Source organism: Homo sapiens, chromosome 11, assembly GCF_000001405.40.
Source record: "Homo sapiens chromosome 11, GRCh38.p14 Primary Assembly".
NCBI classification, from domain to species: domain Eukaryota; kingdom Metazoa; phylum Chordata; class Mammalia; order Primates; family Hominidae; genus Homo; species Homo sapiens.
The window spans coordinates 123,277,820-123,830,300 of NC_000011.10; the positions used below are offsets into that span (position 1 = coordinate 123,277,820).

Here is a 552,481-nt window from a genome sequence, read left to right on the forward strand (position 1 = left end):
TATGACACTGGCATCTGCTCAGCTTCTGGTGAGGGCTTCAGGGAGCTTCCACTCATGGTGGAAGGCGAAGGGGAGCAGGCATCACTTGGCAAGAGAGAAGGAAACAGAGGGGAGAAAGGCGCCAGGCTCATTTCAACATCAGTTCTCAAGAAAACTAATTGAGAGAGAACTCACAGATTATCACAAGGACAGCACCAAGACATTCATGAGGGATCCACTCCCATGACCCAAACACTTCCCACCAGACCCCACCTCTGATATTGGACATCAAATGTCAACATGAGGTTTGGAAGGGACAAACATCCAAACCACATCATCTCCCTTCCCCGTTCTCTCCAGCTACTGGCAACTACCGTTCTACTTTCTGTGTTTGTGAATTGAAGTACTTTAGATACCTCATATAAGTGGAATCATACAGTATTTGTTCTTCCATGACTGGCTTATTTCACTTAGCCTAATGTCTTCAAGGTTTATCCATGTTGCAGCATATGACATGAAATCATTTTCCAAGTGTCTTTCCAGCTTGGAGTTGGTAACTGGAAACCTCTAGATGATGGAGAAGTGAAAGAGATGGAAACAGACAACACAGCATCAGAACCCAGCATCTGAGATGGATCCAAAGAGTTTGCTTTCCTCTTGGGAGCAGAGCCCCTCACCTTAATGACCATGTGCTTGTGATCTGATGACAACTGCATTGTTAGACAATGAATCATTTTTTAATGGTTTCTCAGATTTATCTGGGCAAGTTGGCAAGGAAAATGTAGAACTACAGATATTTTTTAAATTAAAAAATTATTTTTATTTTTATTTTGGTAGGGATAGGGTCTTGTTATATTGTCCAGCCTGGTCTCAAACTCCTAGCCTCCAGTGATCCTCTCACCTCAGCCTCCCAAAGTATTGGGATTATAGGCATCAGCCGCTACACCAAGCCAGAACTATAGGGTATAAATTTGATATAAATATAAAAATAGTTCTACTGACATTTAAATTATTCTCAATCTCCTATTAGGCTAGAGAAGGCTGTTGTCAAATTCAGAAAATTTCAAATGAGCATGGAGTCCCATGGCAGTACTTGAAATAATCATAAACCTTCAAATCATAATTTGCTTGAAATGTTTTGGTCAATCCCTCTTACGTAAAGTTTTCCTTGATCCCTGCCTTCACAGAGATCTGTCCTCAGATGCCTTGTCTTAGTAAACTTTTAATTAGTGTGTCTGTTGTTTTCCTAAATGGATTGAAAGGGCAGGAAGCATATATTATACTTATTTTATCTTTCTCCATGTATTTTGTTGAATGAATGAATGAATAATGAATTCAGATTGTGAAATGCCTTAACATTACAGTTGTATAATACTGCTCTGCTAATAGAATAGAAATGCTCCATTTTGATGATTTGGAATTTTCCTTGAGGTCATTGTTCATAAACTTACTAATAAATGTTAGAATCCCAGAAAGCTTACTTAAGAGGGACCTATTGAAGGTAATGGAAAATGCCATCATTCAAGAAGAAGGAAATAGGAACATAAATCTCATTTATTTATTTATTTTATTTTATTTTTATTTTATTTATTTATTTAATTTATTTATTTATTTATTTATTTATTTATTTATTTATTTATTTATTTATCTGAGACCGAGTCTCGCTCTGTCGCCCAGGCTCGGGTGCAGAGGGGTGATCTTGGCTCACTGCAAGCTCTGCCTCCCGGGTTCACAACATTCTTCTGCCTCAGCCTCCCGAGTAGCTGGGACTATAGGCGCCCGCCACCACACCCGGCTAATTTTTTTTTTTTTTTTTGTATTTTTAGTAAAGACGGGATTTCACCATGTTAGCCAGGATGGTCTCGATCTCCTGACCTCATGATCCATCCGCCTTGGTGTCCCAGTGTAGGGAAAAGAAAGAGAGATCAGACTGTTACTGTGTCTATGTAGAAAGGGAAGACATAAGAGACTCCATTTTGAAAAAGGCCTGTACTTTTAAACAATTGCTTTGCTGAGATGTTGTTAATTCGTAGCTTTGTCCCAGCCACTTTGACCCAACCTGGAGCTCACAAAAACATGTGTTGTATGAAATCAAGGTTTAAGAGATCTAGGGCTGTGCAGGACGTGCCTTGTTAACAAAAGCAGTATACTTGGTAAAAATCTTCGCCATTCTCTAGTCTCAATAAACCAGGGGCACGATGCACCGCGGAAATCCGCAGGGACCTCTGCCCTTGAAAACTGGGTATTGTCCAAGGTTTCTCCCCATATGATAGCCTGAAATATGGCCTCGTGGGATGAGAAAGACCTGACCGTCCCCCGGCCCGACACCCATAAAGGGTCTGTGCTGAGGTGGCTTAGTAAAAGAGGAAAGCCTCTTGCAGTTGAGATAAACACAGGCCACTGTCTCCTGCCTGTCCCTGGGAACTGAATGTCTCGGTTTAAAACCCGATTGTACATTTGTTCAATTCTGAGATGAGAGAAAAACCGCCCTGTGGTGGGAGGCGAGACATGTTTGCAGCAATGCTGCCTTGTTATTCTTTACTCCACTGAGGTGTTTGGGTGGAGAGAAACATAAATCTGGCTTACGTGCACGTCCAGTCGTAGTACCTTCCCTCGAACTTCATTATGACATAGATTCTGTTGCTCACATGTTTGTTGCTGACCTTCTCCTTATTATCACCCTGCTCTCCTACTACATTCCTTTTTGCTGAAATAATGAAGATAATAATCAATAAAAACTGAGAGAACTCAGAGACCGGTGCCAGTGCAGGTCCTTGGTATGCTGAGCGCCGTTCCCCTGGGCCCACTATTGTTTCTCTATACTTTGTCTCTGTGTCTTATTTCTTTTCTCAGTCTCTCGTCCCACCCGACTAGAAATACCCACATGTATGGAGGGGCAGGCCGCCCCTTCACCCAAAGTGCTGGGATTACAGGTATGAGCCACCGCGCCTGGCCAAATCTCATTTATTTTTATAATAATCTGTTCATCCATACGTTTTCTCACAGCATCATTTACTCAACCAATATTTACATAGCACCTATTATTATGCCATTGTGCCCTAGCATATAATAGGGTTGCAGAGATGAATGGGACATTAACTGTTAAAGTCTACAATCTCAGCCTTCTAGGAGATCAGACATGATAACAATTGATATGATACAATGAACATAAAAATACAGGTGGCATAAGAAAGATGTAAATATTTTCTCTAAGTGCAGAGGAAGAAAAGTTGACTCCCAACAGTGGGCATTGTGGTAGGGGGATCAGAAAAGCTTTATGAAAGAGCTGGCGTGAGTTAGAATGGCTATTATTAAAAAGTCAGGAAACAACAGATGCTGGCGAGGCTGTGGAGAAATAGGAACACTTTTACACTGTTGGTGGGAGTGTAAGTTAGTTCAACCATTGTTGAAGACTTCCTCAAGGATCTAGAACCAGAAATACCATTTGACCAGCAATCCCATTACTGGGTATATATCCAAAAGATTATAAATCATTCTACTATACAGACACATGCACATGTATGTTTACTGCAGCACTATTTACAATAGCAAAGACTTGGAACCAACCCAAATGCCCATCAATGATAGACTGGATAAAGAAAATGTGGCACGTATACACAATGGAATACTATACAGCCATAAAAAAGAATGAGTTCATGTCCTTTGCAGGGACATGGATGAAGCTGGAAGGCATCATTCTCAGAAAACTAACACAGGAACAGAAAACCAAACACAGCATCTTCTCACTCATAAGTGGGAGTTGAACCATGAGAACACATGGACACAGGGAGGGGAACATTAAACATCAGGGCCTGTCGGGGGGTAGGGGACAAGGGGAGGGAGAGCATTAGGACAAACACCTGATGCATGCAGGGCTTAAAACCTAGATGACGGGCTGATAGGGGCAGCAAACCACCACGGTACGTGTATACCTATATAACAAACCTGCACATTCTCCACATGTATCCCAAAACTTAAAGTTAAAAAAAGAAAGAAAAAAAAAGAAAGAGCTGGCATGGAAGAGGGCTTCTAGGCTGACACGTGGGTGAGCAGTACGTGGTAAGGGCTCCAGCCAAAGGAACGTTGTTCTCTAACAAAGCTCTAGCCAAAGTCCATGGGCTGAGACTGGAGTACGGTAGGTTTCCTGTTCCCTGAAGAAAACCTGAACATTGTGAAAAGACAAAGGGGCAGTAAATGCCACTGTGTGAGCAAAACTACACATGCCCTCTGCAGTGACATTTGAAAGGTGTCTTAAGAGGTCAGAACTATTGTGAATAACAAGAAGAACAACAACAAAAAAACCCAAACACAAAACAGTAAGAGACCTTTATAAGTCTAGCGCATTTTCCAATCTAAAGAATCTGAATGGCCCCAGGGATAGTCCCTGTGTTTATATCACTCAGCGCATCCTTACCAAGGGCCTCCAGCTGGGCAGGCACCATTGTAGAGGCTGCCCTACCGAGAGCAGGCACAGAGACCACCACAACCACACTGCTACCACCCCAGCAAGGCAAGGACAATCGACTTCATGAAGCTCGCTTTTGGCTTCTAGGATAGAGTTGGGGTCTTGGCAGAGAAGACAGACAGATGGTCAAGACAGAGAAGAATGTAGGGGCATAAAGAAGAGAAATAGAGAAAAGAATAGAGAAGGGAAGGACTTCCAGACATTCATCCATGTCGGACTTACTCCAGTTTGTCGAAAAGTAAACCACCAAGAAAAGGTCAGGAATCTTTAACAGAGGACTCGGGAGGCTACACAGGTTTCTGACTGTCTAATGGCAAGATGGCTTATTTTTTAGAATTGACACCTAAATCCTTTCCCAAATGTTGCAGGTAGACCGAGGAGACTCCACGTGAAAAGCACTAAGAGAGGATTCAGAGGAGTGTGGATGTCTGTGCAGAGTCTTGAAGAATGAGTTGAGGGCACGGGCTCATTCCAGGAAGCAAAGCTTCATAGCATGAGCAGTAATTGTGATTTAGTGATATGGTTCAAAGATTCTCTACAACAAATAACCCCATGCGGGAAAAAGCCTCATCTCCCAGCAACAACCAACCTTTGCAACTTAAGGGCAGTGCAGAGCCAAGCTGTAGCAGCACTATTTCATAATTCTTCCCCTTACTAGTAAGTAACGTTTATTTATCGCTCCCTCTCTCTTCAAACATTGTAGTCTTTCCCTTCCTGCCTGCAAATCTACAACTCCCCCTCCAAGGGAAGAATGGTGCTGTGGGATGGAGGAAAGAACTTCGGTTTTAAAATCAGACCGAAGTGTGTTTGCTGCTGGCCTTGCCTCCTATTCACTTGTAATCTTTCTCCCCAACCCCCCCCCCCCCACAAAAATGGAGTCTTGCTCTGTTGCCCAGGCTGGAGAGCTATGGCGTGATCTCGGCTCACCACAACCTCCAGCTCCTGGGTTCAAGCAATTCTCCTGCCCCAGACTCCCAAGTAGCTGGGATTACAGGCTTGCACCACCACGCCTGGCTAATTTTTGTATTTTTAGTAGAGACAGGGTTTCAGCATGTTGGCCAGGCTGGTCTCAAACTCCTGAACTTGTGATCCGCCCACCTTGGCGTCCCAAAATGCTGGGATTATAGATGTGAACCACCGTGCCTGGCCTTCACTTGTAATCTTAAGCAAGCTATTTCACTTCTGTGGGTCTCCGTTTTCTTACCTGTGAATTGGGACTAATACAACTCCTTGGATTGCTGTAATAATAAAATGAGGTGGCGCATGAAAAAAAACAGCTCTTAAAAAAGGCATGCAATACATGTTAGTTTCTGAAGAGGATCAGGATATGCCACCCCCAAATATGCCACTTTTGGAGGGTTATTTTGAGCCAAAGGCAATTGAGGATCAACAGATGTAGCAAGAGTTTCCTGCCCTTCACTTATCCATCTAAAAGCAGGGCGTAAATTTATCTTTGAGAAGGTGGCATAAATTTCCCTAATGATGGTGTCCCCTTCTCCTGGCACCAGGAAGAGGAGAGTGACTCTTATCAGAGAGATGGAGAGTCGGCACTGAGAGAAGTCTGCATACAAAAACTTTACTAAAATAACTCTAATCTTCCATTAGTTCTCCCACATATTCTTAGTCACTTACTCCTGCTTTCACATCCCTTGAAACTCAAACTTCCTTTTCTTCGTTTAAAATGGTATGTAAGCCCCAGAATCTAACCACTCTTTCCCTCCCTCCCGCTTTCCTTTCTTTCTCTCTCTCCCTCTTTCTTTCCTTCTTTCTTTCTTTCTCTTTCTTTCTTTCTTTCTCTTTCTTTCTTTCCTTCCTTCCTTCCTTCTTACTTACTTTCTTTCTTTATCTTTCTCTCTCTCTTTCTCCTTCCTTCCTTCCTTCCTTCCTTCCTTCCTTCCTTCCTTCCTTCCTTCCTTCCTTCCTTCTCTCTCTCTCTCTTTCCTTTCCTCCTGGACTTGAACTCCTGGATTCAAGAGATCCTTCCACTTCAACCTACAAAGTAGCTGGGACTACAGGCACAAGCCATAGCGCCTGGCTTCTAACTACTTCTTTGAGCTTCATTTCTTTTCTAGTAACTCCCATTCATGTAAATATTAGTAAACATTGCGTGCTTTTTCTCCTGTTAATCTGTTGTTCAATTTGCAGGCCTCTAGTTACTGAACATAAGGGTAGAGGAAAAGTTTTTTCTCCCTGATGTTTCCATCCCTCCCACATTCCTGAAAAGAAATAAAAAGCAACCTGGGGCAAAAGGGAGCTATCTTTTGCAGTCTATCACAGAGAGATGCATCACAGTTACAGTTATTCTCCAGTGTCTTGGGGCTGGGGATGTTTCCTGATTGTGAAGGAAGGTTAAAAAAAAAAAAAAAAAGCCTGGAGCTCATTAGAGTAGGTTATCTTCTACACACACACAGAGGAAATACAGAGGAAATACAGGCATGACCCACTTCGAGCAATCCTACTAATGCAAGACTGAAATTTGCCAGAAACAAATTAACCAGCCATTAGTTTATCTTTTTAGCATTTCCTCACTTTTCTAAAAAGGATTAACAGGAATAGAAAGGCAACTCTTTGTCAGTATTTATACGTAGGTACTGAAGTTGAATGGTGACAGACACTTGGGGCTGAAGTAGAATTAAACTTCAATTAGAAATGAAGATGAGGCCGGGCGCGGTGGCTCACGCCTGTAATCCCAGCACTTTGGGAGGCCGAGGCGGGCGGATCACGAGGTCAGGAGATCGAGACCATCCCGGCTAAAACGGTGAAACCCCGTCTCTACTAAAAATACAAAAAATTAGCCGGGCGTAGTGGCGGGCGCCTGTAGTCCCAGCTACTTGGGAGGCTGAGGCAGGAGAATGGCGTGAACCCGGGAGGCGGAGCTTGCAGTGAGCCGAGATCCCGCCACTGCACTCCAGCCTGGGCGACAGAGCGAGACTCCGTCTCAAAAAAAAAAAAAGAAATGAAGATGAAACTGCTCTGAAATGATCAGTTGTCATTGGACTCCCAATCTGAAGTGTGAAAAATGCCATTCTGTTTACAGACATTGAATCAGCTTGCCTGCCTCCAACCCTACACACTCCTGCCGATCCCTCTTCCTCCCATGCCACCCTCTTCCTCTCCAGCTGAAAAATGCTCTTTTCAGATGGGATGTACTCCCCTCTCTCATCACAGCTAATCTAACAATATGGCAAATTACCAGTTTCCCAATTTAGCTCACACCACTCCTGCCAAAAACCTTCCTTCCTTTTCTCCATTTATCTATCATCAAAACCCTGGGTTCAACTTGCTCTTCCAGCCTCTGAATGGTATTTCCAGCAGGTGGTATCCCAAGTGAACTCCTTACTCAAATCCTTTAGAAGTGATTTCTTTCATGTTTGGGTTTGTACCTGATTTCCCCAACTAAATAATCAATTTCTAAAATTTAGAAATTTTGTCTATTATGGGCATGCACTTGCATCTTCAGTGAATTGCACGTTGTGTGTATAAAAGCATATTGTTGGCCAGGAGCAGAGGCTTATGCCTGTTATTTCAGCACTTTGGGAGGCCAAGGTGGAAGGACTGCTTGAGGCCAGGAGTTTGAGACCAGCCCTTGCAACACAGTGAGACCGCGTCTCTACAAAAACTAGAAAAATTAGCTGGGTGTGGCGGTGCACACCTGTAGTCCAGGTTCTTGGGAGGATCGCTTGAGCCCAGGAAGTTGAGGCTGCAGTGAGCTATGATAACACCACTGCACTCCAGCCTGGGTGACAGAGCGAGACCATGTTTCAGAGAAAAAAAAAAAAACTGTATCATTGATAATAAAAAGTAGATTTATGTGCAACTTTATAAGGATTTCATCTATTGTAAAAATAAAGGCTCATATGCACTGACATTTAATTCACCTGAAAACAGAAGAGAAAGGCCAGGATAAGAATATAATTGTGATGAAAATTTGAAGCTAAGAATCTGATCAGTGAGCAGGGGTTTTTTGAGGATCTATTACTACCATGTGCTTGTCAGTATTCTTTACCAGTAGCATAATATGTAGCGACCTCATAGCAACACTGCTTTAAATATAATCTTTTTCTGCAAAGGCTATACTTCCAGCCAGGGTGCTTGGCAAGATGTTTGCTGCCTGCTTTGCTGGCTAACCTAGGAACGAATTCTCTCTCTAACCTGAGTACCCTTCATTCCGTATCTTAGATTTTGGCTGACATCAGCATTATCTTTCTTGTCATCCTGATAGGGATGGGGAGAATTACATTTTTCTCTCTTTTGCAAGAAGAGTTGTTTCGTGTTTGGCATACCTGCTGAAAAATTTTGGCTTATTATTATCCCCTCTGCTTGCCACCCCCTCCTTTTCTAGTTTAGATATTTTTTAATCCCCGCAAGCTCAGCATTAAATCCAATATCCTGACAGCAGTAGGTCAGAGCTATAGCTGCTTTAAATGGGCTACCACGGCACAACCTCATAAGTACAGAACTAAGGTACACATGGGAAACTCAGAATAATACAAAATAAAGGCAAATAAGTGCTAAATTCTATGAAATAGACTCTGAAGTAAGAAAGGGGAAATGAGATTCATGACAGCCTCGGCAATAGGAAAAAATTCAAAAAGGAGTGTACGTAAGAACCTATTCTGAAGATAGACTGGGAAAACCATGAAAAGACAAATGCATTGCAGCACTATTTGCAATGCTAAAGCCTAGGATTGCACAACACCAATAGGGGATTGGTTGGATAATCTGTGGCTCATCCACAGAATGGAATACTAAGCAGCTGTTGAAAGGAATGCAGACCATCTCTATATTTTGCTTGGAAATGATTTCCAGTAAATATTATTAATTGAAAACTGCAAGTCTCAGAAGAGCGAACATAAGATACTCTTTTCTCTAAGAAAGGGTGGATAATAGAAATATTTACATATTTGTTTATATTTAAAGTAAAAATCAGGGGAAGGACAAACTTGCAAGTAAAAAATTGGTTACCTTTGGGGGGATGGAGGAGGCAGGAACATAGGCTAGACTTGTCTGAATGTACTTGTATTTGTTAACTATTGCCACAAAATAGATTAGTCAAAAAATTTAGTGGCTTAGAATAACAATAGTAGCATCTCACACAAATTTTGAGGGTCAGGACTCCAGGAGCTGCTTAGCTGGGTGGTTTTGTCTCAGGGCATTTCATGAGATTGTGGTCAGGACATTGGTCTGAGTCTCAGTCATCTAAAGGTTTGACTGGGGCTAAAGAACCCACTTGCATAGTGGGTCACTCAACTGAGTTGCTTCCTTGTTGGCAGGAGGCCTCAGTTCCTCACCACATGGACCTCTCAGACCCCATAGAGCTGCTTGAGCATCCTCATGACATGGCAGATGGCTGCTTCTATAACAAGTTATCCAAAAAAAGCAGGGAAAGCTGAAACGCCTTTTATGACCTAGTCTTGGAAGTCACATACTGTCACTTGCATCTTATTTGTTAGAAGCAAGATACTGAACATGGGGTGGTTGTAATTCCGGCACTGTGGGAGGCTGAGGCAGGAGGATTGCGTGAGCCCAGGAGTTCAAGACCAGCTTGGGCAACATGGCAAGACCTTGCCTCTATTTAAAAAAGAAAACAAAACCAAAAAGATACTGAGTCCAGCCCACACTCAAAGGGAGGGGAATCAGGCTTTGCCTTTTTAAGGGTGTATTAAATAATTTGTGGACATATTTTACACCCCTATAAAACCTACTTTTATATATTGAGTTTGGAACCATACTAATGATTTATATAATTATAAAAGCAAGTTAAATAAAATTGAACAAGAAACTGCAGTCCCTAAACAGTGAAAACAAAACGAAAGCAATAAACCTAAGCATATATCAGGTTGATTGTTTAAATATAGAGAAATAAATACTTTCAATGACTTTATTTTCATTTATTTTATTATGGTAAGAATTCTTAACATGAGATCTGCATGCTGAACAAATTTTTAATGTGTAACACATCATTGCTGGTTGTATGTACAATGCTGTACACAGCAGCTCTCTGGAGTTTATTCATTTTGCTTGACTGAAACTTCATGCCAGTTGATTAGTTAACCCCCATTTTCCCCTTTCCTCAGCCTCTAGTGGCCACAATTCCATTCTTGGATTCTATGAATTTCACTGTTTTAGATATCTTATGTAAGTGGAATCATGCAGTATGTGTCCTTCTGTGACCGGCTTACTTCATTCAGCATAGTGTTCTCAAGGATCATTAGTGTTGTCACCCATTGCAGGATTTCCTTCCGTTGTTTTTTGTTTTTTGCTTTGGTTTTGTTTTTTTGAGATGGAGTCTCCCTCTGTTGTCCAGGCTGGAGTGCAGTGGGGTGATCTCTGCTCACTGCATCCTCCGCCTCCCAGGTTCAAACGATCCTTGTGCCTCAGCCTCCCGAGTAGTTGAGACTACAGGCGTGCACCACCACACCCAGCTAATTTTTGTATTTTTAGTAGATGCGTGGTTTCACCATGTTGCCCAGGCCTCCCAAAGTGCTGGGATTACAGGCGTGAGCCACCGCACCCGGCCCTGGGTTTCCTTCTTTCTTAAGGCTGAATATTATTTCATTGCATGTATAGACCACATTTTGGCTTCCCATTCATCTGTCAATGGATATTTAGGTTGTTTCCACATCTTGGCTATTGTGAATAGTGTTGCAATGAACATGGAAGTGCTGATATCTCTTCGAGATCCTGATTTCATTTTTTTTGAGAAATATCCAGAAGTGAGATTGCTGAATGATAAGGTAGTTCTATTTTTAATTGTTTGAGAAACCTCCACACTGTTTTCCATAGAGACTGCACCACTTTGCACTCCCTAAATTCCCACAAGCACTATGCAAGGATCCTGATTTCTACGTATCCTGCCAACACTTGCGTTTGTTTTTTTTTTAATGGTAGCCATCTTGACAGGAATGAGGTGAACTTTAATTGCTTTAAAACAGAGGAATTGGACTGTACAATCTTAGAGGAATTTATCCAAAGGATAAATAGGATTGTAAATAAATCTTAAACTGTTTTCAGTAGTTATAATATTACTAATAATATTAGTATTATTATTCTGAAACTATTAAGTATATTTCTCTTAGCCCATTTTGAGTTGCTGTAAAGGAATACCTGAGGCTGGATAATTTATGAAGAAAAAAAGTTTTATTTGGCTGACAATTCTTATGGTTGAAAATCTCATGACTTGGCAGCTGCATGAGGTGAGGGCCTCAGGCTGCTTCCAGTCATGGCGGAAGGTGAAGGGGAGTTGGCGTGGCCTCAGGCTGCTGCCAGTCATGGCAGAAGGTGAAGGGGAGTTGGCCTGGCTTCAAGCTGCTTCCAGTCATGGCGGAAGGTGAAGGGGAGTTGGCGTGTGCAGAGTTCACATGCAAGGCAGGAGGAAGCAAGGGGTGGGGGAGGTACCAGGCTCTTTTTATTTATTTTTATTTTTTAATTTTTTTGAGACAGAATCTCATTCTGTCTCCCCAGCTGGAGTGCAGTGGCACAATCTCAGCTCACTGCAACCTCCATCTCCTGGGTTCAAGCCATTCTCCTGCCTCAGCCTCCCGAGTAGCTGGGATTACAGGTGCATGCCACCACGCCCTGCTAATTTTTGTGTTTTTAGTGGAGGTGAGGTTTCACCATGTTGGCCAGGCTGGTCTCGAACTCCCGACCTCAGGTGATCTGCCTGCCTCAGCCTCCCAAAGTCCTGGTATTACAGGTGTGAGCCCTGGCACCCAGCAAGGCTCTTTTTAACAATCAGCTCTTAGTAGAACTAATAGAGAGAGAACTCACTCATCCCTGAGGGAAGGCATTAATCTATTCATGAGGGGCCCACCTCCATGACCCACACACCTCCCACCAGGCCCCACCTCCAACATTCCCACATTGGAATCAAATTTCAGCATGAGATTTGGTGGGGACAAACAAACTATATCGAAACCATAGCATGTATATATGTTTCAGAATATATATATATTGTGTTCTATACAGTAATACTATATTAGTACTACAGTACACATATTACATATGTGTATTAATATATATTACTATATTGGTATTATTCTGAAACTAAGTACATATATACATATGTATATATACATACACACATATACATGTGTATATGTACCTCAAATAAATAATTATGGTAACATATTTAGGAACCAAGTCTTTCAGTAGAAGAGGAGAGATATAAATATAAAATTGAATGAGTCAAGTGGAAAATCCTGTAATCTTAAATTGGATTTAAAAAATTAATAAGTACTTAGGATGTATTTTCTTTAAAAATAAACATATTTCCTTGCTCTGCTCACTGAAAACGCCTGCAAGCCATGACTAACCCCAAAATAATAACCTTATCCTCAGATTGTGTTCTCTAAATAGAATTTCTAACTCAAGAAAGCCATGCCTCCTTGGATAAATGATTATTTCAAGGCTGGGACAGGAAACATTGAAGGGGGCCTGGAACATTCTATTGTACTGGAAAGCATGGAGCTATCACTGACCACAAGCATTGCCATCAAAAAGATCCAGGTGCCCACTTCAGTGTTCTCCCACTGGTCAAAGATGGGACAATTTTAACATAATGGCAACAATAATGATAATAGTAATAACTGCGATGCCACACCAAATATATTAAAATCTACAAGTTCATAATGCTAAAAAATGTGCAAATAAATACAACTAAATGAACACCTTTGTAAAATGCTAAGGAACCCACGCATTGTGAAAACTGGTAAAGAAGAAAACTGAAGGCAAAGAAGTAAGTATTCGTTTTGCTTTTCCTGTTTGGACTGTAACTCAGAAATGTCAGCTAATTAATGCAAAAGGAATATGACAACTAGAATATTACCATTTTGCAACCCGTAATAAAAAAACATCCAATTTCAGGCTAGAGCTTGAAGTCTACAGGGCAGGCAGCTGGAACGGGGGGATGGATGTAAATTGTGGAGAGCAAAACAAGCAGGAATTCATGAATTTGGACTGAGAGCTATGTCAGTTCTCTGATGTTGATGGTCTGGGTGTCCTGCAGAAGCCAGGGCTCTTTGTCCTGGGCTAAGCACACACACTAGCCCAAGTTGGGGAGAAGCTGAAGGAGTATGCAGGGGAAGGTGAGGGAGCTGCAGGCCAGCTGTGCCTCATGCCCACCAGAGGGGCCAGCAGATGTGCCCCGCATGTGTGACCTACCAAATGGCTACTGCCTCACTTCCATCTTCCAAAGCTCCCAAGAATCCCCCCACAGCTCATCTTAGCCAGAAACATATGGGAAAAGGGAACTCTGGGAAATACGGTCTGATCTAGCCAGGTAGACGTGTTAAAAAAAACCCACCATAGTCGTGGATGGCTGCTAAAGCCATTAGGCAAGAGGCTGCGGGGAGTTCTACATGTAAAGGATTTCACTGGCACATTCTGAATCCACTGATGGAAGTCATGTCACACAAATAGAAATGGCTTGTGTCTTATATCTCCGCCTGTGAAGTGACAGGAAGTACTCAACTACTCCGCAAAATAGCCTCACCAAAAAATCCAACTTGAATGGGATCTAGCCTCAGACTCCAACTGCAGTTCATAGGAAATACAGGGGAAGGAGAAAAATATTAAAGAACAGCACAGGCATATAGTCAGCACACTCTGAAATGTGATAGATTATACAGAACCCTTAGCGTCAACTTCTTCAACAAATAAGCTGCAAGAAAACAATAGAGATACAGATGACATAAATAAAAAGATATTAGAGGCCAGTCGCAGTGGCTCACGCCTGTAATCCCAGCACTTTGGGAGGCCAAGGCGGGCGGGTCACTTGAGGCCAAGAGTTCGAGACTAGCCCTGCCAATATGGTGAGACTCTCTCTTTACTAAAAATATAAAAATTAGCCAGGCAGGGTGGTGCATGCCTGTAGTTCCAGCTACTCAGGAGGCTGAGGTATAAGAATCGCTTGACCCTGGGAGGCAGAATTGCGGTGAGCCAAGATCCTACCACTGCACTCCAGCCTAGGCAACAAAGTGAGACTTCGTCTTAAAAAAAAAAAAAGTGAAAGAAAGAAAAGATACTAGAAAGACATATCCACCAAAAACAATGGTTGAAACTTGTTTGACTCAATTCATATAAACCAACTTAAATATATAAATACACACAACATATATATATATATGCAGTATAAAGATATACACACATATGTGTTTATATATATGTATAGGTATACACACATATATAATGAATAAAAGTCATGCATGGCTTAACAACAGGGATACGTTCTGAGAAGTACATGGTTAGGCGATTTTGTCCTTGTGTGAATGTCATAGTGTGTACTTACACAAACCTAGATCTCACAACCTCCTACATACCTAGGCTATATGATATAGCTTATTGCTCCTGGGCTATCAACCTGTAGAGCATGTTACCGTACTGAACATTGTATGCAATTCTAACACGATGGTAAGCATTTGTATATCTAAACACAAATATGTATCTAAATTGTGTACCTGTTAATATTAATAAACACAAAAGGTATAGTAAAAATAAGGTATAGAAGATTTTTAATAAGGAACACCTGTATAGCTCCACCTGATTGGAGCTTGCAGAACTGGAAGTTGCTCTGGGTGAGTCAGTGAGCAGGTGATGAATGAATGTGAAGGCCTGGGACATTACCACACACCATCATAGACTTGATGAACGATGTCCACATAGACCACACTAAATTTATGTTTAAAAAACCACTTTTTTTGCTTTAATAATAAATCAGCCTTAGCTTACTGTAACTTTTTTTTTTTTTGAAACAGGATCTCACTCTGTCATCCATGCTGGAGTGCAGGGGCACAATCATGGTTCACTACAGTCTCAACATCCCAGGCTCAAGCAATTCTTTTATCTCAGCCTCCCAAGTAGCTAGGACTACAGGTGCACACCACCATGCCCAGCTAACTTTTTTTTTTTTGGTAGAGATGGAGTCTCACGGTGTTGCCCAGGCTGGTCTCCAACTTCAAGCCTCAAGCAATTCTCCCACCTCAGTCTCTCAAAGTGTTGGGATTACAGGTGTGAGCCAGTATGCCAGTCCATTACTGTAACATTTTTACTTTTTAATTTTTACTGTAATCTCAGCTACTTGGGAGGCTGAGGCAGGAGAATTGCTTGAACCTGGGAGGCAGAGGTTGCGGTGAGCCGAGATTGCGCCACTGCACTCCAGCCTGGGCGACAAGAGCGAAACTCTGTCTCAAAAAAAAAAAAAAAAAGGAAACTTAAAAAACATTTCAACTCTTTTATAAGACTAGTTTAAATTACAAACCTATTGTACAACTGTACAAAAATATTTTTCTCTATGTCTTTATTCTATAAGCTTTTTTCAATTCAAATTTTTTTCTTTTTAAACTCTTTTGTTAAAAACTAAGACGCAAACACACACATTAGCCTAGGCCTACTCAGAGCCTAGATCATCAATATCGCTGTCTTCCACTTCCACGTCGCGTCCCACTGGAAGGTCTTTAGGGGCAATAACATGCATGGAGCTGTCCTGTCCTAGGATGACAATGCCTTCTTTTGGAAACCTCCTCAAGGCCCTGCCTGAGGCTGTTTCATAGTTAACTTTTTTTTTTTTTAAGTAGAAGTAGTGTACTCTAAAATAATGAAAAAAGTATAGCATAGTAAATACATAAACTAGTAACACAGTCATTTATTATCATTTTCAAGTATTATGTACTGTGCATAATTGCATGGCTATACTTTTATACGACTGGCAGTACAGTAGGTCTACACCAGCAGCACCACGAACACGTGAGGACTGCGTTGTGCTATGATGTTATGATGGCTGTGATGCCACTACGCAATAGAACATTTTCAGTTTCACTATAATCTTAGGGGACCACCTTTGTTTGTTTATGTGGTCCATCATTTTATGCGGCACATGACTCTGTGTGCGTGTGTGTGTGTGTGATATCAAGAGACTAAATTTGATTTTTTTTTCTTTGAGACAGTGTCTCGCTCTGTCGCCCAGGCTGGAGTGCAATGGCGTGATCTCGGCTCACAGCAACCTCCGCCTCCTGGATTCAGGCAATTCTCCTGCTTCAGCCTCCCAAGTAGCTGGGATTACAGGCACCCGCCACTACGCACGGCTAAATTTTTGCATTTTTAATAGAGACAGGGTTTTGCCATGTTGGCCAGGCTGGTCTTGAACTCCTGACCTCAGGTGATCCACCCTCCTTGGCCTCCCAAAGTGCTGGGATTACAGGTGTGAGCCACCGCGCCCGGCAAATAAACTTGATTTCTGATCAGTTATTTGATATTGAGTCACTGTTTATTTTTAAAGGCATGCTATACTATTGCGGTCATTATTTACTTTTTTATTTTAAATATTTTGAAGAATTTTTAAAAATCTAGGAATTAGGGTTTTCTTCCAAATAATCAGGGGGCAAGTGGGAGTATAAATGAAAAGGGTTGTCCACATGTTGATAATCACTGAAGCTGGGTGATGGGTATCTGGACGTTCATTATGCTACTCTCTCTGCTTTTGTATGTGTTTCACTTTGCTGGGCATGGTGGTTCACGCCTGTAATCCCAGCACTTTGGGAGGCTGAGGCGGGTGGATCACCTGAGGTCAGGAGTTCAAGACCAGCCTGAACAACATGGTGAAACCTTGTCTTTACTAAAAATACAAAAATTAGCCGGGTGTGGTGGTGGGTGCCTGTAGTCCCAGCTACTCAGGAGGCTGAGGCAGGGGAATTGCTTGAGCCTGGGAGGCGGAGTTTGCAGTGAGCCGAGATCGAGCCATTGCACTCCAGCCTGGGTGACTGGACGAGACTCTGTCTCAAAAGAAAAGAAAACAAGTAGGGATTGACAGTAATCATTGAAAGATAAATTGGACCTGGTTGACCAGGAAAACGAGGAAACTCATTTTGGAGATCAGAAATGGAGCACTGACCATTCATACAAAACTTCATATTTCTCAGAACAGTTTCCCATTCCACAGCTTTATCATTGTGTTCTCTTGTTGCCTGTGAGTTAGGCATGTCAGGCATGAAGCTGTGAATGAGAAAACTGAAGTTATGAGACCGAATGATCTGTCACAGGTACTAAGAGGCCACGCTGGTGTTAGAACTCATGTCTATCCTTAGGCCACAGAGGCAGGAGCAAGGGCCTTAGGGAGACTGTCCTGGCTACAGACCGGGGTCCATGCTGGAGGAGTTGGAAATATGGTTGCTTACATAGTGGCATCAAATTAGGAAAAAGCTCAGAAGTCACAAAGAAAAGGTTAGACTAGTGTCAAAGGTAGATTATTTTTCTTTCCACACTATTGCCCCTTGCCCCACACTTCACCCTTCCCACATACGAAGAAATATAGAAACAATTTTTTTTCTTTAGGCAGTGCAAAATGTTCAACTCTACTGCTTTTAAAATTAAGAAATGAGATTTTACAATCTTTTTTTTTTTTTGAGATGGAGTTTCACTCTTGTTGCCCAGGCTGGAGTGCAGTGGCGTGATTTCGGCTCACCGAAACCTCTATCACCCAGGTTCAAGCGATTCTCCTGCCTCAGCCTCCTGAGTAGCTGAGATTACAGGTGCCCATCACCATGCCCGGCTAATTTTTTGTATTTTTGGTAGAGATGAGGTTTCATCATGTTGTCCAGGCTGGTCTAGAACCCTTGACCTCAGGTGATCCACCCGCCTCAGCCTCCCCAAGTGCTGGGCTTGCAGGCATGAGTCACCATGCCCAGCCAGATTTTACAATCTTATTCAAAAAAATGTATTAACACAAAAACCATTTCAATTATGTATTTTAGTCAAGGAGGATAAGAGGAGCAGGAAAAATGAAGGCAGGGGAGAGAGGTGGAAAGGGAGAAGATGAGCAGGGGAGACAGGAAGAAATATTTTGAGCAGAAGATTAGTGATGATAAACTATCCTTATTCTACTGCTGCTATTCACTTGCGCCCCAGGCTTCGAAATGGATTTTTGCCTATTATGTCTGTCCTTTGAAAATCAGGATAGCTGATTGTATCGTTAGCCTTTAGGAACCCAGACTTCTAGTGTGAAGGAAGAAAGTGTACATGTGCCGCTGGCCAAGGGCAGAGCACACACAGAGCCTTAAATGAAAACCAAGAAGAGCCAGGATTATTTTCTGCAAAATACAATGTTGAGCAGAGTCCACCTCCCACAGGACGCAATGCCCTGCGGGTGACTTGACCACTGGGAAAGAAGGGCAGTGGCCAGGGTCCCCACACTCTTCATCCGGGGCCTGATATCATGAGGTCTGACTCAGTCTTCACTAGAAAACCCATAATCTCCTTGAGTCCCAAGTCTTCCTTGACCAAGAGCTGTGAATCACTAAATTCTAGACGAGAAACAACCATTCCATTGCATATCTGTTTTTCCGTCCTAATTCCTAAATTTTAAAAATAATGTCTTCTCTGTATTAAAACCACACACATGCAGTCAATCACTAGCCAGAATAATGGTGCAACTTTATCAATAGCACTTTTAGGAGCTATCAAATACTTAGACGCTATCTCACTATTCTCAGGAGTTTGGTGCGACAAGATGCTTCTTCCTGTGTTGTGAAACACAGACTGACATGATGGAACTGAAAACGTATTTTTCAATGCCTAGAAGCGTCTATGCTTTATTACTTTCCTTCAGATAGAAAAGGTGAGAAACAGTGACATATACCTTGCTTCATGGAATTACAATCCCTGGCAGTGATCACGTACACCTTCCTCAAAACATTCTTTTGAGGCTGGAAGGGAGGAGAGGCGATTCTCTTATTTGACAAAACGGAGAACAAAGCAATCGAGTTGTTAGTCAAAGTTCCCAAAGTATGTTAATGATGATATTAAAATAATTTTACACTTTAACTGTATTGATCTGCAGACCAGAACTCTTTCCATTCATCCAAAAGACACATATTGATTTATTAATTTTTAGTGATTATTAGGAACTATTCTACCATCTGGGGGTGCAAAGATGGATATGAAAGACACAGCTCTTAGGAGAGGCAGAGAAGTAAACAAAAGGTTCAAAGGCTCCTTCCGTGAGGGTTTTGTTCCACTTCTCTCAGTCTCTGTGTTAGTGGAAGGTAAGGATGGGGGGAACTGAAAGGCTAAAAACAGGGTTGAGAGCAGATGCCTGGGCTGCCTTGTGTAGCAGTCAGCACCTAGGGCAGCATGGGCCCTGGGAGATGTGGTTAGGAAAAGGCCATTTTCCTGATAGAGTAACCTGCTTTTTCTGAGACAGGGTCTCTCTTTCTGTTGCCCAGGCTGGAGTGCGGTGGTACAATCAGAGCTCACTGCAGCCTTGAATTCCTGGGCTCAAGTAATCTTTCTACCAGAGCCTCCCAAGTAGCTAGGTGTACAGGTGTGTGCCACCACACCTGGCACATTTGTGTGTGCCTGTGTGTGTGTGTTTGTGTGTGTATAGACAGAGTGTTGCTATGTTGTCCAGGCTGGTCTTGAACTCCTGGTCTCAAGGGGCCCTCCTGCCTTGGCCTCCCTAAGTGGTTTATAGGCATCCACTGGGATTACCCAGTGGGGTTATCCACAGGCATGTGCCACTGTGCCCAGCCCTGAAGTCAGCCCAGAATAGATGAGAATGAGCTATCTACTGATGAAACTACCTTGAGAGGTAGTTGTGAGTATAATCCTGAGGAGTGGAGAGCAGGAGAACTACAACCAAGGGGACCAGAGAACCTTGAGGCTAAAGCTCAAACCAGACGACCTGCATTGCAGCCTGTCTGAAATCATGCAAGGAGGCAGGAAGGGAGTGTGCGTCCAGTCGTGTGACCCAGCCCTGACCCAGGCAGAGGGTGTCCTGAGCCCTTCCCTTACAGGAGCCCTCCATGTGCCAGCATTCTGACCCATTTCAGGTGAGTTTCCTGTGCTGAAAATGAGCAGACATCTGTGATATAACCTTTTAACATGCTCCAATACCCTCATCCAATGCACCTTGCTTTGATCCCATCCCACCAAGCCACTGAAATTGGTTTATCCTATAGATTTTCATAGGAAAGAGGAGGTGCTGTCTCACAAATATGACCAATAACCACTCAGCAGTAATAAATCTGACTGTTACTTGACATGTCATCCCTGGTTAATATATTTTCTTGTGAACCTGATAGGTATGCATCAGATAACCAGGAAGGGAACTAGTAAAATCCAATTTTCAGGCCTGCAAAGCTGAAGACCAGAAATGGGACTTTCCAAGGTAGTTGTAATTTTCTTGGCCACCCTAGTTCTATTATCTGGAGTGCTGTCTAACATTTAGTTAGGTGCTCAATAAATGTTACCATTATTACTACAAAAATATTCCTATTTGTTTGTTAGTTTATTTTTACGGGCCAGGCACGGTGGCTCATGCCTGTAATCCTAGTGATGGCAGCAGTGGCCCGTCTGGAGCAGCTGCTGCAAAGACACCTACTGCAAAGTGGGAGGCACAGCCGGAACTGCGCCCTCCATGGAGCAGGTGGAGCTGGGAACAGGTGGGAGGGAGCCCTGCCTCCTTCCGAGTTGGCAGGGTGGGAACCCCTCCCTCTGTGGCTGCAGACCCAGGGATCGCTGCGCTCTCAGGGACCTGGGAAGCCCCCCTTCCCCCGCAGGCTCAGAAGTACCTGCTCTGGCTGTCTGGTCTCTGCCCACTTTCAGGGCCTGCTCTGGGGTGGAGCAAAGTTGTGGCTGAGCCCAGGCGCTGCTGTGACCTGTCTGGGTGTGTGCACACTCAGGGTGGCACTGACACACCAGCCCCCAGCTGCCTCAGCCCCCTCCAGACTTTGGGCACTGATGAGCACAGGAGGGAGGCCAAGAAGGGGCCGAGGGTGGCTCAGCACAGGCCTGCAAGCACCCCTTGGCATGAACAACCTGGGTGCTGCGGATGACATGTAGACAGCAGCAGGAGGCAGACAGGCTCCTGGGCGGAAAGGGGCCGGCCCCCAGTGAAGACCCACCCTCAAGCCCCAGATGGCCTGAAGCCTGGGGGTGGGAGTGTCAGGTCTGGGTGGAGTCCATGGCACAGAGTGAGAATTTATGGTGCTTTTTCTGGCCCGCCCATGGCTGTTCTTGGACCAATCAGCAGGCACTTCCTCCCTTCTGAAGCCCATAAAAACCCCCAGACTCAGCCAGACTCACAGAGACATCGGGACTACCAGCTGTAGGAAGGAGCTACCAACTTAAGTTCTCCTGGACTGGTCAGGATGACCTGCCTGTGGAAAGGAGCTACCCACTTCAGGTCTTCTGAGAGCTGTTCTGTCGCTCAGTGAAGCTCCTCTCCACCTTGCTCACCCTCTAGTTGTATGTTTCTCATTCTTCCTGGATGCAAGACAAGAACTCAGGACGCTTCAGGACTGAAAGAGCTGTAACACAAAGAGGGCCGAAACACACTCCTCCTTCTCCCCCACCCCAGTTAACCACGTTGCAGGTGATGAGAAGGAGAGAAGAGCTGCCATTCTTTGGGGAGCCTGGACCTAGGGGCTCCCTGAGCAAAGGCTATGACACCATCTTTGGGGCTTCGTGGTTCCTGGCATCTCCAAGCTTCTGGGTGCCACCATGTTCCCTGGTACCCACAGTGGAAGCTGCTTGTGGTACGCCTGGTCCAGCTGCAGCCTTGTGTGGAGCTGGTGCCTGTGCTGGCTCCTGGAGCTGTTCACCCTGCTGCAGCTGGCATGCCTGGCTGTGCGCAGTGGCCAGACCCTGTGCTTGCTCACACACCCCTTGCTGTTCTGCACCTGACTTGCCCTTGGCAGGCATGGGATCCAAGCTGGTAATGTGATCCAAGCACAGCTTGCAGGGCTGAGTGGCTGAAACGAGCCCAGTGGGCCCAAGCAAAACTCGGGCTAAGATGCCCCCGGCCACAGAGGTTTCCGGTTGGAAAAGCGACACCCTAAGGATCCTGTGACACCAGTACTTTGGGAGGCTGAGGCAGGCGGATCACTTGAGGCCAGGAGTTCGAGACCAGCCTGGCCAACGTGGTGAAACCCTGTCCACTAAAAATACAAAAATTCACTGTGTGTGGTTGTATGTGCCTCTAATCCCAGCTACTTGGGAGACTGAGGCACAAGAACTGCTTGATCTTGGGAAGCAGAGGTTGCAGTCAGCCAAGACTGCACCACTGAATTCCAGCCTGGGTGACGGAGTAAGACTCTGTCTAAAAATATATATATATATTTATGGCCAAGGGAATTTTAAACACAGAAATACCACGTATGTTTAAGCCATTCATCTCTACATACCTGCAAAGTAGCATGTCCCTTGAAGGCAGGGACCTGACCCAATGCCCTGCACATACAGGTGCTCCCACTGGGTGCTGTTAATAAACAGCCTATCTGGTGCTCAAAGCTGCTAAATTATGAAAGAGGAGACCAAGTCTGTCTTCTGTTCCTATCTCTCCTCTTCAGCATTTTCCTGCTTCTATTTGGATCCATTGTCTTCCCCTCTTAATACCCAAGTAGGCAGTTCGAGTTAAATTCCTACCTTCCTGAGAGTCCCTAAATCTGTGCCGCTCGAGCAGCACCCACACCGTATGTTTAACACTTCCCTGCCTGCCCCATCACAGCCTGCACCATAATGTCCTATATCGTCATTGAAAAGGATGGAGAGGGAACAGCTAGGCAACTGTTACAGTAGGATAATAATTGGAAAGGAAGCCTAAATGCTAGCTTTCAGGAATGATGCCAGCAATTTTAAGGCAGTATAAGAAGTTTCAGTCTGATATGAGGGAGAGGGAGTTGTCTTGATTTGGAGAGATTTCTCCTCTCCCTTCTTCTTCACTCTAAAACCACAAGTCAATCTAGAAAAGTTGGTGGTGTGTAGTTTGGTAAATAAGTTCAGCCTTTGACATGAAGATTAACCTGGTTTGACATTGATTGATTGATTTGACATGCAGATGACCTGAGATTGGTGCTCCTGTCAGTCTTAAAAACAAACAAACAAAAATCCCTAAGCTTTGAACTTGACCTAGTTGTTTACCACATGTGTGATTCCAGGCTAGCTTCCTGTCTGTAAAATAAGGGTAATTGTAATGCTTCCCTTTCCTATTGCACAGAAATGTGACGATAACGTAAGCCATTCTACATTCTAACTATGTGTGTGTTGGGGAGGGAGGGGGGAGGGATCATGTCTGTTTTGCTTCCTTTATTTCCATATTGTTTGGAAGATGCTCATTAATACTTGACTTAATGAACTGTCAGGTGGGATAACCCTTCCCTGTTCCTCCGTTTGGAGGGCAGATAGAACATGATGACTGGAGATGCATGAAATGTGACTAATGTCTCTGTGTAATCAGGACTTGCAACACCCTGATTGCTCCTATCTGATTCTTTCTGAACAAAACAAAACAAAAGAAAAACTTGACTTAATGAATAAATGGTGGAGTTGGGTGATTTCCACATCATTGATGTCCAAGCTTTAGCGTGCATCAGGATCACCCGAGGGTCTTGTTCAGACTCGACTGCCAAGACCCACCTAGAGAGTTTTTGGTTCAGGAAGCCTGGGGTGAGGCCCAAGAACCTGCATCTAACGACTTCCCGGTGTGCTGTGGCGCAGCGGGCAGGGACGGAGGCGCCCAGGGGCAGGCGGCAGCACGGGAAGAGGCCAGCAGGTGGCGCGGTCGCCCAACCCGGCCGCCCCCCGGGCGCCGAGGGAAGCGGGTCAGGGGCGTCCCCACCTGCCCAAGCGCCGGCTCTCCCAGGCAGCAGGGGCGGCGGCGGCCTGGCTGGCTGCGCTGCAGAGCGGAGAGCAGGAGCGGCGTGGGAGGAATTCGGAGCACTTTCGCCGCCTGCCTCCTTTTACTGCTGGTTGCCCTCAAAGGAGCCCTCTCCCTCCACACGCCTTTGGGCCTTACCAGCCGCCGGAAGCGGCGGCATCCATCCCAGCAAAGCGTGCATTCCATCCTCTGGAAAAAAAGTCTTTGAGCTTCCTTTACAGTGACCTTACTTTGGGGACTGAACCGTTGCGACTAAGAAAACCCCTCCTCAAGTTTAATGGAACGATCACATGACACGTGGTTGACGAAGCCATTCCCTCCTTGCTACTTGCCTTGTGTGATACACTGTCACGGCCCGGGCTTCTGGCTTGGTGGAGGGGACACCACCGCGGCTCCGGCTGCGGACTTCGGGCTCCTCCCCTGAGCCAGGCGGAGAGCGCTGCCCGCTTTAGAGAACTGTTAGGCGGCTGCCGGGCGACAACGCGGGAAAAGTGCCTTACACAGCGTAAGGGCTCAATCCACATTAAGGAATTAGGCAGGAAAAAGTGTCAGTGAATAGCCAGTGACAGTCCCTTAGGGAAGAAATGAATTTGGGTTTAGCTGTCCAGTAGAACTCTGCTGTCTACACTATCCAGCACAGTGGTCCCTAGCCATAGGTGACCATTGAGCACGTGAAATATGGCAAGGGTGATCAGAGAATTGAATTTTAAATTGTATTTAATTTTCATTAAATTTAAAGTATTAAACCGCACAGGTTTAGCAAAACGCCTTGCTGAATTGTGAAAAGATGTCCCTTAAGCCTTAGGGCATGGCTGGCAACGGATAAGAGGTAGTTAAATCTCTCTGCCTAAAAAGATATAGGAATTTTAGGGGATGGGGCAATCTGACTAGCAAGGAATGGAAGAGAGGTTGGGGGGAAAGGGCCAGAGGCATTGCGAGGAGTTAGTGACTAAGCCAATCAGAAAGGAAGTCAGTAAAACCCCTCTGGTGGCAGAAATGACTCAAGGGGAATTTAAAAACTGGAATGCGTAATATTCAGTCTGAAGTCGTTTACTGAGCAGCAGAATGATGTTACTTCTGTCTGTTGCCCGTCCCTTCAGAAATGTCTGCTTAACACAGAGCCTGGAGGTGGCAGCAATTAGGGAGTGACGAGATGACAAGATGTGGGGGTGTCCAGTGGGGGTGATTCGTTCACGAAAGGTGAGAGCAAATTCTGGAGGGAACAGGAGAGAGAGAAAGAATTCAGCACAGGTAGGATCTAGGGACTGAGAGACTGCGGTGATATTGTCAGGAGGACGCCTTTTCCGCTGCAGAGGGGATAGAGATTTTTGAACCACTTTTAATTAAATCTTAAAGGTAACAGCAGCTCCAGCAAGTGGGAGGACTTGAACATCCAGGTCTTTGCTTCAAAGCATTTCTTCAGATTAATGCTTCCTGACTTAAATAACCTCACAGAGCAGGCATCTCTTGAAGGGCCTCACTGCAGACTGCAGGTGTGAGTGAGAAAGGAGGCCAGGAGGGCTTGGGCAATGCTGCAGCAGGCAGACAGGAAGCAGAGGCACCGGTGTCTTGCTAAATTTATAAAGCGTAGCATCATTTTTTCTGGACTTTTGTCTCTCTCTGTGGTGTCTAGCAATAATGAACCACTGTCCACCTGCTCCCAATTTCTGTAGGGGTGTGTGTGTGTGTGTGTGTGTGTGTGTGTGTGTGTATGCAAAGCGAGGTGCAGCTTCGGTGCCAGGCATACTTCATGTGCTGCGACACAGCACCTCCTAGTCATTATCTCTGCTGCTGTCTTAGAAGATAACTCCTGAGGGTGATAATGTGGCATCAAGCTCCTCTTGCAAGTGATTCCATGACAAAACTCTCAGATCATGCCCTGTCCACCACCCCTTCCCTGCCTGGAACCTAGAGGTAGATCAAACATCACCTCTTAGTAGCCACCTGTGACTCGTAGCCCCAACAGCTGCCTCTCTGACCAGGAAGCCTTTGCATAGAGAACCGGGAAGGGAGAGAGTGTAGGCTTTCCAAGAGAAGGGACTTGTGTTTTCCCTGGTTCCTCTGTTGTATCCAAGTAAAGCTAGTTCTCTAGCTACTGCACGTGATAATTTATTTGATCCTGTTTTTGCCCACAGGATCTCCCAACCACTCCTTACTGTACCCTCTACCTTCTAACCCTGTTCTGCGGTAACCTCCTTGAAGAAACGTCACCTAGTGGAACCTCCTGGTGTCACTCTTGCGAGCACCCTCATGTACATCAGCATGGTTGCTCTGGGCAACTCCCAGTGGAGATGAAGCAAGTGGATAATCCCCAGTGGGGTTCGAGAGTATCACATGTTTTTCCAAAAAGCTCCCATTAAAATAAATATATTACCTGGCAGGGAGAGGAGAATCGCAGCATTCAGCTGGCAGACTGGCAAGGAATATTCCATCAGATTGAATAGAAGTCACTGGTCTAGGAAGGGAAGCTTCAGGGAAGAGAGTTTTTTGTTGTTGTTGTTTTTTGTTTTTTTTTTTTTTGAGATGGAGCCTTACTCTGTCACCCAGGCTGGAGTGCACTGGCACGATCCCGGCTCACTTCAACCTCTGCCTCCTGGGTTCAAGCCATTGAAGAGAGTATTTTTTAATGAGGGCAAGATGAGGGATGGAGGAGAAGGATGGAGAGGGATGAGAGGGAAATGGGAAACTAAAGGGTGCCACTCTCTGAAAGGGGCTATGCAAGAAGAATGATATTTTGCATGAGATACGGAGGAGAATGAATCTTGAGATTTTTAAAGTGAGATTAACATGGATTCAAATTGTGGCTCAGCCATCATCTGTGTGACCCCCTTGGGGGCCCATCTCAGGAGGTTTATTTTCCTCATGGGTACAGGAGGTCATTAGGATCTCATGAGATTATTTGTGTAAAGGTCACACCTTAGAAGGCCCATGCATACATCACGTTTGCTTAAGATTGACCACTTTTCCTGCCACAGGAAGGAAAAACAACAGCCACAGCAAAGGCCAGGAGAAATCATAGTGTGCATTTGTGTAGTTGTTATACCTCTCAGAGCACTTTCCTATAGGTCATTACGATTGCCCAAGTTCTAACAAGCTCAAGAGGTAGAGAGTCTCCAGCAGCGCCCCTGCTTGTAGAAAGCGGCATTAAGATCCCATTCAGCTTGGTGGTGAACTAGAGCAGAACTTTCGGGTCTTTTCAGCCCTGAACCTGGTCTGGTTCTCAAACGCTTTTTGATAACCCATGCCCTACCTTTAACCCTGGCATGTTTAGTGCAGTTAATTAGTTGGGCAGAGCATAACGTATGCACTTTTGAGAGACATTGATTGTGTGTGGTTAATTGGGAACTTGTCTGAGTGTGTGGTGTCTGTCTGCTGTGCACTGTGAAAGGCAGAGTCTGCCGCCTTTGCAGGAAATAGGCAGTTGACACTGCTGTTTTCCTGCTGTGCCAAGCCAGCCAGAAGGAACTTTGCCAGGTTCTTAAGGGCTTCTGGGCCCAGCTTTGCTGATAAAGATACAGTAACCTGAAGTGCTTTGATGAGGCTGTGTGCAGATTAATTCAGGTTCAAGACTAAGTTGGCATGAACTGAGCTTTGAGTGATGGGTACGAAAAAGAGTACCAGGTACTCACAAGGCAGGGACAAAAAAGCAAAGTGTGTCCCAGTAAGGGAGCAACATCACTGACTACCACTCTTTTAGTACAATGAACACACCGTCTATGGAACAATTACTATGTGTCAGGCACCGTGCTGGGTGTTTTTCTTATATGATCTCTTTGAATCGTCACAGCAACCCTATAAGAAACCATTTATGTCACTCGGAATTGCAGATGAGGAAGCAAAAGCTCTCTTAGCAAGGTTGAATAACTCGTCTAAGGTATGTAATAGAAAATACGGAGGCATCATTTGAATCTCAGGATTTCTATCTTCAGATCATTTGCTTCTTACACCTGCACTACATTGTCTGTCACCAAACTGATCTGACAAATGACCCAGATCACAATATGGATTGGCAAGAGAGGGGGAAATATCTTATGGTGCGGGTATTTTGTTGGACAGGGTTGGCCTATCTCCACAAAAAAGGCCAGGTCAGTTCTACTGCACCAAGACAGGATTGCAAGGGCTGGGGTCACACTGTGCCCTCCTTTTTAAATCCCTGGAAAAATTCACAAGATCCCCAGTGGGGTTTGAGAGTATCACATGTTTTTCTAAAAAGCCCCCATTAAAATAATTACATTATCTGGGTGGAGAGAGGAGAATGGCAGCACTTCAGCTGGCAGGCTGGCAGCCTGGCAAAGAATATTCCACCAGATTAAGTAGAAGTCCTGGTCTAGGAAGGGAAGCTTCAAGAAAGAGAGTATTTTATTTTTATTTATTTATTTATTTTTGAGACGGAGTCTTACTCTCTCACCCAGGCTGGAGTGCATTGGCACGATCCCGGCTCACAGCAACCTCTGCCTCCCAGGTTCAAGCGATTGAAGAGAGTATTTTTTGATGAGGGATGGAGGAGAAGGATGGAAAGGGATGAGAGGGAAATGGAAAACTAAAGGGTGGCACTCTTTGAAAGGGGGTTTGCTAGATTACTTTGTCCGGGGTCCTCAAAGGAGCGGGCTGAGCGTTGGGACGGGGTCCTGGTAAAGAAGGAGGATGCGCCCAGGATAATCATATTATTATGAGTTACCAGTTGCTGAGCACTTATCATGAACCAGGCATTATGCTAAGTGCTGCCTATGTCTCACATAATCCTCATCATAACATCATGAAGTGGGAACAGTTATATCCGTTTATCTATGCAAAAACTGAGACTTAGTTTGAGTAACCTGCCTGGAGTCTGTCCGGAAATGCTGCCGCTGTGATTCAAACCCAATTTAAAGCTAAGCCTCTCAACCTCGATGCTCTGCTACCCACCATTCTAGGCAACCAATAAATGTGGCTGAATTGATTTGGAGATTAATTATCACCACCACCACGCTTTCCCTAATAATAATAGGGCCTTGTGAATGTGTGGGCTCCCAGTCACCAGAATGGCTCACTTAGAGCCTGAGAGATCACACCCTGGGGGAGGTTGGACAAAACCATCTCAGCAGCCCCACCAGATCTATCAGATCTTTTGATCCAGTCAACTTTCAGGGTAAACAGGGTCATTTCAGACCATCTGGAGAAGCATAATGGCAATTCTTAGAAAATCTTTGGTAGCTCTCTGAACTCTAAGAAGCACTTCTTAAGCAAACCTCTAAGCTGTCTCTACCATCTTATGGCCTTTTTCTCTGAGACCAAGTCGAAAGGAGCTGGGAGCCAGGCCGGTGCATTCCTCCCCAGGCCCTTTCTTCACCATTCACTTCTGAGCACTCTATGCTCACCGTTCCATAAAGAAGTCTCTCTCTTCCTGGTTGATCTTGCCTCAGCTCAGTCTTTCCCTCAATATTAAGCTGAAAACAGGGAAATTCAATCAAAGTGAAGGCTTCCTTTACCCCAGCAGGTCCTACAAGCATTTAATAAGTTGCGTGGAGATGTAAAAATAGATCATGAAGCGGTTGATAAGAATAACATTTCTTGCCAAGAGAGCCCTTATGCAGGAGGACTAGCAAAAAAAAAAAAAAAAAAAAAAAAAAAAAGCGAGAGAGAGAAGCTCAGGAGCATTGACAGTACAAGAAATAAGATTTGCTTTTGGAGAAAAGAGAACAGAGAAGTTTTGAGATGAGAGCATGCTGGATACCAACAGAAAAAACAGTGAGTTCTGAAAGTGGGGAGGGGGATTGCAGGCGTAGAAGTAGCAACAGAGTTCCATCAGGCCAGGAGATGAATGCCTGTAATCCCAGCACTCTGGGAGGCCAAGGGGAGGATCCCTGGAGCCCAGGAGTTTGAGACTGGCCTGAGCAACATGCAAGACCCAGTCTCTACAATAAAAAATTTTTAAAATTAGCTAGAATCACTCCTTGACTCCCCAGCTCCTTGGGAGGCTGAGGTAGGAGAATCCCTTGAAGCCCGGGAAGTCACTGCAGTGAGCTATGATCAGGCTGCTTCACTCCAGCCTGTGTGACAGAGTGAGACCCTATCTCAAAAAAAAAACAAACAAAAAACAAACAAACAAAAAAAAACAACCAAACAAACAGAAACCTCTATCTCATGGCAGCCTTGGAAATAATTACAGTGCATAGAAAAATCAATCGGCAAGCTTTTACTGAGCACTGGAACACGATGGCAATGTGAAACCAAAAGACCAGGCCCCTTTGCAAGGAGAGTGCAGAGTACTGGGGAGATAAAAATAGCACACTTGAAACAATTAGAGAGCAATTAATGCCAACTGTCTGGTTCTGACTCAAGTACAACGGGACTCCAGAGAGTGGAGGAAGCCTGGCGAGCTGGAATAATCTGCCAGGCAGGGGTAGGAAAAACTCACAGGGACCCCAAGGTCTTGGGTGTCACATGCTTTGAGGAAAAGAGTCTATTCCTATGGAATGCTCTGCTTGCGTAATACACACAACTCAAACTAACCACAGTCTTGCCCTTCCAGAAGTTTCCAATTAAAAAGCAGAACATAGCGCTTGACCTACGACAGCTTTGCTAAATAAATGGATGAAAGAACAAGTGATTGGAGTCCTAGGACTTCTTAGGGATAACTGAGGAAGCAAGGGAGTGGGAATGGCATGGTTGTAGAAATATTCCTTGGTCTACTGGCTCCTTTCTGAGGGCAGGGACTTTGTCTTTCTTCCATATTTATTAAGCCCTCACCATACAAAAAAATATTGTGCTGGCCCTGAAAATGAGAGGTCTGGAGATGCAACAGACATAGTCTATGAGCTTCCAAATGTCTCATACAAGAGCTTCCTTTGAAACCTGGAGCTTAATTCTGTACATCATGCCTTAGATGACTGAATATCCTTTCCCTAAATACACATCTACTAAGTCAATCATAAATTCTGTAAATAGTTTGCACCTACTATGTGCTAGATAATGTGATAGGTGGTCAAGATAAGCATGAAAAACAGTGTTTTCTTCTAAAAAGAGCTTATTGTTGGCTGGGTGCAGTGGCTCACACATGTAATCCCAGCACTTTGGGAGGCCGAGGCAGGAGGATCACCTAAGGTCAGGAGTTCGAGACTAGCCTGGTCAACAGGGTGAAACCCTATCTCTACTAAAAATACAAAAATTAGCTGGGCATGGTGGCTGGCACCTGTAATCCCAACTACTGGGGAGGCCGAGGCAGGTTCGAGAATCGCTTGAACCCAGGAGGTGGAGGTTGCAGTGAGCCGAGATCCCGCCATTGCACTCCAGCTGGGGCGACAAGAGCAAAACTCTCTCTCAAAAATAAATAAATAAAATCAAAAGAGCTTACTGTCAAGTGGTAGAGAAATAGTCATATATTTAGTGCAGTATATACTTGTTCTCATGGCATGTCGTGCAATGTGTGGGCAGAGCTCAAGAAAAAGATCACCTAAGCTGTCCAGAGGAGTGAAGGCCGAGCCCACAGAGGAAGAAGCATTTGAGTGGATTCTGTCAGGGGCAAGGTGTGGTAAGTGGGAATAACATGTAGGCAGGTGGACTGGAATGTGCAAAATCTGGATGCATGAGAGGACTTAGTAACATGTTCTGAGAGCTGGGAATAACTGAGTACTACCAGGGCATAACATTCTGAAGGGGGAGTAGGAGAAGATGCCATTAGACAGAGCAGCCATTATCTGTCTAACATCAGATTATCTTTCCCCAACTATCTGTCCCTAATTTTGATGGACTGTGGATGCCATGCCAATAGAACAGATTGCATCATGATGAAGACTGAGGGGCCATCAAGGAATGCTGAGTGGTGGAATGATGGGATCAGGTTTGTGGATGAAAAAGAACCTTCTATCAGCTGCATGGAGGAAGGTGGGAGTAGGGTGGAGGCAGCCTGGGGAAGGATAACTGAGGCAGGAGACAGAGGCCAAACAAGATGTCTTTGCAGTGCTTCACATAGGAGACCATGGGAGCTTTCAGGCACGGGCAGTGGGGAAAGGACAGGAAGAGCCTAGAAAGCTACTTACTTTGATTTCAAAGTCAACAGGGCTTGGTTGCCAATTGGATGTGGAGCAAGGGAGGGGAGATGAGGATGATTGTGAAGGTGGCAGTGGCAAGGGTCGCAAGCACCACCAAGCAGTACTCTTGTCTTCATTCTCCCTGGGCTGCCTCTTCCCTAACTCATTCTTTGTCTCCTGCAGGACCTCTGAAACACTACACCAGAGTAAATAAATGCCCTTGCATCCTCCAGTTCTTCCTGGAATCCCGCACCCTCTTCCTGATTTGAATGGAAACTCACTCTTACACAAGGGCATCCTGGAATCCCGCACCCTCTTCCTGATTTGAATGGAAACTCACTCTTACACAAGGGCATCCTGGAATCCCGCACCCTCTTCCTGATTTGAATGGAAACTCACTCTTACACAAGGGCATCCTGGAATCCCGCACTCTCTTCCTGATTTGAATGGAAACTCACTCTTACATGAGGGCACGGCTTCACCTGCTTTGTCTCTTCTGAGGGATGCTCATTCTCCCATCCCCAGTGCCAGCCAAAGAAGTAGCCCCGACAAACAACTTTAAAGTTTCCCAGTTCTGCTTCCAAGCCGTACACTGTTCCAGTCCTAATATAAACATTGCTCCTTTGAAACCCACATTCTCCTGCCATATTCTTTCTTATAAGTGTCATTTTCCTGGCTCATGGAAGAGTTTAGGGCCTGGCTCCAGGTCCTCCCCTTCACCCCAAGACCTACCGTCATCCTGACTTCTGTGTCTATGAGGATGACGTGTCCAACAGTCAAGCTTCAGAGTGACACTCACAGCCATTCTACTTCAGCTACTCACACCTATGGCCACACCCTGATTTTGTCCTCATCTGAAATGGTTTCATCTCCAGAACCTTTAACTCAATATGCACGCTCTGACCACAGTGTCTTATCCTTCCATGTCTCCAACCTCTTTGCTTTTACTGTGCCTATTCCCTAATTTTAATAAGATCTCTGGCCATGTTGCCTCTCCATTTGTAGTCATCTCTCAATCTACTTCTTTCTCAATTTCCTTCTCCAATCAGTCTAGAAAACAAAATATATTACTTCATCATTATATTAAAAAAATTTTTTTTAAATATTATTTGCAGAGATGAGGTCTCACTATGCTGCCCAGGCTGGTCTCGAACTCCTGGGCTCAAGCGATCCTGCCACCTCAGCTTCTCAAAGTGCTGAGATTACAGGTGTGAGCCACCACGCCGGCCATCATTATTGTTTGATTATCTTTGTTTCTCATTCACCCTCATCTTTTGCTCTTCTTCAGCAAAACCCCAATCCCTAGACCAATCCAGCCATCTCCTGCCTTCCTTTATACCTGGCTCAGGCCCAAATTCTGACGTTCCCTCTCGACTCTTGCTGTTTCCTCTTGACCCCAAACAGTCACCGTGCCCTACCAATTCTCATTCTCCTTCCCAAATACCTCTCCAGCAGGTTCCCTCCTCTCTATCCCTACTGCCCCTCTCTTAGTTCAGGGTCTCAATAGTTTTCATCTATATTAATTCCACTTAGTTGATCTGACTACTACAGTTTTGGAACTGAAATTCAAGACTGTTTTCTGAACTATACTCTCATCATATCTCGATATCATATCATATGATCTGATCATATCACTGTATCCGGAGTGATCTTAAAAATACAAATGTCAGGCTGTGTGCGGTGGCTCATGCCTGTAATCCCAGCACTTTGGGAGGCTGAGGTGGGGGGATCACCTGAGGTCAGGAGTTCGAGAACCTGGCCAACTTGGTGAAATCCATCTCTACTGAAAATACAAAAATTAGCTGGCTGTGGTGACACATGCCTGTAATCCTAGCTACTTGGGAGGCTGAGGCAGGAAAATTGCTTGAATCTGAGAGGTGGAGGCTGCAGTGAGCTGAGATGGCACCAATGCACTCCAGCCTGGGCAACAGAGTGAGACTCTGTTTCAAAAAAAAAATAAAAATGTCATCATGTCACTCTCTTATTAAAATATTTTAATGGCTCTCCAGGCTCTTCAGCATCACATATAAGATACATTGTGATTGGACCCCTGTCCACCTCTCCAGCCCCCACACTCCCTATTGTATTCTAAACTTTACCTCCTTTGTTCCTTCATTCTATCCTAAGCTTTATTAAACTTGACTGGGCACAGTGGCTCACACCTGTAATCCCAGCACTTTGGGAGGCTAGGCAGGAGGATCACTTGAGCCTAGGAGTTTGAGACTAGCTTGGGCAACATAGAGAGACCTCTGTCTCTACAAAAAATTAAAAAATTAGCCAGGCATGGTGGCACGCACCTGTGGTCCCAGCTACTCATGAAGCTGAGGCGGCAGGATTGCTTGAGCCCAGTAGTTCGCGGCTGCAGTGAGCAGTGATCATGCCACTGCACTCCAGCCTGGGTGACAGAGCAAGATCCTGCCTCAAAAAAAAAAAAAAAAAAAAGAAAGAAAAAAAATATATAAGCCACTTGTGGATTCCACAGTATGTCACGTTCTTTTCCTTTGCTGCAGATACTATTTCCTCTGCCTGAAACATTTACCTCTTCATTTTCTAGCTACTCACTCTTCAAAACACAATTGATGTCCAGCCCAGAATATGGCATCTTAATACATGCTCAGTACATAGGATCTTTACAAAAAGGTCCCTGATATTTCTTCTATCTCCTGAGTGTTGTTGCTCCTATGTGATCCTTGAGAATCTCTATTGTTATGCCTTTCCCATTCTGTAAATGTTTTCTGTTTACTTTTCCATCTTCTACACTAGACTGTGACCTTGAGAGTAGCAACGTTACCTCCTTCACCTTGGCATGCCCAGCACCCAACATAAGGCATGGTACACAGCAAGCATTCAATGTGCACTTGCAAATGAATGAAAATGGGCAGAGATCTAAGCCTCCTCTCCTGCGCCAGACCATCTTGTTCTCCCAGCCTATCCTGAGGGAGGTCCTGGACTGTTGCTCTCTTTTGAGGCCTTCTCAAGTATTAGATGCAACCCCTTCTGTATGCCCTGGAAATGCTGGTGTCTCAGCCAACAAGTCTGTTTCTAAAGCACTTGTACTAACAAAGCCATCCTGGCCTTTCAGTGCAGTGGGAATGAAGGTTGATGGGTCTTGCTCTTCCCCCGGCAGGTTTCCTCATCAGGGACCTTGGAGGAAGGTCAGGAAAGATGGGCATGTACTGTGAGCTCTTTGAAGGACCAGACCTAGTGGATTCCTTGAAATACCTCCTTTACTGCCTACTAAAACGGCCCTGCAGATTCCAAAGGCAGTCTTACTGTAACATGAGTTGGAAGAACCTCACTTTTTGCCTTCATTCTCTCCCTGCTGCATCCTCTACACTGTCGTCAGATGTAATACCCTGAAATATTCATGTGATCAGGTTACTTGCCTCCTTACCTCCATACCTTGGCTTCCTTTGCCCCAGCCAACATCCAACATGAATGCTCTTCCCAGACCTTTCCACCAGCTAACCCTACAGAGCCGCACCTGGCTCTCCTCCTCTGTAGAAGGCCCCGGGCTTTTTTTACTCCTTCCCTGATTCCAGCAGAAAGAATCACTCTTCCTCTGTTCTCTGCCAGAGTTTTGTTCTTGCTACACAAAGAGCCTTTATCATTCAAACATTATACTTAGCCGCTCACATGTCTGTCTCCCTGGGATGGATTAATTCCTCGGTGAGGACTGCCGTTGTGCAGCTGCAATATTAGTGGTTGTGGTGGGGGGGTATATTGAACCTTATAATTTATGTAATAATAAGATAGATGTTGCAGGGGTTTTATTGCTTTAGGTTATAGAGGAAAGACCATTGGCATTGGAGTCAGACAGACAGCAGACCATCCTTTGCTGTTTGACTTGCGTCTCTCGGCCTGTTTCCTTATCTGTGAAGTGGGAATGATAATAACAACCTCAGAGGGTTGCAATGGGGATTGAATGCAATAACAAATGTAAACTCTGCAGTCTGGTATTTGGCATATGGTAAGGTATACCAAAAAACGAGTTAGTTTTGGCCCCCTTTCCAGCTTGTAGCTCTTCAATGTCTATACTTGAAAAGCTATTTAATAATATTATTTCATCCAGGATCTACCCTCACCCAACCTTTTCTTCTGATTTTCAAATACTTAGTATGGTTTTGATCACTGCCCTCCTTGAGACACCCTTCAACCTCTGCACTTCCTTTTCAAAGCATTGTGATCCTTTATAGGTAGAGGCTTTTAAAATGGTAGTAGTAGGTTGGGCACGGTGGTTCACGCCTGTGATCCTAGCACTTTGGGAGGCCAAGGTGGGTGGATCATTTGATGTTAGGAGTTTAAGACCAGCCCAGCCAACATGGTGAAATGCGGCCTCTACTAACAATACAAAAATAAGCTGGGCGTGGTAGCTCATGCCTATAACCCCAGCTACTCACGCGGCTGAGGCAGGAGAATCACTTGAACCCAGAAGGCAGAGGCTGCAGTGAGCAGAGATCATCCCACTGCGCTCCAGCCTGGGTAACAGAGCGAGAGTTCATCTCAAAAAAAAAAGAAAAAAGTAGTAGTAGTAGTAATAATAATAATACATTATAATGAGTAACACTTACTGAACACTTACAAAGAGCCAGGCTCAGTGCTACACTGTTGATATGCAGTAGACTTGCTACTTCTATGACTAAGACATCATCTCCATTTCACGAATGGGGAGGTTGAAACTTAGATTGTTAAGGTAACTTGCTAGTAGCCAGATAGCTAGAAAGTGGTAGAGCCCAGTGCACAGGCAGAATCCATGACCGGTCTAAAATCCTTGCCCTCAACGGCATCATTCTGACACTCCATGGGGTCTTCCCATGGCCATTTGGCTTGCCATAGAGAGGTCAGAGGCAGTACTCAGGGTCCCTCATGGGCTGTGAGTTGGGCTGTCTTTGATGACTTCTTGGTGCGTGTGTTTGGGCATTGTGACATCACAGAACAAGGGGCAACCCTACTAGCCCCAGACACAATGCACTCTGAGAGGCATTCAGGCCTCCTTCTCCCTCCTTTTTGAAACACAATCACCTATATTCACGCACACTCTTGTGTTAGGGCTCGAATGCTAGCAGCAGATGTGTGATCAGGTGATTGGTCTCAGAAATAAAGCAATCTGAATGAGGACAGGACTTCCCAAGAGCGAGTGACAGTGTCGTTCAGGGACGAGCTGTGCCATGCTGTAGATTTCCGGCGAGGCTTCTTTTGACTGTGGCCAACAATGGAGAACATTCAGTACCCAGAACCCCTGCCAAATTTCACACTTGGGGTTTAGCCCAGTTTCACGGACGTCCTTCTCCGGGGCCCCACGGACACTCTTGTTTCTTGCTGCTGTCCCCAGCACTGCGCTGCAGCAGCCCCTTTGGCTTCTGCTGTCTCTTCTCCATGATCCCTGGCTTGTTTGGAGTTCCTGCCATTCCCCTCCCTCCTCCCCTCCCTCCTTTCAGCCCCTCAGCCCCTCCAAGGCTTTCCTGTCCCGGGAATTATGTGCCTGGGGTTTGCTCTGTGTGGAGTTTTCTTCCCCAGACCTTGTGTGAGTGCCTCCAGGTCTTAACTCCGATGTTCCTCCTCCAAGAGGCTTCCCCTGGCCACACCATCTGGGCAGCCCCTCACCCTATCCACAACTACATTACCCTATTTTATTTTCTCAGGTACTTCCAGTTTCTAAAATTATTTTCATTTCTTCACTTGCATGTTTGTTGTGCCTCTTGCCCCAGTAGAATGTTAGATCCTAAAGGTATAGCTCTTTCTTGTCTAGTGCTGTATTACTAGTTCCTAAAACAGTGGCAGGCATGTGGCGGGGGCTCTCTGTCCATACCTGCTAACTAACCAAATGGCTGATGGAATGACTGACAGGCCAGAGGTCCAGACATGTGGACAAAGAAAGACAGTGATAATGAGAGCTAGCATTTTTTGAGGTAAGGGTTTATAAGCATCATGCTGAGGGTTTTACATGCACTATCTCATTTAATCAGCCCAAAATCCTTATTATTATTCCCATTTAGCAAATGAGAAAACTGAAGATTAGAATTCTTTTTTAATATGCCCCCTAAAATATAGCTGCCTTAATATCCCGCATGGCGAAGCTGACCAAATCTCAGGACTCTACCATCAAAATCAAATGCGTTTACTTTGTTCAAAGAATCAGAAACTGCATGAAAATACCCAGTGGCAGGAGACTGAAGAAATACCAGAGTAGGACCATAAGGAGGGTTGCGGTAAATGTGAAGAAACTGAAACCCCTATGCACAGCTGGGAAATGTAAAATGACTCAGATTCCTTGGTAAGCGGTTTGGGAATTCCTGAAAAAGTTAAACATACCATATGACCCGGCGATTCCATTCCTAATTATAATAGCCAAGACGGCTGAAACACTTGTACACAAATGTGCATAGCAACATTGTTCATAACAGCCCCAAACTAGAAACAACCCAAATGTCCATCAAGTGATGAATGGATAAACAAAGTGTGGTCTATCCACACAATGGAATATTATTCAGCCATAAAAAGAAACAAAGTACTGATTCAAGCTACAACATGCACTACCTTAAAAACATTATGCTCAGTGAAAGAAGCCAGAAAACCCGGACAAATATTGTATGATTCCATTTGTATGAAGTGTCTAGAATAGGCACAAATCTATAGTGACAGAAAGTAGAATGATGATTGTCAGGGGCTGAGGGAGGAGAAATGGAGAGTGACTACTCCTGGATATGGGGTTTCTTTTTGGGGTGATGGAAACATTCTGGAATTAGATAATGGTATTGGTTGCACAGCCTCAAAAATATGCTAAAAGCCATTGAACTATATACTTTACAATGGTTAAAGTGATGAATTTTATTTATGTGAATCATATCTGAAAGAAAGAAAGAAAAAAGGAAGGAAAAAAGAAAGGAAGGAAGGAAGGGAGGAAGGGGGGAAGGGAGGGAGAGGGGAAGGGAGGGAGGGAGGAAGCAGGGAGGAAGGCGGGGAGAGGGAGGGGAGGGAGGGAGGGGGAGTCAGATCATCAGCTTGTTGATAGAGCGCTCTGGGGAACACAGGTGTTGCAAGTGGTCAGGTAAGTAGTGAACTGAGAGGCTGCCGGGAGCAGAGGCCCAGCTCTGAGGGAGAGCTGTCTTAAGCGGCCATGCTCGTTTAAAATGGGGAAAGGAACTGGAAATTGCAAGGCAGGGCCCAACCCATATACCAGAACTGGGCATTAGATAGGCTTCCTAAACTAGAGCTAGGAGGAGGTGTCAAAGCAGAGGCTTAGTCATATCAACAGAGTGAATTGTGGGGGGAATCTGGGTAAGGAAGGTGAGGCCTGGAGCTGCATTTACAGGACAGAGGAGCCACACCAGGGACAAGTGGGTGCAGGCACAAGGGAGCTCAGGGCCCGCAGGGACTCACTGAGGCCAGTATTACACTAAGGCTGAGCATTCTAGGACTTGGCCTCCATGGACTGGTATAGCTGAGCCTGCTCCAGCACATTCTTACTCAGAGTTGGTCAAGATTTTTGGAGCTGAGCATATAGGAAATGAAACTAATGCCTCAGCTGGGGCTAGGGGTTGAGGATATGGGGAGGGTAGCAGGCTGAGACCTCCAATTTTTCCCACTGTAAAGCTTTGTAATCTATTACAATGCAAATGCCACTGAAAAGTTAAGTAACAGGCCCCAAATCACACAGGTAGAGAATGAAACAGCAGCCGGACACGATGGTCTATGCTTGTAATCCCGGTTCTTTGGAGGCCAAGGTGGGCGAATCACTTGAGCCCAGGAGTTCAAGACCAGCCTGGGTAACATGATGAAACCCTATCTCAAAAAACAAAAAACAAAAAATTAGCTAGACATGGTGGTGCACATCTGTACTTCCAGCTACTCGGGAGACGGGAGGATCACTTGAGCCTGGGAGGCGGAGGTTGCAGTGAGCTGAGATTGTGCCACTGCACTCCAGCCTGGGTGACAGAGCAAGACTTTGTCTCAAAAAATAAATAAATAAAAGAAAAGGGGGAAAAAAAAAGAAGAAGAAGAAGGACCAGCCTGACCAATATGGCAAAACCCCTTCTCTACTAAAAATACAAAAATTAGCTGGACGTGGTGGTGGGTGCCTGTAGTCCTAGCTATTCGGGAGGCTGAGGCAGGACAATAGCATGAACCCACGAGGTGAAGCTTGCAGTGAGCTGAGATCGTGCCATTTGCACTCCAGCCTGGGTGACAGAGTGAGACTCCGTCAAAGAAGAAGAACAGAAGAAGAAGAGGAAGAAGAAGAAGAAGAAGAAGAAGAAGAAGAAGAAGAAGAAGAAGAAGAAGAAGAAGAAGAGGAGGAGGAGGAGGAAGAAGAGGAAGAAGAGGAAGAAGAAGAAGAAGAAGAAGAAGAAGAAGAAGAAGAAGAAGTAGAAGAAGAAGAAGAAGAAGAGGAAGAGGAAGAGGAAGAAGAGAAGAAGAAGAAGAAGAGGAAGGGGAAGAGGAAGAGGAAGAGGGAAAATGGAAAAGCCTTTTTCAATTCTATGGGTGAGAGACAGTCTCATATGATGGGTAAGAGCACAGGCTGTGAAACAAGACCACCTGAGTTCAAATCCTACCTTTGTGTTACCTTGAACAAGTTACTTAGCTCCTCTGTGCCCCAGCTCTGTCCTCTAAAATGTCAATGGCATTGACTTTGCCTGTCTCATAGGTGGTGGTGAGGATTAAATAATGCTGTACATCTGAAGCCTTTAGAATAATGCTCAGGACCCTGTAAGAGCTAATAATTACTAGTAGTAGGCTCTACCACAGTCAGAGAGACCAAGCATTCCCACACAAGTGTAGCCGATGACACAGTTTTGTGTAGTACCATCTCTTGTCTCTGTTTTTCCACATCATATCCTGGAAAGACTTGTCCTTGTTTATGTGTCTCTCCAGGGGTCAAATTAAATTGATAAAATCTCAGAGAGTGCCAGACATCTGGCTGCTCAGTAAGAACAGAAATAATCATCAGTGAGTCCTAAACGTGAGCCAGCCCTTCCCTAGCTAATCCTCCCCTGTTGATGGCTAGAATAATTTCTCCCATAAACTGATTATGCTGGTAAATCAAGACCTTCTTGGGCAATGAAGAAAAAACCTTAGATATATTCAGTTCTCAGGAGTAATATCATTGGTGAGACAAGCACAATTGTTATGTAGTTGAATGTATTGGAATTATCTGCTATCCAGAGACAGTACTTGATATTCACAGAGCCTCTTGTAAAAGGCTTCAGAGGACTTTCTGCCCATTAACTAGTTAGCCTTCACCATGTTTCTTGGAAAAAGGTCCTTGTGACTGTCCCTCTTGGCTGCCCATAAAGTCTTCTTATCTATCCTTTAGAACCCATCTCAGTTACCAACAAGCCTCTTCCTTCCTTTCCAAATTGAAATTAACTACTTCTCCTCTATACTCTGTACTCTGCATCACACTTTTTTCTCTATTCCAGCAAATTTCCTTGTGTAGTTGTAGCTCCATGTCTTTCTGACATCATAGGGACAATTATTTGATGTCATGAAGTGTCTATTCATCTCTATGTCATTTTCTGCCTGCCTCTCACACACACCCAACATGTGCTCATCATGTTGGTTGCGGGTTTATTCGTATTCTGAATAAGATCCCCCTTGAAATTTTGATATATCCCTCTATAGTAGGCATCATCTGAAAGAGATGACTACTTTTTTTTTTTTTTTTTTTTTTTGAGACAGAGTCTCGCTCTTTTGCCCAGGCTGGAGTGCAGTGGTGGGATCTTGGCTCACTGCAACCTCTGCCTCCTGAGTTCAAGTGATTCTCATGTCTCAGCCTCCCAAGTAGCTGGGCATGCACCACCATATCCAGCTAATTTTTGTATTTTTAGTAGAGAGGAGGTTTCGCCATGTTGGCCAGCATGGTCTCGATCTCCTGACCTCATGATCTGCCCACCTCAGCCTCCCAAAGTGCTGGGATTACATGCGTGAGCCACCACGCCTGGCAGTTGAGAAGCATTCTTCTAACACATACCTTGCATTTAGTAGGCATTCTACAACTGTATGTGAAAATAAATAAAAGAAACCCCACATTAGAGAACTTTGGCGATTTCACCAAGCCCATAAAACCAAGATAAAACTTGGAAACCTGCCTGCTGAATTTCAGCTATTATGTAAAATGAATATTGGTGCTGTGTGAATATGTTGCTATGTGGTTTTCTAAAATGTGAGGCTGGGGCCTTATTGTTTTCCTTCTTTCTTTTCCTTTGTTTTTTCCCTTACTTCCTTCCACACATGCTTACTGAGCAACTATTATGTGCCAGGCATCTTGCTGGGCATTGGCGATTCAATGATGGGCAAAAGCAAACAAGGCATCTTATGGAGCTTACAGTCTGTCCAGTGCAGGGAATTGTCATAAATCCAATAGTCAGTCCACACGTAAGGAATGTGTGCTGGCCAGCTGAGGGCAGGGTCCTAAAGGAAAGGAACACTGATCCACGAGCGCTTATTGCAGAGAGGACTGATCTAGCCTAGGAAGGGTGTGGGGAGAGGTCAAGAAGGATTTTACTGAAGAAATGACAGTTGTTAAAATAAAAACTTTGGACAAATTAAATTTAACAGGGTTTAATCGAGCAAAGGACAAATCGTGAATCGGGCAGGTCTCAGAACCAGAAGAGGTTTAGAGAGCTCTTCACTCTGCAGCAGGGGCAGGCAACCTTTACGGACAGGACAGTTCCATTGGTTACACCTTGGTGTTTGCCTCATTTGAATGTGATCAGATCAGTTGACCACCTGTGATTGACTGAAGCTCATTTGCTGTGATTGGCTGAAACTCAATTATTTGTTAGAAAATTATACTCCTAATTTAGGATTTTAGTTAGTTTATATACTAAGTTGGGTTGCAGTTGATGATGTAAGGAGGCATCCTGGGGCCAAATTTAGTTTAATTGAACAGTGTTAGCCAGGTGCGGTGGCTCACGCCTGTATTCCCAACACTTGGGGAGGCCAAGGCAGGTGGATCACCCGAAGTCAGGAGTTTAAGACCAGCCTGGCCAACATGGTGAAACCCAGTCTCTACTAAAAATACAAAACAATTAGCTGAATGTGGTGACGCACACCTGTAATCCCAGCTACTCAAGAGGCTGAGGCATGAGAATCCCTTGAACCCGGATGGTGGAGGTTGCAGTGAGCCAAAATCATGCCACTGCACTCCAGCCTGGGTGACAGAGTGAGACCCTGTCTTGATAAACAAACAAACAAATAAAAACAAAACAGTAATGAGAACTGAAGGAGAAGTGAGAATTAAACAGGTAGAGAGGGTGGAGATTGCGGGGGGGCCAGCACACACCAAGGTTTGTGATGGGAACACCAGTGCATTCCAGAAACCAAGGACCTACAACATCTGGCCGGAGCCCAGAGAAGATGCAGGAGGTGTTTCTCTCTGAGGCTTGAATGTTTATGCAGGAGCCAGACCATCCAAGGGCCAAGTAGGCCAACATAAAAGGTTTTGTCTTTATCCTTCTACAGTGGGAAATCACTCAAGGTTTTGAGCCAAGGTGTAATGTAAGCATACAAATAGTCTGGAAAAATAGTCTGGCTTGTCTGTGGGGAATGGACTAGAATGTGGGGAGCATGCAAGAGAGAAAGGAGGAGACCAGTTAGCAGGCTGCTGAGTGGAGTCAGGTGCCAGATGATGGTGACTTTAATCAGGGCGGTGGCAATGAAGATGAAGAAGGTTGAAGCCATCCCATATGTAAAAAATCAACAGGACTTGGTGAGGGCATGGACTAAAGCTTAGGGCTCAGAAGAAATGTGACTGTGAAGGTGATTGATCCAGCAGGCACTCCCCAACGTATCCTGAATACTAAGTAACTACAGCAGCTGGGAGGCTGAACAAATCATTCTGCAAAATGAGCTGCCTCCTATCAAAGGGGGAAAGACAAGAGAGGATCCAAAACTGCCTCAAAGCTTCATCCGGGGGCTGCTGTTTTTAGGGAGTATTGAAGTGTGCTGATGATTTCCCAAGATGAGTCAGAACTCCCTACATCATCATCTCATTCCCCTGAGAACTTGGAGACCGTCTTAGCTGACAGCCTACCTCTTCCTCCACTTCTTCCCTCTCCTTCCACAAATCTGGATCAGACCCAAGGATGTGGAGTACTGTTTGATTTTTAAGAATGATATCCTGTCCTCTGCTATTTGTTTTTGTTTTTGTTTTTCTTTGAGACATTCTCGCTGTCACCCAGACTGGAGTGCAGTGGCACAATCTCTGCTCACTGCAACCTCCGCCTCCCAGGTTCAAGCGATTCTCTTGCCCCAGCCTCCTGAGTAGCTGAGATTACAGGCGCCGCCACCACTCCTGGCTAATTTTTGTATTTTTGGTAGAGACAGGATTTTGTCATGTTGGCCAGGCTGGTCTTGAATTCCTCACCTCAGGTGATCTGTCTGCCTCGGTCTACTAAAGTGCTGGGATCACAGGCGTGAGCCACTGTGCCCAGATTCTCCTCTGCTATTTGATTTCTGCTCTGCTTAATCGTTTGTTCAATCCAGGCCAATGAATCAATCAACAAACATTTCTTAAGCACTTTTCACTTATTCAACAAATATTTATTGAATGTCTACTATGTTCCAGGCACAGCTCCAGGGGTGGGCAATATACCAGTGAACAAAATAAAGTGAACTGTAAGTTGTGGCACATGCTTCCTTAGGAGCGTGATATCTACACATATAGATTAGAGTGAATAATACAAGACAAGTGACCAAGATGTTTTTGTTCTCATGGGATGTAAAAATGCTCAGTTAGCTTCTAAAGACTAAAAACATTGGAAAAAATAGGAGATAATTATAGACTGCAATAACATGGGAGGGCTCCAAAGGGAGGAGGTGTTTAAGTCAGGTTCTTAGAAGATAAAAGGAATTGCCGGGCGTGGTGGCTCATGCCTGTAATCCCAGCACTTTGGGAGGCCGAGGCAGGCAGATCATGAGGTCAGAATATCAAGACCATCCTGGCTAACACGGTGAAACTCCTTCTCTAATAAAAAATACAAAAAATTAGCCGGGTGTGGTGGCAGGTGCCTGTAGTCCCAGCTACTCGGGAGGCTGAGGTGGGAGAATGGCGTGAACCCGGGAGGTGGAGCTTGCAGTGAGCCGAGATCGCGCCATTGCACTCCAGCCTGGGCGACAGAGCGAGACTCCGTCTCAAAAAAAAAAATAAATAAATAAATAAATAAAAAGAAGATAAAAGGAATTAAGGTGGGCAAGGGGAAGAGCATTTCAGAAAGGAGAACAGCATAATGGCATGCACAGAATTGGTGATCCATGGGCATATGTTTGAGATATATTGGTAAAACCAGACTGACTCAGTGATGAGTGTACATTAGAGTGGAATATAAAATGAGGTTGAATGAATCCAGTAGGAAAAGATGAGAAAAAGTCCTAAAATCAAGCAAGGGTACTTAGATGTGATTCAGTAACAGAGAGGAAGACATTGAATGCACAGGAGATGTTGTGGAGAGCACAGATATTAGCTATAGTTTTAAGTCATTCAAGCTTGAGAGTCTGTGTTTCTCAACTCACATTCAAATCCTCAAATCAGAAATAGGAAGAACCATATCAGGACTGTACTGGGCTCTCCCCACAAGGTGGATGCTCTGAGTGTAGGGATATCAGGTTCATAATGAAAATAGAGCCCTTGTTCTCGCTAATGAAGTGTGTTTGGGATTTTGTTTTATTGTTTTTTTGATAGGGACCAATTTTTTTTTATAGCCAATGAGAGAAAAGTAAGGAAGAAAGGAAACTTATAATGTGGTTCTAAGTGGTTTTACCACATATTTGATTAGGTCCCTAGGGGAAAGATAAACGTTTAATTGAATAATTTAAGAAGGTGAACACGCAGAAAGGAGACTCCTTAACTACTGATTAGAAAGCATATCTGAGCTGGAAAGTATCCTCTTTGACTTAAGTGGTGTGATAAGTGCCATTATTATGGGAAAATTCACACTATTTCAGAGTCTACAACTGTAATACGACTGTGGCTTGCCTAACACTTCTCATTTTCAAAGACATTAAATTCTTGAGTGCCTATTACCAAATGTGTAATATCTCCACACTGCCATTCCCATACCAGCCAAAACACAATGCAGCAGAAGGACTCACTGTGTAGAAAAGTTGTCAAGAAGCCACTCTGGGTGAACAACGCCTACCAATATCTCCCACTTTTTCACCATCCACTTGTTTCTTAACTCTCTGCAGCTGGACTAAAATTCCCTTCTCAAAGGTTACCAATTACTTTCTAATCGCTAAATCCAGCAACTTTTCCATTTGTCTGATCTCAGTAGCATTCTATAGCACCATCTTCTTAAAACCGCATGTTTATTTGGCTCTGGGGTTGTTTCATGCTTCTGAAGTTCCCACTACTTCTCTTCTCTACACGTTGTAAAGACGAAACTACTACATCCCACCATTATCCCCTGTTCTTTATTCAGCTCTTTATTCAGCTCAGATCTCATTCACTGTGTACGTCAGCCAACACACCTGTGTAGATGATTCCTGAGTTAACGAGTGTCTTCTTTGTTTCTGGCCCCTTTGCATCCTAATGCATACCTCATATATAGTTGGTGCCAAAAGACGTAATGAATTCCCATGTCCACATACGCAACATGAATTTCTCTTTATTTCAGACCTCCAACTCTCATTGCTCATTTGAACCTGGATCTTTCCAACCCCCAAATTTCTATACTCAAATGAATCACATTTAATACATTTAACTGTCTTGTAGTTACTTTCCAGCAAGGAGAAAAATCATGTGTCTCCTTTTCTGACTTGCTTATTTCTTTTATCCATACTCGGAGCCTTAATTCATGTTTGACTAACTTGACACTACCCCAGTCCCACCCCTGGCACCTATAGCCAATGTCCTAGGTCTATAGATTTTCCTCTAACTCCTTTTCCTTCTTTTCTATTCTTCCCTTGCTGTTTATCACTGCCCTAATTCAAGACTTTATCAGGCTGGAATGATAATTACTAGTTTTCTAAGAGGTATTCTACTTAGAAGCATAATTAAATGAAGAAGAGTTTCTCCTGAGCTTCACTCTATCCTGCTTGCCATTGCCAGATTAATATTCCTAAAACACTTTTTTTGGTCATTTATCAGTCCAAATTCCCTAAGATTTTTAATGGTTCACATTGCCAGCAGAACCCAGTGCAAACACCTTGGCTAGTATTCTGAGCAACCAGTGTCTAGCTTTCAGTTTACTTCCCATTACACATTTCTGGACCTCCCCTCAAGCCAGGGCTATCTTGTCATCACCCCCCTTCAATACTTTGGACATATCATTGTTCTTCCTGTCCCCTGTCTTTGAAATACTTTCTTTTATCCTAGTATCCCTGTAGTTCCAGTGTCCCTACCCTAGAATACCTTTCTAGTTATCTAGTATCCTAGAATCTAGTATCTAGTATTCTAGTCTTTCCACTCCTGGGAAGGCTTTTCAACTAACAACAATGTCTCTTTCAGACGATCTCTTGAAATATTAACATACTTTGCCTTGCTTTGTCTTTTTAAAAAATTTCGTGTGAATACTGTTTTCTTGAGTTATAAACTCTTTCTAGGCAGGGATTAAGACTTTTAAATCTTTGAGTCACCCCAAAAAGATTAGCATGTTACCCTGCAAATACACTAGATGAAAACAGTTATCCATTTTCTCGAGTATTACTAGTCGGCAGGTTCTAATTCCAAAAGCCAGGAGATTATGTCCTGACTTGCCAGGTTATTGATGTGAGATTGGAAGACCCACTGGACTGGAAAAAGTGGTGAGATCACAGCATGATACTCTGAAAAATTTCCAGAGTGTCACGCTTCAGTGATCTTTCTTTGTTGGGTCTTAAAGTCAAAGGTATAATATCCCTTAGGACAAGTTATTGAGTTTCTGTCCTACCATGCCACTGAAATTGATGTCACTGAGGTCACTGTTGACTTCCTAATTGCTAAACCCAATGGATTGGTTCTAGTTTTTGTCTTATTGGACTTTTTTTTTTTTTTAATCACTACTGTCCACTACTTCCTTCTCAGAACTTTTCTTTTGGTTTTGCTCTTCTTACTTGCTTCCTACTTTTCTGATCTCTCTTCTGTTTCCTTTGCCATTGTTATTTCCCAAAATATGATTCTGCTGCTCTTCTCCATTTATCACACTCTCTCCGTGGTCACAAATATCTCCTTGATTTGACTAGCTTCTGCATGTGTATGATTACATTTCTCTACTCCAGACCCCTCTGGTGGACTCCAATTTCCTGAAAGACATCTTGACTCAGATGTTTCACAGGAGTCTCAAAATTGGCAGCACTAGCATGGAACTCCATATGTCACCTACCCCTGCACTGGAGCAAATCTGCTCCTTTTGATCCTGCTTGGTTGGCTTTTTTAAATCAGCAGCAGGTCAACATTTTTGCACTCACAAAATAATTTGGAAAAACTATATACCTCTTTCACATTTTTTTTTTTTTGAGATGGAGTCTCACTCTGTCGCCCAGGCTGGAGTGCAGTGGTGCAATCTCGGCTCACTGCAAGCTCTGACTCCTGGATTCATGCCATTCGCCTGCCTCAGCCTCCCGAGTAGCTGGGACTATAGGCGCCCGCCACCATGCCTGGCTAATTTTTTGTATTTTTAGTAGAGACGGGGTTTCCCCGTGTTAGCCAGGACGGTCTCTAGCTCCTGACCTTGCGATCCACCTGCCTCGGCCTCCCAAAGTGCTGGGATTACAGGCATGAGCCACTGCACCAGGCCCTCTTTCACATTTTTAAGTTTTCTGTTATCTATTTCAAAAGGTGTAGTTAACATATTTTAAATATTAACAATTCAAAAATAAAACTATTATAGAATTTTTAAACAGTATCCAGATAAATTTTTATTATTAATTTCATACTCAAAATCATTCATTTAAAAATACCTTAAGCTCTTTTATATTATTGTATAAATTTTAAGGTGTATAACATGCTATTTTGATATACACTTCGATATTGAAGTGATTACTATAGTCAAAGAAATCATCTTATGTAGTTATCTTTCTTTCTTTTTTGGTTTATGGTAAGAGTACCTAAAACATGTTCTCCTGGCAAATTTCTAGTATGCGATACAATATTACTAACTATAACCCTCCTGCTGTACCTTAGATCTCTAGCAAGCTCTTTGTTAAGGGTTAAAAAGTTTATATATTTTTGGCTGGGCCCCGGTGCCTCATGCCTGTAATCCCAGCACTTTGGGAGGCTGAGGCGGGCAGATCACCTGAGGTCAGAAGTTCGAGACCAGCCTGACCAACGTGGAGAAACCCTGTCTCTACTAAAAATACAAAATTAGCCGGGCATGGTGGTGCATGCCTGTAATCCCAGCTACTCGGGAGGCTGAGGCAAGAGAATCACTTGAACTCAGGAGGTGGAGGTTGTGGTGGGCCGAGATCGTACCATTTCACTCCAGCCTGGTCAAGAAAAGCAAAACTCTGTCTCAAAAAAAAAAAAAAAAAAGTTTATACATTTTTTTCCTTGAACTTATTATTTCCACTTAACTTTCACCAATTTAGTGGTTGGAAGGATTTTATTGATCACCCTGTATACTTCTTTGCAACAAAAATATAAATTAAGGTAGAAAAATATTTATTTTGGTGGCATAAATACATGCATCCAAAATAAGCTATTATGAGAATTACTATCAGTACACAAGCAATTAAAACATAAATAATTGACTGTTTATGATTTTGAACATAAGAAGTAAATTTTACTGGAAATGTATCACTTAATAAGATAGATGGGACTTTAATTTTTTCCCAATCAGTTTATGTATCTGTAGTTGATATAACATATTATTAGAATAAAACAGGATTCAGCACTAATTTTATTCCATTTTATTTTTCTAATTTATAAGTCAAAAATAACTTTGTGACCTGGTTTTTTTTTTTTTTTGAGATGGGATCTCACTCTGTTGCTCAGGCTGGAGCCCAATGGCTCAGTCTTTACTTCCTGGGCTCAAGCGATCCTCCCACCTTAGCCTCCCAAGTAGCTGGGGCTACAGGTGTGTGCCACCATACCTGGCTAATTTTTCAATTTTTTTAGAGAAATGGGGTCTCACTATGTTGCCCGGGATGGTCTTGAGCTCCTGGGCTCAAGCAATTCTCCCACCTAGGTCTCCCAAAGTGTTGGGATTATAGTTGTGAGCCATTGCACCCAACTTGATCTATCATTTTAAAAGTAGATTTACTGATTTATCAGATGACAACTCCATTAGAGCTTCTTTGAATTTAAAGAATTGGGAACCATCTTATATGCAAAAGTATTTGTTACCTAGTCATTATACTAATGTACTTTCTCAACGTTGATCATAATATTTTAAATATCCCCCCTGTTTTTGGCACATCAAAAAATTTTATCCCGAGGCAACATGCTATAGGAATATTTAGGCTGGGTGAGAAGCATGCTTTGCTTTTGTGAAGTGGGAGAAGGATGATTTGGAAGGGAAAGCTGGAGAGGAGCTACTCGGGCAGATAAGGTTTAGGAAAGATAAACATGGAAATTCATTCCCTTAAATTATCCATGCCTACAGCTTGGTGACAACCGTGTATGCTGTTTGTTGCCCGTTTGCCATCAACTCCTCACTTCCTCTTTCCTAATAAAGCTTTAATTTAGTTCAGGTATTAAACGTTACATTACCACACAAGGCAACAAAAGACTTCCCCAGCCCAGATCCAGAGGAGACTCCTGACCCATCCAAGCCAATCAACACAGGGTTCCATGGCTACAGTTATTTACTCATGTTGCCCAAGTGAGCTAAGCAGACTGAAGTCAAGACAAATGGTACTCCTGTTTGTGGGGAGAGCCTCCTCTCTCTGATGGAATGTGACTAAAAAACATGTGGCTTTCTAACTGTCACTGTTAGCCATCCTGGGTTTGTCTACATTAGGATAACAGAAGACTGTAAAACAGAGAGGTGGAAAGAGACCAAGACTGTGAATAAACCACCGGTCAACCAGTCCTGGGGCCTGCTCTACCGCTGCTCTTTCTGTTATGTGAGATAATAAGTGTTTTTATTTAATGAAACAATGATCTGTGCCCACATGCATGCATGAATGAGCAAATAAACATGGAGTTTCAGAAGTTCTTACGTTCTCTGACTTGGGTTTTTGTAAATTTCTTTTTTTCTTTTTTTAAATTTTACCCTAATCCTGTGAGACACTGGAATTGTAATAATTTTGTAACTGATCCTCCTGTTTTTAATCTCTTCTTTGTTCCATTTATTCTACACACTGCTCCCCAGACTGATTTTTCTAAAGCATCTGCTTAAAAATCCTCCAGTGAGTTTCACAATCTGTAGAATAAAATTTAACCTCCTTGGCTTTAGTATTCCAAGTTCTGCAAACTCTGACCCTTACCTACATTTCCAGTCTTCTTCTGACATTCCCCGTTTCATGAGTAGCAGTGTGGCACATTAAGTAAAAACATACACTTTCAAGTTACAAGGACTTCAGCTGAAAACCACACTTCTCTGTATACCAGCTATGTGTTCTTAAGCAAGTTACTTGACTTCTTTGAGCCTTAGTTTTCTTACTTATAATCTTTAGGTAATGCTACCTACCTCGAAGGGTCATTATACAGATTATAAGTATGGGTTAAAAATGTGGAGCTTAGAAGTCATTTAAAAGATAGCGGTAGTTGTCATTGTTATATCTTAGGTATCAGCCACTTCTAGGCCACTTGGATTTGTGTAAACATGCAAATCCATCACAACTGCCTGGAAGGCACTGATTTCTACTTTTTTTTTTTCTCTTATCTCTCCTGTCTGGAGAACTACTTTTAATTCAAAACTATCCAAATGTCACCTTGACGCTCTAGCCTTCCTAGGGAATTCTCCCTGTGTTCTTCCACAGCACTTTGTATCCACAGAAGCATTTTAGATTGTAATTATTTATATACCTGCTACTAGTGTGGGAATTCTTGATTATCTGAATTTTATCTCATTCATTTTTGAAGCTCCCTCACATGGAATGGTGCCCAATACACAACAGATACCTGATAAAGACGAGTGAACATTGAATGAATGAGAGCCAAGGGCATAGATTATGGAATGTGGACTCTAGGAAGTTTCTTGGAGAAGCATTGTGTCTAACAACAACAACACCTGACATTTATATGCTTTGTTTCCATCTGTGAGGCACTCTACATATTTTATCTCATATAATTCTTAAAACATCCCTGCAAGGTGGTTTTGTCCTTATCCCTACTGTACAGATGATTACACTGAGGTTTGAAAAGATAAGGGATCCACACTCAAGAAGTGTCACAGTCGGAACCCGAAGCCAAGATTTCTCAAAAGAACTCTGTGACGATCTGGGCACTGAGCCAATGTTCCAGAGACAATGGAATTCAAAGTGGATTTTATCTGTGGATTATCAAGAAAATATCTCCAATCTTCCGTATTACCACCATATTGAGTGGTTCAGTTGAAAGAACTCAAATTAAAGTTGAGATATCTGGGTTATAGACTTTTATCTGCTAACAGAAATTTTGGATAATTGGGGGCCAGTTATTTAACTTTCCTGGGCCTTGAACAGCTTTTCAAAGTGATCTTCAAGGCACTTTCCAGCTTTAAAAATCTTTAACCAGAGGGCAGCTATGGTATGACTGGCTTAGGGGAACTAAATCTATTGTAATGATTTCTGTTAGCAATAGCCTTCAGTAACTTTAGGCTGAGACTAATAAAAGGCAAAAAGTATGATTTTAAGGAAGGGAGGAAATGGCTGGAAAGGAGGGAGGAAACACATTCCAGCCCTACAGACAATGCTGTTCATTGTCATTGGCCTAAATCTGCCTGCGGAGTTTTTCTGAGAAATAAAAACATCCCTGTTCTTTTAATGATGAGATTAAACGTTGATGACTCTTCTTTTTCCATTAATTCCTTTAGAAACAGAATAAATTGATTTGCTAAGATTGATCAAAGAGGCTGTATCCTTTCCCTCCCACAGACCTCTTAACTTCCAGGTTCAAAGAGGAAATAAGTGAAAAATAGGTTTTGAAATTTGCTTTTCAGAGTGGCCTATATTGCGTTTTAATTTAATTTGCTAGAATTTCACCTTTTGCCTTTGGTGGACTGATTAAATGAAATAAAATTATATCTGGGGTATCTACGTTACAACAATTGCTTAATCCTTCCATCAGAAGATGAACTGTCAAGGCCATAGACTGTCCTCGGGTAACTTCTCAGATTGCCTCCTCTAGTGACAGCTTCTGAGTTTGTGTGTCTCTGATATATAAATAGACCCAGAGCTTTCTTAATAGCAGAGCTGGACTGCCTGCTGGGCTCATTCTGAACTGTGCATATTGAGCAAAGTGGGAACTGGTCTGTTCATTCTCATAATTTTCAGCTGGTCATTGGCATCATAAAATTGTCCAAACCATGAAACCTAGTGCAGAGCCTGGCACACAACAGGTCTCAACAAATGTTTGTTGACTAAGCTGACCTAGTACAGGCTCCTCCCTAATGCAGGAATCCCTTCTGCAGGACCTTTGAATGGCTATTCGGTTTCTGATCAAATATTGACAAGGAACGTCATGAGATAGCGTGCTTGTTCTTCCATGGGTCTAATAGTTTCCTCCCTGTCCCCATTAATCTCAGGTTTGGAATCAGAGAACAGTAGCAATTGACAGAATTGCTCCTGTTGGCAAACTGTAAGCTCTAATGGACACTGGTTGTTTATAATCTGTCAGTCTCCCTTCTCCCTTCTGTCTATAACAATAGCTAGCCCCCTTGGGAAAACTGACTCCTCCTCCCAAGTCCTGTTTCTGTCTATTGCAGGGCCCAGGAAGAGAGTTAAAATGGAGACCCCATACCATATACGTAAATATTTTAAAGTTATGTTTGGCAAACAAATTGTTATGTGAAATATGCTCTAGGCTTTTACTTTCAGAATCTCAAAATTGAAAAATATGTGTAAATCTATGGTTTTTATATGACCAAAAGTCAGCAAAAATAACAGATATTGTACAATTTAATTACTTGTACACATGTCTAAGTGTGTTGTTGATGGACTGGCAGTGTTTTGCTGCACAATAAAATACATATTTTATAAATTATTATCTATCCATTCCACAAAATACTTGTCTCCTTTTCTTTCTAGCACAATAATTAATGTTATTAAAATTCACATTTTCATATAATTTGGGTTCTTTTGACAGTACTCTAAAACAGAGGCCAGCAAACTTTTTATTTTTCTTTTTTGAAATTTTCATCTTTATTTTGGATTCCAGAGGTACATGTGTAGGTTTTTTTTTTCTCTTTTTCTTTTTGAGACAGTCTTGCTCTGTTGCCCAGGCTGGAGTACAGTGGTGCGATCTCAGCTCACTGTAACCTCTGCCTCCTGGGTTCAAGCAATTCTCCTGCCTCAGCTTCCCGAGTAGCTGGGCTTACAGGCGCCCACCACCACGTCTGGTTAATTTTTGTATTTTTAGTAGAGATGGGGTTTCACCATGTTGGCCAGGCTGGTCTCAAACTCCTGACCTCAAGTGATCTGTCCAACTCGGCCTCCCAAAGTGCTGGGATTACAGGCATGAGCCACCGTGCCCGGCCACACTTGCAGGTTTGTTACAAGAGTATATTGCATAGTGCTGAGGTTTGGGCTTCGATCACTCTCATCACCCTATACCGTGAACACAGTATCTAATAGGAAGTTTTTCAGCCCTTGCCCTGCTTCCTCTCTCCCTCCCTCTCTCCCTTCTTTTGGAATTACCAGTGTCTGTATGCCCAAGTGAACTCAAGATTTAGCTCCCACTTACAAGTGAGAACATGCAATATTTGGTTTTCTGTTCTTGCATTAGTTAGCTTAGAATAACAGTTGCCAGTCACATCCATGTTGCTGCAAAAGACATGATTTCATTCTTTTTCATGGCTGCATAATACTCCACGGTGTATATGTACTGCATTTTCTTTATTCAGTCCACACTTGATGGGCACCTGGATTGATTCCATATCTTTGCTATTGTGAATAGTGCTGTGATGAACATGTAAATGCATGTGTCTTTTCAGCAGAACAATTTATTTTCCTTTGGGTATATACCCAGTAATGCAATTGCTGGGTCAAATGGTAGTTCCATTTTTAGTTCATTGAGAAATCTCCAAACTGCTTTCCACAGGGGCTGAACTAATTTGTATTCCCACCAACAATGTATAAATGTCCCTTTTTCTCCATAAACTCACCAACATGTTATTTTTTGACTTTTTTTTTTGAGACAGAGTCTCACTCTGTCACCCAGGCTGGAGTGCAGTGGCACCATCTTGGCTCACTGCAACCCCTGCCTCCCAGGTTCAAGCGATTCTCCTGCTCAGCCTCCCTAGTAGCTGGGATTACAGGTGTGTACCACCATGCCCAGCTAATTTTTTTGTATTGTTAGTAGAGATGGGGTTTCACCATGTTGGCAGACTGGTCTTGAACTTCTGACCTCAAATGATCCACCTGCCTCGGCCTCCCAAAATGCTGGGATTACAGGCATGAACCACTGTGCCCAGCCTATTTTTTGACTTTTTAATATTAGCCGACTGGTGTGAGATGATATCTCATGGTTTCGATTTGCATCTCTCTGATGATAGTGATGTTGAATGTTTTTTCATATGTTTATTGGCCACCTGTGTTTTCTTTTGAGAAGTGTCTGTTCATGTCCTTTGCCCACTTTTAAATGGGGTTGAGCAAACTTTCTCCTAAAGGACAAGATAGAAAATATTTTAGCATTGCCTTCGGTCTCTGCCCCAGCTACTGTATTCTGCTATTGTAGTGTGACAACAGCTTTAGACAATACATAAATGATGGGCATGGCTATATGCCAATAAAACTTTATTTAAAAAACAGGCAGCCAGCCTGTAGGCTGTAGTTTGCATAATTTGCCAACTTCCTGATCTAAAGGAATTAAAAATAAAATATAATTGCAATAAAGTGATAAAGTTTATTTGTATATTCATAAAATATAAATAAAACGTATAAAAATATAAAATTATTTTAATATAGCTTTTCAAAAATGTTAATTTTTCTTTTGAAATAATTAAAATTATCTTAAAATCAAAAGGCCAAACATAAACTCTAATTTTAAATAAAAATTATTTAAACAGTTGAAACTTTAATTTTTTAGGGGGGAATGTACAGGTATCTTATTAGCACTTTTTTTTACAAAAAATAAAAATATTTACAATTCTTGTGTTCAATGATCATCCAGTTGCCTATGTAAAAACCACCATTGTATATTATACATGCTGTATTTATATTTATATCTATACTCATGTATATATGAATATTTAAGAGTAATATGAATCATTTAATATTATAAAATGTATCTCAACCACCAGCTTGTGATTATGGAGCTAATTTGTGAGGATTTATGGGACTGTAAAATGAAACATGAAGAGAAGAAAGTGAGCAATTAGCACTAATGGGATATATATATTTGGGGTTTTTTTTGAGACAGGGTCTCGCTCTATCACTCAGGCTGGGGCGCACTGATGCAATCTAGGTTCAGTGCAGCTTCGACCTCCCAGGCTCAAGCAATCAATCCTCTCACCTCAGCCTACTGAGTAGCTGGGACTACAGGTGCAGGCCACCAGGTCTGGCTAATTTTTGTATTTTTTGTAGAGATAGGTTTTTGCCATGTTGCCCAGACTGCTCTTGAGCTCCTTGGCTCAAGTAATCTCCCACCTTGGCCTCCCAAAGTGCTGGGATTACAGGTGTGAACCACTGCGCCTGGCAGAGAAAAATGTTGCATTAGGCCAGAATCTATAACATTTATGCCATCTGAGGGGAAGGACATGGCACATTAATAAAATAAAAAAATAAGTAAAATTACCTAAGTGCTCCTGCCACTGAAATCCTCTGCTTACTCGAAAGTGGGATTAATCTCCAATGCTTGGGGTAGCATAAACCACAAAACGTGTAACCTGCACGGACCTTGGGGGACTGAAAAAAGGGGGACAAATGTGGGAATAAAGACAAGAGACAAGAGAATATGTTTGGAAGAAGGGGTCAGGGGACACCTTGCCTCTAGTGGACAAGGGCCCTGAGCTTTACACAGCCCTCCATATATATTAGGCAAAAGAGATAGCGAGAAGGGGGGTTGGAAGAAGAGGTCAGCTGCTCTGTCCCCAGTAGGCTTGCAAGACTGCATTCCTCGAACAATAGGCTCTAGATGTCCCAGTAGATAACCTCAAGGAGCCTACACCAGGGAGTGATGGCCCTCAGCAAACCTCCTGGGGCAGGCACAGAAGCGAGTTTGCCTGCATTTTGTATTCATGATAAACAGTTTGCTGTTTGATCATATAGCCTCCAGTGGAATGCTGAGTTGGTCACGAACCCTTTGGCCTTTTCAGCTCCCAAAAAAAACATAGCATTTGGATATAGCTTGTCTTTTGTTATGAAGACAAAAGGCAAAATATGTGAGAAGCATATCCTTTGGCCTGACTGGTGTTGGTGAGGGTGTTGGCAGCCCTCATGTTGAGAGTTTGCTTGAGAAAGAAGACATAAGAGGAATTCTGAGCCAAAAAATGGAGAAAGACTGAGTCAAAATGTCATTATTTGAGGACTTGGATCTGCTGTGTCTGAAATCTAATCTATTTCTAGACTTTTTACTTATGGGAGCTATAAAATTCCTCATCTGCTTAAACCAGTTTCACTTGGATTTCTATCAGTTGCAACCAAAAATGTTCCAATTAATATATGATATTCTGGACACTGGAATCCACTAATTTAATGGATCCCTAATTATTGCCTCGTCTTCTCTGCCTTTGAAGATTTATTGAAAATTAGACGTATGTAACTGTCTACACATATCCACCCTATACTCATGAACTTCTCAGATCTTGCCACAGCAATTTAGAAAGAACTGCTGGTAAACTTTACCGGTCATTCTACCAGAGAAAGTAAAATGCACATGTAATTGTCTTGGGGCTGAGATTTATGGCATTTCCTTGCTATCATCTATATTAACTAACCCCTTAGCTCTAACCATTCAGGATTACGTTGATGGCTCTAATTCTTCATGTCTCTCTGTATCCATGCCCTATGTCATTAACTTTATAGCATCCTCCTACTGATTCTGGATTTGGCTATGGTTTTGATCAATAGGATGTTAACAAATGTGACTCAAAGGCTTGCACATTTCTCTTTATTGTTCTTGATTTCTACTATTACTATGACCTGGCTAGGATGCCAGAAGGCAGCAGACCCGTAGAACAAAGTTTATTCAGGGCTCATTTCAGCTAAGCCCTTGATCAGCCATCAGCCAGCCAACATCATGCATTAGAGTGAGTCCAGACAAGATAAGTAGAGTGACCTAGTCAACCTGTAGCTGACTGTTGATGCATGAGTAAACCCAGCCCGGATCAGGTAAACCCACCCCAAATCAGGTAAACCCACAGGCTTATAAGCTACATAAATATTTATTATATGCTACTGAGTTTCTGAGATTGTTTGTTACACACCATTATTATGATGTGTAACATCATAACTGATATACCAGCCTAGAAGTGCTACATCTGGCAGATTCTGTCAGCTGTGTAGAATCTCTGTTTTGCTCTTTTATTATTTATTTTTCCTATTTGTTTCAGGAACACCGTGTTGAGATGTTTTACTCAACACAGGAGACTTGAAATATCACTTCTCTGAACTTTAGTTGCATCTGTAAAATTATAAGTTATACTAAGATAAAAAGTTTCTTGAAGTGCAAGACAAAAATAAGAAGCATTCAGATTGGAAAGGAAGAAATAGTACTCTCTTTATTCACAGATGACATGATTATCTATGTAGAAAATCTGATGAGATTTATTAAAAAGCTATTATAATTAGTAAGTGAATTAAGCAGGTTTTCAGGAAAAAGGATTAATATATAGTAACAATTTTATTTCCATTTACTAGCAATCAACAATTGAAAACTGAAACAATAAAAATTACCATTTACAATTACATTTAAAAATGAAATAGAAAGGGATAAATCTGACCAAAAAAATGTGCAAAACCCGTACACTGAAAACTCCAAAACTTTGGTGAGAGAACCTAAAAGAATACCCAAATAAATGAGAGACATACTGTATTCAAGGATCGGAAGACATGCTACCGTTAATTCCCCCCAACTGATGTATAGATTCAGTACAGTCCCAATTAAAATCCCACCTGACTTTTTAACAGAAATGGACAAGATGGTTCCAAATTTCACTTAGAAATGCCAAGGACCTAGAATAGCCAAAACACTTTTGCAAAAAGAGAAACGAATTTGGAAGCTTAACATTACATGATTTCAAGATTTATTGTAGAATACAATAATGAAAACAGTGTAGTAATTGAATATCCATATGCAAAAAAAAAACCTTCAATCCATGCTTTGCAGAAACTCAAAATGGATGGTAGGCCTAAATGTAAAACATAAAACTACAAAACTTCGACTGGATGCCGTAGCTTATGTCTGTAATCCCAGCACTTTGGGAGGCTGAGGTGGGAGGATCACTTGAGCCCAGAAGTTTGAGACCAGCCTGGTCAACATAGCAAGAGCTCGTCTACAAAAAAATAAAATATTAGCCAGATGTGGTGGTACACACCTGCAGTTCCAGCTTCTCAGGAGGCTAATGTGGATCTCTTGAGCTGGGGAAGTCAAGGCTACAGTGAGCCATGATTATGCCACTGCACTCCAGCCTGGGCAACAGAGTGAGACCTGGTCTTAAAATATTTTTTTTTTTCAAAAGAAAAGCATATAAGAAAATCTTTGTGACCTTGGATTAAGCAAAGACTTCTTACATTTGACTAAAAGCATGATCTATAAAAGAAAAACATTGGTAAATTGAACTTCATCAAAATTAAAACACCTGGTCTTCTAAAGACACTGTTAAGAGAATGGAAAGACAAACCCTAGACTGGGAGAAAATATCTGCAAAGCATATATCTGATAAAGGACTTTATATATATATATGTAGCTGTATCCATCTTAGTCTTCTAAGGCTGCCATATAAAATACTCTTGACTGGGTGGGTTAAATAATAGAAACTTATTTTCTCCCAATTCTGGAGTCTGGAAGTCTGAGGTCAGGGTACCAGTATGATTGGGTTCTGGTGAAGGCTGTCTTCCTGGTTTGTAGACAGCTGCCTTCTCATTTTGTGCTCACGTTGCCTTTCCTTGGTTGCAATGCATGGAGAGAGATAAAAATCTCTCTCTTTATATTATTAAGGGAGAGAGAAAAATCTCTCTCTCTTTCACTTCTTATATGGCTTCTAATTCTATCAGATTAGAACCCCACTCTTAGTTCTCATTGAACCTTAATTACCTCCTAAAAGCTTCTTTTTAAAATACAATCAGATTAGAAGATAAGTCTTCAACATATACACTTTGGAAGGGCACAATTCAGTCCATAGCAATAAGATTTGAACAGACACTTCATCAAAGAATATACCTGACAAATGAAACATAAAAAAAAGCCCCAGACCAGACGCCACGACACAGGGCGGTAATCCTGGCATTTTGAGAGGCTGAGGCAGGTCTATAGCTTGAGCTCAGAAGTTCCAAACCAGCCTGGGCAACATAGTGAGACGGTCTCTACAAACAATGCAAAAATTAGCTGGGCATGCTGGTGCGTGCCTGTAGTCCCAGCTATTCAGGAGGCTGAGGTGGAAGGATCACTTGAGCCTGGAAGGTGGAGGTTGCAGTGAGACAAGATGGTAACACTGCACTTCAGCCTGGATGACAGAGCGAGATGCTGTCTCAAGAAAAAAAAAATGCCCCAAAACATGAGTCATTAGGAAAATGCAAATCAAAACCACAATAAGAAATTACTACCTATCTTTAAGGATAGCTAAAATTAAAAAGACTTATACCAAGTACTGATAAAGATATGAAGAAACTAGGATTCTCACCATTTTGGAAAACAGTTTTGAAAAATAATTTAGCAGTGTCTGAAGAAGTTAACAAACACTCATCATGCCTCAGGCAGGCATTCATTCCTAAGTATTTACCTAGGAGAAACTGGAAAATTTCTCTAAGACAGTTTGTATGACTATTCATAGTAGCTTTATTTTAATAGCTCCAAACTGGAAATAATCCCAAATGTCTATCAATAGGTGAATATTAGGTAATAAAGTATGATATATTTATACAATGAGATACCACTTAGCAATAGAAATATTGAGCTATGAGTACACACAAAACATGGCTGAATCTCAAAACAATTACGCTAAATGAAAGAAGTCGGCCGATAAACAGACAATTCTCAAAAGAAGGCATACAAGTGACCAACAAACATACGAACAAATGCTCCACACCAGTATTCATCAGAGATACGCAAATCGAAACCACCATGAGATACCATCTCACACCAGTCAGAATGGCTATTACTAAAAAGTCAGAAAACAACAGATGCTTACAAGGCTATGGAGGAAAGGGAACCTTTATACACTGTTGGTGGGAATGCAAATTAGTTCACCCCTTCTGGGAAGCAGTTTGGAGATTTCTCAAGGAACTTAAAACAGAACTACTATTTGACCCAGCAATCTGATTACTAGATAAATATCCAAAAGAAAACAAATTATTCCACCAAAAAGACACATGCATGTTAATCACAGCACTATTTACAATAGCAAAGACATGGAATTAACCCAGGTACCTATCAATTGTTGATTTGATAAAGAAAATGTGGTACATATACACCATGGAATACTATGCACCTATGAAAAAGAACAAAATCATGCTCTTTGCATCAACATGGATGCAGCTGAAGGTCATTACCCTAAGCAAATTAACTCAAGAACAGAAAACCAAATATTGCATGTTTTCGTTTATAAGTGGGAGCTAAACATTGGGTATTCACGGCGTAAAAGTGGTAACAATAGAAACTGGGAACTACTAGAGGGAGGAGGGAGGAGGGTAAAGTTTGAAAAACTAGCTATTGGGTACTACGCTCAATACCCACATGATGAGATCATTTGTACCCCAAATTTCAGCATTATGCAATATACCTAGGTAACAAACCTGCATGTGTATCCCCGATTCTAAAATAAGTTGTAAAAAAAGAAACGTAAAGACATTTTTTTGTCAGACCAAAAAAAAAAAAAAGAAGCCAGACCAAAATAACAGTGAATACTATACTATGCTATTATTTTTATACAAATTTCTAGAAAATGAAAGTTAACCTATAGCAACATAAGCAGATCAGTGGATGCCTGAGGATGGTTTTGGAGGGAGAGTGGAGAAGGGTGGGGAGAAAAGATTACAAAAAGTCTCAAGAAAACTTTTGACGATGATAGATACATTCACTTTTTTTGTGTGTGCTTTGCCCTTGCTAGATGTGATGCCTGCCTTGTTTTGTTGCTGTGACTTTTCTATCACAAATCTGGCCTTCCCTGCTTCCTGCTGAGCTTTGTTTGGATTTTACTGCTTCCAAGAACTCCTCCCCAAAGGTCAGACGTGTCAAGGACATGTTGGATAGGGCATTGCTCACCTGTCTGGAGACCAGCTCTCTATCTCTGATGTCAAAGTGAGCCATTACTCACTTGAGGATCTCCATAGCGATGAATGGCAGCCCACGCTTGTCACAGTCCTCTCTGTTGCCGATGAAGATATGGGGAAGTAGTCTGACAACTGGATGGAAAAGGATGCAACATAGGACATTGACAATCTATACATTTTTATTTCCAGCGATGAATCTCATGCCATCTAGCAGTCAAAGATCATTGTTTTCTGTACCCAAGAGGTAAGAAAATGCCTACTACAATATCCTGGGCTTTAAAGACAGAGCATTCACATTTGCTATTTCTGCCAAATTCTAAGGCCAGGCTAAACTTGCCAATACACTTAAGCACTTTGGCAGCCATGTTAGTTTGCTGGACCTCATCTCTTGGCCCATTTGTACCTGCCTTCATGCTGACTTCTGCATGGATCCCCCAGCTCCATTCATTCTCTGGATGATGCTAAGAACTTCCTTTTGTCTTTGATATTCTGCATGGACTTTAAAATATTTACCCACTGGGGATATGCTATTCTTCCTGGACCTGTGATCCATATTTTTCATAAGTTGGAAAAATTTGCAGCCAATATCACTTTAAGTGTTACTTCTCCATTTCCTCTACTCTCTCTTTCTGATACTCTGAATAGGTGTATATTAGACCTTCCAAATCTATTAATGTTTGTTTCATATTTTCCATTCTTTTCTCAGTATTGCACTTTTGGTCATTTCTTCAGGGATGTCTGCCAAATCATTAATTCTGTCTTCAGCTGTGTCTAACCTGTTAATTAACTCAATATTTTTATATCAATAATTAAAATTTTTAGTTCTTATTGTTCCATTTTTTCCCACAAATTTATCTTTTCACTCCCCAAAGTCATTTATGGATTAGATAATCCTGTGTTGGCACAGCTGTTCTATATTCTATATCTGACAGATCTCATATCTGTAATCCACAGGATTCTAAATTCATTGTCCATTATTTTTGCCAGTTCTCAGTAATAGTAGCTTTCATTTTATGTTTAGTGATGTTGTGAGCTCATTGTTTGCCATAGCAGGTGAAAAATCTGAGCGTTTAAATTAAGGATTGGAGAAGTTTTCCTGCAGAGATTTGCTCCTGCTTTTGATAGTAAGGAGGAGGTGCCACCAATCTAGGACTATGTCAATGCATCATTGACCTTGTCCCCACCTTTATATTCTCCCTGCTCTCCTTTGAGGGTCTCAGTTCATGGTGGAATCCCAAATCTCTCTTACCTTGAGATTGGCCCCAAACTCAGTGTTCTGGCGGCACTGCTGCAACCAACATTCATCCTCTGGTAGATCAGGATTGACCTCTCATTTTCTCTTTATCTTTTTCTTTTTTGTTTAATTTTGCAGCATATCTCTTTCCTCTTGTAAGACTGATGACATCTCAAATAATGTATTCTACCAGGCTTTGCTGTCTGTAGCTGGATCACCTTGGAGCACACCCTCAGACATTGCCAGAAGAGGAAGAGGTTCACCTTGTCTCCCTTTCCCCTGCTTTTTTCATCTTTGACGCTACAGACACAAGGCACTGCCTATAGGTATGCAGGCCTAGTGCTTGCTCAGGGCAGACAAAATATCAGTAGCTCAGCCTTAGCATCTGGCGAGACTTGGCATTAAGATATATTGCTGTGCCAAGCACGGTGGCTTGCATCTGTAATTCCAGTATTTTGGGAGGCCAAGGCAAAAGGATCACTTGAGTCCAGAAGTTTGATACCAACCTGGGCAACATAGTGAGACCCCGACTCTAAAAAAAGAAATTAGCTGGGTGTGGTGACATGTGCCTGTAATCCTAGCTACTCAGAAGGCTGAGGTGGTAGGATTGCTTGAGGCCAGGAGGTTGAGGCTGCAGTGAGCCATTATCGCACCACTGCACTCCAGCCTTGTCAACAGAGCAAGACTGTTTCAGAAAAAAAAAGATATATTGCTAGACAGAAATGACTATCATGACTATCTGATTTGTTGTTTTGCTTTTGAGTTAGGGTCTTGCTCTGTTGCCCAGGCTGGAGTACAGTGGCATGATCATAGCTCACTACAGCCTCAAATCCTTAGGCTTAAGCAATCCTTGTGCCTAAACTTCCTAATTAGCTGGGAATACAGGTGCACACCACCACATCTGGCTATTTTTTGTATTTTTGTACAGATGGAGTCTCACTCTGTTGTCCAGGTTTGATCTCAAACTCTTGACCTCAAGCTATCCTCCCACCTTAGCTTCCCTAAATGTTTGGATTTACAGGCATGAGCCCCCATGCCCAGCTTGAGTATCTGATGTCATTTAGCTGAGTTTGGAAGGGGTGTGCTGTGGTTTGAATATTTGTCCCCTCTGAAACTCATGTTGAAACTAAATCCCCACTGTAACAGTATTAAGAGGATGGGAAATCCAACTATGGTATTTGAGAGGTGGGACATTGGGAGGTAATTAGGATTAGATGGGATCATGAGAGTGGGGCATTAGTAGCTTTATAAGAAAAGAAAGAGACACCTGAGCTAGCGTGCTGATTGGGTTTGGCTCTGTGTCTAAATCTCATGTTGAATTGTAATCTCCAGTGTTGGAGGAGGGACCTAGTGGGGAGGTTATTGGGTCATGGGGGTGGATTTTCTGCTTGCTGTTCTCACGGTAGTGAGTGAGTTCTCATGAGATCTGGTTATTTAAAAGTGTGTAGCACTTCCCCCTTTGCTCTCTCTCCTGCTGGCCATGTAAAGATATGCTTGCTTCCCCTTTGCCTTCTGCCATAATTGTAAGTTTCCTGAGGCCTCCCAGCCATGCTTCTTGTATAGCCTGCAGAACTGTGAGCCAATTAAACCTCTTTTCTTTATAAATTACCCAGTCTCTGGTAGCTCTTCACAGCAATGTGAGAACGGACTAATATACATGCTTAGCTTGCCTGACCTGTGATGACTTGTACTACCTCAGGACTCTGCAGAAAGTCTCTGCCAGCAAGAAGGCTCTCACCAGATGTGGCCCCTAGACGTTGGACTTCCTAGCCTCCAGAACTGTAAGAAATACATTTCTTTCCTTTATAAATAATCCCATTTCAGGTATTCAGTTATAGCAACAGAAAACAAACTAAGTCAGGTGAGGCCAGGCATGGTGACTTATGCATGTAATCCCAGTATTTTGGGAGGCCAAGGTGGGAGGATTGCTTGAGGCCAAGAGTTTAAGACTAGCCTGAGCAACATAGCAAAACCTTATCTCTTAAAAATAAAAATAAATAAATAAAAAAGACAGGGTCATATCTCTGAGGCATAGCCCTTTGGACTCTTCACTTTGTTTCAGGCTCCAGAATGGGACTCTTACCTTAGGCCTTACAGTTTTCCAGTCTGTCTGGTACCCTGCATAATGCCTCATAATTACCTCAGGATTAGAGTGTCGGTCCCAAATCTCGCCTACCTGGCAGAGATTCTTATCGCGGTTAGTGCTGGCCAACTCCCTCCCCTGCTAGATGGGATTCTAATCCCTATAAGCCCTGGAAATGAACAGATCTCTTGGAATCACAACACGGCTTTCTTTTCCTTAACAGTCTCATCCAACCACCTGGAATTTCACACTTCTAGCTTCACCCAATAGAAAGGACCTTCCTGATTTCAATATGTTTATGATTACATTAATTTTTTCCTCATCCATAGCCACTGGAAGACATGAGCCTAAGACATCTGAGGTGTCCCTAACAGCTCAGTCTCTCTCTCTCTTTTTGTGTGTGTGTGTGTGTGAGATGGAGTTTCGCTTTTCTTGCCCTAGCTGGAGTGCAATGGCGTGATCTCAACTCACTGCAACCTCCGCCTCCCAGGTTCAAGCGATTCTCCTGCCTCAGCCTCCCGAGTAGCTGGGATTACAGGCTCCTGCCACCACACCTGGCTAATTTTTTGTATTTTTAGTGGAGACAGGGTTTCACCATGTTGGCCAGGCTGGTCTTGAACTCCTGACCTCAGGTGATCCACCCGCCTAAGCCTTCCAAAGTGCTGGGATTACAGACGTGAGCCACTGTGCCCAGCCCAGCTCAGTCTCTTTAACTAAGACATTTCTCCAGTCTCATCCAGGCCCCAGCTTCTGCTACTGCTCCTTATCTCAACCCCACCCCTCAAGACTCACCTCAAATGCCACCTCATTCAGGAAGGCATCTGTGATCTTTCTCTTCTCAGCTGGATGGATTTGTTCCTGCCTCATGATCCTAGCAGCCCATAGGATCCCTTGTTTCCATTATATTTCTTTCATATTTCTATAATCCTGTGTTTTCTCAACCTTCTCATTAGACAGCAAATTCCTTGAGGGACTTAGCTCATTTCTTCTTGTAACTCTTTAGGCTTGTGATCAAGAAATGCAATTGAATTAAAAAGAAGATAGTATTTTTACTTTCATTACCATTTGTATAATCATTTCCCTCATACAGGACAGGGCTTAATAATTCGATGAACACAGATACAATTATTCAGCCTCCCTAGAAATCAAGTTTCCTGTCTCTCTGTAGCAAAGGTACCAGGCAGTCTTGGGTAGGAGAAAATAGAGTAGGAAATGGACCTTGGGATTGGGAGACTTTGGGAATTCAAAGAGAGAAAGCATTGCATTTCTGATGTCAGAGAAAAAACGTCTGTGCTGAGAGCAGACACCAACAGCATACTAAATGACAGTAATAAAGCAAGGGCCAGACACTCAGGCTTTGACACCTGTAACTAAAAGATGTTTTTGCAACCTTGCCAAGGTTTTGCAATCATTGCCTTTATTATTAAGCAGCTGGTGCTCCAGAGATGATCCAAGCTTTTACTTCCTTTATGCTCTTTTAGCAGGGATATTTATTATGGCTGTCTCCTCCCATTTGTCTGCAAGGATTATTATACTATATGACTCTATGTCTCCAGAGTAAACTGCCCCTTCGAGGGTTATAAAATATGCCAGAGCCTCAGCAAGAGAAATAAGTTCTTAGCATGGATTCAGTAATTGGTGCTTCAATAAAACTAGAAGTTTGTCTCTTGCCATAAGCCTGGCTATTTCTATGATCTTTGGACTTCATGAAAGTTTTTATTTTTTATTTTCCTGTTAGAACTCTCTTTTCTCTTCTTCACAGGCATATTAAGAAGAAAAGGAGCACCTCAGAATCCTCTGGGCAGTCCCTTTTTTCTCACTGAAGTGACTGGCTTTCCTCACTGGGGACCTAGTAATAGCCAAATGTTCTGTGTACAATTAGTGAAAGATCTACATGCATTCCTGCTACTTTTGTGGGTAATGCAGAAAACAAAATACTGTGCAAATGGTACACAGCCCAGGAAAAAGTAGGGCAACCAAATCTGTGGCTTTGAAGCCACGGGAATGATCAAGAAACCCAATTAGACTATAAGCATGGTGAAATAGGCCAGAGGCTCATAAATCCTCACCTGGTGCTGGAATCCCATCTGCAGCAAGCAGCCATTACACACTAGGTGATCACTGGCCTGCCCACTCTCCTAGCCCCCCACCACTCTGACCAGAGCTAGTTAGAAGTCAGCTGCAAAAAATATGTGTGTATCCAGTGAGAGCTTCCTGAGAAGGCAGTTCACAAGCATGGGAGCCGTATTAGATCTGTTATTGGAATGGTCATTAGGAAAACACGATATCAGGAGGGATTGTGCAAGTCATCGCTATGAATCTGAATGCCTGTGTCCCCCAAAATTCATATATGGAAATCCTAACCCCCAAGGTGATGGTAATTAGGAGGTGGGGCCTTTGGGAGGTGATTAGGTCGTAAGGGCAGACCCCTCATGAATGAGATTAGTGCCTCTATCAAAGAGGCCCCGAAGAGCTGCCTTTTGTTTCTTCTACCACGGGAGGAAGTGAAAAGGTGCCATCTCTGAACCAGGAAGCAGACCCTCACCAGACAATGAATGGGCTGGTGCTTTGACCTTGGACTTAGCCTCCAGAATTGTGAGAAATAAATTTTTATTGTTTGTAAGATGCCTACTTTATGGTATTTTGTTACAACAGTAACTTTAATAGTTTGCTCTACTTCCAAAATGTTCTCTGAAATGACTAAGACAGTCATAAGCCCTGAAAGGAGGTGCATGATATTAACAAATAAGAAAAGGCCAAGGACAAAGCTCTAGTATTGCTCCTTTAGAATTCAGCTCCAGGGAATTTAATGAGTGCTCTGGGCTCATTAAAAAAAGAAAAAAATATGTATAGATATACTGGATGTGGTGGCTCATGCCTGTAATCCTAGCACTTTGGGAGGCCAAGGCAGGCAGATCTCTTGAGGTCAGGAGTTCGAGACCAACCTGGTCAACAAGGTGAAACCCCGTCTGTACTAAAAATACAAAAATTAGCCCGGTGTGGTGGCGCGTGCCTGTAGTCCCAGCTACTCAGGAGGCTTATATGGGAGAACCACTTGAATCCAGGAGGCGGAGGTTGCAGTGAGCCAAGATCACGCTACTGCACTCCAACAGAGTGAGACTTCGTCCCACCTCCAAAAAATTAAAAATAACTTAGCCAGTGTGGCGGCATATGCCTATGCATGCCACTCAGGAGGCTGAGGTAGGAAGATCACTTGAGCCTCTGAAGTCAAGGCTGCAGTGAACCATGACAGTGCTACTGCACTCTAGCCTGGGTGACAAAGCAAGACCCTGTTTCAAATAATAAATTATATACTCAGAAAGTATATGTATCATCTATCTCTCCAAAATAGATCCTGAATCGGACTCACTGCACCTTCTTTACTGGGATCACCTTTGTGCAAGCCACTTGGTTTCCCTAGGTCTACCCTTGCTCTACTTCCAAACCGTTCACATAGCAGCCAGAGCCATCTTCTTAAAAAGTAATTTGAGTTTGAGGTGATGGATATCCTGATTTTATTATAACACATTTTATCAAAATCAAAATATCCCATGTACTCCCAAAATATGTATAACTATGATTATCAGTTAAAAAAATGAAAAAACATGAGAGGTTAAGTTGGGAGGATAGCTTGAGCCCAGGAGTTTGAGGTTACAATGAGGAATGATTGTGCCACTGCACTCCAGCCTGGGAAACAGAACCAGATCTTGCCCCTTAAAGAAAATTAAAAATTAAACAAAATTTAAAAATTAAATTGCTAAATTAAAATTTAAAAAAGGAATTTGAATCATGTCATTCCCCGTTTAAATTTTTCAATTACTTCCCATTTCTCTGAGGGCAAAATCTGAACTCCTGACCACAGCCCAAAAAAGCTTGCAAAGCTCCCCATTTCCCCAGCTCCCTTTCCCTTCTACCCCTTCCCTCCCTGTAGGGTAGACGTGGTGGCCATCTTTTAATTTCTGAAACATGCCAAACTTGCTCAAATATACGGAACTTTACACTTACTCATTCTTTTTCCTGAGACAATTTCTCCCTAGGTCTCGACATGTCAGGCTTCTTCTTATCCTGGCCTTGGCTCCAATACCTTTGAAGAAGCTTCTCTATCATCCTGGCTAAAGGAGCCCCTCACTCTTAATCATTCTGTAACCCATTGCCATACTTAACTTTTTTCATAGCACTTAACCTTATCTGGAATTTTGTTTACATACTGAGTTTCTGACTCTTTTCCAAAGACTAAGTGAGAGAAAAGATTTTTAATTTTCTAGTCAACTAGTATATTCCTGCTATGGTTGGAAGGTTTATCTTCTCAAAAACTCATATTGAGACCTAATCCCCAATGTAACAGTATTAAGAAGTGGAGCCTTTACGAAGGGATTGGGTCATAATGGCTCTGCCTTCATAGATGGATTAATCTACTCATAGATTAATGGATTAATGGCTTATCATGAGAGTAGGTCTGTTGTAAAAGCCAGTTTGGTTCTCTCTCATGAGCTTGCTCACCATGTGATGCCCTGTGCCACCTTAGGACCCTGCAGAAAGTCTCCACCAGCAAGAAGACTCTCCCCAGATGAAGTCCCTTGACCTTGGACTTTCCAGCCTCCAGAGCCATAAGAAATCAATTTCTCTATTTTATAAATTACAGTCTCTGATATTCACTTATAGCAATAGAAAATGGACTAGGACAATCCCACACAGCAGATTTTTCATTAATGTTTGTTGAGTGAATGAAAGATGTACACAAGGATTTTAAAAGTGTATTTTGACTTCTACAGTAAGACTATCCAAAGAGTAAGTTAATCTATGTTGGTGTGACTGGTACCTAGGAACTCTGGATTGATTCTCCTTTGCTAAATTATGCATTTAATCATCTCTCCTAGTGCTTTGTTTGAGATTCTCCAACCTCTGCTTTTCTGGAAACTACAATTGAACTCAAGAATTCAGTCCTTTACTTGCCCATAATTTCTCAGAATTACTGACTACTTGTCTGTGATTGCATTTGGTGTGTAATTTCAGCACTCTGGAATGAAATTGTCTGAGCATCACACTTGGACTAATTTAGAGTGACTAGAGGCTCTCCTTAGGAGTCTTCACTGAATTGGGGTTCCACTTCCTGGTTCTTATTGCTTGCCTGCCGTTTCTGTAGTATCTCCTATTAGGGCCTCCAGGAGAGGCTTTTCCCACAATAGTTTATAGTCAGTCAGTAAACATTGTCTATGATTGACTCTGTAATGGCCTCCTGGGTTCCCTTCAGGCCCCTAAACTGCCTTAACATGTAACCCCAGCCTAGTTCTGGGAGGAAGCAGAGTAAAGTAGTTAAGTATCCAGGATATGGACTCTGGTTCCCTGAGTTTGCATCTCAGCTCTGCTACATGCTGGTGATGTAACCTTGGTCCTTACCTTTCTAATCTTCAAGTGGTTCTGACTTTATAACCTACCCAGTTCCCAGATCTCTGTTTGTTCTCACTTGCCCTTTCAGGGAGGGGACCCAGACGCTGGACACCTGCTGACCTCCTTGTTGCCCACTGAACAGCCCACATTGCCTGTGTCATTGCACTCCATCTTTAGAGGGTCTTCTATTTGGGGGCCTCTCTGCTCAGATCATTTCCTAATGCCTGTCAATATCTCCAGATGTCATGTGCCATTTGCCAGGATGGGCTCTTTCTCATTATCTGCTACTGTGTCTCTCCCCAAGCATAGACGCCATCCACGGCAGAAGACTTAACTTTTGGGTCTGAGATCTTTTGTTTGGAATGTCCTGCAGCAGCTAAGCTCCAATTCTGTGGCCTCTAACATTAGGTGGAGAATCTGGTGGCAGAGAATAAGCAGTGGGACTTTGACAAAAGACAGGGCATTTCATCATCAGCCACCATTACTAAAAGGCTTTATTGATTATTTGTTGGCACGTGGTGCTATACTTAGTGCTGTATGAAGCCGTCTAATCAAGACTCAGCACCCACCCAGAAGATTTATGGTACAATCCAAGACACCATATTGGCTTCCTGATGCTACTTTTTCTTCACGTGATCCAACCTGATTTCTTTCTAGCCTCATCATTTCTTTCAGGCTAGGAGAAATTAGACCTGGAAAAGCCATTTAAAAATAAAGCATCTTACCAGCTCCTATTCTCAGTAGCCACCGCCTATAAGAATGGAGTCTGACATGGTTGAGATGCCTGATAGATTTTCTTTGTGAGACACTTCATGTTGCAAAACTTATTAGCTAATTGCCTGGCATCCCATATGGTTTCATTCGGTTTTTTTTTTCTTTGTATTATTCAAAAGAGAAAAGCAAAGTCCGAAAAAAAAGAAAGATCTAACCCTAAGATTTGCAGTGAATGAGAATCTGTGAGCCTGGGACATGATGCCTCTTAGAACCCAGAGTTTGAGCACTTGCTGTTTTGAGTAAAAGGAAGTGTCGGAGTCACCCTTTCAGGGTCAAAGACTCTGGCACAGCAGCCTGCACAAGTGCCCATGATGTCATGTCAATGGGTAGAATCCTAGGGAATGGGAGTCCTGTGTGTGTTAGAGATGCCAGGAAATGTCTGGAGGGAGGGACAGAGGGGATGGATTGCCACCTTGGGCTCTGTCCCAATTGCCTCCTTGGAGGAGTACACCTTGGGGGAGTCTTTCCATTTCACACAATAAAGAAGGAACCTCATGGGGTCCATCTAATTCAACATTCCTATTGGGCCAGGCATGGTGGTTCACACCTATAATCCCAACACTTTGGGAGGCCGAGGAGGGTGGATCACTTCAGGTCAGGAGTTCAAGACCAGCCTGGCCAACATGGTGAAACCCATCTCTATTAAAAATACAAAAAGAAGGCTGGGCAAGGTGGCTCGTGCCTGTAATCCCAGCACTTTGGGAAGCCGAGGTGGGAGGATCACGAGGTCAGGAGATCAAGACCATCCTGGCTAACACAGTGAAACCATATCTCTACTAAAAATACAAAAAATTAGCTGGGCATGGTGGCACGTGCATGTAATCCCAGCTACTTGGGAGGCCGAGGCAGGAGAATTGCTTGAACCCAGGAGGCGGAGGTTGCAGTGAGCCGAGATCATGCCACTGTACTCCAGCCTGGGCAACAGAGCGAGACTCTGTCTCCAAAAAAACAAAAAACAAAACACACACACACACAAATTAGCCGGGCGCATGCCTGAAATCCCAGCTAATCAGAAGGCTGAGGCGGGAGAATTGCCTGAACCCTGAAGGTGGAGGTTGCAGTGAGCCGAGATCATGCCACTGCACTCCAACCTGGATGACAGAGCGAGACTCTGTCTCAAAAACAAAACAACAAAACAAAACACTCCTATTTTGTAGATGAGAAAAGTGAGACTCAAAGAAGAGCAGTAACTTTCCCATGGTCACACAGCTTGATTCCAGTGAACTTTGAACAAGAAAAGCATGGATCTCCTGAGCTCTCGCTTGTGTTTATCCACCAGCTCAAGCTGCCACTCTCCCTTACCCCGCTGGTATCTTTTTGCCTCTGTTTCTTCAACAGTGGGCCACAACACCCAGTGGGGAAAGAGAGGATGACAGAAGCCATTTGGAAATCCTTGAGGGCACACCTACATCATATGTGCCCTCATCCCTCTCTGTGGCCATGCTCCTGGCAGAGACTCCTTTCAGAGCCTGCGGTAGGCCCTGCAGGGTTGGATGGTGCCCATAATCGGGGAAAACGCCCCTGATTGGATTAACAGACGTGGTTCATAGGACGGAATCCCATTTCCCTCACTTGAAAGCTGGCTTTTCGAAGCACAAATAAGCTGGTGATACAGGCCAGATGGGAGCTCCTGGGAGAAGGAGGAGGGGAAGAGAAGTCCCCTACTTGGCAAGAGGGATAGTGCAGGCATGGCCGCCCCTCCCCCAACCAATCTGGCTTCTCTTTGTGCTGGGCTGACAAGGGGCAGCTGGTGAAGCTGGCAGGGAGAGGGCCAGAGTGAAGTAGCCAAGTGTCCATAGGCAAAGGCCAGCCTTGGGGAAGAGAATGACGTCCCAGGGCACCCCTCCCTCAGACGTGGGCGCTGACCTCAGAGCCTCTCTGATCCCTGGTAAGCTGGGACTCAGAGGACCTCATCAGAGCATCCAGCCAGCAGCAATTTTGCACTTGGACTCTGGTATCAGACACTGCTTTTAAATCCCCACTCTGCTCTTACTCGCTGTCTCACCTTGGGCAAATTACTTCACCACTCCGGGCTTCATTTCCTCTTCTACAAAATGGAGATGATAATAGTACCTACTTCACAGCATGACTCACAATTAAAAGAGTAACTAAAATGTAAAGCACTTCTAACAATGTCTGAAATTTGTAAGAACTAAATAAGTATATGCTATTATTATAATTATTATTATGTCTTTTCTATTCTTTTTGGCACAGGAAAAACTGAACATTTAGCCTGAAGGTCTGTGAGAGGCAGAGAGAAAGATTCTAGCTCCCGGAAGCTCTGTTCAATGGCTGGAAATCTCAAGGATTTCTCTAGCCTTGCTGTGGCCTTTTCTTTCTTTCTTCCTTTTTTTTTTTTTTTTTAAATTTTGTCCCTTTCTGGTGACTGGCTTGGTCATGGAAATTTATGAGGGGCATTCTTTAAGGAATGCTATGTTTTCAGATTCATGAAGGCATCAGTATTCCAAAATCTGGAAAACACCTCTTTTGCTAGAGCAGTGGAGGGGCAGAAATCAAGACCAGGGCTGCCATTTTCTACCTGTGTTAACCTCGATGAATTTCCTTCACCTCTCTGAGCCTCAGCTTCCTTTTGTTCAAATTGGGAAAAGTGTTGGATCTATCTCAAAAGATTGTTTGCTAGCCAACAAGAATGTGTTTGAAATGCTATATTCAAATGTAAGATAGTAGAGAGTCTCACATGTCATAAAGGATTTCGATTATCACATTATATACTTATCGTGTGGCTTTTGGCAAGTTACTTAACCTTTGTTAAGAATCAGCGTCTTTTCTATAAAGTAGAGATAATTAAACTAACTTCACGGGGTGATTGTGAGGGTTATAGAAAATCTTATATTGATAGCACTCAGTACAATATCTGAAATGTAGTAGTTATTTTAAAATGTTGGCTTTTTATCCACCCCCTGCCAACCCTAGACCCCTTAATCCATACACATCCACACACCCACATAGCAGATCTTTCTGGGAAAGAGAAACTCAGTGGAATCCCCTGATTAGAGAATGTGGACATTTGGGTGGTTTTGTCCTCTCCAATCTCAGCTGTGCAGGTGCCATTATTATTATAGATGTTTCTTGTTATATTTTGTCGGGAGAAATAACAAAGCTTTTGCTCTTCTCTCTTGCCTTTTCTCTCTTACTAGCTTGGTTTCTCTTCAAATCGCCTTAACAAAAATAGAGTGTTGTGTTCTGTGTCAGGAGTTGGGGTTTTGACCTCCTGGAGTGGGTAAAATCAGCCCTTTTTTAATCCTAAGGCTGCTACCAAAGGGCACCTGATGATTTGACTTAACCCCACTGGGAAGGGACTGGGAAGAATGAGCTGCAGCTAATTACAGTGACTTAGCGGGGAAGGAGTCACATTTTCGCTCTAGATGTGGCTTTCTTGCTGGGGAGGAAGGGTAGGGTCATGTGGAGGGGTCCAAAAGGATATTTTGGGTGAGAATGAGAGGGAAATAGGAAGCATTCATTTACTGTCCTCATTCCACATGCTCGTGTTCCTACTAGTGGTAGGAAGAAAATTGTGTCTTTATTTCTCTGTTGATACAAAATGTCCTCTCTGATCACCTAATGCCCTGTTTTCTTTTAGTGGGCTAATGGGAGCCCTGGAAGCTTCACATGTTCTAGGCTGACAGACACAGAATCCAGTGAGCAGGACCTTGGGGGAGACAAGTGAGAAACTAATTTGCTTGGTTCCATTTCTAACTTAATTGGGCATTAATTAACATCTGTTCCACCATTGCTCTAGAAAAACAGAAACACTCCCAGCCCCCACCATGTCCCATAAAGTGTGTTCTAGTACACAATATGCCTACATTCCCCTAAGGCTGAAATGACTACAGGGAAGCTGGTAGTTTTACATTTTGTCATTGGATTAATTTCATGTCTCACTTCATAAATTTTCTAAACTTTAGGGTTTTGTTTCTAAATTTTCAAAATAAGGGTATGGTTACCTCCCTCTTGAAGTGGCTGTAAGGAGTATAGCTAGATATAGATGTAGATATAGATATAGATAGATAATGAATGTAAATCCCCTAGCACAGTGCCTGGTGTTTAGTAGCTACTCAATTAAAGGAAGCTTTTAATTATATGAACAATTAATATCCTTTTTTGTTCATTTCTGGGCTTGCTCAAAAGTATCTACTACTGAGATATTTTGGAGCTTACTCAAAGTATCTAGTACTCATTTCCTCCTAGCTCTGGAGGAACACAGCAGTTGTTGGGATGACTATAATAGGCCTAGTACTGCATAGGAAGAAAAGAAAGAGAAAGATTGACTTTGCATTCTGGGTTCTGTGAGCTCTTGGGTTTGGCACAACTCTCTGTATCACCAAGCTACATATGGACAATGATGCTCTGTGACTACTCTGCTACTACCACGGCTATCACACTTAGGAATACTGCTAGAGTTTTGGGTGTTAACTCTGTGCCAGTGGTTTATATACGACAATATTGTTGTCTAGTGTTATTATGCTGATTTTATAAATGAGACAACTGAGGCTTAAGAGGTTAAGCAACTTGTCCAGTATCCCAAAATTAGTGAGAAATACAGATGAGATTAATACCTAAGAAGGTTTGGCTTAAAAACCCATGCTCTTAACCACCTTGCTATACAGCCCAAGTGGTCTGAAAATTTGCCCTGGGGAGACAGAAGGGAAAAGCAGGGACAGAAGAACTGTATCTCTGCAGCTTGGCCAAGTCTGTCAAACAGGGGAGATTGACTGAAGCAACTGCTTTCCCTTTCTTCATGCCAAGCAAAGAACTCAGAGAAGAGCATACCCAAGGTGAACATGTTCCCCTTTGATCTAAGGACGCATTAACCTGGTAAGTTTCTAGACCTAGAAACAGCACTCACCAAATGCCTAGGATGAGTTAGCACTAACTAGTCTTCTCTGTGGAGGTCACAAAGACTGGGCAGTCACATGGGTTGCTGGTGTTTTCAGGGTGTAGCAATAGTGTTCCCTAAATTTGTGTCTTAGATCATGAGTTCCTCAAGATGTTCTATGAGGAAGGATTTCCTGATTCAATGTTTAATAGCTGAGACACTGTATATCCCTCTCTTGGAAATTCACGATGCCCATAAACACAGTAAAGGCTCTGAAAAGTCTTGCAATTAAAAAAAAATAACAAAACACAATGAAAAATGGCTTATTTACTTTGCTTAACTCATTATTTCCCAAACACACTTGGCCATAGAACCCTTTATTGGAGTGCCATCTATTCATATTGCAAGGAAAGAGTGTTCCATGGAACAGATGTCAAGAGATGTTTGCATAGTGCAAAGGACACTGGATTAGGAGGCCAAAGACTAGCTCCATTTCAGCTTTATTGACGTGTGTACATCAGTTTTCCTCTTTGGGCTGTAAAATGAGAAAGTTGATCTGTGTAATCTCCAGGCCTCCTTCTAGCTCAATATGTCTGTGACTATGGCTACATCCACATGACATGATGAAAGATTAAAACATAGAAAACACATTCCTCATTCTGGGAATTTTATTTTATTTTATTTTATTTTATTTTATTTTATTTTTTGAGACAGGGTCTCCCTCTGTCATCCGAGGCTGGGGTGCAGTGGCATGATCATGGCTCACTGCAGCGTCACCCGTCCAGGCTCAAGCAATCCTCTTACCTCAGGCTCTTTAGCAGCTGGGAGCACAGGTGTACACCACCTGGCCTGGCTAATTTTTATATTTTTTGTAGAGATGGCGTTGTGAACATAGAACTCTTGGACTCAAGCAATCCTCTTGCTTCGGCCTCCCAAAGTGCTGAGATTACGGGTGTGAGCCACCGTGCCTGGCTAGAATATTAAATTAGATAAAAGAAATACATGTAGGTTAGAGCAGCGTATAGTAACTGGCAGCACATAATAAATGTTTAATAAATTTTTGCCAAATAAAAGAGGAAATGTGGAAAAGATAAAAGTACACTTAAATGAAACAAACTGGTTTAAAAGGATCTTAAGTAAAGGATTAATGAGACCACGAGTGATTGAGATGTAGTTGGAATGCTTCCAGGTAGAGATCAATTTTGAGCAGTTTAGAAAGAGAAGGAAAGGCCAGGTGTGGTAGTTCACACCTGTAATCTCAGCACTTTGGGAGGCCGAGGCAGGCGGATCACCTGAGGTCAGGAGTTCAAGATCATCCCGGTCAACATAGCGAAACCCTGTCTCTACTAAAAATACAAAAATTAGCCAGGCGTGGTGGTGTGCACCTGTAATCCCAGCTACCCAGGAGGTTGAGGCAGGAGAACCGCCGGAACCCGTGGGGCAGAGGCTGCAGTGAGCTGAGATTGCACCACTGGACTCTAGCCTGGGCAACAGAGCAAGACTCAGTCTCAAAAAAAAAAAAAAAAAAAAAGAAAGAAAGAAAGAAGGAAAGTAATTTAACATTTTTATTCACCACTTACTATGTACCAGAAAATTTATGGATGTTATGTTAATCTTTGCAACCCTATGAAGCTTAAAAAAGTTTAAAACTTGCTCAGAATCACACTCGTGGTAATTGGAGATCAAGAGGTTGGAACTAATAGACCATTGGTGTTTTAATTTTAAAGTCCCAGAATCTAGGAATGTGTTCTCCATGTGGTTTGTTTTTGTTTTTTTTCAAGACAGAGTCTCACTCTGTTGCCCAGGCTGGAATGCAGTGGCGCAATCTCAGCTCACTGCAATCTTCGCCTCCCAGGTTCAAGCGATTCTCGTGCCTCAACCTCCAGAGTAGCTGGGCCACAGGTGCATGCCACTAAGCCCGGCTAGTTTTTGTATTTTAAGTTGAGACAGGGTTTCGCCATTTTGACCAGGCAGGTCTTGAACTCCTGGCCTCAAGTGATCTGCCCGCCTTGGCCTCCCTGAGTGCTGGGATTACAGGTGTGAGTCACCATGCCCGGTCGTGTTTTCCATGTGTTTTAATTTTTCATCATGTCTTGTAGATTCAGTCATCATCATAGATTCAGGGAGCTAGGAGGCCTGGAGATGATACAGGCCAACATTCTCATTTTCAGCCCCGGAGTTCAAATTCTTAGTCGGCAATCTGCTTCTCAAAGGCCACAATTTGACTAAGAACTCTTCTTGATTAATAGTATAACTGCAAGGGAGATTTCATTATTCTCTGAGTTACCTGAGTGCACATAATTGTGGAATAGGTTATCACGACTTCCCAAAAGAGTGTATGAGTGCATGGAAAATATTGGAAATCACCTAGTGCGAAGGAGCTGGAGAGAGGGTGCCCTGAGAAGCAGTTCCAGAGGAGTCCAGTGAATGCCCGAGGGAAGGGCATTTGGGAGGGAGAAGACTCTGCCAGAGATAATAACATCTTCTGGGAAAGGAAAATTAATGCTACCACCCCCTCGGCAGTCTTCCAGTGAGAAATATCTTTTGATTTATAAGCTGACACCACCAGGTAGTATTTTAGTGTAGGTGTGAGAAGCAAATGGGGGAAAATGTGTCTCTTTTGTGGGTAATATAAAAATATCTGTGTCAGAGAGTGGTTAGAATGACATGAAAGATGGAGAGGAGGATGGAAAATAATAAGTGGAAAATGGGGGTTTTATAAAGCAGATCTTGTTAGCTGGGTCTCTAGGAGAAAGCAATGAAGAAGGATTTCTCATTTCACCCTTTCAAGTTTTCAGAATGGTCGCCAACAAAATCAGCACTGTGGCACCTCTGGTGGTTTTCATTCTTCATGGTCTTCCTAGAAGAAGAGAGAGCTTAGAAGTGGTTCTGCTGAGAGTGGGGTGTGAACTTATAAATAAGCTGATCGCGTTTTCATCATGGGCTCAGGAAACCTCCCAGAGACATGGATGCCCTTGGCATAAATTATACTGACAACCCTACCTCCCGGGCCACCCAACACCCAGTCCCAGGTAAACGTGTTCTTTTCCAGGTTTGGGAACTTGGGTGCCCCCTGGCAGTGGGGTAACTCAAGTCTCTGCTTCCCTAGCTAGCTGTGTGATCCTGGGCAGCCAATGGACCTCTCTGAGCTTCAGTTTTCTCATCTGCAAAATGAGCGCTTTGAACCTGATGACTCCTCGGTGTCCTCCTGTTCTGCAGTGCCATGCTTTCAACACTGTCCAGTCCATTCCAGATGCTTCCCCATCGTGAAGATCCTCCGGGTCACCTATGCACTCCTGCTAATCTCTGCCATTTGCCTTCTTACACCCTTTCCATACCTTCCCGTGGAACACGGTAATCTGGTTTCCAGATGGGCTAATGTCTCCTCCTAGCTGCAAGGCAGCGGCGCTTCTGGCGTTGGTTTCCGCACTAAACTTGATGGTCTGATTTTAAAGGTTGATTTTAAAGAAACTGTCTGGTTGTATGTCCCCGAGTTACACTGCAGTGCTAAATGTTGGAGCGAGGCAATACCGGGAGAATCCAGGCTGCAGGCTTCACCCAGAGAGGGAGGGTGAGGGGAGGAGAGAGACGGAGAGAGGAGAGAGGGGGAATGAAAGGGGAGAGAGAGGGACCAAGACCGGCGAGCGGGAGACAGGAGCGGAAACCACAGAGGTAGAGTCAGGGCCGACACTGAAGAAACGTAGATGCACAGGGAGGGGCCAATATTAGTGTACAGAGAGAAAGAGGGAACACGGTGCGGTGACACCTAGCCTCGGAGACAGTGGGAGCTCCGAGCCCACGGAGAGCGGGGGAGTTCCGCTTCCTCCCGCCCCAGCGGCTCCCGCCCCGCCTGGGCGCAGCCGGCCGTCCCGGCTCCGAGGGTGCAGCGCGCCCGGGCGCAGCGCGAGTGCGTGGAGCCGGGCTCCAGCACGACCCCGCCGCTCGGGTTTGGGTGTCCTCAGGCTCCGCGCTCCTCCTCCCCTCCTCCAGATGGGACTGGCTCTCCTCTTTGCAAAGCCAGGCTCGCGGGGAGACGTGGTGAGCAGTAGCCAGCAGCTGGTGTGCCGTGGACGCCGCTGACCGCCGCGCGCCCGAACCGGGTGTCCACATGAGTGCCTCTCCCAGCAGATCCAGGTAAGAACTTCCTGACCTTCCTGAGCCCTAGGAGGAACACACATGGATGCCGAGTGATGGTGAGGGATCCGGGTGAAACTGGAGGCTGTGGAAACACTGGAGTGGGGGGTAGGGGTGCTGTTACATCGGAATTTTCTTAGTGAAACATCAAAGTTACCTGAGGGCCAGGTAAAGCTATTAACATGGATTATGGTTTGGCTGAGGTGTCCCTCACCTGAGAGTTTGTGTCCCCAGGAAACCACTGAGATAGATAGATTATCTCCTCCATGAATTTCTGGAGGTGGCGGAGCTGGCTTCCTTCTCCATTCAGTACTGGAGACGTGCACAGAACAGGTAGAGAGGACAGGGTTGGTTGAGCATGGAGATTGCCTCTCCTCCTCTCTATCTTGCTGGCAAAAGTTTGAACTGGAAGCACTGGCTTCCCTTGTTCTGGGCAGTGCTGCCATCTCCCTACCTGGCTGCCCCATCAGTCTTACGCCTATTCTGCTTGCATGGTAGAAGTCCGAGATTTGGCAAAAAGACAAAGTGTACATCATGGGGGTACCTAGGGAGACGAGGAAGAGGCTCTGCTTCTCGTTTCCTCTGAGGGTGGAAGTGAGAGGTTCCATCCCAGAGGAAATAGAGTTACTCTTGTGGAGTAGATGAAGGAATGAGAAGGTGTGGTCATTAGAATGAAGTTTTTAGAGCCCAAACAACTTGTTTGCACCCATCAGCCAACCTCATGCCTGGATAAACTTCATTCCTCAAAAAGTTCCTCAGCAGGATATGCAGGCGCCAAGGTAACATGAACAAACAGCTGCTTGCTGCCCCCAAGCTTTAGTTTCTAGTGGGCCTGGAGCAATTGTGAAGGACAACTCCACCCAAGGCCCAGTATTGAAGAGGGGTAGGGTGGGAGGATTGTACATATCGCGAACGCTTGGCAAATCTCTAGATTTTTTTTCCTCCTAGGAAATAATAATTTTTAAAAAGGCTTGTAAAAAATAATAAAATGTTTCATGACAGCAGCAGATGTAAAACTCCCACTACTCTGGGCAAGGACAAAGAAATTTGTGCAGGGGGCTGAGCTTTCTCCTCTGCCAACGCCTACATGGGTACATCACCTTTTGGAGATACAAATAGTATTTTTAGTGTTTTATGGATGAGGAGCCCTTCTCCTGGGAACTTTTGGGGAGGGGCGGATCTCAGCTGGGGCTCTCTCTTGGAGTTCAGGAAACTGAATAGTAGAAATAGGCTGAAAATGCTACATTTCTACACACTACCCCAAGGTCCCACTATACTCCTAAGCTGATATAGAATCTCACTGTGGAACAGATACAGTCAAAGAGAGGCACTCCTGCTTCCCAGTGTAACACACACCGATCTCTCTCTCTTCTCTCTTTCATTTAATAATATTTAGGAGGTTAGATAGGAAAGTGTAGACATGTAACTCTTATTCCCTCTATTCAACTATGCCTCCTGCCTTTGTTCCTTACTTGAAGATCATGTCTCTTGCTTGTACTGAATGTTCCTATTTATGGGACCTTCACTGCAGCTTAGAGCTTTAGTTGCCTTTGATGGTGTACAGCGAGGTTTCTAGTGTTTGCCCGAAGGCTCTTTCCTTTGGCGTATTTATTTGTAACTTGCTTAGGAGATCTCATCCTCACCTTGCAATTTGGATGAAGAGTTCTGCTGGGCGTCACTGGTGTTCAAGAGATCCAGGTCTCAAAAGGGCGTGTGGTAGTTTTAGTTTTTTCCGTCCGTGCTCAAAAGCTGTTTGGTTTTGGAGATTTGGGGCTGTGCTTTGGTGATAGTGTTGGAAGGAAACCATTATGAGCAACTGATCAATACCTAGCCAAGCTGGGGTGCCAATTTGACATTGTCACAAAAAGTGAGTGCCCTATTTGGTTGCCTGATCAGCTGTGTTCAATGATCATAGGCCTGAAATGAAATCACATTCTTTCCTTCCTTCTTTCCTTCCTTCCTTCCTTCTTTCCTTCCTTCCTTCCTTCCTTCCTTCCTTCCTTCCTTCCTTCCTTCCTTCCTTCCTTCCTTCCTTCCATGGAGTTTCGCTCTTATTGTGCAGACTGGAGTGCAGTGGTGCAATCTGGGCTCACTGCAACCTCCGCCTTCCGGTTTCAAGTGATTCTCCTGCCTCAGCCTCCCGAGTAGCTGGGATTACAGGCGCCCACCACCATGCTCAGCTAATTTTTTGTATTTTTACTAGAGATGGGGTTTCACCATGTTGGCCAGGCTGGTCTCGAACTCCTGACCTTGTGATCCACCCACCTCAGCCTCCCAAAGTGCTGGGATTACAGGCGTGAGCCACTGCGCCTGGCTGAAATCACATCCTTCTAAGGAGATGGCATTTGTCCCTGCCATCTCCTTCCAGCCTTTGCTTTTCCACCATAGTAGTCATTTGATGTCCTTGCAGATTAGCTCACTGGTGGGCCCTCTCAATACACACATCTGTAATATGTATGCTTGTCACTGAAATCACCAGCCCTAGGTCTGCAGCTGCACTCCAGAGGTGTTTCCACTGTGCTGCTCCAACTGTCGGCTGCTTTTGCACAGGTGGCATGTAGTTTTCAGTGTTTGTGTCTTTGGGCTGCTGTTTACAACACTGCTAGGAATTGTCACCCATTCTGCTTGCCCTGCAGAAGAGGTCACTTTCTCCTGGGGTGTCTGCTGCACTTCATACTCTTACTTTTCATGGATCTTTCAGCTTGATCAAGATTTTTACTTTCTTCTTCTCCTTTCTCCGTCTTGCAACTGTGGACTGGTGCATCAGGAAACACATTTCTTTTCCTGTCTAGGCACGGTCATTCTTCAAATGGTAATAAAAGCCTTCATTCCTTGATTTGATCCAGTGCCCCGATATGTACAAACCAGAAACACTGCACATATATTTTAGCTGTAAGAGTTCCATATACCCTTTATTGTGGTGTATACAGACTCTGACTTCCAAGGTGTACTCCAGTATCTGCTCTGCTTCATACCTGGTGGGTCTGCATTGCACATCTGCATAATGAATGGACGTTGCCAATAACAGGCAGGAGGAGTGGCAACAGTGTTACTGCAGAGAAAGAGAAAGAGAGAGAGAAAGTATCTTAGGAAACGGGATGGTAAGTAGGCACATGGTCTTATGAGGGTCACCTTAATTTATTAAAGCCTCATTTGGTAGGCATGAGAATAGAATTTATTAGTTGGTGGACCACTTGGCAGCAGCCTCATACACAGATCTATAAGATATTTAAATACTTTTCTGGAATGGGTTGACGTTGATGAATTTGTGACATAGTGGTCTGTTAACCATCTTTCCTCTTAGGTGTTCCTTAAACCAACAGCAATGTTGTCTTCAGAAAGTTGCTGGTGATCCACAGTAGGGGAGAGGAATATCTCTAGTTGTTCATGAGCATCACAGGTGAATAACCCATTCTAGGCATATACCAGGCATACAGAATGAGCTAAACTGTGTTGGTTTCATCAGCCATTCTAACTGGCTTAAAACTCTCTGAATCCTTTGGCTTGAAACTAGGTCAAATGGTGAGACCTTTTTGAGATCCTAATGGGCATAAAACAGGAAGTATCTTTCTCCTGTCAGCACCCTCATGGGCTCTTGGTGCAACTCTGGATCTTCTGGTAAAAGAGAAGTTTTTCCCTTCTGAGCCAAGCTTGCAACAGGGTTAATTTGGGGGTGGCCATGGACTTCAGGGGTCAGAATTGGAGAGTGCAACTTGCATTTATTTTTTTAAAAAAGCTTCATAAAAATAAAAATTGATTTATACAAAAACACAAGACCAGTGATGTACTACCTACCTACTCTCCCACCCCATGAGTTGCTGAGCTCAATGGATAGTAAACATATTAATCTAGATGAGGAAGTATAAAAAGGCCATCTTTGCAGCTCATCTGCCATCCAATCTAATTGAACTCTGAAATCCCATCTTTCTAGATATGTTCCATGTCTGGGACTTGGGGAAGGGGTAGGGGATAGGGGGAGAGGCAGGGATGGAAGAGAGCAATTCCTAGAAAAGTTTGTGAGATCCACCGAACCTGGAGATACAGGCTGCCCCGGAAGGCAAGGGCAGCCCTGGTGAGGGTGCTGGAAGCATGGGAGGAGAACCAGTCCCTGGGAAGGAGAGAAAGAGAAATGACACATAGAAATGATGAGGGAGGGGAGGGTAGGGTGGCGGAGAGAGGAAGCAAGCCAAAGAGGAGGAGGGAGAGGAAACAGATGGAACAAGAGGAAGATGCAGCGAGCAAACGCAAGAAAAGGCCAAAGAGGGGAAAAGAGCAGAAGATAAGTGAAAGCAGCACCTTGCTTTCAGGTTTTTTCTCTTCCCCGTTTTCCTCTGGCAGAGGGAGAATGCAAGCGAGCCAGCAGAACAGCGTGGTTTTTGTGCTTTGGAGGCTTCTCATTGAAGCTGTCAAGCCTCAACCCCTCACGGCAGCTCATTCTATTTTTATATTTTGCAGAATGGAAATTAAACAAATGACCCCGTGATGGCGTTTTCATGAAGATTTTATCCAGCACACCCACACAACCAGTGCTGGGGTGGCTGAATATTTAGCATAATATTCTATTTAATCAGATAAGAAGGTATCCTCAAGAGAGTGGCAGACATGAAGCCTGGGCTTTGATAACCGCCTGTAAAGAACTGTTTTGATGAGGGTGGGCAGAAGTCAGAAAGGAACCTTGTTCTCTGGCTTTTGGGCTTGTTAGTAGGAAGAACCCCAGTTAACTGAATTCTGGTGGAGCTTAGCATTTCCCCTCTCATACTCTCTCTCATACTTTTTTTTTGTTTGTTTTTTTTTGGCACTGGGTTTGGTTCCAGACTTTGTGAGCCCTCATGGTTCAGTTCTCCTTGGAGATCTCATTGGCGGCTAAAAATGGCTCACTTTGGCTGAACTTGCCCTGAGTGGAAGCCTTGCTTAGAATTTGGGTGCTCACTCTATTTGTTGGCCTGGTTAGGGAAGCTGGTGTGTACTTTGCTGACGGGACAGTGCTTAGGCAGCTGGCATAATGATGCACATCTAGTACTTGGTGAGAACACAAAGCAGATGATATTTTATTGGCTTAGACACGGACTTACTTCCTTAAGTCCCAGAAGATTTAGTAGCAATTAAATGCATGCCCGTTTGCACATAACCATCCTTTTGAAGGAAAACAAAAACAAAAACCAACAATGCATGTTAAGGGGGCCAATCAATCGGACATGGTTGGTTGGGTGGATGTAAAAATGTGAGACTGTTCAGAAGGCTTCTCACTGCCATGCACGTGTTTGTGTTTAACAGGGTATTTATGGGCTCTTTTTCCTTATATATTGAAGGGTTATATAATTCCCCAGCTATTAACCTTTAAAATGCTGTTTTTACAAGTTCAGTACCTAGACTAGATAGCAATAAAGAGTGATGTTGAGTCAGCCTGACTTCAAAGGGAGCGATGGGTGGAACAGTTGGACTCGGAAAGGAGCGCTTCTTCCTACCAGCTAGCCTTGTAGTGGCTGATTTTTCCCTCTGAAATGAAACAGGCTTACTAGCCAGAGACTATTCCCTGCAGTGACTATAAAAAGGTATCTTCGTCTCTGACGCAGGGAGCGATTGAGAGCATCGGCATGAGCCATCTGAGTGTGCGTTCAAAGACCTGAGGAAAGGCAGGATTGACAGTCTATTAAGGGGAAGACAGAAGCCGCTATCCTTTTCCTCCTCTAATTAGGCATCCGTGTGCATTTTCTCTCACCATTCTTTGTTCTTGCCTATCTGATTAAGACAGTTCATCTGGCATAGCTTTGAAGCGAAGGAATGTTTTTATGCACGTTGAGGAAGAAGAGGAATAAGATAAACTCAGGTCAGAACTTCCTTTACTATGTCATTTTCAGAGTATGGCTTCCCAGATACAAGGCTCCATCTTTCAGGTCTCTCTGCTCAGCCATGCTCCAGAGTTGAAATGTTTCTCAGTGGCAGCCCTACAAGCTGAACGTGACTGTCTCCTTTGCTGCTTTGGCATGTGTTTTCCCCAGGCTCCTCTACTTGGGCCCTGAACCTCTTCAGGCTCCAGTTTTTCAAAAAAAAAATTTGCAAAATGAGTTTCTCAACTTGTTTGGAAATAGAGAATTTATACAAAGTCTTTCATTTTTCCTAGTGAGAATGGCATGGTTAACCCTGTCATGAGAATGGCCGATAAAAAAAATCACCTTTGAACTCTTCATTATTCTTATTTTATTGCTACTAAAATGTCATTTGTATCATGACTTATTGCTTACAGCGCTATTCTGTTGTTTTATTTAATTGTCATAAAAATATTTTGCATAAGGAATTATTATTACCCATGTTATAGTTGCAGAAATTGAGGCCTAGAGACAGGATGCCCCAAATCACATTGACAATAAGTGGCAAACCAATGTTCTATTTTTAAACTATGATTTTCCACACCATGCTTTCCTTGTAGATTCTACCCTACATTTTCTTTCTTTCTTTTCTTCTTTTTTTTTTTAACAGCGTCTCACACCGTTGCCCAGGCTGGAGTGCAGTGGCGCAATCTCAGCTCACTGCAATTTCTGCCTCCTGGGTTCAAGAGATTCTCCTGCCTCAGTCTCCCCAGGAGCTGGGATTACAGGCACGTGCCACCATGCCCAGCTAATTTTTGTATTTTTAGTAGAGACGGGGTTTCGCCATGTTGGCCAGGCTGGTCTCGAACTCCTGACCTCAGGTGATCCACCCACCTTAGCCTCCCAAAGTGTTGGGATTACAGGCATGGATCACCATGCCTGGCCTACCCTACATTTTCAATGCCATCTTTTTCTCATAACTTTTCCTATCATCTGTCATTAGTTCTGCACCTCTGCAGGTAGGGGTCTACAAGCATCTCGCTGCAGTTGATATATAAGGGGATTCCCTAAAATATGGATACCCGTGCAAATTGAATTAAAGGAATTCAGAACAGAGAAATAGCCTATATCAATTTTCTGGAGACCTACTGACTTTCTTTTAGGTTTTGACATGTTACTCACTGCCAAGTTTTCTTGTGATCTAAGTCAGAGAAAATGCTGAATAAAAGTTAGCATTATACCTGCTCCTTGTAACTATGATCTCCCTCCTTTTTTTTGTAGATTATCTTTAAAGGTGACTCCTGCCCCATAGCCTGCACCAGCTGAACCAGTGTTTAAATAAATTTCTATAAGGCAAATAAATTATAGGAGAATTTGAGGGGGACCACCACTTTCAAAAGAAAGCAGAGGCAAATCTCTTAGGATTTAAGCCTCTATAAATTGGCTTTTTGAAGTCTTTCTTCATCTTGGCTGGGGCCATTCCCTCTATTTGAACTCAGTTGGCAGCAATCAATAGAAAATGCTAATTTCTGGTCCTGGCTTGTCTTTTGCATGCACGAGCTTCCTGCTATTTGTCTGAGAAAGTGCATACCCAGGTAAAAAGGCTGTGCTGATGGCTTTATTTAGCAGTTAGATCAACCCAAGCTGAATGATATATTTTGGCTTGTCGAAAAGCAGGAACAAGTTAGCAGGAACAGTAGGGCTATTTTTTTAGAGTGTTGGCCCAACTGTGATGAGGCTAGAGGACTTATAAAATTAGGTTTAAAACATAATTTTATCTATTCCTTTTCTTTTTCCCAAAGTATAATTCTCAGGACACCGGCATGCCCCATGGGCCTGGGTGTGTAATGCTAGTACTGGGTTTTGACTTTTCTGTCTGAAGCCTGATATCTCTGAGCAACAGCCAGATTTAATTTAGGTGTCAAACCTTTGGGCTACGTTGTATAACTGCACTGAAATGACAGGACTGTGATCAAGTTTTGGCAATTGATCTTGAGAGAAGATGAAAGGTGGTACAAACAAACATGAAATAGGAGAAAGAAGAACACAGACATTTGTACTTTTTATGGATTTTATTCCTCTGTGGGCAATGGAAAGAAGTGCGTTGATGGATTGAAATCTAGGTTTTTCAGAGCACTGGTGAAGTGCTCTTGTCTTCTATTCTTTTCTCCTGGGGTATCTTCTCTCTACCAATTGTAGACAGGGTGTAATGTGTTCTTACTCCAATATTATTCTGTTCTTGTTTATTTCTGTCATTATTTCCACATTATCACTTTATATTATTACAACAAACATTTGTTAAACAAGAAACAATGGGCCAGGTGTGGTGGCTTATACCTGTAATCCCAGCAATTTGGGAGGCTAAGGTGGGAGGATCGCTTGAGATCAGGATTTTAAGACCACCCTGAGCAACATAGTGAGATCCTTTCTCTACAAAAATAAAGAACTTAGCCAGGCATGATGGCATGCGTCTGTAGTCGTAGCTACTTGGGAGGCTGAGGTGGGAGGATCACTTTAGCCCAAGAGTTTGAGGTTGCAGTGACCCATGATTGTGCCACTGTGCTCTAGCCTGGGCAACAGAGCAAGACCCTGTCTCAAAAACAAAAACAAAACTGGAAACAAGGTACGCCTTGGGGATACAGACTTGAATAAGACATAATTCTTTCTTCATATAGCTCACGGTCTAGGAAGGAAGATAAACGTAAAGCAGAAGAGTCAGACACCTTGTTAATGACTACGAAGAGGTAAGAACAAAGTGTCATAGGAACGCCAAGTCCAGAGCAGTGAGCAGAACAGCCCAGTTGAATCTGAGAAGGCTTTTTCAGAAGAGGTTATATTTGAGCTGGGTTCTAAAAGGTGAGTAGGCGTGATCCAGACGGAGAAGGGTGAAATTGTATTTCAGGCAGATGGGATAGCATGTGCAAAAACATGGAGTTGTGAGGTACTTGACGTGTTCGCAAAGAGTCATTTAGTCAGACTCTAAGGCGTCTGTAAGAGAGGCAATGAGGCCGGCGTGATGAGTTGGAGCCTGCTTGTGAAGGTCCAGTTATGCAGCTTGTAGTTAACTGAGGCAACACCATTTTTTTTTCTTTTTTTTTTTTAGCAGGAGGGTAAGAAGAACAGATTAGTTTTTTAGGAATATAACTCTAGAAGCAGTATGGAAGATGAACAGAAACAAGGACAGTCCAAAGTTATGTCCAGATGCCATGAAGGGGGTTGCTGAGTGGTCCGGGAGAGACCTGATGGAGTTTGGACTCTGGCAAGAAAGATTGTAAAGTATCATCCAGATCTGAGAGTTAAAGAATAGTCATCAAAATTCGGTAGCAGGTGGATGGTGGAGGCTGTGGGGAGAAAGAGGAGGAGCCAGGGCCGGGCACGGTGGCTCACACCTGTAATCCCAGCACTTTGGGAGGCCTAGGCAGGTGGATCACGAGGTCAGGAGTTTGAGACCAGCCTGGCTAACATGGTGAGACCCTGTCTCTACTAAAAATACAAAAATTAGCTGGGCGTGGTGGTGGATGCCTGTGGTCCCAGCTGCTTGGGAAGCTGAGGCAGGAGAATCATTTGAACCCAGGAGGTGGAGGTTGCAGTGAGCCGAGATTGCACCATTGCACTCCTGCCTGGGCGACAGTGCGAAACTACATCTTAAAACAAAAAAAAAAAAAAAAAAAAGAAAGAAAGAGGAGGGTCCCTAGACTGCACTAATATTCTAGCTTGATGTTATCTGAACTAGGTCAATGGCCATAACTCGAGATAAAATGTACTGAAAAGTCAGGATTGAAAGATAAGTTAAGGCTGGAACAGTGGTTCACAGCTGTAATCCCAGCACTTTAGGAGGCTGAGATGGGCTGATTGCTTGAGGCCAGGAGTTTGAGACCAGCCTGGCCAAATGGTGAAACCCCATCTCTACAAAAAATACAAACATTAGCTGGACGTTGTGGTGTGTGCCTGTAATCCCAGCTACTTGGGAAGCTGAGGCACGAGAATCGTTTGAACCAAGGAGGCGGAACTTGCAGTGAGCTGAGATCGCATCACTGTACTCCAGCCTGGGTGACACAGCGAGACTCTGTCTCAAAAAAAAAAAAAAAAAAAAAAAGAAAGAAAGAAAGAAAAAAGAAAAGTAAGGTAATGAAATCAAAATTTGAGCAGGATGAGGATTGGAAAGAGGCCATTGGAGTGAAGATTTGGGGTTTCATTCATTATCTTGGCAAAAATAGTGTCAATGAAGTCCCAGGGTAAGAAGATGGGATAGGAGCAAGACAGAAACATTGTACAGAGTTTAGGACTTGAAGGCAGTTGAGAGTTTGAGCTCCCTACACTTTATATTTGAAAGAAATAAAAGGAGATGGAATGACAACTTACAGGGGAAGAAAGAAAAAAAATGAGTTTTCAAAAGCGGGAAATCAGGCTGGGCGCAGTGACTCATACCTGTAATCCCAGCACTTTGGGAAGCCAAGGTAGGAGGGTCACTTGAGGCTGGGAGTTTAAGACTGGCCTGGGCAACAAAGTGAGACCCCATATCTACAAAAATAGAAATGCAAAAAGTTAGCCAGGCATGGTGGCATGCACCTGCAGTCTCAGCTACTTGGGAGGCTGAAGTGAGAGAATCACTTGAGCCCAGGAGGTTGAGGCTGCAGTGAGCTATGATCACACCATTGCACTCCAGCCTAGGTGACAGAGCAAGATCCCATCTCTAAAAAGAAAAAAAGGAAATCGCTTGAATATGTTTATCAATACATAAGAAATATCTAGATAGGGAGAGGTTGCAAATATAGAAAGAAGAGACAGCTAAGAGAAACTTGAGAACTCAGAAGGTAACAGAATCTAGCAAAAAATAAGAACAAATAAACAAAGGAAATGGAGGGATTAAATTTGTAGAAGGAAGAATGAAAGGGAACCAATATTCATGGTCCGCCAAGCACTGGGGCTAGGTATTTTACATTTATCAATTTATTTAATTTTTGTTAAAACCCTATAAAGTGTGGCCAGGCACGGTGGCTCATGCCTGCCATCCCAGCAATTTGGTTGGCCGAGGTGGGTGGATTGCTTGAGGCCAGGAGTTCGTGACCAGCCTGGGCAACATGGCAAAACCCCGTCTCTACTAAAAATACAAAAATTAGCTGGGTGTGCTGGTGTGCGCCAGTGTTCCCAGCTACTCAGGAGGTTGAGGTGGGATGATCCCTTGAGCCTGGGAGGCTGAGGTTGCAATGAACCGAGTTCCCGCCACTGCATTCCAGCCTGGGCACTCCAGCCTGGGCAACAGTGAGACCCTGTCTCAAAAAAAGGAAAAAGAAAAAAAAAATCTATAAGGGGAGAGAAGGAATGCCCCTTTCTTGGAGAAAATGGGAAAACAGCAAAGATGAGTTATGCTTTCAGAAGTGCAGATGTGAAGGACCCCTGGAAGTCACTTCAAGAGATAACTTCTTGGCCGGGCATGATGGCTCATGCCTGTGATTCTAGCACACTGGGGGGCTGAGGCAGGCAGATCACTTGATGTCAGGAGTTCGAGACCAGCCTGGCCAACATGGTGAAACCCTGTCTCTACTAAAAGTTCAAAAATTAGCTGGGGATGGTGATGCATGCCTGTAAGTCCTAGCTACTTGAGAGGCTGAGGTGGGAGAATCGCTTGAACCCAGGAGGTGGAGGTTGCACTGAGCCGAGATTGCGCCACTGCACTCCAGCCTGGGTGCCAGAGCGAGACTCCATCTAAAAAAAAAAAAGAAGTTATCTCTTTTTTTTTTTTTTTTTTTTTGAGACAGATTCTCACTCTGTCGCCCAGGCTGGAGTGCAGTGGTGCGATCTTGACTCACAGTAGTCTCTGCTTCCCAGGCTCAAGTGATTATCCCACCTCAGCCTCCTGAGTAGCTGGGACTACAGTCACATGCCACCACACCTGGCTAAGTTTTTGTATTTTTGCTAGAGACAGGGGTCTCATGTTGCCCAGGCTGGTCTCGAACTCCTGAGCTCAAGCAATTCGTCCACCTCAGCCTCCGAAAGTGCTGGGATTACAGGTGTGAGCCACTGCACCCGCCTTCAAGAGTTATCAAGAGATAAATTATATTTCCTCTCTGAAGAGAAGGTGAAGTCATCTTCTGAGAGTGAAATAGGGAGTGAGGTGGGAGTTCAGAAAGAATGGAAACGTTTTTGAAGAGTCAAAATTATTGACTGGGGACAAAGGAAAAGATTTCCATACAGTGTTCTGTTGGAGTTGGAAAGCATGCTCTATGTGGCATGATCGTCTCAATCTGCACCATACCCCATGAGCAGCGAGTTGGGGTCCTCTTTGGGTAGATGTTTTGGGAAGGCTGGCAGAATCACAAGGCGCTGAGCATGCTGGTGAGACCCAGGGGAGAGTAAAGCTAGAAGGTGCCTGAAACTGGGAGAACGATGAGATAGAAGAAGAGATTTAAGGGAGGAATTGAATGAGAAATGTCAATGGATTGCAGATTGAGATCTTGACAGATCTCAGAGGCACTTTAAGATTCTAGGCTGACACTGGAGAAAACGTGGCTTCAGCAGGATGCATGTCAGTGACCACCTACTTTAAACTGACGCTGGTCTTATTTACATGAACAAAATATGGAGCTGTTGAATTGTTGAGAGGGTGACTGAGAAAGGCTGTAAAAATCCAGGTTGGGTAATCCCCACCATCTTGGATTAGTTAGTGTGGGCCTCTCTGGAATCAGATAGGTCTCACGGCCTGTCTGCCAGGTCTTATGATTATGTACAGGAAAAGAGCCCAGCTAATAGGTGTTTTGAAAAGCTTCTAAAACCTATAATTGTGAGCCTTTTCTACCTTGGACTTTTGAAGGTTTAAACCACAGAATTTTTTTTTAAAGGTTGAGTTATTTTATGTCACAATGCCTTACAATAAATTTGTCTCTTCCAGAGGACAGTTCCTATCTCTCACTTTATGAACTTTTAGGCCCATGAAGTGAATTTTCTAGGCCATTCCCCATACCTCCACTCCAGCCAATTAATATCATGGTTTGCATTTTCATCCAATCATGCATATTCTGTGGGGTTGGTTCACCACACAGACACATGCTTTTTTACAAGTGTTGTCACCAGGTGCCAGGCATAGGATGAACCTGCTGAGGCAGACAAAGGATCTTTCTGTCATGCAGGGAAGAGCACCAGCACGTGAGAGCCCTGCCTCTCTGGCCCTTTCTGGCTTGTCTTGCTAGAGTTCTCCATGATTTGTCTATCCTTACTCTCTGTCCTTACCCCAGGCTCAGCCTCAAGCTCCCCCTGTATCTAGGTGTTGGATCATTTTAACATCTGCAGTTTGGTGGAGCTGCATGTCTCTGTTCTACATACAAATACCAAAAGAACACAGGTCTCTAGGTATCTGTGAACAACTGACATCATCCAAAAAGAGCTTTAAAAATCAGGGGAAAAAAAAAATCTCTGTTGTGTTTTATCTGCCTGTTGCTTTGATTACAGAGCACTGAAGCAAGGTTTTCAAATGTCCTTTCTTTGTCAACCTGTTATCCTGCCTTACAGGTGGTTCTGATTTCTTCCACTGTTATTACAGTAGGAGACTAAATGTAATTACCCAGCACTTCAATTTAGACGTCAAACACGATTATACAGAAAACAATCTGTTAGAGTGTCCCAATGATTCAGTTGTTACTTGGTTTTATGGTGAATTCTAGATAAGAAATACTAATAATTAGGATCTCAGTTGCCCTTTATGGCTTAACCTTTATATGTTCCTGGCCATTTAGGAACCTAGATTCATCTCATTTAAACTTCTACAGATGAAGAAAAAGAGACCAAGAAAATGGAAATCACTCATCCAGGTTCAGAAAACTGTCTGGGAGTAGGTTTGGGACTAGCACCCCCATCTCCTGATACAGAATTTAATGCTCTGCAGCTCTCTGGGGAGGAGCCCCACCCTCTAGTTGCTGGAGAAGGGGACTCAGAGGTGGTGTGGAATGGTGCTCTCATTTAGGGGACAGCTTGTGGGGCAACATGTAAAGTATTCTGGTTCTCCATTGGCCTTACAAGCAGAATATCTTGTAAAGTTTTTCATCAGTACCCACCAAATCTCTCCCCTCCTTCCCTCGTTTTCTGGTGGGTGTGTGTTTAAGGTGAAATAATTCGAGCAGGTAAATTTTGTTTTACCACCACACATTTTAATATCATATGCATATGAATAGCAAATAAAAATTAATCTCCTGATTATTTATAATATGTCACTCTCTGTTAACAGGCAGAGATTTGTGTTAATAATTGAGAGCTCTCTGGCTGGGTGCAGTGGCTCATGCCTGTAATCCCAGCACTTTGGAAGGCTGAGTTGGGTAGATCACTTGACGCCAGGAGATCAAGACCAACCTGGCCAACATGGCGAAAACCATCTCTACCAAAAATACAAAAATTAGCCAGGTGTGGTGGCACATACCTGTAATCCCAGCTCCTCAGGAGGCTGAGGCATGAGAATCGCTTAAGTCCAGGAGGCAGAGGTTGTGGTGAGCCGAGATCGTGCCACTGCAATCCAGCCTGGGCCACAGAGTGAGACTCTGTCTCAAAAAAATATATAAATAAATAAAATAATGATAATAATAATTGAGAGCTTTTTTTACCCTAAAATTTCACTGGTCTGTTATACAACAAAGAGGCTAAAACTGTGTTGAGCAGCAGTAAGGTTTACCTGGTCTTACAGCTGGAGGGTGTGGGGGTGTAGATGAGATTTAGATAGCACGGGCACTGGTTTTTCTGATGGCCAGTCAACTGTTACCTGGCTTCTGATCTACCAAGGTATGGCACAGACTCTCTGTGATCTGCCCAGAAGAGGAGACTGAATCAGTGCTATTAGAACTCTGGCGTTCCCTTTCAGAAAAGGTAGAAGTTCTCCCAAGTCACTGCTCAGGGCCTTGTCAGTCAGTTTGGTAGATTTGATGTTTATTGATGCAGAAACAGGGACCAAGGAAATGTCCCTAACTCTGGGATTTTTGTCACTTTGCAGAAAAGGCATAGTGGAAGAGGATAAAACATTCTTTGAAAGAAGGAAATCTCCAAGGTGTATGTATGTCTTACATACTTAGGTGGGAGAAGGTTATTTGACTATGAACAAGAAATTGAATAGGAACCAGTTAAATTGCTGTAAGAAAATTAAGGGAGTCCTCTAAGAAAGTGTCACCCCTCTGCCTCCCTAGAATAGGAGTTAATGAATTATTCTGTGAAACCCTAAACAAAATCAGATAGGCTTCCTTTGCTAGAGCTTGAGATCCCTTAGTTTAGCTATACAGCATGTGTGGTCATTTTGGAGGATTGTTTTCTATTTGCTAATTATTTGGCTCTCCAATTTTGCTTTCCCCAGGGAGAATCCCATCTGGATAAACTATCAGTTAACAGCCATGTAGTCATCCATGTTAATAGCTTTACTGAGTAGCTAGCTACTCAGACATGCTAGCCGTGTAGAGAAATGTGAGATGCGGTAGGTGTTTCAATATATCAATGGTACCTATGGTTTGATTATTTTCCTGGTCTGTTCAAATGCTATTAACTGCTTCCAAAATGTTATAAATGATGTGTTTGTAGTGTGGATTGTTTCTCTGTTATCTATATTAGTGTTTCTGTCTGTTCTTAAATCACTCATCAAATACTTTTGTGTTGTATCTGTTTCATTCTCCCCTGCCCCAGTCAAACTGAGCCTAGTATTATGAGGTAGGCCATTTTGCTGTTGAGTCTTGAAGACAAAGAATGGTAATGCAAAATAGACATTACTACTTATAGCCCCCTTCCTCTCTCATAATAAACCCTGTCTCTGTTGAACTTTTAACTGCAACCACAGTCCAGAGTTTCAAGGAGCCATCTCTCAAACATGGGTATCATTAAGGTCCAGAGATTTCTAACCACAGACTTACTATCTTTGGAATAAAAGCCTGAGAGCAGCCTAACTCACGTCTAATGCAGGAAGGGCAAGTTAAAAACAGCCTTGGCATCCTTGAGATCACTGACCCTACAGGCATTATAGCCTTCGAGTTTTATTTTGATAACAGCCTCCTAGTGTACTTGTCTGCTATTTGGTTAAATTGTTGCAAAGCAATAGACAGCGACCCTCTGCTTTTATTTCTAGCTCACTTCAGGGTAGGGCTAATGAGCTTTCACTCTGGGCTGAGTGCTTGGGTCATGCGGTGACAGATGTAGGAGAAGCAATCCTAGGAATGAGCTATATTAAAACATAATCTAAGACTCTGGTGCTGCGTTGCCATGAGGCAGGGGCAGTGTGGCGTCTGTCTTCCCCAATGTCACAAAAAGCAAAGTAGTCACAGAGTTTCAACAAAGCATGTTCATTTGACCTTGGCATTGATCCAGGTCTGATCTATTAACATATCGGAAGTAACATGATCTTTACCATCCTTATCATCATCGTCACTAACAATCTTTTACTTATTTTTTTACTAAAAATCTTTTATTGAAACTTTTACTATGTGCCAAACACTTTGCTAAGGATAGTATCTTCATGATCTCACTTAACTTACAACATTAATAAGTGAGTATTATTAATTTCCCAATTTTAGAGAGGAGGAAACTAAGATTAGGGAGACTAAAAGACTTCCTTAAGGTTATTTTTACTGGTTTGCAGATCTGGGGTTCAAATCTAGGTCTGATTTCAGAGCCCGAGCTTTTAACACAACTATGTCATATTAAACAAATAAATCAACCAGCGTGGTGGCTCACACCTGTTAATCCCAGCTACTCAGGAGGCTGAGGCAGAAGGATGCCTTGAGGCCAGGAGTTTGAGACCAGCCTGGGCAACATAGCAACATCTGGTTTCTATTAAATAAAAAAAAAAGAGAGAGAGACAAGCAAGCAAAGAAATCAGAAACTGTTTATCCGGCATCTCCTCTTTGTAAGATGCTATATTAGATTTGTGGGGTTGGGGTACAAAAAAGCATAAGTTACTTTCCATCCCCAAATGGCTTTAAGTGTTATTGGCCAAGAAGTCATTTAAAAGATAACTAGCAATGTACTAGATGCCAAGTATGTGGAGCATAGTAAATATTATATGAATAAAGAGGAAGTTTGGAGAAGGTGAGAGTCACACTGGGCCTTGAACACTGGGCAAGGTTTATATAGATGGAAAATAAATAAGAAACACATTTCACACCAGGGAGGTGATGTGAACAAATCCTAAGGATGAGGAAGTACAAGGCATGTCATGTTGTTGAAGGTTGGAGAATGATGGGAATGGGGTAGATGAAGAGTCAGTTATTCAGGAAAGAAGTTTTCGTGTACTCATCTATTTGGCCCTCAGATATTTACTGAGCGCCTGCTATCTAAAGTTGTTTCTGGGGGAAGAACAAGAGAGAAGGGTGAAAAGGTAGATTTTTTTTTTTCCAGAGTTGTCTGGCTGGCCTGCCTCATGCAAACATGTTGGGCATTGGCATTTGGTCAGCAGCCTCTTCTCTTAACTTCACAGTTACGCACACTTGGCTGGAGTATGTTCTGGCTCTGACCTTTCTTCCCTGGCCAATATGTCAGAAGGAAAGAGACCAGCTTTGGTATATCAATCTTACTGATTTATTTCTAAACTTGAAAAAAAAATCAAAGCAATATAGCAGTGTTAGAAAAATGTTTAAAAGAAATGGGCAATCACCCATAGTACTACCTTCTTAATATAACTAAGGTTTCTAATCTTTTCTAGTTTTTAGCATGGAAATAATGCCTTTTTTACATGCTTCTAATCAGATGGTGTGTACAGTTTTGCATCCTGCTTTATTTACAGTTAGAACTCATGAAAATGTGTTGAGTAAATGAACATTGATGCATAGTGTTTACGGGAACCAGGTGTACTGCCTCTTCTCCGTTGTTAATATAAATTGTTTTGAATGTTCTCTATTTTAATGGAGATGGGGTCAGTGAAGGTTTTCAGGCATCCTACTTTTAAGGTATGGCTTTTGAATTCTGATACAGACAATCGGAACTATCTTAGCATGGATTCAAGAGACTTGAGAATTGAAATCCTGATAGGCAGGAGCAAGATAAATATCACTCTAGTTCCATCTATCCCTAAGGAGAACCAGCTTAAGCGCAAAGACAATCTCTCATTTGCAAATATGGGCATGATTCCTTTTTTTGCTTTTAATTGCCCAAATCTTGCCCCTTTGTCCGGCATCTGGTCAAGGAACAGGGAAGTTCTCAGATAAGGGATGTGGGAGAACTGGGACCAAGTCCTTGGAATTTGAATTTTTCCTCCCACGGTGGTTGTCTGGGTTGCTGTTCTTGCCCACTCTGTGATCCAAGTAGTTGCTGAGTTCAGAATTGCCATGGGCTTTTGGAAACCTCAGTAACTGCTAGTTAACTAAAGTAACAGGTGTGAAATTAGTTCTGTGGTTCAGTTCTGCCAATCTTAAACCCATAAAAAGTACAGAGTTCTACGTGTATTAATCAGCAGTATCCTTCTCTCTCCCATCCATTTTCGCCTGCCTGAATAATCTCCAAGAACTACTCTAAAAGAACACAAGTATTGACTTTGACAAATTACACCTCCCTTTAAACATTCCTCTGCTCAGCTTCTGAATTCTTCTGACAGTCTAAAAAATAGATCCAATAAGACAATATTATTGCATTTCCTTTAGATTGATTTATCTTGGGAGCATCTCCTCTTTCTTGTCTGTACACCTGGCACTGAGATGGTAGCTGGCATAAAAATCCAAAGATAAATGCTTAAAAACATCAGCAACCAAATTAATTCAGGAATTTATCTCACTCATGTGAACTTAATGATCATTCTCATGTTTGATGAGATGTTCTGGGTGGATAAAGCATCAGAGCAAAGAGAGCAAAATGCGTGGTGGGTGCAGGAAAAAGGAAAGTTCCTTAGGAGAAACAGAGTTGAGCAGTCGCCAGAGTATAACTCAGTAGTAACATCACCAAGGAAGAGAAGGGGTCTGTGATGCACAGGAAGCCAGCGCCAGGCCTGGTGAATATCAAAAGCAGCAGATGGGGAGACAAGGAGGCCGGCTGGAAGGGAAAGGGTGGCTATTGTCCTGCTCTGTTTATCTGTTGCTTGCTTTTATTGAGCACCCAAGAGGACAAATCTCTGAACTAGACGTGCTCCCTGACCTCTTCCTGCAAGTAACATTCAGAAGAGCTGGAAGATAATATACACTTAGAAGGTCCAGTGGCTCTCCATTTGTTATTCTTCCAATGGAAGACCCTGAACTAGGAACTTGAGGAGAAAGATTAGCCATCTAAAGAAAAGACTTGCAAAAGATCTCAAACTCAAATGAAATGGATCGCCTTCCACCACCATGCGCTTCCAGCTGAAAAGTGGTCATGTGTGTGTATGGCAGTGGCTCTGCCACCTTCTATGTGGCTCCTTTGTGTTTTAGACTGAGTATGGAAAGGTGCTCAGCACACTCTGTCCTTTTTTCCCTGTTAGCATAGGTATATTTCTGTGTCCACAGGTACAAAGCCAAGGACCTATGTGTTCTAGTGGTCAGAACACTGGACTTGGTAATGGTTATCAAAGCTACTGTTTATTAAGCGTTTTCTCTGCACCAGGGAGGTAGTCGAAGGTGCTATCTTACTTCTGAAGATGCTGAGGCTTGAAGACATTGATTAACTTACCAAGACCGTGGAATTAGTAAGAGGAAGACCTGCATTGGCACCCAGGTTGATCTGACTTCAAAGCCTGCATTTTTTTTACTGCCTATGGCAATCTGTCTCCCAGAAACCAGAACAACTAGTTTAAATTCCCAGCTCTGCTACTCCCTAGCTGAATATTTCATGACTCTGGCCCTCAGTCTGTCAAATGGAAGGGTTGTGCTAGGTGTTTTCTAACATTCCTACTAGTTCTGAAGTCCAGTGCACTGTCTAAGGCTTTTATCAAATATATGATTTGCAAAACTTCTCTCCAATTCATCAGGTTGTCTTTTGCTTAGTTTTAAGCAGGACTTTCATGAGTATAATCTCAAGCAGTCTGGAATGTATGGGGAAATGGTAGGAGAAATTCTTTGATTACTATTTATTGAGTGCCTCCCCAAGGATATAGCAGAGACCAAAACTGTCATGGTTCGGCCTTTGAAAAACCAATGAAGCAGGGAAAACAGCCACTGAATATGTTACAAGGGTTGAGTGTTATGCAGAAAGATTACAGCATATGTAGGCCCTTCTGAGGGTAATTCATGTGAATCTGGTTCAGCCAGTTCAGTGAACATCTGCATGTATCCCAGACCAAGCAAGCAACAGTATTTATTTTATTTTCATTAATTTTTAAATTATTTTTCTGCTTAGAGTCTTCTCATGCACAAGAGCAATAGGATTTAACATCTAAATGTAACAGGTGTGACAGGCCACCTGTGTTCAGTCTTCTCTTGTTATTCTTTTCTTTTTTGAGGCTTCTTACATACCCCAGTTTTGATGGGAGTTGGCAGGGCATGTGGAGTTGTACAGTGTCAGTCTAAAGAGGAACAAGGGAAGATGGAGATAAGGAAGAAGTTAAAGTTAAATCAGGGGTTAAAGTTAGAGGGATGGAATGAGGTAAAAATAATGAGTTATACCTTAGGAATGTCTCCCAAATTCTCGCTTACTGCAGCAGGAAGCATAGGTTAGAAGGGAGAGAAGAAAAGAACCACAGATTCACAGTCTCTCTGATTTGAACGGGACCCAATAAGACATGTGGTCCAACCTCATCTAATTATTCAAATGGCATCTGCAACATCCCAGGAAGACTTTCAGTTTGAATGCTTTCGTTGACGGATGATGCCTACCTGACAAGGCAGGCCATTGGATTGTAGGGCAAGCTCAGGCTGTGAAGAGAGACACTGCTTTTTGTTGAGATATCTTAAAAAAAAAACAAACTTCTATCTTCTAGCTTTAATTCTGGCCTTCTGTGTTCTTTCACTTAATGTTTACAAAGTTCATCCATGTTTTAGCATTTATCATCACTTCATTCCTGTTTATTACCGAATAATATTTCATTGTATGGTTAATATCACATTTTATTTATCCAACCATCGGCTCATAGATATTTGGGTTGTTTTTACTTTTCAGCTATTATGAGTAATGCTCCTGTGAATATTAGTGCACACATTTTTGTGTGGACATGTTTTCATTTCTCTGGGATATACACCTGGAAGTGAAATTACTGGGTCATATAGTAACTGTATGTTAAACACTTTGAGTGACCGCCAGACTATTTTCCAAAGGACTGCACTATTTTACATTCAGTGTAAGTATATTGCATATATATGCGGGTTCTAACTTCTCCATCTCCTCGTCAGCACTTGTTATCATCTGTCTTTTATGTTATAACCATCCTAGTGGCCATGAAGTGCTATCTATTGTGGTTTTGATTTGTATTTCCCTGATGGCTCATGACGTTCAGTATTTTTAAATGTACTTATCGACCATTTGTATCTATTCTTTTGAGAAATGTTTATTTAGGTCCTTTCTCCAGCTTTAAAAAAATTATTTTGTTATTGAGTTATAGTTCTTTATATATTCTAGACACAAGTCTCTTGTCAAATATATGATTTGCAAAACTTTTCTCCAATTCATCAGGTTGTCTTTTCATTTATTGATGGTATCCTTTGAAACACGAAACCTTCTAATTTCGATGACGTCCAGTTCACTCACCCTTTATTGCTTGTCCTTTTGGTGTCATAGCTAAGAAACCACTGCCTAATCCAAGGTTACAAAGATTTATGCCAATGCTTCTGAGAGTTTTATAGTTTTAGCTCTTACATTTAGGTCTTTGATCCTCATGGTCTATTTTTAAAAAGCAAGTTGTATGACATTTAAAACTCAGATACTCAGTCCTCATTAAAACTTCATCTGAAATCAAGATTAGAGGAAAAAGAGTTTAGCAGAGTCCTTCCTTGCAAGTGACCCAAAAGGTTGCAGTTTTATAAGACAAAAATAGACTAGACATCTCCAGAGACTTTATTATGACTTTTATTAGGACTTTATTATGACTTTCATTAAGGCTTGGGTTTCGAGGTGTTCAAACCTGCAAATATGGGTGATAGACGGATGGACCCTTTGTAGTTGGCGTTAGGTGATAAAGAGAATAGGAGGCTGCTGCCCACCGCCGTTTCAACACGGCCAGCAGCTCTGCTCTCTGCCTCCTGTCCTGTGTCCTTCCTCCTTTGGATCTCTTGGCCTGAGATCCTTTCAGATGGTGATTTTTGGTCCCCTTTTGTCCACGTAGTTGCTTACACATGCTAGTGCACCCCCACAGCCTCATGTCTGCCTGTCCACCCCATCTCCCTCCTCATTCTGGGACTGGAGACAGTTTGGTTTTTTTATGTATCAGGATAATGACCACCTCTTTTTCTTCCCATATGAGCTCCCACTCCCTTCTTCTCTACGTACCTTCCTTGGAGCTAATTCACACATACCTCAGGGTGCTTCTTATTTTTCATGTTTTTTTTCTCTTCCTATAGATAGAACTCATAAGGTTTCCATGGAAACCCCTGATCAGAGGTAGGGGATTCTTGAATAGAGGTGAGATACACAAGCTTTGCTCATTTCTGAGGGGCTCTGGGAGTGTCTCCCTCACTCCTCCGCCAACTCCCTCTCCAACTCTTCCTGGGTCAGCTCTTGGGTCTGTCTCTATAAGATGCTTCAGGAGCCCCCAGAACTTTGTCTTAGGATAGAACAGATGGTGGTGACGATGGCCCTGAGAGTCCGGGCTCTAGGAAGAGGCTGCTGCTGGGTGGGTTGTTTGGCATCTGCAGAAAACCTGAAATCTGGTGTGTTTCCCAGGAAAAGGGAAGTGCTTAATGGCAATCCAATTCTCCCTATTGCGTCATGAGACAAGTCCTGGTTAGGAGAGCTGGGTCCCAAATTACCAGCATTGTCTTCCTCTTATTAGACAGAGATGGAAAGGCCTTCTGGAGGTAAAGGCATGGCTGTGATAATCACCGGAAGGCCTTCCCATCTCTGGTTGAGATTCTTGTATGCCCGGTCTTTATATGAATGGCAGGTCTTAGGCATGCATATAAGCAAATTAACATGCTGGAACTGGAAGGGATTCAGAGTCGAGGTTCTAATATATAGGTTGAAGGTTCCTGGAGGACTGCAGAGTTACAGCAAAGGCTCTAAGAGGCCATGTGTGCACTGAATGCTGCCTGGGGAACAAATACATCAACGTGGTCACCATCTCTTGGAACTATGCTATTTTTTTAAATGATAAAAATTAATCCCATACTTGAAAAAATTGCAAACTACTGATTTGTTGTAGACCTATTACCTTGCAAATGAAGTAAACAGGGGCTCAGACAGCAAGAGTGAGGTGGCGACTAGCCTGAAGTCAGCCAGCTAGGACCGGAGGCTTGGGGTGGGGTAAGTGTTAGTGGCAGCACCTACTGCTCTGTTTACCCACACTGTGGAAAGTGCTATACTGGGAAAAGGAGGCCTCCTCTGACCAGCAAGTGCCTACTCCTGCAGCTCAGAGCCTGAGAAAGAAACTACACATTAAAAGTGAAACTGAGGTGGTTTCATCTTCCCAGAATAAATGAATGATATCAGTAGAAAAGCTAGGGGATTTTTCTGGGGATTGGGGGGAAGGGAGTTCAAGGAAGCAGCAGTTCTGAGGATACTGATTTCATTCATTATCTTTTTGAAAAATAAATTAATATTTTAAATTAGGTTCCTAATCACAGAGTGTGAATCATAACAGAAGGATTGGGTGGCCTCCCTTTCAAGACCAGCGCTGGGAAGAGCTTTGAACCTGAGCCTAACTGTGGATTTAGATCTGGTGCACTTCTCCCCACTTCTGTACCTAGGCCAGTCAAATCCAGAACTTGTTTTTTTTAGGGGATTTCAGAGGAGTTGAGAACACGAAGGTCCATAATTAAGCATCATTGATTTTTAAATTATTTTGGCTCTGAGGTTTAAACTGGCATTGAACTCTCAGGTTCAGTTTAGAACTCTCTTATATTGTGAAAACTGCCTCAGTGTTTCCATTCTGAAGACCTTGCAGTTGCTTGATTTGCATATAGGAGTGTGATATTTAAGTGTGTGGGAAAGTGGATGAATGTGGGTGACTATGTTATGCGTTTGTGAAAAAGCATCCAGGAATATAGGTGATCATGTGGCTTGTCAGGACTTGGCAGGATGCAGATGGCACACTCGGATAGGGTAATGGGGGGCGTTTAAGAAAGGGACTCTCTTTAAAGGTGTGGGTAAAGTTAAGGGATATCAGCAAAGGATAAATGGAGCAAAGGATAAATGAGGCAAGAGAGGTCACCTGACCTGAGCTGTGGCCTTGGGTGCAGAGATGCAGTCAATCCACAGGAAAGTAGCAAGGGAGAAGCTGAGGGACAAGCCCCTGTCCCAATTCTCCTCTTGCCCTCCTGTATCCAGCCAGTGCCTCCCTTGGCAGGACCCAACCAGAAGCCAGAAGGCAAGAGAACTGGTTACACTTCTCAGAAGGGCCAGCCTCCTGGGTCACAGAGCAAGATGGGGCTGTGGGGCTGTGTAGCAAGATGGGGGGATCTACTCTACACATGCAGAGTGGATCCAGAGTTGAATGTGTAATGGTAGGTCGGGTAAAATCTTACTGTGAGAACACTCAGGCATTAACTGGGGCTGACCTGGACTTGAATTTAAAGAGTGCTTCCTACTTCAGAGTCTTGCTCTCTCTCTCTCTCTCTCTCTCTCTCTCTCATTTCACCTATTCTGCTTCTTTCTCCCTGTGGTAGGGAAGAACCTAGTTTCCAATGTGTGGCATCTTGATTAAATGGAAAGTACATGGGCTATGGAGCTAAATCATATTAGCTTGAAATTTTAGCTCAGCCACTTACTGAATGTGAGCCTTGGGCTAGTTACTAACCTTGCAAGTTCCAGTTTCCTCATCTGTAAAATGTTGGTAATGTTAAACTCCTTGCAAGGTTGATATAAGAATTAAAGACTATGTATCTTTATCTGTGTCAGTATCTTCATCTCCCAGTATAGTGGTTCATTCATGTTAAGTGTTCAATAAATACTGGCTATTTTTCTCATATCCACCACCTGGGCTGTCGGTCACACCTACTCATTTTCTCTTATACTTTGCTTCACGAATTCCTTCTTCTTTCCTACATCATTAATCTTTTGCTCTCTAGTGGGTCTTTCGTTTTTATTTCTTAAATACACATCTCCCTGATGTTAACAAAGAAACCTCTCTCCCAACCTAAATTCTTCTCTAGCTTCTATATTTTGGCTATTGTTCCCTTCATGAATATATATATATATATATGAATATATATTTCTTTCTATTTGTCCATTAATGCATCTATCCATCCATCTTTATTTTTATTTTTATTTATTCATTTCTTTTGAGATGGAGTCTTGCTCTGTTGCCCAGGCTGGAGTGCAGTGACGCGATCTCAGCTCACTGCAACCTCCACCTCCTGGGTTCAGGTGATTCTCTTGCCTTAGCCTCCTGAATAGTTGGGATTACAGGCATGCACCACCACGCCCAGCTAATTTTTGTGTTTTTAGTAGAGATGGGGTTTACCATGTTGGCCAGGGTGGTCTTGAACTCCTGACCTCAAGTGATCCACCTGCCTTGGCCTCCCAAAGTGCTGAGATTACAGGCATGAGACACTGTGCCTGGCCCATCCATTCATCTTTAAAAATCAGCATACATGTATTGCCCTAAGTGTCTTACCACCTTTTGACTTCTCAACCCCCTGCAGATTTGTTTGTTTTCTACCATTGTGCCAAAAATGATCTCAGCAGTCTCTAATTAATTTCCCAAATGCCAAATCCAGTGGCCTATTTCTAGACCTCATCCTGCTTCACAGCATTTGACATTCCCAATTATGTCTTTCTTCTTGAAATACACTTCCTCCTTGGTCTTTGTGCTGCTGTATTTTCTTGGTTCTCAGTGTTCCTGCCCAGGTAACCCCCTTCCCCTAAACCCTCTAGTCACTTATGTTTTCTTTCTTGCACACAAGTGTAGATGTTGCTAGTAATTGATTATTTATTTGACTGTTTCTTCCTGTTGCTCCTCCTGTAACATTCAGGAGAGCAGGGGTTTTATCTGTTCTGTTTATTGTTTTATTCTCACTACTGAACCCAGTGTCCCAGTGCTTGATATAAAGTGTTAGCAAATACTACTTGAATGAAGAATAGATTTAAAATTTATTCCTCCAAGGTAACTCTCTTAGCCTGCTTCTCAACTATATCCTCCCCACATAGACATCTGTGACCTCTTTCTTTGGACTCTAGATCATGGGTCAGAAAACTTTTTCTTAAAGGACCTGATAGTCCATATATTTAGCTTGCAGGTCATATGGTCTCCATCACAACTACTCAGCTCTGCCACTGTAAAGCAAAAGAAACTATAAATAAAATATCAATTAATAGGTGTGGCTGTGTTTCAATAAAACTTTGTTTACAAAAACACACATCCCACGGGTCATAATTTGCAGAACCCTACTCTAGCTTATGTTTCCAGTAGTTCAGTGAAAACTGTCGCATGATTAACTTAATGATACCTCAAATTCAATTCATCTGACCTGGAATTATCTTCTCTTTCTTCATTCTCCAAAAGCCTCTCCACTTGCTTGTGATACTCAGCTCAGTTTACACTATGCCAATTCTTCTGGTATTGTGGGAGAGAAACCTAAGATAGCTTCATCTTTACATTTTCCTTCCCCCAGTCCAATCAATGACCCCATTCTGACCATTTTGTCTCTGCAGTTTTCCTTACTCAGACCTTGCTGAGCTCAAGCTCTCCTTAACTCTACCTTGATCACTGCCTCCCCTCCTAATCAATCATCCTCATTGTTCTTGAGCAGATATGACCATGCCATTCTCCTCACTCCTCTCAAACCCGTCATTAGTTTCCTGGTGCTTACCGAATACTGTGTAAATTCTTTAACATCGTTTCCAGCCTCCTCACTTCCTTCTTGACTCCCCTTCCTTCATACCTTTGTTCTTTCTTTCCTTTCATCCTGGAATACCTTTCCTGTCCACTGCCCATGAACATATTTATGCTCTAGGTCTCAAGTCAACTGCTACTCACTTGGAGGCCCTTCCCAGCCCCACAAGCCTGGAGAGTCACCTATCCCACTGCACTTCCCTTCTGCCTTGTAGTGTGGGTGAGTTTGGTTCTTTATACCCCTCTTCTCCCCCTTAGTATTGCAAAGCTTCTTGAGGGCAGGGACCATGGCATATCCATCCTCATAGATTGTTGTTTGTGGAACTGAATTACAACTTTAACCCAAGAACCCTTTATTGTGGTCATGGGATGAGTCCCATTGGTTGCTGGAGATCGGAGGTCCTTCCCTGTGCCACTGTGAGTCTGTGTGTGTGTGTAATGATGCTTCTTCCTGCATATGCTTCTATTGTTCCCTTCCCAGGCCTCATAATTATGCTTTGTGAAGTGGCCAAAGGAGGGACGGGAAAATACTTTCTCACTTCTCTGTCCACTTCTGTCAGGCAGATACTCTAGAATAAGAGAACATCATATGTATAGGCTTGGAAGTTTGACAGATTTGAGTTGGAATTCTAGTTTTTTACCTAGATGTGGGCCTTGAGCAGGTTATTAAACCTCTCTCCACATCTAAGTTTTCCCATCTGTCAAGTGAGATTCTAATATCAACTTTATAGGGCTGTTATGAAGATTAAATTAGGTTTTACATACATATTTTTCTCTTCCATATCTGCCTTTCCTCTGCCACATTTTCTCCACTATTTCTAAAGATTTAGGGGCTGATTTGTAGGGGTGGCTTCCAGCGTTCTGAACAGGAGGCCCCTTGAGAGAATCCAGGAAGACCTCCTCAAGGGGTGTCCTTCTCTTTCTGCTTTTGAGGCACTCAATCTCTTCCATCCCCGGATTCTTAGAATTTCACTTTGAATGTTACTCACAATATACTTTTTTTTTTTTTTTTTTTTGAGATGGAGTCTCACTCTGTCACTGAGGCTGAAGTGCAATGGCATGATCTTGGCTCACCGCAACCTCTGTCTCCCAGATTCAAGCGATTCTCCTGCCTTACCCTTCCAAGTAGCTGGGATTACAGGCACCAGCCACCACACCCAGCTAATTTTTTGTTTTGTTTTGTATTTTTAGTAGAGACAGGGTTTCACCATGTTGGCCAGGCTGGTCTCAAACTCCTGACCTCAGGTGATCTGCCTGCCTCAGCCTCGCAAAGTGCTGGGATTACAGGCATGAGCCACCATGCCCAGCCTCACACTATACTTCTTCCTTAAAAAACAGAAAGCTGCCCAGTCCCCACTGGCCACAGTGCATCGGCAGTAGCCGCAGCTAGGCAGAGCATGCTCGGCAGATGAACCCCTTTCCTTGGCTGTGAAATATTTAGCAAATTCTTCACTCTTGCTGGGCTTGTCCATAAGTGGAGGAAGATGACATCAGCCTCTGTCTTCAGTTTGTGTGAGGGAAACAGGAAGGAATGCCTAGTCCATTTCATGAGCATGGAACCACTTCATCATGTGTTTGCTGGGTGCCTGTTAGACCATGACTGCAGCTGTTTAAGTGCTTAGAGGGTCTTTTGGCAGAGACGTTTTGTAGTTTAGATTATTTTCAGAAAGGAGGTGAGATGTGAAAGGTAGAAGCAGCTAGAAGCAGTCTCTGAGCCTCCCAGGTCAGGGAGTGCAAAGCTATTGAATACCAAAATGCTGGCATTTTAAGAAGTATCGTCTGGCTTCATGACTAATGGCTCTGGATGTGAAGTATCCCCAGGAAGATTTTTCAGACAAGGACTAATTTGGCACAGGCTTCTCCTGGAGTCACGGCTCGCAGTGGATGCCACGCACTCCAGAAAGGCAGCGTGTTTGCTGACACACAGGCCTACACACATGTACATGAGGCCCAGTGTTTATCATCACAGCCAGACTGTATTTAGAAGGAATGGAGGAAACAAAACTCCCCAAAGTCACTGAGGCAGTGTTCTTTGGCTGGCAAACAAAAGATGGGCATTGCAGGGAGAGTGGGCTCTTGTGCCAGGTGAGTGGGTTTGGAGGGCTTCTCAAAGGACAAAGCACCCACCCCCAGGCTCTTCTCTGTGCTTATGGATCCACAAAGCCAACAAGTTCCTTTACTACTTGGATTCCAGCTCCAGCATTTCCAGACATCTCAGGGTTTTGTTTCCTGGCCCTCAGTGTGCATAGAGACAAGCATCAGCCTGCCCCTGCCCTCCCGCCCCCACCCGCCCCGCCCCACAAGTAGCCTGTTTGGCCTAGGAATGTGCAACCCTTTTTTCTTTCAAATAACAAGGCCCACAAATACAGATTATATGTGATTATTTAAAAATAGCTATGGTTGGCCGGGTGTGGTGGCTCACGCCTGTAATCCCAGCACTTTGGGAGGCCGAGGCAGGTGGATCATCTGAGGTCAGGAGTTCAAGACCAGCCTGGCCAACATGGCAAAACCCCATCTCTACTAAAAATACAAAAAAATTAGCCAGGTGTGGTGGCAGGTGCCTGTAATCCCAGCTACTTGGGAGGCTGAGGCAGGAGAATCGCTTGAACCCAGGAGGCAGAGGTTGCAGTGAGCCGAGATTGTACCATTGCATTCCAGCCTAGGCGACAAAAGCGAGACTCCTCCTCCTCAAAAAAAAAAAAAAAAAAAAATAGCTATGGTTAGTATGGAAAGGGGGAAAAATAGTAACTTTATAGTGGAGAAAACTGGCAAACACTACCTTAGTGCTATGATTTAAATGTTGGTATCCCCCAATATGAACCCCAAAATTCATATTGAAACCTAATCCCTTATGTGGTAGTATTAAGAGGTGGGGCCTTTCAAAGGTGATTAGGTCATAAGAAGGAGCCCACATGAATGGGATTAATTCCCTTATAAGAAGAGGTCAGAGGAGCTGGGTGCGGTGGCTCACACCTGTAATCCCAGAACTTTGGGAGGCTGAGGCAGGCAGATCACTTGAGTCCAGGAGTTTGAGACCAGCCTGGGCAACATGGCAAGACCCCGTCTCTACAAAAAAGCATGAAAATTAGCCTGGCATGGTGGCACATACCTGTAGTCCCAGCTACTCGAGAGGCTGAGGTGGGAGGATCACTTGAGCCAGGGAGGTTGAAGCTGCAGTGAGCTAAGATTGCACCATTGCCCTACTCCAGCCTGGGCAACAGAATGACAGTGAGACCCTGTTTCAAACAAACAAACAAACAAACAAACAAACAAACAAAGAAGAGGTCAGAGGGAGCTTTTTTGCCCCTTCTGCTGTGTGAGGACAGTGAGAAGTCATCAGCCTGCAACCTGCAAGAGGGCCCTGCTAGAACCCAGCCATGCTGGCACCCTGATCTTGGACTTCCTGGCCTCCGGAACTGTGAGAAATAGATTTCTAATGTTTAAAAGCTATCCAGGTTCATGTGTTTTGTTACAGCATCTCGAACAGACCAAGACATTCAGTCCGGGGATCAAGGTCAACATCAATGATGAGTCACATTGATATTATAATAGTACATACTCCTGAGACGATGTGCTGACAATGGCACATTACCTCTGTGATCTTCCTCCCCAAAACCCACTGCCACAGTCTAATCATGAGAAAAACAACAGTAAAAAAATCCCGACCGGGCACGGTGGCTCACACCTGTAATCCCAGCACTTTGGGAGGCCGAGACAGGCAGATCACGAGGTCAGGGGATTGAGACCATCCTGGCTAACATGGTGAAACCCCGTCTTTACTAAAAATACAAAAAATTAGCCAGGCCTGGTGGTGGGCACCTGTAGTCCCAGCTACTTGGGAGGCTGAAGTAGGAGAATGGCGAGATCCTGGTAGGCAGAGCTTGCAGTGAGCCGTGATCGAGCCACTGCACTCCAGCCTAGGTGACAGAGCCAGAGTCCATGTCAAAAAAAAAAAAAAATCCCAACTGAGGCAGCTTCTGTAAGATACCTGACCAGTACTCTTCAAAACTGTCCAAGTCATCAAAAATAAGGAAAGTCTAAGAAACTGTCAGCCAAGAGGAGCCTAAGGAGATAAGATGAGAAAATGTAATGCAGCGTCCTGGATGGAATCCTGGAATGGAAATAGGAAATTAGGTAAAAGTTAAGGAAAACTGGATGAAGAATGGAGTTTAATTAATAATTATGTATTAATATTGATTGTTGGTATAATGATTTCAACAAATGCACCATACTAACGTGAGATGTTAATAATAGAAGAAACCGGGTGTGGAGTCTATAAGAGCTCTGTGTATTATCTTCACAACTTTTTTCTAGGTGGGGTGGGAAGACAGAATCTTACTCTGTTATCCAGGCTGGAGTGCAGTGGTACAATCTGGGCTCACTGCAACCTCTGCCTCCTGGGTTCAAGCGATTCTTGTGCCTCTGCCTCCTGAGTAGCTGTGATTACTGGGATTACAAGCGTATGCCACAGTGCCTGGCTAATGTTTTCCCATTTTTAGTAGAGACAGGGTTTCACCATGTTGGCCAGGCTGGTCTCAAACTCCTGGCCCCAAGTGATCTGCCTGCCTCGGCCTCCCAAAGTGCTGGGATTACAGGTGTGAGCCACTGCACCTGGCCACAGCTTTTTTGTAAATTTTAAACTCTTCTAAAATAAAAAAAAATTGATTTAACAAATAGCTAATGTTCACATCAATTCATTAAAAAAAAAAAAAGAGAGAGAGACTCTCTGACTTGGAAAGAACCTCAAAAGTCACCTGGTCAAATGGTGTTTGATATTGATTTCTTTATACAAAAACACTACCCAAACATGATATTAAGTGGAAGTCCAATGACATGAAATAAATGCAGACTTGCTCTGGCGGCAGTGGGGAAGGAGCCCCTGTGTCCACCCATCTGCTTCCTTCCTCACCTCCTGCCTGTCTCTGGGCATTGCTGAGCAACGTCTGGCACTCTGTACGCATCACCCTGCTCCTTGAATCCCTCTTCTCCTCATAACCTCCCAATCTTCCTTGAGCATCTATCTCTAGAAATGGATATCCGTCCAAAAACAAAACAAAATAAAAGAGTTTTTATCTTTGTAATGAATTTTCACTACTGTTATGATTCTCAGCATTTTTTTACATGGGTCAAATCCGTGTGTAATTTCTATTTATAGAATTTTATAATGGCTTTGAGTCCATATAGAATATATGTCAAATACAACCTTTCCAGGTAATTTTTCTAGTTTTTGAAGACATTCTTTTGCTCTCCCTCACTCCCATTGCTTATTTCCTTTGCAGGATTGATAATTTCTGTCCTTTCAACTGGTTGATAGTGGCAGACTGGTATGCCACTTTTCTTTGACCCCATCTAGGCCAAACTCATGTTTGCTTTCCATGACCTCATCTAGGAGCTCCCTTAGCTTCCCTTTCTTCCCATCTCACTTGATTCCATGGCACTTTACTCCACCACTCTCTTCCCAGTATCCTTAACTCTCATGCTCACTGCCCTTTGACTGAATGCAGCTTGCAACCCAGGCTTAGATCCACTCAGCTGCCCGCCTTTCCTTCTTCTAGGCCACTGAGTGTTACCGGAGGGACGCACACAAGCACATGGCCTGTGCCACTCTAAATTTGCAGTTTCTAAACTTGGCCCTTCTTGCTGGACATCACATTTCTCTCTACCCAGCTCTGCTCTTTTTTCACATTAGCTATTTCAGATCTCCACTTTCCTCAAGCCCATAATCCCGCCACTTGCCCTACTTCATCTCAGCTGACAGATTCTTAGTACTATTTTAAAAATAAAATTGAAATCATGAGATGAGAGCTCTTGCAACTTCTTTACCCCATACCCAGGAGCTTACCTGCAGCCTTACTCTTTCTCTCACCATTAGTGTTGTGAGTCTAATCTTCTCTTGCTTTCTCAGACCTTGTATAATCTATTGTTCCTTATATATCTAACTTTCTGTCACCTCATTGAAATCTCTCTGCCGAGATCACTAAAGTCCTTCTTGGCATCTTGATTTTAGTTTGTTTTTTGTTTGTTTGTTTGTTTGAGAGAGAGAGTCTCGTTCTGTCACCCAGGCTGGAGTGCAGTGGCATGATCTCGGCTCACTGCAACCTCCGCCTCCTGGGTTCAAGCAATTCTCCTGCCTCAGCCTCCCAAGTAGCTGGGATTACAGGTGACTGCCAGCACGCCTGGCTAATTTTTGTATTTTAGTAGAGATGGAGTTTCACCATGTTGGTCAGGCTGGTCTTGAACTCTTGACCTCAATTGATCCGCCCACCTTGGCCCCCCAAAGTGCTGGGATTACAGGTGTGAGCCACCACACCCGGCCAATTTTACTTAATTCTTTCACCAAATATGTGACTAAGCACTTACAATGTACCAGACATGGCACTATGCCATGTGGATACATCTATGAAAGAGGCAGGTGGAATCACTGCTCTTTCCAAGCCACTGCGTGTGCATGGGGCCAGGGATAACAAACAGAGGAGCAAGTACATTTACAAAATGTCAGGAGATTAGTGACAAATTCTGAGGGCAGAGGGTAGAGAGGTTATTACTTTAGCTCAGCTGAACAGTGAAGTCCTCTCTGAGGAGGTGGCATCTGAGCTGAGATCTGAATAGAGTGAGGGACTGGACCATTCATGGATCCTGGGGGAAGAGCATGCAATCAGTGGGAACAGCGAAGACAATGACCCGGAGTTAGGAAGGAGTGTGGTACACTTGAAGAACAACCAGAAGCCCATGTGACTGGGTCAGAATGAGTAAGTTAGAAAGGGTAGAAGAGGAGAATGAAAGCAGGGACAAGTCTCCAGATCGTATGTCTTTGCCCTCTGAATGCATTCTAGTTTTAGCCTCCAGGTTTTTCTCCTATTTCTCCTGCCACTCCTACTCAGCCTTTTTTCAGACTCTGCTCTTCTGCTTGTCCTTTAAGTATTGGTGTTTGGCAAGATTCTATCCTAAGCCATCCTCTCTTTTCTTTGGATATCTTATCCCTGGGCAGAGCACAGAGAAACCACTCAATAAAGGTTGGTTGACTCAGATTACTGTCAGTTTCATATCAATTCTGGCAACTCTCCTCAGACCAAACTTCAGTCTACCTATAAAGCTATGGAATTATGGCCTGATACTCATATTATACAGTATGCATGACCAAGCAAAGAGGAAAATGGGATTCTCTCCTCCCTTAATTTTAAGTTTTATCATTCTATAAAGTCTGTGTCTTAGTCATCACTACAGCCCTAATGCCTGGTGCAGTGCTTGGGTGACTGTTGAATGAATTTATGAATCCAATAAAAGAAAGGCAGGATTTATTCCTTGGCAACTAGTTCATACTACTGACTAATAGTTAATATTACTCCTATCTACTTTTATACTCCTAGAGATAAATTTTCAGAACTTCACAGGCTGCCTGTGAGTCTGTTACATTTCATCTTGTTATATTTGGCTCATTGTTCATGAATTTCAAGATTTTTAGACGTTTTACTTCAACCACTTTTCTTCTGAGTTTCACTTCGCCTTTGGTTTTGACAAGAATGCCTTTTGTATCTTCAGTTCAGTCATTGATAAGATTGTTGAACAGGATGAGGCCAGACACTCAGAGAGCTCTCCAGATAATATGATAATTTCTAAACCCTGCTCTGTGACTAATAAATGAGCTTTTAGAATAATGAAATCATTTAATTTGGATGCTAGAAGGGACATTGAAGATCATTAGTCAGGCCTGGGTATTTTACAGATGAGGAAATCAAGACTCCTATACATTAAGTAATTTCCCCAATAACACGCAGTTATTAGGGAAAGTGCTGGGAGGGAGAACCAAATGCCAGTTACTTTAGCTTTCCCTGTGCAATTTATCTTTATCCTTTCCTTTTTATTTCTAATGTCTATTATATGTTTCCACATAACAAATTACCCAGAACATAGCAAGTTAAAACATTAATAACCACGGTTTATTGCCACAGAATCTGGTTTGGGAGAAGCCTGACAGGGTGGTTTTAGCCTAGGCTCTCTCAGGAGGTTGTGCTTAGATGGCAACCGTGGCTGCAGTCATTTGAAGCATTGACTGGGGCTGGAGGATCCAGTTCCAAGATGGCACACTCACAGAGATGGCTAATGCATGCTGGCAATGATAGGTCTCAGTTTCTCACCGCGTGCATCTTTCCTTGGGCTGTTTGAGAACCCTAAGAACATGTTAGCTGCCTTCTCCCAGAATGAATGATCTGAGAGATTGAGAAAGCCACGGTGGTTTTTGTTTGTTTTGTTTATTGTTTTTACAAGCTCCCCACAGAAGTCACATCCTGTTGTCTTTGTAATCCCCTGTTGGTTACCCAGGTCCACCCTCTTCAATGTGGAAGGGGACTGACTACACAGGCTTGAACACCAGAAGGTGGGGTTTGCTGGGGCTGTCTCATGGTCTGTCTACCACATTTGGCCAGCACCTCGACTGGGGCTCTTTTTATCTTTGAATAGAGTAAACCTATAACCTCTGAATGATCTTCCCATCTCTCTTCAATTTCATTCTCTTTCCACTGCAAATCCCTTACAACTGCCTGATGAATCTTGGTAAAATGCAACTCTGAAAAGGTCATCCTTATTCTACTCTTTTGCACTCTGATTTTTAAAAAATGGTTTAAAGGTTTCTTGTTACTAAGATGATCATATAATTTATTATCCAAACCAGAGCAATTTTGAGAATGAAATGAGATGCTATTAGCAATTACGCATGAACCAGACATGTAAATTAGTACTGCCTTGAGAAATCCAGGACATATGGTCATTCTTTTGCCTGCTATTAAAAATAAGAACATTATTCTGTCCATTTTTTTATATTGGCAACAGCTTTCTAGTTTATAATTTTCTCTCTTACTATCAGCATTGAGATTCCTTCTGCTCTATCCAATGATACCATTTTGTGTCTCTCAAACATGGCCAGGCTTTAACATATTCTTGCTTTTGCATATACTATTCCTTCCAAATGGAACGGCCTCTCCACTTCCGTATTTGTGGACTCCAATCTTCTCTTCAAGGCTGCAATTGCAGCCTCCTCCCAACACATTGTGATGCTTCATCTTGAAACCTCCATAGTACTTTTTACCTTTTCTGTCCTTCCCTTCTTTCTCCCATCTCTCTTCTCTTCTTTTCATTTTTCTTAGATAATTCTTGAGCATCTTCTATGTGCTAAGCTCCATTCTAAGTATGTTCATGAACTTAGCATAAACTTTTTCTGGTAGTTATTTATGTACCTGTCTTGTTCCCTGCCTTAAATCATTTTGTGCTGCTATAACCGAATACCACAGACTAGGTAATTTACAAATAAGAGAAGTTTATTTCTCACAGTTCTAGAGGCTGGGGAGTTCAAGATCAAGGTGCCAGCAGGTTTAGTGTTTGGTAAGGGCTTGGTCTCTGCTTCCAAGATGGCAACTTGAACATTGCCTTCTCTGGAGGCGAGGAACCCTGTTCCTCACTTGACAGAAGAGTGGAAGAGACAAAAAAGAGAACAAGAGAGGGCCAAACTCACCATTTTATACCAATCCCACCCATGGTGGGGAGCCCTCATGGCCTAATCACCTCTTAAGGTTCCCACTTTCTAATACTGTTATGATTAAATTTCAAAATGAATTTTGGAGGGGCCAAACATTTGAAACATAGCATCCCCCCTACAAGTTTATAATCCCCTAAGTATAGGACTGTATCATACTCATTTAGCCAGGATCTCAATGAATGTTGCATGAATGTTTTGGGTTCTTAATAAATTCTAGTTTAATGAAATAAAACAGATTCTGGGAAAGAAAATTTCTGCAAAGGTATTATTGTGTAGATTTTCATACTAAGGAAAGGCTTCTTTATTAAAAGTGGCTTTCTTTCTCAGCTAAACATAAATAAAATTAAATAAGATTACATAGTAAAATTGGGGGAAGGTATAAAGGGAAACATGAATTCTCCTTTCTTTAAGGCTCATGTTTCCCTTTATACATTCCCCAAGTTTCCAATACATCCCCTTCATATACAGCCAAATGATGCCTGCCCTCATTAACAACAACAACAACAACAACAAAAAGTGAACGTTTGCATGGTTTCCTTTGCCTGTTTACCTTCCTCACCAAAAAGGACAAAGAAAATATCAGAGTTCCCCCAGGTGAGGTGTAGGTTTTACTTATCCAAGCAGTCACGTATGCTTGAGTAGTGGTTTTCAATCTTAGCTTTCCATTACAACCAGTTAAATCGTGTTTAGAAATTCCAACATCCAGGCTGCACCTCAGACCAAAGAGATGAGAATCTTTGTGGGTGAGACCCAGGCATCAGTATTTTTTAAAGCTCTTCAAGTGATTCCAATGAATAGCCAAGGATGAAAACCCCTGTGCTCAACCAAAGAGCCCTGGTTAGGTAATAAAGAGACCTAAGTTACTCAGTGACCTTAGAGAAGTTTCTTTTTCTCTTCTGTGAAATAGGATCTCCTTTTAAAAATATTTTCTGTCTTGCAGAACTGTTGGGAAACTCAAAGGAGGTATCAGAGATAAAAGGCAACTAGGATAAAGACTAGAAGACTGTAATCTATTTATTAGTAGCTTATATTTAGTAGTAGTAATAACTTGGTCATTCTTTGAAAAACTGAGGCTGGGGTCGATGAATGGACCCAGCTGTGGTACAGAGGAAAGTTCCTTTCCCCCTCCTTGCTACTCCTTGGCTTCCCTGACCCACCAGACTCCTCCATGGAAAAGTCCTCTTGCTGCTTCCCCATATGCATTTTTTTCTTTTTTCTTTTCTTTTCTTTCCTTTTTTTTTTTTAGATGGAAAAGTCCTCTTGCTGCTTCCCCATATGCATTTTTTTCTTTTTTCTTTTCTTTTCTTCTTCTTCTTTTTTTTTTGAGACAGAGCTTAGCTCTTGTTGTCCAGGCTGGAGTGCAATGGCACAATCTTGGCTCACTACAACTTCCGCCTCCCAGGTTTAAGCAATTCTCCTGCCTCAGCCTCCCAAATAGCTGGGATTATAGGCATGTACCACCACGCCTGGCTAATTTTTGTATTTTTAGTAGAGATGGGGTTTCGCCATGTTGGCCAGGCTGATCTCGAACTCCTGACCTCAGGGGATCCGCCCGCCTCAGCCTCCCAAAGTGCTGGGATTACAGGCATGAGCCACCACTCCCAGCCCCCATATGCACTTCTATTTCCTTATGACTTAGAAGTGCTGTGCCATGTGTCCCACTGCTCTGCTGCCTCTCCCACCCCAAATGTGATGAATCCAGAGAGAACTGCCTATTCTTGACCTCAGGGATTTTACTTTGTGGTTTGCAAGAATATCTTGGTGCCTAGAGACAAGGACTTAGCTACAGACTGGGGTTTCCTGTTGAAATATTTTGTGCATTTTGCTCTAATTTAGGCAGAGAGGGAAAAACAGAAACTTTGCTAATTATCTGTCATTATGGGGATAATGATAGCTAATATTTATTGAATATTTTGTGTGAGCAAGATCTTTACTTGCAGAATCTTAATTAATATTCATACCAATCCAGCAAGCTGAGTACTATTTTTTTTAACTCAACTTCACTGGGGTATAATTTACATATAATAAAATGCAGATTGATGAGTTTTGACAAATGTATACATTTTATAACACCAAAATCAAAATACAGAATGTTTCCCATTACCCTAACATTTTTTCCTGTGCTTATCTTCGTTCAATTAAAAAACAAAACAGGCCAGGTGTGGTGTCCCCCGCCTGTAATCCTAGCACTTTGGGAGGCAGAGGCGGGAGGATCACCTGAGGTCAGGAGTTCGAGACCAGCCTGGCCAACATGGCGAAATGCCATCTCTACTAAAAATACAAAAAAAAGTTAGCTGGGCATGGTGGTGGGTACCTGTAATCCCAGCTACTCGGGAGGCTGAGGCAAGAGAATTGCTTGAACCCGGGAGTTTGCAGTGCAGTGAGCTGAGATCATGCCATTGCACTCCAGCCTGGGTGACAGAGCGAGACTCTGTCTCAAAAAACAAAACAAAACAAAACAAAACAAAACAAAAACAAATGAAAAATATTTGACCCAGGCAATCATTGATTTGCTGTCACTAGATTAATTTTGCTTATTCTAGATTAAAAAAATCTTGTTTGAGACAGGCTCTCACTCAGGCTGGAGTGCAGAGGTACAATCATGGCTCACTGCAGCCTCGACTCTCAGGCTTAAGTGATCCTCCTGCCTCAGCCTCCCAAGTAGCTGGGACCCCAGAGTGTGCCGCCACATCTGACTAATTTTTTTATTTTTTGTTTTTTGTAGAGACAGAGTCTTGCTATGTAGCCCAGGCTGGTCTCGAACTCCTGGGCTCAGGCAATCCTCCCACCTTGGCCTCCCAAAGTGCTGGGATTACAGGTGTGAGCCACCACACCCAACCTAGAATTTCATGTATAAGTACATAGAATATGTACTTTCCCATCTGGCCTCTTACCCTCAGCATATATAATGGTTTTGAGATTCATCTACATAGCTGCAAATAACAGTAGCTTGTTCCTTTTTATTAATGAAGAGTATTCCATTGTTTGGGTATACCATAATTTATCTATTCACCTGTAGACGGACTTTTGGATTTTTTCTAATTCTGGGCTATTAAAAATTAAACTGCTAAGAACATTTAGGTACAAATCTTTGCATAGACATGAATTTGTTCCTCTAGAGAAAATACTCAGGAGTGAAATTGCTCAGTCGTATAGTAAATGTATGTTTGAAAAACTATGAGTTTTCCAAAGTGCTTTATCTTAGTTAATTTTCTCTTACCATGACAGAATACCACAGACTGGATAATTTATAAAGAAAAGTTTAAAAACTATATTTCTTACAGTTCTGGAGGCTGGAAAGTTAACTTCAAGAAGGCACTGGTGAGGGCCTTCTTGCTGTGTCATTGCATGGCAAGAGAGCAAGAGCATGCCAGCTAAGGTCTCTCTTCTTCTTATAAAGCTGCCAATTGCATCATAAGAGCTCACCCTAATAACCTTATCTAATCCTAAATACCTCCCAAAGAGCCCACCTTCAAATAGATCGACATATTAATTTTGGGATTAATTTTTGAACACATGAAATCTAGGGGACACATTCAAACCATAGCATACTTGTATCAATTTATACTCCCATTGGCAGTGTATGAGAAATCCAGTTGTTCCACATCCTTGGCACCACTTGGTATTGTCAATTTTTTTATTTTAGCCATTTTAATAGGTGTGTAGTGGTATCCTATTGTGGTTTTATTTACATTTCCCTGTTGACTAATGTCACTAAGTTTCTTTTCATGTATTTATCGGTCATTTATATATTTTCTTTTTTTATTTGAATATCTTATTAAAAAACAACTTTAGTGCGGTATGCTTGACATACAAAAAGCTGTACATATTTAATGTATACAACTCAATGAGTTTAGGAATAAGTATACATCTGTGAAATCATCATCACAACCTGTGCCATAAATCTGTCCATTGTCTCCAAAAATTTCCTCCCACCCACTTTTATTATTATTATTATATGTATGTGATAAGGAAACAACATAATATCTACCTTCTTAGCAAATTTTTGAGTATACAAAACAATATTGTTAACTGCAGGCACTATGCTGCCCAGGAGATGTCTAGGACTTACTTATCTTTTATAACTGACACTTTGTACACCTTGACTTATACTCCTCATTTCCCTCTCTCCCAGTCTCTGGCAAACAACATTCTATTCTCTGTTACTACGACTTTGACTTTTTTAGATTCCATATATAAGTGAGATCACGCATTATTTGTCTTTCTGTGCCTGGCTTATTTCACTTAACATAATGTCCTGCAGGTTCATCCATGTTGTCCCAAGTGATAGTACTGACTTCTTTTTAAAGGCTGAAGAATATGCCATTGTATTTAAGTATGCCACATTTTCTTTATCCATTCATCCTATTGTGAATAGTGTTATTCATGTTATTCATGCTATTGTGAATAGTGCTGCAATGAACATGGAAGTGCAGGCATCTCTTTGAGATCCTGATTTCAGTTTCTTTGGATAAATACCCGGAAGTGGGATTGCTGGATCATACAGTATTTTATTTATTTATTTTTTTTGGAACCTCCATAATGTTTTCTATAGTGGCTGTACAAATTTACATTCTCGCCAACAGTGTGCAAGAGTTCCCTTTTCTCCACATCCTTACCATACCAACACTTACCTTTTGTATTTATTTATTTATTTATTTGATGTAGTCTTGCTCTGTTGCCCAGGCTGGAGTGCAGTGGCATGATCTCGGCTCACTGCAACCTCCGTCTCCCGAGTTCAAGCAATTCTCCTGCCTCAGCCTCTTGAGTAGCTGGAATTAAATGTGCACCACCCACCACGCCACCACGTCTGGCTAATTTTTGTATTTTTAGTAGAGACAGGGTTTTGCCATGTTGGCCAGGCTGGTCTCAAACTTCTGACCTCAAGTGATCTACCTGCCCCTAACTCCCAAAGTGCTGGGATTACTGCACCTGGCCCTTGTATTTGTTTTTGTTTTACAATAGCATCCTAACTTGTGTGAGGTAATATCTCATTGTTGTTTTGATTTGAACCTGGTAACCATTTATATGTCTTCTTTAGAGAAATGTCTACTAATGTCTTTGGTTCATTTTGTAATTGGGTTATTTGGTGTTTTGCTATTGAGTTGTAGGAGTTCCTTGCATATTTTCTATATTAACCTATTATTGGATATATGGTATCTGAGTCCATTTGGGGTACTGTAACAGAACACCATAGACCGGATACCTTATAAAAAATAGAAATCAGGCCAGGCATGGTAGCTCACGCCTGTAATCCCAGCATTTTGGGAGGCCGAGGCAGGCAGATCACCTGAGGTCAGGAGTTCAAGACCAGCCTGACCAATATGATGGAACCTCGCCTCTACTAGAGATACAAAAATTAGTCAGGCATGGTGGCATGTACCTATAATCCCAGCTACTCGGGAGGCTGAGACAGGAAAAACGCTTGAATCCGGGAGGCAGGGGTTGCAGTGAGCCGAGATCGTGCCATTGCAATTCCCCTTGGGCAACAAGAGCGAAACTCTGTCTCAAAAAAGAAAGAAAATAAATATATAGAAATGTATTTCTCATAGTCCTGAAGGCTGGAAGTCCAACATTAAGATGTGGGCAGATTTGATGTCTGGTGAGGGACTGTTTCCTCACCATCTTCTTGCTGTGTCCTCATGTGCAGAAGTGGTGAGGGAGCTCTCTGGGGTCTCTTTCATAAGGACACTAATCCATTCATGAGGGCTCCACCCTCATGACCTAACCTCCTCCCAAAGGACTCACCTCCTAATTCCATCGTACTGGGGGTTAGGATTTCAACATATGAATTACAGGGAAACATAATATTCAGTCTACAGTATATGGTTTGCATATATGTTCTGTCATTCCTTATATTACTCCAGTATTTTATTGATTGATTTCTTTGCTGAGCAGGGAGCTGGGTGCTATTACTACCCTCATTTTATAGATGAAAAAGCAAAAATGTAGAGGGATGCAACAACTTCTCCAAGTTTATTGAACTAATAAGGGAAGAAGCTAGTACCTGAACTCAGAAGGTCTGAAAACAGAGCATGCTCTCTCTCTCTAACAATATGCCAGTCATTATTGAAAGCAATTTATATATTTTAACTCATTAAGCCCCTAAACAACCATATGAAGTAGGTTCTCTTATTTCCACTTTCTAGATGAAGAGATGAAGGCAGAATGAGGTTTGGTAACTTGCCCACTGTCATGCAGATATGATGAAATTGTTTCAACAGTAACGTGAAGGATGGATTCAGCTGTAACCCCAAATGGCACAGGATTCTCCTACTTTGCCCCTCCCTCTGTCCCAAGAAGTTAAAGTAAGAAGAGCGGAGGGTATTTGGCTATTCTGCTAGAAGCATCCCGGTGACTCCTGGCATGTGTTGTGCTCCCAGGTGTCACAGCCTGTTGCGTCCGCTCTGGACCTCATCCCCACAGTCACTCAGTAGGCAGGCATGGGCTGTTGGCCCCGTGCAGAGCACATGCTCTTAACCTCTGGACCCTACTGCCTCCCACGGGAGTTTGCTCATCCTGATGGCCTCCCTCACACAAAATGGCCCCAGTGACTGATGGAAACAGCAAGTGTTGCTGTAAGAGGCTCCTCCATCTGGAGACTGGAAGAACCAAGGACAGGCAAGCCGCCAGACTAATCTGATGAAGATGGCTTTGGGGAAAGCCAGGTTTAATATTTAGTGTGGTGGCAGGGGTGGGGGAAGGAAGACGGAATTGAGAGCCTGGACAGCATAGTGAGACCCTGTCTCTACCAAAAAATAAGTAAATAAATAAAAACAAAAACAAAGAAATTAGCCAGGGGTGGTGGCATGTGCCGGCAGTCCCAGCTACTCAGAAAGCTGAGGTGAAAGGATAGCTTGAGCCTGGGAGGTTGAGGCTGCAGTGAGCCGTGGTCTCATCACTCACTCCAGCCTGGGTGACAGAGCAAGACCCTGTCTTAAAAAAAAGAAAAGAAAAGAATGAATGGAGGAGTCAGTGTGTCCATTGGTTGTTACACTGGGGTGAGCATGAGACAGCCAGAAGGCTTGTGAAGCTACCCGCTCTGCATCCACCTTCATCACTAATGTCCCCAAAAGGCCACGTTCTTTTCAGGTTGGAGTACAAGGGTGCAATCTTGGCTCACTGCAACCTCCGCTTCCCTGGTTCAAGCGATTCTCCTGCCTCAGCCTCCCAAGTAGCTGGGCTTACAGGTGTGTGCCACCACACCCAGCTAATTTTTGTATTTTTAGTAGAGACAGGGTTTCACCATGTTGGCCAGGCTGGTCTCAATCTCCTGACCTCAGGTGACCTGCCCGCCTCGGCCTCCCCAAAGTGCTGGGATTACAGGTACGAGCCACCACGCCCGGCCAAGGACCATGTTCTTGCATTCTGCTTTCTGGTTTATGTCTGATTAGGGGTGTCCAAATAGCCAGATAGATAATAATAACAAAGGTCGTCATCATCATTGTTATTTTTATTAGCCAGCCTGTATTGAGTACGAGGTGTGTGTCAGAGTCTATGCTAAAAACTCCGAGGGGCTGTTTCATTTAATTGTTACAACAGCAAGGCAGGCATTCTTATTATCTCCACTTAGTAAACAGGGAAAATGGGATTCGACTGGTTAGCTGAATTTCCCAGCATCACAGTAAGTGACAGAGTGAGGATTCAAGGCCAGGTCTACCTGGTTCTGCACCTGGAACCACTTCAGACTTTCTGCTCTCTTTCCTCCTCATTGCCTCCCAAGTGACCTCACAATTGTAACCCTTGTAGCTTTCCAGATTTGGAATCCCGGAATCCCAATGTTCTAGCTCCGTGAGGAAGTAAAGGTGGTTTTAATACTCTCGCTCTCTCTCTTTTATTATTATTATTATTTATTATAGTTTACACTGTTGGTGGGTGTGTAAATTATTTCCACCATTGTGGAAGACAGTGTGGCGATTCCTCAAGGATCTAGAACTAGAAATACCATTTGACCCAGCAATCCCATTACTGGGTATATATACCCAAAGGATTAAAAATCTTTTTTTTTTTTAAACCATCTTACTGTAAAATAAAACATAGATACGGGAAAGAGTACACATGACACAGAACTCTGCTAGCTTCTTCAGAAGCCCTCTGTGGACCCTGATCCAAACACAGACTCTTTCCTCCCCAAAGGCAATCATTCCTCTGGCTCTTAAATAAATCATTTCCTGGGCCGGGCACGGAGGCTCACGCCTGTAATCCCAGCACTTTGGGAGGCCGAGGCTGGTGGATCACTTGAGGTCAGGAGTTTAAGACCAGCCTGACCAACATGGTGAAACCCTGTCTCTACTAAAATTACAAAAAAATTAGCCAGGCGTGATGGTGCATGCCTGTAGTCCCAGCTACTCAGGAGGCTGAGGCAGGAGAATTGTTTGAACACAGGAGATGGAGGTTGCAGTGAGCTGAGATCATGCCATTGCACTCCAGCCTGGGCAACAAGAGCTAAACTCAGTCTCAAAATAATGATGATGATGATGATAATAATAATAATAATAATAATAATAATAATAATAATAATAATTTCGTCTCTTGTTGTTAGGCTTTTTTTGTTTTTTGTTTTAGTTTTTTGTTTGTTTGTAAAATTGTTTTAAGACAGAGTCTTACTCCATCACCCAGGCTGGAGTGCAGTGGCAGCAATCTCGGCTCACTACAACCTCTGCCTCCCGGGTTCAAGCAGTTCTCCTGCCTCAGCCTCCCGAGTAGCTGGGATTACAGGCATGCACAACCACGCTCAGCTAATTTTTGTATTTTTAGTAGAGAGGGGGTTTCGCTACGTTGGTGAGGCTAGTCTCGAACTCCTGACCTCAGGTGATCTGCCCGCCTTGGCCTCCCAAAGTGCTGGGATTACAGACGTGAGCCACCGCGCCCGGCCTGCTTGTCATTAGTTTTATCACCCAACCGTGACTCTCCTGGCATTTTAGCCTAGTCTTTGCCACTTAGAAAAAGAAAAAATTGACGCATCTTGTAAGTTGCTTTAACTCTACAAGTTCACCTTACGTGTCTTTCTTTTTGTTAACCTTATTTTTTTGAAAGAACCTAGGACATTTGACTTACAGTGTTTCTCACTGTTTGGAACTTGCTGATTTCATCCTCAGAGTGCAGTTTGACATGTTCTCTGTCCCTTTTATTCCTTGCAAATTGGTTGCTGAATTCAGAAGTTTTATCTGCCTAGGTCTAATCTTTTTGGCAGGATTGCACACAATGTTATATTCTCTCATTGAGAAGCACGTAATGCCTGATTGTCTCTCTTTTTGTGGCGTGAGCAGTGATTACTGTTCCATGTGTAGATTCATCAATTCACTAGATGTTGCAAAACAGTAATCTTCTATCATTTCTTTTTTATTAATTTGTGGGAATACTTTTCAAAGAGGTACCTCTCTTCAGCAAGTATCTGATTCCTCACTATTGTGGTCGATATGGGAAAGCAAGAACAAATGCTTGATTCATTTCCTTTATTTGACTGTTTTCAATAGAATAAATTAGTTTCTGAACAACTGAAAAGACCATTGAAGGTAACTGATCAATTGTTGTTTTTAAAATCTAATCTCACATTTTAAAATTGAGATAAATGAGAGCCAGAGATGTTAAGCACTTAAGATCACACAGCACTTTGGTGGCAGAGCTAGGGTTAGGGTAGTACTCTTCTGCCTCCCAACTTCATTCTAATCTTCTCCTTTTGGAGCAGAACCCCAGACCTGGAACTCTAGTGTCAAAAATCATTCATGAGAAAATCTGAAATGGGTGATAAAAATTCAAAGCATTACTCAACTTCGTCTGCTGTTTCATGGCCTTCACTGCGCAGCCTTGCAGGCAAGTCGATACTCATCGTTAAGAGACAAACGCAGCCTGCAGCTTTTGCAGTGCTCATGAGAGGGGCTCAGCTGCCAACCTTAGAAATTCCGCCTGTTGTCAGGGGGTCGTGGGAATGTGCCCAGGTTGCTGTAGGGAGGTTTTCAGCCCTGGCTACCACAAAGCACTCTCTTGCCAAATCCTGTCTTGCTGATTTTCAGCAGGAAAATGGGAAGTCAGAGAAGAAAGCTTCAACCTGTCAGTCAGAAGGGAAATAGCCAAGAAACTGTCTTCTCACCATATTAACTATGTTAGCAAGAGACAGAGAGAGAGAGAGAGGGAGAGAATTTGGTAGAAGTTGGGGGAAGAGATGGTGGAGAAAATTATCAAACAGTTAAAAAGAAGGGAGAGTATGTTGTAATCATGTGTGCATGTGTGTGTGTGTGTGTGTGTGTGTGTGAAAGAGAGAGAGAGAGAGACTGCCTACAGCCTTAAGACTGTCTAGCAGTCCATCTGTTCACACCTACTTATGTAGCTGGTGACCTCAGACCCAACCACTTGTCCTGCTCTGACCCTTCTCTGCTCTTCATCTGGCTGCCACCATCCTCCCCCCTCGAAGGCTCCCAGGGTAAGGGGAGAGTGACGGCAGTGGAGAGGGGCCAGCGGGAGATAAAGACTTGCTATTTTATGTAGAGATGCAAATCCCTGCTAACTTGTGGGTTAGAGAACCAGTCAAGGACGGGCACAAGGCTGCTGCGGATAACTTGGGTCTGTGTTTGAGATGCACTGTTGTGGTTACCCTGGCTGGAAATGAGAGTTGCTTGGACTGGACTCTTGCAAGTTAGATGAAACTTGACAGTGGGAGATACGGCCTGTACCAAGTCAGAGAATTAGGAACTTTGGGCCAACAGGTCCCCAAAAGCTGATCACTCTCGTTCTCTTTATGGGCAGAAGATTCTGGAGGACTTTAGCCCTGTACAAGGGGAGAGGGCATAGTAGGCAAGATGCTATAGTGAAGTGTTTTGAAATTTAAGGATGTAAAATGAATTTAGGGAGTTATGAGCACAATATTATGAAAAATTAAATAGAATATACTGTACATCAGACCAGGTTGCTTTACATGGAGAAGGTGAGTGTTGTTTCTTAAATTCTTTTTCAGTATTTTGTGTGCACACTTGTTTGCATGTGCATGTATATATACTGGGTTACATCGTGCTTCTTATTGTGGGTCACAGTCAAAAACTGAACATTATTCCTTTTTTTTTTTTTTTTGAGACAGAGTCTTGCTCTGTTGCCCAGGCTGGAGTGCAGTGATGCGATCTCAGCTCTCTGCAACCTCTGCCTCCCGGGTTCAAATGATTTCTGGCTAATTTTTGAATTTTGAGTAGAGACGGGTTTTCACTATGTTGGCCAGACTGGTCTCGAACTCCTGACTTCAAGTGATCCTCCTAAAGTTCTGGGATTACAGGTGTGAGCTACTGTACCCAGCCCATTGTTGCTTTTTTTTTTTTGAGACGGAGTCTCACTCTGTCACCCAGGCTGGAGTGCAGTGGCACGATCTCAGCTCACTGCAACCTCCACCGACTGGGTTCAAGTGATTCTCCCGCCTCAGCCTCCCGAGTAGCTGGGACTACAGGCATGTGCCACCACACCCAGCTAATGTTGGTATTTTTAGTAGAGACGGGGTTTCACCATATTGTCCAGGCTGGTCTCGAACTCCTGACCTTGTGATCCACCTGCCTTGGCCTCCCACAGTGCTGGGATTACAGGTGTGAGCCACTCTGCCGGGCCCATTGTTGTTTTTTAAAGAAATTGTTAGGGGTGAAGAATTGGATTCACTCTGGGCTCTGCCACTACATAGCTCTGTGATCTATGGAGTGTTATTGTTTAACTTCTCTGAGCTTCATTTTACTCATTTATGAAGTAAATGAATGACAATGAAGACTTCCAGCCCTCACATTTTATATTTTTTAAGATAAATGAGAATTCAACTCTCTTTTAAGGGCTCTCAAGGGAGGAGATGACATTTTCTCCAAACAAGGACTAACTAGTACCAATATACAATAATTGTCATCAGAAACACCTCTTTATCTTCAGGCTCAGTTCATTCATTCGTTCATGCACCAAATATATATCAATGTGCCAGACACTGTTTCAGGTGCTGGGAAGTCAACAGTGGAATAAAACATGCAGATCCCTGCACCTGTGGTATTTACCCTAAAACTCCCTGTGGCAGTTTAGGTTTCTTTTTCACTTACCACATGTTTAAAATGAAACAAAAATGAAAGCCTTCTGTAGGCTTGAGAGAATGGTTATTGTTTTTTCAATAATTGCTTTGTATCTTCAGTTTGTCTTTCCATAAAATGGGAATGTAATCATGGAATGCTAGCAATACAAAATTTGAAGGCTTCTACAGGTCTATAACACTCAGAAAGGTGAGCTGATCTGAAAATCCCAAACAAATGGAAAGCTGAACATTCCAGACTGGAAATTATTACTTCCTTTGAATTTTTTTTTTTTCCCGGGGAACTCTCGAAACCACAGACCATTCACTGAAAGGCAGTTCACATTAAAAGCTTCCGTTTTGGCTTCTTGACATATCCGTCTGCTCTCAGGAAACGGATGAGAAACTTCCTCAGGGAACTTTGGGAAGGGGCTGGCATGTTTCTGGCCCACAGACCCAGGACTCTCTTGTTTGGATCAGGTGAAACCTGCAGGCTCTTGGCTTCCAGGGTGCTTAAATTGAAAGCCTTAGGAAAGCTGTGGGGACTTGGACATCTGGAATCATCCTGGCCACCAGAGGGCATTAGGAACCTGTTGGTCACACCACCAGGTGATCTGCCATTTCTGTCTGGGTTATAGCTTGGCAGTTTTACACGGGGTTAGTTTCATGACCTTTTCAGAGCATGAGGGGCCAAATCAGAGTCCCAGAATGCTGAAGAAAATCAAATTGACAGGCTTAGGCTTATCTCTGTCATCTCCCCAAATTAAACGTGCAGGTGCATTCATTGATTAACAGGTAACCACTGAATGCTGCTTGTGTACTGCCTGTAAACTAAGCTCTGCAAATACAACCTTCAAAAAAGCAAAGCCTCAGCTCCCCAGGGGCTCACAGTCTAGGCTTTTCCATAGACAATAGGCAAATGGCTCATTGCCCACTAAGGGAACTCCACAGGGTCCTGAATCTAAAGTGATGAGGTTTTTTGTTATGATGAGGTGAAGCCTCTGGGGGTTAGGATCATCATCTTGACACTTTCAAACGAGATAATGTAGATGTCTGTGAATGGGATTAGGAAAGTGGCCTTTTGGAGCCTTTAGCATTGTAGCTAAACTTTAGAACACCAGTGTGGGGCTGACTGTGTAGCCTAATGGTAAATCCTAAGCCAGGAGTCACTGTCCCACTGTGTAAACTTGACGGAATAATCAGCTTTTGTGGACTTAACGCTTTCTCAGCCACTCTCAGAAAAGGTCAGGACTCTACGACTGTCACACAATAGAAAATGAAGTGAAATGGAAAGGAATTCTAACATGGCATTACACTGGTGGAGAAAACCAGTTGGGATTTTTCTGGCCCTTCGTTATGTTTTTACAGCTATTTGTTTGCATGGCTGATAACCCCCCTCACCCTGCATTGTTCTTACTTTGTGTAGACACAGGATCTAGGTTATGTTAAAACGAGTACTGGAACGCAGAAGTCACTAATTGCCCAACCAAAGGATCAGAATTCTATTTTATTTTTCACAGTAACTTGGATGAGTTGATGTGTAAATGGATGGCATGTTACAGCTCACTGTTTTCTAAGAAAACAGCAGAATTGAATGAAGATAAATTCTGAGACTCCCTCCCTTTCCTCCACAGCCCTTGAGCCAGAGGGTGTTGTCCATAGGAAAGACTGAAGAAGTTTGGCAAGACTACCTATGTGCTTAGGCACTCATGGGTAGTGAGCATTCAGACATAAGTGGAATTCACTAGGATGTACTGGGACTCTGGTAGGACAATTTGAATTATCTCTAAATTGCGCTAAGCATGAATTCATGCAGGATAACTCTGCCTCCTAACGCTGATGCTGACCCAGCCTGTCAATATTTACATTTTTGTGTTTTTCTAAGCTAGACCTCTGAAGCTGAAAGCAGAATGCTGCTTCTACCCTCCAGATAAAGTACAATATCTATTGTTTCAGAAGACTAGATGCCATAGGACAAGAATTGAGCTGTTGTATTACACTTGCCCTCTTTTTTATGTTATTATTATTTACCCAGAGACAACGCTGATTAATCTTTACCAAGAACAATAGGAAAAGAAATATGATTACATAGTTTGTTTTTTTAGGTAGTAAAAAGACTTTGACCTGGAATTAAGGAGACTTAGATTCTCAACGCAGTTCTTTGTTTTATCACATAACTGCTGTGCCAGTGCTTTTGATAATTATGGTAATTTGGAAGGAGCACACCTGGCTGGAAATCCTGCCTTTGCCTCTTACTATGCGACTCATGCAAATTGTATAATTTCTCTGGTCCTCTTTTCTCATCTACAAAGTAGCATCCCACCTATCCCACTTCCCTTATTGAGTGTTATATGTGTAGCAGTGTTTTAATCTCAAAGGGCTGTGTACATACAGACGTTGGCGTTTATGTTGGTAACTGTGCCGCAGTCATCTCATCTGATCTCTAAAATGCCCCACTCTTGCTCCCCTGACACTGCTGAGAACTTGCATATCTTAGCTGGGACACTTCTGGTGTCTGTCTTTCCTGCCCTTCGCTGTCTTGAAGCCCAAACAGAAGTTTCTGAGAACGAGACTGCAATTGTCAATTATTCGTCTTTGGTTTTTAAAATGTGCCCACCATCCAGTCCCCTGGGTGCTCGTTACCACAGCACAGCCTAATTACCTGTAGACAGATGAGACATGCTTGAAACTCTGCGACTTCTGCCTGCAGCCAGCATGGGTTCCTGCAAACAAGGGCCTGTGAAAAATAAAGAAGGGCTTTATTTCTGCTTTCAAAGTCTGTGACTTAGGTGCCTGAAAATATAGTTCAAACAAACTAACAACAAAACCCACAACAAGCAGCTCAAAGCAAGAGGCTTTAGAACATTTAAAGAAAGTGTTCTTTCTCCAAAGGTGTAGTGAGTGCTCGCCTCACGCTTTCCTTTAGTGGCGAACAATAGTTCCGTAACTTAGCCTCACTGAGGTCCAATTAGTCCAAATTGTGGTGGAGTTGGACTTATGGAGTCACAAGATCAGATTTTGGAAATGTGTTCTCCATCTCTGCCTTGTGCCTTTCCCTTTCTGACCCCCTGTGCCAGACAGGCTGATCCTAATCAGCACAGGGAGGCCTGCAGGCGGCTGAGACTATGAGGTTTATGATTATGAGGTCAGGGACCAGCAACTCAGGACTCATAGAAGAGAAGATTTTGGGACAAGAAAAAAGGAGCTTATAAAAGCAAAAACAAAAACAAAAACAAAAAAACAGAAACAAAAACAAACAAAAAACAAACAAACAAAAAAACCAGATGCCAAAAAAAAAAGTGTGTGTGTTGGGGAATCTTACTGAGAAGAGAGAGAAAGAAACAGAGGAGGAAGGGGAAGTGAAAATGTTATGATGGGGTGGAAGGGAGGAAGATAGGATCTGGAGAGAAGCAGAAGATTTCTTGCCCCAAACTCCTGAGAGAGAGCAAAAACAAATACTTTTGAGCAAAATCAGTTGTCCCCAGATGTCCTTAGATGCTCCATCGGTGACTCCGATACTGCCAGGGAGTCCCACCTGCAGAATCACGGTTCTCTGCCTACACAAGACCCTGGAACCAGTCCCCTTCTGTTTGTCCCTGCTCCACCCGCCAGTAGCACCTGCAGACCACATCCCCTAAGAGCAGTGCAGCCATGTCTTCTTCTTGAGAGCTGGAAGAGCACATGCTTCCTGAGGGTTTGAGGAAAGACAAAGAAGATCTAGAAAGAAGATGCTGGCAAAGAGAACTTCCAGATCACTTTACGTAGGGAGAGGCTGTGCTAGAGTGAAGAGAGCAGACAGTGTGTCATTAGAAGACATGAGATCAGGCCCACACTCTGCCACTTAATTACCAAGTGACTTCTAGGCAAGCTTTATTTTATTTATTTATATTTACCTGTAAGACACCTCTCCATCTTCATGCCTACCTAATGGTTTGAGAAAATGGATGAAACCCCCAAAGTGCCTTGTATACCTCTGATAGCACATCTCACTGCCTCATGGTTAAATATTTGAATAACTTATCTTCTTTTTTTTTTTTTAAGACGGAGTCTTGCTCTGTCACCCAGGCTGGAGTGCAGTGGCATGATCTCGGCTCACTGCAAGCTCCACCTCCCGGGTTCATGCCATTCTCCTGCCTCAGCCTCCCGAGTAGCTGGGACTATAGGCGCCCGCCACCACACCCGGCTAATTTTTTGTATATTTAGTAGAGACGGTATTTCACCGTGTTAGCCAGGATGGTCTCGATCTCCTGATCTCGTGATCCGCCCCCCTCAGCCTCCCAAAGTGCTGGGATTACAGGTGTGAGCCACCGCACCCGGCAACTTATCTTCTTTAGTAGGTTATGTGTTCATTGAGGGCAGGATGCTTACAGATTTATCACCTACCATGGTGCCTGGCATATAGCAGGTATAATAAATATCTGCAACAGATAGCTAATAATTAAATAAATGAGGAAGATGATGGCTTTGGGAATCCTGGTAGGTAGAGCTCTCGAAATCATAATGTCAGCTCTGGAACAAATCTGGTATTATTTAGGTTTGATGTAGCAGTTGTGGGCTTGGTATTATTGGCTTAAGTTACATTCCCCCAGAGATTTAGAAATACCCAATGACCACTTGCACATTCCTGATTTTTTCATTTTCAATTAAGGAATTAATTTAATTTTGCCATTTTATCATTATTATTTTTTGAGGCAGGGTCTTGCTCTGTCACACAGGCTGGAGTGCAGAACATGGCTCACTGCAGCCTTGACTTCCAGGGCTTCAGTGATCCTCCCACCTCAGCCTCTCTACTAGCTGGGACTACAGGTGTGCACCACCATGCTTGGGTAATTTTTGTATTTTTTTGGTAGAGATGGGGTTTTGCCATATTGTCAGGCTGGTCTTGAACTCCTGGGCTCAAGCAATCCGCCTGCCTCACCCTCCAATTTTGATGTTTTTTAGGTTAAAAATATTTTATTATTTTGAAAACAATTATTATGAACAAGTGAAATCTATAATGATACTACTTAATACAACATAGAAAATTATGTTATATATAAATACATGTGTTGTATATATATGTAATACATATACATACACAGAGATACATAATGTGGTAAGTGTATGTGTATTTTTATTCCACTTCCAGCAAATGTATGCAAAAGTTATCATAAACTAGTTAATATACAGTGGATATATGTTTATATTTGTAATTAGTTGCATTTCTTTTTTAGTGGAAATATAACAATTTCCTTAGTCATTTTGTTATTTGGTGTTTTGATTGTTGTCAACTTTTCACTTAAATAAACATTTTCTCTTGCAGAATAAATAATAATTATTGCTGTTAAAGAAAAACTAAAGCCATTTGTTGTGTGCCTATCATGTGCAAGGCACTGTACTTGACACTTTACCTGTGGTGTATCAGTTAATGTTCACAATGCATGATGTGCATATTATTTTTCCTCTTTCATGCAGAAAGAGACTAAGCCCAGAGAAGTCAGTAGTTCAGCTAAATCACACAAGCCAGTGAATACAGAGTACAGAGCCAGGATTCATGCTCAGGTCTGCCTAACTCCAATGCCCCCACTCCTCCAAACTACAACACTCTTAGGAGCAGGATTGTAAGGTCAAAAGATATCACTAGTTTTATGGTTCTAACTACATTTTCCCACATTGCTTTCCAAAAATGTTGTGCTGATATAGAAAACCCAGCCCTGAAAACATAACATTTTCTCCATAATTTTGTCTGATTTCATATTTTAAGCTAAGAAACCCTAAAGACCCATATGCCCTCTCTTCATTTTTTAATAAAAAAAAACTAAAGTTTTTATTTTTGAGATGGAGTTTTGCTCTTGTGGCCCAGGCTGGAGTGCAGTGGCGCGATCTCGGCTTACTGCAACGTCTACCTCCTGGGTTCAAGTGATTCTCCTGTCTCAGCCTCCCGAGTAGCTGGGAATACAGGCACATGTCATCACGCCCGGCTAATTTTTGTATTTTTAGTAGCGATGGGGTTTCATCATATTGGTCAGGCTGGTCTCGAACTCCTGACTTCAGGAAATCCATCCACCTCGGCCTCCCAAAGTGCTGGGATTACAGGCGTGAGCCACCGCACCCAGCCTGCACTCTCTTTTTTACTTTACAAGTGCTGCACTTAGAGCCAAATTCATCTTGAGCTTGAGTATTACCTCCCTGGAATGGACCTCGATTATATCACAGTCTGCCCTGAGCTCACCTGGTCCTGGACTCTCCCTCTTATTCAAAGGTGGATTTCCTGCTCTCCAAACCAACAATGAAATTTCCACCCCTGCCTTCCCTCTTATCATTCCCTTTATCTCTCTGAGAAATGGAGCAAAGCATATTCTGTCCATGGGAGAGATTAGGGGCTCTCTGCTTTCTTTGACCTCTTTGTATTTCCTTCATTGCATTAATGGCAGTGCTGGGGTAACGTGTATCGGAGAGAGAACTGATCAATAAACATCAGGAAGTGTAATTATGGGGTAAGGAGGCATTGGGAAACGTCTGTAAAAATTCAGGGTCCATTTGCCCATATTTTTTTTTTAATGGAGGCATGAATTTAATGTTCCACATGGGAAGGAACCAGAGGAACTACATGGGGTTTACTTCTATTTGTTCCCTCTCTGAAGAGCTGCAGGATACATGAGGTACCTTCAAATCCTTCAACCCATAGGTCTTCGCCTGAGGAGTAGGCAGATCCTGCACAGATAAATGTTCAGAGGTCATCCAGGACCGCAGTCCCACCCCCACCCCAGCTTCCAAGAAGAGGGGCTGCACAGAGCAAGCTCCCGATGGGAGGCAGTTCTCTGACCTTCACTGACTCATGCTTTTCAATTGCATCTTCTGTAGCCCTTGCGCAAGAATGACCTTGGGTGGCTTAGTAGTCAGATAGGACTGTATCTGCAGAACCAAGTCAGAAAAAAGTGGTTGTTCTGAGAAGACGCAGCTCAAGTCATCATTTATTCAAGGTTGTCTAATGAAAACACGTGGCTATTATCTGTACAGTGGATGATCTCAGAAGGACTTAGAAGAAACTGTTAGTGGTCTTAGAAATCCATCATCATCATCATTTTTTTTTTTTTTTGAGACAGAGTCTTGCTCTGTTGCCCAGGCTGCAATGAAGTGGCAGGATCTTGGCTCACTGCAACCTCCGCCTCCCAGGTTCAAACAATTCTCCTGCCTCAGCTTCCTGAGTAGCTGGGACTACAGGTGCGTACCACCATGCCTGGCTAATTTTTGTATTTTTAGTAGAGACAGGGTTTTGCCATGTTAGCCAGGCTGGTGTTGAACTCCTGACCTCAGGTGATCCACCCGCTTTGGCCTCCCAAAGTGTTGGGATTACAGGCATGAGCCACCTAGTCCAGCCCAATCATCATCATCATTATAATAATAATTATTATTCTTACTAGTATTTATTGAGCACTTATTGTGTGCCAGGGACAGTGTTACGTACTCTGCACCACATCTCACTTAATTCTTCCAACAACCTTCTGTGATAGTACCAGTATTATTATGTTTTTATAGATGAATGCTTAGCTCCCTCTCTTATTGATATGCTTTGTTCAAATGTAATTTTCCTTATGGGGCTTACTCTGACTACCCTATGTCATCCCTATCCCCCTTGTCTTTGCATAGCTCTCGCCACCTTCCAACCTGTTTTTTTATTTACTTAATCATTATGTCCATTGCTTAGCTCCCACCCTCTACCCATGAGAATGTTTGCTCCCCAAGGAGAAAGATTTTGCTGTGTTTTGTTCAGAACAGTGTCTGATTCATATAACTACTCAGTAAACTTATTCTAAGGATAAATGAACAGATGAGTAAACCACGATTGAGATAATGAGCAAATCTCTTAATGTCCCTCAATAACTGGATAGTGGAGCAGGGATGGAGATGAGTCTCGCTCTAGAGCCTTGGGGTTTCGCCACCCCACAACATTGACTCTCTTTCAGAAGATATTCTCACCTACACACATGCCCTTTGAAAGGTAGTTCATATTTGCTAAAACACATTCAGAATGGCCTACTGGCGTCTTGGAGAAGCAGGTTTGTATGAAAGGCCCCTAAGGCTGCCAGGCTGCCTTTTCTTTTTTTTCTTTTTTCTTTTCTTTTTCTTTCTTTTTTTTTTTTTTTTTTTTTTTTTTGAGACAGAGTCTGGCTCTGTCGCCAGGCTGGAGTGCAGTGGCGCGATCTTGGATCACTGCAACCTCCGCCAACCAGGTTCAAGCGATTCTCTTGCCTTAGCTTCCCGAGTAGCTGGGACTACAGGTGTGCACCACCACACCCAGCTAATTTTTGTATTTTCAGTAGAGACAGGGTTTCACCGTGTTTGCCAGGATGGTCTCGATTTCTTGATCTCATGATCCGCCTGCCTCGGCCTCCCAAAGTGCTGGGATTACAGGCGTGAGCCACCGTGACCAGCCAAGGCTGCCTTTTCTTTGGGCCCCATTTATCTGAAATTCCAAAGGCTTGTCTAGGTCTTGTGGTGACATTGCTATCTTTTCAGTCAATGCACAGCAGAGCCAGGGGGTGCTTGGTCTTGGGATGAAGCTCTGTATTCTCGGTGGCCTTCAGGACGCCTTAGGTCTTGGTCAGGTGAAGATCATTTTTATCATTAAGGTCTTTGATCTGGGTAGCATGCAATTCTCTGCCAGGGTAAATAAATGTCGTTAGGTTCTCAGACACTCTTTTCCAAGCCACTCACTTCTTTCTGCAATTCTTTGTGTGTTAAAAAGATTTAATAGCGACTCTCCTGTTAGTCTACTGTTTAATGGACTAACTTTGTCATTATGCCTCATAGGCAAAATGGTGACTTTGAAACTTGCTATTAGTGTTTTCTATTAAAATATAGTCACTATTACTTTTTGGACCAATATGCATCTTGGGAGTTCTAGGTATCATGCACATACACACAGCCTTTTTTCAAAAACCACATATCTGCCATTGCAGTAGCTCAGCCAACAGTTAAATTGGTATCTTATTACTGAGGTTTCTTTAGTTTTTGTCTATTGCATCAGGCTCTTGTAGGTTTTAGAAATAAATAAAAATGGTTTTAGCTTGGGTTGAAAGAGGATTTTCCCCTAGAACTGATTTCACTATAATGTATAGCTTAATACAAAACCTAGCATGCTGAATACAGTTAGTCTTCAAAGTGGATTAGGGTTGGTGTGCTTTGGGCATTTCCAAGGCATTAGTTACAGTACATTGAATTAGCTATACCAGTTGCTTCTCCTGTAATGAAAGGTGTAGAAAGATCCCCTGCTTGAATAGAAGGCCAAAATGCCATCTTTTAACTTCTATTGGGTGTGATGGAGATGATAACTGAATGGGCAAAACCACTCCTGTTGTAAAGGAGCAATGAAGCATTCTCTAGTTCCTTTAGAAAAGGCAAGTACAGAAATCTGAGATGCTGACCAGCCCAAGAGTTCTATTCATACTAGTGATAATAATGATATGATAAAGATAATGATCATAATTATACCAATTGTTACCATTTTCTACTCCCCGCTACTCCACAGGTCTTAAAATAAATAAACCTCTATTTTAAGCTATTAACTTGACCTCAGTCTTTATTCATGTTTTTCTGTGTGTATGAGTAGGGAGCTACTGAAATGATAATTGGATTTCATAAATGCAGCCTGTGTGGCACTGTTTAGAAAAGGTAGAGTTTTATAGTGCCCTATGGTGGCTGTGTGATGAGTCCCTGTAGCCAGGCATAACTTGTTGCCTGAATGGATGTCATTACATTAGTGATGAAAGTGTGATGACTATACACATGATTGCAGACATAAAAATGAAGTAACCATGGACTTTTTTTTTAGCATGTGCTATGTGCTAGTGACTGAGCTAAGTGCTTTATGTGTATTATCTGTTTATCTTCCACAATAAGCCCTTGAGATGGGCACTATTATTATTAATCTGATTTTTCACATTGGTTAACTGAGGCACTGAGAGATGAATGAACTTGCTAATAAGTGGTGAATCCAGGATTTGAACTCAGATTTTCTAAATCCAGAACCCTTGTAATTCACTTATGGGAGACGAAGTAACTATCAATGAAGTGCAAGGGTACATTAATCTCAAACAGGTCATGTGACGGATATTAAGAATGTGTAGGCAGGGTGCAGTGGCTTAAGCCTGTAATCCCAGCACTTTCGGAGGCCGAGATGGGCGGACCACGAGGTCGGGAGTTCAAGACCATTCTGGCCAACATGGTGAAACCCCGTCTCTACTAAAAATACAAAAATTAGCTGGACGTGGTGGTGTGTGCCTGTAATCCCAGCTACTCAGGGGACTGAGGCAGGAGAATCACTTTAACCTGGGAGGCAGAGGTTGCGGTGAGCTGAGATCGCGCCATTGCACTCTAGCCTGGCTGACAGAGTGAGACTCCGTTTCAAAGAAAAAAGAAAAAAAGAATGTGTAATGGTATTTTGTACAGGCACATGCAATCATTGTGTAGTATAGGTGCATTCAGGACTTATCAAATCAGGTACTAACTTAGGACTGAGATGTTGACATGAAAGTCTGAAATCACTCCACACTGGGGGAGACCAAGCAAATCACGTGAGAACATAAGCTCTGGCATCAGCATTGATGTTTACAAATTATACAAATGTAGTAAATGATCACACATACCCCCAAAATATGCACACCTATCATATTTCAATGAAACAAACAGGCTGGGCGCAATGGCCCATGCCTGTAATCCCAGCACTTTGGGAGGCCAAGAGGGGCGGGTCACTTGAGGTCAGGAGTTCGAGACCAGCCTGGACAACATGGAGAAACCCTGTCTGCACGAAAAATATAAAAATGAGTCTGGTGTGGTAGTGTGTGCCTATAATTCCAGCTACTCGGGAGGCTGAGTATAAGATCACTTGAACATAGGAGGTGGAGGTTGCAGTGAGCAACCTGTAGCTGTGGCTACAGGCACATGCCTCTATGCCTGGCTAATTTTTAAAATTATTTTTTGTAGAGATCAGGTCTTGCTATGTTGCCCAGGCTGGTCTCAAACTCCTGTCCTCAAGCAGCCCTCCCACCTTGGCCTCCCGAAGTGCTGGGATTATAGGAATGAACCACTATGCCCTAACTATTTTATATATAAAATGTGGAAGCTGGCTTTCTTTCTCTAAGGTACTTTTCTACTTTGAAACTCAAATGGAATAAACAGACATTTTGGGGAAATAAAATGATGGCTTAATGTCAGCCTTCTAATCAGGACTTGCAGACATCCTTCAAACGGAAAACCGTGGAAGAGGATGGTTATTTTTCTGGAGAGCTGGGCAGCACGAGAACACAAGTCTGTCAGGGTTTCCCAAGGGGAGTTGGAAGATTTGCCCATCTGGAGATCTTTGAAAGAGAGTAGGATGAAATCCCCTCTCTCAGGGGTGGTTAAGCTGGGGGCCTTACCAGTAGGAGAAAGAGGATTGACTGAACTCCGATTCAGGGTATTTTCTTAAGAGTTGATAGATAAGCTGTTTTTTCCAAGTACATTCCTGTTCCTTCATTTAATTGCTCCCCAGGGATTCATAGTCCAAACACCTTTACCTAAAAAACCTGAACTTTAGTTAATCAGGAGTGAATGTTCTGGGCAAAGGGCATTAGAGTCCCAGGTTTCTTCTCCTGAGACCTCCTCTGTGGTGTTGGCTTAGTGTGATATGATAATCTAAGGAATATTGTGACCACAGTCAGAGCTGCCCCTAGGAAAATGGCAGGGCTGAAGCAGATGATATTCTTCAGTTTTCTTCTCTCCAGAAGGGCATTGTGGCAGAAGAACAATTTCTAGAGACTTCCAGGCTGGGAAATAATTGCACTAGGTGCCTCTTCAAACCTCCCAGCCCTGTTCCTTGTCCTCCCCTGTCCCTCCACCATCATTTTTTCATTCATAGACACTTACTGAGCATAAATGTAAGTGCTCAGTCTGGAGCAGTGAGCTTGGTAACACACAACAACGATGAATGGGACATAAATCCTGTGTGGATGGCAGTCACAGTCTTAGGGTGGGAGGAACATGCACATCACTAATTGCGATACAAGGTGGGAAATGATGCATTGGAAAGAGACGTGGGTAAACTGCTTTGAGATTTTTTTATGCTAGTGAAGATTGATTAATAAATGAATATTGAGGACATTCTCAAAGGAGAACAGAAGGAAAAGACATCATAAAAGGTCAACTTGAAGAGCAAGAGCAGACAGAGACTTGCTACATATAGAACTTGGGAACTGTGGAATGCTCTAGAGTCTTAGACTTGCAAGTGACCACAGAGGTTGTCTGGTCTCAAACTCATAGTGATACTGTCCCCAACAGGTTCACTCTGGGCTTTACCACCTATACAGAAGGGAACTCATCATTTATTTTTGGATTAACAGCATCTACTGGACATGGTGGTTCATGCCTGTACTGCCAGCACTTTGGGAGGCCAAGGCTAAAGGATTGCTTGGGACCAGGAGTTCAAGACCAGCCTGGGCAACATAGCCAGACCCTGTGTCTACAAAAAATAATAAAAATTAGCCGGCTGTGGTGGCACATGTCTCTAGTCCAAGCTACTTTGTAGGCTGAGGCAGGAGGATTGCCTGAGGCCAGGAGTTCGAGGCTGCAGTAAACTATGATTGTGCTACTGCACTCCAGCCTAGGTGACAGAGACCCTGTCTCTTAAAACAACAACAACAAAACAAAACAAAAAAACCAGTGTCTGGTGCAAGAAGGGAGTCGGGGAATTTCTAAGTGTGTGTGTGTGTGTGTGTGTGTGTGTGTGTGTGTGTGTGTGTGTGTGAATGAGAAAGAGAAAGAGAGAGAGGGAGCAAGAAAAAGGAAGGAAAGCAGTAGACTAGATTTTCAGTACCCTAGTGGGCCTCTGCCTGAAGGACATATGGGGCCAATGAGTGCTGACTGGCTGTTCTTTGAGTTAAGCTGGGGAGATTTTATTATGGTGGGAATGGAACCCAGTGTCCTTGTTCCAAGGTCCAAGGTCCTGCATAGGTAGCAAACTTGCACGGAATGATCATGTGAACAAGCCTTCAAAAAGGAAGACTTTGTTCTGGCTAGTAAGATTTAAACCATTGCCTGACTACATTCTGGAAACAAGTTAGATCTACCTGTGGAAGCTAAACTAGAATCTTAAGACCATGGAAAGGCTACTTTTAAAGGTCTTTTATTGTTTACTAAGCTACTATTGCAACAGAGGATGGCAAACCTCATTTTAAGCAAATGAACATAGTGGAGACTTAGGCTCTGCAGTTTTCTCCTCTGCGGTCCAAAGTGCCTGCTTGGAGCCTTGAGTCTGCAGTCCTCGATAATGGAACCAGGAAGCACCAGGACTTACCGATCCCTGATGACTCATCTCAGATCTACAGGTAGACTTCTTAACAGGTAAGAGGTATTAAAGACACTTGGGTAAAAATGATAAAGTAGAGGTACACCTACATTATTAATGGCAAATGAGAAACTGATTATGTGGCCTGAATATGCCATGAAAAGAATATGTTGCTAATATAATAATTTATTTCAAGGGAGTTCTGCTAAATATTTGGGATAGTGCATTTTTTTTCTCTTTAATATTTAGAATTCGATACAAACTCCCAAGGAAATTTAGGGAACAGATAGAAACTGACTGAATTGAATAAGGAAACAAAGGGTATTGGTTTGCTGAATTGCAACTCCAAATTAATTAATCTCCCAAATTGCAAATCAACTACATGTCTTCACAAACGATGACAGGGAGAACTAGTCTGAATGTGTATTTTACAGAAAGTCAAAAGAGAGCAATAGTGAAGTGGAGAAAACACTGGTTTGGGATTCAGAATACCTGGGTTTAAATCTTGACCTCTGCAGTTCTTCATCTCTCTGAGCCTGAGTTTCCTCATCACTACAATGGGAAAAAATAACACTTACCTCACAGGATTATTATGAGACTTAAATAACAAAATATAGTGCCTTGCTCATGAAATCTTAGGTGAATCTGAAAATTTTCAGGACACTGAAACATTTCTAATCTATACCTGACTGAAGCAGATTTTTCATGTGGTTCAGGTCCTAGGTATCATATATTTGCTTTAAAGTGAAAGGGCAAGACCACGTAAGTTAATTGTTTACAGATATACTTTTAGTAAGTAGTGATGTTCTTGCAAAGTTGTATATCAATCAAGTAAAATGTATTAGGGTAATTTCCCACATGCAGGAATCCTGTTTATGTAAAGCAAAAAGGCCTCCCCAAATGCCAGTAACCATTCTATACCTTTTATGCAAATCTACACGTCCACATGTTGGGATTAGTTCTAGTGAGGTATTTGTGTTTGATTAACTTCTTGCTCTGTGTGGGCTTATGAGGGAATTAGATGCGCACAGAATGTTTGCCAACAAATGCAGACTGACTGTTAGGACTCCTCTGTGCAGTTTGTTTTTTAATTATTCTCAGAGGTCAAAATATTATGTCCAAAATAATACTAGAAGTCATTAAGGTAACGCTTGACTGAAAGATGTTTGATTCACATAAAACAGTTTCAGCTCCAGCTTTGTGATCTTGGTCTAAGATTTATCTTGCCCATGCCTCAGTTTCTCATCTATGAACCTGAGTGAGATAGAGTAGAAGAAGGATGTGCATGGGATGAGATAGCTAATTCTTCTTCCAGGCTATAATTCTGTCACCTGAAGAAGGTGATATTTTTACTGCTTATAAAAATTTCCAACTGTCAGACAGAATTAATATATCTTCCAGAGGTATCTGCTTACATCCAGGGAGTGGTTGAGGGCATAGAAAATGAAGTTGTTTCGTTTCCTGGAAAAGGTGACATGTTTCATGTCTATTTGGACACCCAAAGTTATGCAACAAATGACTTCCTCATTTGAGTGTGCCTTATTCAAGTTTATCACTGAATTAAAATTTCATACATTTAAAGAAACAATGTATTCTAATAAATCTTTTCTGTAAAACAAATGATTTGAATTATATGAAGGATCATGCCAGACTCAGATATTTTTTAAATCTGTATTTTCATACATCAGGATTGCTTAAAGCAAAGTAGACCTTTCCAGCTGATAGACCCTGAAAGCTACAAAAAGACGTTGTAGATTACCTAGCATAACTCATCCCTAAATCTCAATTTCAGAGTATTAAAATGCCATGTAGTCACTGGTTTGAGGCAAAAATGTGAGCATAGTGGTCCTGAGTCTCCATTTGTAGGAGAGGGATGTGGGGGGGATACAAGCAGGGGTGCTTGCCACTAGGGCCAGTTCTGGGGCGCAGTGCAGCAGGGTAGAGGAAACGGACTATTCCTGAAAAGTGGGAACATCCCACAGTGTGAATTTCATTGAGGCAAGAGTTCGCACCAAGTGCAGAATTGCATAGAGGTGAATTGTTTACAGTTACTGCCTCAAGATGCATTGTTTGCAGAAAGATAAACCTCTCAAGGTACAGTAGGAATGGTTGTCCAGAGCTGGATTACAGGGACCACCAATGAAAATCCTCCATACAGCCTAGTCGTCTTCAGCTTCTTCCTGTGTCATAAAAAGTAATTCCAATTTTTTGCTTGACATAATATGTAAAGGCTAATATTTCTCTGGTGTTTGGCAAACATGCTGTCCTATCAGAACAAACCAGGCAACTGTTTTCTAGTTTTTAAAACTTTTTCATTACATTCATTATGCTCCAAATGTTCTTTTTGGAATTCCAATAACACACCATGCTTTCTACACTTGACCTCAGCCAAAAGGCCGAGAAGCGATCAAACCATGCTTTCTTTTATGCCTCAATGCCTCTGCACATGTGGGTCTTCTGCTGGAAATATGACCCCCTTGTTCAACATGGAAAATGCCTCTGCTCACGTTCAAACCTTGACTAGGTACTGTCTTCTCTGTGAAATTCTCTCTGGATCAGGATCCTTCTCCCTCGTGTTCACTCTGCATTTGGTACACATTTCTCCTGAAGTAAATTTACCAAATTGTAGTTCTTGGACTGGTTTTCTGCTCCTTCCTCCCTTCCCCCAGATTTGAAGCAACTGAGGCCAGAGTCATCTTTGATAGGCATTCAAAAAATATTTGTAGGAAGCAATAATCATTTTTCATAAACTTTTCAGAAACTTCACACTACTTACTATTAAGGTATGCTTAGAGTCTGGGAAGATTAAATACTTTTTGATTGATTTGCTAGATTACCAGGTACACCACGAAGCTCCAATTTTCTTAGCAGATATAGGCAGAACTCCATTGTAAATGGCATAATCATACAGTCACATTTTGTTCCTCTAAAACATAACATCTACCAACAATAAGACACACACACACACACACACACACAGATTAAAAGAAAAAAAAACCTTATCCCCAACCCCAAATGTTCCCTCTCCTCTCCTTTCTTCTCCCCTCCACTCCCCTCCTCTCTCCTCTTCTCTTCTCTCTCTCCTTTTGCTCCCACTCCAACCACAAGTAACTTTTCACAGTCTAACTCTAGGCATTAGAAGGATGTTTAACACTTAGTAGATGCTCAAAAACTATTTGAAAATAGATGTCCCTCATTCTTTTTGCTGACTAATTTCTGGAAAGGGCAGTCTAATCTTGCAGCTTCCATTAATTCATTCCCTAACTACTCTTCAACCCATAGCAATCTCATTTCTTCTCTGACCACTCTACTGAAATTGTTGTCTCAGAGGTCATCAATGACCTAATTACAAAATTTAATGGAATTATCTCTGTCTTTCTTCTGCCTGACTTCATTATAGGATATAGCATCATTTATCTCTTTGAAATGTAGTATACTTTAAAAAGTATAAGTTTTAAAGCAAAGAGACCCTTGTTTAAATTTGTGTTCATCTTCTACTAGCTGTGTGAACTTGGGCAAGTCACCTTGTAAAATCTCTCATCATCTTGAAATAGGGCTTTTGATATTTATTTCTCAGAGTTGTTGCAAGAGTCAGCTGGGATTTTGTGGGTGAAGCACTCAGCACAGCGCCTGGCTTAGTGTAGCCATGCAATAAACGCCTCCTTTCTCCCCTCGGCTTCCCAGTGATTGCTGTTTCTTGGTTTTCTTCCAGAGGTTCCTCCTTTTCCTTGCCTATCTCCTCTCATTCCACATTTTTCCCCTGCCCTATTTCAGATTTTCTCCATCTCTTACCAGAACTATTTGCCATTCATATGGTCAATATTCCAAAAATATTGGCTGATTGAATGATAGTCTCCTAATTGGTTTTTATGGTTCCCATCTGCTTTTTTCTCCAATTCAAATTTCATGCTGTCACCAGAGTTGATGCTTCTCAAATACAGGTTAGTAATGCAGTCCCCCAACACCAAAAAAAAAAAAAAAAAGAAAAAAGAAAACCACCAAACCCAAACCAATCTGAATAGCAACCCTTGCCTAAAGAATAAAATCTATAATTCAACACTAGGCTAGGTGTGGTGGCTCGCACCTGTAATCCCAGCACTTTGGAAGGCTGAGATAGGAGGATCCCTTTGGACCAGAAGTTCAAGACAAGCCTGGACAACATAGCAAGACCCTGTCTCTAATTAAAAACAAACAACCAACCAAAAACCCTTCTGCACTGCAATCTGACCCCTCATTTGTCCAGCCTCATTGTCTAATCCTGTATGTCTCACCCTATGCTCTGACTTATCTTTTCCTATTTTCAAAACCTCTTTGTGAGTTTTCACTCCTCAATGCTTTTATTCAAACTGCTAACACCCTATTCTTTTTTATTGAAATTCTGACTTGAAGTATTAACTTAAATACCCATTCCTCCATAGGACCTGCTTAGACTACCTCTTTTCCTCTAGTTAAAATTTATCAATCTTTCCAGTCACACCTCTTGTGCACTTGTATTTTGCACTTAATTAATTCTGCTTTGAGGGATCATGTGCTCCAATGCACCATGTGTATCTTATTTATCTAGCTATATCCCAAGGACTTCCTGAACAAGGAGCTTTACACAGTGTTCTAGCGTAACAACTACTTGTAGAATTAAACTGAGTTGAAAATCAACAAGAATAGTCCTGTTTCCTACGAAGGGTATTATAAAGGAAACTTATACATAACAAAGGCTAACATTTATGGAGCACTTACTGTGTGCCAAACTCTGTTCTAAGTGCCCTACACAGCACTAATGCTCACAATCACTCCAGCAAGGAGATGCTATTTATTTACTTAATTTTTCAGATGAGAAACTGAGTTGCAGAGAAGTTAAATAACTTAACCGTAATAAAACTGCTAGCAAGTGATGGAAACAGGTCCAAAACTCAGGTGGCTTGATTTTGGGTCTGCACACTCAATCACTAGTCGGTAGTTAGTATAAGCTGATGATATTTTGCAATGCTTCTGAGGAAAGCAACAGCAGAAATTCCAGCACATGCCACCTGCTTTCCTTGGGATGGGCAGCCAAGGACAGGTGGGGCGACCTCAGAAAGTCTTTTGCAGCCCTGGTTTGCACATAAGTCCTTGCAAGATTTAGAGGACAAGAGATGATGTCCTTCTGTGCCTTGGTATCCTTGGTGTCAAGTACAAGGGCAGCCAAATATTGTGCAAAACATTCTTCTTTGACGCCTAAGCCTTTTGATGAGCGATTAAACCAAGGAGGCTTATCTGGTGACAGTCCTTCTCCTGAGGTGACGTCACTGCTCACCCTGGCCCCTGTGAGGGCTGTTGGAAACAAAGAGCTGACCCTGTGTACTCCCCAAGGTTGAGAGCACTGCCCAGGGCTCTATTCTCGGAAACTGAGTCTCCATCAAAGTCCTGAAGCATTTTCTCCCTTTTTCCTTGGAAGGAGAAGCTGGATGTGGTGGTTGGTCAACTGTGGTTTGATTTAGGTTGTATTTAACCAGCACCAGCCTCCTCCTCCACACTGCTTCTCTAACCACACCAATTCAGTGCAGCATCCTCTGACCCTTCTTAAAGTAGTGAGCCCCTCCCTGGGGAAATGAAGGGAGGACTCGTGAAAGAAACAAAAGGAGATACCATGGGGAGGAGTTTAAGTTATTCCCTCCAATTCTTTCTCCTGTCTTCATCCCCGAACCCTCACTTCCTTGCTTCAGCACCATCCTGGTAATTGATCCCTGTATTTCTAGTTCACCAGTGCAAGATATTAAAGCTATTTGTGGGTCTCAGGGAGGTGTTTAGCATCCGGTGATCAAAATGCCTTTGAGCCAGTAACAGGTCAGCTCAAACAGACTTTGTTTTAGGTGTAAGTGAATTGCTTCTACTTTAAAAAGAAACAATCTGGGTCTTAGAGACCCACAGTAGTAGGGTGGGCTGGGCCTTTAAGAGATCATCTCTTTCCTGCCACTGCCTCTAAGTAGGCTCCAGTTACCTTTAAAAGACCTACAGAGAAAGCCATTCTCTACCCAGTCTTAGTCATTCAGGCCAGTCCTTAACCAGCCTTACACTCGGTAAATGTTTATCATCTATCCCAAATCCCCCATGCTGCACTCTACAGAAATGCATTTCCTCTTGCTCAGCAGCAAAATGAGAGCTGCAGAGTGAAATCTGGCCATCCTTCATTGTGTGTTTGAAGACAGTCAACATTGCTCTCAGCATCATCCACGTTTCTGTCCGTATTTCCAGCTTCCCTGCCAGCCTCAAATTCCACTTCTTCTATGCTCACTGCCTGCTTCTTTCCCTCATAATGGGCCAACCGTTGGGATTGGCCGTTCGAATGTTGTGTAGGGGAGAGACTCTGTGTCCCAGTGTTGAGAGTGGGGATTGTCTGTCTTGCAACAACAGTGTTGTGGGGAGACATTCCTGTGTCTTTGGGAGTTCCCTGCCTTGGCATCCTGGAGCAGGTGCAATAAGGTGTCCGGGGTGCCAGCGCCTTCCAGTTCACATTTACTTGGATGTGTACCCAGGAGAAATCTAGTCTGGAAGCTACTATGTTTCACTAAAGTTTTCCCCTGGAAATTGAATAATAATAGTAGTTTATGAGTCTCCAGAAGTAATAGACAGGTGTTGGGTGTCTTGTGTCTGTAGGAAAAGGGAGCTTGTGCAGCTGAGAATAAACAACAGTTGCTTGGTAATATGACCTCCTTTCATTTAAAGTCAGAGGCCTGGCTGCAGGTGGGGAAAGGGGAGGCTGGGTTGTTCTGGTTACCACCTGTCTGGGGAAGCGGGGAATGGGGGCAAAGGTGAGGTCTGTTTCACAGAGAACTGTGCGGTCGCTGAGAGCCAAATATTGGAGAGAAGAAATATGGGAGTGGGGAGACTTGGGGAGCAAGTGCAATCGCTGAGATTCTGACGCAGGGCATGAAAACTCTTTGGTTCTGATGTTGGCACCAGCTACTTTGAGAAATTGTTTCTCTACACTTTTGGAGGCCTCTAAACTGGCTTCAGAAGGCATGAGTTCCAATTCTGGCCTTGTCATTGATTAGCCATCATCATTTATCTGTGACCTTGGATAAACTACTGAATCTCTCTGTCCCACTTTCATCAATTGTAAAGGCCGCTGGGAAGACACAGTGTGATGTATGAAAGCTCTTTCCAAAAGTGTAAAGGTCACCATACACATAACAAGCACAGGATACTGGAGAGAATTAAAGGAAGGAGAAACTTGATTCTTTTCTCAAGGAGCTTATAGTCTTAACAGTAATGTTGGCTCACAGCTGTAGGGCATTTCATATTTCAAAGCAGTGCCTCATTTATTATCTTACTTGCCAGAGCCATGGGCAACAGAAACAGCTGGAAAGGGCTGAAGGATGTGTTTTGAACAGGGTTTTAACGGTCAAAAGGGTTATGGCTTGAAAAAAAGAAGGGACTGCAGGTGCAAGTGAGTAAGGACAGCGTTCAGGCTAAGAGAGCTCAGGGTATCTGCTTCCCAATCAAGTGAAACATTTTAGATTCCTGCTTGGAGGTTTTCCCTCAGGCCGGGTGAAATGTAAATGATCACTCTTAGCCACTGCTGTGCCCAAGGCTTGAATTAAATCTCACAGGATTTCAGTTCCAGAATCTACTGTGAGTGGGAAAAGTGGCTGAAGTGTGTGGGAAGAGGGTGCTGGTGGCTTTTCTTCCTTGTAAGAGGTATACACTTAAATTCAGAGTGCCCAGAACAAACTTAAAGCTTCCTCCCTTGTTTCTTCTCCCTCTTCCCAAGCTGCCCATAGAATCTTCTGGCCCCTGTCTTGTGGACCATCCTTTTGTGTTTTTGGCCTCCAAGCGAATGGTGGTGTCCTGGCTTCCTTTCTTCCCATAAGCCCCTGAGACCCTCATCTTCTATGTCAAGAGCCCGCCCAAAACTCAGGTTCCTTGAACTGGGAAGTTATCAGATCCCTTGCAAAACACTCGTCCTTGGAGGAAGTACAAGGCAGTGAACAAACTCTGTGGAACTTGGCTTAGCTCCCGATCCTGAAGTTTGGAGTTACAGTGCAATCTCCTCAGCATCCCTGGAGCCGGAAGAGGTGACCTTGGCAGGCCTGACACCTGATGGCAAGGGGTTTCTGCTTTCTGTGCTATGTCCAGGAGTTAAAGTAGAGTGAAACCAAATCACTCCTGAGAGGGCCAGTGGCTGGATTTCAGAAACGGGGGCTGACATTCCAGGGAGTCATTTATGGGAGGGCCTGGCCTTGGCTCTTCAGCCGCAGTATCTCTCTCCCTGAGGAAGAAATATTTCCCTTGGTTTCCCAGCCTCTCAAAAGTTGTGTAATGTCAGGATGCCTTGAGCTTTTCCATACTTGACAAGTGTCATTGCAGAGCTTGGTAGATCCATAGCCAGCTGTCATCCTTGATGTCTTGCTGAACTGCAGGGATGTATTTACTTGCAGTGAATTCTTGTGATCTTTAGGGATGTGAATTTTCCTCAGCTTCGGGACACTTGTGAAATGTGACTTTTGTCCTGGCACGGAAGCTGGGCATTGGCTCCCAGATGGAAACTGGACTCTGAGAGAGGCAGAAAAGAAGGGTGGATCAGATTGTGGACTTCATGGTATGTTCTTGGGTGCTTCTCATGATCTCTTTGAAAGTTACTGACCAGGCTGGGCATGGTGGCTCATGCCTGTAATCTCAGCACTTTGGGAGGCCAAGGTGGGCAGATCACTTGAGGCCAGGAGTTTGAGACCAGCCTGGGCAATATAGCAAGACCTCATATCGACAAAAAGAAATAAAACTTAGCTGCGTGTGGTGGTGCGCACCTGTACTCCCAGCTACTCAGGAGGCTCAGCTGGGAGGACAGCTTGAGCCCAGGAATTCAAGGTTGCGGTGAGCCATGACTGCACCACTGCACTCCAGCCTGGGCAACAGAGTGAGACTTTGTCTCTTAAAAACAAAACAAAACAAAACAGTTACTGACCCAAGAGACAAATGCATTGGGCTGGGGTTGAAGGAGGAGAATGGCTGCTACAGCCCTGCTCTAGGAGCTGGGCTGGGTTAGACTCAGTGCCCACAGAGAGCACCTAAATAGGATGGATCGGTTCTAGGGTTGATGATCTCTTAGGGCCTGGGTCTAGAGAGTGAGTGTGGTTCAGCACATCTTGGGATGCTACCAGGACTGAACCAGACTTCCTAGGTTCCATGACATGGGGACATACTGGATTCTGTGACTCAGTCCATGGCAGGCTGAAGCAGAACTGAATCAGCCCTCAGCAATGTAAGGGGGGGTACCCTCGACTCCCTGGGGCTCTGTTGGATGCATTGCTTTGTGGGTGCTCACCGACTCCTCATTTCATTCTTTGCTAGGGACGCGGCTATGGTACTGGCAGCTGGCTCATGTACAGGGTTCAGGCCCCATTTTCCTTACTGGTCCTGTGTCCTTTGTCTCTCAGACCCTGTTGTCTGTCTTTCCTTGGTATGTCATGTCTGGTATCCTCAGCTCACGCCGCCACGGGAGAACTGTCCTCTTCTCAGCTTGTCATTTTGGAAGCAGCCTCCAGCAACCTTGCTTTCCTCCTCTGACTATACTCCGGCCTGCAGTGCCACTACTCACGCCCCCAAATAATTTAAACTGCCTTTCTTAGGAGACAAGAGCTAGTTGAAAAGTCTCCTCATTTTCCTTCAACCCTGTATCATGGGTGGCCTGAGAGAGTGAGGACTGAATTCATTGACTCCCCTTTCTCTGCACCCCCCACCCCCAAGGAAATAGCCGAGTTCGACTAATGGGAGTTGCCTGGCCAATCGTTGCCCTGAGAAAGTTTGGTTTGTGATCCTATTTCAGTAGGCTGATTGGAGCAGCCTTTACTTGGAGGTCGAGTCCCTCCCCGAGGGAATCCGTGTACAGTTACACTAGCGGTCGCTGCCAGTGCTAGCCCATTCAGGATAGCCCCCCTCACCCCGCCCCCAGCCCCCGCTCCTCCTCCTCCTTTTTTGTTTTTATCCAGTGTCTCGCTTCCTCTCTCTCTCTCTCTCTCTGTCTCTCTCTCCCTTTCCCTCCTACCACTGCCTCTTCCTCCCGCTCTCTACCTCCCTGCAGCGCCAAGCCGGCTCCCCAACCTGGTCTGCTGAACGCAAACCGCTGAGAGTTTGCTGCACCGCCCCCTGGGGCCCCTGGCTGCCGAGTCCCGCTAAGGCAAAGACGCCAGCAAGCGAGGAAGCGCAGCGGAAGAAAAACAAGCGGGCGCGCGAGGGGAGCCCCAGGAGGGCTGCCGAGTGGCTGGCAGGCGGCTCCCGCCCCTCCCGGGTGGCCTCGCCGGCGGCTGACGGCCCGGAGGACGCGCGCTCCGAAAAGTTAGACTCCGGGCGGCGGCGCGCTACGCCGCGTCCCCTCGCGTCCCTTCCTCGCTGCGCTCCGGGAAAGGAACTTGTTCCTTCGGCCCCAGGATTGGGGAGTGTGCCGCGGGGCCGAGGGTGGGGAACAGCCAGAGGGAGACGCGAACCAGGCCGCTGGCGGAGGGCTCAGGGGGAGCGCAGAGGCGACGGCCCCCATGCCGGCGGCCAACATGATGGAGAACCGGCCGCTGCCCGCCCTGCAGGTGCCCGAGCCGCAGGGTGCGCCCGAGGGCAGCCCGGTCTGGTCCAGTTCGTCGACCCCCACGCTTCGCCGCCGGCGCTTCAAGATGCGCCGCATGAAGAACGTACAGGAGCAGAGCCTGGAGGCCGGGCTGGCCCGGGACCTGCCCGCCGTCTTGGCCCCCGGCAAGGAGTTCCTGCAGCTGCCGTCCATCGAGATCACGCCCTCCAGCGACGAGGACACCCCGTGGTCCAACTGCTCCACACCCAGCGCGTCCCCGCGCCGAAAACGCTTCCTCCTCCGCAAGTGGCTGAGGGTGAGGGAGCGGAAGGAGTGCAGTGAAAGCAGGTACGTCCCCGTTCCGCCCGTCTCCTTCCCTTCCCTCCCGTCCTCTCCAGAGCCGTCCAGGGCCCCGGGGCATTCTGGGGGAAACGTCCTGGGGGAGAACAGGAGCCCGTCACCAGAGGCGCTTCTGGAGGGCGCTGCGCCTGGTCCCAGGGATGGTGGCATTCAGCTTCCACGCGTGCCACCCGCTCCCCAACTCAGGGTGAGGGGCTTCATGTTGCACGACACGTTTACGTGGGGCTTTACGCTGCATTCCATCTCCCTTGATCCTCGCAGCGAAATAAATAATAAAAATAATAACAGCTAATAGTTATTGAGCCCTTACCATGTGCGGGCCACTATGTTGCGCACTTCATGTACCTCCAGATTTCATCCCTACGCAAACTCTCTGAGGTAGGTATTACTATGGCTCCCTTTCTACAGAAGGAGATAGTAAAAGGCCAGAGAACAGTTAAGTGGTTTATATTTCAGGACTCCGTTTCAATCTTATTTTATGTTTGGCCACACCGGATTGCCTTAACTGGCTCACTTGTGTGGAAGTGAAATATTGACATTGAGTGAGTCACATTTCCTACCATATCAGAGTCTTTAGACATCGATACCTACAAGACTGTGGTTTGTACCAGCTAGTTTTTTGCCTAGGTCAATGTGGCATCTGGGTAATGGGAGAAGGTTGAGCTTCCCTCACGTAGAGAATTGCTGCAGGGCGCCCTAGAGCAGCTCTACACAGCCCTGGTCAGGACTGCTGCTTCAGGAAGTTGTGTCTGAGCCAAGCCCCTTGCCTGGTGGAGGGCAGGGAGTCCTCACTTGTTCATCGGTACCACGAATCCTACATATTTACTTTGAGACTTTAGGGTCCTGTCTCTTAATGGATTTGTGTTCTTGTGCGGAGCAACTGAGTCATTGATCACTTTCCCTGGAATTCCTTCTCCAAATCTGTTCAATTACATTGATTTCAATTCAGTAAGTACTTACTGAATATTTCTGTGAGCTCAGTCTAGTAACAGCTAATAGTGGTGATGTTGAGGAGGGTGTGGGGGAAGGATAGGTAGAGTAAGGGGTTGTAGAGGCTGAGAAGGAAGATGAGGGGAGGCTTGTATAAGAAATGAACACCTGGGCACAGTGGCTCACACCTGTAATCCCAGCACTTTGGGAGGCCGAAGCGTGTGGATCACTTGAGGTCAGGAGTTCGAGACCACCCTGGCCAACATGGCGAAACTCCATTTCTGTTAAAAGTACAAAAATTAGCTGGGTGTAGTGGCAGGCTCCTGTAATCCCAACTACTTGGGAGGCTGAGGCAAGAGAATCGCTTGAACCTGGGTACAGGGGCTGCAGTGAGCCAAGACTGTGCCACTGCACTCCAGCCTGGGCCACAGAGTGAGACTCTGTCTCAAAAAAAAAAAAAAAAATTGAAGACCTGTGGGAGCCATTGGAAAACATACTGTGCTGTGTGGTACTGATTGTACTAGAAAAGAGAGAGTTCTGGAGAAGTAGAGGAAGACTTCTTGAAGGAAGAGGCTGACACCATGACAAATACAGATGGGTAGTAGAAAACAGCAGGAAAAGAATGAGGTTGGGTGCATAAGACTGGCTGAAGGGAACAATATGAAGAATGGCAGGAGAAACAGGATGAGCCATGTGTCTTTGCGGGGTGGGGACTGAGGAGTAGGATCCGTTATGCAGAAGATGGGCATTTTGGGCCTTCCAGAGTTTATCTTTTCTGTTTGCAACAACTGAGCATGGTTCTCTCAGCAGGTGCAGATACAGAGCTTTGTTCCGTGGATTTTTGTGGACGCTGGGGATAGAAGTTCTTTCTGTTTGGTACTTCATCCTGCTACCCTTTTCACAGAGTAGAGGGAAATGGGGCAAGCTTGGTGGGAGCTAACCTTGAACTAAAGTAGTTTGTCAGGCCAGGGGCGGTGGCTAATGCCTGTAATCCCAGCACTTTGGGAGGCTGAGGCGGGAGGGTCACCTGAGGTGAGGCGGGAGGGTCACCTGAGGTCAGGAGTTCGAGACCAGCTTGGCCAACATGGTGAAACCCTGTCTCTACTAAAAATACAAAAAATTAGCCAGGTGTAGTAGCGGGTGCCTGTAATCCCAGCTACTCGGGAGGCCAAGGCGGGAGAATTGCTTGAACCCGGGAGGTGGAGGTTGCAGTGAGCCAAGATCGCGCCATTGCACTCCAGCCTGGGCAACAAGAGCGAAACTTCATCTTAAATGAATAAATAAATAAAGTAGTTTGTCATGGCTTGTCGGCTTTTCCCTCCAATGTAAAAGAAACTAAAAGAGACCTTCTTTTGATCTTGAGATTCTGCCATATATACTGAGGACAAAATATGGTAAAAAGAGCCGGGTGCAATGGCATGGCCTGTATTCCCAGCTACTTGGGTTGTGGTGTGAGGATCACATGAGCCCAAGAGTTCAAGGCTTTAGTAGGCTATAATGGTGCCTGTGAATAACCACTGCATTTCAGCCATGGTGAGACCCCCACCCCCAACGCTTAAAATGTTACGTGCGTGTGTGTGTGTGTGTGTGTGTGTGTGTGTGTGTCTTTGTGTGTATGAAGAAAAAAATCTTGCATTGCTGGCTAGGATGGGGATGACAGTAGATTTGGTTAGATTTAGGAAGGTATTCCTGGTTTCGAGAGTTGTCTATGTGTGTAGTGGAACCTTCATTTTGTTGGATTTGGGGACATATCCTTAAAATTTGGCAGGATTTTCATCTAGATGTAGTTCAGGCAGTTATTTTAAGTGGTGACTTTTGGATTAGAAGAACCTATGTATCAGCCGGGCGCAGTGGCTCACGCCTGTAATCCTAGCACTTTGGGAGGATGAGGCAGGCAGATTGCCTGAGCTCAGGAGTTAGCCACCAACTTGGGCAACACGGAGAAACACCGTCTCTACTAAAAATACAAAAATTAGCCAGGTGTGGTGGTGGACACCTGTAGTCCCAGCTACTCGGGAGGCTGAGGCAGGAGAATTGCTTGAACCTAGGAGGTGGAGGTTGCAGTGAGCCGAGATCTCGCCACTGCACTCCAGCCTGGGCAACAGAGTGAGACTCCGTTTCCAAAAAAAAAAAAAAAAAAAAAAAACCACCACCAACAAAAAACAAGAACATATGTATCTGAAAAGGCAGACTCTGGATTCAAATTCAAATTCGTGTGACTCACATCTACTCTTAGCTACTGTTATACTGCCTTCTGTTGGAATCTATTTGGATTGTGTGTAAAACAAAGCCCCATCATTTTTAGGCCTCGAAGATGAAAGGCTTCCTTCCAAGAAAAGCAGCAATCAAGTGAATAGGTGCTCGTAGATACCACCAAGTGGCCTGAGAAGGAATTGGTGGCGGGGTGTGGTAGCTCATGCCTGTAATCCCAGCACTTTGGGAGGCTGAGGAGGCAGATCATTTGAGGCCAGGAGTTCGAGACCAGCCTAGCCAACATGGCAAAACCCTGTTGCTACTAAAAATACAAAAATTAGCTGGACATGGTAGTGCGCGCCTGTAATCCCAGCTACTCAGGAGGCTGAGGCATGAGAATTGCTTGAACTTTGTGGGCAAAGGTTTCAGTGAGCTGAGATCACACCACTGCACTCCAGCCTGGGCGACAGAGCAAGACTCCATTTCCAAAAGAAAATAGAATTGGCATTTAGAGGCAATGGAGTGCAGGGAACATTGGACTTAATATCAGAAGACAGCTGTATATTTAAGTTCTATCATCGATTAGCTATGGAGATTAGCTTGAGCATTTCACTTTACCTCCATGAGTTTCACCTTCTTCATTTGTGGAAGAGGATCTCTGTGGGTTAATGGGAAGTCTGAAGAGTAGTGAATGTGAAAATGTTTTGCAAACTTCCTCTTGCTGTGCAAGGGTGAAGGCTTATTTCATTACTCTGTGAGTCTCTCACATGGAATGGATGTTTGCTTAAAAGTATGAGGTTACATACTCACGTGTCCTGGAGCAGCACCTGAGCCTCCTCACACAATTCAGGATTTGGAAATGATGGTTGGAAAATGGCTCTGCTCTGGCCTGGATTAGGGAGGATTAGCATACCAGGCCCAGCATGACGTCTCCACATTCCCCACCCCAAATCTCCTGCTCCAAAAGAGAGAAAAACACCTTTCAGGCTTGCTATGAAATTCAGCGTGATGTGGTAGAAGTTAAGTGGCTGAGAGGGCCATAGCTTGTGGATTTCTTTTAATTTTTGTTTTTTCATTATTTGTTTCATTATTTGTTTGTTTGTTTGTTTTTTTACTTGTCACTGACTTGAAGCTCAAGCTTGCGGATTTTCACTGCACAAAGTTGAAAATATGAAGAGGATTAGGAGACCCTTTTCTTCTCCTTAAACCCTAGGAAGGAAGAAGTGGAACAAATGGTAAAGACAGCATGGCTTACTAACTTTCCAGTGTTCACTGGAATACTCCAAGACCAATCATGTTCATCTTTGTATCGTCACAGCACTGTACCTGACCTCTTACAGTGATCTATAGATCTATAGATGTTTGTTGATGAGTTAATAATGAGTAAATAAATGATTCCTTTTTCTCTACTGTTTAAAGTGAAATTCTTTTATTCATGAGTGTGGGAAAATTTCCAAAAGGAGATGAGTACAGAGCTGAGTTTTTAAAAACAGCTTTATTGAGATATAATTTATATAATATACAATTCACCTATTTAAAGCATAATTCAGTGGTTTTTAATATATTCACAGCTATGTACAACCATCACCACAGTCAGTTTTTAAAAACGTTTGTTGCCCCACAAAGAAACTCATACTTTTTTTTTTTTTTTTTTTTTTTGAGACGGAGTCTCCCTCTCTCACCCAGGCTGGAGTGCAGTGGCTCAATCTCGGCTCACTGCAGCCTCTGCCTCCTGGGTTCAAGTGATTCTCCTGCCTAAGCCTCCTGAGTAGCTGGGATTACAGAAGCTCGCCACCACGCCCAGATAATTTTTGTATTTTTAGTAGAGACAGGGTTTCACCATGTTGGCCAGGTGGGTCTTGAACTCCTGACCTCATGATCTGCCCACCTCAGCCTCCCAAAGTGCTGGGATTACAGGCATGAACCACTGTGCCTGACTGAAACTCATACTTTTTGGCTAGCACCTTCACCCTCTCCATCCCATTTCCCCAGCCCTAGACAACCACTGATCTATAGAGAGCTGAGTTTTGAAGGGTTAACAAATGCCTATAGGTGAAAGCAGTTTGGATGTGTTGGCTTGAAGATAGAGATGGATGACCAAATGTGATCTTGTTGAGGAATGTGGAAAAATGAAGGTGGTGAGGCTGACAGACCGAAGGTGATTTATGCCAAAGAGTTTGAATTTCAATGAATCACTCAGTCATCAAACAGGTATTGAGATCCTATATGCAGAGCGCTTCCTAGGCAAAGTGAAGTCAATTCAATGAGGAGCTGTCGTAGATTCTGGAGCTTGGGAGAGACACTCTCAAAGTGTTGCTCGAGGCAACTACTTTCTGCTGTTCCGTGTAGTGGGGAGGAAGCGTGGGGAGGTGAAGGCCTGGAGTCTTGCTCTTTTCTTTCAGTGGTCTAACTGCAAAGCATCATCTTAACTACCATTGAACATAAGACGGCACAATTTTTTTTTATTATACTTTAAGTTTTAGGGTACATGTGCACAATGTGCAGGTTTGTTACATATGTATACATGTGCCATGTTGGTGTGCTGCACCCATTAACTCGTCATTTAACTTTAGGTGTGTCTCCTAATGCTATCCCTCCCCGCTCACCCTACCCCACAACAGGCCCTGGTGTGTGATGTTCCCCTTCCTGTGTCCATGTGTTCTCATTGTTCAATTCCCACCTATGAGTGAGAACATGCGGTGTTTGGTTTTTTGTCCTTGCGATAGTTTGCTGAGAATGATGGTTTCCAGCTTCATCCGTGTCCCTACAAAGGACATGAACTCATCCTTTTTTATGGCTGCATAGTATTCCATGGTGTATATGTGCCACATTTTCTTAATCCAGTCTATCAAGATGGCACAATTTTTTTGCTGGCCATGTTGCCCTCTGAGCTCAGGGAATAGCGTAGCCTGCAGTTGATGGGGCAGGCTCTTAGCATTAATACTCACATGTCTTTCTAACTTCCTTGCCCAAAACTGGTTGTGGTGATTGTTCAGAACCCAAACTGAGGATTGGAACCCTTCTCTGAATTGCTAGGTTCAGAAAACTCAGAAATTAGATGAAACCACATCTCCCAGGATGTCTTCTTGTCATCACTCTCTGGAGGGGGAAGGGAAAGCTGACGACGGGTGAGTGAGTTGGGTGGTGGCCAACTGCAGGCTCTTTCTAGGGGATGCAGAAGCACCTCTCTGCATCTCTGCCCAGTATACCTTCACTGTTACTATCTTTTGTACCATCTTTCACCTGGCTGTTATGTCCCTTCTTCTACATAACACACCTACCCCCGTCATGACTGCTCACAGTCTAGCAGGCTGGCGGCTAGAGAGTGGAGGGCCTCAGGGTTTCCACTTAGCTCCATGTCTGACCACTGGTAGTGCCGCTCACTAATTGTGCCCAGCATGCTAGGCTAGGTCATCTCTCTGGTGCCAGCCTAGCTGGCGTGTGGTTTGCCTGTAATGAATACACAGCATTGGTATATTTATCTTGATTCTTCATCTCCTTCCTCTGACCTTTGGAGGGAGACTTGTTTCGGGTTTCAGCTCCATTTCCAGGAGAGCAGGGTGATTTTGTGCATCTGAATGCTCTCCCCCTCAGCCCCCGTCACTATTGGTGTAGCTTCTCCGCTCTGTGTGTGCCCTGCTACATATGAGAAGCACAGGAAGTGTGGGAGAGAGAAAACTCATGTCCTTCTTAACACAAAGCAAAGAACAAATGCAAAGGAGACCTATGATTGGTCAGTGGATTAAGTAAGTGATCGGTGCTGGATAGGGTTAACTGGCAAAAACTTCCACCAGATTCATAATTCCTTGAGGGCAGGGACCGGTCTTACTTTGTGCCAAGTTTTCTGCCAAGCAGCCTTAAATACATTATCACATTAAATCCTCACAACAATGCCTCGGTCCCCCCAGGCAGGTTTTCCAGCTGAGGAACCTGAAGTTCAGAGATTAACATTCTCCTGGTCCAACAGAAGCAAGGCTGGGATTTGAAGCGTGTCCTAATTCCAAAGCCTGAGCTCATTACAGCTCCACTGCCCTATCCCCCCAGGGCCTGGAAGCAGTCAGCCCTCCCCTGCTTGAGAACTTGTAGATGTGGAGGGGGAGGTCCTGAAGCAAGGTAGGAATGTGGACAGTCGGGAGGCCATTGAGGAGATGTGTGTGAGGTTGTGGGAAGCAGAGAGGTGTGAGGATGACCCTGTTGACGGTCTAGGTGGACTCCTCCGTGAGAATCAGCTAGCGCCTGGCTGTAGATGTGGTTTCTAGATTAAAACAATCTGTGGAAACTGAGACGGTAGAGATGGAACCCTGTGGGCTGATTTCATACTGGCCAGCTTCCTCTGTGGGAGTTGGTATTTGGAAAATTTCCTTGGTGGTTATGCACTCAGAGGGTGCCAATTACACATCAGGTAAGGGGCTGGTATGAACATGGGGCAGATGCACAGGTGATCTTTCTGTCCTAGTTGGTGCATTTCTCCCAGGTATTATATAGCCTCCAATTGCTATGCTGGTCACTGATAATTGCTTCTAGGGTAACGCAGAAGTTAAGGAGTCTGAATGGCTAAGCTGCCAGTGGGGAATTTTCTTCCTGACCCCAGTGGGCAAACTGCTGGCCCTGAAGCAGGTGTTTAGACCTGGGGCCAAGGCTGGCCCGGAGAGCCTGGAGGTGGTTGCTGGGTTGCTGTGTGTACAAGAGCTTGATGAAACCTGAGGGTTTTTCCTGGGGCATTTGCCCCAATGGGATTCTTTCTTCCATAGCACATATCAGTGTGTGACTTGCCAAGGGGCTGTTGTGCCTGGTGTGAGGAGGGACATAGCTTCTTATTGTCTTGGGGGGTGGGAATCTATGAGCTCTTCTCCTGTGACTCTGGAGCCTGGAAGGAAGTGTCCTCTCAGAGGAGACTTGTTTCGGGTCTCTCAGGGACTCAGAACAGAAAGCTTCTCTCAGGGACTCAGAACAGAAAATCGAATGTGGGTTTTCCAGTGGGAGAAGGGAAGCAGGATGGTGATGCCTCAGCTGGTGAGGAGATGTTGGGCAGTAGCCAGCCACTCCCTGCCACCATAGGCAGCAACCTCCTAAACACACTCCTGTTTTCAAATATCCTCTTCTGTTATCAGACCACATGTCTGGATTTTCGATTCAGATATTGTCATATAGCTCGAAATCCTCACTAGGAAAATGTGGCTGTGCCTTTGGTCCCTTTGTGGAAGGGAGGGATAAAGAAAACCATGGGTTTTTCCTTTGAGGCCCTAACACATTGGGTAGTCAGAGGGTATGAAGCCCTTCTGTGTCCTCTGTATGTCCTCAAGCTGGGATGAGACTCCGGTTCTCCAATTCTGATCTGTAGATGAGATGGAGGAATGAGATGACCAGGCACGTCACGGAGGCAGTGCAGGGTCAGAGCTGAAACTCAGGCCTCTGACCTGAAATCTCGACCAGTTTCTAACAGACCTATTACATCTCTGCAGCAGCCTCATTCTTTTTAAGGTCTCTCCCTCTCAGCACATCACTGTGGTCAAGCCTGTTCCCCCACCCAGCCTGGTGCCTCTTCCCTCCACAATCTGACCACAGAGATTTTCAGTCTTGCTGCTTCTGGTTGGCAAGTTTATCCAGGAAATGATGGAGCTGAGGGAGATGACTAGAAAAACAATAAACAACCTATTTGGTTTTTGCCCTCCTTTTTGCAGCCATAGAAAAATAATTTTCTGGGGGAGGGGGAGCGCCCAGTTTGGGGATGGTAACCCTTGCAATATTTGCCTCAGCAATTAGGAAAATACAGAAAGGCAATGGATGGTTAGTTTAGTGACACATTTTTGAGACTCTCCAAGAGTCTTCAAGCTTGTTGTCTTAAAAGGAATCATTTTAAAAAATGTAGTGCATGTGCTGCTGAAGTGAGCACAAGAAATCATTTTTTATGCCATAAAAGTCAACGCGGCCAGATGCAGTGGCTCACGCCTGTAATCCTAGCACTTTGGGAGGCCAACGCAGGCAGATAACCTGAGGTCAGGAATTGAAGACCAGCCTGGCCAACATGGTGAAACCCCGTCTCTACTAAAATACAAAAATTAGCCAGGCATGATGGTGGGTGCCTGTAATCCCAGCTACTCGGGAGGCTGAGACGGGAGAATCGTTTAAACCGGGAAACAGTGGTTGCAGTGACCCAAGATAGCGCCACTGCACTCCAGCCTGGGCGGCTGAGTGAGACTCCGTCTCAAAAGAAAAAAAAAGTCAGCATATTGTATCTAATAAAATAGCTAGTTAATTGTAAAGTTTTGGATAGTAGGAAAAAGGAAAACATAATTTTATCATGTTAACTCAGTTATTAGAGGGTATATTGATCTGTTTGTGTTGTTATAAAGTAATACCTGAGACTGGGTAACTTATAAAGAAAAGAAGTTTATTTGGCTCATGGTTCTGCTGGCTGCATAAGAAGCATGGTGCCAGTATCTGCTTCTGACCTTAGGAAGCTTCTATTCCTGGTGGAAAGCAAATGGGGGTTGATATGGCTTGGCTGCGTCCCCACCCAATTCAATCTCATCTTGAATTCCCACATGTTGTGGGAGGGACCTGGTGGGAGGTAATTGAATCATGGGGGCAAGTTTTTCCTGTGCTGTTCTCAGGATAGTGAATAAGTCTCATGAAATCTGATAGTTTTAAAAATGGGAATTTCCTTGCACAAGCCCTCTTCTCTTGTCTGCCACCATGTGAGATGTGCCTTTCACCTTCCACCATGATCGTGAGGCCTCCCCAGCCACGTGGAACTGTAAGTCCAATAAACCTCTTTCTTTTGTAAATTTCCCAGTCTCAGGTATGTCTTTATTGGCAGCCTGAAAATGGACTAATACAGGGGAGCAGGGTTGTCACATGGTGAGAAGTTGCAAGAAAGAGAGGTAGGGGTGTCAGGCTCCTTTTAACAAGCAGATCTTGCAGGAACTAAGAATGAGTACTCACTCATTCTCGAAAGAATGGCACCAAACCTTTCATAAGAGATCCTCCCCCACAGCCCAAACACCTCCCACCAGGTTCTCCTCCTACACTAGAGACAAAATCTCAGCATGCAGGCCGGGTGTGGTGGTTCACGCCTATAATCCTAGCACTTTGGGAGGCTGAGGCAAGAGGATTGCCGCTTGAGCCGAGGAGTTGGAGGCCAGCCTGGACAACATAGTGACCCCTATCTCTACAACAAATTTAAAAAATTAGCCAGGGCCAGGCATGGTGGCTTGCACCTGTAATCCCAGAATTTTGGGAGGCCAAGTCAGGAATATTGCTTAGGCCCAGGAGTTTGAGACCAGTCTGGGCAACATAGTGAGACCCCCACCTCTATTATAAAAGAAAAAAAAAGAGAAAAAAATTAGCCAGGCATGGTGGCATATACCTGCAGTCCCAGCTACTTCAGAGGCAGAAGTGGGAAGATTACTTGAGCCTGGGAGGTTGAGGCTTCAGTGAGCCATGACCACGCCACTGCACTCCAGCCTGGGCAACAGAGTGAGACCCTATCTGAAAAGAGAGAGAGAAAAAAAAGTCAACATGCTATTTGGAGGGGAGAAATATCCCGACTATATCAAGGGCATGTTTGGTGTATTATCTCCTGGTGTTTTTTCTCATTCAGATTTTCCTTTTATTTGAGAGACTTTTTTCTTCTGTGCCTTGCACTTCTAGAAGGTAAGGGAGAGTGTTAGTCCATGCGTTGAGGATAGAGAATTTGAAAGGAAAGATCAAACTGTTTTTTCTTTCTCACAGTCAACACAGAACATTTCTGTGACCAGATATGTGGGGTTTTCTCCCCACACACCAAGAAGTTCTCCAGTGGACACAAACTGGGTGTCTTATAATTCAATTTAATTCTGGCACCTTCTGCCTGGAGATGGTGTCAGATTCCACAGGTTCAGGGCTCAGTCCTCTAAGATTGCCCCCACTTCAGATGCCAATCACAAGTTAGAGCTACCTGTACTTTTTCTTTTTTTATTTTTTCTCTATCTGCATGTTGCATCTGAGATCTATACTTCTGACCAACCAACTATAAACCAGAGTTCCCGACTCCCTTTTAGGGTTCGATTAATTTACTAGAGCTGTTACCAGAAAGGGGTCCCATTCCAGACCCAAAGAGAGTGTTCTTGGATCTTGCACAGGAAAGAATTCAGGGCGAGTACACAATGCAAAGTGAAAGCAAGTTTATTAAGAAAGTAAAGGAAGGCTGGGCGCGGTGGCTCATGCCTATAATCCCAGCACTTTGGGAGGCCAAGGTGGGAGGATCACTTGAGGTCCAGAGTTCAAGACCAGTCTGGCCAACATGGCAAAACCCCGTCTCTACTAAAAATACAAAAATTAGCCAAGTGTGGTGGCAGGCACCTGTAGTCTCAGCTACTCAGGAAGTTGAGGTGGGAGAATTGCTTGAACCTGGGAGGTGGAGGTTGCAGTGAGCCGAGATCGCACCACTGCACTCCAGCTTGGTGACAAAGCGAGATACCATCTCAGAAAAAAAAAGTAAAGGAATAAAATAATGGCTACTCTTTTTCTGGTTATTTCTTGAGCATATGCTAAACAAGGGGTGGATTATTTATGCCCCCCCCCACCCCTTTTAGACTATATAGGGTGAGTTCCTGACATTGCCATGGCATTTGTAAATGGTCATGGCGCTGGTGGGAGTGTAGCAGTGAGGATGACTAGAGGTCATTCTCATTGCCATCTTGGTTTTGGTGGGTTTTAGCCGGCTTTTTTACTGCAGTCTGTTTTATCAGCAAGGTCTTTATGACCTGTATCTTGTGCCAACCTCCTATCTTATCCTGTGACTAAGAATGCCTTAACTTACTGCGAATGTAGTCCAGCGGGTCTTAGCCTTATTTTACCAAGGCGCTATTCAAGATGGAGTTGCTCTGATTTAAACGCCTCTGACAGAGCTGCTCACAGAATTCAGAGAAACACTTATGTTTATAGGCTAATAATAAAAGATATTAAGGATACAGATCAATAATGAGATGCAGAGGTACATAGGTGTAGATGAAAAAAGTCAAACTCTGTAAAATATTTAAAGAGGTTTATTCTGAGCCAAATACAAGTGACTATGGCCCAAGGCACAGTCCAAGGCATCAAGAGGTTCTGAGAACATGTGTGCAAGGTGGTTGGGTTACAGCTTGGTTTTACACATTTTAGGGTGATGTAAGACAATAATCAATACATGTGAGGTATATATTGGTTTGGTCCAGAAAGGTTGAACAGTTCGAAGCTGGGGGCTAGTGTTACAGGTCATTGGTGGATTCAAAGATTTTCTTTTTTCTCTTTTTTTTTTTTGAGATGGAGTCTTGCTCTGTCACCTAGGCTGGAGTGCAGTGGCACGATCTCACTCACTGCAACCTCTGGGATTCAAGAGGTTGATCCCCTCCCAGGTTCAAGCATTCTTCTGCCTCAGCCTCCTGAGTAGCTGGGGCTACAGGTGTGCGCCACCACACCCAGCTAATTTTTGTATTTTTAGTAGAGATCGGGTTTCACCATATTGATCAGGCTGGTCTTGAACTCCTGACCTTGTGATCCACCCGCCTTGGCCTCCCAAAGTGCTGGGATTACAGGCGTGAGCCACTGCACCTGGCCCAGATTCAAAGATTTTCTGATTGGCAAGTCAGAAAAGAGTTAAGTTATTATCTAAAATCTGGAATCAGTAGAAAAGAGTGTCTGGGTTAAGATAAGGGGTTGTGGAGACCAAAGTTCTTATTATGTAGATGAAGTCTCCCACATGGCTGCCCTTAGAGACAATGGATGGCCAGTATTTTGTATTCAGACCTTTAAAAGGTGCTAGACTTTCAGTTAATCTCTTCAGGATTAGGAAGGTCTGGAAGGGGAAAAGTCTAGTTATGTTAATAGAGATTCTTTACAGATGCAAATTTTCCCCACAAAAGATGGCTTTGCAGGGCCATTTCAAAATATAACAAAGAAACATATTTTGAAGTAAAATATTTCAACTTCCTTCTTTATCGTAATATTATGCTAGAGTCAGGTTGGAATTTGTTGTCTTATTGCAACATAGTCTGTTTTGCCACTCTTAAGATTTCTGTTTTGGCCAGGCATGGTGGCTCACACCTATAATCGCAGCACTTTGGGTGGCTGAGGTGGGAGGATCACTTGAGCCTGGGAGGTTAAGGCTGCAGTGAGTTGTGACTGCACCACTGCACTCTAGCTTGGGCCTCAAAAAAAAAAAATTCTGTTTTCATGTTAAAGCTGGTCAGTTGTGCCTGAGCTCCACAAGGAGGAGAGTATAATGAGGCATGTTTGAGCCCCCACGTCTTTCCATGGCCCGAATTAGTTTTTTTTTTCTTTGGGTCCCCTTGGGTCTCCTAAAGTGGTGTCCATTCAGTCAGCTGGGGGTTTTAGAATTTTAGCTTGGTTTACACAGGGCAAGGTATTGCAGGGGGTTAGATGGGGCATGGATCTCCCGTGTTCACCCTGGACACACCACCCTCCCAGCACCTGCACGAGTTCAGCAACCCAGAAGCTCAGCAAAGCTCCATGTCCAAGAGTTTTCATAGAGCTTGATCTTCAGCCACACCTCCCTCTCTCTTTTCCTGGAAGTTTGTAGGTGGAGCTGAGAGATCCAACCTTCTAATCCTCTAGTCACTTGGTCTTTCTTGGTCCTTCCTCCCCATCTTGAGGCTCCCCAGGGGCTGTATCCTAAGTCATTTTCTTAGCATAAACTCAGGTATTATCTATGGGGCTCATTACAAATAACAAGAGACACTTCTGTCACTCAGGAAAGTCCAAGGGTTTTAGGAGTTCTGGGACAAGAACCAGGAAAGGACCAAATATATTTCATCTCATACTACAGGAAGTCTGTGAAATAAGGAGGAAGGTACATTTCTGAAGCACTATTTCTAGAGAAGGATCAGGCTGAGATGCTTCTCCAAAGTGGGAAGAGTGTTGTCAGGTATTTCTGCCACTTAACCTTGTCGTGTTCTTTTGCCCGCAGGAATGTCAGTGAGTGCCAGGCTGACCCCTCAGAGCAATCTGCCTTAATCTAGAGAGCATTCGTGTTCTGGCTGGATCATTACACTTTGGAGCTCTTTTTGACCTTTTTGTTGATTTTCAGGGTTGGATGGAATGGCAACCGTAAAGGTCATTCTGTACAGGGTGGAGCTTCTCCTGGAAGAGTTTGCCCTTAACTTAGGTGACAACATGTGTTTTCTCCACCAGTGTCTACGATGAACCACATCTTCCTGATCAGAAAATATCACTTTAAAAAAAAGACTCTGGGGCCTGGCGCAGTGGCTTACCCTTGTAATCCCAGAACTTTGGGAGGCCAAGGTGGGCAGGTCACTTGAGGTCAGGAGTTTGAGACCAGCCTGGCCAACATGGTGAAACCCCCTCTCTACCACAAAATACAAAAATTAGACAGGCATGGTGGCACGCGCCTGTAGTCTCAGCTACTCGGGAGGCTGAGGTGGATTTGAATTGCTTGAACCTGGGAGGCAGAGGTTGCAGTGAGCTGAGATGGTGCCAGTGCACTTCAGCCTGGGGAACAGAGTGACACTTGTCTCCAAAAAAAAAAAAAAAAAAAACAAGACAAACAAACAAAAACAACCCCAGGAAAGAGGATTGGTTGCACTGTCTTTCTTGGTTATATCTTTTTATGTTTTCAAGACATACTATTGGGAAAGTTCTACCTAAGATCTAACTGAAATCCCCCACAGTACAATCCACACTCATGTTCTCTTGTTTTGTGAAGATGGAAGAATACCTAGTGGATCTTTGTTTTTGAGAGTATTTCTCCCAAGACTCACTGTTGCTCAGCTTGGCCTGTTGCTTCCAGATTCCGAGGAAGGTCCAGGCTTTGTACTTGGACCTCACTGGTTCTCTAGTAGGGTCTGTGAGCCTCTGCAGACTTCTTTTATTATTATTTTTTTTAGATGGAGTCTCTCTTTGTCGCCCAGACTTGAGTGCAGTGGCATGATCTCGGCTCACTACACCCTCCACCTCCCAGGTTCAAGAGATTCTCCCGCCTCAGCCTCCCGAGTAGCTGGGATTACAGGTGTGTGCCACCACGCCCGGCTAATATTTGTGTTTTTAGTAGAGATGGGGTTTCACCATGTTGGCCAGGCTAATCTCGAACTCCTGACCTCGAGTGATCCACCCGCCTTGCCCTCCCAAACTGCTGGGATTAGAGGCATGAGCCACCACGCCCAGCCCTCTGCAGACTTCTTGGAGGAGTTTTCAGCCATTGTCAGCCATGTATGTTTGAAGGCAGGGCTGTCTTAGAGGTTAACAGAGAGGACAGTCGCCTGCCCATTCAGAAAGTTCTCAGAACACTGAAAATTTCTCTCTCTCTGAAGTGCCTTCTCCATGCTTGGATTGCTTCTTAAAATGCCTTTTGCTTCACTGCCAGAGAGATGCGACTGAAAATGCAGATAACTCAGGAGAGGTAATTCTCACGATTCATCAGACACTTATTGTGCGCTTACTGGGAACCTGGCACTGTTGCTGTGTGCTTGGGATACAAAAATGGATGCAAGCTGGGCATGGCGGTGTGTGCGTGTAGTCCCAGCTACTTGGGAGGCTGAGGTGGGAGGATAACTTGAGCCCAGGAGTTTGAGACCAGCCTGGGTGACAGAGTAAGACCCTGTCTCGGAAGAAAGAAAGAAAAGAAAAGAAAGGAAAGAAAGAAAAAGAAAGGGAGAAAGAGAGAAAGAGAAAGAGAGGCAAGAAAGGCAGGAAAGGCAAGAAAAGATGGTTACAGATGTCCCTTCCATTGGGGAGCTCCCAATTGAGTGTGTGGGAGATCACTATGTAAAAGTTAATTTCAGTGGCATATGGCATTCAGACTAAAGCATGAAAAAAAAATTGATCTGAGGACAGGATCTGCTGGGTGGGAGAGGAGAAGAGGGGCTTAGGGCCTTGATTTTACCAAATCTTCACCTATTTCACTCACACTCAGCTGCCACCTGTCAGCACCTGTTTCTGTCAGACAGACGGGTCTCTCAGAGAATCCAGTCATCCTGGTAGATGGGATTTGTGAAATTATTTCCACCTTCAGAAAAACTGAGAAGTCTAGGGCCATGAAGCTGGTCAGTGACAGAGGTGGATCTAGAATACAGGTCTCCGGCAACCAGAACAAGGGTTCAGTTTACTGTGTTTCTCAGGGAGCCCATATTCATCCAGGAAGGAGCCGTATCTTCAGGCAGTGAGTCATGACGCTCAGGCTGGGCCCCTCCATCTGTGGGGACAGGGTGACAGTTTTTCCTAGGACGACTGCCCCAGCACCAGTCCTAGAGACAGGCTGAGGCAGCATGGGTTGGAGGCTCTGGTTCTGCTAATTTTCTCGCTGTGTGGTCCTGGGCAGATTACTCACTCTCTCTGGGCCTCAGTGAGATTATAAAATGGAGAGTGTACATTTCTGTTTCATCTTGTTAGACAAAATTAAGCACATGTGTCTGAAGAGTTATGCTAATGCATATATTAGTTTACAAAAGCAAAGACATTTGTGCCTATCTATGAGGCCTCCAAGTCTGCTTCTCTGGTTAGTGGAGGCTGGAAGAGTGATTTATTCCTTCTTTGGTTATTTATGAGATGTTGCTTTTCTGATCTATTGATGGGTGCTGAAAAACTGCCTGTAAACCTAGTTTGTTTTTTTTAACCTCCCACAATAGTTATCTTAACCTAGTGTTTATAGTTTAAGGGCTGCTCTCATCTGTATGTCCCTTCAGTGTTGGCCTGCTTAAGATTCCGACTCCAGGTTTCTTCTTTTATATATGTATTTAAAAAAAAAGAGAGAGAGAGAGACAGGGTCTTGCTATGTTGCCTAGGCTGGTCTCAAACTGCTGGACTCAAGCAATCCTCTTGCCTTGGCCTCCCAAAGTATTGGGCTTCCAGGTGTGGTCCACAGAGCCTGGCCCCAGGTTTCTTCTTATTTCTCCTCCTTTTCCTCCTTTTACCCTTTCTCTCGCTCACTCTCTTTCTCACCCTCCCCCTTGTACTATTTTTTTATTATTTTTTTTTGAGGCAGTCTTGCTCTGTTGCCCAGGCTGGAGTGCAGTGGCCCAATCTCGGCTCACTGCAACCTTTGCCTCCTGGGTTCAAGCGATTCTCGTGTGTGCCACCACACCCAGCTAACTTTTGTATTTTTGGTAGAGACGGGGTTTCGCCATATTGGCCGGGCTGGTCTCATACGCTTGGTCTCAAGCAATTCGCCCGCCTTGGCCTCCCAAGTGCTGGGATTACAGGCATGAGCCAGCATGCCCAGCCTCCACTTTCTACTTCTAAATCCATATACTGTCCTGGGGCGATTTCATCCATTCTCTTGGCTTTAATTATTCCTGTCTGAGACCTCATATTTTTCCTGGGCCTTAGGCTTATACCTCCACCTGACTAATGGGCAGTTCCACTGCGATGTTCTTCAAAACTCAGCTTGTCTTTTTGTAATTGAACTCATTATTTTTCCCTTCAAACCAGTTCCCTCCATTCTGTTACTTACATTGGGGCTTGGTACTTTTTGTTTTCACGAGGCTTCTCTCCCTCCAAGCAAATGTTCCTCAAGCCTGCCTTCTCAGCTCCATCACCATAGCCGGCTCTCACGTGTATTACACAAGCATCCTGACTCCATCACAGCCCCTCTCCTGTGCTTCTTCTCTCTGCAGCCAGAAAGGTCTTCATAACCTCACTTCTGTTCCCCTCCTGCTTCATCCACCTGCTGCTCTTGTGTGCTCTGCCTCCAGCCAGTCTGACCTTTTAGTTCCATGAATGGGATGCTCTCTTATTTCCAGGTTTCATCAACGTTGTTCCGTCAGACAGAATTCCTTTTTCATAACACTGACCTACTTTGCCACCGTAAGGCCTTTTCGTTTGTTTAGTTAGCCTTTCCTCTAGGGAATGGTTCTTGACTGAGGTCTTCATTATGTCTGTGTTTCTGAAGCATCCTGCACTGGAGTGTGATAACGTGCTCGCATTGTATCGTTTATTAGATCCTACACACTGAAGGCAGAGTTTATTTTATTCAGTGTTTGTTTTATTCAGTGCCTGCTAAGCTCTTTGCATGGAACATGGTAGGAGCTCAGTAAGCATGTGTTTAGGGAATGAATGAATAATCAAATGATGAAAGCCTCTAAGGAAATTCGATTTTCATGGAATTCTACGATAAATCATTTTGCAAAGCAAGGAGTCCTCTTGAAGCTGAATAATTACCCCTTCATATGCCATTTATGTAAATCTGTACTATTATGTATTGGCTTGTTTGTCTGTCTTTAACCTGTTGGTTTCTGTTCTGGTTTTAACTGGGTTCTGAGTCTTTAGTAAGTGCCCAGAGAGCAGACACTGCTTTTTATTTTTATTTTTTCATATATCACCCAGGGTGGAGATTGCTGGTGAGATATTGACTCACTGCAGCCTTGACATCCTGATCTCTTGAATAGCTGGGTCTGCAGATGCATGCCACCATGCCTGGCTTTTTTTTTTTTTTTTTGAGACAGGGTCTAACTCTGTCACCCAGCACTCAGGTTGGAACACAGTAGCACAATCATGGCTCACTGAAGCCTCAACTTCCCAAGCTCAAGTGATCCTCCTGCCTCAGCCTCCTGAGTAGCTGGGGTTTACAGGCATGTGCCACTATGCTCGGCTAGATTTTTCTACTTTTTGTAGAGACAGGATCCTGCTATGTTGCCCAGGCTGGTCTTGAACTCCTAGGCTCAAGGGATCCTTCTGCCTCAGCCTCCCAATGTGTTGGGATTACAGGCATGAGTCACCACACCTGAACCAGAGACTGCCGTTCTAAAGGTAGTCTCTATTCAGGGGAGCCAAACTTGGCATAGTTAGGTGGAGAGTGATCAGTCTTTCCCAAAATGAGGTTCCAGAGAGCACAAGCACATTGGGAACAATATTTTGTTTGATGGTGGACCCAGGGCCCTGGTATAGTCTGCAAACAGCAGTTAGGTTTTTTTCCCCACCAAAGACCCATAACAGTTTTGAAGAGCATTTATTTTTGGAGCTGTGGTTGCCATGGTAATGCAATACTTTTTCTCGTCTTCTGATTCCAGGTCAGGGCAACAGTTGTTCCTCCTGCAGGGGAAGAGGATTTTGGAATATATGCATCCTTCCACCTTTTTTCCCCAACTAACTAATCCAACAAACATTTATTGAACATACACTACATGCCAGATACCGTTCCTAACACCAGGAATAATAGTGAACAAAATAGAGTCTGCCCTACAGGGGCTTCTCTAGTGGGGTAGAGAGACTGTCAGCAAATTATCAGTGCAATATTGGTCCCTATTTGTTTAAAAGCGAATTATTTGGCCACATCACTGAAAGGGAATTAGTTTGTTTTCTAAAATTTGGAAATCAAGAGTTGTAAAAGAAGTGTCTTCCATACTGCTTTGAAGAGCGATATGGGAGCGGGGAGGAGCTGGTGGCTAAATGTGGGAAGCTGACTCTCTTCCCACTGATAGTGGGACTTCATTGGATTTGTGTGGGCACTTTGGAATGCAGATGCATTTGGTGCTCTGACATCATCTAAGACCTTGGGAGATGACAGGATTAAGCTGGGTCTCTCTGCAGCTGTCAGATGTCAAAGCTGTTGCTCTTCTGGTGTTTGTGGGAGTCTCTTGGCACTAACAGAAGCCAAGAGCCAAAGAGCTGCCAGAAATGGCCCTTTATTATCCAGTGTAATGAAAGCCTGGAAAACAGGCAGGGAATGCCATTTATTAAGCTACCACAGAGTGCGGTACCTTAAACTGGGCTCCAAGAAGGAAGGTAGAGAGGAAAGAGGGGGTACTGATACCTGCTGTTGGGAGCGTCCCATCAGGGTGGCAGAGAATGGCACTCACAAGGACACAAATGAAAATGATGCAGACAATAGCAATTTATCACAATCTCTTAATTTGAGTAGCACTTTACCTTTTCAAAACAATTTACCAGGCCATGGGCTCTCCCACGGAAGGGACAGGGTATAATTATTCTTTGTGATTGCTGTAGCACTGGCACACACCAGGATGTCCAGTGACAAGCGTATGGCATGACAATCTATTACCTCATTTGTTCCTGCATCCTGTGGGGCAGATGTAATGAGTAGACCCACCTGGCACTTAAGGAAATGGGGATTCTGAAATATGCCCACATCCATACAGCTAAGTAATGCTAGAAACCAGACTCAAAAAGAGGTTGTGTCATGTCACTTTTAATTTAGGGCCCTTTCTTTGTTGTACCATACGTGTGTTGTATCTGACATTATACTGAGGCTTATGGATACATGCTGACAGTGTGGGTAATTCAAATCCACAGGAAATGAAACATAAAGACCAAACATTTTAACTAGCAGTTTCGGTGTGCTCCACTGTTTGAAAGCAGCAGCTTCTGTGAACAGCTTTGACTGGATTTTACCTCCCCTGCTCCCCTTCCCATTTGGAGGGACACATTACACAGTCAGGCTGCCAGAGAGAGGAGAGTCCAAATCCCGCCAGCCAGCACTTGTTGCTTGGCTGCTATGTGCTGGCCACTGAGGTGTGGCTGGCTTCTTCTCTTGAAAGATGTAGTCTAGTTTATTTATTATTCATTCATTTGTTTGACAGCAGATTATATATATATATGTATGTATGGTGGTGTTCTCTCGCCCAGGCTGGAGTACAGTGGCATGATCATAGCTCACTGCAGCCTCTAAATCCTGGGCTCAAGTGATCCTTTTGTCTCAACCTCCTGAGTAGCCGGGACCACAGGCACGTGCCACCATGCCCAGTTAATTTTTTAGATTTTTATAGAGACAGGGTCTCACTATGTTTTCCGGGTTAGTCTTGAACTCCCAGCCTCAAGAAATTCTCTTTCCTTGGCCTCCTAAAATGTTGGGATTACAGATGGGAGCCACTGCACCCAGTCCGACAGCAGATTTTTTTGACCATCCGTTAGGCAGTCAGTGCAAGTAATTGTGAACAAATGTAAAAATTTAAAATGTGACAGTCAAGTCCAACAGAGCTTAAAGGAAAAACATATAATAAAAATGTGACAAGTGCATCTAAGAAGAGGACAGCAGTAACTGTTACATTTGGTAATCCTGGCAATTAGCCAGATCTTGTGAAGGACATTTTTTCTGGTAGAAGACCTTCCTTGGCCAGGCATGGTGGCTTATGCCTGTAGTCCCAGCACTTTGGGAGGCCGAGGCAGGTGGATCGCCTGAGGTCAGGAGTTCGAGACCAGCCTGGCCAACATGGTGAAACCCTGTCTCTACTAAAAATACAAAAATTAGCCAGGCGTGGTGATGGGTACCTGTAATTTCAGCTACTCGGGAGTCTGAGGCAGCACAATTGCTTGAACCTGGGAGGTGGAGGTTGCGGTGAGCCAAGATGGTGCCACTGCACTCCAGCCTGGGTGACAGAGTGAGACTCTGTCTCAAAAAAAAAAGACCTTCCTTAATAAGTGGAGTTGGATAGACATTTTGCTTTGGAAAACAGAAGCTATTTACTCTCAATATTAGGTCTACTTCATTCATTTCACAGAATAGGCAAAGATGTCTGGGGCTTTGCTCACTAGGGAATTCTGGCCATGGCCTTTTGCTTCTCTTCTAACCAGGCCTTTTGCTTCTCTTCTCCCTTTTTGCCAGATGTAGAACCACCAGGCTTCCCTTTCATTTCTCCAGGAAAGAAGGGGTAGGGAAGTGAAAGTTCGGTCTTGTGTTTCACAGGCACCACTGAAGTAAAGAATTCAATATTTAGATAATTTTGTGTTACTTTCAGTGCATTTTTCTGACCTTGTTCCTCATAACCATGGAGAATCTAGAGTTCTAGAGCATTTTACCTTAATTAATGACTAGTTTAAGGCCTTTTTGGGTGGCTAGTTTGGAAATGACTCATATTCATGGTCTTGATCAGTTCAACAGTATCCTTAGAAGGTTAGGAAGAAACAATTGTCAGTGTGCAAATAACTCCAAACCTCTAATCCAGCTTAAATTGAAAAATACAGTGGAATATATACATGCAGAAACATAAACGTTTTCTAATAAATATATGTATATATCTAATACACATCAATATATATTAAATATAAGTATATATGTATATGCAAGTATATATATCTTTTTATTTTAAGACAATCTCACTCTGTCATCTAGGCTGGAGTGCAGTGGTGCAATCCTGGCTCACTGCACCCTCTGCCTCCTGGGTTCAAGCAATTCTCATGCCTCAGCCTCCCAAGTAGCAGAAATTACAGGCACGCGCCACCACACACAGCTAATTTTTGTATTTTTAGTAGAGACGGGGTTTCGCCATGTTGGGCAGGCTGGTCTTGAACTCCTGACCTCAAGTAATCCTCCTGCCCCAGCCTCCCAAAGTGCTGGGATTACAGACATGAGCCACCGTGCCTGGCAATATATAGGTATGTATTTTTTAAACCTGGATATTCCTTAGGGCAGGCTAAGTACTTTTTGGTCCTGGAATACTGACTCAAATTTCAGAAAGAAATTTTAATTTGCCTGTTGCATATGATACTTGTTTTAATACCAGCAATTGGACTCAAACCTATGCACCTCAGGGAGATTTCTGGATCTTGCCTGTTTTATTATAGGGGAGGACAAAGTAAACCCAAAGAGGGCTGAGCAATGGAGCATCTGAAGTCCCAGGTCGCTACTGATTGTGAATTCGAGGGTGATCAGGGACAGCTAAGAAACAGAAATGTGTTTCTATTTCTTCCAAGGCTCTGTATCTTTGTAAAATCCCGTTGATAATGGCCCATGCCAACACTGTTCCTCACCTATCCCCACCTCTAGCAAGGCCAGGGTAAATACTTTCCCAGCAGCTGAGTGTGACTTTTATCCTGGTAATAATTTCAATCCTGCTTCCATGGAGTAAAATTCCAGACTGGGACAAGCGTTCTTTCCGCAGGCAGCTTTGCATCATCAGCTTCCTCTTACACACATTGGTCATCATGATAATACCTACCTTGAAGACTGGTTTGCAGATGAAATAAGATAAGGCATCTCTCCAATTTCCTGACATCCTGTAGATACTCACTTCCTGGTTACTTCCTTTGTCCCTCTCCCCTTTAAATTTAAGAGAAGGAGGTGTTTTCATATGGGTGTCATTTGGGGCCAAGCTTATCTGATCTGAAGGACAGGCCCCAGGGCTTGCGTTGTTTTTTCGTCATTGCCAGGCACCTTTGCTGAGTCATTTGGGGTTGGCAGACCTGGAAAAGACAGCGGTTTAGAGAGTGGTTAGTGCCGTGATCAGCCAACGCAGGCTCTATTGTCTGTTAGTATTTCCTGGTGCACTTTTGGAACCTGATCTGCCCTTCTCATGGTTAAGGGCAGGGGATGAGTAACTAGCCATGGGGATGTTCTGCATATCTTGCCTTGTGCTGAATTTCCTATAAAATGGCTTCATGAAACTTTGATGTCAGCTTAAGCAGTACTGCCACCAGGCTCTGCGGAGGGCCCTAAGTGAATAGAGGGCAGCAGTGTCTTCCAAATTTGAAATGAGTGACAGTGGGTTATAATTAGGGGAGAAGATGCTCTTGATGCTACTGAGAAGATACAGAGTGAGAACTTTTCTTAGAAAAGTCTGAGGTTGTAAAGAAGAACCAAGGTAAGATTTAAAGATTGCCTCTGAGAGATAGGAGACATATGTGGGAATAGGACTGGTTTTACATGTCCCCTAAAATGCTTATTCCATCTTTAGTGAGGCTGTATTTGTGGGACTAGGTGCATGTAATTCTTATGTTTAAAGAAATGCTTTAACTTGTTATATCTGAAGGATGTTTTATGAGCACTTAGTCTTTTACTAGTTTTGTGATGTTTTATCCCCATCAACATCAATGACAAGTATTGTTTGAATATGTACTTCATGTAAGATGTATAAGAGCCCTACTTAATATTTAGGGAAGTAGGAAATTGAACATTTAAGTCTATTTTTTGCCCAACATATAGAGATGAGAGGGAAAAATATTTGATTAAACTATAATCTTTGTGTCTATTATGACTAGGTAGAGATTCCTTAGGATGAACTAAAATCAAAACAGATTTCACTAGAATTTATTTTTATTTTTTATTTTATAAAAACGAGGGTCTTACTATGTTGTCCTAGCAACATAGTAAGGAGTCTCGAACTCCTGGGCTCAAGTGATCTGCCTTCCTCGGCCTCCCAGTGTGCTAGGATTACAGGCATGAGCCACCGCGCCTGGCCAGATTTTACAAGAATCTGCTTGTGAATTCCCTTCAAAATTAAAATTACACTGGAACCCCTTCTGATGATATGCATTCCACTCAATTGATCATTCATCCTCTACTTGCTATCGAACTGCTGCGCTCACCATGCAATACGGCATAGTTTGCAAAGCCACGGACTCTGGAGTGATCTGCATGGATTCTGTCCAGGCTCTGCCACTTACTCTCTGCCCTTAACATATTTTTTAGCTTTTTTGAGGCTACATTCTTCAGCTTTATTGTCTTTATAACACTTTGTACTTCTGAAATTATCATCTTCTTTTATTTTTCTCTGTTGATGATCTGTCTCTCATTTCTGCATCCCTTCTGCTAAACCATAAGAATTTGAGGTCCTTGAGAGCAGGGACCTTTGCCCCATCTGTTTATTACTGTGTTCCCAGTGGTTAGAAAACAGCCTGGCATATAGAAAACACTCAACCAGGCCGGGTGGGGTGGCTCGCTCCTGTAGTCCCAGCACTTTGGGAGGCCAAGGTGGGCGGATCATTTGAGGTCAGGAGTTCGAGACCAGCCTGACCAACATGGTGAAATCCTGTCTCTACTAAAAATACAAAAAATTAGCTGGGTGTGGTGGCACACACCTGTAATCCCAGCTACTCGGAAGCCTGAGGCACGAGAATCGCTTGAACCAGGGAGGTGGAGGGAGGTTGCAGTGAGCCAAGATTGCACCACTGTACTCCAGCCTGGGCGACAGAGAGAGACTGTCTCAAAAACAAAACAAAACAAAAAAGAACAACACACTCAACAATGGCATATCCATTTTATAGAATGAGCAACTGTTAACAGTTATCCTTCTTGTCAGCAGAAGCACCAGAGGGTTAAGAAAAAAGTTTCAGATGCCTTCTCTGCCCACCAGGAGTTTGACATTCTTGTTCTCTAAGGGCAGCATTGGTGTTGTGGAAAGAGCCCCGAGAGTCAGCAAACTCGAGTTTTATTCTTTGCAGTGCTACTAAATACCTCTGTGACTTTACACTTGTCATTTACCTTCTTTGGGCTGTTGGTTTCCTGTTTGAAAAAGAAAAAATTGGGGCCAAGTGTGGTGGCGCATGCCTATAATCCCAGCACTTTGGGAGGCTGAGGCAGGCAGATCACTTGAGCCCCTGAATTTGAGACCAGCCTGGGCAATGTCATGAGACCTCGTCTCTACAGAAAATACAGAAAATAACCAGGTGTGGCCAGGCGCAATGACTCACGCCTATAATTCCAGCACTTTGGGAGGCTGAGTCAGGCAGATCACTTGAGGTCAGGAGTTTGAGACCAGACTGGTCAAAATGATGAAACTCCGTCTCTACTAAATATACAAAAATTAGCCAGGTGTGGTGGTGCACACCTGTAGTCCCAGCTACTGTGGAGGCTGAGGCAGGAGAATCACTTGAACCTGGGAGGCAGAGGTTGCTGTGAGCTGAGATGGCGCCACTGTACTCCAGCCTGGGCGACAGAGGGAGACTCTGTCTCAAAAAAAAAAAAAAAAAAGAAAAAGAAAAGAAAGAAAGAACTAGGTGTGGTGGCACATGCCTCATGCCTGTGGTCCCAGGTACTCGGGAGGCTGAGATGGGAGGATTGCTTAAGCCCAGGAGGTCAAGGCTGCAGTGAGCTGTGATGGCACCACTGCACTCTAACCTGGGTGACAGAGAGAGACCCTTTCTGAGAAAAAAAGAAAGAAAGAAAGAAAGAATTAGAACAGTTTATCCCTCGAATCCCTTCCTGCTGTGAAGTATCGGCTCATGATTTTATTAATAAAATTAGAGATTGTTATAAAATGATAACCTGGAAAGAGAGTAACAGTTAAAGGACACACTTATCAAATGAGCATACAGGAAGTGAACCAGGAAGCCACATTTCTGTGTCTCTGTTAGCTGCCTCTAAACCACGTTTGTTCTTAGACTGCTATTCTTTCCCCACTGTCCAGCCAGCGTCAGCCTACCCTCGTGGTTTAGTTCACGTGTTTTAGAATAGCCAGCAACTCCCTTCTTTCTCAATCTTTGTGTCTTCCACTTAGCCTTCAAACAGGCTTAATGGAAGATTTCTTAGCTTAGCGTCATGGGACTTTTAAGGCTAGACAGGGCCTATGTGATTGTCTAGCACACTCTGTTCATTTTACAGATAAGCAAACTGAAGTTCAGAACAATGGGGCAACTTGCTCTGTGTTCTACGGAGTCCATGACAGAGTCAGTGCTGGACCCAGCCTTATGAGCCTGGCTCTGGTGCTATTGCTCCACTGTGCTCCGTGCTCTATTTTCCACATATTTTATTTTATGTATTTGTTTTTTGAGATGGGGTCTCACTCTATCGCCTGGGCTGGAGTGCGCTGGTGCAATCACGCTTACTGCAGCCACGACCTCCTGGGCTCAAGTGATCCTCCTACCTCAGCTTCTGAGTAGCTGAGACTACAGGCATGCACCACCGCACCTGGCTAATTTCTCCACTTTTTTGTAGAGACAGGGTCCTGCTATGTTATCCAAGGTGGTCTTGAACTCCTGGGCTCAAGGAATCCTCCTGCCTCGGCCTCCCAAAATGTTGGGATTACAGGCGTAAGCCACCATGCCTGGCTGCCACATATTTTAAATAGATGAGTACCACTTTATGCATGACTCCACGATAAGTGCGTATGTATGCTACACAGAACCTAGTTGGAGTTCTGAGAGAGAGAGAGAGGAGAGGGGAGGGGATTAGGGGAATTGGCTTACATGATTATGGAGGCTGAGAAGTCCCACAACACACCGGAGACCCTGGGATGCTGGTAGCGTGGCTCAGTCCAAGTCTGCAGGCCTCAGAACCAGAGAAGCTGATGTTGTAACTCTCGGTTTGAGGCCAAAGGCCTAGAACTCAGAGAGCCACTGAGGGACAGAGAGAGGAAGAATATAATCCAACTCTGGCAGTTCCATTCACATATTCACCTTTTCTCAGTTTTTGTTTTCCAGGCCCCCAGCAGAATGGATGGTGCCCACTCACAATGAGGGCGGATCTTCCGCACCTAGTCCACTCAGACTCACATGCTGATCTCTTCTGGCAACATCTTCACAGACACGCCCAAAAATAATGCTTTACCGGGTTCCTAGGTAGTCTTTAATCCAGTCAAACTGACACCTAAAATTAACCATCACAATTACCTTCTCACTAAAATCAATCTGAGAAGAAAATGGTCATAAAGAATTTGATGCAAATCCCTTTTTTGATTTATAGGATGAACAGTATCCTAGATAAGGAAACAGTGAAAGGCTGTTTTGTTTTTTTTTTTTTTTCCCCTCCTCTTCATACTCCCCAATGTGAGTAATGGGCAAAAAATTCCAGGAGAATGGGAGCATTCTGAGTGATAAGAACAAGTATCTCTCAACATGTAGAGTGTGTATACGGGTGGGTTATTTTCAAATTTCAAGTCTGCAAATGGGTAGTTCCAGGTATGGCTTGGTGATTGAAGTGGAGGTTCTTTTGGGGCTAGTCCTTTGTGCTCCTGTAATTTCCCCCCAACTCTGAGTCTGAGCTCAGTGAGAACAATCACTTTAATGCTTAATGCACACCGTAATACACAGCGGAGTTAACAGAATATTCAGACAATCACAGACACAATGGCCTTCCTAGCCATGAGTTTGGAAAAGTGTTTCTAGGAGCTTGTTGTAGCAGAGGCTGTGTAGATGACAAAGAACATGCACTGCATTGTAGATGGGTTATAGTTATGGTGACCAGCCCTTGGAGTTAGGGCAGATTGGGGTATTTGATTGCAAAGAAATAAGACACTTCTATATATTTTTTTTTAATTTGCTGATCATGGGAAAATCTTCATGAACCCTTATCTTCTTTTTTTTTTTTTGAGATGGAGTTTTGCTTTTGTCACCCAGGCGAGAGTGCAGTGGCATGATCTGGGCTCACTGCAACCTCCATCTCCTGGGTTCAAGCAATTCTCCTGCCTCAGCCTCCAGAGTAGCTGGGATTACAGGTGTGAGCCACCATACCTGGCTAATTTTCTATTTTTAATAGAGGTGGGGTTTTGCCATGTTGTCTAGGCTGGTCTCCAACTCCCGACTTCAGATGATCCACCCACCTCGGCCTCCCAAATTGTTGAGATTACAGGCATGCACCACTGTGGTCGGCCATATTCATGATTTAAAGGAATTGAAGATAAAAGAATTGAGTTTGATAAAAAAGAGAGAGAAGAATATTATTTTCTTCAAATACTGACTTTTAAGTGAGATAGTGTGCAAAAAATCCATATACTAGGTACTCAAATACCTGTTAGTTGACCCTTCCCCTATGATGTGAACTGGTTATTCACAACTATCTTTATACTTTAAGTCCTGTTCCTAAACACACACTGAGGTTCTGGAGGGCAGGGCTGGGTCTTAGGTAAATTTGTTCTGCTACCTTCTCACTGGACACCTGGCTCACCCAAAGCTTGCCTCTCATCTGTTTTCTGTGTACAGATTGCCATTCAAAAAGTGTTTTCTGAGTGAATGAATTATTTACTTTATGGAGCATCAACATCCTTTTTATGTTCTTGTCCATTTTTATGTCCTTGTCCTCACCCTTGTCCCTTCAAGTTCAGTGGGTCCCAGAACTGAACTTGAAGAGAGTTAATTGGATATAGGCCAGGAGTGTGATTGGACATACGTGTGTGTGTGTTTCATTAAAATTCTCAAACTAAAAATAAATGGTTTGTGGATTAGTCAACTTCTGTTTTCTTCTGCTCGATATCCTGAATTATCCAGTACCTGTTGCCTCCATGCTACTGAAAAGTGACCATGTGTGGTATGACAAGCTTATCAGAAGGCTGTCAAAGTGCTTGGCAGAGAAGACATGGAGTTTAATCCTGAGTGGAAAATGGCATTGTGGAAACAGATGAATTATAGTAGATGAATATAGTAGAAAATATAGTAGATGAATTAAAGTACATGAATTATCTACTTTGTGGACCATCAAAATCCTTTTTATGTTCTTGTCCAAGTTCAGTGGGTTCCGGGACTGAACTTGAAGAGGGTTAATTGGATATAGGCCAGGAGCGTGATTGGGCAGATTTGTGGCAATTACACCTAGACACCGTGACTCCAGCCCCAGTCAATGCGGGGATTTCTCCCCAGGCCCCCCAGGGCACTCTGTGAGTGTTAATGACCAGAGTTTTTGGTTAGGACTGTTTTTATGTCTTCCAATTGGAAAAAACAAGATAATGCTTTTACCATAAGCCAGTTTTTCCCGGGGCTAAGGGCAAATGAAATTGGATGGTGGTTGGGTCAGCAGGATTTGGGGGGCGGACAGGAGTGGGGCAGGGAAGGGGAGGCAGGAAGCTGAAAGGATTCTTTCTGGAAAACAGCACAGCTTGCGGGCTGCTTGTCCTTGAGCTCCGAGGTCACTAGAGCGGTTGGTCTTTGATAGGGTTTCTGCATGAATCCCCTGCTCCTACGTTTCCTTTGTCCCTTTAGGACCCAAGAATCCATCTGCCTTCCCAGGTGCATCAGCTTCTCCTTTCCTTGGGCGCCTCTTTCCTGGGCCGTCCAGGAAGAACACAAGGCTCTCTGTGTCTTTCCCACCTCGTGACCTTTTGGAATTCACATATTTTTGGCTTTTTAAGAGGTTTGGCTTGTGTTGACTAGAGGGAAACAGGTGATAGCAAAATTAATAGCCAGTTGGGAAGCCATAGTCATAAAAAATGTCTTAAAAACATATTGAGTCTTAATTGAGTTTGGTCTTCAATCAGATGTGAATGGACCAGTGCTCCTGTTGCCTGGGCTGCTTCTAAAATGTTCTTGTCAGTTCAGTCGTCTTTCTGGGGAATCAGCTGCCCCGACTGACTCCAGGTTGGCTCCTAAATCAAGCTATGTTGACTTCAGCTGGCAGAAAAGCCAAGCTGGCACTGCTACCAGGACTGTTTCCTAAGAGTCCCCCAGGGCACCAGCATTTCTGTCTGCAGCTGGCCGAGCCCTTGTGATTCCTGTCCTTGTGGCTAAATGAGGTGGTGCTGGCCTCTCTGGTTCCCAAAGACTCCCCCTTGGGCTGCAGGCCAAACGTCACTGGCCTCCTAGAAGTCTCTCCAGCCCTGGCTCTAGCTCTGGGAAGTCCTGGCCTATGCCTTGGCACACTGCTCTGTCTTTTTTGGATTGTCTATGGTTTCTTCCCCAGCTGGTTGTTGAGACAGCTCTACTTTTTGTTGTTGTTGTTGTTTTGTTTTGAGACAGAGTTTCGTTCTTGTTGCCCAGGCTGCAGTGCAATGGCGTGATCTCGGCTCACTGCAACCTCTGCCTCCTGGGTTCAAGTGATTCTTCTGCCTTAGCCTCCCGAGTAGCTGGGATTACAGGTGTCCACCACCACACTCGGCTAATTTTTGTATTTTTAGTAGAGACGGGGGTTTCACCATGTTGGCCAGGCTGGTCTCAAACTCCTGACCTCATGCGATACCCCCGCCTCAGCCTCCCAAAGTGCTGGGATTACAGGCATGAGCCACTGCGCCCGGCCAAGATAGCTCTACTTTCAAGTGCAGGTTTTTTTTTTTTCTGGTATGGTCATTTGTTTATTTCTTTTTTTTTTTTTTTTTGAAATGGGATCTTGCTCTGTCGCCCAGGCTGGAGTGCAGTGGCACGGTCTTGGCTCACTGCAAGGTCCACCTCCTGGGTTCACGCCATTCTCCTGCCTCAGCCTCCCGAGTAGCTGGGACCACAGGCGCCCGCCACCATGCCTGGCCAATTTTTCTGTATTTTTAGTAGAGATGAGGTTTCACCATGTTAGCCAGGATGGTCTCGATCTCCTGACCTCGTGATCTGCCCGCCTTGGCCTCCCAAAGTGCTGGGATTACAGGTGTGAGCCACCGTGCCGGGCCAGTCATTTGTTTATTTCTATGGTTTCACCTGTGGCTTTGTGACCTCAGTGGCAGGTGCCATCCCCTGACAAACTGCCTCAAACTGGGCAGAGCAGACTCGTTACTTCTTGTTTCAAGGTTTTCACTTGCCTTGGACTTCCCAGATGCTCTTGCTTTCTAGCTGAGGGCTGCCACCTGCAAAGCAGAGACGGCTGACACTTGTGGCAGAGTGAACATTCAAGCTCAGCTCAGCCCCTGAGTCCCAGCCCAAGCTCAGAGTCCCTTCAGTCTCATCAGTGAGGTTATCCCTGCCACCCACCCCTTCTCCAAGTGAATGCTACGCTCCAGCACTGGAGTGTGCTTAAGGTGAAAGAATAAAGAATTCAGGGACAAAAAACCTTAAACTGAAATCCCTGTTTCTCAGATGCTTGAAGGCAGCATGCTCGTTAAGAGTCATCACCAATCCCTAATCTCAAGTAATCAGGGACACAAACACTGCGGAAGGCCGCAGGGTCCTCTGCCTAGGAAAACCAGAGACCTTTGTTCACTTGTTTATCTGCTGACCTTCCCTCCACTATTGTCCCATGACCCTGCCAAATCCCCCTCTGTGAGAAACACCCAAGAATTATCAATAAAAAAATAAATTAAAAAAAAAAAAAAAAAAAAAGAAATCCCTGTTTCTTAGCTTACCAGCACAGTTTGCTCATAGACGTGCCATGTATCCCTGTGAAGTCTTATTTTCTTCATCTTTATTATTTATTTATATTTATTTATTTATTTTAAGATGGAGTCTCACTTTGTCACCCAGGCTGGAGTGCGATGGCGCGATCTCGGCTCACCGCAACCCCTGCCTCCTAGGTTCAAGTGATTCTCATGCCTCAGCCTCCCGAGTAGCTGGAACTACAGGCATGGGCCACCACCACGCCTGACTAATTTTTTATATTTTCAGTAGAGTCGGGGTTTCACCACGTTGGCCAGGCTGGTCTCCAACTCCTGGCCCCAAGTGATCCACCCGCCTTGGCTTCCCAAATTGCTGGGATTACAGGCATGAGCCACCGTGCCCAGCCTATTTTCTTCATCTTTAAAATGGGGATCAGAGTGTATACACTTCTTATTTACCTGATGAGGGTAAAAAGTTGGAAGCATATACATGGGAGCACTTTGTAGATGGGGAAGAAGTGTTTTAATGGGAAGGTTTATTCCTAGTATTAAATACAACATATTAGTATGCAGTATCTTGAATGAATTGAAAAAAGCAGCCAGAGTTTGCACTAAAGGAGGTGTTCTCTGATGTAGCCAACAGGTTCTCTCCACCACACGGGCAGAGCTACCGTCTCACTGGTAATAACTGTGCCAACTTGGATTTGTCATTAGTCCTATGGCTCAAAGGAGACAGAGCTCTGGGTCAGCAGAGAAAAAAGTCAATGAGTTAATATTTGAATGCACCAAGGGAAGGGACAGGCCTCTGTGTGACACAGCGCCCAATAGGCCAGGGTGGAAGATATGGATCATATAGAAGGGAAATGAAGAGAAAGTGGAGAGCACAACATGCACGAAGTTGCAGGAATGAATGTGCATGGGAGATTTGGGGAGCACGAGCCCCAGAAAGGAAAACTGTGTAAAGGCCTCAGGAAGAGCTTTCTGCTGGGGAAGTCAGTTTCATGTAGTAAGGCCTTGTGTGGCAGGCAGAAAACTTTGGACTGTATTCTATGACATTATAGGAAGACTTCAAGAGACTGTAACTTGGGAAGAGACTTGACTAGAGCTGTTTTAGAAGATAACAGGGGTGGGCCATGCCTGTAATCCCAGCACTTTGGGAGGCCAAGGTGGGAGGGTCGCTTGAGCCGAGGAGCTCAAGACCAGCCTGGGCAACAAAGGGAGACCCCATTTCTAAAAAAAAAAAAAAAATTTAGCTGGGTGTGGTGGTGCACACCTGTGGTCCCAGCTACTCGGCAGGCTGGGGTGGAAGGATTGCTTGAGCCTGGGAGTTGAAGACTGCAGTGAGCCATGTTCATGCCACTGCACCCCAGCCTGGGAGACAGAGCTAGCAAGACTTGGCCTCTAAAATAGTAATAATGATAATAATAATAATAACATCTAGGCACATTAGCATGCTGGGGCCAGCTGGCATCCACTTGTAGACGCCGATTGTGCATATCATTTCCCAATGCCAATTTCACCGATAGCAGAAATCAATCATGGTGGGAGTATACATGGCAGAAATTGGCAAATAATATAAATCAGCCCCCTCCACCAATCTAGTTGTTAAACATTTGTCAGCACAGATAAAGGACCGTTTCAATAGAGTGGGATGTCAGTAGTTTTCAAACCTGAGATGCCTGTTAAAACTCCTTCAGGCTCCAACCCAGGCCCCCTGAATCAGAATCCAGGATCAATGAGGGAATGGGAACCTTTTTCTTTTCTTAAAAAGTTTCCAGGTGATTCTTATGCAGCCAAGGTGGTACTGATATTTGGACTAGAGCAAGGATAATAGGAATAGAGAGGAGAGGATGGATATAAAAGATGTTTCAAAGGTGGGAGCTAATATAACTCAGTGATAGATCGAAGGTAGGGAGTGGAGGAGAGAGAACTGCTGGAACTATTTCTGTGTTTCCTTGTTTGTACAGCTAAGTGGAGGGATGGTGATGCAGGTGACTGAGCTAAGGAAGGCAGATGGAAGTTGTTGGGGAGAAGTGAGGGTGTGGGAGGCGGGAAGGGGTAGTTTTGGACAGGCTGTGCGATGAGCCTAGGGAGGTAGGGTTTTGGTGACATCCTGTAAACAGCTGGATATGGGGGACCGGAGCTTGGTGGAACACTAGGAGTTTTAGATACAGGTTTGGGAGTGAACATGTGGCTTTTTGTCCGAGCCATGGATATGGATGGCATTGCTGGAGGAGAATGTGTCATGTGAGAAGAGAAAGAGACTCTGGATGGAACTCTAGGGGCAACTTTTCAGAGGTTGGTAGGGGAAGAGAAGCCAAGTAGAGATCAAGCAAAGAGCGGTATGTATGTTGAAAGCCCAAGTCGATGGCTCCTTAGAGAGAGGAGTTCCTTTAGGTGTTTTCGCATTTCCAGAAGCCTAACAGAAACCACACGTACATTTTTCTGTAACAAGACAACCTAAAACATTCCTTTGTTTGGCTTGAATTCTATCAATCCAGTGTGGTAAGACATGTCCTTGGAGGCTGACCTGAAGCTCTGAATGGTAGTTGTGTGTCTTTCATTAGAAACACACTTGGGGCGTGGTGTGGTGGCTCATGCCTGTAATCCCAGCACTTTGGGAGGCAGAGGCAGGCGGATCACCTGAGGTCAGGAGTTTGAGACCAGCCTGGCCAACATGGTGAAACCCCATCTCTACTAAAAAAAATACAAAATTAGCCGGGTGTGGTGGTGCATACCTGTAATCCCAGCTACTAGGGAGACTGAGGCAGGAGAATCACTTGAACCCGGGAGGCGGAGGTTGCAGTAAGCTGAGATCACACCACTGTACTCCAGCCTGGGCAACAAGAGTGAAACTCCATCTCGAAAGAAAAAAAAAAAAAAGAAACACACTTAGGAATATTGTTTGAGGGTTCTTGGTGGAGAGGAAGTTGGGACATTGTAGGAAACAGAAGTGAAAGCTCTCTGTGTGTACTGGCCTGACTCTGTGAGAGGAAATGGATGGAGAAAATACTCGAACTCCTCATTAAACTGGAGCAGTTTAGTTAAAGGGCTCAAGATCATACTGATTGTTGAAAATAAAGATTTGGGCTGGGCATGGTGGCTCACGCCTGTGATCCCAGCACTTTGTGGGGCCTACGCGGGCGGATCACTTGAGGTCAGGAGTTCAAGACCAGCCTGGCCAACATGGTGAAACCCCATTTCTGCTAAAAATACAAAAATTAGCTGGGAGTGGTGGTGGACGCCTGTTATATCAGCTACTTGGGAGGCTGAGGCAGGAGAATGGCTTTAACCTGGGAGGTGGAGGTTGCAGTGAGCCAGGATTACAGCACTGCACTCCAGCGTGGGTGACAGAGTGAGACTCTGTCAAGGAAGGAAGGAAGGAAAAGAAAGAAAGAGAGAGAGAGAAAGAGAAAGAAAGAAAGAAAGAAGGAAGGAAGGAAGGAAAGAAGGAAGGAAGGAAAAAGAAAGAGAGAGAGAAAGAAAGAAAAAGAAAGAAAGGAAGAAAGAAAGAGAAAAAGAAAGAAAGGAAGAAAGAAAGAAAGAGAAAGAAAGAAAGAAAGAAAAGAAAGAAAGAAAGAAAAAGAAAGAAAGAAAAAGATTGACTGACTGATTTGGGCATAAAATGGATTCTGGCTTGCCCTGGGCTTAAGAACTTTCTGCAGCTTTTCAGCACTGACTTCTTTCTCCAACATGGATACTCTGCATTGGGAAGCAAGAGATTTTCCACAGGCAGGAAGGGGACCCAGGGAGTAGGGGTGGGGGAAAGTGAGGGGATGGTGCGTGTGTGGAGAGTGGAGGGAGGCTGGCCTTGAGGCTGGTCCAGGGTTTTGACCAATTCTTACAAACTTCAAGTTCTGGGAAGCAACTTGGTTGACCACATTACCTTCTGAGTAAAGGTTTAGTAAGGGATCTGGTTAATTTGTATTTATTCTCTTGAGAGAGCTGAAGATTTCACTGTGAAGTTAAGTAGTGATTGAGGCCAAGGAAGCTAGTAGGATGTGGGAAACTAGAAAAAGGTGGTGTGCTCCTTTACCTAAGAGCAAGTGAAGAGAGTTAAAGCTGACAGTTTCTCCTTGCCCCTTTTCTCAGAACCCATTTGAGGAATATAATGGGGTAAGTATAATTATTTTAATTATGTGTGGTGATAGGCCTAGAATTTTATTGTAGGTGAGGGATCATTTACCCTTTGTGAAAAAGGATAAAGAATATTTATTTATTTTTCCTAGCCAGAGCTTCATGATCTGTATTCACGAGAGCTAAGGATTGGCATGAAAAGTTAAAGCTTATAGATAGGCTGGGTGTGGTGGCTTTCGCCTGTAATCCCAGCACTTTGGGAGGCCGAGGTGGGAGGATTGCTTGCACCTAGGAGTTTAAGATCAGCCTGGGCAACATAGGGAGACCCTGTCTCAATTTTTTAAAAAATTAATACTCATAGATAATTCAGAAAGAAACAAACAAAAACGTTGTAGCCTTGGTTTTCAACACCTTTTTTTTTTTTTTTTTTTTTTACTGACTTTCACTGGTTGTGCCTAAATGGAGAGCCATATTCTTTCCTGCCCACCTTCTCATGGAGGCGCTGTCAGGCTTGAGATGCAGCTTCCTCATGTTGGATAACTGAGAATTGGACCACAACTTTGACACGGGGGCAGGAAAGAGGAGCCCTGGCATTAGGAAGATTCTGGCGGGTTTTGTTACAGTGGCTTCTTTATGGGGAAGGTCCACATATGTCTAATTCAAGTCGGCATCGCCAGATGTCTGGAACCAATGCCTAAAACATAGTTGGTGGAAACATGGATGGATGAATGACATATCAGGAGTGGTGGGTTCCCTGAGGTCACGGGCCATGCCTTACACATCCAGCACGGCCTAGCAGGGTCCTTCCTTCCTTCCTTCTTTTTCTTTCTTTTCTTTTCCCTCCCTCCCTCCCTCCCTCCCTTCCTTCCTTCCTTCCTTTCTTTCTTTCCTTTTTTGTTTTTGATGGAGTCTCGTTCTGTCGCCAAGCTGGAGTGAAGTGGCGCAGTCTGAGTTCACTGCAACCTCTGCCTCCCGGGTTCAGGCGATTCTCCTGCCTCAGCCTCCCGAGTAGCTGGGATTACAGGCATGCCCACCACACTCAGCTATTTTTTTGTATTTTTAGTAGAGACAGGGTTTCACCACGTTGGCCAGGATGGTCTTAATCTCTTGACCTCGTGATCCACCCGCCTTGGCCTCCCAAAGTGCTGGGATTACAGGTGTGAGTCACCGCACCCAGCCTCAGGGTACTTTCAACATAGATGTTCAAAAAGTATGCACAAGGAAGGAAGGTGCAATCTGTGCTGATTTGAGAGTACTCAGCAAGGCGTCTTTCTGGGCAGACCAGTGAGTACTCAGTGGAAGTGGAGACTTTTACAAATACATCAAGGGAGGATAGGGCTAGATATTTGCACATTCATCAGATATGTATTATACACCTAATATGTGCTAGGCACTGTGGGTGGAAAAAAATGACACAATGGGACCATCGCTCTCAAATAATTTATAGTATGGTAGAAGGTTTAGGGAAATGAATCATTAATCGCTGCATCCCAAGGAGTATGATAATTGTTATGATAAAGGTTAGTGCAGGCCAGGTGCGGTAGCTCACGCCTGTAATCCTGGCACTTCGGGAGGCTGAGGCAGGTGGATTCCTTGAGTCCAGGAGTTCAAGACCAGCCTGGGCAAGATGGTGAGACCTTATCTTTACAAAAAATACAAAAATCAGCCCGGTGTGATGGTGGCACAACTGTATAGTCCCAGCTACTCAGGAGGCCGAGGTGGGAGGATTGCTTGAGCCCGGGAGGCAGAGGTTGCAGTGAGCCAAGATCCTGCCACTGCATCCAGCCAGGGTGACAGATTGAGACCCTGTATCAAAAAAAAAAAAAAAAAAAAGTAGTGCAGGGTGATATAGGACCATAATGTGGGTGGTGGTCACCAAGGAAGATTTACTACTTTTGAAGAATAATAGTAGCTATAATATTGTGTGTCTACTCATCTCTCCAAGTATGTGTGGGTGTTTATTTAATTCTCCCAAAACCCCAAGAACATAGATGCTATTGTCACCCCCATTTTATAGAGGTTGGACATCAGCAGCGTAGGTGGAAGAGTCGACTTGAACTCAGGCAGTCCAAAGCTGGGACAAAGAAGGGTGAGAGAAAAGGCTCTACCAGGCCAGTAGAAAGGCAAATTAAAAGGCAGAGGCAAGTAGAAGGGCTGGAGTGGAGAGCGGAGGTGACGTGAGGGAGCTGGGTAGAGAGGCAATAGCCAGGTTATGAGGCTGTTACTGCTCAGATAAGGAGTTGGAACTTGCTCGGAAATCATGGGAAGGCTAAAGGATTTTAAGCCAGGAAGAGACATGATTAAATCTGTGTTTCTGTAAGACCATTGTTTCAGTGTCAGGATAGACTGGAGTGGGGCCAGAGTGGCAATGGGGAGGGCAGTGAAGAGCCTATTAAAGTAATCTGGGTGAGGAGTGATGAGAGCTTGGTTTCAGACAGAGGCCGTCGGAGTGATGAATGGAAGGCGGATGGATTCGAGAGTCACTAAAGAAGTAAGGTCTGTAGGACTTGGTGTCAAACTGATGTGGGGTTGCATTTCTAGTTCATATGAATCTTTACTTGTGGAGTATAAGGAGAGGAGAAAAAGATGGTGAATTCAGTGGTGGGAATGCTCAGTTTGAGACTCCTGTTGGACATTTAAGAGAGCTCTGTACCTCTGCAACTATACGATACTAAAAATAAGTATTATTTTTAATTTTTTTCTTGTCCTTTCCCTTTCTCTTTCTTTTCTTTCTTTCTTTCTTTTTTTCTTTCTTTCTCTTTCTTTCTTTCTTTCCTTCTTTCTTTCTCTTTCTTTCCTTCCTTCCTTCCTTCCTTCCTTCCTTCCTTCCTCTCTTTTTCTTCTTCCACCTGATGGCACAAGAAAAAAATAAACATTATTAACAGTTGTTGGGGATGTATTTATTTACTTGCCAAGCCTTCTGCTAAGTGCTGCATTTTTGTTGTTGTTGTTTAAATGACTTTATATTGAAATGTTACAACTCTGATGTAAATATGTATGGCATAGGAGGACAAAAAGGGAATGCGAGAAAATAACAAAGTATGGGGAAATAGAGTCATCTCTCTAATGACATAGATAAGGACACCCTAGATGAGCTTACTATGGTTCACACTGACTTTACTGGGTTCCACAAAGACCAGTCTACAGACCAGAGGTTCTCCATGATCAAGTCATATTCAGGACTCCTGCCCACATGCAAGAGTGAAATCAATTCCTCAAGGGCTTGCACACCCACACCACAGAAGACACTTAAAATATTATCTCCATATTATCTCCAACTCATCACACAAAACCATACAAAAGCTAACCATTTCTTATTTAGAAGACAGTTACTACTTACAAAACTGCCGAGAGCAGCTCATATTTTTTTTCTTTTATTTATTTTAAAAATAGAGTTTCACCATGATGTCCAGGCTGGACTTAAACACCAAGGCTCAAGTGATAACCCCACCTTGGCCTCCCAAAATACTAGGATTACAGGCATGAGCAACCATGCCCAGCCAACTCACATTTTTCTTTCTTTCTTTCTTTTTTTTTTTTTTTTTTTTTGAGGCGGGGTCTCACTCTGTCACCCAGGCTGGAGTGCAGTGGCACGATCTCGGCTTACTGCAACCTCCACCTTTCGGATTCAAGCAATTCTCCTGCCTCAGCCTCCCAAGTAAGAGAACACAAGAGCTTGGAACACAAAAAGTAAACTAGGAAGGGCTACCACGTTAAGTGCTGGATATTAATTAACTTGCTTAATCCTCACAACAGGTCTGTAAAGTTGCTTACATTTTGACAGATAAAAGGATGGGAATGTAGAGAGAGGTTAAGAAATTTGCTCTGAGTTGCTAAGAAAACAAGTGGCCAAGCTAGAACTCAAATCCTGGGTTTGATCCATACCAGTGCTGTCCAATAAAGTTTTCTGCAGTGATGAAAATGCTCTCTATCTGTACTGTCCACAATGAAGCCACGAGCCACATATGGATGTTGAGTACTTGAAATACTGGTGTGACTAAGGAACTGCATTTTTAATTAATTTAAATTTATGTAGCCGCATGTGACGAGTGACCACATCGTTCAGTTCTGTGCTCTGCTATCTTTGGGAGTTATCAGCATATTCATAATAATTGAAGCCTTGAGTGTGATAAGATCTCACAAAGAGATGAATTGCAGTAGATTTTAACCTCATATGGGCCCAGGCATATTTGAGAATCTGATGAAGGCTGTAAACTTCTCTCAGGAACATATAGTATTATTGCACATTATATTGATAACAATTTCAGAGGTCCACAAAACTTAGGTTTCCCTGATATAAAACAGGAAGAAGCAGGAACCCAATAGAATGTAAACTCCTTAAGAGCAGAGACCTCATCTGTGTTGTTTACTGCTCTATACCCAGTATCTAGATTCTAGAACAATGCTTAGTACATAGTTGATGCTTGGTAATTTTAAATGAGTGTCTGAATGAGTCCCGGGAAACATTTTAGGACCAAATAGAAGAAGAGCCCAAGAAACTTCCCCAGAAAAAGAAGTGAAAGTAGGACAAAACGCAAGAAACAGGGGAGAGTAATGCCAGAGAATGCAAGAAATATGCGTTTCAAGAAGGAGAATAGTCATCAATGTCAGACCTGCCTGGCTGGTCAAAGATTAAGATTTAACTATTGTCGTTGGTCTTGGTGTAACAGAGGTCCCTGCTGATAAAACCAAGGAGAGGTAGGCTTGGGGTGCACATTGCAATAGATTAATTCATAAAGCAGTGGTGAAGAAGTAGGGGCATTGAGTATAACATCCAGTGAACCTCAAATCCTGGTTGCCCCCCAGAATCATTTTTAAGCTTTTTAAAAATACGTATACCTGGACAGGTTCATACTCCGACTTCATACATTTGGAGAGGGGCCAAGGAATCTGCATAGTAAAGCTCCTGAATTTATTATAATATTGTTTTAATGGAAGTTCAGCAATTACAAAGTAGTATGTATGTTCTTGCAATAAAATGGCCATCAAGAGAGGAAAACTAACGCTGGGTGTGGTGGCTCATGCCTATAATCCCAGCACTTTGGGAGGCCAATCCAGGTGGATCATTTGAGGCCAGGAGTTCAAGACAAGCCTGGCCAACATAGCCAGGCATGGTGGTGCGGGCCTGTCATCCCAGCTACTCAGGAGGCTAAGGTGGGAACTTGAACTCAGGAGGCAGAGGTTGCAGTGAGCCAAGATCATGCCACTGCACTCCAGCCTGGGCAATGGAGCAAGACTCTGTCTCAAAAAAAAAAAAAGAGAAAAAGAAAAAAGAAAGAAGTGGAGAGAGAGCCTTTTCTTTTGTTAAACACAGACATGGGCATGTTCAGAGGTGAACTATTTTATTTTTTTAGTGATATGGTTTCACCCTGTTGCCTGGGCTGGAGTGCAGTGGTGTGATAATAGTTCACTGTAACCTTGATCTCTTTGGCTCAAGCGTTCCTCCCACCTCGGCCTCCCCGGTGAAGCAGCGTTGTTGTCTGGGGTAATACCCAAGGTTCGTCATCTCATGCCAAGAAAATTAAGGACACAGACACACATGAGGAGTGAGTTTAGGAGTGAAGGTTTAATAGGCGAAAGAAAGAGAAAGAACAACTCACTCTTGTGAGAGAGAGGGGCACCCAAATGGGAATTACGCCAGGTGCTGTGGAGTGCACCAGATTTTTATAGACAGGCTTGAGGAGGTGGTGTCTGATTTATATAGGGCTCACAGACTGGTTGGACCAGGTGTGACGTTTACATAGCCCAGGGGGAAGGCTGGCCACTCCACCCTAATCTTATTATCCAGATGGGCTTTCCACTTGGCTGGCACCATGTTGTCTGCTCCTTACCATACATGTGGCTGGCAAAGAGAAGGGAAGATGGAGCCACCATTTTGAACATGCCTAGTCCCAGGTAGCCTTTTCCTATTGGCACAACTGCTGGCATTCACCCATGGAAGCTTCCAGCTTGCTTGTCTATGTCTGCAGCTAAATTTTACAGGCTGCTCTTTGTTAGAAAAGAAAATGATTTGGGGGATGCTTTTCATTAACAGGAAAATCTTACGGAGGACTTCCTTACCCTCACTATCTGCCTAAATAATTTCTTCTTTTATTTTTTGAGACGAAGTCTCGCTCTTGTCCCCCAGGCTGGAGAGCAATGGTGCAATCTTGGCTCACTGCAACCTCTGCCTCCGGGTTCAAACAATTCTCCTGCCTCAGCCTCCCGAGTAGCTGGGATTACAGGAGTCTGCCACCATGCCTGGCTAAGTTTTGTATTTGTAGTAGAGACGGGGTTTCACCATGTTAGCCAGGCTGGTCTCGAACTCCTGACCTCAGGTGATCTGCCCACCTCGGCCTCCCAAAGTGCTGGGATTACAGGCGTGAGCCACCGTGCCCTGACAATTTCTTCTTAACTCCCATATCACCAGTAGCTAGGACTACAGGCACACACCACCACACCGTGCTAATTTTTGTTTTCATTTATTTTTTGTAGAGATGAAGTCTCACTGTATTACCCAGGCTGGTCTCAAAACTCCCGGGCTCCAGAGATCCTCCTTCCTCAACCTCCCAAAATGCTGGGATTACAGGTGTGACCCACCTCACCCAGTCCCAAGAACCATTAAATAGAGAAGTATTCATGAGTTGTAAGGAGCTAGGAAGATATTTAGCTGGATTTTGAATCCCTGAATCTTTGACCAGGGATTCTACCCACCTTGCTGCAGGTTCCCATGGGAGCTATTAAGCAGAAGTGAACCTTCTAACTCGGTAGACAAATTCTCAATATTCACCTCAAGTATGTTATTTCTAAGTGGTGTTTGAGGATATTGAGGGATGTTCTGTAAGGAGGTGGCAGTACCCCAGTCACATTTGTTTACTTATTTTCTATTATTAGACTTGTCCATACCTGCTTGCCAGGTGGCACACAGAAACTCCTCCTTTATTCTCTCCATCTTTGCTACCTGCCTTCTCTTCCCCCATACACCTTTCCTACTTAAGCTGAAATAGTAAATGCCAGAGTCATTTTATATGTAGAAATAATTTAGCATGAAAACCCAGCTCTCTCTTCTGTCAGTGGTGGTGAGGCCCTACTTTTCAGGCTAAGGGCCTTTTCTGTTATCTTTCTCCCATGCACTGGCTATTTCAAAATATTCTGACACACTAACTGAATACTCAGTGTAATAGATATCCACCATTTATGATACACTCACCAAGGGCCTGCTACTGCCCTAAACATGTTCTACAGATGATTTCTACCATTTCTAATCCCCACTGCAATGTTTTCTTTTTTTTAACTTTTAATTTTTTTTAAAGTAATGGCAATCTTGAATCCAACAGAACTGCAGTCTTTTAAGGCATGCATTATTACCCACATCTGACTGTTAGAAAAGTGAAATAATTTTCTCAATCTCCCCCTCTGCTAAGTGGCAGAGTCAGGACTAGAATGTGCGTCTCTCTGACGCCATATCCTGAACTCAGATACTGTGACTGGATTATTCACAACTTAATCCTCTGTGCAGTTCTATAAATAGAGGACTAAGTTGTGAGTAATCGCAATAAGTCTCCATTTTTCAGGAAATAGGCTAAGGGAGGATAAGTGACTTGGCCAAGGTTAGAAGGCTAATAAGAAACAAAGCCTATGTCCCAAGGACCTCAATCCAGAAAAACAAAAAACAAATAAAGGCAGGGGGCAAACCCAGGTTTGTCTGCCTTGGTGCTATTTCTACTGTATCACTGCTTAAAATAATATATTTCCCCATTTTTATTAACAAAGACACAAAGACATCTATAACTGCCACTCAGAGCCTTTTGCAGCTTCTAATTAGCATGAGATAATTGATACTAACAGGAGAGATTGCCTCAGTTGCAGCCAGAAGTAAAGAGATGCAGTACATTAGTCTCTGCAGCCTGGGTGTGGGTAAATGTAGTTTCCATCAGGCTCTGGAAATACTGCATTACAGCCTACATGCCCCCATGACGGCTTGGGACCACCTGAATCTCTCAGAACCCCTTCTGGGCATAGGAAGCTATGACTCCTGTAGGGTTGCCTGGAAGAGAAAGAGCTGTTTCTCCCTAGGAAGCACCTACTCAGTAGAGGTTGCCATATTCCGTCTTTCTAGCAGTAAAGCCGTGCCTTTCAGAGGGCAGAAGGACGGCTTCCTGGTGGTTCGTGGGTTTAGTCTGTACTTTCTGCACGTGTCCTGGGTACAGGGAGGGAGGAAGGGAGATCACTGGAATCATGAGAATTTGCCCAGCCCGCATTGCAGAGCTTCCTGGTCAAAGCCTAGTGAATTTCTCCCTTGTGGAGCGTGCTTTGGCTCAGATTCCTGTGGATTTTTCCCAGTCCTTCCAGTGCTGCTGGTATTAATGTGACCTTCCAGGATAAGCTCCTGCACTAGCACGCTGGTCTTAAACAAAACCAGGATTCTGCTTCAGCTGGTTTCCCTCAGGAATATCCCAGAATTTTACCAAGAGCTTCCCATCTTATTTAGGAACATGGTCTAGTGTTCCAAAATTTAATTTATACAGTGAATTTTATCTGAAGCTTGAATGTACAGCAGGAGGGATTAAAGTCATCCTAGTTCCATATCTAGCTGTCTTGAGCGAATGGCAAGCAGTTGCTTATACAAATTCCCTTCCTTGCAGTGTTAAGCCATCTTTCAGTCATCCGGTGCCCAGGCAAGGACATTCCAAATCCTAGTTTAGAGTTTCTTTTTCAGGGTTTCCAACAGACAGTTTCATCTGTTAGTGCCCTCTGCTGGACTTTCTCCAAGTTCTTTTCAACCTCCTGAATCCCAGAGTGGACGCAGACTGGATGTCTTCTCCCACTAAGGCCTTGACTAATCTGGAGTGGAGGGAGGTGTGCTTTTTGACCTTGTAGCATGCTGCACTCCTTTATAAACACCTTGGCCTGGAGGTTGCTCTTTTCATGGTCTCCGAAGACTGGTAGGTTTATTTAGGGAGCAGCGTGAGTTGCCTGGGGTCCAGGTGGCCTATATCATTGAAAAAGGCTCATATAAGAGAAGAATTGAAAGGGTGTGTGTGAGAGGGTGAGGCAGTGTCTGAATCTCTGGAAATTCTGCTCAACAATATTATTTCATGGGATTGAGTGGAGGAGTGGTTGGCAGCAATTCATCCATTTAACTTCTTTTTTTTTTTTTTGAGACGGAGTCTCTGTTATCTAGGCTGGAGGGCAGTGGCACGATCTTGGCTCACTGCAACCTCCACCTCCCAGGTTCAAGTGATTCTCCTGCCTCAACTTCCCGAGTAGCTGGGATTATAGGCGTGCACCATCACACCTGGCTAATTTTTGTATTTTTAGTAGAGACAGGGTTTCACCATGTTGGCCAGGCTGGTCTCGAACTCCTTACTTCAGGTGATCTACCCGCCTCGGCTTCCTAAAGTGCTGGGATTACAGGCGTGAGCCACCGCACCCGGCCCATTTAACTTCTTTAAGACTGTTGAAAAACAAGCTCAAATAATGGGAGGAAATAGGGCCAGGCCTCTGCCGAGGGTACTGGAGGAGGAAAGATCCTGTATATACCCTATGCCTGTTGCCACCATGGATTTATCTAGAGTCCCTCCAGCTCGATGTTCACCTCTCTGATGTGTTCCCTGGAGCTTTCCAACAGAGGTGTCCACCAGCTACACCTTGTTCATTTTTCTGCTGTTGTTGCATCACAGTCCACGGTGAATATTTGTATGTCTTAGACTGGGAGCTCTTTGCTGGAGAGACCTTGTCCTGATCATCTTTACAGTACTGTCTCCTAGCACAGTGCTGGGTACATGAGAGTGGTAAACGGAATTGAACTAGAATGCCTTTTCTTCTCATTTCTGCATGTCTTGAGTCTATCCAGTTTTAAGTGGCAGCACAAAAATCTTGTTGTTAAGACAGAATTGTCTTACTGGTCCCAGAAGGACATGACATTTCTGCATTCTGTGTTCCCATAGCACTTAATACATAGTATTGAGAGTTATCATTTTTCTGCTTTTAAATATAGTTATTTATATTGAATCTTACTTTCCTGATTCTAAGCACTTTGAGAGCAGGATCCTTGTTTGATTCACGTCTTTCTTTTCCTATAACCCATAAAATGATGCCTTGCATATAGGATAATGGCACCTGGCATTTACATAGCAGTTAAAATGTGGCAGATGCTCTTTTTCATACTTCACATTTCTTTCTCTTTCTTTCTTTCCTCCTTCTTTCTTTCTTTTTCTCTTTCTTTCCCTCTCCCTTGCCTCCCCTCCCCCCTCCCCCTCCTCTCCCCCTCCCATCCTCTCCCCTTCTCCCCCTTCCTTCCCTTCCCCCTCCCCTCTCCCTCCCCTCCCTTTCATTCTCCCTTCCCTCCCCTCTCCTCCCCTCCCCTCCCCTAGCACAGTGCTGGGTACTTGAGAGTGGTAAATGGAAAATGGAAATGAAAATGGAAACGGTAAGTGGTAAATGGAATTGTCACTGGACTAGCTGTCTTGAGCGAATGGCAAACAGTTGCTTATACAATTCCCTTCTTTGCAGTGTTAAGGCATCTTTCAGTCATCGGTGCCAAGGCAAAGTCATTCCAAATCCTAGTTTAGAGTTTCTTTTTCAGGGTTTCCAAAAGACAGTTTTATCTGTTAGTGGCCTCCCTTTCCCCTCCCTCCCGTCTCCCTTCCTTTCCCTCTCTCTCCCCTCCCCTCCCTTCCCTCCCTTCCCCTTTCCCTTCTCTCTCCCTTCCTTCTCCTTCTCCCTTCCTTTCCCTTCCTTCTCCCTTCCTTTCCTTTCCCTTTCTCTTCCCTTCCCTTTCCTTTTCCCTTTCCCTTTTCCTTCCCTTTTCTTCTCTTTTTTTGTTTTTCAGATGGAGTCTCACTCTGTCGCCCAGGCTGGAGTGTAGTGGCGCGATCTCGCTCACTGCAACCTCCGCCTCCCTGGTTCAAGTGATTCTCCTGACCTCAGTCTCCCAAGTAGCTGGGATTACAGGCGCTTGCCACCAAGACTGGCTAATTTTTTTTATTTGTTATTTTTTATTTTTTTTAGTAGAGATGAGGTTTCACCATGTTGGCCAGTCTCATCTCAAACTCCTGATCTCAGGTGATCCACCCGCCTCGCCTCCCAAAGTTCTGGGATTACAGGCGTGAACCACCACACCCAGCCTCTTCTCTTTTTCTTTCTTTGTCCTTCCTTCCTCCCACCACAGTCTTCCGAGTAGCTGGGACTCCAGGTGTACACCATCATGCCTGGCTAATTTTTTTTTTATAGAGATGGGGTCTCACCAGGTTGCCCAGGCTGATCAGGAACTCCTGGGTTTGAGCGATCCTCCGGTCTCAGCCTCCCAAAGTGCTGGGATTACAGGCATGAGCCAACCCGCCTGGTTCCATACTGTAGACTCTTAACCATTGTCTTGATGATGCTTCGTGTACACATAGCGTGATGTGAATACTTGTTGGATGCATGTAGTTTGATATTTATTTGAAACCAATACACAGTTTGAACATGACCCATTGCTGCCTTCTCTGCCATCTGAACTGTTTTCTAAGCCATGGGAAGGCAGGCCAGAGAGGGGCGCCAGAAAGGAGGCAGTTCCTGGTTCCGGTTCCTGAGGCTCCTTATTGGTTTTCCTTGTAGTTCTGGTTTGGAAGTCTACAGTGCCATCTAGTGGGTAAACTTGCAAATATCAGCTTAGAATTATTTTTCTGAAATCCTGGTAGATGGCCTTGAGTTCTGGGAGCCCCCTTTATTAGTTTAAAATTTTGATTGCCGGGGGAGGATAGGGGGACTAGGAAGAACCAGCCCATCCTGGCTCAGCGGGGTCAAGTTTGACCCCTGCTTTGAAGAGGCTGCAATGCTGATTGTGGTTGGCTTGGTTGAGCCCTGTTGACTGTTGTAAATGGTGTGTTCTCCCACAGTGTAGACCCTGCTTCTGGAGCTGTGTGGGCTTTGGAATTTGAGTTACAGTCATCTGTGTGCTGCCTACTGTGGAGTAACACTTGTCCCAGGTTGTATATAAGGGGATGCTTGATTCATATAACAGGCCAGTTCCAAGTAAGACATCTCATGAGTTAACGACATTATAGTGAAATTTGGTTATGTGGAGTTGGTAATAGGCAAATCCATCCGAGCTGGCAAAGTGAAAATGATGAGCAGCCACTGCATAGTGAACGAGCTGTAAAAACGTGCTGCATGGAAGGGAAGGAGAAAGGGATTCCGTACACAGTGAGTTCTGCCGAGCAGCCGGAGGCTTTGTGTATGGCGCTGTTCCGGTTTCTGGTGTGTGTGGTAACGTGTATGGTTTCTTGTGTCTGTGTTTGAAAATTGGATGTTAATTGCCTTTCAGGTCATTTACTTCTTGCTGGAAGAACGGAACATAAGAGCATGTGGTAACTGTGACCACAGAACTCATGTGCTTTGGCTGAGAGTGTACAGACACTGGAGCAAGCACTTGCTCGGCAAGATTGTCCAGTGTGCATTCTACTGGGCATCTAGGCTAAGGAATATACTCTATAGAGACCAATGCATCTTAGTGCAGCAGGCGATCCACCAGAACAAGGAGAAAATGTTGGTTATGTGGTAGCCTTGGTTATAGTGACATTTATGGTAATAGGGATTTATTATTAATAGAACCTATGTGAAGCAGGGGTTGGCCAACTTCCTGGTAATAAGGATTTATTATTAATAGAACCTATGTAAAACAGGGGTTGGCCAACTTTCTCTGTAAAGGGCCAGATGGTGAGCATTGTGGGCTTTGTGGGCCTATGGTGCCCACAACTCTGTCTTAGTTACTCAACTCTGCCTTAACCACTCAGCTCTGACATGGTAGCAGGAAAATAGCCAAAGATAATATGTAAATGTAGGCTTAGCTGTGTTCCAGTAAAACTTCATTTGTGGACACTAAATTTAAATTTCACATCATTTTCACCTGTCATGAAATATTCTTTTTTGGATTTTTTTTCTTCCAACCACTAAAAAGTACAAAAACCACCCTTAGCTCACGGGGCTGAGCAAAAACACGTGGCTCTAGATTGAGCCTAGAGTTTCTAGTTTGTGGACTCCTGATCAGATGGCTGGAGTATTTAATAATAATTAATAAAAATGATTTGTTCATCAGCTATGCCAGCAGTTAGTGTCATGAAGTGTCTGATAAGCTTTTCTTTCTCTGGAGTAAGAGGAAAGGCCATTCTTTCCCGTATTATTATAAGATATGACCTCCCAAAAGAACTCTGCCTGAACTAAAGCTGTGTAATTATCTCACTTACAGTGCCTTAAGGTGTGGAGAGTCCACCCTTTATTCCTTCTTCTATTTCTCATCCGCCTCAGCCTCCCCTGGAGGCAGAGTAGCAGACTAAGTGACCCCAGACCCCATCCAGCCTTTTGCCTTACTGGAGAAGCAGACTAGGTGACCCCTGGCCCCATCTAGTCTTCTGTCTTACCGGAATCTCCCTCCTCCCACACATCTCACACCCTCCCCACAACACCCCACCCAGTCCATGTCAGTGGCTTGAGAGTCTCCGGTGGGCTGAGGAGAATGGGATTATAATCCCATCAGAGAGAGGAAGAGGAGTGGGTAGAGAGAATGCTGGAGGCATTTGCTCTTTGAGGTTTATATAGCCAGGGAAGAGTGTGGTAGCAGGGCGAGATGGGCCTCTTCTGTTTTGGCTGGCAACAGACAGTCTGCAGGTGTGATGGCTGGGGATTTTATCAGCCTTGTGTCATTTCTCATATGGTCTAACTGTGCATTCTCTATGCTAGACTTACTTGGGGGAACTTGTATCTTTAAAATTTTGTAACCCCATGTCTTTGTCTAGTTGAAGTCTAAGTGACCTCCCCCAGGGTTGAGAAAGAAGCTGAAGTTAACGGTTGATATCCTATGTCTTTCCTCAGCAGCCAACAGAGCAGTCAGCAGAGCAGCCACGATGATGATTCTAGCAGGTTCCTGAGTCCTCGAGCGCGGGAAGAAAGGTAAGGTCCAACTCCGAGGGCGAGATGGGGGCAAAGAATAGAGGGGGTGGGGTGGAATGTTTGAGGAAGATTGTGCCTCTGCTCTGTGCAAAAAAATGTGGAAAACTGAAGAGGAATGGGAGCGCCTGAGACCTCTGTGCTTGACTGATTAGAAAGACAAAACTTTCACCCCATAAAGGAGAAGGAGCAACACAAAGGGGCTGGTTCCAGAGGCTTTTTGTGTTCAGCAAAAGAAGTCAACGTGTGGCAAACCAAATAGGTTGAAAAGACTTCATACTGAGCAGGGCTTGGTGGCTCACACCGGCAATCTCATTACTTTGGGAGGTCGAGGCGGGCGGATCACTTGAGATCTGGAGTTCGAGACTAGCCTGGTCAACACGGTAAAGCCTCATCTCTACTGAAACTACAAAAATTAGCCAGACATGGTGGCATGTGCCTCTAATTCCAGCTACTCCGAGGCTGAGGCAGGAGAATCGCTTGAACCTGGGAGGCAGAGGTTGCAGTGAGCCAAGATCGCGCTACTGCACTCCAGCCTGGGCAACAGAGGGAGACTTCGTCTAAAAACAACAACAACAACAACAACAAACTTTACAGTGGAGTTAGGACTTGAGTCATGCCCTATAGGTTGGGTACAATGTGGGTCAGGAGGTGAAGGGCATTTTGTGCCTGAGGAAGCTGCATAGCCCAGGATGTCAGGTGTTGGATGGTGTCAGGTGGCAGCAGCGTTAATGAAAAATGAGGTGGGATGTCTAGGATGCAATGAAAATATGGAGGCTCTTCAATGGTTGGTTGAGGATTGGAGATACAGCTAACTAAGCACTCAGTGTGAGGACCAGCCAGCACCTGCTTCATGCAGTGCCTGTGAATTGTAGACAGAGGTAAATTTGCTGTAGCAAGTTAAACTTCTTTGCCTACAGAAAGTTGATGGTATTGACGTTAACCAAAAGGAAGTCTCAGCTGGCCTACCGCAGGGGCTCTGCTTTTGGTCTAGCTCTGTTTATCGTTTTTATCAACAAGCTGGGTGAAAAAGCAGAAGGTACTTTTACCACATTTATCAACTTATGGTGGACCCTCTGCTGAGAGGGGGTAGAGAACACCAAGGATGATAGAATCAAGACTTAATATTATTTTGAGTAGAACAATGGGTGGAAATCAAGGAGATATTTTCTTTTTAATGGAAATGTGATTTTTTAATTTTTTAATTTTTAATTTTTTTTTTTTCTGAGACAGAATCTCGCTCTGTCACATAGGCTGGAGTGCAGTGGTGCAATCTCAGCTCACTGCAACCTCCACCTCCTGGGTTCAAGAGATTCTCCCACCTCAGCCTCCGGAGTAATTGGGATTACAGGCAAGTGCTACCATGCCCCGCTAATTTTTATATTTTTAGTAGAGACGGGGCTTCCCCATGTTGGTCAGGCTGGTCTTGAACTCCTGGCCTCAAGTGATTCACCTGCTTCAGCCCTCAAAGTGCTGGGATTACAAGCGTGAGCCACCATGCCTGGCTCACTGTGAAGTCTTGAAATGTCTATGAAATGTGATCTTGTATATTTATGTTAGAAAAGATTTATTTCGCAAGTGTAGAATTGCCGCAGGGAGCCTAATTTGATAGCATTTCATGTGAAAAAGAAAGAATATTTTTATTTGCCAGCCAAATATGAAACAATAATATGACACAACTACCAAATGATCTTTGAAAGTTTTTAATTCATTCATGGGAGCATGGTGCATGGATTAAACAAAAGAAGAAGATGTCACTGTAATCTGTACTAGTATGACCATATTTCGTGTATTATTCCAGTTCTTTGAAAGTGGATGTGGATGCATTAGAGTCCATAAAAGAATGATTATATCATAACTATATCATTATAATAAGAGTTGGTTGCGGCCCTCTGAGGTGGCTCACATCTGTAATCCCAGCACTTTGGGAAGCCAAGGTAGGCAGATCACTTGAGGCCAGGAGTTCGAGACCAGCCTGGCCAACATGGGGAAGCCCCGTCTCTACTAAAAATGCAAAAATTAGTCGAGTGTGATGGTGCACGCCTGTAGTCCTAGCTACTCCGGAGGCTGAGGCAGAATCACTTGAACCCAGGAGGTGGAGGTTGCAGTGAGTCAAGATTGTGCCACTGCACTCCAGATTGGGTGGAAAAAAAAAAAAAGAGTTGGTTGAAGGAAAGGGATTTAGCCTGGAAAAGAGATTTTTAGATATCTGAAAGCTGAAGAAATAGAACTGGAGGGTTAGAAGTCAGTGAGAAGGATTGCAGCTCAGGATAAGAAAGCACTCTTCCATGATAGAGCTGTACTAGCTTGGATTTTCTATCTGAGAACTGAGAACGAAGTGACTAACGGGTGGGGCATGTATACAGCGTGGATATGCTGAACAAAGGGATGATTCACGTTCCAGGTGGGACAGCAAGCGATTTCATCGTGCTTCTCAGGATGACACGTAATTTGAAACTGATGAACTGTTTATTTCCATTTAATATTTTCTTTTCTTTTTCTTTTTTTTTTTTTTTTTGAGATAGGGTCTCTGTCACCCAGGCTGAAGTGCAGTGGCGTGATCTCAACTCACTCCAACCTCTGCCTCTAGGGTTCAAGTGATTTTCCCACCTTAGCCTCCTGAATATCCAGGACTATTGGCGCCTGCCACCATACCTGGCTAATTTTTGTATATTTTTGTAGAGACAAGTTCTTGCCACATTTCCCTGGCTGCTCTCAACTCCTGAGGTCAAGTGACCCGCCTGCTTCAGCCCTGCAAAGTGTTGGGATTACAGGCATTAGCCACCACTGCATTTAATATCTTCTGACCACACTTGACTGTGGGTAACAAACCGCAGATAAGGGGGGACTGCTGTAATCTCTCCCCTTCATAGGAGTGTTCAAGCAAAAGCTGGGTGGTGTGTCAAAAGGGATTTCGTTCTGGTTGAGAGAGTGGAACCTCTCTAGTCCTTATTTCTTTAGATTATGAAGTCTTGTGAGTTCTGCCCTGGTTCTCAGTTTTATGCCCCCTGTTAATCAAAACAGTTCAGCTTATCAATTTAGACCGACGTATATGGAGACATGGCACTTCCAAGGAGCAAAGACTAATCATTCTTGTCAAGATGCTTAATCAGGTACGATCTGATCTGATGGCAGTTCTCTCAGTCCCTGGAGTACCCTCCACTCTCTGTGCAAAGCTTTCTAGATTGCAGCAATCATAATCTCAAAATTAGAAGAGGCCACAGAGGTCGCCCAGCACAGCCACCTTCCCTGTGCTGTGCACCAAACATCTCCAGAAGTATACTGTCCGTTTCTGAGCGTGATGTCTTTGCCTGCTCTTCTTCTACCAGTTCTATGATTGACAGTTCCTCAACTCACTTTATATTATCTCTGCTGCTTGGGGCATTCCTGGAAGAGATGAGTAGTGCTGAGATGCATATACCCTAATACATTTTCCCCAAGGACATAGCTGCTTGCTAACTAGAGAGAACTCTGCCTTTTGTTTGGTATTTGGGACTTTACACTGATATAAATTCTATTCTAATTTCTCCTCTCTAACCACTCACTCCTCCAACCACAGGAAATGTTACAAAGGTTCTCCCATCTAAACCTCTGCCCAGAAAAACTCTCTCGATTTCTTCCCGGGTCCTTTGTTCCCATCCTGGCCCACTCGCAGTCCCCTAAGCTCTTTATGGTGGATGGGGATGTTGTTTTGCATCAACTCGCTTTGGAGAGTATGAGGAACAGAGAGAATGTGGTCAGAAGTATGCTTCCTCTGGTGGTCCCTGTGACCGGCCCCCCCTCCAACCCCCAAAACCTCAGAAATTGGCTCTAGTATGTGTTCACTCACCATAGCCCTTCCGAAGAAAGTCTTTCTTCTCATCTTGGCTGCTGGGTTCCTTCTCCTGGAGAGAACAAGTTTCCGGAGCTCAAATTAGTCTCCCAGGCTCAGCTCAGAACTAACTTACGCTCTGCACCTAATTCTTCCTACCCAGTTAAGAGTCTCCAGGTGTTTAGGACGTTGATCTGTGATGTTCTGACCTGGGGTGAGATTGGAACCCTGGGGAGATGTGGGCAGTGGCGGGCATCTGGCCTGTGCTCCTCGTTCTGGCCCCCTCTGAGGGACAGTGCACCAAGCTGTGAATGGCGGCATTTCCTGCACTGGTGAGGCCTCCCTGCAGTCATCTTCTTTACTCTTCGTAATGCCCCTGGGTGGCAGATGGAGCTGGGTAGTATTGTCACTGACTGAAAACGGTCAAGGATGAGGTGGATATTATGGATTTTTTTTCTGTGGCTTCTTCTAATTTTCCAAACCATATCATCAATTGTAACATGAAAGATTGTTTCATAGAGCAGGCAAAAAAATTAGCATTGATTTCTTCTATTTTAAAGATTCAAATTAAAATCTTTCAGTACCAGATGCACTTTCAGCTGGTTTAATAAAACATTTTCTTTTCTTGCTTTTGTGTAAGGTTCAGAACGGTTATAGTATTCAGAGACTACGTAGCTACCTTACTCTACACAGCAGTGGGTGGAATACCTTAATACGGTGTTCAAACCTAAGGATTTCTGAGAAAGATTTTTTCCTTATTCACATTGACGCTCTGTCCTGAAGGAAAGACTTTGGAACCTTGACAGGAGTAGAGCGTAGGTTGAAGGACTGTGACATACATTTGCTGAGTGGGTGTGGCATCAGCAAGAAGGGTTGATTTTTATGAAAATGTGTTTATTAGGAAATGGAGATTGTCTCAGAGATAAGAATAATTCTTCCAGGTGTCCAGTAGAAAGCAAAATAGGTAACTTCCCCGAAGTGTGTGTGTATGGAATATAGGACATTAATTCATTCTTTTTTTTTTTTTTTTTTTGAGACAGAATCTTGCTCTGTTACCCAGGGTGGAATAGTGGCATGATCTTGGCTCACGGTAACCTCCACCTTCCAGGTTCAAGAGATTCTTCTGCCTCAGCCTCTCGAGTAGCTGGGACTACAGGTGTGTGCCACCATGCCTGGCTAACTTTTGTATTTTTTGGTAGAGATGGGGTTTCACCATGTTGGCCAGGCTGGTCTAGAACTCCTGACCTCAAGCAATCCACCTGCCTCTGTCTCCCAAAGTGTTGGGATTACAGGCGTGAGCCACTGCACCCAGCCTGATTGTGCATTTGTAAAGTCAATTTACTTAGTGTTACTCAACCCTCAACCTTAGTTTCCTCCTTTGTAAAAATTTGATGTCCATTGGATTTTCTTGTAAAGAATACATGAGAAAACATTCGTAAAGAGCCATTAAGTGGATGCTTAATAAATGGTAGCTGCTTGCACTCTGATTCTGGCTATCATAACATTTTACTCTCAGTTTCCTACCAGATCTTACACCCTTCTGTTCTTGACAAAGCAGAGACAAAGCCGGGCACCGTGGCTCACCCCTGCAATCCCAGCACTTGGGGAGGCCGACGTGGGTGGATTGCCTGAGCTCAGGAGTTTGAGACCAGCCTGAGAAACATGGCAAAAGCCCGTCTTTATCAAAACTACAAAAAATTAGCCGGGCATGGTGGCATGCGCCTGTGGTCCCAGCTACTTGGGAGGCTGAGGTACAAGATCCCTTGAGCATGGGAGGCGAAGGTTGTAATGAGCCTAGACTGTGCTACTGCAGTCCAGCCTGGGTGACAGAGTGAGACCCTGTCTCAAAAAAGAAAAAAAAAAAAAAACAAAAAGAAAAAGCAAAGGCAGAAAGAAAGTGTAGAATATTGAGCATCTGCAAATGTCACATATTTAGACTCCAGATAAATAGATTAAGTTGTGGTATTTCCCCTCAAGAAGCTGATTCTCTTATGGTGTGATATACTTACAAATAAACAAGTATAATATAATGTAATAAATGACTTAAGAAATTATGCGTAAGGTAATAAAACTGAAGAATTTTACAAGCTGGGTGTGGTGGCTCATGCCTGTAATCCCAGCAATCGGGGAAGCCGATGGGGGTGGATCCCTTTGAGGCCCGGAGTCTGAGACCAGCCGCCAACATGGCAAAACCCTGTCTCTACTAAAAATACAAAGATTAGCTGGGTGTGGTGGTGTGCGCCTGTAGTCCCAGCTACTCAGGAGGCTAAGGCTGGAGAATCACTTGAGTCCAGGAGGCAGAGAGTGCAGTGAGCTGAGATCGCACCACTGCACTCCACCCTGGATGACAGAGTGAGACTCTGTCTCAAAAGAAAATAAATAAAGAAGTTCACTAAGTGCTTACTCTGTGCTTAAACCTGTGTAATAAACCTTGCATACATTTTTAAATATATTCCTCTCAACAGCCTTATCAGGTACATGCCATTATCTGCATATTAGAGTTTAGGAAAACCAAGGCTCGGGGAATTAAACTTGCCCCAGAGAAACACAGCTACTCTGGGGTGAGGGCAGGGGTGGGAGGGTTTCCAGAAAACTCTACAGAGGGGGCTGTGCTTCAGCTGAGAACTGCAAGAGGAGTAGGAGTCTGTCACATGGACAGCATTTGCAAGCCAGGGAACAAGATGTACATAAGCATGGAGGCGGGAGAAAGCAAGGCATGTTCGGGAACCACAAATACTTCAGTGTTGCTGCAGCGCCATATCCTAGGAGAGGGGTAGCTAGTGAGTGGCCAGGAAAGGCCTTTGGACAGGTAGGCAAGTGCCTGGTCATGCCACGTCCTGCTGTGATAAGGAGTGAGTATTCTTTATGGATGACTGGAAACCAGTAAGTTACGTTTTTTTGTTTGTTTGATTTTGTTTTTTTAGAGACAGTCTTGCTTTGTCACCCAGGCTGGAGTACAGTGATGCAATCTCGGCTCACTGCAACCTCCGCCTCCTGGGTTCAAGCAAGTGTCTTGTCTCAGCCTCCTGAGTAGCTGGGTTTAGCTGGGCGCCCGCCATCATGCCCAGCTAATTTTTGTATTTTTAGTAGAGACAGGGTTTCACCATGTTGGCCAGGCTGGTCTCAACCTCCTGATTTCAGGGGATCTGCCTGCTTCGGCCTCCCCAAGTTCTGGGATTACAGACGTGAGCCACGGCACCCAGCTGCCACTGAGTTATGTTGAGAAACTGAGCACCCGAGTGTCTTAGTGCAGGCAGCTGTAACAGAATACCATAGACTGGGTGTCTTGTACATCACAGAAAATTATTTCTTTCCATTTTGGAGCCCGGGAAGTCCAAGATCAAGATTTGGGCATTCAGGTGAGGTCCTGTTTTCTTCATAGACAGCTGTCTTCTTGCTTTGTCCTTACGTGGTAAAAAGGAGAACTCTGATCTCTTCAGCCCCCTTATAGGGGCACTAATTACATTCATGAGGGCTCCACTTTCATGATTTACGGCCCCACCTCTTAATACCATTGCACTGGAGGTTAGGATTTCAACATATACATTTGGGGGTGGGGCACCAACACTGAGTCTATAGCACCAGGTAGCTCCCAAATATTCTTGTGAGAAAAATCACACCTGGGAGGTGTTCAGAGTTGAGTCCTAGCCCCTCCGGGGCTGTGGAGGATGGATACCTCCCCCCGGAGCTCTCCAGGCCGGGCATTTGGGCATGGTATAATGGAAAACCTGTGGCCTGGCATTAACTGGCTGCCTGGCCCTGCTGTCTGCTAGGCACCACGTAAGGGATTCCAAGATGAAGACATGGTCCCTGCTCTTGAGTAATTTTTCAGCCCAGTGACTTAATATGGCCATCAGGCATCAAGAACAAGGCCATGGGGGTGATGACGTGTCGGAACGGAGGTGTGAACCTGGGGAGCCGGATCTTCTCCCCTCGCCACCCCACGGCCCTGACTGAAAGCTTTGGCCCTCCTCCTCCCCCGTTGCCACCCCATGGCCCTGACTGAAAGCTTTGGCCCTCCTCCTCCACTGTCACACTCAGTGATGGGGAGCCCTACCCTAGAAGTGTATCTCATGAGAGCATCAGGGATGCAGTGAAAGAGCGATGCTCAAGGGAGACAGGAAGAGAGAGCAACATAAAGATGTGGCTCCATGTCCATGGTGCACCCTGGTCAACAGAGGAAGGGGCGTGGGACCCGATGGAAATTTGGAGCTCAGGGAAAATAGTTAGGGGGGGGCGGTCCTTACCTCTCTGCGTACCCCCTTAAGGTTGACCCCTTAGATGGCCCAGGAACGGCAGGTGCTAGAGGAATGGTATCCACCTGGGCATGGAAGTGGGGCAGATTCAGGGGCCACTGGACTAAGGGGAGAGAAGGGCTTGTCAGCACCCACCCAGGGAGCCTGTCCATTTATGTCCCCAGATAAAGGGTCCTAGAAGAGTTAAAAAAAAAAATTGAAATCATGCCTGGCCTGTGGTTAATGTGTATGTGCCTATTAGTATTATTATCATTAAAACAGTGGGTCGAGGACGAAGGATTTGAGGAGCAGAGGTGGCAGTGAGTTTAATTTAGTCATGTAGAGTGAACTACTCATGGAGTGTGCCAGTGGATAGAAACACTAGGCCATTGGCTACACCGTTTGAAGCTCAGGGGACAAGACTGAGAGTGCTCATTTGGCAGTGACCACTATGGAAGAGCACAGCAATGAGAATATAGTTGAGGCGAGTCTCAGGATAAGCAAAGTTTAAGCAGAAGACAAAGGAAGGAAGAATTTTAAAAGATTGTCCACTGAAGACAAGATGACTAGGAGATAGTAATGGAGAAGCAAGAAAGAATAGTTAAAAGGGTAGAAATAGGTAAGAAAAGGACTAAAAAGAATCCTCTGCAGTGGCAATTTGTGGAGGTCATTGGTTACCACAGAGCAGTTTCAGAAGAGTATATTTGAGGGGAGGGAGAAGAGACCGACCATAGTGATTTCATTCTAGAAGTCTGCCTGGGAAGAAGAGAAATAGGGAGGATACCTAGAGGAGAAAGCAGGGATGATTGGGGAAAATTCTTGTTTTAATATGGAGAGACATAAGCACTTTTTTATAATCTCTGAAGTAGAAATTGGTATCTCAAGGCTGAGAATTTCAGAGAGGATAAATTCATTTGTTCATTCATTCATTCAACAGACTGATCAATTACGCACTATCGGCCAAGTGTGATGGCTGGCGCCTGTAATTCCAGTGCTTTGGGAGGCTGAGGTGGGAGGATCACTTGAAGCTAGGAGTTTCAGACTAGCCTGGGTAACCTGGCGAAACCTCGTCTCTGCAAAAAATAGCTACTGCACTCCAGTCTGGGCGTAGAGCAAGCCCCCGTCTCAAAAAAGTAAAGAAAGAGCACTATGTACTGGGATTTCCAGTCTTGTTGAAGGGACAATATTAAACACAATTGAGAAAATGCAAACTTGGAATTTGGATGGGTGTCTTAAAGGAAGAGGACATAGTACCAGGCAAAGTGTATCGAAGAAGCTGGACCCGGCCAGAGGGGTTGGGGCCAAGGTGTAAGGCTTGGGCAAAGATTAGAAGGGTGAATTGGAAGCAGTGATGTGAGACAGATGAGATGATATGAATGAGATGAGGCAGGCGCTTCGATGGCCAGGATGACCAGGATATAGCAATAGAGAAGCAAGAAAGAATAGTCAAAAGGGTCTTGGTCTTTATTTTAAGAGCCCAGGAAGCCACTGAAGATCTTTGAGACGGGAGATGACAGGATCAGATTTGCTTATGAAAAAATTGCTTACAAAAACACAGAGGCTGTTTCATGGACACTAGGAGATCAGCTGAGGCCCTTAGGAGCCTATTACTGTATCCAAGCTAAGGATGTTCATGTCTTGGAATGTGGATGGTGATAGTGAAAAAAAGAAGCAGACAAATTCAAGATATATTTAGGAGATAAAATGTCCAGGGCTTGATCATGAATTGGGTACATATGGGTGTGAGAGAAGGGAGGTGTTCAGAGTTGAGTCCTAGGATTCCAGCTTGCTCAGCTAGGGGGTGCCATCTATTGAAAGGTAAGGAAGCAGAGTTTTAGAGGAGGCAAGAGAAGGTTGGGTCAGATCACAGGTGAGAAGATTACCCTTGAACAGGAGAGACTAATTGAGGTGGATGCAGGTGAGTTCCTAGGTGCTATGGTAGGAAGGCGAGGAGGTTAGCGGCAGCAGGATCTGTTTTCTCTGTGTGATAGAAAATGATGTCTCCTAACTAAGATCAGTGAAGGTGGAATGAGAATAGTGTGATGTTTGGATATAATTAATTCTGGGACTTTTTTTGTGTCAACTTTTCTCCAAGTACCTTAAAAGACATTTGTGGCTGGGTGCAGTGGCTCACGCCTGTAATCCCAGCACTTTGGGAGGCTGAGGTGGGTGGATCACCTGAGGTCGGGAGTTTGAGACCAGCGTGGCCAAAATGATGAAACCCTGTCTCTACTAAAAATACAAAAATTAGCAGGTGTGGTGGTGCACGTCATGCTAGAGTAAGATCATCACTGCCAACTCAGGTCTAGCCACTGGGATAGGTAGCTTCCTAGTAGAAGAGGAAGTCTTTTCAATTTTGCTTATTCTGTTCCAGAAATATGTCCCCAGTAGCATATTTCCAGAATAGTCTGGCTCCGTCTACCTGCTTGGCCAGTGAATTCCCCATGGACTCACGGACATTCCCGTGATCCCTTACCATGGGGAGAGAGCCAAGTTGCAAACCCTCTGGGAGCAGTGCTCCCTGCCCCTCCCCTTCCCCCAGCACCAGCAGCTGACATCACATGCAGGTACAGCTTCATCCTCCTTGTCTGAGGACAAAGGAGGAGAGGAAACTCACCAAGTGCCCAGAGCTCTGCCAGATGTTGAAAGATGGAGGAGGGCTTCATTTGGAGCTGTGGCTTGGGCAGGAGGCAGAGGGGATCTCGGTAACGCAGGACCCCAGGCTTGCCCACCCTGGGCCCTCCATCTGCCTGTGTTTTATATTGAACCACACGGAGGGGAGAGCTTATGTGCAGGAGCCCACAGTTGACAGCTGGGGTAGCTGCAAGGGCAGCAAGTCCACGCAGCTCCAGAGTGAGCCCCCAGCCCTTGAGGTCCCAGCTGCCATGTGGCCAGCCCTCCCCTGAGCCCAGCATGGTGCAGAATCTACAGCCAGAGACCGTCTCTTGCAGCACTGCTGTAAAGCAGGCTTGTCACTACCACGTCTCCTCCCTGAGGAAGAAGCTGGCCTTTCTGCGAGCCAAGTAGGTGGTGGGGACCCTGGAGATTAGGTTTGGGATTGCCTGGGTTGGCTCCCATGTTTGGAGATATTGTAGGTCCCTGCCCAAGAGGGACACTCGGTGATCCATTGCAAGAGGCTGAAGGGAAAGGCCAAGGGGTATGGGTGGCTGGGATGTTGACTGGGAGACTGAGTCTGTGCCTCACTGTGTGCCTCCCAACGAGGTGCCTTGGCCTCCGGGTCCTTCTTCATAACTGGCCAGGGACCATTACTTTTCTCCTTTATGATAAGTTGCTCCAGTCCATAAAGAACTTGGAAATCCTGAGAAAGGTGCGGTAGGGAACAGTGTAGTCTGCCTGTGTAGCATCCCCTGGACAGGGGCGCTGGCGTCTCTGGGGTGTGGATCATTCTCTTCCACTTACAGAGACCTAAGCAGTAGGTGTTTGGGGCCATTGCTGTGTGTTCATTTCTATATCACCTCGTCGGGCACTTTGGTCTGACTCCAGAATTATTTGAGCATGCATCAGATGTGGGGTGCTTTTTCCTAAAACAGCCCCCATACCTGGCAGATGGGCTGCAGTGGCTCCTGGCTGAATCTGCCCTGCCCTCTTGGCCTCTGTAACTAGAAGAAGGAGATTTCCTGGAGGAGGAAGAGGTTCCAGCCCCTAAGGTTAGAATTAAATTTGAAGGCTGACAGGCATTCAAGAGAGAGGATCATGTAAACTTATGGGCAGGTTTGTGTGTTTTTGCTTTTGTTTTGGCGTAAAGAGAAACATCACTGAGAAAGATGGAATGAATGAAGTGAGGAGAGAAAAGGAAGGAGAAAGGCAGAAAGAGGGGCCAAATGGATTTCAGAGGTAGGGAGAGGCTAGAGGCAGTAGGTGGCTTAACCTCAATCCTCTCTCTCTCTCTGTCTCTCTCTTTCACACATACACACACACACACACACACACACACACACGCATAGGCATAGATGCCTGTGATTGTTTAGCTGTCTATTGACAAGGGTTTCTCATGGCTAAAGTTTTGGGGCTGGTGAGCAAAGACTGTGTCCCTCTCTGATTAGATGACTTCTCTGGTACCGATATTCAGCGCTGTGCCTTGCACACAGTAGGTTCTCAACAGATAATGGTAGAATAAGGAAGTCTCTGATCCTGTGATGTGGTGCAAGGACAAGATTCAGTAATGGCTGCGGGGAACTCAGGTTTTGGAGACCAAAATACCTTAGTTTAAATTCCAGCTCTGCCACATCCTGGCTGTGGTGCTTTTGCAAAAACATTTCATCCTCTCTGAATGTTTCCTTTCTGAAAAATGAAGATAATTGTACTTACTTTATGGAGCTTGTGGGGATTGAACTGAGATAAAATAAGAAAGGCACTTAGCACTGTGTCTGGACGTAGCACACAGTAAGTGGCAGCTTGTGTCACTGTCAGCAAATAGTAGGCCTGGGCTTAGCCTGCAAGGGGTGTGGAGAGTGAGTTTTGAGCAGGAGGTTTGCAAACTTATTAAGGGAAGCCACACATGAATCCATGAGAAGTAATGTTTGACTTCCCAGTTGCCAGGGGAAGCCAGTTATATAAACTCTGGTCCTCACTGTCCTGGTGAGAGACAGCTGCCTTGAGGGTGGGGTGAAAAGCCCAGAGTGGCAGTTGTGTGGACGGGCTTCCAGACCTACCCGCAGGCAGCCCACTCGAACTCCATGTGGAACGTGGGCCCAGAAGGTGTTCAGCTTGTTCCAGCTGATTAGGAAGAGGGTCCCATCTCAGAAGAGGCTCACTTTGATTAAATTCTGCAGTGGAAGTGTCCCTTTGTAAACAGCTTCAGTAGAGGCCCCAGATGTTCCTATTGTTCAGATCCCAGGAACAATGTTGTTAATAGTGGTGCTGTTGGTGGAGAGGAAGACCTGAGTTCTTCCTCCCTGTTAGTGACTCATCACTCGAACTGCTCTCAGCTCAGATTCCTCACCTGGGAGCTGTCACATCTCAGAGAGGCTGCCTCTTACCCCTTTGTCCCAGTAGGGTTTCTCTCCCTCACTTGCATCAAAATAAATGGCTTATTTTCCATTTTAGCATTAATCACATTATAATTGTATTTATTTGTTGACTTGATCATTGTCTGTCTCCCCAACTAGTCCCTAAATTGCATGAGAGCAGGGACCATCTTTGTTTTATTGTGTCCGCAACACTTAGCACAGTGCCTGGCACATAATCATACTTAACTACTTACTAAATGAGTAAATGAACCAATGAATAACCATATACGACTTTTTGTTAATGCTGACATTCTAGGATCATGGAATTTCGTGACTGTAGCCCAAATGGAGGGCAAAGACTGACCTTTACACATCTATTAACCTTTTTAAACTTTTCATGCTCATGGAAATGTTTTGATCTGTGACCACCTCTCACATGTTCCCCTTTCTCTGATCCACCTGCACATATGCTTAGGGGGTCACATGGTCTTGTGGAAGACAGCACTTAAGGCCTTTTTTTTTTTTTTTTAGGTCTGAGCTAAGCTCTGACTTTTGAGGGCAGGGCAAAGAAGCAAGTGAGTGCTCCTGTCTTGCTCCTGCTTCCCCAAGTTCCCAGCTTAGAGCTCCTCTTTAGCAGTCCTGGCTGCTTCTGTGGCTGTCAGCAGAACTGTCTGCAGGTGTAACCATCACCTGCTCTGTTTCTCCTACTCTAGCCCTTCTTCTTTGTGCCTGAGAAAGGGGGGTTGTTAATTATAGCTCAGCAAACTCCTCTTATCTTTGCTGATGCCATAGTTGGGATTTAGATTTGGACAACTGGCAGGATGGATGGTAATTTTTATTCCCCAGCTTCCCTACTTCCTGCTGGGAGAAATTCCATCCTCCTACCAGCCTCAGCGAAGAAGGAATGTGAGTGGGTGGCAACTCGGGGGCTCAAAACAGAGAGTCCGATCTTAGGCTTGTCCTGCTCTCTGCTGCATTCTTTGCCTCCCTTGTACTCCAGGGTTGAGATGAAGTCAGGGGATAAACTGCTGGGTTCTCTTTTCAATCACTCACTGATTAATCATGTAAGCTCGGGAGAGCTCTTTACTACTCCTAACTTGCTCTTCTAGGTATTGAGGAAGTCATTGTACCAGAAGTTGATGCTCCGGCTTGGATTCAAACACCTATCACTAAAATTGTTTGAGCACATACCATATGTATATATACATACACACACACACACACACACACACAGACACACATACACACACACATAAATTATGTGTGTACTTCTGTACTAAATATTTTATGTATACTGTAATATAATGAAACAAATTTTAATAAGATGGAATAAACATAAATATAAATACAAGCCCTAATATGCTTTTTAAAAAATTAAAAAAATTCCATGGATACATAGTAGGTGTATATGTTTATGGGTTACATGAGACACTTTAATACAGGGATGTAATAGTCACAGCATGGAAGATAGGGTGTCCATCCCCTCAAGCATGTATTCTTTGTGTTACAAACAATTCAGTTATACTCTTTTAGTTATTTTAAAATGTACAATGATTATTGACTATAATCACCCTGTTGTGCTATCAAATACTAGGTCGCATTTTTTCTATTTTTTCTGTACCCATTGATCAGCCCCACTTCCCCCCACTTTTCCACTACCCTTCTCAGCCTCTGGTAACCATTCTTCTACTCTCTTTCTCCATGAGTTCAATTGTTTTGCTTTTTAGTTCCCCCAAATAAGTGAAACCATGCGAAGTTTGTCTTTCTTCTTCTTTTTTTTTTTTTTGTCTTTTCTTGTTTTTTATTTTTTGTGCATCGGTTGTGTGTTTTTTTGATTTGAGGTCACTATGAGGCTTGCAAATACTATCTTATAACCCATTATTTTAAACTGATGACAGCTTAACACTGATTGCATAAACAAACTAACAAACAAAAACAAATAAAAACTCTACACTTTAATTTTGCTTTTTAGCTTTCTGTTGTTCTTTATGTCTTATTGTACTTTCTGCGTCTTGAAAAGTTGCCATAGATATTATTTTTGATTGGTTCATCATTTAGTCTTTCTATGGAAGATAAGAGTACATTATACAACACAATTACAGTGATATAATATTCTGTGTTTTTCTGTGTACTATTACATGTGAGTTTTCTACCTTTAGATGATTTCTTTTTGCTCATTAACATCCTTTTCTTTCAGATTAAAGAACTCCCTTCAGCATTTCTTATAGGACAGGTCTGGAGTTGATGAAATCCCTCAGCTTTTGTTTGTCTGGGAAGGTCTTTATTTCTCCCTTGTGCTTAAAGGTTACTTTCACCAGATGTACTATTCTAGGGTAAAAGGTTTTTTTTTTCCTTCGGCACTTTAAATATGTCATGCCACTTTTTCCTAGCTTGTCAGGTTTGCACTGAGAAGTTTGCTGCCAGATGTATTGGAGTTCAATTGTATGTTGTTTCTTTTCTCTCGCTGCTTTTAGGATCCTTTTTTAAAATCCTTGGCCTTTGGGAATTTGACTACTAAATGCCTAAGCTAGTCTTCTTTGGGTTAACTCTGCTTGGTGCTCTATAACCTTCTTGTACTTCAATATTGATATCTTTCTCTAGGTTTGAGAAGTTCTGATATCATCCCTTTGAATAAGCTTTCTACCCCTATCTCTTTCTGTAAGGCCAATAACTCTTAGATTTACCCTTTTGAGGCTGTTTTCTAGATCTCGTAGGCATGCTTCATTGTTTTTTATTCTTTTGTCGCCTCTAACTGTATTTTCATATTTCATATAGTCTGTCTTCTAGTTCACCAATTCTTCCTTCTGCTTGACCAGTTCTGCTATTAAGAGAGTCTGATGCATTCTTCAGCATGCTAGTTGCATTTTCCACCTCTAGAATTTCTGCTTAATTCATTTTAATAATTTCAATCTCTTTGTTAAATTTATCTCATAGAATTCTGAATTCCTTCTCTGTGCTATGTTAAATTTCTGAATTTCTTCAAAACAGCTATTTTGAATTCTCCGTCTGAAAAGTCACATATCTCTGTTTCTCCAGGACTGGTCCTTGGTGCCTTATTTAGTTTGTTTGACGAGGTCATGTTTTCCTAGATGTGGTGTTGATGCTTGTAGATGTTCTTTGGTGTCTGTGCATTGAAGAGTTAGGCATTTATTGTAGTCTTCACAGTCTTGGCTTGTTTGTGCTTATTCTTTTTGTGAAGGCTTTTCAGGTATTTGAAGGCATTTGGCCCCCAAACCAAATAATGTTGTGGTTCTTGTCTACTCATGGAGGTGCCACTTTGGTGGTCTTGGAGAACATCAAGAAGAATTCTCTTGATTGCCATGCAGAGACTCTTGTTCTCTTCCCTTACTTTCTCCCAAACAAATGCAGTTTCTCACTGTGGTTAGCCTCCTGGAACTGAGAGTAGGGAAACAGAAGCACCCCTGTCGCCACCACCATGGGGACTGCACTGGTTCAGACCTGAGGCCAGCACACTATTGAGTCTCACTCAAAGCCTGCTGTAACCATGACCTGGCTACCATGTAAGTTCACTCAAGATCCTAGGGCTCTACAATCAGCTGGTGACAAAGCCAGCCAGGTTTATGGCCCTCCCTTCAGGGCAGCAAGTTCCCCTAGGCCCCAGATGAGTCCAGAGATGCTGTCTTAGAGCCAGGGATTGAAGTAAAAAACCTTAGAAATTTACCTGGTGTTCTATTCTACTGCAGCTAAGCTGGCAGCCAGGTGCTGTGGCTCACGCCTGTAATCCCAGCACTTTGGGAGGCTGAGGCAGGCGGATCATGAGGTCAGGAATTTGAGACCAGCCTGGCCAACACAGTGAAACCCCGTCTCTACTAAAAATACAAAAATTAGCAGGGCATGGTGGTGGGTGCCTGTAATCCCAGCTACTCAGGAGGCTGAGGCAGGAGAATCGCTTGAACCCGGGAGGCAGAGGTTGCAGTGAGCCAAGATTTCGCCACCACTCCCCAGCCTGGGCGGTAAAGCTAGAATCTGTCTCAAAAAAAAAAAAAAAAAAAAATGGTAAGCTAAGCTGGCATATAAACCACAAGAAAAAGTTCTTCCCACTCTTCCCTCCCCCTTCCCGGCCAGAGGAGCCTCTCCCTGTGGCCACCACCACCGGCCAACAGGGGGTTTTGCCAGGCCACTGCTGATGTTCACTTAAAGTCCAAAGACTTTTCATTCCGCTTGTGATGAATGCTGCCAGGCCTGGGACCCACCCTTCAGGGCAGTGAGCTCCCCTCTGGTCCAGAGCAGGTCCAGAAATGCTGACCACGAGCCTTGAACTGGACCTGGGGACCCCAAGAGCCTGCTTGGCGCTCTTCCTCACTGTGGTCAAGCTTGTACTTAAGGTTCAAGACAGAGTGCCCTTTACTTTTCCCCCTGCTTTTCTCAAACTGAAGGAGCCTTTTACTGTAGCCACCACAGCTGGGTTCAATGCAAAGCCTCACAATTGCTGCGCTCTCCCTCTCCCAAGTGTACAGATTCTTCATGCTGCACATCCACTGCTGGAGAATAACGGAGGGGAGGCGCTGGTGATTCAAGACTTTCTTTCCTGCCCTCTTCAATGTCTCTTTCAGTTATATGAAATTAAAACCAGTTACGGTAATTGCTCACCCAACATTGTTTCTTGCAATGGCCCTTTTTGTGTGTAGGTAGTTTAAAATTTGTTGTTCTTATAGGGGCAATGAATGGTGTAGGCTTCTATTCAGCCATCTTGCTGTGTCCTATCTAATATTTTATTCCTCCATGGCCATGGGTAAGTGTTCATGTCTCCTTGATTATGAGTGTCCCGCTGGTTAGACATGGTTCTGAAGCAGTGGTTTTCAGCCTTTTAACGTGGTTCAGAGTCACAAGCAAAGCTTATTTAATATGCAGATTCGTAGGCCCTATTCTTAGATTCTGAGTGCTATGGACTGGGAAAGGCCTAGGAATTTGCAGTTAACATATATCCCAAGTGATTCTGATGCAGGTGGTCTTGGACCATGCTTTGAGAAATATGCTCTTTCTCGAAAAGCAGTGCTGATAAAGAAAATGTAAATAAAAGTGCAAAATAAAGAGAAACATGCCCTGAGCCCTGATGCCTCCTGTGATCCTACTCTAGCTAATATCCGGCACACAATTTAATAGGGCTGGGACATGGAAGGGCCTTTTGATACGTAGCTTGGTGGTATGGTTTGGTTGTGACCCCAAAATTTATGTGTTGGAAACTCAATCCCCATTGTAACAGTATTAAAAGGCAAGGCCTCTGGGAGGTAATTAGGATTAGATTAGGTCATCAGGGTGGAGCCCCCATGATGGAACTGGTGGCTTTAAAAGAAGAGGGAGAGAGACATGGCCTTGCCCTCTTGCCATGTGATACCTTCTGCATGTTATAACACAGGAAGAAGTCCCTCACCAGATGTGGCTCCTTTGTCTTGAGAACTTCCCAACCTCCAGAACTATACGAAATAAATTTCTTTTCTTTATAAATTAACCAGTCTGTGGTATTCTGTTATCGCAACAGAAAAAAGGACTAAAATACCCAGGGACACAACTTCTGTGTCCCTTACCTGTCTTCTGCATAGTCCAAGAATCACCATTCGGTGGCAAGGAGAAAGGTGGGTGGAGGGGTACGTAATTAAGTTACTTATTCCATCTTATCTGTCACCAACTTTCCAGGTTACTCAGTGCCTCTTTTCTTATCCTCAGGCATGTAAGCAATTAAATGCTGGCTCCCTTTCTTTTTCTTTGCCATTTCTCCTTAGTCTGAAGGTGAAGCTCTTCCACTGAGATGTGGAGAAACCCATTTTGACCCTGATTCAAATGGTGGTGGGGTGGGGAGATGGGCTGTGGGAGTAGAGGTTGTTTGCGTGCACCCCCTACTTCCCCACACAAAAGCTCTCTTGTGTCTTTTATGTCAGCATGATGGACGAATTAGTCAATTGAATTTAGAGTTGGAATTTTGAAACTCTTTGTTTGGTTGACTTTTGAAACTCCACTACACGCTTGCTGTGGGATCCACAAGGGGAGCAATTTCTCCCACTCATCTTTTTTCCCTGTAGAAATGAAACAGATCTATTGTCTGTGTTTCCTTCTTCTGGGCATCTTAAATGATGGATAGGTTCAACTGGCTGAGAGTTATCCTTGTAAATAAGGGTATTTTGGCCGGACGCAGTGGCTCACGCCTGTAATCCCAGCACTTTGGGAGGCCGAGGCAGGCAGATCACTTGAGGTTCGAGACTAGCCTGGCCAACGTGGTGAAACCCCGTCTCTACTAAAAATACAAAAATTAGCTGGGCGTGGTTGTGCATGCCTGTAGTCCCAGCTACTTGGGAGGCTGAGGCAGGAGAATCGCTTGAACCCAGGAGGCAGAGGCTGCAGTAAGCCAGGATCATACCACTGCAGTCCAGCCTTAGGTGACAGAGCAAGACTCCATCTCTCTCAAAATAAATAATTAACTAAATAAATACCAACAGATGTGACCCTTAAGCAGAGACTCAAGAGGTCCAGTGCGCTACACTCTCCTAATCCATACATTTCTTCTTCAGTACCTATAGCAAATGGTTATATGCTTGTATGTTATTCACTTCCACAATGGGAAATTTGCTAAAATTAATTGGAGTCTTTTTAAATGAAGAAATTGATAACTATAGGAAGCTTTCACCAGTCTACAAATGTGACCAGTAAATCCAAGAAAATGCAGAGTGTCTGTGTACTTTGTGGAGGAGCAATGTTTATGTTCTAAGGTAATAATAATGGTATTATTATTAAAATAATAATAGCTACCTTGAAACCTTTTTATTTTTTTTTTGACAGAGTCTCTTTTGTCACCCAGGCTGGAGTGCAGTGGCGCGATCGCGGCTTACTGCAACCTCTGTCTCCCAGGGTTCAAGTGATTCTCCCGCCTCAGCCTCCCAAGTAGCTGGGATTACAGGCACACACCACCACTCCTGGCTAATTTTTGTATTTTTTGTAGAGACAAGGTTTCACCATGTTGGCCAGGCTGATCTCAAACTCCTGGCCTCAAGTGATCCACCCACCTTGGCCTCCCAAAGTGCTGGGATTACAGTCGTGAGCCACCATGCCTGGCAATAGATGCCATTTTGAGGGCATATTGCGTGCTTAACACTGTGCTTTTCCTGTGCTATCTTATTATACAACTCTAAAAGGGAAATTACTATTATACTCATCTTCTAGATGAGGCTTAGATTGTCCACTGTCAAGCTTGTTGGTAGCATAGGTAGGATTTAACTCCAGAGCTCAAGTTCTTTTTTGTTTGTTTATTTTTATTTTATTTTTATTTTTTGAGACAGAGTCTCGCTTTATCACCCAGTCTGGAGTACAGTGGCACGATCTCGGCTCACTGCAACCTTTACCTCCTGGGTTCAAGTGATTCTCATGCCTCAGCCACCTGAGTGGCTGGGACCACAGGCACGTGCCACCATGCCACGCTAATTTTTTAATTTTTACTAGAGATGCGGTCTCATCATGTTGGCCAGGCTGGTCTTGAATTCCTGGCCTCAAGTGATCCCCCTGCCTAGGCCTCCCAAAGAGCTGGGATTACAGGTGTGAGCCACTGCGCCAGCCTGGAGCCCAAGTTCTTACTTGCAATACTCTTACTTCTCCTCCAGCAAAGAAACATGATTATCAAGGCACTGGGGACCCTGTGCAGAACCTGCTTTTTCTTGAATCTCATGGATCTTTTTTTCTAACTTGCTGGAATTGGAGCTCCAGAGGTGGAGGTGTGTGAGCAAGTCTATTAATGGCCATCCCTTGGCAAGCTTCAAAACCAGACAGAACAAGAAAAACAATTGACCAAGAGAGAATAGAGACCCCAATGCTTCTGAATGATCTAGTTAAAGATGCCTTTCGGCCAAATAGGATTTTTTCTTAACTATCATTTTTGAGCATGTTTCTTGTGTCTTACTGATTTTGAGAAGTGCCTTAAAATTTTAATTGGCAAGTTATATGTGGGAAAGTTCCAGTACATCTTTTTGTTTGACAACATCTTTCTGATGCTTTCTTTAGTTTCACTCTCATGCCCAAGCAGTGAAACAGAGCTGTTGTCTTACCTTTCTGCAGGTACTAAGTGAAGCCCCATAGGTATTTGCATGAGCTACAGAAGTCCTTTACCTTTCTTCCCTTTCTCTCCTGGGCTCACCAGCATCCCCAGTAAACCATTCTCCTTCAACAGGAGTCCCTGAGGCTGCTGCTGCTTACTGGACTGCCAGGGATCCATAAGCATAGGCTGCTAGGGATCTGTGAGCATAGTCTGTTTGCACCTCATCCTGTTTTTCTCTTGGCTTCAGCATGAGTCACTAGAGGGTCTCCCAGTGGCCTGCATGCAGTGATGTCCAGGCATTCGGACAATCCTTCCTTCTCCCATCCTAACTCTTCTTTCATCACTGGCCTCCCCAGTCTAAAAGAGTGTTTTAGTAGAATGATGCAAACGTGCATGTCCCATTTACAGTGTACCATAAAAAGGCCAGGCAATATTACTGGACCTAGCCCCCTCTCCCTTCCCTGCTGACCCCTTGCCCATTAATCCGGTGGCTTCTCTTATACAGATGCTCCTGAACTACGGTTACTTCCTGGTAAACCCATCATAAATTGAAAATACTGTGGCACATGCCTGTAATCCCAGCACTTTGGGAAGCTGGGGCAGGTGGATCACCTGAGGTCAGGAGTTCAAGACCAGCCTGGGCAACTTGGTGAAACTCCGTCTCTACTAAAAATACAAAAATTAGCCAGATGTGGAAGTGCGTGCCTGTAATCCCAGCTAATCGGGAGGCTGAGGCACGAGAATTGCTTGAACCCGGGAGGCGGAGGTTGCAGTGAGCTGAGATAGTGCCATTGCACTCCAGCCTGGGTGGCAGAGCGAGACTCCATCTCAAAAAAAAAAAAAAAAAAAGAAAGAAAGAAAAAGAAAATGCACTTAATATACCTCACCTACTTAATATCATAGTTTAGCCTGGCCTATCTTAAACATACTCAGAATGCTTACATTAGCCTATAGTTGGGCAAAATCATCTGGCAGTACAGTTGACTGTAGAGTATTGGTTGTTTGCTCATGTGATCCCGTGGCTGACTGGGAGCTGTGACTTTCTGCCACTTCCCATCATGGTGAGAAAGTATTATAAAGCATATCGCTAACCTGAGAAGAGATCAAAATTCAAAATGCGAAGGATGGCCCATCAGAAGTCAGGGATTGTTTGTACTGTCATTCCGAACCTTGGTGTGATAGGCTGTGAAGTCCTCTGCAGCCTGGCAATAGGACATTTGTGAACAAGGGTACAGGCATAGGAGTGAGCTCCCAGGGCAGGGCGTGGCAGCCTTATGCAGTCATGATCTTTTCCATTTTTGAAGCACTTGAACAACTTTGTCATCTGAAAGCACAGTGCAAGGGACCAGCTGCTGACTGGAAGTGGTGCGATTGTGCCTGGAGATGGTAGGTAAGGGAAGGAGCTGCATAACCAGACCAGAGCTAGCTTTGCATTGGCACCAAGTGCAGACGGCTTGGAGGACTGAGGGAACTCATGGAGTCCCCATTGTTCTTAACCCCCCACCCATACCCCTAAGATAGTAATTATAAAGACAAGATTATTTTAGTTAACGTTGATTGAATGTGCCTATTATGTGTCAGTTACTGCATTTTCATTTAAATTTCACCTTTTTTTTTTTTGTGATGGAGTTTCACTCTGTCACCCAGCCTGGTGTGCAATGGTGCAATCTTGGCTCACTGCAACCTCTGCCTCCCGGGTTCAAGGCATGCTCCTGCCTCAGCCTTCCAAGTAGCTGGGAGGACAGGCATGCGCCACCACACCTGGCTAATTTTGTATTTTTTAGTAAAGACAAGGTTTCACCATGTTGGTCAGACTGGTCTCAAACTCCTGACCTCAGGTGATCTGCCCTCCTTGGCCTCCCAAAGTGCTGGGATTATAGATGTTAGCCACCACCCCCAGCCAAATTTTACCATTTTTTAGTTACTGCGTTTTCACTTAAATCTTACCATTTTTCTATGAAATAGTATTATTATGACCTCCATTTTATAGACAAGAAAACTGAAGCTTAGAGAAGTTTCATAACTTATATAATGTCATGAAGCTATTAAATAATGTGCTAGAGTTTGAACTGGGAAATTTGACTGTAGACTTCAATCACTGTGCTGCACTATCCTGTCCAGTTCTAGAGGCTGAGGTCGAGGTAATGTCACTCATGTTTCTGTTGCTTGTTGCGGGGGCGGTCTCAGGAATTGCTAGCAGCTAAGGGAGGTGGATTTCCCTTGGCCTATCATGTTTTTCCCTGAGGAATTCAGGCATAGAACAGCACTGGTCCCCGCCAAGGCCCTCAGTCTTGCACAAGGTACGAGCTCCCCTAAGCAAGACGCCATGGGAGGCTGACAGCTTCCACTTTGTCCAGCCCGCAAGGACTTGTATTCAGAGAGTCCTTTCTCTCTTCTCCTGATATCTCCCTCATAGCTGAGTGTGCAGTACTAGAGATGACTGACCCCGAAGGCTTAGCTATTTCCTTTTCTCCTAGAAGCTGATCTTCAATTCTCACCACCTGTGTTCCTCCCTCCTTATCTTGACTGCTTCAGAAACTTCCGCTTCAAGCCTTTATACAACAACCTGACTTCCCCAGAGAGCAGTGCAGATTGGCAAGACCAATTCAGACTTGACCTTTGCAGCAGTGACTCCCGCTGTGCTAGTTTTTCTTGTGCCAGGCAGCTTCTCTCCATCCACAGCTCCTCTCTGTTTCACCTCTCTCCTCCCACTTCCAACCAGATCAGTTTCTCTGATTTTCTTTTTTTCTTTTTTGAGACAAGATCTGGCTCTGTTGCTCAACCTGGAGTGCCATGGTGCAATCCCGGCTCACTGCAACCTCCGCCTACCAGGTTCAAGCGATTCTCATACCTCAGCCTCCCAAGTAGCTGGAATCACAGGCGTGCACCACCAGGCCCAGCTAATTTTTGTATTTTTAGTAGAGATGGGGTTTCACCATGTTGGCCAGGCTGGTCTCAAACTCCTGATCTCAAGTGATCCTCCAGCCTTGGCCTCCCAAAGTGCTAGAATTACAGGCTTGAGCCACCATGCCCAACCAGTTCTCTAATTTTCTTTATGACTTTTCTTTATTTCCATGTAGACTCTTACTGTTTTTGATGACATTTTTCTACCACTCTCCCCAAAGCCCCTCTTAATGTCGGACACCCTGTTCGGCAAGTATCTCCTGTTGTATTTCCTTATTCCTCTTTTTCTATATTTTCCTTATTTTAGTGACTGTCTCACCTCTCTCTTTCAATGTCTTTAAAAAATATATTAATTTTTTTTTAAGAGATGGGAGTCTCTCACTCTGTTTTCCGGGCTGGTCCTGAACTCCTGGCCTCAAGTGACTCTTCCCCCTTAGCCTCCCCAAGTGCTGGGATTATAGACGCGAGCCATCATGCTCAGCTTGTTTTGATGTCTTTGTTCACCTAAAACAGCAGGTGGGTTTGACTGCTGTCCACTCTACCTCTACAATCATCAATTCTGTGGGGGACATAAAATTTCCTGCTCTGGGGTAAGAGGTCACATGGATTAGGGGAAGACAGGTGGTAAACCACTGAATGAAAAACAAACACCTAACTCTTAGGTAATATTTATTATGTGCCAGACACAACTCTAATCCCTTTACATATGTTATCTCAGTTAATCTTTGTAACAGCCTATGACTTGAATAATATTATTATCCCTGTCTTATAGATGAGGAAATGGGGCACACAGGGCTAAGTAACTTGCTCAAGATTCACAGATGGTGGCTGAGTGGTCGAGTCAGAATTCAAGCTGAAACTCTTCCTCACGCTCAGCTGCCTCTAGAAGTTGATGGTTAACAAGCAAAAGAAAAGGCACTGAAGCAGATACACATCCTTATGGGAACACAGACACACTGCCCTCTTTCTCTTTCACTCTCTCTCTCTTTCTTCCTTCTTCTTTCTTTCTCTCCCTCTCTTCTCCTCTTTAGAGAACCTGTCATCTACATATACAGGGAGCGTCTACATCTAGTGACCTCTCAAGGTCTTCCTTATTTCAAGTCCCTTGTAGTTCTGTGAATCTCTTTCTGTTTCATCACCATCTTTTCAGTTTACAATCAGCACCCAGACTCTGGAGAGAAGGGATTTCACCTCTTTGGCAAAAGCATCTGATCTGTATTTATAGGCTTAGGACAGGCAGAGAGATCAAGCCACACACTCTGTAAGCAATGCAAACATGGGCGCAGCACTGCCCCTCACTCAGTACTACATGTCCCAGAGTGCAGCGGGGGAGGTTGATGTGACCAGGGTTTGAAACAGCCTCACTCAGTTTCCTTGCAGCCCCACCTCCCAAGAGGCAGCTGCCATGGAGGCTCTTCCTAAAGAAGCAAGTGCAGTGTCCAGCCTCGGAGCTGTCCTTAGGGAACTTGGTGCTTGTGCTTCCTGCAACCCCTTCACCCACGCCCCTGCCAGAACTCACTCCAGCCTCTTTTCAAAAGCATGTTTTTTGTTTTTTTTTTTCTGTCTCTCTTTAACTTAGTGTATAAGTACAGTGATTAAGGAGTTAGAAAGTAATACCCAGGGTAAAGCAATTAGTAGAGATAATTGCCCTAGAGAGAGAATGATATTATAAAGAGGCATTTCTTTCTGTATTTCCTTAAATATTAGGCAAAATGAAATGAGCCTAAGTTGCAGAAGAGGGAGCTTCTCTGGTCTCTAGTTCAAAAAGCAAAAAGCAAATACATACAATAGAGAAACTATTTATCTTATGAAGAATTATTTAGATCAAGTCCTTTCTGGTTAGTAGCAGCAGAGGTAGGGATTCAATGGGTTTTATTTAGACAACCTGAATTAGTACCCCTCCCCCTCTCTCCCACCCTGTTTTCTCTTTCATTCTCTTTTCTGGAGTTTTCTTTGACTCTGGGACTTCTCCCCACTCTCATTAAAGCCTCCTGCCCAGCCCCACTGTTCCCTGCCTCCTGCCCAGCCCCAACTTCTAGGTTGTCTACTCTGCAGTTAACAGCACTCTCCCTCCTGCTTTGAGTTCAGACATATGAATCTCTGTGTAATACACATATGGTGCTTCTGAAGCCTTCTGCACATGTTCACCAGGGCTGTGTCACAGTTCTTTAAAAACTGAGTCGGTAGATGTTTTTGGTCATTCAGGAGACTGGGTGGACCCCCATTAACATGGATCTGATTTCTGTGTGACTTTGATGTAATAGAACATCCTTCTCCATGGATACTAGCCTTCTGCTCTCCATGTGTTTGTACATTTGACTATCAGCCCAGGAATAAAGAGGATGGCAGGCCACAGCAAGAGCCAGAAGAAACATTACAGGCCTCTGAGCAGAGAAGATGACGTGTAGATTGGCTTGGCCCCCACACCTTTGGTTTGTGGTGGGGGTATGATTGATTACTCTACTGCAGTGCTAGCAAAGCCTCATGGCTTTTCAAGTTTATTGTATTCAAGACCATAGTCTAGGGCTTATAGAAACCAGGCAATAGGCTAAAGAAAACCATCTATTAGCCTAAATTCCACTACTCTCATCCTCAACCTTTTTTATTAGTGTGGGATGGAATAGGAATGGGAGAAGTGTTGAATTGTTTATTGTGGCTGGAAAAAAAACACGTTCCTCTAACAGGATGTGTGCCTGTATCAGGATATACATCCTTCCCCCTTACCTCAATTTGAATCAGAGTAGTTAAATTAAAATAAGGTGAACATGAGTAAATTCATTTAAATACTTTTTATCTAAAAGCAATTTTCACTGTACATAGGACATAGGAGATTGGTTTAAATGTATATACCAATCTCTGAATAGTCCCAAGATTTTTTCCTTAATGTTTAATAATGCATTTTTTATAATTTGCCATCTTCAGTTTAAAAAAAGGCCTCAAAGGGAAGTGTCCAATTGAGGTTTTATATTCTCTACCAAACTATAGTAATAGGGAGCAGGACTTGGGTGCAGATTGAGGAGGAAAATGTTAAGAGGTTGGAAATTTGGTATTATGATGTTTAGTGGAAAGGAATTTGCACTTAGTGAATATGGGGTTGAGTCTCAGTTCTGCTCTACTGACTGTGTGACCTTGGATGAGTTGCTTAAAGTCTCTGAATCTCAGTTTAGTTATCTTTAACATGGGGGAAACAGTGTTGATCTCACAGGGCTCTCAGTATCCATGGAGGGTAATGGATTTGGAAACGATCTTAGTATATTTTCTGCGGCTATAACAGAACACCACAGGCTGAGTAATTGATAAAGAACTGAAGTTTATTTAGCTCATGGTTTTGGAGGCTGCGGAGTCCAAAAGCATAACACCAGCATCTGGAGAAGGCCTTGTGCTGAGTTACCCTGTGGCAGAAGGGCAAGAGAGTGCCTTAGACAGGAAGAAAATCGGTTGATCTCATCCTTTTATTGGGAGCCCACTCTTATGATAACTAACTTATTTTCAGGATAAGTGTATCAAACCATCCATGAGGGCCACTCTCATGACCTAATTACCTGTTAAAGGTTCCACCTCTTAATACTATACTGTTACAGTGACCATTAAATTTCAACATGAGTTTGGACACTCAAACTATAATAGAAATGCATTGTAAATTATGGAGCACTGTACAAATGAGAGTTGTCACAATTATTGTTCCTGTAGTTAAGCCAGACCCGTGAGCACTGTGTTGTCAGTGTCATCAGTTTTTTGGGAAACTCTTTCCTAGTCTGTATTGATCTACCTGATTGAGTTGCTTGGTTATAAAGTCAGACTTGAACAGAAGCAAGGTAATAAATGATCACACAATCATTGCCTTCTTTTTTTTTTTGGCAGAGTTTTGCTCTTGTTGCCCAGGCTGGAGTGCAATGGCATGGTCTTGGCTCATAGCAACCTCTGCCTACTTGGTTCAAGTGATTCTCCTGCCTCAGCCTCCCAAGTAGCTGGGACTACAGGCGTGTACCACCATGACTGGCTAATTTTGTATTTTTAGTAGAGACGGAGTTTTATTATGTTGGCCAGGCTGGTCTCCAACTCCAGACATCAGGTGATCTGTCTACCACAGCCTCCCAAAGTGCTGGGATTACAGGTGTGAGCCACCGTGCCTGGCCGTGCCTTCTTTTTTAAATTATGTTTTACTTTATCTAACACTTGCTTTGTTGTTTTTTTTCTGTGGTCTTGGGGCTGGATTGGGAGTAGGTGTGGGGGAGGAAAGGAAGGAGTAAATAAGGAGGGGTCAGTTTTCTCTGAGGATCTCACCATTTCTGAGGGTAAAGTCTACATGGAAATGAACACTGGGAGACTGACATCCTTGTTTTGACCCTTTGGCTTTTTATCTGGGCCTTAGTTTCCTCATCTGCAAAATGGGAGCTGAAGCTGTAAGGTCCTACTCACTTGTAGCCTTTTGTAGATGTGAGATCACAAGCATGAAGGAACCGACGTCCCTAACAGAAGATAGGTTAGCATGTTTCAGGGGCTGCTATAGGGGAGCTGTTGGGGGAAAATGATAGGAGGGAGGTACTTGGAGATGCCTCAGGAAGGACATGGGTGTTTTTCCATAGATTATTCTTTCTGATTGGGAGAAATATCTTTAAATATTTGGATGGGCTTATTTTCATGTTTTTGTCAAGCAGGTCAGTGGTTCACCAGAGCGTACACCCCGTTTCCTCACCAGTTTCTAGAAGCCTTGCTCTGTTGTATGGATGCCAGCTCTGGCACCGCAAACACACACAGTGAATATATGTACTGTGTTTTAAGTAGAATCCTTGCACTGTCTTGGGAATGTGAGCAGCCTGTTCCTCTCTTCCCAACAGGGCTGGGATACTCTGATCCCCTTCCTCAGGGTTCCCCTGATGGATGCAGCTTATCCCAGGTTGACCGAGTAAAGTGGGCCAGAGAGGAAGCTGTAGTCACTGCAAGCGAGCGGCCTGTCCCTGCTGGGCAGGAAACCTAGAGTGATGAATGGGGCTGGATGAAGTCATCCTGCTCCTCCAATCAGACTGCTCGGAGAGAGCCAGGGGCCTCTGCAGATCCAGCCAGGCTGCCGGCTGCTCTCATGTACCTTTAGACAGAGGCTGTGAGTCTCTGGGAGTGGAGTGGGGGGGTGTGAACCGCCCGCTCCTGGCTCCTGTGTAGGCCTCAGTCAGTCTGAATGTTATTGCAAGGTGAGTGGCTTCACCGGGCGAATTTCTCTCCTTTTGCATTCTCCACCTTGCCGTGCCAGGCTCCGGCTTTGTGGCTCCGGCACTTCCTTGCACAGCACCTTTCTGCTTCCAGCTGAGTGCCTGCACCTTCTTGAGGTTCTCACACCCGCCTGCCCGCCACCAGCTGCTGACCTTCTCCCTTCCTGCTCCCCCCGGCTCTTGCTCATTACCTGCCAGCTGGCCTCTTCCCACATGCCCCCCTCATCCTGACCTGTGGGTACCAGTTGGCGGGGTGATGGGAGGGCAGGCCTCCGTCTTTGTGCCCTCTCCCTCTCAACAGGGGGAGCCTGGGAAGACCCACACTTCGCTCCTGGGAAGAAGTACCAGGCCAGGGGAGGTGCCCCCTGACTCAGCCTCCTGGGAGTCTGTGGAACACAGACAGGAGACAGGGCCCCCCTGCTTGCTGTGGACCTCCAGACTCTGACCTCTTACCCAGAAACTGAGGAAGTCCCAGGGGGCCAGAGAGTGGAAATAGGTGTCTTATTTTCCCCAGCCTTCCAGAGGGGTGGTTTGTTCTCCGTGGGTGGACGTTTGTGACTCTGCCTTTTCTCTCTGGATGGTGCCGCTGCTCCTTAGGCCAAGCAGAGATCATGGAGCCGGCTGACATGGCGACAGCAAAGGTAGGATGGAAATGCTGCCGGCCGCACTGTGCGTAAGTGGCTTCGCTTGGCGAGTTCTGCCTTTGGTTCACTTTTCTCTCTCCTCCTCTCCCTCAGCCCGCCACTCGTGAGCATCCAGGGGCTGTGTCAGAGTGGAGGGAAATGTTGTGAGCACCAAGACCTCAGGAGAGGCGAGGAGGTGCCAGGTCCTACAAAGCACATGCCCCACCTTGGTGTGCTTGGAAGTCGGAGTGGGTGGATGAGGGGTGCAGGGTGGGGGGTGGAGGTATCTGTAGCTTTCATCTGCACTCACTTATATGTCCGTTGTTTTCTTTAGCCTTGCCCTATTTTTTGTTTCTCTTTATCCTGTCCCTTTTTCAGTTATGCCTCTTTTTCACTCTCTCTCTCTCTCTCTGTCTTCTTCCTCTGCTTCTTCTCTGCACTGCATTCCATTTGTGCAACCTCCACACTTTCTTTTCACCTTCTGTTTGCTTCTCTTTTGCTTCTCCCTGTTGTATAAGGAATGGGTGGGGTTGGTGCGGGCTGGACAGTCTTAAAAGCAGAGACTGCCTCTCATCCTGCAGCAGACGTTGGCCTTGGGATTGGAGAGGAGTTTTTATGTGAGTGGCAGATGCTGCCGCTGGCCCCGCCCACTGCTCGCCGGATGCCCCAATGGCAGTGCGGGCCCGGGCACCTCCAGGGAATGGGGCCTGGGTGCTGCGCTGCTCAAACTCTGTGGGCACGCTAGAGGGCGCTCCTGAGATAGCTTTCAAATCTCTCCTGGCTCCTGCTTGCAATTTGAAATTTGCTTTCCTGTGTATTTTTCCAGACAAGGAGTTAGAGCCATTGGGAGTAGATGGGGGCATCTAAGGAGGCTGAGTCTGTGCAGCCCCAACCCCAGCTCCAGTGTGCAGGGAGAGATGTAATCCTTCGAGAATATCTCAGCCCTTCATTTGGGAGCCTTGCTTTTTGGCCAGATGGCAGGGTCTCCTTTCTCTCAGAGATGGAAGACTGGACAAGGCTCAGACTTCTGGAGCAGGTTGGGTATCCTGTGTTGTGTATGGAGGAGAGAATGAGAGAGGAGGCCCAAGCGGCAAGTCTGCTGCCAGCCTGAACCGGCAGGAATGTGTTACAGTGGTTAGAACATGTCTCTGGGAATCATAGAACTTGGTTTTCTGCTCCTCCCAGCCCTACAGGCTGTGTGATCAGATCCGAGTCACTTAACTTCTCTGGACTTCCATCTCCTGGTCTGCACAAAGGTGAAAATTACACACATCTGTTGTTTTAATCAGTTTAGATCTGTCAAATTCTCAGTTTTCTTAGAAAGGAGCCAGAGAGAGCAAACTATAGAGAACAGGTCTCCCTGGACCCATTCTCTCCTCTGTCTCCGCTTCCTCTCTCTTTTCCTTCCTTCCACAAACATCTGAATAGCCCCTTTGAATATGAGGTGGTGCAAAGTGCTTGTACTACCTTGACAGTGGGCAGTGGCGACCATGAAAGCAGGCATCTGCAACTGTGTTTGGATCCCAAACTGCTGCAAGCAGTTTGCTCTCTGGTGGGAACGCTGCTGTCTGTCTTCACCAGGGCCTTGCAAAGCCTCTAGTGAACTAGCTCTTGAGGTTGTAGGTGGTTTGTTATCAACCAGCTGGTTCTCAGGGGATGGTGGTGGCAAGTGCTCTGGAAAAGGTATGATTTGGGGATTTTGGGGATTTATTCTGTGGCTGGTTTGGAAAGGTCTGTTTAGTTTCTATTTGCATATGGAGGCAGAAACAGCCTGATTTTACTTAGGCCCTTGCTGTCCCTTAGTCCAGATTGCACATGATCTAAGCAGGTATAGCATCAGATGTTAGAGACGAATCATTCCTTTTTTATTTTCTACAAAAAATGAAAAATTAGCCAGGGGTGGTGGCATGCACCTGTAGTCCCAGCTACTCAGGAGGCTGAGGCATTTACTTTCAGGACCTTGACCAAGAGAGAATCTGATTGGCTAACAGAAACCGATGTCATTTCAAAGCAGCATTGTGAATCTTTTTTTTTTTTTTTTTTTTTTTAACCTTCTCTAATCCAGACCCTTTGGAAATTTACTTCAGGTATTTTCAGTCTGTGCCTGTGAACCATTCAGGGCTCTGAATGGACTTCAGGAGAGGGTCCACGAGCCCCCTTCATTGGTAGGCAGAATTTTGTATCTCTGTACATTTTTCTGGGGAGAGTATCCTTGGCTTTCATCAGCTCCCCAGGAGGCTTATTACTCAAAAAAGTTTAAGAACTTTTAACTGATCAAGATGCTTCCATAAAGAGCCTATTTGTATAGTCTAGGTACAAAGCCCAGGTACAAGAGGAACTTACATATTATGGCCAATGTCCTGGAATCTCTGATAATGCATAAAAGCAGCTTGTAAGTAACTTACATACAGTTTCAATATCACTTTTTAAATGTCTAAATACTTGAAAAATGCATCCCCCTTATCTCAGGCTTCCCTTTTTATTTCTGAGATACTATTCCCAGAATTTCCCCTAGCCGCAATGTACTGGGTTAATTTACCCTGGAATGAAATAGCTTTTGGTGGAGGTGTGGTCAGTCTTATGACAACATTCCCTATTAGACTCTTTTCAGTTCCTGGAGTAGAGCTTTTACAGGTGTGACTTCACCTTCTGGAGTCTGGATTTTGAGGTTCTATTAGTCCACTGCATTGTCATAGTACTACCCTTTTTTTTTTTAAGGTTGCACCTCAGACTAGGGCCATCTGATAGCCTGACCTGACTGTGTTAAAATATGTAGATGATGAATTGTTACTGAGAGTTAGTTTCCTTCCTTTCTTTCTCCCTCTCTCTTTCTTTCTTTCCTTCCTTCCTTCCTTCCTTCCTTCCTTTCCTTTCTTTCCTTCCTTCCTTCCTTCCTTCCTTTCCTTCCTTCCTTCCTTCCTTCCTTCCTTCCTTCCTTCCTTTCTTTCTTTCTTTCTTTCTTTCTTTTTCTTACCTTTCTTTCTTTCTTTCTTTTCTTCTTTCACAGGGTCTCTATTGCCTAGACTGGAGTGCAGTGGTGCGATCATGGCTCACTGCAACCTCAACTTTTTGGGCTCAAGTGATCCTCCTGCCTCAGCCTCCTGAGCAGGTGGGACTACAGGTGCATGCCACCACACTTGGCTAATTTTTTATTTTTTGTAGAAATGGAGTCTCACTATGTTGCCCAGGCTGGTCTCGAACTCCTGGGCTCAAGCAATTCTGCCACCTTGGCCTCCCACAGTGCTGGGATTATAGGCTTGAGCCACTGTGCTGGCAAGAGTTTTTGTCTTAACTTTGAGAAAAGAGGTTAGGGAGCATTAATTAACCCATTCATTCACCAGAGGGTTATTAAATGCTGACTGTATGCCAGTGGAGAGAGTTCAGTATGGAGAGTTTAGAGATGGGTAGTTCACAATCGCCGTGAAGAGTTGTTCATGGGTCCTCGGGGGAGACAGACAAGTAAACAAATTATGGCAACACAAGGTAATAGGTTCAAAATCAGGGACGCAAGAAGAATTACTTGACTGGGCAGTTCATAAAGGGCTTTGTAAAGAAGGTTACATTTGATCTGAGACCTGAAGTGTGGGTGGGAATTTATCAGGTGGACAAGAGAGGAAAGATGATGTGGCTGTGATTTAGAGTTGGACATATCTAGGTTCAAATGCTGACCCTGTTGCTTTCTGGCTCTGTGAACTTGAGTGGGTTATCTTGGCCTTCCCTGGTCTCAGTTTCCTCGTTTGTCCATGAGTTCACCATCAATACGCTGGGATTGTCATGAGGATTAAATGCAATGTCTTAGGATTAATGCCTGGCACACTGCAGATAGTCACTGAATGGTGGCTGTGGGTGCAGAGATCTGTTAGAGAATAGTGGGCCCAGGATGGACATGGCAGGGCCCAGGGCACGACAAGTAGCTTGGCAGGACTGGTGCTTAGGATGCATGTGGAAGACAAGAGGCAAATGTGAAAACCAGAAACAGAAGCAGGGAGCTGAAGCGCTGTGAAAGCCCGTGCAGTGCTGAGACTGCATAGACACTGCGAACAGCTGAAGGACTTCGAGGTACCATCAGGTTTGCTTTTGAGAAAGTACTCTGGCTCCAAGGTAGACAAGTAAGATAATTGCCTCATTTTGCTCCATCTCTGATAACTTTATTATTACTATTATTTTTACATCTATCTCTCCCCACTAGACTGTGAGCTCCTTGAGGGCAGGGATTGTGTGTTTTGTTTCTTAATTCACAGAAACCCTGGCACTTAGCATTTTACTTGGCAGGTGATAGATGCTCAATAAATATTTGGTGAATGAACAAATAGGAGAGGGTAACTGCAACTGCAAACCTAAAGGTAAGAATTGAAAGGCAGGTGAACGTTGACAGCAAGAAGCACACTCTAGTCATATTTCAGGTGCTAGAACTGACACGACGTAGTTCCTAATTAAATGGGAGATGGAGGAGTCTAGGGTGAATCGTTGGTTTCTGACTGGGTCACTTGGTAGCTGGTGGTGTGATTTGAGATTGATACAAGACGTCAGAGTTGGGAGGAGACAGTGGGACAGTGAGGAGTTCCCTTTATTCATACTGGCTCTGAACTGCCCGTGAGATATCTAGGTGAAGTTGTTCAGAAACAATGAGAAATTTGTGTCTGAGGTTAGGGAGTGGTACTGGTTGAGCATCCCAGATCTGAAAATCTGAAATTAGAAATGCTCCCAAACCTGAAACGTATTGAGTGCCAACATGCCGTTCAAAGGCAATACTCATTAGAGCATTTCAGACTTCAGATTTGACTATGTATCCTGCAAATATTCCAAAATCCAAAAAAATCAGATGCCCCGTCACAGCAGTTGAGAGGCAGAGGCTCTCCTTATAGGATGAGGTCTTAGAACGGAGAGCCTTCTTCATAGGGGAGTCTGAACTTCTGGATTTTGTGGAGAGATTGAAAAAAATTGGTGGACCAGCACAGAATTACCAGTTATTTATTTTACCTATGAAAGCTAGCAACTAAACTGAAACATAGAACTACCACCACTATGTATATGTATATTTAAAGAATATTTAAACACAAAATTTAAAAGGTCATGCTGTCAATATATTCAAACCTTTTTTTTTTTTGAGGCAGAGTCTTGCTCTGTCTCCCAGGCTGGAGTGCAGTGGCATGATCTCAGCTCATTGCAACTTCCGCCTCCGGGGCTCCAGCAATCCTCCTGCCTCAGCCTCCCATGTAGCTGGGACCACAGGTGGGCAACACCACGCCGGGCTAATTTTTGTATTTTTAGTAGAGACGAGGGTTTCACCATGTTGCCCAGTCTAGTCTCAAACACTAGAGCTCAAGTGATCTGCCCACCTCGGCCTCCCAAAGTGCCAAGATTACAGGTGTGAGCCCCCGCACCCAGCCAACATATTTAACCTTTTGGTGTTTACCACATTGTCCTAATTTTTCTCAATTCATTACCAATCCATGTAAAAACCCCATCATGGTACACGCCAGCACACAAGTGCCACTGGATCATCAAAGGTAGCTAGTGGCTTAGTGCATGGAAAAGCATTTACTGAATAGCGCTGGTCACAAAATGGATGGAAGCTGAACCCTTTGGTTTACTCATGATATGCCAGTCTCATGTCTGTTGTGATGCTGAGAGAAGGTAGTGGGTATCTGTGCCTGAAACAACTTAAAGCTTCCCCTGCCCTAACCTTAGGGCGCTGTTGAGAAAATGTCCCGATGACTGGAAATGAAACTGTTTAAAGTCGAACTCATTAGATGCTCCATCCAAGTAAACCTGTATTTATTGGCAGTGATAGTAGCAATATGTTCCGAAGGCACTATTTCTGGACACCTCTCATGCAAATAGAAAGCTCTTGTCTCCATAAAGGATGATGACAAATATTGGATCCTTTTTCTGGCTCTTTTGTGTTAAGACCAGACTAATCAAGAAATATCACAGACAGACTTAATGTAAGTCAGCTGAGACTATTCACCATTACTCGTCTGTTGATTAAAAAAAAAGTTGGTATAATGATTACAAACCTATGCTCGTTTTGGAAAACAGAGATATATCCTTCTGATTAGATAAGCGTCTCTTAGAGACTTGTTGCCTTATATTTTAAGTTAGTGTTATTTCATATAGTTTAATGCCCATCTTTTATCTTCCTTGTTGGATTATTGACTTGAGATCAAGGAGAACTCTGGATCTAACTTTGAAATATCATTGTGATTTGCTTGGGTCATGAACATATTAGACGCTCCATAAGTATGGTTCTGTTTTTGAGACGGGGTCTTGCTCTGTCACCCAGGCTGGAGAGCAATGGCACGATCTTGGCTCACTGCACCCTCCACCTTCTGGGCTCAAGCAATTCTCCTGCCTCAGCCTCCCGAGTAGCTGGGATTACAGGTGCACACCACCACGTCCAGCTAATTTTTGTGTTTTTAGTGGAGACGGGGTTTCACCATGTTGGCCAGGCTGGTTTCAAACTCCTGACCTCAAATGATCCACCTGTCTCAGCCTCCCAAAGTGCTGGGATTACAGGCATGAGCCACTGCTCCCAGCCATATGTACAGTTCTTGTTGAAAAAATAAACAGCTGATTGACCTAACAGAAAGAGCACAAAACAATGCAAAAATATTCCCAACAAAATAGGGAAAATTGGAAAATTTGTTGACATAAAGGAGAAAAAGTAGATTAGGAGCAGGAAATGGAGCCTGTGGTTCCTGTAGTATATAGTGGTGGTTCTGTGGACATGGGTTGGGAATAATCACAGCAGTGGTGAAAATGTATTGAGCACTTACTTGCTCTTAGTGTCATCCGCTCCGCATAGCAACCTGATGGGTGCTTGTCATCCTCACCTTTTTAATGGATGAAGGAGTTGAGGCTTAGAGAAATGGAGTAAGTTGCTCAAGGTCACATAGCTGTTAAGTATAGATTTGAACTCAAGGCTAATTCTAGAATCGCGGTGCTAAACCACAATACACACCACCGGGGGTGGTGTCAGTCCCTGTTCAATGAAGAATGCGGTTTTTCTGCACTTGTCCTATCATCGAACAATTTCTCTGCCAACAATAAATAGATTCTTATTGTGTCCTTGGGCAGACGACTTTCACTTTTAAAATGAGTTAACGCTCAATTCATCTGTATTTTTAAAAATGGTAATACTGATATGTAATTTAGTGGAAGAAGCAGAAATCCCCATTTGGTGGGAGGACAACAGGAAGCAGCTGGCTGTGGGTGTATGGGTGCCCCCTCCCGGAGAGAACCTGAGTTTATAAGCACCCTCCTGGGTCCCTAACACCATCAGTCACCCTGAATTTCTCCTGAGGATAAACCAGGAGGAGCCACGGGGGTGATTAGAAATCTGCCTTCTTTCTTCCATCTGGCAGGAGAGATGTTTTCTTTTGTTACGTGTGTAATTAGGATGATGAGTGACTTCAGGCAACGGCCCCTCTCCTGGTTGTGGGGTTTCTCTGAGGTGTGTGCATCTTTCTGACAGCAGGGCTCTTACCTCCTTGGGGCCACCGTTAAGTGCAGCAGCAGAAGGGGTCTCGTGATCCGGGACACGGGGATGAGCAAGCATGCAGAGAAACCAACACTAGTCAGGCAGTCAAGCATTCAGGAAGCGGGAGGAAGATTTTGGAGGTGAAGGGGAAAGTGGGATAGAGCGGGGAATCCTCTATGGGGATTTCTATTGCCAGACAGAGCTCTTGTCTCCTCATCAAGACAAAGTCTCCTTGGAGAAGGGATATCGATGGCTGCTTAAACAGGGGGAAGAGAGAGAGCTTAGTTGGGTGTTGCACTGAATTCAGTGAGGGAGGTGATCCCAATGTATGGCCTGGCTAAGGAGTTTCCTTACCCCGAGTTGCATGAGGGGGCTTGTGATTCTCAGATACGGTGTTTTTACCTTTTACTTTTTCCTCTTTTTACCAATTACAACCTTATAGAGCGGCTAGCAATGGCAGTACTAGTAGGAAGATAACTAGACCTCACTAAGCCTGCGTGTCTTGTGTTAAGTGTGGTTTAGCACTTCACTGGGCTGCTGTAAGAATCACTGGGCATGAGGTCTGCGCAACCACTTTAGATTCTAGAGTGATCAGAGGATCAGAGCCATCCACGGAAGCCCTGGCTGCCTCAGTCTTGCTTCCTCCCCTTCCTAGGGGCAGAACGAAGCTGAGTGGAATTTGGCTTTGATATTGCTCATCCTGTTTATTGCCTGAAGGAATATTCTGGATTAGCAGATTGTGAAAGAGGGGCAAAGAAGCCTGGCGGGAGGTGATTCTATTCATTTTATTTTTTAACTCCAGTGGCTTCAGTAAATCCAGGAGGCCATAGGAGCAGAATGAAGCATTCTTGAAGCAAACAGCCCCGCTTTGCTCTGCCCCCAAGCCTGCCACCCTTTGCTAGCCCTCTGGCCGGGTGCCTGCCCTGCACAGCGCTGTTTCACCCAGATGGTGGGCCTGGAGGGCAGGGGTGTGCATAAGGGTACCAAGGACAGGAAGGGAGGGGCTGGCTTTGGAGGCTCCAAGCTGGGAGCTGACATAGATGAATAGGCTAGAAGGCGAGGCCAATGCCTGCAGCCCACACTGTCACCCCAGAGCCAGTGACTAATAGTGGCAGAGGGTGGGGAGAGGAGAGTGCCAAGGGAGGGAGAGGACAGGGAAGTGGTGGGGAGCACCTGATCGGGGTGCAGCCCTGGCCATCTGCTGGTCAGCTCACACAGGCTCTCTATTGAGTGCAGTTTGGAAGCGGATTTTGGCTGGAGGACTAGAAAGAGGCTTGTTGTGGAAATGGAGTGTTTAGGAGGCTGTTCCTCCCCCGCTGCTCCTCTCTCACTTGCTTCCTGACCTCCAAAATGCTCCTTAAATATAACACTCTCAACGCCTGATGACTCCCCTGCCTGAGCTTAGAGCTTTGATTCCCCAACGTGTGACTGCAGCACTGCTCTGCCCCAGATTTCCCAGCAACTAGAGGCATGCAGCTATGCCCCGGTACTGCAGCGCTGCTGCACTCCTGCTCCTGGAGCAAAGAGGGGCACATAGGGAGAGCAGCACAGAATCCAAGAACTTGAGCTAGAAGGAGAGCTTCAGGGATCCTGTCGTTTATTTTCTGCTCCAGATAGGGAGCCAGAGGCTTGGAGTGGCTTACCCAAGGTCGTGGGATTCTGGTGGTGGAAAGAGCTCCAGATGAGGAGGTGGGAGGCAGGAGGGCCGAATTCTCCCTTGGCTTCTGCCACTCAGTGGCGGAAGCCTGAGATAGGAGCCGATATTGTGGCATTTGAGTTCACAGCTTCCAGGTTTCCCTTGGCCGGATGGCCCTGGGTGTCTGCAGGCAAGGTCAACAGCAGCATGCTCTGGTGACCTCTTACCATTCTAGTCCCCATTTATGGATGAGACAAGAAACACCAATCATGTTTTTGTTGGATTAGGAAAGGAACAGTGCCAGGGTAGGCGAGACTTTAAGACTCATAGGAGACCAACAGAAAGTCAAAGCAGCTGCAATCAAAAGGAAAAAGCTGAACTCTTTCCGGCCTCCATTCTAAACCCAGTAAAGTTCAGAAGAAACCGTGGTAACAAGAGACTTGGAGTAATACAAATCAAACCAACTTCATGTTCATTAAATTAGTGGACTCAGAAAGGCCAGTTTCTGTGAAAGTATAGCTGTGAAAATGCAGGTAACACAAAATCTTGTCTAGACCCCTGTGCCCTACCCCCTCTTTATCAAGCCTGTTTATAAAAACCCAAAAGGGGTTGGTATTCAGTTGTTTTCTAAATACTCTGTGTATTTTAAAATTGTTTGCATTGAATAGTTAGCTAATACAAAATAATATATAGGGGGGCGCGATGGCTCACACCTGCAATCCCAGCACTTTGAGAGACCAAGGCGGGTGGATTGCTTGAGCCCAGGAGTTCAAGAACAGCCTGGGCAACACAGCGAAACCCCATCTCTACAAAAAATAAAAATAAAAATAAATTAGCTGGGCATGGTGGTGCGTGTCTGCAATCCCAGCTATTCAGGAAGCTGAGGTGGGTGAATCACTGGAGCCCAGGAGGTGGAGGCTGCAGTGAGCCGTGATCATGCTACTGCACTCCAGCCTGGGCAACAGAGTGAGACCCTGTCAAAAAAAAAAAAAAAAAGAAAGAAAGAAAAAGGAAAATAAATAATATTTATAAAATATATAAAAATATGTGTAAAGTATAAAGAACAAATGACAATTGCAGGAGTACCTCTCACCTGTTCTGCTCCATTGCATGTGACTGATTTATGCATTTTCAATGCTGTGTACTGTTCCACCTTAAGAAAATAACACGAGGCATGTATCCTTTCTGTTGATAGACATTTGTTTTCAGAGTTTTTGTTTTGCTTTTGCTGTTACATGGAGTGCTATTTAAAGTCTTTCGTGCATGCCTCTGAATGTGAGTTGCTTCTATTATTGGAGTAGAACTGTTACGTATTAGAGTATGCAATCATCCAACTTTATTACATAATACCATATAATTTTCTTAGGGAGTTGAACCAGTATACACTCCCACTAGCTCCTTTCCAACACTTGATATTATTTGACTTTTTAATTTTTGTCAATGGGATGAGTATGTGATGACATCTCACCAGAGTTCCAATTTATATTTTCCTGAGTACTAATGGATTGAGCTCCTTTTTATATAGTTTATTGCTTTCTTTTCTGAAAATGCTAACTTAAATCGTTTGTCTATTTTTAGAATTATCTTTCTTTTTCTCATTGGTTTGTAGGGATTTTTAATAAATTCTGTGAACAATTCCTTTCTCAACCAATATATGTTGCACATATTTTCTCTTAGAACAGCTTTGTCTTTTCTCTCTATGATCTCTTTGGATGATCAGAAGTTTTTAACTTTACTGTGGCTGAGTCTATCATTTTTTTCCTTTATGGGCATTGTTTTTGGGTCAGTTGTTTAGGAAACTCTCAGGGTACAATCAGTGTAAGAGTCAGTTTGTGATTATGATTTATCAGAGGAGATTATTCTTCCTCCTTTGTTCAACATCAAGGTTTAGGACAGGGAATTTTCCTTTTAGTTCCTGGGCAGCATTTGTACATTTCTTTCAAGTTTATCCTTACAGTGAGAGTGTAGTCCACTGGGATCCACTTTATGAGGTAGTTGCCTCTTGATTCTCTCACCACTTGTGGGCTTTGGGAATTATCTCTAGTGTGCTCTGGGAGGCCATGAAAACTGAAGCCCAGTTTCACTATTTTCTGCCATCACTAAATTTTTGACGTTTAAATATTTCTTACTTTTTTGATAGCTCATCAAGCACTTTAAAATAATTTCTTTTTTTTTCCTATTTTATCTGTGTGTATGCCATATTGCCAGATATGGAAGTCTTTGCAATCTAGTTTCCTCTAAACAATTCTTATCCTTCCTGAAATGCAAATGTCAGGAAGCAGCCAGATTGCAGGGAGTCAGGCAGAAGCAGGAGAATCTGTGTATTCATTCCTAGAGGTTGTGTTAGTGCTTGCGATTTATTGGCCAGGAACTTTTCAAACCATGGAGACTGCTTTCCGTGAGAAGATAAAGAGGGAAGTTAGATGAGGAACATTTTTCCGTCTCACTTGGTCTCAGTCTTTACCTCAGAAAGCACTTCAATGTCTCTTCAAAGCTATGTTTGGATCACCTTTTGAGATTTTCTTTTTCTTTTTTCTCTTTTGGATGGTCTTGCTCTGTTGCCCAGGCTGGAGTGCAGTGGCGTGATCTCGACTCACTGCAACTTCCACCTCCCAGGTTCCAGTGATTCTCCTGCCTCAGTCTCCCAAGTCTTTGGGATTATAGGCGTGCCCTACCACGCGTGGCTAATTTTTGTATTTTTAATAGAGACAGGCTTTCACCATGTTGGCAAGGCTGGTTTCGAACTCCTAACCTCAGGTGATCCACCCATCTCGGCCTCCCAAAGTGCTAGGATTACAGGTGTGAGCCACCATGCCCAGCCGAGATTTTCTTTACGGACCACAAAAATGGAACCTGTCCCCAGGGCCCTGTGAGAAGCTCTGTTTCAGAAACAAGAAAGAGCCAAGGGGAATTCGAGGCAGATGATGATCGCTCAACCCACTGGGCTCTCCTGTTCTTCCTTCCCTTTTGGGTTCCTCACATCACACACAGACACTCAAGCCAGCCAACTCATCAGTAATAGAAGAGATTTAGTCTTGATTTAGTCTCTTTTTTAACTGTTACCTGGATTCTTTTTCTCTTGGGAACATGTAAGCTTTTGTAAACCAGTTTGTCTGATAGAGAAGGAGATTTTTTATAAACATACATAGTGAATAAGAGAATAGGTTTTTGAGCTGGGCACGCCTGCATTCAAATTCCAGGCTTGCAGCTTGCTAGCTGTTTGACATTAGGCAAATTAAGGCACTACAGTTAGGCTGGGCGCGGTGGCTCATGCCTGTAATCCCAATACTTTGGGAGGCCGAGGTGGGCGAATCACCTGAGGTCAGGAGTTCAAGACCAGCCTGGTCAACATGGTGAAACCCCATCTCTACTAAAAATACAAAAATTAACCGGGCATCGTGGTGCGTGCCTGTAATCCCAGCTACTCGGGAGACTGAGGCAGGAGAATTGCTTGAACCCTGCCGGCAGAGGTTGCAATGAGCTGAGATTGCACCACGGCACTCCAGCCTGGGCAACAGAGTGAGACTCCATCTCAAAATAAATAAATAAATTAAAAAGACACTACAGTTAGTCTTCAGTGTCATTATCTGAAAATCATGAGGTACTGCCTTATAACATGGATGTGAAGATTAAGTCAGAGAATACAGGCAAAATGCTTAGCTTGATGCCTGACATAACTAACCCTCAATATACTCCTATTAATAGCTGAGAAGGAGTTGACTTTTTGGATTTTTGTTTTTGTAGTTAAAAAAAAAACAGCTAGAGCAAAAGCCAAAAAAATTTACAGTTACAATAATGTTTCTAATATAATACTTGGAAATCTTTGATCCAGGTTTTCTGTGTTACTTGTGATCAGAGCAGTTGATGGGCCAGGATGAGAATACAGTATTCACGTGTACCTGGAGTACTCTCAGTGACATTTGCCTCGGGGCTGGATCACATGACCTGGTATTTCCATTGAGTGAATTATCTAGGTCATAAAGGACAACTCTTTGTACTTCTGGAATCTGTTGCATCCCTTCAATATCTGTGCTGAAAGTATGGCCTGGGTACAGGCTCCAGGAGCTTTGAAAACATAATTTTGGATGTGTTCAGAAGTCCTGGCAGCATTTGGGTTTGTCTGGCATGGGGCTATGGATAGATCAATTCCACAGCCAAGGGCTGCTTTGGGAACACCTTTCTGAAAACTCAGTATACCTTATTTTTTTCTTTCTTTCGTTTTTTACTTGTGGAATCAGGTCACAAAAGGTTAGTATATCTTAAAGAGTGTTTCTTCTGGACCACGTGGACATTGGAGAGATAACATGGTGTTTTAGTTCGGTTTGAGTAAGGTCACTTAAACGCTTGCTTATAGTACCCTACAATCCCCAAGCCCTCCTCCTCAGTGGGGATATAGAGATTGCTGAATGACACACAGTCCTTGTCTCCATGGTGCTTATCCTCTAAAAAGAACAAAGCAGATAATAAGTCATTACAAGTATGATGACTGTTACCAACGAGGGTCTGCACTCCAGTTTTTATTTTTATTTTATTTTATTTTATTTTATTTTATTTTTTGTTTGAGACAGAGTCTCACTCTGTCTCCCAGGCTAGATTGCAGTGGTGGGATCTGGGCTCACTGCAGCCTCTATCTCTCTGGTTCAAGCAATTGTCCTGCCTCAGCCCCCCGAGTAACTGGGATTACAAGCACATGCCACCACACCCAGCTAAATTTTGTATTTTTAGTAGAGACGAGGTTTCGCCATGTTGGCCAGGCTGGTCTCAAACTCCTGACCTCAAGGGATCCGCCTCCTTGGGCTCCCAAAGTGCTGGGATTACAGGCATGAGCCACTGTGCGTGACCAAAGGAGAAATGATTGGTTTTTCTCACTTTAGAGGGTCAAGTATAGATGATGTTCATACGACACGAGGATGTCTGCAGATTGTTTTATGGGCAAATTTTAGGGTAAAGGCTTATTATGGTTCAACTGTTTTGGAGCAAGTTTCTGGGTAAAGCTTTATTATCATGGTTCAGTTGAAGGTTGCTATTTCATAATTAATCTCTTTGTTCGTTGTCACCCATCCGCATTACTGACCCAGATAGTAATGTAGGGAAAGATAGAAAGGGATCATATAGCCAGGGAAGTTGTTGGTGTTGGAACTCCCAGGCCCCAGCCTGGAGGATCTGATTTAGGAGGAGCCTCTTCCCCATTCTCAGTGAATTGTTACTTTCCAGCTAGAGTTGAAAATCCTGGTCCTGCCTTACTGGGTGCTGTGGCTGGTCTGCATCTTCTTGGAGCCCAGGATTGGTGATCATGTTGCCTAAATCCTAAACCAGGCCTTTGTGGTCACCTTAAAAGGATCCCTTGCCCCAGGTGACAATGTGCTGCCCTGCCACCAGAAGTTGCTGCCTCACCCTGCGTCCCAGAAGTCATGGCAATTTCCCCAGCAGGAGGAGAGAGCTGTGCATTCTGTGTGCAGCACACTGCCTGGGAGCACGCAGCCCTGCTTGCCCCGCCTTGCGGGGTGAGGGTTCTGTTTAAGGTGGTCTTGTGCGCCTAGATGTCCCAGGCACTCACCACGGGGCCTCTGAGTTCTGCTTGGATTCCAGAGGTGTGCAGAGGACCTAGGGTCCAGGTTCCCCTCCCCCGCAGGGGTGGGGCATTTTAACCCCTGAGTGGATGCTGACAGAAGTGCTCAACTTCAGATATTTCTGCCCCCTCCTCTTCCTTCCTGGCACCACATTCCTCACGCACCCTCTCCCTGATATTCTGTCCCATCCTGGGACTAAACATGTGCTGTGTCTTTAAATGGGCGGAAGTGGCTGGCAGTGCTTTGCTTGGGTACTGCATTGATTAGGAGATTATATGGAGCTGCGGGAGCTGCCGCCTGGGGGAAGAGAGGTGCAGCTTCTGCTAGGTTTGTGCTCTCCTCCCAGGGTCTCCTTGGCTTCCTTCCCCAAAGCAGCTCAGAGCTGGTATGAGGTGAGGGTGGGGGGCAGCCGGCCAGCCTGGCTGTTGACGGCAACTCCAGGGCTTGTTTCGCGCAGCCTTGCCAGCATTACCCATCCTCATCAGAAACTGGCAGCGGCAGCCACAGCTCGGGCAGGCGGCTCCAGCCCCAGGCTGGATTTGCAGAATCTGTCCTTTGCCTCCAAGCCCAGCTTTCAGCTGGGAGAGGGGGAAGAAGGGGCAGTGGCAGCAGTTCTTCTGGCTCTTTCTCCCTTTCTCTCTTTCTCTTTCTGTGTTCAAGTCACATTACATGGGATTCTGTTCTTTTGGGACTTCGTCATCTTTTCCAATATGTCCTGGGACCTCCGGAGCTGTAACGGGGATGCTAAGGACACGGTCAGTGGATTATCGTGACTGTACTAATGAAAGGATTCAAGCTCTCCTGGTAAGTAGAGGAGGGATAGGGCACCTTCCTCTTCTGCCTTTCTTCAGCCCTGTGCTCGCCCCAGCACCCTCAAGAGGTCTCCTTCATTGATGCCATCTCACCAGGCATCGAGGGGTTAAGATGTGGGGACTAGGCACTTTAAAAGTTGGGGTACTCTCCCTGGCTCCCCCAGCTGCTGCACTGCTGCACTATTTTCCTTACCTTCTTCGAGGTCGGGGGTTTTGTGGAAGTTGAGGGGCAGTGGAGAGAATCAAATTGCAGCTAAAACGTTCTCCAACTTCGAGTACGTGAGGAGTGGTGCGCACAGAGGGAACTTTATAATAAAGAAACATCCCTTCCCTTTGGCGAGGTGTTGTGCGTCTGCATCAGGCTGGGGGTGCAGTTGTACTCTTCCTTAGCCCTGACCAACACGTGATTTTGAGGGAGGGTGTGCGGGGGGCCTTTCTCACGTCAGCTGCTTAGGGCGGGCAGTCCCTAGGGGCATCCCTCTGAGGGGCCAGGCTCCATCTTCTAGGATGCCTGGTGTCCAGAGGCGAGTGGACCGCTGCCTACCCCAACACAAGCACTCACCTTGGGCCTTTGCAAGTGCCTGTTCCTGGGCTTAATCTTGGGACATTAAAGGCATCTCTCGCTTGGGGTGTGGGAGTAGCTGTATTCTAGCTACAGAAGTAGTCAGAATATTTTTACCTTCCATTTAAAAAATAAAACCTTTACCTCTCTCTGTTTTTTGACCCAATAAGGAGATTGCACGGGCAGGTGAATTGGCTTTTCATCTGGTGGAGAAACTGCAGATTTTGCTTGGAAAACTTTGCCATACCAGTGATCCGGTACCCCTGCAGGGTGGCATGTGCAGCTGCCTGAGGCCTCCTTCAGAGGAGAAAGGCTCCTTGGACTGAGGAGGGAGCTTTCTCCCTGAAGAGGGTGGAGGGTGGGAGGAGGAGGATGAGCTTGGGAGAGCTCCCAGCAAGGATGAGTCCTGCCTTCATTGCGGCTGGCTGTCCACGCGTGGGGTGGGGTGGCGGCAGGTCACATCTCTGAGTGAAAGGTTGATTTTCAGAGTCAGGGATGGGTGTTGAGCGATTTGAGGCATGGGGTCCTAACCTGGCTCTGGGCCACATTTGGCCTTCCAGGCACCCCTACCCTAGATTAAACCCTGAGAGAATGTCTAGTCCAGCCCTCCTCCTGTAGGGAACAGGGCCCTTTAGTGGGTCTTGAAAAGGCACTTTGCAGAAGGCAAAGGGAGGTGCTTAGTTTCTGCAAGTGTAACTCTCAAGAACTGCGAGTTCCCAGGAGGTGATGAACATCAGTTATCCCCCAGCCGGGAGTTTCTTTTCCTCAAGCTTTGCTATCCCTCTCTCTTACATTTAGTCCTTGCTTTCTTGGGGTCTGGTACCCCATTCTTTCTGGGTGGGAGGCTATTAGCAGTGTTTATTGTCACTGGGAGTTCCAGGTCCAGACCAGCAGCTAAAGCTCTTCCTTATTCCTCAGTAGAGCCATGCTCAGTCTGTAGCTGGGATGAGGCCTCCAAGAAAAGCCCAGGTGCTGCAGGAACACTGGGCTCTTCATCAGAAATCTCTCCGCATCCTTCCGCGCCCCTGCTGTCAGCACACCCAACTTGGGGCTGAGGGGTAGCTTGGCTGTCATTCAGGATGAGACATCACTTTAACAGAATGCTCTCAGCTCAGCCTGGGTTGGTCCTCAGGGATGTGCAGAGATGTTTGCCTTTAAAAATCTGCCTTGAGCATCTCTTGATGCATTTCAACAAGGAGAGCAGTGTTAATCTGGGAACTGTAATTGGGATAATTTTGTCTTCTTCAGAAATTTTACAAGGATGGGAAAATGTTGTCATTTATCTCTGCCTTGATACTGTTAGATCCTGTGACCCACTGTCTCATTAAGTACAGGTCCATTTTGGTCCAGGGGCCAAACCTTGTAGTTGTGGATGAAATGCGGCTCCCTTTGGCAGTATCCCAACTGGTACTCCCTACTCTCTGGTACTCAGGTACTGATAGGGTACTAATGCTGATACTCTGGTACTGGTACTCAGGGTACTCCCTACTCTTCCAACAAGGAGACTTGATAGAAGCAAGATGACCAAATCTATTGACTACCTTGGTAGCACTGTCTACATATGGAAGAGAATGAATTTAATTAAAATTATAATGTTTGAATTATTTCTAGAAACAACTCTGGAATGCCTACTATGGGTTGGTGATATATAAAATGATGGTAAATACTGATAAGAACAATGGTGACTAACATTTGCTGAAACTATGTATCAAGCACCACAGTAAACTCACATGGAGCTCACAGTGTTATGATAAGAATCCCCATTTTATCCCCATTTTATGGATGGGGAAGCAGACACAGAGTTTAAGTGGCCTGCTTGAAGGCATGCAGATAGGAACCAGGCTTTGGGCTTACAGCAGGGTAAGTTTCCCCAGTGATTCACCTGTCCCTGGTTACTCCTCTTCTCTAGTATAATTTCCGCTCTGTGTAATGCCGTGCTAGACACCGGCTTTTTTTTTTATGTTCTGTTGTCTCTTATATTCATTAGGTCAGTTAGTTAGACTTTTAAAAGTGTGTATAAATATGTTATCTCATTTGATTCTTACTATAACCTCATGAAGCAGCTGGTGTCTCCATTTCAGAGGTAGGGAAATGGAGGCACAGAGTGGTAAAGTGAGATTTGATTAAATTAATGCAACTAGTTGGTGGGGAAGCCAGGATACACTCTTACGGCTGAACTGATTTCAGAGTGGGGACTAACTACCACGCAACAGCATGGTGTGTCAGTCAGGCCTTCTTTCCCAGAGAGCAGGCTCAGGGTCTGTCCATTCATTTTCTCATCCATTTCTTCATTCTACAAATGTTGATCAAGTATTATTTTTGCAGCCCCGTTGTCTAGGCATTGTGAAGTTAAAAAAATTTAAAGGGCAATGCTTTGGCCTTTTAGGGGCTGGTAGCCTCACAGATGGAAGGAGGCTCTCTCACACCTCCGACACATGTGTACACGCAAGTCAGTAAGTGTTAAGGGACAGATAAGTGCGGTGAACAGCAGACACTCTAGAAATACATTTCAGCTGGCATGACAGAGGAGTCTTATTGGAGTAATTGAAATGTGAGGGAGGTTCAGAGGCTGGACAATTAGGTAAGTAAAGGCTGTACTTCACACAGCTGTACCTCATGGAGTTATGAGAGTATCACTGAGGATGCTTTTGGATGAAGATGACCGTGACATATGTCTATGACTGACAAGTGGTTGGACTTTGAGATAGAAATCTCCCCCAGTGCAACCCCTCTCTCTCAATAGGGTAAGAGCTTTAGGCTGTCTCCAAAGAGGATTCTATGATTTCTTCTACTGGTAACTTGGTGAGCAAGGTAAGGGCAGTGGTGGAGGAGACTGAGAGAGGAGGTGGCATTGACAAACAGATGGGACTGCGGCCCAAGACTCTGTGGGGCATGTAGTGATTTGGAAGCCAAGAAATTGGTTTTTTAAAGAGTAACTCACCAATCTTCCGCAGCTTCTACATGGTTATTTTTTTTCTTTTGGTGACGCAAAGATAGTCCTAATTCCTGTAGAGCCTTGGAACCTCAAACACTAAGAAGGTCTCCAATTTTGTGGGGCTGCTCCACCTCCAGATGGTTCTGGCCCCCATAGGACTAGGCAGACTGTAGTGACATCTGTCTGAATTCCCTGTCCTCGTGTTCCTGGCCCTCACATCTGCTGGGCTTGGTAATGCCGTCTCCAAAGAGCCTGGGGGCTGTGACAGACCTTCAGGAAAGTCAGTGTGCTGGAAGAATTTGATTCTGGAAAAAAAAAAGGTTGAGAGAAAGTATAGTTCTTGACAGAGAGCAGGTGAAGCATTTCTGTGGAAAAGGGCTTAGTCCTCAGATGAGGGGAGTTTCGAGTTTCTCCATGTTCGAGTGGGTGAGTGAGCAGTCTTGCTACTTTCACACTGTTTAGGAGGATAAGCACTGTGTGACAGAACCTACTCACATTCTTCACAGGTAGCTGGGAGGGTCCATTTTTTTTTTTTTCTACTTCTCCATATTTCATGACCATTAATGGTCAACAATATTTTATTTGATAGTAAATGTCAGTTGCCTACTGTACCCATTCTTTTCAATCTGTTGGCAAGTGGGGTGCTGTTCATTCTTTAGCTGTTGCCTGGACCAAATTATCTATTCCTCTAGATTTCTTTTGTCTTTTCTGTTTTTTTGAGACAGAGTTTCACTCTTGTCACCCAGGCTGGAGTGAAGTGGCGAGATCTTGGCTCACTGCAACTTCCCCGTCCCCCCGGATTCAAGTGATTCTCCTGCCTCAGCATCCTGAGTAGCTGGGATTACAGGCGCCCGCCACCACACCCAGCTAATTTTTGTGTTTTTAGTAGAGACGGGGTTTCACCATGTTGGCCAGGCTGGTCTCAAACTCCTGACCTCAGGTGATCCACCTGCCTTGGCCTCCCAAAGTGCTGGGATTACAGGCATGAGCCATCGTGCCCAGCCTCAAGATTCTTTCTGTAAGAGGTCTGCTCCAGAGGAGGGAGCCCTAGACATGGCCCCTGCACACCTCCTATAGAGCCAGGCTTCCCAGCTATGGAAACGTTTATCAGGAGGTGAGTTGCGGTGAAGGTTGGGGTCACTTCATGGCTTGAGACTTTGGAGAGCTGACTCCTGAACCAGAACCCTGTAATCACCTTTTGGCCTGCTGTGTGGCCCTGGTAGGTAACTTCTGTTTGCCTTGGGTGGTGGTGGTTTTGAAAGTGGGATTAAATGAGTGTTGGGTGGATTAGTTGGTCTCTCAGCTTCCTTTTTAGTAATGGTTTAGAAAAAGGCCACAGTCCTGATAGAGCAGGTTGCTAGTGATGTGGACTGTTTGCGTTCTTCTGTAGCCAGCAGGGGACACTGAAAGTAAACATTCATTTGAAACTATTAAATATTCATTTACAAACATCGCACAGCAGGCACACCCTCCTGCGAACAGTGTGAGATTTACTTTATTATTCTGTGGGATGGGAATTGGAGTTTTCCCGTGGTTCGGTAAGTCCAGGACACTGAGCGCTGGTCATCTAGGCATTTAAATCCCTTGAGTGAGAAGGACAGCTCAGGGCGAGGACTGAAACTTCTGACTCTACAGATTTCTTAAAAGGATAAGCGTTTCTCACCTCTCATTCACAGTTCTGCTTTGGTAAACTGTACCTGGCTTGAAGTAAGCAGCAATAAACATTATTTGCTTTGTTGTGTTATTGTCGTCATCATTACTACTCTAAGAAGAAAGAAAGAATGTAACTTTGTAGCTGGCAGAGATTGTTGCAGATCAGATTATGAGTACCTAAGGTTCATTGCTGCTGCTGGCTCGAAGCCCTTCCCTCCCGGCCTTCCTGAGGCTTGTTGTCATCAAGTTTATTATTGCTGGAAGAGACGGTTTAGGGTTTCTAATGAGAGAACTTGAAGACACTTCTCATCTCTTGCTGAATTCTTCGGAAGACTGGACATTTGTCCCCTAAATGAGTTATTAAGGTGAAAGGATGTGACGGACTACATATTGCTAGATGGTTTTTTTTTTTTTTTTTTTTTTGAGATGGAGTTTTGCTCTTATTGCCCAGACTGAAGTGCAATGGTGCGATCTCGGCTCACCTCAACCTCCGCCTCCCGGGTTCAAGTGATTCTCCTGCCTCAGCCTCCCAAGTAGCTGGGATTACAGGCATGCACCACCACGCCTGGCTAATTTTGTATTTTTTTAGTAGAGACAGGGTTTCTCTATGTTGGTCAGTCTGGTCTCAAACTCCCAACCTCAGGTAATCTGCCCACCTCAGCCTCCCAAAGTGCTGGGATTACAGGCGTGAGCCACCACGCCCGTCCTGTTTATTAATTCTTAATGCTATTCTTTGGTTTGTGTTTGCAGAAAGATGTTGAACTAAACTGGGTTATGCCATGATAATACCATTCCCTCCCCCTTTCACCCCAACCAGCTTAACTCATGCTAAATTTAGTTCTTGATCACTCCAAGTCCCCTCAGGCTCTGGAAAACTCTCCAGGAAGGCTATCCTGCATGTGGCAGGCAGCTCAGTGATCCAGGCAGTAGAATGTCATGGCCCTTCTACCGCAGTGGTCAGGGTGGGGTGGGGAGGAAGGCGTGGCTCTTAATGCTCCTCCCTGAAAGTGAGTATACTGTCCCTGCACTTGCCCCACATTGGCCAGAGCTAGTCACGTGGCCCTGCCTGACTGCAGGAAAGCTGGAAGATGTGGCTTCTGAGTGCAGGAAGAGGGGAGAACTGGAAATATGAGTGAGCACTCATCATACATACCACTACTGCACAGCTGCTCTTATTGGTAGTGTGGGCACGGGCTGATGCCTCTTCCTAAGACACAGCAGCACTTCCTTAGTGCCTGTAGAATGAAGGCCATTATCCAAGATGTCATGGAAGACCTCATGTGACCTTACATTGTGGTTTGACACACCATAGCCAACAGGCCAAATTCGGTTTGATGCCAGATTTTATACAGTTCTTCCAAACTAAGAATGTTTCTTTACCTTTTTAAATGGTTGAAGAAATTAAGAGAAGGATAATATGACATGCAAAAATTATATGAAATTCCATACGTTTTATTAGAACACAGGCATACCAATTTGTTTATATGTTACCAATGATCACGTTCATGCTACAACAGCAGAATTGAGTAGTTGCAACAGGTCTATGACTGGCTGATCTAAAACATTTATTATCGAGCCCTTTACTCAAAGTTTGCTGCCTCTAGTTTAAGCAAATAGAGATACTTCTCAAGTGCAACAAAATATGTTTTTACTGGATAAAAACAAGTTTTGTTCTTGTTGCCCAGGCTGAAGTGCAATGGTGCGATCTCGGCTTATCACAACTTCCGCCTCCCTGGTTCAAGCGATTCTCCTGCCTCAGCCTCCCGAGTAGCTGGGATTACAGGCATGCACCACCAGGCCTGGCTAAATTTGTATTTTTTTAGTAGAGACAGGGTTTCTGTGTGTTGGTCAGTCTGGTCTCAAACTCCCGAACTCAGGTGATCTGCCCGCCTCAGCCTCCCAAAGTGCTGGGATTACAGGCGTGAGCCACCGCGCCTGGCCTGTTTATTAATTCTTAGTGCTATTCTTTGGTTTGTGTTTGCAGAAACTTAGCTAGCAGTCCTGTTCTAGGTACTGTAATGGTAATGTGATGATAAGGATACTAATAATATGTCTAACATTTAATTCACTCTATATTTTATTTATTTATTTATTTTTATTTTATTTTATTTTTTTAAGACAGAGTCTGGCTCTGTCACCTAGGCTAGAGTGCAATGGGGCAATCTCAGCTCACTGTAACCTCTGCCTCCTGGGTTCAAGTGATTCTCCCATCTCAGCCTCCTGAGTAGCTGGGATTACAGGCGCCAGCTACCATGCCAGGTTAATTTTTGTATTTTTAATAGAGACAAGATTTCACCATGTTGACCAGGCTGGTCTTGAACTCCTGACCTCAAATAATCCACCCGCCTGAGCCTCCTGGAGTGCTGGGTTTACTGGCGTGAGCCACTGTGCCTGGCCTCAGCCTATGTTTTAAATCTTATAAACTCATAGCAATTTTTTTAAATCTAGGTACAGATTATTCAGATTTTACAAGTGAATAAACTAAAGCACAGAGGAGCCAAGTACTCCAAGCAAGGTCACACAGCTCAAAAGTGTTTGAGCTGGTAGTCTGACTTTAGAGTCCATGCTCTTAACTACCACAATTACAAAGCAACTGGAAGACAGGTCTTTGTCTATGAGAAGACATGAGACTAATACGAAAAGTTTGAGGAATAGTAATTTATGAAGACAGCATTTAATGGTTTGAATTACAGATGACCCTTGACCAACTTGGTGCTTAGGGGCACCAACGCCCATGCAGTCAAATCTGTGTGTAGCTTTTGACTTCACAACATCTTAACTACTAATTGCCTACTGTTGACCAGAAGCCTTACTGATAACACAGTCAATTAACACATTTTTGGTATTATGCATTATATACTGTATTCTTGCAATAAAGTAAGTAGAGAAAAGAAAATGTTAAGAAAGTCATAAGAGAATATATTTACTACTCATTAAGTGGAAGCAGATTGTCATAAAGGCCTTCATCCTTATTGTGTTCACATTGAGTAGGCTGAGAAGGAGAAAGAGGAGGGGTTGGTCTTGCTGTCTCAGAGGCGACAGAGGTGAAAGAAGATTTGCACGTATTTGGACTTGCACAGTTCAAATCCATGTTGTTCAGGGGTCACTTGTACAATTGCCAAAGATGTGCAAGAACAGAGATGGAGAGGTAGTAATGGGCAAAAGAAATTGAGAAGGGCTGAATGAAGGAGATGGGATGTGGGTTGATCCTTGGAGAATGGAGTCCACTGAGATTTCAAGAGAGACGAGCAGGCCTGGCGCAGTGGCTCATGCTTGTAATCCCAGCACTTTGGGAGGCCGAGGCGGGTGGATCACATGAGGTCAGGAGTTTGAGACCAGGCTGGCCAACATGGTGAAACTCTGTCTCTACTAAAAATAAAAAAAAATTAGCTGGGCATGGTGGCAGGCGCCTGTAATCCCAGCTACTCTGGAGGCTGAGGCAGGAGAATTGCTTGAACCCAGAGGTGGAGGTTGCAGTGAGCCAAAATTGTGCCATTGCACTCCAGCTTAGGCAGCAAGAGCGAAACTCCATCTCAAAGAAAAAAAAAAATAATGAGGGGGTCTCAGGCAAAGGAGAAGCAAGACTGGGCCACAGAAATCAGACTGAGGGCCTTGGGAAGGGAGGGAGCTGAGCAGCCTGGTCAGGACAGGGATATGTGGCCATGCAAGGGTAGACGTTTAAGTGGCAAAACAGGGCTCACCTACAGACAACCTCAAAAGTGAGGCAGAGGCCTGGGCTGGCTAGACTCAGTGGGAAAAGCCCTCAGGCTCAGGACAACCAAAGAGCATGGAGATGCACTTTCCAATTCAGTGGGCAGGACGCTTGGGGCTGAGAACTGGAGTACACACGTTCTTAGTGTGGGAAGAGCTTTAGAAATTACAATCATGATGCTTCTGTGAGCTTTCCATTTAAAAAAAAAAAAATCTCATACAACCTTAATACAACCCTACAGGAAAGATGTTTTTTTTTTTTCCCCCATTTTATATGTTAGGAAACAGAGTCTCAAACAGGTCTTAAATAACTAGCCCAAGACCATATAATAAATGGCAGAACTGGGATAAAACTGAAGAGGTGATGCTCTAAAGCCTGTGCTCTCGACCTCCACACTCCTTGATGAGTGAAATGTTGAGCTGGTAGGAATCGGTAGCTTTATATTTCACAATTGAGAGAAGGTTTGCTGAGGGGGTGAATCATCCTTTTTGGATGGTGGTGTGCTCTTTATCAGTAGGTGATGCAGTAGAAGATAGTTTCCCCAGTCTACCTTCCCTCATAGTGAGCCATGGTGGATGTCACAGCTGATCTGGTGGCTGTCACTTCAGGGCTGGGTTAGGAGTGATTACAAAAAAATTGTGAAATATATCATGCATACACAAAAATGTATATAATGTATCCATACAGTGTAAAGATGAACATTGTCTGTTCACCGTTCAGTTAAGCATTAGAACATTGCCTATACGTGTGAGGCCTTTTTTTTTCTCTTTTAAAAATCTATGGCAATATGCAAAGGCTGGGAGGACAAGCCCCAGAGAATGGAAATCTTGGGAAATGAGCACTGAGTAGGTTCCTGAGTCTGGGTTTCAGAGTCTCCCACTTGGAGGTGGCAGGCTATGCTTCTCAGCAGGTGCCTCGTTGTTGCAGTGTGGGGATAAATGGCTGCCCAGAACACAGAATACCCTCCCTTCAGCTATGTGGCGGGCCTCTGGGGACAGATGCACATGGTTCTGCTGCTCACTACTGGTGTGACTATGGAGAAGTCACTTACTGTCCCCAAGCCTTGATTCTCTCATCTGTAAAATGTGGTTGTCCAGGCGTGGTGACTCACACCTGTAATCTCAGCACTTTGGGAGGCTGGGGCAGGTGGATCACTTGAGGCCAGGAGTTTAAGACCAGCCTGGCCAACATGGTGAAACCCCATCTCTACCAAAAACGTGAAAATTAGCTGGGTGTGGTGGTGCATGCCTGTAATCCAAGCTACTTGGGAGGTTGAGGCATGAGAATAGCTTCAACCCCAGAGGTAGAGGTTGCAGTGAGCCGAGATCTAACCACTGGACTCCAGCCTGGGTGACAGAGCAAGACCTTATCTCAAAAAATATGTAAATAAATGAAAAATAAAATAAAATAAAATCGGGTTAATGACATCTACCCCAGAGGGCTGTTGTGAAGACTGTCAGGATTCAATGAAATAATTCGTGTTGATGCTCTTGGGATGGGGCCTGGCACGTTATAAAAGTTAGCTGCCCCTATATTTTTTTTGTTTTATATTTAGCACTATATACAGAAAACATGGCTACAGTCCTTGCCTTTCCTGCACTTAAAATTTACTACTGTTTTTCATGCCTTAGGTGGGGCCAGCGAGTTCTGATCATTATTATTTTTCTAGTAGTGCCTTTCTCAGGACACAAGGTCACTATCAGTCAGTTTGACCCTTCCTTTCAAGTGAACAGCCTCCCCAGTCATGTGTTTTGGTCTCATTGCTGGAGCTCTTCCAACTCCTGTCCCACAAGGTTATGGTCACTTGACCACTGCACTGGAGGCTGGAACTTGTTCTACATTTACTGGAAGTGTGACTTTGGGCAAGTCACCAATGACCTCATCTCTAAGATGATGGGCAGGATTAGAGCAGTAGATTGGTCTCTCAGACCTTCGGGGGCTTCATGCTAAGGATCTTTAGTGTACAAGACCTTTAATATTCTTCCTGAGTTTCCACTGGATTCTTTCTGCCCCGTCTTGAATTAATTGTTTGTTTACTAAACTGACATTTCTTGAGTATCTACTGGGCTAGGTGGCAAGCATAAAAGGATGAGTCAGTACTGGTTGTTGCTCTAGCAGAGTGCCTGCTGTCATGGGGGTAGCCAGAGCTGGACCTCCCTTTCAGGTAGGGTCTTATAGGAAAATTCCACTGGAAAACTGAGATGCCTCTTCTACTGTAGTGCAAATAGATTTATCTTTCAGTTCAGACCTCTTTTTGGGCCCTTTCTCCTGAGACTGGGAGATTCTTTGTTTCATAATTGCTTCCCTGAAGTGACCTCAACTGTCTTTTCTTATTGAAAGGTCATAGTTTACATCCAGGGACATTATGACAATGACATGCAAAGCTCCTTTGTTTTCTAGAGGCTTAACTTCACAAACCTGAGGATGCAAATTTTGGGAACTGACCATTGAGCTTTTGAAGGTGATCTGCTGTGCTGGTTGCACATTATTTTCCTCAGGCTTCTTCTCGATCTGAAATGTACCTTTTTATGCGTTTATCTTGCATCTGTTAACTCTGGCATGTTCAAATGGTTTCTGTTAACCCCCTGATTTCATTAGCCAAGAGTTTCTACTTCACGTTCTTGCTTTCTTTGATATAAACAAGCAAAACACATTTGTACCTTGTGGGGCCTATGAGTAATAGGAGCCAACCATTACCATTTAGCGATTGAGCTTTCCTTGTATAAGCCAGTATGTTCATAGCAGCAATGATAGTTCTCCTTTTTACAAAAATCTGTACTTGGTGCAGTAAGTACTTAGTGCTGTTAAATACTGAAGAGTATTGTGTGTGCAGCTATAGAACTGGTTTTTCTCGCTTGTTGCAGTCTTAACTGCTTTCTGTGGCTAAATTCTCCTAAGTGTGTTTCTAGGCATAAGTTAGGACAGTTTTTATGCTGATCACTAGTGCTATAATATAATTCATAGTTGTCATCATTAGTCACAAGGTACCCTTAGCCACATCCTTGCCAGGAAAAGGAATATGAACTACGAATGAGCACCTGTCTCCCTCTTTCTATTCTTCTTGGGACGGGCTAAGCTTCATGCATTTGCTGCATGAAAAACATATTTATAACTATCTCCCATCCAACCTCCTCTTCACATCCTCCTCTCCCAGTCATTTATACTGGGAGCTTTTGCAGCATTTTTTCATTGTTCTTCCTCACTCTCCATGTGGTTCTGTCTTTGCAGTGTCTCCCTGACTTATACTACTCTGTTTCCTTAGACTCTTGCCACCTTCCTAATTTATCACCTTCTAGTGTCTTGCTTGGCATGGTGGAACAGCCACCTGACTGATTTCCCCTTTTGAAAACAGCTTCATTTTGATATAATCATGTACTGTACAATTCACTCATTTAAGATGTACAATTCAAAGGCCTTTAATTTGCAGCTATTACCACAGTCAACTTTACATCTCAACACCTCAAAAAGAATCCCCACACCATTTAGCTAGCAGTCCCTTACTCACCCTCACCCCTCGGCCCAGCTCTAGGCAACCACTTTCTATTTCTGTAGATTTCCCTATTCTGGACTTTATTTTATTTTATTTTATTTTTTTTTGAGACAGAGTCTCACTCTGTCGCCAGGTTAGAGTGCAGTGGCTCAATCTGGGCTCACTGCAACCTCTGCTTCCCGGGTTCAAGCGATCCTCCCACCTTAACCTCCTGAGTAGCTGGGACTACAGGCACGCATCACCACACCTGACTAATTGTTTTTTTTATTTTTAGTAGAGACAGGGTTTCACCATGTTGGTCAGGCTGGTCTTGAACTCCTGATCTTTCCTCAGGTGATCCACCCACCTCAGCCTCCTAAAGTGCCGGGATTACAGGTGTGAGCCACCGCGCCCAGTTCTGGACTTTAATATGAATGGAATTATATGGACTTTTGTTTCTGGTTTCTTTCACTTAGCATAACATTTTCAAGTTTCATCCAAGTTGTAGCATGTATCAGTACTTCGTTACTTTCTCTGGCTGTATAATCTCTTAATTTTTAAGTTCAGAGCTAGGCTTGGTGGCTCACACCTGTAATCCCAGCTACTCGGCAGGCCAAGGCAGGAGGATCACTTGATCCCAGGAGTTCAAGGATGTTACAATGAACCATAATCATGCTACTATACTCTAGCCAGGGTGACAGGGTAAGACCCTGTCTCTTAAAAACAAAAAACTCCAAACAATTGGGTCCAATTTTCATTCAGCTGTCATACAAGTAACATTACCAACGCTTCTTCAACACCTGAATTTGGGTTAAATGTGGTGGCTCACGCCTGTAATCTCAGCACTTTGGGAGGCTAAGGGTAGAGAATTGCTTGAACCCATGAGTTCAAAACCAGCTTAAGCAACATAGTGAGACCCCATGTCCAAAAATAAAAATAAAAATTAGCCAGACATGGTGGTATGCACCTGTTGTCCTAGCTCCTCAGGAGGCTGAGGTGGAAGGATCACTTGAGCCAGGAGGTTGAGGTTTCAGTGAGCCATAATCACACCACTGCACTCCAGCCTGGGTGACAGAGAGAGACCCTGTCTCAAACAAACAAACAAACAAAACCCAAACCCTGAATTTGATTCCCATTACTTACAAAATACAGTTGACACCCTGAACGGCATGCAGGGTGTTCTCTTGGCTGTCCCCATCCTGACTGTCCAGCCTCATCACTCAGTCCATTCTCTTATTGCAGCTACCGACACCCTCATCCATTGCAGGGCATGTCACATACCGTTTCTATCTCTGCAGTATTTAATTCTGCTGTTCCTTTGCTTATGCTTAGTGTTTCTGCCTACGGAAATCCCAGTTATCCTCCAGAATTTAGTTTCAGTACCTCCTCCTTGAAGAAATCTTTGCAGATTTAATTGATCCGCGAGTAGGAATTAGTTGTTTTCTATTCTCTGAGCACTATGGATTCCTATAATTTCAGTGTCTTGGGTTAGATATCATTCTGTCTTTTATAACATATTAAATCTTCTCTAAGAGTAAAGAGTTATCTCAATTTTTCTATCTTCCTTTTTTTTTTTTGAGATAAGGTTTCTGTCATGTGGGCTGGAGTGCAGTGGCATGACCACAGCTCACTGTACCCTTGACCTCCTGGGCTCAAGTGATCCTCCCACCTCAGCCTCCCAAGTGGCTGAGACTATAGGTGTGCACCACCATACTCAGGTTTTTTGGTTGTTTTTTTTTTTGTATTTTTTGTATAGACGGAATTTCACTGTGTTGCCCAAACTGGTCTCAAACAACCGGGCTTAAGTGATCCACTCACCTTGGGCTCCCAAACAGTTGGGATTACAAGCATGAGCCACAGCACCCAGCTGAGTTATCCTAATTTCTCTTTTATTTTCTCAGTGTACTTTCTACAAGGCTTTACACATAGTTGGTGCTCAAAAAGTATTTGCTGGATAATTGATGACACTTTGCATTTGTATAGTATTTTTGCTTTTTAGAGTTCTCTTACATATGTCTTCTCTTTAGTAAATTAGAATTAACTAATAATGTGAAGAGAAAGTTATCAGTAATCATAATTTGTTTGACTGTTGTTTTTTTTTTAACACAAATTATCCATGGGCATTGTATAAAAATTAGAAAATATAAAGAGCCAAAAGAAAACGAAATTGGTCATAATACCACCCCATATTAGCATTTTGGTTTATATCCTTCAAGCTATTTTTTCTATATATATTATAGATAGATACACACATACATTTAAGTCATCCTATATATTCTGATAATTAACAATATCTGATCTCTCTATAACAATAAGTGTTGGTTTTCATAGTTAATTTTAAGGATAGCATCACAAACATGCATCCCTATCTGTCCAATCTACTTGTATTTGACATTGAGCTTATCTGTAGTTTTTTTTAATTTAAAAATAAATGTCATGACTAGCATTTTTCTTTTCTTTTCTTTTCTTTTTTTTCTTTTTGAGACGGAGTTCGCTCTTGTTGCCCAGGCTAGATTGCAATGGCGTGATCTCGGCTCATCGCAACCTCCGCCTCCCGGGTTCAAGGAGTTCTCCTGCCTCAGCCTCCCGAGTAGCTGGTATTACAGGCATGTGCCACCACGCCCTGCTAGTTTTTTGTATTTTTTAGTACAGACGGAGTTTCTCCATGTTGGTCAGGCTGGTCTCAAACTCCTGACCTCAGGTGATCCACCTGCCTCGGTGTCCCAAAGTACTGGGATTACAGGGACTAGCATTCTTTAGATAGAAACCTAGAAGCCAGATTTCTGGGTCCCTAGTCCAAACTGCCTTTCAGAGAGGCTGTTCCAGCTTACACACCAAGCAGCAAGTCATGAGTACTGGCTTCCTCCCCGTGTCCTTCCTTGCCTCGGTATTTCCATTCTTTTTAGCCTTTGCCAATCTGATATTTCAAAAATGGTATCTCAGAGTTACATTGGTTTGCATTTCTTTGATCATTGGTAACATGTTATTAATTTTCATATGATCTATTTATATTTCTTCTGTGAATTGATTTTTTTTTTTTTTGGCCTTTGCTCCCTTTCTTGTTGACTTGTTTGTCTTTTTTATTCGTTGGAACTCTTTAATAAAGATATTAACCTTTGGTAATACATGTTGCAAGTACTTTCCCAGAGTTTCTTTTGTCTATTAACTTTAAGCTGATTTTTAGCCTATATAAGTTTGTTGGTTTGTTTGAATATAATCACATCAATCACTCTTTTCCTGTATGGTTTCTACATCTGGAATTATTCACAGGAAGTTCCTCCTGAAGTTTAAGAGTATATGTATTCTTATCCTATGCCTTTTTTTTGAGTCCTTCTGTGATTTTAAAAATTAATACATTAGTACACCTTGATATAATATTATATCTACTTTTATAAAACCTAGATGACTAAATAAATCTCAATCATGGAATTAGAGGGGACTTTGACAGTCATGTCCATTTTCCTAGCATCAGGTGCCAGGTAGATGAGTACCCCTTCCAGAGTGTGACTGTCGACCACTTCCCATCACTCCCCCATATTTTTCATTAGCTTTTCTAAAATCAGCCACTTTATTTTATGCCAGCTATGTATTTCCTAGTACCTGTCCTTAGTAGGTTGGTTTGAGGACTAAATCAGTTTGTAAATGAGATATAGAGCAATCTATAGTGCACCGAGTGGCACACCAACATTCCACATATGTCTTGGTGTATGTGAATGCATGGATGGTGGCATGAACAGTGATGCCAGATCCCTGAGGATAATGTAAGATAGCAGCTCTTTCATTGAAGCAGGGCCTTGGCCAGGCAACTGAGAGCACTCGCCAGTTACAAGGTCCCATAGGGAACGTGGAAGGAAGGAAACGTCATGGGATGCCTTTGAGAAGCGAATAGTCTGAGGGTTTTGAGAGACCTCATAGGCACTCACAGGCCATGCATAATGTACATCAGCAGGCATGAACTGTACTGGAGAATTCCACGGGATGCTGGAGAGTTTGTGCTCTGGGAGAATTTATCAGGGAAGTCTCCCTGGGGAAGAAGCATTGGGAGCAGAGCTTTGAAGAAAAGCTGGGACCACATAGGGTGGGTTTGTGGAATGAGGTCATTCTATGCGGAGAGAATGATGCCAGCAAGTAGGTTTTTGTTTTGTTTTGTTTTGTTTTTTAGACGGAATTTTGCTCTTGTTGCCCAGGGTGGAGTGCAATGGCATGATCTTGGCTCATTGCAACCTCCGCCTCCTGGGTTCAAGCAATTCTTCTGCTTCAGCCTCCCGAGTAGCTGGGATTACAGGTGCGTGCCACCATGCCCGGCTAATTTTTTGTATTTCCAGTAAAGACGGGGTTTCACCATGTTGCCCAGGCTGGTCTTGAACTCCTGACCTCAGGTGATCCACTCGCCTCAGCCTCCCAAAGTGCTGGGATTACAGGCATGAGCCACTGCGCCCAGCCTGGCGAGTAGTTTTTCTTTTTCTTTTTTTTTTTAAATTGAAACAGTGAAGTGAATTTGTTTCTTCCCTGTCTACCTCCTTTGCACTTGATTTCACTGTTTCCTCATTCTCAGCTTACTTTTTATACCTCTCGATTTTACTGCCGTTAAGAAATTGTCATTTTGCAGTGCTCGAGCTTCTGGGTGGGAAGACACCAGGGAGCAGGAAATAAACACATCTCAGAGAGCCTTCTGAGAGAACGCCAACCATAGCCTCTCTGCCAGCCTTCACTGCCAACCAAGGTAGAGGTGAAATGCTTGCTTTCTAAGATTTACCTGGAGCATGGTAGGCACTCCCCTATTTAACTGGATCAGTGAAAGAATAAAAATATACATGGACTTTCTGAGATGTGTAGCTGTTCAGGAAGCTGGTAAAGAACAGACCTGAAACCTCTGTGGCCAGGGAAGTTGGATAGGGGATGGACATTTGCTATGAAGGACATTGGTGTGGACACCTTGGGGGTGGCCATTCAACCCTCACTAAGTTGGCCAAAGGAGGAAACCCTGCTTATGGGCAGCTCCCACTGTCACATAACAGCAAGAAAAAGAAACCTTTGAAGTGGAGAGAGATACCTATAAACTCTGGATATGAATGCTGAGGAAACCAGAATAGAGAAGTCAGTGCAGTTGGCTGGTGTTAGCCAGAAACTTTTCTTGGAAGTCAAGTAACTGGGTAAAATACTTGCATTCCTAAGGTAGAAGGTCAAGAAATAGGCTTCTGCCTCCATATCTTTGATCCCATTTCGCAGAAGAATTCGCCATTTCCTCCACTGATGCCATCCTTTATCTCAGGGGTCAGCAAACTTCAGCCCGCTGCCTGTTTTTGTAATTTGTTCTAGGATGTAGTCACAGGCTTTCATTTACTTGTTGTCTGTGACTGCTCTTGCCCTATCACAACAGAGTTCAGTAGTTAGGACAGACTGTGTGGTCTGCAAAGCTTAAAGTATTTACTGTCCGGCCCTTTGCAGAAAAAGTTTGCCGACCTTGCTTTATATTGTTAGCAGTTGAATAATTCTGAGTTGTTTTTCCACAAGACTCATGGTGACTCATGGTTTGCACCAGCCCGTGCAATTTTCTTAATGAGGGCCTCCTTTGCTCATGGCATTATTTGCAAGATGATTTACTAGAACCAGGGGTGTGGTCTGGGAATTAGGCCTTTTGAGGAGAGATTGAACATCTGAGCTGCCTACAAGACACACATGGAGTGGCTAGTGCCCTAATAACAGACAGTATTTGTTTCTGATATTTATTTACTGCTCAATGTATGCCAATATTGTAGAGAAATCAAGGCTAAGAAGTTAGGAAAGGTACCCAAGGTCAAGTACCAGGATTTGAACCCAGTCTGCAGAATAAAAGCCCTTGCCCTAACCACCCCACTGCTTCCAACCAAACCCCTGACCACCTTTCCTTCCTAACTCTTTCTACTCTCTACTCTGTTCTCTTTGTGATTTCTGGGCCAATTGTCGGTTAGCCTTTGCTCTTTTAGTTCATATATGTCTCTCTTGGAGCATTCACTCCTTGGCCAGTTTTCTTTTTGACCCCACCCCTCCTCCTGTAGGTGGCTTTCCAACCTTGCTCCAACACCCATTTCTTGCTAACTCTCCCTGGGAGGAAAACTTGAGATGCACAGGAGGTCCTGGGTTCCCTCCACATCAGCCATTCCTGCCCTGTCACTGAGCATTGCCCACAGCGGCGGTTGTCATCCAGGTGCCCTGCCTTCTTCAGAAGCCAGCAGGTGCACAGAGAACCAGCTGGAAAGGGCATTGCCACCAGGGCCCCCGGGCCCCAAAGTGCCAAAAAGGCAGCCTCTGGATAGGCTGAGCTGGCATTTCTGACCTTTGTGTAGAGAGGACGTCCTTAAAGGGACAGCGAGCTCTTTTCTTTCCTGGTGGCTGACTGCCAGTTCAGATGCCAGGGGTTTGAAGAGGCCATTGTTCTGGCGATGGGAGATAGGGGCCAGACCGCCTAGTCTCTTTTTCTTTCCCTGTTACCAACTGCCTGTCTCCCTCTGATGTGCAGCGTGTCAAGTGTGGAAGGACAGTGGGCTGTCTTTGGTCACATACCCTCCCCTCCTCTGAAGGCAGCCTTGTCACCGAGGCTAAGGGACAGAATTGCCTCACAGCCACCAGCTCCCCTCCTCCAGGGCAGCCGCCCCGGTGCGAGAAAGAATGGTCTCTGCAGACTTCAGTGAGGTGCCCGCATCAGTTTCTGTGCCCCAAGTGGGTGGGGTGAAGTGGGAGGACTGCAGGCACCCTTTCTCCAGTGCCTTCCTTTCCTGCCCCACCCACCCTAGAATCGCCTTAGGTGCTTGTTAAAACTACAGATTCTGGGTTCCAATTCCAGAATTTCTGGGCCCCGGGAATCCGATTATCAATAAGCACACCACAGTTTGAGAACCACTGACTTAGTGATTCCCAAACCTGGCTAGTCATCAGAATCATGTGGGGACCTAGTCCATCAGAATATCTGCCTGGGGCCCATGAATTTGAGCAGGGTAGCTTCTCGTTAGTGGTCAAGAGCAGGTATCCTGGAGCCAGGCCCCTGGGTTTGAATCCTAGCCCCACCAGCTACTATCTGTACGCTCTTGGGTAAGTTTCTCAGCCAATCTCTGCCTCTTTTCTCACCTCTAAAATAGGCTTATGATAGTGCTCATTAAATAGAATTGTTATGAGAATTAAAGGAATTAATATTTATAAAGTTCTTACAACAGAACTGCCTCATTGATAAGAGTATTATGTAAGTTTTCATGAAATCTTTCTCTTTTTTTTTTGGTAAACTAACTGGTCATCTAAGTTGGAGATCACAATTTGAATAATCTCTTATCAGCAAGGTTGCCTGGCTAAGCTGGCTTTTCTGTGTGCTTTACTAAATGACCAGCAATTCTCTGAGCTGAGCCCAGGCTAGTCCTCAGTTCAGTCTGCGTGACTTGTTCTGCAAAGGCAGCCCTGTCATTTGTCCTCCCTGCCTTGTGGCTTACAGAGTGAGGAGAAAAATCCCTTCCTGGTTTCCACCACCAGGCAATGTGGACAGCATCGGCAAGTCTGTCCCAGGAGGGCCCAGAAGCCACATCTACAAGGCTCACTGACCTCTTTGGATGGAATTGAAGGAAAACAAGCTGCAGGCCAGGAATAGCTAGACATAAGTACAAGGTATTATAATTACTACCCACGCCCAAATTGGTCCCCTGAGTTAAATTTAACCCTCTGCACAGTCTTCTGACCTCAGGGAAGGAGGATGGACAGAAGTGTCTGTGGGGGATCGGGGTGGGTGTAGCCAGGAGTATGTGGGAGGCATTACCCTTGGGAGCTCTGTCAAGCCAAAATGGGCACCACGGTTCAGCACGCATCCAAGCTTTTATTATAACTTCCTGGTTTTGCTCAACTACTACTTTTCTGAAAATGATGCTGTTAGACTACATGTCTAGTATTCAGCTCAAGGTTTCTTTTTCTTCTTGTACTCTTTAATCTCTCTTTCTATTCACTACTTAGGAGACTTATTTGTCCAGCTGCTTATGAATATGGCATGAGGTATGTGGAGGTTGGGAGAGATGGCCAACCTGGGAGGACTGAGCTGCCCAGCTTCAATCTGCCCCTGTTCCCCAGTGAGGTCTGGGAGTAATCAAGGCTGGAAAAGGGCCATTGGTCGAGGAGAGAATTCTAATGCCACATAGCAGACAATGGTATTTTACAGATCCTGATATCAGGGGTTTTGGTGAGTCAAATGTTAGATTATTTAGAAGAAAACCATCCAGTCCTCCAGGGCGTGTCTGTGGATGTTTTCCATCTTGACTACAAATGTCAGCATACAGGGACCCAGCAGTGGGCAGAGCTTTCCTAGCATCCACTCCCTCCCACTTGTGCATATTTCACAAGACTTCCAGGAAGCTGCACAGGGCCATTTCTGTTCTTGGTGGGGGTTTGGACACCTTTGGTTGCTCTGAACCCAGAATGACCAGTAGGAGCAGGGCCTCAGTGGATTGAGAGACACAACCTGTCAACCTGTCTTGAGAGAAGGATTTGGTTACCTAGTTAAGAATATCAACCCACTCTTTTGGAGGTGAATGGAAGAGACCCCATGGTTTCTTTTCCTTTCCTACTTTTATCACCTCCTCTTTGGAGGAAGCTACAGAGGCAATACCTGCTTTGGGTGGAAATTGGGCTGAGCGAGATTGAAAGGCCTTTCCACTTTGGAGATCTGTGAGTCTATGGATATATTTCTGGCCCCCAACAATAGAGGGAGGACCCCAACTCTCAATCTGGAGAAGAAGGATCTATAAAATAGAAGCAGATGGATGTCCCTGGTGGTTTCCAGTACAAAAATCACATGGCCCTGTGCTCACTCCTCCTCTGGGGCTTTGCTGGATGTCACCTGCTACTGGGCACTGTGCAGACAGTTGATGTCTCAGAGTTGGGAGGTTTTTAGAGGGAGTCTGGACTGAGATGAGGATGTGAAACCAATCTCTTGACTAGGAACTCACCTCCTATGCACTAGCCTCTTGCAATGTTTGTGAGAGTGGCCTAAACTCTTAGAATATTCCTTGTTATTTCAAACCCAATTATGCCATCTGATAACCTCCCTCTGGAGGAACAAAAAAAAGACCTTTCTCCCCTTTTGCTTCCCCTCTCTCTTCCTCCTCTGAGATACTCAAAATCCTGTTTACCTTAAGGCATCTCTCCTTTAGTCTAAACATGCCTAGTTACTTTACAGTTTTGCACAGGGCAGGGTTTTTAGACCCACACTGTCTTTATTTATCTTTGAACAATAGGCCTTGCCGAGTATGATGCTTTCTAGTTATGCCCCTTACTGACATCATCTGTGGTGGGATTAGTACATTCCTTCACTTGCTTCAGTTGACAAGGCCCACATGTGTTAATTATTCTTACAGTCATGTTGTAATTTTGGTCCATGCTGAGCTTTATGGCCTTCACCTGCTGGAAGTTAGACTTTCACACTCCTGCATTTGTAGAGGACAGGTCCTTGCCAAGGGTCAGGGGCTTATTCTGCAGTACTGCCTACCTCAGGCAGGCTCCGGCATCTGGGGTGGGTGCACAGCTGCATGATCCATAGTGTATGGACTGTAGGATGGGAATCAGATTTTGGTTAGGGCCATGTTATCAATGACGTGAGAAGAGATTGCAATGGGGGGTGAGGCACTGCTAGGATGTCATAGCTTGTGCCCGTGGGTGAGTCGGTGTCTGCAGCTTGTCATTTGGCTACTTTTATCCTTAGATCTCTTCTCTCCTGACTTGTTCCCTTCCAGTCCCCACTAGGTTTAAATTGGAAGAGTCAGGCTGTGCCAAAATATATATATATATATATATATATATATATATATACACACACACACACACACACACACATATATATATATATGTACACACACACACACACACACACCCAGACAGGACCTGGCAACCTCTCAAAGCAGTGTGGGCACAACTGCAGAAAGCCAGGCAACAGACAGCACTTCCTGGAGTCCATACCTCCATGCCATCCTATGGAAAGAGAAATAGGGGAAGTTCTCTGAGTACCTGCATGCAAGCACTCCTGATTGCCCTCTGGAGAGTCCAGGCTGAATTAAAGAGGAGCTGGATTCGATGCTTGAAAATTAATTGAATGCTTGAAATGAATATATATATATATGAGTCACTTTGTCACCCAGGTTGGAGTGCAGTGGTGCAATCATGGCTTACTGCAGCTGTGAACTCCTGAGCTCAGGTGATCCTCCCGACTCTGCCTTTGGAGTAGCTGGAACCTCAAACATGTGTCACCACATCTGGCTGATTTTTAATTTTTTAAATAGAATCTGGGTCTTGTCATGTTGCCTAGGCTGGTCTCAAACTGCTGAGTTCAAGAGATCCTCCTGCCACGACCTTCCAGAGCACTGGGATTATAGGCAAGAGCCACTGTGCCCAGCCAGCCAAAACTCTTTAATGAGGATTGGTTTAGCATTTAGAGAGAGAGCGAGCAAGCCTCCCATCTGCCCAGCACAGCCTCCCACCCCCTCATGGCAGTGTAGCTGTTCTTCTCTGAAGAGGCAGGAAGATGCTGGGGAAGGGAGAGGAGAGGTAGTTAGTTGGAGGTGATGAAATGGTCAGAAGAGAGAAAGGAGAAACAGGGCAGGGTTCGGCAGTGCACAGCCGGGTTGCTGGTCCCATTGGCTGTGGTCAGCATGGCTGCCTTCTCCTGCTTCACTTCCTATGGCCACAGAGCCCAATTTTTCTGCATCTTCTTAACACTTGCAGAGCTGTGAGATGAAGAATGATTGTGGGGGCCGGGCGCAGCAGCTCATGCCTGTAATCCCAGCACTTTGGGAGGCCGAGGTGGGTGGATCACGAGGTCAGGAGATCGAAACCATCCTGGCTAAGACGGTGAAACCATCTCTACTAAAAATACAAAAAATTAGCTGGCCATGGTGGCGGGTGCCTGTAGTCCCAGCTACTCGGGAAGCTGAGGCAGGAGAACGGCGTGAACCTGGGAGGCAGAGCTTGCAGTGAGCCGAGATCGTGCCACTGCCCTCCAGTCTAGGCGACAGAGTGAGACTCAGTCTCAAAAAAAAAAGAATGATTGTGGACCTTTAGGACAGGAAATGACCTACAGAGTCATCTAAGTCATCTTAGACCAACTCCTCCTTATAACAGATGGGGAAACTGAGGCCCAGAGAAAGGGTGAGCTACATCCATGGTCACGCAGCAGTGTCATGCCATCTGAGTGCTCATACTCTATGAATGCAGATGCTGTCTTAAAGAGTGGGTTTTGGATTGCAGCATGTCAGTAACTCCTCCCTTAGTCTGAACCCTCCTCTTTAAGAGTCAAGTGTATATTGCATCCCTAACCAGGAAAAGGCCTGTCTGGAAACAAATGCATGAGCAGCCCAGGTGCTGCCCTGGGGGAGGGTGACTGAGCAGGCTGACTGTCATGGTCGGACATGTATGGGAAAAATGGGCACCAAGAAAAGATGTCCATAGATGTGAATAATCCACATCGTAGGTACACCCAGACAGGACCTGGCAGCCTCTCAAAGCAGTGTGGGCCAACTGCAGAAAGCCAGGCACCAGACAGCACTTCCTGGAGTCCGTACCTCCGTGCCATCCTATGGAAAGAGAAATAGGGGAAGTTCTCTAAGTAACTCACATCCGTGAGCGCTCCTGATTGCCCTCTGGAGAGTCCAGGCTGAATTAAAGAGGAGCTGGATTCGATGCTTGAAAATGAATTCCGTGCTTTACTTTCCTCCTGGGTCTTGTGTCCTGACTGCTCCCATTGATCAACCTCTCGAGACATGTGGGCGTGAGGATGGGGGCCAGGAGGTAACAGCAGCCCAGGGCCCTTGCCTTGACTTCTTTGGTTTCTCATGACTCATCATGATCTCCTTCCCCCCAGACTCACACATGCATACTCACACTCAGACACACCCACACACACTGACACATACTCTCTCATGCACACTCACTCTGCCATTGTCTTTCTCACTAGCTCCCAGTGCAGCACAGGAACCTAACAATAGTGTTTTCACGCCGTGAGCCCTGCTAACTGGCAAAGCCGGCTCGTTGTCTCTGGTTTAAAGGAAGAGTGGGGTGGAGGAAGGTGGAGGGGATGTTCATGTGGCTCAAGCCCAGGGCCAGTGGCAGGAGGGACTCAAGATCTGTTTTTAAGGACGACATGTCAGCATCTTAACTGGGGCATCCAGCAAGCAGACATCCCTCATTAAGACCTTAATCCAGGATTAAGAAAAGGTCAGTTACCTCTGCAAAGAGGTGATTTGGAGAGGGGCTTAGTGTCTCCTAATATCCTAGAGTGGGTAGAGGAGTGTAAGCCAGAGTGTGGTCACTGGCCTGTCCTAGGGGCCGGGACTCTCTAGAAATTCCAGGGTGGTACCGAATTCCCTGAGCCTCAGTTTGGCCTTTCTCTTAAACTTTAGCAATGTGTCTTGTCTCCTGTTCACACACATTCTTTGGTGGTAATTAGTACATGTCTTCAGTTGGAAAGGGACTCTACAAAAGACTTGGAGACAGATTTGCCTGCAGGAGTTTTATTGGGAAGTGCTGTTGGGAGCAAAGCTATAAGCAAGTGAGGGAATCAGGATTGGGCTGAGGGAGAAGTTCAACTCTCACGCACCTGCTTTAGCCAATTCCATAAAAAATTCTAGAGCTGAGATTGCCCTGCAGGGTTATCCCAAATTGAGGCAAAGGGCAGGTTTTTGTATCCTCTCCTGGACTAGTCATTGGATGCGGTCTGTCCTCAGGGAGGGGCGTTTTTTTGGGCGAGGCTGCTTCCTTTAATCCAGGGCAGGGCCCAGAAAGGGACTCAGCTGTAACCCATCAGCAGCTATTACTCCAGGCAGCTGGGGAGATGAGTACTTCATTCTGGAAAGGAGTATCATGCCCAGGCGAAACCTCTACACTACATGGGACAGGGACTCTACGATGTTGTACTTTGCCTTACATCTGTTCATTCTCACAGTCATCCTTTTATAGAGCAGGTGTCATCTCCCCTTCACAGATGGGACTTCTACTGAGGCAGAGCCACATGCGGAAGGTCAGAGGGTAGCTAGGGGCAGACCATGTCCAAAACTTGGTGGCTTGCGGTGGTGGAAAGAACATAGGACTTTGTTGTATATGTGATTATTTAGTCTCTTTCCATGGTAAACCTGGGATTGTGGGCAAATGAAATTACTCTAATTTGCATAATTAAGGCAAATTAGATGCATGCCCATGTTTTAAAGGTCCCCAGCCCCATTTGTAGCCACCTGTTGGTAGTTTCTTCATTCATGGCCTTCCTTTTTGGGCAGTTATGGTTGCCTATAAAGAGGACAACTTGCCTTAGGATATTCCCCAGTAGGTGAGACTCTGAGTTCTGCCTGTGAGCAGTTCCACCCATCATCCTTCTCAATTTTTCGCTTTCATTTCCCTATGCTTCTCTGCAGCCCCTGGGCTCCATATATGTATGCTCCTACTACACTGACTTCCATAGAATCATGACTACAGATTATTTAATTTATCCTCGTTTTCCCCAATCCCATTTTTTTCCTCCCCAGGAATCAACTCCATTTCCTTGCCCAGTCCTTTCCACATAGGAGGCTTAATGTCCTGATCACACATGGGGCCCTGTGCGTTCTCCTCTGGAGAAGAACACTTTTAGAGTCAGCCATCCTGTGTAGATTCTTGCTTGTGGTCATTCAACACTCTGATGCTGAAAATCTAGAAAAAGGAGGGATTTTTCTTCCCTTAGTATATCCCAGAATATCACCAAATTTACCTACACACAGTTGTCTTCTCTTTCTTTCTTTTTTTTTTTTTTTTTTTGATTTTTTTAATTTTTTGAGATGGAATCTCACTCTGTCACCCAGGCTGGAGTGTAGTGGCAGAATCTCGGCTCACTGCAGCCTCCAATGCTCCTGCCTCAGCCTCCCCAGTAGCTGGGATTACAGGGGTGCATCACCACGCCCAGCTAATTTTTGTATTTTTAGTAGAGACGGGGTTTCACCATGCTGGCCAGGCTGTTCTCGAACTCCTGACCTCTCAAAATGCTGGGATTACAGGTGTGAGCCACTGCGCTCAGCCTGTCTTCTCTTTCAAAGGCAGCAATTTTCAAAACCAAAAAGATTACAGTAAATGTAATCGGGTTGAGTTAAAACCCAAAGATCAAAGGAAAGGTAACATGGGAGAATTTGACCATTCTAAATTTGTCTATTTCTCTAGTCCCTGATGAATGACATCTCGTTATACTGAATAAAGTTGCAGGTGTGCTCATTATCTCTTTGACTCAATTTTCTCTTCCGTGAAATTGGAATAATAAGATTAAAGGAGATATGACCCACTGTGCCCTTCATAAAGTACCTACAGCAAGGCCTGGCAATACCTTCTCAATGAGTGTTAGCTCTTTTTATGTGGGAAATTATTAAACAAGAGGAAGGATATCTTGGATTAAAGAAAATTTTAATATCTAGAAAATATAGATCACTAGTCTATGTTTTCTAAAGTTATTTAGATACTAAATTACTAGAGAATTAGGTTAAAATAGTATAGACCAATGATTCCTAAACATTGCCGCATATTTCAATCACTTGGAGATCCTTCAAAAGCTCTGATACCTGGCTCCCACCCCCAGACATTCTTGTTTAGTTGGTTATGTAAAAACTCTCAGATGATTCTGAAGTGCAGCAAAGTTTAGGGAGCACTAGTATAGATCATTTGGTGAATTTGTAGTTGAAGCTGGCTGAAAATGTAGATTTGGTTGTAGTGAACACTTAGAAAAGAAAAAGATAATACCCAGGAGCCAGTTATTCTATTTGGATAAGATTAAAAGAAAATTGGAAAAGAGAATTGGTGTGCATGGTGAAATGGGGTTTACCCCTAGTAAGCTCTGTTCCCAGTGAGCTAAGGGCTAAGTGTGTTTATTCTGCTGGGCTGCATTTTGTCCCAGGGAAGGCTTTCATATGTATCCATGTGTACATGATAAAATTTTACTTAAAGGGTGGCTACCTGATTGAATGGCAATGTTGGTTGCTAAAGGGTGAATGTTGTGTTGGAGCCATCTGAATCCTCAGCTTCCTCACCCTTCAATCTCCTGGCCATTTCTTGCTTTAAGTTTTAATTACGTAGACATCACTCACCTCATGAGAGAGATGCAGGATTAATGAGAGGTCTTGGGTTACAGCTGGGTCAGAGGCAATCAGTATATCCATTTGGACACCCCTGAACCAGCCTCCGTGGATTAGAGTCTGAGTTGGGGAACTCGGAGAGGACAGAGTGGACATCTGTGGAACATCAGTTCTCTTGCATTAATGGCTCATAATGCACAGACTATATCCTAAGCATTAATTCAGGAAAGAGTTATTTAATAGGGTCTCTAGAGTCCCTGATGGCCAGTGTATACCAACTCGTTTATAATTCAAGGACTGAGTTAGAAGATCTTTAATGACCCCTCCCATTAAAAAAACTTTGGTCAGATGTTGACCTCTTTGGCTAACAATCTAGCTTTCTTCCTCTTCCAAACTTCCTGACAGACTGTCTATATACCCTCTGTTTCCTTGACCCTCTTTCACTCTCAGGGCAGCCAGTTGTTTGGGGCAGCACTGCAGAATCTTGGAGACAAATCCTGGTTTCTCTGTTTACTCTGTATGTGATCTGGGAAAATTCTTCAGTCACTGAGATGCCTCAGTTTCCTCTTCCATAAAGTAGGGTCAGTGGATAAAAGGAAGGAATACATATTAAATGTATAAAATCCCTGCCTGGCTCATAGTATACTTTGAATGCTTTTAACCATTTTATTGGAGGAATAACTTGAGGAAGGGATGATGTCCTACTCATCTGAGTTTCTTTTTGCTCATCCATATAGTAGTGTATCAGTGAGGGTCCCATAAGACAGAAACCACACCAATAATTTGAACAGGGAAAATTTAATATTAAGAATCATTGGCTGGGTGCAGTGGCTCATGCATATAATTCCAGCACTTTGGGCCGCCAAGGTGGGAGGATCGCTTGAGCCCAGGAGTTTCAGAGCAGCCTGGGCAACATAGGGAGACCCCATCTTTACAAAAAAAAAAAAAAAAAAAAGAAAGAAAGAAACAAAATGCCGGACATGGTGGTGTGTGCCTGTAGCCCCAGCTATTCCGGAGGCTGAGGTGGGAGGATTGCTTGAGCCCAGAAGGTTGAGGTTGCAGTGAGCCGAGATTGTGCCACTGCACTCCAGCCAGGGCAACAGAGGGAGACCCTGTCTCAAGAAGGAAAGATAAAAGAATCATTAACAAGTAAAAACATGGAAAGGTCTCTGAAGAATGGAGGTATAACAGATGCCTCTTGTTATAACAGATGTAGGGAGCAGCTCCTAGGATTGAGCCACTCACTCACTGAAGGACAAACTTCTAAGAAGGCTCCCTGCACTTCCTCCAAACCCAAGGCTAAAATTCAGAACTTATTGGAGAGGGTGTGGCCATTGCCCAGTGTATGGCACAGAGGCTCTAGAGGTTCTGGGGACTGGGGCACATAAGCTGGAAACTGCCCATTAGGGTATCAGTGAAACTCATTGGGAGGCTGGTGACTTCTGCAGAAAAGCACCAGAACAAAAAAGGGCAGCCCCTTCTAGTGTCTCTCTAGCGCCCTCTACTGACAAGATATAACATTGTGCCAGCCGGCAAAGAAGAAACGTTGACAGGGCACAGCTCCAGCATCACAAGGCAGGGAAAAGAAGGGTGGATTTGCAGCTGAGGGGCAATACATGGATACGTAGCCTGAGTAGGAACAACGGAACTTACCTTGAAGGGTTGTTTTGAGGGTTAAATGCAATATTATACAAGCACCTTTTGCCTTGTAGATGTTTATTTATGGAAGTAGCATGGTATGGTGAAAAGATGGATTTTATTTTATTATAATTTTTTGAGACAGAGTCTCACTCTGTCACCGAGGCTGGGGTGCAATGGTGCGATCTTGGCTCACTGCAACCTCTGCCTCCTGGGTTCAAGCAACTCTCCTGCCTCAGCCTCCCAAGTAGCTGGGATTACAGATGCCTGCCACCACACCTGGCTAATTTTTTGTATCTTCAGTAGAGATGGGGTTTCACCATGTTGGCCAGGCTGGTCTGAACTCCTGATCTCAGGTGATGCACCTGCCTCAGCCTTCCAAAGTGCTGGGATTACAGATGTGAGCCACTGTGCCCAGTGGAAAAGATGGATTTTTAGAAATAACTGTAGGATCATGGGTACTTAAAGTACAGGCTCCTGATACTCAGTTTTCTCATCAGTTTGATAAAATACTTTTTTTTTTAAAACGGAGTTTTGCTCTTCTTACTCAGCTGGAGCACAATGGCACGATCTCGGCTCACCACAATCTCCATCTCCTGGGTTCCAGTGACTTTCCTGCCTCAGCCCCCTGAGTAGCTGGGATTATAGGCGCCCACCACCACGCCTGGCTAATTTTTGTATTTTTAGTAGAGACAGGGTTTCACCATGTTGCCGAGCCTGGTCTTGAACTCCTGACCTCAGGTGATCCACCTGCCTCGGCCTCCCAAAGTGCTGGGATTACAGGCATGAGCCACTGCGCCTGGCCTTAAATAAATTTTATAAAAGGATAAAAGGCATAAAAGCACCCCTGTGCCTGCAATGGTGAATTCTCAGTAACTTGTCGATCCCTGTTTCTCTTCTTCTTTGTATCCCACACACTCAGAAATCTCCTAAATGACTATGCTTCAGAAAAGCACTCGTGATTTGGATGATAGTTTTAAAACAATGAGATTCGCTTTTGCCTATCATTCTCCATGATTCAACAAATTCAGATTTATGTAAACTGTTTGGAGTGCTACTCTGTAAAAGTTTTTAAATTTTATTTTATTAGTATGCAGGTGGGATTCAGAGACGTAAGATCTTAGCCTTTATTTTCAACATCTCCCATGCATGTCAACAAAGATTATCAAACACAGGAAGTGAATAAAATACTATGTAGACACTGACCCTCTTTATATAAAATGTGATTGATCAGGTCTGGGTTGAATGGATTGGTTCAGTTGGATTTGCAGGTGTATCTTAACTTCTCTTTCTTAGCCCTGATTCATCTAGGGTGGTCTCTGGAAAGTGCTTTTGACACTGCACAGGACTCTCAGAAACCTCTTTTCCTTTAAAAAGTAGAAGATAGTGTCAGTTTTCTGTATCTCTGAAGGAAAGGTTTAATTCAGAGAAAGGTACCCACTTTTACCTCAATTTCCTAAATTCATTTACAGAAAAGCAGCTTGGGAATTTAGGCACCAAATAGCTGTGAAAGTGTGGAGATTGAGTCCGGAGGCGTAAGTTCCGTTTGTGGAAGTCCTGTTGGCTTTGTTAGGATTGCAGCATGTACCTGCTCTTGGATCAGCTGGTCACCCCAGAGTTTGTGCTGTCCTTTCAAGAAGGACAAGGGCAGAAAGTATGAGTGCCTCTATGGGAAATTATAAACACCGTTAGGACAAAAAGGCCCATGCCTTCCTAATGGCATGTCAGTAGCCCCTTCTTTTCACACGCAATGTAATCGTTCAGAGTAGGACTCGGGTAAGGCAGATGGGGTTTCAGATACAGGCTCTACTACTTAATAACCATGTACTATAGGCAAGTTATTAAACTTTCTACCTCTTCGTTTTGTCATCTGAGAAATGGGAATAGTAAGTAGTATCCATTTCATATACTGTTGATATAATTCAGTGAAATAATTCTTGTCAGGGGTTTAGCAAATTGCACTGCACATAAATAGTACTCTTTTGCTATCATCAGGATAGTTTTGGTTTTATTGTAGCTCAAGTGAAGCGCTTCTCATCATGAAAGCCTTGTATTCTGTAACAGTAGACACAGTCCAGATTCCCTGATTCGCTTGTTTTGTTACTTTTCTATTATTTAATGTGTCCATTTTGAGGGTAGCAGGCAAATAACATTTTGGTGACTGAAGAAATACCACGCACATACTTCGTGCATCTTAAGGAACTGAGATCTTTCTTGTATCCAAACTCAAGGCTTCTGAATATCTGTCTCACCACTAGAAAATATTTTTCACTGTGTTTTTCAACAGTAGCTATTGCTTTTGACCAATATTGATTATAGTAGCTGTAGTTTACTGGACAGATACATACTATGTGTCAGATGCAGTGAGAAGCAGGTTGCATGTATTTACATCATTTAATCCTCACATGTTCCATTAAGATTGAAAGATCGGAAACTTAGTGAAGCTAACTTTTCAAAGAGCACAGAAGAAGTAATTGATAGGACTAACATTTGAAGTTGTATTTGTCTGGTCCCTGACATACGGTTTTAACCCATTGTATTTAATACAAACCATGAAAATACTAACAATGTAAGCCCATATACAGCTGTACATTTTGTAGTGGAAGAAGTAAAGTCCCCTCAAAATTAGCACAACTTGTTCAAAGTTACATAGTAAGTGAGTGGGGAAGTTAGGACTAGGACTCTGGCCACTTGATTCCACCAACCCCTGTGTCTATGCCTTAATGGAGGAAAGGACATTCAGTGCAACTTTTTTTTTTTTTTTTTTTTTTTTAATGCAGAGTCTTGCTCTGTCGCCCAGGCTGGAGTGCAGTGGTGCGATCATGGCTCACAGCAACCTCTGCCTCCTAGGTTCAAGAGATTCTCCTGCCTCAGCCTCCCGAGTAGCTGGGATTACAATTGTGTGCCACTATGCCTGGCTAATTTTTGTATTTTTAGTAGAGATGGGGTTTCACCACGTTGGCCAGGCTGGTCTAAAACTCCTGAGCTCAAGTGATTCACCCGCCTCTCCCTCCCAAACTGCTGAGATTACAGGCATGAGCCACCATGCCCAGCCCAAAGATATTTACTGAATATGTGTGTACCCAGTACTCCTACATGCTGGAGGGACATGAAAGAAAAAATAGCCTACGATCTTCTCAGGGATGTAAAACCAACAGAGGACAACAGAACCTGCAATTAAGTTCTAAATGTATACTGTAAGGGCAGGGGCAGGAGAGGTACCCAACCGTTCTCGGGTGCTTTCACATGCTTTTTTGACTTCATCATCTTTTCAACAGTACAAAGGAGGAAATATGTAGTATTAGCATTTTCAGATGAAGAAACTGAGTTTGAGATAAGAGTACGTGGGTGACCAACAAGCAATGCAACTCAGTTTTGGTTTCAGATCTGACTCTAGTCCAAGATCTTTCCGTGGATTAACAGAGAAGAGCCAGAAAGGCATTTCAGAAGAAGTCGGACTTGAGCCAGACAAGGAGGGAGGCTGAAATTGGGGCATTGCCAATATACCTTTCTTTGGAGCTGGGATTCCTCTAGGTAACGGAGGCAGGGCCAGACAGCCCAGAACTATCTGCTTCCCGGATACTGTGCGGCTGCTGTTCTATCAACGGGCTGCAGACAGAAGCAATCTTGGAAAGACTTTTCATGATGAGCCTGCAGGGGCTGGCCCTCCCAGAATGAGACATTTTGCCAACAGATGCCCAAGAAATATTAGCTCTCAGCATGAGTTCGAGCAGGATGCAGGTGACATCAATGGATTGTAATTATTATTCACCTTCAGCATGTTTTCCTATGCAGCTGCAGTGGACAGACAAAACTGTCTTTTTGGAAGATTCAAAGCATGAGAATGCATAAGCCAAACATTTGCTGTTCAGGGTGGTCCCGGAATAGCAACGTGGGCATCGCCTGGGGTTTGTTAGAAAGGCTGACTTTTGGGTGGTCCCCTAGACCTGCTCTATCAGAATCTGTGGGTGAAGAAGATTCTTAGGGGATTAAAGTTTCCCAGGCATTGAGCTAACCATCATCATTGTTAGTGTTGTCGGTTTTGTGCTACATCCCTCAAGAGATGACAATGGTTCTCAAATAGTTGGGGTGTGAGGCAATTAGTTAATCGCCATGGGTCTAGAGGCAGGTGATCTGGATTCCCAGCTCTGCCTCTTTCTTGCATGGGACCTTCACTTTTCCAGGACTCAGTTTCCAGATCCACTAAACAGGTCAGTATTTAGGTGATTGTGGTGGGAATGAAATGATTGAATGTAGGCAAAATGCTTTGTAAGTCATGAATGACTTTCAAAATATTATTAATATCGTTGCTGAATAGAATACCTCGCACTGCCAGAACTTTCCTCTGGGGGCTGTCTGAGTACTAATACTGCATTTCGGTGAATGGACAGAGAAAAAAAAAACACTTCTAAGAGGTGCAGCTTAGAATTAGAAGACCCAGACGACTCTGCTTTGCCACGAATGTAAGTGCTTTCCCTGAGTGTTACTCTTGCTGTCTGTGAGAGCCTGACCTGCGGGAGAAGCGAGCATCCTGGAAGTCTGGGAGCAGCTACACTGAAGAGGCCCTCGGCCATCTTTTCTTGCGGATTATGGTCTCAGTGCTGGCCTCCTCTCTTCCTCTACTCCCAGGCCTCGGGCCGTGAGAGAGCCGCCATCCTTTGAAGGATGCACGACTCTCTTTAGAGCCAGGCACCTGTGTTTTTATTTAGTGTCACCTCCTTGATACAGGTCGACCTAGTGGGCAGCACCTGGGAAATAATTGGTGGCAGCGAAGGGAGCAGAGTCTCCGGGGAACATGGTCTTGTATTTTGTCGGATTGAGGGTGAAGAGGAAATAACCCCCCCCCCCGCAGCCCCAGCGGCTCTGTCCTCCACGCTGGCATGAATAATTGAGCGCCGGCAAGCTGACTGCACCAAAGAGTTGCATTATGTAAACCGGCAGGCGACGTGTGTGCGTGTGTGCGCGTGTGCGTGTCTGCGCGCAAGAGGGGTGCGTGTCTGAGTGTGTCTGTGCGCCTGTGCGCGTGCGTGCCTGAGCTCAGAACAGCTGTCTGTGAGGGAGTCAGAGGGAGAGAGAGAAAGGGAGCCAGGCAGAGAGAGAGAGGGACTTCTGTAAGGCGGCACGACCACACCAAATAACAGCAGCAGAGGGAGGTGGGGGAGAGGGAAATAAAGGGGAGTCATGCTTAAAATGCTACAGCGGTGTGAAACAGCAGAGCAAAGAAGCGCCCCCAGCTTCTGAGAGCCCTGGCCCGAGTCCCCTCCCCCGTTAGAAACAGGGCTTTGGGATGGTCATGGAGGTGAGTGCCCTCCAGCCTCCTCAGGGCCCCCGCTCCCCGCCCCCGCCCCCCACTGCCCAATGCATGAATGAATGAGTTCCTCTCTGCACTGCACTCTGCTACTGTTCCTACCTAATGGCTTCCAGGTTAGTGCTAACTCGTGCTGACGCCTGGTGCGTGTGTGTGTGTGTGTGTGTGTGTGTGTGTGTGTGTGTGTGTGTGTGTGTGTATCTTTGTTTCCTCGTGGGATTTTTTGGAAGCGGTGGCTCTGTCCTGGGGTCAGAATGGGGCCCTGGGGGCTGTGGTGAAGACCTGTCTTTCTGGTTGTGTGCTTTTCTCATCTGACGCAGGCTGCTCAGAGCTGCCAAGAACACAAACCTTTCAAGGCAGAGTAAATCCGGAGTCCATGTTGTTTGCTTCTGTTTTCTGTTCTGGGGATCCGAAAGCAGCCAGTGTGACATCATGCTGCAGAGATGCCACCTTCTTTTCCCTCCCTAGCCTTTTCTTTTCTCCTCTATAGTAGCACTGCTTGAGCTGAGCTCTGGATCACGGAGGGGTGGCCCTGGGGTGGGCTGGAGAGACAGGCTGGGTTGAGGGTGATGATGGTCTCCTTGTCCAGCAAGACTTAATTCAGTGCCCTCTAACTTGGAGAAAGGAGGGCAGAGGAATGAATTAGTGGCACAATGCATCATGGAGAACTGGCTGAGAGCTTCTGGGGGAGGTGTGGACAGGCCATGTGCTCCTGTTCTCCACCTGCTGGCTTCCCTCCGCAGTGCCTCCGGCGGGGGTAGGAGCTGGCCAGAGCTGTGGTCAGGAAGATATGGACAGACACTGCTTATCCCACAGGGAGAGGGCCATGGGACAGATGGATCTGGCCAGCAGAAGGAGAGGATGAAAGGGGAAGTTGATAGCTCTCATCTCAGAGAAATAAAAGGATTTGTTTATTCTTTGGCTTAGCCAGCATTTGGCGCAGAGATTTGCCATGTATTTTGAGAAAATAGCTACCCAGTGGCTGGGCCTTACTCCCCCACACCTCCTTGCATTGTTAGTTATTTGCTTGATTTAGGAAGTAGAGGGCTGGGGGAGGACTTGGAGCTTGCTCTGTCCCCGGGGCCTCAGCCAAGAGCTCAGGCAGGGCTAGAGAAAGCCATCTTTGCCTCTTCTCTGGTACTTGCTAGCACACTGTGCTCCGGGGAGACCCCCTCGCTCCTCTACCTCCTGCCTCTCCTCCCTCTGCAGCTGACCTTGAATGGTGGTCATATTTCTAGCCTTTGCCTTGGATAGCACTCGGCAGGTTAGAGAAGTTTGGAACCAAGATGAAAAAAGCTGGCCTTGGAAGAAGGGTAAGGGAAAGGGATGATTTTGGGAGCCACCCGGAGCAGGAGATTGATAATGTCAAGGCCATGATTAAAAAGTAGTGCCCCGTGAGGATTGGGGGTGGGTAGGGAGTGGAGAATCAGCTAGTCCGGTTACCTCTGTAGGCATTTAAGCAACTGCAAAACAATCACTTGTGGAAAGAATGAAGGAATAAAAGCTGTCATCACCTAGAAGAAAAACTCCTGGCTGGGTGTGCTGGCTCATGCCTGTAATCCCAGCACTTCGGGATCTGAGGTGGGAGGATCGCTTGAGCCTAGGAGTTCAAGACCAGCCTGGGCAACATCGCGAGACCCTGCCTCTATTTAATAATAATTTTTTTAAAAGCCTAAGACTAAACACCTCCCACACCCCCTCCCTGCTTCTCTCTTTTCTGGCCCTACAAATTTCTTCTGCTGACAGGAGCAAGCCTGCAGCCCTTTCTCCCAATGGTTGGGACGCAGGCACCCTCCCCTTGACCTTTTCAAGGTCTTTTCTGTTTAGACCAGAGGCCAGCAGACTGTTTTGGTACAGGGCCAGACAGTCAATACTGGAGGCCTTGTGGGCCGGGCTGTCTCAGCTACTCAATTCTGCTTTGCACAGTAGAAGCAGTCGTGGACAATTTATGAACGAACGAGCATGGCTGTGTTCCCAATAAAACTTTATTTATGGACTCTGAAATGTGGATTTCCTATGATTTTCACATGTCACAAAATATTCTCCAGATGTTTTTCAGCCACTTAAAAATGCAAACACTATTCTTGCGTCCAGATAACAGACTCTTAAGGTCTGTAGTTTTGCATCTGGCCTAGAGATCCTCATATAAACACTCAGAATTTTAGTGTAACCTGAGTTGGGGTAAAATTGTTCATCCTTCTGCCGAAACTTGGATTTGTCTCATTGGGGGAAGTGGTGGGGGTGTTTGCTTCTTGGAGGGATATGCACCCCCACTTAGCCTACAGGAGAAGGTTGAAGCACTATACCCAGAGACTCCTAAAGGAACAGTGAGCAATTTCTTGATTCTTTTGATTCAGAAAATGACTGAAAATATATGTTTGCATTGTGATTCCCAAAGCAGGTGAAGTGATGATTCTGCTCTATTCTGAGCGGCTCAGGCCACTTCTCTGCAGTATTACAACTCTGTCTGGGCTTCACAGTTAAGAAAGTTGAGATCACCCGGACTCCGTTCAGAGGAGAAGGAGCCCAGTCGCTGGCTGAGGGAGCCATCGCCATGTTAATGTGAGAGTCCAGCAGGTGCCGAGAAGGCATGAGAGCCACGTGAAAATGTCACGTGGAGGAGAAATTAGATTTGTTCTATGGCTCACAAGGGAGTAGGATAGGACCTCTGGTAGGAAGCCACAGGAAACAGTTTGAGCTTAAAATAAAAACTATCAGAGCTGTCCCAAGGTGCAATGAGTTACACATCAATTAGTGACTGGCCCTTGAGAGGTAAAGATTGGGTGGGGATGTTGTAGGAGAAGTGATTTTTAACTTCAGAGAATAGGTTTAAGGAAGTAGAATTGTTTCACTCAAAGAAAGGAGGATAGGAACAGAGGGAGGGATTATAACTGATGAACTGACCTGCAGTCCAGGATAGCTGGAATAAAAGAAAATGGGATTAAGTGCAATATAACAGAGGGTTTTTTCTTTTTTTTTTTTTTCTTTTTTTTGAGGCAAGGCCTCACTCTGTCACCCATGCTGGAGTGCAGTGGCATGATGTCGGCTCACTGCAACCTCTGTCTCCAGGGCTCAAGCAATCCTCCCACCTCAGCCTCCCAAGTAGCTGGGATTACACAGTGTGAACCACCACACCTGGCTAATTTTAAGAACATTTTTTAATTTTCTTAAAAGTATAGTAGAGACCAACTCTTACTATATTGCCCAGGCTGGGCTTTTTCTTTTTAAAATCATAAATAACTTCCTGATGATAGCAGGAGACAATGAGAAGGGTGGCAAGGGAAAGCCCTGGGATTTCGTACCCTGAATGTATTTTAAATTAGACTAAAGCCTCTCTTGGTTGACGGGCATCTGATTGAAGCCAGCAGCGGGACCGACCTCTTACAGTTTTCTCTATTCTAAAATTTCTGACTTTAACATGTGGTCATTCTTCGGTATGCTTCGATTTGAGTTATAGCAGGAAAATAAATCAGAACCAGGTTTGAATCCCAGCGGTCAGGCAGCCATCCTGGTAGGCCAGTGAGGTCAGGGGAGGAGCGATATGAGGGGCAGGACATGTGGCGTGTCACAACTTCTCCCCCACCTGCACAGCCTTAGTCTGACTGCCTCTTGAGGAACATTGACCTGACAGTACCATAGCAACCTCTGGCACTGAGGTGATGTGTCCCTGGCCAGAGAAAAGGCTGGTGATGCTGAGTTAACTGTGGGCCCAGACTGCCTGGATTTTGTTTCTGGATGCTTTGCCTAATTTAGATCTGAATCCTTCTGTCTCAGAGATGCTACTGCTCTCAGTACTTCATAGTGTATTCTTTATATGTTCTTTGTCATCCTCCTCCATGTCCTCATGGGGGTTAGACAGCATCCACTCTAGTTCTTGCATAATAAAAGCGGAAGCTCAGAGAGGAGTAGTTTGTCCCCAGATCAGACATGAGGAAGGCCTGAGTCAGGAAGGCCACCTAACTCCTGGGGGCTATTCCTCAGTTTCCTGACCTGTCTCCCTTGACGAGCGGTGATGGGAGATACTGTAAGGTGTTAGTTCATTACATGTCTGTCTCTCCCATCAGACTGTGAGTTTCTTAGAGTCAGGGACAGTATCCCCAATGCCTAAACCTTTACCTGGCATGGGCATAGAACATGGTCCTCACCAACTGTTTGATGGGTGGATGGATGGATCCTGCAGGAATTCCTTTTGGTTTTAGTAGCAGCATTTCTCTTGCTGAGGATGGGGGAGGGGTCCTTGATGAGCAAACACAGGAGAAGCTGGAAGTTCTATTCAGTTGAACTCCTTGCCTTGTTCCAGTGGTCTTTGCCTCCCAGTGGATTGGAAATCTCTTTTGAGGAAGGGGCTTCCTGGGAGAGTTTAGCGCCTTTCTGCTTTCACAAGGTTCTATTCCCTTGAACATTTAGGCTTCTGAAATACTTTGGGTGGGATTGTACTTAAGAGTTGACTGAGATTGTTAGAGGCAAGTTTATTATATACTTTTATTAATGTAATTTCATATTTTATTTTATTTTGAGAAAGGATCTCACTCTGTTGACTAGGCTGAAGTGTAGTGGTGTGACCATAGCTTACTGCAACCTCGAATTCCTGGTCTCAGGTGATCTTCCTGCCCCAACCCCTGAACAGCTGGGACTACAGGCATCTGCCAGCACGCCTGGCTAATTCTTTTTTTTTTTTTTTTTTTAGGGATGAGGTCTTGCTATGTTGCCCAGCCTGGCCTCAAAGTCCTGGCCTCAAGCAATCTTCCCACCTCGGCCTCCCGAAGTGCTGGGATTACAGGCATGAGCCACTGCAACTGGCCATAGAGGCAATTTTAAAAGTATTAAGTTCTTACTGTGTGCCCAATATCACATTTAATATCATGTGGATACAAACAACCATGACACTGTTGCTGTCCTATTGGGCCCTCAGGATGAGTATGTAATACAAAGTTAGAGGTGCTCCAAAGATTCTTGCTTAATGACATTGAATCAGCAAGGTTAGGTTAATTTCTAAAGACTATTAAAATCAAAGAGGTTTGGACAGATAATGATCGCTGAGACTCATGGAGGAATGAGGACTGTGGCACGTAAGAGTGCCATTAACATGTAAGCAGCTGGCCAGTGGGAGCTCTGTCAGTGGAGATCTGAAGCAGAGGCCTGATGGCTGTTGTCAGGGCCATTGCAGAGGGAGCCCTGCACCCAGTGGGAGGATGGATTACATGACCACTATGCGCTCCTTCCAAACTACAGACTATTGTAGATCAGCTCAGCCAACACCCAGCCTGTGAACCCAGCAGGACTGTCCCCTAAATGTTAGGCGTTTGTTCTGTTGTGAACAATCTCAGGAAAAGGAAATTATACAACACCAGTAAGTTCTTATGTTTGATTTTAGTATCTTCTGCTTTATCTTAAGTCTTTATTGTCCCAGCCCTGTGGATGTAGGAACTAGCTGAATATATGCCTAGCCACAATCTGTACTCTCATCCCGTGTCTTTGCCATGTGGAAAGGACTGAATTTAGGAACAGGATTCAGTTTCTTAACTGGGAATTCACATTCCACTGCTAATCCTGTTTCACTCCATGAGCAATTATAGGAAGCTCTTTACTTTTGGGATGCATGGTCTAATTAGGTTTATTCTTTAAAGGATTCTCACTCCAGGAAAATAGGTTGTGATCGTGCAACAGACTAAAAACACAGGTGCACAGAAAGAAAAAGTGATTTTCTCAAGGGCACCAATCAGCTCAGGATTTTAAAATCAGGTACCCTGATGTCTAGACAGAGTGATAAGGCTAGCAGAGAGTCTGGAAGTGATGTCATATTTTAGTTTTCATGGACCCAAGAGCTAGAAAAAGGACTTAAAGGCTGGCCTTTTTAAAAAGGCAGATTTGGGGCCAGCTTTAGAAAGACATGTCTATCAGAGTGGCTGGACGATGGAATGAATGGCTTTAAGAAGATCCCACTTTTTGGCCGAGCGCGGTGGCTCACGCCTGTAATCCCAGCACTTTGGGAGGCCGAGGCGGGCAGATCACGAGGTCAGGAGATCGAGACCATCCTGGCTAACATGGTGAAACCCCGTCTCTACTAAAAATACAAAAAATTAGCCACGCGTGGTGGCGGGCGCCTGTAGTCCCAGCTATTCGGGAGGCTGAGGCAGGAGAATGGTGTGAACTCAGGAAGCGGAGCTTGCAGTGAGCCGAGATCGTGCCACTGCACTCTAGCCTGGGAGACAGAGCGAGACTCCATCTCAAAAGCAAAAAAAAAAAAGGAAAGAAGATCCCACTTTTTAAAATTCATGGACTATATATCTGCAACCCCAGTATGTGCCAGTCATTTTGCTGGAGGTACTGGGGAAGCACACATAGACGTGGCCCCAGCCCCCATGGAGTGCTCAGCCTGGTGGTAAGCAAGGAAAAAACAACAACAAGAAAACAAGACAATTTCCGCTCCTATAAGGGCAGTGAAAAGAAACAGGGCCACGTGGTAATGATTGCCTGGGGTTAGGAAGGCCACTTTATATGGAGTGGCCCTTCAAGAAAGTCTGCTCTGAGGAGGTGACATTTGAGCTTTGATCTGAAGGCTGAAAAGGAACCAGCATTCAAAATGTTAGAGTAAGAGTTCCAGGCGGTGGGACCAACAAGTGCCAATATCCTAGGTGAACTGGGTTTGTTCAAGAAAGAGAAAGGTCCAGGGAGGCTAGAATAAAATGAGGGAGGAAATGGTGCAAGAGAAGTTGAGGAAATAGTTGGATTCTATAAGAAGTTGGATAGCTGGTCATTAAATCCTTCTCTTAGGGGATATGAACCTTTTCCCCAGCAGCTTCGGAGGAGGAAGCAGATGGATTTACTGCAGATGAGCCCTTTGGGTAAAGTGATTTATGTCTGATTTCTGACACTGGTTCTGTAGCATTATCAGTGTTTTCAAAGATGGTTATAATTTGTTCCTCTTTGAAATATCCTTTGAGATAACAGGAACTCTTGCTTTTTTCTCCTTGGCTCTGGCAGGACCCAAACAAACTTATTTTGTTTTTGTAGGAAGGGGGAAAAGTGGGTCAGGCTGTTTTGTCATTTCGGGCATGGAGTCCTGGTTCTATTGCAGGGCCTTGTCTCCATGGAAATGAAAAATAGTGTTTGTCATGCCTGTTCCTGGATTGAATTCCAAACTCTGGACTGAACAGAAGCTGCAGGAAAGCCAGGCAGCAGGGGGGAGTGGGATGGATGGAGACTCCAGCCATGGTGATGAAGGACCTCTTCTCCTTGCCTGAGCAGGAAAGGCAAACAACCTTTGCCCAGGTCCAGCTCTTCCTATCACCTCTCTGGACTGAGAACACCACTGGAAGGGTAACTGAAGTGCTACTTTTCTCTACTTCGCCAAAAACTTTCCGTGAACTTTGCCCTTATGTTAATTAGTCAATTAATAAATTCATCAACAACCAAAGTCAGTGCTCAGACTTTCCCTTGTACCAAGTAATTCCTTCCAGGCTTGAGGAGATCCCTAATGAGACTATTTCTAGGTATTAAATTAGTCAGCTGGCTGCAAATGTTTTGGATGGGCTGTCCCATCTTTAAATTTCTTTGTAAAAATTTTTTAAAGTTTTGGGTTTTTTTTTTAACTGAAATATTTATACAAGACAGGGAAGGAGGAATCAGTAAGTGGGGCTTGTTGCCCATAGGAAGTGCCCTGAATTATCTACACAGTATTTACAGAGATAGGGCATGTGAGGGGCGGAGTGCAGAAGGAGGTAGGGGCATGGGCCGTGTGGACGCTGAGTGAATGTTCGGATGGCCCACAGTAGCTGGTTCATGAGCCTGGAGAATTGTCAGGCTTCCATTTGTAAGGTGTCTCTACCAGTGGTCTGAACCCGGCAACAGTCCAGTTCCACCTTTGGTCCAAATTTTGGGCAGATCCTGTCCCTGAACACCTTGTACACTTCACCCAAGATCCCCATTTGGAAAGGCCTCCAGGAATCTCCACAATTTTCCCAAACGGAGGAGAGGGGACAAGAGGTTCATTTCTGTCAAGATGTTGCCCTTGCAGCGGGTAGGGAAGGCCCATTCTGTGTCAGATCTGCAGATGGCATTTGTAGGAACTGTGACAGGGAAGAAAGGCGTTAGCTTGGGAGCCCTTTCCCTTTCTGTCCCTTGCTGAAATGCAACCTCCTGCTAAATCTAGGCCGAAGTGTGGCACGCCTGGACCAGGCTGAGACTCTGCTTTAGTGTAAGTTTGGGAAGAGAACTTCTATGCTGTAGGGAAAAAAAAGCAACTCTTCTCAAAGCTGTTCTGGTCCCTTCTTTCAAACAGGTAATCACAGCTTGATTTTCTCCCCTAGAAAGGGAACTGGACCCGGTGGCAGTTATCACCAGGCTTAGATGCCAGCGATAGGCACACAGAGAGCAGGTTCCATGCGTGGTCACAGGGAGCTTCTCTTAGAACAGTGCAGGTCTTATCCTTTTGAACCCCAGTCCCATCCAGCATCCTGAAAAGTGTGTGTGTGGGGAAGGGGAGGCACTGAGATTGGCACTGTTGGGCATCTGAGTCTGAGCTGTGAAGGGGAAGAACCATCCTGCTGTCTGTTAACTCCTTGGTGGACAGTCGTGTCATCTCTCTGGACCTTTTTATATTCATAGCAGTGAGAGGGTTGGACCTGAAAGGCCCTTTCAGCTCTTTCTCTGAACCAGTCAAATCTTCTGGGAACTTGGGACTGTGGGTTTATTTTCATGAGTAAAAGGAGCTGAGACCAGGAACTTCAGGGGGTTATGACAAGGAGTGAAGCAAGCCTTACCAGGTCACTACTAGTGACTTGGTAGTTTGCTATCTAAGGAGGAGGATCCAAGGGGAATTGGGGGCCCTGCTGGTATTTGTGATTTGGGCTTTTCACTCCCCTCTACAAGGTTCTGGTTGGGTCTGCCCTTCCCACCTGCCGTGACATGGGCACAGAATGTAGACTCTAGCAAGTGACTAGTGATAGTACAGAAAGAATAACCATCTTCATGGAGTCCTCGTAGACTCTGAATTTGGAACTGGTTTAGTGGGGCAGACCTGCAAATGGAGGCATTTGCAGGCAGCATGTAAATTTCATGCAAATGTTATACAAATACACCTGTGGCTCTCCTCTCTCAGCCACTTGAGCGTGTGCTATGGGAAAATTCGAAGGGGAGTTGGCTAATTTGTATGGATATTTGCAGTGGCATTATAAAGAACTGAGAAAGATTATTAATGAAACTTTGGAATCAGCATGAGGATAGGACGTGTGTAACTGGATAACAGGGTAGTCTTCTCTTAGGAATTAGGGACTAGTCATCAGCGTTTACCCCATGCTACAAATGGCAAGGACAGAGGAGGTGCTTGTGATATGGCTGTGGGCCTTCGCGCCAATGGTAATTGTTAGGCTCCTACATCAAAAGATGATGTCCCATCGGGTTCTGCCTACACCTGATCGTCTCCATGTCAGATTCTTCCACATTAGCAATTCCTATGACAAGCTCAAATGATTTTACTATTCCAGCAGGTCCACCTACCTGGTGGACACTGCACAGCTGTTATACCCGGAGTTGTAAACAGGTCTCTGTCACTTTTGGCAGATATGTCACTCACTCCTTGATACTTAAGAGATAGTTTCTTGGGAGCGTAGTGGTTCTCAAACTTCAGAGTGCTTCAGAATCAGCCGTGATACTTATTTTGAAATGCAGATTCCTGAGGCCATCCACTGGAAATTTTCATTTATTGGTGGGGGTGGTATCAGGTTAAGGCTGGGATTCTGCACGTTAAGGAAGCATCCTTTGTGTTCCTGGTTCCTACTGTGGGAAGTGAGACTTGGGAGCATCAACACCTCTGAGGAAAGTGGACAAAGATATTTACTCCACATTTTACAGAGAGGAACAAGAGTCTTTATTTTTTTTCTTTTCTTTTTTTTTTTTTTTTTTTTGAGATGGAGTCTTGCTGTGTCACCCAGGCTAGAGTGCAGTAGCACAATCTCAACTCCCTGAAACCTCCACCTCCTGGGTTCAACTGATTGTCTTGCCTAAGCCTCCTGAGTAGCTGGGATTACAGGTGTGCACCACCACGCCCAGCTTATTTTTGTATTTTCAGTAGAGATGGTGTTTCACCATGTTGGTCAGGCTGGTCTCAAACTCCTGATCTCAAGTGATCTGCCTGCCTCAGCCTCCCAAAATTCTGGGATTACAGGTGTGAGCCACGGCACCCAGCCAAGAGCCTTCTTAATAATACCAGCAGCTCAAAAATATTTATGGAGCGTACCAAGCACTGTGCTAAATATTTTACTTAGGTTATTTCATTTAACACAGTAGTCCTATGAGATAGGTGTTTGTATCTCTCATTACCAGTGCTCCTGGCACTGAGATGATTACAGCCATACATTTGATCATCTAGGTCACTGTAGGGCTGGGCTTAGAAGAAACAACGAAGTCAACACTTCATTGCAGTGTCCAGGTGTGGGGAGGGGGGCTGACAGTCTGACTGGGAATGCGCCAGGGCTGGGGCAGCCAGGCGCACTGCAGAGGGAAGCAGGAAGGAGCAGCTGCAGTCCAAGCAGGTGGAGGCACCGGGGGCCAGAGAGACAGGTACATATTTTGCAATATCTGGGGCAGAAATGATTTTCTCTGAAGGCAAACAAGTTAACTCAAGTGATGAACACCGGAACACCAACTAACTATTCTGCTCTACTCAGGATTCTGAAAAATGCACGGGTAGCTGATCAGGGAGCTGGCTTGCTGACAAGGTCTGCCTTGTGCCTGCAGGACCACAGTGGGGATAAGGATGAGGAAGAAAGCCAAGCAAAGTGGTGTAGCGGCCACCGTGTCTGCAGTGGGCGTGGGGGGTGAGGGTGGGGGCAGGGATGCCGCAGAGAGTCACTGAAGAAAGCCTGAAGAGAGTCCTCATCCTCTTTTTCTACTTCCCTTTTCTCAAGGACATCAGCTAGACCTAACTATAGGAGGTAGGATCAAACCATAGGTAGCATGAGATACTGTGATCAGACTTCAGGGAGCACTGTTTGCTAGCAAGGTAACCAGGGGAGGAGAGCAATAATAGTCTGTGTTGCAGGTCTTAAAAAGAGGGGAAATGGGGAAATGAATGAATGACCTCCGGGTCCCCTGCCATGGCTTAAAGGTGGCTGGTGGGGGTCTTAGAAGACCTATTATGAATGAGAGCTGATGATTTCAGGAATCTCTAAAACATCAGCTTGAGCATGTTATACCTGGTGACTCATGGTTTCTGTCAATGTTCCATATATCCCATGCTATTTTATGCCTTTTCACCCTTGTTCATGCTGTCCGCCACCCCGAACATTCTCTTCTCTCCTACCGTGCCCTCCTTGAACCCCGTACCCTTCACCTGGCTAACTCCAACACATTTTCTGAATCTAGCTCAAGTGCCACATCCTCAAGGCAGCATTTCTTGTTTTCCTTTATTCTCTTCTATCATCCCACCTACTGATTATATTAACACGGGAAGAATAGGCCTCTAGCTCTTCCTGACTGGAAATGTCCCAAGCACACAGATCCTTTCTCATTCACCAAAATGAACTTGAATGCCTCACATATGCCAGGTGGTCAGGAAATATTTGTGGAACTGAAGAGCCAGATCCAAAGTCATATCACCTTGTCTAGGTACTTAACCCCCCTAGACTCAGGTTTCTTACATGTGAAGTTGAGAGCTGAATATACTAACTCTAAACTCTGGGAGGGAGTCTTAGTCCCATAGCCCATCTAACACCAGTCTTCCTTCCATCCCTACAGCATATGTAAGGTCTTTTTTATTTTTAGCTCTTAAATCCCAAGATTTTGAAATATAATGCAATCCTGTTATTAATAATAGTGGCAGGGTCAGATGAATGGCACATTATAAAGTTGGTTTGAAACTTTATGTTATGTTATGCATGTTAGGTGTTAGAAGATACTCAGGAATTGGTTTTGTTTGCTCAGCAGGACATCCAAATCCATGGGATAATGGGTTAACTGGTAAGAGTTTCAGGACTCTAGCAAGTTTAGTGCTGACTTTGCTGAGTTAGAACTAGAACTGCAAACATTTCTTCTTTTGTAGAGAAGGATCAGAGTGGAGGTAGAGCACCGGGTGGGGACATGTAAGGGGTATATGTGGGCTTAGTCTGGAAGTGTAGATGTCCATCAGGTAATTGGAGGGAGAGAGAGAGAGAGAGAGAGATTGCTGAGACATGGAAGAGTGAGTGTGTATGGCAAAAGGATCTGCAGACAGACCCCAATGGCTGAGGCAGAGGCGCAGGTAGGCCCCGATGGCTGGGGCAGAGGCGCAGGTAGGCCCCGATGGCTGGGGCAGGGGCGCAGGTAGGCCCCGATGGCTGGGGCAGGGGCACAGGTAGGCCCCGATGGCTGGGACAGGGGCGCAGGTAGACCCCGATGGCTGAGGCAGAGGCACAAAGAGGCCCCGATGGCTGGGGCAGGGGCGCAGGTAGACCCCGATAGCTGAGGCAGAGGCGCAGATAGGCCCCGATGGCTGGGGCAGAGGCCCAGGTAGGCCCCGATGGCTGGGGCAGAGGCGCAGGTAGGCCCCGATGGCTGGGGCAGGGGCGCAGGTAGGCCCCGATGGCTGGGGCAGGGGCGCAGGTAGGGCCCGATGGCTGGGGCAGGGGCGCAGGTAGGCCCTGATGGCTGGGGCAGGAGCTCAGTTAGACCCCGATGGCTGAGGCAGAGGTGCACTGGAAATGTAGCCAGTGTTGGGGTTTTCAGAGGTAGGCTGAGTGAGATAATTGAGGAACATATAGTCTAGAGTTCAGGTTTTATTCCACAGAGGGTGGGAAATTATAGGGGTCTTTAATCATCAAAAAGGATGAAAAAAATGCCAAATCCTCTTTTTAGAAAGTTCACTTTGACAGGAAAAGAGAGAATGGATTGAAGCCTGGAGGCAGGAAGTTGATTCCTTCTTTCTTTGTACTCACCCAGCTACCCACTGTCTTTCCATCTGTGCCTCTTTCTGTCCACCGGGCAAACAAACACAATTGAATGCCTGCTTCCGAAAATGAGCTTGACAATCAGATAGGCCTGTGTTTGAAAGTTTGAAATCTTGCCCTGCCTCCCATCCATCTGTGTGACTTTGGGTGAATTATTTAATCTGTCAAGAATCCAAATATATCACCTGAAAAATGGGACTAATAATACTGTTCTTTGCAACTTCATGGGTTTGTTGGGGGGATTAAACGAAATAATATTTAATAAGTACTCGGTGCTGCACCAGGAGCTCATGAACACTCAATAATGTTTAGTTATTTTTATGAATATTAGCAGGTTGTAGGTACAGATTTGGGAGCCATCTTGATATTCGGAATTGGTAAAGCCAAGGGTATGAAGACTGTCACTAGGATGGGATTCAGTTCAGCGGAAAACATGCCACTTACAGAGCCCTGCTGGGTCGTGTGGGGCGTGCAGAGGGCTGAGCCTCCAGGAGTTTGTAGGTCCTTCATACCAGGCTATGTGCTTTCAGTGCTTTAGTCAGCTCCAAGGTGGAGATTTAGAAAAGCTTTTTGGAGCAAGTGGGATTTGAAATGGGTCTTGAAGAATGAACAGAATTAAAAAAAAAAAAAAAAAGAAGAAAGAGCAGGACTCCAGCAGGGAGATGCAGAGGGCAAGGGCTCTTTAGGCTCAAGTAGTGCGTCGTATGGGAGTTTGGAGGCAGGAGAAAGAGCATGTATATTAAGGGAATTGGGGGAAAGTGTATAGGTGTGGAATATGCAAGCCCTTTAAGAGCATATAAGGAGAGAAAAAGCATAGAGGTGTCATTTACTTTTAGCAGAGAACTTTAGATTCCATTTTGAGGATTTGGGACTTTAATGTGGGAGCTACTAGAACACAGTAAGATGTTGGGCTTGTATTTAGAAAGATTAATGACACAGCTGTGAGTGAGTAGGAAGAGGAAAAGGAGGCAGAGAAGACCACTCAACTGGCTATTTATTGGAAGAGGGTGAGCAGAATTCCTTGAACCTGAACTGGGGCCCTGGGGAAGGAAGGGAAGGATGAGGTAAAAAGCTTTGTAGAAATAGAATTGGTGGAATTCAGTGACTCATTTTTTAGTGGAGTGAGATGGAAGAGAGGGGTCTGCAGCCTGAGAAACCTGGTAATGAAACTGCCATTGAGAATGGGCAGTCGTGGGAGGAGGTCTGGGAGGAAAGATGTCCAGCTCTGTGTTCAGTGTGGGGCACTCATGAGACATTGTCTGGAGGAAGCATCCACCTGGCAGCAGGTTGTTGGGTCAGGCTAGCGACTGTGACCAGGGCCGGAAGCAGGTAGAGGAGTCTCTGCCTGGTTGAAGTTAGAGAAAGCTGGAGACGGCCAGGGAGGTGACAGACTCACCTTTAGGGAAGGATTAATTGCAGGCTGGGTAGCAAGAGTTGAGACAGTAGTTGAGACCGGCAGAGGAGTAGAAGAGAGGTGCTTGTCATCAGGGAGAAGTTTCCAAGAACAGCACAGATGATCAACAGCCTTAAGAGCACAGAGAGATGGTATAAGTTGTTTATTGGCTGATGTGTTGAAGGCAGCATTTTAGGTGTGTAGATCTTTGCATGGTGTGTGTAGAGTGGGCTAAAGTGGGACTGCTGGGCGGTGAGGAGTTCTCATGCTTTGATCATTTCATGTGAGATTCGTGTGGTTTTGGATAGTTGGAGTCAGTTCTCCTCTGGTTAGAGTGTGTTGCCAACCTCTTGCTTGAAGCCAGTTAGCAGGGATTCTGGGTTTGGGGAAGGATGAAGGAATCTCCTTTCCATTCCAGGGTCTGGAATTTGTGAGGAAATTACACAACGGCTGGGGGGCCATTGTGTCTGAGATAGGCATGTACTTGATTGTCATCCTTTTTCTAGTTCTTTTTGAGACAGGATCTCATCATGTTGCCCGGGCTGGTCTCAAACTCGTGGTCTCAAATGATCCTCCTGCCTCAGTCTCCCAAGTAGCTGGGATTACAGCTCATGCCACCACTCCCAACTTCTCTAGTTATTTTTTGAGCAAACTATTATAGTTGGGACTAGAGGGTAGAGGTCCTCGTTGTTCTAGTAACATAATCCTAGAAGACAGTTTAAACCTTGGAATATGTGGTTACGGGCTTGAGTTGGCCCTAGAGCAAGGAGGCTCACCCCAGAAAGACGTGTGTTGGCACCTGCTCTCCACGCTTCCCCAGGGGTTGTGCACTCATGGATCTGCCTGCCACCAGCCCCACGGCCTGGCATCTCTAACCAAAGTAAAGGAAGGTACCTTCCTTTCTCCAGAGTTTATGGTAGCAAACGAGTTTAGAGAGTAAGGATAAGGAATGGGTGGGGCAAAAACGGGAAGAGCCTCTTTTGAAAGAGGCATCTTGGGCCTCCCCCAATAACAATTATTGTTAGTATTAGAAATGAGATTTTAAATGCAAATTCTGTTTTAGGATGAAGTGGAACATTGGGCCTTGCTTTTCTCCATACATATTTGGGGCACATTTATCTTCCTTTTCTCTGGTCTCCTTTTTTTTTCTTTATCAGTTTCCTTCCAAAAGTTACCGCACTGCCTGCCCCCAGCTCCCCTCCTGCCCACACTCGCTGGTTTAGGCTCTTGGGATTTGTTGCCTTTCTCTCTGCTAAGGATGTCCAGGTGGAAGGTTTTGCTGAAAGGGGCATGGTTTTCATTGCAAATGGGGCCAATGGGACATCTGAGGTCACAGCTGCATCTTCATGCAAATGACAGTGTCCCCAGCCCTGCACCCCACTCCCCGAGGGAAGGCTGGGATGCAGCCTGCAGGGGGGTCCAGGGTGTTCCTGAAGCCTGACCCAGCTGAGAGGCTGCTGAGCAGGTGGGCAGGACACCCCAGCAGCCCCGTGCAGGCTTTCCAATCTCACATTTCCTTTCCTTCCCATTTCTGCTGGCACTTTCTACTTAGCCTCTCCCTTTCTCCATCTCTTTCCTTTCTCCACTCTCGGAAGCAAAGCAAACATTCAACTGCATTCAGTTTCTCTCTCCCTTCTGTCTCTCATCTCTTCTTCTAGTCCATTGAAAACGGAAGTGAAATATCAAATAGTCAATATTTTATTTGCAGCTTATAAGCCTTGATGTAAGTGGATTTGGTCCTGTGGGAAGTACAAGGTACTTATTGGGAATAAATGTTGGGGTAAGGGAATATGGAATGTGAGAACTTCGGCTGTGTGCATCTTTACCCTGGGCAGAGGAAGCAGGAACCCACATGGCTTCCTTACAAGGAAATAATATGGTGTGGGTGAGTTACAAATCAGAAGAGCTGCACTTTGTTTCTCTCAACAGTGGGCATTTAGCTTCCCTCTGTCAGGCACTGGTCTTCATTTTTTAACATAGGGATTATGGTACTTGCCATTACTCCCTTGGTGGAATGTTTTAAGAAATAATGCGTATGTGAAGGCTGTGAAAAATAGGATTGTAATTGTTATTTTCATGAACAAAAATATCTGAACAAAATATAGAAGCTTTGCATTTGCAGTATGTATAAAATGAGCTGATTGTATTGGATGGTCTCCAGTGAGCCTTTCAGGTATTAAATTCTATATGCCCCAGACAATTTTTGGCATATAATAGGGGCTCAAACAATAACAGGTTGGACGGACGGATGGACGGATGCATGTCTAGATGTCGATTGCCCGTTGGCTCGTGCGTCTGTGTCCACATGGGCACTGCTGCCCTCCCGTGGCCAACGGCAGTATTACGGTGCGGCAAGCCGCAGCCTGGGCCCCTCTCTCCCGGTTTCTCCCCAGCCCCTCACCTGGCTCCCTGAGCTGGCTCCTTTGGGCTTGTCCTTGGCCTCGATCACTGACTGCCTGCCTTTCCTCCTCCTTCTCTTTCCACCCCGCTCCCTCTCTCCATCTGCCGCTGCAGCACTGCCAGTAACTCCAACCGCAGCACGCCGGCCTGCTCGCCCATCCTCCGGAAGCGGTCTCGCTCGCCAACCCCGCAGAACCAGGACGGAGACACCATGGTGGAGAAGGGCTCAGATCACTCCTCGGACAAGTCCCCGTCCACACCGGAGCAGGGCGTGCAGCGCAGCTGCTCCTCCCAGTCCGGCCGGAGCGGCGGCAAGAATTCCAAGGTGAGCGGGACCCCGTTGAGGCGGTACCTCCTTGTCAGGGGCTGCGGGGAGCGATATTGGGGTGGTGAGCCGGAGAACATCTGCGAGGGTCCTCACGTGATGAACAGCCCTGATGGCTCAGAGACAGTCATTATCCAGTGAGGTGAGGCGGGGCAGGCAGGAGAGACCCTAGTTAAATATCTTCCCCGCTAAGCATTCTTGGTGGGCTGGGCGAGGTAGGGAGGCTCATATTTTTTTTTTTTAGATTTGGAGGGGAGACGCTCTGGGAATCATTAGGGGGTCATCTGCTTATTCCTGCTACCGTTTTCAAATTTGGTTCCTAGAGCCGGGGTAGAAGGCAACATTATTTGGGACATTATACTGCTAGGGAGAGTCCTCAGGGAACCTTGCAGAATGCTATTTTTAACCTCCTCCCCGGCCATCCTTCCTGCCTTACCTTTGCACTAATCCACTTGGTACTCACCTGGCAGAGAGGAGGGTGGCAGGGCCTTTCCATCCTCCCAAGGATGTCAGGACTGCCCCCTGAGTACCGGGGCCCTTGGCCCATGGATATGCCTAAAATAGGCCCCAGGGGGGCCTGGGCTAATTATGGTTCCCCAGAGATGTCTTCCCCACCCTCGGTCCTTTGGGGAGCAGGAGATGTCTTTGCCCAGGGTCTCCTTCAGGAAACTTCTCTTCACCCTGGGACCCCCAGGGCCTGGGAAGGGGTTGGGGACCCCTGGGAGGCATGGGAGCTGGCTTCCCACTTGAATTTGTCTTTTGATTTCTTGTTCTTCCTCTCCTCTTCTTCCCCACCATTTCCCAAATACCTTCTTTGCATGCATGGTCTTAGTCTCACAAGCGCCTCTCAAAAGTAAGCCATCTTTTGTCTCTGTCCTTTTATCTCCCCTCTAGTGTCGATCTGTCTGTAGTGCTCAGCACCCCCTCCCTCTGGCCCTGCCGATTCTGGCCCTTATATCCTGCTTGGTCCCTTTCCCAGAAGGGCCGGCCCCACTGTCCCCCGGCAGGCTGGCTTGGAAGTCATTGAAGGCCCATTTTCACTGCACCTGATGTCGGAGAACAGACCCTCCCCCACTCCCGACCCTGCACCCATGTCTGCCTGCTCCCTGGACACTGCCTCTGGCTGGGAGTTTATTCCCTCCTTACATGGTGCGGTCGAGAAACAGAGCCCTGCCTGGCGTTAGTTTCATTCCTTTGGGGCAGGAGACCCCATCTGGTTGTACTCCAGGCCCCTCCCCTTTGGTGGTTGATTCTGGATTGCCCAGCAGTGGTGAGTGAGGATGGCAGGAGGGCTGCGCTGACTGGGGGGCAGGGGTTCAGGTCGATGAGTTCATTGGTGCAGCAGCCACGCCCTCAGGAGCTCTGCCTGCGTACTCTGTTCCTCCCCACTCGAGAGCTGCTCAACCTGGGCACCCCTTAGCATTTCTAACCACTGCCCAGACTGGGGTTCATGGTGTGCTTAGGATCCTGAATCATGATCAGAGGGGAAAGCTGTTCTCCCAGAGGGTGGGGTGCCCATGCCTGGAGGTTGGCAAACATTGGCAGAACCTGGAGAGATGTGGCCAGTGCCAGAGTCTTTCCCGGGAGCCCAGGAATTCTGAGGCCACAGGAGAACGTGCAGCGAGTGGAGGGTGAGCGATAGGTGTTGTGGAACAACAAGGCCCATGGGGCAAGGAGGTGGGATGCAGCCCGAAGAAGGGGAAGCCGAGGATGACTTAATAATAGTCCCAAGTCTCTCCGTGCTTTGGGGAGGAGGAGGGTGAACAGCTGTTCCCTTTCCTAAGGGAAGCACAAGGGGCGACACGGCTAATCCTGTAGTCTGTGATCTTTAGACTAAATGCACATCTTGGCTGTGAGGATTTTAAATGGCCGTTCCTGGCTGTGGACAGGGAAGGAGGAACTTTACCTGGAGCGAGGAAGCCAGCAGGAGATCTCTGTGGGCTCCAGCGGCTCGGCAGGTGCAGGCATATCTGATATCTGGGAATGGGGTTTTGAAATGCCCTGTGGCAGCCCCCTCTTGAGTGCCTCCCACCTCTGGCCTGGTTGATGTGGGACTAGTGGGTGCTCGAGGCTCAGCTGGCAAGAGGGTGGATATGGCCTGACAGGGGCATCAGGCTCCCCACTCCCTGCTCCTGCACACTTTTCCATCCAGATTCTGTACACCCTAAGCCTGGCTCTTGAGTAGTTGGGGATGTTCTGTAAGCTCCGAGGTAGGATAAATCATTTGAGTGGGGCAGCCAGGACAGGCGTCAGGGACCAGGTAGAATTCTGAGTGGGGTTTTGGAGATGCTAAAAGGAGACATAATGAAGGGACTGAGAGCTGAGCAGGAATCAGGGGCCAAACTGGGCCTTTTCATAGGAACTGAGGAGGGAGGTGCTGGGGTGAGTGCAGGTCTCCTTTCCCCTGGGAGATTGGGTGGACGCCATGCCCATCCCTGGCAGACACATTCTGAGTTTTCTGACATTGGTTACCCACTTCCCCACCTCATTCTCCCACTGATCATTGCCATCGACACTTGCCCTGCCATCCTTTCAATGGAGTTAAAAGAGGACGGGCTTGTGCCAGGAGGGACACTGTAGCATCCCACGTGGAGCTGGGAGCCATTGCATTGGCCTGGGACGTGCATGTGCAGGACACACAGACTTCAGAAGAGGAACACAAGAACCAGTAGGGGAATTAGGTTCTTTGAAGGCCAGGGCCTGAAGTAGATGGTGCGGCAAAAAGAGGAGGTTCTGGTAGCGGGATGGGGACATGCCCCTCCCCGTGGAACATCTTCTGGGGTTAATCACATGTCTTCCCAGCAAGCCATTTCATAGCTGTTTTTACTGATATTGTTGTAGCTGGTCCACCTCACTCCCTGTCTCCTGGCCACCCCTAGAGGACACCATGCCTTATATTTTTTGGGCAAGCTGGCCAGTGCCTCTGCTTCTCCCTGGGGTCAGGTCCCATGCACGGTGTCTTTCTTCCCTTCTCTGGGCCTCAGTTTCCTCATTTGCTACTATGTAGGCATGGCACCAGGTGATCGCTAAGGCCCGACCCCTCTGGATCCATCATTGTGCTGTCCAGGCCGACCCTCCTAGGTGCAGTCCGGCCCCAGCACTTCCCTCCCAATGAGTTTGTGCTACCGCCCAGCTTCCGCTCTGTAGTGACAGCCTGTGGCCACCAGAGGGAGCGAGGGGCCGTTCTGCCGCTCTCCCACCTGCCCTGAGGGCGCTATGCAGCAGGTGCGGCAAAGCGCGCCTCCTCCCGCCCTGCTGCACACCTCCCCACCGCGGTGCGGGCATCGCGCTGGCGCTGTGGCACTGACCCTTCTTTGACTTTCCTTTTTTTTTTTTTTCAAATCTAATTTTTGTGGTTTTCTTTCCAGTATGACAGACTTAACCTGATCAAAGTAAGAATTGTTTTTTATTTCTAACTCCTACTAAATGTAGAGCTCTCCTAGTCCCTGCCCCCCTACCTCCTCCACACCCCGCACCTTACTTAATCTTCCAGACTCCCGGAGCCTTCGCGGTGGGAGATGTTTCTGGAAACCACCTCCCAGTAACCTGGGTCTGTTTCCAGGGGCCTTGCATTCCTTTAAGTGCTTGCTCTTCAGACCTTCTAGGAAAAATGATAGAAACGAGCATGTCCCCAACAGCTGTGTCTTTGTCCTGACTCCCTTCTTCCTCTTTGGCCAAATCCATGTGTTTATAAGCTGTCAGAGAAGGCTCCACTGCTGCTCCCTGGTTCTGTGCCTTCCTTCCCTCTGGCCTGGTCCTCCAGGTAGGGGCGCTACAGCAAACTAAAGCCAGAGGATGAGGGACGCCCCTTCTCACCCCCAGAGGCCGGCAGCTCCTCTGACTTCCCTGCCCCTGTGGGTCTGGGTCCTTCCCGTCTGGCAGAGCCTTTGGGACTCATTTCCGGGAATGCAGAACCACGGGGATTGAATGTGCCTCTGGGCAGAGTTCAGGGACCCCTGCCCACAGTGGACAGGCTCGGGGGCTGCTTTGGACGTGGCTGGAGGGGGGACCCATTTTTCCTGTGGCCCCTCAGTGGCAGCAGGTAAGAAGCTGCCTGGAGATTGCTGGTTCAGGGCAGAGCCTCAGCACAGTCCTACTCCTTGGTATGTTTCACGTTTCTTTTCAGTTCTTTAGTACATGTTCTTACCCACGCTTTACAAAAGAGCAAACATTAGATATAAGAGCATCACAGATCAGGTTAAAGACAGGACTGGCTTCCCTGCCTGAGGCTGTGTGTGACCCTCACACTTTGTTCCACATAGATTTGGAAGGCACAAGCGCCGATGTGCCAGCCCATGCAAAGGGACCATCTGCTTCTGTCTACCTGGGGCAGGAGGGAGCCCCGTGCAGGAGGAGTCACAGGCATCCGGGGTCCCCCTGTCAGCCCATGTTCCTGTTGCCCCCTTTCCTCCCAGCGTCTTACACGAAGGTCACGGCATTGAGACGAGGAGCTGGGAGCTTGGGAGATGGTTTCTCCGTTGTAAAGCAGGGATCTCGTGACCTGGGTTGCATTTGAGGAAGCACAAGGAGACTGTGGGGCTGCTGGGGCCGGCAGCTCCCAGAGCGCACCTTCCTACTGCTGGGAGGTGTCTTTTGTAATGAACATCTGCACAGCCTCTTGCCCTGTGGGCTTCGGATCAGGGCTTCTGTGTGAGGACGCAGGAAGTGAGCCATCCCTAGGCGCAGACGCCAGACGCAGCCTGCTTGCCCCATCCACCCCCTCCAGAAGGGGGTAGCCTTGGCTGCAATGCCTAGAGGCGAGTTTTCAGGTCCCGGACTCCCATGTGGCCGCACCTTTGTCAGGAAAAAATAGTTTTTAATATTTGGATTTGGGCCCTTTACCTGCTGAGACCTCTGAATTGGAGGTGGGGATGAGGCTAAGATGGGAGGGTGTGGCCTCTGGATGGACCGTGGTGACAGGTTGGGAAGTGACCCTGGAGAGCACCTTGCAGAGGGGGACTGGGAGCCTTGCTACTGGCCTCTAGTCACATCCTGGCCATCGAGGGCATGTGTGAGGACGAAGCTGCTCAGAAGCAGCCCCACCCACGCGAGGCCCCTCAGCCCCCTCCAGCTCCTCTGTGGACTGGTTTCACTGTGGGGGGTGAAGGTGGACCGTCTTTACAGAGTTCAGGTGGAATGGGGGAGATAGATCACATGGCCACTGGTCATCACCGCGGGCACACACCCACCCTTGTGCGTAGTCGCTTCCTTCCCTCTAGACACAGCAGACATTCGAGGACCATGGCTACTCTTGTCTGCCCTTCTGGGTTGGGACGCTTTAACACCAGGTGGAGGGGATCCAGACCTCTGGGTGGAGCTAAGGTATTGATCTGTGAGCAAAGCTCCCCCACCCAGCGATCCCTAAAACTGAAAATAATCTAAGCTCCACCGAGAGATGGAGCTTAGGCATGTGTGTGTGTGCATGCGCAAGTGTGTGCGTGTGTATGTGTGTGAATGTATGTGTGTATATATGTGTGTCTCTGTATATGTGTGTGTCTCTGTGTGTATGTATGTGCCTGTGTGTATATGTGTGTGTATATGTGTGGTGTGTGTGCATGTGCACATGTATTTGTGCATGTCTGCATGTGTGGGTGGTGTGTATGTGTTTGTGTATATGTGTGTGTACGTGTATTCGTGCGTGTGTGGTGTGTATGTGTGCATGTCTGTGTGAATGTGTGTGCACATGCGCATGTGTGTGTGCATGTGTGTGTGGTGTGTGTGAATGTGTGTGTGCACGTGTGGATGTGTGTGCATGTGTGTGGTGTGCACGTGTGCATGTGTGTATGTGTGTGTGCACGTGTGTGGTGTGTATGTGTGCGTGTGTGTGTGTGTCTGTGTATATGTGTGTGTACTTGTGTATTTGTGCGTGTATGTGTATGAGTATGTGTGTGTATATGTGCACACAAGCTTGTCTATCTGCGTGTCCATCTATCTTTCAAGGGGGATGTACATGAAGGACTACTGGCCATAGGGCTTGAAGACAGACAAGGCACGATCTTAGCTATCCCTCCTGTTCCCCTGAGACACATTCAGGTCCCCTTCCTCCTGGGTCTGGGAATGGAGAACACTTAAGTTCTGGAGCTGGGGTGGGGTCTGTTTTGCTTGTTCTGAATTATGGCACCACTGGGTTGGAATGGACCCTTAGTGATTATGTGCTTCAACCTCCTGCCCCACGCAGAACCCCCAGGCACTCCCCGACCATTGCAGTTTAGGTACAGCCCATTTTTTGGCGCAGGAGGGATTTACTCACCCGCCTGCTGAGAGTGCAGTTGGAGGGAGTTTTAGGTAGTCCCCTTTCTACCTCGAAAGTGTCCCACCCTGCCTTTTACAGGGGGCTGTCTTAGAGCAGAAGGCTGGGTTGGCCGCCATCAGCATTTTGCTTCTGGTCAGGGCCCATTTGGGGACTGGGTCTCCAATGCCCACAGCGCGCCCCTCACCCCATCAGAACCTTGCGATGGGGCTCCGACTCCCTTCCGGTTGAGCTCTAGCTGGTGCTGCCGCTGCCTGCCACCCCGCCCGCGGTGGGCTTCCAGCATGGACTGCTCCCGGGCCTCCTTTCTGGAACTGCCTTGAGAAAGGAGGACCCCTCCTGAGCAACCACATGGGAAGCATTCAGCTGCATTTGGACCCCTCCTCCCTGCCCACCCTCCGCTGTCTGTGTGCCCTTCCCCCTGGCCCTTCCCCCCATTTCTTCCCTGACTAATTCTACCTTCTCTTTCATTTTCTCTTTTCAGAAAAGCCAGAGTTGGTATAATGTAAGTATTCCTGTTTCCCTTCTTGTTGGGTACCTGAGAAATGGGAGGGGGAATGGAGGTTGGGGGAAGGGGTGTGGGGTGCGGTTGGGCTTTCCTGTGGGCTTCTTTCCTTGGCAGCCCCTTTGCTCCTAAACCAGCTGCAGCGGTTATTTTCTTCAGCAGGACAGGGCAGCCTTGGGGAGGGAGGATTGCATTCAGGGGACCAAGGAGGCGTGGCCAGCTGTATCCCCTGCCTCACCTAGGCTCTTAGACAAGGGTCTGTCAACCCTAAAAGAGGAGACCAGTCAGGGAGGGAGTGGCCATTCCAGACCCTGACAGAATTCTGGTGCTGGGGCAGCCTGGGGGCCTGAACTTAGTTTTCTTCCCTTAACATTTTGGGGCAAATGCAGCGAGAAAACTTTCCCCCATTGATAGAAGAGTCAACCCATGTGCTGGGATTTGACCCCTGTCCCAAGTACCCCTTCAACAGCTGCAAAAGCGTGCCCTTCCTACAAGGCCTCCTGGTGCTTGGGACTGTGGTGAAGGTGTGGCGTGGGGCCACTGTCTAGGTCATCCTGGGGCGCCCTGTGCAGCTGCTGCATACCTAGAAACTGTTGTGGGGTAAGCAGGCCTGGCAGAGGCCACCGCCTGTCACTCACACAAACTGGGTGGTGGGATTTGGACGTTTTCCTCTGCAGAGCAGCTGTCTGAGGCTCTCAGCTGGCCCCCGCCGTGTGTTCTGCTCTTTGGGGACTTCACAGTGGAGGGGCTGACCTCAGATGACCCTCTTTGCCTCTCTGAGCCTGCCCTCCTCACACCTAACTCTGATGAATCCTGGGAAAGCCATCTTTGCCCCCTCCCCGGACACACCAGGTTCTGCTGCAGCAGGAGATATGGGCATGGAGTAGCTGTGGCTGTGAAGGACAGAGCTGAGGAGGGTACTCTGGCCAGGGGATGGGCTGGAGGGGAGAGGTGTGGGTTTAATGTAGGGACAGGGTTGCAGATCAATTGTGTGGGCTGTGTGTGTTTTCCTACTTGGCGCTGGGCGGTTCCTCAAAGTCAGGCATGTGCTCACGAGCCCTGTGGCTGCCAACATCCTGCTGCCCAGTGACCAGCCCGTCCTGGGTGCTGTTGATTTGCAAGCCTTGGCTGCCACCTGCCCAGCACCGCAAACAAGGCAGAATTTGGTGGGCTGTGCTGAGTTGTGGAGAGAGTTATGGGCTGAGGTATCTTGGGGTGGGAGAGAAGCCACACTCTACTTCTATCTCTGAGCCACCCCCTTACCTTCTAGGAGGTTTCCTGGCCTGTGGCGTCAGAAGAGGGGAGGGGGATGAGTGCTGAGCTTCCTGGGAGCGACCCGCAGCCCAGCTGTCATGGGGACCCCAGCATCCTTCACTCAACTCTCCCTTGCACCTTTTTAAGCAGCATCGCACAAACTCAGGCCCCCATAGGGGAACAGGACCCACGTGGCTGCAGGCCTGTTAGTTCAGACATCTCCGTTTGGACAGGCCAGCCCCTGTCCTTGTTGCTAATCTCCTTCCTCTTCTCATCTGTCATTTCTCTTTTTATTGCTCTTTAGCTCAGACTTTTGTTTTGTCTCAGCCTGTGCTTCCTTGGATTCTTCTCAGCCCTTTGCTTTCTGACTCCACCCCTTTCCTTTCCTTTAATCTCCTACCATTAGCTTCTTTCTCTGATTTCCATTCTCCCGGCTAGGTTTCCCTCTCTGTCTGATTCTAACAGGCTTTACTTCTCCCCTTCTTTCCGCCATCCTTTCCCCCTGTTTCCTTCTCCCTTAGCCTCCGCCTGAGTACTCAGCATAGCGATGGGGTAGAAGCAGATGCTGTCTCTTGGCTGGAGGATGGGGTGGGCCAGAAGTCAGGGGTTCGGATGACACATATGAGAGCCAGCGGAGGAGCTGGGCGTGACGGAGTCCTGCTTTCTGATGGTTCCACCTGCACCATGTCTGTGCAGAAGCTGTTGGACCTCAGCGACTCTGCATCATCCTCCTAGATGTTCTCTTTTCCCAGCCTTGTCCTGCCTCTTCCTCTATTAATTCTCACTTGTCTCCTTTCACCTTCCACCCTCTCATCCCAAGTGCATTACAGAAACATCCCTGACTCTCCACTTAGCTCAGATCATTCATTCTCAGAGGCCAAGCGCACAAGGGGCTCTTTGCTGAGGAGTGTGTGGGGCGGTCCTCTCCTGGACTCATGCGGTCCCTCTGGGGGTCCGCCCTCGGGTGACAGGGCACCCTGCTCCTTCAGTGTGCAGTGCTCATGTCCGTGCTTTCATGTGCAGATGCCTCCTTAGGAGCTGCAGCTGAACGAGCTCCTCTCCGCAGCACCCCTCCACAGCTGTCATCTGCGCCTCTTCAGGAGGCCCTTGCCCTGCCCCTGCTGCTTTGACCTGGTTTTCTGTGTTCCTTCAGGGAGCTCCACCTTCCTGCCTTGCCTCTGCTGGGCTGGTTGGAATCTGCCCTTCAGGCAGGATCCCTCTCCCCTTCTCAGCTTTGCTGACTGTCCCTCTATAACCTCTCTCCGGATCCCAGGGTCAGTGCTGCAGCCATTCTGATATCTGAGGCTCATTCGTTACACTAGACGTCCTTCAGATAGGTAAAGGCATTGTAACGCCCAGCCCTGGGGATGCTTAGGAAACCCCTGGCTGGAGTCAGGGCAGTGAGGGCCAGTGCCCTGCAGAATCGCTGATAGTGGCAAGAGCATTCAGGCCCACTGGAGCAGCCTGGGTCTGGTGGGAAAAGCCCAGCCACCAACCAGTCCATGCCCCAGCCTCCCCTTCACCTGCTGCCTCTCTGCAGAAGACAAAAGCATTTCCTTTGACATGACCAGCCAGGGAGGAGCCATTGCCATGATGACAGACATGCTTGGTCTAAAGAGTGAGTCATGCGGAGGCAAGTGGCTGGACCCCAGGGACACAGGGAGAGGCCATAGCAGGAGAGTGTCAGGTCCAGAGTGGGGTTTGAAGGCAGTGCCATCTACAGGTGCCCTGAGTCCTCCCATGCCCAATTATATGTACTCCTCCTTACCCCCGAAGCCCCAGTCTACCACCCCAGTCATATTCATCAGGGCCTTCAGATCAAGGGAGCTGCCCTAGTAGACATGAGATGGAGGGAAAAGCAGAAATAGGGTTTTGCCTTCAGCAGGGAGCCAAGGGCAGAGTTGAGGGGCAACCTGGCCAGGGCCACTGGGGCAAGAGGGGTGAAATTTACTCCCCCTCAGCCCCCAACGGGGCATAACATCACAGGGGTTTCCTTCCTTGGCCTCCTGGCGCATTCCTGCGGGCAGTCTTCTCCATGGCAGCCCCAGAAGGAGCATTTCTGAGATCAGAGCACAGGAGCCCAGACCCTGGCAGCCGCCTGAGACTTAGCACCCTGCTTGCCTGAAGCACCTGCAGTTAGGGCTGCAGCTTTGTGGAGGAGAGGGAGGGATAGTGCCAAGCCTGGGGAGTGGCTGGCACAAGCGAGAAAGCAAAAGAACAAAGGTTTGTAGGAATGGAATCCAGGGTGTTGGGGTTGGGCAGCGGAGAGGGTAGGAGACCTGCCTCGAACCTGGTGTTGCTCCAGGACTGACACTGCTCCTCCTCCTCTGTCTGTCTCCCCTCTCTATTTACTCCCAACTTGAAGGGTCTTCCTGCCTCCCTTCCTGAGTTTTTCAGATGAGCCCCCAGCCCAGCCCAGCCCCACCCCTTCTCTACCCTTCTCCATAGCCCCCATGCCTGCCTCAGTCTCCCTTTCCCTCCTTTGCTCAGTTACGTCCTCGTCTCCCGTCCCACTCTGCCTTCTGCCTATCCAGATTTGGCTGTAAGGTCAGAGTTTCCTGTGTGGATCTTAACTGGTTTCTTCCTAGCTGAGATCAATGCCCCACCGAAATCCATCTGTTTTCTCCTGGGCTCCTCCACCCCCTCCTTCTCGCCATCCCTGGGAAGAGGGTACCACTTGGTCCCAGCTCCTGGTGTTTGCCGTAGAGTTAATGTTTAGCCCAGGGTCAATTCGTTCTCTGCTGGCTCTCACCCAGCCCTGCCCAGCCCTTGGCATGGGTGTGGGGGAGACAAAGCCTTCTGCGTACGGGACTCATCTCCCAGGGCTTTATCTCACAGGGCGTATCCTGTCTCTATCTCACCCCTTACAGCTCAGGCAGCCACTTGGCCTGTAGCAATACTCAAATGTTTTTGGGTAGTTACTGTAAGGATCCAGAGCCTCCTGGAGCTACCTACAGCCTACATACTGGGGTCTGGTGTCACCCCAAGGGAGGCATTCTGATCACCTTGGAAAATGGACTTGCTACGTTTGCCTGCCACGCTGCTCGGGATAGGGCTGACATGCAGGGCGAAGAGAAGTTTGCACGTGTGCTGGGGAGAGTGTTGGCAGCAACCAGGTACTGACACGCCAAGCATATAGAATCAGGGATCTTCGTGTGTACATGTAAGATGCAGTGTCAACAGGCATCCTTTGAGAGGTAGATAAGGAATGCATTCACTTGGTAAATACTTTCTTAGCACCTGATACAGTATCCCTTATCCAAAATGTTTGGGATCAGATGTGTTTTGGATTTCTGATTTTTTTGGATTTTGGAATATTTGCATATATATATAATGAGATATCTTGGGACCCAAGTCTAAACACCAAATTTATTTCCTATATCCCTTATACATATAGCCTGAGGATAATTTTATATAATATTTTAAATAATTTTATGCACAAAGAAAAGTGCTGACTGTGTTCCATTCCTACAAACCTTTGTTTGTGACCGGAATGTGTCACATGAGCAGCGTGTCACGTGAGGTCAGGTGTGGAGTCTTCTGCTTGCGGCATCATGTTGGGGCTCAAAGGGTTTCATGTTTTCAGATTAGGGATGCTCAACCTGTCCTTGAAACATATCACGGCAAGTGCAGTAGAAGATATGAACCTGTTTGAGGCATAGATCCTTCCTGGAGGTGTCCTTCAGACAGAGTGAGACATGCTACACCATGAATGGAGAGCTGCGTCTGCATCCGTGGGGTGTCCATCTAGAGAGGGTTGTAGGAGTTTGTTAGGGGAGGGTTTGCAGGAGGAGTCAGACTCTTCTACTTTCTCCAACACTGTTTACCTGGGAGAATCCAGGTTCCTTTAAATTAGCGTCTTTGGAATCTACTTTTTTTGAGAGTCTCTCTCTGCCGCCCAGGCTGGAGTGCAGTGGTGCGATCTCCGCTCACTGCAACCTCCACCTCTGAGGTTCGAGCAATTCTCCTGCCTCAGCCTCCTGAGTAGCTGGGATTACAGACACCTGCCACCATGTGTGGCTAATTTTTATATATATATATATATATATATTTGTAGTAGAGACGGGGTTTCACTATGTTGGCCAGGCTGGTCTCACACTCCTGACCTAAAGTGATCCGTCCGAATTGGCTTCCCAAAGTGCTGGGATTACAAGCACGAGCCACTGTGCCCAGCCTGGAATCTACGTTTTTACATGTGTTCACTGGGCCATTTTGAAGTACAGTAAAGTTTGGGGGCTGCTGTATTAAATTACCAAGACTCCTAAGACAAAAGCACCATTCCTAATCCTATGCGGGCCAAGACCCTCCTGGCAAGGTGGCAGAGCTGGGGAGAGTGAGGGAGCAGCCCCATTTGTTTTAAGGGTCTGACTTTTCCTGGGAATCCACATCTTCCCCACCCCACTGCTGTCTCATCCCTGTCCCTAGCTTCTTGGTCTGGAGGCTTTCTTGCCCCATTGGCCTGGCTTTCATTTCCCTGGATTTTGCTGCTTTGAGGACCAAAATCTGTGCTTTTAGTATTGCTACTTTGACCTGAAGATCTGACGGTCTTTTTGGGCTTGGTCCCCCTCTTGCTAATGCTGAAGGTTGTATAGGGTCCATGGGAAGGAAGAGGGTGCCTCAGACAGATCCCGAAGCTGTTGATCTCAGCGTCTCCACCACCAGCGTGTCTGAAACTGGATCAGCAAAATCCCCAGGCTGCTACTGCTGCTTTGGGGAAGTTGGCGGATGGATGGGTTGGTGAGGTGTGAGAGTGTCTCCAAGAAGTCCCTGGCAACTTGAGTCTCACATTTCAGATTTCATCCTAACAGCAGTGCCCTGCCACCTCCCCTCCCTACTCCACGCCTCCATGTGGAGCCCTGGCCAGCAACTTTCCATTGCAGGAAACATCTGCTGGGGAGGCCAGGCTCAGCTGGGGGTTACTGGAGGACATTGGCCGGGACCATCACCCAGATCCTGTAACTTGAAGCATGTGTAGGGCCCAGCTCTTCCCACCCACCTGCCCTGCCTCCCTTCTTCCCTCCCTCTCTGCCACGGGTGACTCTAACAAAGAAGCTGTTTGCTGGTCAGGCGAGCAGAGCAGGGGCTGAGGAAAGGGGTGTGTGTTGGGCTGGGGTTGAGAGCAGGCCCTGTTGCTGCAGCCAGTGGTGGCTGCTCTGCCTGGGTGAGGGCTGTGAGTCATAGTCCAGTGCCCGCCCAGGGTAGAGGTTGATTAAACGTGCCACTCTGTGGGACAGACCAGGACTGGGGAGCTGGGCATTCGGTTCCTTTGCTGGAGTTTCAGACCAACGATGAGTCACTCTGCTGCGTCTAAGTGACTGGCGGGGTTAGACCCTGGACCCGGCTGTGGATCATCCTTGTCCTGCAGAATCTGCTTGTCCACCCAGGGGCCTGCCTCCCGGACCTCCAGCTGGCCCTGGGCACCTGCCATGCCATCTGCATCCTCTGGACCCTTGGGGTGACTGTCTGCACTGACCAGGTGGAGGTGCGTGACCACACCACCTCTGGGCTACTCTCTGCCCGTGGACCAGCCGAGAAGAAAGCAGAGCCCGCCATGGGAGACTGGCTGGCCAGCTTGTCCTGAGAACCACGCTGACCACCTCGGCTCACTTGTGAAGCTTCATGCTGGGCATGCAGCTCTAGGAGCAGAAAGGACACCTGTCAGAGTCACACAGGCCCTCTGCTGAGAAACCAGAGGCCACCCATCCACAGTCAAGCCAGGGGAGACCAGTTGTTTTCATCGTGTGGGGACAGTCGGGAGTCAGTGCTCAGGGAGCCAGGCGTCGTTGGGAGGGGCAGCCGTGCTGGGCAATGGAATCACTGACGGAGTCGGGGGTCCTCTGGAGCCTTCTGCTGGAGCAGGAGAGCCAGCTGCTGCAGTGGTACCTGAAGCAGCTTGGCCATGCACCTGCTGCCGCTGAACACCGTTGCTGGCACGGATCTGAGGAAATCCCAGCCGTGAGTGTGTGACTCAGTTTCTCTGAGTCTCTGTGGTAGTTCTGCACCCTTGTTATGCCACTTGGCTCTCCTACCCGAAGGCCCCAGATTTGACAATCTTGGAACCGAAATTATTTGACCATTTTAAATTGAAATAGGTGAGCCAGGCCCCGCCTTTGGGGGTGGAGGAGGGAGAGGGCTGGGGTCCCTGGCTTCGAGAGGCTGCATGGTGGCAGGCCCAGCATGCCCAACTGATGAGCCTGCCATGCACACAACAGCCTTGTGGAATAGGCTTGTGTTGGGAAGCCTGGATAAAGGAGTTTCCAGACTGGCTGACTTAGCAGGCCAGGGCTGGATTCACTCTCCCCTCTCCCTGCCACTGCTACAGCTTTGTTTTAAGGAAAGTAGCGGCCCCCTCGATTTGCCTGCGGGTTGGAGATGGTGGCCAAACGCCCTGTACCTCCACCTCTGTGGATACCTGAGCTATTACTGGATATGTGAGAAGCAAGGGGGAGAAGGCACTAGGACAGGAAATTAGAAATAGGAAGACTTGGGGCTTCAGGGGGTTGGAGGCCTGACATCCGGTTTCACCTGAAGTGTGTTTGGGGTCTCCTGGTCGGCTGCTCCTCAGGCTGACACTGGAACTCTGTAAGTATGAAGACCTAGTAGAGGGCTTGGAAGGCTAGCAGGGGCCGCAAAGCAGGTAAATATCTCATTCTCAAGGGAGTGTGCTCTTTTGGGGAAGCCCTTCTGCTTCCTCTTGGCAGGAGGACCAGGAGCAGTTACCCTCCAGAGGCAGCACAGAGTAGGGGCTCAGACAGCACTGAGTCAGACTGCCTCACTCATATTCCACTCCAAGTTGCTTAACTTCTCTGTTTCTCAATTTCCTCAAGTGCAAAATGGGATAATAAAAATAATCTGGGGTCTGATGCAGTGCCACATGCACATGGCTTATGGCTGTGCTTGGTAGGTGATGATAACTCCATGTTAGCCACATAGCAGCTCTAGAAGGTCAGTTAGGCATAATGAGAACTCACTGGCGATCAGGTGGTCAAGCTGGGGTTTTCAGTGTGTGGACTCTGTTCTAAGAGGCTAGGGGGCCATCTTGATTCCATATCTCAGTGCCAGTTTGAAACTAATATAGGGGCCAGAGGAATGTTGTTTTCTAAGTTTTTTGTTGTTGTCGTTTTGTTTTGTTTTTGTAGCCATTGGCTACACCCTAGGCTGAGGGTCAGCAGTGCTGTCTCTGTGTAGGTAGTCAGTGCATCACAGGTGGAGTGTGGGTGTCTCCGTTTGGCCGTGCGTGGCTCGTCCCAGGTTTTGCACTTGATTTCATCTGTCACCCCCGGTGCTCCTCATTTGTGGGCACGTATTTTCTTTTTAGTTTCTTTTTTATTTTATTTTTTAAATTTAAGATTGTAAGCCCTCGGGTCGGGCGCGGTGGCTCACTCCTGTAATCCCAGCACTCTGGGAGGCCGAGGTGGGTGGATCACTTGAGGTCAGGAGTTTGAGACCAGCCTGGCCAATATGGCGAAACCCCATCTCTAGTAAAAATACAAAAATTAGCCGGGAGAGGTGGCACATACCTGTAGTCCCAGCTACTCGGGAGGCTGAGGCAGGAGAATCGCTTGAACCCGGGAGGTGGAGGTTGCAGTGAGCCGAGATCACACCACTGCACTCCAGCCTGGGTGACAGAGCGAGACTCTGTCTAAACAAACAAACAAACAAACAAACAAACAAACAAGATTGTAAGCCCTCAAAGGGCAGGATTTCTGTGTATTCAGCTGGCTCATGGGATTTCCAAGGAGGATTTGCTAAGGCAGTTTCTGGGTATCATGTTGCAGTGGGGGGAAGTGAGCACAGGACCAGGGGTCATGAGATCTGACACTGACCAGCTGAGGACCTGGGGCAGGGGGCTTCTCTCTGGCCTTGGTCTCTTCCTTGATGCTGTAAGGATTGGTTTAGATAATGTAAGGATGGAGAGGGGAGTTGGATGCCTCTCGTGTGCCCGTTGTGTTTTTTTAATTCTCTATCTCTGCGCTTATTGCAGTACTGGTTTTATGTGATTTCTTAGAAAATCATGTCTTTCCCACACAGCCAAGTGCTCACTCTGATAATCACGACAACACCTTCTTCTGAGAGGTGCTCTGGGCAACATCATGGGGGGCTGGGCAGCCTTCTTGGGTCCCTGCTTCACTGTCAAGGTGGTGCTGGCAGAAGGCAGAACAGCAGTAGCTGGCATGGTGGATACCAGGAAGCACCCTGGAGGTGTCCCTCCTTCCTTTCTCTTACGGGATATAACGAGAGCCCCTCCTTGCTGTGTCTGGCATTTCTCACTGGTGGAGGCCCTGGCTGCATAGTGTTTCCCAGCACCAGATTCTCCCCACTGTGTTTCTCCACACCGAGGCGCCGTTCCTCAGCCTGGCCTCCTAGGGTCTGTGGGAGGGCAGAGCCTCATCTTTGCTTTTTAAACACACAAGCAAGTGCTCCTCATCTTGCCCTTCCTTCCTAACCCCACAGAACCGGGGTACATCCTACTAACCTTGGCTATTGTCACGCAGGTGTTAAGCCCCACCTACAAGCAGAGAAATGAAGACTTCAGAAAGCTCTTTAAGCAGCTTCCAGACACGGAGCGCCTCATTGTTGGTGAGTTGGGTGACCTGGGAGGGGATGGGAAGGAAGTCTGGGGAGCCCCCGGCATAGCACTCAGGGTGCTTCTCTCTAGAGGCCTCAAGCCAACCCAGGTAAGCAAGGGAACAGGGAGAGAGGCTGTCCAGACCCCTGGCCCCAGCTGTCAGGGCTCGAGGCTGAGTATCAGGCTTGTGGCAGCCTCAAGAGCCCAACCTGGAGTGAGTCACTGGCATTTTTATCTCTGCAGTTGGCCCAGTGGCAGAAGGGGTTAGCATAGTTGTGGACTGGGGAGGGAAGTTAGTTGAATTTTGTTGGTCTTTTCCACCTCTTGCTTCCTTGGCCCACTTTGCCTTCACATTTATTTATCTGCCTCTAGGCAGTTGCACATCACACCACCTTTATGCTCCTCATCATGAGATGGTAGGGACTTCCTTGGCTGCTAGTTCAAGTGTCTGGCACCCCTTGTCCGTGGTGGGCATTGGGCTCCCCCAGTGCTGGTGGGAGGGATGACATGCCTACTCTGCAGTGGTTTGCCGAAAATGCTTCCTGCCTCTGAGCTCCCCTACCTCCGCTCCTACCACAGATTACTCATGTGCACTCCAAAGAGACATTCTCCTTCAGGGCCGACTCTACCTCTCTGAAAATTGGATCTGCTTCTACAGCAACATCTTCCGCTGGGAAACTCTGGTAAAGACCTGGGCATGCTCCCTTGGGCTGTCTCCTTGGCTATGGCTGAGCAAGCTGCCCTCGCTTTCTTCCTTTTGCTGACTTCATGCTCTTCCCAAGCCTTTGCGTAATTAACAAAAGCATGCCTGAGTCTTGAAAGATATTCAATTCTAAGTCCCAATAATCAGGTCTCCTCTGCCATGTCTTCCCCTCCCTCCCTCCCCTTTGGGTGTGGAAGAGAGGACTGGGAACATTTGCTTTTGTCAAATGCAGGCAAATATTTGGCATGAGTGACTGCAGGAGGAGGCATAGTCAAGTAGAAAGGGCTTTGGCCTTGGGACTTTAAAGAACCGGCTTGCACAATTTCTGGGTTCTGTAACTAATCAGCGGTGTGATTTTAGGCTAGTCCTTTCTTTGCCTCTATTTCCTCATCTCGTATACTAAGGAAGAGAAAGATTAACTAGATGATTTTTTTTTTTTTTAAACAGAGTTTCACTCTTGTTGCCCAGGCTGGAGTACAATGGCAGAATCTTGGCTCCCTGCAACCTCCGCCCCTGCCCCCAGCCCCTGGGTTCAAGCGATTCTCCTGCCTCAGCCTCCCGAGTAGCTGGGATTACAGGCATGCGCCACCACGCCCGCTAATTTTGTATTTTTTAAGTAGAGACGGGGTTTCTCCATGTTGGTCAGGCTGGTCTTGAACTGCCGACCTCAGGTGATCCGCCCGCCTCCGCCTCCCAAAGTGCTGTGATTACAGATGTGAGCCCTGTGCCCAGCCTAACTAGATGATTTATATGGCCACATCCTGCACCAATATTCTGTGTTTCTGTAAGTGGCAAATAATGGCAGGACCTCTGCACATTTAGCAGACTGTATAGAAATTAGAAAGCTCTTTGCCCAAGAATCAAGATACTCATGGCTGTAGACAAGGCTCAGTCCCCACTTTGCTGTCTGCCCACTGTGAAATAAAGGGGTAAACCAGATGATCACCAATGCGGCCTCTTCCAGGGTTATAAATATGTGATCTGATTGCCTCTGTCTACACTGGCGCCCCCTGAACACTGTTTACCTGACTTACTAATGCCCCACTTTGCTTGTTGCCCATTCTCTGTCCTCTTGGATGCCAGCTGACAGTCCGTTTGAAAGACATCTGTTCCATGACTAAAGAAAAAACAGCTCGCCTCATTCCCAATGCCATCCAAGTTTGCACTGATTCAGAAAAGGTAAGTGGAGTCTAACTCTGGCCTTTCTAATCCTCCCTTACTCCTCCTACTCTTGTATTTCTGCCCTTTCTTGAATCGCATGAATGTGGAAGCCAATAGGATTGGGATGAGAGGCGCTAAGGGCGATGCAGATTCCAGGAAGCACCTCCTGGGTGGACAGGCTGGGGGAGGCTGAGCAGCGGGAGGATAGAGTGGCCAAACATTGGACCTGGAGCCAGAATACCTGAATTTGAGTCCATCGACAGTAAGCGTGTTGGGTAATATCTCTAAGCCTAAGTTTTTCACCTGCAAAATGGAGCCAGCAATACCTATTTAACACAGTCTTGAAATAATATCACATATATGAAAACATATATGAAAATTGTAAAGCAGTATACAAATGTTAAGAAGTCGTCATTATGTATCAGCTTAGCTGATTATCTCTCAAGAGGATGGGGAGTCTGATAGAAAATGGATTGTCCTTATCAGTATGGGGAGAATACGTTGGATAAAATTCAGGACAGAACAAACTTTTCACTAGAGCCTGAAGATGAAGAGGTTCAAGGCTAGGGGTAGACTGGGTTTCTGCTGAAGGCCAAGTTTACAGTTCCCTTGGACTCAGGCAGTTCAGTGGCAAGAGCCAGGAGGCTTTGGGGTCAGATAGTGTTTGGTTTGACCTATATTTGTTGTTGTTGTTGTTTTTTGCTTTTGTTTTTGTTTTAAGTAGATTATTAAAAAACAATTGAAGGCCTGAGTGTTGAGAGGCAAATGGGGCCTCTGGGGGATCCTGTCCTGCAGCAGGCCTGACTTTCAGATGACTGTGCTTATAAGGCAGATCAGTGCCTTCCTGGGCTGCCCTAGTTCTTTCCATTTCAGACACTAGATTTGGATCCTGGGGCAGCTGCTCAACTCTACCCAACTCTACCATGGCTACCTGGGCTTGGAGAACATGTGAATATTAGCTACTTTTACAGTCATAGGGATCTTGTAGAAGAAACAGGTAGACAGACCCATCAAAGTCTCTCATTCTGACCTAGCAAGCAGGTGAAGTGACTGCTGGTCCTAGTTCCATTGTATGTTGGGCTGCAGGCCAATTCCAAAGAGTCCAACTCCTTTTTTTTTTTTTTTTTGAGATGGGGCCTCACTATATCTCCTAGGCTGGTCTCAAACTCCTAGGCTCAAAGGATCCTCTAGCCTCAGCCTCCTTAGTAGCTGGGACTACAGTGCATGCCACTATGCCTTTTTTTTTTTTTTTTTTTTTTTTTTTTTTAAGAGACAGGCTCTCACTATGTTACCTAGGCTGGTTCTCAAGCAACCCTCCTGCCTCAGCCTCCCAAGTAGCTGGGACTATAGGCACAAGCCACTGCACCCAGCTCCAACTCCTTTCTTTATGGAACTATAAAGGCAAACCTTGGTGCCACACTTAGTCCTTAGTAGCAGCCCTGGCTCATCCTCCTAGTCTTTCCCTAGTATTTGCATCAATGGCTAACTAAGCTGATGGCAGACCTCATCCTGGGGTAATACTCATTCAGGGAAGTAGCAACAAAGGAGGGTGGGGAAAGAGCTCAGGTCAGATTTACCTGCCATGATGTGTAGCATAACAGGTGCCCATTAAATCTCAGCTACTTCTGAAGTTGGTGAGAAAGAGGTATGGAGGCATTAAGACCAGACGCACTGAGTTAGTCCATAACCCTGGGCTTCAGAACAAGGTCTGGTTTTATTTTCTTGCAGAATCTTTTTAAATATAAAACATAAAACACATCTCAAACCTGCATTCTGCCAGCCTGCCTTGTTTCTACAAGTTGCATGCTAGACCATGAAACTAAGTAGCAAAAGGTCTTTAAGAGGATTTGGTTGGGAGAAATAGAACAAGCAGATCTCAGGGAAGCCTGGGCTAGCCCCAAAGCTGAGCTACATCCCTGAACACTAGAGCAGTCCTTGTTTTTTCAGATCCTCATATGTCTTCTTATTCACAGCATTCCCACTTGAGTCTTCATATTCTTCCTCAGTGTCAGGCTGCCATCATTCTGAAGCCTTCTGCAATTTCAGTTTGGCCCACAAGGAGACAGCATCTTTAATCTGTGTCACATTAGCAAAGTGAGCAGTGTTTGGGATGCCCAAACACCTCATGCCATGCCATGAGCATGATGCCATTCAGCAAAGTGCCGCTGGAAGGCTTTGGGTCCTCGGTAGGTGTAGTTTCCACAGATCTCACAGTTGTAGTTGATATTTAGGCCATGAAGCATATACAGCCAGTAGGGAATGGGTTTGCCAAGTGGCCAAGTGGCAGGTTTTTGGGGTTGTAAATGATCTCGTTCTCTTCATCTTCACTCTAACTCTCACTGATTTGCTCTTTTTCGTCTTCCTCTCGCTCTTCTCCTGTCCTTGCTTGCTCGCGTTGTACATTTTCATGAGTGAGATGTCGCTGTTCTCCGAGAATCTCTACGTATTCATAGATTTGGGCTTCTAGAAAAGCAATGTCTTTGTTCCTCTCAGTGTCTTACTTGGTGCCCTTTGACTTGGGATTTTTGGCAAACAAAGAGGTATCAAGTGACTCTAGGGACTTTCCTTTGGTGCTGAATAGTCTCTGGGCTCGCTCTTCTGGGATCCTGCCACATTTCAGTCCTAAAGCTAAGAGAGCGGATTTCAATCTGTCCAAACCCAGAGAGGCCAACTCCTCCCAGGAGGAGAATGCAGAGAGGTCAAGATGGGCTCCAGCCTGCGTCAGAGCACTGCTTGTCTCTTTCGGCCATCCAGGAAAGATCCCATTCTCCCATTTCTTCTCAAATTCAGCCTGAATCTTCCCAGAAAGTTCATTCTGATCTTGGAGAGGCTTCACTCTATCTGTGTAATCCTGAAGGTACTCAAGCAGCATCTCTAGGTATCTCTTATGCTCTGCATTCCTCCTGTCTTTAGGAATGTCAAATAATTGGTCTAAGATGGACAGGTATGTGATATAATCCAGCTTCTCAGATGCCTTCAGGTTAATGTACTTGAGGCAACAGTCATGGAGATCGAGGTAACGACCATATCCCTCTTCATCTGTGAACTCCACCGAGTTTTGTGCCTCTTCACTTGGATTCTCTCGAGCCTTCAGGAGCTCCTCAAATTCCACTGACATTGCCACATAGATCTCATTTGGGTGCTTCCGGTGGAATTCCTTTATTTGCTTGAGTCTGTTACAGAAATCAGAAAATTCCTTGGGTCCTGAAATGGCACCGAGCTCCTCCTTTCGTAATCCATCCTTATCATCATACAAATCCCTTGGGTTCCCACTGACCTCCATATACCTATCTTGCGTGGCCCGAGTGCAGTGATCAGAATTGATCTGGTCCCAGAGCATGGACTTTTTAGTGAGCATCTCTTTGGCCATGACATCCATGAGCCATTCCTTCTCCTCATGATAGCACTGCTGCTGCTCCAGTATTGTCTCCATCTTCCCTTCACCACGGCCTCTCGTTGTTGCTGTTTTTTGAGGCGCAGTCTCACTCTGTCACCCAGGCTGGAGTGCAGTAGCACTATCTTGGCTCACTACAACCTCTGCCTTCTGGGTTCAGGTGATTCTTGTGCCTCAGCCTCCGGAATAGCTGAGATTACAGGCACTCACCACCACGCCTGGCTAATTTTTGTATTTTTAGTAGAGGCAGGGTTTCGCCATGTTGGCCAGGCTGATCTCGAACTCCTGACCTCAGGTGATCCACCCACCTCGGCCTCCCAAAGTGTTGGGATTACAGGCGTAAGCCATGGCGCTCTGCCTGGTTTGACCTATATTTTGGACACTAACCAGCTTCTTGATTATACAAGTTGCCTAACCTCAACAGCCTGTTACCCTTTATTAGTTGTCAGCTTTGTTTATTATCTAAGGCTTTTTGTGTGGTTTAAGTGAAATAGCATTTGTGGACCACCTTGTGGTTGATCAGTAAAATCTTCATTACTTTCTTTCTGTCTGTTTAATGGGTAAACTCCACAAGAGCAGGATCTCTTTCTGTGTTGTTTCTTGTCCCTCACACATGTAGATTAGTGCCTAATACATACTAATACTCAAATATTTGTTGAATGAATGAAATAGGTCGGCAGATTAGTAGATTGTGGGTTTGTCTTGTCCTTCCATTTAGGCTAGTTCATAGCTCACCCCTTACCCAGTTCCAGTAGGTGGGTGAGGGACATTTCTTATGGAGATGAGAATTTCAAAACAGGGAGAAAAGCACTGAGGAAAGTGTGGGTAAGAGTGGAAGGACTTTGTCACACTGGGAACTTAACAGTATCAGGTACCCAGGCCTCTGGTGTGCTGACCCCATCACTAAAGCGGATGTACGTGATCACAGGTAACTGAGAGTCATTAGTGTTTGAGGATGAAGTCAGTATCTTTTCTTAAAGGATGGAGGACCATGTCCCTCTTAATTATATTGTAACTCAACAGATATTTATTGTTATTTTCTTTTCCAATCTAGCACTTCTTCACTTCGTTTGGGGCCCGGGATAGGACATATATGATGATGTTCCGGCTCTGGCAGAATGCTCTCCTTGAAAAGGTAAGTACGGCCGAGTTTGCTTTTACTGTGGGACTGGCTATCTCTAGAGAAGCCTTTGTCTCCTCAGGGTTCTGGGAATCCCCCACTGATAGTATTCTCCCACTGATGGTATTGGCCTGAGTCCTGAAAGTAGCATATAATCTCCCACGAATGGCCTCAACACCCCCAGGAGTAAGGCACTCATTGTCTTCAGGGGCTTCAGTTCCACTGCTTTGAAATGTCTCAGGATTTTCTCTAATCAGTTATGGTAATGCATGCAGCCCTGAAGAAAGAAGTCCTTAAATTCACAGACCCCCAGAAATAGGAAGCACAGCAGGATGAGGGCCACCAGGGAAGCACCAGGGTCAGTCAGGAGATGGAAAGGGAAAGGGGAAGAAGTGGGCAGAGCCTTTATTGTAGTTTTTGCAGGAAGGAGTAGGGGAGGCAGGGCAAGCAGGCCGAGCAGGTCTAGGATTGGCTAGTTTGAATAATTTTGGCAGGCTGCAGGTGTAGGGACTGTCTTAAGTTGCCTGGAAGCTTGGAAGCTATAATAGAGAATGGGGAGGGTGGGAATATGAGCCTTGGATGGGCTGGCTACTATGAAAGGCCCACTCCTGGATGAGTTATTTCCTCTCTCTAGGAATTAGCTAACCCTGATGGGTCCCTCCCCAGTCAGCAAGGCCCCAGATGCCACAACTTAAAGTACAGAAAATGTAGTTAACACAGCCACCACGAATTGACTAGTTGAGTGTTTAAATGAAACTATGAAGAGACACAGATGAAGCCACCCCTTCATGCAGTGAGCTGTGATTGCGCCACTGCATTCCAGCCTGGATGACAGAGCAAGACCCTGTTTCAATTAAAAAAAAAAAAAGTTCCCACTCAGATGCAGTTGGATGTTGAGAAACTGTCTCCAAGCCAGAGAAAGAGATGTAGGAGAAAACGCACCGACACACACACATAATGTTTCCCCCAGGATTAATTTTTATGTGTGTGTGTGTGTGTGTGTGTGTGTGTGTATGATTGACATGGGTGTATTTAAATATATACATATATTGGCCTTGACTCTAGCCCAAACAAATGGCTGCATAAGAAAATTGAGTGGATTTATTATTTAGAGTTTCTTCTCTTCTGAGAGTCTGTACCCCTAGTATCACTCCTGATAACTTATTTGAGCTGTGGTCCTCTGCCTTCACTTGCCATCAGTAATAGTAAAATGATTATGTGTTTTAGTCTCTACTGGCAGGTTTGAGTTTTCAGTTCACAGCTGCTGTCATTTTTAAGTAAGACACAGGGTCATTCATATGCTTCGCAAATGCCCTCACAAATAATTGTAAGAATTGGGCCTGCCGAGGAGAGTCTGCTAACTGTGCTTGTCCTGATCGTGGTTGGCCAAGCCAAGCCAGGTGGCGCTGGTCAGAGAAGTCTGCAGAGAGCAAGCAAAGGGTGGAGCAGGGCAGTATATGGTTTGGCAGAGAGGCAGATGTGTCCCAGGCAGGGTGAATGTTGTCCCAGGCAGGGTGGATGTTGCACATAAAGGCCAGAGATAGGAGGGGGAGGTCCAGGAGAGAAGGAGGTGATACCTCCCTCAGGCACTATGAGGTCCAGCATAGAGAGCTGCGGCCCCCAACTCTGCCAGCCTAGAGTCAGGGCCCCAAATCTGCCATTCCAGGCACTTCTCCTTAGTCAGAAAGCTGGAATCCTAGCTCATTGTACTCTGCCAGCTGCCTGCTTCTTAAACCATACCTGAAACTGTGGGCTTGGGAGCTCTCAAATTATTATTATTATTATTATTGTTATTTTTACTCCCAATGGAATATTGTTCAATTTTTATTTTTTATATTTTTAAATTTTTTTATTATACTTTAAGTTTTAGGGTACATGTGCACAACGTGCAGGTTAGTTCTATGTGTATACATGTGCCATGTTGGTGTGCTGCACCCAAATTCTTTAGGAAGTCTATCGGTGCAAACATTTTTGAAATGGGATTTTTTTTTTTAAAGATAATGATTGCTTCTGTTTTTCTTCATGCCCTTGCCCTCCTTTCCACACACTTATCCCTGCCACCTTCTCCCCTTCCTCCCAGTCTGAGACTCATTCATGGTCTCTGCCTCTGATCTTAGTTCTTTGACATCCCTTTGCCTCTCTCTGGAGACTCTGAACCCAATGAGAACAAACTTTTCTTAGAACAGTGTTTTTTTGGGAGGACACATAGGCACCCGGTGAAATAAGAAAACACTGGAACTAATGCATAGAACTGCAGGCAAACAGATTCCACCTCAGGTTGGGTAGTCACACGCTTAGGTGAGATGACCTGTAAGGTTCCTAAAACTGTGGGAACGTAAGACTCTACCCATAGGAACTGTCCAGCTATGGAATGGGCCACCTTTGAGGTCGAACCTCATTCTTGGAAGTGATCCAGTAGGGTCTGTAAGGCCACAGTTAATACAAGAGGAGATTTCTGTGCAGTGTGGTGGGGCACCGGGTCAGGGGACCTCTGGGCATTCATTCAGAGTGCTAATCAGAAGCTCTGGGATCCCCTTGGCCCCAGAGTCACATGGGTTTATGCCACTCAGTGCTGGACCTTTTCCATAAGAGCAAAAGGTGAGACAGTTACCATCCTCTGGGAGCCAGTTGGTCACGTTCTACAAACCTCTGTTGAGGGATTGGGCACTGAAAGGCCAGTTCCTGGCTTTGTTAAAGTCCACATTCCTAGGCAGAAGACTGGTGTCCTGCTGAGACCCCCAAGGCAGATGGGGGTGGTGGCTCGCCTCTCATTCAGCTAAGGAGAGAGGAGTTTCTCCTCTTCTCCAGGGGAACCAGCCCGGCTCAGTGCCTCTGTGCAGAGTCGGGGGACCTGAGGGAGCAAGGCTCAGTCGTTCCTTTTCTCCCCTGAAGCCTCTGTGTCCCAAGGAGCTCTGGCACTTTGTTCACCAGTGCTATGGGAACGAATTGGGCCTGACCAGTGATGACGAGGACTACGTGCCCCCTGACGACGACTTCAACACAATGGGGTGAGTGAGGCCAAGGGCGGCTGCCCAGAGGCAGCCGTGCGAGTGCCTGCAGGAAGAACCTGCCAGGCAGAGGGAACAGCACACATGCCTGTGCAGCCATGGAATGAACTGTGGAATGAAGGAGGGAAAGTGGTCACAGGTGAGGTCAGGGAGCTCGAGGGGGCAGAGCCTAAGGGCCTGGCCATCTTTATGGTTGGCTTTTACTGAGAGTGGGATGGGAAAGTTTGGCAAAGATAATTGCTAAGGTCTGATTTAACATTTCAGCAGGATCACTCTGGTCTTTGCACTGAAAATACATTAAAGGGGAACCAGGGCAGAGGCAGGGAAACCCGTGAAGAGGCTGGTGAGTAATTTAGATAGTTAGATGAGGGATGGTGGTTGTTTGGAGAAGTGGCAATAAGTGTTTAGTTCCTGAATAGATTTTGAAGGATATGTTGATGGAACAGAAAGGAACCAAAGGTGGCTTTCAGATTTTTTCGGTTTTACTGCCCAGAAGGATGGCATTGTTCCAAACGGAGATGGACAGTACTGTAGGCAAAGCAGGTTTCAGGGGAAAGATCAGGAGGGTAGTTTTAGGCAAGTTGAAATTGAGATGCCTGTTAGCTAAATGGAGATGCCAAGTGGGCATTTAGATATGGAGTGTGGAGTGCACAGGGAAGCCTGGGCTGAGGCCATAAACGCAGCAATTATTAGTGGATAGTCATGAGACTAGCTGAAATTTCAAGTGACTCGGTGAACCTAAAAAGGAGTTCAAGGACTGCCTGGGAGCACTCAGTGAGGGAAAGAAGCAGCTGAAGAGAGCTTGAAAGCACATGCAGTGAGGGAGGAAGGCCCTAGGAAGGTTTCCTATCCTGGCAGCCACGGGAAGGAAGTGAAGCAGAAGGTATTGTCACTGTATCACATGCTGTCGATAGGTTAAGCAAGATGGGAAGATGTGCCTGTAGACTGGCACAAAGCATGCTTGAGGGTGGAAGGGTAGCTAGCTGCAAGCTTGGTGGTCGTGCAAGAGGCATACAGGGAAAAAAGCAAGAAAAGAACATTGAATGTCTGTTGTGCTTAGGTCTGGGCTCAGTCGAAATAATAGTGTTGTCGCTTAACCTCTATGAATACCCATTTGGTTATCTCCAAAATGCACATAAGGATTTCCGGAGAGTTGTCAAGCATCTGGATTTGTTAAGTACAGGTCAGATGATGGTGATGATGATAGGCTGATGATTGCTCCCTTAGAGGAGGCTACAGCGGCATCCCTGAAGTGTTCCTCGACGAGCACCCACCTTCATCTCAAGGAGGTTTTCTTTCTAGGTGTATAATGCAGGGAAGTTTTCTAGTTATCATCAAGAATTTGGGCAATGCCACTTAAGGAGCGCTCATGTCCAGAGTCCTGTCTTCGTCACCGTTTGGGAAAGGAAATGCATGCTCAGAACCCAGATATTTGATTCAGAGGCTTCAAATAGGATGGGCACCCATGGAAAAAAAATAGCTTAAGACAAATAATCCTTTCAGTTAGGTAGGGATAACTCTAAGGAGGCTGCCTAGGAAAGGTGAGTTTGCAGCCAGGAATTTTACATGGGGGGCAGGGAGGGGTGGGGTGGGATATGAAGGAGATTTCAGAAGAGCAATGGGGTAGGCAGGGGATTTTTGGTTAGAGGAAGATCATACACAAAGCAAAGAAGCAGGAAATCTCATAGATATGGATGGATAGAAAGGTCTGAGATTCTTAGAATAGTTGGCCATCTTGAACCACTGAGGGTAATGTGGACTCACTGGTGTCTCCTCTCAGATACTGTGAAGAGATCCCTGTGGAAGAGAATGAAGTGAATGACAGCTCATCCAAGAGCAGCATAGAGACCAAGCCAGATGCCAGTCCACAGCTGCCCAAGAAATCCATCACCAACAGCACACTAACATCCACAGGGAGCAGTGAGGCCCCCGTCTCGGTATGGGCAGTCAGCCTTTGACTTCTACCCCCAGTCCTGTGGCCAGCGTTTCCTAGCATAGTTCACTGGGAACCCAATCTGGGGAGCAGGTAGAGAGGAGATTGGTTACATTGTTGTCAGTTTCTTCAAGGAGGCATTCTGGAGCAGATGGGCTCTCCGTATTCTAGTGGCATAGCCCGGGGTCCAGAGCTGGGGCTAGGTGCCTGGGGTACAAGACTGGGTTTGACTTCTGAGCAGATGAAAACCATTTCAAGCCCACTGTGCTGGGCTGCTGCTGATCAGCCCTTCTGGTAGAGAACAATTCCAGGTATTTTTTCACTGCCTTGATCTGACGTCAAAGTCATGCATGAATATAGAACTATAGAACAATTAATTGTTTATCCACTCATTTGGTTGATATTTGTTGAGTATACGTATTGTGGCTTATTTCTCCACTGTGGTAGACTTTATGGAAGCCATAAAAATGTGTAAGAGAACCTCTGTCCTGTGGGACTCTGTTAATAGAGGAGGTAGAACCTTGATGAGGAAAGAGGGTCAGGGCATGTGCTGGCAGGCAGAAGAACAGGTAGGGTTCTTCAGGAAAGGACTCCCTCAAAGAGCCTTGTATTTCAGTAGGCTATGGATCAGACCACCTGCCTTCAGAATGAAAACATTATTCATTGGATACCTGGTCTTTATTTTCCATCTCTGAGGTTATCTTTAAAATGTAAAGAGTTGTATCGATTCCCTTCCAGGGCTAATGAGAGAATGAGTTTTAAAAAATGCTTATGAAGCCTTTCGAGCTTCTTAGGATAAACAGGTACTACCTGGAGGCAGGCTGACCTTGTTGCAGGATGGTGCAGGTGCGGCTCCAGGAAAGGGCCTGGGCCTGTGGGGACCAGCTCTGTGCATTTGGGGAGCTTGTTGTGCTGTTGGAATGGCGAGCGTGAGAAGTGCAGTAGTCCTTGTACTGTGTTTGCCCATCCTCTGTGGCAGCTCTGGGGAAGGGCTTTGGAGCCTGACTCTGACTTCGCTCCTGAGCAGCTGAGCTGGGAGTATGAGAGCTGCCAAGGCTGCATCCCTAATCTCCCTTTGGAGAATAGATCCAGACCAGGTTTCCCTGGTGGGTGACTCCTCTGTCTTGGCTCCAGTTTGATGGGCTGCCCCTGGAGGAAGAGGCGCTGGAGGGAGACGGGTCCCTGGAAAAGGAGCTCGCCATTGACAACATCATGGGGGAGAAGATTGAGATGATCGCTCCTGTGAACTCCCCTTCACTGGACTTCAATGACAATGAGGACATCCCCACTGAGCTCAGTGACTCTTCCGACACACACGATGAAGGTGGGCATTTGAAAATGGGTCTGGAGTGGCCCTTGCTCTGTTTTGAAGGCTAAAAGGAGATCTCTATGTGGGGACTGTAGTTAGTCTCTAGGTTCCTGGTGGAGAGATGGGAGCAGAGCTTCCTTAACAAAAGGTACCTGTTATTAGTTTACATCCCTGTTTTCAGTCATTTGCTGTAGGAGCCTCCCATAGATAATGCTTTGTTCTGTCATTTAGTCTTGTCACTAAATGTTCCCCCTATTGACATTGGCTTGCCTTGCGACCCTGACCCTCACAGACACGCAAGTCTAGGCAATGTTTATAAGCCACAAGGAAGGTGCCAGTCAGCTGCTCCCTGGAAATAATTAGATTTTAACAGAAACGTCCTCAAGATAGCTGCGAAACTTGTTAATGCAATTTTTGCTGCATGGGGTATTTAGGCCCAGCTAGAAGAAAAGGTGTTGCTGGGTCAAATAGGGTTTGGAGACTCCCTTGTTTCTCTAATTTTTGTAAGCAGGTAGCTTCTAACTTCATGCCTGCATAGGATTAGCTTCTAGAACCTCCCTTGGGAACATGCTGCTGCTTACCTTCCATGGAGAGAAGCCAAATTCTCAGCATTCATGAAATCAATTGATGGATTTCCTCCATTGAGTGAGTGGTCTGTTATGACTGGTGAGCATATGAGCACGGTGCTCACTTGTGGATCTGTGGACACCTCTCCCAGGGGCCACCTGCAGTGGTTTTCTAACTTTTGGTTGGTTTACCCACCCCCATCTAGAGTCCAGGGTTGGCACAAGTGACTGCATGGGTTAGATACTGCCTAACTCCAGGGTGCCTTTCACATAAACTAAGGTGTGAATACCCGCTGCGCTGCACTTGTGCAGTACCCATCTGTGCAGTCATAGGACTTGACCCCTACAGGGTACTTCAGAGTTCTCTGGTTTCCTCAGGGTCCTAGGGGTGCCAGAAATGGCAGCCTCCTCCTGAGATCACATACCCACCCATGCAGGTGCAGTAATTAGGGACTGAGGGGTGCCAAGGGTTCGGGGGGGAGCACTGAGGCTTTAGCAGCTCTCCTGTATCCTCATTTGCATCCTCCTGTAGCAGCTGGAAAATTCAGATTACAGGTGAAATTCCCTGGCTGGCAATCTTCTGTATATGGACACAGTGATGTGCCAGAAGGGCTTTGCATCCCTGAGACTGAAGGAAGCTCCATTTTTGGAGCCCTCCCACACCTTGCTCTGTGTGCCTCTCATTCTGATTTGAATTCTTATTTTGCTATATGATGAAGCTGTAATCCTAAGTTTAAAAAGGGGAGTAGGTATTGACATCATGGTAGAAATAGGCTGTCTTATGGAACTGTAGTTAGGGATCACAGCCTATTGGACCAGCCCCAGCCTTAGCAGCAGTTCTGTACACTGATTCTTCCAGATTAGTCTACGTTCCCTCGAACAGACCTATGCCATGGGTTACAACTACAATTTGTTGTCGATTAGAGTTAACTTACAGACTCTCAAAACCCCATTCTTTGGGTTTAGGCAACTTCCAGAAGTAGTCATTTATTTGAATTTTAGTCTAAGATCAACTGAATTAGGGAGGTTTGAAAGTGTAAAAGCAAATCGTACATTCCCAAACACTTTGTAAAGAAGGAATGGGTAGTGTCAGCTAAAGGAAATGGTGTGCATCCCAGCAAAAGAAAGAGACCGAAAGCAAAGTCATAAACCATGCCCACGAGCTCAGCTGTCCTGCTCCGTGTCCTCTCCATACCCTTGTTGACTGTGCTCATATTAGCCAGAGACCTAAGTGCTCTTGGAGGATGTCCCTGGGGCCCCCTCCCCCTCCGCTGTCACTGTCTACTTCCTGATCCTCTCTTCTGTGCAGGAGAGGTCCAGGCCTTCTATGAGGACCTGAGTGGCCGGCAGTACGTGAATGAAGTCTTCAACTTCAGCGTGGACAAGCTCTATGACCTCCTCTTCACCAACTCGCCCTTCCAGCGGGATTTCATGGAGCAGCGGCGCTTCTCTGGTCCGTTCTGCTGGGACTGTACCCCCCATTCCTCCCTCTTCATCCTCACTTCTTCCCTCTCTACATTTGCTTCCTTCCCTTCCTTATTCTTCTTTCCACACACCCTCCTTCCCTCGGCCACCTCAGGGCCCAGACACCCTCTCTCCAGCCTTCTGTGGTTCGGGAGCTCCTTCAGGCCCTGTTGCCCTCCCTTTTCACCAGCCCTGCAGCTTCACCCTTTCCCACTACACACCAGGCACTCGATGCCGGCCCCTAAGACCTACCCTGTCCCTCCCCTCACAGGGCTCACCATCTAGTAAAGCACAGTGGCTCTCACTCGCTGGCAGCACCCACTCTATGCCATGCACGTGACGTTATCTCATTCAGACCTCACAGCTACCCTGTGTGTGGACACCGATGAGGCTGCTGGAACTCAAACTGTTAGTGCTTGCCTGACCTCATGCAGCTAAGAAGGAGCTAGGCCGGGCCTCACATCTAGGATCTGGGGGTTCATGCTTTGACCCTCTGTGCTTCTGCCTCCTCCCCTTCCCCCAAACTCTTCCCACAGCAGGGACCTCTAAGCATCCAGCTGTAACAAAGCATTTGGGCATCAGCGATCCTGTGTGCCAAGAGGAGAGGGCACGCTGAGGGCACGGGGAGGTCATGGCTTAGAGGAGAGGACTTGTTCCCAAGGGACCCTAGGCCCTCGCCACAGTAACACCAGTGTTGCCAGCACCCCCGTAGGTGGCCCCAAGACCTCCTGTCCCAGCCCCAGGAACAATCAGCATTCTGGAGCATTGTGTAGAATTTTGACAATGCTACAATGAGCCTCTTTCTGCTTCGGCTACTCCTCCTCTTCCCACCCTCCCCCCGGCCCTCGGGCTCCCATTGGCTTCCTTTTGGGGGCCAGGCAGTAGTAAGCACAGTCCAGAAGGTCACTTGGAGGGGAAACTTGGATTGGGGAGAGGGCTCTGCCCTCCCTTCCTCATTCCAGGGCTCTCCTCTACCCTTAGATATCATCTTCCATCCATGGAAAAAGGAGGAGAATGGAAACCAGAGCCGAGTGATTCTTTACACCATCACCCTTACCAACCCTCTGGCTCCCAAAACTGCCACTGTCAGGGAGACACAGGTGAGCAGAGCCGCGGATGCACAGAAGAGCGAGCTGGAAAATCCTGTGTTCTGTCTTGAAGGATTAAGGGCAGATGTCAGGAAGAAGTTTCAGGGCGCAAGTGTCATTTTGCCCCAAAGCGGTGGTGGCGTCTTGCTTGTTTAGTTGCTGCTGATTCCAGTGATCCTGGTTCTCCTGTTCAGAAGCCGTGGGGTGGGGTGGGCTTGGGGAGGCTGGAGAAGGTGCTTTTCCAAGCTTCTTGCTCCTCTTCAGTTTTGTCCAATGGACCTTTCCTGCCCGCAGACCATGTACAAGGCGAGCCAGGAGAGTGAATGTTACGTGATAGATGCCGAAGTCCTCACCCACGACGTGCCCTACCATGACTACTTCTACACAATCAATCGCTACACGCTCACCCGTGTGGCTCGGAACAAGAGCCGACTCAGGTGTGGTGTGTGGAAGTCCCAGTGCGGTCAGACGGGGGTCCTTACCTTAGAGAACATTCATTTGCTCCTGACGGGGAAGGAGGAGGTGGGGAGTGCTTGGCTGCTGACTCTCTTTATTCTACTTTCTCTCCGAAGCCTTATGAGGCTCACCCACCACTCTGTTTGAGTTAATTATTCTCTCCACTCTCTACATCTTGTTAGTAAAACTTGTATAGCTACTACTATTTATTGGTTGTCTGTGGCTTATACAGTATAGTGTAGGCGCTTTACCTACATTCACTGGAGTCTTTAGAACGACTCAAAGAGGTGGATTTATCTTCATTTTTCAGATAAAACTGAGTCTCATATGAGTTCAGGAACTTTGCCAAGAGTCATGTCTTTAGTAAGCACTGAAACCCAGATCTTAGAGTTGTAAACCTGTGCTCTGTCCACCATGCTGCGTGGATTGCCATTAGTGTTAGACAGTGAGCTCCACGAGGACAGGAATTCCATTCCACTTACACTTTATTCCCAGCACCCAGCTGGGCCTGCACGTATCAGAGTCCAGAGAACACTTATTAGTGAATAATTAGTTCTGGGCACTGTGAAGTGCTTCCAAAGGAAGGAAGACATTTAGACCCTGACATTTTAAGAAACTTGTAGTCTAATTGAAAAGGCAAGACACACACCCATTTGAAAATCATCAGACTGTTTACCTGTACCTTAGACCAAGTTCTTTTGGTTGTAAGGAGCCAAAAATTCGCTGATGTAGTTCAAATGAAAGTTTAGTAAAAGGTCGCACAGAGATCTCTTGGGCTTCAAGAAGTGCGCATCAAGAGGGACCTTTGTGCTTCGTGCCTATATTCACACATTTTGGGAGGCTTACGCAGGAGGGATTGCTTGAGCCCAGGAGTTCAAGACCAGCCTGGGCAATGTAGTGAGACCCTGTGTCTGAAAAAAAATAAAAGTTCGCCAGGAGTGGTGGCGTGTACTGTAGTCCCAGCTACTCGGGAGGCTGAGGTGGGAGGATTGCTTAAGCCCAGGAGTTCAAGGCTGCAATGAGCTATGATTGCACAACTGCACTCCAGCCTGGGAGACAGAGTAAGACCCTATCTCTTAAAAAAGAGGGCCTGCATCTTTTTCATTCTCTTGGTAATTTTTGGGGGGTTGGGTGTTCTGTGCTTCCTCCTGAACATGTACTCCTCCTTCAGCCTTGCTCCTCTTCCTCCTTCCTTCTTTAATTTCCCTTCCTTCTCTCTCCCTTCTCTTCTTGTCCTTTCCTCCACAGTGCCTAGGTTTCTTAATTCCAGGTTCCTCAGAAGATCTTTCAATTGCATCTTTTCTCTGCAGCCATGCAGAGGTAGCTGGGTGAACTTGAACAGACCATTATAGGAAGGTGCCCATCCACGATGCAGTCAGCGGTTGTTGAGTTGGGGAGTGACATGTCTCCAAGTACAGGCATTCTCCCATCTGGACATGGGTGGAGGTGGCATCCCTGAGGAGGGGGATGAGGCTGGGCTGGCAGCCTTAGTCACAGGGCGGGATGGGGCGGGATGGATTAGCTGGGAGAATCTATTGACAGATGCAGATGAACCTAAGGGGGAGGCAAAGAGCAGGGCTGCTGCATAGGAGAGAAAAGAGCTGATACTGCAGGGGGTATGGACAGAAGTGTGACCAGTGACTGGGAGCAAGAATGCTTGGAAAAGAGCAAGAGCTGGTGAGGTCTGGGGTGCAGTGGAGAGGCAGGAGCCAGGGCTGGCAGCAGATGATATTCTTTTTTTTTTTCTGAGACAGGATCTCACTCTCTTCCCCAGGCTGGAGTGCAGTGGTGTGATCATGGCTCACTGCAGCCTCAACCTCCACCTCAACCTCCCATTAGCTGGGACTACAGACATGACCCTGGCTAATTATTTTTGTTTTTGTAGAGATGGGGGTCTCACTCTGTTGCCCAGGATGACATACTTTTAAAGGTTAAAGTGATAAAAACCCAGAACTTGACTTAGACTTAAAAGTCTCTGGAGAAGGAGAGAATGACCCTGATGAAAGGATGAGCCGTCTTACTTTCTTTCAGTGTCAGTTTCTCAAAAGACTTGAACCTCAGGCAGAGCTTCCCCTTGCCTGGCAGGCAGGCTGCTGGGCCCTATGTGAGACCCCTGAGAGGAGGCAGTGTGCCATCATAAGAGAACTCTGGAGTCAGAACCCTAGTTGTTAGCCTTTGCTCTGCTTAAATATCCTACGGCTCAGTTTTCTTATCTATAAAATGGGGATAAATCCACCAGCTCCACTGACTTCAGAGGGTGAGATGGATGTGGAAGGACCTTTTAACTTGTAAAGTTTAGTACAAATGTGAAGCGGATCTGGCCTTAACTCCGAATTTCCCTTTTCCCAGCAGAGGCAGGCCCACCCAGGAAATGACTGATCTTGTGTCTGGCTTGCTCCTCAGGGTCTCCACAGAGCTGCGCTATCGAAAACAGCCCTGGGGGTTAGTGAAAACGTTCATCGAGAAGAACTTCTGGAGTGGGCTGGAGGACTACTTCCGCCATTTAGGTGAGCACTGCAATCCTTGCTGCTAGCTGGGCTGCAGAGATGGTAAACTGCACTGCGGCCGCCCACCATTCAGGGGAATGGTATTGAGAATAGAGGCAGAGACTGAAAGGTGAAGTAGTTTCATGAGGTACCCACACCTGCTTCAGAAGTGGACACCAAATTTGGCATGTATGTGGACAAGTGCATTTTTCTAGACTGTGTCTAGGATGTTTAAGAGATCATTGAGGGATCTATAAAACACCCCTCACCCCAAAAGGAACCACAGACCTAGTGATATAGGTGGCTCTGTGACGAGAAGTATTTGTAAAATGCCTGTGAATGCATCTATTTAAGACGTGTATGCCCCAAATTGTATACATGAGGGTGCAGATATTGGGAACATATGGTTCCTTGCAATGTTGAACAACCCCAGAGGAAGGGTTTGACTGGGGCTGGGTCCCACAAGTACCTCCTGAGGCTCATGGGCATCCCTGAGGATCCTCAACCCACCCAACCAACTTCCCAGAATACAGAATAGGAAAATGGTTCTGCAGAGAGTTGCATTGGAGGGCTGAAGGTGGCCTCTCCTGTGGTCCTTTTGTCTCTGATAGAGAGCGAGCTGGCCAAAACGGAGAGCACTTATTTGGCTGAGATGCACAGACAATCTCCCAAAGAGAAGGCCAGCAAGACTACAACGGTGCGGAGGAGGAAGCGTCCCCATGCCCACCTGCGAGTCCCTCACCTGGAAGAGGTGATGAGCCCGGTCACCACGCCCACAGATGAGGATGTGGGCCACAGGATCAAACATGTGGCAGGTGTGTGCCAGGTGGGGACAGGTCGGGTGGACTAAGCTTTGGGCTGGAGCTGCATGCCCACACCAAGGCACACACATGCACACTCATTTTGCACCTTGGCTATAATTTGTATATAATTTGAACGTAAGTCACTAAATCTGAGGCTCCCAATGCTCTGTTTCTCTTTGCTCTTTAAGTTCCTCAGCCCCAGCTGAACCCATATGTGTGCTCTAATTAACAAAAGCTGCCTTAGTGTTTATGCTTTCGTGTTGCCCTAGTTCCATGGCTACCTGCATAGGCTCAAGTATGAAGCTTCCAAGTTCTTGGGAAATACACTAAGGAGATCCCACAGCTCAGACCACAGAGATTACCTCATTACACAAAGATCAGGGAGACCAAGACAGTCCCCGTTCACTTCAACCCGCATGGGCCAACCCAGGCTTGCCCTCTCAGGCCGTGGACTCCCTTAATATTTCTTCCTCTTCCCACCCAGCCATTCACATCCTTGTCTTTGCTGAATCCTGGAAACCTGGGACTCTAAGGGGCCTTAGAGACCAACTAATTGAGTTGGATATGGACAGGGGAGGCAGAAGAAGAGGGGAGAGTGGGGGAAGAGTGCCAGCCTTCTGCATGCCGCCTAGCTTTACCCCTAGCACTTCCATGTTACGTGTTTTGCATTTAAGATTTCTGACTGACATTGCATTTGAGTAAACTGACTCTCAGAGAGCTTACATGACTTGTCCTCCATCATGTAGCTTACTAGGAATAGATCCAGACCCAGAAGCCAGCCGTCTTTAGTCCTAGCCCAATGCCACATCCTCTCCCATAGCTGAAGATCCCTTTGTCCTGGGCCTGTGTATCCTAGCTACATGGGCCTGTTGATTTTCTCATTTGTTCAATGATGACCTGACCCAACCCATGACCTTGCCCTTGAGGATTTTACCTTCTCCTCTTGGAGAGCTGGCAGTCTCCGCATATCGTTGCTGTCACAGTGTCATGGACATTTTTCCATCAGTCTCTGATGTTTGCTGTTTGACCAGTGTCCCCACCAGCAGTTGTTGGACTTGTGGGTCACCATGGTGATGGTCTCTTTAATTCTCCCCACAGGTTCCACACAGACGCGGCATATCCCGGAGGACACCCCCAACGGTTTCCACCTGCAGAGCGTGTCCAAGCTGCTGCTGGTTATCAGCTGTGTGTAAGGGATTCTAGGTTTTCCTATCCTGCCCTCACCACCTTCCCTTTCCAGCCTGGTGCCCCAGCCCTCGTCTCTTGAAGCATCTGAGCACCCTTACTGTTTGCCCTGGTTTTTGCCTTATCCTCTAGTCTTCTCTGTCTGGATTGGTTGCTCTGCCTGTTGCTTACCTCTTCGCTTCTTTTTCTCTGCTTTGTTCAGCATTTACTGTATGCTAGGCCTTCAGAAGAAAATGCTTCATGCAGCATCCATACCCTTCAGGGTTTCAGTTTCAAGTGGGTGAGAGAGACAGAACATTTGAAATTCCTGCACAGATGGTTAAATGCTAACAGAGAAATGCTAGAGGGCATTTTAGGAGTTCATTCCTTCATTAGATGTTCTGGGTGTCTGCTCTGTGCCAGGCACTGGAACTGTGCACTCATGGAGCCCACACGTTGGCAGGGTAGCCAGACAAAATCAATGCCTACAATACAAGAAAAGTGGATGCTTATTTTAATGTAGACTATTTATAATAATTGCTATGACATTATAAAACAGTAGGCACAGTAACTTGCATAGAAAGATGCTATGCTGGCTGGGCATGGTGGCTCACGCCTGTAATCCCAGCACTTTGGGAGGCCGAGGCAGGCGGATCATGAGGTCAGGAGATGGACAGCATCCTGGCTAACATTGTGAAACCCCGTCTCTACTAAAACTACAAATATTAGCCAGGCGTGGTGGCAGGCGCCTGTAGTCCCAGCTACTCAGGAGGCTGAGGTAGGGAAGGAAGATGCGCTACTGATTCGAGGGACCATACATGGTTGTGTCATTCACAGACATCTGGAATTTAGCAAAGCATTTCCAAAGAAGACATTAACAGTTCCAGGTATGTCTCAGGTGCCATAGGTTATCCAGGAAGAGGTGACAGATTTCTGCTGATGTGGTCCTGGAGCTCAGATGACAAGTGTAGGCTGCAGTCACTGCTTAATTATCCATAACATTACAGCCTTGGTGTGAATGAAAGCATCCATAGAGAGTATAGCATGTGACAAAGAAGACAAGGTCTAGGACGGTCCTGGGGACCAACTACAGGAGGGAAAGCCATGAGAAACATAAGGTGGACTCTTTCACCAACCTTAATATGTCAAATAAAAGTAAATGCAAAATTCTTCTGATGACAGCATAAGAAACGAAGATATTTTTACAAAATTAAAAACAAAAGTAACTGTTGGCTGGGCGCGGTGGCTCACACGTGTAATCCCAGCACTTTGGGAGGCTGGGGCAGGCGGATCATGAGGTCAGGAGATCGAGACCATCCTGGCTAACATGGTGAAACCCCGTCTCTACTAAAAATACAAATATTAGCCAGGCATGGTGGCAGGTGCCTGTAGTCCCAGCTACTCGGGAGGCTGAGGCAGGAGAATGGCGTGAACCCGGGAGGTAGAGCTTGCAGTGAGCTGAGATCGCGCCACTGCACTCCAGCCTGGGTGAAAGAGTGAGACTCCATCTCAATAAATAAATAAGTAAATAAAAGTAGCTGTAAAACTAGTAAAAGTCACACTTAGCAACATCGATTTAATGTGATTCATGCCATTGTTCTGTTAAATTAAATCTCTTGTATTGGATTTTGGTTTGTAGAGCACTGTAACCTCAAGTTAGTTCTGTGTTTAAGCTCTTTCTGCATTTTGACTTTAAGTAGAGAAGGCCTGCACCCCTGAGCAAATTGTATAGCATGTTATTAACTAACTTTTGGGTTTTGTAAGTTTAGAATGATCAGACTCTCTAATTCAATGCTGCAGGATCCAGGCCAAGTGTCTGCCGACAGCCTACACGTGGGACGGGCTGACACAGCACAGCTTGCCCTGTGTCTGGCAGGCTCTTGCCCCCACATGCCTGCTGCAGTGTGACTCAGCCACCTCCTTTCTCTATTTCGACAACTGCGCAGGCTTCACTTAGACAGCACACAGGGGTATCCCTTGACCTTCACTTAGCACAGAGAGGATTGCAAACATAAACCCAAATGCAGGCACCAAGATCGTGAGCAGGCTGTGCCAAAGAGGCGGGTGTTCAGATGACCCAGTGAGTGCTGATAAAATTAAAGACCGTGGCACTGAAATTCAACATAAAAGTTTTAAAGGCCTTGGGGACAACTCAGAGAGGCCTGAGAACACAGCAGCCCCAGAAATTTGTGGCTGTCAGTTTAAGGAAGACTACCTTCCACAGTACCAGAAGCACGGATGACACACACGGTACCACTTGCACAGGCATAAGCTTTGAAAAGCCTAAGGCATAGCATAAGCTTTTCTTTCTTCGCTGGTCTTTTATCCATCTCTCTTTTATCTGTTTTTCTTTCTTTCCTTTTTTTTTTTTTTTTGTTTGTTTGTTTGTTTGAGACAGGTTCTCACTCTGTTGCCCAGGCTGGAATGCAGTAGCATGATCTCAGCTCACTCTAACTTCCCCTTCCCGGGCTCAAGCAATCCTCCTGCCTCAGCTTCCCTAGTAGCTGGGACCACAGGTGCATGTCACCACACCTGACTAATTTTTAAAAATATTTTTTTGTAGAGATGGGGTTTTGCTATGTTGCCCAGGCTGGTTTTGAACTCCCCAGCTCAAGCAATCCACCCACCTTGGCCTCCCAAAGTGCTGGGATTACAGGCGTGAGCCACCATGCCCAGCCTATCTTCTCATTTTTTGTCATCTTTCTTTTCTTATGTGTGTCTACCTCTCCCCCATTAATTATAAGAACTACCCTTTGTGTAGGGCCTGTGGTGTGCCGGGATATTTTACAATATATTCCCTTTCATCTACAGAACAACCCCAGTAGGATAGGTATTACTGTCCCTAGGTTGGAGAAGCTAGGAAACTTGATCAAAAGTTAAGAGATTTTTAAGTGGTGAGCCAGGGTTTGCATCCAGTTTTGTGTGTCTCTGGATCCTCTCTACCCATGATGATGTCTTCATCTCTTCATCCTATGAGCTTGTTATACAGTGAGTTTAGGCAGCCAGTGAGGCTGAGAGAAGGAGAGAATTTCTGCAGTCTCTCTATGACTCCCCACAGCCCCTCCAGCCCCTGGATGATCCTTGCCTCCCCTGTCTCTCACCAGTTCTGACCCAGACTCTGGGAAACCTCAGCCTGTCTGCATGATCCCTGCCAGCCGGTATCAGGTTGAGGCAGGGAACTTTGCAGCTTGCGGGAAGTTCTGCTAACATCTGTAAGAGGTATCATTGGCAGAGCTAGGGACCCACTGGAATTCCTCCTTCAGTCTCACCCTTCAGTTAGGTCCTAAGGTTGGGTTGGTAGGGGGAGTCTTTTCTCAATTTAGCACCCGTGGAAATACTAAGAGTCTGTCTGTTGTTTTCTTGTGCCCTGTCCTTGCTGGGTCGTCTCATCCATTGTGTCTTTGCTTCTAGTATTTTTTTCTCATATACTCTCACTCACTCCCAGGTTGATTTTCAGTGCAGGTTTCCCCTTCCCCACACTTGCCTGTTTCTAACCTCTGCCTCCTCCCCATTTTTCTTCCTTGCTCCCATTAGGATCTGTTTCAGGTACTGGCTCTATGATTTCTCCTTTACCCCCTCATCTCTTTTCCTCCCCACCGTACCTCTCTTCCCCCAGGTGCCCAGGTTCTGGGTGCCTATGCATCTCTCCTTTCTAGTGCCTTCATCCCATGCCCCTCTCCATGGCTCTCCCCTGTATCCTGGCCCATCCAGATTAGGTTGCTTCTCTCTCTCTCTCCCTTGCTCCATCCCTCCAGCTCAGTCACTCACTGCAATGCTTTGGATGGCCCACCGGTCAGGGACAGCAGCCTCTGGGATGGGGGATGTCCTAGGCTCAGGTGACATCTCACTGCTGATGTTTTTTTCCCCACGTCTCCTTCCTAGTCTGGTGCTGCTGGTCATCCTTAACATGATGCTCTTCTACAAACTCTGGATGTTGGAATACACCACGCAGACCCTCACTGCCTGGCAGGGTCTAAGGCTCCAAGAAAGGTAATCCTGGCCTCGTCCCCTCACCTCCACCTTCATCCCACCCAGTGCCATGATACCTGTCTCCCAGTCTCCTTGGGACTGCCTCACTGCCCTTCCCCATCCCTCTGGGATGAGCCCACAGGGAAACTCAGAATCTCTCCCTATAGTTTCAGCCCACTTCTGATCTGGGGCACAGGGGAACCGGGGGCAGTGAGCAGAGGACAAAGCACTCTGATGTGACTCTCTGTCCTTTAGGGGTCTGGGAGCCCAGGACAGTTCGCTGAGCATAACTCCAGCTGCTGGGGTACCCCTTCTTCTACCCCACAGGTTACCCCAGTCTCAGACAGAATGGGCCCAGCTCTTAGAGTCCCAACAAAAGTACCACGATACTGAGCTCCAAAAATGGAGGGAAATCATCAAATCCTCAGTGATGCTCCTTGACCAGGTGAGATGCCCCACCTTCTCTGCTTGCCCTGGTCTTTGGGAGCGGGGACTCCTTCCCTTATGCTGTGAGAAAGATCCTCGTCTCTATCACCACCCTCCAGACTTCTCCCTCCAATTCATTCTTCCTCCAGGCCATGCATTGTTCTAAATGGAAAGCCTTCCTTGAGTGGGCTGCTAGAAATGCAGGTGTATTCTAAAAAATAAGAACAATAAAATGACCCACTGAATTTGCACCAGGAAAGCTGTAGTTTAGGTGGAAGGAGAACTCTTTTTATTTTTATTTTTGGTAACCCATAACCATCTGACAGGCATTTAAACAGAGAACCCCCTCAGCCCTTTTACAGAGATTTGTCTTCCCAGAGGGCATGTCTTTGAGTTTTTTCAAATGTTTACCGCCCCCTCCTCTGACAGTCAGTGGCACTGCACTGATAGTCTGGGAAGATGGCTGTACTTTGTCTTCTTTTCATAGCATCATCTTTGTCGTACAGTTTGCCTGTATTCCCCCCCGCAAAACTAGATCAACTATTTAGGCAAATCATCCTGAGGCAAAATCAATAATTAGCCTAGTTTCCTTGGGGGAGGGAGCTTCCTGCTTCCCCAGAATAGTTTAGTATCATAAAATATGCCTCCATGTGGTTGCCTAGAGAGCAGGAATCTGCCTTTGCTGTGCAAGAGAATTAGAAAATAATAGACTCAGGATTTATCCTGCTACATGACAACTTCTCTCCCTAAAGAGTTGCCTTTCTGATGTTTTGTGACCAGCCAGAGACGGCATCCCAGCTTTGCCACTAATTTTGTGACCGTGAGCAAGGGACCTTGAGCTTCCATTTCTTCATTTATAAAATAGGAATTGTAATCATAGCTTCATGGAACTGTCATCAGGATTTGATGCCATGTGGGCGGTGCTCATTAATATTAAACTTTGTTTCCTTGCATTGTTTGGTCTTAGCTCTAAGTAAGGAAAAAGAGGCCGGGTGTGGTGGGTCACGCCTATAATCCCAGCACTTTGAGAGGCTGAAGAGGGCAGATCACTTGAGGTCAGGAGTTTGAAACCGGCCTGGCCAACATGGCGAAACCCTGTCTCTACTCAAAATATAAAAATTAGCCGTGTATGGTGGCGCACACCTGTAATCCCAGCTACTTGGGAGGCTAAGGCAGGAGAATTGCTTGAACCTGGGAGGTGGAGGTTTCAGTGAGCTGAGATAGTGCCACTGCACTCCAGCCTGGCAACAGAGTGAGACTTCATCTCAAAAAAAAAAAAAAAAAAAAAAAAGGGAAAAGAATCTTAATGCAGCTATCAAGACCCAGTTGGATGTGTTTAGCTTTGTCACTACACTTAAGGAGGGCATTTTTTATTTTAAACCAAAAGGGGACAGAAAGCTTAGTGAGGAGTTTAGAAGCCCTACCCTTTCAAAAAGTGTTGATGGAATTGAAGACAAACCCAGGAGAAGGGAACACGAGGGTGAGGAGAACAGGGTGGCCTTCAGACACCCAGGCCAACACATGTCAAGGGTTAGACTTACTGGAAAACTCCAGAGCGCTGAACTAGAGCTAGAAGTTTAAGAAAGTAATTTTTCTTCATCATCAAATGCAAACAACTTGTGGCTAATGCTGTCCAGCAATGGAACAGGCTACTGTAGGGAACTGAGATTCCAACATTGAAAGTGTTCATCATCATCACTAGATGATGATGGATAAAGAACTTATAGATTAAATTGGGGCAGTTGGACTAGATGACCCAGGGGTCTCTTCCAACTCTACAATTCTATTTCAGAATGGGGCCCTTTAACTTGGGGGTTGGGGCTGTCAGATTTATAGCCTAGTGGACTCTACCCTACAAGTATTAAGAGAGTTGTTTTGTTTCAATCCCTTTAAAAGTAACTTTTAAAATAACAGAATGGCCCCCTCCTCTGTCTTGAGCACAAGATATAAATGAACCAGAGAGAAGAAAGTGGTAGATTAAGCAGAGAGACCAGACTTTCCCTAAATCCGTAACCATTTACCCCAGAAATGTTGTCTTATGTTGTAATACAGCAGTTTACCCAGAGACAGTATGTAAATATGTGAATATTTAAATATATGATGGTATGATGGGCCATTTTACAATTCTCCTGCCAGGTTCCATTCTAGTCTCCCATTTAGACTGCAGTCTATGACCTAAAAATGTTAATTTGCTGATGTGGATACCTACTAGGAACCCACTCAGTTCTCTGCATGGTGCCCCTGGGTGCACAAGGGAAGGATTAGACACAGTTCTAGTCCTAGCAAACATGAAACCAAGCAACGAAAGATGACTGCAGTCCAGAGCCTGAGTGTGCTGTGTGAGAGACCATGAAGGAGAGGGATGACTGGGAGCTGGAGAAAGCTTGGATTTGTTCTGAGCCTTAGCAGACGGGTGACACTGGAATAGGCAAGAGCACAAAGATTCCTGGGCGGGGAGAACAATGTGGCTCAATGTACAAAGACAGGCTTGTGGTATATTAAGGATCATCAGGGAAACCAGATGAAACAAGTAGATCAAGTCAGTGACAGCCTGAGAGGCTCTTGGTAGCAGTTGAACACTTCAAGAGAGTTCTTGATCTAGCACTGAGACCCAGTAAGCCCTACCCAAGGGCTTCCCCATGCTAGATTGTCTTTCTTTCTTTTCTTTCTTTCTTTTTCTTTCTTTCTTTCTTTTTCTCTTTCTTTCTTTTCTTCTTCCTTCCTTCCTTCCTTTCTCTCTTTCTTTCTTTCTTCTTTCTTTCTTTCCTCTCTCTTTTTTTCTTTTCTTTCTCTCTCCCTCTCCCTTTCCCCCTCTGTCTCTCTCTCTTTTTAAAAGGCAGGGTCTTGCTCTGTTGCCCAGGCTGGAGTGCAGTGGTGCAGTCATAGTTCACTGCAGTTGCAAACTCCCGGGTTCAAGCCATCCTCCCACCCCAGCCTCCTGAGTAGTTAGGACTACAGGTGCATATCACAAAGCCTGGCTATAATTTTTAAATTTTTTATAGAGATGGGGTCTCTCTGTGTTGCCCAGGTTGGTCTGAAACTCCTGGCCTCAAGTGATCCTCCCACCTCTGCCTCCCAAAGTGCTGGGATTACAGGTGTGCGTCACTGCACCCAGCCTGACTGTCCCCTTTCTGTTTGAAACAGTGTTGAGAACCACCCTTGCTTTAGGTGCCCGACTCTTTTCAGCCCCATGGCGTGGTTGGAGGCCTGCCCTAGGCGGGTGTGGGGAGAGGGCTGCTCGGTGGAGAATCCCACTAAAAGCGCAGACCCAGGCCTGGGGTGGGGTTTTCTGTCTTGCAGATGAAGGACTCGCTCATCAACCTTCAGAACGGCATCAGGTCCCGCGACTACACGTCGGAAAGTGAAGAAAAGAGGAATCGCTATCATTGACAAGGCAGGAACAGGGTGGCTGCAAGAGGCCTGTGCAATACATGTACATAGACCATATAAATATATATATATAAATATATATATATACAGAATATAAATATATATATTATATACAGATTTTAAAAAAGAGATAATGCCTATGTACCAGGGAGAAGGAGCGGGCCCTCCCGCGCCCTGTGCTGGCCGGAGCAGCGTTTTCTTATGGTGGAGCAGCTGAGGAGGGCAGGAACCGCCTCTCAGCACCGACCTCCCCTGATCTCCCTCCTCCCACCCTCTGTTCCCCACCCCTTCCCTTGCTGGCCATTCTTGGCTTTTAGAAGGGAAATGTTGAGCCAAAGTTATGCCTGCGAAGACCCTAAGGTCTCAAAAAGAAGTCTTAAGACGGCATTGCTTAAGGTGCTTCATTCCCTAATCCCCTTTTGATTTGTTTCCAAAATAAAAGAGAATCTTTTCTTCCCTACCCCAGGCTTCCCCAGGCATTCTCTTGGGAACACAGAAGCATCAAGGGAGCCCAGTCTAAACTCCTAGGGTTGGCCGCCCACTTGATCCAGACCGTACTGAGTGTCAGATGGAGAGGATGCTTGGAAAGCTAGGAAGGCTGCATTGTGTGGTGGCAGGCTCCCGAGACTCGTGTTCTGAAGGATACTCTCCTCCATCACCCCTGCACCTTCCTCCGACCTGTGTAGGGTGTGGACCCAGTAAGGGCTGGGAATTTCTTACTTTCCCACCCGCTTTCTCTCTGGTCTTCTCCCAGGCTGGATCTGGGCGAAGTGTCACTTTTTAGTGCCTAAAGTCCTATTGTTTCTCTGTGCCCTAAGAGCACATTGTTTATTAGCCAGGGTGGAGCGTTTTCGACCTTATTAAACCTCTTTTAGTGCTTCTAAGCAAGTCAGGTCTGTGGCTCTGAGGCCTTCACTTAGAGCTGTCAGTGTGATTTCCAGGATGAGTCAGGGTGTGCTGGGCCCTCCAGGATTTGAGAGAGGGAGAGAAGGCCCTTGCCACGTCCGGGGTGCAGGGTCTACCCACAGAACACTGTGAGTGGTGAGCACCAAGATGGGTTGCCAGCCTCATTTGCTCTTTGAACGAACCAACATTAGCCAGTGGAGACGACTGTCTGAGACAGTTTGCACATAGAAAAAGCATCTGAGCCACTGGAGGGAAGGATTTGGCAAAGGTGCATGTGTTTGGGCAGGAAAAGGCCAAGTGAAATCTATGCCCTACGGGAGCCATTCCCAATCCTGAGTTTCTCAGACTTGGCAATGGGGGTTCTGGCGGGGGTTGGAGTACAAATCCTGCTCTGGTCTCTGGCCCCACAGAGGTGTAAGATCATTAAGAAGTAGAAGGCACTAGCTTCAAAGAGTGAGACATTCAGGGCCTTTTCAGCATTGGCCCACTAGCACCATGCATTTATCTGAATTCACGGGGCCCTCTGGGCACATTCATCATCCCTCATACACTAACTACTGTTTCTTCATGTAATGACCAAAAGAGTCCCACCAGCTCCAGGCAGAGCTTGTGGAGATTCATGAAAGAGTCATAGCCAGTTTGGCATGCAGAGGTCTTCAGTCTTGCTTATTCTTCTCCTGGGCTTCTTGACACAGGGGCAGAAGAAACCCCAGATGTCCCAGATGTCCCAGAACATCAGCCCAAAAGACAGAAGATTTTATCACTCATCTACCCCAAAGATAAAGTTGTATTTTTTTCTTAGAATGGCCTTTAATTCCCTGTGGCAATTACAGTTTTTGACTTTTCCATGTGAGAATAAGGCCTTGGTATTTCCCTAAGGGCAGGATCAGAAAACAGGAAGGTCCATGCCCAGGTGATCCTCCAAGGGAGGAGGGTGAGGAGGCTCCAGGGCATGAGCTAGAGTGGATATTCCTCCCCTAGAAGAGGAGATGGGAGGAAATGCAGTTTCATGTAATCCCTGTGAAGAGTGCCTATGCCCACAGCCCAGTGGGTCCTTGTTCAGTTCTTGTCCAGGCCTTTGGGTGAGGGACACTGGTAGGGATCAAGGCTCATGGGCTCTGAGCCAAAGAAGGAGGCATGGTGCAGACTGCTGGAAATCTCCCCCTTGGCACAGCCAGAAGCCAAAACTATTCCCAGAAAGTTTTGAATGCAAAACTTGTAGATTCCTGAATTTATTCCATACATAATTATTTCCTTAAGTTATTTAATTATTAAAGGTGCCACGGTGGGACCTTTGGGATGACTTAAAAAGGGTTCTTTGTTGGGAGTCAAGTGACAGAGCAGACCTGGCCGCAGGGAGTTGTTCTGCTTCTGCTTTACCTCTCAGGACCATTCCCAGGAGGAAAAGGTGGCAGAGAGGGCAGTACTGAGTATGTCAGAAGAGCCCTCCTGGTTTTTTAGCGATTTGAACCCACTAGACAATGTGTGCACATAGGGAATGTCCTTTAAGAATCATGGATCTCTTGTAGGCTCTCTGTGTTCCAATAATTTTTTGACTATCATACCAGGAAAAAACCAACAACTCTATTCATTCCCAAACAAAATCTCTTCCCCCTTAGTCAATAGCTTGCGAAAGACATCTTAACTCACCCTTGCAGATAAGTCTTGGAGTGAAACAAATAAATAGCATTGTATTCCTGGCCATTTGCCTGGCTAGTTGCTGTCTACAAGGGAGCATCAAAACATCACTACTTCTTATGTAACTTCTTCCAGCCAGTGCTTTTATTGTTCGTTTTAGTTTACTGGGGACACACAGGAGTCTTTCTGTAATGACTTATGTGGTAAAATGTTTGAGAGTTTGCACTCAATTTTAAAGAATTTGCAGTTTCTAACAAGGTGAAGAACAGCTATAGGATCTAAAGTTCCATTACAGCTTACTGTGAAAGAATTGACAAGACTGGCCTCAGACAAGCTAATCATGGTGCGACTCTCTCCCTTCCTCATCCACCTCTTTGGGGACAAGAGGATTACATCTCAGGCCAGCAAGATCAGCTGCTTGAAGCTCTGTGTAAGAGCACTGCACTGACGGTTTGGAGACCTGAGCCTGGGTCCTGACTTTTCCATTGACTAAGCTCTGTGGCCTTGGGCAAGTCACTCCCCCTCTCTGAGCTTCAGTATCCTCCTGTCACAGGAGGGAGTTGGGCTAGATCATCTTTAAGGTAGGTTCTAGCTTTGACATCATCTTGGGGGTTAGGCCAGAGGCTGGGAAGACTGGGTGGACTTTCTCAATTGCTCTGCCAGGAGGGAACAAGCCCAGAGGCTGAAGCTTCCCAGTATTTAGAGGTGTGGTAGGGCAGTGTCTGCATTCCCAGGAGACCCAGGGTGATTAAAATTTATTCTTTAGGTGGCTAGGAGGGCTGGGGAGGCCCAGTGGAAGAGAGAGAGAGAGAGAGAGAGAGAGAGAGAGAGAGAGAGAGAGATCGAGCTTGATGTATTGCTCAGTATTCACTTAGAAGGGTTTCTTTCTCTTTGGCCTAGTTTGTGAAGGGATCTTCCTTTGGACTTTCTCTAAGTTGGGAGAAGAACATTCTTTTCAATGGAGCTCATCTTCTATCTCTAGGGTCTGTTCAGCCTTTCATCTATCCATCCTTCCTCTTTATTGGTAGAAGAAACAGTGGAGAGTAGCCACTTCTGGTTCTAGCACTTCTCTTTTGTTAAGATAGGGTTTGGATTTAGTATGAAGCTTTGGCTAAAACCCTTGGGTTTGCCTTAGAACACTGACACTAAGAACCTGGAATGACATGGGGAGGACAAAGAGAGCTCAAGAGGAATGCTTTGTGAGAAGTGGATTCTCTCCGTGTCCCTGCCCCCCACCCAAACTTGAACTATACCTATTACATTTCCAGGCAGTATCCCTAAGATGAGATCCTGGAGAAAGGACTAGGGGAAGTATCTTTCTGGATGCTTGTGGTCCCAGAAGGGTACTTTCTGTGTCATACCATGCCACTTCTTTAAGCTCTTCAGGGCAGCCAAAGCCAGCCCTTTTCTCCTACTGCCCCCAGGAGAAATAGCACTCTTCTCCCTTCCCCCAGATGGCAGGGCTCTGGCCTCCCTACACCTCATACCCTGCCTGCCTCCTCCAGGAGGAATCTCCGGGGCCCCTTCCTGACTCTCCCCACCTTCGCCACTTGTCTCTAGGCTATGGGACAATCATCCCATTCACCACTTGACATCCTTGACATCCTTGACTTTCATTCCCCCAACCTCCAGCAGGTTGGCCCCAATCCTCTTCACCTCTGTGTTTTCTTCTAGAAGATGCATTTTGGGTCTGAGAGGAGCATTTTCCTGGAAGGCCATCTTTTAAGGCCCCTGCTTGCTGTCATAGTGCAGAGCAGAAACTTGCACACTATTTAGAGAGCTCCCTTCCCACCTCTCTGCCCAGCCTTGTTACCTCACTTCTGCTCTGGCCATGGCTGTGAAGGGCCCAGCCAGCTCCCTGTTTTGATGTTCTGTGCAACAGCTCCGGGGTCTTGTGACTGGAGATCCTCAACAGGCCCTGGAGCCAGGACTGGAGTCTTGGCAGCTGATGAGCAGCACCTTGCCGGCCAGGAGGAGCTGATGCTGACGATCTCCCCAACATCTGAAGGCTTAAAGAACATTGTCGTTCTTCAGCCCTCCTTGCTTCTCTCAATACAATAAGACATTGCAGAAGCAAAAGGGTGGCCTCTGCTCCAGGCAAGGCAGCTGGCTCTGTCTGGGGCATCGGCCTGGGGCTTGGGTGCCACGTGCTGAGATTGCATAGTCAAAACAGCCATTTTTGCCAACAATAGCTTGTGGCTCCCCACATTTTCCTACCCTGCACTCAAGGGCCAGACCACTCTCTGCATGGACCAGACCATCTTCCCAAACCCATGGTGCTTTTTCCCCAACTCAACCTAGACTCCAAGGTGGGGAGGGATGGGTCAGAGGCCATAGTGGCCCCTGGATAATCCTGACGTGGGGTGGAGTGGGGTGAGGCAGAGGGAGCAGCCCCAACACCTGCACTGGGCCATCTATGGGAAAGAACACGGGTCGAGTGCAGTCGAGTTGTCTGGCCATCTGTATTTGGATCTATAACTGTACTTTGCCTGGCGCTGTGCGCAAGGTCAGAAAACTTACTGCTAGTACCTAGAAACACACAAGGCTGCCCAGCCAAATCTTAATGTAAAGTAGCTAGAGCCATGGAAGTACAGTATGAATTAAAAAGAAAAAAGTATTGAACTACAATAATAAATGGTGTGCGTGTTTATTGCTTGATCTATGAATGCTCGTCACCTCAGATGTTTCTGGTCTTCCCAAGTAGGCTCACAGCAAGTCCTGAAGGCATGTGTTTGTAGGCACGCTTATAGACACACACGCACACACACACGCACACACGCAGCCATCCACCTTCTCACGGGAGGGAGGGAGGCCGCCTGATCAACTGGAATGGATAAATTTTGGAGTCAGACCTGAGTACAAAGTATAGCATCACTGTTTACCAACTGTGTGGCCTTATGCCCCATCTGTCACTCCAAGCCTCAGTGTTTCAGAGATAATACATTTAAAACACACATCGTTCTTGGTATGGCTGCTGGTATTATACTAAAATATTTTCTTTTGTTTTGAGATTCACTGTCACCCAGGCTGGAGGTAGTGGTGCATTCATGGCCCACTGCGGCCTTGACCTCCTGAGCTCAAGTGTTCCTCCCACCTCAGCCTCCTGAGCAGTTGGGGCTACAGGCACACACCACCATGCTAGGCTATATATTTTTTTTAGAGATGGGGTCTCACTATGTTGCTCAGGCTTGTCTCAGACTCTTGGCCCCAAGTGATCCTCCTGCCTCAGCTTACCAAAGCGTTGGGATGATTTTTAACCTTTTTTTTTCTTTGAGATGGAGTTTCACTCTTGTTGCCCAGGCTGGAGTGCAATGGCATGATCTCAGCTCACTGCAACCTCCGCCTTCCAGGTTCAAGCAACTCTCCTGCCTCAGCCTCCTGAGTAGCTGGGACTACAGGTGCCTGCCACCATGCCCGGCTAATTTTTGTATTTTTAGTAGAGATGGGGTTTCATCATGTTGGCCAGGCTGGTCTTGAACTCCTGACCTCAGGTGATCCACCTGCCTCGGCCTCCCAAAGTGCTGGGATTATAGGTGTGAGCCACCGCACCCGGCCGATTTTTAATCTTATGATGAGTAGTACTGTTGTTGCAGGAGATTGTGGTGGACTGTGAATCCCGATGATGGTTTCTTATAGAACTTTTCCCTCTTCGGGCCTTAACACTTCCAGGAAGATGAATGTTGAGAGACTGCTCCATGTTCTTCTTTTATGTTACCTAAACTGGTGGAGCTGAGAGCCAGATTGGCTCCTCCCTTCATTAGGTCAGCCTTGCAGGGAGCTCCTCGATGCCTGGTAAGGAAACTTGTTTGATGTCAGGCAAGAACATAAGTGACTCTTGTATTCCTTTGTATTGGGGTAGAGGAGGAAAGGGAAGCGGAGAGGCTAGATCACACATTTAGTGTGTGTTTAATGTAAGGCTATTACATGGTTTTCATTCTCATGCATATCCACAGATTGGGTATGGGAATTTGAAGCAGGCTGGGGTGCTGGGGGAAGCCATAGTCTATGGTGCAGACACACTTAGTAAGTAGAGCAAAACCAGAGACAGTGGTTTTCAGGGATACTTTATTGACATGAACAAGGAGTTTACTGAAAAACAGCACATACAGGCATTACGTTGTTGAGGGCTTAGGTGGTCAGGAACATTTCCAGAGTTTGGATTGTGTTCGATGGCAGTTCACAAGCCTGCAAGCACTCGGCCTTCAGCGGCCTCCGTCTCCATCACACACACTGCTCAGCAGAGGCAGCTCTTGCCAAGCCGTGACGCAGGGAGGAAGCACAGAGCATTGCTGGCTCTGAGGGTCAGCTGGCCTGGGATGGAGACCGAGTTTGATATATAAATCAGACTTGCTTGGAAGTGCTTATCTCCTGCGTCCTGCTGCAAACTCAACTAAGGGGGAGGAAGTGGGCTGAACTAATCATGAGCTGTCCACCAGCTGAGATTTTAGAGATTAAGTAAGGTTTGGATGATGCTGCTTTTCAGACCTGTGACTGCATGGCACACTAAAGGTCTAGGCTAGAGCTTGACAGAGTGGGTGCAAAAAGATGTTAGTAGAATGAGTGGATGATCAGACTGGCAAGCACACCAAGCACTATTCAGATACATTTGCAGTGACTAGGTGAATTCACTGAATTAGGGATTTTTCATTTACAAAATGAGGTGAGAGGAAGGCTTCTTTTGTTTTTGTTTTTCATTTTTTTCTTTTTTCATTTTCATGTTAAACTGGGAAAGGGGAAACTAAGATATATTCTGAAGTGTGTCTAGCTCTTGCTTCTCTTTCTTCCTGCAAAGATGCAGTGACACAGCCTTTTCCCTCAGATTTATGTGAGGAGGACTCACAGATTCTGAGATGGATGGAATTTCTTTTTTGATCCAATAATTTTGGGGAGAGAGGAGGGAGTTGCTGTCTCCTACTTCCCAGCACATTCCTGCTTTGAAAAGTAACTTTCCTAGTAATATTTCTAGTTGGACATCTAAGGAGAAACCTGCAACTCAGAAGGAAGTCTGGGTGTGTGGGTGTCTGGGAATGGAGAAACTAAAAGGTCATGCCGTTAAACAAGTGGTGAGAATAAAGGCTGGGGTAGGGACAGGCAGGGAGTGTTTGGGTTGGGGCTCTGATTCAAGACCGAGGTGACAGTGAAGGTCAGCAGGGCAAGGTGCTCTCAGGGCCAACTGGATTGAGCAATCACATTCATGGCTGTGAAGTAGTAAGAATGGGAAAATCAGATTGAGCCAAGCTTGGCCTTTAGTGAATTGTGTTATTGAGGATCAGACATGGGAAATATCCAGCACCAAGACAACAGATGGGGTTTCTAAAGTGATATTAATAGCCCTTGAGAACTCTTCTAAGCCCTTTAATAAGCAACATCATGCCAGATAAAGCTTCCAGAGAAACAGACATCTAGTCTGGGTCTTTCGTAGGATTATGGGAAGAGACAGGGAGGTGGGTGGAGATTGGAAGTAGGCTGGTGATCACAGTACCTTATTGATTTACAGTCATTATCAAATCTCCCAGGAAGGAGTTTAATTGCAATTCAGGAGAAATAATGATGTACAAACCAACTAGAAAGAGAACCAAAATAGGACTGACTCTCAAAGCACATTGCTAGCATCCACCAAAAAGCAAAGTGGTAGAGAAGCAGTGAGTGGGATTAGGGGTGAGAGAAGATGGAGAACATTAGGACAGGCAAGATAGGCAATGGTTAGATGGAAGCTAAAAAATAAGAAAAGGAAGCAGCTATGGTCTAAGTGGAAAGAGAACTGAAAGAGGAGTCAGAAGACCTGGATTCTTGCTGTCTACCTACCAGCTAGGTTTCCTTATAATTTAGTAAAGCTACTTAACCTCAGAGACCCTCAGTTTCTTCTTTTGTAATGTGACCTCACAGGACCAGTTATAGAGAAGAAATAAAATAGTTAAGTGAAAATACTTCGTAAACCATATAGTTCTAATGAAAGTGTCAAGAATGAGAAGAATGGAGAAGTTAGAAAAAGGAAGAGTGGGGAAGATAACCTGTCAAGGATAAATAAGTGATAGATACCATTCAGCTTCATTAAAAGCCACGCAAGCAGCATCTGAGTTGGGTTTTTTTAAAAAGAAGAGAAAAAGGCAATCATGCATACTGCCGGGTTCAACTTAGATACACGAGCTATTGGGCCACCGAGGAAAACGGTGTGGTAGTAAGCATCTTGCTACTACCGCAAGCTGGTGGCATCCATGAGCTATGGGACTGGAAAAATTTCACACTGAGGCCAATTTTTCTAACTATAAAGTTAAAAAGGTCTATATCCTCTCCCTTATTTCAGAGGGATTGTGTGGAAAATTACCAATAAGAAGAGTCTTGAATTTATTGCAAATATTTTCTTCAACAAAATCAGACTCTTTAATGTGTTAACGGTCTGGTTTTGGGCCAGGCACAGTTGCTCAGGCCTGTAATCCCAGCACTTTGAGAGGCTGAGGCTGGCAGATTGCTTGAGCCCAGGAGTTCAAGATCAGCCTGGGCGACATGGCAAGACCCCTGTCTCTACATAAAATACAAAAATTAGCCAGGCATGGTGGTGCATGCCTGTAGTCCCAGTTACCTGGGGGCTGAGGTGGGAGGATTGCTTAAACCTGGGGCAGTTGAGGCTGCAGTGAGCTGAGATTGCACCACTGCACTCTAGCCTGGGAGACAGAGTGAGAATCTGTCTCAAAAAAATAATAATAAATAAATAAAAATTTAAAAGTCTGGTTTTAAGTACTTTCCTAGGGATGGAAGAATGAAAAAAATGAGCTTTTAAGGTAAAGCCCTAAACCTATGGAATATGGTCTTTCCCTATAAAGGGAGGTCCCAGGTCTGAGGGACCTCTCTCTCGCTGAATCCCAGTCACCTTCATCTTCTTACATTCCATAAAGCATCTTTCCCCTCTCTTGTCCCTGGGTGCTGAAGGATGTCACACTTGGACCTGTCACTTAATTAAAATGAAACACGAGATATTGACTAAAGTTTTTTCCAGTTTCTCTGCTCCCTCAAAATCTAGGGGAAAAAAATCTGAAAATTATGCATTCATAGGCGAAGTATTTGGAAAGCACCTACCCATCCCTCCCCTCTCACACTGCTCATTTACTTATGATCCATCTCAGACTAAACATTTTTCTTAGTTTAAATATCAGTCTCAGATGCACTCTCCTTTTGGAGGATATTTCAGAGTCACAGATCTTTACATAAAGGAAGTTCTTTAAGTCTACCTCATGTTCTTCTCCCTGCTTTTTTGGCCAATTTCTAGTCATCTGAATCTATCAGAGTTGACCTCAGCCCAGTCCGTGCTTGTGAAAGAAGCATTGCCATAGACAAGTTCAATGTCAGTCTTTTCAGAAACAAAGTTATCCACCGGGCGCAGTGCCTCACGCCTGTAATCTCAGCACTTTGGGAGGCTGAGGTGGGTGGGTCATTTGAGGTCAGGAGTTCAAGACTAGCCTGGCCAACATAGTCAAACCCTGTCTGTACTAAAAATACAAAATTTAGCCAGGCGTGGTGGTGCACACCTGTAATCCCAGCTACTGGAGAGGCCGAGGCATGAGAATTGCTTGAACCCAAGAGGCAGAGGTTGCAGTGAGCCGAGATCACACCACTGCACTCTAGCCTAGGTGACAGAGTGAGACTCCATCTCAAACAAAAAAAACAAAAAACAAAACAAACAAAAACATCCATCCCAGGAAGTGTAAACTGGGCAGCACCTAAGGCTTATTTCTGCTCCAGTTTATCCTCTTAAGCCTCTTATTCAGTTGAGCCCTGTATGAGTCTTAGTTGCCTCCTGTATGTAAAATGAGGAATAATACTGGTGCACAGAAATTTTGAGAGGAAGAACTCAGGAATTTCAGTCCTAATGCCCAGGTGGTGTGCCCACAGGGAGGGCACACATACATTATCGCAATAGGATCAGGAACGTGTCCAGAAACATGTTGCATGACTTTTTAAGAGCCACTTAAATTACCATTGGTCCTTCCCAAGTCTCCTGTCCTTGTCTTCTTGGAGGGAACCTTAGAGACCCATCAGGATCTAGCTCTGGAGTACTAAGCTCCAGAGAGCATGTTAGTCCATGCTTCAGGATCTTTCTGTCACTGGAGAACCTAGACAGGCGTGCTTCACTCTGATGCTGTAGCAAAGTGGGCCATGAACCTGACAAAACTGACTTCAGGGAATCCAAGTTCATGACACACTTTTGCTTTAACCCGAACTAATCACTCCTGCTTCCTTCTATTAAGACTTCCATTCTCTTGCAGTAATGGAGAATGAACCAGTTCCAGCCAGTTAAGGGCAGAGGGAGGTGCTAACTCCAGCACTTGTACAAAGTCATTTGGAGCACAGGGGAGAAATCCAGTTGGCTTTGGAGTGTCTTGTTGGAAAACTAGGAGAGGGTGAGGTTGAGTCTATGTAGAAATGTTGGCTTCTCAGTTCTGGCAGAGTCTTATGGTGCGTAGAGGTCTGATGGAGTTAGGGAGTCAGAGGTGAAAGCTCAGAGGCAGGTGGATGTATGGATGAATGAATGAACAGAACAATGGATGCATGAAGGGAAGCGATGGGGCCCTTGGGGCGCCCTCCTGATGCCATTGACATTGCTGAACATGGGATGTCCAGTCCCTCAGGTGTTCAGGCCACCTACCAAAGATAAAATAACTCACTGAGAATTTCCCACCCAGTCCAGCCCAGCCCAGCCCAAAAATTCTTTGACCAAAGAAGGGAGTTGGAGAATCCTGTGCCTCTGTTACCATGGGCAAGTTCAGATTGCCTCGACACTCAGGTCAAAGCAGTTCACCTTCCGAAGCGCTGACATCATACAGAGCTTTCTGACTTAAAGAATTACCCTGAGGGCGGGGACCCCAGGCAGGGTAGACAGTGACCTAAGGGACCAAATTTAAAGTCACTTCAGTTGTGGGCAACAAAGTCACTTGTACAACCTGCCATCCACATCTGCCTTCCCCTCCCATGTTCCTGTAGGTCACCTCATGTCACACTGCTCCTGTTCTATTCCTCCACTGGTACCGCAGAGTTCTCCTTGTTCTCAGATGGGATGGCAAGGTAGTCAGACCTATAGAGGACACAGGGAAAGGGAATCAGAGCTTCAGTGCCCAGCGTGGGAACACAAGATGGGGAAGGAGCAGGGCACAGGAGCAAGGATCTACAGAACAGCTCTGCATTTCCTTCTGCTGTGTTTCTCAAGAGAAAAACAACCTTTTCTGCAGATTAAAATAATCATTTCCCCCATATATGTACACGAACACCCACCAGGAGTGTATAGCTTCTCATTTATCCAGGTTGTCTTCAGCATTTAGTTAGATTATTATGTTGGCCAAGGCTCATGCCTCTAATCCCAGCACTTTGGGAGGCCAAGGCAGGAAAATTGCTTGAGCCCAGGAGTTCAAGACCAGCCTGGGCAACATGGTGAAACCCTGTCTCTACAAAAAATACAAAAAACTAGCCTGGCATGGTGGCACGTGCCTGTAGTCCCAGCTACTTGGGAGGCTGAGGTGGGAGGATCACCTGAGCCTGGGAGGTCGAGGCCATGATTGCACCACTGCACTCCAGCCTGGCAACAGTGAGACCATGTCTCAAAAATAAAATAAAATGTTGGTCAAAATGACAGCTGTGAAATTATATTTTATAGTTGTTTCACATGTTTACAGGCTATTTGGGTTTCTGCTTCTGAAATTTGTTCATCTGCTTTCCAGTTCTTCTGAGATCTTTGTCTTTTTCTCATTGATTTTCCTTTGATGCTTTCATGTTTTGACAATTTCTCCCAATCTCTTGTTTGTCTAGGAATTTTGCTTATGGAGTCTTCTAATGAACAGCTGATTCTTTACATATAATGTGATCAAAATTATTTTTCCTCTTGGATTTGTGCCTTTTGTATTTTATTTGGGAAATCCTCTCTATTGCATGGTGATAAAGAGAGTCTCTTATATTCCCTTAATGGAATTTTCAAGTTTGACATTTTACTTTGTGTTTAAATCCCCTCATAATTTATTTTGGTTTAGTATGAGAGATGGGGAATCTAATTTTGTTTTGTGTTTTTCTTTGTTTCTATATAGATTAGGAATTTTCCCTAGACCACTTACTGGGCAGTTCATTCTTCCTTCAATCACTGTAACGTCATCTCTCTCACATATCAGGTTTTCCTACATGCATTAACCTGATTGGTGGCTTTTTGTTTTGTTTGTCCATTTCGTATGCCTGTGCAGTATCACAAACTCTGTATTCTGATAGCTCTGTAAGAAACCTTCATCTGGCTGGGCGCAGTGGCTCACACCTGTAATCCCAGCACTTTGAGAGGCCAAGGCGGGTGCATCACGAGGTCAGGAGATTGAGACCATCCTGGCTAACATGGTGAAATCCCGTCTCTACTAAAAAAATACAAAAAATTAGCCAGGCGTGGTGGCAGGTGCCTGTAGTCCCAGCTACTCGGGAGGCTGAGGCAGGAGAATGGCGTGAACCTGGGAGGCAGAGCTTGGAGTGAGCCGAGATCGCGCCACTGCACTCCAGCCTGGGCAACAGAGCGAGACTCTGTCTCAAAAAAAAAAAAAGAAAACAAAGGAAACCTTCATCTCCGATAAGACAAATCCTACCAACCTCTTGCAAATTTACTGCTCTTTCTTTGAAATGGTTTAGACCGAGGGTGGGCAAACTGTGGCCTAAGAGCTAAGGATGGTTGTTTGCAAACAAATAGAAGAACAATACATGACAGGGACCTATGGCGCCTGCAAAGCCTAAAACACTTATTATCTGGCTGTCCCTTGGTTAAGACTATTTTTGGCTACTTAGCCTTCCATGTGACTTAATATCAGCTTATTAAGTTCTTTGAGAAATCTAATGGGCATTTTGATTGGGATTTCATTGAATTTGAAGATCAATTTGGGAGAAAATTGTTTACAATTGTGAGGTTTTACTCTCCATCTAGTTACGTTTAAAGTCTTTCAGTAAAGGTTTCTAACTTTTTCTTTAAATGTCTTGTATATTTTTGTCAAATTTATCCCCGGAACTGGGGAGTACTTCTTGCTATTGTAACTTTAAAAGCATTTTAATATTTTAAATATTTAAATTTGTTACTAAATTTGTTGCTGGAATATAGGTGATTTTTATATTTTGATTTCTATCAACAATTTTGTGGAATATTCTTCCTTGTCCTAATAGTATTTTTGTAGATTCTCTTAGGTATCCTATGTAAATAGTAGGTATAGATAATGATAATTTAGTTTCTTCCTTTCCAAGTCTTTTTCTTCCTTGTATTTACTTGGTCTTCACCTAGGATTTCCAACACAATATTGATAGAAACAGGGAGAGGCAGTCTCCTTGATATGTCCCTGATATTACAGGCACTTGAGGTTTCAACACATAGATGATATTTGCTGTAGGGTCTCTTAGTAGCTGCCATTTATCACTTTAAAGATGCTTGGTGTTTAGGTGTAGATGTATTTTATTCATCCTGCTCAGGGCATATTATGCTTCTTGAATCTGAAGAGTCATCCCTCCCTCAGCCGTTCTGTCTCTGAACACTGTCTCTCCTCCATTCTCTGTTCTATTCTGTTTTTTTTTTTTTGAGATGGAGTCTCGCTCTGTCGCCGAGGCTGGAGGGCAGTGCCGTGATCTCGGCTCACTGCAAGCTCCGCCTCCCAGGTTCACGCCATTCTCCTGCCTCAGCCTCCTGAGTAGCTGGGACTACAGGCACCCGCCACCATGCCCGGCTAATTTTTTGTAGTTTTAGTAGAGACAGGGTTTCACCATGTTAACCAGGATGTCTCGATCTCCTGACCTCATGATCTGCCTGCCTCGACCTCCCAAAGTGCTGGGATTACAGACGAGAGCCACCGCGCCCGGCCAAAATGATGCTTTCTTTATCAAACATTTCTAACTGGTAATAGCCTAGACTGTTTTCGGTTTGCCTCAGCAATGTTGCTAGAAATCTGTGGGTTTTTTCTATCTTTCCTTTCCCCAGACAACCAGCCAGCATGATCTCTTAAGACTCTTTGTTCTTACAGACCCCACCGTTTCTCAAATGTGCTCACCCTCAAGTGACTAGAGTCTCTGAGCAAATGGCTAAGGTACAGGCTGGACTTTAGAGGATTAGAGTCCCCACTCTGGACATCTAAGCGCTGCCAGGCTCTAGGGGAAATAACATGTTGCTTGGAGCTCCTTTGCTAGCAAAGGGCAGTGCCCAGATGGCCTGAGGAGCTCCATGGTATAAAGCAAACAGTTCAATGAGATAGAAAGAGCATGGACATTAGCACTAGAGAGACCTGGGTTCAAATCTCAGCCTTTCCTCTTACCATCTGTGTGCCTTGGTAAGCTGCTATGAGTCGGCTTGGCATTTACAGAACGGTTATAATAATGTTACTTTTTTGTTGTGTTTTTGGGCTTTTATTGTTGTTGTTTTTGAAATGGAGTCTCGCTCTGTCACCCAAGCTGGAGAGCAGTGGCACGATCTCAGCTCACTGCAACCTCCGCCTCCCAGGTTCAAGGGATTCTCCTGCCTCAGCCTCCCGAGTAGCTGGGATTACAGGTATGTGCCACCATGCCCAGCTAATTTTTTATACTTTTAGTAGAGACGGGATTTCACCATGTTGGTCAGACTGGTCTTGAACTCCTGACCTCAGGTGATCCTCCCGCCTCAGCCTCCCAAAGTGCTGAGATTACAGGCGTGACAGCCATCATGCCCAGCCATAATAATATTACTTTAACGGGTTGTGGTAGCAGCTGATGGTCTTTGCCTTAGTGGTTAAGTGTGCTGGCCAAGAATCAACAGGCCTGAATTCAAACATCACTTTGTTTCCTAAGTGATGTTTGAATTAAGCAAATGTTTAATTTTTCGTAATGAATTAAGAGTTTGCCTTAAGCCAACTCTCCGAAATTCAGTGTTCTCATCTGTAAAATGGGTATAATAATGGTGCCTATCTCTTAAGCAGTGATCATGAAGAGGGTGGAGGATGAATGTAAACTGCTTAGCACCTCACCTGTGAGAGCAAGCATTCTGAAGGTGCTAGCTTTCATTATTACTTTGGCATCTCTGGACTTACGCGTTTTCTTGGGCTGCCTCTTCGGCTTTTGAGACCTTTCTGTAGCAATATATCATCTCGATGAGCAGCCACAAGGTGAGGAAGACCAGAAGGATGTACATCATGATTTCTGAGACCACAGAGGTGAAGTCCTCTCCAGCTGAAAGAAAGAGAATGAGGTTCAGAATATGCAAATCCAGCAAACCTAGAGCCGTCATTGGAGCCATATTTTTAAGTACAGCTTAAATAAAGACTGAGTAAAGAAACTCAAGAAGATGTCAAAGGTATTCCAAATCCTGACTCTCCCGCCCATTGGCTTTCTCACTGACTGTCATCAGCTGCTCAGGAGCCAGGGAAGAGGGAGTGGGATGCCTGGAAGAAGTAGCCGAGCAGTGGAAGGAATCCTGGCCTCAAAGTGAGATATCTAGAGCTGGCTGTCCATTTTGCTATTTACAGGTGTGTAAACAACCATTTCCCTTACTTGAGACTCAGTTTCTTAATTTGTAGGTTGAGGATAATAACACCAGTCAGGGGTTTGTGAATATTACATTATCTAATGTATTTCAGAACATCTTGTGAGATTAAAAGTCTACACAGATGTAAGGAACATGCCTTATTTCAACTGCCTCTGTCTTTTGAGCTGCCGGTGGTGGAGGGTGGTATTCCTGGGGAGAGAGCGTTGGAAAACTCATTCAGGGCCAACAAAGACAGCCTCCATGAGATATGCGCATGTTCTCTACAAGTCTGGGTTAGAAACAAGACCTTCCAGGTCATCCAAAACCAAACATAAATATTGGAGGATTTAGTGTATCAACCGCATTGTCCCCAGGGCTGTACTTTTGAAACACAGTTAGGATCCTGCCATTTCCCTGCTGAAAACTCTTCAATGCTCCACACTCCCCTTAGGATGAAGCCCCAACTCTGTTCACGTGACATGCAAGGGCCTTCACAATCCGGGCTTTCTCACCTCATTTCCATTTGGTTGGCCAGAAAAACTTCTGCTACACACTGTGGTATGTTAGAATCTGTGAACTTTTCTTCCTCTTCCCTCTTCCTGAATTGTGTCTTTCACCCACGGCTAGTTCTGTGCTAATATCCTCTCCTGCTTTGCAGTCTCGCAGTAGTTCTAGATTCCTGTGAGGTCCCCTCCTTTGTGAAACCATCCCCAACTTCTCATGCGGAGCTATTCACAACCTTCTCCGTGCACTTTTCTTTTCTCTTTTTTTTTTGAGATGGAGCTTTGCTCTTGTTGCCCAGGTTGCAGTGCAGTGGCATGATCTCGGCTCACTGCAATCTCCGCCTCCCAGGTTCAAGCGATTCTCCTGCCTCAGTCTCCCAAGTAGCTGACATTACAGGCACCCACCACCATGCCCAGCTAATTTTTTATACTTTTAGTAGAGACGGAGTTTCACCATGTTGGCCAGGCTGGTCTCGAACTCCTCACCTCAGGTGATCCTCCTGCCCTGGCCTCCCAACGTGCTGGGATTACAGGCGTGAGCCACCGCGTCTGGCCTCCATGCACTTTTCTCATCCATCTGTTATAAGAGTTGTATTGTGCTTATCTTTCTTTTCTGTGGACTGTGTGCTTATTGAGAACATATTTATTTCTGGATTATCTGCCTGCTGTATAAATCTTAGAATATTTAAAGTGCTCAATAAGTACTTATTGAATGAGTGAAAATAAATATTATCTTATTTGTTTCATGATCAACAAAAAGGACCATTAAAACATACTACATGGCAGATATCCTGATATATCTACTCCTTGCTAGTGGGAGAAATGTTGTAGCCACCTCTCCCCTTGCCAGCTCTCAACAGCAAGTCAGATTTATGATCTGCAGTTATCCATTGGATCTAAGTCATCCCCAAGTCCTTGGTTGTTAAGAGCACAGCACAGCCTGCCATAACTTTCAGCCCAGAGAGCAGTCCGAAGGCTCCAGGATCACCCAGGTTTCCAACTGGAGCTAGAGGTCATAGATGCAGCGTGAGGCACATGAGAATGCCGTACAGCTCAAACATCTCACCGCCTTGCTACCACCTCGTGCATTATTTATGATTTGTTTGGCTTAAAGCATGCTCTCTCTTTCAAAATGCAGTAGCCCACAAATGGCAATACAGGAAGCTGTCCTCAGTATTTTTAGTTACCTCTAGGTGAAGAGGCCTCAGGTTTCTGCCTTAGGGCCAGGAGGTGACAGCCAAAGCCAGAATAAACCCAACTTGAACAAAGAGAACCAGGGAGACCTTGTGGGACCACAGGAATGGAGGAGATGTGGGGTTGATGGGCAGGTGTCATGGTGGGGTGGGTGCGTAGCTCTGAGCAAGATGAGGGCAGGGAGTATCTGATGTCACAGAGGCAAAAAAGAAAAAGTGGCAGGGGGTTGGGGTGGTGGGGGTGGGGAAAGAAACAGTGGAAAGCAAGCCCTCCAGACAGGCGAACAATCTGGATTTTCACCCTGCTTCCAGCGCGAATTTGCTGCACGTCCCTGAGCAAGCCCCTTGCTCTTGCAGAGAACTCTGTTCTCCCAGCCACAAAAAGAGGGGCACCAGAGCTACACCCTCCAATCACCTGGGGAGTCATCAACTTGCATATGACCTCACTCACCCCTGCCGATCTCACACCTGCAAGGGTGCTGCAGAGGTGTCTACATCTGGAGGACGCCAATGTGGGCGATTCTGATGTCTGCCCTTTATCCAGAGGCCCTGGATTAAATAAATGATATCCACGCTTCCTTCACACCCGACCATCCACGAGGCTCTGTGGCTCTGATAATAAACTTGTTTTTCCTTCTGTTTTTACCCGAGGCTTGCTCTGGTACCTGGCAGACGAACTAGCTCAGCCTTGCCACACTTCCCACCAGCTATGCACGAGGGTGTCTGGAGGCAAAAGCCCGAGAGAGCAGAGGTGGAGACGGCTGAGCACTGTGCTAAGGTCTGGCGGGCACCAACCAAAAGTTCCAGATGGTGACCAGGAGAGGGCGCCAGGGCCCCACCCCCCAGAGGAAAGGCGTGTAACAAACGGGGGATAAAGGAACTTCAGAACAGGGGAGTACCTCAGAGAGCCCCCCGCCAACCCCTTCATTTCACACCAGAGGAGCGGGGCTCCGAGCAGGGAAGTGACTCATCAGGTCTGGATTCAGGAGCCCTGAGAGTCCCTCTGCACTTTCAGAATTGACCTACCTTCCATTTTAGTCATATCGTCTGATCCGTTATGTCTCTTTCTCCTTTGTTCATTCACTCTGAGGACTGAATCTCCGCTTCATTATTTTTATCACAACGACATGATAAAAAATGAATAAACCTGTGGCCTGGAGGTTGGGATTCCTGGATCCTTTTTTCTAGGAAGAGCCCTGTCTTTAACTTGATCTTTTCCTTCATGCCCCACACTTTGGCCTGCTCACTAGCAGTGATAATGCTGGAGATAGACTGAGAAAGGCTGGAACTCCCCCCTCAGGATGCAGGACTCCGGTTGCAACAGAAACACCTGAGTTAGGCTGCTGAAAGGCCTTCCCACTCACGAACACGGAACTAGCTGTAGGAGTCCAAAGATTTTAAACAAGACTAGAGAGCTATCAACCTGTCCCCTTCTCCCAGCAGGGAATGAATTTATGTAATAAGAGATGCCACAGATGGGGAAGAGGTTGCACGTGTGATTACTGTGAAGAAAGACAAAAGAAAAAAAGATTGTCAAACTTTGGTTTAGAGAGAGGTTCTCAAGGTGTGGTCCCAGCAGCAGCACTGCCCGCCAGGCAGTGTGTCACGCAGTGCAAACTCTCAGGCTCCACCGACAAAAGCAGAAAGGCTGGCTTCCAAAAAGCCCTGCAGGAGATTTTGAGGTTTGCTAAAGTTTGAGAACCCCTGGCTTAGAGGCATGTATTGCTTACAGGTAGAAGGAGAGATGACTTCCGGGTAACCTCATGAGATTTCTCTGAGCCCACTGAGTCAGGGATTCAACATAGGCCAAAGAAGAAGGCCTAGCTGAATCAGTAGCTTTAGGCCTCATGGAGGCTAGCCTCTTTCTCTAAGGGACCAGGAAGAGCTCATTCTATCATCTCCAAGCCTTTCTGCTTTGAGGAAAGGCACAGAAAGACAAGCTGCTTAGGGAATTTACAGGAAGCTGGCCACCAGAAGAAGATGGGTCAATGGTGACATTTTTAGATGTCACCATTCCAAATACATGGGTTTTTGCACTCTTTAAGGGCCTCACTCGTGGAAAACTGCTGTCCTACCCTTCCCTGTCCACAGAGAGCAGGACGCCCTAGAGACCCTGTGCCTCAGCCTCACCCTCCTCGGTGACTCTTAGGGGGATCAGCCGCGTCGTCTTCACAAAGGGCCGATGCGCCTCAAACTCAAACTCCCGGGACACATTGCAGGTGTAGAGGCCAGAGTCGTTCAGAGTGACGTTGAGCACAGTGATGGACACGTCCTGCAGGTCCTTGCTGCCATTCCACTGCAGGCGCCCCTGAAAGGGGCTCTCCACCTCCTGGTGGCCATTCCGATACTCGTAAATCTGCAGATAGAGGAGCAGAAGAGGGTAGGGCCAGGAAAGGAGATGGCAGTGGGGGGAAGCCGAGTTAGGGACAGGGCAGAGAAAAGGAGCAGAATTGTGCATGGACAGGGAAGAGAGGGGACAATGCCACCGGGAGACCCAGAATGTGGGGGTGGGATGAAGAGGCACAGAGGAGGGTAGGGAAGGGAGCAAAGACAGGGAAGGACAGGCAGAGGCAGCAGGCATCAGGGCATGTGGACGTGGTGAGGACAGAGGCAGCCACGGGCGTGTAGGAAGAAGCTTGGCAGAAAAAAAGGGGTGGAAAGAGGGAGAACAAAGGCAGGCGGGAGAAGAGTATGGGAGCCCAGGAGACGGACATTGAGAGAAAGACAGGATTGTAAAAAGATAGAGAGAACAAGAGAGTAAGATGTGTCCCAGAGCCGCTGGCAAGAGAACAAGGTAGAGACAGCAAGACAGGCAGATTCATTAGTAATGAAGACATATGAAAGCCCTGGCTTTAAAACTGGACTCTCTGTGCTGGTACTCATCAGGGGCTGTAGGACAGTCTGGGCCAGGCCACAGGAAGGAGGCCCAGGATGCTGAAGCATGGCAGATGAGCAGAGAGCCATCACCAGAGAGGCACACGTCACATCTTTTGCTTTGGACTGAATTTTAACTAAAATATCATCTTTTAAATTTCTTTCCTCAACACTTCCACCCTCTGACATAACAGCCAAACTCATTTCTGACTCTAGCTTCTATGTGCCATTCTCTCTCTACAGCTGTGCTGGCTATTCTAGTCTCCACTAGCCACATGTAGCTACTTAAATTCAATTTCTTAGAAGTTAAATACAATGTAAAATTCAGTTCCTCAGTGGCACTGGCCACATTTCAATTATTCATAGCCACATGTGGCTGGTGGCCACTGTATCGCACAGCACAGATAGAGAAGGTTTCCACCATCACAAACATTTCTATGAGACAGCCTTGCTGTGGATTTCCATGGATGTTTTGCTGTTGCCGTTTTATTTTTCATTTTCTTCTTCTTCTGATCCACCTTTTCCTCACTTTGGGCAGGCCTGGAAGCAATGTGGGCAGCTATCACTGGTACATGACCAGGCCTGAAGGCCCTGGGGGCCTTTGCATCTGGCCAAGACATCCAGCCTCCTGCAGCTGGGGGCTAGCCTCAGTTGCAGCTTCATTGACGTGTCACTGTCACACCTGAGCCAGGCTCTGGGAAGTCTCCGCTGGTCCCAGTCTTAGTACCAGACGGTTGCAAATCTGCATCAGAATGGCACATAGAAGCTAGAGTTAGAAATGGGTTCGGCTTTAGGATAGTGAGAAAGAAGAGCAAGCTAAACCCAGTTTCGCCCTTCCATTGTCTCTGTTACAAATCTTTGTGGAGGAGAAACTTGCCCCCAGGAAGGCAAAGCAGTGCCGTAAAAAGGGCCTTGTATCTGCTGTTAGACCACCTGGCTCAAGTCAAAGCTGTCTTAGTTATTAACTTAACTTCTTTGAGCCTCAGTTTCCTCATTTCTGTGTCTATCTTTTCTCTAGCAAACATTTACCAGTGCTTACTATATTCCAGAAACTATTTTTAATGCATTAAAAATTATAGCTCATGAGTCCTGGTAACAGCCCTATAATTTGGCTATGCTTTATATCCCCACTTTAAAAATGAGGAAACCGAGGCACAGAAAGGATGACCAACATGTCCAAGGACACAGAGGTGATAATAAGTGTGAAGTCAAGAATCAAACCCAGGTGGCCTGGCTCCACAGTCAGTGAAGGAGTAAATAATGGTCATCTCCAAGGTGGTATTCAAAATATATGACAGCCGACCAGGCACGGTGGCTCACACCTGGAATCCCAGCACTTTGGGAGGCCGAGGTGGGTGGATCACCTGAGGTCAGGAGTTTGAGACCAGCCTGGCCAACATGGCAAAACTCTGTCTCTACTAAAAATACCAAAATTAGCTGGGCATGGTGGTGGTGCCTATAGTCCCAGCTACTGGGGAGGCTGAGGTGGGAGAATCGCTTGAATCTGGGAGGTGGAGGTTACAGTAAGCGAGATCACACCACTGCACTCCAGCTGGGTGACAGAGGGAGACCCCGTTGAGAGAGAGAGAGAGAGAGAGAGAGAGAGAGAGAATATATATATATATATATATATATATATATATATATATATACACACACACATATATACACACACACATACATATATATATATACACACACATATACAACCACTTTGCCACTGGCACCAACCACCCAGAACTGACACTGGCTATGGTGCAGGAGCAGAATCTGGAAGACTCCCAGCTCTGCCAGGAGCGAATCTCTTCGTTTCCAAATCATGGATAAGTCTGGGGGTTCAGCCACTTAGGAGACTCGGCACAGCAAGTATCCACGAGAGAACTGTTTGACATAATTGACTCACTGATGTGGCTGTGCTGGGTGTCCCGGGTGAATGTCACCCTTGGATCACTCTTTGTCATCCCTGTCATTCCTATTTCAATGGGACTGCAGGAGTTAAAGGAGCTAACCTTTGTTATTTCACATAATGATGCTTTGTGTTATTCCAATTTCTTTATGAATTTAATGCATATAATAGGATGGCACAGAAGATTAGATGAAAACACCTGCAAAATGTGTGGTAGGGCGCCTATCACATAGTAGGCTTTAAATATAGCATATCTCTTTCCTCTGCTTCCTCCAGCCCATAATCAAGGGTGCTTGCAGCTGGCCCAGTGCCCTTTCTCTCACAGAAGCTGGGGCTTCACTAAGGCTGTCAGTTATCTGCTGAGGATCTGTCAGTGTTTGGAAGAGAAGGAGCCAGTGTTTGCTAGCTTGGCATCCCCCGGACTGTCAGGAGCCAGGCTGGGAACAGCAGAGGCCAGCAGAAGAAAGGCCAGAGTCAGCAGTCTAACATACAAGGAAATCTTTACCGCCCTCGGGCCTGTAGAACCATTCCACCACCGTGGTGGCCTCCACCTCCTCTCTCTTCATGCAGGAGATGCAGCGCAGCTTCATGGGGTTGCCCTGCACGGCCTCCGTCTCCGAGGGCACTTCCACACACACAGGGAAGCAGACACTGACTGCAGAGAGGACAGATGGACAGGGAAGGAACAGCAGGTGGTGGGGGAGGGGCACAGGAGAGAAACATTGGAGAAGAAGGAGGGAGGGAAGAGAGACAGAGAAGGAAGAGTCATGAGGCCAACCTGAAAAAAGCCACGTGCACATGTCTACACCTTCACCTGCGCTCCCTGAATGTACAGGCTCAGAACGTGTACACATTGGAGGAGACCTGGATGATCTAGACATTGACTGAAATCCTTCCCCTGGAAGCAGTGGAGATGCAGCACCGTACATTATACTTGAGCCCTGCTCTCTAAGTCTTATAGCCCAAATGGGAGACAGGGCATCTACCTACCCAGCAACCATCCATCCCCCTTCATTCCACCACCACTCATTAAAATCCACTCTCTGCCAGGTCTGATGCTAGACTAGAGATGCAAAGATGAATAAAACACTAACCATGCCCTAAATGCATTTATAATCCAATAGGGAACACATATTCCTAACTAGGATTAAACCAGACCACAGCAAGTAACACACTCATGATATATTCTGTTCTTAGAAGACAGGCAGTTAGTTACTCCCAGTTGGCCTGGGGAGAAAGGAAGAGAAGGATGGTGAAACATGAGGCTAGAAAGGTAGGCAGGGCCCATGCTGTGAAGACCTCTGTGTGTCCCTTCCAGTGTGAGGTATCCAATGTTTTAAAGTCGTGGAGAGATGTAATTGTATCTGTGTTGTGTGAAAACTGTAGGTAATTCTGACACATGGTGGAGGTTGGAGCAGCAGTGAAGAAAATGGCGAGCGGACCACTAAGCTGGAACAATGGTCTATGCAGAGGAGTATAGCAAGGCAAGTTAAAATCTGGAGCGGGGTCAGATTGTGGGACACCTTGCATGCCACACAGAGGTCTAAGACTTAGTGTTTCTGCCCTCTAGAAACTTGAAGTCTGTTTTTTAAAAGGAGGCAAGTATATCAGCTTGATAATTCAGAATAACTTGAGCGGGACAAGGCTGCCAGCAAAACATGCGCAAATGTGAGCTGCATTAACAGATGTACAGTACGCAGGAGGAAGGAGGCGTAGTTTCTCGGCACTGTTTTTGGAACAAATCTGGACTATTATGATCAGTTCAGGATGTCACATTTTAAAAAAGGAAGTTGTTCAAAGAGTGCATGCCCAGAGGTGAGGGAGATGGTGAAGGATCTGGAGATAAAGTCTGGTGAGGAAAAAATGGGAGAATTCGAGTTGCTTAGCTTGGACACAGAACATATCTGTCTTCAAATATTTGAAGGCTGGCAGATGGAAGAGAAATTTGATTCTGCCCAACCCTAAAAGTTATAAGAAAAAAATAAGTTTAATGCAATAAAGAAAGAATTTTATGATTTTGGAGCTGTTCACAAATGCAAATAACTAAATGCTAAGAGAGTGTACACAGCATTGTTTGGGATATTTGAAAGTAAGACGAGGCCAGGTGCTGTGGCTCACACCTGCAATCCCAGCACTTTGGGAGGCTAAGTTGAGAGGATTGCTTGATGTTAGGGGTCTGAGACAAGCCTGGGCAACATAGTGAGACCCCTGAGTCTACAAAAATAAAATAAAATAAAAATTAGCCAAACATGGTAACACACAACTGTAGTCCCAACCACTCAGGAGGTAAGAGGATTGCTTGAGCCCAGGAGTTTGAGGCTGCAATGAGCTATGATGGCACCACTGCACTCCAGACTGGTTGACAGAGTAAGACCCTATCTCTTGAAAAAATAAAAACAACATGATGGTCACCGCAGATTCTTATATTAGGACTTTGAAGATCCCTTCTGATGCTACTTTTTCATGAATTAATAATAAAAACAGAACCCCCAGAAAAAAAAAGAAATAATACACACTACATTTAAAAACTAGTCCACTGTTAATGGTCAGCCTGTTCATCTCCTGGCAGAGCGTTCTTTCCTAAAAGCAGAGGAAGGTTTTATTTAGAGCTTAATAAGACACTGCCATAAATTAATTTTGAGTCCAAAAACTGTGTTTGATTGACTTAGAAGGCAATGTATTTATTTTAAAACATGGAGTTTAAAAACTAGTGGCACTAGAATTAACTTAAAGTTGTAAACATCAAGGTAAAATAAATGTAATTGGGTTTTCAACTCTCCAGCAAGCTGGGTGAGTCTTATCTGACAGTCTTCAAGAGGACCTATTGCTTCTGCAGATGGTGAGCCACGTTAATGGAGAGAGGACTCACATCTAGGGAGAACTGATCAGAAACATCTTCAGCATATGATGAGTCTGAAGTATTGATTATAGATCTGATTAAACAAAAAGGAAATGTGGTTTGCGCAAAAGTTTGTGAGTGGGCAGAGGGGTAGAGCGTATGCAGCAAGAACTCCGTGTAGTATGGAACCTCAAGGCACATTCATATTTAATGAGAGCTGGCAAAGATAAATTCATTCATTTCATGTTGACAAACTCAGAAGTGGACTAAGAAGTCTCAAGGAATGCACAGTTACAATTATAGAGGCAGGGTGAAGATAGAATCTGGCAACTGAAGAGTTGGGTTTGATGTACTATGTAATCTCTCTGGACTCAGTTTATTCATCGACATCATGCTGAAAGTTACATCTGTCTAGTAGGTTTATCATGAGAATTTTATGGATTAATTTACATGAATGTGCTTTGTACAAATGTCATTATTCATGTTATTCTATCTTTCGTTTATTTCCCAAATATACTGAGTGCCTTCTGGGTGCCAGGCATTATTCTAAGCACGAAGAATACACCAGAGAACAAAAGAAAAGAATCCCTGTTTTATGGAGCTTACATTCCAATGGAGGGAGAGGGAAAACAGCAACATTAAATAGTAAAAAGTGCTGTGAGAAAAAATAAAACAGGAGAGAGTGTGTGCACAGGGTCATTGGAGGATGGCCTTTCTGAGAAGGTATCATTGAGCAGGCGCTGAAGAAAAGAAATGAGGATACAAGCTATACACATATCTGTGTGAAGGCATGTCAAACACAGGAAATTGCAACTCAAGGGCTCAAGGGGCCCAAAGGAGTGTGTTTGTCATGCTCAACAGACAGCAAACAGTCCAATGTGGAAATTACAGCAAACAACGTGAGAATAGAAGGGGATGAAGTAGTAGGAGGGATGGGGAGGGCCAGATCACAGCAGGTCTTATTGGCCATGTTAGAACCTTGGCATTTGCTTAGAGTTTATGGCATTTGCATGGAGCAGCAGAAGGTTCTGAGAGGAAGAATGATGGGATCTAATTTGTACAAGATCATATGATCTGATGCTGTGTTGGGAATAAACTGATGAAGTGAAAGGGACAAGGGTGGAATCAAAACAGTTAAGAGGTCTGGTACAGGGATCGGATTGGAAGACGATTTTGTTTTGGTGAAGATGACAGTAGAGCTGGTGGAGTTTGAAAGAAATGAAATGCAAGAAAATGATTTGCTGGATTAACATCTTTGAAAAGGTGAGAGGTGATGTGCTCTAGTGAACAAGTAGATGGGATGGCAGAGATAGAAGCATAGTTAGTTCATTTATAGTTAATGGAGGGAAAGCAGTCAGGATGGCAAATGGGGTATGGCAGAAAGTGGGGTAGCCCCTCTCTTTTCTTGGTTGCCCCTAAGGCAACAATAATCCAAGGTATCATCATAGAGCAAGTCCCACTCCTTCCCTTCTGGTCAAAATCTAGTTTCAGGGCATGAGAACTCTGCTCGTATGATCCTGAAGAGTACATTGAAAAATGGCCACAAAGTTCCCCCACCTCTGTTTGCTTGCCTTTTGCAGTATGACTTGCTGCTCCTTGCTTCAAGAGGTAATGTCTGTTTCTCCATCCTTTGAGTCTTCAGCACACCACTGTCTTTCTTTCTTTCTCCTTTCTTTTTCTTTTCTTTCTTTTTTCTTTCTTTCTTTTTTTTCTTTCTTTCTCTTTCTTTCTTTCTTTTTTTCCTCTCTCTCTCTCTGTCTCTGTCTCTCTCTCTTTCTTTTTTTTTTAGATGGAGTTTCACTCTTGTCACCCAGGCTGGAGTACAATGGCATGATCTCAGCTTACTGCAACCTCCGCCTCCTGGGTTCAAGCGATTCTCCTGCCTCAGCCCCCTGAGTAGCTGGGATTACAGGCACCTGCCATCACGCCCAGCTAATTTTTGTATTTTTAGTAAAGACAGGGTTTCACTATGTTGGCCAGGCTAGTCTCAAACTTCTGACCTCAGGTGATCTACCCACCTTGACCTCCCAAAGTGCCGGGATTACAGACATGAGCCACAGCACCCAGTCCACCACTGCCCTTCTTTCTATGAAACCCTCTAGGTATTCAAAGAAGGCTGTAAATATGGCAGGAGCTCAAACTACATTGCTGACTAAAAGTAACAAACTCTTGGAATAATGTTGACCAAATCATTTGACCTTTGTTCTTCTCTTCAATTCCCATAATAATAATGAAGAAATTTATGAGAAGGAAAAACATGATTATTAATAATGATCATATTTCACTAGGGAGTAGTAGCATCCATCTATCATGAGGCAGATAATAAAGAATTATGAACCAGCTTCTCTGATACCCTCAAATCTTTCTCTTCTTTGGACAATGCCCAATTTTTCCTCCTGAGATTGCTCTAGAATGCTTTCCTTTGCACTGAGATAATGAAAAATTTGATTAGAATATAAACAATTTCCAAAAAGGGGTAATAAATGAGGTTATTTTTAGATGCTGACACCCTGACGTGACTTGTTCTGTCAATTTAGCTGGTCACTTAGGGCCTTGAATAGGATGCACGAAAGATCACCAGGGGAAGAGAGGAAAACACACAGGGCAACTAGAAGGGCAGGCCTGGAGAAGAAGGGCAGAGAAGGTACTAGGTGCTAGTGAGTGAGGCCCTAGGACAGGTGATGGTGTTGGGGAGAGATGGGACGGTAGCTCAGAAGAGAAATGGGAGGACAGGTGCCCTCCTGGCGATTGTGCATAGTAGCACATGTGTCCATGAGAGGTGCTAGAAGGAGCACTGGAAGACTGAAATCAGAAAACAAGGGTTCTCTAGCAAGTCCTTTCCCTTCCCCGAGCTCATTTTCTCATCTCTAAACTGGAAATAGCACTCTTTCCCCTGACTACCTCAGGGATAGACATGAGGACCAAAACAAGCAATGTATTGAAAATTACATTGTAAACTGTGATGCACAGGCAAATATAGGGTTTTATTTATTTATTTATTTTAAAGGCTGGGCATGGTGACTCATGCCTATAATCCTAGCATTATGGGAGGCTGAAGCAGGAGGATTACTTGAGCCCAGGAGTTAGAGACCAGCCTGGGCAATATGGCGAGACATCGTCTGTATTAATTTTTTTAATACAATTATTATTATTTTATTGTATTAATTATTTATTGTATTAATTATTTATTGTATTGTATTATTTTTTAAATCTCTTTAAAAAATAAAAATTATTACATGCTTTAACAAAGGAAATAAGGAAACTTTTTTTCATGCATGCAGAAAGTAAATGGAAAGACTCTTTCCCTTCATATTGTACATCATATTAAAAAATCAACTTTGGAAGGGGGAACACATCTAACCCAGCATTATTGTTCAATATTGGAATTGCATGCAAATCAAATGAAATTGTATCTGTGAAGGGCGGCTGTTTTTCTTTCTTTTTTTTTTGATGGAGTCTCGCCCTGTTGCCCACGCTGGAGTGCAGTGGCACAATCTTGGCTCACTGCAACCTCCACCTCCCAGGTTCAAGCAATCCTCCTGCCTCAGTCCCCCTAGTAGCTGGGATTATAGGCACGCACCACTATGCCCGACTAATTTTTGTATTTTTAGCAGAGATGGGGTTTCGCCGTGTTGGCCAGGCTGGTCTTGAACTCCTGACCTCAGGTGATCCACCCGCCTCGGCCTCCCAAATTGTTGGGATTACAGGCGTGAGCCACTGCGCCTGGCGAAGGGAAGCTGTTTTTCTTACAGTTAACAACCAAGTGTCCTGAACCACTTCTCTTTCCCTTCCACAGCTTTTCAGTTTGGTGAGACAACACTCAGTTTGCAAAGAAACTGAGAATGGGCAAAGATGGGCATACTGTGTACACTTCTTCCAAAGTTTTTTGGGGTCGGGGAGGGGATGGGCACTCTGTCAATTCTAGCAATATTCTTCAAAGATTTCTCTACCATTCATCTGTGGAGCTGAAAAGGATGTTAGATATCACCCGTGCCAACTTCCAAACATTACACAGAAGGAACCAGATAGCACTTTAAGGTTGTTATATAGTAAGCTAGTGGCAAAGCTGAGACTCCAATGCAGGTTGCACAAGTTCTAGTTAAAAGATTCTTGGATGATAGCATGTTCTCTCCCTCCACTGGAATTCAGGCAGGGATCTCAAAATCTTAGATTAGAGTTCAGGAAGAAAGTCTCTGCAGAGTCTCACTCCAACCCTTATCCACAACTTCAGCTTTACCGACGCTCTTTTTATCTGGCCAGGCTAACATCTTCTAAGCCTCGTGTCCTCAGCCTTAGCCTCCCCTGAGAAAATTTCAGCCTTAATCTTCAAGGCAGGTGAGATCATTGGCAACATATTATAGCTGCTCCATCTCCAGGTCTGGTCTACTCTACTGGGGATGGCTGGTGATGAGTCCGCCTTTGGGGCTGACATTACCTCCCTCCTCAACCTTCCTAGTCCGTCTCATCAGGCATTTTGACAGGAAGCTTGGCTCTGCCTCTGGTCACATGCAAAATCCAGATAATGCTGGCAGCTAGAGTTAGTCCTGGAGGCTTGAAAAAGTAATACTAAAGCAAAGAGGCAGCTCCCATCAGCATGTCTGCCACCGTATAGGCAGGATGAGTTTCATGCCAACCATGGGAACATAAGCTCACATGCCTCGTTTCAGGGAGGCAGGTGGGTACAATTGTGTCCAATTACCCTGTGTATTGATTTTTGCACGGAGAAAGGTAGCTAAGATCATGTAAAGCAATCTGTCTGCTGAAGAGAACCTATATTTTATCTGAGGATCTAATCATAGACACCAAGGCAGACATGCCCAGAACTACCACCCCCACCCCTGCCATACACATACTACTACACTCACCCATGCATTCAGATGTCTATGCCAACATGCTCACACACATGCTAGTGCACACATCCAGACACTGAAATATATTTACATACAGTAAAACATTGTCTCAATCACACAATCAGACATTATCACATAGATCAATCCCCTTTACACACATTCAGGCACTCCAAGACCGTCTCTGACACTCTCTTCAGCCTTTACTGTTCCAAGTGTAAGATTCCCTTATTTGGAGGGGGAAGGTCACCTCAGTTTCTCACAGCTGACAAGCAAGAATCTATTCACCTTTGAAGGCAAAAACCCAGCTCTCCTCCCCTAACACCAAAGCATCTTAGTTCCACAGGTTCATGCAACAAACAAACAAACCAAAAAAAAAAGAAGAAGAAGAAAAAGAAAGATGCATTTCACAGTTGCCTATTTATTTAATATATAGCAGTAAATGGCTGAAGGCTGTTTTCTTCCCATTCCTTGTTAAAATTAAGAAGATGATGAGCAACTAAAGTATTTTCACTCTCAAAATTCATGCATCCAGCTTTTATGGTTTTTTTTTTTTTTTAATATACAGAAACGAATTTGAAGACCCAGTAAGCTTTCCAGGAGTATAGACTCCTTGATGAGAAATAAAATGTAACCACACAGGAGGTTTTTATTCGTGAACGTGACTGCATTTCCTTTCAGCAAAGGGAAAGGGAAAAAATACTTTGGAATGATCAGGAAACTGGAGGAAGGGCGGAAGAACCACCAAAGGAGGTTGGAGAATAGCGGGGAAGGGCGGTGGGGAGGCGCCTTTCCCATCTCAAAATCCCAGCTCTCATGGAACCCCTGCCATCTCCATGTCTGGCAGATACGCACAGAGGCAAGCCAGCCAGAGCTCTTTTCTGTCACCAACGACATCAATGTGTTATTATTGTTAGCATTGTTACTGTTACCTGCATCCGGCATGGCGAGGTGCTGGTACTTACCCCAGTAGATAAGCACGAGAGAAGCCAGGGGAAACAATCTATTGAAGGCAGGCATCTTCTGGGGCTGGCGGCTTCCAAGGCTACACAGAGAGATTCCCTCGGTCAAGGACTGCGCCCTCTCAGATTCTTTCGAGGAAACCCTTTGGGACGAACTGCCCCCAGGGGGCGACTTTCTGACCGAAGGAAGGGCCGAGCACCGGTGCCTGGGGAGGCCCTGGGAGCTTTTGGAGCCGGGTGGGGGCTTTGGGCCCTAAGCGACCCCACTGGACCTCCCCAGTTCGAGGGAGCCGATCAGCCGCTCCGCGCCCGCTCTCGCCGGCGCTCAGCACCACGGACAGTCGCCTCCCCGCCCACCCCGGAACTCCAGCTTCCACTCGCGCCCCTGCCTCGCTCGTTTGCGCCCAGGGTAAGCTCAGCTCGGAAGGGAGTCGCACTGCTGGCCTAGCAGCCAGGCTGTGGAAGGGTCCAGGTTGATTCACCTCTCGCCTCCCCAGGATCGGTTGCGTTCCGACTGGAATCCTCCCAGCCCCGCGGCTCCTGCTTCGTCCGCCCTAACTGCTTCTCCAGCTGGGCGTGACCCCACTCCCGAAGCCGCCGGGGCCGCCCGTCTGGGCTACAGAATGCGTTCCACGTCGGTCCCGTCCACGCCCGCCCTCGGCTCCCTGGGGAGGTGCAGCGGGGCCGGGAAGGAAGCGGCAGCTCCCGTTCGGCCGGCGATGTCAGAGGTTGGGGGGTGGGTGTAGAGGCGGAGCCCCTTCCCGGGAGCTCGCCCCCGGATGGTGCGGGGCCCCGACCCTGGGTGGCAGGTGATCAGCAACCCTTCTCTAGGCCCCCAGGCCGTGTGTGCTGTCAGCCCTGACATGCGCAGGCGGCTCTCCGCCACCACCACCGCCCCGGACCCTCCCCCTAGTGCACACTCCCCACCCCCTGATGGGCGTGCCCCTCCCAGGCCCAGCGCCGCGCCGAGCGGGGGCGGAGCCGGGAGCGGCGCAGACACTTCCAGCCGGGATATCTTTGCTCGCGCGCTCGCTGGTCTCTCCAGGTCTCCCTCTCGCGCCTCCGCACCTCCCCCGAGCTCGGGCGCACCGCCGCCCTCGGCTCACGCCCTCCAGGCAAACCCACTCCGCTCCCGCACGGACTTGCCGGGTGTAGCTCCGGGAAGAGAAGGGCCAGAGCTCTTTCAGGCAATGATGTCATCTGCAAGGCGCGCCGTACGCGGTTCCTGGCTTCGCCTCCCAGACCCCATGCCTTCCAGTTCTCGCTGTCTATCCTTTGTCTAGCCTTGATTAATTGGCCCCGGACACAGCAAACTCAGCAAGATAATCCCTGTTTAGGGCAAATGGGGTAGGGATGAGGCGCACCTGTTCCTGTCTTCACCTCATCACTCAGTGAGGTGATCCAAATGTCAGCGCAAGGGGAGGGGGGCCCAAGAGGACTCCTCTTCCCTTCCCCAGGTTCTTTGCAGTTCTCCCTTTTCCTTTAATTACTCCTTTTTAATAAAGCAGATAGATTGTGTTTGGCGTCTTCCAACTATTAGCCACTCCCTAGTCCTAGCAGCTGTTTGAGTGCCCCCGCCCCATCTCTGGAAGGGAAACCTGAAACTTTACATTCAACTATAAACTCAAATTGACATAACAGATTAGGAACGCCTGGAACTGAAGTAAAAGAGTAATCCAAGAGCCCTTCTTCAGCTTCCTTTTTCTCCTCTTCTGCTCTTTCCAAAAGGGGAAGCTTAACGCTGATATTCCAAAATGGAATAACAGAGCAACAGCTGACGGTGAGTGGACCAGAAGCAGGAAATGCTCCCTCCTGACATCTCACAGAGTAACAGAATGTCCCCAGTCGGATCTTCCTGGGCAGGGAGCCACCAGGCCATAAACTCTGTGCTGTTTGGAGGACTAGGCCTTGAAGCATGTATACTGTGTTAAATTTGGATGGGAAGTTAAAGTTGACCTAATTCAACCGCTTTTCCAATTTGTGACTTCCCCCAAGAACATTTCGGACGAATGGACTTGATTTTATTTATTTATTTATTTATTTATTTATTTATTTATTTATTGAGACGGGGTTTTGCTCTTCTTGCCCAGGCTGGAGTGCAATGGCGCGATCTTGGCTCACCGCAACCTCCGTCCCCCGGGTTCAAGTGATTCTCCTGTCTCAGCCTCCTGAGTAGCTGGGATTACAGGCATACGCTGCTACACCCGGCTAATTTTGTATTTTTAGTAGAGATGGGGTTTCTCCATGTTGGTCAGGATGGTCTCAAACTCACAACCTCAGGAGATCCACCCGCCTCGGCCTCCCAAAGTGCTGGGATTACAGGCATGAGCCACCGCGCCTGGCCTTGATCTTTTTAGTGATGAGAACTTTCTACATCACAAGTTCACCTCTTCTGATGCTTAAGGAAGTTCTTTATGTTCAGTTGAATTCCGTACACTCCTCCTCCCCCTCCAAACTCCATTAAGTGGCCCTAATGCTGTTTTCTCTTTAAAAGAGCTATGCTTCCTCACATCCGCCCTAAGACATTTTTGTTTGTGGCTACTCTTCCTTAGTTTCTTCCAATGTATTTTCTAGTAGTTTCCAATCCTGTACCACCCTGGCTGCTTTTTCAGAAGGACTTTCAGTTTCTCAGCATGATTCTCCAAGTGACGTCCAGAACAGGAACTGATGGTCCCTGTGTGGTCTGACCAGCATAAATCCAGTGGAATTATGGCTACATTTGCTTTGAAGGATATAACTAGTTAAATACATTTACAGCCACATCTTAGTCATAATCAGCTTATGTTCAATTAAAATCCCTGAGTATTCTTCACTTGACTTGTTGCAGAGTCATTGTGTCTTGTACAGGCAATTTTGGAAATTTTATTATGAAACTTTGCACTTATTGCTGTTAAAATTTATTAGTTTCAACCAGTTATCACACTGTGTTAATACTTTTATTGAATTCAGATTCAATCACCCAATATATCTCTCTTCTTTACCCTTGTTTCATCTCTAGGCTTGACAATCACATGATCCACACATGGATATTTAAAAAAAGAACCAATAGAAAAAAAGAAGAGATAGTCCTATGGCCTGCTTCTAAAGACCTCATTCTACCTTGACAATGAGCTACTAATTAACATTTTTGTTTGTTTGTTTGTTTTTTGAGACGGAGTTTCACTCTTGTTGCCCACGCTGGAGTGCAGTAGTGTGACCTCGGCTCGCTGAAACCTCCACCTCCCAGGTTCAAGCAATCATTCCGCCTCAGCCTCCCAAGTAGCTGGGATTACAGGTGCCCACTACCACACCCAGCTAATTTTTGAATTTTTAGTAGAGAGGGGGTTTCACCGTGTTGGCCAGGCTGATCTCAAACTCCTGACCTCAGGTGATCTGCCCGCCTTGGCCTCCCAAAGCACTGGGATTACAGGCATGAGCCACTGCACCTGGCCTAATTAAAATTCTTTAGAACAGTTGCTCAATCATAAAACCCAAACATAGCTCCCTATTTTTTATATGTACAGCATGAGACATTCTGAAAATTTAGAATAAAAGGAATCTGTGAGAGGAATTAGACATCTAGTCATCCACAGGAAAGAAATAGGATCAATGGCTTACACTAACACAAAAACAGATTTTCAGCAATACATTTCAAACCTTTCCAAAGTAGGACAAATTACCTTTCGTTACATCCAAGCAGTTGTTATCCAAACAACTGCTGGGATGTTTAGGAAGGAAAACCTGTAAAGGTTAGAAATTTGGAATAGATTATGTTAAAGTTCCTATCGTCTTTGAGGTTCTATGACTTTATTGAAAGCCTTACCAAGACTGAAATACACAGACAGACTGAAATATTTTCAGTCTGATAATTTTATCAACTACCACAGCAGGAATTGGCTCAGCTTTACAAAATTTTTCTTATGTCTATTCATGTGAATTGCTAATATTCATAATGTTGTTTTCTAATTGTTTATCAACCCCATTGTAAATAGTCACTGTCAGGATTTCACCTCTATTTTTCATATACCACTTCTTCCCTCTCCTGTATTGAAAATAGGAGCATTTAGTCTTTTCATTCTCCTGCTGTTTCCCTTGATTTTTGGCTGTCACTCTCAGTCACTTTTGCAAGTACCTTAAGTTCCCTGAAGTACTCTTGGCCTTGTTCTGAGAGTTTTAAAATCATTTAAATTAAGCTCTCCCTTCCTCTTTTCTGCCATTTTGGCTTCAATCCTTTCTCATTGTTGTTGACTTGGCCTCCCAATTTAATAATCATTCTCCCTTCACAGTTAATGGGTGAAACCATATGCTCTATTCTCCAAAGAGTAGACAGAACAGTCTTTGTATTCTAAAAGATGGGAACTTCTCTTGCTTAAAGCCCTTCCATGGCATCTCACTACACTGAAATAAAATCTAGACTTGTCACCATGGCCTAATGTTGGCCTTGTGCCCTGGCTATCTCTCCACACTCATTTCTACCACTCTCTGTCTTGTCCACCATGTTCCAATTACACTTAATTTTAAAGAAATGTACCTCATAGTTATCAAACTCTTCCCCACTATTAATATTTCCCATCATTATTATTATAGCCTTAGCATTTGATGTCCCCTCTTCCTGGAACATTCTTCATTCTATGGCTGGTTTCTTGTCATTTTGGTCTTGCCTCAAATGACTTCACCCTAGAGTGACATTCCCTGGTCACTCTAAGCTTGTTTCCTGCTACCTTCCTCACCTGAAGCTACTCTCTATCTCATCACCCTGTTTCTTGTTCTTCATATCTTCTCTCACTATCCAAAATTATCTTATTTTTAATATATGTACTTGCTTATTTTCTGTTCCTCCCATCAGGCTGGTTCTCCTTGGTGATAGATAGCAGCCTTGTTTGTTCTGTCTACTGCTGCCGTCCTGCACCTAGATCAGTGCCAAGCAGATATTAGGTCCTCTTCACAGAGGACACAAGTGAATGAATACACAAGGGAGTGAGAATAGTGTGGAAACAGTGAAGAGCTGAGGCCAGAATCAATAGGGGAACAGAAAACCAAGAGTCAGAGAAATAGGAAGAGACCCAGCAAGGTGCAATGCCATGGCAGGCCAGGGAAAAGAGGGTCTTTAGACTTAAGGACACTTCTCCTTTGAGGGGACTTTAGCTAATTATGCTCAGAGATTGAGGAAGAGGATGGAGTACAGAGCCTAGATATTCAGGGATCTTGAGGTGGAGGGAATGACATGACTCTGCTGAAGAAAGAATTGAATGGGAGCTATTCAGGGAGATGTTAGTTTTCTTGTGGAATGAAACACATTCACTGAGACTACTGGGGAGGAATTAGAGACAGGAGCAGTGGAAGTGACATTGTAAGTAAAGATAAGGTGTGGGACCTTAAGAGACACACAATGATCTTGGTAAAGTAGGAAGCCACATTTTCCATTGAGTGTAGGTGGTAGGGAGGTACAGGAGAACCCAGGACAAGGGAGACAGTCTGAATAACTGAGGGCACCTTCTTAAAGCATAGAAAAATGTCAAGAAAAGCTTTTCAAGATCAACATGTACCTGAACTCAGTCAAGATGCAAAAATCAGAGCCCAACCTAGGAAAGTCAAGTAACCTGCTTTTGCTATTCGAAGTGGATTTTGAAAAATAGTGCACACCCCATGGGACAAGGAAAGGGAAGAAATATGTTCATTTTAAACTGTGGCCAAAGAACACATATGGGACTGAGAGATATCAGGCTCTTCCAAATCATTCCCTCATCCTGCCAGCCAGCTGTGTGATGTTGTCACCAGGCAAGGGAAGTTTGGGATTAGAATAGGAAGCAGTGACATGATGATTAGATTATGCAATTCCTTCCTGGATTTGCAAATGGCACAGAACCTGGCAGGTAAGATGGGGCCAAAAAATGTTTGTTGAAATGAATTGGATGTCACCTGACTGATTGTGGAAGCCAACGCTTTCCTGACATCCAGAAGAGCCCTGCCCACCTCCATAACACCCTGTGCACAAAAGAAATGCCATCTGCTCTTGACCAATCTCTAGAAAGTCCATGGTTCTGCCTCAGCCAGAGCACTATTTATGTTTAGTTTTGATCACCCAAACGTGTAAATGGAAATAAAGAAAATATTATCAGTGATAAAGTACTTTATGCTACCCAGAAGCAAAGTTATAATATATTTCAAGTATTGTTATTAGCATGGCATAATTTTTTAATGCATTTCTGGCATGCATATGGCTGAAGCTCTTAGGATAGGCAGAAAGAAAAGATGTGTATTGTTTAATTTTTCACACTGCTATAAAGAACTGGCTGAAACTGGATGATTTATAAAGAAAAGAAGTCTAATTGACTCACAGTTCTGCATGGCTGGAGAGGCCTCAGGAAACTTACAATTATGGCAGAAGGCAAAGAGGAAGCAAGGCACGTCTTACATTGTGGCAGGAAGTGGGGTGGGGAACCACCACACACTTTTAAACCATCAGATTGTGTGAGAACTCACTCACTATCACGAGAACAGGGTGGAGGAAACTGCCCCCGTGATAAAATCACCTCCTACTAGGTCCCTCCCTTGACATGTGGGGATTACAATTTGAGATGAGATTTGGGTGGGGACACCAAAACAAATCATATCAAGATGTCTTGTAGAAATAAGCACAGTCATTATCTTTGGTGCTGATCAAAGTCCTGTTGTTGTTCCAAAGTTTTGGGCAACAGCAACATTGAGCCCTGATTGACTCAATGTTTATAAGCAATATTATTGAAGAAGAAAATGAAACCACAAAATGAGGGCCAGGTGGTAGACAGGAGGCCTGTGTCCCATGCTTAGTGCTGCTCTGAGATAGTATAGTATTGACCTTTTCACCTAATCTCTCTGAACAAATTCTCTCTCTAATTGTCTGCCTCCCAGAGTTGCTGGAAGCACAAGGGAGATAATACGAGTGTGTCTTGGATTTTGTCAAGTCCTATAAACCAAGAAGTGTTCAGTTCCTATTTAGATAATTTTTGAAAATCCTTACAGAGATAGGTTCAGCTGTTAACTTCAGCATAATGGGAAATAATCAGCTTTCATAATCTATCATTAATCTGTTATCATTTTCATCATTATCATTATATTTAAGGGCATGCATTGGCCCCAGAACAATGATATGCATATATTATTGATAAATTGATAAATTTATTTAATCATTCTAACAATTTTAAAAAGTAGGCACTATTAGAATTCTCCTTTTTTTTTTTTTTGAGGGAATAAATACAAGAGAAGTTAAATGACTTAGTTACTCAAGTGCATGGGCAGAACCATAATTGAAACCCGATTTTTTGTCTCCAAAAGCCTTAAGATCTTAATATCTTTCTTTAAGATCTTCATCATTGAAAGACACTTCCATGTGCACATCAGCCAGGAAGTTAACGACTTGTCGTATGTTGTGCAGTTCTCAAATGAGTGTGCTGTGTGTATTTATGTGTGAGAAAAAGTAGGAATAATTCCTTTACTCATAAAACTTCTAGTATGGTGGGAAAGTATAAAATCTAAGAAAATAGACATGGGAAAATCCAATATGTTTTGTGTTCTTTCTTTCTTTTTCTTTAGTGCTTAAAATTTGGAGATCTCACATGGATTAACATGAATGAAAACCTCTTAGTTGTTTTTCTGTTTTCTGTAAGCAACTGTTTAGCCTCATCTAATATAAAAGTTTTATTTTTAAGACACACTATGTATTAGTCTGTTTTCATGCTGCTGATAAAGACATACGTAAGGCTGGGCAATTTACAAAAGAAGGAGGTTTACTAGACTTACAGTTCCACATGGCTGGGGAGGTCTCACAATCATGGCAGAAGGCAAGGAGGAGCAAGTCATGTCTTACGTGTATGGCAGCAGCCAGAGAGCTTGTGCAGGGAAACTCCAATTTTAAAGCCATCAAATCTCGTGAGGCTCATTCACTATCACAAGATCAGCACAGGAAATACCCACCCCAATAATTCAATCACATCCAACTGGGTTCCTCCCACAACACATGGGAATTGTGGGAGTTACAATTCAATAAGAGATTTGGGTGGGGACACAGAAAACCATATCATTCTGCCCCCTGGCCTCTCCCAAACCTCATGTCCTCACATTTCAAAACCAATCATGCCTTCCCAACAGTCCCCCAAACTCTTAACTCATTTCAGCATTAGCTGAAAAGTCCATAGTCCAAAGTCTCATTTGAGACAAGGCAAGTCCCTTCTGCCTATGAGCCTGTAAAATCAAAAGCAAGTTAGTTACTTCCTAGATACAATGAGGGTAGAGGCATTGGGTAAATACAGCCATTCCAAATGGGAGAAACTGGCCAATACAAAGGGCTACAGGCCCTATGCAAGTCATAAATCCAGCAGGGCAGTCAAATCTTAAAGTTTCAAAATGACCTCCTTTGACTCCATGTCTTACATCCTGGTCACGCTGATGCAAGATGTAGGTACCCATGGTTTTGGGCAGCTCTGTCCCTGTGCCTTTGCAGGGTACAGCCTCCCTCCCAGCTGCTTTCATGGGCTGGCTTTGTGTCTGTGGCTTCTGCAGGTGCACAGTGCAAGCTGTCAGTGGATCTACCATTCTGGGGTCTGGAGGATGGTGGCCTTGTCTTCCAGGACAGGTGTGTCCCATTTCCTCTGCATGATTGTAGGAAGCACTCCTTACAATTTTCCCTTTCTAAGCATTTATTCCATGACTTAACCCACCACCACTACAACTGCCATCACTCAGATATACCAAAACTTGGGTAAATAATTATCTTTCTTGTTTATATTGATCTTTTCCAAGCTCACATTTATTTCCATTTCTACTATTGGAAGTGATTTGGGGCTGGGCACAGTGGCTCACGCATCCATCTGTGGTAGGGGACCATCTCAGGTGGATGGTCCCCTAGTAGGGACTCTGTGTGGGAGCTCTGACCCCACATTTCCCTTCTGCACTGCCCTAGCAGAGGTTCTCCATGAGAGCCCCACCCCTCCAACAAACTTCTTTCTGGACATCCAGGCATTTCCATATATCCTCTGAAATCTAGGTGGAGGTTCCCAAACCCCAGTTCTTGACTTCTGTGTACTTGCAGGCTCAACACCATGTGGAAGCTGCCAAGGCTTGGGGCTGGCACCCCATGAAGCCACAGCCTGAGCTCTACATCAGCCCCTTTCAGCCACAGCTAGAGCAGCTGGAACACAGGACACCAAGTCCCTAGGTTGCACACAGCATGGGACCCTGGACCTAGCCCATGAAACCACTTTTTCCTCCTAGGCCTCAGGCCCTTTGATGGGAGGGGCTGCCATGGAGACCTCTGACATGCCCTGGAGACATTTTTCCCATTGTCTTGGGAAATAATACTCTGCTTCTCACTACTTGTGCAAATTTCTGCAGCCAGCTTGGATTTCTCCTCAGAAAATGGCATTTCCTTTTCTATCATATTGTCAGGCTGCAAATTTTTCAAACTTTTATGCTCTGCTTTCCTTCCAAAACTGAATTCCTTTAACAGCATCCAAGTCAAATCTTGAATGCTTTGCTGATTAGAAATTTCTTCTACCACATATCCTAAATCATCTCTCTCAAGTTCAAAGTTCCACAGATCTCTAAGGCAGAGGCAAAATGCCTCCAGTCTCTTTGCAAAAACGTAACAAGAGTCACCTTTGCTCCAGTTCCCAACAAGTTCCTCATCTCCATCCTGGATTTCGTTATCCATAACATTATCAGCATTTTGGTCAAAGCCATTCAACAAGTCTCTAGAGAGTTTCAAACTTTGCCACATTTTCCTGTCTTCTTCTGAGCCCTCCAAACTGTTCCAACCTCTGCCTGTTACCCAGTTCCAAAGTTGCTTCCACGTTTTCAAGTATTTTTTCAGCAACATCTCACTCTACTGGTACCAATTTACCATATTAGTCCATTTTCACACTGCTGATAAAGACATACCTGAGACTGGGCAATTTACTAAGGAAAGAGGTTTATTAGACTTACAGTTCCACATGGCTGGGGAGGCTTCACAATCATGGTGGAAGGCAAGGCAGAGCAAGTCACGTCTTACATGGATGGCAGCAGTCAAAGAGAGAACTTGCGCAGGCAAACTCCCATTTTTAAAGCCATCAGGTCTTGTGAGACTCATTCATATCACAAGAACAGTGCAGGAACATTCTGGGGTCTGGAGGATGCCCTCATAATTCAATCACCTCCTACTGGGTTCCTCCCATGATACATGGGAACTGTAGGAGTTACAATTCAAGATGAGATTTGGGTGAGGACACAGCCAAACCATATCACACAATGTATTATTTTATTTAATTTTCATGTTATACTTGTGAGATATAAAAGACTATTAATCTATTTTTTTTTTTTTTTTTTTTGAGACGGAGTCTCGCTCTGTCGCCCAGGCTGGAGTGCAGTGGCGGGATCTCGGCTCACTGCAAGCTCTGCCTCCTGGGTTCACGCCATTCTCCTGCCTCAGCCTCCCAAGTAGCTGGGACTACAGGCACCCGCCACTACGCCCAGCTAATTTTTTGTATTTTTAGTAGAGACGGGGTTTCACCGTTTTTAGCCGGGATGGTCTCGATCTCCTGACCTCGTGATCCGCCCGCCTCGGCCTCCCAAAGTGCTGGGATTACAGGCGTGAGCCACTGCGCCCGGCCTATTAATCTATTTTAAAGGTGGCAAAACTGATATCTAGAGAGAGATTAAGTGACTTGTGTACTATTACACTTCATTCATTCATTCAGAAAACTTTTACGGAGTGCCTACTGTATGCCAGGTACTGTCTTAGTCTCTGGCTTTAATTTTCTTTAACAATAACTGTGAAATAGTGTGGTAAGAGCTATTGTATACAGGTGTCCTGGAAGATAAAGTCATAGCTTTGGGGCCTGGGGAGAGTACCGTTGTAAAAACTTCAAAAGAGGTAACATTTGAGAATTACCTGGAAAGGATAAGTAGAATTTCCCAAAGAGAAGGAATGGTAGATTGGGAGTTATTGGCTGTTTTGAGAGACTCACCTTCTTGATGCAGTTGGTACTCTCATGATTCTTAATTTGGGGCATTTTTCACCAAGTGACACTGCCATTTTCAAGTAAGATTGTGATTTGGAGTAGCTGAATAGAGCAATGGAAAAGAGTGATAGCTTTGGGCCACACAGATTTATCCTGAACACTCTGCTTGTTACTTGGGGAAAGTTATTTAATTCCTCTGAGCCTCAGTTTCTTCAGACATAAAATGAGAATATTAATACTACCTATTTTGTGGTTATTTATGAGGATTAAATAAGTTAAATGTATGTCACCTGGCACAATGCCTGACCCTTAGCATAAACTTAATAAATATTAGTTTATTTCCCTTCTGTATAAATAAAGAGTTGGCACTATTGCTACCTTTATTTATATATTTTTTTAGGAAATTAAACTCAAGAGAAGTTCAATGACTTGGTCATTTAACTTATATGTGGCAGAGCCACCCATTCTTCATTTTCTATTCTTTGATTTCTCTCAGTCACCACTCTCATGAAACCAGATTTCCCAGCAGCCGTATGGCCAGGAAAGGCCTTGTACACCAACCCCAGGATGAAAAGAGGAAAGAGAAGGGCCTCTTTAACTAGGCTATCTGAAACAGAAACATAATCTAAGAGTTATTGCATTTCAGTAAGTACTTGCAAGACAACATGACTATACCTAATGTTTGGGTAAGACATAGTGCCGGACTTTGTATTTCAGAATGATTAATGAGGCATGCTGAAAAAAGCCTGACTGAGATGAATTATTTCATCCTGCTATCAGACCTATTCTTCCCTGCTCCCACTCCCTGAAGGTGACACCTCCCATACCTCCCACAGCATACACTCCTATTTTTGTCAAACAGCTTGTAACTGGATGCTTTGGGGTCTGTCCCTATCACTAGGCTGTGGTCTGCCCTCTAGAGCAAAAAATTGCATTCAGAATCCCAACATGAAGATTTGAAAACACACTCCCCCTTGCTACTGTGGTAAAGATGGCCCCACTTTTTCTATGTCCTCCACATTTTAAGGAGTGGCAATAGGAACTCAGTCACCTCCTAAGTGAATGAGAAACCTGTATAAGAGGGTGGGGATGAGTAACATAAATACATTTTTTCTCTGGGTAAGAGGGTTTTGAATTTCCCAGGGAAATTAGGAAAATTTTTATCTGAAGGGCCTGCAGAATGAAGCAAAATACCTGGAAAATGGTATAAAGACATTCATAATCTACAGTGAGGGCAACACACCAGTTGTGACAAGGTGGCACATTCACAAATAGTAATGATACAGAGCAGATCAAGGTAAGATATATGGGATCAGAGGACAAGTTATACCCCCAAACAGTAAAAGATACATGAAGAAGGTGTATTTTAAATAGGCCCTGGTTGGGCACAGTGACCAAGGTGGGCAGATTGCTTGAACTCAGGAATTTGAGACCAGCCTGGGGAACATGGCAAAACACCATATGGACAAAAAATACAAAAGTTATCCAGGCATAGTGGCACATGCCTGTGGTCCCAGCTACTTGGGTGGCTGGGGTGTGAGGGTTGTTTTAGCCCAGAATTTCAAGGCTGCAGCGAGCTGAGATCAGGCCACTGCACTCCAGCCTGGGTGACAGAATGAGACCTTGTCTAAAAAAATTAAAATTAAAAAAGTAAAATAAAACAGGTCCTGAAGCAAGGATAGGATTTCTACAAGATGTAAAAGCATGACATTCTTGGCAGGAAAAAAAAAAAACACCAACAAAAGCATAGAAGCAGAAAAGTTTCAGGTCTGAGCTGGTGAAAGTAGATGATATACTTTATCTGAACATTGGAAACATTTAGAGAAATAATAGTGATTAATGCTGGAAAGATAAGTAAGTAGTCTTAATGCTTATTAAGGAGTTTGGACTTAGTTTGATAGATAACTGGGAGCTGTGAGTAAGGTGATCTGAAATGAGTTAGGAAAAATTAATCTGGCAGAATAGGAAACATGGCATGAAGAAAATTAGGACAAATGTTTGCAGTAGCCATAGTAAGAGGGAAGGAGAACCTGGTGTAAGGCAGTGTGAAATGGAGACATCTGATCCTAAAGAAAATGTGAGGGTGCAATACATTGGATTTGGCAACTGATAAGATATGAGGCAAAAGAGGAAATGTCACTCTAGTTGTGGTAGATTGGGAAAATTTTTTATACTACTGATACCACATTATGTATAAAAAGTTATGCCATTTAGCATATGGAAGCTACAGAGAAGATAGCAGGATTGGTGATTTGGGGGAAAAAGTGACAGATCTTGTTTGGCATATTTTGGGTTTCAGATACTGATAGATTGTCTGAAAATTTAAGTCAGGTCCTCAGAAAAAATAAGGGCTGGCAATTCAGATTTGAGAGTCATCCATACACAGTGATAATCAAAGTAATGGAAATGGATGATATTTAAAAGAGAATATAAAGAGATAGAAAGTCTGAGAGCCAGGCGCAGTAGCTCATACCTGTAATCCCAGCACTTTGGGAGGCTGAGGCAGGTGGATCACTTGAGCCCAGGAGGTTGAGACCAGCCTGGGCAACATAGTGAGACCCCATCTCTACAAAAAGTAAAAAAAAAAATAGCTGGGTGTGGTGGCACTCACCTATAGTCCCAACTACTAGGAGGCTAAGGTTGGGGCATTGCTTGAGCCTGGGAGGCTGAGGTTGCAGTGAGCCATGATTACACACACCATTGCACTTCAGCCTCAGTGACAGAGAGACACCCTGTCTTAAAAAAAAAAAAGTTTGAGAATACTTGAATTTAGGAGGGAGAGGAAGCCGTAGAGCCAGTAACAGAGACAGAAAAAAAAAATGATCAAAGTGACAGGATGATATGGTTTGGCTGTGTCCCCACCCAAATCTCATCTTGAATTCCCACGTGTTGTGGGAGGGACCCAGTGAGAGGTAATTGAATCATGAGAGTGGGTCTTTCCCCTGCTGTTCTCGTGATACTGAATAAGTCTTACAAGATCTGATGGTTTTATAAGGGGGAGTTTCCCTGCACAAGCTCTCTCTTTGCCTGCTGCCATCTGTGTAAGACGTGACTTTCTCCTCCTTGCCTTCTGCCATGATTGTGAGGCCTCCCCAGCCACATGGAACTGTAAGTCCATTAAACTTCTTTTTTTTTTGTACGTTTCCCAGTCTTGGGTATGTCTTTCTCAGCAATGTGAGAACAGACTAAATCACAGTAGGAGATCAAAACAGTGCTGCATTAGGGAGTAAAGAGAGAGAATGTTCCATGTCAGCAGGGAGTTCTGCAGCAGAGAATTGATTGGGGGAATAATTGGCTAGGAGACTTAGTAACTAGGAAATCACTGATGACCTTAGGAGGACTGTAGTTGGAGGGAGTGAGGGACAATTACATAATGGAAGATGTTAAGTAAGAAGTGTTGGTGCAAACCTAGTGGATGTGATTGGTTTAACTATAATTTCAAAGCCTCTGATAGTGGGAATGGAAGAGAGATTGGAAAATGATGAGACTTTGGAATAAGTAAGGGTTTCCTTAGAGAAGGTTATATAGACAAAAGCTGAGACATTAACTCAGAAGGAAAGTTGGAAGACGTGACAGAAGCGAGGTAACTGATGGAGGAGCACAGTTCCAAGGAGGAAGAAGGAACTTGAATCAAGAGCAATGCCCGAGGGATTAACCTCAGATTTAAGGGAGGAGGAGGAAAAAGAGGAAAGATACACAGAGATGCTGAAGTGGAAAGAAAATAATTTGAAGTTATCAAATGTGAAAGAATATGTCTCATTAAAACAGGAAATAAAGTCATCTGCTTTGAGTGGGGAGCTGAACAGAATCAGGGCCTTGTGCAGAATAAGAGAGAGATGGAAAAGTCTCTGGGAAGTGAGGTGATGGATTGATTAAAGGTGAAGGAAAGCAGTGAGCATCAGTAAACCCAACAAAGAACAGATTCAGGGTGGATCCAGTTAAAACAGTTTCACAATTTTCTCCAATAACAGTTTGCAACCATTCTTGAAGGCTGCAGACTTGGCAGACTTGGCAAGGTGGAACAGGAGAAATACAAAGTATGGAGCTGATATGGTTTGGCTGTGTCCCCACACAAAGTCTTATCTTGGATTGTAATCCCCATAATCTCCACATGTCAAGGGAGAGCCCAAGTGGAGGTAATTGAATCATGGGGGTGGTTTCCCCCATGCTGTTGTCACGATAGTGAGTTCTCAGGAGATCCGATGGTTTTATAAGTGTTTGGTAGTTCCTCCTGCGTTCATTCTCCTTCCTGCTGCCTTGTGAAGAAGGTGCCTTGCTGCTGCCATTATTGTAAGTTTCCTGAGGCCTCCTCAGCCATGCTGAACTGTGAGTCAATTAAACCTCTTTCCTTTATAAATTATGCAGTCTCAGGCAGTTCTTTATAGCAGTATGATAAAAGACTAATACAGGAGCCATCCTAGGGTGGTAGTGAATATGTTTGTGAAATGGTTAATAATATGCCAAGCCTGATAGATGTGATAGAAAAGGAGAATAGAGGATCATAGTGTGACTGATGGTGAAAATAAAAATAGAGATGCCTTTAGGGCTGGCAAGCAATTGAGTGAGGAGGAAGGAAAGTTGATGATGGTAAGAGAGGATATTTGGGGGTTGGCATCTTTAATTTTGAGCCATGGTGAAGGATAAGCAAGTCTATGTTTTAGAGTTCTTGCTAAGTGACTGAGGTGCATTGCAGGTGGAGGGCACTGGAGTTCAGGACATCAGGAATACATAATTGTTAACGTTTATACATTTCTCTACAAATTTGAGTTATTTTTCAAGAAGGAAATAATACTGCTAGTTTTTTTTTTAAATCAATAAAAGCAACACTGATACATTATAGCATTCCAAGGAACAAAACAGAGGGAGAAATTTCAGGTTCACATCCAGGTCAGTAAGTCAGCAATTCCTTACTGAACTCACGTATGTTTTGCTGGACTGGATTGAAAGTTATTGGATGTTTGGCAGTTCTCTGGAATAAAAAGAAAAGAAAAAGAAAAGGTGAGGCGAGAATATGGGAAGCATTATTGGCATGGATAACTGGCATTCCCCATGGTGATGGTGGGAGAAGGGAGGACAGCCATTTTTCATGTCACTGAGTAAGAGATTATAGGGAAGCTGGTAGAGAACTCTGAGGATGGTGCAGAAAGAGTGACAAAGTGACTTGTATGAACTCCACAAAAGAAGAGCTGGCTGAGTCCTGTGGCCACAACTATGGTCTGAATATGGGCATGGGGGCAAGGATAATGAATTCTTCTCTTCCTGGAGCAAAGAAGGAGGTAGAATATATGGCCTCCTTTGAGGGGATTACAAGGAGTTCAGTATTGTTGAGAGCAGGGGAGGGGGCAAGAAAAGGCTCAGTGAATAGAAGTGAAGGACAGACAAGTCAAAATCAGGGAAGAGTTTGTTCATAAAAGGACAAAGCTGACTTCAAATAACATCATGGTTCCTCTGCAACTGGCATTTATGATGTGTAAATATAGGCCAAATAAATAAGTAACTGCATTGTCAGCGATCCCAAAGGGCCTTGAAGGCCTTGAGAGAGGAATCAAATCTCAGAGGGAGAAGATGCCTCCTGTTTTTATGCAGAAGAGAGGAGACACACCCTTGGCCCTGTTTTTGTGTGTAACTGAAGTGGAAGCTAGGAGTAAGGAAGTGGCTGCTTTTTAAAATCTCATCCCTAATAAGCCAATGCTTTGGTCTTTATCTTCTGGACCAGAGGGAAAAGGGATGAAAAGATTTCATCATTTTTCTGAAACAGACCAAGTGAGGGTGATTTTTGGTTTTTAGAGTAAATTGACAAGAACCTTAGATTCCTTTAAGTTCTACTTTCCAAAATCAAGAAGTGGCTTAAAAACACAAAAACAAACCCTAAACCATATAAAGATTATAGGCTTGCCTAAAAAAAAGTGGGGGGGGGCGGGGGGCGGGGGCTAAAGAATCTAATTCATACTCTGGCATTAAAAATTGGATTACAGTGCCAGGTTCATTGCGAATGCCATATACATGTTTGCTATTAACATTTTATTTTATTAATTGATTGATTGATTCCCCAGTGTATTTCTCAAAAACATTTTATTTATAACTGATATTTACTAGCCTCTAAATTGTGGAGCATTACATATATTATCTCATTTAATTCTCACAACAACTCTAAGAGGTATGCGTTATTGTTATGCCCATTTTACTTACTGAGAAACTGAAGTGCAGGGTGGCCAGGTAAAGTTGGCGAAGTCACATGGCTAACAAGTGGAGAATCTGAGATTGAAGTTCAAGTTTGTCTGATTCCAGCGGCAGCATGCTTACTACACTATCTTACACCAACTTTTTTGTGCCAAGAAATGTTATAGTCCAGAGGAAATAAACACAGGGTGAGGTAACATGACAATAGGATAAACTCGGATTTATGCTAAGGAAGAGCTTCTTGAGCGTTTGGAAGACACTAGAAATCGAAGATAGATACATCTTCCTGGAGTTGTTGTCAGCAGGAATAAGGCAGAATGACAGCTAGAAATCTGTCCCAACCTCATCTCCTCTGTGAATCTGTCCCCTGGCCAGGGCAATTTCCAGCGAGCTTTCTCCTGTTTGAATGCAGCCCCAAGAACATATCCCAGTTTCCACTGTAAATCCTGAGTTGAAAATGGCATCGGGAGGCACATGCCAGCACCCTCCTGCAAATGCCAGCTAGTCTTTCCTTGGCATCCCAAGTACATCATCCACTGGCTTCTGCTCCATCATTTCTCAGCAATGTAGAATATATAATTTTATTATTTAATAAATAAATGTATTTATTTCGCTTCAGGATGTGGAGCTGAGAAGCCCCGATTTCCACTTTCTGACTCCTAGACTCAGCTGATTTGAACCCCTCAGTGGAATAGCAGCAGCCCATCCGCAGCTTTCCTAGAAGTTCCTGACCTAGTAGCCTGAAATGCATTCTAATCAAGTGAGGTAAGATGAACATCCCCTGCAGCTTTATTTAGATTCGCTCAAAAAGTCACTCGCTGCTCTCAATTTGCATGAATGTCTGTTCCCAACTAGACAAGGCTGTGGCTGGAAGACTCCCCGTGAGCCAGGGAATTGAAGCTGCCTCTGCAAGCTGAATTCGTAATTGCCATGAGAAGGCAACAGCATCAAATCCTCCAGCGTGCCAATTCTTTAGGCGACGGACGAATTGACAACTCCTCACCTTACATAGGCACCAACTGACTGTTGGTCTTTGCCCAGCTCTGGGTTTGTACCTGCCCTTCTGCCCACAGCGATGGTGTCATTTTGACCTTGATCTGGGAATTGCTGTTCTTGTCAGCCTGTTGGCTCCCTCTGTTGAGGGAGACAGCTCTTTTGAGTGTCCAGGAGATGGAAGTACAAAGGTGGACAAATATCTACACTCGGAAGGCAGACAATAGTACCCCCCAATTTCTGTTTGCACATAGGTGAGAGCAAGAAAAAAAGGAGAATACATTGTAAAGAGTTTTAGTTCAGACACAATATGAAAGCACTTGATTCTAATGTTATTTTTTTAAAATTCAACTAAACACATGTAGGACAAATATAGAACCATATCCTAGAGTTTGTTTTTTACTTTTTCTTTTTGAGAAGGAGTCTTGCTCAGTCGCCCGGGCTGGAGTGCAGTGGCGCGATCTCAGCTCACTGCAAGCTCCTCCTCCCGGGTTCACGCCATTCTCCGGCCTCAGCCTCCCAAGTAGCTGGGACTACAGGCGCCCGCCTCCACACCCGGCTAATTTTTTTCTATTTTTCGGTCTCCTGACCTTGTGATCGGCCCGCCTCGGCCTCCCAAAGTGCTGGGATTACAGGCGTGAGCCACCACACCCGGCCTAGCGTGGTTTTTAAAGAGCTTTATTATCCTGCTTTTTAAAACTTTAATACATTTTCCAAATTTCTACAAAGAGAACATATCTCAACAAAATTAGGAAAAAATGCAAATGAGAAAAGACGGATACTCAAGTGCAGCTCAGTTCAGTCCAGTGCCAGCTGGCCAGGCCTTTTGCGGCAGGCAGCCTATAAAGATGCTCTATAAAGATACTGCACGCCTGGGTCTGGATTCTCCAGGGAGCAGGTGGCTCAGAGAGAGCATCAGTGACAAGAGCAAGGCAGATGGTGGGAAGGCGAGGGTGTGGGTGCCACACGGTGGCATCTCACACACTTCTGTTCATTCCATAAACAGGTTTAGTAAGCACCATTTCCTGGGGGAAAGTCTACTTCTGGAAAGAATTGTCTATTGGAAATGAAGATCTTTCCCTGCTGCAGAATAGGCTTAAAGAAACAAGTGCAGGCAGACAAGAGGGTCCTCCAGACCATGTGCCTAGCCAAAACTTTTTTTGTTGTTAATAGAGACAGGTTCTCACTATGTTGCCCAGGCTAGTCCCAAACTCCTGGGCTCAAGTGATCCTCCTGCCTTGGCCTTGCAAAGTGCTGGGATTACAGGTGTGAGCCACCATAGCTGTCCTGGCCTAAACTTAATAGTAAATCTACATCTGTATTCCGGAAAACCTATCAGAATAACCTAAAGTGTTAGAGCTTGTGGAAAAAGGCAATGTCAAAAAAAGAAAAAAAATGAAATAATATAAAATAAAGAATAACTCTAAGTGAAGTAAAAATATTAGTAATGATAATAATATGTAATGAATGCTAATTCTATACTGGGCAGAGAGTATTATTTTATTTAACCTTTACACCAACCTTTTGAAGTAAATGCCATTGTTACTATGTCCGTGTTACAGATGAAGAAACTGAGGATTAATGAGCTTGAGTCACTTGCTCAAGGCCCCATAATTGCTAAGGATCAAAGCCCTGTCTGCTCTGGGTGGGACTCCAAAGTCAGTGCTTTTGTTCAAAATATTACTCTGTTCTTCTGAGAGTAAGAGAGGCTTGGGCCAGGCATGGTGGCTCACGCCTGTAATCCCAGCACTTTGGGAGGCTGAGATGGGAGGGTCACTTGAGCCCAGGAGTTCAAAACCAGCCTGGGCAACATAGTGAGAGCCCCCATCTCTAAAAAATTAAAATAAAAAATAAAATTTTGGCCAGGCACAGTGGCTCATGCCTGTAATCCCAGCACTTTGGGAGGTGGAGGCAGGTGGATCACTTGAGGTCAGGAGTTCGAGACAGTCTGGCCAACATGGTGAAACGCTGTCTCTACTAAAAATACAAAAATTAGCCTGGTGTGGTGGCACATGCCTGTACTCCCAGCTACTCAGGAGGCTGAGGCATGAGAATCGCTTGAACCCAGGAGGTGGAGGTCGCAGTGAGCCAAGATCACGCCACTGCACTCCAGCCTAGGTGACAGAGCAAGAGTCATCTCAAAAAAAAAAAAAAGACTTAAATAAAAAACAGAATAAGTGAAACGGGCTTTGTTCTCTCATCCAATGGTTGAATTCTTTCTAAAACCAATAGTTCAGATAATAGCTAACTCACCTGCAAGGTGGTCCATGCACCATCTGGCTACTTTAAGAGAGTTAGTAGAAAGTGATGATAGGCTGAGAGTGGTGGCTTGCCCCTGTAGTCCCAGCAATTTGGGAGGCACAGGTGGGAGGATCATTTGAGCCCAAGAGTTTGAGACCAGCTTAGACAACATAACGAGATCCCATCTCAATTTCTAATTAAAAAAGAGGAAGTGACGCTAAATATTTTTATAGGTAAAAGTTTTAATTTGATCTTTTTTTGGTCCAGGTAACTTGGATTCATCATATGCTTTTTCTCCTGGACAATCAGTCAACACAATTATTCAGTACCTCATCTGTAAACTGCACTGTGTCATCGCTGTGGTTAGTGCTAAAGAAATGTGAAGTATGTCCTTTGTTCTCAAGGATCTTATGAAATACCTGGGCAAACAAAACTAACAACCTGAATTATGTTGTATCATACTACTGTTAAAATCCTTCAATGGCTCTCTATTATAATTAGCATACTGTGTTCAATAAGGCTTCTTTCATTCCCCATCCCATCCCCTTAGCATTTTTTTTTTTTTTTTTGAGAGATGGAATCTTGCTCTGTGGCCCAGGCTGGAGTGCAGTGGTGCGATCTCAGCTCACTGCAACCTCCACCTCATGGGTTCAAGCGATTCTCCTGCCTCAGCTTCCCAACTAGCTGGGACTACAGGCATGTGCCACCATGCCCAGTTAATTTTTGTATTTTTAGTAGAGACGGGGTTTCACTATATGTTGGTCAGGCTGGTCTCAAACTCCTGACTTCAGGTGAGCCGCCCACCTCGGCCTCCCAAAGTGCCGGGATTACAGGCGTGAGCCACCGTGCCTGGCCTCCTTAGCGTTTATCTCTATGTTTGAAGGCTGTTTTATGTGTACACCTGTAACTTTCTGCTCTTGGGCTTGTTTTTCTGGCCACGAGTATGCTAATCCTGCACAGGGCCAGCTGTAAGTAACAGAGAGTTAATGCCTGACAGTGAAGGGATTTGGTTAATAATGAGCTCATGTCCATCCATGGTGTCACAAATGACAGCATTTTTTTTAATGGGTGAATAGTATTTCATTGTGTATATATACCACATTTTCTTTATTCATTTGCTGTTGGATACTTAGGTTGATTCTATATCTTGGCTTTTGTAAATAGCACTGAAATAAACATGGACATACAGATATGTCTTCAATATACTGTTTTCCTTTCCTTTGAATATGTACCCATCAGTGGGATTGCTGGATCACATGGTAGTTGTATATTTAATTTTTTGAGGAACCACAGTGGGGTGAAGTTGGTTTGAACAGCAGGGTATTGTATATTACAAAATAGCTAGAAGGGGGGCTTTTGAATGCCCTTATCACAAAGAAATAATACATGCATAAGGAGATGGATATGCTAGATACCCTGATTTGATCATTTTACAACATAGATATGCATTGACACATCAAATTGTACTCCATAAATACGTACAACTGCAATTTTAAAAGTAATGAAATTATACATTGAAAAATAAAACAGCCCAGCTTCCCGGCCTCCTGGGTGCGTGTTCTACTTATACTACTTTTTGGAGTTTCTCAGAGGGATTGAGACGCAGGTGCAGCCTGTTCAATGACACACCTTTTATTGGCTTCATTTTCTTTCTTCTCGGTCCCACTGCCATATCTTCTAAATAAACTGTGGCTGCTCAAACTTGTCTCAGGACTTGCTTCTGGGAGGGTCCAACCTATGTCAAAGGCTCTGTGTGGTCTGGTTCATGCCTACCTCCCAACCTCAATTCACGCCATGACATTTTGCTCATTGCGTTCCAGCCACACTGGCTTTTCAAGTTGTTTACACCTGTTCTCTCCCTATGACATGTTATTTTTTCTTCTTTACATGATTGGCTCTTTCTGATCCTTCACATCTGTGCTTAAATGTTACACCAAGGAGGATGTCTTTCACAACCCCAGTCAAACATAGTCTTCCATGTTCCAACCTGGTCTTTGCATTCACAGCATTTACCACCCCTTATTACTGTACACGTGTCTGTGTGTTACTGATATGTGATCTGCTTCCCGCTTGAAAACAGTAAAAAAAGTTCCTCGAGGGCAGAAACACATCTGTTTTCTTTACTATTTTATATGCAGAGTTTAGTACAGGGTCTGAAAAAATAGTTTGCATTCACTACATATTTGTTGAATGAACATAAAATACCAGAATATAAAACAATTTGAGAACAACTAAGTAGGCTCTGAGTGGTGTTGGATAGAGTGAAACTGGAAAAAAGGAGAGAAGTTAGGGAGGGCATTGTATGGAACTGCCCTCAGCCTTTAGAAGTAAGTAGGATTTATAGATGAAGTGTGGCATTGGCTGAGCACCTGTTATGTGCTGGCATGCTAAGCATTCTAATAATAGGCATTACATAATGTAATCTTTACAACTTTGCAACCTGGCAAAAAGTATTCCAATTTTTAAAATGGAGGCATTTAGATATGAGAGATGAAGTAATTCACCCGTAGCCACAAAGCTAGTAATGATTAGTGCCACTCTTTAAACCCAGGTCTTCCTGTTACCAAAGTACATTTTCTTTTCAGTACTATTTCAAAATGTGGGTGTTGATTATACAAATCACCAGGTGACAAAGTGTGGATGAAGTAGAGCAAACCATTATCCCCCCTGAGAAAAAAGAAAGCATTTGACCCAGCAAGCATAATCAGTTACATAATTTCTGTTACATCATGCATGATGAATTGAAAGCATTTTGGGAACAGCAAGTGTGTTAAAAGTGCAGAGACTATGTTTCCACATCTATGAACATGGTAATTGTGACATTTGCCTTGCTTACTTCATTGGATTGCTTGGTACTCAAATGTGAAAACATATATGAAAGTGCTGTGTAAATTTCTAAATTCCTTATAAGGGCAATTGTTACAACTATCTTGTCTCTCTAAATATCATCTAAAATCACCCAGCATGCATATATTATTAGAAAATAGCAATGAGGGTGGGTGCGGTAGCTCACACCTCTAATCCCAGCACTTTGAGAAGCCAAGGTGGGTGGATCACTTGAGGCCAGGAGTTTAAGACCAGCCTGGCCAATATAGTGAAACGCTGTCTGTACTAAAAATACAAAAATTAGCTGGGCGTGATGGTGCATGCCTGTAATCCCAGTTACTCGGGAGGCTGAGCCACATGAATTGCTTGAACCCGGGAGAGGCAGAGGTTGCAGTGAGCTGTGATCACACCAGTACACTCCAGCTTGGGCAACAGAGTGAGACTCTGTCTCTATATAAATAAATAAATGGAAAATAGCAATGAAGAAGTTTCATGCTTTGAGTAAAATTATAGAATGAGGGGTGGAAAAGACACTAACAAATACTTTAGTTCATCCACCTGATTCTATAATTCTATAAAGATGTACCAAAATACCCAGAAAGGAAGCTCTAGAACAACACTTTAATGAATTATGTGAACAAAATGTCTTAATACTGAATGTTTTCTACAGTAAAAAGAACCACGAAATTTTATAGACACTAAAGTTAGACTGATAATGTTTAGGGAATACATCCCCTGAGAAAAAATTCTTTGGGAATTAGCTGAGTTGTCACTTTCCATTTTCCTTGTTTTTTGATTAATAAATTTTAAAATATGGAGTAGAGAAACACCTAACTTAATAGTCTGTCAAAGTAAAAAGGGAGCAAAGTGATGATTCTTTTCTTCTAAATTCCCAGCTTTTAACACCTACCAGTACCAGATCCACAGATAACAGCTGACCACAAGGCAATTGTCATCGTGTTTGTTTTTCATCTCTCAGAAGGTCCTATGGCTCTCCGTGTATTTCTACATTCTTCTCTGGGTGTGTACTTAATGTCACTTGCTTCCAACTGCACACTCCTTGAGGGTTGCTCTAGATGATACTATGTCAACTTGGTCAAGTGGGGAACTATATTTCCCAGAATTCCCTACCTGATGTGGTTCCAGTTTAGAGTTGACCAAAAGAACAATGTGCATGCGATTTGGGATGTCAGAGTGATGCAACAGCCATTCCTCTCAGAAGTTCATCACAGTCAGACATGTTGTCAGACAGACAAAGAGATGAGTACCTTGTGGGTCTTAGGTGGTTCTGGCCCTCCTCTGCTCTGCATTCAGCTTGTCCTCCAGACTGTGGGCCCCGATGACCAACAGCAGCTCCAGGCTGTGCACCCACAGAGGCAGTAGTTAACATAAGGCCAAAATTTCCCACAGACCTCTCCGCAAGTTTCTCTTTTGTGTCCCCACTTTAGCTGCTGGACATGATTGTCTCTCACAATTTCCTGCATGCCCCTACTTGTCTGCCTATGCCAGCACTTTGGGCAGACTTGTTTAGTGTCTCTTTTTTTTCTGATTGTGCAACTCCTCCTTCCAGATGTTCATTTCCTTAGTGCCTTCTACTTTGGTATCTCATTCCTGTAACAAAATTTAATGTCTAACAGAGCTCTAATTTAAAAAAAATGTTTTTAGTCTCTGTCTCTTAGGGTAAACTGCAGTGGCACAATCATAGCTCACTGCAGCCTTCAACTCCAGGGCTCAAGCAATCTTCCTGCTGGGACTACAGGTGTGCATCACCATGCCTGGGTAATTTTTTTAATTAATTTTTTTTGTAGAGATGAGATCTTGCTATGTTGCCCAGGGTAGCCTTGAATTCCTGGACTCAAGAGATCCTCCTGCCTCAGCCTCCCAAGTAGCTGGGACAACAGGTGCATGCCACCACACCTGGATAATTTTTAATTTTTTTTTTAGAGACAAGGTCTCTAAAAAATGTTGCCCAGGCTGGTCTGGTCTTGAACTCCTGGCCTCAAGTGATCCTTCTACCTCAGCCACTTGAGTCACTGGTCTAATTTCTATAATAGGTCTTTTATATCCATAACACTCACGGTTGTTTTCCTTCTCTGCCTGAATTCTGACAGTTTATTGGTACTGAATGTGATTCTAGAGAAGCAGAACTTGAAGGATGAGAATCTGAATCTCTTCTCTGGTCTGGCTGAACTGAAAGCCATCAATGACTGTTGTCATGGGTAGATAAGATACCAGAAGTCAAGGACATATCATAGCATAACACTTACTTAGTTACCATCTGTGGTTAGCTGCAGTGAAGGGTTTATAGAAGGCAAGGCTCTGGATGGTCAATAACATGTTGCCATAGAACATTTAAATGTCAATAAAGGCCTGTGGTGGTGATTGGCTTCTTCTAATTTCTCTGGAGGAGTTAGAGAAGGAAAATAGTGAGGTCAGGGCTTAAATTCCCAGCTCAAGGTCCAAGTAAAGAACCAGAGAGTCTCTGTGACTTCCATAAAATAACCTGTATCTACTATAGCCTCAGGTTAAGGTTTCTGAAAATCAATCCCAAAGTTTAATCCTTTGAGTGGCTGAATTACAACATAAATTGAATTCACAGCCTCACAGAGTCTCTCATGATAAAATTAGGGCATTGGTGTGGAAGACCATCAATTGGGGATGCTGAAAATTAGGTTAGGGTCATGTGGAAAGATTTTGATGAAGCCGAGAATCTTAAGCCCCAAAATTCTGCTAAGCATCCTTTGCTTGTAGAAATATTCTTTTCTAGGCCCAGCATGGTGGCTCACGCCTGTAATCCCAGCACTTTGGGAGGCCAAGGTGGGCGAATCACTTGAGGCCAGGAGTTCGAGACCAGCCTGGTCAACATGGTGAAACATTGTTTCTACTAAAACTATAAAAATTACCTGGGCATGATGGCACATGCCTGTAGTCCCAGCTATTCAGGAAGCTCAGTCACGAGAATCATTTGAACCTGGGAGGCAGAGGTTGCAGTGAGTTGAGATTGCACCACTGTACTCCAGCCTGGGTGACAGAGCCTTGGTATGTCTCAAAAAAAATAAATAAATAAATAAAATGAAAAGAAAATGAAAAAGAAATATTATTTTCTCCTCTATCTGAGAAGTTTAATTTACCTTGCCTGAAGAACCTTTAAGGACCCCTCCAGAGGTAACTGTCTTGTATGGGAGCACTGGTTCTCACCTCAACCACCTGGGAGGTGAAGAAGATCTAGAAGATCTCGTTGCTTCTAGATCTCTAAATGGACTCAAGTTCTGGAAGGCCCCAGGAGTCACGTACAAGTGTGACCCATGAAAAGGTACTATACACACCAAAAAGATTACAAGATTTTGAAAAAATTTTTTTAACAGTTTGGTAATTGATTTTTTAAATTGTAATTTTTAGTTTAAAAATATTTAATGGACAAATAAAGTTTGAATATTTTAAGGTGTGCAATGTGATGATTTGACATATGTATACATTGTATAATGAGGATCACAATTAAATTTTAACATATCTATCACTACCTATGTTGTAAATTAGAGTACCAGAACTTGTTCATCTTTTTCTTTTCTTTTTTCTTTTTCTTGAGACGGAGTTTTGCTCCTGTTGCCCAGGCTGGAGTGCAGTGGCATGATCTTGGTTCACTGCAACCTTTGCCTCCTGGGTTCAAGTGATTCTCCTGCCACAGCCTTCCAAGTAGCTGGGATTACAGGCATGCGCCACCACGCCTGGCTAATTTTGTATTTTTAGTAGAGATGGGGTTTCTCCATGTTGGCCAGGCTGGTCTCAAACTCTCGACCTCAGGTGACCCACCCACCTCAGCCTCTCAAAGTGCCGGGATTACAGGCATGAGCCACTGTGCCCGGCCAACTTGTTCATCTTATAATTGAAAGTTTATACCCTTCTTTGATCAACATGTCCTCATTTCTCCCATCCCCCAGCCCCTGGCAAACACTGTTCTACTCTCTTTTACTACGAGCTCAAAATATTTTGATAATTTTTATGGAAAAAAATCTGAGAAATATGTACAGGAATGGTCAGATCAAGGTAAATTTATTAATATGGGTTCACTGGCCAGAGATTCTGCATTCAGTGTTTTAACCTGAATGGCTGGGAGTGGCTCTAACAGTTTGTTTTGATGGTTGGATCTATGCAGAGCACAGAAGGATCTTGAAAAATGGTAATGTATCATTGGAAACTTACTCAGGTGGTGACATCAATTGCAGCTGCTGTTTCAGATGTGGTTTCTTTACTAGAGCACATCAATATATCACCTAGAACCTGGTATGTAGCTATTGATGTGACAGATGCTTTCGTCCCTCTCTGTACTTGTTAGTCAAAACCACCAGAAGTATATTATCATTTTGACAAACCAATGCTCTATTCAGCACTCGGTGCATTATTTCATGAATTGTTAACACACTTTATGAAGAACAAAGAAGAGGAGGAAATAAAGAAGAGCTCTGAGCCACAGTCACAGGAAAGGAAGTAGGGGGAGAAAAGAAGCTTTGAGTGAGACACTGTATTAGAAACATAGAGATCTGCAAAGGTGATATTTAAAAAGATCTATTAATGTGATTTCCTTTTTCACTCTTCCTTGTTTGTGATATCCCTCCTATACATCCAGAGCCTTGGTAAATTTAAATCTTTACACTAAGGATTTGTAGAGAAACTCTAGATATTATTTATGAAAGGTTCCTACCTTTCAAGGGAAGGAGTCTGTAGAGAACAAGGGATGGGGGAAAAGAAGAGTGGGGAAGAAGAGAAAGAGAAAAGAAGGAAGGAAGGCAGGAAGGCAGGATGAAAGGAAGACAGGAAGGCAGGAAGGCAGGAAGGCAGGAAGGAGGGAGGGAAGAAGGAAGGAAGAAAGGAAGGAAGGAAGGAGGGAAAGAAGGGAGGGAGGGAGGGAAGAAAGAAGGAAGGAAGAAAGGAAGGAAGGAAGGAGGGAAGGAAGGGAGGGAGGGAGGGAGGGAGCCAGGGAAAAGGAAAAAGACTAGGGCATTACGGTCTGATGCATGTGTCCTGGCACTCTTCTTCTTATCCTTATGCCTCATTGGAGCGGGAACACAGAGTATTAGGCATGGTGGAAACATCCAGACAAGCACAGAGAAATTTCTTTGAGGTGGGATCCTCATATAATATGATTATAAGAAGAATGTTCAGAAGTAAGTGGGAAAGGCTGAGGTCACAAGTTGAATGTGGTACTTTTTACAGAAACTAGGAATTTGGAACTAGGTGACAACATGGCTCATTTTAAAAAGATAATGCTAAATTCTTTTCTTGTTTCTACTATTAACATGATTTGTGTCCTTGAGCAGGTGACTACTACTTTATTGGCAGCCATTTTCTTACCAATATCATTACTTTGTTAGACTATTTCTTAGCCCTTCCAGTTCTAACATTCATTCATTCACCAAATATCTCTTGAGCATTACTGTATACCAGGCACTATGCTTGGCACTAGGGATACTATAATGTATAAGAAATAATTTCTGGTCTCAAGGAGATACAGTCTAATGAAGGTGACATACCTTCTTTAAAAACCTGCAGTGTGATAATAGTGATACATAATAGTTACCAGAGTGGTAACAAGTTAGAGGAGACACCTGTGATCTACACCTAGTCTGAGATATAAATCTGAGTTACTTTGTCTCTTTTGAACTCAAAGATACCTGCAACTCAGGAATATTTGGAAGACAAAGTATTCAGAATTGGATTTTAAATATTTTTAGAGTTTTTGGAGAAAGAGAAGTTATCTCTTTAAAAGAAAAGACAAGACCTTGATCTGTAGGCTTTATCAATTTCTATGGCATATGTTCTCTCATCAGGGCTAATTTCAAGCTCTAATGTGATGCCCCTGAACATAGAATTGGGGAGAAATACACACATAGGTCTTGTGAACCAACGCCAGCCTGCTCCAGAGCACTCTAGTGCTTCCACCAGTGCTCCTGATAGTCATCTGGGCTTCCCAGCCATCCCTCAAGGAGGGGCCAATGAAGATGAGACTTGAGGGACCAAAGGATATTTTCTTGTGTGTGCTGGGACACTGATCTGTTTGGGGAACACTTCACACATCAGGGCACAGAAAATTTGGAGTAGAGGGGATGTAGCACTTTCAGAGTTCCAGACCCTCCTCATTCTTATCTGGGAGTGGCTGGTCTGTTTCAGTCCCTGCTTGCAGTCGCAATATTATAGAGAGACACTGCTTCTCCTGAATGGGTTTCTATGGCAACCTCACCCAGCAGGCAAAGAACAGCACTCTAAGCTTCAGCCGGAAGATTGGGAGATAAAAATATATTTTGATTAATCCAGGACCCATGCATGACTGAGACTCAGGAATCACCTGAAAACATAACGCCAGTCAGGGTGAAATTTGCATACTTTTCTCTTCAGAAAAATGAAACCCTCAGACAAACGAACCAATGCCTTGCCTTTATTATTATGGCTCTTTCTATGAGGCTGGATTTTGCTAGTATCTTTTCTTCTCTGAATTTCTCATTCTGGGTACCTCATATTGCAAAAGAGCCTGTGGCCTCTGAGCTGACTTGGTCCAGTAGGAAAACAGGGAAAACAGTTCGTATTTCAGAATTGACTGTCACAGCCTTGAGACCTGAAATGTAGCCCCCATCCATGAGTCAGTGAAATATCTGTATTTCTTAATTTTCTTTCCTTAAAACCACACTCTCCCTGACTACCTTGCAAGTGAACGGTGAGGCTCAAATGAGGTCATAGATATGGAACGTTTTTGGAAAAAAAAAGAAAAGCTTCTATGCAAATGTAGGGTGTGATGATGACGATTATTAATATGCCTTGGGCTTGGTTAAGGGAGGAACCGAAGGAACAAGCAAAGCTCCTGCTCCTGGAGGCAGCCAGGGGCTGCAGCTCTCTGTTAGCACGGGGTGGATGCATTCTCAGACGATCAATGTCCATGAGGCTGCACATCTATCCCTGCCACACCAGCGGTGTAGACTCACTGTGTTTTCATTCCAGAAGGGTTCCCTTCTTCTATCCCCACACCCTCCTCAGAGATCTTCTCTTCCTCCCACTCCAACTCCCCCTAAACCCAGATTTGCTTCAGCCTGTCTGCTTCTATTTCCTTCATGCTTGAATGTCAGTGAACACACAGCCTCCTTCTGCTTAAACTCTGTAGCCCACTTCTTTGCTCAAGGCATATTATTTTTCTCCTGTAAGTTCCAAGGCTTTGGCCTACTCAGCTCTGTGATCTTCAGCTGTTGCCTCGAGTTTGGGCTTTTGTTCCACGCCCACATCCATCTTCACAACAAGGAAAGGGCTCATTAAAGCACACTAAGAGGTCTTTAAAATTCGAGGGAGGTAGGTCATTTTTAAAATTTACTTTTATTTTTATATAGTGCTCCTTTTTTTAAAAAAAAGAATCTTTTATTTTGAAACAATTATAGGCTCACAGGAAGTTCCAAAAATAGTGCAAATAGTTCTATGCACTCTTCACCCACCTTTTGTCGATGACATCTTATCTAGCTGTAGTATGACCTTAAAACCAGAAAGTTGACATTTGTACCTTGGTGTTAACTAGACTACGGGTCTTATTCAGCTTTCACCATTTTTAAAAACTGCATTCATTTATATGTTTGTGTGTGTATAATTCTATACAATTTTCCCGTGTATAGGTTCATATAACCACCCTGATGATTAAGATCCAGAATCGTTACATCACCCCAACAGAATGCCCATGCTACATCTTTGTAAGAATGCCTTCCCGCATCCCACTCCACCCGCCATCCCCAATCCCTAGCAACTGTTAATCTATTTTCTGTCTGTATATTTTTGTCATCTCTAGGATGCTCTATTAATGGTATCATGCAGTATATAACCTTCTGAGATTGACTTTTTTTTTTTTGGCAAGCACAATACCCTTGAGGTCCCTCCAGGTGTGGCATGTATCAACAGGCCATTTCTTTTTTATTGATGAGCGGTGTTCTATTTTACGGGTACATCAGAGTTTGATCAACCATTCACTAGAAGAAGACTTCTGTTGTTACCATTATTTTTTTATAAACAAAGTTGCTACAAGCAATCGTATACAGGTTTTTGTGTGAACACATTTTCATTTATCTGGGATAAATACCCAAGAGTAAAATGCTGGTAACTGCATGTTTAGTTTCATAGGAAATGACCAAACCGCTTTCCAGAACGGCTGTAACCTTTTGTCTTTTCACCAGCAACCTATGAGTGGTCTAGTTACTCTACATCCTTGCCAGCTTTTGGTGTTGTCACTATTTTTCATTTTAGCTGTTCTGAAAGGTATGTAGTGCTATCTCATGCAGTTTTAATTTGCTAATAGCTAATTATGCTGAACATCTTTTTATGTGCTTGTTTGCCATCTACATCTGTCTTTCAGGGAAATGCCTGCTCATTTCTTCTGCACATTTCATAATTGTTCTGTTTTCTTTAGTTGTTTTGTTTAGTTTTTGAGACAGGTCTCACTCTGTTGCTCAGCCTGAAGTGCAGTGGTGCAATCACAGCTCACTGCTGTCTTGACTGCCCAGGCTTAAGTGATCCTCCAACCTCAGCCTCCCAAGTAGCTGGGACTACAGGCGCACCACCACACTCAGTTAATTTTTTTTTTTTTAAGTTTTTTGAGATGGGGATTCTCCATGTTGCCCAGGCTGGTCTGGAATTCCTGGGCTCAAGAAATCCTCCCGCCTTGGTCTCCCAAAATGCTGGGATTGTAGGCAGGAGCCACTGTGCCCAGCTTGAGAGTTCTTTATGCAGTCTAGATACAAGGTGTTCTAAGATACATGGCTTACATATATTTCCTCACAGTCTGTAGCTTGTCTTTTCAATCTTCTAAGAAGGTCTTTAACAGGCCAACAATTTTTTATTCTGAGGCGGTTTAATTATCAATTTTATTTTACATATTGTGCTTTGGTTGTCATATTTAGTAAATCTTAGCTTCTAAAACTTTTATAGTTTCACATTTTTACATTTAAACTTATGATACACTTTGAATTAATTCTTATATATTATGTGAGGCTTATGTCAAGGTTTATTATTTTTGTCTATCAATGTCCGATTGCTCCATCACCATTTGTTGAAAAAGATGATTCTTCCTCCATTGAGCTGGTTTTGCAGTCTGTCAAAAGTCATTTGGGCATATTTGTGTTGGTCTTTTTCTGGGTTCTCTATTCTGTTGCATTAATCTATGTGTCTATTCCTCCACCAATACTATACTATCTTGATTACTGTAGCTACATTATAAGTCTTAGCCTCAGGTAGAGTGATTCCTCCTATTTCATTTCTCTTTTTAAAAATTGTTTAAGCTACTTTGGTTTTTTTGCCTTTCCGTATAATGAGCTTGTTGACATCCTTATCTTTCAATGTTCTGATTTTTTATATTTTATATTTTTTTTTTTTTTCAAAAAATAGAGACAGTGTCTCCCTATGTTGGCCAGGCTGGTCTTGAGCTCCTGGCCTCAAGTGATCCTCCCACTTCAGCTTCTCAAAGTGTTGGGATTACAGGCATGAGCCACCGCATCCACCAACTTTCAAATATTGTATGCCTCTCCATTTATGTAGATTTTCTTTCACTTCTTTCATCAGCGTTTTGTATTTTTGAGCATATAGACCTATATATGTTTTGTTAGATTTATACCTAGGTATTTCATTTTGGGGGACTAATTGTAAACGATATTAGGTTTTTAATTTTTGTTTTCCACATGTTCATTACTAGTATATAAAATACATTTGATTTTTGTGTGTTAATCTTGTGTCCTGTGAACTTGCTGTACCTACCCATTAGTTCTATAAACTCTTCGTTGACTTCTTGAGATTTCCTATGTAAATAACCTCATCATCTGCAAATTTAAAGTTCTATTTCTTCCTTTCCAACAGATACACCTTTTATTTCCTTTTCTTCTTGCTCTGATTAGGACTTCCACTACTCCATTGAGTAAGAGTAGTGAGAGTGGACATCCTTGCTTGGTTCCTAATCTTAGAAGGAGAGATTCAGTCTTTGATTCTTAAGTATCATGTTAGTTATAGATTTTTACAGATGCTCTTTATTAGGTGGAGGAAGTTTCCTCCTATTCCTAATTTGCTGAGAGTTCTTATCATGAATGGATGTTGAATTTTGTCAGTTGCCTTTTCTCTATCAATGAATTAATTTTCAAGCATCAAAACAGCCTTACTGGTTTATTCTAGCCCTTGCCCCATTTGGTTATGATCTATAATTGTTTTTATATATTGCTGGATTTGATAGGGTAGCATTTTCTTGTTTTCATATTTTTGCATCTAAGTTCATAAAAAATATTAGTCTCTATTTTTAACTTTTAGCTTTTTTCTTTACTGTATACAGGTTGGGATATTTCGGTAATACTGGTTTCATAAAATGAATTGAGAAGTGCTTTTTCCTCTTCTAGTTTCTGGAAGAGATTGTGTAAAACGGATGCCAATCCTTTTTAGAACTTTTGGTAGAATTCTCCAGTGAATTGGCCCAAAGAGTTCTGTTCTAGAAGCTTTCAAATTGTGGATTCAATTTCTCTAATAGTCATAGGACTATTCGGATTTACTTATCTTATACTGGGTGAGGCCTTTAACATTTATAAAATCCAAAATCTGGATTCCCCAGAAAGCAAGGCTTGAGGACAAACTTTACGGGTTATTAGTTGGTTAGGTGGGCAATCCCAGAGAGTGGGAGTAAGGAGAAAGGAAGTAAGGTGTGGGAGGAGGGAGAACCAGCATGAGGGTGTGTTACTAAGCTGGCATGAAGCAGGACTAGCTGCTAGATTTCACAGGATCTCATGCTAAAAATGCCTGTTTCTCAGGAAAGTTTCTCTGAGGGAGGAAGAGAGAAGAATTTATCCACTGGTGTCCATTGGTCAGAGTGCGTCACACAGGGTCAATTTCTCTGATGCTTCTGAGCAGCTCAGGTGTAAGTGTCCAGCTGTCCAGTGGGTCTCACCTCAGAGTCAGCAAACGATCTCCTGGGCAATAGATGCCAACTCAGGTACGAGGGAGGCACTGTCATACTGTGCCTGCTTGAAGTTGGTCAGTTGAGTAGAGGGTTGTTACAATGAGTAGGACAGGAACGTGCATTCCAAGCCCTCTAAGATGGAGAAGCTAACAGGATATTAATTAGGTGGTGCAGAAGAGGTGTCCTGGGCTGTTGAAAAGCAAGAGAAAAAGGTTTAAAAAAATAAGTCGATCACTGGGTATATTTCAATAAATCTCAAAATAGTTCCCTATTTAGTATTTAGTTTTCATTTGAAATTTAAGTGGAGTTTCGCCTGATGTTATTACAAAATCTTCCTTCCCTTGTGCAATTTACCTTCATCTTTTGTATCTAGGGATGGTGTTTTTCAATTTCCCATTTCTTTCAGAGAGGACTCCTTCCCCTCTGAGATCCCCCATGTTTCCCCCTATAAAGGAGTTCTGCTGGGCATCACACAGGAGAGTATAGATGCTTCTAGACTCTAACAGCCCCTTTAGAGTCTTAGGTGGCTCAAGACAAGTGTCTCTACTCTGAAAGGTCATCCTGTCCTATATATGAAAAGTCAACTTGGACCATTCCCTGAGAGTAAATATTCCTTTTTCCATGGTCCCTAGCATAAAAGGCCACCGTAGGAGCCGCTGGGTTGTGTTTCCAAGCAAGACAAGCCTCAACAATCCCAAACTGATGAGAGTTTATTAAAATTTTAAATTAAATTTTATTTGTTATCAAAGTAATACATGTACATAATTTTAAAGTAAAATAGCACCACAGGGTTTACACGATAACGGCTCTCCCAGCTTTATCACTCTCCACTCCCAAGGCCCATCCCCTCCAGGCAACCACTTTAATCTCCGTTAGCTGTTTCTTTTGATATTTTCCTCCATATTTCAAAACAATATGACGGTGCTGCTATATCTTTATTTATTTTCATTTTAGACATATTTATCGATTTCCTATTATAGGAGATGAGGGTTTAGCACATTCACACTTGAATTTTGCCTTCCCCATCCTATCAGCTTGGTTCCAGGGGCAGTGTTCCAGACGTTTCCTAACTGCTTGAGTAACATGCAGAAGAGTTATTGACTGCCTGGCCAAACCAGTGCGTAGCAAATGAATATCAGTTTTTGTTTGTTTGTTTATATCAGTAAATAGCGTAAGATAGATAGTAGATGAATGCTCAAATTCTGAAGCCAGACTTTCTGTGTTCAATTCTGGTCGGCCATGTTTAGTTGCACCAGCTTGGGCAAATTACTTAATGTGTCTGTGTCTTTTCTGGGGATAATAATAGTAACGACATCACAATATTTTGTGATCGTTAAATAAGTAAATATAGGTAAAGTACTTAGAGCAGTGCTATGAAAAGCCATATATGTGTTTGCTATTATTATAATTATATTATTATTCTTATATAAGACCCTCTTGCTGAGCCAAGAGAATATAATTATATTTCCTTTTTTGTACCCTTTTTATATCTTATGTGATTAATATTTGCTTTGTCTTCAAGTTTGTTTACTTCTTCATGACTCTATCACAAAATCTTCCTACTTTTCAAAAGAACTACAAATGCCCCTTCCGATACTGTTTCCATATAGATAATCAGGTATTATTCCAGTTTTATCCTTTTTTTTTTTTCCTTCTGGGTACATCTTTGCTGGAATCTTTTGTGATCCTTTTTCAGTCTGTGCTGGCTGCTCTCTAAGCCTACAATACATCCGCCTTCCCAAGGCTTCACTTTGCAAATCTACCGTGTTAAAAATCTTATTCACCAATATGTCTTCTTTCTTGGTTTAATCCAGCAATTCTCAGCCTCTGCACTATTGACATTTTGGGTCAGATAATTCTTTGTTGTGGGACGTTGTCCTACGCACTGTAGTATTTAGCAGTATCCCACAAGATGCCATTAGCAGCCACTTCCCACCTTGTGACAATCAAAAGTCTCTGCTGACATTACCAAATGTCGCTGCTGGGCAAAATTGCCCCCCAGTTGGGAATTTCTAGTTTAATCCTTCATTTTATTAAACCACATCTGAAAATATCTTCCCAAGAAAGGCTGCATAGAATGTAAATTTTTTGAGACTTTGTATGTCTGAAATCTTCTTTATTCCTACCTTATGTCTGATTGTTAATTCTTCTGATTCTACAACTGTGGATTGAAATAATGCTGGTCTCCTGCTGCCCCAGCTTTTCAAGCTATTGCTCCACTGTCTTCTGGCTGTCAGTGTTGTTGTTAAGTTGGATGTCACTCAGATTCATTTTTCTGTTTTGGCAATTATGTTAGTTATTAATTGCTGCATAATACACTATCTGTAACTTAGTGATTTTAAACAGCAACCTGGTTGTTATTTTTCATGATTTTGTGGGTTGGTTGGGACTCAGCTGTCTCACCTGGGGCCTCTCATGTGGTCTCCCTCTCAGCTGGAGGGCAGATGGGGCTGGAATCTCCAACATGACTTCACCTACACATCTGATGTCTTAGTCGGATGGCTGGAAAACTGCTCAGCCAGGAAACTGGGGTGGCTGAACGTTTGTTTTTCTCCAGGTAGTCTGAGGGTCTCTCTCCTTGTGACCTCTTCGATAGGATCAGTCTCTCCATGTAGTTTCTCAGCAGACCACCTGAACTTCTTACATGGCAACTCAGGGCTTCTGAAAGCAGAAAGGCAGAGCAGCTAGGTATTCCTCAGACTTAGGACAAAGTCTGGCATAGAATCTCTTCTGTCTCATTCCATTACTTAGAGTGAGTCACAGGGCCGAACCAGATTTCATGTGGGAGGGGACTGCATGAGAGTGTGAGTGTTGGGAAGCGTGGTTCACTGGGACTCATCTTTGAAGACTAGTTACCAAAGCTACCACATTGTTGTTTCTCAAATACTTTTTCTTGTTTTCCGAAAGTTTCTTTTTTTATAGCCTTCTGTTCTTAGTTCATGGATGCAGTATTTTTTCTTTACAGAGTATATTAATTATAAATTTAATATCTTTTGTGTCTCCTTTCCTTTGACTGCCATTTCCTCTGTTTTGATTTTCTGCCATTGGACGGAAGCTTATCCTGAGTGCTCCATTCCAAGTGAGACTCTAAAAAGCTGATTGGAGTCTCAGGAATAATCGGTGTGGCTTGTCAAATCGTTGCCTTCCTGGTATGGCGATGGGGCTCAGAACCAGTTGTCTTATTGTGGGTGTTATAAATGTCATTTTGGGGTGTGTTTTTCTTTAGGATTTTTCCATTTCTCCAGAGAAAGAGTGTCCCACCTTTTGCCTGAGGGGAATTGTTTGGCAGTCAGTATTCTTGAGACCATAGAGTGGAAGAAGGCTGGGTGCACAAAATTGATTATCTAGACTTCCATGGAATCCCCCTCCTTTTGACACAATGCCTCTTCCCTGTTCTCTACTCTACCGGATCCTGTCTGAAGACTCTTCACTTGGTTTTTCCAGATAATTACCTAGTTCTTAATACCACTGAGAAGGGGAGTCACCTGCCTTCTCCAACTGGGAGAGAACCTGAGGGACTAACTGCCCATTATACAGACTTTCAACCTAATCCTCCCTTTTCTGTCTACCCCTCTTCCCACCTTTGTATCTTGGTGCTTCCAGTTTCTAAGGCTTTTCAAGTATTCTTGAACACAGATCAGCTTGACTCTCATTGACATTTCCTTCTGCAAACACTTAGGCTTTAGCTATTCCAACTCTCTAAAGTCAGTTGTTTATTCCTCTACTTACATTCCAGTTTTCAAAAATGTGTTGCTATCTCTGGTCTGTTGTTTTCTTCTCTCCGTTTTATTTGTCTTTATGGGCTTATAACGTTCACTCTCATTTTAGGGGGAACTCAGAACTCAAGAGGGAGTGTAGATAAACTTATGTTTAATTCACCATATATAATTCAAAACCTGTTTTCCTTTTCTAAAGCCCAGATAATTATATTTATAAACTTCCTAGTTTGAAGATCATACTTCGTCAATGGAAAATTCTATCTAACTTCAGTCTAACCTGTTGTAATGCATGACCCAGTAGTTCTCAACTCTGGCTGTATATAATAATCATTTTTCTAGCTCTGAAAAATGCTGATACTTGGACCTACCCCAGATAAAATTAATCAGACTCTCTGAGGTGAACATGTGCAGCAAATAATAAGTATATTTGATGCGTAGCCAGGAAGGAGAATCAACAGTGTGACGGTGGTGATGGGGGTGTCTTAGTCCATTTGCATTGCTAGAACAGAATACTGGACACTGGGTAATTTACAAAGAACAGACATTCATTTCTCACAGTTCTGAAGGCTGGGAAGTCTGGCAAGGGCTGATCTCTGTTTCCAAGATGGCACCTTGATGCTGCATTCTTTACAGAGGAAGAATGCTGTGTCCTCATATGGTGAAGGCAGAAGAGCAAACAAGCCTAATGCTGTGTAAAACCTCTTTTATAAGGATCTTAATCCATTCATGAGGGGAGGGTCATTTATGACCTAACCACCTCTTAAAGGCCCCATCTCTTAATACTATCACATTGGCGACACGTGAATTTTGAAGGGGACACATTCAAACCATAACAGGGGGGTGATGGTGAGGCTGGGGTGGCAGTGTCTGCACTCTGACTGACTCCAAAGTCTGTTAACTCTTGAAAACCAACCCCCCACACAAACACACACACCACACACACACACACAAACTCACACCACTTTCCCATTGGCTTCCTATGCAATGTTCCATGCCTAGCTTTGGAAAATAAAGTATTTGGTGCTGTCACTACCTGCCCTGATTTTTACTTTTTTGTTACACTTGTATCAGAACCACTAGAGAACTCAAAAACATGAGGGGGAACAGATCCCTAGAACCCTAATTTCAGTTACTTATGGGATAAGAAATCTCCTTTCTACCTCTTCTGTTCTAGTTATGTTAGTCTGTACTGAAAGGCAAGTTGTGGAGGGAAAGGAAAAATTTAAACTGGATGATCTCCCAGGCTTTCTAGACTTCGGAACTTTGATCTTCAATCTTTGCATAGGTGTTTTAAATTAGGTAATGTATATAAAGATTCTCTGAAAAGTGTAATGTGCTAGAAGCTGTTTTTAAAACATCTAAAGTGTGTAACTTTATGTGGACTCACAACAAAGTCATAAATTAACAGTCAAGTTAGCAAGTCAGGTAAAGTCTTTATCAACTCAGTCTAAGAAAGAAAGTAATTAAACAGTGATTTAACTCTACCCTGGGACCTGATAATGGGAGGCCCACAATCTTGGTAGGATTAATTTTTAAGCTTTCTATAGTCTTTGGCTGCTCAGTGTCAGTCCCACATCAGATGTTTTATAGTTCCCATTACTCATATGGTTGATTTCTCAATATATTCTTAGTAGTCTGGACATGATATCTGGATATAAGGCACAAGTGTCATTAGTTTCTTTACAACTGTAGGTGTATTAGATATAATATCTAGAAAATAGTCTTACAGTGTATATGATATGCATGTGCTTCCCTTGCATGAAAAACAAGTTGCTTCACTATCACCAATTATATAAGCTTGTTTTATGAGTGCATTTTCAGCAAGTATCCATTCGTTCATTTAAAAAATAGTTGTTCAGCACTCATTCTACACCTGGAACTGTTCTAGGAGATGGGAATAAAGCAGTAAAGAAGACAAATAAAAATCTCTTCTCTTTCTGAGCTTACATTCCAATGAGAGCCAGGTGTGTGGTCTGTATGTGTTTCTATCAATGTTTTGTCAGAGTATCTCATTTTCCTATCTACCCCAGGATCCTTGACATAACTGGCAGGCTACCAGGATATCAATTGGAATAAAGACTCAAGACTTTCTTAGGAAAAAACAAAAAAAAAGTCCTAAAAAAAAAAGAGAAAAGCTTCCCTTGACTTCTTAAGTTACATCTACCAAATAAACTTTCTAAAAGAAACGGTAATATGCAAAAGTCAAATTCAACTTTTAAAAAATATTACCCGGTCTTTGGGATTGCCCTTATTATTGCTCATTGCTCTGTTAGGCTGCCAAAATCAGTGAGAATAACTGCATTGTAAACATATTATCCTCTGTCTCCGACATTCTGGAATCCACTCAGACACTAATCATATCACTCCTTAAAGACCTTCAGGGGGCAACAGAACAGTCTGAATAGGCTATCTGCTGGTTGTGTGACAATTTCCTTCTGGGAGCCATCTGTAAATGAAGGAATACAGATCCTTTTTCTTTTCATTCTTCCTTTTTTTTTTTTTTTTTTTTTTTTTTTGAGACAGAGTCTCACTCTGTTGCCCAGGCTAGAGTGCAGTGGGGCGATCTTGGCTCACTGCAACCTCCACCTTGCAGGTTCAAGCGATTCTCATGCCTCAGCCTCCCGAGTAGCTAGGATTACAGATGTGCACCACCACATCTGGCTAATTTTTGTATTTTTGGTGGAGATGGGGTTTCACCATGTTAGCCAGGCTGGTCTCGAACTCCCAGCCTCTGGTGATCTGCCTACCTCAGCCTCCCAAAGTGCTGGGATTATAGGTGTGAGTTACCGGGCCTGGCCAGATCCTTTTTCTGAAACTATTTTTCTAGTCTCTTTTGAAGATGTCCAGAGGAGAACTGGGTTCTGGTTTTTGACTATTATTTAGTAGGAGAACCAAGGAAGGAGGATCTTGGCTTTCTAACGTAGGTGGGTAGCAGGGAGCTTATGTTCTTTCCTCATCCTTTACTCAAAACTCAAGAATCTGGGAGCAGAGCTTCCTGAAGGTGGACAGGCAGGTTGGTGTGAATGTGTGCTAATTCCTGATGTTTGCTGTCCCCTTATAAATGAACGTTTTTTTTTCTCATGATGAAACATCAGTGCAAATAAGCATTAAGTATTTCATAACCTGCAAATGGATTCTATTGGTTTGCCACTTCCTGAGTAGCAGCTGGGGAATGCATCACGTGGAACCAATTTTCTTGACCCTTCTTTCACAAAGAGAAATCAGTAATCAGTCCAGGTTATTATTTACAAACACTTGTTGACTGCCTTTAGACTTAAAGAGATTGCTCTGTTTTCTATTACCTAGATGATATGCTGTCAATCTTGAAATTTCACTTAAAACTTACACCATCCTCCAAAACTGGGATTGATATGGGAGGCAGCGCCTGTGCTCATATTGCATAAGGGTTTTTGTAGAGGCCAGAATTAATATACTTCTAGGTAACTAATGCATTTAATATTATTGGAATTGTGGCACAGTGATTTACAGCAACAGTATTAGCACACTACTTCTGTATCATACTAAATTGTTCACAGCCCTCCCACCTACTCTCCCTCCCTCCTCCATGTCTCTTTTAGATTTCTCTATAACTCTGAGAGATAGATATTATTATCCCTGCTTTTACAGATGAAGGAACTGAAGCTTACAAAGTACAGATGACTATCCCGTTGATAGCAATTGCTTGAAGTTGGGCTTGAAACTTATGTCTGTTTCTTTTTTTGGATGTGCTAAAGAAAAAAAGAAGATAACATCCGTCTTTTTTTTTTTTTTTTTTTTTTAGGCTGGGGTTTAGTGGGATCATAGCTCGCTGCGGCCTTGAACTTCTTGGCTCAAGTGATCTTCCTACCCCAGCCTCCCAAGTATCTTGGATTATGGGCACATACCACCACGCCCCCGTCTTAACTTTTTTTTTTTTTTTTTTGTGATGGAGTCTCGCTCTGTCACCCAGAATGTAGTGCAGTGGCACGATCTCGTGATCTCAGCTCACTGCAACCTCAGCCTCCTGGGTACAAGCAATTCTTCTGCCTCAGCCTCCTGAGTAGCTGGGATTACAGGTGCCCGCCACCACACCTGGCTATTTTTTGTATTTTTAGTAGAGATGGGGTTTCACCATGTTGGCCAGGCTGGTCTCAAACTCCTGACTTTAAGTGATCCGCCCGCCTCAGCCTCCTAAAGTGCTGGGATTACAGGCATGAGCCACTACACCCAGCCTTAACTATTTTTAAGTGTGGAATTCAGCAGCATTAACGATATTCACATTGTTGTACAATAAATCTTCAGAACGTTTTCATCTTGGAAAACTGGAACTCTGTACACATTAAACAACAACTCCCCATTTCCCTCTTCTCGCAGCCCCCTAGTAACCATTTTTCTACTTTCTGCTTTTATGAATTTGACTACTTTATGTAAGTGGAATCATCTAGTATTTATCTGTTTGGGACTGGCTTATTTCACTTAATATGATGTCTCCAAGGTTCATCCCTGTTGTAGCATGTGATGGGATTTTCTTACTTTTTAAGGATGAATAATATTCTACTGTATGTATATACCACATTTGGTGTATCCATTTATCATTCAACAGACACTTGGGTTGTTTTCAATTTTTAATTATTGTGAATAATGTTGCTACGAACATGGGTGTACAAATATTTCTTTGGGATCTTTCTTTCAATTCCTTTGAATTTATACACAAAAGTGGAACATATGATAGGTCTATGTTTAATTTCCAAGGAACTGCTATGCTGTTTTCCCTAGTGGTGACATCATTTTACATTCCCACCAGTAGGGCACAAGGGTTCCAGTTTCTTCACATCCTTGCCAGCACTTGTTGTTTTTTGCTCTTGGGTAATAGCCATCCCAATGGATGTGAGGCATTTGAAACCTATGTCTTTTGACAGCAAGGTCAGTGTGGATCATACCACAACACAGAAACTACACTGCATCGCACCAACCACAGATGCCTGCAGAAAACACAGGAGAAGCTCTCTCAGAAATATGCAGTCCTGAATCTAATGGGCCCTGCTGCCCTGATCAGGATGGCTTATACAGGAACAGAGAGCACTTCTAGTGCAGTGCTGTATTGGATGGAATTGCGTCCCCTCAAAATTATACGTTGAAACCCTAACCCCCAATATGAGGGTATTTGGAGATGGGGCATGTGGGTGATAATTAGGTTATGAGGTCATGAGGGTAGAGCCTCCTGGGAGAATTAGCGCCCTCATAAGAAGAGACACCAGACAGTTTCCAATCTGTCTCCCTGCTTGCAAGGAAAGAAGAGGTCACGTTAGCACACAGCAAGAAGGTAACCATCTGCAACCCAAGGAGAAAGCCCTCACCAGAAACCCACCATGCCACCCACCTTGATCTTGGACTTCTAGCCTCCAGAACAGTGAGAAAATAAATTTCGGTTTTTTAATCCACTCAAACTGATATATGTATGTGTGTGTATATATATATATATATACATATATATACACACACATATATGTATATATATATGTGTATATATATACATATATGTGTGTATATATATATGTATATATATATATATTTTTTTTTTTTGAGACAGAGTCTCACTCTATCGCCCAGGCTGGAGTGCAATGGTGCAATCTCGGCTCACTGCAACCTCCGACTCCCGAGTTCAAGTGATTCTTCTGCTTCAGCCTCCCGAGTATCTGGGACTACAGGTGCACGCCACCACGCCCAGCTAATTTTTGTATTTTTAGTAGAGCCAGGGTTTCACCATATTGGCCTGGCTGGTCTCCAACTCCTGACCTTGTGATCCGCCCTCCTTGGCCTCCCAAAGTGCTGGGATTACAGGCGTGAGCCACCGCGCCTGGCCCTATGATATTTTTTTTTAATGGCAGAGCAAGCCTTGATCATTGCTTTCTTCTTAAACCTTATTCAGTGTTTACTTCTACCAGCGATGGTAAATGAAGTCTGCTGTTTAGTCATAAAGCTGCTAAATTTCAAAGTCTTACTGAACAACAGAGTGATCAGGATGAAAGGCTGCCATCAATAATACGTTATCTTAGATGAAAACACACTGGACTAAGCGAAGAAGTCCCAATGTGTACAGATAAGTCTGTGGAATGGGGTTTGGAAATAAAGGTTTTTGAGACTTTTTAGAAGTAAATGGGAATGGTTAACATGTAGTCCTGTCCAGAAATACAAATCCTAATCATTTCATACATCTCTACCCAATGAATCTCTGATCTTTTTTTCCCATCTTTTTCTAGAACATATTCCATAATTGCTTCCAAGATGTGAAGATTTTCACTCTGGCTTCACCGTATTTTTAAAATCTTTGAATTTAGCCTTGGTCCATATACTTGGCAAAGAATAATTTCTATATTTCTCATGCATGGAGGGAGAAAAGGGCATAGAGGAGCTGGCTGCACTCTGATCTTCACTGGAAGCTTTCCCTGCTTAGACAAGCAAAGGAGGGAGAAAATATCTTGTTTCACTGGCTCATATTGATTTCCTGGTCATGTCTGATACCTGCCTGTGGATAGACTTAATGGCTGCAGATAAATGAGGCTCAGCTAGCAGAAGGGAGGCTGCAAAAAATCACCTGAAAATGCTTTGCTTGTGTGGGTCTAATACAAAATTTAAAAAAATGCAGCTTTTTGAGTTGCAACTTACCATGACCCAGCCAGGCAAGGCACTGGGGAGAACTTAAATTATGGTCACAGGACTCCTGATTTGTGGATAAAAGACTGAGGATCACGTGTAGTGAGGGGCAGAAACAAGATTCTGCAACTGCTATTACACGGAGTGAACTGCAAATTGAGGGGACACTCCACAGAGCTGCTTTGCCATTTTTTTGGTAAGCTCAATTTGTACCCCTATGGGGCACCCTTTAATACTGGGATACTGGGCTTGGTGCAGAAGATAAGCAGGAACTGTTTAGATTACATCCTGATCATTATTCTTTATTCTCTCCCTAATGCCAGGCCTTAATGCTAGGCCTTTATCACATAATAAATATTTGTGCTGCTCTATCATCGTTCAGTGTGCACTACTTTGCATTTAGTTTTCTATAGTCTGTCTGCCAATGAGATTGCAAGTCCTTTGCATGCAGGGACAGGGTATCATGCTCTCTGCATCCCCAGGGCTCTCCTTGTAGTGTCACATACATGAGCAACACTAGCTACAAACTGCTTCAGACAGCAGGAGAGGACAGATGGGGTAGACAAGGATCCTCCCCGGAATGGGGAAGGGAAGGAGGGGAAAGACTTAACTGAAGTTGCAGGGAGGAAGTACTGCCTGATATGCAAAATATGGCATATGATTAACAGACAGTACATATTATGGGGAGCTATTCAGTAAGCACTTGTCATCAGGGAGCTCCAACAAGAATGATGGGTGGGTGTTCCTTAGATAGAGAGAATACAGTGACAGAGACACTAGGAGTAAGCCATATCTGAGAACTCAAGAAGACAAAAGGCAGAACCAGGGCATCTTCTCATTAGGCAGCAGAAGCCTTGGCTCTGCTTTGCTGTCAAGAACAGAGTTCCAGTTCTTGAAGACTGAAGGACGGATTGACAGTAAGAAGGCAGGGTCCTCAATTCAGAAAGCCTCGCACTAGAGAGTAGTTGTTGGGTGTGTGTGAGCTCTGGTGTTAAACCCCCTTGGTCTGTGTCCCATTACAAGCTCTGTTACTGTTGAACATTTGCTAGGCTTCCAGGTGTGTGGCTACATGTATTGGCTGTATGTCTTTTTTTGAGAAGTGTCTGTTCATATTCTTTGTCCACTTTTTAATGGGGTTGCTTGTTTTGTTTCTTGTAAATGTGCTTAAGTTCCTTGTAGATTGGTGGATATTAGACCTTTGTCAGATGGATAGATTACAAAATTTTTCTCCCATTCTGTAGGTTGCCTGTTCACTCTGATGATAGTTTCATTTGCTGTGCAGAAGCTCTTTAGCTTAATTAGATCCATTTGTCAATTTTAGCTTTTGTTGCAATTGCTTTTGGCAATTTCATCATGAAGTATTTGCCCATGCCTATGTCCTGAATGGTATTGCCTAGATTTTCTTCTAGGGTTTTTATAGTTTTGGGTTTTACATTTAAGTCTTTAATCCATCTTGAGTTAATTTTTGTATAAGGTGTAAGGAAGGGATCCAGTTTCAATTTTCTGCATATGGCTAGCCAATTCTCCCCGCACCATTTATTAAATAGAGAATGCATTTCCCAATTGCTTGTTTTTGTTGGGTTTGTCAAAGATCATAGATGTGTGGTTTTATTTCTGAGTTCTCTACTCTGTTCCATTGGCCTATGTGCCTGTTTTTGTACCAGTGCCATGCTGTTTTTGTTACTGCGGCCTTGTAGTATAGTTTGAAGTTGGTTAGCATGATGCCTCCAGCTTTGTTCTTTTTGCTTAAGAATTGTCTTAATTATGTGAGCTGCTTTTTGGTTCCATATGAATTTTAAAATAGTTTTTTCTAATTCTGTGAAGAATGTCAATAATAGTTTAATGGGAATAGCATTGAATCTATAAATTGCTTTGGGCAGTATGGCCATTTTCACGTTATTGATTCTTCTATCTATGAGCATGGAATGTTTTTCCATCTGCTTATGTCCTCCCTGATTTCCTTGTGCAGTGGTTTGTGGTTCTCCTTGAAAAGGTCCATCACTTCCCGTTTTAGCTGTATTCCTAGGTATTTTATTCTCAGTGGCAATTGTGAATGGGAGTTAATTCATAATTTGGGTTTCTGCTTGTCTGTTTTTGGTGTATAGGAATACTTGTGATTTCTGCACATTGATTTTGTATCCCAAAACTTTACTAAAGTTGCTTATTAGCTTAAGAAGCTTTTGAGCCGAAACGATGGGGTTTACTAGACATAGGATCATGTCATCTGCAAACAAAGAGAATCTGACTTCCTCTCTTCCTATTTGAATACCCTTTATTTCTTTCTCTTACCTGATTGCCCTGGCCAGAACTTCCAACAGTATGTTGAATAAGAGTGATGAGAGAGGGCATCCTTGTCTTGTGCCAGTTTTCAAGGGGAATGAGGGAGGCTAATTTTCTAATAATAATAATAAGATAATATTGAAGATTTGCTTGGTTCCAGATATTTCCATGAATGCTTTACATGTATCAAGTCACAATCTCAGAAAACCCTATGAAAGAGTTCATATTATTATCCCCATTTTATAGATGAAGAGACTGAGGCACATGCCCTACAAAGACCTAAGCTGGGAAACCCACTACCTTGAGTGTTTTTGTTGCCACCTGAGCACAGGGATCTCAGATTGACATTGCAGTTTCTCAGCATTCCACCTCCAGGAAATGTTTTATTTCACAACAGGCCAATGGGCCACGTGACTGAGGTGTTCTACTGAGAAGGGGCGGGGAGCAAGGAGTCTGAGGCTCACAGGCTATAATGGATGGAGGAAGAAAAATTAGAGAACTGGGTTTGGGGGCAGAGTCCTTGCCGGCCTTGTGAGGCTGTGGCTGGGTCTGATCTCATCTGCTGTAAGAGCTGGTCCTGAACTGTGTGGTTTGAGGCCTGGGCAGTGGTGAAGGCAGGAGGACTCACAAATCAACCAGGCTGTTGAAAACCCCAAGGAGCAACAGTACGGGCCAAAGGCCAGAGGTCTGAGGTCTGGGTTCTAGCCCTGGCTTTGCCATTAACTAGCTGTATGATTCTGGGCAAATCGGTTCATCTTTCTAGGCCCAGTTACTTTTTTTTTTTTTTTTTTGAGATGGAGTCTTGCCTTGTTGCCCAGCCTAGTGTGCAATGGCGTGATCTGAGCTCACTGCAACCTCTGCCTCCCGGGTTCAAACAATTCTCCTGCCTCAGGCTCCCAAGTAGCTAGGATTACAGGTGCCTGCCACCACACCCAGCCAATTTTTGTATTTTTAGTAAAGATGGGGTTTCACCATGTTGGCCAGGCTGGTCTCTAACTCCTGACCTCAGGTGATCTGCCTGCCTCGGCCTCCCAAAGTACTGGGATTATAGGCACTTTTTTTTTTTTTTTAATAAATAAAATGCAAGTTTTTTTTTGTTATTGTGGTGATTGTTGTTTTTAATCTCCCAAGTGTTTTTGAACCCCATCATTCTGTGGTTCTATGGCTTTACTGCCATGCCAAGCAAGTCTCAGAATGTTGGCACGCTGACCATTACTGCTTCCCTCCCTGCCCTCCATTCTTTTATAAAGGCCAACCAAAGATAACCATGCTGGTCCTGTGCTGGGCTAGAACATTCTCTCCTCATAACATTCGTAAGAGATAGACATTATTTTGATTTTATGGATAAGGACTCATCCAAGTACACACACCAGCAATCCACATTGGGAATTCTAATTGAGGCTTGCCTCTAAAATCTAGGTTGTTCATGAATATGTGACATGGCTTCTCTATTTTATGTTGGTTTCTATTGGCCACTGGCAAATACTGCTCTTTTTAGGGGCTGGTGGGGTGGTGGGAATGGTGTCTGAAGTGGAAAGAAGGCACTAGGTTTGGACCCATGCGCCACAGAGGCCCTTGGAAGGGGTGCAAATGGCATTGGCCTTGTGGCTCCAGTCTTTTCCAACTACTGCTCCAAGTGGGGCAACGAATGCAGATTTTCCTGCTAAGAACTTGCAGAGAATCCCAATAGGTTGTACTTCTTTTAACGCATAGAGTTTTCATGTGCCAGCAGCTGCCATAACACAAACACAGTCCCTTACTAACTGCTCTCCTAGGTCGCTTTTCCTGCCACGTGGCCTCCCTGCCCACGTCCCCTGGGAGGTGGCCGGAAAGCTGAGATGGGGGCGGCTGCAGTTGCTGCCTCTGGCTGACGTTCAGCTGCAGCAGGCAGGGTTGTTCAAGCTTGGAAGAATCACCACTAAAATGATTTGGGTTTGTGGTGGGGAAGCGGAGGGCAGTCCCTTTTAAGAGTTTCCTTTCACATTCCAGCCATCCACCCCCTGAAATCTTTCAATCATCCATTCATGTATTCATTCAAAAATTATTTAACGTGTTCTTTTTCTGTGTCAGGCACTGTTCTAGGCACTAGAGATCCAGTGGTGAACAAAAGAGGCATGTTCCCTGCTCCCAGGAAATTAATGTTTTAATTGAAGGGTCGGGGGGGATTTGGAGATAAGCAATCAGACAAATAAATACATGATATAATGTGAGATAGTGCTGAGTGTCTCAAAGAAAATGATTATATGGAGCCAGAGAGTGACAGAAATGCTGTTTTAAGCTGGGTGTCAGGAGAGGTCTCCCTGAGGAAATGACAGACACTGAGACGTAGTCAAGGAGCAAGCTGTGGAAATCTCTGGGGGAGAGTGGCCCCAAAGAGGGAGGAGAAAGTGCTAGGTCCTGAGATAAGAAGGGGCATGGCACTTCTGATGAGCAGTAGGAAGCCAGTGTACCTGGAGTACAAGGAGCAAAGCAGACGTAACATGGAGTTGCAGAGGCAACACAGACCATGTAAGGGCTTGGGATTTTCTTTTATTTTTGAGACAAAATCTCACTGTCACCCAGGCTGAGTGCAGTGGCATGATTATGGCTCATTGAAGCCTTTTCTCCTGGACTCAAGCAAACCTCCCACCTCAGTCTCCCAAGTAGCTGGGACAACAGCTGCATACCACCACTCCTGGCTAATTTTGTCCTTTGTGTAGAGGCGGGATCTTGCTATGTTTCCTGGGCTGGTCTTGAATTCCTGGATTCAGGGGATCCTCCTGCCTCAGCCTCCTAAAGTTCTGGGATTACAGACATGAGCCACCGTGCCTGGCTGGGATTTTATTTTAAATATGATGTGAAGCTGTTGGAACATTTTGAAAAGGGAAATGACACAATGAGATTTATGTTTAAAATTATCTCCGTGGCCATGGAGATTGTAAGGAGCTCAGGGAAGGAGCAGGGAGATCCATTAGGAGGCCATTGCAAAAGTCCAGGCCAAAAGTGAGAGTGGCTCAGGCTCATGATGGATCCAGGTGGACAGAAGTAGCAGGATTCGGGATTTTTACAAAGATAGAACCAATAACATTTGCTGATAGATTGGATGTAGGTTGTGTGAGAAAGACAGCAGTTAATGATGACCCTCAGGTTTTTGGTTCTAAGGGCTGAAAACTGTAATAGGCTGAATAATGGCTACCCAAAGAGATTCTGTCCTAACCCCTGGAACTTGTCACATTTGAAAAAAGAGTTAATTTTACCTTACATGGTAACAAATCTCATTAAATATTTTGGAATTATTCTGGATTATCCAGATGGGACCAGGATGCCATTTAGTGTCTCTATACAAGAGAGGCAAAAGGGAGATGACACACACCTGAAGCAGGATGCCACGTAAAGGTGAAGGAAGGGTTTGGAGCGATGCAGCCACAGCCGGGGAATGCCACACCAGCAGCCACCAGAAGCTGGAAGAGGCAAGGATCAGCTTCTCCCTTTGAGCCCCTAGAACAGGGGTGTCCAAACTTTTGGCTTCCCTGGGCCACATTGGAAGAAGAATTGTCTTGGGCCACACATAAAATACACTAACATTAATGATAGCTGATGTGCTTAAAAAAAAATCGCAGAAAAGTCTCGTTATGTTTTAAGAAAGTTTACAAATTTGTGTTGGGCCGCATTCAAAGATGTTCTGGGCTGCATTTGGCCCAAGGGCCACAGTTTGGACAAGCTTGCCCTAGAATGAGGGCAGCCGTGCCAACACCTGGATTCCAACCCAGTGAAATGGGTTTTGGACTTCTGGTTCCTAGAACTAAGAAATAATAAATTTCTGTTTTAAGCCACCAAATTTGTCATAGCTGCCATAGTAAAAGAATACAATGCAGGAAAAGATTCAGCAAAGACACCTGTACCAAGACAAAGGCCATCGGTATATTAGGCCACTCGTAAATGAAATGGGACATTGAGAAGTGGACAAGAATCACAAAAGGTGTGGGAAAAACCAGGAACTTCTGTTGGAGGAGAGGGAGGGGCTGGTAGAAAGAGTGGAAAGAGGGGGAGGAGCTGGCATAAGCTGTTGTCTCTGGGCTGTGGCGCCTTGGCCAGATAAGCATCTTACCTTAGTGCTGAGACAGGCCTACAATTCAATCCAAGTTGGATTTTTTATACATTAATTGAGCTTTGCTGAAACTGTGCTTTTCTTCTTTCAAGTCTAAATTCAAGTCTTGAAATGATTCCTTGGCTGAAATTAGATGGTTTTCCAGTGCTGGTTTCTTTCTACTCAAAGTTGTCTTTCATTGGCTGGCAATAACCAATTATTTGTGTGATTTGTTTGCATTTGGATTTGGCCTGATTCAACAGGGCAAGCAGACTAGTCTCCCTGTCTGAATCCCCACCTGCCAACCCACCGACACCATCCTTTCTTGGAGTTCCTGTAGCCTGGAGTTTAAGGCCTTTTTATGTATTTGAGGGTACAATTTTCATAAGAAGTAATTTTTTTTGCTTTTTTAAAAAAATAATTTATTTATCTAAATTTATTTATTTATTTTGAGACAAGGTCTTGCCATGTTACCCAGGCTGGTCTCAAACTCCTGGGCTCAAGCAATCCTCCTGCCTCGGCCTCCCAAAGTGCTGGGATTACAGGTGTGGGCCACTGTGCCTGGCCGATAGTTTCTTAAAATTACTGCTTTTCAGTTACTTTTTTCATATCCACTTATCCTATTCGAACAGCAGTATATTCTCTGATTTTTAAAATAACTGTTGTGTTGAATTTCCTAAGCTCACTAAAGTCAAGGGACCTCTTGAAGTTCATTCTGGGTGAGTATGGGTTCAAAATCAGTGCTCCCTCCACTCCCTAGAGCCATCTACACAGGCAGAGAGCCTACTCTATCTTGGCCAGGACATGGTCCTAATATTTGCTGCCAAAATCCCTTCCCTTTGAATTTGCTTTTCTTAGACCTCTGTTCCTTTCCCTGCTACCCTTGAGCTGTTGGCTTGTGGTGTGTGTTGAATGTATCTTTTCCTGTCTCCACATGCCCACCTCTCCCACCCCAGTCGACCAAGATCATGCCAATCCCTTCTAATTGACTGACTTTTCAGTGTATTTTAGAGGCAAGCTGGGGTGGTGGATGGGACACTGGGCTAGGAGTCAGGACTCTACCACACAGTGGCCTGAATTCAGTTGCTGGCTCTGCCACTTACTTCTGAGTGGCCTCAAATTTTGTAACCTCTCTGGTTAAAATCAGCTGTTTTCCAATTGACCTTAGCCCTGGCCTTTGCTAACATTAAATGAGTGTTGTCACCACTCTAAGCTTTAATTCCTTCACATAGAAAATGAAGAGATTGGATAGACCAGACAATTGCCACATCCCCTTCCAAATCCAGGATTCTATAGTTCTAGTAGGAAGCAAGGAAACAAAACATTTCAGTTTATTGTTTGGTATAAATGAATCATCTTCTTCTTTGAAGTCCTTGTTAATCAACTTTCCCATAAGCCAGAATTCATCACTCCCACTGGGCCTTGTGAAAATGGGAAAACATCTGAATAATGGACTATTGCTGGGGCTTTGGAACCACACTGACCTGTCTTCTTCCTCGGCCGTATGCATATGATGGACACCTGGACACGGTACTTAGCACCCTAAACATCAGCTTCCCAGTTTGTAAACTGGAGTTAGTAACTGAGCATCCCTCACAGAGTTATTGTAATGACTAAGTGAGATAATTTATATGTAGATAAAATGCCTTGCCTCTAAAAAATATTCAGTGATGTTAAGCTATTGCTTTCTTTTTATTTACTTGTTTGTTGAAATAATTTATATGTGGTGAAGTGTCCAAATTGTATACACCTCAATAGATCTTTACATCTGTATATACCTCTGTGACAACCCCTAGAACAAGATACAGAACATTTCTAGCACAACAGAAGGCTCACTTCTACTCCCTTTCAGTAAATATCCAACTCCCACCAAAGTAACCAATATTCTGACCTTTATCACCATAGATTAGTTTTTCCTGTTCTCAAACTTCATCTATGTATGTATGTATGTATGTGTGTATCTATCTATCTATCTCTATCATCTATATCTATCTCTATCATCTATATCTATCTATCATCTATACCTATCATCTATATCTATCATATCTATCTATCTATCTATCTATCTATCTATCTATCTATCTATCTAATTTTTGAAACAGAGTCTCAGTCACCCAGGCTGGAGTGCAGTGGTACGACCTTGGCTCACTGCAACCACCACCTCCCAAGTTCAAGTGATTCTCATGCCTCAGCCTCCTGAGTAGCTGGGACCATAGGCCTGTGCCACCATACCCAGCTCATTTTTGTATTTTTAGTAGACAGGGTTTTGCCACGTTGGCCAGGCTGGTCTTGAACTCCTGATGTTAAGTGATCCGCCCACCTTGGCCTCCCAAAGTGCTGGCATTTCAGGTGTGAGCCACCACACCTGGCCACTTCACATGAATATAATCATACATTATGTGATCTTTAGAGTCTGGCTTCTCTCAATCAATATTATATTTTTAGTGAGATTCATTCATGTTGCTGCAAGTAGCAATAACATTTTGGTCTTCATTGCTGTATAACATTCCACTTATTGCATACCACAATTTATTTATATACTGTACTATTTATGGACATTTGAGTTGCTTCCTTTTTTTGCTGTTAAAAAAATAATTTTCTATGAGCTACTTACCCATGTCTTTGGTTTATGTAAGCACTCATTTCCGTTGATATACACCCAGCAGTGAAATTGCTAGGGCATAGAGTATTTGTAAGGTTAACTTTAGTAGATCCTACCAAGCAGTTCTTGGTAGTACAAGCAGTGCAAGTGCTTGTAACAGTTTACATTCCTCCCAGCAGTGTGAAAGGTTTCCAGTTGCTCAGCTGCTTCACCATCACTGGGTTTTCTGAATTCTTTTCATTTAGTCATTCTAGTGGCAATAGGGTAGTATCTCATTGAGCTTTCAATTTGCATGTTCCTGATGACTAAAAATGTTGATTACTTTTTCCTGCGCTTTTTGTCCATTTCGATATCCTCACTTGTGAAGTGCCTATTCAGGTCCCTTGCACCTCAAAAATGTTAGCTATTATTTTGTATCATACTAATTGTGCTTTTAAGTTATCCGTATATCTATCTACTCTCCAAATAGATGATAAGCCCTTTGATATGCAAGGTCTGTGCGTCACTCATTTACGAATTCTTAGTGCCTAACGTAAGACTCATGTTATACATTCGTTGAATACATTGTCAAACGTCTAGGACTCAGCAGATCATGGCAAAATGTCGCCATCTGGTGTCTGCAGGGAATGAGATGTGGAGGATGCAAAGCCAGCTGGCTGGATAATTCATTGTTTTCCATGTGAGCTTTCTCTTATGTACGATTTAAAAAATATGTATATATTGCAAATTGCCTCTGCATACTTGATTTTAAAAATATTTTCTATATGTACTTTCATTTTTAAAAACTCAATTTAAAGTGCAAACTTGTGGAACAGAAAAAGTTCCACAATGACTAAATTCTTTACTAAACAATTACTAAACAATTCACTAAACTAAATTCTTTAGTAATTGTTTACATTTTCAAGAGTTGGGTGCTGTATTCATAGATGAAACAATAAGTACTTACTATATTCTAGTCCTGAAGTTTATTCAAGAGATATAAGGTGCTCATAGGCTAGTAAGGAAGAAACAAAAAAATCAGCCTGGAGTATTATAATAAATGCCTTAAAATAGGTGTTTGTTCGTTCATTCGTTCACTCACTCATTCATCATTCAACATATATTATTGAGCATTTATTCTGTACCAGGCATTGTCACAGGTACTATAAACCCAAACGTGTGTGTCCTAAAGTGTGACTGCTCTAAGAAAACCTATAGTAAAAATATATATATAATTTTTCAAGGATTTGGAACTTTGGTATATTTTCCTTTGAGTATAAGCTGCTGTAGACGGTAGGCCATGTGAGACCCCAGCTTCTATTAGGGTTACACATAGAACAAGATGGCCCTAGTTGAAAATACTTTTCCATAAAGTGTACTGAGGTGGGGAGGAGGTGGCGAACTTCACTGCTCTTCTCAACTCTTTCTTCCCTCTACTCACTGCTCCTCAATCCACCACCAAGACAAATGGTAACAATGGATTGATCAGGTTTATTTGTTTGTTTTTTGAGACGGGGTCTTGCTCTGTCACCCAGGCTGGAGTGCAGTGGTGTGATCACAACTTACTGCAGCCTCAACCCCAGGCTCAAGCAATCCTCCTACCTCAGCTTCCTCAGTAGCTAGGACTACAGGCATGTGCCACCATGCCCAGCTAATTAAAACAACATTATTTTGTAGATATGGGGTCCCCACCATGTTGCCTAGACTGGCCTGGAACTCCTGAGCTCAAGCGATCCTCCCACCGCAGCCTCTCAAAGTGCTTGGATTATAGGTGTGAGCCACCGTGCCTGGCTTGATCAGGTTTAGAAACATTGTAGTGCCCATGGGTAAAGTCTCTGTCCAGGTTACAGGCTAGAGCTCACATGGGCGTGACCTCCCAGTCACTGTCACACTGTTGGAGGACATAGGCTGGGGTGGCAATACGCTTCTGATAAAGGCCAGTAGTAGGTGTCTTAGGCTGGCAATATTTTAAGCACTGGGAGATATGATACTGCACCTTTCCTCTTATACTTTTTTTTTTTTTTTTTGAGACAGGGTCTCTACCACCCATGCTGGGGTGCAGTGACACTATCATAGCTCGTTGCAGCCTCAGCCTCCCAGGTTCAGGCAATCCTCCTACCTCAGCCTCCCAGATTCAGGCAATCCTCCTACCTCAGCCTCCCAGGTTCAGGCAATCCTCCTACCTCAGCCTCCCAGGTTCAGGCAATCCTCCTACCTCAGCCTCCCAGGTTCAGGCAATCCTCCTACCTCAGCCTCCCAGGTTCAGGCAATCCTCCTACCTCAGCCTCCCAGGTTCAGGCAATCCTCCTACCTCAGCCTCCCAGGTTCAGGCAATCCTCCTACCTCAGCCTCCCAGGTTCAGGCAATCCTCCTACCTCAGCCTCCTCAGTAGCTGGAGCCACAGCTGTGTGCCACCACATCCAGCTAATTTGAAAAATTATTTTGTAGAGACGGGGGTCCCATTATGTTGTCCAGGCTGGTCTGGAACTCCTGGGCTCAAACGATCCTCCCGCCTTGGCCTCCCAAAGTGCTGGGATTACTTGGGTGAGCCACTGCGCCTGGCCTCCTCTGATGCTTCTTGTGAGCAGATGTATTCTTGAATTTCTTCACAGCAGTTCACAAAAAGTGTCTATGACCTCATCACCCAAGTTTTTTTTTTTTTTTTTTTTTTGAGATGGTCTTGCTCTGGCACCAGGCCAGAGTGCAGTGGTGCCATCTGGGCTCACTGCAACCTCCGCCTCCCTGGTTCAAGTGATTTTCCTGCCTCAGCCTCCCAAGTAGCTGGGATTAACAGGCACGTGCCAACACGCCCAACTAATTTTTGTATTTTTAGTAAAGATGGGGTTTCACCATGTTGGCCAGGATGGTCTCGATCTCCTGACCTTGTGATCCGCCAGCCTCGGCCTCCCAAAGTGCTGGGATTACAGGCGTGAGCCACCGCACCAAGCCATCACCCGACTTTTACACATTCTCCTAGACTTCTTCTGACATTACAATGCAACAAACATTTATTTATTTCCTAATATAAACCAAAAATTCTGCTAGATGTTGGCAAAAAACAATGAAAGACAGTGTTTGCCTTCCAAGAGAAAAGGTAACAGATGATTAACATATGTAAAGGGCTATGACAGAAGTATATGAAGGAAATATGAGAGCTTGCTTCTTGGATGAAGTCTTAAGAATAAAAAGGAATTATCCAGCAAGAGTGGGTAAGAGTGGGGGATGGACAATAGGAGCTGCATGAGCAAAGGGCATGCATGCAGAGCTGTTTGCATTCCATCTTCAACATGCTGGGAAGCTTTTAACCTGAGAAGTAGCAGATACAAATAAATATTTTAAAAATTTATTGGCAACCATATGAAGGATGAATTATGGCATGGTACCATTGGAAGCAATAATTCTGTTAGCATGCCATGGTAATAATTCACATGGTGTAGCCTCAGTCAATGCACTGAAAGTGAGGGAGGAGAGATGAGAGAGGGGCACAGATGCAGTTCGTTAAGGTTAGTTTAGAATTAGTATCACTGATAGATATGAAGAGCAAGGGAAAAAGAAAAATCTGGGACAAATCATAGGTTTCTGATTTAGGTCAATGGTGGCCAGTCACTTTCAGGAAGAAGAACAGATGCTGGGGTACTGGCTTTAGTGAGGGCACTAATCCCTTCCCCCTGCCCATTCCAACTTATATTCACTTCTAGAAAGGATGAATGGGATTTTGGTGTAATAAGAAGACAGGTTGGCCAGGCGTGGTGGCTCATGCCTGTAATTCCAGCACTTTGGGAGGCCAAGGCAGGCAGATCATTTGAGCCCATGAGTTTGAGACCAGCCTGGGCAACATGATGAAACCCTGTCTCTACAAATAATACAAAAAATTAGCTAAGTGTGGTGGCACATGCCTGTAGTCCCAGCTATTCAGGAGGTTAAGGTGGGAGGATGGCTTGAACCCAGGACATGGAGGTTGCAGTGAGCCGTGATCATACCGCTGCACTCCAGCCCAGATGACGGAACGAGACTCCATCTCAAGTAAAACAACAACAACAAAAGGTCAAGAAATTGAGCATGGTGTTGTGTTTTTCAGCACCTCAGGCATTCTGATCACTTTTACTTACTTGTTTAGATTGCTCATGTCAGAGTGCCGCAAGTTGTATACATTGCCTCACAGCTTAATTGCCTATGAGGAGTTTGGGTCCAAAAACCTCACTGGTTAGCAGTAAAAAGCTTTCAAAAATTTATAATTCCAGACATTTCCCTATTTCCACCGTTTTGCAGAGTTAGAGTCCCTGTGGACTGAGCGAGCTTCCAGCACTGGGAGTCGACCTCTAGTGGTAATTCTTTAAACTGCAAGTCCTGACTTTGGTGATTTGGCTTATTTTGCCAGAACCAGGGCAGCTGAGTTCAGGTTTTGGTTACAATTAATAAAAAATGTTGGCTTCTAAGAGATCTATTAATATCTCAGTTTTACTTATGAGAGGCCTTAGAGATATGAAGTAAGATGAACTCACATGCCCAAGGTCATACAGCTAGTAAGTGATGAAGGTAGGATTCAAATCCTGGTCCGTAGGTTTATTAATCCAGAGCCTGTGCTCTTAACCACTACCTGTTCTGCCTCTGTTGTTACTTGAATCATCTCTTTAGGCAAAGTTGACCAATCTTTTTCTTTCTTTCTTTCTTTCCTTCCTTCTTTCTTTCTTTCTTTCTTTCTTTCTTTCTTTCTTTCTTTCTTTCTTTCCTTCTTTCTTTCTTTCTTTTTCCTTCCTTCCTTCCTTCTCTTTCTTTCTCTTTCTTTCCTTCTTTCTTTCTTTTTCTTTCTTCTTTCTCTTTCTTTCTTTCTTCCTTCCTTTTTTTGTTTCTTTTTTTTTTTTTTCAAGTTCTCACTCTGTCACCGAGGCTGAAGTGCCACTGTGGCCTGATCTTGGCTCACCGCAACCTCCTCCCAGGTTCAAGAAATCCTTGCATCTCAGCCTCATCAGTAGCTTGGACTACAGGCATGTGACACCACACCTGTCTAATTTTTGTATTTTTGGTAGAGACAGGGTTTTGCCATCTTGGCCAGGCTGGTCTTGAACTCCTGAGCTCAAGCAATCCACCTGTTTCAGCCTCCCAAAGTGTTGGGATTACAGACATGGGGCACTGTGCCTGGCCTTGACCATCCCTTTTATATGCTCTCTAATATATCTACTGTAGCACATCTCATACATTAGAGACCAGTCTTTCCCACCAGTTCATGAATTCCCTGGAAGCAGAGCTCTTAGTAAGTACACAATGAATGTTTAATGAATGGGCAGATATTATAATCCTACTCTCAGACTCTTTTAATTTTTTTATTAGACTTTAAGTTCTGGGATACATGTGCAGAAAGTGCAGGTTTGTTACATAGGTATACACGTGCCATAGTGGTTTGCTGCACCCATCAACCTGTCATCTGCATTAGGTATTTCTCCTAATGCCCTCCCTCCACTTGCCCCCGACCCCCTGACAGGCCCCAGGGTCTGATCTTCCCCTCCCTGTGCCCATGTGATCTCACTGTTCAACTCCCACTTATGAGTGAGAATATGCAGTGTTTGGTTTTCTGTCCCTGTTAGTTTGCTGAGAATGATAGTTACAAGCTTCATCCATGTCCCTGCAAAGGACATGAACTCATCCTTTTTTATGGCTGCATAGTATTCCATGGTGTATATGTGCCACACTTTCTTTATCCAGTCTATCATTAATGGGCATTTGGGTTGGTTACGAGTCCTTGCTATCGTGAATAGTGCTGCAATAAACATACATGTGCATGTCTCTTTATAGCAGAATGATTTATAATGCTTTGGGTATATACCCAGTAATGGGATGGCTGGGTCAAATGGTATTTCTGGTTTTAGATTCTTGAGGAATCGCCGCCCTGTCTTCCACAATGGTTGAACTAGTTTACACTTGCACTAACAGTGTAAAAGTGTTCCTATTTCTCCACATCCTCTCCAGCATCTGTTTTTTCCTGACTTTTTAATGATCGCCATTCCAACTGGTGTGAGATGGTATCTCATTGTGGTTTTGACTTGCATTTCTCTAATGACCAGTGATGATGAGCTGTTTTTCATATGTTTGTTGACCACATAAAATGTCTTCTTTTGACAAGTGTCTGTTCATATCCATCGCCCACTTTTTGATGGGGTTGTTTTTTTCTTGTAAATGTGCTTATGTTCCTTGTAGATTCTGGATATTAGCCCTTTGTCAGATGGATAGATTGCAAAAATTTTCTCCCATTCTGTAGGTTGTCTGTTCACTCTGATGATAGTTTCTTTTGCTGTGCAGAAGCTCTTTAGTTTAATTAGATCCCATTTGTCAATTTTGGCTTTTGTTGCCATTGCTTTTGGTGTTTTAGTCATGAAGTCTTTGCCCATGCCTATGTCCTGAATGGTAATGCCTAGGTTTTCTTCTAGGGTTTTTATGGTGTTAGGTCTTATGTTTAAGTCTTTAATCCAACTTGACTTAATTTTTGTACAAGGTGCAAGGAAGGGGTCCAGTTTCAGTTTTCTCGCAGACTCTTATAGCTAGCTATTTACATAACATCTCCACTAGAATGTCAAATAGACATCTCAAACATCCCATGTCCAAACTACACTCCCGATGATGCTAAAGAGATGTATTCCACCTACTATCTTTCCATCTTAATCAATGGCGTCCACCTTTGCCCATTTACTCAGTCCAAAATCATACAATTCTCTTTAACTCATCTTCCCCACCCCCCAACAAATCTCACATTTACTAGCAAATCTTGTTAATTCTATTTTAATTATATGATTTGAACTCTACCTTTTCTCATCATTTCCACTGCTCTGCTCCTTATCCAGACTGTGCATGTGTTTCGCTTGGATTACTGTGTTAGCCTGCCAAGTGGTGTCTTAGTGGTCTCTTCCTGAACTGCCAAGAATCTATTCTCAGCTATCAGCATATTTATAGTTGTGAGATGATATGTGAGTTCTTTGAACAATACCCTCTAGTGGCTCCCCATCTTAATCAGAATCAAAGACACAATTGTTCCAAGCCCATGTATCTGGCTCCTCATTGCCCCTCTAAGAGCATCTCCTATTGCTCTCCCCTCTCTCTCCGGGTTCTAGGCTCACCAAGCACACTTCTGTCTCAGGGACTTTACACTAGCTATTCACTCTCTGGAATGCTTTTTCATGAATAGCTGTTTAAATTGCTCCTCCAACTCTTTCACATCTTTGTTTAAATGTCACCTTCCCAGTGAAGCCTTCCTGGATTATCCCCTCACCCATCCGTGGAACTTCCTCTCCACTTTCCTTGATTAATTTTTCTTCTTGGCAGTTTTTTTTCCTTTTAATATGTGATATAATTTAAATAATGCTTTATTTTGTTGACTGTCTTTCCTCACCATACTATAAGCTCCATGAGTGTGGGGATATTTGTCTCTTTTGTTTACTGCTACTTCCCTAACACCTCCAACAATAGGTGTTTATTACATACTTTCTGGATGCATGAAAGAAAAACGAAGAAACTCATCCCTCAGTACAGGAACTGTATGTTCTGAATGATTGCATTAGGTGTGCTCTATACATTTTTGCCTCTCTTAACAGTCTACAATTCCTTGACTCTGGGGCCTTCTAGTTGGTATGCCCCCTATTAAACTACAGGCAGATTTTTATTAAGAAAATTCACTGCAGTAAGTATTTATATAGAGCAATAATTATTTGTAACTTTTTGTTGGTCAGTTTAGCAACAAAGCTTCCTATGCTTAGCAATTACGTGCAATCATTTTCCCTGTTCATGTAACAGTCTTCTCATATGAGAATAATGGATGGAGCAGTATTTTTATTTAGATTGAACTTTCGCTGTACTCTTTATGATAGTTCTGATCACAGAAAATGATTACTCCTCCACCATGTCCTCTCAAAAAATAAAAAAGTTGACTAGTTGAAACTCCCAACCCACTCTTCAAAAACAAGAAACACAAAACAAAAACCTACCAGGAAATAAACATGAATATCTAAGGGGATGTGAGGGTGTTGTCAGTTCACTTTATTAATCAGCTTAACACAATCCAGCCTAACAAAATAAATTAGAGCTTAAGTCAAAGCCACAAGGGGTTAAAGTGGTTGTAGGAGGTTTGAGAAGGGCCATTGAGCCAGATGTTGTGTCTAGTCAATCTCAAGCTTGCTGCACAGTTAAAGCCGACCATTCTACCTTCCCTAATAACACTTTAGTTGAACCCTCAAATCCTCCCAGAAGTCCTCCCTAGTTATTATTAACCAACCCCTTCTCTCAATTCCTAAGTCCAACTCTTCTCTTCCTGAGCCCATTTCTTTATTCCACATCCCTCATTTTCAGATGATGACCACAGCATTTACCACAGGAGAAAAAAAGAGAAACCATCAGTCACAGATTGCCTTAATTTTCCTTCCTTCCCCCTTCTATGAGCTGAACACATTTTGTGTTCACCTGAACATCTTTTTCTTTTGTCCCAGAATGAAATATTTTTCAATGCTAATCCCTTCACCTGTGCTTTTGATCGTATCCTCTTAAAGATTTCCTTCCTCAATTATCTCCTCTGCCTTTTTCAGTGTTTCAGTCTCCCCTTGTTCCTTCTCCTCAGCTTATATAATTTGGCAATATGTATAAATACACCTCCTAGCACAGTGTCCGGAAAATAGCAGGTGCTCAATAAATGTTAGTTTGACTCCCCTAAAGCTTCAAGTGTCCCTTAGCCTGAGAAAAACCATCCATTCTTGACACTGCATTTCCCCAAACTGCCCTGCCACACTCCTTTTCCTTCCCAAGCTTTTTTTTTTTTTTTTTTTTTGAGACACAGTCTCGCTCTGTCACCCAGGCTGGAGTGCAATGGTGTGATCTCGGCTCACTGCAAACTCTGCCTCCCAAGTTCAAGCGATTCTCCTGCCTCAGCCTCTCCAGTAGCTGGGATTACAGGTGTGCACCACCAGGCCCGGCTAATTTTTGTACTTTTAGTAGAGACGGGGCTTCACCATATTTTCCAGGCTGGTCTCAACCTCCTGACCTCAGGTGATCCGCCCACCTCGGCACCTGAAAGTGCTGGGATATCAGGTGTGAGCCACCACGCCTGGCCCTTCCCAAGATTCTTACAAAAGCATTCTCTATGCCCAATTTCTCTACTTTTACTTGCTCATTTAAGTTTTGTCTCACTTTATATAATTGAATTATTTAATCAAATACTCTCTTTCAGGTTTTTATTTAACTTGGCCGTTTTACGGCATTTGATAACACTAACCAGTTCCTCCTTTCCATTTTGTTAAAAAAAATTCTTGGACTTTTTTCAACATTTCTCTCTGATTCCCCTTTACTCTCTGTTGTTCTTCAATGTTCTTTGGTGGGTACCGCTCTGCCTCCGTCAATGGTTCCTTAAATGTTTTTCTGTCCCTAGCAATTTTCTTTTCAATCTATTCAACTTCCTTCTTTAAAATGTTCCCTTCCACACCCATTCTCTGAACTGTCACCTATACTGCATATTGCTCCCAAATCTGTATCTTCTTTCCAGATTTTTTCTCACAACAGAGCTACTTCTACTTACTGGATATTCTAGCATTGCCTTACATTCTATATAACCAAAACTGAGCTCAATATCTTTCTTTTATGCATTTTTCTTTTTCCTATGTTTCCAAATTGAATAATAATGTCACTTGTCACCCAGATCCCCACAGCCCTCTGTGCATGTTGTGATTTATTCATCTTTGCATCCTCCACCTCATCCCCTAGCTTCTCGTTCATTCAAGCCCATTATAGTTCCCAGTACACAGAAGACACTCAAAAGCTATTTGTTGAATGAGTGCATAAATGAAACGCTTTCAGAGGAATAAATCTATAAGCAATCAAGGGTGCTCTTGATTTTTCCATAAAGTTACATAGGACATTGTAATCACCCAGTTGATCATTGCTAAGAAAGTGCTTGATCCTATTCTCTATTATCAGCTTGCAGGAGAAAGGAGAAACAAACATGTTTTATGTTTCTTGTATAGACAGGATGACTAATCTTAGAAGACTTATAAAAACGAGCATCTTCCGAGTCAACCTGAATGTAAAATGCTGAAAGAATGAACTGTGAATCCTGCTTGGGGACTGGTAGAGTGAATTTTTGACTCCCATTCTTGACCCCTCCTAATACTCAAACCCTTTGCCATATAATTCATCAGTCCCTCCCACTAAGGGAATTGGTGAAAATTCTCACGCTTTGACTTTGGGCTCTGCCACGTTGCTTTTACTAATGGATGTTAGTGGACTGGAGGCATGAGGCTTGACATGCACTTGGTGGTTGGGTTTTCTTTCTTTACCTTTTGATCACCATGAGAGTAACATATGTGGCTCACCTCACTAAGCCCAGGAGGAGAATGGGAGATGTGTAGAGCACAACTACCCCAGCTGACCCACAGACCATCAGGGAGAAGCAAAGCCACCCAGTCCAACCCAGCCAAGATCAGTTTCTGAAACTCTAGCTAATCTGCAAACTGCATACGTCCAATAAATGCTTATTATTGTAAACCACCAACATTCTGTGTTATTGTGTAGCAGTATTTGAATAATACAAATACCAACAGGCTTCTTTTTTTTTTTTTTTGAGACGGAGTTTCGCTCTTGTTGCCCAGGCTGGAGTGCAGTGGCGCGATCTCAGCTCACTGCAACCTCCACCCCCGGGGTTCAAGCGATTCTCCGGCAGGAGAATCCTGAGTAGCTGGGATTACAGACATGCACCACCACACTCAGCTAATTTTTTGTATTTTTAGTAGAGATGGGGTTTCATCATGTTGGCCAGGCTAGTCTTGAACTCCTGACCTCAGGTAATCCACCTGCCTCGGCCTCCCAAAGTGCAGGGATTACAGGCACCGGCCCCATCAGCCTTCTTTTACTCCCTTTCTTCTGACTCTGGCATTCTGCCTCCCTTCTCCTCAGTTCTCTTCTCAACAGTCTGCTAATGTGAATACAATTGGCTTTAGGGTCAAAAAGTTGTGACTTTGAACTCATTCTGTGAATGACTGGGAGGCTTGAATATGTTACTTTTCTCCTTTGAGCCTTGGTTTCTTAATCTGTGAAGTAAGAAAAAGATACCTGTGATGACTCAATAAGCTACATTAAGCAACCAGCATGCAATAATCAGCCTACACTCCAGAACTGAGTGTAACTGACCAGAAGGGATCACAAACTGAGCAAAAGCAGCGGTTCCTTGTTCGTTCTGCACTCTCCCCATACAAAATTCCATTCCTTTCCCCCAGATTTGTTCTTCTTCTTAGGCTCAGGCAGTTTTACCATAGTGTGTTCTCTCTGCCTCCAGCACTGTGGTAAAGATGATGTTTCTTATTCCTTTAATGCCTCTTGGCTACATCCATTCTCCAGGGACAATTCATTTTAAGGAGTGCCTTTTATGTTTGGCCTTCTTGTGTGTATTCTTTGAGGTATGTCTCGTGTGTGTGTGCCTACACAGTCATGCATCGCTTAACAATGGGATATGTTATGAGAAGTGTGTCATTAGATGATTTCGTCATTGTGTGATCATAGAGTGTATGTACACAAACACAGATGCTATAGCCTACTTCACACCTAGGCTATATGGTATAGCCTATTGCTCCTACGCTACAAACCTCTATAGCATTTTACTGTACTGAATACAGCAGGTGATTGTAACACACTGGTAAGTATTTGTCTATCTAAGCATATCTAAACATAGAAAAGGTACAGTAAAAATACAATGTGAAAGATAAAAAATGGTCCACCTGTATAGGGCACTTACCATGAATGGAGCTTGCAGGACTGGAAGTTGCTCCAGGTGAGTCAGTGAGTGACTGGTGAGTGAATGTGAAGGTCTAGGACATTACTGTACACAACTGTAGACTTCATCAACACTGTATACTTAGGCTACACGAAATTTTTACAAATTTTTTCTTTCTTCAATAATAAATTAACCTAAGCATGGTGTAACTTTTTTGCTTTATAAACTTTTAGCTTTTTTAACTTTTTGACTCTTTTATACTAACACTTAGCTAAAACACAAACACACTGTACAGCTGTACCAAAATATTTTTTTTCCTTATTCTTTAAGCTTTTTTCAATTTTTTCAATTTTTATTGTTTTACTTTTTAAACTTCTTTGTTTTAAACCAAGACACAAACATAGCTTAGCCTCGGCCTACTCAGGGTCAGGATCATCAGTATCACTGTCTTCCACCTCTACATTTTGTCCCACTGGAACATCTTTCAGGGGCAATAACCCCAGTGGAGCTGTCATCTTCTATAATAACAATGCCTTCTTCTGGAATCCTTCCTGAAGGATCTTCCTGAGGCTGTCTTCTAGTTAACTGTTTTATTTCTTAAATAAGTAAGAGTACACTCTAAAATAATAATGAAAATATAAGTACATAAGCCCATGACAGTCATTTCTTATCAAGTATTATATACTGTACATAATTATATGTGCTAGAATTTTCCATGACTAGCAGCACAGTAGGTTTCCAGCAGCATCATCATGAACATGAGTAATGCATTGCTATGACATCAGTAGGCTGTAGGAATTTTTCAGCTCCATTACAATCCTACAGGACCACTGTTGTATATGTGGTTTGTCACTGATGAAAACGTTGTGTGCCACATGACTCTATTTGTGTGCATATAAAATGTTAACTTGATCTTTAATTGAAGTATTTAATCTATTTACATTTAATGTTACTATTTATATATTTGAGTTTTAGTTACCATTTTACTATTTGTTATCTATTTGACTCACTTGTTTTATATTCCTTTTTCTCTTAGCTTCATTTGCATAATTTTTTAGTACATTATTTTCCCTCTATTAACTCGTCAGTTATACATTTGCTTACTATTGTTTTGGTGGTTACTCTAGAAATCATAACATATATTTTTTATTATTACTGTCTAAAAAACAAAATAGCCCTTTTCCACTTTTTCAATAATGCCAGAACCTTCAAATGTTTTAACTCCATCCACTCTCTTCATCTTATGTGTTATTGCTGACATATATCTCATAAGACATATTTACTTTATACAATCATTATTGATTTATACTTATCAACATATTTACCATTTCCATAGCTTATTACTTAGTGTATTTCTATATTTCCATTTCATCATCAATATTGCCAGAAGTTTTTGTAGTCTTTTCAAAGAACCAGCTTACTTACTTTGTTAAACATATTATATATATTTTATCATTACTTTCTCCAATTATCTCCTTTCTATATTCTTTTAATTTATTGTATAAATATTTATCCTTTTTTTATCTGCTTGATCTATCAAAAACTAGGAGAGGTGCATTTAAATTGCTCACTGAAGTGATGAATTTATCAATTTTTCCTGTAATTCTACTGATTTTTATTACAAAGCCAGAAGCATATAGAAATTTAGACATGTTATATATTCCTGGTAGATTAAACTTTTAATTATGTAGAGGCCTTCTCATAATGCTCTGGCTTAAAACATTTTTTATTCAATATTAAAATAATTCCTTTAGCTTTCTTTGTACAGTATTTTCCTGGTATATCCTCACTTTTTAAAAATTTTCCCTATCCTGGCCGGGCCCGGTGGCTCATGCCTGTAATCCCAGCACTTTGGGAGGCCGAGGTGAGTGGATCACGAGGTCAGGAGTTCAAGACCAACCTGACCAATATAGTGAAACCCAGTCTCTACTAAAAAAAAAAAAAATTAGCCGGGCATGGTGGCAGGCACCTGTAATCCCACCTACTTGGGAGGCTGGGGCAGGAGAATTACCTGAACCCAGGAGGTGGAGGTTGCAGTGAGCCAACATGATGCCATTGCACTCCAGCCTGGGCGACTGAGTGAGATTCCATCTCAAAAAAAAAAAAAAAAAAATCACTATTTTTGTATATCTGTTGTATATACTTTGTTATAATTTACTTTTTTTTTTACCCATTCTGACAATCTCTATCTTAAATGGTAGTTACTATTTATTCTATTTTATTCATATATTTGGGCTGTGTTCTTCGTAGTTCTATTTTTTCATCTTTTTATGCTTTTTTTGGCCTTTCTTTAGACAACCTAAGTCCCACTTTTGAAAAAAATTAATTCCTATTTTCCCTCCACTATTTAGAAAATTACTCTCTCCATTCTTATGAGTATCTTTGATACTACAGTGCACACTTAATTTAACAATGTTGAGGTTAACCAATATCTTACAGCTTTTGTCCTGAACAGTTCATGAATGTTAAAACACTTAATTCAGATCACCCTATCCCAACTTACATACTACTTCTATTCTCTATTTTAGTAATTTATTAAAACTGTAGTTGTATTTTAGTGGAGGGCCTTTCAGAATATCATGCTAGGGGCACTGAAGGAGGCAAGGATCTTCTCCCTTTATTTGCTGACCCAGTCTTCTGCTTTTTGCTGGTTTCTTGACTCAGGGTTTACTCCTCATTGTTTGGATGGATTATTCAACTGCCCCACAGCTCTTTTGCCGTGGAACTGCTTCTCTGTAGACCTGTTGCCAAGATTCCGCAAATGAACCCAAGCACCAAGCAATTGCTGTAGGCCTCTTCCTGAAATCTTCTCGTTAGTAGTTCCTTGGACTTGTCTAGGAGAGATGTACAACTAAAAAAGAAACCACAAACAGAAGAGCAGAGAAGTCGTCTTACGGGAAACCCTGAGAATCTGCAGTTTTGATTATATTCCTGTGAAATGGCCTTTTTGCAGCGTTGTTATATTCTGCAGAGAACGCTACTAAGATTTATTCTCTACTTAAATGGAGAAGGTTTGGCTATTTTCCTGCATGGCGTTTTAGATGGTTGAATCTTCTTGCTTCTGGAAGTCTTTACAGCTTCTGGAAGTCTTTACATAACCCTACAATGCTCTCAACCTCCTCTGAAGAGTCCCTATCTTTATGAATTGCCAAATAAACTAGTTTGTGCTGACTGATTCCTTTTTTAGAATTTGAATTGCATTCCTCCTTCTACCTGAAACCTCGGTGTACACACGTGCATGCGTGCACTCACACACACTAAAGAGAATAGAAATTGCACATTAAGAGGTATCTTTGTGCTGGTCTGACAATCACTTTGTTCCTTTTTGTTATTAAAGATAAAAAAGGTGGTGTCTAAAGAAAGCTGGGCTCCTCCTTGCTTGATCCTCAGGACTTCCGCAAGGATGAATTAAGTTATTCCACTTATTCCAAGGAGATGTGCTTACATTTGAAACATTGTATCAGTTACTTTGCCACAATAAAGGTTAGTAATCACGTGGGTTGGCCATCCACTTTGTGGCTCTTTCAGTCTTTCCCTCTCCCATAAACTAGATTAGTGGGTTAGTCAGCCAACATCACTAGAAATATAAGGAGATGGAAATAATTGTAGGTATATTTCTCTCAGCTATTGTGGCTGGACTATTTAGGTCAGCTGAGGGAAGACGCTAGAGGTAAAACAAACTATTTTTAAAAATACTGGTGTGGGGCCAGGTGCGGTGGCTCACGCTTGCAATCCCAGCACTTTGGGAGGCCAAGGCAGGCGGATCACAAGGTCAGGAGATCGAGACCATCCTGGCTAACATGGTGAAACCCCGTCTCTACCAAAATTACAGAAAATCAGCCGGGCGTGGTGGTGGGTGCCTGTAGTCCCAGCTTCCTGGGGAGGCTGAGGCAGGAGAATGGCGTGAACCCGGGAGGCGGAGCTTGCAGTGAGCCGAGATCACGCCACTGCACTCCAGCCTGGGCGACAGAGCGAGACTCCATCTCAAAACAAACAAACAAACAAATACTGGTGTGGAAGGGTACCAAATTATTAACCTGCTCAACATGTCATCAGTTACTATTTCTCAGTTCAGCTTTCATTCTAGAAAACTACTATGGAGCCGTTAACTCTCATTTGGATTACTGTCCTTTCAGCCAGTCTGGTGAATCAAAATTTTTTATTTATTAAATATCCCATTTTTCGCCTGTGGCAGGGTGGTGGTCCAGAGGCCTTGACTGAAGGGGACTGGAACAACTTGTCTGTGCCATCTCTGGGCTTTTCTCCTCTACTACTCTACTGCTCAGTGCAAACAATGTATCTTCTATTAGATCCATTACTTCAGTTGTGCTTTGAAGGGGGCAACAGGTTTCTTAGTGGGTTTTGATTTTAGTACCTTGATGTTAATCTGATTTATGAAATTCTCCATGGAGTTCATCTGAGTTTACCGGATTCTGCTCCGGAATATGAGGCCTAAGTCCCAGATAATAAAAATGTATTTTGGCTTGATCTCTTGGGCATTTATTTCTCCTCGGACTTTGTGGTGAAGAGGTTAAATATTCCTTGGTTATTCCTAAATTATCTGGTCAAACATCCTTATATTATCATTTTTAATGTGTCATACCTCTTTAGCACATTTCCAACCACCTGCCACTTCTGTTAATTAAGTAGCGTATTAACTTCCTCCAAATAATATCTTTAAAATCCCACCGTTTTCTCCCTCAGAAACTTAGTATGGTATTCAAGGATGCTAGAATTCTACTGCTCACAAGATACTAGAGGGGACCCCTCCGAATACACACCCTGTGCTCCAACCTCCCTGCTCACGCTCAGCTGCACTACTTCTTTCCTGCCGCTGCACACTGTGGTTGTGTTTGTTCAGATTTGGGAGACAACATGTCCCTCCCAGAACCTCAGAAAATTCAGTAATTTACAAAAGGGACCAGAGATTTAGTGTCAGCATATGAAACTCTGCAGGGAGATCAGTAATTAAGGACTATTTGATGTTCCAACAAACCGGCCCAGCCTCACAAGCTTTCCCTCATGTAGAACTCTGACAGATTTTCATTTATTGGAATAATGCAAATAAGAAAATTAAAAAGTCAATTTGTTGTCACTGCCAGTATTTTACCAACCTTTATAAATGGTTAAGTCTGAGCTAGGAGAAACTATCTTTTGTGGCAGACATTTCACCCAGGACAAGCTGTGCTTAGGCTTAGATACTTGGTTTAGAAATGCCTGCTTATTAGGACAGTATCTTCTGCAAACTCCAGGCTTGGATCTTATCTCAGAGTGCATATGTTTCACCGGACTCTGCTAATCATCCCAACCCTTCCTTTCCTCAAGGAAAAATACTCTGTACTCCCAGATCTATTTGAGTATGAACCACCCTCAGAAGTATCAGGACACTGAAGCCCTGGAAAAGGAATGGGTAAGATGGGAAGTCCCAGAAACCAGGGAACTTGGCTGCAAGTGTTACCTTTATTTATTTCATATATGTATATTTCCAGAAGGACAACGGTTGACTGGTATTAAGACCAAACCAGTCCATCAGAATATCATCGACCAAAATGAGAATTTCCCTGTTGGGCCATTAGGGTTGGAGTCTTATTAACCCTCCCCTATTCCTCGGGCCCATAATGCATTATGAGATAGAGGAGAAGAAACCAGGCACAGAAGACTCTCCCTGTCATGCTTTAACCCCATACCCTGTGCTCCACTTATGGAGGACGTCTCCCCAGTTCTTGCCACTCCCACAATCAGAGAAGGTGAGGTTCATAATTATTCAGCCTCATCTCCAAGGAACCTTTAACTGGCAACAGAGATTGTTGGGCCATCATGAGATGCTACTTTCTAGCTCTATGAACATAAAATCACGTAAGAAAAAGCAAACAACACAAATACATGAAAGCCATTTACTCCTGGTGAATTCCTCAGGGTCCCAGGTTCAACACTTTCCGTGATGTCAGAGTACTCAGTCAGGGATGATGGGGACAGGGTGTCAGAACAGTCTTGATGGTCTTGCCAGCAACAGCTTTTTCTTATTTTCCATAATTTGGTCTTAGTCGTTCTCCAGTTGTCTTCATGTAAATAAAGTGGCCCATGGCAATCATGATTCTGTAATTGTTATAGTGCCTTTGTAAGTTGACAGTTTCCAAATCCCCTTACTCATACGACCCCTGTGAAGGGGGGTGTGAAGGGGTTGGTGGGCTTGTGCATATGAGGGAATGTGAACGATTTCATTATGACCGAATTATGCTTTACTCAATAAGCACTCAAACACTACCATCTCACTTGTAGTAGAAGTGCTAGGGATGCAACCAAGAGACTGGTTGAATAACGGGAAGGTTAAATGCATGAGTATTTTAATAGAAAAAAATATTAAAAACAAAACCAAAACTCGTATGGAAAGAGGCTTCTGACTAGGCCCTCCTTTCTAGCAGTGTTTGGCACCTGATAACAATTTGACGCTGGGGGAGGGAGCAGCTTGACAAGGTCCACATGAAGCAGCCTTGAGATTTTTCGCCCACTTCCATTTCTCCTCAGCATCAAAGGAAAGTGCATGGTAAGAAGTGAATCAGACAGCGAGGGATCTATGCAGTTATCCTGTGAATGTGTGGCAAAGCCATCAGGACGCAAACCTCCTGTCTTGAGTCCAGAGCTGTGTGCTTTAAGATTTGACCCCAGTAAAGACAGAATCCTTCAGGCTCGTCCCTTCCCAAACCTAAGGGGCTGTCCTTGGCCACTTTCAACTTGAAGCTGTTGAGCAGTCTTTAGGATATGTAACAGCCTATTTTTTGGACGATATAGGAACCACGACCTCTTAAGTCTCTTAGTTCTCCTACTTTATACCCATGAGGTAGAGGCAGGTGCACTCCAGTGAAGGAGAAGCCTCAATTCAGGTTGTACTTTGGATGAAACATCCCCTCAAGGCGTAGAGGAAGGCTGAGAGGTTCTGCCCAGGCTCGTGTTTAGTTGCAGGAAGAGGTAATGTCAGATCTGAGCAGGTCAGGGAGACTCCCTCGAAAAGGTCTTCCCAGGCTGACAAGAGGGCTTTTCCTCTTCCTCACCTCCCTTAGGTGAGGGCTGAAAGCAGATCTCCTCACATGGGGACCTAGCTAGGAGGTCTTTTCTGAGTGGGTCCTCTGATGCCTAATTAAGTGATATCCTCTGCTGAAGCTTTTTCCACAGGTAGGGCACGTGAATGGTTTCTCCCCAGTGTGTGTTCTCTGATGCCTGACGAGGTGGTCCCTGCGACTGAAGCTCTTCCCACATTCGTTGCATCGGCAGGGCCTCACTGAGGCGTGTCCTCTCAAGTGCTTGGCGAACGCTGCGCTGTGGGTGAAGCAGCGCCCGCACTCGCTGCAGAGGTAGAGTTCCTCAGCAGCGTGCGTCTTCCGGTGCGCCAGGTACCGCCTGTGTTCACTGAAGTCCTCACCACACTCTCCACACAAGTAGGGTTTGCCTCCCAGGTGGATTCTTTGGTGTGTTGTTAACACAGATTTCTGGCTGAAGCTTTTGCCACAAATAGTACAAAAGAAGGGTTTTTCTCCAGTATGTGTCCTCTGATGTCTGACAAGGTCTGAAGTCCAGCGGAAGTGCTTTCCGCAATCATCACATCTATAGGGTTTCTCCACTGATGGAGTTCTCTCAGCCTGTGTCACAGGGGAGGTCTCTTCCAAATTCTTCCGGTTTAGGGGATATTTGTAAGGCGCGTTCATCTTGTGAACCTTTTGGTGCCTGGCAAGATGTGAGCTTCGTGTGTAACTTTTTCCACATTCCATACATTTATAGGGTTTCTCTCCTGTGTGAGTCCTCAGGTGTCTAACAAGGTGGGAGTTACAAGTGAAGCTCTTTCCACACACAGAACAGTCATGATGCCTCCCTAACAGGGGGTGGACGGGTGTAGTTTCCCGAAGGTTCACAAAACTATTCACTTGAGAAATATTAGTACCAAATCTTCTTTCATTAAGTCTACCTGGATTGTCCTCAAAGACTATTTCCCAATCTGGAGTCTGGTGAATTTCTGGTTCTCCCAAAACAGGCCTGTGTATATCCTCCAAACTCAGATCTTCCTGCTCCAGACACTCTTCCTCATCTTTACTCCTATCTCCTGTAGAAAGGGTGAGAGGAAAAAGGGGGTCACTGTAGCGGCAACAATGCCTTCTACACAATGGGGAGATTTTTACAAAGGGTTTTGAGATGGCAAGACTAAATAGAATGCCTGTCCTGTGCCAAGCACTTTCTCATATTGTTATGCTATCAACAAACCTTGGTATGCACAAATATAATCTTCATTTTACAAATGCAGAGATTGAGAATCGAGGGTTTAAGGGAATTGTACAGTAAATGGTATAGCTGCAATTCCAAAAGTTAACATTTTTCTTTCACCCTTTTGTATTACATTGCTATCAGACAAATGATGGGAGGAGAAAAGAGGAGGGCAATGACAGAAGAAATGGCTGTCAGAGGGAGAAAGCAGTACTGGCTGACATGTTAGAAGAACTGATGAGAGCGGGGCCCTACAGAGAGAGAGAAGCACTGCCTAGAGGAACTGCTGGCTCAGGGTGGGTAACACCGTTTTTGTCATTCCTCACCTGTGTAGGTAAAACTCAGGATTTCTGGCTCTTGAGTCTCCTGAGGCTCTTGGATATCTGGGACCCAAGGCTCTTCCTCTCTAACCTGGGAGATCTCATCAGGTCTGGGGATTGGAAATGCTGCTCAAGAGAGGGAAAATAGGATATCACGATTGGCTCAACAATTCCCTGTGTTAAGAGCGGTCCTTTTCTATTTGGTAGGTTGTGGGGCAAATACATAGCTAGCTCAGGTGATGAAATCTTTCATCTCTTTAGTTTGTGTACTTTTAACCAAGGACTGCGTATCTCTTGCCTTTCTTGTGGTTTTCACCTGCAACTTAATAATTATACCATTGTACACCTTATCCTCTTTTCCCATATTCAAGAAAGATTATCTCCAACTCTTACTGTTTTAAAACTCATGTGCTTACTTCAAATATTTCTGCACTAAAGCTGTCATATTACAAGTTTGTTTTCCTATTAGAGGTTTCCATTTCCATCCATTTATCTTTTACTTGAAAGGACACCATATTTTTCACCTAATCCCTCAATTTTATTGGTGGGGAAGGCATAAGAGAAGTTCACTGCATACAATCTAAGGTCTAAGATCCCCCAAAATTTCCAGCAGGAAAAAGATCTCTGGGCTTAGAACACTCTAGAATACTTGAAATTCCTTACACAGAGAGACAACAATTCCACAGTCTTCTTCCAAGACATATTCTCCATAGAACTCTTTCTGTGTTGGGTCCAGATCACTCCACTGGTCCTGGGAAAAGCATACGGCCACATCCTTGAACGTTACCAGTCCCTGAAACCACATAAGGATTTCATCAAAACGTGATGCTACGGGTAGCCTCGTATTTTGTCCCTGTTGAAGGTCATACAATAGGTGGACTCCTCTAGGAGATGAAAGGAGCTTGAGTGGCGGGCTGCTTAAACTCATTCTCGGGGGAGCCATGTGTCCCCTGTGGCACTGGCCCTGCCCCCTCCAACTCCACCACTTTTCCTGAGGACCAGCTTATGTTCTTCTTCTTTAAGGTATTGTTTAAAATTTAGGAAAGGTCTTAAAAATCATCATTCAGCTCCCTACTTGACACTTTAACGCTATATACATTTCTGCAAAATTCATCTTTTCTAGTACACTTTCCCTAAAGACTCTAATCACTTTCAATAGTTTCTATACTCTATAGCCAAAACAAGACTTTTTTCCTCAGTTAGATTACAATCTAAAACCATACATGAATTCTATTTCTTTTTCTCCAGCCACATGGCTTAGTTTCAGAGCTTTGATCATGGTGAATACTTCCTAAATGTCTCAGCAGTACAGTCTGTCATACTTACAAATGACTATCAAATTTATTCCTTTAAAAAAAAAAAAAACTAAAAAACCCTCATTTGACAACTTCGCAGTTGTACTGGAGTGTTACAAAATAATCCCATTTTGTTAGTTCTTCTAGTCAATGGCAAATAAACTGGTGTTGGTGCCTGTGGATCCAATATAAGGTATGATAATTTATCTCATTATCTCCTCCCCTTCCAGGTACCTGCAGAACTGTGAGCTTAAAACTGGCAAGAGTGTAAATGTGCATCCTGCTTCACCTGTTTAGTATGGCTTATGCCCAGTGGTTCTTCAAACAAATTCTCTGTGGTACAGAGGTAACTAGGGCACACCTGTGACAGAGCAGTAAGAAGAGCAACCATCTCTGAGTCTCCAGAGCTCCTCTCTGCAGGAAGGTCTGGGTCCTCGGGCACTGGGACCTCTATGAAGAAAAGAAGGCAAAGATCAGTAATATGCAGCATGCCCCAATAATGGGCAAAAATCTGGGCATCCCCCACCATCTTTGGTAGGAAGGTGGCCCTATCCTTTCTATTATGGGAACCAAGAAACTGGCCTAAGGGTAGCTCCCATATCCCAATCCCATCACCTATGAGACTATCAGAATGCCAAGAGAACAAGCAACAATCTGCTGTCTAAGCTTGGCCCTGTTTATGGGGGACTCTAGCTGGCGGTACTGTCTCCTCTTGACATCCTGGATTCTGTGATGTCTTTCCATACAGTCTATCTACCCAGCTTCCTTGGTATAGGAGAAATGTCCGAGAAATGTCCCCCTCCTTGCCTGCCTTCTGCCACAATCCCCCCTTTCTGCTGATGCTTCCCACCGCTCTCCTGCAGGGTCTGGAGCTCCTCTTCCTGGTGTGGACGCTGCTCTGCCGGTGCCCCCAGATCTGGGCTCTGTGTGGTTTCCTCAGGAGACTGCTCGGGGGTCGAGCTTTGCACAGGATCCTGCAGCTCATTAGGTGACTCAGGCTCCACTCCTAAATGCACCGTCTCCTCTGACAGGACTTCCTGGCCGTGAACATGGACAGTCACCTGGGAATAATTCCAACTTCCAGTCACCATGGAGTCAGGAGGAAGTTCTTGGTTGTCACGGGAGCTTATTTTAGGAGAAGATGCCTAGAGAAAACACTCCCAGAGGGACCCAGACAAGGAGGGGAAACTCCAGTTTCAATGGAGCAGGCAAGGAGGAGCTGAAGGTTATCCTCCCCAGGACAAGGCAGGGGATGCGCAGGCCTGCACTGCTCTCTCACCACCCCCAGCCTGGGCCCCTGTCACCCAAGGTTCCTTCCCATCTCCACCTGTCCCACCTGCAGCTCTCCTTGCTGCCTGCTTCCCTAGCTGACCAGCCAGGAAGGGGGATCTGTGACTGGGGATCTATGAGAACCTTCGAGGAAGTCACAAAATTCTCCTCTCCAGGAACCCACGGCTCAACATTCAAAGAAGGGAAAACCAAAGCCATGACCCTTTGGTGGCTGAGACCCCTCAGATGGTCCCTATACAGGTGTTCCAATATCCAGAAAGTCACATTCATACACACACATCCCCCTAATCCATGGGGCTCATGGTATATGAGCAACCCAAGGGCAGAGCCCACTAATAATTTATGGGGATCCTGCAAGCTCTCCCCGCAAATCCAGCCTTCCAGCAAATAGTCCCCCTCCACATCACACAGATCAGGACTCCCCCTCCTCACCCACCGCCTTGGTCTCCTGGGTTGTTTCTGCAAACCCTCCACCAGCGTCACTGCCTCCTCGCCACTTTCTGGCCGTTGGCCCCGCACCCAGCTCTGTAGTTCTCCAGGTAGGACGGTAAGAAATTGTTCCAGCACAAGCAGCTCTAGGATCTGCTCCTTTGTCCGCCTCTCTGGTCTCAGCCACTGGTGACAAAGTTCTCGGAGTCTGATGAGAGCTTCTCTAGGGCTTGCTGCCTCCTGGTAGCGGAAGCGTCGGAAGTTCTGGTGGGAGGTTTCCAGCACCGGGTCATCCCTCTGTAAGACAGACTCTGGCCGACAGGTGAAATCATCTTCCAGTTTCACCATCAGAATTCCCTCTTCTTCCCAAAGATCCTGGTCCTCTGGTTCCACGGCTGTAGCCATTTCTTGGCTTTGGGGTGGTCTCACACCATCTAGAGCTCACACTGTCATTAGCCCCCCGCCTCAGCCTGGACACAGCGAGGATTTTCTTCCAAGGGCCCTGGATAGAGAAGTAAAGACAAACAAGAGTATAAGCATGAAACTATACACAAGGACAACAGCCTGAGTTCAATCATAATCCTCTACACAAACTTCTTCAAATGGTTAAATCCTCTTTTCCCCAACCACCATAGCCATAAATCAACAGATCCAGTTGGGAGAGGATAATTTACAACTAAAGGTATGGTCCTCTACTCCCTTTCCTAGGCAAGGTTCATACTCTGCAAGAAAATACTGCATTTCCACTTCACAAATACTGCCAATTCCCCCGCTTAAGTCTCCAAACCGGTTCCCTTCTCTTCCTTCCTACAGACTGCTTTAGTTTGAGCCTTCATCATCTCCTGCCTGGACTACTGCTCTAACTTCCTAAGATCCCTGCAGTACTCAACTATAAGCAAAGTACAACAGAATTACCTGTGGAGATTTTGCAAAACATAGTATCACACATCATTTTTCAGACACTCTGATTCAGTCAATTCAGGTAACTGTATGTTTAGAGATGCTACTTGCAGTTCGAATGTGTATCCATGGTTGAGAAACACCAACCATGAGGGAGATGTGTAAGGTTATGAGCGAAAGTTCTGGAGTCAAGCTGCCTGGGTTTGAATCCTGGCTCTGTCGCTTACTAGGTATTTCCAGAGTGGGACCATAGGCAAGTTCTCATTCTCCTAATGCCAGTTTCTCTGTCTATAGAAGGGAGATAATAATGGTTTTTATCTAATAGGCTTACTGTAAGGATTAAATGTATTACTAAAGCCTATGAGCATTAAATGTATTACTATCTTTGCTTAGAAGAGTGATGGCACCAGCTATTATCTTTCTAAATTATAGTTCCAACTATATTACTCAGTATTTTAAAACAAAACCTTTTTCATGTTAGTAAAATCAGTTCCAAAATCCTGGGAATGACACGAAGCTCTTTACAATCAGCCCCCAATCTATTTTTCAAGCTTCAGATCCTACCTTTTCCCTGTATCACCTGGTTATAAAAAATGCATTGCTGATCTCCCTACAACAGGGTGTCTTTTCAGTCTTCCATGTCTTTTTGAAGGTTGTTCCTTCTGCACAGGCTACTCTCCACCCTTCTCCTTTCCACGCTACATGGTGTGTTCTCTTTCTTTTTAACGGGTCTTGTCTTTATTCCCACAATTTACAGCTTAGGTCCCTCTCACTTCTCATCTGGATGACTGCAACTGCCTCCAAATGTGAGCTATCTGCCTCCAGATTTGTCACCTTCACGTACCCACTATGATCAGAACGAGCTCTCTTGGCAAACGTGCTCATGTCCCTTTCCTATCTAAGATCCTTCCATCACTCCCCGCTGTCTTGTTAAGTGAAATACAAACTTCAAACATTCTACATTAGGTTGACGTTCATCTTGTTATTCTCTTCGCCCTCCTCTCCAATCCTTTCAGACACACACGCACACACGTGTGTACATGCAAAGCACACAAGAGTCCCGTGTTCTTTAGCTTTTGAATATGCTGTTTCTTCTGATTCTTTATCCTTGGTTAGGTTAAACTTTAAATTTTTCAAGACATAAGCTCAAGCTTCATGTCTTCTGAGATGTTTTCTTTGATCCCATTTCCCCTACTCTCAGACATAGTTAGAAATCACCTAAGTCCTCCCGTAGTGACCTGGGCACCTCTCTATCCCAGTATTGGTCATATTACATAGCCATCGCTCATCTTTCCTGTGAAACTCTTTGAGGTCAGAGACTATTTTCCATCAATCTCCAATACCTATAATAAAGTGCACAATAAATGCATTTAAAATGAATAAAACTCTACTCCAAAGCTTCTTCCTATGGTAACAGGAAGAACCATTGTTTCCTCCATTATGCTTTTACTATCTCTTGATTATTCACCATATCCTGTTAATTCCAACTTCCAAAAAATGTCTTTCGAATCCATCCATCTCTTCATCTCTACTGCCATTTCCCGGTTGAGCCATTATGACCCACTAGAAGGTATTCATAGGAACTTTAAAAAAAATTACAATATCCTCTGCTCCTAAACGGCACTGGCACGTAACAGGCACGGATACATTGGAGAGATGACTTAGTTCAACCTCCATGACTGGTTTTCTTGGTCCTGTCCCCCTCCAGACCAGTGTCCACAAGCAGCTTAAGGGCTCCATCATTTCTCAACCTTTTTGTGCTATACTACAGTTGCCTCACATCCACATTCAAGGTTATCGATCCACTCTTAATAGCTGTGTCTCATCTATTGTTGCCCATCAAATGAGTTTACAGTCAATGATCACATTATCTTCATTCTTTCTCAAAACGCTTCTAATTCATGCTCTTATGACATTTTTTTCATTACCCTCAGTCACTTGCAACATACTTTCACAGTCTATCTTGGATAGCTCCCTAATTCCTAGATCTTCATGTGTAATTTTTCCTCTGCTATCTCTACCTCATGGTGATTTATTTTTTTCTCAAGTGGCTTGTAATTTTTTTATTTTATGTCCATCTTTTTACTTTGGGAGTCCTGAGAGCCCTGGATTTAAATGTGAGCCCCTTGAATGTAATTTCATTTGTTTCTTCCTAAGTGCTAATGGTTTCAATGATCTTGGACAGTTTGCTTTTTTAAGACTCTCCCTCTGTTGCCCAGGCTGGAGTGCAGTAGTACAATCATAGCTCACTACAGCCTGGATCTCCTGGCCTCAAGTGATTTTCCAACCTTGGCCTCCCAAAGCACTGTTACCAGAGGCTGAGCCACCATGCCTGGCCAAATCAGTTTTTATGTTAATTTCTCAGGGTGTTCCTGAATAATGCTTTTGTGTATTATTTAGATCGATGCCTTCAAGTAATGTTTGGCCTACCCAAGGTTCTGGAGAACCCACTTCCTTGCACTTTTCCTGGGTCAGTAGGACGATTTTCAAAGGTCCAGGTTTGCAGGCTGCTTAATTCTGTAACTTTCACACAGCGTCAGCTTCCCAAGTCCTATCTCCCTGTTGGAGTACCAGTATTAAAAGCTCAATCCCTAGAAACCTTATTTTGGTTTGGAATCTCACTGCGCCATGGTAAAGTCAGCTTATACTTATTTTTCTAGTGGTTATTTCTTTTTCCTTCTGGAACCTATGCGCTTTCCTTTAGCTTTTGAGAGAGAGAGACAGAGAGAGAGAGAGAGACAGACACACAGGGAGAGACAGACACACAGGGAGAGACAGCATGGGCTGTCCTGTTCCTGACAGGAACAGGATTTAATAATGGGCAGGAGGCCCATCCACATTAGCTCCACCTGCAATACTCCAAGTAGGTGAGTGGTGAACTTCCTAACATACAAAATCTGCCAATGGCTTCCCAGTGACCTTAGGTTAAAATTTAAACTTCTTAAAATGTGATACACAAAGACCTTCAAAAGCTGGTCCCTGCTACCTCTCCTTCCTTCCATGACTGCCACTCCCATTGAAAGCCACTGCAAGAATTACTGTTCTTTCTTTTCTATACCCTCCCTGGGCTTTCCTGATGCTGTTCACCTTGTCTGAAGTACCCTTCTCCACTCTTCATGTGGTTAACTCTATCCATCTTTCAGAGCTCAGTTTTTCCAAGATGCCTTCCCTGGTCCTCCCAGATGATGCTTCCACAGGAACTTGTATCTCCCCCTATCACAGCATGCACATGTGTCTATTTTTTGTGTCATCAAAACTGTTCATCTTCTGTTGAACTCACTGGACTGTAAAGCTCTGAGGGCAGGGATATGCTGTGCCCAGCTCGATGCCTGGCACACACCAGGCACTCACTTCACATTTGATGAATGCAGAGAATGCTTAGTAAGGTTTTAAAAGTCTGTTTCCAGAAGGATAGATACCATGTTATATTAACCCATATTCATCCATAAGTCTAGCAAACTGTGTGCTGGATAAAGGCATACATAGGGAAAAAAACATTTATTGTTTGGATTGTGAGTAAAACAGAATTCTCTTAGTGGTTCCCAAGATGATGGAACCACAACTCATCACAAGGAATCTTCAGGTTGCACCGGGAATAATCCAAATGCAAGTCACACAACACTTGGCATTTGAAAAAAAAAAAATCATTTTCCATTGAGGATTTAAATCAATTTTAATAAGCGCAAAATCAGACATCAAATAAATGGAACTACAATACTAATTATTTATCCAGACAAAGCTTTCCAAACCCCACCCCAACTCCTACCCCTGGAAGACAGAATTAATACATAGGGTCTTTTGGCTTAATAAAAGGACTTCTAGTATCTTAAAAGTTTGAGAACCGACGTCCAGTGAAGTAGACTTGGAATCCTCATTGTTTTCACGCAGCACTAGGTACAAGAGATTCCACAGTATGGATCCTACAACGTATGCATTGACAGAAGAGTTCCTGCTCTCTCAAAGGGCTTTGCTCTCCAAAGAAAAAAGAACATGTAACAGTGCCACACCAAACTTGCCATTTAAAAATGCCCTTCAGAAATCACAAGCTGAGATTTCTGGTGCTTGTTTTGCATTTACTTTGGCAGCCTAGGAAGATGAAGGAAAACAGATCAGCAATAGAAGGAATGAAGGAAGGAGTCTTTGTGGGGTAAGAGATGGGAAATGAATAGGAGGTACAGCAGTGCTGTGCACAGCACCAAACTGGGTATCCAAAGACATATGCCCCGGCCCCAGATCCCCAAGAAACTGGAGCTTCCCTGAGGGTTTCGTGAAGTAACGTACCCAAGAGCCCTTGTAAAGGATAAAGCCCTCTGCAGATAACCAGTCTCCTAACTCAGTGATTATCTGAGATATGAGAGCTTTATGAACTAAAATGTGTTGTGCAAATGTCAAGATTTAATATTAGAGGCAGAAAACAGATGTTGTGTTTTTATTCTATAATTAATGGGATGTGCTATGCCATAAGTATACCTTGCAATTTGTTGCCTTTGCTATTCTAATACCTTTCTTCAATGTCTGTCCTTGGAAGAGTTCCAGAGTAAGACAAAAACTATAGAGAGAATACAATAGAGAGAATATGAAACCAGGCCAGGATTAAGTAAGAGACTTGGTTCCAGAAGACACTAAAACAGTATCTGCAAAGATACAACCTAGTGTCTTGAGTGTTCCTAGGATGCATAGGATTGGAGAGGAGCTATCAAGGTAAGACCTCTGTACAATCCTCAGGCCAGCTGTCTCTGCCCCTTATCTGAAGGTGTCACGTGGCAGTGAAGACCCAAGCTCAATTCTCTTACAAGAACAGAAAACCACAGGCAATGAAACAATATCTAGTTCTCTACCTTAAAACGCTACTAGCTAGGGTGATCTTTCTGGACCCTAAATGACAAAGTCTGTAGTCATATACCATCAACCTAAAGGAGAGACAGTGATCTGCCTATGTACTGGCAAATAATCTTCAGAAGAAAATAGTGATTAGAACTGAAATTATTATATTTAGCAGATATTTATATCCCTTCCAGTCCCCATTCTTATTTTATACCTTAATGCAGGCCTATAGTTTGGTAATTTTAATACAACTACTTGCTGGGGCTAACCAGGGCCTGTCAACAGCTCCTCTCAGTGTTCTAGAATAGAAATTGGCTAATAAAAACTGTTAACCGCTCTTTTCCAATGCTGCTGCTGTTCTTTAAAACGAAAGATTAGCCCAGTACAATCCTTCTAATGGACATATTCTTTTATTCTTGATTGTCCTATATACAAGCGCTTACCTAAGCTTTCCACATAATGGTTAGTGGCCTTGGCACGCTGGGTTTGAATCCCTGACCTCGAATCCCTGACCTCGCTTATTAGCCTTGTAACACAATTTCCCTAAGCCTCAGTCTTATCCTCAAAAATGTGGCTAATACTACTTATCTCATGTGGTTGTTTTAAGGAGTAAATGAAATAACCTATAGAAACCCTTCAGTATAGAGTCTGGCATAGGGTAGGTGCTCAATATATTTTATTCATTTTCCTTCAAGCTATTTGAAATCGTTTTGGGAAGAAGGCAAGATTTAAATGATAAACAAGCAAACAGTTCTCTATTGCATCATAATTACAAAAAAACAGATGGCATAAGGAAAATCTTGGTCGGTCTATTGTTATATCAAAGAAACCATGCTAAACCAAAAAAAAAATCCTTGCTTTGGAGGCACTTATGAAGTAGGATTAAATGAAAGTGTTGGAATACAGATGAGAAGGAACCTTAGACACAGGTTCTCCCACCGAAGACCATATCAGCAATGCTTCTAATTACCAATATATCAAAGTCCTCTCCACTCCCTGTAACTGGCAGGAGACAATCTGAGGCAAACTCAGTGTACCAAGAAGTCCTGTGAAAACTTAACCTAGACAGCACAATGAATGAAAGGGAATGAATTCCCTGGCTTTTGGCCTTCTAACACGTGACCAGTATGCTTCAAAACATGTTTAAAACTGTTTCTGTAAAATATTTTTGCCACCTAAGTTTCCCCCCCGCCCCTTCATAAAAGTGATATTTGAGTAGTGAGGGGAGAAATGGCTCAAAATTTGTTACAAGAGGTTCCAAAGAAAGACAATAAGGTATAGAGAAAGGGAAGACAGGAAGAAAGAGAAAGAGGTCAAGTATGTAGTGGATAGTACAGGGAAGTCACAAGTATCTTCTGTCTGGAAATGCTGCAGATTTTGTGGTTAGCCTCAAGATATTAGGTGGGAATAAACATGTCATTGAGAGTAAATGTAAACACAAAAATGAAAAATAAAAATTGTAACAATTCACTTTATTCTAAACTGTTTTTGATGGTTATATATGGCAGGCCTAGGAGGCAATGTTAGACAGTAGATAGTTGCCTTCGGCGGAGGGTGACCTGTGTTCTGTCCACTGCTCTACATTGTAAAGAGGTGTCATCTTGGACAAGTCACGGCAGCTCATGTTGAGTCTTGGGATGATTCTTTATCTAAAGGTAGAGAACTGAACCAGCTTTTTGATGGTGATGAGGAGGGGTTTTGAGAGGAACAAGGATATACAGCATCTCTATTGAATATTTGGGCCATAATGTAACAGCCTAGGATGCTGAGATTTACTCAAGAGCTGAGGACGGCTAGGGGCCAAACACAGATTTTTAAGTTTTGAGATAGGGTTTACTCTGTTGCTAAGACTGGAGTGCAGTGGCAAGATCACAACTCACTGCAATCTCTGCCTCCCAGGTTCAGGCCATCCTCCCACCCCAGCCTCCTAAGTATCTGGGACTACAGCACATGCCACCATGCCCAGCTAATGTTTAAATTTTTTATAGAGAAGGGGTCTTGCCATGTTGCCCAGGCTGGTCTCAAATACCTGGGCTCAAGTGATCTGCCAGCTTTGGCCTCCCAAAGTGTTAGGATTACAGGTGTGAGCCACTGCACCCAGCCTCAAATACAGATTTTTAAGAGGCCAGATTTATACACCTGGCCATCATGGTCATGTTGGTTAACCTCCATCATGAAGCTAGGCTTTTTAACCTTCAGGAAAACTACCCCAGAGCAGTTAATGGCCTAAATAAAGGAGGTCAAGCTATATGTCTCAGTTTAAAACAGAACATGACAAATTAACCTGAAGCAGGAAAAGGAGGGGACATCAAACCTGACACCCATCCTGATAAGAGTAACTGCTCTCATTTGACAGCCAGAGTTAAACTAGATGTATGCAATCTCTACAACAAACATAGTCAATGCCAATCAGATAGTCAGAGGAACCATCATTTAATGGGAAATAACGCAATAACATATATAACAGAGCTGACCGGAGGTGTTGCTATAGATAATTCATAACAGCAGTAAATTCAAAAGTCATTTACTATGTTTTTAGCTTTGTCATTAACACAGCCTGTGTGGATACTCCCTGTTTCACGTCTAGATGACTTCCTCCTGGCTTTGCTCAAGGGTCCTTTAGCATTTGAGGAGATGATAAGGGATGGGATCCCCGCCTGTTGAACCAGAGGAATCTGAGGAGTACCAGGTTTCCACTGAAGACTAAATCATGATCCAGAGAAGGAATCTCAGAAGTCATTCTTGTCGTGGGCATGGCTTAACGTCTGTCTCCCCACTGTGGGCCCTGCCCTCGAGAGCAAGGGTCTCCTTATTCATTTTTATATTCCCAGTGCCTACCACTTTGTGGAGCCCTTAGTAGAAAAGGTATTCAATAAACGCACATTGAGTTTAAGCTTTCTATTTCTCCTCCCCCAACTAGTATATATTACAGAAGCACTGAAAATTCAGAAATCAGCCAGTGTCAGGGCTCCTGGGTAATAAACCATTCACAGGGATAGCTGTAGGAATTTGGCATAAGCATTTATTCCAATCTCTTGGGGGTAATCAAGTGGCATAATCATGCCCTGCTTTACTGTGTAGCATAAGGCCAGTAGAGAAAAACATCAAGAGGGGAGGAGGACAAGGGATGGAGTTCAATACACAAATATCTACTGAGCGTCAATTACGTGTCCCACACTATTCAAGGTGCTGGGCAAAGAAAGATAAAAAAAGCAGAAGCTCTGACCTTGAGGAACTTAACAGGTAGTTAAGAAATTGCAGAATTTTAGCAATACTAGGAATTCACAGCAAAAGCCCAGAATACAGGTGTAATATTTTGATCAAAACGTGAAGCCCCTATCAAGAGAATTAAGAAAATCAAGGGGAAGAACTTATCAATATTTCACCTCAAATTTGGCATATAGCATTCAGTTGTTTTAAGTACGCTTTCTTAATTTTGCGAACAAAATATTCAGACCTAAGTGATTATCTATAAAAGATCAGATTACTAGTTTCCAACACAGAAGTACTCAAACAAAGGTATTCTGAACCTCAACCTACTGCAATACATATATCACATTTGGCCAAAAGGTAGTTGTTCTCAAAGTGAAGAACCCAGATCTGCAGCATCAGTACCTGAGCCTTGTTAGAAGTACAAATTCTCAAGCCCCAGCACAGACCTATTACCAGAAACTCTAGGGGTGGGCCCCAGCAATATGCGTTTAACTAGCCCTTCAGGTGCTTATAGTAAGTTTGAGAACCACCACCTAGCAAATGAAGTAAATCTGAAGTTCATGCAGAAAGCCATTGCTGGCCAAACTAAAGGGTTTGCTGGTGAGAGAACAGCAAAAACAAGGGGTATAGAACTGTTTCACATTTTAAATCTGTGCCAAATTTACTGGGAAAAAAAAATGTAAACCTGTAACTTACCTCATCTGTACAATTTGCAATGGCTGAGTCCCTCACATTGTGGTAAACCTTGTTGTACCCTTGGAATGATTGTCTACTGCAATATAGTATATACACAGAGTACAAAAAGGGTATAGCTGGAGGAGAAAGGGTGAAAGATTATGAATCCCAGGCGTTTGGTCCTAGGAGGAAAAATTCCTGTCCTCTCTCCAACCCTGCCCACCCTCTTATGCTAGATAGTAACAGCAGAAAGTTATCCCAGACTGCTCCGCGTTCACACGCTTCCCACCAACAAACCTCCTCCCAAGGCTATCCCACAACCTTTCTGAAGTAGCTTCCTGGATCAAGCCCCACGGGGCAGCTTGGAAGAGAAGCTGGGAGGGATGAGGGGCTCCACTAGCATTCCTTGTGGCTTCTGAGTGTAGCTGCCCTGGGTGTCACCTGCAGAGCGTGGATAGAGAAAAAGCAACAGTTCTAAGCCCAGCCTCTAATTGAGAGCCTGGGATCTAGCGCTGCTCCCCAGGACCAAGGTTGTTCAAGAAAGGCTGGGTCTAAGAGTCTCCCTCTGGGGAGGTCAGTACAGATTCCAAGGCAGACAGGGTTATCAAAGCGCCTAGAAGATGAGAACATTCATTGTTCAGAAAAACAAAAATTAGACTGACACCTTTCTGAAGGAACACAGCCTATCCATGGCACAAAAACAAATTTTTAATCAAGACACTCAAGAAGTAGGTATACTCCTGCTAAAAGTAACGCAGGTGCTGAGAAGAGGTGCCAAAACTGGCTGTTAGGAGTGGGAGGAGAGGAAAGTTGCAAGTGGAGACAGCAGCTACTGGCTTGAGGGGACCTCAGGGTCTGTCACAGTGGCAGCTGAAAAGCCTCTGGCCAAATGGACGCCAAGGACTACTATCATCACAGGTGACAAGATCACGGGTGAGTGTATCTGGGTGTGTGCTGGGGGGCTGAGGGGGGCTTGGTGGTGTAAGGAGATGGGGCTAGCCGGGGCAAGGAGCCCGCGGAGATGATCTTAAGCAATCTGAGAGGAGGGGTAAGAAAAAGCTGCGGAAAATAAAGGGGCCTAGACCACTCCTCCCTCGGTTCCGGGGGGACAGTTGGCGCGGAAGCGTTAGGAGGTACGAGGTACGGACTAACTACATTTCTGCAGGCCCCAGGAGGGGGCGGAGGGCGGTGGCTGGAAAGGAAAGGAAGCCGGGAGCGCCATCCGTGTCCCCGGAGATACTGGCTCCGGCCACCAGGAAACACAGAGACCACAACGTCTCGGCACCCTCAGTACACCGCCGCCACCCCTTCCCCAGGACACGGCGATTTCCCCAGACTCTGGGGGGCGGGGTCTCCGGTCCCTCCCCCTCCTCCCCGCCCTGCCCGGCTCTGCCCGATCTGGTCCGGCCCGGTCCAGCCCGGCCCGGCCCAGCCCAGCCCACTCAGGACTCACGGCTCCGACAGCTCCGGCGGCTCCTCCCCTGCCCCGGCTTCTCTCCCACCCACTCCCGACCGAAACAGCGCCGCCGGATCCGAGCCGCGCGGGGCCTAGCGGGTCGGAACACGTGGGGCCTTTGCGCCCGGAACCGGAAGCGATCGCTCGCCCCGCCTTCTCGCCGAGTAGGAGCCTTTCTAGGCTGTGGGAGGTTTGATCCTCTCTATGCGCCCTCCGCGGGTTGCGGCTCAGTGCTCCCCAAGGACCCAGTGCGAAGAAGCCTCGGACCCCACAGCTGCCGTCCGCGACCCCTAACTCCACTCTGCAGCGAATAAATTAACATCTTGGGCCTTTCATTTACAGGCATACCTTCTGCAAGGGTTTTCTTTTTCTTTTCTTTTTTCTTTTCTGTTTTTGATCTTTTGTGTGTTTGTTTTCATTTGGATACCTCTACGTGTTTTTCTTGATTTTTTTTTCTTTGCATTGTCCGCTGCAACATGGTAGAAAAGGGCAGCGTTAGGTTTGAATACTGGCTCTTGCAGTCACCATCAGCAGCAGGGCCTCGGCCGAATCTCTCCATCTTTGAACCCTATTGTGCATCATATAAAACGGGCATAATAATACCGTTACTCTGAGGACTAAATGATACATTGCACATGAACTGAATGGAACATCAGAAGCTCAGAAAGAAAATAGTTATGGTATCACTGTTCTTTCTTTTCCTTTGAGTGTTGCTTCGTATTTCTTTACTTTCAGGCTGTCTTCCCTGATCTCATTTGTTCATTTTTGTCCGTTCGGTGACCTTTCTGCCCATACTTGACATTTTCCTTTGCTCTCTGTCCCTTTTACCCTGTAAGTCACCACTCTCCACGTGCCATGTGCCACTTCCTTTTCATGGGACACATTGCTGGGATCTGTTTACTGGGTTTGAACCAAAGGATTAGTTACTTTTGGTGGAGTGGCAGTGTATTAGCGAAACAGAACTAATAGGTGTGAACCCAGAAGGCAGGACAACTCAAAGCGGGGAGGGGGCTTCCAGGTCATAGGTAGATAAGACACAAATGGTTGCATTGAGTTGCTGATTAGCCTCTCCGGAAGGAGGCAATCAGATATGCATTTATCTCAGTGAGCAGAGAGGTGACTTTGAATAGAAGGGGAGGCAGGTTTGCCCTAAGCAGTTCCCAGCATGAATTTTCCCTTTAGTGATTTTGGGGGCCCCAAATCACTTTCCTTTCACACGGGGTATGTATAAACATATAAAAGGAGATTTATTATAAGGAGTTGGCTTACATAATTATGGACGTTGAGAAGTCCCACCATCTGCTTACTGCAAGCTGGAGAAATAAGGAGGTTGGTGGTATAATTCAGTCTAAAGCTGAAGGCCTGAGAACTGGAAAGGGATTGAGGTGCTGGTGTCTGAAGGCCAGAGAGCAGGAGGAGATGATGTCCCAGCTCAAGAAGAGAGAGGTGAATTTACTTTTCCTCTGCCTTTTTATACTATTTGGGCCCTCAATGGATTGGATGGTGCCTACGCATAGTGGTGAGAGTGATTTTCTTTACTCAGTCTACTGATTCAAATGCTAATCTCTCTCTCTTTTTTTTTTTTTTTTTTTTTTTTGGACAGAGTCTTGCTCTGTCGCCCAGCGATCTCGGCTTACTGCAATGTCTGCCTCCTGGGTTCAAGCAATTCTCCTGCCTCAGCCTCCCGAATAGCTGGGATTACAGGCATGTGCCACCATGCCCAGCTATTTTTTTTTTGTGTGTGTGTATTTTTAGTAGAGAGGGGGTTTCACCATATTGGCCAGAAACACCCTCACAGACACACCGACTAATAATGTTTTCTGTTGTCTGGGCATCCCTTAGCTAGTCAAGTTGACACATAAAATTACCCAATACAAAGAGAAATATACATTTCATGAAAGCCTACTGTGTACCAAATATTTTTCTCTGTAAATCTCATTGAATATTTTAAAATATTGGTATTAAGTGCATAAATAATACATAAACATCTTCTTCTAAACATTTAATGCATTACAGTGTTAAAGGAAAAATTATTCAGTGATACTTGTTAGAGCATGGTAAGGGAGACCTTATTCAGGACCAGGAAAGGTAAAGAAACCACTGCAATGAAGTCTTGCTGTAGGGATGAGAGATTGGGCTGAACTCTGAATACAGAATGGGCAAGTGGGAATTTATAGTCAAGGAACTTTTTTTGGAGTTTGGGACGTCGATGGATTGAAAATTACTAAGGGGAAACATCAGGCTTAAGGCGGATTCTGGCTAAGTCAACCTAATAGGATTCTTGCTGAAGACAGGCCAGGTTGATCAGACATCACCTGGGGCGTGATGGAGGATGAGGACACTGACCAGGTATTAAGGATGGTCAGATATCAAGGATGGGGGCGTTCCTGCCAAAGGACTTAGAGTTCTTTGCTAACAGTAGATTTTACAAGGAAGTACGCCGATAGCCCTAGGAGAAGTTTCAGAAGCCTGACAAGTTTGGCGAAGAAAAGAGATTTTGTCAATGGATAAAGCTAATGACTTTTTTTTTTTTTTTGGGACGGAGTCTCACTCTGCCACCAGGCTGGAGTGCAGTGGCACCATCCCGGCTCACTGCAACCTCGACCTCCCGGGTTAAAGCGATTCTCCTGCCTCAGCCTCCCGAGTAGCTGAGACTACAGGCATGCACCACCATGCCCAGCTAATTTTTGTATTTTTAGTAGAGATGGGGTTTCACCATGTTGGCTAGGATGGTCTCAATCTCTTGACCTCCCGATCCACCAGCCTCAGCCTCCCACAAGTGCTGGGATTACAGGCATGAGCCACCATGCCTGGCCGCTAATGACATTTTTACCAACCCTGGCTTCCTCCTCTCTCTCCAGAAGTTAGCTGTTCTTATGACCCTAATGTATTTATCTTCCAGATATTTTTATTTTCATGTGCTGTGTACATATGTATCCACAGAAAGTACATAGTATTATTTTCTGTGTACTTGTGTGTATACCTGTGTGTTCATGTTGAATTCTTCCATTTGTTTTCTCTTAGCAGTGGGCCTTGGAGATCTGTTGATAGCGGTAAATAAAAATCTCCCTTATTCCTTCTGCTTTCTGCATAACATTCCATAGTCTGAATAGCAATTTGCCTGTTGAAAACATAAGTTTTTATAATTGTTGGGATTACAAACAATGCTATAATGATCACCCTCTTTGTGCGTACATGCAATGGTACTCTGAGACGGATACTGAGAAAGAGTATTGCTGGGTCAAAGGTTGCACACTTTTAATGAATACTGCCAAGTTTTCCTCCCAAATGAATGCACCTGTTTACACCCTTAACAACAGTATACAAGATTTTTTCCCTGTATCCATGCCCTTACCTCATGTTGCCGGAATTGTAAATCTCAGCCAGTTTAATGGGCAAAAATAATATCTAATTGTTTTACTTTGCCTTCCCATCGTTAATGGTGAGACTGAACTTTCTTTCATACATTTGTTGGTAATTTGTAGTTTTCCTGTGAGTTTTATTTTTATATTGGACTTTTTGTTTTTTTAAATTGGTTGTTAGATGTTCTTTATGTATCCTAGATCCTAATGATTTTACGTATATATTGCAAGAGATATATTAATTTTATGTGTCTTGACTAAGTTCATGAAAGCCTGCTGTGTATAAGATGTTTTTCTCTATAAATCTCATTGAATATTTTTAAATATTAATATTAAATTAATGTTTTCCTTAACTTTCTAGATTATTGTCTAACTTTGTAGTATTAAAGTTTCAAATCTGATACACTCTTTCCCCCGCTTCAAATTAGGTGTTTTATTTAAGAATATCTTTTCTGCACCAAAGTCATAAAGGCTTCTCCTGTATGTTCTTCTACTACTTTTTGCTTTTCCTTTTTATGGTTAGATTTGGAATTTATTTTTGTGAATGATATAAATTGGGGATTCTAATCTAATATCAGTGGTAATCAATTTCTACTTGGAAAACATGGAGTATGAGATATTTACATAATAGAGGATATATTTACATACAAAAGATATATTCCATATGTGATGTGATCAGAATTCTGTCAGCGCAGTTAGCTGGTCCTTCATTTGTCAATGATTTTTTGAGTGACTGCTCTTACAAGACACTGTGGTAGGTATATGGAACAGAATGGAGAATAAGAAAGACGTAATATCTGTTCTCGATCTAACTTTCAACTGGTGTGTGTGTGTATGATATGAAGGAGTTGGGGAAGAAGAAAACAGTTTAAATAACTTACGCAATTCACTAACTGTGGTTATTTAATTATGATTAATTAAATTAATTATAATTATTGTAAGTTCTCCAGAGAAATACAGAGTGCTACAAGAACTTGTTACTGGAGGTCCTAATCCTGGTGGTGGTGCTGTTAGAGAGGTAGTTAGGGAAAGCTTTCTTGAATAGTGACATTTGAACTGAGTCTGTGGAATGCCTGGGCAGGATGAGCCTGGGGGTGAGGTTGGGAGATGGGGTATAAACCAAAAAGTGTCTGAGACAGACCTCAATTGATTTAGAGGTTTATTTTGCCAAGGTTGAGGATGCACCGTGGAAAAGTAGACACAAGTTGCAGTAGGATCTGTGGCCTGTGCTTTTTCCAAAGAGGACTTCAATATTTAAAGCAGAAAGAGCAGGCAGGAGAGGAAGGAGGAAAGAAGAAAAAGGGGAGGGTAGGCACCTAGCAAGAAGTCCCATTCTTGTGAAGCTCTGACCAGTGCTCAGCAATCCACATTTTACATCTGAAAAGAAAGTAGTGGGGACAAAGTCAATTATGCATAGATCTGCATTTTCTATGAGGTAAAGTAAATGTGAAGTAAAGTAAATATGCCTAGAAACAAAAGGAATTTCAGAAACACATGTGTTTAGAAACAAAAAGTATGTGTTTAGAAACAAAAAAAAAAGGAAGGCAGTTTTTGCGTGATTTAGCTCCCAAGCATAGCTTTTCCCTTTGGCATAGTGAGTTTGGGGTCCCAAGATTTTGTTTTCCTTTTACTGAGGTGAGTAAAAAAGAATACTTGAAGTAATGGGAAATAGTGTATACCACAGCTCTGAAATGGGAAGGAGCCTTGGTGTACTGGAGAAACTGAGAAGAGGCTGGTGTGGCTGCGGTCTGACAGCAATAGAGGAATTTGTGAGGCCTGATATTGTGGACAGAGATCAGACCTAATAGACTAATGGTCTTATAGGCCAAATTAACTGCTGAAATTAATGAGAAGCTGGTCAGGTATGGTGGCTCACACCTATAATCCCAGCTCTTTGGGAGGTTGAGGTGGGTGGAACCCTTGAGCTTAGGAGTTCGAGACCAGCCTAGGAAACATGGTAAAACCCTGTCTCTACAAAAAAAATGCACACACACACTCACACTCACTTAGCTAGGTGTGGTGGCATGCATCTGTCATCCCAGCTACTCAGGAGGCTGAGGTGGGAGGATCACTTGAACCCCAGAGGTAGAGGTTGCAGTGAGCCGAGATCGTGCCACTGCACTCCAGCCTGGGCAACAGAGTGAGATGCTGTCTCCAAAAAATAAATAAATAAATAAATAAATAAATAAATAAATAAATAAAATTAATAAAATTAATGGGAAGCCATTGGAGATTTTTTATTAATTAAGCAACATGATTAGATATGCACCTTTATAAGATCTTTCTGGTCACCGAGGAGAATGGAGGGGACCATGAGTGGATGAGGAGAGATAACTTAGGAAGCTATTACTGTAGATCAGGTACTTGGACTAAAGCAATAATAGTAGATATGGAGGGCATTGGGTTATTTCTTTAAAACTATTTGATGCAGAGCAAAGAACTAATTGTTAGAAAAATGGTTATTGTTACAAAAATTGTTAGGAAAATAGGATAGAGAGAGGTTATTTTCCAAAAGTTGAAGAAATGGCAGGGATAATTAGTAATAGTGAAGTGAGCTCAGCTGAAAGTGTGCATAGGAGTTCCACTCTCCTAGTTATTCAATCCAAGTCTGGCTGAACACCAAGTATAGAAAGTGAATCGTTCTGGAAGAGCTATTTGTACATGACATTTTTATAATTAGAGTCATTTAGACTTGCAAGAAGAATTTGTAATTCTAAGTGACCTGGTGGTGAGCCACTTGGTCAGGCACTAGATTAGATACCTGGATAAGTATATAATTATCTGCATTCAAATGTGTCTATATTATACTTTATATTTTCTCATATTTGATTTTTACACTCTGATCCCCAAGTTAGCTGGTCATTTGTGAATACCATGGAGTCATAAGGTCCTGATAAAAACAGAGGTGGCTTTAGAGATATACCTTAAGGAAGACAGCAGGAGATCTAGTCTGAGACACGTTGAGAAAAATGGTCTGTAGCTGGATAAGCTTGGAAAAGACCATATACTCTATCCTCCTTTTGGAAATTTATAATGCATGTGAAGATCCCTAGAAATGAAAAACAAAGTCGAGTTTATTACTTGACATGTAAGGGAGAGCTATATCATTCAATGTGATGGGAGTGAGTCTTTCTGAGTTAAAAGAGGAAAGATGAAATCTAGGATAAGAACTGGAAGTTTTGCTTCAATAAGGCAGGATCTTGAAGACTATCACTGATTGGTTAAGTAGAGGATTGTAAAGTAAAGTATTATTTTGGAATGACAATTGCTCTGGTTTTCAATAATTATGGGACAGGTCTTTTTTTTCTTCCAACTTTTATTTTGGGTCGAGGGAGTACACGTGCAGGTTTGTTATAGGGGTAAATTGCTTGTCAGTGAGGTTTGATGCACAAATGATCCCATCACCCAGGTAGTGAGCACAGTACCCAGTAGGTAGTTTTTTGATCCTCACTCTTCTCCCTCCCTCCACCCTCAAGTAGGCCCCAGTGTCTGTTGTCTCCATGGTGTCCGTGTGTACTCAATGTTTAGCTCCCACTTATAAGTGAGAACATGTGGTATCTTGTTTTCTGTTCCTGCGTTAATTTGCTTACAATAATGGCTTCCAGCTCCATCCATTTTGCTGCAGAAGACATGATGTCATTCTTTTTTGTGGCTGCATAGTATTCCATGGTATATATGTACCACATTTTCTTTATCCAGTCCACCATTGAGGGGTATTTAGGTTGATTCCATGTCTTTGCTATTGTGGAATAGTGCTGCAATGAACATATGTGTGCATGTGTCTTTATGGTAGAAGGATTTATATTCTTTTGGGTTTAAACCCAGTAATGGGATTGCTGGGTCAAATAGCAATTCTGTTTTACATTCAAGAAATCTCCAAATTGCTTTCCACAGTAGCTGAACTAATTTACATTCCCACCAGCAGTGTATATTCATTCCCCTTTCTCTGCAACCTTGCCGGCATCTGTTATTTCTCTTTTACTTTTTAATAATAGCCATTCTGACTGGTATGAGATGGTATCCCGTTGTAGTTTTGATTTGTATTTCTTTAATGATTAGTGATGTTGGGCATTTTTTTCCTTGTATTTGTTGGCCACATGTATGTCTTCTTTTGAGAAGTGTCTGTTCATGTCCTTTGCCCATTTTTTAATGGAATTGTTTGTTTTTTGCTTGTTGAATTGTTTAAGTTCCTTATAGATTCTGGATATTAGACTTTCGTCAGGTGCATAATTTTCAAATGTTTTCTCCCATTCTGTAGGTTGTCTGTGTACCCTGTTGATAGTTTCTTTTGCTGTGCAGAAGCTCCTTAGTTTAATTAGGTCCCACTTGTCAATTTTTGTTTTTGCTGCAGTTGCCTTTGGAGTCTTCATCATGAAATCTTTGCCAGGTCCTATGTCCAGAATGCTATTTCCTATGTTTTCTTCTAGGGTGTTTTATAGTTTTAGGTTTTATATTTAAATCTTTACTCCATCTTGAGCTGATTTTTGTATATAGTGAAAGGGAGGGATCCAGTTTCAATCTTCTGCATATGGCTAGCCAATTGTCCCAGCATCATTTATTGAATAGGGAGTCCTTTCCCCATTGCTTGTTTTTGTCAACTTTGTTGAAGATCAGATGGTTGCAGGTGTGTGGCTTTATTTCTGGGTTTTCTAACCTGTTCCATTGGTCTCTGTGTCTGTTTCTGTATGGGCACAAGTCTTAATGAATTCCAAGATAGGATGAATAAAGCTATGCTGGGTTCAAGGTCATATAGGAGGTACTTTCATACACATATGCTTGAGATTTGGAAATTTTTTTTTCTAATTTAGTGTTATGGATTCTTAGAAGTTCAATAGTGAAGGAACCTACTTAATCTTTTCTAACTCTGCATTCCCCCCACCCAGTTTGAATTCTGAGTCCTGTTTATGAATATCCTGTGGCATCATGAAAACACTGCTATACTGAAGTGTGTGTATTTTCAAAAACAAATTAACTCTAAAGTTCATTGTTAAAGATTTGTTTCAGGTCTATCCAGGTGCTCAACTTTGTCATTAAAGTTATTGATACTAGAAAAATAATATCCAGGGATCTGGGTAGGTTGTTCGTGATATTGTTTGAATGGATCTTTGTGTAATTCCTTACTCTTCTGGAGAAAAGTAGAATAGGAAAGACATTTTGGCTTTAGAGACCTGAGAAACAGTAGGGTACAATGTGAGGTCTCAAGTTCTGTCTTGTCTCTGTGGCCACGGCTCCTTTTCTTTAAAACAGCACTCTACCTTCTCTGGACACTGGAGGCTGCCCACAATCTCCTTCATGTCTTTGCCTCCCCTGTAGGTGAAGGAAAGTCAGATTTTAGGCATGGTTCCCTGAAAGTCTTCTTGTAATTCATATCATTCTTGATGTTCAGGAGGCTTCACCGTTGGATAGACTTCTGTAATTCTAGGATTTCCAACTCCGAGAACTAATACCCCTGCAGACTAATACCCACACACACACAAATGCACACACACACACACACAAACACACACGTTTTTTCCCGGTAGAATCAGTACCAGGAACATAGCGTGGTACATGATATCAATATATCAGTAAGACATAAACATGCATGAATAAATGTTGTCTATTTGAAGTTTCATGAATTGAAGCCTGGTGGTATTCTCATACCTGTTCTTCCCCCCTTCCTCCTTTTCTTGGATCTGCCAAAATGTTTTTATCCTACCCTCTGTCTGCCATTAGACATGAAACCCTTAAGGTCATAGGCTAGGCCCAGAGAAACTAATATTTATGAGATTTGAAGGCAAATTTTTAAAAACTTTTTTAAAATAATAATATAACCCAGATGTTCCAACACCTCTAGATTTAGGTTACCTTGAGTACTTGCCCAAGCCCCTGCAAATGTGAAGTGCTTCCTAAAATTTCTGCGTATTCTGTGGCCATCTCTGTGAGATTCTCTATGGGCTGTTTCTAATCCAAATTATGTCATTCCAGACATGAAACGTTATTCCTCCTTGACTCACACACAACGCACACATATATGAATGCATGTGACATGCATGTTCTGTTCATACATGCATTTGGTAATATAGAAGACTTTACTGAAGGTTTGAGGGGGAGACAGATTAACATTGTAGAAATGTGACTTCAAACTGAGCATTAGGCATCCCCATTCTTAAACTGCTTTCTAGGTGCCCTGACGCTGGGGAATTTCCACTGACTTCTTCCCACAGACTCCTCTGCTTTGCTCCATTTTGGGGTTCCTTTTTTCTTCCTTTCTCTGTCATTTTCTTTTTTGAGAAATATTAACTATTACCTTTTTTTCCTCATTCAGGGCACTCTAAACCATTCTTTGATGACAGAGCTCATGATAATATTGATGTCCTTAGGTTCTCTCTCTTCCTTTATCTCCAAATGATCTATTTCTCCTGCACAGCTCCAAGACAGTTCCCTCTCTAAGAGAAAATCAGGTACAGCAGTTGAGATAATAATATTTTTGCCTCATTACATTTTGTTTTGAATTTTCAATTCAATATTAAAAGGAATGTGTGCAGTGTTGATGAAAGGAGTCAAACTCTGCAAAATATTGGAAGAGATTTATTCTGAGCCCAATATGAGTGACCATGGCCTGTGGCACAGCCCTCAGGAGATCCTGAGAACATGTGCCTAAGGTGGTTGGGGCACAGCTTGGATTTATACACTTTAGAGAGACATGAGACATCAGTCAGATACATTTAAGGTATACATTGGTTCTGTCCAGAAAGGCAGGACAACTTGAAGTGGGGAGTGGGGGGCTTCCAGGTTATAGGTAGATTTAAAAATGTTCTGATTGGCAATTGGTTGAAAGAGTTACTATCAATAGAAAGGAATGTCTGGGTTATGATAAGGGGTTGTGGAGACCAAAGTTTTATCATGCAAATGAAGCTTCCAGGTAGTAAGCTTCAGAGAGAATAGATTGTACATTTGTAAATGTTTCTTATCACACTTCAGGTCTGTGTTGATGTTAAATGCTGGTTGGCTTTTCCTGAATTCCAAAAGGGAGGAGGGCATAATGAGGTGTGTCTGACCCCTTCTTCCCGTCATGACCCAAACCAGTCTTTCAGGTTAACTTTGGAGTGCCCTGGCCAAGAGGAGGAGTCCATTCAGATGGTTGAGAGGCCCTTAGAATTTGGTTTACAGCAGTAATTTTTTTTTTTAGTCATAGTTTTAATGGTCTTTTAATGCTAGTTTTTCTTTACTGTTGGGAAGAGACATATCTAATACTCATTATCACAAACTGAATCACCTGCATCATCATTCCCTAAAAAGATATCTTGCCTGAAGACAAGGGTCAGATCAGTAGGTTTGTAGCCTACTTTGAGGGACTTTGCACACTAACCCTGAAACCAGCCCAATTGTTCCACACAAAAGATATTTATGGATTTTTAAATGAACACAGAAATTGACACTCTGTCTTAAAACCTGAAACTTACATTTGTCTTAACTGAGTTCCTTCCTCAGGAAACTGACCCTCAGGCAAGAGACTGAAACCCACTAGATCACCAATCCGGACAACAAGATGCCAGGCCCCTCATTCATCATGATGGCTTCCTTACCCCTCCCTAATTCCTATTTTCTCACCTTACCAGCTCTTCTTCCTTACCCCTCTCTAACTCCTATTCTCCCTCCCTTCCACTATATATAAACCTCCCAAATTTAGTTGGTTGGGGAGATGGATTTGAGACTCTACCTCCCATTTTTCTTGGCTGCAGCATTCAGTTAAAGCCTTCTTCCCTGGCAATGCTCAGTGACTCAGTGATTGATGTTCTGTGCAGCAAACACCAGGACCTGACTGAACCCTGGGGGTTTTGGTGACAATCCTACATGTGAGCCCTGAACTTCATGTAACCTTGGGGCTGCATTTTCCAGTAGGAAAGTGTTTCTAGATATATTGGCTCTGAGACTTTTCCTAGCTTCCTAGGTACATGGTCTACTTATATTGGAGCCCAGAAACTGCTGTAATCCATGAACTGCAAATGGAAATTTTTTACAAGATGTTCTCAAGTTTTGGTATTATCTGAGGATGAACACCTCTAAGTTTATCTAAAAATTTGTATTATTTCAAGATGGAAGTCCCCTTATTGAGATATTATCAAACAAAAAGCTGATTCATTTCAAATATTTTGGAAGGACCATTAGAATTATTAGAAGTCTGTAGCGTGCTTCTCTCATGATAAAGATGATAGGAACTAAGAAAATGAGATGTGGAATGTTTTATGTTTTTGACAAGAAGATGAGGCAAAGAGGGTGGTCATAAAAAAAAAGATGGTGGTCATAAATAAAGAGGGAGACAGGATTCCTTATACATTTTTAAAGTTGTTGACATTTGTCTCTGACCTTAGTGGTTTCTACTTTCAGTTTGCAGTTGACAAGTCCAGAGTTCTACTTCATGCATCTGAGGATATACTGGGACTTCCTTGTTGAAGAATTACATTGTTTCTTCTCAAGAAAAACTCCTAGTTCATTTACATGTAACAAGTTCTCATGGGAGACCTTAACCATCATGGTTTGCTTTTGCATCTTTATCTTACTATAGCATTGAATCAGAACTTCTGGGATTTGGGGGGAGCCTGTTTTACCAAACTTCTCCAAAATCCTCTCTCAACTTTCATTGTTTTTATCTGCATTAAGCTCACTTTGATGTGTTGCATGTTTTACTTTGCATGACCAGTCTTTGGGCAAGTCATTGCCTTTCTTAAGGCTCCCTTCACCTCCTTGTTTCTAATAGTATAAATAAAGGGATTCAGAAGGGGGGTGAGGATAGTATTTAGCACAGACACCACCTTATTAATCTTAAAGGAGGAGTGTGCTGTGGGTCTTAGGTACATGAACAGAACAGCCCCGTAGAGCAGGGAGACAACTGTCAGGTGCGAGGCACAGGTAGAGAAAGTCTTTTGGTGGCCAGTGGCTGAAGGAATTCGTAGGATTGCGGACAGAATGTAGATATAAGAAATCATATTAAAGAGAAGTGACCCTGGGATCACAAGGATGGTTGCTATGACGCCCAGGAGTTCCAAAATGCTGGTGTCTATGCAGGCGGCTTTCAAACTGGGCCCAACATCACAGTAGAAATGACTGATAACATTATTGCCACAGAATGGCAACTGGATGAGCAGCATCGTCTGACAAAAGACAATGGTGAAGCCCACCACCCAGGAGCTCAGGGCCAGCTGCAGGCAGAGTTTGCTGGTCATGATGGTGGGGTGGTGAAGGGGATTGCAGATGGTGAGGTAGCGGTCAAAAGACATGATAGTGAGGATCAAGAACTCGGTGGTGCCCACGAAGAAGTGGAAGAAGGCCTGCAGCAGGCAGCAGGACATGCAGATTACTGTTCTTGCCACTACAAAGGTTCCTAGCAGTTTGGGGATGACTGTGGTGGTGTACCAGATTTCTAAGAAAGACAAGTTACAAAGGAAGAAGTACATTGGAATTTGTAGCCTGGGCTCAGCCCACACAGTGGCAATAATAAGCCCATTGCCTGCAAGGGTTAATATGTAGGTGAGAAAGATTGCAATAAAGAGAGGTGTTTGTAGGCCTTGGATAACAGGAAAGCCTAGCAGGATGAATTCTGTGATTACTGTGCCATTTCTCATGTCCCTTGATACCCTAGAAAGACAAGCAAGAAAGCTCCTTAGAATCTTAGAGCACAGTTGATTATAGTTGGGACAAAAAATAAGGAGGATTCTGACTATGTAAGGTCCTTCGGGACCTGACTCTATTTCAGGTCCTCCCTCACCCACATACAAATACGCACTGGCCACCCCTTCTTTACTGATGATTTGGCTGGTTCTTTTGTCAGCAAAACCAGCTTCTAATGGACTTTGAATGTATTAAAAACACTTGATGAATGCAAAGTGTTTTTTCACCCTTATACAACTATGAGAATAATCATGTGAAATGTGGTTGCTTCTTGTCAATTATTCATATAACTATTTTCAATGCATAGTGTGTATACCAACTTATGTACGTAAACGTGGCTGTGAGTTCATAAGAAATTAATCCCTATTCTCAGAGTCTGAAAAAGAAGTTACTGATTACATTACAGATACGTTTAAGGAAGCCATTATTGTGTGTGGGTGTGAGTGTGTGTCTTAAAATAACCCCAAATCATTGCTATTATATTAGTGGTGAGATAAAGTTAGATAACAGAAGAGGTGTTTTTCTGAAGAATCCACTTCCACATTCTAGTTCAGACTCCTTTGCTAAAGGTATCAAAAATAACATTTAAAACTAAATGAATAAAACTGTTTAGGAAGTAGAGAAATATTCAACTCAAATTCAAAATTTCAGAACAAGCTGAGTCAAAGCCTGTTATATGGAAGCACCTAATAAATGTACATGGGATAAAGATCTGCAGACACTAATCTACAAAAGTGAAAGGTTAGCAAATGCTAAGGATAACAAAATGGGAACTCTGAAAAGTACATTTTTGTCAAAATTTTTTTTGTGACTAAATGTCTTTTTATACCAAGTAAAGTATTTCTATTTGTATATGCAAATTCATGGGCTGAGAACATCCTTTCTGTTCTACCAAAATTCAGTAGAAAATAGTAAAACTACTTCCTTTCTTATTGAGGCTATTCTTCCATGTGGGTTTCCTTTGAAATGGGTGAGACAAATTACTGTGAAATGAATTTCACATTTTTCAAAGTACATAAGAAGCTTAGCATGAAAGAGGCAACTTACAGGTCATTGATAGGTTGTTTCATTCTTCCCTCATGTGAGATAACTGTAATTCTCTGAGGGCTTGCTTAGGGAAGAAAAACACTTCCATTTTCTCCCACCTCTTTTCTAGACCAGGAAAAGATTCTTTGTCTACAATGTCACAAGCTCTAGTGCCTTTCCACAAAACGATGAGAGACAGAGAAGTATTTGAATTTGCACTAATGGCCAATATAACTGGCCACGAACGTGATCTCTTTATATAGGATAGATATGGAATTATCTTCATTCCCCATGCAGAGAAGAGTGGCAATCTCTATAGCTCAATATAACATTTCCAAGGGCTACACATTCTACCATTTGGAGAATTAGACCTATGAATTCCACAAGCATTTGTTGAGAGCTTACTATGCTTCAAGTACTGCCAGGCAATTAAAGAGCTTATCAGATAGATAGATAGATAGGTGGATAGATAGATAGATAGATAGATAGATAGATAGATAGATAGATAGATAGATAGATAGGTGGATACTATATATAGTATAATAATTGCAACATGACTCAGTGAGGGAAAGTGTAGAGCTGTGCACAGATTGTTTTAGAAACACTTAGAAGGGGCTCTTCGCCCATCTTTAGCAGGGGTTAAGGAAGTTTTTCTAAAGAAGGAGAGGCCTAAGCTGAGTCCTAGAGTTCAAAAGGAAATGAAAGTGAAGTAAGGAGAGAGGGGGAATGCATTCCAGACAAGGATTCAGTTTTTGTGAAATAGAACCAGAGCAGAGAATTTCACTTGAGCTGGAGCTGGGAGTCAGGCTTGTCCTGGCACTTATGGTAAATTAACAGTTAGAACAGTTTACACGAGAGATTCATGAAGCTTTTGGAGGACAGAATCTTGAGTCACGGAGTTTGCAAGTGTGTGTGTGTGTGTGTGTGTGTGTGTGTGTGTGTGAAGTATGGTGTCAGCCATTCTCTGTAACACATGTACATGTGGATCTAAGCTTCATGGAGGAAGGGGCTGCAGGTGGTATGTGAATGACCTCTTTTGAGATTCTGGTCACAGACAGTACTGCCGTGGTATCCAGGTGACCATGTGGGACACATACAGGGGACAGACATACTCTCTCTGCTTTTGTCAGGAACATGGCTTGGTTTGGTAGCATGAGGGCCCAGGAGTAGCAGCAGCAGTGGCAGCAGAAATGATACCAGCAGAAGTGGCAGTGCCTGCTGAGGGGGCTGGTCCACAGCAGAAGGAATGCTGAGCAAGTAGAAGTGGCAGAAATGAGGAATCAGGCAGTAGCTGTCCTGACAGCTGCACGGACTGGGTTTTGAGCACATGAGAAGTTTTGTGAGATGCAGAGGGAGGTGGGGATGTCTCAAGTTAGCAGGTAAAAGCAATGTTCAGAGAAACACAGGAAAGCAACCCAAGGAACCTAAAGTTATAGAGCTAAGATGCTGGATTAAACACTGCAGTCTATATGCCTATTACAATTCAATCCTACACTCTAGACTTCTTCTTCCTTTTAAAAAGTCACAATGTATAGGGTCAAATGGATTCCTCCATATCCACCAGGGTCCAAGTCACCAGATCCTGTTAACTTTACTTCTTACTCACTCTCTAGTGTGTGTCCTTTCCGTCTCTCCCTGGCTCCGGTAAATCATGCTGTCATCTCCCATCAGGATTCGAACACAGCCTCCTAACAGGACTCCCTGTCTCCTGACTTGCTGTGCTCTTTCCTACCGATGGTTCAAACTGTAGCAAGGGGGACCATTCGAATTCTGACTACGCCACTCCTCAGAATCTTGAAGTTAACATCCCAGACTCCTCAGCATGACATTTAAGACCACCGATGATCTGGTCTTACCTACCTTTCCAGCATGATTTTCTGCCATTTGCCATTTTTCCTTCTGCCTTCTTCTATGCTCCACACTTACTGAATTACTCAGGTTTAGAGGTTAGCAAACTATGGCCCTGTTTTTGTAAAGTTTCACTAAAACATAGCCACACTCATCTGTTTACCTATTGCCTGTGGCTGCTTTTGTGCTATCATGGTGAAGTTTGGTAATTGTGACAGAGACCATATGACCCCCAAAGTCTAAAAGGTTTGCTATCTGGCCCTTTACAGAAACAGCTGGCTGACTCCTGCTCTAGTTCCCCAATTATGCCATCTTCTTTCTTGCCTCCCAGTCATTGCACCTGCTGTTCTCTTCACCAGAAATACCCTTCCCGACTTTCTCCATTATTTGGCTAAGTCTTGTCTGAATTCTAGATTTAAGTTTAGGAGCCACCTCCATGGGAAGCCTTCCTTAACTTGCCACCTCTAGTCCAGTTAAGGTGCTGCTCCTACACACTTTTCTAATGCCCTGTGCATATCTATACCTGAACACTTTGCAGAATTGTGTTTATTGTTTGCTTGGTGTCTGCTATAGACTCTAAGCCCCTTGCAGGCAGCAACAGTGTCTGCAGGGCCGAAGCATAGAGCTTGACACAAAATAAGCTCTCAAAACATAGTTTCTAAATGATTATATAAATGGATAGCTTGTTGACACTCTGTCCCCAGTTACCTAGAAGTTTATGGAAACTGACACATGCACATGTTTATACATGTCACCGTTTCCTGTATTTCAAGTGCTCAAGTCATATCATAACAGGGACTCTTTGCTAAATAATTTGTCTCCAAGTTTTCTTCTGCTTCCAACTTTTTCTGATGTGAGTTTTGCCGCATGAAAACCTTTCTGCTCCATCTTTCCCTAATCAGGGATATGCTGGTGTTTTGTTTTGTTTTTACTGTGTTCTGGTTCTTTTCCCAGCTTCTTCAGGCTGCCTGAGTACAGATAATTTTCTTAACTCATTTAATGCTCAATTGCTTGAAATTGTATTGAGTCATTTTTTTCTGAGTTTTGTTGTGCGATAAAGAATCCCACATTTTCTAAAACTTTTTATAGTTTTAGAAGAAGACAAAAAGAAGAAAAGTATTAACATATTTTCTTCTCTGGATAACAGCAAAATGTTCCAAGTCTTGTTTGTTTATTTATTTGTTTGTTTTTAAATTGCTGATGAAGACCAATTTCAATTTTCAAGACTTTGATTATGGAATAAATTTGAATATGCCCAGTGGTGTAGAACTCTAAAACAGAAACATTAAGTACATATAGAATAAGCTTCACAAAGAGAAATAAACCAAGATTCATCACTCAGGGGACTTGTGCTAAGCTGAAACTTGAATGAAGAACCAATTTGAAATTCCTTTCAAGGACTGATGGTTCTAGGTAAGATGTGGTGAATAAAGACTGCTTTTCTGAGGAAGATCCAAGTCCAGGTCATTGTGATGACTTTTCTACATGATACCAAAATTGATTTATTAGGATTTACTTTAAGACTTCAAGGGGTCAAGTCTAGCTGTATCAATTCATTCTAGAGAAAAGCAAAGGTTTTTCCAAAATAGTACTCTTTCTTGGTGACAAAGCAATACTTACAGCACTACTGATTTCCAGGAAAACACTTCCAGCCGCAAGGTGTGTCCTTGCCCACAGTAGACTGACAGAAAAGGAGAGCTGGGTTATAAAGGCAGTATAATTGGAACAGAAAATTTTTCTTTTTTTTCTGCACAGAAAATGAATCTCTTTTTCTATACTTTAATGCAAGTGTCCTTATGCATTACTGAATTGTATTCATAAAGCTTTCATGACATGGCAAGGTTTCTTCAGCATTTAGGAGAATTGTATTGAGAGTAATTAATTCATCTGTTCCTGCTAGGTCAGGATACCTTCTCTGAAAATAACAATTTGTTAGTGGGACATTTTCACAGGTTCCTATGAGACATCAGTCTGCATGGATTTGCTCCAGAGAGTCCCAGGAGATAGGGAAGTTCTCACTAAAAGTTTATTCACAAGTCAAGCTGAGGAATTTGTAGTTTTCTAAATTCTAATTGGTATCAATCATTCCTGCACTCCTGAGGTAATTAACCAAAGTCTGAGAATCTTTTAATTTTGTAAGTTTTTAGATCTTGGATTTCTCAGTTCTCCAAGAAGGAAAATTATTGACATCTTAATAAATAAATGGGGTCCTTTAATGAACTGAATTGAATCAAAGGTAGTCAATTTGGTCAATAATATAAAAATGGCCATGTATTCAGAAATGTGAGATTGAACAGAATAAAAATTGCATTCACTCACGCCTGTAATCCCAGCACTTTGGGAGGCCGAGGTGGGTGGATCATGAGGTCAGGAGATCGAGACCATCCTGGCTAACAAGGTGAAACCCCGTCTCTACTAAAAATACAAAAAATTAGCCGGGCGCGGTGGCGGGCGCCTGTAGTCCCAGCTACTCGGGAGGCTGAGGCAGGAGAATGGCGTGAACCCGGGAAGCGGAGCTTGCAGTGAGCCGAGATTCCGCCACTGCAGTCCGCAGTCCAGCCTGGGCGACAGAGCGAGACTCCGTCTCAAAAAAAAAAAAAAAAAAAAAGAAATTGCATTCAGTTTTCTTGTGAACTATCTTATGGGGATAAATGAAAAGACAGGGGCCTAAAGTATTGAGGGTCATGTAGAGAGTTCATGGATATTGCATGTGTAACTAATTATTGGAGAAGGCTCTCTGCAAAACAGGAACATAAGAGTTGGAATTGTAACTTGAAAATCAACGCTAATGAGGATGATTTAAGTAGAAATAAAATACATTCATTTTTAAGTATACAGTTTGAAGAGTTTTGACAGATGTATGCACACATGTAATCACCACTTCAATTAAGATGCAGAATTTTCCTAGCACTTTGAAAAAATTCTTTTGTGCTCATTTGCAGTTCTATCTCAGGACTCTCTCTCCCACCCCAACAACCGCTGTCTGATTTCTATGTCTGTAGATTAGTGTCATCTATTGCGTGATTTTTATATAAATGGAATCATATGGTATGTGTATTCTTTTGTGTCACGGTGCTTTCACTTAGCAAAATGTTTTTGAAATTCATCCACATTGTTAAGTATAAAAAGCTAATTCCTTTAAAGTGCTGAGTTTCAGGGTGCCATGGCTCATGCCTGTAATCCCAGTTCTTTGTGAGTCCTAGGGGGTTGGATTGCTTGAGCCCAGAAGTTCAAGACCAGCCTGGGCAACATGGTGAAACCAAGTCTTTACAAAAAATAAAAATTTAGCTGCGCACAGTGGCATGTGCCTGTAGTCTCACCTACTTGGGAGGCCGAGCTGGGAGGAATGCTTAAGCCCAAGAGGTTGAAGCCGCAGTGATCCATGATCGTTACAGTGCTCTTCAGCCTAGGAAACAGAGTGAGACCCTGTCTCAAAAAAAAAAAAAAAAAAAAAAAAAAGTGCTGAGTTTCCATTGTATGAATATACACGTCTTATTTATTCATATATTAGTCAATGAGTGTTTGGGTTGTTTTAGTTTTTACTATTATACATAAAGTCATGGTGAATACTCATGTAGGAATATTTTTGTGGGTGTCTATTTTTATTTACTTTAGGTACATGACTAAAAGTGAAATTCCTGAGTCATAAGGTCTGTGTATGTTCCACTTTTTGAGAAACAGCCAACCTGTTTTCCAATGAGGTTGCACCATTTCACAGGCCCATCAACTATATGAGAGTTCTAGTTGTTCCACATTTTCACCAACATTTGCTGTTGTCAGTTTAAAAAAATTAGATATGATAGTAGGGGTTGGATTTTCTCATTCTTAATTTAATTTGCATTTCCCTGATGACCAGTGATGTTGAACACATTTTCATATGCTTATTAACAGTTTCTGTATCATTTTTGTGAAGTTAGTTTAAATATTTTACCCACTTAAAAATAGATAATTTTTGTTTTTTATTATTGAGTCATACAATTGCTTTATTCTAAAGCAGGGCATGCACCTGTAATCCTAGCATTTTGGGAGGCTTAGGTGGAGGATTGCTTGAGGCCAGGAGTTCAAGACCATCCTGGGCAACATAGTGAGACACTGTCTCTACAAAAAATTAAAAAGTAGCTGGGCATGGTAGTGCACACCTGTCATCCTAGCTACTCAGGAGGCTGAGGCAGGAGGATTGCTTGAGCCCAGAAGTTTGAGGCTGCAGTGAGCCATGGTTGTACCACTGCACTTCAGCCTGTGCAACAGAGCGAGACCTCTCTCTAAAAAAAAGTTCTTGGCCTGGAGTGATGGCTCATGCCTGTAATCCCAGCACTTTGGGAGGCTGAGGCAAGTGGATCACGAGGTCAGGAGATCAAGACCATCCTGGATAACAGAGTGAAACCCCATCTCTACTAAAAATATAAAAAATTAGCCAGGCGTGGTGGCAGGCACCTGTATTTCCAGCTATTCGGGAGGCTGACGCAGGAGAATGGCGTGAACCCGGGAGGCGGAGGTTGCAGTGAGCCGAGATTGCACTGTGTGATCTCGCCTGTGATGGGAGGGACTGCTTTGAAGATTTCCAAAATTCCTTGAAAGCCTTTTCTCATGGTCTTGGTTGTTAGTGCTTTGCTCTATTTGAGTCATAAAATCTCTCTAGCAAGTGGCTGCTCTATAGCCTATGTGTATTTCTGTCTTGAAAATGCTTTTTCTTTTTCTACCACATGACCAGGCTGCAGATTTTCCAATTTTTTTCCTCTGCTTCCCTTTTAATTATAATTTCCAACTTTAAGTCATTCCTTTGCTTCCACATCTGATTGTAGGCTGTTAGAAGCAGCTACACCATATTTTGAATATGTTACTGCTTAAAGATTTCTCCACCAGATACCTTGGGTCATCATTCTTATGTTCAACCTTCCACGAATCCCTAGGACATGGACAAAATGCTGCCAAGATTTTTGCTAGGGCATAACAAGGGTGACTTTCATTCCCATTCCCAATAAATTCTTTATTTCAGTCTGAGACCTCATCAGCCTGGCCTTCACTGTCCATGTTTCTATCAGCATTTTGGTCACAACCTCTTAACAAGTCTCTAAGAAATCCTAATTTTTCCCTCATCTTCCAGTCTTCTTCAGAAACATCCAATCTCTTTCAACTTCTGCCTGTTATCCATTTCCAAAGCAGCTTCCCCACTTTCAGGTATCTTCATAGCAAACCCCACTCCTGGTACCAATTTTCTGTATTAGTCTGTTTTACATTGTTCTAAAGGAATACCTGAAACTGAGTAATTCATAAAGAAAAGAGGTTTATTTGGCTCACAGTTCTGAAGACTGTGCAGGAAACATGGTACCAGCATCTGCTTCTGGGGTGGGTCTCTGGAAGCTTTGACTCATGACATAAAGCAAAAGGGGATCAGGTGTGTCACATGGTAAGAGGGGGAGCAAGAGAGAGGAAGGGGTACCATACTCTTTTAAACAATCAGCTCTCATGTGAACTGATAGAGGGAGAACTCACCCATTACCATGAGGATAGCACCAAGCCATTCATAAGGGATCCTCCCCATGACCCAAACACCTCCCACCAGGCCCCACTTCCAACATTGGGGATCACATTTAAACATGAGATTTGGACAGGACAAACATCCAAACTATGTCAAGGATTACTATCCAAAATATATAAGGACGTCCTCCAACTCAATAGCAAAAAAACAAAAAACAACCCCACAATAATCTAATTAAAAAATGGGCAAAGGACTTGAGTAAACATTTCTTCAAAGAAGACATATGAAGGAACAACAGATATCTGAAAAGGTGCTTAATATCACAAACCATCAGGAAAATGCAAACCAAAATTATAATGAGCTATCACTTCATATCTTTTAGGATGACTACCATAAAAAAATAACAAATGTTGGCAAGAATGTGGAGAAGAGTAAACCTTTATGTACCATTGGTGGTAATGTAAATTGGTGCATCCACTGTAGAAAACAATATGGAGGTTCCTTAACAAATTAAAAAAACAATGACCTCATGATCTAGCAATTCCACTTCTGGCTATATCTCCAAATGAGTTGAAATCAGTATCTCAAAAATATATCTGCATCCTATGTTTATTTCAGCATTATTCACAATAGCCAAGACATGAAAGCAACCTAAATGTCCATCAATGGATGAATGGATAAAGAAAATACACACAATAGAATATTATTCAGTTTTAATGAAGAAGGAAATCCTGCCATTTGTGACAGCATAGGTGAACCTGGAGGACATAATGCTAAGTGAAATAGATCATATAAAGTACACATACTACATGATACCACTTATGTAATTAATCTAAAATAGTCAAACACATAAAAGCCAAAAGTGGAATAGTGTTTCCAGGGACTGGAAGGGAGAGGAGAACAGGGAGGTATTAGTGAAAATGTACAAAATTTCAGTTACACAAGATGAATAAAAAGTCCTAGAAATTGACTCTATAGTATAATGCCTATAGTTAAGAATCTTGTATTAATCCTTACCTGGCAGAGGTGATACCATGATCATGAAGGTGGTTTTCCCAGGGCGAGGCTGATCCATTCACTCTGGGTGTGCTGACTCCTGTGATTTCCCCAAATGTGGTAGACTTGACTGCATAATTTGTGGTAGTAGGGGACTGTGTTCATGCTTTCCCCTCAAGAAAACCAACCAAACAAACAAAAAAAAGCTGTATTGTATACTTAATAATTTGCTAAAAGAGTAGATCTTATGTTAAGTGTTCTTATAATAAACAAACAAAATGATAATAATAAATAGAGAAGGTTGGAAGAAACTTTCTGAGATGATGGATAGGCCTACTGTGTGGATTGAGGTGATGATTTCGTTGGTGAATCTTTATCTCCAAACTCATCTGCATGTTCACAAATCTCAACGAACACCAAACAATATAAACCAAAGCAAACTATACCTACACATATCATAATTAAATTACTGAAAATCAATGATAAAGGGGGGCTTTTCTTCCCTTCAGGCCCACCTTGTGGTTTTCAACTGCAAGAAGGCAAGCTAGCTGTTCAAACATGAATCTGGGCAGGAGGAGGGGAAGGGGCCTCTGTGAAGTTTTTGAATCAAGACTGTATATATTAAGATGTATACATTAATATACATAGTTTTTGTATGTCAATCATACATCAATAAAGTGGTTAAAAAGGAAGTTTTATATTTACAGTCATACTTACCACGTCCAGTGGCCTTTTGTGTGTGTGTATGTAGATCTGAATTTTGATTACTTTTTGGCCTCAAGAAATTCCTTTAACATTACTAGCAGTGAAGGTGTGATGACAAAAATTTTTCTGATTTTTTATGTAATATTTATTTTTGAAGAATGTTTTTAGAGGATATAGAATTCTAAGTTGATAGTTTATTCTCCCTTTTCTCATCTACTCCCCAGCAGTTTAAAGATATTGTTCCATTGCCTTCTGGTTTGTGTGGTTTCTAATGAGGCATCAGCAGTATTATATACGTCTGTGTGTACATATGTATGTGTGTATGTATATGTGTGTGAGTGTGTGTGTATATATATATATATATAGTGTTGTGTGTGGTTGTGTTAACCCTTAATTACTTTAATTTTTTATCATTGATTTTCAGTAATTTAATTATGACATGTGTAGGTATAGTTTTCTTTGTTTATATTGCTTGATGTTTATTGAGATTTGTGAACATGTAAATTTATACTTTTCATCCTATTTGGAAATATTTTGTCATTATTTCTTAAAAAATTTTTAATTTAAATATTCTTCCTCACCCTCTTTTCTGGTCCCCCTACTATGCATATATTAGGTTTCGTGATTTTGTCTCAAAGGCTGATGAAGTTCTCTTTTGTTTTTAGCTTTCCCTCACTCCTTAACCTGCAGTTTGGATTGTTTTTATACCAGTCTTCACATTCTTTTACTGTAAAGTGTTTAATCAGCTATTAAACTCATCCAATGAATTCACTTCAGCTCTATATGTTTTATTTGCTTCTTTTTCATATCTTCCATTTTCTTCCTTATGTTCACATTTTTAAAAAATCTTAGGCAATATTTATCATAGCTGTTTAAATTCCTTATCTAAGAATTCTATCATATCTATTATTTCTGAGTGTATTGACTAATTTTTCTCTTCATTTTGGGTCATATTTCCTTTTTATTTTTGTTCTGGTAATTTTTAAATGTATGCTGGGTATTATATATGTTGTCAAAGGTCAGGTGTGGTGGCTCACACCTGTAATTCCAGCACTTTGGGAGGCCAAGATTAGAGAATTGTTTGAGGCCAGGAGTTTGAGACCATCCTGTGCAACACAGTGAGACAACATCTCTCCAAAAAATAGAAAAAATTAACCAGGCATGGCAGTACATGCCTGTCATCCCAGCTACTTGGGAGGCTGAGATGGGAGGATTACTTCTGTCCAAGAGTTCTAACCTGCATTGAGCTATGATTGCACCACTGCACTCCAGCCTGGGTGACAGAGTGAGACCTTATCTCTAAAAAAAAAATGTAAAATAAATATTATTGAATGTTTGTTTTCTTCGTTTAAAGAGTGTTATAGTTTGTACTGCTAGCCTGCCAATTTATTTATAGATTTATTTGATTATTTGAAGTCTTGTTTTTAAGCTTTGTTAAGGCATATTAGAATAAGACTTTATTTTTAGGGTTAATTTCTCCTCACTGCTAAGGTATGAAATTTCTAAGGCACTGAGTGTTCAGTGAAGTCCTTCCACTGTGATTGGCTGGATTTCAAATGTCTAACCCTCATCAAGCTCTGTAGTTGTTCAGCTTTCTCCTCTCCAGTAGTTTTTCTTTATATTGATTCTTTGCCTGGGTTTGTGAAATTTCAACACATGTATGCGTGTACAGTTTATTACTTTTAGAGATAAACTAGAAGACATCCCTATGAAGTTTTCTGAAGCTCTTTCTCAAAGATTCCCCATTTTTGGTAGTCTGCCCTGCAGATTTCAGATGCTTCAGCTTCCTTGAATTCTCAAACCTGTCTCTTCCACATAGTGACAATGCTGTGCCCTGCTTGGGTTTGCCCTCTTTCCAAACTAGTGTCTAATAGACACTTCCAGGTAGAGAGGTTGGGTTATCTTTGAGCTCAACTAATTTGTTTTTCTTCTCTCAGGGATCACTGTCCTTGGCTTCTTCTTGTTCAATGTATGAAAACAGCTGTTTCATATGTTTTGTCTAGTTTTTAAAAGTGTTTATAGTGTGAGGGTTAGTCCATTAGAATTACTTTGTTATACCTGGTTAGTGAATTCTTCCAAAATATTAGAATAAAAATTTGAAAGTGTAGGCCCCAAAAGATGATTTATTCAGAATTGGAGAGACTCGAGATAGTTTAAAACCAAGGAAGACAACATGAGAAGTGAGGAAGATATAGAGACGTTTCCTATAGCAGAAGTTAAAGATGAATTACATATTCTAGTTATGTGTGTAGTTATTAGTGTGAGTTTTATTGCTAGTGTTATTGATATTATTTTGTTGTCATCTCTTGGAACACTCTCAATCAAATATTCTGTCTTTTTTTTTTTTTGTAAACGGCAACTTTCTTCTTCTGACCAAATTGGCCCTTTCTCCTCCTATTGAAGAAGGTATGGTTCTCTATCTTAAGAACTAAATGAAGGCCAGGCACGGTGGCTCACGCCTGTAATCCCAGCACTTTGGAAGGCTGAGGCGGGCGGATCACGAAGTCAGGAAATCGAGACCATCCTGGCTAACACGGTGAAACCCCATCTCTACTAAAAATACAAAAAATTAGCCAGGCATGATGGCGGGCGCCTGTAGTCCTAGCTACTCGGGAGGCTGAGCCAGGAGAATGGCGTGAACCCGGGAGGCAGAGCTTGCAGTGAGCCAAGATAGCGCCACTGCACTCCAGCCTGGGCGACAGAGCAAGACTCCGTCTCAAAAAAAAAAAGACAAATGAAACAAAACTTTGATCCAAGCTGTCTTGGATTTATTTTAAAGCAAAATTTCTTAAGTAATATGTAATTTATGTATTTCTTATATTATTTCTTTGACCATCTTTAGTTCCCTGAGATTTGGTTCCCATTTCATAATTTTACTGAATCTACATGCCTAAGAGCATACTTAAATTTTCTTCTTGTTTTTCAAAATCAAAGGGATTTTTGTGTTCATTTCTCTAAACCTATAATAGTCCATACTGCTGACTACCCCCTCTTTGGAGCTCTCTTTTCTCTTTCTTTTATAGCATTTCACTCTATTACCTTTGTCTTCTTCTTCCTTCTCCTTATTTTTTATTCCTGGAGGTGGGGATCTCAGTTTTTGTTAACTCATTCTTTCTTTTGTATAAGGCTAGCCAGCCCCAGTAATGACCAAAATATACTCAATTAGGTATCTTGTTTAAATGAGAATCCTGTTTAATGGGTAGAGTAAAATTATACCACCCCACTGAACTCATTTATATGTTTTGATTAGATAATCCTTTTGTCATAATATTGAGCTAACTTTCACCTATTTTGTAATATTTGAATATTTAAATATAGTTGCTAGATCATATATCTTGATGTAGTTCAGGTCCAGGAGTTTCAACAGAAAAGAACTTACAGCCCATTCATAATTAGAGCGTTTATAAACATATTTGGAAATTGAGGTAGTCCCTGAATGAAGTGACTTATAGGAAAGCACTCTGGAAGCTGAGAGAAAAATCATATGTGAGAAATCTGGTAAGGTAGGTGATATGGTTTGGATTTGTGTCCCCACCCAAATCTCATGTTGAATTGTAATTCCCAGTGTTGAAGGAGGGGCCTGGTGGGAGGTGATTGAATCATGGGGGTGGACTTCCCCGGTGCTGTTCTTGTGATAGTGAGTGAGTTCTCATGAGATATGGTTGTTTAAAAGTGTGAAGCACCGGCCAGGCATGGTGGCTCACGCCTGTAATCCCAGCACTTTGGGAAGCCGAGACAGGCAGATCACTTGAGCTCAGGAGTTTGAGAGCAGCCTGGCCAATATGGTGAAACCCCATCTCTACTAAAAACACAAAAATTCGCCAGGCGTGGTAGTGCACACCTGTAGTCCCAGCTACTCGGGAGGCTGAGGGAGGAGAATCACTTGAACTCGGGAGGCGGAAGTTGCAGTGAGCTGAGATCATGCCACTGCACTCCAGCCAGGGTAACAGAGCGAGAGTCTGTCTCAAAAAAAAAAAAAAAGCGTGTTTGTGTAGCACCTCCCCCATCTCTCTCTTCCTCCTGCTCTGGTCATGTAAGATGTGCCTCTTTCCTCTTCTCCTTATGCCATGATTGTAAGTTTCCTGAGGCCTCCCCTGTACTGCCTGCAGAACCGTGAACCAACTAAACCTCTTTTCTTTATAAATTACCCAGTCTCAGATAGTTCTTTGTAGTAGTGCCAGAATGCACTAATACAGTAGGTGTGGTTTAGCAGCCTGGGCTTAACTTTAGAGGAGACAGAGATGTTCCAGGTCCAGTGTGAGGCTGTGCTTGTCCACTCTCCTGACCCGGGGATCTTCCTCCTATTCTCCTGTGAAGTATTTGTATGTTCTGGGACTGAAAGAAGACCATGGTAACCACTGGAAGAACTTCGTCATTAGGGAATCAAAGAGCCCTAGGAATTATTTTAGGAGTACCTTTATAGCTCATCAGGCTGACTCATCTGGACATCATGATCAGAAGCAGGACTGGCGATTATATAGCAATATCAACATGTCCTTGTAAATGCTGGAGTATGTGGTCTACGGACAAATAAAAATAAAAAGTAAAATGCTTAATTGTTAAAAATTAAGATAGAGACTTCTCCCTTCTCTCTCTTCTTAAAACATTAACTTCAGGAAATTCATAATTATAACTTTTTTCTTTCTTTGAAATGTGTATAAATCTTTTTAGAAGTGAGATAAGTTTGTTTTATTTTTTTGCCAGCTTTATGACCCAGAAATGTCTTTCTCAAGGACCTAGGAGTCGTCTCTTGGAAATGTAAACATCAAGGGAGATAGTTTCTTTATTTCCCAGTTTCTATGGGAAGGTAGAAGCCTAACTTCAGAGGTACCTTTCTTCAGGTTGTAGAACTACTTCCTGTCATAAGATAAGTCTATTTTTCCTTTGTATAAAGCCAATTAGGTAACACGGATCATCACCCCAATTACCAGGTGAGTCTAGGATGAACTATGTGTGACAGATGGTGCTGTCAAGTCCTCTTATTCTTTATCTGGAAAACCTGTAAGTAATGAGTTGTGTCTGCTTGACTATATAAAAGAGTAAATTTTTTTTCCTGTCTCTGCACTCTTTTAGCAGATTGCTTGTGATGCACATCACATTTTGGTTTATTGCTTATTCAATAATAAAATTGCTTTATTTCTCTACTACCATTGTGGAAATGTTTTCTGGGCTGGGAGATTTTATTTTAAATTGTATTTCCTCAACAGTGGGTAATGGAAGATGTATTAGAGTTCTCAGAGAAACAGAACCAAATATATATATATTGGTTCTGTTCATATATATATATATATATATATATATATATATATATATGAATGAAGTGGCTTACATGATGATTATGGAGATCTAGAAGTCCCAGTATCTGCTGTCTACAAGCTGGAGAACCAGAAAAGCTGGCTTTGTAATTCATTTCCACCCTGAAGGCTTGAGAAACAGGGAAGCTGATGGTGTAGGTGCCAAGAAGCAGGAGCATCAATGTCCAAGGGCAGAAGAAGGTGGATGGGTATGCCAGCTCAAGCAGCAACAAACTAACTCTTCCTCTGCCTTTTTGTTCTATGTAGGCTCTCAGCAAATTAGATGATGATGCTCACCTGCATTTGTGAGGGTGATCTTTATTAAGCAATGTTTATAGCTTATTTTTGCTTTCTAAATTGCATTTTGTTGTAATTTCCCCCCTCATTTAAATTACATATTTATTTTTGTACCTAATATGTACTGGAATTTATTTCTATTTTCTCTAACGATGATCTCCCCAAATATATATGCTTTAGCCACCACATGTCTGGATCCACATACAAACCAAAAAGATTAAACCATAGGCTACCAGAAAAATAACTCATGTTAGATTTTCTCAGAGTGGGCAGCCATCGGTAAGTAAAAATAGGCGCTTCCTGACACTCCAAATGTGAAATGCCATCTTTTATTTTAGAACTCAGGTGCTTCATACTAACTGGTGAATTTTCTGAATTCTGAAAAAACTTATTAGGTACAGACAAGAGAAATGATATATAGAATCAGAACTGAGTTGGGAAATTTTCCAGTATCTTTTGAAAAGTCTGGTCAGATTATCACTACATTTACAGATTTAGAGCATTATTCCAATGTGTTAATTTTCTGCAGTGCAATGTTTCAGCAGAGATTATAAATTCAGGTATAAAATTTGTGGTTGACACAAATCAGAAGGAAGTATGATTTTCTCAAAGTAATAATAATAAAGCAATCAACACAAATATTTGCATAGTGCTTACTGTATGCCAGATACTATTCTAAGTGCCTTAACAAATGTTAAGTCTTTGTAATTTTTATGACTACACTGTGAAGCTGTTACTATTGTTATAATTTTATAGATGAGAAAACTGAGATATAGAATAGTAAATTAACTTGACCAAGTCATACAACTAGTAAATGACATATTTAAACCCAGAAAGCAGAGTTTGGAGTTAAGCAAATAGCATTTATAGAATAGGAGGAAGTACAAAAGAAAGCACAAAGTAGTACTATGACATCAAAGGAAATGTCAGGCCCAAATGTATTCCTGGCTTTTGCATGCTGTATTAGTCCATTCTCACACTCTTATAAAGAAATACCTGAGACTGGGCAATTTATAAAGAAAAGAGATTTAATTTACTCACAGTTCCACATGACTGGGGAGGCCTCAGGAAACTTACAATCATGGTAGAAGGCGAAGGGGAAGCAGGCACCTTCTTCACAAGTCGGCAGGAGGAAGAGAGCGCATAAGGGAAACTGCCACTTTTAAACCATCAGATCTCATGAGAACTCCCTCATTATCGTGAGAACGGCATGGGGGAAACTGCCCCCATGATCCAATCGCCTCCCATCAGGTCCCTCCCTCTACATGTGGGGATTATAATTCGAGATGAGATTTGAATGGGAACACAGAGCCAAAATGTATCACATGCTTCTTTGACTAGATAGGTTATCCTGTTCAGACACCTTTCTCCTTCTCATTCCCATGACTGAAACTGCCCTGCAGCAGAAGATACACAGCCCCTGAAATCAAGTGGTCCAATTACTAGCCTCAGTCAGTTCTAAACATTGTTTTCTGGCTTGGATCCTGAGGCCCAGTTTTTTTCTTCACTTGCCAAACTTTCACCAACCAAAATTTATAGATGTAATAACTCAGCTTCTCATAGATCCCTTCCCAGAGTTGGAGTTTGATCCAACACCACCCTGGTAGCTGAAGTCTTTCCTACTGGTTGATTATCTACTGGATGCTGATTGCTGATTGCCGTAGTCCTGCGTGTCACCTGCCTTGGATTCTCTATTATGGCCTGTTCTTATCGGTTGGAGTTTTCTGTTGTTCCATCTGTCATTCTTTCAAAAGGTAATGTCTTAGTCAGTTTGGGCTACTATAACAGAATACCATAAACTGGATAGCTTATAAACTACACAATACCTTTTTCATAGTTCTGCCATCTGGGAATTCCAAGATCAAAGAGTTGGCAGAAGCAGTGTCTGGTGAGGGCCGGCTTCCTTGTTCATAGATCGCTGTCATTTCGTTATGTCCTTACGTGGTGGAAGGGGCTAGTTAGCTGAGTTCTCTCTTTTTAAAAAATACTTTTTATTGACCAATAATAATTGTACATATTCATGGTGTACATAGTGATGTTCCAATACATATAATGTATAGTGATCAGATCAGAGTAATTAGCATATCCAGCATCTCAAGCATTTCTATCATTTCTTTGTGTTGGGAACATTCAATATCCTCCTTCTAGCTGTTTGAAACTCTATAATATATTATTGTCAACTATATTCTGAGGTCTCTTATAAGGGCACTAATTGGAATCTTGAGGATGGAAACCTGATGGCCTAATCACCTCCCAAAAACTCCACCTCCTAATACCATCATCTTGGAGGTTAAGATTTCAACATGAATTTTGACTGGACATAGGCATTTATTCCATTGCAGCTATGTTTATTGCCAAATTGGAGTTTCTCTTAGCCTTTCTCCTGTAAATAACCACAAACCATCTCTATATCCTTGGGCCTGGCAGAGAATGTAAATAAGGTAAATATGAGCAATCACACATATAGTAAAAAGGGAAAGTCACGTAAATCCACATCAGTTAGAAAAAATGTTCCCACATTTGTACAGTGCTTTTGATTCTTCACTTGCCACCTTACATAACTCTGGTTAATTTCACCACTTTGTGAGGTAAACAAGGTCCTAAGTGAATATTTTGGTAAGACAGAAATTGTAGGGGTCAAGGGCAAACTTTCTCTTTGCCTTTTACTGAAAGTCACTGTCAAGAGGCAAATTAATGGGAGAAAAGGCATACTCATTTATTAACGTATACATGAGAGCTTTCAGAATTTATTATTTATTTATTCATTGAGACAGGGTCTCATTCTGTCACCTATGCTGAAGTGCAGTGGCACAATCACAGCTCACTGCAGCCTCAATCTCCTGGGCTCAAGCAATCCTCTTGCTTCAGCCTCCCAAATTCCTAAAATTATAGGCATAAGCCGCCCAAAATCACCAAAATTTTTACCAGACCAAATCACCCATTTTTATGCTTAAGTTCAACGAAGTACTCACAGCTTTGTAGAAATGACTGGACAAAAATGGTCTGATCTAATGCTAATAGACTGAGTGGGGAAATCCAGCAAGGCCTGTCCATCTACATTCTTCTTGGTCCCTCTGAGCAGCACTTCTTCCTTCTGGATGGGCAGGACACTCTCTGTAATGGTGTCTTATGACCTGATAGTGAAGCAAAGAAGGTCAGATAATTTTTTTTTTTTTTTTTTGAGACACAGTCTCACTCTATCACCCAGGCTAGAGGGCAGTGGTGCGATCTCAGCTCACTGCAACCTCCGCCTCCCAGGTTGAAGCGATTCTTATGCTTCAGACTCCCAAGTAGCTGGGATTACAGGCATGTGCCACCATGCCTGGCAAATTTTTTTATTTTTAGTAGAAACAGGGTTCCACCATGTTGGTCAGGCTGGTCTCAAACTCCTGGCCTCAAGTGTTCCACCTGCCTTGGCCTCCCAAAGTGCTGGGATTACAGGAGTGAGCCACTGCACCTGGCCCAGATAATTTTTTTATGGCCAGTTTTTACACAGAAAGCTGGAAAGAGAATTGGAATAATATTTTTAGGTTTTATATCTGGCTTTGGAGAGAAGGGGTTCTGGTTTCTATGACCTGCCTTAGGGAAGAGCAATTCTAGTTTCTGTGGCTGGCCTTGGGAAAGAATGGGACTGCACAACAGGAGGTTCAGAGAAAAAACTTTTGCTTCTGAGGCCTTCATTTCAGTGTATTATTTTCTTTTTCTTTTCTTTCTTTCCTTTTTAATAGATGAAGTCTCACTCTATTTCTCAGGCTGGTCTTGAACTCCTGAGCCCAAATGATCCTCCTGCCATGGCCTCCCAAGGTGCTAGGATTACAGACGTGAGCTACCATGCCCAGCCTGGAATATTATTTTCTGAGTCCCAACAAAATCTACTCTAATTCTATAATATGTAAATATTAGACACAGTAATCTCTTCATTTTTTTTTGTACTGAATCAGCACTTTCTATTGTTTTGAGTTTGCTTGTACTATAAGTTAGGTATAAGTAGAGTAGTCTTGGTCAGTCTCAGTGTAAATGGTAGGAGGCTGAATCCAAGGCTATCATGGCCAAGGGAACCATTTATTACAAAATTATATCCAGGGAATGCCTTACATGAAGTCAGATGATGAAATGTTATATGTGGTAGGAATTTAGCAATAGCAAGGTAATGACTTGTATTAGTCTATTTTCATGCCACTGATAAAGAGATACCAAGACTGGGCAATTTATAAAAAAAAGAGGTTTAACTGAACTTACAGTTCCACATGGCTGGGGAAGTCTCACAATCATGGTAGAAGGCAAGGAGGAGCATGTCACGTCTTACATGAATGGCAGCAGGCAAAGAAAGCTTGTGCAGGAAAAATCTCCTTTATAATAACCATCAGATCTCATGAGACTTATTCACTATCACGAGAGCAGCACAGGAAAGACCTGCTCCCATGCTTCAGTTAATTCCCACTGGGTCCAACCCACAACACATGCGAATTCAAGATGAGATTTGGGTGGGTTCACAGCCAAACCATATCATCTCTTGTCCAAAATTATCCCACTTCCACCTGTGTTATGTACTTGAAAATGCACCATTCTTAAGTGATTATGTTTGGCCTTGGATTATTCTGAGTCTTCTGTAGTTCACTTTTGAAATGCAAACATCCAAGTAGGTAGGGAAACACTTAAAGTTGTTCTGATCAAACATATTAATGAGGATATTATCTGTTTGCTAAGAAAAATAGGCAAGTGGAATTGATGACAGTGGAGAGAAAACCAGGAACATAAAATGGACCCAAAAGTGATAGAAACATAAACTTCAAATCGTTTTAAAAATGGGGGGAAATTTTTGAGGAACTACTCCCAGATACACTATTTTTGATGCAATATTTTATTAGATATGTAAGTAAACTGGGATTTGGCTCTTGCTTGCTAGAGAATCAAGATGTAAGCAGGTGTAGGGAAGTTCAAACTTTTCCTCTGAAGTTTTGATAATTTGAGTATGTAAAACAAATAGGCAGATCAACAAGAGAAAAAGCAGGTATGCATTGGAGCCACACGAAACATGAGACTCAAAAAAGGGCCAGATGTCAGAAGTTTTTATACCATACAGAAAGGAATAAAGGTTTGAAGCTCCTGGTGGGAGGTTGTGACAGACTATATGAGGGCCTGGGGAGGAAATGCATGGTGAGCAAAGGCTATCTTGTTATGCAGATGAATCCTCACAGGTAACTGCTCTCAGAAAGATTAGCTGGTAGCCTGTGGTGAAAGTTTCTCTGTCAGACTTTTGAAAGTATCAGATCTCAGTCTCCTTTTCCTATGAGCTAATCTTTTCTAGATCAGGATAAGGCAGATAATGGAGTCTCAGAGAAAGCTCATTTGCATCTGTTGTTTTCGTCACTAATGTAGCTTTTCTCTACAGATGCAAATCTTCCCCAGGAAAGCACAGCTGTTTGGAGCTATTTGTATGTCTGCAGCTTCTCTGAATAGGCCAAAGAAGCATATTTTGGGTGGCATATTTTGGTTTTCCATACAGATAAACTTCTTTCGTTTTTCTTAGCCTCAGGGGCAATGTTTAAACATTATTAATATAAAATTTCCTACACATAAAAAATTTATTTTTACTTCATTGTTTAGCTACGGTACATCATATACACCCTGCTTGAAATGTTCTTCCTCTTTATCAAGCCATGCTTCACTCCTCCCTGCAGAGTCTACTCAATATTCATTTTCTTCACAAACATTTTCCAGCTAAGCTATTTGCACATTAGTCTTCATGACTGAAGACATAGATACACAGATCTTTTAACCCAAGTATCCCACGTGGTTGCAGCCCTGGACCAACAGAGGGCTATGGTAATGGGCTCTAAAAGCAATCATTCTTTGGTTCAGTAAAAATCTGCTGCACAGGAACTTAAGCCCCTTTTATAATCCTACCAGAGAGCTTTCAGGAAAATAAACATCTGAATCTACCATCCTTCCCAGGCCTCAAGGTATTTCCAAAGAGCCTAATTTCCACAGGACACACAAAGTTAGTTCAGGTTAAGCATTCGGAGTTGTCTTTAAAAATAATAAAATAAAGTCAATAAAATAAGAAAAAAATAAACTAGGCAAGACCATCTGGGGATGTGAAGGGGTGGAAATGTGCATGAGTAAGGAAAAATCTTACTGTAGCAATGACTAACTTCTCTGTTCCTCCCTCACACCCAGTTTTTCTTATGCCCTTCCCAGTGGGGCAAACTTTTACATTATTCCACAGAATACTTAATATTATTATCCTAACATTTAATTTCTAGTTTTTTTCTTTTTTTTGAGAGGGAGCCTTGCTCTGTCACCCAGGCTGGAGGGCAGTGGTGCAGTCTCAGCTCACTGCAACCTCTGCCTCCCGAGTTCAAGTGATTCTCCTGCCTCAGCTTCCCAAGTAGCTGGGATTGCAGGCATATGCCACAATGCCAGGTTAATTTTTGTATTTTTAGGAGAGACAGGTTTCACCATGTTGGCCTGGCTGGTCTTGAACTCCTGACCTCAGGTGATCCTCCCGCCTCGGCATCCCAAAGTGCTGGAATTATAGGCGTTAGCCACCGCACACAACCAAAATTTCTAATTTTCAAACAAACAAATTAGAGAGTAAAATGATTGATATGGCAGAAGGGTTTTCTTTCTGCCTCATATTTTCAACCATTTTTTACATAGAAAATGAAATTAGAATGATCTGGGAAATCTATCTTTACTAAAAGTTGGTCCTGTTATAACTTTATGGGGAAAACCTGACTTCTACACCTGTTCTGGCTCATTTAACCCTTTTTGATTTTATGCTTTTTTAGAGCTGTGGGAATGACACTGCCACCTTCTCTTGTTAAATTATGGGTGAATGTGCACATTGCCTTTCATGGTCAAAATCAAAGGCAAAACAACAGTAGCAGCAGCAAAAACAAGGACAACACCACCATCTCCTTGTACCCTGAGATAAATAAACACTTCCCCACTCAAACAAACAAGGTTGTTCCATCTAGTTCTAGTCTCTAAAATAAATGGAACCTCAGCGATTCCTATAAATTACTGACTCCCTAATAAAAACAATTTTGTTTCTGACCTTTGTAATGCTTATGTGTAAAGGTATGTGATGACTTCTGTGTGTATAACAATTCCTTGAGAAAACTGCGCATTTTTCACTATAAACATATTAACTGTAAACTGCACAACTACAGTCAATTCTTTTTCTTTAAATGCCTGTTTGTTTTTATTAAGTTTTATCTGGTGAGCCAATTATTCAAAGGTCTAGACTCTAGTAAAATTTGCTAGAAAACATTTTATTTTCTAAAAGCTCTTGCCTGTAAGAATTTTTGTTTTAAATAAAAAACAAAAACAGGGTAAAAACTGTTTTCAGTAATCACAAAAGTCACCCTTTGCTTCATCCCTTCTCCCTTTATTGTGCACCTATTATATGTTATACAATGTGTTTGAGCAGATGCAAAAAATAAGACTAATTTACTAACTTAATCTAATAAAGGGGCACAGATACAAATAATCACAACAAAACACAAATGTAGGGTATATGCAAATGCAAATTGGGATGTGGCAACAAAAAATAAATAACAATGCGAGGTAGAAATAAATCTAAAGTTATTCAAGCCTAACCTCCTCATTATACAGATGAGACTACTGGGAGTATTTTAGTCAATGTTGTACAGTGATTTAGGGGCTTAGCCTGGATAAAATCCAGTTTCCTGGAGCCTTCCAGAGCTCTCTCTAAAATATGTCTGTCATACCTGTTGTTGCAGTGCCTCCCTATAGGGCTATACTCATAGGATACAAAGTCATTATTGGCCATCCAATTCAGTCACATACTTATTGGTATTGACTTCCCAGTGAAGTTGAACCTAAAAGGAATCACTCAGTAAAAAATTAAAATCAGTTGTTTCTAGGTGAGAGGGCTTTTATATACCTTTTCAATTTTGCAATTATTTCTATTACAATCTTGCATTATTTTTATTTTTATTTTTTATTTTTTTGAGACAGAATTTTGCTCTTGTCACTCAGGCTGGAGTGCAATGGCAGGATCTCGGCTTACTGCAACATCCACCTCCCGGGTTCAAGCAATTCTCCTGCCTCAGCCTCCCGAATAGCTGGTGCCCACCATCATGCCCAGCTAATTTTTGTATTTCTAGTAGAGACGGGGTTTCACCACGTTGGCCAGGCTGGTCTGGAACTCGTGACCTCAGGTGATCCAACTGCCTTGGCCTCCCAAAGTGCTGGTGTTACAGATGTGAGCCACCGTGCCTGGCCCCTAGCATTAATGTTATACTTAGAAAAAAAGTTGAAAGAAGGAAAAAAGTAAGCCTTACCTTGAAAACTGGAGAAACCATTAAGAAAGAATATAGAAATTACAAGAAGGAAAGTGTGTCTGGTTTGGGGGAAGTGGATAGGAGTGAAAATTGGTGGGAGAGGATGTTCTGGGTTGATCTGTGTTCTGGCAGTAGAGTAGTCACATCCTGAGAACTTGGCAGCAAGAAACTTCAACCCTAGAAACTCTTGGGAATAGCCCTCTAACAGCTGCGGGTAGCTCTGCCTTAGCCTAGCTGGTCCCAGCTTCTCCTGCAGCTGCAGACTCTGTGGGTAATGAGGTTCCTGGGGCTCATTTTTGTTTTTTCAAATCTAGATCTTAAAGCAGCTTCAGGTCTTACCTTGAGAGACTATACAAGACCTGATTGGATAGAATTCCCCAGGAAAAGAGGTTGAATAAGCAAATAGCTTTGGGAGAGCATTTTTTATTTAGAACTTAAATATTTTCTCTAAAGTACATGATAGACAACTGATTAGGAGTGAAGAGTGCACTAGGGCTCTTGTGATGGTCTAAGAAGGTCGTAGAAGGTAGAATATAAGATTGTGTGTGGAATAAATATGTTAATAACCACATTGTCTTACCAAGGGTTTCTTACATTTACCTTCAACTGTGTATGTGTGCACAGAAATATTTTAAGTTGCAGTAAAGTTCAGAGGAAATATAATGGAGGAGAAAAAGAAACCAAGGGAATTGGAATGAAGAGAAGAACCTCAATGACAGTGTTATGAAAACACCAGGGGTTCAGTCTAGGTCCTGCGGCTCACCTCACAGAAAGCCAATCACTGAGACAATGAGTATTGCCAGGGAGAAGGCTTTAATTGGGGAGATGGGAGATCACTCTTAAATCCATCTCCCTGACCAACTAATAGCAGGGGTTTATACAGCAGGGAAGAAATGTAACTACCTACAGGAAAACAGGAATTAGGGAGGGGTAAGGAAGTGGAGTTGGTCAATAGGAAGCAGGTGGTAGGTTAGGCAATCATGGTGGATGAAGGGGGTCTGGCCTCTCATTGTCCAGGTGTGGTCATTTGATAAGTTTCAGGTCTTTGATACTATCTGGGAGGCCTGATGATTGGTTTCTGAGAAAGAAACTCAGATAAGACAATTGAACTTTCTCAAGCTTTAAGACCGGGAGGGTCAATTTCTATGTTTATTCAAAAGAAATTATAAGCATCAGTTCTATGGGACAATTGGGCCAGTTTCTGTGGGATGCGTCACAGATGTCAATTGGCTTTTACGTGGTGATCTGTCCACCTCAGCCTCCCAAAGTGCTGGGATTATAGGTGTGAGCCACTGCACCTGGCCACTCCAGTAATTTTAATTTGTGCCCTTTTAACTCATATAGCCAGCATTAGTCTTTGTCAATGTTAAGAAATGCATTCGTAGTTTCACTTTACTTTTACATCTTTATTCATTTTAGATTTTTATTGTATATGGGGTTTAACAAAGAATATCTTTTTTTTTCTGTCAGATAGATATCCCATTATTTCAATCCTATTTGGTCAACACTTCATTGAACACTTTCATAGAATTGAAATACTATATTTCTTAGACTAACATAGTTTAAGAATATTTATTCACTCTGTTCTTATGAAATTTACAATTCAATCAAAACTTGAACCAGTTTCTAGACTACTACGTATTCTGTAATCCTGATTAAATTTTTTTGTGGCAGTAACATATTTATACATTTATATTATATTTATTTAAAAATACATATATATTTCAAATCAAGTGTTCTCTTCAGAAAAATTAGGCCATTTTCACCTTCATTGCTTTTGTTCTTCTTTAAAAAAATAATTGTAGAGTGTTTTAGACATTTAGAAGTTCATAGAAAATAGGCCGGGCATAGTGGCTCACGCCTGTCATCCCAGCACTTTGGGAGGCCGAGGCGGGTGCATCACTTGAGGTCAGGAGTTCGAGACCAGCCTGGCCAACATGGTGTACTAAAAATAAATTACCTGGGTGTAGTGGAGGGCCCCTGTAATCCCGGCTACTCGGGAAGTTGAGGCAGGAGAATCGCTTGAACCCAGGAGACGGAGGTTTCAGTGAGCCGAGATCATGCCACTGCACTCCAGCCTGGGCAACAGAGTGAGACTACATTGCAAAAATAAATAATAAATAAATAAGTTCACAGAAAATAATGCTGACATATTTATATTTACCACTAAACTTAAAAGTTATTAGTATTTTACTATATTTGCTTTTACTGTATTGGTTTATATTTTTATTCTCTTAAAAATAAAAAAATTGCAAATTGATCTAAATCCCTACTCTTTATTTTCTTTTCCTGCCTGCCTAGCTAGAAGGACAACTTATCAAAAATTAAAAGATATCTATCCCATGTATGATTTTATATTTTCGTAGATACATATGATTCCATGAGAAATATAAAGTGTTGTTTCATGTTGTAAACCAAAAATAAAACTCTAAGTCCCCTCAACCATCTAAATGGACCCCTACTCTCTGCTAAGGGCATTCCAAAGTTGGTTTGGACCATGACAGGAAGGGGGGTTGGACATGACGCATTATACTCTCCTCCCTTTTGGAATTCAGGAAAAGCTGATCAGCATTAACACCAACACAGATCTTAAATCTAATAGGTCTGCGTTGGTGGTAATGCTGGTCAGTGGTGTTAATGCTGGTCAGCATTAGGAAATATTTACACTTGATCTTAGCCAAAAGGCCGAGAAGTCATAGTAGGAGATACTTATGATCTACTTTCTCCTAAGCCTGTTACCTGGAGGCTTCATTTGCATGATAAAACTCTGCTCTTCACAACTCCTCATCTTAACCCACACTTTCCTTTCTATTGATTCCAGCTCTTTAGATAATTTAACTCTTTCAACCAGTTGCCAATCAGAAAAGTTTTAAGTCTACCTATAACCTGGAAGCCCCTGCTTCAAGGTGTCCTGCCTTTCCAGATGGAACCAATGTATTTTATTGATATCTCATGTCTCCCTAAAATGTATAAAACTAGGCTGTGCCCCAACCACATTGGGCACATGTTCATCCTGGGCACATGTTCTTCTTGCGCTGTGTTACCGGACATTGGTCAATCATATTTGGCTCAGAATACATCTCTTCAAATATTTTGCAGAGTTTGACTCTTTTCATTGACAGTGTGCTTAAAATTTAAATAACTAATATTTTACTATAGCTATTATTTTGTATCTTGCCTTTTTTTAACTCAGCAATATATTTTGATGATTTATTCCGGTTGACACCTAAAAACCTAATTCATTTATATTAACTATTGTATAACATTCCACGTAGGTATAAACTAGAGTTGGATCACTCAATTCCTGATGAACAGATGAATTGTTTTTAATTTTTTAGTATTACAACTCACATTATAAAAAAAATTATTATACTTATTTTCTTGTCCATGTGTGCAGAGTGTGTCTATAGGTAAAACTTGCTTGGTCTTGGGTATTAACTTTTCCCTGATTACTACTGAGTTCCACATCTTTTCATAATTTTTTTGTCTTTATTTTGTTCTATAAAATTAGCATATTTTCTATTAGATTATTTGACCATTAAAAAATTAATTATTAACAGCCGGGTGGGGTGGCTCATGCCTGTAATCCCAACAATTTGGGAGGGTGAGGCAGGTGGATTACTTGAGGACAGGAGTTCAAGACCAGCCTGGCCAACATGGTGAAACCCCACCTCTACTAAAAATACAAAAATTAGCCGGGCGTGGTGGTGTGCACCTGTGGTTCCAGCTACTTGGGAGGCTCAGGCACGAGAATCGCTTGAGCCTGGGAGGCAGAGTTTGCAGTGAGCCAAGATGTAACCACTGCACTTCAGCCTGGGCAACACAGCAAGACTCTGTCCCCCTCCCCCCAAAAAAGAAAAGATTTTAACATAATGTGCATATAGATTCTTTGTTGTTTATTTGTGTTGAAAATATTATCTCCCAGTCTTTTTTTTTTCTACTTCCACTTGCTGAATTGGGTCATCTGTAATATAGAAGTTTTAATTTTAAAGTTGTTAAACGTATCAATCTTGGTTTACTGCTTCTAGCAATATTGTAGTCTTGAAATGCTGAAAGTTACCTGCTACACGGCCTCTAATCAGCTTTTTGCTGGATAACATATAATATTAAAATAAAAGCCGACTCTTCAAATTGTGTAGGTGGACTTGCCAGACAGTAGGGGAAATTTCTGAGGCCAGAACAAAGTAAAAGCACCAGCCCAGATGGGACAGGTAGGTCTGAAGCTGCCAGCTGTACTTGGGGCCTCTCTTGAGGCAGGTGGTCTGGACCTGTGGTTTAATGGAAGCACCCTCAGGTACAGGAGACCAGGCCTTGCACTGTGTAGGACGTGGAGGCAGGATCCAGCCCCTCACACAAGTGAGACCATGAAAGAAATATAGTCTCCGGAAAAGGATGAACTAGAAAAGATATCCATCCCACTTTTAAATTTCGGCCTTCGCTATGGATGGAGGAAAAGCAATCTTTTTGTGAATAGATGATCTTTCCCTAATTTTCTTTGTTAAAAAACTATAAGCAATGAATGTTAATGTAAAGTAGATCTGGGTCGTCAATGATCCCAGGTAACTGCAGCAGTGAATGCAAATCCTCTGTAGAGGAAGGCATCCTCAAAGCAGGACTGGAAACTATCCCCATAGAGATGTAAGAAATATAACCTCATAATAAAATAAAAGCTCAAAACTTATGAGGGTACAGGGCACAATGAATATGAGTAAGCAGAAACAGTAGGTAGCAGAAACAGACCCCCAGAAACCTCAGTATGAAAATATTAGAATTGTTGGATCCAGAAAAAGTAAGCTTAATATATTTTAAAAAATGAGAAGGAATAAAAAACATGGGTAGAGAACTAGAGACAAAATTATCAAGTAGATTTGATAAGGACATAGATGGGATTTATAGAAAAATGTAATTACATTTAGCAAATTAATGGTTTCACTATACAGTAGATTAGACAGAGTTGAATACATTAGTAAATTGAAAGAGAGGAAAACATGATTCAGAATGCAGAGGAAAGGAAACAGAAAAACATAAAAGAGTAGGTAAAAGACATAAAAGGTAGAAGTAAGGGTCAGCTAAGTTTCTCTTAAAGAGCTGGATTATAAGTAATTCAGGTTTGTGGGCCATATGATTTCTGTCACAATTACTTAACTCTATTGTTGTAGCCTGAAAGCAGCCAGAGACAATGTCTAAATGGGTGTGACTGTTCCAATCAAATGTTTACAAAACCAGGTGGTTCCCAGTGGGCTGTGGTTTGCTTGCCTAACTTGTGGACTAGAGTGTTCTAACAACCATTTAATTGCAGATACGAAATGAGAGAATCAAGAGAATTGGGGGAAAAGCAACATTTTAAAAAAAATCACAGAAACATGAAAGATATCTGTTGGAGCTCAGAGAATGATACCCCAAAGTATGATGCTTTGGCATGATAAGTACTTTGAACTAGAGATGGGAAGGCCTCAGATGCAGCCTCAGAAGCAAAGTCTCTTTCTGACCTTTGCCTGCCCTCCTATCTTTCACCTCTCTTTCTACCCTGAAAGGGGGAGAGAGTCATAAAAATCAGAATTCCTCTTCCCCAAGTCAAGTTGTAGAAACTAGAGCCTCTTTCCCTCAAAGAAATTCATAAAACCTAGAAAGGTCACTCTCTCCCTTCTCTCTTGAAGACCCTCCTTCCAAAGGGATTCTGTCTAATACCCAGGAGGAAGGAATGCTAAATAGAGAGGCCAAAAAGAGTCTGAACAGACAGGCTTTGCTGGATTTTCACTCTCGGTCTATTACCATTTGATTATATCATTTTGTCCAGCCACATTTCTGCATGGCTGTCTATTCTCCATCAAACCTAAGCATAAAAATAGACAGCTTTCCCTGAATCTTTGGATCTTTGTTTCTGAAGGCATCCACATAATATAAAACTTTGACTGAATAAATTTGTTATGCTTTTCTCTTGTTAACTTGTCTTATAGGAGTGTCAGCTGTCACCCTTTTTGATGGATGAGGAAAGGTATCAATCACGTTGGTTCAACCCCTACACATTAATTTTCAGATTCAGGAATTTAAATAAATTATAAGTAAGATAAATAAAATAAAATTAACACATAGATATATCAGAGTAAAGTTGCAGAACACCAAAGACAATATAATGTAACATGAGCCAGAGAAAACATTATCATCCATGAAGGAACAAAAAGTAGATTGCTGACTATTCCACAGCACAATAAAAGTCTTAATAGTAGAGAAAATTACTGCTATCTTAGAATTTTACACCAAACTCTTCTAAAAAAACAGACATTTTCGAATAAACAAAAATTGAGAGCATTTGCCACAAAGAGACTCTCACTAAAGGAAATTCTAAAAACCAACAACAACAACAAAAATCTAAGTTGAGGGATTAAAAAAGACCAAAGCATCTTGATGGTAACAATAGGTGAGTCAGGAGAGAGATAGTAAAGATAAAGCATCCATGTATCTCTGTGTTGTTAAGACGAAGGAGCGGGATATTGGTTAATTTAGATATTCTAAATTGCACATGTTAAAATTTCAGGATCCCCACTGAAAGAATAAAAAACAAGGTTAACAACTTTCAGATCTGTAGATGGGGAAAATGAAAAACAAAACAAAACAAAACCTTAATTCAGAAGAAAGCAAAGAAGAAAAAAAGCAAAAGGAAGCACTGAAATAGTGGGACAAATAGAAAACAAAAGATATAAATGGAAATAGATCTAACTATGACAATTACCACAAAAAAGTAAGTTGATTAAATTATCCACTTAAGTGATATAGAATACCAGACTAGCTTTGAAAAAACAAACCTACAATATGCTATTTTCAAAAAAAAGCATCGAAAGTGTGCACCAGGCAAATGCAAAACAAAGGAAAGCAAGCGTAACCTTATTCATATAAGCTAAAATAGATTTAAGGCCAAATGTATTAGAGTAAATAGATAATGTCACTAAATAATTAATAACATTTAGTTCACAAGAGATAGATTCAACAAGATTCAAACTTTCATCCACCAAGTGAAGTAGCTCCTAACTACATAAATAAAACTAGAAGAGTGCAAGGAGATATTGACAGAATTGACAGATTGGTCATTATAGTGGGAGGTTTTTTTTTTAAATGGAGTTTTGCTCTTGTCACTCAGGCTGGAGTGCAATGGCATGATCTCGGCTCACCACAACCTCTGCCTCCCGGGTTCAAGAGATTCTCCTGCCTCAGCCTCCCAAGTAGCTGGGACTACAGGCGTGCGCCACCACGCCTGGCTAATTTTTGTATTTTTAGCAGAGAATGGGGTTTCACCATCTTGGCCAGGCTGGTCTCGAACTCCTGACCTCATGATCCACCTGCCTCAGCCTCTCAAAGTGCTGGGATTATAGGCGTGAGCCACCACGCCTGGCCTGGTGGGAGGTTTTAACATACTTCTCAATAACTTATAGATCAAGAAGACAAAAATTATACCAGTACAGAACACTGGAATAACAACATGCTTGATCTACTGGACCTGTTTAAAACTCTTCACCACCAGATTAAAGGGTTTGTGCTTTTGCTTCCATAGATTTTCACTATTATTTATTTTATACCTTTTTAGTTGGGTACAAATATGCAGACACAAATATTCAGAGTTTTTCATGTTCTTAGTCCAGCAAATTTTTAAGAGTAGAGTTTTCACTTATTTTTATCAAACAGTTGTTTCTTGATTCTGAAGAATTATATACAGAAACAGAATCATTTATTGAGTTAAAGAGACATTCACAGTTTTTTACACATTTTGAAATTTTACTAATAATTATAATGCACAAATTATGTGCAGTGAATTGTTTTAGATATTCTGTGAAATACATTGAGGCAAGGGATACTCTTTTCCCTTGTATTTGCTTTTTAGGGCTGCTTAGCAGTATCCTGAAAGCTGGGGTCATGGCAAGTGGAGGTAGGCATTCAGCATCCCACTTTGTCTATAAGAGGACAATTTCTGCTTTCTGCCATCACATAAACTGAAACCTGGTAAGGGCAATGGGTATAGCATGATGCAATATAGGTACTTTATATGCTGACTTATAAGAAAATTTCACCTGGTTTAATTTTTAATCCTTTTTCTTAGGCTGCAATCAAGTCATACATTTAAGAAACTTGCATTATTAATTAATATTCTCTTCATTCAAATGATATGAGAAAAATCAAGATGATTCATGGAACATTATCTCTTTCTATGCAATATATTGAGAGGGCTGAAAAGAGGACACCCACATGTAAATGGAAGATGTAAACCTCTCTCTGCATTGTTTACCTCTTTGTTCTTTCTAAACTTTGGAATGTCTTGCCTTTCTTCATGTGTGATTAGCACAGGATATATTTCCCAATGCCTTTCCCAAGTTCAATGTCACATAATCAAACTTTAAGGAAGCAGATAGATCCCCTAACAGGTCACTGTTTCCTAAAAACAGTAGACTGCAGTCTACCTGAGTCAGTGGAATAAGAAAATCTCCTCTGCAAAAACAGTCTTCTTATAAAAAGTAACCTGCAGTAACCTGATTTTAGTTAATTAGGTTTCTTTTTTTCTATTGTTGTTTCTTTGTTCCTGCGTTACAAAACCCACTATTCTGCCATTGCCCAGTGGGAGCTATCATTGTATTTTGTAGAATGGATGCTGTCCCAATTCATGAATTGCAAATGAAAGCCAATTAGATCTATAACTAAATTTGTTGTAATTTTGTCTTTTGACACTACATAAAGGGTGACTTTAGGGAGACTTTGGACACTACATAAAGGGACACTACATACCATGTAAAGGGAAACTTCAGATAGATTAAAGTTCTCAATGTGAAAAAAAACTGTGAGGCTAATAGAGGAAAATATAAGAGAATAGCTTTGTAATCTGGGTGGGGTACTTTTGATGTTAATATTTAAAAGCATAAATCATAAGGCAAATAATAAATTTTAGTTATCTAAAAATTAAGGATTTCCGATTTCCTTTAAACAATGTATCTTATCAACAAGTCAAACATAAAATTGACCAATTGGGAGAAGAGATTTGCAATTTTTACAAACAAGAAAGGATTAATATCCAGACAATTTATGAAACTTTACATATCAGCAAGAATAAGACAGAGACCCCAATAGACAAATCCGCAAAAGATAGTAATTTATAGGAAACCTAAAGAACAATGTGCATCTAACTATAACTTCAAAGTGATCAGTAAACAGAGAAATGCAAAGTAAAATAAATAAGAATAGAAAGGAAAATGATAGAGAAGCAGATACTGGGAGCCAAGAGAAAACTTCCCCTTTGTCCTCTGAAGTTTTGTTGAAACTCACTGACAAGAGATAGATTAACAGGAGAAAAGGCATATAAATTTATTAATGTGTACATGGAAGTGTGAACCCCCAAAATTTGAGACAGGTCTCAGTTAATTTAGGGAGTTTATTTTGCTATGGTTGAGGACATGCACCTATGACATAACCTCAGGAGGTCCTGACAACATGTGCCTAAAGTGGTTAGAGCACCATTTGGTTTTATACATTTTAGGGAGACATGATCATCAATCAGCATATGTAAGATGAACATTGGTTTGGTCTGGAAAGGTGGGACAACTCAAAGTGGGGAGGTAGCTTCTGGGTCATAGGTAGATAAGAGAGAAATGGTGGCATTCTTTTGAGTTTCTGATTAGCCCTTCCAAAGGAGGCTATCAGATATTTATCTCAGTGAGCAGAGGAGTGACTTTGAATAGAATGGGAGGCAGGTTTGCCGTAAGCACTTCCTAGTTGACTTTTTCCTTTAGCTTAGTGATTTGAGCAGCCCAAGACATTTTTCTTTCGGGTTTTCCCCCTTTTGTTTGTTAAAATCTTTTGGAGAAGCATTTTAGAAGAAAATGAGTCTCTGGTCTCAGGTGTTGTCTGTCTCTCATAGCTAGGATGGTTTATCCTAGATGGATAGGTCCTGAGTTGTCAGGAAAACTCATTATTTTTTAGCAGGTTGAGAGGTCTTATGGCCTATGACGAGAAAATAGGGGGAGGAAGGGAGAAAAGCACCAACAAACAAAAGAACAATCCTGGAAAATCAATATAGGCCACATTACTCTGAAGTCCATACATCAGTAGGCAGGTATGAAAGTGGCTTATGTATATATGTATGTATACACATTGCTGTTATTTTCTTGTGAAGTTTAAGTTGTTTAGCTTCAGTTTGCCGGGCTTTACAAAAGTACAGCTTAGTTTTCAGTGACTCCAAATTATAAAAAATGGACAAAAAAGGAAACAAAATTTAAAACATTATTTTGCAAGCTTGTAGCGAAGAAAAATTAGAATTAGGTCCAAAATGTAGAAAATAATCAAAATAGAAAAACATTAGGCAAGACTAGAATCTAACAACAGGTGTACTATAGTTTTTGAAACATAATTTTTCTCTCTCCAGTTTCCCATTTTTAGTAAAGACAAATCATGGTAGGACTGATTTGCTTTATTTTACTTGGGCTGATTATTTGTATATGAGGCATCAATAATAATATTTTTTTACATAGGCTTTTAAATTAGCTTTGATGGAACTTTGTTCCATAGGAGGAATCTCAGATAAGACTTTTTTTTAAAGCTGAGCCCATCCATGTATTTGTACCATCAAATACCTGTAAGTTGGGTGATTCCTCTCCTCTTGAGGTTCCAAGATAAACTTGGGGCTCCAGGGCCTGTCAAAGAGTGACATTCTTTACTTACCACAGGTGGGAACCCTGTACAATGACTGTGTAGACAAAGGTAAGAGGCCAGTTTTTCCAAGGGGTCTTTATTGGCTCCATTTAAGTCAAGTTTGATTCCTTAAAGAAAAGCACACCATTCCAGTCAAAGCCTTGGTAAAATAACCAGTTTTTCCAACTGTGTCCTGTTACAAATGAAAACACATTCTTATTGCACTTATGCAAATAACTGTATTGTCATAAGTTAAGAATACTCACAAACAGTTTCCAGATTCTGTAGAAATCAGGTAGAGAGAAACAAATATGCTCCAAATTTTGTTCTGAGGACTATTCTTTACTTAATTGTTAAAAGCTGTAAATAGCTTAAAAGAAAAGTTTTCTTGACCCTGAAAAACAAAAGAAAGATCAGCAACGTTTTAAGCAAAAAGTTAAAAATGTTACTTTACACTTCTATTAGTTTAGTCCATGCAGTTAATTCATGTTCTGCTTGATATTCATGAACATTTCAGCTATTCATGAGTCCTGAAATTTTTTCCTCTATTCTGATGTCACAGTCTCCAAAGTTATCAGAAACCTGCATTCAAGAGCATCTGTTAGAGTTTTATAGCTGATTATAAAAACCACTGAAGAGGACCAAAACAAGACAATTGCTTGTGGATGACAAAAAGTTTTAGGGCAGGAATAGTTAAAGACACAATTGATGAGGAAATTTGTTACCTCTGTGGCATATGCTAATTAAACATAACAATTATAATTATTATTGATAATGTACGCTGTCATATTAGAATTATAGGAGTTTTATCTAATTTTGGGACACATACCTATAACATATTTATACAAATACAGCCCAAAGAAAACCAAACACCATTTCATATTTGACAATGCTTCCTGTATAATATTTATACCAACAATAAGCCAAATACATCATTTTTGGACTTTAGGGAATCTATTAATAATATCTTAAAAGATTAAGTCAGAAAAAGACAAAATTTATATTTGATTTTGGAAATTTATCAATTATCAAAGGTTTATAACACTTGATATCACAAAATAGGATTACAGGTCATTGTAAAATAAGTCATTCATTTAGCCAAAGTGATAACTCAAGGATTTAAAAAAAAAAAGGCAAAAACATTCATTTTTTGACAGAGGAGGCTTAATTTTCTAAACAATAAGCCCTAACAAAACAGCATGAAGCCAATTAAATTTGTTTTTCAAAACTTTATAAACAATCTACAAAATTTTAATATTGATCATGATATAATTTCCATAGACCTTTTATAACCTTTATTAAGGAGTTGGTTAATGCTTTAAGAAAACCTTGTTAATCTGACACAGGGGCCCATATGCTGGTCTTGCATCAGTGTGATTTTGATATTAATGGTTAATTTATAGTGAAACTAAGCTTATTTTATCTCTCAAAATTGGCCCTTACAATTTCATATGCCCACCTCTCCTGTGACAGTCCCTGGGCCTTGAGGAGTTGAATGACTTTAATTTCTGGCCCTGTGTCTCAGGAATGCAGGTTATTTTAACTAGCATTTTCTACAGGGCCTGAAGATGAGGATTTAATTGCTGTCAGTTTTTAAGATTTAGCAGGACTTGGTTTCCTTTTTAGACCCAGGATTCAAAGCCCTGTAACTTAATGTTACAAGTACTTTAAAAGCACATACAGAAAGATAAATGGATGTAATAACCTTAATTAAAAAAAATTAATCTCGGTTTTTTTCCTAAGCAAACCAAAACTTAATAATAATGGCATAAGAATTTTTTCGATAAAATGTAAAATCTGTTAGGCCAGTTACCAAAAGGCAGAAGAAAAAGAAAGAAAACATTTCCTTTAGACTTTTAAGAAAATATTGTTAGCATCAGACCGCAACAAACAGAACTTGGGGGAAAAAAACTTAGATAAGCTGAAAATGAGTTGAAAGAGAGTGTTATTATTTCATTCCTTTTAAAAGGGGAGAGAAAACTGAAAACGACAAGATGCAGTAAAAGTTCAACTTTGGGTTTAAAAAGAAATTAAAATCTCTTATAATTTATTAAGAGTAAATCAGTCCCTTAAGAAAATTTTATTGTTCTAATTAACTCTTTAGTGTATAAGTGTGTTTTTTACATCAGACCCAATCTCTAGAGAGACAATTATAATTTCCCTTTAATTATAGGCAACTTGATTGTATAAAAATTATTTTTTAAAAATAAATCCTTTTATTGTGACTTAGACCATTTATGATATGCTTGGACTTTCTGGTTTGTCCTTAACATCCCTCTTTCTAAACAACCAGTCATTTTATTATACGTCTAAATTTGCCATACAAGATTCTTTCTTATACAAAATTATCTCTCTTTAAGCTTTCTTACCAAAAATACTTCTTTATTTCTGTAACTTTCTTTACATATCTTTTATTTTCTGGTTCCTTTTACCTTATTTTATACATAATCTTTAAATAAGCTTTGAATTAGACAAAAATTGTTCACCATTTTAAAAAGGATATACTCATAATTTATTTTAATCATTTACCTAGATTATTTATGAAAATTGTAATACTCATCATTTAAAGTTATGGAACCATTATTGCAAAATTATAACTGAGACAATGAAAAAATAATGTGACCTAACTGACTCCATTGTGCTTTTAACCTCCAAACTGTCCTTCATTCCTGGATGTAGGCCTAACTAACTTTGGGAGAACAGAGTTTATAGTTTAGCTTTGAAACAAAGATGATAACAGTCCTTTCCCAAAACAACCTCCTTAATACCTGTGGACTAGACTGCCTAAAGCCACAGGATTAGAAGTTATGGTAATTTTACTAAATTCACGATGCAGTTATTTTCATTAAACCAATGTTAATGTCTTATTTATTATAAATTACACAAGCAAAGGTCATTCTGTTTTGGGCTGGGTTTAGTTTTGAAACCCCTGTGCCAAATTATGGCATCTTATAATATTTGGCATGGATAAGTATGAAATTGCTTGATTAATAAATGCAAACGAAGAGGTATGCTGGCAATTCTTAAGCCATTTCTAATATTAATTTATCAATAATTTTAAAGCTAGTTTATTTATTAAAGACTTTATTTGGGTTATGTAACTTGAAAAAGAATTTGACTAGGCTTCGCTTTTTTCTTGATAAAGTATTTGTTTTAAATGCTTTTATTTTCTTAAGCTGATTAATTAGAGTTCTTTATATAGTTTCAGTAGTGAAACATTGTGTACACAACACATAAATACATAGATGTATTAGACATGCCAATAGAGGTACATCTTATAGATTCATAAAAAACTTTTTTTTCCTGTCTTTCTCAGATTCTTCATAACCTGTTTCACAACCCTAGGCAGTAGTCAGATAAATAACCTTAAATTTGCATATCAAAGGAAACAACTCAGGTGAAAATCAAATAGCAAAATTTATATCATAAGGCATGCAGAAAAAAACCATGGTGTGCTAGAGGGAGATTAAAGATGGATGCCAAATGAAACATAAAATTATAAAAATCTATCATAGGATTATATAAGGAGACCAATTTTATTTAGCTAGGGACTACCTAACTTTTAACTGGATTTCTGAGCTCTGGGCAGAGCCCACACTGAATCCTCGGTTTCCAAAAAGGGAGAATTATGAGGCTAGGCCACATGATGTTTTTACAGTGCACTTAAAAAAATTTTTTTTTAACAAAGACATTTCTAAGTGTCCAGACTACACTCTTCTTTAAAAATCCAAGAATAACCTCTGTTGCAATAACTATTTTATTCAATAAATCAGGTAATGCAATACAAAAGCAAGCAAGTTTATCTTTAAGATCTAAGATAAACTTGTCTGTTTACACTCTTGGGGTTCCATAAGGAAAAACCGATTTCTCTCCCAAAGGGAGTCTCGTGCCTTCTCCATTTTCTTTAAGGAACTCCAGCTATTATAAACTATTTTAGGTTCCTTATGCAGCAGAGGGTGCAAGAGAAGGGAGAGACAGCAGAAGTAAGTGAAGAAAAGAGAATTCAGTCAACTGAGAAGAAAAAAAACTTTTGCTCAAAAAAAAAAAGGACTAGGTCTTAGGAGAGAAAAATAAAAACAAAAATATGAAGGCTTTTTAAATACAAACATACACACACACACATACAAACACATCTTGGATGTTAGCTTTTAATTAAGCTGACTTTAACCATTGAGATCCTTTAAAAACATCTTTTAAAATCTCATTACCATATTTCAGCTAGGACAATTGCTGCTATCGGAAGTACAGCCATTGCTCTTTCAGTCTGGCCTGGCTAGCAAAAGGTGGCCTTGTTGTGTAAATACTATGTTAAATAAATAGTCAAAATAAAAAATCTTTCCTCTTTTTTTTTTCTTTTGCTGGCCATTTTTCTCCCCTCACCACATCACTTGTGCGTGTGTGTGTGTGTGTGTGTGTGTGTGTGTGTGTATTTAGCCACTTCAGAGGCCTCATTCCCCATAATTTGGAACTTTCCTTCGAATTTGATCAAGTTGGATGGAGTTGGTCAAATCCAATGGGAAAAAGACTGAAACAACAACAAAAACAGAAACAAGCAACAACAAAAAAACAGTTAAGCAAAACAAATGATTGCACAACATATACACTTACTGATCGTTCTGATAAGAGAAATTAAGACCAGCTAGTTGTTTACCAAGACAAACCCCAGTTGAGTTACTTACCTAGGGATCCGTCCCAGGCTAAAGACTGCTCTCTATCATCCTAGAAGCAGGAAAAAAAAGCCCCTCATCTTCCCTGTTGGAAGTTAACTCAAACTCCATAAAGGAGTTTCCTGCCTTCCATCATCATGGAAGTAGGAAAAACTTGCCTTCTGTGTGTTGGAATCCAACAAAAGGAGTTGTACAGCAAAATAAACTTTAGATCTCAACCAAATTTTGGGAGATCGTGGATTCTCTGGAGGGGTTGCTTCCAAGCCTCAGCAAATTGTCCTATTGGTTTGAGCCATAAAGATAGCACAAGCTAGTACCAAGCACTGATAGATTTGTCAAAGGTCAGGGGCACTTCCACTCAGAATTGCTCCGTGGTTACTAAAATGTGAACCCCAAATATTAGAGACAGGTCTCAGTTAATTTAGAAAGTTTATTTTGCCAAGGTTGTGGACATATGCCCATGACATAGCCTCAGGAAGTCCTGACGACATGTGCTTAAGGTGGTTAGAGCACAGTTTGATTTTATACACTTTAGAAAGACATGAGACATCAATCAACATATATCAGATAAACATTGGTTAGGTCTGGAAAGGTGAGGCAACATGAAGCGGGGAGGGGGCTTCCAGGTCATAGGTAGATAAGAGACAAATGGTTGCATTCTTTTGAGTTTCTGATTAGCCATTCCAAATGAGGCTGTCAGATATGCATTTATCTTTGTGAGCAGAGGGGTGACTTTGAATAGAACGGGAGGCAGGTTTGCCGTAAGCAGTTCCCAGATTCACTTTTCCCTTTAGCTTAGTGATTTGGGGGACCCAAGATATTTTCCTTTCCCAGAAGCCTTTAGAATGAAGACCTAAACATACAGGGAAAATTGTCAATTTTTATGCTTAGCTTCAACAAAGTATGAATAGCTGCTTGGAAATGATTGGACAAAAAGTTATGAATCCAATGGTGATAGAATGGGGAAACACAGCAAGGTCTGTCTAGATTCTTCTTGATATTTCTGATCAGGTGTTCCCTCCTTCTGGGTATGGATAAGTACCCTCTCTGGAATGGGAGTCTTATGACCTACAGTCAAACAAAATAGGTCAGATAATTTATGGCTAGTTTTTATATCGAAAGGTGGAGGGAAAGTTAGAGTAACTTTTTTAGGTTTTATGTCTGCCTTTGGGGAGAAGGGGTTCTGGTTTCTATGACCCACCTTGGGGAAGAGGGATTGTAGTTTCTATGGCTGGCCTTGAAAGAGAATGGGACTGAGTGACAGGAGGGCAGGAGAATATCAGAGCTAAACTTTTACTTCTGAGCCTGCTCCTGAGTCCTTCATTTTGGTGTATTGTTTTCTGAGTCCCAACACAGACCACAGATTATTAAGCCATAATTAGGATGCATGGAGTAGATATACACATAAAAACATACTTATCTCTATGAAACATAGTTCTTAGTGAAAAAAAGAAAAATATGATACATAAAATGCCATTTTTGTACATTAAAAACATACATACCATCAAAGCAAAAGCTGCAACAGTTATATAGGCCAAGAAAGACTATTCACAACATTACAATAGGGAAGAGAGGCTGAAACTGTCTGACTCACCTCCACTGAAACAAATGCAGACAAGTTTTAATCACTAGTGTTAGATAGTATAAAAGTACTGGAGGACATTGCAGGGAGATTGATCAGTGGGGTAGTTAAAGAACATTGAGCTGTTCCTGAGTTTGCAAATGTTTTTCTCTGTGATTAGGCCACGTGGGCTTGCTAACTGCCCCCCATTAAAGTCAGGCTCCCACTCTTCCACAGAGATTGAGAGATAAGGCACGGTCTTCCTTGATTACATTTCAAAGAGATGGATCCTGGGTTGTAAAACTGGCAAGAGGGTAAGATTAACATCTTACAGGAGGTAGAGAAAAAAATGTACAATTATAAGTTTTCTGAAGTAAATGATCTAAATAAAAGGAGGTCAAGGATGTAGAGTTAGGAAGAAGCCTGTCTAAAGTTCAGTCATGATGAAGGGAATTTTAAAGCTGTCTTAGAGTGTTAGATGTCAACATCTAACAACAAAACACATTAGATACAAATACAAATAATTATTGCCTGTCTGGAGAGGCAAGGAAAAATGGTGGTGTTACCGATGGAGGGTCTTGACTAAGAGTCATCCAGGTTCTTGGGGTTTTGAACAAAGAATTGGACATTGGACAAAATGCACAAACAAAGCAATGAAAGAATGAAACAATGAAAACACACTCCACAGACTGGGAGCCACCTTGAGCAAGCAGCTGAAGAGCGATGTTTACAGAATTTTCTGGGATTTAAATATCCTCTAGAGGTTTCCCATTGGTTATTTGGTTTACGCCCTACCTAATGAAGTAGTGGCCCACAACCAGTCTGACTGATCACAGGAGGGGACCAATCGCAGGCTGAAGTTATAAAGTTACACCCCTATGCAAATGAAGACTGAGCCTGTGACCAGTCTGATTGGTTGTGGGAGGGGACCAATCAGAGACAATTTCCAGTTTTCCTCTGCCAGAAGTGGAAAGAGGGGTGGGTTGCAAAGGGAGTAATCCTCTGATGGTTTTGTTACTTGGGCATGGAGAGGTGGGGTTTTTCTTTTGATTCAGTTCTAGGAAGTCTGTGTGAATCAGCCTTAGGCTCCCTGCCTCCAGACCCTATTCTCCTGCCTCAGTGGGGAATAGAGATAACAAGGAAATAAGATAGATTGGCCTGAGATGCATGATTAACTAAACTCTTTCCTCCTGAGGTGGAAAAAAAAAAAAAAAAGAGGAAAAGAAAAAAAAAGAAAGAAACCAAGAGTTATCCATGATAAATTCATTTTCCAGTTCCTTAATCATTAGTGTTGTGGTTCAGCAGCAACTGTCTGGGCTGGTGGCACAGGGATCAAAGAATTTACCAAGACAGTTGTAGGTAAAGAAAGGCAGATTTATTCAAGAAAGCATTAAAATATGTTGCAAGGGAGCAACGGGCAGAATCAGCAAAAGAAGAGTTGATTTCGACGAAACAAAGGCTTGCTGGAGATTTTATATGATGATTCTTAGGCTGCAGAGTGTCACGTGCAGTAGTGATAATGCCAAGGTTGTAGGGAGCTAACTTGTACTGTTGCGGGAATCAGGAGGACCAGAGACACCTCAGGATAAATACAGGGAGATCTTTATTGAGTGCACTCAGACCCAGCAGACTTAACATCCAAAAACTGGGCCCAGAACCAAGACAGCACTTGACTTTCATAGCCACTTCAAAAAGGGGGTGGGCTAGCTTGAAGCAGGCTTACAGTGGCACGAAAGCAAGGATACAGAGGCAGAACAAAGGCAGTTAAGCAAATTGTGACAGGCTCATAACTCAGGATTACACATGACCGTTGCTATGCAGCCCAGATGTCCATTATTTAGGTTTACTCTAGTGCCTAGCACGGGCTTATCCCATAACCTTCACTATGGTGCCCAGGTGGTTGTATCTCAGGCCTGCTCAGATGGTTTATGACCTTCGCTCCACTGCTTAGATAAGCAGAATACTTGAAGTCACTACTTGCAGAGAACAGGAATCTATAAACTCATACCATAAGAGAAAGGAAAATTTGTTTTTCTCCTCCCTATGTTGAGGGAGTGCTAGGATAGACTTCAGGCCACATTAGATAGCATTATCAAGACTTTCCCTGGGTCTGGGCTGTGCCTGTTGCTGCTTCTGGGACAAGTCAGCCTAATACAGGAAAACTTATTTCTTTTTTTTAAATTTTCTTTTTCTTTCTTTCTTTAATTTCCCACCTCAGCGCATGTCTGGTGATAGGCACAGGAAGACGGTGAGTTATTTCTGCAGTAGGGCTATGTGTCCTGGACCATGAAGAAAGACAGACTTAGAGCTTATCTGCGTTCTCTTTTTGCTTCCCCTTGTTTCGCCAGCCTAACTTCCTTTCCCTAATTAGGACGCCACAGTTAGCGGGAACCCGCTTTACAAGTGAAATATCCCTGCGTTATTGAAGCGAACTGGAGTCCCCCACCCAGCACAGCAAAGCCAAACACTGACATGGGGCTAGCAGCGAGAGAAAATGAGGAAATTTTTGAAGGGCACCAAGCAAGGACATTCAGGCAGCTCATGCTTCAGGCCTGCACTCCCTGATGGCTTACAGGTAAGCAGTTTTAAAGGTGGGGAGGCAGAGGTTACAGGCAAAGTCACAGGATAATACCTGGAGGCTATACATTGGTTTGACCGAAAGATGCAGGACATCTTGAAGCAGAAGGGGGATATAGGTGGACTCAAAAATTTTCTGCTTAGCGATTGGTTAAGGAGGCAAAGCTTTGTCTAAAAATTTGGGGAAAAAATGTTTGCTCTGGCTCGTGGCTGCGACTTCCTCCAGGCCCCTCAGGAAGAAATTTAGAACAAAGAACAGCAGTCTGTCCTCAGTTCTCCTTATCTGAGGTCTATGTGCCAGCAGATGATTTGGTGGGAATCTGGGTTTCTGAAAAACAAGTCAGGGACATACGTCAAAATGTTATTTTTAGTTTCTTTAGGGAACAAAACATCTCCTGCCTATAACTTCTTTGGCTATTGTTTTAAGTTATTATTACCTTCTTGCTTATCTAGTTGCTCATTTACTTCTCAAGGCTAGCTAGGTGCCTGGAATTTCCCTTGGAGGAACTGAAGATTTCCTTTTATTTCCATGTTTGGGGTGGCCTGCAGCCCTCTAAGAGGGGTACCTGGTCTGTCTCTCCTGGAGCTGCTGCTCTTTGCTGACTCAAACGTTCTTACCAATGTTCATACCTTTTGACATTTCTCATACCTATTGAACATTTACTTTCTCAATACATCTTGGTTTCAGTTCTTTATAGTTGAGGGTTTTGGCTGGGACCCTGCCAAATTTCCTTGCCTAATTTCTGTTCTATTCACTTGCCTCACTCACTCCCTCATTTCAAAGGGCAATCAGATACCTAGCTGTTCTCGTATTGCTCAATCCTGTCTAGGAATATGGATTTGAACCAGCAAAATCTAATGTGTCACTACAAAAAAAAAATGTAATATGTAAACAAATAGCATTGAATCTTGTGGAAGCCTATTGGAAATGCAAAATATTGGGTCTCACTCAAGAGCTAGTGAATTATAATCTGCATTAATTTTCTTTTTCTTTTCTTTTTTTTTTTTTTTTTTTTTTGAGACCGGATCTCACTTTGTTGCCCAGGCTGGAGAGCAGTGGCACAATCACAGGTCACTGCAGTCTTCGACCTCCTGGGCTCAAGAAGTCCTCTCACCTCAGCCTCCCAAGTAGCTGCAACTACAGGCATAAGCCACCACACCTGACTAATTTTTTAAAAAATTTTTTGTAGAGACACGATCCTACTTTGTTGCCCAGGGTGGAGAATCTGCATTTTAAATCAACTCTCTAGGTAACTTATTTGCCTATTAAAGTTCAAGAAGCATTGTCCTAGGATTAGATGAGGCCCTGATGTCATAGACAACAACAGTCACCTCATTGTATAATTGAGGCAACTGAGAAAAAGAAATTTTTTGACTTCCATGAAGCTATTGTTTTAATTTGTGGGTAGACCGTGATTGGAACCCAGAACACCTGATTCCCATTCAAAGGCTTGCTCTCTAAACCACAGCGCAGCTTGTCATTTCCAGGCTTCCCAGGATTAAGCTCTGGTCAGATTTTTACTTCTCTAGTCTGCATCAGTTTGGCATCAGCCTCAGCTGTTTCTGTCAGCTGCTCTTATTTCTGTCAATCTCTGTGATGGTCCATATGTAGGAACAGCTGTATGCTCCTCCTGCCAGAGCTCTCTCTGGCACTGTGCAGTTGCAGTATGTTCTCATGCATGAAGAATAGTATGAACAGTTATACTGTCTGTCAATACATCACGTGACTCAGGCGCCAGTGGCAAATTTGTGTCGCCTGTGCCTCAATAATATTCACAGACATGAGAATACTTTTATAAGTTTAGAGAATTGTGTCATGCATAACCTCCTGTCACATCTGATATAGGAGAATTTTTGTTTTTCAATTTACTAAAAATTATTCTTCATTAAATGAAATTTTAGTCTTTTGAGTCTGCGAAACCGACTGTCTGTAATCAGGACCCTTCTAGGTTGGAAGTTGGAAAGAAATTGCTATGTGAGTTATTGAATTTTGCAAATGTCAACCATATTACACTCTATCTCTAAAGTATTCAACACTAAATTCTTATTATCCAGGGACAGTTTGTAAATAATAGAAAGTATAATTGCTCAAGTTTGCTGAATACACTTCTCTCAAAAGTTTAAGGTTTGTCTCTAAGGTGGAAATCAACAGAAAGACAGATGGCTGAGACCAGTGATACTACATTCTCAATATTGTGACCAGCTGTCTACAGCAGCTGTAGCCGCTCCCACAAATCCCTTGAGGATAAGAGCAAGAAAAGGCGTGCTCTTTGTTACTGGCCTTGGAGGACAACCTCAATGTGTGCCCTTGATGGGCTGAGTTGAATGATGCGAAACATACCAAGACTTTGATTGCATGTTAGAGAAGGTAGATCCATGACTGAAAGTAGCTCAGGTTCACCCTGTATTGACTTCCCCAGTGGCATAAAGAAGCATGGAAGGAATCCAAGGAGAGCAACTCAGGGACAATAGGAGTATTTGTTCCTAAAACCCAGAGCCACAGGCCTACAAGGACTTCATGCCTCTCTTGGCTATATCATTAATGTCTTAATGTGGAAATCGTAACAGAGGAAGGGCATCTGTCTTTAGTAGTAGGAGAGCCCAGACCTGTCTTACTGCATAAGCCATATATGTGCAAAAAAGAGAATCCAAAGATTCTTAAACGGTTTTAACTGGTTCACTTATATCCAAAGCACCTGAACCCTAATATATTTTGATTTGAAATGTGTCATAGACTATAATATGAGTGGTGACCCTCACCGCACCTTTCTCCATAGTTGTGCAACACAGTGAACTTGCTAATTGCTTCTCCTCTGATTGGAAAAGGAGGTGAGTTGGATGGGTGGTGTGGGGGTGTGTGTGTGTGTGTGTGTGTGTGTGTGTGTGTGTTTTGCACTCCCTCTTGGAGAATGTTATAATGAAACTTAAATTTAACCCTGAGAGGAACTAGAATTTCTTTATGGTATTTAACTATGAAAACAAACAAGTAACTAGATGTTTAAAAGGCACAGCATGAAATTTCTAGCAGTAAGACAGGAATTTCTAGCTGTAAAGTGGAAATCCTGATAAGTTCCAGGATTAAGAGAATGGATTTTCAGTTTGCCCTTGAAATGGAAGCATCATTGTATTATCAAATCTTTTTTCTCTGTTTTTTTTTTTTTACTTGTGTTTGATATTGAAAAACCAGGAGTTAAATACCTAGAGAATTTTTCTAATATATGTTTACCACTTTCAAACTTGTAAGGCATTCTTGAATACTCGATTTCCATGTATTTTAATGTAATCTTACTCTTCTTTGTCTCTGTATTACGTGGGACAGTACCAAGTATGTGCAACACTGTCTCAGATGTTTTTTTATTTTACTCAAAGAACAGTTGCATGAGCTGGAAGGTATGTGAGAGTTCCTAAGAGCAGCAAATTCATCATAGATATTCAAGTATACTCTACTGAATTATCTAATGCTACCTGACTTCTGTCTTACTTATGTGTATTAGGGGTCCCAGATAGAGGCTAAAAATATGTGACACACTGGTGGACAAAGGAATCCAAACTTATTTTATGTGAGAATTTTGGCTGGAAAAGTTGAGCACCTGTGAGAAGCACCAGGGTGGGGAGGATCATCTGGTATCTGTTTCAGATATTGATTATCTAACCAAGGCAAGGATTTATTTCTAAAATTATAAATAAAAGAAGTGTGTGAAGAAAATGAAGGACCCACTGAAAAATAGTGCCTAAGCCACCTTATATCTGTGCCTCAGTAAATAAGTAGGCATAATGGGGATTCTCCTAATTTCTTCTTTGAATACAGCTTAGTGTCTCTGCCTATAGCAGGAATAACAGCAGATATAGTGGCATACCTACCATCTCAGTGGTTTGGTGTTTTGAGGTAATTGAAAGACAGCTCCTTCGTCACTGACATCAGTTTCTTAAAGGGGGAATAGACTGCAGTAATAGTGAGGAAGCTCTGCCCTCAGGTGGCTTCAAAGAGTGTAAATCAATGAAGGGTAGCCAGAGCCAGATAATATTGAGAGTTCATAAGTACATAAGAAACATCTCTTGGGGATTCCAAGAAACACTTGGTAGAAATTACTTGCTAGTAATTGCACAGGAGAGCAAGAGCTTATGGTATGCACCTAGGTGAGGTGAACAAGGGCCAGTGACATTTGAAATTTTATTTTGGCCTTTGCACAGATTGGTGTGGCCAAGAAGAAATTCGGTCACATCTCCTACCTGTTATCCTGTGCGCAAAGGAAAGAAGAATGAATGAAAACTATCTTTTATAGCCATTTAAAAAATAGATCATGTGCATTGTATTGAGCCAAATAACATTTCCTACAAAGCTCTTCATCTAATAACTTAAAGATATGGGATCATCATGGCCAACTCTGTAAGAATAATGGATGCTAGCAAAAAATAAAATAATACAAGAAAGACATCTAAAGTTATAAAAGTGTGCAGGACAAATAATTATGATGATATCTACTATATGAGAATATTTATATAAGAAACGCTTTAAATTATTTTAAATATTAATAATTTTTATAATTTAATTGTTAAATCACTTTACAGTCTAAATTCTTGGGCACATAGCTATTTAAATATTCTTTTCCTGTGAATTCCCATCATTTCCAGATTGGCTTCTTTTGATGATTTTCTTTCTGGTTATGTATCACAATATCCTGCTTCTTTATATACTTAGAAATTTTTGTTTGGATGCTGGATATTGTGATATTAAATTATTAAATTATATATTTTGTTGTATTCTTTTAAGTTGTGTTAGACTTGGTTCTCCTAGGCAATTACTTGTGGACTAGTTTGATCTTTTCAGTCTTGTTTTGAAAGCCTTTTAGGAAAAAGCTAGGTCTGTCTTTGCACTAGAGATAATTTATCCCCCTTACTCTACCTAATACCCTAATATTAAAAGGTCTTTTTACTCTGGCTGAAAGAAACACAAACTATTTCTATCCCTATGTGAACACCAGAAATTATTTGGCCTGTTGATTTCTCGTGGATCCTTTCAGATCTTCAGGTAATTTCTTTTCATGACTGCTTAGCTCTATATTCAGCCAAAGTCTTCAGGGGATCCTTCTGCCTATCTCCAGAGTTCTATTTCTATGCAACTCTTTCATTTCTGGTCGTCTTGCCTGTAACTTCAAGTTGCCCTGGCCTCCCCAAACTGATCTCTATTTTCTTACTCATAGAAACTTCCAGCCTCTGTTTGAATACTCCCCATAGACTGCAGGGGAGGAGACCGCACCCAGGTTGCAAACTGGAGCACTTTTAAGGCTCACCTTGTTTTGTTTTTCTTCTCTCAATAATTGCAATCTTGTATTGCTTGTTAGACAATGTGTGAAATGGTTTGCTTTATGTATTTTTGTCATTTTCTAGTTGCCTAAGTCAAAAGATAAAATCAAATATCTGTTACTCCACCATGGCCAATATCAGAAGTATTAATTCATTTATTTTTACAATTTATCATTCATAAAATTTTCTAGTATATTCTTTTCTGTCAAGCTAAAATGTGAATAACTTAGGAGTGGAGATCATGTCCTGTTTCTCTTTGTATCATCAGCATCTCCCATTGAATTTTACACAGGGCCCTAAAAAAGATAAATAATATTCATTCAGCATTTCTGTATCATACAATTGGTATAAGTGCTTTTAGGTTAATCCTACTTTAGCCCCGCACCGTTGAAATTCTCATTTTGTAGATAAGTAAGAAACTGAGATACAGAAAGTTTCGATAACTTGCCCAGGATCATAATTCAGGTGTGCTCAGCACATCTTCTATGAATAAATGCCTGACTGCCTAATGAGTTCTGGGGAAAAATGACCATAATATATACAATGGTAATTAAACCATACAGTTAAACTAAAACTTTTTTATTTATTTATTTATTTTTAGAGCCAGAAAGAGCCAGAGAGATTTAAATCACAAAAGATTTAGGTGACCGAGAAAAGGACCAACAAATCTGGCCTTTAATACAACTGTTGGGAACTCATTGTCTAGCAAGTCTTTATTTTATTGCCAAATGCCCATAAAAAGATACCAAGGGAGCTATTTCTAGTGCTTCAGCAAAATAGAACAACTTATAACTGGATGACCCTCAAAAACCTCCAGTTCAATAGGTCCACCCCTAAGAAACCCCTCCTATTTTCCTTTCTTTTTTTTTTCTTCTTCTGTTTTTTTTTTTTTTTAGACGAAGTCTCACTCTGTCACCCAGGCTGGAGTGCAGTGGCTTGATCTTGGCTCACAGCAACCTCTGCCTCCCAGGTTCAAGCAATTCTCATGCCTCAGCCTGTTGAGCAGCTGAGACTACAGGCATGCACCACCACACACAGCTAATTTTTGTATTTTTAGTAGAGACGGGGTTTCACCATGTTGGCCAGACTAGTCTTGAACTCCTGACCTCAAGTGATCTGCCTGCGTCAGCCTCCCAAAGTGCTGGTATTACAGGTGTGAGCCACCGCGCCTGGCCCTGTGTTCCTTTTCTCATCAAATATCTTTCTTTTTCACTCTGTATAGCTAGAGGCTTGGTACCTTCCTGAGTCATACCTCTTTTTCTCTCACTTCTCACATCATCTTTACTTGATCTGGCCAATAGAGGTTAAAACCAAGTCTCTAGAAATATTCAAGAGTGCCTAATAAGAAAATATTTTTTAACTTTACATGCCTTACTAAAAGTAGTGATATTTTATTATCTATTATTTTATTTAAAAATGGAGAGAGACATTGAGGACCGGATAAGTTGTAGCATGGTCAAAATCTGTGGAAAATAAGTGAACTTAGCCAGGACTAGAATTGGAGATCTCTGAATCCCTGTTAGGTTTCTTTCATGGTATTTAAAAACAAAAACAAAAACAAAACAAAACAACAGAAAAGCGAGGTCTCACTCTGCCACCCAGGATGGAGTGTAGTGGTGCAATCACAGCTCATTGCAGCCTCAACTTCCAGGGCTCAATGAATCCTCCAATCTTGGCCTTCCAAAATGTTGGGATTACAGGTGTGAGCCACTGCACCCAGCCTCCCTTCGTGGTATATGCAAGATACTTCATGGATTGAATTTTCTCCCAGACATGATCAGAGTTTTCCTTCAGTTTGGCATGATCATTGCTCATCCTGGGGCACCATCTCAGTTTCTGGCACACCAAACACCACCATAGTCGTGCAGAAAGAATGTGTTGAAGATAAGAAATGTGTGCCATTGGGGGAGGGCTGGGGGTTGGGGAGAGCATTAGGAAAAAGAACTAATGCATGCTGGGCTTAGTACATGGGTGATGGATTGATAGGTGCAGCAAACCACCATGGCACACGTTTAACTATGTAACAAACCTGCACATCCTGCACATGTACCCTGGAACTTAAAAAAAATAATAAAAAAAGAAATGTATTTAATGTAGTGTATACCAGTGTCAAGTTTTCCTTTGTATCAAGGTCATGATTCTGTTCACTGTCTCTCTCAACACTTCCTGTACCTTCTCATTCCTCAAGCTGTAGATAAAAGGGTTCAGGAGAGGGGTCACCACTGTGATGAGGACAGCGGCCACCTTGTCATAATCCAGTGAGGAGTTCTGATTGGGTCTCACATACACAAAGATGTTGCTCCCGTGGGCAATGGAGACAACAGTGATGTGAGAAGCACAGGTAGAAAAAGCTTTCTGACGGCCCTGGGTGGAGGGGATACGCAGGATGGTAGAAATTATGTACACGTAGGACCCAGTAGTGAATGCCAGGGAGCTCAGGATGACAAGGGCAGAGAGGAGAAAGTTTATCTTCTCAATGAGGTGAGTATTTATACAGGCCACCTGAAGAAGAGGGGCAATGTCACAGAAGAAATGATTAATTTCTTTCCTACAGTAAGGTAGCCTTGTCACTACAATGGTTGGAAACAACACAGACAGGAAGGCTCCCACCCAGCATCCCAGAACCAGCAGAAGGCAGGCCCTGCTGTTCATGATGACCGTGTAGTGCAGTGGGTCGCAGATAGCCATGTAGCGGTCAAAGGACATCACCGCCAAGAGGATAAACTCCACCGTCCCCAGAAAGAAGTAGAAATATGTTTGGATCATGCAACCAGCAAAAGATATGGTTTTCTCTTCTCCTAGGAGGCAGGCCAACAACTTTGGGGTAATGACAGTGGTGTATAAGATATCCAGAAAGGACAAATTACTGAGGAAGAAGTACATTGGAGTTTGCAGGCGATGATCAATCCATATCAGGGAGATGATGGTGATGTTTCCTGTTGCTGTTAATGTGTAAGTTACCACAAGAACCACGAAGAGAGATATTCGAATCTCCAGGAGAGCTGGGAAGGCAATTAGGGTGATTTCAGTCACAGTGCTCCAGTTTCCCATGACAACTACTATATGGTGGGCAGGGTTTCCCTGAAGAAACAAGAAAAGGAAAATCAGCTTAGGTAATTTTGTAAATATCTGCTGAGAATGTATTGCGGAGAGTGGCTTATATTGGGAGATGTAGACCTGGTATGTAGTCCTCTATCTGCAAGTTAATTATTGTGCCACACTGGGAAAGTCAAGATACTATTTAGGTACATGGTTTTTTTTTGTTTGTTTGTTTGTTTTTCCTGTAAAATGACGGAATAAGGCTGGATAAAAAAAACTCAACTTCCTTCTAGTTATAAAATTCTATTCCTTTTCATTGATGAAATTTCTAATCTTTTCTATTCTTTTGGCTTCATTTTCTCAGCTAAAAATGTGCTAATGTACTGATGTATACTTAATCAGAATGCCCTTCTATTATTCTGGTTTACAGTTCCTGAGTGGCAAATCCTTTAGAAACGTAAAGTCTTTTCTATAACAAACTTTCTTTCACTTTGGTGGTTGTCATTTAATAAAGGTTGATTTAGTTTTTTCTACATTTGTAGATATCCAGAGTCTCCGAATTCTTAACATCTTTCCCTAGCATGTATAGATCTGTGAAAACTGTCCAGAGATTATTAAAAGGAACAACAGCTGACGGTTCCTATTAATCATTTTAGATGACACCTCAAAAAGAAATAATGAGTGTCTCGCCCTTAGATTATGCTTTTGTGTCTAAAACCTACCTTCTACAAGTTCTGTGCAGTATCTAATATGTATCATATATCTGGCTGATCATTTGAGAGCACCGTATATAGTGTGATAACATCAGAGAGGCACAAATTATATACAGGAAGGCAACATAGAGGTAATTCACCTCACTTCATTTACTTTGTCAGCCGACATTGTGAAACTGTACTTCAAGATCATCTAGTTTGTTCTTTGTCCCACAATGTGAGAAATGATTATTTTGCAGAGACCTCCCCATTTTAGGTAAAAACCAGCCCATGCTTTAACTCTGACCTTGGTGCTTTATTTATCTAGATATCACTTAGCACCTCCTTAATAAATCCTTAATAGATAAGTTAGCATCTCCTCCACTCTTTGCTACTGATCGTGGCCACCTCTTTTTCTTTTTCCAAACTCCCCCTGCACTTTCCTCCAAGATAAAAAATTTACCCTCTTATTTTATTTTTCTTTTTATTATACAAGAAAGACATTTTTAGTGCAAAGAATTAAAAAATGCAAGTGCAGAAAAGAAAATTATAATCTGTAATCGAACTTCTTAGAGATACAGTGACCTTTTGGTGTATATAGTTTTAGGCTATTTTAAAGTTCAAAGTACATACTTGTGTATCTAAAATAAATCATACTAGGAGACTATTTTGTAATTAGCTTTTTTCCTTTTCCTTTCTTTCTCTTTTCTTTCTTTCTTCCTTTTTCTTAAAACAATTTAGCATCTTTCCATGTCAACTCCTAGAAGTCTTCACAATCATTTTTGAGAATTGTATAGTGTTTGATTCTATCAGTGGGACTGTGATATATTTAGCCAGTTGCTTAATGCTGAAAATTTAGATGGTTTACATTTCTTGCTTGTATAAATAATGATCAAATAAATATTCTTCCACATAAATTTTTTGTGCACTTGTCTTATTAATTCCCGAGAATCTTTTCCAATAGGGTGTTTGCCCTCACTATTTGTTACTCAGTACAAAAACCCAAGAAAGATTTATTCTTATAATATTAGATTTTACTTTACTAGAGCAGTTGATAATGTAAAATCACTTACAGATCTCTTTCATGGGTTCTTAGTCTGAGGGAATAGTTCTATATCATAGCTGGGCTGGGGTAGCTGATGCCTCAATGGCATAGAAATACTGTGCTCTTTTTTTTTTTAAATAAATCTTATTTTATGCTCTGAACTTCAGTTTTCTCATCTTAGAATGCTGGGCTGCACATTTAAAAGGTCCATTAAAGTCTTAGGGTCCTACTATCAGTACTTTTTGACTCCCTGACCCACCCCAAAGATTGTAACTTCTTTTATTCTCCAGTAAATAAACTCCTAAATTATTTGCTAAGTTACTGCATAAAAGTGGCTAATCATGAATACATATACTAATATAATAGCATGGGAAATTACATATGAACTTTCTATACAAGGCATTTTGTTACCTGTTTTTTGTGTGTCTTGTATTATTATTTCCATGGGGTTTTTCAGCAGGCAAATTATATTTTACAATTTTTTTCGGTTTTCAATAAAAATAGATCTTTATTGAGTTTTTAGTAGTTGCCAGACATGATCGAAAGCAGTTTACTCTTTTAATTTTCATTATAACCTATGAGATAAGCACTACCTTTATTCTTATTTTTTTATTTTACTTTAAGTATATTTTACATTTTAAGACTCAAGTATTAATTAGATTAATGTGAGATAGTTTGAAGAATTGGGTTCCAATCCTGGTTTTTACCACTTGCAGCTCTTTTTTATTGAATTAAATTCGTCACCTCTGAGTCATAGCTTCTTTATCAGAGAAATAAAGATAATTCTAATGTTCAAAATGACCTGCCATGAGGTTTAAATTAAATCATATATGTGACAATACCTAATAGATTCTTGCTAAAAAATTGATTCTTTTAAGAAAGGAGATGAACAATTAACACTAATTGTTTCTTATCTGAATTAATAACAATAAGTCATGAAAAGATTAATTTTTAACTGAGGAATATTTCTAATGCATACTTAACCTGAATCATTCCAGATTGGCTTCTGACTCCATTCATTAAGAATATTGAAAGATTAGAGCGACTATACACAGAAAAGTAAATTTAACAAAAGTTATATCATATTAGTAAATAAACATATGCAAAAAAGTATACTTACATTGCATCAATTATATAATGTAAACTTTTCCTGTTTTGTATGTGAGACATAGGTAGAGGCTCAAACTTTATCATATATAAATGTATGAATTAATTCATAGCATTGTATTTTGTACTTTGAATTTATTATTATTTTTGCTAATTCTATTTCTAACTCATAGAAATATCTCTCAAAGATGAAATAACCCTTACTAGGCCACTGACCATCCAACCCCATAATGAATCCTTCTCATTAGCACTCTCACCGCATATGCATCCAGCCATTGCTTGGATGACTTCAGTGATTAGTAAATTACTATCTTGCTTTACCACTGGCTGGATGAAAAACTCTTATCTTGAGTGGAAAACTCTGTTATGTAACTTCCAAATACATGTTCACGTACTGATTTTATGGATCAAATACTAACCTTTTCACCATGACAGCCCTTCAAACACCTTTATGTTCTAGATATCCTCCTTGCCCTACATTCCAGTGAATTCAGCACAACACAAATTCTAGAGTCTGTTTTTGCAGATAAAGAAGGTAATACCTGTGGTAAGTAAGTGGCCTTAAAAACTTAGAGTAGATAGATCTTCCTCAACTTCCATTTATGGAGGCTGAAGCAGGAGGATTGCTTGAGGCCAGGAGTTTGATATCAGCCTGGGCAGTATAGCAAGACCCCATCTCTACCAATATTTTGAAAAAACTAGCCAGGTATGGTGGTGAGCATCTGTGGTCCTAGTTACTCTGGAGATGGAGGTGGCAGGATTGCTTGAGCCCAGCAGTTCCAGGTTGCAGTGAGCTATGACCATGGCGTTGCACTCCAGCTTGGGCAACAGAGCGAGACCTTGTCTCTAAAATCAATCGATTAATCAATCAAAAACTATTAAGTCTTAATTCTCAGGTATTTTCCCCATTCAGAGTGACTATATTTTGTCTTTTTGCTTAATTTTCAATTATTTCAATTATTCAGTAACTGAGTTTTTTGAATATAGAATTTCATACAAGCAACTCATCTAGATGTGGCTAAATGGATTTCTTCTTAAGCATACTTACCAAGGGATGGCTCAGTGAAGGGAACTCAGTAAAGTTTTTGGTGTTTCATTTTACCTTCATGACTATTAGACTATCCTTCCATTGAAGCTTTTACTCAATGATCTTGAATGTTATAAATGTTTCACCAGATTAAAGGTGACTTTAATTTTTTTTAACTACTTCTTTCCTTTTCTCAATAGAGTAAAGCTTCCCTTCCTTTCTTCTGTCAGTTTTTGTTAAGTAAGTGGATGAATTATGTTTTTTTCATGGGTTTATTTGCCTTAGAGATTTAGATGAGAACAGCTCTTGGGGATATGGGTCAAAAGAAGTTAATTAATATTGTTATAAAAGAATGTTGGTTCTGAACTTCCTAATCAGAAAGTTTTAGACTGTCTACAAGTAGAGCAGTTAGGGATTCCTTGGGGATTTTCCCAGACATTTTGCTTCTTCCATTTAAAGAGAAAAGAATACCTTAAAAATAATCTATAAGGAAGCTAAAAGCATGGAACACTTTTCATCCTTCTTAAGTTTATTGATATAATCAGAAATATTCTACAACAGTAAATATTCTAGAGTTTCAGATACTATGTACTACCTCTCTCTGTCTACGTTAGCATAATTTTTTAAAAAGTTCCAGTTGAAAATAGGGTCATAGTAAATTCCACAATGTTTTTCCTCCCTGTCCTTTCCCTGTTGAAAAAGATGAGCCGTTGTGTAATAATCACATCGTGCCATTATCAAAACACCTCATGTACCCCATAAATATATACACCTACTATGTACCCACGAAAATTAAAAATAGAAAAATTGTAAAAAGATGGGCTCTTGTACAGAAGTCAGCCTTGTACAACTCTGTTCTTCCATGCTCTTGACCTATCTCTTATGGCTACAAACTTTCCATAAGTTTCCACTGTATTCTTTGATTTTTTTTAATGAAAATTCTTTCAAACATTTTTTACTTAACTAAAAAACCCTCTTTTTTTTTTTTAAACCTTAACAGTAACCTGACTTTCACTTGAGGACACTGGTTCCACTGAGTTGAACGCACATCCTTCTTTCCATGTACAAGAGCGATAGAGTTACATAGCTGCAGGGACATTATAACAATATAAAAATATTATGTAGTTTTATATTTATATTCTATCAATTATATATTATGTGATATGCTATATGACATACATTACATAAGTGTACAATGTGTTTATACTTTTATATATAAATTTGTTATATAAGTATATAGTATATTTATACTATATTATTAATTTTATGATAATATAATAATTTGTTGTTTTTGTTATTTTGCTCCCAATTTCTGCTTTCAATAAGAAATTATTTCTCTGGTTTCTGATAAAACTCCTCCGAGGCTCATAGCATACAATCTTTTTTATTTTTCTAGTATACCATCTTATAAATTTTCTTTGATTCCGCCATTTATTGCCTGAGTTTCAAGAAATAAGCAAATAACTGCTATAGAGCCTTCAAGTAAGACCATTATGGAAGTCATTTTTTAATTGACTCTTTCAGTGGTTCATGTGAACAGCTTTTCTCAGCTGTTTTGATTTGCTTTTGTTGATATTCAACCTAAAACTTGAATGTCTTTTTTTCAAAAATAATCTCAACTTTTATTTTAGATTTCAGGGTACATATACAGGTTTGTTACATGGGTATGTTGCACGATGCTGAGGTTTGGGGTATGGATGATTCCGTCACTTGGGTAATGGGCATAGTACCCAATAGGTAGTTTTCCAGCCCACACACCCCTCCCTCCTTTCCCCCCTAGTAGTTCTCAGTGTCTATTATTCCTATCTTTATGTCCACATGTACCCAATGTTTAGCTCCCACTTATAAGTGAACACATGTGGTATTTGGTTTTCTGTTCCCATGCTAATTCACTTAGGATAATGGCCTCTGGCTACAGCCATGTTGCTGCAAAGGATATGATTTCATTCTTTCTCATGGCCATGTAGTAGTCCATGGTGTATATGTACCACATTTTCTTTATTCCACCATTGACGGGCACCTAGGTTGATTCTATGTCTTTTGCTATTGTGAATAGTGCTGCAATGAACATATGTGTGCATGTGTCTTTCTGATAGAACAATTTTATATTCCTCTAGGTATATATTCAGTAATGAGATTGCTGGGTCATATGGTAGTTTTAAGTTCTTTGAGAGTCATATGGTCGTTTTAAGTTCTTTTAGAAATCTCCAAACTGCTTTCCACAATGGCTGAACTAATTTACATCTCACCAACAGTATATAAGCATTTCCTTTTCTCTGCAGCCTTACTGGCATCTGTTATTTTTTATTATTTTAACTTTTATTTTAGGTTCATGGGTACATGTGTAGGCTTGTTGTGTAGGTAAATTGTATGTTATGGGGATTTGGTGTACAGATCATTTTGTCACCCAGGTATTATAAATAGTACACAATAAGTAGTGTTTCCATCCTCACCCCCCTCCCACCCTCCAATCTCAAGTAGGCCTCTGTGTCTGTTGCTCCCTTCTTTGTGGCCATATATACTCAAAGTTTAGCTCCCACTCGTAAGTGAGAATAGGCAATATTTGGTTTTCTGTTCCTGTATTAACTCACTTAGGATAATGGCCTCCAGCTGCATTCACGTTGCTGAAAACGACATGGTCTCATCCTTTTTTAAAGTTGCATAGTATTCTATTAGGTATATGTACCACATGTTTTAATCCAGTCTACAGTTAATGGGCATTTAGGTTGATTCCATGTCTTTGCTATTGTGAATAGTGCTGCAGTGAACATACTTGTTCATGTGTCTTTATGGTAGAATGATTTACATTCCTTTGGGTATATACCCCGTAATGGGATTGCTGGATTAAATGGCAATTCTGTTTTAAGTTCTTTGGGAAATCTCCAAACTGCTTTCCACAATGGTTGAACTAATGTATACTCCCACCAGAGGTGTATAATCATTCCCTTTTCTCAACAACCTCTCCAGCCTCTGTTATTTCTTGCCTTTTTAGTAATAGCCATTCTGACTGATATGAGATGGTATCTTCTTATGGTTTTGATTTGCATTTATCTAATGGTTAGTAATGTTGAGCATTTTTTCATGTTTGTTGGTCACTTGTGTGTTTTCTTTTGCAAAGTGCCGGTTCATGTCTTTTAATTATTTTTTTAATGGGTTGTTTGTCTTTTGCTTGTAAATTTGTTTAGGTTCCTTATTGATTGTACATATTAGATCTTTGTTGGATGCATAGTTTGCAAATATTTTCTCCCATTCTGTAGGATGTCTGTTTACTCTGTTGATAGTTTCTTTTGCTGTGCAGAAGCTCTTTAGTTTAATTAGGTCCCACTTGTCAATTTTTGTTTTGTTGCTATTTCTTTTGAGGACTTAATCACAAATTCTTTGTCAAGGCTGTTGTCAAGAAGGGCATTTCATAGGTTTTCTTTGAGGAATTTTATAGTTTGAGTTCTTACATTTAAATCTTTAAAAAATTTGAATATCTTAATCTTATTTCCAATGATTATTTCCTCTTAAGTCATCAACTCCATTTTTGTAAATTAGATCTTGCCATTACATATAAATAATCTCTGAAATGTCAAATTCTAGGGTACCAATTTTGAACTATATTCCTCTAATTAAACAACTGTTTCTATGCACTTATTTCATGGCTTGGTCCAGATCTCCAGCTGATAAATTCCTCCATTTTCTAGCAACCTTTCTGCATATATATATATTTATATATGTACACACACACACATATACATATAGATAGAAGTCCAGATCTCCAGCTGATAAATTCCTCCATTTTCTAGCAACCTTTCTGCATATATATATATATTTATATATATACACACACACACATATACATATAGATAGAGCGATATTTTAGAAAACTACATATATATATATACATGTGAAACAAATTTTTCTTTCAGTATTTTAAAGATGTTACTTCACTATCTTCTGGTTTGCACTGCTTCTCACAGGAAATCTGCTGTTAATCTATCTTTGTTTCTTAGTATGTAATATATCCATTTTGGGTTTTTTTCTGCTTTAAGATCTTCTCTTTATCAATGGTTTTAAGAAATTTGATTATCATGTGGTTTGGTGTAGTTTTATCCGTATCTCTTTTGCTTGGGGGTTTGTTGAGCTTCTTGAACCTTTGAGATTATAATTTTTATCAAATTTGGAAAATTTTTGGTCACTATTTTTTCAGATTTTTTCCATTCTCATTTTACTTCAGTGACTCTAAGTGGGATTTGCTTGAAGTTGTACCACATTTCACTGATATTCTGGGGTTTTTTTTTTGTTTTATCTTTTCTCCTTTAGGTATTGTTTTTATTGGTATGTGTTCAAGTTCATTACATTTTTCTCCTACAATGCCCAATCTGTCGATAATTTTATCCTGTGTAATTTTTCATCTCAGACATTGTACTTTTCATCTCTACTTAACAACAAGTGGAATGTAGACATAGTAACAGTCTCAATGTCTTTGATAATTCTATTGTCTCTGCCATTTCCGGATCAATTTCAGTTGATTGACTTGTGAGTTTGTTTTCCTGCTTCTTTATATATCTGTTAATTTTTTGATTGGATACGAAATGCTGTGAAATTTGCCTTCTTGGGTGCAGGATATTTTTGTACTCCTAAAAACATTCTGAAGCTTTTTTCTGGGGTGTAGTTCAGTTGCTTGGAGACAGTTTGATTATTTTGGATCTTGTTTTCAGTCTTTGAATAAGTTAAAGTACTCTTAGAAGACTATCACATCACAAGCACCTAATAAGAATGAGCAGAGAAAGACACACACACAGATTTTTGTTGCGGAATGAGCACTTCCACAAGTGGAAGCTGACACAAAAATGAGAGCCTATGGGAAATATACATCCCCCTAATGTCACTTCAAGCGACATTGTACAATGACATTAAGGGGACATTGTAAGCCTTAAGATTTTAGGTGCTACATTGACATCTCTAAGCTCCACAGGGCCTAAGTGAGTTCCCCTGCTTTCACTAGATATGCCTCCACCCGGCAGCAGGAAAGCCTCCCCTACTTGGCCATTTTTCCTATCAGTCAGGCCAACTGCACCCCACTCAGTATTCAACCTAACAGGCTTCCATCTCCTGCCAGCCCAGCAGCTGTTCACTCTGCCCCGAGTGCCACCGCCGTGTCACCCTGCTTGGCATGCAGTGTCCTCCTCTCTCAGCTGTGAATATATGTAACTAATAAACTACTCTCAACTTTATCTGTCCGTCATTGAGTATCATGTATTTGGCCATCTCTAGAATCATGGGGTAGAACAACCTCCCTCACCAATGGGGTGAAGGTAGTGCCACATTTCAATTGTGTGTGTGTATGTGTATGGGGTACCCAGAAGTAGTCTAAGTTGAGGAGCAGTTTAGAGGAATTCTGATAAGAAAATACCTAAGAAATACTGAATTAGAATAGTGGTAAATTAGATAGGATGGCATCAAGTGACTGCCTATAAGTAATAATTGCCATTTAAACACTTTGTCTTCTCCATACTTTCTATTTTAGATATCCTCGCTGCCAAAACCCAGACCAATTCCTCATTTTTAACTATTTATGACCACAAGACACTTTACTTTTAGGGAGCCCCATATAATGGAGATAAAATGTGAGAAGGTTAGTCTGGGGTTCAGCGCAAACCTTTTTCATCCATTGGCAAGCCAAGGATGTTATTTTATAATGAATACATTTGACTTTAACAAACATTTTCACTAGTATTTTCCTAATCTTTCCTCTCTCACCTCCACAAATAATCTTGGTGTCTTATATGAAGTGTATTATAATCTGTTATTCTCTATGTTATATTTATAGATACTCTCTTCCAACATTGAATATGTGTTTAATGACTGTTGGCTGAATGGAAAGCTAGACACCATAGGGGAAATGATATTAAATTCTCAGACAGAATGACAGGTTCCAGTGCTGACTCTCTTACTACCTAGATTTTAAAAAATTCTGCTTCACATGGGCCTCAGTTTTCTCATCTGTAAAATGAAAATGTTTAAGTAAGATACTCTGTAAAGCCCCTTCTGCTTCAGATCTTTGATTTTATGTCTTTGTCTATGAGGGATAGTCCCAAAATTACCTTTACTGCGATTTTTACAACGAAGGGAAACAGTATTGTATAGTAATTAAGAGCATGGGTTTTGAAGTCAGATAGTTCTTGGTTTGACTCCACTTAACACCTGAGTGACTTTGGGACAGTTAACGTCTCAACTCCTCAGTTGTTTCATCCATCAAATGGGGATAATATGAACGCCATAGAATTATCCTAAAAGTGAAATAAGATGAAGCATGTGAGGCCTTTGGCAGGTTTCCTGACACATGGTAAGTGCTAAGTATCTGAGTTACCGATGACTGGGGCTGAATAAAGGTCATCCACTTTCTAAGCATTAGTGCTTGAAAGACAGACAATGTTTAATGTATTCTCATAAATAGGAATGCTTTGCTTCTGAAACACTTGTCTAGGATAGACTGCTGATGGGTTTGTAATTGGAGTTATAGTAGGCCTTTATCTCTATAGATTTATGGAGAAATAAATTTCTGTCTAGAATTAAAGTTCTTAATTTGTGTTTATAGATCTCTCATACATATTAAAGGAGTCTGTGAACTTGTACTTGCATGAAAAAATTTGAATTTATGAATATTTGTGGTTTTTTTCTAGAGGATAATTTCTCTCAATGGGGCTTATGTAATTTTGTTTCTGATACTGCTATTGTTTTATTTATCTTGCTCATATTTTGTGTTCTAACTCTTCATGTTTTGTTTCTTGAGACAGGGTCTTGCTCTGTCACCTAAACTGGAGTGCAGTGGTGTGATTATGGCTCACTGCAGCCTTGACCTCCCAGGCTCGAGCAATCCTCCCAACTCAGCTTCCTGAGTAGCTGGGACTACAGGTGTGCACCACCATGCCCAGGTAGTTTTTAAATTTTTTTTGTGGAGATCGGGGTCGGGGGGCTTCTCACTATGTTGCCCAAGCTGGCCTCAAACTCCTGGGCTCAAGCAGTGCTTTCACCTCGGCCTCCTACACTGCTGGGACTACAGGCGTGAGCTACAACAACTGGCTGTGTGCTAACTCTTTAATTAAAAAACCCAGGCACTGCATTTTGAATACTTAAATTTTCTAGCCTCATTTTATCACATTGCCATTTATAGACTCAGGAAAGCCAGAGGACGGTGAATATAGAAATAGGTACTTTGGGAAGAAGGTAAAAAGAGCAAAAGTGAAATAGAATCCAGAAGATTAGAGTCTATAGAGGTAATTACACATAGTACTGCTATACAAATTATGAATGGTCAGGAAATAATATGACTTCTGAGGAACTTTGCAGCTTATGTCATGCTGTTTTATCTGTGAATGTGCTGCCAGCCTTATTATAACTTAATAAGTTTCAATATACAAAATAACTTTATTTTTTAGTTACATTAAGAATTCCAGGGAAGCCTGAAATTTTATGTGCTGCTTTGACATAGTTCATTTTTTGTATTTATCCACTTATTGTTTGTTTCTTCATTTATTCTTTCATTCATTCATTGAATTCCTTTTCCATGCCAGATGTTTTAAGGACTTTTTCTCTGGTATCTTCTTCCTACAGACATTTGACTTCTATGTCTCTTTAGTTTAAATACACAACTATCCTTAAGTATAATTTTTCTTCTGGCTTCGTGAGATGGACTGCATAGGTAGGTAGGTAAATAGATAGATAGATAGATAGATAGATAGATAGATAGATAGATGATAGATAAAACTTCTATCAGAAGGCTCATCAACCTCCTAATTAAACAATGTTTGAATAATATATAAAATTTTAGGGACAGTCTCACAACTCTTTCTTGAGTTATAGGCAAAGATCATGTCTGATTTAGGATGCATCTTGCCCTAGACCAGATCGGCAATTACTCACTTGAAACAACAGTGACTCTTCTGAGAAATGCAAACATTTTACAAAACATTGATTAGCAGACATGCTAATAAATACATGATGATAAATCTGAAAATAAACATGGAGAAATATAATCAATCCTAATCCCCTTATCGTGATCACCAATGTTAACATAATGGTTAAAGTCTCTTCTTTCTCTCCTCTATCTACTTCTTTTTGGGAGAATTGGCACTCAGCTTTAAGTTTCTTCAGATGGGTCATTGTCTGCAGACTGATGCTTCTTTTGCCTACTTGTTAATACTTACAATTTGGGTATTGCTATAGAATTCAGTTCCCATGATGGAGGAATACACTATATGAATAAATAGCTTGTGTTTTGATGGTCGGGATTCTTATTCTTCCTGGGCATCACTAAGTACTTGAAAGATATTGCCTCGATTCTTCAACAACAGTCATCACACTCACTGTTTTAGCCAAAAGCCAATGTCCCTGCTGCTTATCTCAAGGGTAGAGGCCAACCACTGTCGTAGTCTGTTTTCTATTGCTATAAAAGAATAGCATAGACTGGAAAATTTATAACAAAATAGAAACTTCTTTAGTTCATGGTTCTGAAGACTAGGAAGTCCAAGAGCATGGGATTGGCATCTGGTAAGGGCCTTTCTGCTGTGTCATAACATGGAGGAAGCCATCACATAGTAAGAGGGCAAGAGTGTGTCAGCTCAAGTCTTTCTTCCTCTTCTTATAAAGCCACCAGTCTCATCATGAGGACCCAATCCTGATGACTTTATCTAATCCTAATAACCTCCCAAAGGCCTCATTTCCAAATACCATCAACTGGGTTTGGGGATTAAATCTCAACATATGAAATCTGTGAGACACATTTAAACCATAGCTATTACCCAAATGTCTAAATGTCTCTTCCCAGTTTCTACCCTGAAAACAAACTCTTGACCCTCTCATATAGCTTATGCTTTAAAACTGTGTACTGACTATTTTTAGAAGTATCTTCACTTCATCTCTCCTGTTTGTGAGTTAAGTTGGTCTTTCCTCTAGTCTCATTTTTCACTCTCAACATGTTTTCTTTCTATGTTTGAAAATTAATTTTTATTTTTTAAACTAATACAAACACATAGTTAAAAGTGAATAAATGCTAACATTTTTGTACAGAAAAAAAAGGTTTCTGTTTCTTCTCTCTACTTCTCAGTCCTTTTTTCTCATTGGAAATTATTATTTTTTTAAATGTAATTTAATTTTAAGTTCCGGGATACGTGCGCAGGATGTGCAGGATGTGCAGGTTTATTGGAAATTATTTTAAACACGTTGGTTGTTTCTTCTAGTGCTAGCTTCATATTTCTAAATAAATGCTTATGCTGTTCTTTCTTATCAAATTTACACATTATCTATTATTGTGCTAAAAGAGGACTTTTAACTTATTTGTTCACTTTCTTTCTCTCATATCTGCTGTACAGAGATACCACAATTTTTAATTGAATAAACTATGAATTTTTATAATATTATGTTATGCCAATATTGTTCACTGTTGATCCAGGAAGGGTATTACAGTTGTTTCTTTTTTTGAAAGATACATTTAATTAAAGTTATCTCATAATTTTTTCCACTCACACTGTTTGCTATCTACTATTTGCTTGTTTAGCCCTCAAATTCTACAACAACTTTTAGCAAATAATCTCTTCCAATAGCTCTCTGCCCTATTGTTTCTCATTATCTTCTGGAACTCCAGTTACCTGTGTATTAGACAATTTGACATTGTCTCACAGATCTTAGACACATTTATAAATTATTATTTTTCTTTGTGTTTCAGTTTGAATAATTTCTACTTTGTCTTTCAGTTTATTCATTCTTTTTTCTTTTGATAAGGCTATTGAATTTTCAATACTGTGTATTTGTTTCCAGTATTTTGTTAGATTTATTTTAATATTGTATGTCTTTGAGAAAATTTTACCTCTTTTTATAAATGTTTTCCATCTTCTTCATTAGATCATTCAACATCAGAGTTAGTTTGAAGCTCTTGTCTACAAATTCCAACATCTGCGACAATGCACCTATTGGCTGATTTTCTCTTAATTTGGTGTTATTTTCTCTTTATTCGAATGTCTCATACTTTTTAATTTTATGTTTAACCTTTTTTTTTTTTTTTTCTGAGACAGGATTTTGCTCTGTTGCCCAGACTGGAGTACAGTGGCATGATCTTGGCTCTCTGTAGCCTCAACCTCCAGGGTTCAAGTAATCCTCTCACCTCAGCCTCCTGAGTAGCTGGGACTACAGATGTGCACCACCATGCCCAGCTAATTGTTTTATTTTTGTAGAGTCAAGGTTTCTCTGTGTTGCCCAGGTAGGTCTCAGATTCCTGTGCTCAAGCAATCCACCTACCTTGGCTCCCAAGGTGCTGGGATTACAGGTGTGAGCCACTGTTCCTGGCCATTATGTTTAAAAGATCAAAGTAGATAATATGTATCCAGAAAAGGGCATTGTTTTTTTTCCTCTGTCAGGCCACCAAAACTAGAAATAGTTTTGTTAATTTTCTTTGTGACTTTTCTCTATTGATTTCTCATCTTTCCTATTTCCTTCTTTTAGGATTCATTTGTTCTTCTTTTACTAAATTCTTAAGATGAAAGTTTAGAACATTGATATGAGACTTTTCTAATATGAGCTTTCAATGGTACACTTTTATTTTTTTATTTTATTTTTTTTTTTTTTGAGACAGAGTCTCGCTCTGTCACCCAGGCTGGAGTGCAGTGGCGTGATCTCGGCTCACTGCCAGCTCCACCTCCCGGGTTCAAGCCATTCTCCTGCCTCAGCCTCCCGAGTAGCAGGGACTACAGGCACCCACCACCACGCCCGGCTAATTTTTTGTATTTTTAGTAGAGACAGGGTTTCACCATGTTAGCCAGGATGGTCTCGATCTCCTGACCTTGTGATCCGCCCGCCTCGACCTCCCAAAGTGCTGGGATTACAGGGCGTGAGCCACTGCGCCCAGCCCACTTTTCTTTTAAAACTTTACCTTAGTTGTGTCTAACTGATTTTGTTGTATTTACTATGTTGTGTTTTTATTTTCACTCAATTTAAAATATTTTCTAATTTCCCAATTGACTTCCTCTTGGACCAATAGATTATTTAAAGAGTTTGTTTATTTCTAATTTCCTAATATTTTGGAATGTCATATACACCTTTTCATTGATTAATTTAATTCTGAATTCTCTTTTGGTCAGCAAATAGACTTTGAGTAATTTCAACTCTTTTAAATTTGTGGAGGCTTGTTTTATGGCATAGTATATGGTCTGTCTTGGTGAATCTTCCCTGTACCACTGAACACAGTATGACTTCTGTTTTGTTGGGTGGAGTGTTGTACAAATAGCTTTAATTATTGTAATTGAATTGGCTACAGGGTTCTTCAGTTCTCTATACTCTTACTGATTTTTTTTCGCTTCTTTGTTCTGTCAACTTGTTATTGAGAAAGGAGTGGTAAAGTTTCTAATAATAATTGTGCATTTAACTATTTCTCCTTGCTTTATTCATTTTGATGCTCTTTTGTTGGGCATGTACACATTGTTCTATATTAGCGTGTTGACTTCGTCATTATATAATATTCATTTTTATCTCTTATAATATCCCTTGTTTTGAAATCTACTTTGTAATATTAATAGTACTACTCCATCTTTCTGTTGACTAATCTTTGTATGGTACATATTTTCCATTTAACTTTTTTAATTGTGGTAAAATACAGTAACATAAAATATGCTGTTAATGATCTAGCTAAGTTTTTATATGTAAAGGGGATTTCTTGTAGGCAGCATTCAGCCAGATTTTCCTTTATTAAAAGATTTTAATCCATTCTTATAATTTTTGTCTTTTAATTGTGGTGTTAAGACCATTACTTTTTAAAGTAATTATTGACTTGGCTTTATTTGAATGTGCTCTCTAATTAGCTGTTTTCTATTTGTTTTATATGTTTATTAATTATTTCTTTTCCATGTTTTTCTGCCTTCCTTTGCATTGGTTGCTTTTTTTTTTTTTTAAGTAATTGTATTTTCTAACTGGTTTTATGGTGGCTCTGTCTTCCTCTCATGCTCTGCCACAGCTGAGCTGGCCCACAGTTTCTGTTTCTCTTTGGACGACCTGTCTGTCGTTGGATTTCTGACTGTTTGTTTTCCCTGTGATCTCAGATCACACTGCTGGTTTCAAGGAAGTTGTGATTTTGTAGTTTAGCTTTTTCTCATTATCAGGTTGGGAGCTATTACCTTTCAGCTTTCTACATCTTGGAGGGAAGTGCATATCCCATAATACTTTTTAAAATTCCCTAAATCTGTTGTTAATAGAAAAAACAAACTCTAAATGTTTCAAAGAGGTTTATTCTGAGTAAATATGAGTGACCAGGGCCTGGGAAAACACAGTCTCAAGAGGTCCTGAAAAAGGTTGTAGGGTTACAGCTTGGTTTTATACATTTCAGGGAGACAGGACTTACAGGCAAAGACATAAATCAATACACGGAAGGTTTCTACCCAAAACGGTGGAATATCTGGAAGCAGGGGTGAAGGTGTGGGGGTGGGGGTTGAGGGAGGCTTACAGGTTATTGGTGGATTCGGAGAGTCTTTAATTTTTGCAGTTGGTTAAAGGAGTAAGGCTGTTTCTAAAACTTGAACTCAGCAGAAAGGAATGTCTTAAGATAAGGATGCTGTGTAGTAAGATTGATGGCCTGCAGGTGTGACTTAATCCTTGCCTTGTGTGGCTGTAGATCTTGTGTAAGAGTTGACATGTTATTGCCACAGAGTCTGTTTTGTCAGCCTTAAGATCTCTATTTTAACATTAATGCTGATCAGTTATTGTACCTAAACTCCAAAAGGGTGGAGGTATAATGAGGTGCATCCAACCTTCCTTCCTGTCATGGCCAAAAGTTCAGTTTTTAAGATTTTTCTGGGGTCTCCTTGGCCAAGAGGGAGTCCATTCAGTGGGTTGGGAGCTTAGAATTTTATTTTTAGTTTACGCTGCATAATATTAGTCTCTACTGCATATCAAGAATTGAACATTTGCTTGAAATTTAATCTACTTTTTCAACCCTACTTCTTCCTTTTTTTCTTTCTTAAAAAGAAATTTTAAATGCTTAAGACATGTATAAAAAGGTATAAAAAATAATACAATGAATCCCCATAACCCTTCCCAACTACAGGGTTAAGGTTGCTAAAATCAAATGCAGAATCTTATCCTGCTGCTAGCTGAGTTACAATGCAGGTTGAACTCCCAGCCTCATAGAGTGTCTACATTAAATGTGAGGGCAGTGATTGGGAAAGAATGGGACCCGGCACACTGGGTTAGGGAAGTGTTAGAACATGTGGAAGAAACTAATAAATTCTAGACATACACAACCTACCAAAACTGATTCATGAAGAAAGAGAAAATCTGAGCATACTTAAAATGAGTAAAGAGATTGAAATAGTAATAAAGTCTCCAATTAAAGAAATGCCCTGGACCTGATGGCTTCATTGCTGAATTCTACCAAATACTTAAAGAAGAACGAATATCAGCCATTCTCAAACTTTTCCAGAAAATTGAAGAAGAGGGAACACTTATAAACTCATTTTATAAAGCCAGCATTACCCTGATACCAAAGCCAAACAAGGACACTACAAGAAAATAAAATTATAGACCAATATCTCTAATAAACATAGATACAAAATTCTTAACAAAATACTAGCAAAGTGAATTCAAACAGCACAATTACAAGGATCATTCACCATCTAGTAGGATTTATCCCTGAGAGGAAAGGATAATTCAGCATATGCAAATTCATAAATGTGATACATCACATTAACAAAATGAAGGGCAAAAATCATATGATCATCTCAATAGATGAAGAAAAAGTATTGGACAAAATCCAATACACTTTTATGATAAAACTCTCAATAAATTAGGCATAGAAAAAATTATACCTCAACATAATGAAGGTCATATATAACAAGGCCACAGCTAACATCATCCTTTTGTTTTTTAACACAAGCCAACATATTTATTAAAAAGATGTGATTTATCTAGCTAACTATGCCTCCTGTTTTTTTTATTATTATTATACTTTAAGTTGTAGGGTACATGTGCACATAGTGCTGGTTTGATACGTAGGTATACATGTGCCATGTTGGCTTGCTGCACCCATCAACTCGTCATTTACATTAGTTATTTCTCCTAATGCTATCCCTCCCCCAGCCCCCAACCCCCGACAGGCCCCAGTGTGTTATGTCCCCTGCCCTGTGTCCTAGTGTTCTCATTGTTCAATTCCCACCTATGAATGAGAACATGCGGTGTTTGGTTTTCTGTCCTTGTGATAGTTTGCTGGGAATGACAGTTTCCAGCTTCATTCATGTCCCTCCAAAGGACGTGAACTCATCCTTTTTTATGGCTGCATAGTACTCCATGGTGTATATGTGCCACATTTTCTTAATCCAATCTATCATTGATGGACATTTGGGTTGGTTCCAAGTCTTTGCTATTGTGAATAGTGCCACAATAAACATACGTATGCCTGTGTCTTTATAGTAGCATGATTTATACTCCTTTGGGTATATACCCAGTAATGGGATGGATGGGTCAAATGGTATTTCTAGTTCTAGATCCTTGAGGAATTGCCACAGTGTCTTCCACAATGGTTGAACTAATTTACACTCCCACCAACAGTGTAAAAGTGTTACTATTTCTCCACATCCTCTCCAGTATCTGTTTCCTGACTATTCAATGATCACCATTCTAACTGGCATGAGATGGTTTTGATTTGCATTTCCCTGATGACCAGTGATGATGAGCATTTTTTCATGTGTCTGTTGGCTGCCTAAATGTCTTCTTTTGAGAAGTGTCTGTTCATATACTTAGCCCATTTTTTGATGGGGTTGTTTGGTTTTTTTTCTTGTAAATTTGTTTGAGTTCTTTGTAGATTCTGGATATTAGCCCTTTGTCAGATGGGTAGATTGCAAAACTTTTCTGCCATTCTGTAGGTTGCCTGTTCACTCTGATGGTAGTTTTGTTTGCCATGCAGAAGCTCTTTAGTTTAATTAGATCCCATTTGTCTATTTTAGCTTTTGTTGCCATTGCTTTTGGTGTTTTAGTCATGAAGTCCTTGCCCATGCCTATGTCCTGAATGGTATTGCCTAGGTTTTCTTCTAGGGTTTTTATGGTTTAGGTCTAACATTTAAGTATTTAATCCATCTTGAATTAATTTTTGTATAAAGTAAAGAAGGGATCCAGTTTCAGCTTTCTACATATGGCTAGCCAGTTTTTCCAGCACCATTTATGAAATAGGGAATCCTTTCCCCATTTCTTGTTTCTGTCAGGTTTGTCAAAGATCAGATGGTTGTAGATGTGTGATGTTATTTCTGAGCCCTCTGTTCTGTTCCATTGGTCTATATATCTGTTTTTGTACCAATACCATGCTGTTTTGGTTACTTGTAGTAACCAAACTACACTACACTAGCCTTGTAGTGTAGTTTGAAGTCAGGTAGCATGATGCCTCCAGTTTTGTTCTTTTTACTTAGGATTGTCTTGGCAATGCAGGCTCTTTTTTTGGTTCCATATGAACTTTAAAGTAGTTTTTTTTTTCCAGTTCTGTGAGGAAAGTGATTGGTAGCTTGATGGGGATGGCATTGAATCTGTAAATCACCTTGGGCAGTATGGCGATTTTCATGATATTGATTATTCCTGTCCATGAGCATGGAATGTTCTTCCATTTGTTTGTGTCCTCTTTTATTTCCTTGAGCAGTGGTTTGTAGTTCTCCTAAAAGAGGTCCTTCACATGCCTTGTAAGTTGGATTCCTAGGTATTTTATTCTCTTTTGTAGCAATTGTGAATGGGAGTTCACTCATGATTCAGGTCACTGTTTGTCTGTTATTTGTGTATAGGAATGCCTGTGATTTTTGCACATTGATTTTGCATCCTGAGACTTTGCTGAAGTTGCTTATCAGCTTAAGGAGATTTTGGGCTGAGACGATGGGGTTTTCTAAATATACAGTCATGTCATCTGCAAACAGAGACAATTTGACCTCCTCTTTTCCCAATTGAATATCCTTTATTTCTTTCTCTTGCCTGATTGTCCTGGCCAAAAACTCCAACACTATGTTGGATAGGAGTGGTGAGAGAGGGCATCCCTGTCTTGTGCTGGTTTTCAAAGGGAATGCTTCCAGTTTTTGCCCATTCAGTATGATATTGGCTGTGGGTTTGTCATAAATAGCTCTTATTATTTTGAGATACGTTCCATCAATACCTAGTTTATTGACAGTTTTTAGCATGAAGCGCTGTTGAATTTTGTTGAATGCCTTTTTTTGCATCTATTGAGATAATCGTGTGGTTTTTGTCGTTGGTTTTGTTTATGTGATGGATTACGTTTATTGATTTGCTAATGTTGAACCAGCCTTGCATCCCAGGGATGAAGCTGACTTGATCATGGTGGGTAAGCTTTTTGATGAAGTGCTGCTGGATTCAGTGTGCCAGTATTTTATTGAGGATTTTTGCATTGATGTTCATCAGGGACATTGTTCTAAAATTCTTTTTTTTGTTGTTGTGTCTCAGCCAGGCTTTGATACCAGGATGATTCTGGCCTTATGAGTTAGGGAGGATTCCCTCTTTTTCTATTGATTGGAATAGTTTCAGAAGGAATGGTACCAGCTCCTCTTTGTATCTCTGGTAGAATTCAGTTGTGAATCCGTCTGGTTCTGGATTTTTTTTGGTTGGTGGGCTATTAATTATTGCCTCAATTTCAGAGCCTGTTATTGGTCTATTTAGAAATTCAGCTTCTTCCTGGTTTAGTCTTGGGAGGATGTATGTGTCTAGGACTTTATCCATTTCCTCTAGATTTTCTAGTCTATTTGCGTCGAGGTGTTTGTAGTATTCTCTGATGGTAGTTTGCATTTCTGTAGGATCGGTGGTGATATCCTCTTTATCATTTTTTATTGCGTCTATTTGATTCTTCTCTCTTTTCTTCTTTATTAGTCTTGCTAGCGGTCTATCAATTTTGTTAATCTTTTCAAAAAACCAGCTTCTGGATTAATTGATTTTTTGAAGGGTTTTTTTTGTGTCTCTATCTCTTTCAGTTCTTCCCTGATCTTGGTTATTTCTTGCCTTCTGCTAGCTTTTGAATTTGTTTGCTCTTGCTTCTCTAGTTCTTTTAATTGTGATGTTAGGGTGTTGATTTTAGACCTTTCCTACTTTCTCTTGTGGGCATTTAGTATATAAGTTTCCCTCTACACACTGCTTTAAATGTGTCCCAGAGATTCTGGTATGTTGTGTCTTTGTTTTCATTGGTTTCAAAGAAAATCTTTATTCCTGCCTTCATTTCATTATTCACCCAGTAGTCATTCAGGAGCAGGTTGTTCAGTTTCCATGTAGTTGTGCGGTTTTGAGTGAGTTTCTTAGTCCTGAGTTCTAATATGATTGCACTGTGGTCTGAGAGACGGTTTGTTGTGATTTCTGTTCTTTTACATTTGCTGAGGAGTGCTTCACTTCCAATTATGTGGCCAATTTTAGAATAGGTGCAATGTGGTGCTGAGAAGAATGTATATTCTGATGATTTGGGGTGGAGAGTTCTATAGATGTCTATTAGGTCTGCTTGGTGCAGAGCTGAGTTCAAGTCCTGGATATCCTTATTAACCTTCTGTCTCATCGATCTGTCTAATATTGACAGCAGGGTGTTAAAGTCTCCCGCTATGATTATTTGAGAGTCTAAATCTCTTTGTAGGTCTCTAAGGACTTGCTTTATGAATCTGGGTGCTCCTGTATTGGGTGCATATGTATTTAGGATAGTTAGCTCTTCTTGTTGAATTGATCCCTTTACCATTATGTAATGGCCTTCTTTGTCTCTTTTGATCTTTGTTGGTTTAAAGTCTGTTTTATCAGAGACTAGAACTGCAATCCCTGCTTTTTTTTTTTTTTTTTTTTTTTTTTGCTTTTCCATTTGCTTGGTAGATCTTCCATCCCTTTATTTTGGGCCTATGTGTGTCTCTGCACGTGAGATGGGTCTCCTGAATACAGCACTCTGATGGGCCTTGACTCTTTATCCAATTTGCCAGTCTGTGTTTTTAATTGGAGCATTTAGCCGATTTACATTTAAGGTTAATATTGTTATGTGTGAATTTGATCCTGTCGTTATGATGTTCACTGGTTATTTTGCCCATTAATTGATGCAGTTTCTTCATAGCATGGATGGTCTTTACAATTTGGCATGTTTTTGCAGAGGCTGATACCAGTTGTTTCTTTCCATGTTTAGTGCTTCCTTCACGAGTTCTTGTAAGGCAGGCCTGGTGGTGACAAAATCACTCAGCATTTGCTTGTCTGTAAAGGATTTTATTTCTCCTTCACTTATGAAGCTAGTTTGGCTAGATATGAAATTCTGGGTTGAAAATTCTTTTCTTTAAGAATGTTGAATAGTGGTCTCCACTCTCTTCTGCCTTGTAGTGTTTCTGCCAAGAGATCCGCTGTTAGTCTGATGGGCTTCCCTTTGTGGGTAACCCAACCTTTCTCTCTGGCTGCCCTTAACATTTTTTCCTTGATTTCAACCTTGGTGAATCTGACAGTTATGTGTCTTGGGATTTCTCTTCTCGAGGAGTATCTTTGTGGTGTTCTCTGTATTTCCTGAATTTGAATGTTGGCCTGCCTTGCTAGGTTGGGGAAGTTCTCCTGGATAATATCCTGAAGAGTGTTTTCCAACTTGGTTCCATTCTCCCCATCACTTTCAGGTACACCAATCAAACATAGATTTGGTCTTTTCACACAGTCCCATATTTCTTGGAGGCTTTGTTCATTTCTTTTTACTCTTTTTTCTCTAACTTTATCTTCTTGCTTTATTTCATTAATTTGATGTTCAATCACTGATACCTTTTCTTCCACTTGATTGCATCGGCTATTGAAGCTTGTGCATGCGTCACGAAGTTCTCGTGCCATGGTTTTCAACTCCGTCAGGTCATTTAAGGTCTTCCCTACACTGTTTATTCTAGTTAGCTATTCATCTAACCTTTTTTCAAGGTTTTTAGCTTCCTTGTGATGGGTTCAAACATCCTCCTTTAGCTCAGAGAAGTTTGTTATTACCGACCTTCTGAAGCCTACTTCTGTCAACTTGTCAGAGTCATTCTCCTTCCAGCTTTGTTCCATTGCTGGCAAGGAGCTGTGATCCTTTGGAGGAGAAGAAGTGCTCTGGTTTTTAGAATTTTCAGCTTTTCTGCTCTGGTTTCTCCCCATCTTTGTGGTTTTATCTACCTTTGGTCTTTGATGTTGGTGACCTACAGATGGGGTTTTGGTGTAGATGTCCCTTTTGTTGACATTGATCCTATTCCTTTCTGCTTGTTAGTTTTCCTTCTAACAGTCAGGTCCCTCAGCTGCAGGTCTGTTGGAGTTTTCTGGAGGTCCACTCCAGACCCTGTTTTCCTGGGTATCACCAGCAGAGGCTGCAGAACAGCAAATATTGCAAAATAGAAAATATTGCTGTCTGATCCTTCCTCTGGAAGCTTCATCCCAGAGGAGCAGCTGGCTATATGAGGTGTCTGTTGGCCCCTACTGGGAGGCGTCTCCTAGTTAGGCTACACAGGGGTCAGGGACACACTTGAGGAGGCAGTCTGTCTGTTCTCAGATCTCAAACACCATGCTAGGAGAACCACTGCTCTCTTCAGAGCTGTCAGACAGGGACACTTGAGTCTGCAGAAGTTGTCTGCTGCCTTTTGTTCAGCTATGCCCTGCTCACAGAGGCGGAATCTATAGAGGCCCATAGGCCTTGCTGAGCTGCGATGGGCTCTGCCCAGTTTGAGCTTCCCAGCCACTTTGTTTATATACTCAAGCCTCAGCAATGGCGGACACCCCTCCCCCAGCCTGGCTGTCCCTTCGCCGTTCAATCTCAGGCTGCTGCACTAGCAGTAAGCAAGGCCCCGTGGGCATGGGACCTGCAGAGCCAGGCCCAGGAGAGAATCTGTTTGTCTGCTGGTTGATAAGTCCTTGGGAAAAGCATAGTATTTTGGTGGGAGTGTCCTGAATTTCCAGGTACAGGCTGTCATCGCTTCTCTTGGCTAGTAAAGGGAAATCCCCCGACCCCTTGCGCTTCCTGGGTGAGGCGACGCCCCGCCCTGCTTTGGCTCGCCCTGTGTGGGCTGCACCCACTGTCCAACCAGTCCCAATGAGATGAACCAGGTACCTCCGTTGGAAATGCAGAAATCACCTGTCTTCTGTG

The 552,481-nt window shown here is 43.5% G+C and overlaps 5 protein-coding genes, 5 long non-coding RNA genes, 2 other non-coding genes and 3 pseudogenes across 69 annotated transcripts, besides 44 other annotated features; 6 read left to right on the forward strand and 9 right to left on the reverse strand.

Annotated features, from left to right (window-relative positions):
* Nucleotides 11,308–11,809: an enhancer, noted in NCBI's record as "H3K27ac hESC enhancer chr11:123159835-123160336 (GRCh37/hg19 assembly coordinates)". NCBI's record gives its function as "activates a minimal SCP1, AML or CMV promoter by ChIP-STARR-seq in primed H9 embryonic stem cells {active_cell/tissue: H9 hESC(primed)}" and the evidence as "EXISTENCE:reporter gene assay evidence [ECO:0000049][PMID:30033119]".
* LOC124900305 (U8 small nucleolar RNA) lies at nucleotides 23,571–23,704 on the forward strand. Its single transcript, XR_007063000.1, has one exon. It is a non-coding gene; the product is annotated as a U8 small nucleolar RNA (small nucleolar RNA).
* Nucleotides 23,878–24,237: a silencer, noted in NCBI's record as "silent region_4013". NCBI's record gives its function as "represses an Ori minimal core promoter by ATAC-STARR-seq in GM12878 lymphoblastoid cells {active_cell/tissue: GM12878}" and the evidence as "EXISTENCE:reporter gene assay evidence [ECO:0000049][PMID:35858748]".
* On the reverse strand, nucleotides 35,855–37,012 carry LINC02727 (long intergenic non-protein coding RNA 2727). The gene is made up of 2 exons (NR_183637.1): nucleotides 36,684–37,012; nucleotides 35,855–35,974 (listed from the first exon to the last, which is right to left on the reverse strand). It is a non-coding gene; the product is annotated as a long intergenic non-protein coding RNA 2727 (long non-coding RNA).
* Nucleotides 62,355–62,895, reverse strand: PHB1P17 (PHB1 pseudogene 17; annotated as a pseudogene).
* Nucleotides 80,278–80,507: an enhancer, noted in NCBI's record as "active region_5677". NCBI's record gives its function as "activates an Ori minimal core promoter by ATAC-STARR-seq in GM12878 lymphoblastoid cells {active_cell/tissue: GM12878}" and the evidence as "EXISTENCE:reporter gene assay evidence [ECO:0000049][PMID:35858748]".
* Nucleotides 80,603–349,948, forward strand: GRAMD1B (GRAM domain containing 1B). 43 transcript variants are annotated; one of them, XM_047427322.1, is made up of 22 exons: nucleotides 150,927–151,043; nucleotides 153,022–153,347; nucleotides 202,997–203,074; nucleotides 299,548–299,758; nucleotides 306,493–306,513; nucleotides 316,263–316,347; nucleotides 316,916–317,019; nucleotides 318,123–318,218; nucleotides 322,649–322,729; nucleotides 325,607–325,722; nucleotides 327,503–327,659; nucleotides 328,790–328,979; nucleotides 330,840–330,983; nucleotides 331,976–332,094; nucleotides 332,377–332,519; nucleotides 334,942–335,045; nucleotides 335,636–335,839; nucleotides 336,926–337,016; nucleotides 340,526–340,537; nucleotides 340,874–340,981; nucleotides 341,288–341,405; nucleotides 344,687–349,948. In XM_047427322.1, the coding sequence occupies exons 1-22, from the start codon at nucleotides 151,041–151,043 to the stop codon at nucleotides 344,774–344,776; spliced, it is 2,601 nt and encodes an 866-aa protein (XP_047283278.1). In that variant the 5' UTR covers nucleotides 150,927–151,040; the 3' UTR covers nucleotides 344,777–349,948. The 43 variants fall into 43 exon arrangements, with proteins under 43 accessions (NP_001354350.1, NP_001354349.1, NP_001354348.1 ...); NM_001367421.2 differs by lacking the exons at nucleotides 150,927–151,043; nucleotides 340,526–340,537 and adding an exon at nucleotides 80,603–80,980; NM_001367420.2 differs by lacking the exons at nucleotides 150,927–151,043; nucleotides 153,022–153,347 and adding an exon at nucleotides 80,603–80,980 and having other exon boundaries at nucleotides 341,216–341,405.
* Nucleotides 80,708–80,817: a silencer, noted in NCBI's record as "silent region_4014". NCBI's record gives its function as "represses an Ori minimal core promoter by ATAC-STARR-seq in GM12878 lymphoblastoid cells {active_cell/tissue: GM12878}" and the evidence as "EXISTENCE:reporter gene assay evidence [ECO:0000049][PMID:35858748]".
* Nucleotides 93,758–93,817: an enhancer, noted in NCBI's record as "active region_5678". NCBI's record gives its function as "activates an Ori minimal core promoter by ATAC-STARR-seq in GM12878 lymphoblastoid cells {active_cell/tissue: GM12878}" and the evidence as "EXISTENCE:reporter gene assay evidence [ECO:0000049][PMID:35858748]".
* Nucleotides 99,522–99,816: a silencer, noted in NCBI's record as "tiled region #995; HepG2 Repressive non-DNase unmatched - State 23:Low, and K562 Repressive non-DNase unmatched - State 24:Quies". NCBI's record gives its function as "represses a minimal TATA promoter and a strong SV40 promoter by Sharpr-MPRA in HepG2 and K562 cells {active_cell/tissue: HepG2 | K562}" and the evidence as "EXISTENCE:reporter gene assay evidence [ECO:0000049][PMID:27701403]".
* Nucleotides 103,621–103,693, reverse strand: MIR4493 (microRNA 4493). Its single transcript, NR_039714.1, has one exon. It is a non-coding gene; the product is annotated as a microRNA 4493 (primary transcript).
* Nucleotides 104,279–104,358: an enhancer, noted in NCBI's record as "active region_5679". NCBI's record gives its function as "activates an Ori minimal core promoter by ATAC-STARR-seq in GM12878 lymphoblastoid cells {active_cell/tissue: GM12878}" and the evidence as "EXISTENCE:reporter gene assay evidence [ECO:0000049][PMID:35858748]".
* Nucleotides 104,519–104,598: an enhancer, noted in NCBI's record as "active region_5680". NCBI's record gives its function as "activates an Ori minimal core promoter by ATAC-STARR-seq in GM12878 lymphoblastoid cells {active_cell/tissue: GM12878}" and the evidence as "EXISTENCE:reporter gene assay evidence [ECO:0000049][PMID:35858748]".
* Nucleotides 114,378–114,437: an enhancer, noted in NCBI's record as "active region_5681". NCBI's record gives its function as "activates an Ori minimal core promoter by ATAC-STARR-seq in GM12878 lymphoblastoid cells {active_cell/tissue: GM12878}" and the evidence as "EXISTENCE:reporter gene assay evidence [ECO:0000049][PMID:35858748]".
* Nucleotides 127,395–127,911: an enhancer, noted in NCBI's record as "NANOG hESC enhancer chr11:123275922-123276438 (GRCh37/hg19 assembly coordinates)". NCBI's record gives its function as "activates a minimal SCP1, AML or CMV promoter by ChIP-STARR-seq in primed H9 embryonic stem cells {active_cell/tissue: H9 hESC(primed)}" and the evidence as "EXISTENCE:reporter gene assay evidence [ECO:0000049][PMID:30033119]".
* Nucleotides 127,714–127,803: an enhancer, noted in NCBI's record as "active region_5682". NCBI's record gives its function as "activates an Ori minimal core promoter by ATAC-STARR-seq in GM12878 lymphoblastoid cells {active_cell/tissue: GM12878}" and the evidence as "EXISTENCE:reporter gene assay evidence [ECO:0000049][PMID:35858748]".
* Nucleotides 129,662–130,570: an enhancer, noted in NCBI's record as "OCT4-NANOG hESC enhancer chr11:123278189-123279097 (GRCh37/hg19 assembly coordinates)". NCBI's record gives its function as "activates a minimal SCP1, AML or CMV promoter by ChIP-STARR-seq in primed H9 embryonic stem cells {active_cell/tissue: H9 hESC(primed)}" and the evidence as "EXISTENCE:reporter gene assay evidence [ECO:0000049][PMID:30033119]".
* Nucleotides 131,591–131,770: an enhancer, noted in NCBI's record as "active region_5683". NCBI's record gives its function as "activates an Ori minimal core promoter by ATAC-STARR-seq in GM12878 lymphoblastoid cells {active_cell/tissue: GM12878}" and the evidence as "EXISTENCE:reporter gene assay evidence [ECO:0000049][PMID:35858748]".
* Nucleotides 147,257–153,395, reverse strand: LOC124902776 (uncharacterized). The gene is made up of 2 exons (XR_007062928.1): nucleotides 153,128–153,395; nucleotides 147,257–150,997 (listed from the first exon to the last, which is right to left on the reverse strand). It is a non-coding gene; the product is annotated as an uncharacterized LOC124902776 (long non-coding RNA).
* Nucleotides 152,588–152,917: a silencer, noted in NCBI's record as "silent region_4015". NCBI's record gives its function as "represses an Ori minimal core promoter by ATAC-STARR-seq in GM12878 lymphoblastoid cells {active_cell/tissue: GM12878}" and the evidence as "EXISTENCE:reporter gene assay evidence [ECO:0000049][PMID:35858748]".
* Nucleotides 153,028–153,077: a silencer, noted in NCBI's record as "silent region_4016". NCBI's record gives its function as "represses an Ori minimal core promoter by ATAC-STARR-seq in GM12878 lymphoblastoid cells {active_cell/tissue: GM12878}" and the evidence as "EXISTENCE:reporter gene assay evidence [ECO:0000049][PMID:35858748]".
* Nucleotides 165,422–166,401: an enhancer, noted in NCBI's record as "NANOG-H3K27ac hESC enhancer chr11:123313949-123314928 (GRCh37/hg19 assembly coordinates)". NCBI's record gives its function as "activates a minimal SCP1, AML or CMV promoter by ChIP-STARR-seq in primed H9 embryonic stem cells {active_cell/tissue: H9 hESC(primed)}" and the evidence as "EXISTENCE:reporter gene assay evidence [ECO:0000049][PMID:30033119]".
* Nucleotides 200,602–200,896: an enhancer, noted in NCBI's record as "tiled region #13459; HepG2 Activating DNase unmatched - State 12:CtcfO, and K562 Activating DNase matched - State 12:CtcfO". NCBI's record gives its function as "activates a minimal TATA promoter and a strong SV40 promoter by Sharpr-MPRA in HepG2 and K562 cells {active_cell/tissue: HepG2 | K562}" and the evidence as "EXISTENCE:reporter gene assay evidence [ECO:0000049][PMID:27701403]".
* Nucleotides 202,552–202,601: an enhancer, noted in NCBI's record as "active region_5684". NCBI's record gives its function as "activates an Ori minimal core promoter by ATAC-STARR-seq in GM12878 lymphoblastoid cells {active_cell/tissue: GM12878}" and the evidence as "EXISTENCE:reporter gene assay evidence [ECO:0000049][PMID:35858748]".
* Nucleotides 202,642–202,761: an enhancer, noted in NCBI's record as "active region_5685". NCBI's record gives its function as "activates an Ori minimal core promoter by ATAC-STARR-seq in GM12878 lymphoblastoid cells {active_cell/tissue: GM12878}" and the evidence as "EXISTENCE:reporter gene assay evidence [ECO:0000049][PMID:35858748]".
* Nucleotides 203,999–204,088: a silencer, noted in NCBI's record as "silent region_4017". NCBI's record gives its function as "represses an Ori minimal core promoter by ATAC-STARR-seq in GM12878 lymphoblastoid cells {active_cell/tissue: GM12878}" and the evidence as "EXISTENCE:reporter gene assay evidence [ECO:0000049][PMID:35858748]".
* Nucleotides 205,321–205,370: an enhancer, noted in NCBI's record as "active region_5686". NCBI's record gives its function as "activates an Ori minimal core promoter by ATAC-STARR-seq in GM12878 lymphoblastoid cells {active_cell/tissue: GM12878}" and the evidence as "EXISTENCE:reporter gene assay evidence [ECO:0000049][PMID:35858748]".
* Nucleotides 215,646–216,162: an enhancer, noted in NCBI's record as "OCT4-NANOG-H3K27ac-H3K4me1 hESC enhancer chr11:123364173-123364689 (GRCh37/hg19 assembly coordinates)". NCBI's record gives its function as "activates a minimal SCP1, AML or CMV promoter by ChIP-STARR-seq in primed H9 embryonic stem cells {active_cell/tissue: H9 hESC(primed)}" and the evidence as "EXISTENCE:reporter gene assay evidence [ECO:0000049][PMID:30033119]".
* Nucleotides 216,163–216,679: an enhancer, noted in NCBI's record as "OCT4-NANOG-H3K27ac-H3K4me1 hESC enhancer chr11:123364690-123365206 (GRCh37/hg19 assembly coordinates)". NCBI's record gives its function as "activates a minimal SCP1, AML or CMV promoter by ChIP-STARR-seq in primed H9 embryonic stem cells {active_cell/tissue: H9 hESC(primed)}" and the evidence as "EXISTENCE:reporter gene assay evidence [ECO:0000049][PMID:30033119]".
* Nucleotides 240,766–240,945: a silencer, noted in NCBI's record as "silent region_4018". NCBI's record gives its function as "represses an Ori minimal core promoter by ATAC-STARR-seq in GM12878 lymphoblastoid cells {active_cell/tissue: GM12878}" and the evidence as "EXISTENCE:reporter gene assay evidence [ECO:0000049][PMID:35858748]".
* Nucleotides 259,390–259,964: an enhancer, noted in NCBI's record as "OCT4-NANOG hESC enhancer chr11:123407917-123408491 (GRCh37/hg19 assembly coordinates)". NCBI's record gives its function as "activates a minimal SCP1, AML or CMV promoter by ChIP-STARR-seq in naive H9 embryonic stem cells {active_cell/tissue: H9 hESC(naive)}" and the evidence as "EXISTENCE:reporter gene assay evidence [ECO:0000049][PMID:30033119]".
* Nucleotides 269,567–269,636: a silencer, noted in NCBI's record as "silent region_4019". NCBI's record gives its function as "represses an Ori minimal core promoter by ATAC-STARR-seq in GM12878 lymphoblastoid cells {active_cell/tissue: GM12878}" and the evidence as "EXISTENCE:reporter gene assay evidence [ECO:0000049][PMID:35858748]".
* Nucleotides 281,665–282,328: an enhancer, noted in NCBI's record as "H3K27ac-H3K4me1 hESC enhancer chr11:123430192-123430855 (GRCh37/hg19 assembly coordinates)". NCBI's record gives its function as "activates a minimal SCP1, AML or CMV promoter by ChIP-STARR-seq in naive H9 embryonic stem cells {active_cell/tissue: H9 hESC(naive)}" and the evidence as "EXISTENCE:reporter gene assay evidence [ECO:0000049][PMID:30033119]".
* Nucleotides 282,329–282,991: an enhancer, noted in NCBI's record as "H3K27ac-H3K4me1 hESC enhancer chr11:123430856-123431518 (GRCh37/hg19 assembly coordinates)". NCBI's record gives its function as "activates a minimal SCP1, AML or CMV promoter by ChIP-STARR-seq in primed H9 embryonic stem cells {active_cell/tissue: H9 hESC(primed)}" and the evidence as "EXISTENCE:reporter gene assay evidence [ECO:0000049][PMID:30033119]".
* Nucleotides 282,992–283,655: an enhancer, noted in NCBI's record as "H3K27ac-H3K4me1 hESC enhancer chr11:123431519-123432182 (GRCh37/hg19 assembly coordinates)". NCBI's record gives its function as "activates a minimal SCP1, AML or CMV promoter by ChIP-STARR-seq in primed H9 embryonic stem cells {active_cell/tissue: H9 hESC(primed)}" and the evidence as "EXISTENCE:reporter gene assay evidence [ECO:0000049][PMID:30033119]".
* Nucleotides 297,960–298,461: an enhancer, noted in NCBI's record as "H3K4me1 hESC enhancer chr11:123446487-123446988 (GRCh37/hg19 assembly coordinates)". NCBI's record gives its function as "activates a minimal SCP1, AML or CMV promoter by ChIP-STARR-seq in naive H9 embryonic stem cells {active_cell/tissue: H9 hESC(naive)}" and the evidence as "EXISTENCE:reporter gene assay evidence [ECO:0000049][PMID:30033119]".
* Nucleotides 298,462–298,961: an enhancer, noted in NCBI's record as "H3K4me1 hESC enhancer chr11:123446989-123447488 (GRCh37/hg19 assembly coordinates)". NCBI's record gives its function as "activates a minimal SCP1, AML or CMV promoter by ChIP-STARR-seq in naive H9 embryonic stem cells {active_cell/tissue: H9 hESC(naive)}" and the evidence as "EXISTENCE:reporter gene assay evidence [ECO:0000049][PMID:30033119]".
* Nucleotides 299,560–300,097: an enhancer, noted in NCBI's record as "H3K4me1 hESC enhancer chr11:123448087-123448624 (GRCh37/hg19 assembly coordinates)". NCBI's record gives its function as "activates a minimal SCP1, AML or CMV promoter by ChIP-STARR-seq in naive H9 embryonic stem cells {active_cell/tissue: H9 hESC(naive)}" and the evidence as "EXISTENCE:reporter gene assay evidence [ECO:0000049][PMID:30033119]".
* Nucleotides 301,298–301,520: a silencer, noted in NCBI's record as "fragment chr11:123449825-123450047 (GRCh37/hg19 assembly coordinates)". NCBI's record gives its function as "represses an EF-1alpha promoter that drives an FKBP-Casp9 reporter gene in an ReSE screen in phorbol 12-myristate 13-acetate-treated (for megakaryocytic differentiation) K562 erythroleukemia cells {active_cell/tissue: K562(+PMA)}" and the evidence as "EXISTENCE:reporter gene assay evidence [ECO:0000049][PMID:32094911]".
* Nucleotides 302,382–302,991: an enhancer, noted in NCBI's record as "H3K4me1 hESC enhancer chr11:123450909-123451518 (GRCh37/hg19 assembly coordinates)". NCBI's record gives its function as "activates a minimal SCP1, AML or CMV promoter by ChIP-STARR-seq in naive H9 embryonic stem cells {active_cell/tissue: H9 hESC(naive)}" and the evidence as "EXISTENCE:reporter gene assay evidence [ECO:0000049][PMID:30033119]".
* SF3A3P2 (splicing factor 3a, subunit 3 pseudogene 2) lies at nucleotides 318,919–321,655 on the reverse strand (annotated as a pseudogene).
* Nucleotides 325,682–326,181: an enhancer, noted in NCBI's record as "H3K4me1 hESC enhancer chr11:123474209-123474708 (GRCh37/hg19 assembly coordinates)". NCBI's record gives its function as "activates a minimal SCP1, AML or CMV promoter by ChIP-STARR-seq in primed H9 embryonic stem cells {active_cell/tissue: H9 hESC(primed)}" and the evidence as "EXISTENCE:reporter gene assay evidence [ECO:0000049][PMID:30033119]".
* On the reverse strand, nucleotides 351,369–376,805 carry SCN3B (sodium voltage-gated channel beta subunit 3). Of its 3 annotated transcripts, none has more exons than XM_011542897.3 (7): nucleotides 376,407–376,805; nucleotides 375,928–376,007; nucleotides 367,768–367,931; nucleotides 364,627–364,852; nucleotides 360,367–360,505; nucleotides 356,302–356,387; nucleotides 351,369–351,631 (listed from the first exon to the last, which is right to left on the reverse strand). In XM_011542897.3, exons 2-6 carry the CDS (start codon nucleotides 375,980–375,982, stop codon nucleotides 356,324–356,326), a joined length of 648 nt encoding a protein of 215 aa, XP_011541199.1. In that variant the 5' UTR covers nucleotides 375,983–376,007; nucleotides 376,407–376,805; the 3' UTR covers nucleotides 351,369–351,631; nucleotides 356,302–356,323. The 3 variants fall into 3 exon arrangements, with proteins under 3 accessions (XP_011541199.1, NP_001035241.1, NP_060870.1); NM_001040151.2 differs by having other exon boundaries at nucleotides 351,369–355,957; NM_018400.4 differs by having other exon boundaries at nucleotides 351,369–355,957; nucleotides 375,928–376,805.
* On the forward strand, nucleotides 360,720–363,655 carry LOC124902777 (uncharacterized). Its single transcript, XR_007062929.1, has 2 exons — nucleotides 360,720–360,801; nucleotides 363,148–363,655. It is a non-coding gene; the product is annotated as an uncharacterized LOC124902777 (long non-coding RNA).
* On the forward strand, nucleotides 375,866–395,181 carry LOC105369543 (uncharacterized). The gene is made up of 3 exons (XR_948124.4): nucleotides 375,866–376,333; nucleotides 393,679–393,824; nucleotides 393,915–395,181. It is a non-coding gene; the product is annotated as an uncharacterized LOC105369543 (long non-coding RNA).
* Nucleotides 376,189–376,258: a silencer, noted in NCBI's record as "silent region_4020". NCBI's record gives its function as "represses an Ori minimal core promoter by ATAC-STARR-seq in GM12878 lymphoblastoid cells {active_cell/tissue: GM12878}" and the evidence as "EXISTENCE:reporter gene assay evidence [ECO:0000049][PMID:35858748]".
* Nucleotides 376,819–377,048: a silencer, noted in NCBI's record as "silent region_4021". NCBI's record gives its function as "represses an Ori minimal core promoter by ATAC-STARR-seq in GM12878 lymphoblastoid cells {active_cell/tissue: GM12878}" and the evidence as "EXISTENCE:reporter gene assay evidence [ECO:0000049][PMID:35858748]".
* Nucleotides 424,011–424,511: an enhancer, noted in NCBI's record as "H3K4me1 hESC enhancer chr11:123572538-123573038 (GRCh37/hg19 assembly coordinates)". NCBI's record gives its function as "activates a minimal SCP1, AML or CMV promoter by ChIP-STARR-seq in naive H9 embryonic stem cells {active_cell/tissue: H9 hESC(naive)}" and the evidence as "EXISTENCE:reporter gene assay evidence [ECO:0000049][PMID:30033119]".
* Nucleotides 424,512–425,012: an enhancer, noted in NCBI's record as "H3K4me1 hESC enhancer chr11:123573039-123573539 (GRCh37/hg19 assembly coordinates)". NCBI's record gives its function as "activates a minimal SCP1, AML or CMV promoter by ChIP-STARR-seq in naive H9 embryonic stem cells {active_cell/tissue: H9 hESC(naive)}" and the evidence as "EXISTENCE:reporter gene assay evidence [ECO:0000049][PMID:30033119]".
* ZNF202 (zinc finger protein 202) lies at nucleotides 446,095–463,841 on the reverse strand. 13 transcript variants are annotated; one of them, XM_017018268.3, is made up of 10 exons: nucleotides 463,730–463,841; nucleotides 462,598–462,717; nucleotides 462,298–462,413; nucleotides 461,615–461,724; nucleotides 452,668–453,166; nucleotides 451,796–452,006; nucleotides 451,307–451,395; nucleotides 450,314–450,443; nucleotides 449,657–449,776; nucleotides 446,095–449,172 (listed from the first exon to the last, which is right to left on the reverse strand). In XM_017018268.3, exons 5-10 carry the CDS (start codon nucleotides 453,067–453,069, stop codon nucleotides 448,178–448,180), a joined length of 1,947 nt encoding a protein of 648 aa, XP_016873757.1. In that variant the 5' UTR covers nucleotides 453,070–453,166; nucleotides 461,615–461,724; nucleotides 462,298–462,413; nucleotides 462,598–462,717; nucleotides 463,730–463,841; the 3' UTR covers nucleotides 446,095–448,177. The 13 variants fall into 13 exon arrangements, with proteins under 13 accessions (XP_016873757.1, XP_006718964.1, NP_003446.2 ...); XM_006718901.3 differs by having other exon boundaries at nucleotides 462,574–462,717; NM_003455.4 differs by lacking the exon at nucleotides 461,615–461,724 and having other exon boundaries at nucleotides 462,298–462,373.
* Nucleotides 450,785–451,984: an enhancer, noted in NCBI's record as "CDK7 strongly-dependent group 2 enhancer chr11:123599312-123600511 (GRCh37/hg19 assembly coordinates)". NCBI's record gives its function as "activates an origin of replication core promoter dependent on BRD2, BRD4, P300/CBP, MED14 and CDK7 cofactors, with strong dependence on CDK7, by STARR-seq in HCT116 cells {active_cell/tissue: HCT116}" and the evidence as "EXISTENCE:reporter gene assay evidence [ECO:0000049][PMID:35650434]".
* Nucleotides 463,227–463,436: an enhancer, noted in NCBI's record as "active region_5687". NCBI's record gives its function as "activates an Ori minimal core promoter by ATAC-STARR-seq in GM12878 lymphoblastoid cells {active_cell/tissue: GM12878}" and the evidence as "EXISTENCE:reporter gene assay evidence [ECO:0000049][PMID:35858748]".
* Nucleotides 463,617–463,746: a silencer, noted in NCBI's record as "silent region_4022". NCBI's record gives its function as "represses an Ori minimal core promoter by ATAC-STARR-seq in GM12878 lymphoblastoid cells {active_cell/tissue: GM12878}" and the evidence as "EXISTENCE:reporter gene assay evidence [ECO:0000049][PMID:35858748]".
* Nucleotides 463,787–463,836: a silencer, noted in NCBI's record as "silent region_4023". NCBI's record gives its function as "represses an Ori minimal core promoter by ATAC-STARR-seq in GM12878 lymphoblastoid cells {active_cell/tissue: GM12878}" and the evidence as "EXISTENCE:reporter gene assay evidence [ECO:0000049][PMID:35858748]".
* Nucleotides 464,426–465,023: an enhancer, noted in NCBI's record as "OCT4-NANOG-H3K27ac hESC enhancer chr11:123612953-123613550 (GRCh37/hg19 assembly coordinates)". NCBI's record gives its function as "activates a minimal SCP1, AML or CMV promoter by ChIP-STARR-seq in naive H9 embryonic stem cells {active_cell/tissue: H9 hESC(naive)}" and the evidence as "EXISTENCE:reporter gene assay evidence [ECO:0000049][PMID:30033119]".
* On the reverse strand, nucleotides 475,761–476,699 carry OR6X1 (olfactory receptor family 6 subfamily X member 1). Its single transcript, NM_001005188.1, has one exon. It carries the CDS (start codon nucleotides 476,697–476,699, stop codon nucleotides 475,761–475,763), a length of 939 nt encoding a protein of 312 aa, NP_001005188.1.
* Nucleotides 486,108–486,270, forward strand: RNU1-21P (RNA, U1 small nuclear 21, pseudogene; annotated as a pseudogene).
* Nucleotides 519,568–539,208, forward strand: LOC105369544 (uncharacterized). 2 transcript variants are annotated; one of them, XR_948125.1, is made up of 3 exons: nucleotides 519,568–519,846; nucleotides 519,947–520,173; nucleotides 539,172–539,208. It is a non-coding gene; the product is annotated as an uncharacterized LOC105369544 (long non-coding RNA). The 2 variants fall into 2 exon arrangements; XR_948126.1 differs by having other exon boundaries at nucleotides 519,970–520,173.
* OR6M1 (olfactory receptor family 6 subfamily M member 1) lies at nucleotides 527,589–528,530 on the reverse strand. The gene has a single exon (NM_001005325.1). The coding sequence runs from the start codon at nucleotides 528,528–528,530 to the stop codon at nucleotides 527,589–527,591; it is 942 nt and encodes a 313-aa protein (NP_001005325.1).
* Nucleotides 539,209–552,481: the final 13,273 nt, after the last annotated feature.

Coding starts and splice junctions, on each gene's coding strand:
- GRAMD1B (NM_001387024.1), top strand. CDS start 152,974: ATGCCGGCGGCCAACATGATGGAGAACCGGCCGCTGCCCGCCCTGCAG. Junction 330,984..331,975: donor GGAGCAGCGGCGCTTCTCTG/GTCCGTTCTGCT, acceptor CTCTACCCTTAG/ATATCATCTTCCATCCATGG. Junction 340,982..341,215: donor GGTCTAAGGCTCCAAGAAAG/GTAATCCTGGCC, acceptor TCTGTCCTTTAG/GGGTCTGGGAGCCCAGGACA.
- SCN3B (XM_011542897.3), bottom strand. CDS start 375,982: ATGCCTGCCTTCAATAGATTGTTTCCCCTGGCTTCTCTCGTGCTTATC. Junction 364,853..367,767: donor AGGGCGGTAAAGATTTCCTT/GTATGTTAGACT, acceptor CTCTATCTGCAG/ATTTACGAGTATCGGAATGG. Junction 360,506..364,626: donor CCTAAGAGTCACCGAGGAGG/GTGAGGCTGAGG, acceptor TCTTTCTTTCAG/CTGGAGAGGACTTCACCTCT.
- ZNF202 (NM_001301780.2), bottom strand. CDS start 453,069: ATGGCTACAGCCGTGGAACCAGAGGACCAGGATCTTTGGGAAGAAGAG. Junction 450,444..451,306: donor TTCTTACTGCTCTGTCACAG/GTGTGCCCTAGT, acceptor ATGTGGTTTCAG/GGACTGGTAACGTTCAAGGA. Junction 449,777..450,313: donor TGGAATTGTTGTCTCTCTGT/GTAAGGAATTTC, acceptor TCTCTTGAGCAG/CATTTCCAATCCCCAGACCT.
- OR6X1 (NM_001005188.1), bottom strand. CDS start 476,699: ATGAGAAATGGCACAGTAATCACAGAATTCATCCTGCTAGGCTTTCCT.
- OR6M1 (NM_001005325.1), bottom strand. CDS start 528,530: ATGGGAAACTGGAGCACTGTGACTGAAATCACCCTAATTGCCTTCCCA.